Source organism: Mustelus asterias, chromosome 13 (assembly GCF_964213995.1).
Source record: "Mustelus asterias chromosome 13, sMusAst1.hap1.1, whole genome shotgun sequence".
Taxonomy (NCBI): domain Eukaryota; kingdom Metazoa; phylum Chordata; class Chondrichthyes; order Carcharhiniformes; family Triakidae; genus Mustelus; species Mustelus asterias.
Window position 1 is genome coordinate 66,592,959 of NC_135813.1, and position 572,711 is coordinate 67,165,669.

At 46.4% G+C, this 572,711-nt stretch overlaps 1 protein-coding gene and 1 non-coding gene across 3 annotated transcripts; one reads left to right on the forward strand and one right to left on the reverse strand.

Moving 5' to 3' along the window:
• The first annotated feature begins 15,669 nt into the window (after nucleotides 1-15,669).
• trnal-aag (transfer RNA leucine (anticodon AAG)) lies at nucleotides 15,670-15,751 on the forward strand. Its single transcript has one exon. It is a non-coding gene; the product is annotated as a tRNA-Leu (tRNA).
• Nucleotides 15,752-146,814: 131,063 nt separating this feature from the next.
• znrf3 (zinc and ring finger 3) lies at nucleotides 146,815-401,263 on the reverse strand. Of its 2 annotated transcripts, none has more exons than XM_078227654.1 (9): nucleotides 400,798-401,263; nucleotides 274,611-274,736; nucleotides 196,742-196,816; nucleotides 187,398-187,529; nucleotides 173,379-173,486; nucleotides 168,953-169,120; nucleotides 165,647-165,749; nucleotides 158,140-159,828; nucleotides 146,815-147,269 (listed from the first exon to the last, which is right to left on the reverse strand). In XM_078227654.1, exons 1-9 carry the CDS (start codon nucleotides 401,002-401,004, stop codon nucleotides 147,214-147,216), a joined length of 2,664 nt encoding a protein of 887 aa, XP_078083780.1. In that variant the 5' UTR covers nucleotides 401,005-401,263; the 3' UTR covers nucleotides 146,815-147,213. The 2 variants fall into 2 exon arrangements, with proteins under 2 accessions (XP_078083780.1, XP_078083778.1); XM_078227652.1 differs by having other exon boundaries at nucleotides 173,379-173,489.
• Nucleotides 401,264-572,711: the final 171,448 nt, after the last annotated feature.

The following is a 572,711-nucleotide window of genomic DNA, read 5'->3' on the forward strand; positions in this document are numbered from 1 at the left end:
AAAGGAAGAAAAGTCAAGATTTCACTTTTTAAAACGTTTACTGTAACAAGTGACTAAAAGCACTATTGACTAAACACAATTTTCTTTTTGTAGGCAACTTATACTTTCAGACACAGAGAACATTCCCCTTTGGTATTTATTACCCATCGCACTCTCCATGAAATTACAGTCCTTCTTATATTTATTCTTTCATGGGATGTGGGTATCTCAGGCCAGGCCAGCATGGAGTGCCCATCGCCAATTGCCTTTGAGAACTTAGTGGTGAGCTGCTTTCTTGAACCGCTGTAGTCTTATCTGTTGCAGGTAGACCCACAGTGCTGTTGAGAAGAGAGTTCCAGGGTTCTGACTCAGTAAAGGAATGGGGATATAGTTCCAAGTCATTATGGTGTGTGGCTTTGAGGGGAACTTGCAAGTAGTGCTGTTCCCATGCATCTGCTGCCCTTGTCCTTTTATGTGGCAGAGGTTGTGGGCTTGGAAGGTGCTGTCCCCACTGAAGGTAGACACTTCTGCCACTGTGCATCAGTGGTGGAGGGATTGACTGTTTGAGTTGGTGGATGGGTGCTAATCAAGTGGGTTGCTTTATTCCGGATGGTTTGTTGAATGTTGTTGATCCACAGTTATTCACAGCTTCCAATGGGTTCTTATATCCCAATTTCACCAAATAGTAACTTTGAGTGACTGTGTCCAGGCATTTTCCCTTCGTGGGTTTCTTAAATCTACCATCAGCTGTAAAACCTGTTCCAATGATTCTTCTACTCCATGGCTATTCCAGAACATGGAAGGCTGCAGGCTGCATCTCTTTGACTAGAGATCAACTCCCTCCCACATCTGGCCATGGTAGCTCACAAGGTCAAGCAGCCTTCTCTCTCTGTTGACCACACAGAACCTCTGCTGTCTGTCTGTGATATTAATTGCTTTGTAGGGAAGCCTGTAACCTGATCTCAAAAATGACTTCCTCCGTCCTCTTCCTCATGTGCACATAAAACACATTAACCTTTCGCACAGGTAGAAATGCTAATTAGCTATCCTTGATCCCAACTTCCTTTCATTGTGGAAGTAAATGGACGGTCTACAGCAAAATTGTTTACAACCCTATACCCAAACATCATTCTGAGACTTTGGGAGTGTCTACTCATTTCAAGCTCAGAGACTACTGTGATTGTCTCTGAACGTAAATACCTTACACCTCCTTCTCAGTAAAACAGTTGAAGACTTCATGTGACCTCAAACAATCAAACCACTCAGGCTTATTGACGACACACTGCAGAGCAGGTCACATGATCCCCTTCATTACCCCTAAATTTAAAGTCACAGTCCCAAATATAATAATCTTACCAACCTCATTATTGTAGCAGTTCCCCCAAAGAAAGAAAAGATATCACCATAGTGAGGTGTTTTCAAAAACAAAATATAACATTCTGTAACAACTAACTTACAGTTAAATTATTGCATACAGTAACAGTAACATCCTCCCCCACGCGCTGTCACGTTGTCCGTGAACAGTTCATCCCATCATGGTTGTTAACCTGTGTGTAAGAGTTAAGATTTAAGGTCCTTTTCTCATCAATTCTTAAAGTTCTGTCAGTCAAATAGTGGAGAAGTGGTTTCATTGCTAGTAATTCCTTTCTCGTGGCGATTAAAGTTCACAGTCGCCAGAATTTTCTGGCTGTTAATGCCGATGGGATCTTCTGGTCCCGCCGCCAATGGTGCAGCCCTGCCGCGGGGGGTTTCCCGGCGGCGTGAGGTGGAGTCAATGGGGAATTCCATTGACAGCAGTAGGACTAGAAGATGCCATCACTGGCCAACAACGTGCTGCCTCCCGCCACCGAGAAAGACACCCCAAGGAAGGCCAGAAAATCTCCCCATTGTTTCCACGTCCTTGGTTCAAAGATGACACAATTGATTCAGTCCAGTCAAGAACAATATTGCTGACTTGTGATAGTCCGTCTCGTTTTGGAATATCGGCGGGTGCAGCTTAGACTGAGAGGAAATTCTCTGTCATAATGCTTTTTACACTCTGGATTCAGTATTCCCTTTTGGTTCTTCTTTAAAATTCGACATTATGGGTCTTCGGGGTGTTTTTTTAACTCAGTCTTTTTTTAACTCAGTCTTTGGATCACCCTGTTCCGATTTTCTCCCCTGATTTCCATTCTCTCCCACAGCTGTAGACTCTTTAAGGTCCAGATCGAAAAAGAGTGACTCAGCCAAACAAACATCCGAGTCCTCTTTTCCATCTTTAAACACAAGATTACAATTTTTCTCCGATGCTTTAAGTAGTTTGTTGAGGTCTTGTTGATGGTTAATCAAAAAGTCTTGGTGCTCTTTTTTTAGCGCGTTCCCTTGGAGCTTTGAACTCCCATCACCACAACTTTTGCTCAACTCCTCCTTTACAAGAATATCCTTCTGAAGTTGCAAGTTTGTTTTCTAAATTTTAATATGCCCTCATAGTTCCAAAATAACAACACTCGGCAGATTCAAATTATTTTGGTTTACCGCACCATCTTTATTTGTTTGCTCATTAGTCTGGAATGCTGCTGTATTCTGTTTTGACTCTTGCAACGTAGGCAAGTTCAAAGCAGATAGATTCACTTTGTTTGTGTTTGATTTTAACTCTTTGCTGCCGGTTGGAGGTTTCAAGGGTTCTTTATCCGCATAAGACTGAACTTTTGATTCTCTGATCACACATTTAGTCGCAACAGTACTCTCTTCAACAGGATTACAAATAATACCTTGTTCTTTGAATACGTTGTCAATTTTACTATCCCAGGAGATGGCAACACCGTATCCCCCGTAGAATCATTTCTTTGTGTGGAATCAACGATATTATCAGGCAACTTTGACATGCTTCTACAAAAACCCATTTAACCTCACTCCACACAATGAAATAGATGAAAAAGTTCCATCGATCTCCTGAATTAATAGATTTCTCTTTAGCGAACTCTCTGGAAAAAAGTTTGCATCTTTTGCGCACGTCAATCTTTGAACCCAACGCATATCATGAAGCATAATAATTTTTTTGAGTCCTTTATCCGACAAAAATGGAGTTAGATTAGATAGATAGATACCCTACAGTGCAGAAAGAGGCCATTTGGCCCATCGAGTCTGCACCGACCACAATCCCACCCAGGCCTTACCCCCCATCCCTACATATTTACCCACTAATCCCTCATCTCAGGACACTAAGGGGCAATTTTAGCATGGCCAATCAACCTAACCCGCACATCTTTGGACTGTGGGAGGAAACCGGAGCACCCGGAGGAAACCCACGCAGACACGAGGAGAATGTGCAAACTCCACATAGACAGTGACCCAAGCCGGGAATCGAACTCACCTTTACTTCACCTTAAAATACGAAACTCCCATAATATTCTATGTTTGAACTAACTCCCACATTAGGGCATTCGTAAGGCCACACTGGAGCATTGTGTGCTGTTTTGGTGTCCTTATTTGAGGAAGGATGTCCTCACAATACAAGGAGTACAGCGAAGGTTTACCAGGCTGACTCCTAGGATGGCAGGTCTGTCATATGAGGAGAGACTAAATCGGTTAGGATTATATTCACTGGAGTTTAGAAAAGTGAGAGGGGATCTCATAGAAAGTTATAAAATTCTAACAGGATTAGACAGGGTAGATTCAGAAAGAATGTTCCTGATGGTGGGGGAGTCCAGAACTAGGGGTCATAGTTTGAGGATAAGGGGTAAACCTTTTAGAACTGAGATGAGCAGAAATTTCTTCACCCAGAGAGTGACGAATATGTGGAATTCACTACCATAGAAAGTAATTGAGACGGAAATGTGTGATTTCAAGAAGAAATTAGATGTAGCTCTTGGGGCTAAAGGGATCAAGGGCTATGGGGAAAAGGGTGGAATCAGGATATTGAATTTGATGATCAGCCATGATCAAAATGAATGGCAGAGTGCGCTCGAAGGGCCGAATGGCCTACTCCTGCTTCTCGTTTCTATGTTTCCATGTTTTTATGAATTTTTTTTACCAGTTTTATCCATTGGTACAGCACTCTCTGGAGAAACACCAGACACTCTCAAAAAAAAAGCTACTGGCTTTGGTCTTAATTTCCAGCAGCCTGCTTTTATATGTCCTGTCATATGACAATGAAAACATGTTGACCTCCTTGAATCATTTCTATCCTCTATCCTATCTCTTCTATTACTTCAAGGATAATCTGCATTTTCAGTTTTGCTATCCCCTCATTGTAATTAGGGTTTTGTTTATCGTTTTGATTCCCTCCAATTTCTTTGTGGGTTCGCAAACAATGTTTTGCTACTCCCCATAACATTTGTGGGGTAACTCATAACTCAGCCAACACTGCAGCATCTCTTATTTTTAAATCTTTATGGAATTCTAGGCAGGACTCGATTCTGAGAGAAAGCTCACTTTTTTAATTCTCCCAGTAACAACACCTCTCTGAACTTTTCAAAATAGTGCTCCAACTAAATTGACCGTAACAACTGATCAAATAGCCTCTCTTTTTCTCTTGAAAATTCCACCAAGGTCTGATTCTGTTTTTGCCTCAAGGTTCTACATTTCTGTCAACTACTTCTGGAACCAGCTCATAAGCGTTGGGTGCAGCCAACTTTACCATACCTGCAGACTGTTCATTCGAAAAGGTTGAATATACCTCCAATTACCTTTCCTACCAAAAACACTTCATAATCGGATTGTGGAAATTGCTTGTAGGCACCGTAAGTTTATAGCAATTTTCTCAAGTGAGGCAAAAGTTTAAAAGTTTATTAGTGTCACAAGCACGTTTACATTAACTCCGCAATGAAGTTACTGCAAAATTTCCCCTAAATTTCAGCATTTAGCAAATACTCCTTGCTAAATCAAAACCATGAGTTAAGTCTGACCCATTGTCAAATCTACCTGACTTTGAGTGACTGTGTCCAGACAGTCTTTAGGTTTCAGAAGAAAACTAGCCCTAGTTTCCAGACGGTTTTTTTTTTAATCCATCAGCTGTGAAACATGTTCTGGTGATGCCATTCCCCTTCACCTTCCCAGAACAAATTTCCTGGAATCTGTAGAGAGTTGCAGGAAGTATTTCTTTGACTCCCTACCAGTTGCGGTAGCTCGCAAAGTCAAACAGCTTTTGCTCTCTGCTAACCATACAGAACCTCTACTGTTTGTCTTTGATAGTCATTGAATTGTATGGAAGCCTGTAACCTGATCTGAACAGTGGCTTCCTCTGTCCTCTTCCACATGGCAACATGAAACATGCATACAGGTAGAAATGTTAATTATATATCTTTGATCCCAACATCTTTTCATCTTAGAGGTAAATAGACAGTCTACAGCACAGCCTTTTAGAACCAGATACCTATAACATCTTTTTGGGATTTTGGGAGATTCAGGGTCTATTCATGGTGAATGTGGAGACTGCTGCCAAATATAAATGTATTGCACCTTCTTCTCAGTAAAATAAAATAAGCCCTCCTTTGATCTCTTATAATCAAACCAGTCAGGTTTAGTATTCGGCATACTGCAGAGCAGGTCACATGACTCACTTCATTTATCCTTCATCCAAAGCTACAGTCCCAAATATAATAATCTTACCAACCTCATGACTCTAACTTTAAACCAGGGGCATGTGTGAAAGCATCTACCTGTGTTCAACATTGCCATTCCATCCCCAAATCCCGGGTGAGATTGTAAACTGACTCCGTAATAGATAATGATTGTCGACCTGTGTCATTTAGCCCTGTGGCCAGGCACTGTAAGCAAACCAGTGGGTTTAGAAAGGAGTTTGCATTGGGTCGGACTGATTGAAATGTTAAGTGAGCTTGGTTCAGGTTCACATTTATCCCTTAAGAAGCACTTACTTTTCTGTAGCTTAATAACTTTTGAAGACCAGTAGATCATCTTCCTAATTGCATCTTCGGAAATCATACAAAATGAGCATTATAGAGAAGGAGAGATCCATGTGCAATTCAAACTGAAGCATATCCCACCTTCCCCCCCCGCTTTCCCAACCAATATTGTTTCATGGTCACAACTGTCCATTCTTTCACGAGGCTGCAGGGCCGAACATTCAGGGAATAAAAACAGAAAATGCTGGAAAATCTCAGCAGGACTGGCGGCATCTTCGGAACAGTTCCAAAGAAGAATCTTATTTTACTCCAAACATGAACTCTGCTTCTCGGATGCTGCGCCAAATCTGTTGAGTTTAAACAGCGTTTCCTGAATTCTTGCATCCGCAGTATGTCGCTTCTAAGAATAATAAGGTCACGTGGGAAGTATTGATTCATTGATGCATTGGTTTTGGGGAATAAGGGTTGTGAAGTGGCGGCAATGTGCCCTCAAACCAGGAGGCCTGAGGTGGGCCCAAATATGGGTCGGACGTCTCAATAACTTTGATAAGCTGTGCTATCTGTGCCTGCTATTCGTCCATGGACAGCCTGCCCAATTGAAGAACCCCCATTTCTTGAAGCTCACCTCACTAAGCAGCAACCCATGGGGGAGACCCGGAAGGTAGCTGTGGACTGGCAACAGGGAAGGAGGGGATTGTGACGGTGGGTGGTGGGAATTTTGGGAGGTGCGGAGTTTCCAATTGGCATGAGATACTCAATGAGCTTGGTTCAGGTTCACACTTATCCCTTGAGAAGCACTTACTTTTCTGTAGCTTAATAACTTTTGAAGACCAGTAGACCATCTTCCTAATTGTATCTTTGGAAATCATTCAGAATGAGTGTTACAGAACCTCAAAATCAGTCTTTGTTGCACATTTGCGCACCTGCAAAATAGGCATGAGATCCATGTTCTACCTCTTGGAGCTAAGCCACCTGGTATTCTAGTGCTGCAGCTGCTAGGCTTGTTTCGAAGATTTAAAGATCTTCGTTGACTAATTAAACTATTACTGTAACTTGGAGCATGGAGGGTGTCTTATATATTCACCCGGCAGTAAGGATATTTCAATTGCAAGCAATAAAAGAACTAACTTCAGAAAATAAAATCAAAGATAATGGTTTAATAAAGAAACTTCATTACTCCAACACTTGGGGCCACACCCTAGGCCATGCAAGCTCTCCACAATTCCCATCTGCTTTCTATTTATACCAGATCAGCTGACCATCTCATCATTTTGCCATTGGTTACATTGTCTACTGGGGTAGCACAGTGATTAGCACTGCTGCCTCACAGTGCCAGGGACCCAGGTTCGAATACCAGTTTGGGTCACTGTCTGTGTGGAGTTTGCACGTTCTCCCCATGTCTGCATGGGTTTCCTCCGGGTGCTCTGGTTTCCACCCATAGTTTGAAAGACGTGCTGGTTAGGTGCATTGACCCAAACAGGCACTGGAGTGTGGCAACTAAGGGAATTTCACAGTAACTTCATTGCAGTGTTAATGTAAGCTTTACTTGTGACACTAATCAATAAACTTTAAAATAAACTTTACTGCTGACAGCTGACCCTCACAGCCTGTTACCATTGGTTACCTTATAACATTCCCGAAGCTGGAATGTAACGGCCGGTCACGCCGGTGGGATTTTCCCTTCCCGCTGTAGTGAATGGAGCTTTGGCTGACTGCCAAATTCTCCAACCTCGCTGCGGCGGGAGCGTGGCGTGAATGGCCGGTAGGATCGTCTCCAGGGTTTCTCTTCCTATTGAGGAATGCTGCTTGTTGTGGAGGCTACATACAATGCAGCACAGCAGCCAGGGCCTGAAAGGAGAAACACAGTGGCAACTTGTTAGAGCTGAGGTAAATGGCAGTATGTGGATCTGTGGCCAGTGATGCATGAAATTACAGCCTGTCAGACATTAAAGATTTAAAGATAAACACAAGCTAATAAACCTCAGGCTAAATAACTCCGATATCTGCCACAAACAGCCAGTCTACACCACATATCAAAGGGCAAGATAAACATTGCTGGTCACTCAGATGATTTCCTTTTGTTCTGTACAGAGCGACATGATTAAGAAAAATGTTGTCTTCAACCCATAGTAATGTTAATTACGAATAAACTGAAATTGAGCAAGATTTAGAAAATCTCTTTTAAAACAATAATTGGAATACATTTGCAGCCTGTGGCCACCCCCTACATAGTTTCAACACTGCCGTTTAATCAGAGGAATGCCATTTTGCATTGTGTCTAATCAGAATGGATATTGCACGATGATTCCTATGTCGTTTCAAAGCCTTGCAGGCTAGCTTTTCTTTTAATAGGAGTACGAGTGTACAAAGATACAGTGCAGAGTTAAATGGAAATGGAACAATACCCAACTTGTGTTGATCTGTGGGAAGCGTGCTCAGCATAAGGCGCCAACACATCAAAATTGAAAGTGGGAACATAGCTTCTTCAGTAAGAAGTCTCAACACCAGGTTAAAGTCCAACAGGTTTATTTGGAATCACAAACTTTCGGAGCGCTGCTCCTTTATCAGGTGATTTTCATCACTCACCTAATGAAGGGGCAGCGCTCCGAAAACTTGTGATTCCAAATAAACCTGTTGGACTTTAGCCTGGTGTTGCGAGACCTCTTACTGTGCCCACCCCAGTCCAACGCCGGCATCTCCACATCATGGTTCCTTCAATACATGTACTCCATCTCATAAGCGTGTGAAGGTGTGTCCAGATTCATAAGTCAGTACAGATTGTTAGACTAAACTTGGGCGGCACGGTAGCACAGTGGTTAGCACTGCTGCTTCACAGCTCCAGGGACCTGGGTTCGATTCCCGGCTTGGGTCACTGTCTGTGTGGAGTTTGCACATTCTCCTCGTGTCTGCGTGGGTTTCCTCCGGGTGCTCCGGTTTCCTCCCACAGTCCAAAGATGTGCGGGTTAGGTTGATTGGCTATGCTAAAATTGCCCCTTAGTGTCCTGGGATGCGTAGATTAGAGGAATTAGCGGGTAAAATATGAAGGGATATGGGGGTAGGGCCTGGGTGGGATTGTGGTCGGTGCAGACTCGATGGGCCGAATGGCCTCTTTCTGTGCTGTAGGGTTTCTATGATAAACATGGGCAGATGCATTAAATGCTAAGATATGGGCCAGAAGTTTACTGCCCCGCCCACCATGGAAAGGGCCGTTGACCTCAGGCGGGACTTTACGGTTTCAGGATGAGCGTGGCTGGAAAATCCCGCCCACAGTGCGATAAATCAGTTGGTTGGTGTGAGCGCAAACAGTGCCAACACTGTGCTGAGCCAAATTGAAGCCTGACTTGGATTCCTCAGGATTCCTTTCATTAACTAGTTTGAATTTCATACAAACCTACAGAAGGAGGCCATTTGGCCCATCGAGTCTGCACCATCCACAATCCCACCCAGGGCCTATCCCCATTACCCCGTGCATTTACCCTAGCTAGTCCCCCTGACACTAAGGGGCAATTTAGCATGGCCAATCCACCTAACCCACACATCTTTGGACTGTGAGAGGAAACCGGAGAATCCGGAGGAAACCCCCACAGACACGGGGAGAATGTGCAAACTCCACACAGACAGTGACCCAAGCCGGGAATCGAACGCGGGTCCCTGGCGCTGTGAGGCAGCAGTGTTAACCACCGTGCCAATTTCACAAACTGAACAGTATTCTGACCTTACTTAAAGGGACCACCACTTCACATCAAGCCAGTTGAGTTCAATTCAGGCCTTGAAGTGGGACTTTATATGTGGGTATGTGACCCATTAGATTGTGAAGCGTTACTGAAGGAAGCTTTCTGGATCTTTTCTTCCCATTCCAGTATACAATACAGGGGCTCTCATATTGCAGTACAGGACTTCCAGTGCCGCTGATGGCCTCCAGTTTTAAATTACACATTAATGATACGTTTCAAAGATTGCGTTTCTGGAAGGGTTTTTAATTACTTTTGGTAGTTAGGGGGCCTCATGGATTTTCAAGCTTTCTGAGTATGAATGAGTCTGCATACTTGGCATGTCCTTACATGTACAACTCGATCTTTCTTCTTTCAAAGCAGCCTTTAATTATGGTAATTGAGTAGAGATAATTAAAGTGGGGCTGGGTCTTATCTCTTCTGTTGGGTGGCTATATTTCTTTTTTTAACTTTTCAGTAGAGGGGAAGTTAGGTCAATTGAAGTCATCAGAAACAGGGTGATATTGATTAGATTATCACTTCAGGGGAGATTTGTCTGAACAACCTATCACTGATCTGGAATGCGGCACAGCAATTCTCAATTGTGGCCACAGCTGAGTATTTAAACCCCCAATGTCCAATTATAAGTGACATTGCAGACCACCATACTGCCATTGAGTGCAGACATTTTTTAAATTTTGCTTTATTTTACAACTCCCCTGCTTGTGTTGTCTTCAATCCCCAGACAAGCAGACTTTTGACTGGTCCACACTGAGGGAACAGCGTTGGGGCAGTTCTATGTTGCTCTTAGCCTAAATTGTGTAGTCACACTTTTCTGCTTTTCAGACTCTCTGCACAAGTCTAAATCTTCAGATTGGTTGGATAAGGGTGATTGACTTTTACTGTAAAATCTCATATCTGAGCCATACCGTGTATAAGCCACACTATTAATGTGTTTCGTACAGATCGCATTGCTATTCAAGTTGCACTGGTATATATCAGCCAATTCCACATTTTAGCTTCAATACTTGTGTCCAATAGTGTCATCTACTGGATTTTAGAATGACCATTGCAATATGCAACACAAAATCTGTACCTGCACTTGTCAATCATCGGTCCCAGTTTGTTGGTTTCATGTCCATTTCATATTTCTGTGTCTTTGGTGTTATTTTTGCCTTTGTTTTCTGTAAGTTCCAAGAGTGGGTTGCCTGCCAATTTGCATCTTGTGCTTATCGCAAGTGGGATATTTTATCTGCACACCCTGTGGTTGTATCCAGGTTATCTCTCGCCTTCTGTTCGGGCAAAGGGTCATCTACGAGAACTCGATATGCAAAACCATTGTTAAACGTCAAATAGCATAGCCAGACTTCCTGACTGTCAAAGGTTCCTAGGCTGTGTGCACACTTCATGGAATTTTGAATCCAGTGAATGCACCTTCGCCTCTCCCCGGCCCCCACACACACACAAACACATACAGTCCCCCCCTTCCCAATCCTCTATCAGAAAGTGCCCTTTGCAAGCTTGCACTTAGAATATGTCTGGGTGATTACAGGGAACATTAACCATCAGTGGATTTTTGGGTACGAAGGATGTTTAGGGGTATGGGATAGTGTGGGAAGAAGGAGACACGGTGGGCCAAACGGCCTCCTTCTGCACCATAACAATCTTGCGATTCAATGGAGTTGAGGCAAAAGACGATCTTATTGAATGGTGGAATGGACTCTAAGAGCAAAATGGCCTACACCAGTTCCTGTTTCCCGTGTTCTTACATTATCAAAGTTACCATAAATCCAGATCAAAATGTGATGGAAATACACAGTACATTTTATGTCCCCATTGCAAAACTCAGAACAGTTTTAAGATGAATAACAGCGTACAGAAGCAATCCTTGAATTTAGCAGAGGATTGTATTGGAAATTGCTGCCGGCAAAACAATTCATCCTTGATTGTTATTATTATCAGAATCCTAATAGAAGCAGAAAAAGGTGGAAAGAGTTCTTGGGACAAGAATCCTTCTATGAAAACATAGAAAAATGAAATTAAGCTATTTCCTTGATATGGATTCCTAGATATGTCAATATAAATCTGTCTCGAAAAATGCCAGTTACCAATTCTATCAGAATATCTTCTATAAATATTATAAACTCACTATGAAATATTAAGGGGATATAATGGGATTCTGAGAAAGACCTTTCCTGGAAAGAGGTTACAGAATATGGAATTTATTTTATTGAGAAATGTGTTTTTTGAATACATTAATATTTCTAAAACATTTGGGAAATTGAAATTGTCTTCATTTATACCTGGTCACACTTTGGAAAAAGACTCAAGTATCAACAGGATATGTGCTGTAAGACTATTCTGTTTAAAAAAAAACATTTTAAAGCTATTTTCATGTCTCCCATTCTCCATAAGAACGTGGAAATATATATGAAGATAGTATAAGCAATAATTTGTACAGTAAATTATTCTGTTTTTTCTATATGTATGGATGTCAATATTTACAAACTTAAATTATGAAGAGTACTGTAGTTTATTAAATCTGTGTTCTAATAAATTGGCATGTCTTAAAATCTAATGTTTTGCTGTTTCTATTAAACTTTATTGTTTTATTTCTTGTGCAAAGTGTGGAAATAAAATTGCACATGGCCATCAGACCCACTGATTTAGTTACTTGGCCCAGTTTCCCTTGTGTCACTCCTCCCATCACTCAAGCACAGACTTCCAAAACACTATCAATGCTTGGTGGAGCAAATCCCCAGTGCAATCCAAACTCATCAGTGCCAGGATGGAGCTATGTGTACCACTTACGGGAGTCATCTTTTTTTCCCCTCTGCTGTCAGTCAGAATGGCAGGGATTTGTTGGTCCCGGTATCTTATATTTTCTATCTTCTTTCCCTTTCTTTCTATCTCACATGTAGACTTACATTAACACTGCAATGAAGTTACTGTGAAAATCCCCTAGTCCCCACACTTCAGTGCCTGTTCAGGTACACAGAGGTAGAATTTAGCATGGCTAATGCACCTAATCAGCAGTCCTTCAGACTGTGGGAGGGAACCGGAGCACCCGGAGGAAACGCAGACACGGGGAGGACGTGCCTCTGCATTCACAGTGACCAAAGCTGGGAATCTAACCTGTTTCCCTGGCACTTTGAGGCAGCAGCGCTAACTACTGTGCCGCCATGCTGCCCCAGTCGTGCCGCAACTGCCAGTATCGTCATGGGTGGGACGGGAAAATTTGTAGAGAGGCAACTTTTGGCCACTCTCTGAATTTTCCCATCCTGCCTGTAACAATGCCCACCACTGGTGAGAGCAGAACTTCCTGCTATTTATGTCACGCACACATTGCCAGCAGTCATTTCCAGTCACACTTTCCTGATTAGCTAGAAGTTAAACATTGAACCTCATTGAATTGTGCAGCAGCCTTGATGGGCCAAACAACCTCGAGTCACAGTGTGCGATCTTACTGGCCGTTCACGCCACGGTCCTGTTGCAGCGAGGACGGAGAATTTGGCACCCAGCCAAATCTCATTTCACTGCAGCTGGACCAGAAAATTCTGCCGGCGTGAACGGAGGTAAGGTTCTGGCCAAGAAGTTTTTGCAGCACAGAAAGAGGCCCTTTGGCCTGTCGCATCTTCGCCAGCCATCAAGTTACCTGTCTATTCTAATCCCACGTTCCAGCACTTGGTCCGTAGCCTTGCATGCTATGGTGTTTCAAGTGCTCATCAAAATGCTTCTGAAGTGTTGTGAGGCTTCCTACCTCTACCACTCTTTCAGGCAGCGAGTTCTAGATTCTCACCAACCTCAAATCCCCTCTAAATCTCTTCATAGAAATCATAGAAATCATAGAAACCCTACAGTGCAGAAGGAGGCCATTCGGCCCATCGAGTCTGCACCGACCACAATCCCACCCAGGCCCTACCCCCACATATTTACCCACTAATCCCTCTAACCTGCGCATCTTAGGATTCTAAGGGGCAATTTTTAACCTGGCCAATCAACCTAACCCGCACATCTTTGGACTGTGGGAGGAAACCGGAGCACCCGGAGGAAACCCACGCAGACACGAGGAGAATGTGCAAACTCCACACAGACAGTGACCCGAGCCGGGAATCGAACCCGGGACCCTGGAGCTGTGAAGCAGCAGTGCTAACCACTGTGCCACCGTGCCGCCCTTACTGTAAATTTATGCCTCTGGATACTGACCCCTCTGCTAAGGGGAATGGTTTATTCCTGTCTATATCCCTCATAATTTTATACACCTCGATGAGGTTCCTCCCCACACCCCTGCCTTCTCTGTTCTAAGGAAAACCACCCCAGCCTATCCAGTCTCTTTTCATAGCTGAAACGCTCCAGCCCAGGCAACATCCTGGTGAATCTCCTCTGCATCCTCTCCAGTGAAATCACATTCTTCCTATAGCGACTAGTACTGCACACAGTACTCTAGCTGTGGCTTAGCGAGCGTTTCATACAGCTCCATCATTACATCCCTGCTCGGTGGCACAATGGTTAGCACTGCTGCCTCACGGCTCCAGGGACCCAGGTTTGATTCCCGGCTTGAGTCACTGTCTGTGTGGAGTTTGCACATTCTCCCCGTGTTTGCGTGGGTTTCCTCCGGGTGCTCCAGTTTTCTCCCACAGTCCAAAGATGTGCGGGTTAGGTTGATTGGACATGCTAAATTATCCCTTAGTGTCCTGGGATGTGATAGGTTAGAGGGATTAGCAGGGTAGCTTAGAGGGGATAGGACCTGTTTGGGATTGGTGTCAGTGCAGTCTCGATGGGCTGAATGGCCTCCTTCTGCACTGTAGAGATTCTATGATCCTATTCTATTGTATTCTATGCATTGGCTAATAAAGCCAAGTATCCCATAAACTTTTTTAACCACCTAATCTACCTGTCCTGCTGCCTACAGGGGTCTGTGGACATGCATCTCTTCTGGTTCTCTGTACTTCCTAGCATCCTACTGTTCATTGTATACCCCCTTGCCTTGTTAGGCCTTTCCAAATGCATCACCTCACACCTCTCAGGGTTAAACTCCATTTGCCACTGTTCTGCTCAGCTGACCAGCCCGTCTATATCATCCTGTAATCTAAGGCTTTCCTCCTCGCTATTTACCACAGCGCCAAATTTTGTGTCCTCTGTGAACTCACTGATCACAACCCCCACATTCACATCTAGGTGATGAATGGATGGATGCTGCTATGTTTTATGTTAAAAAGCAGCAGATCAAACAGGCATCACCTGTGCAGATTGACAAAGAGGAAAGTGGCTTCAAAACTGGCACAGAGAAATGATGAAGGAATTATGAAACTGACCAATTCAGAATTACAAGCAAGGAATAACAAAATGAATCACTTGAATCACTTCAAATGCTTAATGAGGGGCACAGATGTTAGCACTGCTGCCTCACAGCGCCAGGACCCGGTTCCGATTCCCGGTTTGGGTCACTGTCTGTGTGGAGTTTGCACATTCTCCCCGTGTCTGCGTGGGTTTCCTCTGGGTGCTCTGGTTTCCTCCCACAGTCCGAAAGATGTGCTGGTTAGGTGCATTGTTCTCCCTCAGTGTCCCCGAATAGGCGCCTGAGTGTGTCGACTAGGGGGTTTTCACAGTAACTTCATTGCAGTGTTAATGTAAGCCTACTTGTGACATTAATAAATAAAATAAATGGAAACAATGATGTTTTGGGAAGTTAGCAAGAGCACAGCTTTGGGACACAAGATGGATTTATGCTGCAGAATGCGCAACAAGAAGGATCCAGGTCGCATTCCAACAAAAAAAACATCTGGGCTGGAATTCTGCAGTCTCACACACCCCGCCACTATGAATGGAGAACTTGGCGTTCAGCCAATACCCCATTCACTGCAGTGGGACTGGAGAATCCCAGCCATGGGTCAGTCGGAGAATACCAGCCCTGCTGTGTGGGTCAGGATAATAGAAGTGCTTCCTCTTCTTAATATTTCGCACCCACCTGAACAGAAGGGCCTCTGCTTAAAGTCTCATGCAAAGATGAAATTTCACACAATGCAAGACTCTTTCAGTACTGGACAGCTTGGGGGAATTAGCTCAAATGGTAGCGCGCTCACTTCGCATGTGTGAGGTAGTGGGATCGATGCCCACATTCTCCACTTTGATTTTGTGGTAGTGTGGCCGAGCAGTCTAAGGCGTTGGATTAAGAATCCAGTGTCTGTGGAGGCGTAGGTTCGAATCCCACCGCTTCCAGAATTGATTTGAGTTTTTTTTGGGGGTGGCACAGTGGTTAGCACTGCTGCCTCACAGCTCCAGGGACCTGGGTTCGATTCCTAGCTTGGGTCATTGTGTGGAGTTTGCACATTCTCCCAGTGTCTGCGTGGGTTTCCTCCGGGTGCTCCGGTTTCCTCCCACAGTCCAAAGATGTGTGGGTTAGATTGATTGGCCATGATAAATTGCTCCTTAGTGTCCCAGGAGGTTAGTGGGATTAGCAGAATAAGTAATTTCAGGGAAGGGCCTGGGTGGGATTGTTGTCGGTGCAGACTCGATGGACCGAATGGTTTCCTTCTGCACTGTAGAGATTCTATGATTCTAAGATTCTATGATACTGCACTCAAGTGTCAATTTAGCATTAGCTGCTCAAGTCTCGGCCGTGTGGCATGAACCCTTCTGACTCAGCCCGCTACTAACTGAACCAGGCTGAGGAAAGATTGTGGGTGGGGAAAATATGTTGAGATAAAATGTCTCCCTGATTATTCACATCCCACAAATGTGACAAATTAAACTTTGCCAGAACGTTGCGCAATCTTCTGTCTCCAGGCGGATACCATATGTTGAGAAATTCAAGAATTGACGCCAAGGCTTGCAACTATTGGCAAAATGTCTGCTCTGATATAGCGGATGCTAGATGAAGAAAGAATAAGCTGCATGTAGTTCAGCGTCCGCCATCTTGGAAGTCACATGATCCAACAATAATGGAGTTGTTGACTAATCACTGTGATTGATCTCTAGCAATCAGTCTAGGACAGACCCAGAAATAAGTCATGTTTCAATGCTACAAATTAATCGTTATTTTCTGAGAAGAAATGTATCTGCTTTACATTTGAGTGTATCAATACCACCACCACCATCTCTACTAACTTGTAGATTGACCATAACTTCATAAGATATAGGAGCAGGATTAGGCCATTCGGCCCATATAGTCTGCTCCTCCATTCGATCATGGCTGATATGCTCATCATCATTTTCCTGCCTTCTCCCCATAACCCTTCAGCCCATTACCAATTAAAAATCTGTCTAACTCCTCCTTAAATTTATTCACTGTCCCAGCATCCACCGCACTTTGGGATAGCAAATTCCACAGATTCACAATCCTTTAGGAGAAGTAGTTTCTCCTGAACTCTGTCTTAAATTTGCTACCCCTTATCCGAAGACTGTGACCTCTCATCCTTGAATACCCCACAAGAGGAAGTATCCGCTCCACATGTACTTTATCCATACTTTTTATCATCTTGTATCAATTTGATCTCCCCTCATGTTTCTAAATTCCAGAGAGTTTAGGCCTAAATTATTCAATCTCTCTTCATACGACAAACCCCTCATCTCTGGAATCAATCTAGTGAACCTCCTCTGAACTGCCTCCAATGCCACTACATCTTTCCTTAAATAAGGGGACCAAAACTGTGCACAATCCTCCAGGTGCAGTCTCACTGATGCCTTGTATAGTTGCAACAGTTTTTCCTTGCCTTTATATTCCATTCCTTTAGCTATAAATGCCAACATTCCATTCACTTTCGTTATTATCATTGAAATATTGGGGACAATTTTAATCTATCCTACCCATTGGGAAATGAATGGAATTGGGTAGAATGCTGCTTATTCACCCTGGCTGACCCTATTTTCCGTTGAAGGGAGAATAATATCACATGTGGTGAAAAATTGGCTTTCCATCATGGGCACCCAATTTGGTTAAAATTGCCCCAGAGGTTCCTGCTAATTAGTTTCAACTTTACCCCATCTTTGACCCCCCCCCATAGTTTTCTATGAGCTGACTTGAATAATGGATTGAAGTCACACTGTGTGATATCAGTAACGAATGGATTAACATCTAGGTATGAAATTCCTCTCGCCATTATGGACTGTGTAATAAGTCTTTGGAGACAGAAGTCCCTTCACCAAGATCCCTTTATTTACAAACTCTAACAGCAGTACACAGGGTGCTCGCAGTTAGCAGTCTACCTCCAGGGGGTGTCAGAGGAACTGACACTACTGGTTAAATACAAGGCAAGGGCTCCCTGATTGGCCCATCAATTGGATCCTTAACCAGAGAGTTCATACTCCAACAGGCCAACCTCAATGGCCTGATTGAAGTCATGACAGACTGTCAGCCTACTTAAATGAAACTTAAAGTCAAATGAAGGAATCTCGCAAAGCGATCATCAGTAACGTGGTACAATGTGATTTTGCTGAGCCGATGGGCTTAGCGTGGATGAAGTTAAGCGTGCACAGCACATGGTTCAAAGATCGTGGAGCAGGACTGTGCTTGTGAAGAGACTATTTAAATTGACCTTTCTAAAAAAATAAAATTGGACTGAGCTACATGATCGAATAATTAAGCCAAAGATGTAAGTGGTTGAGCTGGGAGCATAAAAGCCCCATTGAGCCGACAGTGTGTGGAGCCTGACAATGATGCTTTGGTTTGTGGAGGATTACTTCTGTGAAATTGTGAGAGTGGTGCCAGTTTCTGGTAGGAATAAATAGGGTCGTGCAACAACAGCCTTCCTCCACATTGAAATTTGTGGTAGCGGGACATGTTTACCGTCTCTTGTCATGCACTGCTGTTGAAAGAGGCCAACAAGTAGGTGGAGAGAGTAGGAAGATAGCAGTTTTGTATTTTGGTTATTCATTCGTGGGACATGGGCATCGCTGGCAGGGCCAGCATTTATTGTCCATCCTTAGTTGCCCTTGAGAAGGTGCTGCCACATTTCTTTGCTGATTCTGTAGTGATTGATACAACTGAGTGGTTTGTTCGGCCAATTCAGAGGGCAGTTGAGAGTCAACCACATTGCTGTGGCTTTGGAGTCACATGTAGGCCAGACCAGGTAAGGACGGCAGATTTCCTTCCCTAAAGGACAATAGTGAACCAGATTGGTTTTTACAACAATCAACAATGGTTTCATGGCCATCAGTAGATTCTTAATTCCAGGTACTTTTTATCGAATTCAAATTCCGCCATCTGCCATGGTGGGATTCAAACCTGGGGTCCCCAGAACATTAGCTGAGTTTCTGAATTAATAGCCCTGGTGATAATACCACTAGGCCATTGCCTCCCGCTAAATTGCATGGCGCAGAATTTTACGGTCTCGCTTGTCCCGAAGATGTAAAATCCCGCCTGTGGCCAACGGACATTTTCATGGTCCGCCCCTCGCCTGCTCTGATTCCCGTGCGGGCGGGACGGTAAAATTCCGGACATGCTCTTTTCCTGGATACACACAATCCCTGACTTCTCTTTTCCTTCAGTCCAACTCAGTAGAGTTCCCACTTGCTAATCAATTAGCACGTCGCATCTGTCCAAGGGGGCTAAGATTCCTCGCAAGTATTCCCAAAGCTCGCGGCTCAAACTGTGTTCCGATTACTGCTAAGGCTTGAATAAAATTGTTAGTTCCTTTTCCAGGAATTCCACCAATTTGTTCTCTCCTGTGAGAGGGAAAAAAACGTAGTCATCCAGCAGACAGAAAGTGATGAGGGAGGCCCAGGTTATTTTTAGCACTCGATCGGTCTTCATACGTTGTACTAATTAGGTAGGGGGTTCCAAACTGGCCTTTGTTGACAGCTCTGCACAAACCGGCTGTGTATTTTTTTCTGGAGCTGGATAACATTTTCTAAGTAATTGCTGCATGATAAAGCAGCTCCTTCTAAATTGATTGTGAATTTGTAGTCTGTTTTGCAACACGCTTGACGGTGGCTGAAGATTTTGAGGGAACCAGGCTCAGGATGAATGAGCCTCAAGCAATACGACAGATCAGGGGGAATATTTTTCGCCCACAGTGTAGTGGGCGTGTGAAAACATTCCCACTGAAGTCAATTGATGATATCGTCTTAACGTTACCATTGGTGATGTGAAGATCCTAACGTCTGTCTTTTTCTGTATCAGGGTTTATTACGAATTCAGCTTGGATCTGGGGAGACAGCCAAAACAAGCTTGCAAGTTTTTTTTTATTCATTCGTGGGACATGGGCATCGCTGCCTGACCAGCATTTATTGCCCATCCCTAGTTGCCCGATGGCAGTTGAGTGTCAACCACATTGCTGTGGCTCTGGAGTCACATGTAAGCCAGACCAGGTAAGGAGGGTGGATTTCCTTCCCTAAAAGACATTAGTGAACCAGATGAGTTTTTCTGACAATCAACAATGGTTTCATGGTCATCAGTAGATTCTTAATTCCAGATTTTTTTTATTGAATTCAAATTCCACCACCTGCCATGGTGGGATTCTAACATGGGTCCCCAGAACATTGGCTGAGATTGCTGGATTAATAGTCTCGCGATAAAGCCGCTAGGCCGTCGCATCCACTAAGTAAATAAAGAGAAATAATTCATTGTATTTGGACAGATAGTCAGATGTTTCATTTGGTACCATTGCTGTCAAGAGGCTGATGGTTCAGCCTCCCTGGCAGTCACTTTAGTAGGGGATTTGATTGGAGCTCTGAGATTGGAGCCTCCATCTACTTCTGATTTCTGGACTAATCTCAGTCAAGGTCTACAATTAACTCCAGTGACAGGAGTTAAGGGGGAGGAACATATACCCGGGGTCACACTCTTGATTGCAGCTGGGTTTCAGGATCAGGCCTGGGGGCCATAATGAATTTGCTCGCGATCACCACATAGACTGCCATAAATCACCATCAAATCTCACGTGAATAATGCAGGGTTGGGGAAGGATTCTGATACCCAAATATTTTCAGAAGGGGAGAAAATCAAAAAAATCAAACCAAATTGGCACTAAAACCTGTTGTCAAGTGAAAGATGGGTAAATGAACCCTGACTAACCTTAACCAGTTTGCAGTAAGTCTTTTAATTCAGATGCGTCACATGATGAGATAGACAAAGGGGACAAGAGTCAGGTGAAAGTCCAACACAACTTTATTGACACACTTCATCAATGAAAACTAATATTCAATCTCTTCACAGGACTCTTCAGTAAACAGTCTCAAATCTACACCAGCTATCTACTTCTGACACGCGCTTCTGAGGATTCTCTACACCCTATCCACGTTTCCCTATCACTATATTTGAACTATTTGTCTGAAAAGGCTGGTAATACCCGTTCAATAGGGTGGGACAGGCTGTTCCCCAGTCATTGAGGGGTGGCTGATGTTTCAGGATCTGCAGTCATCAATTTGGGTTTCCCCTCTCCCCTAAGGCTGGTTCTGGTCTTAGAATTGTCTCACCAGGTTGGTCTTCTGAATCTGGTCAGTCTGATGATGCTCATCACGAGGTACAAGGAGCTGGAGATGCTGCTCGGCTGCCAGTCGAAGGTGCTCTCCGGAGACGCCGCAAAAAGAAGGTGCAAAAAGCAGAGAGTTGGGGTTTCAGGTTGCTCCCTTCATGCCCTTCTCAAAGATTCTGTGCCTGTGTCAAATCCTTGTCAAATAATGCCCTCGGCCTCCTACTGAGCTAGGTGCCACTAAGTCTGCATAGCATTCTTCTAACAAAGCAGGTTCACTAGAGGTGTAAACAACAGTTCGTTCTGAAACAACGTGGCTGTTAGCACCTGGCCAGCAGTTCCTGGCCTGTCTGGTTTTGATGGGAAGTTGACTGTCCAAGGCCTGGCTGTATGAAAATTGTCCTGAAAACTGTCTGTTTGCAAATTGCCGAGTCCGGCTGGAATTAAACTTGGCTTCCACATTTCGAGTTTTTATCCATTCTCATGACAAATAGCAACGTTTCTGTAACAATCCTGGAGCTCATGGGTCACCTGACCACAAACTCAAACTGAGCTCGCACTGCTAGCATGGAGCCACACTTGTGAGGCATGCTTGTTGGTTAACCGGCCCTGCTGTACTGATTCCCTTTGAGCAAGACTGCCCACTGCCGACGTGAGATTGAGGAGTTTTCCTTTACCATGCACGCATATTTAATCTGCTTCTGATTTTTGAAGAAGAGTAGCTTTCCTCCCCCACCCTCCAGAAGCGTGTCGATGGGCCACAGTGCAGCAAAAAGTCAAGTGCACCAATAAAGGATTCTTTGTTCAATATGCATGTTATTCTCGAGACATTTGAGTGTAAAACAATGAGGGGCTTCTGCAGTAAAGGAGGAGAGAACTGGAACGTGGCCCATCCATGTTGGTACTCAGTTTGAATGTGGTTCAGGCTGGTAAAGTACAAAGTTAGAACAGGTTGGTGATGTTCTCCTCCCCTCTCCTTTCTGGAGTGGGACTTGAATCATGACCTTGTGAATCAGAGACTAAAGTTCTACCACAGCTGACACTTTTTGGCTTTGTGTCAGTGCATGTTCAATGAGGAGGAGGACGTTCTGGTTTGTGTTTAACCAGTGTGAATATTCATGCAAATACTAGTTATCTAAAGTAAGTAAAATAAAATTCTCTTCTTTTCTCACTTGACATCCTTTATCTTAAGAATAACTACAAAGCTAATTAATTATAAAAAATATAAGGCCCCAGAGAATCTATCACCATCAAGTTCTAATTTTGTTCAGCGAGTCTTTCTTTTTTGATATCTAGTCATGCGTGATGCTATCTAAATTCTAATTGTAAAACCTACAGGTTTATTGCTATGGCAGCTGAAGGAACATTACAAAGAAGTTAAGGAAAAGTGTAGATTGTACAGTTCATTGAGTTCCTCATCGTAGCACTCCAACTCACCGAGACCAGTGTCCACCCATAGGGTAACATTTCCGCAATAGGTCTCCCACCATAGCTTCAGTAGAGAATTTGTTGCAACAATCTAAATGTATCTGCTGATCTTCTGCCAACCTGAATGCCAGGAGATTGGGCGAACTTCAAATTCCTTAATGTTGCCAAAATAAATTATTTCTTGTGCTCAGAAAATTGCTTTTATCATAGAATCTACAGTGCAGGAGGAGGCCATTCGGCCCATCGAGTCTGCACCGACAACAATCCCACCCAGGTCCTGTCCCCATAACCCCACATATTCACTTTACTAATCCCCCTGACACAAAGGAGCAATTTGACATGGCCAATCCACCTAACCCGCACATCTTTGGACTGTGGGAGGAAACCGGAGCACCCGGGGGAAACCCACACAGACGTGGGGAGAATGTGCAAATTCCACACAGAAAGTGTCCCGAGGCCGGAATCGAACCCGGGTCCCTGGTGCTGTGAGGCAGCAGTGCCAAACACTGTGCCACCCACATAATGCACACTCTGAGTAAATGTTTGTTTTCCTTGATTTTAACCCAAGCTGCCCGACCAAAGCTCGACAAGAATGGGATGAATTCTCATCTGCCAGTATTATAACTGCTGGGTCTCAGGTAGTGTGAGAGGCACTCATCAGTGGCAAGTGAGGATTGTGTAGATAATCAAAAGCTAGCTTCCATCGTCGAGATTCAGGCCTTGACATGATTTTATCCCTGGGTGGATCAGGTCACAGCGAGGCCAGGCTCAGGGAAGCTGGCGTTAGATGGATTCAGAAGCTGAGGGGAGGGAGACCTGATAGAGGTCTACAAAATTATGAGAGGCACAGACATGGTGGATAGTCACAGGCTTTTTCCCAGGGTGGAAATGTCAATTACAAGGGGGGCACAGGTTCAAGGTGAGAGGGGGAAAGCTTAAGGAAGATGTGCGGGGGAAGTCTTTCACACGGAGAGTGGTGGGTGCCTGGAACGCGCTGCCAGAGGAGGTGGTGGAAGCAGGCACATTAGCAACATTTAAGAGGCACCTGGTTGGGTACATGAATAGAGAGGGAATAGAGGGATACGGACCGAGAAAGGGCAGGAGGTTTTTTTTAGTTTAGTTAGAGCATCATGCTCGGCACAGGCTTGGAGGGCCGTTCATAGAGTACGTAAGGGAGAAAGAAAGGAGGGGGCGCAGAATGTAATGTTACAGTCATAGCTAGGGTGTAGAGAAGGACCAACTTAACAAATGGATCCTGGAAGCAGAAGTGACCCAGGAAGTTAAGGTGTTGTTTTGAAGTTTTTCTGGGCTCTGTTAGATAATGGGTGATGGAAAAGTGGAAGATTTAATCGGTTTTATTCAGCCTGACGTGATGTCAGGGTTTGTGTTTGCTGAGGAAGCTGAGCTGGGCTGGGTTGAGCTATCAAGAAATATGGGGGTCAGGGAGGGAGCGGGAGATGGAGTAGGAAGTGAAGTAATTGGAATTTGAGTTAGCAAAAGGGTGGGAATGAATGGCAATCACAAGTTCCTGTTCCAATCGCCATTGTTCCTTCTGGCACTCAGAAGCACATCTCCCACTAAATATTTTAGGAGGTACGGGTTGTAATCAGTCATGTGCATTCACTATATATCCTGCTTTATTTTAAGGTTCCATTGATGCCATAGTCAATTTCTGAGATGAATACTGATGATTTATTCTGAATAATAGTTAACCATCGTGCCACATCCCATTGCTTAAAATTCTTTGAATAACATGTTAACATTGCCACCAAATGCTGTTCCTATGGGACTCTGGGGCCACTCATCATTTTTAATATGCAAATAGACAGCTCCATCTGACTTGATTGCACTTTAAGTCTTAATTCAAAAGCATAGTCCATTGTGATTCTTTCAAAATTGCTTCAATTTCAAACATCCATCATGTCTAACATAAGTGTTGTCTTATTAACACTGAGACGGGCAATGTGCCTGCACTTATCTGTTAATATTCATCCCCATTTACCGGTGCAGAGTGGTAAATGGTGACCTTAATTTCATCTCTCTGCCAAGTCCTGCATAGCATGACCAACTCGTGGTATAGAGTAGAAAAGCAAGGAGGTAATGTTGGAGTTGTACAGAGTGTTGGTTAGGCCACAGCTGCAGGACTGTGTGTAGTTCTGGTCACCTCACTATAGGAACAATATGATAGCACTAGAGGGGGTACAGAGGAGTTTTACCAGGATGTTGCCTGGGATGGAGCATTTGAGCTGTATGGAGAGCCTGGATAGGCTTGCATTGTTTTCTCTAGAGCAGAGGAGGCTGGGGGACATGATTGAGGTGTATAAGCTTATTGGGGGTATGGGCAGGGTGAATAGGGAACAGCTGTTCCCCTTGGTTGAGGGGTCCATCACAGGAGGAGGCATAGTTTTTCGGTAAGGAGCAGGAAATTCAGAGGGGATTTAAGAAAAAGCTTTTTCACTCAGAGGGTTGTGGGAATCTGGAATGCACCCCCTGGGAAGGCAGTCGAGGCTGGAAAATTTACAACCTTTAAAAAGTATTTGGATGAGCACTTGAAACATCATAACATTCAAGGAGATGGGACAAGTGCAGGAAAATGGGACTAGAGTGCCTTTAGTGGTAGATACTGTCAGTGCAGACTCAATGGGCCAAAGGGCCTTTTCTGCACTGTGGACTTTATGGGCGGGATTTTATGACCTCACTCGGGTGAGGATCGTAAAATCCCGCCCAAGGCCAACAGAGAATTCCGTTCTGCGAGCTTCCCCCCGACCCGATTTTGGAGTGCGTGAGGCGGTAAAATTCCGGCCCATGACTCCATAACTCTGCCAGCCAACCAGTCCAAGGCAATACGCCAGGGAGCAAGTTTGAGTTTCCTACTCCATCTTCCCATTTGGCTTGGAAAAGGGCAGTGAGGGTAAATGGATATCTCCTAACTGAAGAAGCTAGGAATTTGGAACTGGAGATTTAAATTGACTCCGTCATTCTAGACTCTCATTTACCATGCTTTGACACTGTATTCTGCAATTCTCACAAGATTATCCGCTTGGTTTTAGCAAAATCCACAAACAACATTGAGTGATGGTATCGCGGCACGGTAGCACAGTGGTTAGCACTGCTGCTTCACAGCTCCAGGGTCCCGGGTTCGATTCCCGGCTCGGGTCACTGTCTGTGTGGAGTTTGCACATTCTCCTCGTGTCTGCGTGGGTTTCCTCCGGGTGCTCCGGTTTCCTCCCACAGTCCAAAGATGTGCGGGTTAGGTTGATTGGCCAGGTTAAAAAAAAATTGCCCCTTAGAATCCTAAAATGTGTAGGTTAGAGGGATTAGTGGGTAAATATGTGGGGGTAGGGCCTGGGTGGGATTGTGGTCAGTGCAGACTCGATGGGCCGAATGGCCTCCTTCTGCATTGTAGGGTTTCTATGATTTCTATGAAATGTCATTGTGTCAGGAATAGGAGAGAGGTTCTGTCTGGCATGATTTGCATCAGAATCGTGCACCAAGGCTGGCGACTCAAGACAGTTGGCATCCTGAAACTGCCGGCGGGAGCTGGGATAGTGGGACTGATCCCGACTGACTGACTGGAAAGCATTAGAATAAACTTGGTGAGGATGGTCACTGAAACATACAAACTTCAAGCGACAGCATGAGGAAAAGAGGGATTTGGACTGTGCGTGCAAGGAAATCATTGCCTCTGGTCGGCCGCAGAGAAAACAGGGATGCATGCTGAGGAAGTCAGGGATTCAGATTGACTGGAGAAGTTAGAAAGAGCGTAAGGGCAAGGGAGGGATTGGGGCCGATTGGGATTCTGGGCTCATATTATGGCACGACTGAGAATGAGATTGCACTGTGACTTCCATTCCGAGAGAGGAAGCAGTTGCCAAGTCGGTTACAGGTGACATTCTCGACTTAAAGAAACTCCCTCGTCACTGTGGGCATGACGCAAAGCTGGAAATTGAACTTAGGGATGCGTTTGTAGCAAGCCTAAAGAACAATAAAACCCAGGCTGAACTTTTTAAGCAAACGCAATGGGCTGACGTGGAAGAAGGCCACAGACATGGAAATGATAGGAAGAAATAACTGTAAGTTACAAGCAAGTTACTTCCCTGGGCCGGCAGGGGATGTCCACGGGATTTCAGAACGATCCAGGCCATTGCAGCCCTGTTCACAGTCTCCAACTCGGGAATTTAGACGTTACTGTTGCCATGACAGCCACCAACAATTTAAATTCCCCATTTCCAATCAAAGTGCTATCTATGCCTATGGGAACTTTAGTCACATCCAGACAGCATGCAGGAGTAGAGGAAATGGTAAAGCTCATGATCACAGCCATACGCCTGGCAAAGGCCACGGTAGATTTAAAGCAAATTCAGGAGTTTCAGAATACTTCAATGTGACTGATGTGGAAACAGAGGCTGATGTTATCGAGCAGGAAGGTCAAGAGTTGCACTCAGTCAGAGAGCAAGAAACAAAAGCACACGGGAGATGAGAGTAATAGGATTGGAGATAAAATTCCAGCACTCAGAGTAGGAACGAGAGTGAGAGATTCACAATTTACTTCCATGCTGCCACAGCGTCTGTTATCTTGGAACGAGAGTATAAGAAATCCCAAAGTCACATTCCCTTGTGCAAAACTAAAACTTTTGCGAACCAGGCTAGTTATTCCAATAACAGTTTTAAGACTCACCTGATGAAGGGGCAGCACTCCAAAAGCTTGTGCTCCCAAATAAACCTGTGGAGCTTTAACCTGGTGTTGTGAGACTTCTTACTGTGCCCAACCCAGTCCAACGCCGGCGTCTCCACATCACAGTTTTAAGTTTATCTATTAGTGTCACAAGTAGGCTGACATTTACACTGCAATGAAGTTACTGTGAAAATCCTCTAGTCGCCACACTCCAGCGCCTGGTCGGGTACACTGAGGGAGAATTTAGCACGGCCAATGCATCTAACCAGCATGTCTTTCGGACTGTAGGAGGAAACCGGAGTACCCGGAGGAAACCCACACAGACATGGGGAGAATGTGCAGACTCCACGCAGACACTGACCCAAGCCGGGAATTGAACCCGGGTCCCTGGCATTGTGAGGTTGAAGTGCTAACCACTGTGCCACCGTGTCACCAGAATTCCAGTTTGAAGTGAAGCTAGGTTTAGAGTGGAATATGATGATACATTCTATTACTTGCCATTGTTAGAGGTAGAACACTTCCCTGATGGGACAGAATTGACCTAAAAAGATGCCATTCAACTGGGCCATGTCATTTACAGTAAGGATCACCGTTGTTGTTGACTGTCCCTTGATTTGACACCTCCTCAGGCTGGTGAGTTTCTGTTAGATCTTCAGGTGAGGGAACAGGCAAATTCTCAACCCTTTGGGCATACGTTGTGGGATGTTCCACGTGGGAGTGGGATCCCGAGTGCAGGATTTGCTGGAGCAAGAGTACATCTGAAATTGAGAGAGCAAAAAAGTAGGCCAAATGATAAAATTAGGCTTCACAAGGCCAAAGTCAAAAGGACAACGTATAGCGGACATTTTTGTTATTTTTTGAAGTGGAGGGAGTATAGTGGGTTGTACGATCTGAGCATTGTGTTATACACTGTGGGCGCGATCTTAACTGCCGTTCACGCCACGCTCCCGCTGCAGCGGGAGAAGTTGGCGGCCAGATAAATCTCCATTCACTGCTGGGGGATGGAAAAATTCCGCTGGCGTGAACGGTGGTTGCCAAAGCAAGATGGCTGTCAATACCTGACTGCACATGTGCGACAGTCAATGATGTGATTTGCAGGAGTAACACAGTGCCCATTGGATCCGATTTTGATCACGAAGCCATTCATCCAGTTTCTGAGTCCAGCGGTGGGGTGGGCTGTCAAGCCACGGCCTCCCATGGATCGGGACGGGGAAGAAGATGGATCCACCTGGTGATGGCCACGGTTCTGTTCTGTTTGCAGCTCCGCAGCTTGTTCCTGGTGACAGACCCGGATTGAGGGGCAGAGGTTCCTGAGCAGGAGATTCAGAAATTGTCGGGAGGCTGCAATCCCTTCAGTGAAAAATGTTAACTTGATGTTGCCAGCACTGTAAGATTTGCAATTCCAGGTTGTGATGACTGCCCATGTGCCCTGCTGCAGATTGCCCTCTAAAGATGGCAGCCACGCTGACAACTGGTGCATGCAGAAAATGCCACCCTTGTTATATTCTTGTCTCTGCTGCCCTCACTGTTGGGGAGGTGTAAATAAAACTAATTCCACAATGGATGTCTATTCTGAGTCCACATGTTCATCTTTTCCAGTGCAATACACAACTGATGCACCATGGATTATGCAAAGACTTGTTGTTGCGAAATAACAGGCTTTTATTAACGAAAGAATTGGAGCACACCCGAACCGATAGCTAATCCGAACTGAGGCAAAAGGGGCGGAGAGCAGTCGCCTTTATACCCAGAGAAGGGCGGAGCCTGGATTGAGGCAGCAGGGGCGTGTCCAGGCATATCACATAAACAGACAATACTACAGTGGTTCACCACATTCACCCCCTGTTTAAAAAATGTTCGGCGGGGGCGAGGTGGTGGAACGACAGTCACAGAGTTACAAGTTCAGTCTCTCCGGGGGCTTGATCTGCCGCTGCGACCGTCGCAGTGTCGGCCGTGGTGTCGGTTCAGGAGGCCGCGATGGTGAGTGAGACGCTAGTCCATAATCGGTGAAGCCGTCCGTAGCGCCTTCAGACTGCCGGGTGTGTGGCGGCTGCTCCTGGGGCTCAGGCGTGCCGTACACGGGGGCTAGATGAGCGTGCTGCGACCCTAGTGCATCATGGGTAACGTTGGGAACTGGGGGTGAGGGGCCGTGGGACGTAGTACCTGCAGGTGCCAGGTCGTGAATGGAGACCGTGTCCTCCCGCCCGTCGTGATACGCCACATAGGCATATTGGGGGTTGGCCTGGAGGAGTTGGACCATTTCGACCAGGGCGTCTGACTTATGGGTCCAGACGTGCTTCCGGAGCAGGACAGGCCTGGGGACGTCAGCCACGACAGTAGTGAGGTCCCCGAGGAGGACTTCCTGGAGAAAACAAACATTCGTTCATGAGGGGTGGCGTTGGTAGCCGTGCACAGTAGTGACCTAATTGAGTGTGGCGCATCAGGGAGGACCTCTTGCCAGCGGGAGACTGGAAGACCCTTAGACCGGAGAGCTAATAAAACGGCCTTCCAGACTGTCGCATTCTCCCTCTCCACCTGTCCGTTCCCCCTGGGGTTGTAGCTGGTGGTCCTACTCGAGGCTATACCTTTGGAGAGCAGGTACTGGCGCAGCTCGTCACTCATAAAAGAGGAACCCCGGTCGCTATGAATATAGCTGGGGAAACCAAACAGGGTGAAGAGGCTGTGCAGGGCCCTGACGACCATGGCCGAGGTCATTCCCTGACTGGGACGTCGAAGCCATGGAGATTGATTGCTGCATTGGCAGTACTGGCAGTGCGTAGCGACTCACCATGTTAGGGTGGATAAAACTCTCCGTACTCCCACTGTCAAATAAGCAGTTAGTAGTGTGGCCGTTTAGCTTGATGTCCATCATAGACCAGGTGAGTTGGTGAAGCCTGGACTGGTCCAACGCGACCGAGGCCACCGTCGGATTAGGCGAGGAGCCGCACGCGGTGGACGGTTCCCAAAATGGCAGCCCGCGTGACTCGCACGCGGCTGACATCATCCAAGATGGCGGCTCCCGTGGGTTGCACGCGGCTGATGGTGTCCAAGATGGCGGCCCCTGTGGGTCGCACGCGGCCGATGGCATCCAAAATGGCGGCTCCTGCTGATCGCACACGGCCGATGGCATCGAAGACGGTGCCTCCCGTGGATCACACACGGCGCTGCTGGGCCTGGAGGCCGATTTTGCCCTGCAGCCTTTCAAGTAATGGCCTTTCTTACCGCAGCCAGAGCAGATCGCGTCTTTCGCCGGGCAGCGTCGTCGTGGGTGCTTCTCCAGGCCGCAGAAGTAGCACCTCGGGCCTCCGGAGACTGCCGCAGTGGTCAGTTCGGCGTCGGGACGGGGCGTAGTGTAGGTTTGTGGCCCTCCCGGGTACAGAGATGGCTGCGGTCGCAGTGTCCACGGTGCGCCCTCGTGGTCGGGGGTGTAGGCCTCGAGATTCCGGAAAGCCACCTCCAGCGAGCCGGCATGTTCCACAGTTTTCTTCAGGTCCAGCCCACCTTGTTCCAGCAGGCGCTGCCGGATATAGGTCGACCTGATGCCCGCGACAAAGGCATCTCTGATCAGGTCGTCGGCGTTTTGGGCGGCTGAAACGGCCTTGCAGTTGCAGGCTCTGCCGAGTGCACGCAGTTCGCGCAAGAATTGTTCAGTCGATTCCCCCGGCTGCTGTCTGCGAGGGCCAGCAGATGTCTGGCGTAGACCTCATTCGGCTGCTGGTTGTTCTGGCTCTTTAGGAGATCGATTGCCTCATGGTAAGTTTCCGTGTCTCGGATCATCGCGAAGACGTGGGCGCTGACGCGGGCGTGGAGCACGTGCAGTTTGTCGATGTCGGTTACGACGACGGCGGAGGAGGAGGCGATGAAGGTCTCGAAGCAGCGCAGCCAGTGATCAAAACAGTTTGAGGCCCCAACAGCCTGCGGGTCCAAGTCCAATTTATCAGGTTTTAAGAGTTGCTCCATCCCAAAAACTTTCGTTAATAAAATTGATGCACCATTGATTACGCAAAGACTCGTTGTTGCGAAATAACAGGCTTTTATTAACGAAAGAATTGGAGCACAGCCGAACCGATAGCTAATCCGAACTGAGGCAAAAGGGGCGGAGAGCAGTCGCCTTTATACCCAGAGAAGGGTGGAGCCCCGGATTGAGGCAGCAGGGGCGTGTCCAAGCATATCACATAAACCGACAATACTACAGTGGTTCACCACAACAACAAACAGTGCAGATCTGCCTGGCATGATCTGCATCAGAATTGTGTACCGATGCTTGAGACTTAACGGGGTTGGAATCCTGAAACTGCCCGAGGGAGCTGGGATAGTGGGTCTGATCCCGACTGACTGAATGGAAAGCATCAGAAAAACCCTTTGTGGAGGAGTCACTGAAACTAACTAACCGAGAGTGACAGCTCGAGGAAAATAGGGATTCGGACTGTCTGTACGAGGAAATCATTGACTTTGATCTACCTCGGAGAAAACAGGGATGCATGCTGAGGAGATCAGGGATTCAGATGGACTGAAGAAGTTAGAATGAGAGTGAGGGGAAGGGAGGGATTGGAATTGATTGAGCAATTCTGGTCTAACCGGTCTGATTAGCAAATCAAGTGTTTGGATGATTTTGAATAGCCTGATAAGAGGACTATAACTTTTTGTGGGAAAGGGAATTGATTTGGAACAAGTGCAACATTAATATTGAAGCAGAGGTTGTGTAGAAGTAGCTGATATGCCCCCAGTATCATCATAGGTAGCATGGTGGCACAGTGGTTAGCACTGCTGCCTCACAATGTTAAGGGACCTGGGTTCGATTCCCGCTTGGGTGACTGTCTGTGTGGAGTCTGCACGTCCGCCCCGTGTCTGTGTGGGTTTTCTCCAGGTGCTCTGGTTTCCTCCCACAGTCTCAAAGACGTGTTGGTTAGGTGCATTGGCCATGCTAAATTCTCCCTCAGTGTACCCGAACAGGTACCAGAGTGTGGCGACGAGGGAATTTTCATAGTAAACTTCATTGTAGTGTTAATGTAAGTCTACTTGTGACATTAAGAAATAAGTATCACTGTGAGTTGGCCCTCATGGCCGGAATTCTCCCATCCCAGCCGCCACTTGAATTCTAGAAGGTGGGTGGACCATATAAACATCCATTGAAGTCGGGTGGGATTCTCCGGTTAGCGCGGCTGGAGAACCCAATGTAAAAATTTCTTCCCACACTTTAATTCCCATTTTTGGATTATCGAACTGTTCTGTGCTACCTGCGTGTAGGCAAGCTGCTACCAAAAGTCCAGATTCCCCGTCATGCTTACAGTATGATCTTCATACGTTTTCTGTCTAATATCAGTCAGCTCCTGTAGGGTCTTTGTCCATCCTAATGTTTTAAAATGACAGTCCTCTTTGCTACAGTTTGGCTCAATGAGCAAGTGATTCGAACTGAGGGTATGAGGAAGACTGGAATTAAAGAGATACAAATGGGAGATGAACGCCTAATGGAAATGGATTTTGGGACTATGTGAGAAACTGGAAGGAAGTCATGAAAGGGTACAAAAGAATGAGGAGAAAAATGATGGTGGTTGGGAGGCTCAGGAACTGGGAGGGGCTTTATTATGAGAGCAAAATGGGATTGGCTCTTTAAATACATTTGGATTTTCCATCATGATGAAGATGGAGATTAATATTAATATTAAGTGTCAGATAGACCTAAATTGAGCTATTTAATAAGTGGGAGTTAGTAATTGTAAATTTGTTGGCTAAGCTACCTACGTTTCTTGTGTTAAACTCCAAAGGAAGTTTAACACACTTTATATTAGGGGAGGTGATGGCCTAGTAGGATTATCACTAGACTATTAATCCAGAAGCTCAGCTAATGTTCTGGCCTAGGTTCGAATCCTGCCACAGCACATGGTGGAATTTGAATTCAATAAAAAATATCTGGAATTAAGAATCTACTGATGACCGTGAAACCATTGTCGATTGTCGGAAAAATCCATCTGGTTCACTAATGTCCTTCAGGGAAGGAAATCTGCCATCCTTACCTGGTCTGGCCTACCCGTGACTCCAGAGCAATAGCAATGTGGTTGACTCTCAACTGCCTTCGGGCAACTAGGGATGGGCAATAAATGCTGGCCAGCCAGTGACATCCCTGACAAAACCAACAGAAATACTTTGAGTTTAAAAAGCAAAGTGCTGCTGATGTTGGAAATACAAACAGATGAACATTCAAATTAGGAGCAGGAGTAGGCCATTCGGCCCCTCGAACCTGCTCCGCTGTTCAATAGGATTATGGCTGATCTGATTGTAACCTCAACCCCACATTCTCGCCTACCCCCCAATAACCTTTAACCTTCGTTCTTATCCAGAATCTATCCACCTCTGCCTTAAAAATAGCCACACTCTGCTTCCACTGCCTTCTGAGGAAGCGAGTTCCAAAGACTCACCACTCTCTGAGAGAAAGAATTTCTCCTCATCTCTGTCTTAAATGATCAATCCCCCTCATTTTTAAACAGTGACCCCTAGTTCTAGATTCTCCCACAAGAGGAAACATCCTCTCCATACCCACCCTGTCAAGATCCTTCAGGATCTTGTATGTTTCAGTCAAGTCGCCTCTTACTCTTGTAAACTCCAGTGGGTACAGACCTAGCCTCTCCAACCTTTCCTCATAAGACAACCCACCCATTCCCGTTATCAGCCTAGTCAGTCTTCTCTGAGTTGCTTCTAACACACTCACATCCTTCCTTAAATAAGGAGACCAATGCTGGACACAGTACTCCAGATGTGATAACGCTTGCACCCTGTATAACTGAAGCACAACTTGCTGACTTTGTATTTAATTCCCCTGACAATAAATCCGAAATTCAAACTGAAAATGTTTGAATGCTCAGGAGGTCCGGCAGCATCTGTGGTGAGAGTGATAAGGATAACATTTCAGGTCATGAACTTTCATCAGAACTGGAATTTGAGGGTATGTCACATAGGCTGGAATCTTGTGATCTGGGGAGTAGTGAATGGCCCAACTCGAGGCACTGATGCACCTCAGGACCTGAGGAAGTCTTCACATATGTGAAGTTTAAACTTGCAGTTGCTGTTTTTATCCTTCCTGGCTTGTTGCCTGATTTCCTCTGACAATGGGATTAGATGGCCAGAACCATGGAGACCTGGGCTGTTTCCCCATATTCTTACTGGTTTTAACACAGTTTTACTTCGAGCTTTTACTTTTATCCCCCGACAATGTCCATCCCTCGACAATGTCCACCCCCCGACAATGTCCACCCCCCCCCAACAATGTCCACCCCCCCGACAATGCCCACCCCCCTGACAATGTCCATCCCCCCGACAATGTCCAGCCCCCCAACAACGTCCACCCCCTGACAATGTCTACCCCTCTGACAATGTCCACCCCTCTGACAATGTCCACCCCTCTGACAATGTCTACCCCTCTGACAATGTCCACCCCTCTGACAATGTCCACCCCTCTGACAATGTCCACCCCTCTGACAATGTCCACCCCCCCGACAATGCCCACCCCCCTGACAATGCCCACCCCCCTGACAATGTCCACCCCCCTGACAATGTCCACCCCCCGACAATGTCCACCCCCCCGACAATGTCCACCCCCTGACAATGTCTACCCCTCTGACAATGTCCACCTCTCTGACAATGTCCACCCCTCTGACAATGTCCAATCCCCTTGACAATGTCCATCCCCCGACAATGTCCACTCCCAGACAATGTCCACCCCTCTGACAATGTCCACCCCACGAACAATGTCCACACTCCCAATGACCTGCTGCTTTTTGCTGAATCCCCATGGAGCCAAGACCAGAAGGTGCAAAGTCTGAAGCTTCAAATGGTAAGTGTTCAGGTTAACTTTAACTCAACAGAAGATCTGGGAAAAGGTTGAGTTCTTAACTAGTTGGATCAAACACAGTTTGTGAAGCAGAATATTATGGAATTTTTTTTTTTGAATGGTCAAGACCTCTATTTAATGTATCACCTGACGTTGGGACCTCAGACAAATGATTTTGCCACTTCTCAGCCCGAACCTGAATATTGTCCAGGTCTTGCTGCATAGGACACTGTTGCTTCAGTATCTGAGGAGTCGCGAATGGTGCTGAACATTGCACAATCATACCCACTTCCGTCCGTATGATGGAGGGGTGGTCATTGACGAAGCAGCTGAAGATGGTTGGTCCTCGGACACTACACTGAGGAACTCCTACAGTGAGATCCCAGGACTGAGATGATTCTCTCGTTATCTCAGTATTGTCTGAAAGGGTGGCAAATAGGTTCAGTAATAAACTTCCAAATGGAATTGGATAGATTCTTCAATGGGGAAAATTTGCAGGGCAACAGGGAGTTGTCCTTTCAAAGTGTCTGCAGCACAGTGGGCTGAAAATTGTGACAGCACAGAAGTGAGTGTAGAATAAGAGTTGACACGATTCGAATAATAGCGACTGAGCATGTGCGTAAGGAACTACATCATAATGATATCACTGAGAGGGAGATGAATGAGAAGAACTGGGAGCAATGTATTTCTGTCCAGTTGTTGATCTGTAATCTTGTATGTAGTCAGTTATATAAATAAAAGTACTTTTGAGGAAAGATTTTTGCCTCCAGCTAGATCTCTTCCTTCTGTCAGATACTCAATGTCTTCCGAGACAACCCAACAGTAACAAATGGCCAATGTAAGGTTATGAGATTGTTAATATTTTGTATGATCCTCTTCTGTTAGACATGCAAAATCCTGTTTGAGAAACATACCGGAACACGGCATTGGTTTAAGACACCCACCACAATCATCTCTTAGCAATTGGCAATGAGCTATGAACGTAGCCTTTCCAGCATTGCCCACATTGTAGGGATATTGTTCTTTTTATTATAAGTGGAACAGATTTTCATTCTTATCTTCTGGATGGTGTTAGAGTAGACCCAACCCCCTTGATTTGTTCAGAGACGAGTTCCAGAAAGTTCAGGTGATTCATTCTATCAGCTTACTGTCGGCACGGTGGCACAGTAGTTAGCACTGCTGCCTCACAGTGCCAGGGACCCGGGTTCAATTCCAGCCTCGGGTCACTGTGTTTGCACGTTCTCCCAGTGTCTGTGTGGGTTTCCTCCGGGTGCTCCGGTTTCCTCTCACAGTCCAAAGATTTGCGGGTTAGGTTGATTGGCCATGCTAAAATTGCCTCTTAGTGTCAGTGGGATTAGTAGGACAAATGCATGGGGTTTCGGGGATAGGGCCTGGGATTATTATCAGTGCAAGCTCAATGGGCCGAATGGCCTCCTTCTGCTCTGTAGGGATTCTATGTCATTTTCTATTTCTATTTCTTACTGTCAGTTTCTGAGCTGCTCAGAATTTCACAAATATTGGGTCCACACGGTATGCGGGAGTGAAAGTAGATGTGAAACCTGCTTCCACCCAACATTGTTGAAAAAAAAACAGTGAAGAAAGAAAAACCCATGAATAAGCATTTTGCCAGGACCCTTCATGATGTCCCAGAGTGCCTCATTGCTTTTTGAAATGTGGTCAACGTGGAAAATGTGTCAGCCAGGCGCTTTGTGCACAGCCAGCTCCCATAGACAGCAATGTTGGATCTTTTACATCTATCTGGAAAGGTAGACGTGGTCTCAGATTAATATCTCAGCTAAACGCCAGCACCACAGACAGTGCAGGACAAAGCAGCCCACTGCACCTATCCACCTTGTTAAAGATTCGTTCCTTCCATATCCAATGCACATTGGCAGCAGTGTGCACCATCTACAAGATGCAGTACAGCAACGCACACACGCTCCTTTCTCAGCACCTTCCAAACTAATGATGTCTACCACCTAGAAGGAAAAGGGCAGCAGATGGATAGGAACACCACCACCTGCAATTTCCCCTCCAAGTTACACACTATCCTGACTTGGAAATATATCACTGTTCCTTCATTGTTGCTGGGTCAAAATCCTGAAACTCCCTTCCTAACAGCACTGTGGTGTAGTTACACCATACAGACTGCAGCAGTTCAAGAAGACAGCTCACCATGGTGGGGTGGCACAGTGGCACAATGGTTAGCACTGCTGCCACAGAGCGCCAGGGACCCAGGTTCAATTCCAGCCTCAGGTCACTGTCTGTGTGGAGTTGGCATGTTCTCCCCGTGTCTGCGTGGGTTTCCTCGGGTGCTCCAGTTTCCTCCCACAGTCCAAAGATGTGCAGATTAGGTTGATTGACCATGTAAGATTGCCCTTAGTGTCAGGGGCACTAGCAGGGTAAATACGTGATGTTACGGGAAAAGGGCCTGGGTGGGATTGTTGTCAGTGGAGGCTTGATGAGCTGACTGGCCTCCTTCTGCGCTGCAGGGATTCTATGATCTACCACCACCTTCTCAAGGGAAATTAGTGATGAGCAATAAATGCTGGGTTAGCCAGTGATACTGATGTCCCATGAATGAATAAAAAAGTACATTCTAGATCATAACGCACTGAGTTTTAAAAATGTCTCCTAATTTCACTCTGGTTCTTTCATCATTTAAAAAGTTAAAGTTAATTTATTAGTCACAAGTAAGGCTTATATTAACACTGCAATGAAGTTACTGTGAAATTCCCCTAGTCGCCACAGTCCGGCGCCTGTTCGGATCAATGCACCTCACCAGCACGTCTTTCAGAATAACTTAAATCTGTGTCTGTTAGTCTGCCAGTAGAAAAGTTTTCTCCTTTATTTACCCCTTCATGATTTTAACACTTTTATTAAATCTCCCCTTACCTTCTCCTGTTCTTGGGGAAACAGCCTCAGCTTCACTAGTCAACTCTGAATTCAATGAGCATTTTACTCTCTCTCCTCTGCAACCTCACTGAAGCCTTGACATCCTTCGAAAAGCATGGTGCCCAGAACTGGGCGCACTATTCCAGCTAAGGCCCAACCGGTGATTGTATACTGGCTTTGCTTTTATATTCTATGCCTCTGCTAATGAAGTCAAGTATTCCATAAGTTTTTTTTAACAGCTCTCTCGATATGTCCTGCTATTTTCAAATTGCAACACTGAATTAATATGGGTCTGGTGACACAGTGGGTAGTGTCCCTGGTGGGGGGGGGGGGGGGAGTGGGGAGGGGAGGGCGGAGGTTCAAGTCCCACTCTAGGACTTTGTGGCCAAGGAAGGTGCGTTTGTAATGCAGCCAAGCATTCACAGTTGGCCATGTGCTCAAGGTCGGAGCCTCTCCCATCACTCCGTCGCTATCCATAGCTCCAGGCACACATTGTGCATGTAGAAATGTACATTGACACAGCAACTCAGGCTTCCCATGGCGGGTGAGCGGGGGAGGGGTAGGTGGGGAGGTGAGGTGAGGGGAGGGGGTGAGGGGAAGGGGGTTGGCTTAGTTGGCTGGACAACTCGTGTGAATTGGATTGGTGCTAACAACACGGGGACCGGCCCTGTTCCATTTAAGGTGGATCTGGGACATGCCTTCTTCTTCTAATCTGTGGTGGAGGCTGTGGGTTGGACCTGCTTTTGAGCAAGGAACTCAAGAAGAGAAAGTGTATACAGCCTCTTTTCATTCTCCCTCCCAAAATATATCACTTTGATCTTTGTGTTTGATTTTATCTGCCATGTGTCTGCCCGCTCTACCAGTCCATGCTCTCCTGAAGTCCAGTATTAAGTTCCTCACTGTTTACTACATTTCTGAGTTCTGTGCCATTACAAACTTCGAAATTATGTGCTGTATGCTTAAGACCATTAGTGTAGAGCCAAAAAGGCCATTGGTTCCCCCTTATATCCGAAGTATCCTCCAACCCTACGTTTTACACCCCTGTAAATGACTCTTGTTTTTTTTTCATTCTTTGATCGGCTGTGGGCCTCACTGGCAAGGCCAGCATTCATTGCCATCCCTAATTGCTCTTAAGAGCAATTAAGGGTTGACCATGTTGCTGGGGATCTGGAGTCACATGTAGGCCAGATTGGGTTAGGATGGGAGATTTAAGGAATCATAGAATCCCTACAGTGCAGAAGGAGGCCATTCAGCCCATCAAGTCTGCACTGACCACAATTCCACCCAGGCTCTATACCCATAACCCCACATATTTACCCTGACATGAGGGTCAATTTAGCATGGCCAATCAACCTAACCTGCACATCTTTAGAGTGTGGAAAGAAACCGGAGCACCCGGAGGAATCCCACGCAGACACGGGGAGAATGTGCAAACTCCACACAGACAGTGACCCCCCGAAGCCGGAATTGAACCCGGGTCTCTGGCGCTGTGAGGCAGTAGTGCTAACCACTGCACCACCGTGCCGTCCCAGTTCACTTTAATGATTTGATCATTATTTCCTTGTCACCATTACTGGTATATATATTTTTAATGAATTGAATTTAAATTCCTCCAGCTGCCACTGGATCTGAGCCTATGTCCCCAGAACATTAGCCTGGGCCTCTGGATTGCTAGTACAGTGTCACTACCACTGCACCAGGCATCTCCCTCTTTGACCAGGCTTTTTTGAGTGCGCCTTCCATTTGCCATGCACCCCTTTGAAACATTTCGGTAGTTATTTGAGTTTGTATGCCAATATTGTTGGAGTCAATTGGTCAATTGGGATATAGTGAGGACAAGAAGGACACTAAATAAATGGAAGTACCTTCTTGGGGTGGCACAGTGGTTAGTACTGCTGCCTCAAAGCACCAGGGATCCGGGTTCAATTCTGGCCTCAGGTGACTGCCTGTGTGGAGTTTGCAAGTTCTCCCTGTGTCTGCGTGGATTTCCTCCCACGTTCCAAAGATTTGTGGCTTAGGTGGATTAGCCGCACTGAAATTGTACCTTAGTGTCAGGGGATTGGTAGGGTAAATATATGGGATTATGGAGATAGGGCCTGGGTGGGATTGTTGTTGGTACAGGTTGGATGGGCCACATGGCCTCCTTCTGTACTGTAGGGATTCTATGATTCCTTTATTCACAGACATTTATGGTTTAAAATGATGTCCATTCTTTCAGTTTTGGTTCTCAGATCCTCTCAACTTTAGCTTGTGCATACTCCAGTACAGACGATAGCAGAGAAACATCAGCATTAGCCGGTCTAGATACAAGACAGCTGCTGAAAAAGGCTGCCAGGGGATTAGTAATATAAACCACCCTGAATGATTATCTGGAAAATTATGATGCATTTATTTTAAGCAAGTATAACTGTTAACTTCCAAATATTGTGATAGTCTGAGAGAGCTCTTGGACTGAAGTGAACATATTTAATACGTACAGACACCGGGTTTAAATTTGGTAACAGACTCAGAGATAAGTATCTTTGTAAGTATGAACAGGTCTCCAGCAATAAGACTCAGGAAACTATGCAGCTATAGGAGCGAAAACATGTTTTTCCCGACTTTGGTTTGCTATTTTTCTGGAACGGAGTATGTATTCTTGGGCCTCAGTCTCCAGTTTGAATGTGATTTGGTCTTGGGTGATGGAGCACAATGTTGCCTGAGTGGTGGTGAGGCTTGTTGATTGCCAATCACATTGGGTTGCCTTTGCCATCCTTCCCTGTGTTTGGATTACTGTTCCTCCTCTGGGTCTCCCTCCACTGGCTTGAGTATATGGGGGAGTATGTGAGGGCTGTGTGGAGGGGGGAAACAGGGAGAGGATGGGGTGAGGGGATTCACTGCGGAGCAGGTCTCGGCCTAGTCTGTTTAACATTTCTCCATTCCCAGTAACTACATTACTCAACCAGACTGGGTTTTTAAAAAAAGTTTATTTATTAGTGTCACAAGTAGGCTTACATTAACACTGCGATGAAGTTACTGTGAAAATTCCCTAGTCGCCAGACTCCGGTTTCTGTTCGGGCGGCACAATGGTTAGCACTGCAGCCTCACAGCACCGGGGACCTGGGTTCAATTCCCAGCTTGGGTCACTGTCTGTGTGGAGTTTGCATGTTCTCCCGTGTCTGCGTGGGTTTCCTCCGGGTGCCCCGGTTTCCTCCCACAGTCCAAAGATGTGCAGGTTAGGAGGATTGGCCATGATTAATTTCCCCTTAATGTCAGGGGGACTAGCTAGGGTAAATGCATGGGGTTATGGGGATAGGGCCTGGGTGGGATTGTGGTTGGTGCAGACTTGATGGGCTGAATGGCCTTGTTCTGTGCTGTAGAGATTCTATGTTCAGATACACTGAGGACACTGAGGGAGAATTTAGCATGGCCATTGCATCTCACCAGCACGTCATTCGGACTGTGGGAGAAAACCCACGCAGACATGGGGAGAACGTGCAAACTCCACACTGTGACCCAAGCTGGGAATTGAATCCGGGTCCCTGGCACTGTGAGGCAGCAGTGCTAACCACTGTGCCACCGTGCATTTCCCACAGATGTTTCAGCCATGTTAGCTGTAGTGAGGTTGGTAGGGGGTGGGCGAGGGGGAGATCGGCTATAGGGTGGATCTCTATTCCACCTTGGCGGGGCAAGCGAGTGAAAATTCTTGAAGAAAGAGATGAATTAGTCTGCATACTGTTCAGAGTGCAGTTTCTTCAGTGAAGGGACTGAGCAGTTAGCGGGCTGTATCTTTGGCGATGGATGCACTGTCACCAGGTTATGACACACACCGAGATATTTTTATTTAGAAATAGACCAATCTAAAAAGTATCCAGTCAGAAAAAGAACATACATTTGACCATTCGTCTGTACGGCAGGCAGCTACAATAATTTAACCGTGATGATTATACAGATGATTATGATTCCACGCCGGTATGTAACTGTATTGAAGGGTCACTTTGTAAGATGTGGAAGGTGATGTCATGGGCCAGAGATGGGACATTAAAAAGAAAGATGTGCATTTATGTCACACCTTTCATGATCACTTTACTGCCAATGACGCACTTTCGGTGTGTCGCCACAAGTGTAATGTCAGGCAATCAGATTGAAAGTCTCGGCTGATGGTTGGGTCCGTTGCAGTTACACTATTGACAGGAAGGTTATGGAGTTAAAAAGCCACTTTGCGCTGAGGCAGAAGGTGCACTGTTAATCCTGGTTACGTGTGAACATGACACCCCGCCTATCTCGGATCCTCATTTCACTATAAATCACCTGGTTCTTCAGGACAGTTTTAGAACAAGACTGCGGGATGAATTGCAGACTTTACAGCAAGGACCTGGAATTGACCTTGGTCTAAATAAATTAACGGCAATCTGCTTGGGTTGGGGCACTTACACGTAAAGAACTGTTTGATTCCCGCATTGGAAATGTTGCCCTTGTAAACAGCTGGGTATAAATTTGTACCTCATGTCAATTACATAATAATTGACTTGAATGAATTAAATGCGTTACATCTGTCTTGCTGCACTGTACATACAAATTTTCGATAAGGATCTAAATTATTTTTTAAATTGAATTTTTGATGCCTTTCACCTGTAGCCTGAGGCAGCCAGAAGGCTGGTTCTTTAATTGAACTGTCAGCTGCAATGACAGCCAGTCTGTCAAGGTTGTCTGAATACTGCTTGCAGTTCCCTCCCCCAGTATAGTGTTAATCTCAGGACTCACGGTGTGACATTTGGATGCCCTTTCACACTGATCCCAATGCTCAGTCCAACACTCCAGGGCAGCACCATGATTGTGCGGCACCGTCGGATGTGCCATCCGCCAAAAGGGACAGATTGACCACTTGGTTGACTCCTGGCTGACTCCATGGTGTACACACAGCACAGAACATCTGCTAGAGTTATCCACAGTGGCTGCACAGTGTGTGAACTGCGTCCTAATATTTTAATGTTCAACAGTTACATAGTATTCCGAAAGATTCACTCCCTAGGTTACTGCTTGGGGAGGCATGGTGGCACAGTGGTTAGCACTGCTGCCTCACAGTGCCAGGGACCTGGGTTCGATTCCTGGCTTGGGTCACTGTCTGTGTGGAATTTTCAAATTCTCCCCGTGTCTGCGTGGGTTTCCTCCGGGTGCCCCAGTTTCCTCCCACAGTCCAAAGATGTGTAGGTTAGGTGGATTGGCCATGGTAAATTGCCCATTAGTGTCAGGGTGACTAGCTTGAGTTAAATGCATGCGGTTATGGGGATAGGGCCTGGGTGGGATTGTGATCGGGGCAGACTTGATGGGCCGAATGGTCTCCTTCTGCACTGTAGAGATTCTATGATTCTATGCTTGTAGGGGCACTGGAGGCAGTTCAGAGGAGGTTCACTAGATTGATTCCAGAGATGAGGGATTTGTCGTATGAAGAGAGATTGAACAGTTTAGGCCTATACTCTCTGGAATTTAGAAGGATGACAGGTGATCAAATTGAGGTATACAAGATGATAAAAGGTATGGATAAAGTAGACGTGGAGTGGATGCTTCCTCTTGTGGAGCATTCTTGGACGAGAGGTCATCATCTTAGGATAAGGGGAAGCAAATTGAAAACAGAGTTGAGGAGAAACTACTTCTCCCAAAGGGTTGTGAAACTATGGAATTCGCTACTCCAAAGTGTGGTGGATGCTGGTACAGTGGAGTTTAAGGAGGAATTAGACAGATTTTTAATTGGTAATGGGTTGAAGGGTTATGCGGAGAAGGCAGGAAAATGGGGATGAGGAGCATATCAGCCATGATCGAATGGCGGAGCAAACTCAATGGGCCAAATGGCCTAATTCTGCTTCTATATGTTATGACCATATGAACTTATGACTGGAAAATCAGGACTAGGGAACAAAGTTTTTTTCCGCGGGCTTCTGGACTGATTCACGTTCGTAACCTCTGCAGTGCAGCGTGTGGGAGGTTCATTTTGAAAACCCCGCTGAAAAAAACCAGCGCGATTTACTCCAGTTTTCACACAAATTCAACACTTAGAACTTTTTTGGGAGAATCCCTGCCATTAACTCCCCCATCATGAGGCATCAGAACCCCCTGCTGTGGAGAGGCAAGAGACACATTAACGTCTGTAAATCAGGTATAGTGTGGTTTTCCAAACAAGACAGCATAGGCAAGGCTTGAGCTGCACTTTATCAAGAGCAGCAGATACCTGGGAACACCACCACCTGGAGGTTCCCCTCCAACCCAATACCCATCCAGACATGCAAAGATTCCTTCACTGTCACTGGGTCAAAATCCTGAAACTCCCTCCCTAACAGCACTGTGATTGTAGCTGCATCTCAGGGCCTGCAACAGTTCAAGAAGGCAGTTCTCAAAGGTAACTAGAGATGGGTAATAAATGCTGGCCAGCCAGCAATGCCCACATTCCCATCAATGAATAAAGAGAAAGGTGGCTACAAATCAAGAGGCCACATTTGCATAGTGCTCACTGCTTTCCCACTGGAACACAGTGTGATATGAGTAGTTGGTTTGGGACATAGTCATTCAGAGAGCTTTGAAATGTTCAAACAGAGAAACACAAGATGGCCGGTGCTGTGGCTATTCTAACTGGATATTGGAAGAGATTTATAGGAGTACTTGCTAAAAGAGGTAGTGGAGTTCCAAAGAGAATAATCAAAAAGATGTAATAGAATGCTGGCCTTTATATCTAGAAGACTAGAATACAAAGGGTAGCTATGCTACCACTGAACACAGCCAACCCTGGTTATACCACACACAATACTGTGGACAGTTCTGGGCACCACACCTTTGGAATGTCTTCAAATGAGCACAGGGTAGATTTACAAGAATGATTTCTGAAAGCCAAGGGGTAAATTGTGAGGAGAGATTACACCAACGAGGTTTGGAATTTGACTATCAATATATTAAGGGAAACCAATTGGGTAGATTGAGAGAAATTATTTCTGCTGACTGAAATATTTGAGGAGAAACTACTTTTTCCAAAGGGTTGTGAATCTGTGGAATTCATTACCCTAAAGTGCGGTGGATGCTGAGACAGTGAGTAAATTTAAGGAGGAGTTAGACAGATTTTTAATTGGTGATGGGTTGAAGGGTTATGGGGAGAAGGCAGGAAAATGGGGATGAGGAACATATCAGCCATGATCGAATGGCGGAACGGACTCAATGGGCCAAATGGGCTAATTCTGCTCCTATATCTTATGATTGTATGAACTTATGATTGGAAAATCAGGACTAGGGAACAAAGCCTAAAAATCAAAGCTCGACCTTTCAGAAAGACGTGCTGGTTAGGTGCATTGGCCATGCTAAATTCTCCCTCAGTGTACCCGAACAGGCGCTGGAGTGTGGCAACTAGGGGATTTTCACAGTAACTTCACTGCAGTGTTAATGTAAGCCTACTTGTGACATTAATAAATAAAAAAAATAAGGATTGAAAGTAGGAAACATTTCTACATACAAAGGGTGGTAACATTTAGAACTCCTTTCTGTGAATGTCAGTTGGTGCTGTTGGGTAAATTGTAGCTATTACCTTAAACCTGAGATAGGCAGATTTCTGTCAACCGGAGTTAAGGGATGTGGGGCAAAGATGGGTGTATGGAGTTAGATAGCATGTCGGCCATGATCTTGTTGAATAGTGAAACAGGCTTGAGGGGTTAATGGCTGATTCCTGGTTCTAGGATTTCGCTGCTGAGAGAGCCTCAATATGGCAGATGGATCCTATATCTATTTAGATAATGTAAGAAGTCTCACAACACCATGTTAAAGTCCAACAGGTTTATTTGGAATCATGAGCTCTCGGAACCAGGACTCACCTGATGAAGGAGCAGTGCTCCGAAAGCTCGTGATTCCAGATTAAGCTGTTGGACTTTAACCTGATGTGAGACTTCTTACTGTGCCCACCCCAGTCCAACGCTGGCATCTCCATCTCATATTTAGACAGAAACATCATCCAACTCCCTCGCTTTTCCTTTCTTTTTTCTTTCACAGGATGTGAGCATCACTGCCTAGGCCAGCATTTATTGTCCATCCATAATTGCCTCTTGAGAAGGTGGTGGTGCGCTGCCTTCTTGAACCGCTGCAGTGCTGCAGGTACACCCACAGTGCTGTTAATAAAGCAGTCCCAGGTTTTAGAGCCAGTGATAGAGTTCTAGGCCATCTTGGTGTGTGAATTGGAGAGGAACTTGCATGTGACGCTGTTCCCATGGTCTGCTGCTCTTCTAAATGGTAGTGGTCGTGAGTTTGGAATGTGCAACCGAAGGAACTTTGCTGATTTGCTGCAGTGCACCTTGTAAATAATGCACATTGCTGCGACTGTGCCTCAGTGGTAGACAGGTTGAATGTTTAAGTTGGTCCATGGAATGCCGATCAAGCAGGTTGCTTGTCCTAAATGCTGTTGAGTTTCTTGAATGGTGTTGGAGCTGCACTCATCCAGGCAAGTGGAGGGTATTTCATCAGACTCCTGACTTGCGTCTTGTAGATGGTGTGGCAGGAGATGGCTTATTCAGACAGAATGCCCAGCTTCTGATGTGCTCTTGAATCCAAAGTATTTATATGGCTGGTCCAATTAAGTTTCTGGTCAATGATAATCCTCACGTTGCTATGTTGGTAATGCCATTGAACACCAAGGAGGAGATGGTTAGATTCTCACTTGTTGGAGATAGCCATTGCCTGGCTTTTGTATGAATGTTACTTGCCATTTATCAGCCCAAGCCTGAACGTTGTCCAGGTCTTGTGGCCTATTAGCACAGACCGCTTGCTGCTTCAGTACCTGAGGAGTTATGAATGGTGCTGAACACTGTGTAAGGGAGGGGTGGGGGGAGTGGGGCGGGGAGGGGGTGGGTGCTGGGAAGCTGGTGGTCGGGAGAAGGGGGCCCACTCAGCGCACTGATTCTGGCCTCTCCAGTGGGGATGAGGCTCCGCCCCCACCCACAAGGGTGAATCCCCCTGAGGCAATCTGTGGAGCACAGAGTGCCAGAGATTCATTCAGCTAAGTATGCCCAAAAAATGGGTGGGAAAGTCTCCTTTTTCTCAAACAGGCAGGAAAAAGGTTTTCCTGCCTATTTGACACAGGTTTTTTTGGGGGAAATTCCTGGCCAAAGTTGGCCAAATTCACCTTTTGCCACCCTGGTAATTGCAGGATACAGGGGTAAGCAGTTGTTACTTAATTAATAATAACTGACTGTAGTTTACAAAAAAACCCATTTGGATGTGAGGAAAGGCACAAGTGGTTTGGGAACCATAGATCCAGGGTTACCTCTTTCCACCCAAGCTTGTTAGATTTTCCACATGTCGATTCTTAGATAATTCACACACTCTCTCCTCAAGTGTTACTTTCTGAAATAAATCCAGGCTGACACAGTAGGTGAAGTCATATAGAATCTGAGGTGAGCTGGTAAATTGGATACAAAACTGGCTTGGGCATGGAAAGCAGAGTAGCAGTGGAAGGGTACTTTTTTAACTGGTGGTCTGTGACAAGCGGTGTTCCACAAAGATCAGTGCTGGGGTCTCTGTTGTTTGTAATACATATAAATGATTTGGAGGAAAATGTGGGTGGTCTGATTAGTAAATTTGCAGATGGTACAGAAATTGGGGGAGTAGCAGATAGTGAGGAGGATTGTCAGAGGACACAGCAGGGTATAAACCAGCTGGAGACCTGGGTCTAAAGATGGCAGATGGAATTTAAGCCCGACAAATGCGAGGTAATGCGATTTGGAAGGTCTACTGCAGAAGGAAAGTATACAGTAAATGGTAGAGACCTTAGAAATATTAGCATACAGAGGGATCTAGGCATGCAGATCCACAGTTCCCTGAAGGTGACAACTCAGGTATACAAGGTGGTCAAGAAGGCATATGGCATGCTGGCCTTCATTTGTTGGGGCGTTGAGTATAGGAATTGGAAAATCATGTTGCAGCTGTATAAGACTTTGGTTAGGCCGCATTTGGAGTATTGTGTACTGTGGTGGACCTCAGTTGTGCCTTTGTCCCATATGGACCACCGTTGTGTGGGTTTGTCATATCTGGACACATCCCCTCCCGGTTTGGTTCCTCCCCTCGGCACCTAGTATAAAGGTAGCTGTCTCCTCCCCCTTGTTCAGTCCAGGTCGGTTATTTGTTGGGATCTGCTCCTGATTCTGTTGTGAATAAAAGCCTACACTTGTATTGGCACACCGGTAGTCTTTCGCCTTATTGATAGCGCATCAATTTTATTCACAACAGTTGACCAACATGGAGCAGTTTCTAAAACCCGACAAGTTAACATTAGACCCTCAAGAGGTCGGAGCCTCTGATAAATTTGATCATTGGCTGGACTGCTTCGAAGCATTCGTCGACACCGCTACGGCCATCGACACCGACGACACTAAACTCCACGTGCTCCGCGCCTGGGTAAGCGAAGCTGTCTACGGTATCTTCCAGGACGCTGCTACATACGCGGACGCTATCGAGCTCCTAAAAGGGCAGTTCCGAAAGAGCCCTAACGTGGTTTACGCCAGACAACTCCTAACTACCTGCAAGCAGCAGCCAGGAGAATCGCGTGCCCAATTTCTGCACACCCTGCGGGTCCTAGCTCGAGCTTGTGACTGTAAGGCTGTTACAGCTGCTCAGAACACGGAGGACCTGATCCGCGATGCCTACGTTGCGTGCATTGAGTTTACATACATTCGGCAGCGTCTGCTTGAACAAGATGGCCTAGATCTCCGAAGAACAGCCACGATGGCTGAAACGCTAGAAGCGGCCTCTCACAACCTCAGGTCCTACCCCGCATCCCGTTCTATCGACAGCTCCACCGTGACGGCTGTTCCGGCAGGGCCCAAATGTTACTTTTGTGGCCTATCCAAGCACCCTTGGCGTCGCTGCCCGGCGAAGGATGCGATTTGCTCCGGATGCGGTAAGCTAGGCCACTTTGTTAAAGTCTGCCGGGCGAAGCCACTTCCGAAGCCTCGTGGCGCCACATGTGTTCCGCAGGCGCAGCCATCTTTAAGGCAGGCGGCGGCTGCGCGTGAATCGCCATCTTTAATGCGGTCACCAGAAGTGCGGGAATCGCCATCTTTGATGCGGTCACCGGATGCGCGGGAATTGCCATCTTTGAGACTGGCATCAAGACGCGCCGAACGGGAAGCGTTATCCATGACGTCATCAGACGGGGACGAAGATGGATTCTTCCTGGATTCGACGGTGGCATCGATTTGCCTGGATCAGTCACAGCCTCATCAACTCTCCAAGTCAATAATGGAGATCAAGGTAAATGGTTATGCAGAAAACTGCCTGTTCAACTGCGGGAGCACAGAAAGTTTTATACACCCTCGCACAGTGCGTCAATACGCCCTTCCCGTGCGACCCTGGAGCCAGACCATCTCCATGGCCTCGAATTCCCACTCAGTGGAGGTCCTCGGGTGCTGCTTGGTGACGCTGACGGTACAGGGCACAGTCTACGAGCGTTTACGGCTCCTCGTGCTGCCGCGACTCTGCGCAGCTGTACTGCTGGGGTTAGATTTCCTCAGCCATCATAGGAGCGTCACCCTGCAGTACGATGGCCCTTATCCCCCGCTCTCCGTCTGCAAGGCGCCGTCACTGCAGCGCCCCTCGCGCACCACCTGCAGTCTCTCGACCCTCAAGATCACCCCCCCCCCTTATTTGATAACCTCACCCCGGATTGTAGGCCTATAGCCACCAAAAGTAGGCGCTATAGTGCGGATGACCGGGCCTTCATTCGGTCCGAGGTACAACGTTTGCTCCAGGAAGGGATTATCCAGGCCAGCACTAGCCCCTGGAGGGCGCAAGTGGTCGTAGTTAAATCAGGGGAGAAACACCGCATGGTGATTGACTACAGCCAGACCATAAACAGGTATACCCAACTAGATGCGTACCGTCTTCCCCGCATCGTGGACATAGTCAACCGCATCGCGCACTATAGGGTTTTCTCTACGATCGATTTGAAATCGGCTTACCACCAGCTCCCTATCCGCTCGGAGGATCGCCCATATACTGCCTTTGAGGCGGACGGTCGCCTCTATCAGTTCCTCCGAGTCCCCTTTGGTGTCACCAATGGGGTCTCAGTCTTCCAGCGGGCCATGGATCAAATGGTAGACCAGCACGGGCTACGGGCCACTTTCCCGTATCTGGATAACGTCACCATCTGCGGCCATGACCTGCAGGACCATGATGCCAATCTACAAAAGTTTCTTCATACGGCCACTCTCCTGAACCTGACATATAATGAGGCGAAGTGTGTTTTTCGGACACGCCGCCTCGCCATCCTTGGGTACGTGATAGAAAATGGTGTCCTTGGTCCCGACCCAGCCCGTATGCGTCCCCTTATGCAGCTTCCCCTCCCTACTACCCTCAAAGCACTGAGGAGATGCCTGGGCTTCTTCTCCTATTATGCCCAGTGGGTTCCCCGTTACGCGGATAAAGCCCGTCCGCTTCTAAAATCGACCTCTTTTCCCCTGGCGGAGGAGGCCTGTCGGGCCTTCGACGACATCAAAGCGGACATTGCGAAGGCCGCGATGCATGCTGGGGACGAATCCATCCCATTCCAAGTGGAAAGTGATGCGTCTGACTTTGCCCTAGCCGCCACCCTTAACCAGAGGGGCCGTCTGGTGGCCTTCTTTTCCCGGACCTTACAAGGCCCTGAGATTCGACACTCCTCGGTCGAGAAGGAGGCCCAGGCCATCGTGGAAGCCGTCCGGCACTGGCGCCATTATCTTGTGGGCCAACGATTCACCTTAATTACGGACCAGCGGTCAGTTGCCTTCCTGTTTAACACCAGGCAAAAGGGCAAGATTAAGAATGACAAGATCTTGCGGTGGAGGATTGAGCTCTCCACCAACAGATATGACATCATGTACCGGCCCGGGAAGCTCAATGAGCCCCCAGATGCCCTGTCCCATGGATCATGTGCCAGTGCCCAACTCGACCAGCTACAGTCCCTCCATAACGACCTCTGTCACCCGGGTGTCACCAGATTTTTCCACTTTGTCAAGTCCCGTAACCTGCCCTACTCCCTCGAGGAAGTTTGGACGATTACCAGGCAATGCAGGGTCTGCGCTGAGTGCAAACCGCAGTTCTACCGGCCAGGTAGGGCGCACCTGGTGAAGGCCACTCGCGCGTTTGAGCGCCTTAGCATTGATTTTAAAGGCCCCCTCCCCTCCTCTAACCGCAATGTTTATTTCCTGAATATCATTGATGAATACTCACGTTTCCCTTTTGCCTTCCCCTGCTCGGACATGACCACGGCTACAGTGATTCGGACCCTGAACACGCTCTTCACCCTGTTCGGCTTCCCAGCCTATGTTCATAGCGACCGTGGGCCTTCTTTCATGAGTGACGAGCTGAGGCAGTACCTGCTCGCCAAAGGCGTTGCCTCCAGCCGCACCACTAGCTATAACCCCAGGGGAAATGGTCAAGTAGAGCGGGAGAACGCAACGGTCTGGAAGGCCGTTCTATTAGTGCTACGGTCTAGGGGCCTTCCAGTCAGCCGTTGGCAAAACGTCCTTCTGGATGCATTACATTCAATTAGGTCACTCTTGTGCTCAGCGACCAATACGACCCCTCACGAGCAGCTGTTTTCGTTTCCCAGGAAGTCCTCTTCGGGTACTTCGCTCCCGGGTTAGCTGATGTCCCCGGGGCCAGTTCTGCTTCGGAAGCATGTCCGGACCCATAAGGCAGATCCCTTGGTCGAGGAGGTCCAATTGCTCCACGCTAATCCTCAATACGCTTATGTAGCATACACTGATGGGCGGGAGGACACGGTTTCTGTCCGTGACTTGGCACCCGCGGGTGCCCCTGAGGCCACCACGTCCTTCCGCCCCACAGTTCCCGGTGTTGTCCATTCGGAGACTGCTGCGCCTCTCTCTCCTTCAGTCCCTGTCTCCAATGTAGTGCGCCCAGAGCCTGTTGCGGCCCCCCAGCTCCGGTTCCCACTGTTCTCCATACGCCACCAGGGCCACTGCTCACTCCTCTCGCCCCTATGTACTGCTCGCTTGAGTCGCCGGTGCCATCGCCACGCAGTACCCGACGACTGGACGGGACGACGGATCGGTCCGCTTCACACCACCTGGTGCCTTCTCTCGACGCTCACTGTATGGAGCCTGGGCCGACATCGCTCCCTGCTCGGACGATTCTGCGACCTGCACTACGACGATCGCGACGGCGGATCAAGCCATCGGTTCGTCTGGACTTGTAATATTGTTTCCGCTTCACCCCCGAGTTGTTTTTTTAAAGGAAGGGGTGAATGTGGTGGACCTCAGTTGTGCCTTTGTCCCATATGGACCACCGTTGTGTGTGTTTGTCATACCTGGACACATCCCCTCCCGGTTTGGTTCCTCCTCTCGGCACCTAGTATAAAGGTGACTGTCTCCTCCCCCTTGTTCAGTCCAGGTCGGTTATTTGTTGGGATCTGCTCCTGATTCTGTTGTGAATAAAAGCCTACACTTGTATTGGCACACCGGTAGTCTTTCGCCTTATTGATAGCGCATCATGTACAACTCTGGTGACCACACTAACGGAAGGATGTTGATGCATTGGAAAGGGTGCAGAAGAGATTTACCAGGATGTTGCCTGGTTTGGAGGATATGGACTACGAAGAAAGGTTGAACAAACTTGGATTGTTTTCATTGGAGCATGAGAGGATGAGGGGGACCTGATCGAAGTTTACAAGTTTATGACAGGCTTGGATAGAGTGGATAGTCAGAGTCTTTTCCCAAGTTGAATTGTCAATTACTCAGGGGCATAGGTTGAAAGTGAGAGGGGAAAGTTTAGAAGAGATGTAAGGGGCAGGTTTTTCACACAGAAGGTGGTGAATGTCTGGAACACACTGCTGGAGGAGGTGGTAGAAGCAGATTCTATAATAACGTTAAAGAGGCCTCTGGATAGATACATGAATAGGCAGGGAATCGAGGGATATGGTCCACGTAGAGGCAAGAAAATATTAGATTAGAGAGGCATCTGTGTCAGCAGGGACTTGTTGGGTCGAAGGGCCTGTTCCTGTGCTGTACTATTCTTTGTTCAAATCTAATCTGTGCTTTAATGAATGAATACAAACTGCATCCACCCTCTGGGATCCCGTTCATAGAGATTAACCACTTGCTCACTGGTCTCTAATCATTTCTTACAATTGCCAATATTATTTCCTTGGAATTGGTCCCCTTGGTCACAGTGCCTTTGCTACAAATGCTAAGGGAAGCCCCGCTGACTTGTGTAATAGAAATTTGTGACCAATCTGGGACTGAGGTGTAACTGGTAGTGTTACCGAGAAGTAAATCATATTGTTAAGTTGGAGTATTTGTGTGCTTCACATCTCTTCAGTGATTTATTTTTTGGCGGGTGTAGTAATTCAGCCAAACGTAATTCACCAGCACCCTTTACTGTGCGTCACAAGGAAAGGCCGCCCCCGCAGCTTACAGTCCGGCAGCTTGTACTGTACAAAGCCCAAAGGTAGATCTATTGACAATCCCCCATGGCCTTCGTAGTTGTCGTGACATCCATCCCTCTTAAGTCCGTGTCTCTCCCAGCACTCCCACTGCCAGGAGGTCCTTTCCATCACTTGATGATCAGTCGGAAGTCCGTTGAAGGCGGGGCTGGGTTAGGTGGTGTAAACCGAACAGGGGACCTTCCCTTTTGGAGGGAGCATTGCAGGGTTACCGATGCGGGTTCCTCCTCAGGTTCCGCTTCAGCCCGAAGGCCCACTTCTTCAGCCTCCATCTCCGAGTCTGTACCTACGCTATTCAGAGAGGCCAATGCGGAGTCAGCTTCAAGCTGAGGACTGGCACTGGCAGTGGTTATCTCCATGGCCGCTGGTGGGGGGGACGGCTTGGACAGGGACTCCCTGGCCCTGAAGCGGTCCAAATGCTTCTTTCAGGTTTCCCTTGAACTTTGACCTTTTACTGGTCCTGTTTTCTCCATAACGATCCTAGGGACCCATCTGGGACCATCTCTGAAGTTTCTTCCTTGAACCAAATCACCTGCTGCAAAAGTTCTTTCTATCCTCGCAGGATTGAAGTTTCCTTTTTGATTTTTCTTGCCAAGTTAGGGAATAATTGGCTCAATCTGGTACGAAACTATCATCCCTTCAACAGCTCTCCTGGAGCAACACCTGTTGTGGTTTGCGGTATAGTCCTGAAATCAAAAAAGAGTCATGCTAAGTTAGTCTCCATGGATACCGCCGGTTGTTTCTTCAAGCCATTTTTGAAGGTTCGAACTGCCTCCTCTGCCAGCCTATTTGACGATGGATGATAAGGTGCAGTCCGGGTGTGTTGGATACCATTGGAGAGCATGAAGTTCTGGAAATCACCGCTACTAAAGGCCGTGCCATTATCGGAAACCAGGGCTTCCGCTATTCCATGCATGCTGACGCTTTGTCATAATTTCTCATTCGTGGCCGAAGTGGAGTGCATGCGATACACCTCCAACCACTTGAAAGCTGTGTCCACCATGTTCAAAAACATGGAACCCATAAAGGGTCCTGCAAAGTCCACATGTACAGGCACCCAAGGCCTGCCAGACCACTTCCAAGGGTGTAGGGAGGCTGAGGATGGGAGTTTTTGATTTTCCCGGCACAGGGCACATCACTTCACCAAGTCTGTGAAGTCAGAGTCAAGACAGGGCCACCAGATGTAACGCCTAGCCAGTATCTTCATTTTTGAGATACCCGGGTGGCCATTATGTAGTTCCATGAACATTGGATGTCGCCCTAGGGGCAGAAAAATTACATGGGACCTCCCCCCCACCAACCCCGCAAAGAATGATCCTCAATACTAAGTTCAGATTTCGTAATGGGGTCGGGTTTCATTTCTTCCGGGAAGCGGGGGGTCGTCCTTGGAGGACATTGTGTAAAATCATGTGCCTAATTTTGGATAAGGTTGGATTATTTTGGATCCACGTTTTAAACTGCCTTGCTGACACTGGCTCCAAAAGGTTCAGGGTAATCACAGCCTCTTCTGCTGCTGATAATGTTTCAGAAACAGGCAAAAACGTGTGCTGCCTAGGCAGAAAGCCAAGCTGGTACTCGAGACCCTGAAGGTTATGGATAGGGTAAATAGTGAGAAACTGTTCCCTCTCAAAAAAGCATCAAAAGCCAGCCAGCACAGATTCAAAATAATGGGCAAAAGCAGTAAACGTGATGTGAGGAAACATCCTTCACCCAGAGGGTGATTGGAGTCTGGACCGAGCTTCCTGAGAGGCTGGTGAAGGTAGGTTTGATCAAGGTATTCAGAAGGCAATTGGATTGCTATCTGAAAATAGAGAATGTGAAAGATTGTGGGGATAAGGCTGGGGAGTGGGAGTGGGTAGAATGCTCTTTCAGCGAGAAAGTGCAGACTCGATGGGCTGAATGGCCTCCTTCTGCAATGTAAAGGTTCTGTGGTTCTGTGATTATATCTGAGAGTTCGTGACCCTAATGCAATTTTTCAACTCCCCATTTCCTTCAGAAACATGTGAGAGATGGGGATAACTTTGTTTTGACAACAGTCTCAGTGGAGTGGCAGACCAGCGCTGTATGTCACATGCCTGGACAGCCAATACGAGGAGACCACGGGTGTGGTGTCCTGGCATTGAGAACATTACAAGATAGGTTAATGAAGTCTCCAAAGCCACTTGAGCATCCTTAAAATTGTGGCTTCTCCCATGGCCTGAGTTGTACTGCAGCCAATGTGATGCCTCCTGTAGTTGACCTGCCAGTTCCAGCTTTACTGTGTTTGAAAACCAGATGAAACCTGGCTCCCAAGTTATACTTTTTACACGGGTGCATTTCAGAAACACCATTCCATCCATCGATGTGAAAGTGTCGGTGAAATTGTGACTGTATCTTTGTTTCCAGATCAGTTAGCACTGCTGCCTCACAGCGCCCGGAACCTGGGTTCGATTCCCAACTTGGGTGATTGTCTGTGCAGAGTTTGCACATTCTCCCCGTGTCTGCGTGGGTTTCCTCCGGGCACCAGTTTCCTCCCACAATCCAAAAGAGGTGCTGGTTAGGCACATTGGCCATGCTAAATTCTCCCTCAGTGTAACTGAACAGACGTCGGAGTGTGACGGCAAGGTGATTTTCACAGTAACTTCATTACGGCACGGTAGCACAGTGGTTAGCACTGCTGCTTCACAGCTCCAGGGTCCTGGGTTCGATCCCCGGCTCGGGTCACTGTCTGTGTGGAGTTTGCACATTCTCCTCGTGTCTGCGTGGGTTTCCTCCGGGTGCTCCGGTTTCCTCCCACAGTCCAAAGATGTGCGGGTTAGGTTGATTGGCCAGGTTAAAAAAAATTGCCCCTTAGAGTCCTGGGATGCGTAGGTTAGAGAGATTAGCAGGTAAAATATGTGGGGGTAGGGCCTGGGTGGGATTGTGGTCGGTGCAGACTCGATGGGCCGAATGGCCTCCTTCTGCATTGTAGGATTTCTATGATTCTATGATTACAGTGTTAAGGTAAGCCTACTTGTGACACTAATAAATATTGAAGTTGGAACAGCTCCAGACTTCTGGGGCGAGATTCTCCAGCCGCGCTCGCCTCAAAACCGGAGAATCCTGTCCGAGGTCAGTGGACCTTTACATGGTCAGCACCCCCCCTCCCCCACCCCACCCTCCTGCTACAATTCCCATGGCGGGCGAGATGGAAGAATTCCGGCCCTGACGTTCGCTCTTCAAACAGGTGGCTTTCTCAGACATGATAATGTCTCGGACCCTTTTCTCCCTCCTTGTAGAACTCCTCTCAGAGTTGCTCACAGAGAGGGGCTGATTCCTGCCGTCTGTCTGGACCTGATACTTACACCTGCATTGTTTTTCTCCCCTTAGAAAGGAGCCTCTTGAAGTGCCTGAGAACAAGCTCCACCCTGTCTGCCTCGGTGCGACCAGCAAGCCTGCTTGCTCTCATTATCCAGGCTGTAACCTGAGGACAGGGACTGTAATCAGGAATACCTGTAATTTCAAGAACTGAGGGACCTTTTGTCTCTGCTAGCATTGCACAGCTGGCACTGAAGCTCACCCAAGGGACTGTCCTTGATCAATCATTCTCTGTTCTAAGGCGAACACCCCGGGAACAGGGCTTTGATGCTTTCATACAGCGCAGCGTCTCTCCAGGTGGAGGACCTGTCAGGGGATGAAACACTCGGTCTCTGGTGTCAGTGGTGTGATTGCAATAACCAATAAAGTGCGAGCTTGGGGTAAACAGAGAGCTCTGAATTAACCGGAGTCGCACTGAGCTACAATGGAATTCACAGGCTTTGCGCTCCGGATTTTCCGAGAATCGTGCTTGGATCAATTCTCCTTCATTGTATCGCTCTCCAAAGCTGACGTAACTTTGGAAACCGTACAAGAATGCTGTCAGTGCACACCACAGCATGTTAATTATAATTCACATCTCATTGCAAGTTGCATTTTATTTGCAATACACAGTGAGTAACATATTTGAAGAGTGCGCTAAAGATAAGTATTGAAGATAAAATGTAAGCTTAGCAGAAATGGATGATCAGTCGAGTAAAATTGTTGTAATTCCTAAAGATTTCCTTGACTTCAGTCGTCATGACCCACCTTGCCCTGTATTCAATCATTACATCACTAGAATCACAGAATACTACAGTGCAAAAGAGGCCCTTCAGCCCACCGAGTCTGCACTGATGCATGAAAGGCCCTGACCTGCCCACCTAATCCCACTTGCCAGCACTTGGCCCATAGTCTTGAATGTTATGGTGTGACAAGTACTCATCCAGGTACTTTTTAAAGGATGTGAGGCATCCCGCCTCCACCACCCTCCCAGGCAGTGCTTTCCAGACCGTCACCACCCTCTGGGTAAAAAAGCTTTTCCTCAAATCCCCCCGAAACCTCCCACCCCTCACATTTAACTTTAGTCCCCTCATAACTGACCCTTCAACTAAGGGGAACAGCTGCTCCCTATCCACCCTATCCATGCCTCTCATAATCTTGAACACCTCAATCAGGTCGCCCCTCAGTCTTCTCTGCTCCAGAGAAAACAACCCAAGCCTATCCAACCTCTCTTTATAACTTAAATGTTCCATCCCAGGCAGCATCCTGGTGAATCTCCTCTGCACCCTCTCCGGGGCGTTCACATCCTTTCTATGGCGATCAGAACTGCACACAGTACCCCCAGCTGTGGGCTCACCAAAGTTCAATACAACTCCATCATGACCTCTCTGCTTTTGCAATCTATACCCCGATTGATAAAGGCGAGTGTCCCATATGCCTTTTTCATCACCCTATTTACCTGCCTTTCTGCCTTCAGAGATCTATGGACAAACACGCCAAGGTTCCTTTCTTCTTCTGAATTTCCGAGTGTCAGACCTTTCATAATATATTTCCTTGTCAAATTACTCTTTCCAAAGTGTATCACCTCACACTTTTCAGGGTTAAATTCCATCTGCCACTTATCCGTTCATCTGACCATCTCGTCTTTATCTTCCTGTAACCCAAGACACTCAACCTCACTGTTAACCACCCGGCTAATCTTTGTGTCATCGGCAAACTTAGTGATCCTACCCCCCACATAGTCACCAATGTCATATATAGCCTTGACAAATGAAGGCATATCTTCACAGCAGCATTTATTTTTGAAACAAAGTGCAAGAATCCTTCATAAGAATTCTTGGGTTGGATTTTATACCCCTGCTTCCCCCACTCCTGCTGTGTGTGTTTCTGGTGGGGTGGGTTGCAGATAAAACACCAGGCATGGTTAACCCACCAGCTTCCCGCCCACATCCAAGCTGTCCCCTACAATACAGTAGGTGGACAGGTACAAACATTGCAGCCCATCCACCATTCTTGAATCAATCAATAACATCCCATTGAGTTGGTTACCAAGTCAATTGACCTGTCTGTTACTGAGCCACACCATAATAGGGGCTGGCATGAGCAGGTGGGTGAAAGTGGGCAGGCTGTTATTTTATACACAAGGTTTAAAAGGGGAAGGGGAGGATGCCCTTTCAGAGATGCCCTGTGTGCATTGGGCTACCTCCCCAAGGTGTCACTGCACCAACCCCCATGGGGCAGCATGGTGGCACAGTGGTTGGCGCTGCTGCTTCACAGTACCAGGGGCCCAGGTTCAATTCCGGCCTCAGGAAACTGTGTGGAGTTTGCACGTTCTCCCCGTGTCTGCGTGGGTTTCCTCCGGGTGCTCCGGTTCCCTCCCACAGCCCAAAGATGTGCGGGTTAGGTTGATTGGCCAAGCTAAATTGTCCCTTCGTGTCAACGTTTATTTGTTAGTCACAAGTAAGGCTCACATTAACACTGCAATGAAGTTACTGTGAAATTCCCCTAGTCGCCACACTCCAGTGCCTGTTCGGGTCAATGCACCTAACCAGCATGTCTCTCAGACTGTGGGAGGAAACCGGAGCACCCAGAGGAAACCCATGCAGACACGGGGAGAACGTGCAACTCCACACAGACAGTGACCCAACCCGGGAATCGAACCCAGGTCCCTGGTGCTATGAGGCAGCAGTGCTAAACACTGTGCCACTGTGCCGACCCCAGGGGGATTCACAGGGTAAATACGTGGGGTTATGATCTGAAAGGCATGCTGGTTAGGTGCATTGGCCATGCTAAAATTCTCCCTCAGTGTACCCGAACAAGCGCTGGAGCCTGGTGACCAGGGGATTTTCACAGTAAATTCATTGCAGTGTCACAAGCCTACTTGTGACCAATAAATAAACTTTAAGCTCTTTGTTCCTCCTGTCCGGCCTCCAAAGCTCACCTTCCCATACCCAACCTTGAATTGCTCCATCACTTTTTGTCCGACAAGTCCAGGACTTATCTCGTTCCATACACCATCAATCTTCTCCATGGACTTGCTTGCAGTCCCAGCAGTGCTGACTTCTACTAGAATTGCTGGCTATTCGGACAGACTGGCAGATCTTATGGGTGAGACTTTGCCCTATCACTCAATGGAAGTCTCGCCAAATTAGCAAAAAAGCACCCTGTCCACTAAATTGATGCGAACAGCTTTTGGCAGTTGCCTCTGGGTAAAGAATCCAGATTGTTAACTACTTTTATCACCCTATTTAGCCATTATTGTTTTAACAGGTTACCATTCGGAATTACTTCTGCACCTGAGATATTCCAGAGAACGATGTTTCAGACCCCGGAAGGCATGGAAGGAGTAATATGCCACATTGTCAAGCACATCGATGGAAGAACATGACTGTCAAGTTGTCAAATTCCTTCAAGGAATGTTTTTCACTTTAAATGACAAATGTGAAATTGCAATGCCTATGATAAAGTTCTGAGGACACATTGTGCAAGTTACAGGAATAACGGGCAAACTGCAGAAAACCCATGTTATTAGAGGGTTCCCACAATCTAGAGCCATCATGGAATTACAAAGATTCCTTGGCACGGTGAATTAAGTGGGCAAATCCTTACCGAATCTGGAGGAAATTAACGAGCCGTTACGCCAATGACTATCATGGAATCATAGAATCCCTACAGTGCAGAAGGAGGCCATTTGGCCCATCGAGCCTGCACCAACTACAATCCCACCCAGGCCTTATCCCCGAAACCCCACATATTTACCCTCTAACATACACATCCCGGAACACTAAGGGACAATTTAGCACAGCCAATCAACCTAACCCGCACATCTTTGGACAATGCACCCGGAGGAAACCCACACAGACACGGGGAGAACATGCAGGCTCCACACAGACAGTGACACAAGCCGGGAATCGAACCTGAGTCCCTGGAGCTGTGAGGCATCAGTGCTAGCCACTGTGCCACCGTGCCACTGAAACAAGATGAACTGTGGTGCTGGAATGTCAAGCAGCAAAACATTCCCGACAAGATCAAAAATCCCTTAATATCACAAGAGATACGAACACACTACCACCATGAATTGCCAACAATTGTAACAATGGATACATTACTACAGGCTTAGACAGAGCAGTTTCCAGTTCAGATGGACAAGTTTATTGTGCTATGGGGACTAAGACCTCATACTGCAGATATTTATAAAATATATATCAATATGCTTATCACTATTGCTAACTTCAAAAAAACTGAAGATCTTTAAAATGATCATAGAATCCCTACAGTACAGAAGGAGACCATTAGGTCCATTGAGCCTGCACTAACAACATCCCACCCAAGTCCTATCCCTGTAAATCCACGTATTTACCCTAATAATCTCCCCGACACTAAGGGGCAATTGAGTATGGCCAATCCACCTAACTCACGCATCTTTGGATCAGGGGAGGAAACTGGAGCACCCAGAGGAAACCCACGCAGACAAGGGGAGAATGTGCCAACTCCACATAGACAGTCACCCGAGGCTGGAATTGAACCTGGGTCCCTGGCGTTGTGAGACAGCAGTGCTAACCACTGTGCGCTGTGTCTGCCTGTGACCTCTGAACAAAGGAAGCCAGTTGGCTGTTTTAGGAACAATTTACATCTCGTTATCTCTGAGGGTCCACTAATGACCCCCTGTGGCCTGTGCAGCCCAACTTCAAGGACAACTATACAAAGGCCATCTGCATTTAGTAACCCAGGCCGGCCAGAAGAAGGTGGAGCTAAGCTAAAGGGACTACAATCTTCCTTTCAATCCCAATGACTGAGATATTTAACTGTCATTGGAATTCAAATGATGGATTCACATCCTTTATTAAAGATGGTGGCATGCTGGGTGTCATGCGACATGGACCTCTAGCTTGTGGAACAATAATATTAGGAATGGTAAGGTTTTTTTGGCTTGTTTGCATGGGGCTGCAGCATGGACAAGCTAACTGATCATAGCACCGTGGTACAGGAAGTCATTCAAGTGGGGGGCAAAAGGAATGTAATAATAGTTGGGGATAACATAGAGAAATTGACACCGTCTTTTGTTATTATTCATTTAGGGATGTGGATGACACTGGCTAGGCCAGCATTTATTGCCCATCCCTAATTGCCCATGAGAAGGTGGTGGTGAGCTGCCTACTTGAACCGCTGCAGTCCATATGGTGTAGATACACTCACAGTGCTGTTAGGGAAGGAGTTATAGGATTCCGACCCCGTGACAGTGAAGGAATGGCAATGTATTTCCAAGCCAGGATGGTGAGCGACTTGGAGGAGAACCTGGAGGTTCCAGTTTCCCAGGTATCTGCTGTTCTTGTCCTTCTAGATGATCGTGGTCATGGGTCTGCATAAGGAACCTTAGCGAAACCAAAAGAGAAAATGCTGGAAAATCTCAGCAGGTCTGGCAGCATCTATAAGGAGAGAAAAGAGCTGACATTTCAAGTCCAGATGACCCTATGCCAAAGCCTTAGTGAGTTCCGACAGTGCATCGTGTAGATGGCACACACTGCTGCTGCTGTTTCTCAGTGGTGGAAGGAGTGAATGTTTGTGGATGGGATGCCCATCAAGTGGGCTGCTTTGTCCTGGATGTTGTCAAGCTCCTTCAGTGTTGTTGGAGCTGCACACATCCATGCAAGTGGAGAGTCTTCCATCACACTCTTGACTTGTGCCTTGTAGATGGTGGACAGGCTTCAGGGAGTCAGGAATTGTGTTATTCCTAGCCTTTGACCTGCTCTGGTAGCCACAGTATTTACATGGCTAGTCTAGCTCAGCTTCTGCTCAGGATGTTGATAGTGATGGATTCTGCGATGCTAATATGATCAGGTGATCCATGACCTCCAGGATTGTTACAGAAATATTGATATTTTTCCTGAAAATGGGTGAAAACTTGAAATGTGAAAGCCAAGTTTAATTCTTGCCAGACTCTGCAATTTGCAATCTGCAGAGCTGGAACAGACAGTTTTCATGAAGCCAGACCTTAGATAGTCACCTTTCTGTTGAAACCAGAGGGATGATGTTCTTCCACAAACCCCAAGAGGCCAACAGCGAACACAATGAGACAGCCAATGAACCGGAACAGCCGACAGAGAGATCCGCAGTGCATCCGAAGAGGAAAGAGTCGAATTGGACTCCTCCGGAAGGCCGCTGCCCTCGACTTGACATGTATGCCCAAGCCATCAGGAGGTGCGTCAACACCAAATTCATCAGCTGCACTCACAAGACAGCCCCGAACATCACCCAAGCACAACGCAACGCCATCCGCGCTCTCAAGACCAACCGAAACCAGAGAGGCCAGGAGCTGCCTGGCCAGGTGCTAACAGCCGCCTTGTTTCAGAACGAACCATTCTTCACACCTCCAGCGAACCCCACTTTGTTAGAAGAATGCTACACAGACTTGGTGGCACCCAGTTCAGTAGGAGGCCAGAGGCATCATGTGACAAGGACAGCACTTGACAATTGAAGGTTCAAAACCATATTCTGTGACCTGAAAAGTAGTCACCTGATCTGGAAAGTAATCTCCTTATTGGATCTACCTGACCCTGCCCAATGGCGGTATTTAAAGTAAAGTTTATTTATTAGTCACAAGTAAGGCTTACATTAACACTGCAATGAAGTTACTGTGAAATTCCCCTAGTCACCACAGTCCGGCGCCTGTTTGGGTCAATGCAGCTAACCAGCACGTCTTTCAGAGTTTGACAGAATCTTTGAGAAGGGTATGAAGAGAGGGATAAAAGGGTCAACATGAAGCCCCAGCTCTCTCTGCTTTTTGCACCTTATTCAGCGGCGTCTCCGGAGAGCACCTTCGACTGGCAGCCGAGCAGTGTCTCCAGCTCCTTGTACCTCGTGGCGAGCATCACCAGACTGACCAGACCCAGAAGACAACCTGAAGATCAGAACCAGCCCTAGACAGGAGTGGAAACCCAAATCGATGACTGCTGATCCTGAAACATCAGCCACCCCTCAATGACAGAGAAACAGCCTGTCCCACCCTTATTGAATGGGTATTCTCAATCTTTTCAGACCAAAAACTGCAAACTTGTCAAGGTTAGTCAGGGTATATTTACCCAACTTTCACTTTACAATACAAGACTACTTCCTTCTTAACTGCAGAACCTCACCGCTAAAAAACGGATTCTCACCATCAGAACCATTGGTGGGAATTTGGCCGTGAATCCAACTTCCAACATTGCAGCAAATAATACAACCTAACATTACCCCAGGTGATCATGAGAGAGTTAGGAAATGTGAGGAGCAATGAAGAGACACTCATAATTTCAAGATCAGGCACAGAGTGCGAAACTTGAAAAGTAAGGCTTATTTATTAGTCACAAGCAGGGTTACATTAACACTGCAATGAAGTTACTGTGAAATTCCCCTAGCCGCCACACTCCGACACCTGTTCAGGTACACTGAGGGAGAATTTAGCACAGTCAATATACCTAACTAGCATGTGTTTGGACTGTGGGAGGAAACCAGAGCAGTGCTACAGCCGGAGAGAGAGTGTGGATATGAGACCAACAGAAAGAAGGCATCGTAACTGAAAGAGCTCCACAGCCGAGATTGTGTGCAATTGAGATGGACCAGGAAGATATCAGAAGGAACCGAAGGTCCTTGATATCATTGGGAAGGAAACTAATGGAACCTTGGACGTACTATTTAGATCCAGGTGGAGACAAGAAACCGGAAACAAATAGAAACTCAACAACTGCCCAGGTGGGAGACACTCCTATCGATTGATGAGTGAGTGCAGTTCATCCTCAAGCTCAAAATGAAATCAGGACCAGATCAGGGAGATTGGTCAATGCGGCACAGAGACTAACCTTACAAAGTCGGAGACTGATTGGGGAGACGTAGGAGGAGGTATATACAGGTCAAGTATCCTCTATCTGAAACCATCAGAACCAACTGCATTTCATATTTCAGATCATTTTGGTTTTGGGATACCACATATAAACATACATTACAATAGCCGACGCCTAGACTAGCTCGAGTCTAAAGTAAATAAAATGGCTAGAAAAGTAAGATGTAGCACTGAATAATAAATGTAGGGTATCTGTAATAAGTTTCTTTTTGATGTGTTCCACAAAAACACAAATACCACAAAAATCACAAGGTAAACACTGCAGACAAACAACAAAACTTCCTGTGCTAAAAGTCAATGGGTTCAATAAAAGTGTATTTTTTGGTTGTTTTTGGTTTTGGATTAATGGATAAAGGAAACTCAACTTGTCGTTGGGATAAAGACTTGGGGGGAGATGTAAAGGGTTAATATCAGGTACACCTGATACTGATGTATCAACTGATGCAACTATGGTGCAATGTCACATGACTAAGAGGGCAGGGTTTTCCAGCTGCGCCCGCTCCAATGCCAGAAAATCCCACCTGAGGTCAGGGACCTTTGCATGGTCTGTGTCCCACCCACTACGATTCGCGTGGCGGGTGGGATAGGAAAGTTCAGCCCAGAGACTGCGACCTGGTGGGAAGCAATAGTACAATCTCGTATAGAGTACACAGATGTAGAATGAAATAACAGAATTGAAAGGGGATTCTTAGGGTAAGAGGTAAACCTAAAGAAATCACATCTAGAGCTGCAGTCTGTGTGGTCATGTTGCTGCCCCAATGCTGTTAGGGAAGGAGTTCTTTTGTCCCAGTGAGATGAAAGAACAATGAACCAGCTGCATTGCAACCGCTTAATGCTTGGCGGGGCCAACTCTCATCCAGAGAGCTGCTGGCCAGTCGGATGGCTGGCAACTTCTCCACAACCCGAAATGTCAGGTTCGAGTGCTGGTCACTGTCGGGACAACAGTCCCCAAAGCAGAGGAGCTAATGGAAGCCAGACTGAAGACAATTCCTGGCTATAGGCTTGACCTGGCTGGCAGGGCCCAGCAAGGGGAGGTGATGGCCTAGTGGTATTATTGCTAAACTATTAATCCAGAAACTCAGTTAATGTTCTGGGGACCTGGATTCAAATCTCACCATGGCAGATGGTGGAATTTGAAATAAATTTTCAAAAAAGTATCTGGAATTACGAATCTATTTACAACCATGAAACTATTGTCAATTGTCAGAAAAACCCATCTGATTCATTAATGTCCTTTAGGGAAGGAAATCTGCCGTCCTTACCTGGTCTGGCCTGCAAGTGACTCCAGAGCCACAGCAATGTGGTTGACTCTCAACTGCCCTCTGAAATGACCTAGCAAGCCACTCAGTTCAAGAGCGACTAGGGATGGGCAATAAATGCTGACCAGTCAGCGACGCCCAGGTCCCACGAGTGAATAAAAATAGGAAACTGAGGGGGTTGGGGGGAGTGGCTGGGATTGAGAGGCTGGGGTTGGAGAGGAAGGGCTAAAGCGAGGAAAGACCTAGTGAAAGGGAGGTGAGGGAGGGGTGTGACCTTTGCCTCCGATGGGCCCCGGGCCTCCAATGGAAGCATTCCCTACCCCCTTACCCGACACCAGTCCATATAGCTAAAGCTACTGGACAACCCTCTATATATGGATTTTCCCCCCTGACATGGGTTAAATAGCAGTGGAGAGGAATGAGGCAAATGAGGGGCCACTTAATGGCTTCAATAATCCCAAGGACGGATGCGCTGTCCACCTCCTCCACCTTGCCCTGTACAATGAGGGACATATCAGGTGCTGGCTGATCGACAGTGGACAGGATACACAACATATTAGATGAGAAATATAAAATTCTGCCACCTGTCTTTTGTACATGTAGCCAGGTTGGATTTTTGCAGCAAGCAACATTGAAGAGACAAGCAAGTTTTTTTTCGTAGGCCAGGTGAGTGCAAATAATTACTTCAATCCACAAAATATGTATGACCCCTTGTGGCCACACAGAATGCATGTGGGTTTGATTTGTAGTTAATCCAGTTTAACATGACCAGCAAAGGGAGGGCCATAATATTTTTAAAAATGCCTTCCTATCTTAAGAAGCGTTATGTAATGTCCAAAAATGTCCAAAAATGTGCGGGCTAGGTTGATTGGCCATTCTAAATTGCCCCTTAGTGTCCCGGGATGCATAGGTTAGAGGGGTTAGTGGGTAAATATGTAGGGATATGCGGATAGGGCTTGGGTGGGATTGTGGTTGGTGCAGACTCGATGGGCCGAATGGCCTCTTTCTGTACTGTAGGATTCTATTCTATTTTAACTCTCAATTGATAGAATCATAGAATGGTTACAGGACGGAAAGCCGTTTGGTCGGACATGCCCACGTGAGCTCCCTGCAAGAGCAACTCAGTTAATCCCACTCCCCTGTTCTTTCCACGTAGCCCTGCAATTAATTTCTCTTCACGTGCTTATCCCATCCCCTTTTGAAAGCCACAATTGACCCTGCCTTCACCACACTCTCAGGCAATACATTCCAGTAACTCAAGAAACATGACACTACCCAGGACGAAGCAGCTCACTTTATTGGCACCCCATCCACAAACATTCACTCCCTCCATCACCAGCACACAGTGGCAGCAGTATGTACCATCTATAAGATGCATTGCAGCAATTCACCAAGACTCTTTAGACAGCACCTTCCAAACTCACGACCATTACCATCGAGAAGGACAAAGGCAGCGGGATGCATGGGAACACCACCACGTGGAGGTTCCCCACCAAGTCACTCACCATAAGATCGTAAGACATAGGATCAGAAGTAGGCTACTAAACCCATTAAGTCTGCTCCGCCATTAATTCGATCATGACTGATCTGTAAACCCTCAACTCCACCTTCCTACATTATGCCCATAACCCTTGATTCCCTCACTTAGCCTTGAACATACTTAATCACCCAGCACCATTAGCTCTCTGTGGTAAAGAATTCCACAGATTTACTACCCTCTGAGAGAAGAAATTCCTCCTCATATCTGTCTTAAAAGGATGACCCCTTACTCTGAGGTGATGCCCTCTATTCCTAGACTCTCACACAAGGGGGAACAACCTCGCAGCATCTATCACCCTATCAAGCCATGATGTGGAGTTGCCAGTGTTGGACTGGGGTAAGCACAGTAAGAAGTCTCACAACACCAGGTTAAAGTCCAACAGGTTTATTTGGCAGCACGAGCTTTTGGAGTGTTGCCCCTTCATCAGGTGAGTGAAGAGTTCAGTTCACAAACATATATAGACACAAACTAAATTACAAGATAATGGTTAGAATGGGAGTCTTAACAGGTAATCAAGTCTTTACAATGTGAGTGGAGAGAGGGTTAAGCACAGGTTAAAGAGATGTGTATTGTCTCCAGCCAGGACAGTTAGTGAGATTTTGCAAGCCCAGGCAAGTTGTGGGGGTTACAGATAGTGTGACATGAACCCAAGATCCCGGTTGAGGCCGTCCTCATGTGTGCGGAACTTGGCTATCAGTCTCTGTTCAGCAATTCTGCGTTGTCGTGTGTCGTGAAGGCCGCCCTGGAGAACGCTTACCCGAAGATCAGAGGCTAAATGCCCTTGACTCTGAAGTGTTCCCTGACAGGAAGAGAACACTCTTGCCTGGTGATTGTTGAGCGGGGTCCATTCATCCGTTCTCATAGCGTCTGCATGGTCTCCCCAATGTACCATGCCTCGGGACATCCTTTCCTGCAGCGTATGAGGTAGACAACGTTGGCCAAGTCACAGGAGTATATACCGTGTACCTGGTGGATGGTGTTCTCACGTGAGATGATGGCATCCGTGTCAATGATCCGACACGTCTTGCAGAGGTTGCTGTGGCAGGGTTGTGTGGTGTTGTGGTCACTGTTCTCTTGAAAGCTGGGTAGTTTGCTGCGTAAAATGGTCTGTTTGAGGTTGCGTGGTTGTTTGAAGGCAAGAAGTGGGGATGTGGGGATGGCCTTGGCGAGATGTTCGTCTTCATCGATAATATGGTGAAGGCTCCAGAGAAGATGTCGTAGCTTCTCCGCTCCGGGGAAGTACTGGACGATGAAGGGTACTCTGTCTGCAGTTGAACCAGGAATACTCCTCGTCACAATGGATGCCTCGGCACTCTACACCAGCATCCCCTACAACAACGGCATTGCTGCAACTGCCTCAGTACTCAACGCTGACAACTGCCAATCTCCAGATGCGATTCTATAACTCATTCGCTTCATCCTGGACCACAACGTCTTCACCTTCAACAACCAGTTCTTCATCCAGACACACGGAACAGCCATAGGACCAAATTCGCACCTCAATATGCCAACTCTTCATGCACAGGTTCGAACAAGACCTCTTCACCGCACAGGACCTTCAACCAACGTTATACACTCGATACAGTGATGACATTTTCTTCCTTTGAACTCATGGTGAACAATCACTGAAACAACTATATGATGACATCAACAAGTTCCATCCCACCATCAGGCTCACCATAGACTACTCTCCAGAATCGGTTGCATTCTTGGACACACGCATCTCCATCAAGGACAGTCACCTCAGCACTTCACTGTACCGCAAGCCCATGGATAACCTCACGATGCTCCACTTCTCCAGCTTCCACCCTAAACATGTTAAAGAAGCCATCCCCTATGGACAAGCCCTCCGTATACACAGGATCAGATGAGGAGGATCGCAACAGACACCTACAGACGCTGAAAGACGCCCTCGTAAGAAAAGGATAATGCGCTCAACTCATTGATCAACAGTTCCGATGTGCTACAGTGAAAAACCGCATAGACCTCTTCAGAAGACAAACACGGGACATGGCGGACAGGTACCCTTCGTCTGTTGTGAGACTACTTACTGTGCCTATCAAGCCCCCTGAGAATCCTATATGTCTCAATACGGTTTCCTTTCATTTTTCTAAACACCAATGAGTGCAGGCCCTAGCCACTCAACCTCTCCTCATAAGAAAATCCCTCCATACCCGGGATCAACTTAGTGAATGTTCTCTAGACTGCCTCCAATGCCAGTGTACCTTCCCTTAGATAAGGATCAAAACTGTTTGCAGTATTCCAGATGTAGTCTAACCAGTGCTTTGGATTGTTTCCAAGACTTCCCTATTTTTATACTCCATTCCTTTGAAATAAAGGCCAACATTCCATTTGCCTTCCCTATTACCTGCTAAACTTGCTTGCTGGCTTTGTGTGATTTATGCACAGGGACTCCCAAATCCTTCTGAGCTGCAGCTTTCTGCAGTCTTTCTCCATTTAAAGAATATTCACTCCTTTATTCACCATCCTGACTTGGAAATATATCGGCCGTGCCTTCACTGTCGCTGAGTCAAAATCTTGGAATTCCCTCCCTGACAGCGCTGTGGAGGGAATGGGACTGCAGTGGTTCAAGAAGGCAGATCACCACCACCTTCTCTGGGGCAATTAGGGATGGGCAAATTTTTAAAAATCTTCCTGAAAATACAATAATATACTAAGCAAATATAGCAAACTACGTGTGAGAAATTAAACTTTTCGTATTATATTTTGCATGTATTTTAACTTTGAATTTTGTATTATTCTCAGACATTAGTGCCGGAATTTTACCGCCTCGCCCGCCCGAGGCTTGTAAAATCCTGCCTGAGGCCAACGGAGATTGCCGTTCTGTGAGCCTCGCCCACCCTGATTCCGGGCAGGTGTGCCGGTAAAACTCCAGCCTATAGTTGCATTTATTCTGTCTCAGAGTAAACTCAAAAGCAAAAGGATTATAAAATAGCAGAAATTCTGGAAGGACTTTTTCCTGGCTCAAAGTGCAGAGGTCCTTATTAACCCATGAAAAACTAGCAGTTTAATTTTTATTATATTTTGGTCCTACGATATTAAACCTGTTTTTTTTACCTTAAGCAGAAGAACAGAAATGGTTATATTTTAGGGAAATTGAGCATGAGGATTAAATGGGGAAGGTTGTCATCACGTTGGATAGCTTGCTGCTAGATAACATTCCTGGTCAGTCAAAGAATTTACACAAAGGGTGAAGACATGTGGAATAAATTACAGTGTTGGTCATTGAAGCAGACTATCTAATGGGTTCAAGAGGCCACGCTGTGAAGGCTCATGACCATAAATCCCACAATTTTATTAAAAACATTAAGATTCGCTTGAGAATTACTCTTTTTAACTTCTTGCACGGGCTGCAAGTTCTTGCAAAGATAAATGATGGGACTGACAAATATTGGCAATGGTGTAGGCATGTTTGTAGACAGCGAAAGGGTTGGTCGATACAGGGATGAAATTGAGTTGAGTCTAATCGAAAAGGGACCGGCAGGAAGCATGCTGATCATTGATTGCGCTTTATGAAAAAAAATATAGTCTGTGTTCTGTTGCGTATTTGTTACGCTCAGAAAAACAACAGCTCAAATCAAGTACTGGTCAAAATCCTCTGCTCACAAGTGATGGCTCAGACATTTCTGATCCACTTCACAGAATTGTTACGGTGTAGAAGGAGGCCATTTGGCCCATCATGTCCACACCAGCTCTCCAAATGAGCGTCATGGCTTAGTGCCTGTAATAAGTCTTTGGAGGCAGAAGTCCCTTCACCAAAATCCCTTTATTTACAAACGCTAACAGCAGTACACAGAGTGCTAGCAGTTAGCAGTCTATCTCCGGGGGGGGGGGGGGGGGGGTGTGTCAGAGGAACTGCCACTCCCGGTTAGGTACAAGGCAAAGACTCCCTGATTGGCCTGTCAATTGGATCCTTAACCAACGAGTTCATACTCCAATAGGCCAACCTCAATGGCCTGACTGAAGTCATTACAGTGCCATTCCCCTGCATATTGTTTCTATTCAAATAATTATCTAATACCCTCTTGAATGCCTCAATTGAACGTGTCTCCACCACACTTCAAGGCAGACCATTCTAGATCGCAACCACTGTGAAAACAATTCTCTCGCATCACATTTGCCAATTTTGCAAATCACTTTAAACCTGCGCCCTCTTGTTCTTGATCCTTTTACGAGTGGGAACAGTTTCTCACCATCTACTTTGTCCAGCCCCCTCATGATCCCCTGAAAAATTCAGATTTTTCAATGAGCTGTTTCCATTGAGAGTACAGTAAGAAGTCTCACAACACCAGGTTAAAGTCCAACAGGTTTATTTGGTAGCAAATTATTTGGTAGCAAATTATTTGCTACCAAATAAACCTGTTGGACTTTAACCTGGTGTTGTGAGACTTCTTACTGTGCTTACCCGAGTCCAACGCCGGCATCTCCACTCCATTGAGAGTGGACAGGGTTTTTAGGCACTGATTTTCCAATGCAAACGCTGACATTACAATCGAGACAGGGAACCCTCAGGGGATAGGGGAGCAGGATTTTCTCCGCAAGTTCCAGGGCCTTGGTGTCAGGCTCAAACGGGGGTCAGATATCACACTGCATGGTGAACAATCACTGAAATCTGATTGTCACCAAATTGTCCAGTAAGTGGCCAGACGGTGTTCTTGGCTTCCAATTCAGGACAGTGGACTCCTCAAAGCTGAAGGGCCTCCAGCACTGAAAGGAGTAGAAGCTGGTCTTTCATGGAAAGTGAGGGAGAGAGTACCTCAAGATGAGGGTACCCTCTCTCCAACTTTCTAGATTGTAAAATTAAGAAACGTACTTGGGTTTGGGGGGTGGGTGGGTGGGTGCAGGGGAGGAGGTTGTGGTGCAGCTGGAGTGGAGCAGGCAAGGGAAGGCCTATAAGCCTGCCTGGAGTTCTGCCCTCCCTGGGAGCTGGCACCAAGAGTCCGTCTCCAGGCAGCTCCACTGCCTCTGGGACCTGGGAAAATCCCAGTTAGCTTTAATAGGTCCATTAGCTATTTCTCATCTGCAGGTAGGCCTAATGGCTAAGGTGCTTGATTTTTGGTCTGAACTGTGATATAATCAGAGGATTGCAGGTTCAACTCTGGCTGTGATGGTTTTTATTGCTTCTCAGCCTTTTGGCTAGGGTCAAGTGTAAAAGCACCAGATCAAACCCAAGATGGGGTGCGATGCTTTTTCTTGTCAGCTTGTATCTCTCTTGTGGGGACAAACAAGGAGATGGATTCAAATTTGCCTGGTCCACTCTGAGCATTGGCTTTGTAACTTTAAGAATGGAGTATTTCTTTGAAAGCAAGCCCTTTTGCCACACTGCCATCACATCACCCTTTCCCCACCCCACCCCACACACCTCCCTCCTTGAAATATCTGAGATGTTGCCCTTGAAGCATTAAATGACATGCCCCAACTCCATGTTCCTTCAACTCAACCTCTAAGCTTCTGTCAAAATAGGCATCATCTCCATTGCTGCATAATGGTACCCATTTGCATTTACTGGCCTTTGCATGTCACAGAGTCATAGAGGTTTACAGCGTGGAAACAGGCCCTTCGGCCCAACTTGTCCATGCCGCCCATTTTTACCATTAAGCCAGTCCCAATTTCCCACGTTTGGCCTTTATCCCTCTATCCCCATCTTACCCATATGGCTTCATAAATGCTTTTTAAAAGATAAAATTGTACCCGCCTCTACTACTACCTCTGTCAGCTAGTTCCAGACACTCACCACCCTCCGTGTGAAAAAGATGTCCCTCTGGACCCTTTTGTATCTCTCCCCTCTCACTTTAAATGTATGCCCTCTAGTTTTAGACCCCCCTTACTTTGGGAAAAGATGTTGACTATCTATCTTATCGATGCCCCTCTATATGTTCGCCCCTAAGCCTCCTACACTCCAGGGAAAAGAGTCTCAGTCTACCCAGCCTCTCCTTATAACTCAAGTCCTGGTAGCATCCTAGTAAATCTTTTCTGCATTTTTTCTAGTTCAATAATATCCTTTTTATAATAGGGTGACCAGAACTGTACACAATATTCCAAGTGTGGCCTTGCCAATGCCTTGCACAACTTGAACAAGACTCCCAACTCCTGTATTCAATGTTCTGGCCAATGAAGCCAAGCATACCGAATGCCTTCTTCACCACTCTGTCCACCTGTGACTCCACTTTCAAGGAGCTATGAACCTGTACCCCTAGATCTCTTTGTTCTGTAACTCTCCCCAATACCCTACCATTAACTGAGTAAGTCCTGCCCCGGTTTGATCTATGTGTCTGTACATATTGAGCAATTTTTAAATGAACAAATCTAATACATAAATTCTCTCAGATTATATTTCTTTTCTTCCTCCTTCTGTCAATTATCCACTCCCGCATTGTGAAAGGGTTGCTTTTCTCGTAGGAAAATAGTTCCAGTGGCACCAGGCTACTATCTTCCTTGGGTAGCTATTGTCCTGTCTGGATTTAAGACAGATGATATCATCAGGCTAAGTGGTCACAGCCGATATTGTGATAGAGCACAGCCCTGACCACCATGCACCCAATCCAGCTACAGGAGCACTGGTGGCTTCTGAAGCCCCCTTTTCTCCCTGTCTCCCGCGCCACCCCTGCCCAACTGAGAAGCCTTGAAGTCAGTTCAAGAAATCAAATCCTATATGCTGCCCATCGACATCAACAGCAGAGCCTTAGAGAGTTAATTTTCATCTTGCTGGGCTGGATTGGGAAATCACCAAGTGTGGAATCATTGGTGCAAAAACAAAGTCTACCATTCAGTGCCACAGAACGTTGATGCATTAATCCGTTGAGTTTTACCTAAATATCAGTCCAAAAATATGACTAGACTTTTCATCAAAGTTTGGGTTAAAATATCGTTGGGTTTTTCCTCAACAGTACTGATGTCTCTTAAAACAGCTTAATGAAATCAGTAGAGCTTGCCTGGAGACACGGCATAGCAATGCACTGCTCTTAGATAATAATCAAGAAAAGGTTAGTAAACAATTGGAAGCTTAAGGCTGTTTCCATTGAATCCTAAACACAGTTGAGAAAACAGCCCCCCCCCTTTTTTAAACTCGTTTAGTTTTGCCAGCAGCTTTAATAAGACACAAACAAATCGCATTTGTTGGCAGCCTTTAAGAAGCCGCATTCTCTGAGAAAATAAAACTCCATATTTGCAGTTTTATAGCATTGCGCAGCACTACCTATGGATGTCATGTACCTTGGGGCTTAACAGAGAGTGATCGAGGATGTTCATTAGAAGTTTGTTTGAACCTTTTTGAACATGGGTGAGCTAGATATTGTCCAACACAACTGAATTGAAATAAAGCTGTGGAATTATAGTTACTAATGTATTCCAGTGATTTTTTTTTCTTGCTCTTTTAGCCTGGAGAACTCAATAGCATCTTATCAAAGTGCTTAACCTTTGGATTCGTTTTGAAGCTTTATGTAGGCAACTATGATAAATGACAAGCTATCCTATTTTCTGGCGGTGCAGGTTATGACATAGATTTGGGCGAGGACACAGGGACAATTCTCAACCATTCTTCAAACAGTGGCATCGGTTATGCTGTGTTATTATAATGATATAAGACATCATTTGCTCATAAGGGATTGCGTAAACACATTGCGGGCTCATTTCTTTAAAGACCAGGCACATAAAAATAGATATCCATGGATAGAAATCGTGTGAGTGTGTGCTCTGCTCAAAGACAAAAGTGAAATTAAATGTGTGACACACTATCCTTTGAGTGATGCCATGCTGCTAACCCTTAAAGGCATATCACAATAGGTTATCAACCTGCACAGGCAAATTGGGTCTCAGTTTAATGCACCTTCAACAATGCAGTATGCCCCCAGCAATAATAGAAGTGTCAACACAGATGATATACTTGGGTTCTGGAGTGGGACTGAACCCATGATGTTCTGAATCAACCAATGGAACCAATCTGACACTATTGGCGTCGATCAAGTTAATTTAAATAATATAATATTTTTATCAAAATAGTGAGTGGAGAATTTTTTTAGCCACGTGCTGTTGCATTATTAATTTCCTACTGCGCGTGCCTCAACAAAAAAACATCTATCGGATCGCAGCCAATGACTTCTCTCAAATCACCATTTCCCACCTTTGAAGAGTGTCACAAAACCCACCTTCAAGTGTACAACTCACCTCATTTTCTTTTAAATTGAGAAGCCTAAAATCAAGATCGAGCCCTCGGCCAAAACCATTTCTTAAACTTTCGGGAGGAAGATGGCTGAAAAATGTTGTTTCAAACAAAAGGAAACCTGCATTAATCAAACGACTACTGAACTGAATCACTGAACAAAAATCGCTTCTTTTGCAAAAGGTATGTTGCAGAATTCAAGTCATTCTATTGATTTTACCATGTAGGGCCCAAGTGTTGGTGGGATTTTCAATCTCTTCATTTAACGATTCTGTTCAGCCTGAAGATGTTTGTGCATTCGAGTTTTGTTGAATTTCTCTCCCCCCGAAAGATCAGGAATCCCTAAATAAAGATGCCGATCAGAATTTTCCGGCCGTTTGCATCAGCAAGATCTTCCGTTCCCAATGACTCCGCTCCACTCATTCTCCTTTCTACAGGCACCCACAACCCCATCTGAACAGCCTACACTTACCCTCATCCCAATGCCTTCTTGCACCCATGCCTCCCCCAGTCACCCTCCACAGATTTATCCCCCCCTCCTCTCCACACAAGCCATAATGATCATTCACACCTCTCTGCTTTCTCTCCTCACAGGAGAAAAGGGCACACTACCTAAAGGGATCTAAATCCTCAGGGATGGCAACAAGTGCAGGGTGGCCCTTATCAGCTGTTGGCAATGCCTGCTCACCTGCACGATTGGGGTTGGGGGTCTTGTTCCAGGAGGCTGCAGGTATTAGTAGTGACCACCCGCCCCCCAACCCCAACCCCCACCCCTCCCATCCCCCAGGGGCACTGGTGCTCAGACATGGGGAGAAAGCTGACCCTTTGCCCATAGAGTCTGTGCTGGTGTCTCACCTCCTCCCAGCCATATCTCAGTGTTCAGTCCCTCTACCCTGTGGCGGGCATGCAGCTGAGGGGAAGGCAATTGGTGCTGCTCTACTGTTGGTGCTCTTGTTGCTTCTCCTCCGGTCCCTCAGCAGAGGTGGAAGATGGAGTTCTGTAAGCTACTGTCATACCACCGGAAGGGCTGGCAGCAGGGATGTGCAGCTGAAGATGGGTGAAGTGGAAGACTTCAGGTGAGGCATCTTCCAAGAAGTTGGCAATAACCAGTTAAGCAACGATTGAATTCTAAGAGATGTACAACAGCTCTCACCTGGCCTTGGCTTGCCTTCAGTGCAACGGATCAAATCCTTCGTCGCTTCTCAGTTTCACTGTAGGAGCCCTTCCTCCATGTTTACTCACTTCAGGGACCCTGGCCATCGGCCAGATGTCAGGAACCAGATTCCCTCAGGAGTTCCTGAAATCCAGGAGGCAAGGCTGAAACAGCTCATAATTGACATCTTCATAACCTCAAGCACTTCTCACTGACTTACCTGGCAGGCCCCAGGAAGATCTCACTCCCCTTCGATGCCAGCCCAGGAGAATCCAGAAGATGATTCTGATTCAGGATTCCGACCCAACATCAATTTCCAGGATTTTCCCACTCTGCACACACCCGTATCTGTCCCACTGGGATGGGAATTCTCCACTTTGGAACTTGCAAAAAGGTATGATTTCTTCCATTTCAGACCTCTGACTTCATGATAAAAGGGCGATTGAGTCACTGTCAATCTGTACACAGTCTAATAAACGAGCTAAGGCACCCAAAAGGGTGGCAGAGTGGTTAGCGCTGTTGCCTCACAGAGCCAGGGACGTGACCTGGGTTTGATTCCTGGCTTGGGTGACTGTCTGTGCAGAGTCCGCATGTTCTCCCCGTGTCTGCGTGGGTTTCCTTGGGGTGAGTAATAGAATCTCTACAATGCAGAAGGAGGCCCATCGAGTCTCCACTGACCACAATCCGACACAGGCCCTGTCCCCTCAACCACATAAATTTACCCTAGCTAGTCCCCCTGACACTAAGGGGCAATTTAGCATGGCCAATCCACCTGACCCACACATCTTTGGACTGTGGGAGGAAACTGGAGGACGCGGAGGAAACCCACGCAATAACGGGGAGACTGTGCAAACTCCACATAGACAGTGATCCAAGACCGGAATCCCTGGTGCTGTGAGGCAGCAGTGCTAACCACTGTGCCACCGTGCCAACCTGGGTGCTCTGGTTTCCTCCCACAGTCCGAAAGATGCGCTGGTTAAGTGCATTGGCCATGCTAAATTCTCCCTCTGTGTACCCGAACAGGCGCCGGAGTGTGGCGACGAGGGGATTTTCACAGTAACTTCATTGCAGTGTTAGTCTAAGCCTACTTGTGACACTAACAAATAAACTTTAAACTTTACAACATGACAAACTAAAAAAAACCCTACATCAATGAAAAGAGACGAATCTGTGATTCATTCTCATTTTTATATCAGATTTCATGTCCCATTTGTGGCATTGCGAAGATATTTTTGGATTACAGTTGTGGTTGTTATTGGGAATTGTTGATTGTAATACTCTTCCCTTTTATTTTGGGTTTACAATCTGAAATTAATTTTGACTGCTGCTGCAGAATTATTGCAATTTCCACTGTTTAAGAGCCCATTGTACCTCAACACAGCCAGTTCCATATTGGATTTATCTATTCTAATCCCAGTTCCTTGCCTGTCCCTTTGATATTTTCCCCGGCTTTTGGCTAACTCCTTCTTAACTATCATGGTTGATTCAGCTTTTGCAGGCAGGCGTTTCATATTCTAAACTATGTTTGTGTGTGAAAAATACTTCCTGCTCTCTTCCCGTGTGCCCCAGTTTCTGATGATCTGAAGAGTTGGAATAAGATTCACCCCTTACCCTCACAAATTCTTTGAAAGAATGTGAACACTGTGGGATGTATATTGCCTCCCAAGATTGAAGGTGCTTTCGTTTTTACAAGTACAGTGCAGGAGGAGGCCATTCAGCCCATCGAGTCCACACCAACAACAATCCCAACTAGGCCCTATTCCCGTAACCTCACATATTTACCCTGCTAACTCCCCCACGACACTAAAGGGGCAATTTAGCATGGCCAATCAACCTAACCCATCTTTGGAGTGTGGGAGGAAACCGGAGGAAACCCACACAGACATGGGGAGAATGTGCAAACTCCACAGAGACAGTGACCCAAGGCCAGAATCGAACCCGGCTCCCTGACGCTGTGAGGCAGCAGTGCTAACCACTGTGCCACCGTGCCGTGGTAGGGTTTAAAAATAAAAAAGGTAAACCTGACCCCACCCCTCTCACTTCCAATTTTAAAAGAGGTGGGTTGGTGTGTTTGAGTGGGTGGGGGAAGCGGTGTGGAGCCAATCTTCTCACTCTCAAGAGGTGCGTCAGTCACTAAAACATCTTTAAAAGTTGTGGCGTGCCTCAATTTTAAATCAGGTTTTATTCTTAATATGGGTAGGCTGGAGCCATGAGGTAATTGTCTTTATTGCACTGCTTGTGGGTGAAGAATAATCATGGTATTTACATTAAATCACAAAAGATCTGTGAGGAAAGTAATAAAGATGCATTCCATGGCACTCACAGTTCCCAAAATACACAAATTATTTATGCCTTGGAGACATAGTCATGAGCTGATTAAGTGAAGAAAAGGGATATAAAATCATAGAATCCCTGCAGTGCAGAAGGAGGCCATTCGGTCCAGTGAGCTGCATCGGCAACAATCCCACTCAGGCCCTATCCCCATATCACCACATATTTACCCAGCTAATCCCCCTGACACTAAGGAGCAATTTAGCATGCCAATCAACCTAACCTGCATATCTTTGAATGGAAACTGGAACACCCAGAGGAAACCCACGCAGACATGGAGAGAATGTGCAAACTTCACACAGACAGTGACCCAAGCCAGGAATCGAATCCAAGTCCCTGGAGCTTTGAGGCAGCAGTGCTAACCACTGCGTCACCGTGCCGCCAGTAGCACAGCATTTATACACAAGCATTTTTGTAAATTTCCATTTTCATTTTCAAACAAATGTCAAAGCAAAGGTTTGTCTATGACTTCCATGAATAGACAGAGCTGTCCTGGTGACAGAGGCAGGGTAAGGACGGAAGTGTCCCTTTGTAGAATCATAGACTCCCTACAGTGCGGAAGGAGGCCATTCGGCCCATCAAGCCTACACCGACAACAATCTCACCCAGACTCTATTCCCGTAACCCCACATACTTACCCCACTAATCCCTCTAACCTATGCATCCCGGGACACTAAAGTTAGCATGGCCAATCAACCTAACCCGCACATCTTTGCACTGTGGGAAGAAACCGGAGCACCCGCAGGAAACCCACGCAGACACAGGGAGAACGTGCAAACTCCACACAGACAGTGAATCAAGCCGGGAATCGAACCCAGGGCCCTGGAGCTGTGAGGCAGCAGTGCTAACCACTGTGCCACCATGCTGCCCTTAGTGAACATTGTAACTTTTTTTAAAGCTAGCTGGTCTCAGTGAACTGGTAGAGGTGTTTGGTTGAAGTTTGGCATCATTGGATGACCTGGGCGTAACAATAGTCAACACAAGCATATTGAGAGCACATACTCTGCATCACTCTCGACCAATGCAGAATGATACCTTTCACCAAGCATGGAGGGATCCTTTGCCTCTTCTGAAAGTTTAGTAACAATATTTGGAGAGTTTGGGGGGGGTTGTCAGTAATGTTTCCACCTTCTTCTCTGCTATCAGATGCACCATAGAAAGCATTCTTTCTGGTTGTATCACAGCTTGGTATGGCTCCTGCTCTGTCCAAAACCGCAAGGAATTTTCAAAGGGTCGTGAATGAAGCCCAGTCCATCACGCAAACCAGCTTCTCACCCATTGACACTGTCTACGCTTCCCTCTGCCTTGGAAAAGCAGCCAGCATAATTAAGGCCCCCACGCACCCTGGACATTCTCTCTTTCACCTTCTTCCATCGGGAAAAAGATACAAAAGTCTGAGGTCACGTACCAACTGACTCAAGAACAGCTTCTTCCCTGCTGTCATCAGACTTTTGAATGGACCTACCTCACACTAAGTTGATCTTTCTCTACACCTTAGGTATGACTGTAACACTGCATTCTGCACTCCTTTTCTTCCTCACGAACGGTATGCTTTATCTGTATAGCGTGCAAGAAACAATAATTTTCACTGTGTACTAATACATGTGAAAATAAATCAAATCAAATCAAACCAGGTTCTGTTTCCCAGTCCTGCAGGACTTCTTCAAGATTGAAATGACAGCAACAATTTGCAAAAAAGCTTTCCGCTTGTACCACTATTTCATAGAATCCCTATAGTGCAGAAGGAGGCCATTCAGCCCATTGAGTCGGGACCAACCACAATCCCACTCAGGCCTTATCCCCATAACCCCATGCATTTACCCTAGTTAGTCACCCTGACAATCCACCTAACCCGCACATCTTTGGACTGTGGGAGGAAACTGGACACCCGGAGGAAACCCACGCAGACACAGGGAGAACGTGCAAACTCCACACAGACAGTCACCCAAGCTAGGAATCAAACTCGGGTCCCTAGCACTGTGAGGCAGCAGTGCTAACCACTGTGCCACCGTGCCACCCATGTCAATTGCATTTGAAACAGCCATGTTTTCTTGCCCTCTGCCCATCTAGTAGTTGCTCTTCAGTTGTCCAGTGGACATTAATTTTCTCATTTGCCTCAGACGGCTTGAACTTCTCCATCGCGCTGTCTTATCTTTAGTTTGAGAGCATCAAGAAGTCCCGCCCACCTCAACTCCAACCTAAATAACCAGCCTCACCACAATGGGACTCCAGCACATTCCTGTGAAGCATCCTTGGGCATTTTTGACATCAAAAGCACTCCATAAATTCTAATTGTTGCTGGTGGAATGAAATTAGTAGATTTGGTCAGGAACAAGTTCCAGCAGCTTGATGCGTCAAGGCGAAAATCTCTGCCAAGTTAATTATTTTGAATGTATTAGAGTAATGGATTCCTGTAAGTACTTATTATGTTCAGTATTTGCTGAGCTAAACAGCCACAGATTCCATAGCTATTTTGGGAAGTATATCAATAGTCAGTGTAACTGTGGAGACCTCTATGTCATCCATGTGTGTCTCTCTCTCTCTTTCCTTCCTTCTGGAACCATCTGGTTTTAAAACACAAGTCTGCAGTCATCAAATTATTGCATTGTGATGAACCCCACTTTTTTCTTACCCTGGTATCCTACTCTTTTTGCTTAGATTGCTCTGTTATCATGCCAGTTATAGTAAACAGGTAGAAATCAAGATGTTGGGTGGGATTTTCTGGCCGCACTCGCCCCAGTACTGGAAAATCCCGCCCGAGGGAACCGGATCTTTCCATGATCCAACCCTCGCCTGCTACGATTCCCATGGCGGGCAGAACGGGAAAATTCGGCCCGTTATCTTAAGTCGAAAGCAAAATGCTGGAATCTGAAACAAAAACTGGAAAATCTCAGCAGGTCTAACAGCATCCGTGGAGAGAAAAGAGCTGACGTTTCAAGGCTGAATGGCCTTCTGTGACAAAGGGTCATCCAGACTCAAACGTTGGCTCTATTCTCTCTCCACAAATGCTTCAGACGTGCTGAGATTTTCCAGCATTTTCTATTTGCTTTCAATTTGATTTATTATTGTCACATGTATTGGGATACAGTGAAAAGTATTGTTTCTTGTGCTATAGAGACAAAGCATACCATTCATAGAGTATATAGGGGAGAAGAAAAGGAGGGACTTCAGAATGTGGTGTTATAGTCATAGTTAGGGTGCAGAGAAAGATCAACTTAATATAAGGTAGGTCCATTCAAACGTCTGATGGCAGCAGGGAAGAAACTGTTCTTGAGTTGATTGGTATGTGTCCTCAGACTTTTATATCTTTTTCCCAAAGGAAGGAGGTGGGAGAGAGTGTGTCCGGGTTGTGTGGGGTCACTCTGCACATGTGCAGAGGCCCGCTGGTTTCAGCCTCCCGGGCGGGAACATGTCCCGCCCCCTGAAATTTAATGATATTCACATTGATGACCGCTGCATTGCATGGAGTGTGGGAGATTCTAGTCTGAACTCCCACTGAGAAAAAAACAGCATGAATTAATCCAATTTTCTCGCAAATTCAACATTTAGAATTTTTTTGGGAGAATTCCGGCCAGTATATGGTAGGTCCATTCAAAAGTCTGCTGGCAGCAGGGAAGAAGTTGTTCTTGAGTCGGTTGGTACGTGAGACTTTTGTATCTTTTTCCCGACGGAAGAAGGTTGAAGAGAGTATATCTGGGGTGCGTGGGGTCTTTGATTATGCTGGCTGCTTTTCCGAGGCAATGGGAAGTGTAGATGGAGTCAATGGATGGGAGCCTGGTTTGCGTGATGGACTGGGCTTTGTAGTTTCTTGCAGTCTTGGTCAGAGCAAGAGCCATACAATTTTGGGTTTGTTTTCGCTGTCTGGGTGGATCAGGCAGTAAATGATATAACTGGAGCAGCTTCCAGGAGGAGGTCGAACTGCGGGGTGGAACGAAAGGAATGTACATGAGACAGACTGCGTGACAAGATTGGTAAATTAGAGCAGCATCTGGCTCCCTCCCTCTCTCTCTCCCTCTACAGGCAGGACTGAAGGAAGTCACATAGCCCAACGAATGGGAATGGCCCCGAGGACCTTGACCAGAGAGGTCACGGGAGGGTGAACGTTTCATCTGTAACCTGCGGAACACTCAGCCCAACGCCCTGTGGAGTTGGCTTGCATCTCCTGACCAAACATTTGATAATTTTGGGTGTTTAACATCCGTGAGTAAGGGACCCGAAGGGGCTTATTTTGGTGAGGTCCAAGGGGTAGTAATCTGTTTTGTTATTAGCCACATAAGCATTAGCATCGGTTGTGCCCTATTTAGATTCGCTTTATGTAATGAACACCCTCTTACTATCTAAAACTTGAGATCTGTATCAATTGCATTATTCACCATCCTTCAGCATGGTTAATAAATGTAAGTCCAGGCCTCTAACTGTAAATGTGTTCAGTTATGACCAGTAAGGCAGAATGACCCTCACACGATTGGAAGCACCATACAACAGCCAATGACGTATTTTTTGAAACGTAGTTACTGCTGTACTGTGGGAAACACAGCAGCCAATTTGCACACACGGAGATCGTACTGCAATGCCGTTGTGATCAGATATAGGTGGGATCTTCCGGCTCTTCCTGTGGGTGGGATCTGCCGGTGTTTGCCGAAGGCAGTCCCATGCTGTGAATTCCCCAGTGGATGGATGGGTGGGCCATGGAAAATTCCTTAGACATTGGCGGGACTGGAAGATCCAGCCTGTGGCCAATGGCATGCCGCCCCTGCCGCTGACAAACAAGCCGCAGGGCGGGATGCTGGAAAACCCCACCCTCTGTTTTTAGTGATGTTGGCTGAGGGGTTAATGTTGGGTTAAAGTAAGTTTGAACGGTTTCAACTCTGTTCAGAATGCAGAAGAGTTGAGAGATCAGTCTGCCCACCATTAGACACTGGGTTGGCTGATGTGGCAAATTTAAGCATTTAGGGGATGTATTCCCGACATGGGATGAAGGACATTGCTGTAGTGCAGAAGACAGTAGGGTGAAATTCACCTTACGCAGAGAAGAGAAAGGTGTAATATAACCGTGCTACCTGAGATATTCAGTTCCATTGACTTCATAGAATCATAGAATCCCTACTGTGCAGAAGGAAGCCATTTGGCCCATCGACCCACCCAGGCCCTTTCCCCATAACCCCACTTATTTACCCTGTTAACCCCCTGACACTAAGGGGTAATTTAGCGTGGCCAATCAACCTAACCCGCTCATCTATGGAGTGTGGGAGGAAACCAGGGCACCCGGAGGAAACCCACACAGACATGGAGAGAACATGCAGACTCCACACAGACAGTGACCCGAGGCCAGAATTGAACCCAGGACTCTGGCACTGTGAGGCAGCAGTGCTAACCGCTGTGCCACTGTGCCGCCCTAGGACTTCCTGTCCTAGTCACAATTCAAACTTTGGGTGGGATTTTCTGCCTCAAAACTGGAAAATCCCACCCAAGGTTTGAAAATGGCCTTTGCATGGTCCGCTTCTTGCCTGCTTCGATTCCCATGGCAGTCGGGACGGGAAAATCCCAATGTGTTCTACCACGTATCTGACCTGGGAATGATCAGTGTTGACCTTGGTAGCCAAAGTTGGAAAGAAATTGATATTCAAGAGGGGCCAATGTTTACAATTCTCCTCAAGGATTGGCTGCACTCCTAAATTTGTGAGGATCCATTTTTTAGCCAACTGTGGGGGGAACTTTTAAAGTCCTGGGACTTAGCAGAGGGCCGTTACCAGTGAGGTACATGACCTTAGCTGGAAGCCTCCTTCAGTGAGTTCTCTGGGGAGAAGTAACCAGTGGCCAAAAGCTGTTCAGTTTTGAGACCCAAGAAATAAGATGTGGCAATATATGGAGAATTGGATGTGTAACTCAGTGGTTCAATTGACCCTACTGTTGTTTTATGTTGAGCATAATGAACCATTCAAAGATAACTGGCACATTGAGTACCTATGAGTCATACTCTTTAACACAAGAACAATTTTTAGGCTCTTGGTGGTGTGATTTTAGGTTTGTGTTTTGATAGCTACACTAATCAAATTGTTAGACCACAATGGACCTGCAGAACAGGAAATCCCATTTCCTCTTAATCCCTGACCTCTCTGGGTGAGAGGTTATTTCAGAACTGCAAGCTTCTCCAATATATTTAGTCAAATTGCCGTCTTGCAATCCAAACATTATTAAAAATGCGTTGTCTTTCACAATCTTTTCAAATTGATTGCTTGTGCACAAACCACCACCCGCTGTGAACAACAATGTCCACAGAAGGATGGGAGCTATCCTCCGCTTGTAAAAAGCGTTCCTTCTGCTACATTCGGTGCAATTAATGAGCAGGAAGAATCTTCCGCCATTGTGTGTGTAGCTGCTCTGTAAAAATAGGAATAGGTTAAAATGTGTTTTTCAGATACCAAGGGTCCTGCCTCAGTCAGAATGTCACACTCCAAAAAATTTATTCATTCGAGGGACATGGGCATCGCTGCCTGGCCAGCATTTATTCCCCATCCCTAGTTTCCCTTGAGCAGGTGGTGGTGAGCTGCCTTCTTGAATCGCTGCAGTCCAGGTGCTGAGGACATAATCCAGCATTCACTCCAATGCAGTACTTCATTCTGCTCTTTCTTTAAAAATTATTTCATGGGATGTGGGCATTGCTGGCAAAACCAGCATTTGTTGTCCATCCCCAATTTTTAAATTTATTTTAAATTTTTACTCCATTCTTAAAGTTACAATTCTCAGAGTGGTCTGGGCAAACCCAAATTCATCTCCTTGCTTGCTCCACAAACCAAATTCAAATTGAAACCAATTCACGGTCCCCCACAAGAAAGACAAACAGGATCCAAGCTGACAAGATAAGGCATCTTGTGATGGATCTGACGCTTGATCTTAGCCAAAAGGCCACCCCCAATTACCCTTGAACTCAATGGTTTGCTTGGTCATCACAGAGCACACAATAAGAAGTCTTACAACATCAGGTTAAAGACCAACAGGTTTATTTGGAATCATGAGCTTTCGGAGCGCTGCTCCTTCATCAGGTGAGTCACTCACCTGATGAAGGAGCAGTGGTCCGAAAGCTCGTGATTCCAAATAAACCTGTTGGACTTTAACCTGGTGTGGTGAGACTTCTTACTGTTTCCACCCAAGTCAAACGCCGGCATCTCCACATCATCACAAACAGCAGTTAAGAATCAACCACAATTCTGTGGCTCTGGAATCACCTGCAGGCCAGACCAGGTAAGGATTGCAGATTTCCTTCCCCAAAGGAACATTAGTGCACCAGATGGGTTTTTGCAACAATCAATGATAGTTTGTCATGAGTCACCCATTACTGAGATTAGTTTTTAATTCCAGATCTGTTATTTAAATTTAAATTCATGGTAAGGAAGAACCCAGGACCCCAGAGTCTTAGCCAGGGTCGCTGGATTACTAGTCCAATGACATTACCATTATGCTATCATTGCCCTGTGTTGTGGGAGCTTGCTGTGCACAAATTGGCTTTTGTGTCTCCTACATTACAACAATGAGTACACTTCAAAATGTACTTTGTGAAGTGCTTTGGGCATCCTGAAGTTGTGAAATATGCTATATAAATGCAAGTCTTTTGTTGATGTATTTATTTGTATGCAATTGAGCCTTCGTAGCTATTTATAGAATGAAGAATTGTTATTTAGCTGTCTTTCTTGTTTAATTAAAATCTAACTGATTGCCTGCATAGTGTTTGTCTATTCTGCATGCAATGTCATTTCTCTCCTTAGAGGTGAGTGAACCTCTGCGTACAAGCTCAAGCCTCACAGAAATGCTAAATCATTCAAAGCAAGCACAAGCCAAATAATATGATGAACACCAACCCACGCACTCAGTCTTTTTTTTCCAGATGACATTCAGTTGTTTTGGATTTCAAGGCAGGTCACTCAAAGCTGTTGTTAATCCGTCGAAGAGAGCAATAGCAGGTCTCGGTGGAGGCAAAGGATTCTGGTGAACAGTGATCAGGGGATCATCTTGCTGCTCAACTAATTTATGAAGAGGTAATTAGGATATCCCTCGGAGAATGCTCCTTGTGATCCAGAAATGGTGCTAAGTCACCTCCACGTGACTCTGATTTTGCATGGTCTAATGTTTATTCATTTGTTTATATTTGATATTGATCCTGCAATACTAGGGAACCAAGTGGTTGAGAACTTACATAAAAGATGTTGCCAATATTTGGACAGAACAATGGCAACATTGAAGGATTGGATATTAATGCTTTTGGTACCTCTAGATTTTGACTATTCCAAAACATTGATTTCCCACTTCCTACCCTCCATAAAATTGAGGCCATTTGAAACTCTGCTTTGTGTGGTCTAACTCAGACTCGATCCTATTCACCCATCTGCTCGCTCACCTACAAATTTTAATCTTTACACCCTGATGCCTGAGTGGCACGGTGGCACAGTGGTTAGCACTGCTGCCTGACAGTGCCGGAGACCTGGGTTCAGTTCCGACTTGAGCCACTGTCTGTGTGGAGTCTGCACATTCTCCCTGTGTCTGCGTGGGTTTCCTCCCACAGTCCAAAACACATACTGGTTAAGTGCATTGGCCATGCTAAATTCTCGCTCAGTGTACCCGAACAAGCACTGGAGTGTGGCGACTAGGGGATTTTCACAGGAACTTCATTGCGGCACAGGTGGCACGGTGGCACGGTGGCACAGTGGTTAGCACTGCTGCCTCACAGCGTCGGCAACCCGGGTTCAATTCCAGACTGTCTGTGTGGAGTTTGTACGTTCTCCCTGTGTCTGCATGGGTTTCCTCCTGGTGCTCCAGTTTCCTCCCACAGTCCAAAGATGTGCGGGTTAGGTTAATTGGCCATGCTAAATTGCCCCATAGTGTCAGGAGGACTAGCAATGTAAATGCGTGGGCTTAAGGGGATAGGGCCTGGGTAGGATTGTGATTGGTGCAGACTCGATGGGCCGAATGGCCTCCTTCTGCACTGTGCGGATTCTATGGTTGCAGTGTTAATGGAAGGCAACTTGTCACAATAATAAATTAACTTTAATCTTTTCAAATCCCTCCATAGCCTCATCTCTTCACAACTCTTTAGTCTTGTAATAAGTCTTCGGAGACAGAAATCCCTTCACCAAAATCCTTTATTTACAATTCTAACAGCAATCACAGGGTGCTAGCAGTCAGCAGTCTATCTCCGGGGGTGTCAGAGGAACTGACACTCCCAGTTAAGTACATGGCAAAGACTCCTTGATTGGCCCATCAATTGGATCCTTAATCAGAGACATCTTTTGATGGGATCCTTAATCAGGGAGTTCATACTTCAATAGGGCAACCCCAATGGCCTGATTGAAGTCATTACAAGTCTCCCCCAGCCTTACAAATCTCAGAGATATCCGTGCTTCTCCAACTTTAGCCTCTGGAGATTCTCTGATTTTAAGCGTTAAATCCTATACGTGTCAGACTAGGCCCTAAGCTCTGGAAGTTCTTCCCTAAATCCCTTCATTTCCCACTTACTTCTCTTTCCTCCTTTAAAGCACTCCTTAAAAACTACCTCTTTGTGCAAACTTTCGGTCATCTGCCTTAGCAGCTACTTAAGTGTTTTGGTGTCAAATTGTACTTGATAACCCTCCTGTGAAATGCCATGGGACGTTTTACTATGTTAAAGGCGCTATATAAATGTAATTGTTCCCGCTGTGTCTTTGGACAAACACTTGAAAAGAACATATTTCAGTGCTTTGAGGAAATAGCAGGGAGAGTGGGATTGCTCTTCCAAAGAGCTAGCACAGGGCTGATGGGCTGAAGAGCTGCCCATGTGAATCTACGATCCCAATATAGAATTGCCTTTAACAATATGAATGCACTGCACGCAGATGATCAAAAATGTGGGAGGAAGGTTTTGTGAAGAAAATGATTGAATTTTTCATGATTTAATGTTTTCTTCATTTTTCAGCCTCCCCTCGTGTCATGTACTTTCCATCTACAAGGAGACAGGCGAGGCACTGTCTCCCAAACCTTTGACCAAAGATGTTCTGATGAATATTGAAAACCCAGCTCTCCGGTTTTCCTTCCCCCTTGTGGAGAAGCACGGTAACACAGTCATTTGCAGTGAACAATGTTCAGGAAACGTATTGCTAAGAATAGTCTGGATGGAATATTTAAACATCCATCGCAACCTGACCTGCGGTGAGTGGAGTTTACAGTTCTCCTATACTTCTGCTCACTTGTTTACACAGCTAAGTCCCTTCCAGCTGTTTATAGACTCCATGATGGATAGACTGCTGGCATCAGCGATGCTTCACACACAACTCGTAATACATTGAACTGGGCATGTAAGGAATTTGCAGCCCCAAACCTGAATTCCATCACTCAGTGGTTCACAATACAAATTGCCTGGTTTTAAAACAAACTTAATAGTTGTTAAGGACCAGCCGAGGCCAGCCAAAGAAAAGTACAAGCATTCAGGCCACAGTTAGTGCAGCATTCATCCATTAGACAGTTCAAGGTGGGGTTTTGACTGTGGAAATATGGGGGTTGGTGGACAGTTGGTCTGTGATGCAGAGTGATGCCAACAATGTGGGTTCAATTCCCATACCAGCTGAGATTATTCATGAAGGCCCTGTCTTCTCAACCTTGCCCCATTCCTGAGGGGTGGTGATTCTCAGGTTAAATCACCACCAGTCAGCTCTCTCCCTCAAAGGAGAGAGAAGCCTGTGGTGATCTGGGACTATGGTGACTTTACCTACTTGCCTAGAAAAGGATATGGTAACATTGGAGGCAGTCCAAAGGAGATTCACCAGATTAATTCCTGGGATGAGAGGGTTGTCCTATCAAGAGAGGGTAAATAGTCTGGGTCCATTTTCCTTGGAGTGAGGGGTGACTTTATTCAAACATTTAAGATCTGCACAGTGATGCAGTGGTTAGCACTGCTGCCTCACAGCGCCAAGGACCCAGGTTCGATTCCTGGCTTGAGTCGCTGTCTGTGCAGAATCTGCAAGTTCTCCCCATGTCTGTGAGGGTTTCCTCCGGGTGCTCCAGTTTCCTCCCACAGTCCAAAAGACGTACTGGTTAGGTGCATTGGCCATGCTAAATTCTCCCTGTGTACCCGAACAGGCGCCGGAGTGTGGCGACTAAGGGATTTTCAGTAACTTAATTGCAGTGTTAATGTAAGTCTACTTGTGACACGAATAAATAAACTTTAAACTTCAATATTCTGAGGAGGCTTGACAGGGTAGATGCTGAGATGTTTTCACTAGTGGGGCAGTCCCGAACCAGGGGACATAGCTACAAGATAAAGGGCTGGTCATTTAAAACTGAGGTGCGTAGAAATTTCTTCTCACAGAGGATGGTGAATATCTGGAATCCTCTTCCCCAAAGGGCGGTGGAGGCTAGACCATTAGAAATATTTAAAGTGGAGGTGGATGAATATTTGATAGACTGGGGAATAGAGAGCTCTGGGGAAATGGCACAGGAAAGGAGCTGAGGCCGGCATAGATCAGCCAGGATTGTATTGAATGGCGGGGCAGGCTTGAAGGGTCTGGTGGCCGGCTCCTGCATCTATTTCTTGTGTTTTTGAAGTGTACCCCAACGAGAATTTTAACCTTCAAGAGTACGGTTAGAAAAACTGGAAATAGGAGGAATGAAATGCACTTGGGGAAAAAAAAGGAAAGTTGAGATGAAAAAGCTGCAACAATATACCATTTTGCCTCTAAAGACACGATATAATCAGGAATTAGCAGGCAGTCCATAGTTCAACTTTAATGACGTGATCAATATGTATTGCTCTTATCATAGAATCATAGAATCCTTACAATGCAAAAGGAGGCCATTTGGCCCATCGAGACTGCACCAACCGCAATCCCACCCAGGCCCTATTCCCATAACCCCACATATTTACCCCACTAATCCCCCTGACACTAGGGGCAATTTAGCATGGCCAATCAACCTAATCTTTGAACTGTGGGAGGAAATCGGAGCACCCGGAGGAAACCCATGCAGACACGGGGAGAATGTGCAAACGACACACAGACAGTGACCCGAGGCCAGAACTGAACCCAGGTCCCTGGCGCTGTGAGGCAGCAGTGCTAACCACTGTGCCACCATGCCGTCCTCTTATAAAACAGAATACAGTGTTGGACAAACTGGGTGTCAGTGTTAACATGTTTAGATAAGTTGTGGTGTATGGGGTGTCAGGGAGGGGTAGTATCTCTGGTGGGGGAACATGTCGTGCCCTTTTTAGGGCGGTTTGTCCACCTTTGGCCCCCACCTGGCACTCAGCTCTCACCTGTGGCTCCCCGTAGCTGTTTGCATGCGACAGCGGCCACACCCCGGGCAATGGCTTCGACAAGCCGGCTAAACCAGGTGAGGGTAGCCGATGGGTCTCAACCCTCGGTGAGATTGGGAGATGTCTATCCCCCAGCATATGAAGACAGACCCTGGCGGATCGAGCGGACGAGACCAATGGAAGGTCCAACGGTCAAGAAGGCGGTCTCTGCAAGTGTCGTCGAACGCGAAGAGCAGGACAAGGCACAGTAGACGTCCTGGTCACCCACTGCGCCTAGTCCCATCTCCAGCCGTCTCGACTCTTGTCCTGCCACTGGATCCAGATGGGAATTGGGAAGAGAGAGTGAGGCTGACGCTGCGCAACTCTCCCTCACTTTAATCCAAATCACGCACTTGTCTCGACCCCATCACCATCATTATCATCACCGTCTTGCTCAACCTTTGAAGTCCTGTGGCGATGGGCGAGCGATGGAGCAGCAGGTGTGGATACACTGGGAGCTGTAGTCACGGACCTGCACACAGGCGGCTCAGGTTTAATGGTTGTTTTCCGCTGACCGAAGCAGCAGTGAAACTCGGCGTCTACCTGGGCGAATGAGCAGCCCTCTTCAGGGACGCACTGCTCACCTCCATAGAATGAGGAAGGGGCAAGAAAAGGTGCCCTAAACATTGCCTGCTTCACTACACCCTGGCCAGTTTACCGCGGTTGGCGGGGATCCCATTCTGCGGTCGAACGAACAAAATAAAACACAAGGTGACACCGCTTACCATTGGCACTTGGAACGTGCGCACGCTTTTGGCAACAACTACAGCGCCTACACAAGTTTGCCCAATACATGCCAGGACATTCCGTGCCCGTATTGGCCTGATCAGTCATCTTCGGACACACCGCATCCAGCCTCATAGTGACTAATGGTGTTGAGGTCCTCATCGATGACGATGGACGAACAACAGATAAGTAATACTTTCAAAGCTGTTCAAAATACATATTTCACAAATAAACAGGGACAGTTCATACACTTTAAATCAGTTGCATTGCTCTACTGGTTATTTTCTATTGAAGTGGTGTGCTGTGATCTTTTGGAAACTGAATAGGCTGGCTTGCAAGGCAAAGATTCATTATCACTTCAATTTGACTAAAATAGGCACTTCTAATGATTTGTCAAAGATACATTATGTTACAAGTAGCTTTAAAAGCAATGGAGCAGGGCACTTGAAAAGGTAAATGATTTATCAGGGATGTGATCGAATGTGCAAAGAATGGAAAATTGATATGAAATGAGGATGTGGTCAGGCCCAGTTGCATGCAACTTGCTTTTGGGTAAATTGCATTTGTGGGGATAATGTGATATTATATCAAATTGCAAAGTCATGCCATCAGCATTCTCAAGCAAGTGACTTCTAAAGATAATCTTGAAGCGCCTGCGATTTTTCTGACATGGTAGAGGTATGGATTGTCACATTGCATCATATTACCTAGGCGACACGCAGTAAAAGCTCCTCTTCACCCATCACACTTGTGCTCATTGACCAATGATGGCTGCCTGTTTATCTTTCCAATATGTAATTATCTTGTAATTGTGTCTTTGTCTATATATGCCGTATTTGTGAACCCACCTCTCCATTCACCTGATGAAGGAGCAGCGCTCCGAAAGCTCGTGATTCCAATTAACCTGTTGGACTTTAACCTGGTGTTGTGAGACCTCTTACCAAGAATCATCGAATCATAGAATCCTCCAATGCCAAAGGAGGCCATTTGGCCCATCTGGCCTTCTCCGACAACAATCCCACCCAGGCCCTATCCCCGTAACCCCATGCATTTACCCTAGCTCGTCCCCCTGACCCGAAGGAGCAATTTAGCATGGCCAATCCACCTAACCAGCACATCTTTGGAGTGTGGGTGGAAACCGAAGCACCCGGAGGAAACCCACGCAGACAGGGGAGAATGTGCGGACTCCACACAGACAATGACCAGAGGCTGGAATTGAACCCGGGTCCCTGGAAGTGTGAAGCAGCAGTGCTAACCACTGTGCCATTGTGCTGACCCTGAGGAATCCTGGATCCCAAAATCAGAGGTAAGTCCGGGATTTTGGAGGACACTGGCTGGGTGACTCCAGAAGGGGGTTGGGAATGAGGTGGAGAAGCCAGGGGCGGTGGAGGGGTCGGGGGGGGGGGGGGTGGGTGGGGGAGGGGTCTGATCTCAAGGCAGGGATGTGCCTCCCATGGGTACAAGGGGAGCCCATCGCTGTGCTTTGTTTGAACTTTCAGGTAGTTCTATGAATTTAACCCAAATAAAATGCAGGATCCCAGGGCAAAGCATGAGACTGGTTCAGAAGTCGAAATGAAAAATGAGGAAATAAGGGCCCAGATCTTCTGGTCTCTGGATGGTCAGAGACCGAATGTAGCTTGGAAATGCATTAGGGGACCCCTGGGAAGTCCAACACAAGGACTCTGCGGGAATTTCCCAGGAGGTTTGAACATCTGATGGACAATTTTCCTGCTCTCCGGGACCCTCCGAAAACATCTCCAACTCTGAGTAAGTGTCAGAAGCCTCAAGTTTCCAACTTACCCAGCAAATGTCAGACTGAGTAAAAAGGTCAAACTACTGCATACCGATATAATTGCCTCCCCATAGACTCCCCCCAACTCTGCACTGACATCCCCCTGACTCCCACTCACCCCAGAACTCCCCATAGACCCCCCCAACTCCCTACTGATCTCCGACTCGCTCCCAACACTCCGACTCCCACTGAACATCCAACTTTCCGCTATTCTCTGACCCACTCCCAGCCGTTCAACCATCTCACACCCCTCTGACACCCCCTGACCCAACACTGCCACTCTCCCCAACCTGTCACCCTACCCACCCTACCACTCTACCATCTGCCACCCTACCCACTCTGCCACCCTACCACTCTATCCACTCTACCCACCCTGCCACTCTACCATCCTGTCATCCTTACTCACTCTGCCTCCCTACTCACCCAGCCACCCTACACAGCTGGCATTCTGCCGTCTGAACTCTGCCACCCTACCCAGTTACCCACTCATTCCATACGCACACTCATACACTAACACGCAGAAAAGATATTTAACTGTTCCAAAGCCTTTCACTATGTTAGTGACTACAGCAAAAATGACGTGTGGCTTGGCTTCCCCCAGTTATTCTGTCCTCTGAAAATGAGCTTCCAGAATGGGTATGCTCCACATTTCTGAGGCATCCCAATTCGGTCTGGGCCAGAAATGTGGATCTCCGGCACTGTGTACAACGAAATAGGGGCAGTGTGTCAATCTGACTGTGATTATCATTTCTCAGAAGATTCGGCCCAAAGTTCTATGTTTGAGGTCTGATATAGAGACCATGAGGTAGGTGGAAGAAAGCTAACTGGAACTGTTTATTAACACCTCTGTTCTTCGGCACAGTCAGCACGAGACTGACTAAGCAAGCTCTACCCAGGCTTGAGTACAGGGTCACCTGACCCTTTCCCTTAAAGGGGTATGCCCCAATATACAGAATGGGGGGAATTTTCCCATCCCGCCTGTCATGGAAATCGTGGCGGGATTTTCCGGTTTTGGGGCGAACGCGGCAGGAAAATCCTGCCCAGCAAGTTCATGTGAGATGTTTACTGTCAAATATTGACATATTGACAGGAGTTCCACAGGAATTGATATTTGGACTCCAGTTGATTGGGACATTGCAACTATCTGTAAGACAGAGCAGATATGGAAAATGTAGCAAAGCATTGACAGCAAGATTTGAATTAGACGTTGCTTTCCGGCTGACAATTAGCAACTGAAACATAATCACCTTTAAATTATTGTCTATTGATTGAAAAATTAGGAGATACAATGACTGGAATTAAATTGGCCTTCATTCTACCTGTCTCTCGCACTGTTTTCTTACAGATTCTGCTTCTTGATCTGTGTCTCTTTGTGGCTCTCTCTCTCCATCTCTCTCCGTCATTTCTACATGTGCCTTTTCTTTCTCTTTCTCCCTCGTGTGCTTTCACTCTTTCTCTCTCTCTCTTTCTGTCTTTGCTCTGTGTATGAGGATCCTCAAGTGAACAAGTGGGATGTGTTTGTTGCTGTTGGATCCACCTGTTCATGCTGCTTCTGCAGGACATGCCCCCATGTGGGAATCTCAGCATTCTGAGGCTGGCTGTCCAGTCCATGGCACTGGATATCAAAACACCATCAAGAACAGCTGAACAATACTGGGAGAAACTGCTGCGCCTGTATTTCTGGCAAGAATGCAGCCTGTTCTGCTCTCCTGGGAACTTCTGTACCATCCACCATCACAGAAGGCATATTGTACACGGCAAGCTTGTATGACAGTGGATGACATTCCGATTGCCATGAGTGGGAAAGACTTCCTTTATCCCGAATATCTGCACGACACTCAGTATCTCTATGAAAGAAAATATTTAACAGACCACTCTTCCTTAGTTAAAGCACAGCCGATGGCAGACATTATTGTTCCTCTTCTGTTGCCCATTCAGGGCAACCCAGCCTATCTGGAACTGCCCCCATCATGGACCACACTGTTCCATTAAAATGGACGCAGGGAGTGGGGTTGGCGGGAGAAGTCTACCCCCGCAATTTACACCCTCCAGTAACCAACATTACGCAATGGAGCTCAATGTATTATTGAACAGTAAGAAGTCTCACAACACCAGGTTAAAGTCCAACAGGTTTATTTGGTAGCACAAGCTTTTGGAGCATTGCCCCTTCATCAGGTGAGTGGAGTTCTGTTCACAAACAGGGCATATATAGATATCTATATATCTATATGTCTATATATCTATATGTCTATCTATATATGCCCTGTTTGTGAACAGAACTCCCACTCACCTGATGAAGGGGCAGTGCTCTGAAAACTTGTGGCTTGGGCTGCCAAATAAACGTGTTGGACTTTAACCTGGTGATGTGAAACTTCTTACTGTGCTTAACCCAGTCCAACGCCGGCACCTCCACATCATGTATTATTGAAACCAGGCCTCCAATGCGGAATGGCACAGGGATAGACAGTATTTGCAAGTTGTTCATCCATGATGTATTTTCAACATCAGTTGAGCGGGATGTTTAATTATTGGCCTAAACTTCTCTGTCTCTCTCGCCTCCTTTAAGAGGCTCTTTAAAACCAATCTCTTTGACCCAACCTTTGGTCATTGGTCCTAACATCTAGTTAGCACTGCTGCCTCACAGCGCCAGGGACCTGGGTTCAATTCTGGTCCTGGGTGACTGTCTGCACATTCTCCTCGTGACTGCGTGAGTTTCCTTGGGTTGCTCCAGTTTCCTCCCACACGCCAAAGATGTGTGTGTTAGGTGGATTGGCCATGCTAAATTGCTAATAGGTTAGGAGGATTAGTAAATACGTGGTAAATATGTGGTGTTACGGAGTAAACCTGGGTAAGAGTTGGTGCAGACTCGATGGGCCAAATGGCCTCCTTCTGTACTGTAGAAATTCTAGTTCCTTATCCCGCTCAGTGTCAGGTTGTCCTCCAGTGCTATGCCGTGAGGTGTCTTACAATATTATAGATGTTATGTAAATACAGGTTGCTCTCATTGAATTCTCCGTATTTACAGAGGTTGTGTCCATTATGTTGTGTTATTACATTTATGCCAATACAAACAATGACATGTGCCTTTAAGAAGCTCCATAGTGGTGTTATTATGACATCAGTGATTGGAGGATAAAAGGTAGAGCCTCCATGTTAGATGTTGCCTTTGATCTCCACTGCAGATGTTCATTACTGCCTGTGATTCTGTATCAGTAAGACTTCATGTATACCTGATGAATCAGGCATATGTTCAAGGCTATGTGACTGTTAGGACCCAGGCTAGAGGCCTGTGCAGAGCTGTATATCATTGTTGCAAGCAATAAACTTCATGTAATTGTGTTCAACCAGAACCCTCATTCGTCTCAATACGTTGCTTAGCATTGAGACAGATCGCTTGAGGTCTACATCGAGATCCTCAACATATAAAGTTAAAGTTTATTTATTAGTCACACGTAAAATTTGATTTGATTTGATTTGATTTATTGTCACATGTATTAACATACAGTGAAAAGTATTGTTTCTTGCGCACTATACAGACAAAACATACAGTTCATAGAGAAGGAAATGAGAGAGTGCAGAATGTAGTGTTACAGTCAGAGCTAGGGTGTAGAGAAAGACCAACTTAATGCAAGGTACCAAATCTGTACGAAATTGCATTGAAGCATTGTTACAGAGTATAACAGACTTAGGATGAAGTCTAAGCATAGAACGAGAGTAAAAGATAGAATTAGAAGGTATGCTGGGCACAGTTTGCAAGAAGTCGCCTCGCTCCAGCGCCAGCTTTGTAAGGCTTACATTAACACTGCAATGAAATTACTGTGAAATTCCCCTAGTCGCCACACTCTGGCACCTGTTCGGGTCAGTGCACCTAACCAGCACTTCTTTCAGATTGTGGGAGGAAGCCAGAGCACCTGGAGGAAACCCATGTGGACACAGGAAGAACATGCAGACTCCACACAGACCGTGACCCAAGCCGGGAATCGAACCTGGGTCCCTGGCACTGTGAGGCAGCAGTGCTAACCACTGTGCCACCGTGCCGCCCATATATGATGGCAGCAGATCATAAAAGACCACGGCACATTGAACATTCTTTAATGAGAACACTTCAAAGGCTGAGCTGGTTGCAACCAATGTCAAATCAGTAACCATGGGGCGGCACGGTGGCACAGTGGTTAGCACTGCTGCCTCACAGTGCCACGGACCCGGGTTCGATTCCTGGCTTGGGTGACTGTCTATGTGGAGTCTGCATGTTCTCCCCGTGTCTGCGTGGGTTTCCTCTGGGTGCTCTGGTTTCCTCCCACAGTCTGAAAGACATGCTGGTTAGGTGCATTGGCCATGCTAAAGTCTCCCTCAGTGTACCCGAACAGGCGTCAGAATGTGACGACTAGGCGATTTTCACTGTCACTTCATTGCAGTGTTAATGCAAGCCTGCTTGTGACACTAATAAATAAACTAAAAGTTATTGGATCAGTGACAGAGGTGGGCAGCTTCCAGACCTCCAAGAGGACACTTATAGCCTGTGTCATCCCTGAGTCTCTGGATCGCTATTCAGCCCCTCAAGGAGGGGTGATGCCGAGCTTAAAGGAGCTGTACAAATGGGACACAGTTCAATGTGTGTTGCTGTCCAAAGAGCCAGTTCTTCATGTGTAAAAGAAAATTGTAAAAACAGCTAAACACTGAACAGATTCCAAGGATAAACATTCACTCTCCAAAGTATTTACTCCTAAGATTTATCTTTCCCTTGAACTGTTTGATTTTTCTTTGATTGTGGCGTTGAGTCCGGCTGGCAAACCTCTCTCTTCCAATCAAATTCTACTCCCCGATTTATAAATAGTTAAAAGTTTTATTAACGAGAGGAGCTTCTGGTCGTAGGTCACCACTCAGAAAATTGATTGAATTTGTCTAAACATTCTCTGATCTGGGGCCACGGTAAAGTGGAACTGCCTGAAATGTTGCTGTGTGCGATTTGAAGTCAGCCTTACGGCCTCCAGAAATTGGTTCATTGAAGGATTTTTTTTTTCTTTTCCCCCCTCTGAACCAGCTGTAGGATTTACAACAGCTGCTGCGAATTGGCCGCATGTGGACCTTACATCTGCTCGCTATCCCAGATAATGAGGCTGGAATGCACTTACTGCAAGATTAAAATTCTTCCCAAAATTGCACCACATCCCAGAGTATGTGGCCAGGAGAATAAAAAAGGAAGTAGCTCATGAAATGGCTTTCCTGCCCCTCGCGCCATTGCCACTTCATTGCAATCTGAAGTTGGCGGTGAGGCCGGTGCACCAAGTGCCGCAGTCCATGTGATGATGCTGACTCTCGGCGTGCGACCAAAAAGCTTAACACAGCAACGATAAGGAGCCACAGTTATATAAATCCTGGAGGAGGTGACGGTCTCATGGTATTATCCCGAGCCCATTAATCCAAAAACTCAGCTAAAACCCATCTGGTTCACTAATGTCCTTTAGGGAAGGAAATCTGCTGTCCTTATCCCGGTCTGGCCTACATGTGACTCCAGAGCCACAACAATGTGGTTGACTCTCAACTGCCCTCCAAGGGCAACTAGGGATGGGGAATAAATGCTGGCCCAGCCAGCGACGCCCATGTCCCACGAATTAATTTGAAATAAAGTCATGGTGGAGGGGTACTCGTAGGTGATGGTGTTCTCCCGCACCTGCTGTACTTGTTCTTCTCAATCATGGAGGTGTGGTCACTGCTGCCTAAGGAGCATTATGAATGCGGGGCAAAGCTCCTTTAAGACGACGGGTCAGGTGACTGGGGACGTGGGGTGACCTGCCCGGGAAGAGACGCCCCTACAACCACTTGAGGGTTGGAATGTGAGAAGTGCAGTTCTTCAATAAACCCTACTGGTCCTGTGGCTTGCCTTTCTGTGTGACGTCTTTGGAGCTAACTTCCTGGTAGTCTCAGACTTAACAAGGAGCCTTAGCAAGTTGCCACAGTGCAGTCTTGGACATGGTGCGCCGATTGGGGAGAGGAGCTGCCTCATTGCATAGCAACAAATGGAACTCTATCCCGGGGTGAGTTAGGGCCTTCATGGAGAGGACGACAAACAAACAGAGGTGAATCAGTAGCTATTGATTGCCATGAATAACTAGCAAGGAATGTTTATTAGAGCAACTTGAGCCTGTTTGTGGAGTATAGTACATTATGTACTGACAGTAGTGATATAATTGTTGACCATCTACTTGTGAAATTGGCAGTGCATAATATTGCTGCTGTAAACCTTGCAGAACGTGCGTCATCAAGGACACTGGACTGACTGGTTAGACTTTTACATTTTGGCATTTTCAGCAAATAGACAACCCAAATCTGAATTAGACAGCAGCCATTGTGACAGTCAAACTGAACAGTGTATTGTAAAGAGATTGCAACCTGGGCTAGTGACTGAGATGTCACATGAGTGGCCCTCCTTCATCTCAGATTGAAATCGGGCTTGTTCACTAACCGTGACCCCCATGAATAAGATTAAATATATTTAATACACGCCAAATATTTCATAATGAGTTATAGAGACTGTTTAATCATTAATAGGACTATAAACTTCAAATGGTAAAAACAAAATGAATGTTGACACTTTGGACACAGCACGGCTCTCACAGTCAATGTTTTGAGCAACCAGCACACACCGCACTTCACTTGCCCTGTCTTTATGTGTGAATCACTTCAGTCACACCGGTCGGAAAAAAAACGCCACGGATGAAAATCAGTGGAATGTGGCAGCTCTGCTCATGGGCCGCACTCAGAACCCTGATGGGCCGTATTTGGCCCCCCCAGGCTACAGGTTGCTCACCACTGCTGTATATAATGAGAACAAACATGGATTGGTGCTTAATTTCAAAGTTAGAATTTCTTCCTGGGGGTGAGATTCTGTTTTTTTTCCCCATCTGCATTCTTAAGCGGTGTTCGAGCTTTCCACAACAAAAACAGAAAAATGCTGGAAAATCTGGCAGCATCTGTGGAGAGTGAATAGAGCCAACGTTTCGAGCACCGTGACAATTTCACTGCTCCTCTCACCCACTCTAACATGTCTCCTGAACTTGCTGCACTTCATTCCCTCAGGCAGCTCTGAGGAAAGGTCATCCAGACTCGAAACACTGGCTCTGTTCTCTCTCTCCGCAGATGCTGTCAGACCTGCTGAGATTTTCCAACATTTTCTGTTCTTATTTCAGATTCCAGCATCCGCAGTATTTTGCTTTTATTCTAGCTTTCCACTCAGTCCCAGTTAGTCACTGGAATTTGCAGTGCGACCAATCATTCAGCAATAAGTGTGACCATCTACTTAGTGCTGTGAAGGTGCGTCACCCCCAACAAAACACAGGACTCTTGGTGGAGGAAAAGAGGTATTGGCCACGAAATTGGGTTGCATGCTTCCCGTCTTTCAGGAGAATGAGCTGGCAATGAAGGCTGCGGTATGTCATGTAGCGTGCCAACGATGTCCAGTTGGAGGAGCACGTGCCAAACTGGTTAGGATTCCCTGGAGTCATTGGAAACAGCTCCTCCCAATTTACTCTATCAAATTTAGAATACCTCCACTAAATCCCCCTTTCGGCTGAAAATTCTAGCTTCTCCAGTTTGCTCATGCTTTAAATGCTGGAATTACTTGATTTCCTTTTCATCTACAAGTACTCAGTTCAAGCAATTGCTTCCGCGAAACCCAGGAGAGCATAAATCAAATCTTTCGGCTGTTTTCCAATCAGCTCAACCTTTTAATCAACCTTTCGCACACCTTCGCACTTGTTCTCCATTTTTACATGAGATTTTGGTGCCTTTTCTGAATGATACCAATTAATTCCTCATAGCACGACAGGAAATTAAGCTTCACTTCAGTTGTTCTTTTGGAAGTGTGCTTAACTTAATAAACGGCATAATTGAGTTGTTCTGAGTTTAAAATGAAATTTTGATTTTGCCGTATTAAATTATTCACTGGGAAAATCACTCGACTGCATTCATGTATCTTGCTGCAACCTGCAGCCCTGTCTCTCAGTATCGTTGCACATTTCCAGCTCCATCATTAATCTTTCCTGGCACCACTTTATCCAATTACGCATTGGGATTGCTAATCCCTCCCTACCTCTCCAGCCTCCAAGAACTCTACACTCCTCCAGTTGTGGCCCACATGTCTTAGGTTGTCCTGGCTCTAAGCTCTGGAATATGCTCCCTGAACCTTTTTGCCTCTTCCCTATTTTTTAAGATGCTTCTTAAAACCAAGGATAGAATTTTGCTGCCCCTCTTCCCTGCCGTTGGTTTTGTAGGTTTGGAGGGGGGGTGGGGAGCAGATTGTGGGTATGGGAGGTGAGTGTAAAACTCCTCTGCTGGGTTCCCGTATGCGCTGACCTCTCTGCAATTTTACGCTGGGGTGAGTGAGGCCTCAGCCAGCCAGCCAGTCCTTGCCCCAGTTTGAAGCCCAATTAAAGTAAAAGTTTTATTATTAATCACAAGTAAGGCTTACATTAACACTGCAATGAAGTTACTGTGAAATTCCCCGAGGCGCCACACTCCAGCACCTGTTCAGGTCAATGCACCTAACCAGCACGTCTTTCAGAATGTGGGAGGAAATCGGAGCATCTGGAGGAAACCCACGAAGATACAGGGAGAATGTGCAAACTTCACACGGCGAGTGACCCAAGCTGGGAATCAAACCCGAGTCCCTGGAGCTGTGAGGCTGCAATGCTAACCACTGTGCTACCGTGCCACTCCTATTGGCCATTTAAGGGTTATTTCTCAACCCACCTCAATTTTCTATTTTCAGGCTGGTAGGAGGAGTTCAGGGTTTGAATCATAGAATCCCTACAGTGCAGAAGGATGCCATTTGGCCATCGAGCTTGCACTGACAACAATCCCAACCAGGCCCTATCTCCGTAACCCCACACATTTACCCCGCTAATGCCTCTAACCTATGCATCCCGGGAAACTATGGGGCAACTTAGCATGGCCAATCCACCTAATCCACACATCTTTGGACTGTGGGAGGAAACTGGAACACCCTGAGGAAACTCACGCAGACACGGGGAGAACGTGAAAACTCCACACAGACAGTCACCCAAGCCGGGAAACAAACCCAGGTCCCTGGAGCTGTGAGGCAGTAGTGCGAACCACTAAAGTGTCTGACTCCACTATCACTGCAGGCAGTCCATTCCACACCCCAACCACTCTCTGCGTAAAGAACCTACCTCTGATATCCTTCCTGTATCTCCCACCACGAACCCTATAGTTATGCCCCCTTGTAATAGCTCCATCCACCCGAGGAAATAGTCTTTGAACGTTCACTCTATCTATCCCCTTCATCATTTTATAAACCTCTATTAAGTCTCCCCTCAGCCTCCTCCGCTCCAGAGAGAACAGCCCTAGCTCCCTCAACCTTTCCTCATAAGACCTACCCTCCAAACCAGGCAGCATCCTGGTAAATCTCCTCTGCACTCTTTCCAGCGCTTCCACATCCTTCTTATAGTGAGGTGACCAGAACTGCACACAATATTCCAAATGTGGTCTCACCAAGGTCCTGTACATCTTGGCTCCTTTGTTTGCTATGGTGCGGTGAGGGGGTTTCTCAGTCTGCAGTGTAACCCTAACGCAAGACTAGTTTGCCTCACAGTACAATCTTCCAGAAGGCTTTCAAGCATGAATGTAGCTCTGGGATCACCATCCAATTTGGAGTAGTGGGCAAGTGAGGAGCTGGGATGGTGAATTAGCGGGCATGATGTAAGTGGCAGCTGGCAGCCCTCACTGTCTGTGCCGCGCGATTGACGCTGTGCTAAACAGCACCAAAGAGTGCTGGATGAAGGGGATGTCAGAGGAGGCTGAGGGAACCCGGCCCATTATCTGTGACAGTCTAACCCCGTGACAGTGGACAACCTCAAGCTTGCCCATTTCCCCATTTCCTCATCACTTTCACTCTGTTCCAACTTCCCGCTGCGCACTCGCCCTCTGCGAGTTGATGGGACACATGTTGGGTGGGTTTTTCTGGCCCACTCGCCCCAAGACTGGAAAATCCCGCCCGAGGTCAAAGGACCTTTGCATGGTCTGCGCCCCACCCACTACAATTCCCATGGTGGGCGGGATGGGAAATTCTGCCCGTGGTGCCCGTGCAGTTAAAATTGTGATTGGAAAATGGTTGGTAATCAACTCATTAACAAGTCCAATTGGCTTCCCAGTGCTGCTGAAAATGTTGGTGACATTGTACACCAGCCACCCCAAGGAAAGATGGAAGTAGATAGCAGTTGGAATATGTCATAGAATCAGGTCGCCATCTTTTTTTCCTGATTTTCCCACACGCCACCTCCTTCACCAGCCTGGAAAACCCCCCATTCGGCCATCGAGTCTGCACCAACCACAATCCAACCAAGGCTCTATCCCTATAGCCCCACCTATTTACACTAGCTAGTCGCCCTGACACTAAGGGACAATTTATCATGGCCAATCAACCTAACCAGCATATCTTTTGGACAGTGGGGAGAAACCAGAGCATCAGAGGAAACCCATGCAAACACGGGGAGAACGTGCAGACTCCACACAGACAGTGACCCTAGGCTGGAATTGAACCTGGGTCCCTGGCGCTGTGAGGCAGCAGGGCTAACCACTGTGCCACTGTGCCGCCCCAATCAGTGGCAGAAAGCTATGGGCTGCCGGAAATAAAATACATTTTTGCACACTTACCTGCCTGAGAAACAGTGCCCAACCTCCCAATGGGATCAGTAGCCTTCAGCCTTTAGCAGTACAATCTCCGCAGGCCCCAGAGGGACACAGGAGGACCCCAACCATTGGCCCCTTATGATGCGGCCAGACTGGGAATGCCCATTGAGGTCCAGCTCTCAAATAGCAGTTTCGCATTGAAAACAGAGAAGGATTTCCCTGCTGTTGAAGCTTTAAAAATGTATTTTTGCTATTTAAGTAGTTAATCCTATTGTTGTTGGCTCATTTAAAATGTAAGTTTTTTATGATTGTAGATGAGTATTATTTAATGTATAAAGGCACATAAGTTTTGTTACTTGTTCTAAATTTGTGAAACTACTATTTAAATCTGCATTATATTATTATATAACTTTACATGTGGCGTGCTTATGTTGGTGTTGGTATGTTTTAATTTAGAATATGGAAACTGAAAATTTAATTGGGAAGATGAGAGTTCACATTTTGGGCTGTGGAAAATCTAAATGTGTTCATCGTTAATATTCCTCTGCCGTGCTTACTTCATTTATAATGAAGGCATGGTGGCACAGTGGTTAGCATTGCTGCCTCACAGCGCCAGGGACCCGGGTTTGATTCCTGGCTTGGGTCACTGTCTGTGTGGAATCTGCATGTTTTCCCCGTGTCTGCGTGGGTTTCCTCCGGGTGCTCCAGTTTCCTCCCACACTCCAAAGATGTGCAGGTTAGGCTGATTGGCCATGCTAAATTAACCCTTGTGTCAGGGGGATTAGCAGAGTAAATATGAGGGGGTACGGGAATAGGGCCTGGCTGGGATTATACTTGGTGCAGACTCGATGGGCAGAATGGCCTCTTTCTGCACTGTAGGATTCTGTATGTTTCAATACAGCATCTGTATAATTTCAGATTGAAATGTTTTGTTTTGTTTTAATAAAGCATGAATAGGATTTTGTAATTTACTAAAAAACATTTATTAACAAAATGTTATCAATACAAAACTTTGATACTATGTTAACATTTAACTAAACATGTTACTTTAGCAGCTGCACTATGACATTTTGTTTAATTGCCTCACCTTTTCAAATTTCTTTAAAAATATAACTTTTTTCTAACTCAATGATCAATAAAATATTTTTATACATTAACAAAATTATCCTGTTGTCTCTAAACAAAATGGTGGAGGTGGGGATATGAAGAGGGGCGGAGAGGGGGAAGGAGTGGAGAGGGGGAAGGAGTGGAGAGAGGGAAGGAGTGGAGAGAGGAAAGGAGTGGAGAGGGAGAAGGAGTGGGGAGGGGGAAGGGGGTAGAGAGAGGGAAGGAATGGAGAGAGGGAAGGAGTGGAGAGGGAAGGAGTGGAGAGGGGGAAGAGGATGGAGAGGGGGAAGGGGGTGGAGGGGGGAAGAGGATGGAGAGGGGGAAGGGGTGGAGAGGGGGAAGGGGGTGGAGAGGGGGAAGGGGGGCCTCAGAGGGGAAGAGGGTGGAGAGGGGGAAGGGAGTGGAGGGGGGGAAGAGGGTAGTGAGAGGGAAGAGGGTGGAGAGGGGAAGAGGGTGGTGAGGGGGGAAGAGGGTGGAGAGGGGAGGAGGGTGTAGAGGGGACAAGGGGTGGAGAGGGAGAAGAGGGTGGAAAGGGGCAAGGGATGGAGAGGGGGAAGAGGGTGGAGAGGGGGAAGAGGGTGGAGAGGGGGAAGGGGTGGAGAAGTTGAAGAGTTGGAGAGAGGAAGTGGTGGAGAGGAGGAAGGGATGGAGGGGGGAAGGGATGGAGAAGAGGAAGGGTTGGAGAGGGGGAAGAGGTGGAGAGGAGGAAGGGATGGAGAGGGGGAAGAGGTGGAGAGGGGGAAGGGGTGGAGAGGGGGAAGAGGTGGAGAGGGGGAAGGGGTGGAGAGGGGGAAGAGGTGGAGAGGGGCAAGGGGTGGAGAGGAGGAAGGAGTGGAGAGGGGGAAGGGGGTAGAGAGGAGGAAGGGATGGAGGGGCGAAGGGGTGGAGAGGGGAAGGGGTGGAGAGGGGGAAGGGATGGAGGGGGGAAGGGGTGGAGAGAGGGAAGAGGTGGAGAGGGGGAAGGGGGTGGAGAGAGGGAAGAGGTGGAGAGGGGAAAGGGGGTGGAGAGGAGGAAGGGATGGAGGGGGGGAAGGGGTGGAGGGGTTGAAAGGGTGGAGAGGGGAAGTGGTGGAGAGGGGGAAGGAGTGGAGAGGGGGCTGGGGGTAGAGAGGGGGAAGGGGTGGAGAGGGGGATGGGGGTAGAGAGGGGGAAGGGGTGGAGAGGGGGAAGAGGTGGAGAGGGGGAAGGGGTGGAGAGGGGGAAGGAGTGGAGAGGAGGCTGGGGGTAGAGAGGGGGAAGGGGTGGAGAGGGGGAAGAGGTGGAGAGGGGGAAGGGGTGGAGAGGGGGAAGAGGTGGAGAGGGGGAAGTGGTGGAGAGGGGAAGGGGTGGAGAGGGGGAAGAGGTGGAGAGGGGGAAGTGGTGGAGAGGGGGAAGGGATTGAGAGGGGGAAGAGATGGAGAGGGGGAAGTGGTGGAGAGGGGGAAGGAGTGGAGAGGGGGATGGGGGTAGAGAGGAGGAAGGGATGGAGGGGCGAAGGGGTGGAGAGGGGGAAGGGGGTGGAGAGGTTGAAGGGATGGAGAGGGGGAAGGAGTGGAGAGGGGGATGGGGGTAGAGAGGAGGAAGGGATGGAGGGGCGAAGGGTTGGAGAGGAGGAAGGGGTGGAGAGGGGGAGGGGTCGAGCGGGGGAAGGGGTGGAGAGGGGGAAGGGGTCGAGGGGGGAGGGGGTGGAGAGGGGGAAGGGGTGGCGAGGAGGAAGGGATGGAGAGGGGAAGGGATGGTGGGGGGAAGGGGTGGAAAGGGGGAAGGGGTGGAGGGTTGAAGGAGTGGAGAGGAGGAAGGGATGGAGGGGGGTAGGGGTGGAGAGGGGGAAGGGGGTGGAGAGGGGGAAGGGTGGAGAGGGGGAAGGGGTGGAGAGGAGGAAGGAGTGGAGAGGGGGAAGGGGGTGGAGAGGGTGAAGGGTTGGAGGGGGGAGGGGTGGAGAGGGGGAAGGGGTGGAGAGGGGGAAGGAGTGGAGAGGAGGAAGGAGTGGAGAGGGGGAAGGGGGTGGAGAGGGCGAAGGGTTGGAGAGGGGGAGAGGGTGGAGAGGGGGAAGGGAGTGGAGAGGGGGATGGGATGGAGGGGGGGAAGGGGTGGAGAGTGGGAAGGGGTGGAGAAGGGGGAAGAGGTGGTGAGGGGGAAGGGATGGAGAGGAGGAAGGAGGGGGAAGGGGTGGAGAGGGCGAAGGGTTGGAGAGGGGGCAGTGTTGGAGAGGGGGAAAGGGTGGAGAGGGGGAGGGGTGGAGAGGGGGGAGGGGTGGAGAGGGGGAAGGGATGGAGAGGAGGAAGGAGTGGAGAGGGAGGAAGGGGGTGGAGAGGTGAAGGGTTGGAGAGGGGGAGGGGGTGGAGAGGGGGAAGGGAGTGGAGAGGGGGAAGGGATGGAGGGGGGAAGGGGTGGAGAGTGGGAAGGGGTGGAGAAGGGGGAAGAGGTGGTGAGGGGGAAGGGATGGAGAGGAGGAAGGAGGGGGAAGGGGGTGGAGAGGGCGAAGGGTTGGAGAGGGGGCAGGGGTGGAGAGGGGGAAAGGGTGGAGAGGGGGAGGGGGTGGAGAGGGGGAAGGGGTGGAGAGGGGGAAGGGATGGAGAGGAGGAAGGAGTGGAGAGGGGGGAAGGGGGTGGAGAGGGTGAAGGGTTGGAGAGGGGGAGGGGGTGGAGAGGGGGAAGGGAGTGGAGAGGAGGAAGGGGGTGGAGTGGGGGAAGGGGTGGAGAGGGGAAGAGGAGTGGAGAGGGTGAGAGGGAGAGAGGAGAAGGAGAAAGGCGGGGAGGGAAGGGTTTGGACTTTTCATGTAGCCTGATTCTTCTGTGCCTCCATCAAAGGCTTAAAAGGAACTTCAGTTGAGAAGCCAAGCTAAAAGCCTGATGTACCAGCGATGGTAGAACATGACTCCAGATTTTCAATCTGCACTGGATTCTGCAATACCTAACAGAGAGATAGTTCACATCAGCTTACAGGAGACTTGCACACGGCATCTTAAAGAATACACTTGCCTAAAGCATTTGAACTAGTCAAGTTGCATAAGAATCAATGTCACATCATCTTTAAATTGGGATAAACAAATACATAGCAAAATCAAATGGACTTCAGCTGAAACTTGTTCCAGACACTAACTTCTACCTTGTTATATATGAACATACTTTATCACTGGAATTATTGGTCATGACAAAGTTGTAAAAATCTTTTTAAAATCATTTTTCACTTTCTGTGCGTTACATATATGTTAAACATCTTTTTAAAACATTGGCAAAAAATTAACCCACCCAAAGATTGTCTGCTGCCTCTACTCGCAAGGAGTAGAGCTGGACCAAAGAATAAGCGCGCAAATAAATAAGGACAAAGAACTCACCTATCTTCAGCGCAAGTGACGGAAGTTAGGGCGAGATTGCAGCTCAGTCCATCCTGGCAGCTTTCGAACCTCGATGGGAGGTTCAAATTTGGCGCACTTTCAGCACGAGGACTTCCATGTTGTCCTGTCGCGCAAGTACGTGTGCCAGGATTTCCGTGTTGTCCCGACATGCATGTGCAGAGCACAGTTGGCTTAAGTCTACATTCGGCCCAGAAGTTATGAGCCATCGAGATGCCCTCAAGTCCTGAAATATAAATGAATAACTTTTTAATATTTTTTCTTTCAGTCAACTGCTCTTTTACCATGTCTCTGGAAAATGTCAGCATGGGGCCTTGTGTATCAGGAATCCTTCATTTCTACAATAATTACTTTGAACTGCAAAAAATAAATGTGGTTTTGCAATCAATATTTTTATCCAGTTCTGTTTCTGTCCTCTCTTTGCTTCCTGTTAAATTTTATTCCCATCTCTCATTAAACTGTTCCTACTTATACCAACCTAATCTATAATTTTAATTATTTTTTTTGATTTAAATTTATGAGGAAACACTCATTGCTATCAGTTTTCTTGTGGCATAGTGGCACAGTGGTTAGCACTGCTGCCTCACAGAGTCAGGCAGCTTACATTAACACTGCAATGAAGTTACTGTGAAACTCCCCTAGTCGCCACACTCCGGCGCCTGTTCGGGTACACTGAGGGAGAATTAGTCCACAGCTAGTGGCGTTTGCTACCAAATATACCTGTTGGACTTTAACCTGGTGTTGTTAGACTCCTTACTGTGTTTGCCCCAGTCCAATGCCGGCATCTCCACATCATCACAGAGCCAGGGACATGGGTTCAATTCCTGGCTTGGGTCACTGTCTGTGCGGAGTCTGCATGTTCTCCCTGTGTCTGCGTGGGTTTCCTCCGGGTGCTCCGGTTTCCTCCCACAGTCCGAAAGATGTGCTGGTTAGGTGCATTGGCCGTGCTAAATTCTCCCTCAGTGTACCCGAACAGGTGCCGGAGTGTGGCAACTAGGGGATTTTCACAGTAACTTCATTGCAGTGTTAATGTAAGCCTGCTTGTGACTAATAAATAAACTGTAACTTAAAAAAAACCCTGTTTATCTTGGGGATCATAGCAGTAGCTAGAAAGTTGGATTTTGATGAGAGAAGGGTTTTTTTCCTCAAATCGTTGGAAAGTCAGGGATTGCACCCCCCCCCCCCCCCAGCCCCCCAAGTTGCCGCGATTGAGTTGAGAGGGTTGGCTTATGAGGAGAGACTGAGTAGACTGGGGCTATGCTCATTGGAATTCAGAAGAATGAGGGGAAATCTTATAGAAACATATAAGATTATGAAGGGAATAGATAAGATAGAAGCAGGGAAGTTGTTTCCACTGGCGGGTGAAACTAGAACTAGGGGGCATGGCCTCAAAATAAGGGGAGCAGATTTAGGACTGAGTTGAGGAGGAACTTCTTCACACAAAGGATTGTGAATCTGTGGAATTCCCTGCCCAGTGAAGCAGTTGAGGCTACCTCATTGAATGTTTTTAAGGCAAGGATAGATAAATTTTTGAACAGTAAAGGAATTAAGGGTTATGGTGAGCGGGCGGGTAAGTGGAGCTGAGTCCACAAAAAGATCAGCCATGATCTTATTGAATGGTAGAGCAGGCTCGAGGGGCCAGATGGCCTACTCCTGCTCCTAGTTCTTATGTTCTTATGTTCTTATATTTGAGTAATCTCCGGTGTGGCCCCAGAACCTGTGGGCATTACATCGTGTGTGGCACAATAAGGGTTAAAAATATTGTCGAATGGTCAAATCTCTGCTGAGTGCTTGGGGTTTTGCTAATATTTACGGATTGTTCATTCTTGGCTCTGTCTGCTCCCTCGAGTGTGCTGTTCGATGGCATTTGCCCACTCAGCTGCTGTCCTTCTGTACTAAGATCGTTTTGAGTCCAATGTACTCGACATCACATCACTGCCAATCAATATGAAAACCACATGCTTCATTCTAATCTCCTCATTGTGAATGCATTTTACCATCTAAAGGATTCAAATAATGTTTTCAATGGTGCAGCTGTCTGTTGTGTAGATGCAGCAACACACTTGCACGGACCAATCATGGAATCCCGACAGTGCAGAAGGAGGCCATTCGGCCCATCAACTCTGCACCAACTCAGTGGCAGAGTATCTTACCCAAGCCCTCACCCCAACCCTATCCCCATAACCCAACACATTTATCATGGCCAATCCATCTAACCTGCACATCCTGGGACACTAAGGGGCAATTTAGCATGGCCAAACTACCTAAACAAGTGCTGAACTATCTGCTTCTTGCTGCATATTTGCACGTATTATTTATTTGTCAAGACATTCAATCGTTCTTCTTCCAGGTCTCTTTCAGTCTAGAAATGACAATGGTTGAGAGGGTGGGGAGAGTGTGGGGGAATGAACCATCTATTGACATTGCTCGAATCATACTTTTGATGGGGAATATTATCAAGGCTGATGGAGGTAAGACAGGGAGATGAGGTTGAGGTTCTAGTCCACCATGATCTTATTGAACAGCAGGTTGGAGGTGGATTTTTCTGTGCTATCTACGTTGTTCCAAAATTGCATGATGCTGGAACTCTGCCTGAGTTTTGATGGGCCTAAATTCCTGGCTCTTGGGGGGCACCCTCTCAGAAATTCCCAGGTAAGGGTTTACCTGGAAATTGTCCAGAAGTGCTAACTTCCCCTGGACAATTGCGCTGAGCTGGGAATCATCTAACAAGACGATATAAATCATCAGCTTCTGCCAGTTTTACTCTGATAGTTACCCAGAAAGAGTTGGAAGGGGAAAAAAAATCACTTCAGAATAACCAGTTAAACACCCAGACCCAGCACTGTACGAAACACATCCCATACCCGAAAACCCCTAGGTAACCACCCCACACCAACTCCCCACACCACTCCCACCCCTGACCAGTCCCCCCACACCACCCCAATCCTGATCCCCACACCACTCCCACCCATGACCCACCCCCCCACCCCCCAATGAACCCCCCCACTAGTGTCATAAAAAGTGGGTATGCCATCCTTTGCAACACTACATTTACACCTCACTGCGGGAGTCCTGGAGTTGTTTTGCTGTTCCTGTCTCACCCAGCCTGAGTGAGGAAGGTCGGGCGAGACAGGGGCTTTGGAATTCCAGCAAAGGTAAGTCCTGTGATTGTCACTCCGAGGAAGTTACAGGCTATTGTCTCCCAACCTATTGAGTGTGAAGGTGCCCATCCTCGTTGTCTCCGACGAGAGCAGCAGATAGACTTGGGAGTTAAGTGGCATGAAGGATTGAGTTCACAGGCAGAGTTCCCTTGCTGATTCAGTGAGCAGTGGCCATTGAGTCAGAGTCACACAGTGCAGAAAAGGCCCTTCGGCCCATCGAGTCTGCACCGACAATATCTACCACTAAAGGTGCGCTAATCCCATTTTCCACCACTTGTTCCACATCTTGACATTGTGCTATTTTAAGTGCTCATCCAAATATTTTTTAAAGGTTGCCAAGGTTTCCCCACTCAACGATCTTCCCAGGCTGTGCATTCCAGATTCCTAAAACCCTTTAATTTGGAAAGCTTTTTCTCAAATCCCCTCTGAATCTCCCACCCCTTACTGTTGTGAATAGGAAATGCCGAGGTTTGAACTCCATGCATAGTTGACAAATGCATCCTGGGTTGAAAAATTGAGAATTGGTTGTTGTACCCAGCTTCTGACCGATATCCAATAATCCTGTTGGCAGAGCGTGTGTGTGGATATGAAGTGAGCCCTGAAAGTGGGCTTGTAAACCAGCAGCGAGTTATTCAGTGTTGGCTGATTGTAAAATTGTTTTCACCATTAATAAGTGCAGTTCTTTCCCTTCCCTTTATCATTCAATATTGGGGGCAACAATTGCATATCGCGGGGGGGAATTATAGAATCTATAGAATCTCTACAGTGCTGAAGGAGGCCATTCGGCCCATCGAGTCTACACCGGCCACAATCCCACTCAGGCCCTATCCCCCTAACCCCACATATTTACCCCGTTAATCCCTCTAACCTACGCATCCCAGGACACTAAGGGTAAATTTAGCATGGCCAATCAACCTAACCCACACATCTTTGGAATGTGGAAGGAAACTGGAGCACCTGGAGGAAACCCACGCAGACATGGGGAGAATGTACAAACTCCACACAGACAGTAATCCAGGCTGGGAATTGAACTCAGGTCCCTGGAGCTGTGAGGCAGCAGAGTTAACCACTGTGCCACCGTGCCGCCCCCACAGGAATCGTAGTGGGCAAGGGTGGGGGGGAGGGGGGTGGGCGGACCATACAAACGTCCATTGACCTTGGGTGAGATTTTCCGGTTTTGGGGTGGGCGCGGCTGGAAAATCCCGCCCAACATCTTTAAGAAAGTTAAAGACCTCATGGTGCGTAACTACAATAGAACAGGTTTGAGACATGTTCAAAATTGTTATTGAAGAGATAGGATCAAGTTAAGCTCAGCTGTGATACATTCATTGTTGGATTGGCTGTTGAATGCTCACCATCAAAGCCCGCACATGAATAATGATTACTCGTCAAAGCCTTCAGTCAAATTGGCTCGCTGGCAGCAAAAGGTTATGAGTTCAAGCTCCACTCCAAGACTTGGGCGTGAAATCAAGACTGACATTTCAGTGCATAACCCAGGGAATTGTTTTTTGAATGAGATGTTAAGAGTGAGACTGTGTCTGTGAAGATGTAAAAGATCCCGTGGCACTATTTTGAAAAACAAGAAGTTCTCTGAGTTGTCCTGGCTCTTGCTCAGCCCTCAAGCGATAACATCCAAACTGATTGATTTGTTACTCATTTCATTGCCATCTGTACATTGGCTGCAAACAACAGCGACTGTTGAACTCACTGATCGTGAAGTGCTTGAGGGATGTCCTGGAGATGTGGGAAAATGCCCCAAAAGTACAAGTGGGGCGGCACGGTGGCACAGTGATTAGCACTGCTGCCTCACAGCGCCAGGGACCTGGGTCCGATTCCCAGCTTAGGTCACTGTCTGTGCAGAGTCTGCACATTCTCCCTGTGTCTGCGTGGGTTTCCTCCGGGTGCCCCGGTTTCCCCCCACAGTCCAAAGATGTGCGGGCTAGGTGATTGGCCGTGCTAAAATTGCCCTTTGGTGTCAGGGGGATTAGCTAGGGTAAATGCATGGGGTTATGGGGATGGGGCCTGGGTGGGATTGTGGTCGGTGCAGACTCGATGGGCCGAATAGCCTCCTCCTGCACTGTAGGATTCTATGATTATCAATTGATACTCAGGGGGGAGAATCACATGGTTGCATCATAAACAGGTTCCTTTTGAATTCTCGATTCATAATGTTAATAGTTTTGGCACAAAGAACATCATTTGGGGTATATTCTTCCCTATGCATCTGGTGCAAAAATGCAGGGACTCTCTGGCTTTTGAAGTTTGTAGCTGTTGAGCAGATGAATGCCCACAGACTTGTACACTGCGACCCATGTGCAGCCATCAATCTGTGATGTATAAACTGTCTGTGTATGGAATCAATAACACTGCGCTAACAAAGACATTTATAAAACAAGATAATTAGGATCAGATTAATTCAATCTTGAGGGTCATGTCACCTGGTACAAATTCCGTTCTGGTTTACGTTAACTCATTATCTCTCATTTTATGTTGCTGTGTCACGGACACCCATTATTTGACACACACTCTGTTTGACCAAGCTTTCCTAGTTTCAAGCCAAGCTGGTTAATTCGATGTTCCATGCCTCGGTGCACTGCACTGGGGGATTGAAACTAGGTGTGTTGATCTGAAGGATAGACTGCAGTTTGAGCCCTTCAATGTCCCTCTTACCTTCTGAACTATGATGAAGCCCAGGTGGTTGTTGCAATTGACGTCTTTTTAAAAATCATTATCTGTGCTTTCACAGTTAAATCAAGCCTGGCATTCCTATTTCCCTTCTTTCATCTTCCACTGGACTCTTACCTTTACTTACCTGCGGCACCTTTCATTCTCCTCTTACCAAACCTCCCCAATGTGTTGATCCATGTTCTCACTCAACTCACACCGATCGTTACTCCCTAGCCTCTATTGTCTTTCCTGCCAACACCACAGGCTCCAATATGTCTTTAAGAATTAAGCCCATAGCTTCATTTTGGGCCTCCCTCAGCATTCGTTGCTGACACCATCATAATTGTCATGTTATTGTAATGATATAACCCTTGGACAAATAACTGTACAAGAGACAAGGTACCAATCACTCATAAGGGATTGGGAAACACGTTTTTGGTTCATTCATTAAGACGAGGTGCATGCGAACAGTTATACGTAAGTATAAAGCTTGAAGACATCAGAACTGTGCCTGTGCTCTGCTCCAACTAAGACTGGACCACATGACACATTTCCCTTCTAATGCTGCCATGCTGCTTCTAGTGATGTCATGCTGGTATCCCTTGAAGGCATATTACACTATCCTAATAGGAACAAAGGAATTAGAAGGACTTAGTAGGCAAATTCGGCCCTTCGAGTCTGCTCCACAATCAGATCATGGCTGATCTCTCCCTGGCCTCAAATCCACCTCCCCACCTGTTCCCCATATTCCTTTAACCCGTTTTTTATTAGAAATGTATCTATCTCCTTCTTTTAACCACTTAATGATTCAGACTCCACCGTGCTATGAGACAGCAAGTTCCACAAATTCACCACCCTCTGCGAGAAGTAGTTCCTCCTCATCTCAGTTTTAAATCCATTGCCTTTCAACTATAAGTGTGACCCCTAGATTGCGTCACAAGAGTAAACATTTGGTCTACATTTACTTTATCAATCCCTTTTAAAATTTTATACATGTCAATCAGATCCCCTTTCATCCTTCTAAACTCCAGCAAGTATAAGCCCAACTGTTTAATCTCTCCTCATACGTCAACCCTTTCATCCCCGGAATCAATCTGGTGAACCTCCTCTGAACTGCCTCCAATGCCACCACATCCTTCCTCCTCTCTTTTTAAAGTTTTTTCCCCCTTCCAAAGAAGTGTATCTATTTACAACACATGTTCATGTTTATCATTACATAAGTGTAAAGCGAATGATGAATCTATGAATCTCTAAAGCACAAAGGTAATCTTCTGCTGCACCCAGATCTTGTGATGGTAACCTTGCCTGGACACTCCTGGTTGCATTTGGGATCTTGGCCTAGGTTCAATAGGTCAGTACAGTGATTGAGGAGCTGGGATGGATCTGATTTGCCCTTGGTCGTGCCCCACCGTTGTGCTTAAGAACCTTAGTCCTGAACAAATTCTTGTTACCTCAAATTTCTGGGTTACCATTGAGCAGAAACTCAACTGGACTCACCACATAAACGCAGTGGCTACAAGAGCAGGTCAGAGGCTAGGAATACTGCAGCAAGTAACTCACCTCCTGACTCTCCAAAGCCTATCCACCATCTACAAGGCACAAGTCAGGAGTGTGATGCAATGCTCCCCACTTGCCTGGATGAGTGCAGCTCCAACAATACTCAAGAAGTTTGACCCTATCCAGGACAAAGCAGCCCACTTGATTGGCACCACATCTACAAACATCCACTCCCTCCACGACCGATGCCCAGTAGCAGCAGTGTGTACTATCTACAAGATGCAACACAAAGATCCTTAGACAGCACCTTCCAAACCCATGACTACTTCCATCTAGAAGGACAAGGGCAGCAGATACACGGAAACACCAACAACCTGCAGGTTCCCCTCCAAGCCATTCAGCATCCTGACTTAGAAATATATCGCCGTTCCTTCACAGTCACTGGGTCAAAATCCTGGAATTCGCTCCCTAACGGCACTGCAGGTCAACCCACAGCATGTGGAATGCAGTGATTCAAGAAGGCGGCTCACCACCACCACCTTCTCAAGAGTAAATAGAGATAGGCAATAAATGCTGGCCAGCTAGGGACGCCCATGGCCCTTGAATGAGTAAAAAAAAACTGGTTGCCACATACCTCCTGTGAGAGTCTAGGACTTGTCCAAACTGTAAATTTGGCAATTCTGTTCCTGCATTTTCACTGCATACATTGGTCATCTTCTCTTGCAGTTTTACAAGTTGTTCTCTAGTGTCAGAGAAAGTAGAATCAATAAGAGTCGGTAGATTGATAGGCAATGTCTGCCAAATAGGAGTTCTGCTGAAATAGTTGCTCTTAAAGATGTCGCTCTCAGATGTAACATTGCAATGTGTAGATATTACTTGGTCAGTCTACATTTGAAAATTAGGAATTTCACCATGCGGATCATTCATCAACTAGGCCATCAGATCGAGGGTAATGAGGAGATGAAGTAGAGTGATTGATATTCCACTTCTCACACATATCCTAAAACAGCTCACCAATAAATTGTGGACCGTCATCTGTAATGACCTCTCTAGGCAAATCAAATAAACTGATAATAGCATGTCGAAGGTGCAGGACAGTTGTGCTTAATGTAATGTGCAATTGTCGAATAATAGGGTACCTGGAAAACCAGTCAATGATGACGATGAAGTCGGTGCCATGGATGTGAAAGAGGTTGGATGCAATTTTGGGCCAAGCATGAGTAGGAGCTGTATATGGAACGAATGGTGCTCTGTGCTGACTTGACAAATGTGCTTGATATGCTCCGTATTTCTTTACAAAGACTTTAAGGTCGTTGTTCATTCTCTTTTTCGTGAATCTTCTCATCTGATCCATACCTCTGCATGAGTGATGAAGTTATTGAAGAATATCAGGTCACAAAGACTCTGGTCTGAGCACCTGGCTGCCCTTCAAAATGACTCCACAGGAGATGCCTAGCTCATCCTGGTAACTGAAATAGTCGCTCATCTTTGTGGACATGCTGATTAGAATCAGGCCATCATTTGATGATGGTTTTCCACAGTTACCGTCGTGTGGAATCTTTTGCAGTTTTTTCTTGTAGCCGCTGACGTTTGTGTGATGCAATTTGTATCAGATCAATTGGCAAAATACCTTCAAGTTTGATGTCAATGAAGTTAATTTGTAGATCTAAAGATGTACCTTCTGCTTTCATTGGGTTAGGCAATCTGCTAAGTGTATCCAACTGACCATCAAGTTACCTGACTTGTACCTAATCTCAAAGTGGTAAACTTGAATCTTTAACAAGAAACATTGCAACCTAGGTGGTACACTGGTCAATGGTTTCCAGGTAATCATCTCCAGTGGGTTGTGATCAATCTCTACCACAAATCTTTGGTCAAGTAAATAGGTATAATGTATCAGTATCACAAGTAGGCTTACATTAACACTGTAATGAAGTATTGTGAAAATCCCTGAGTTGCCACACTCTGGCGCCTGTTCGGGTACACTGAGGGGTAATTTAGCTGCCAATACACCTAACTAGCATGTCTTTTGGACTGTGGGAGAAAACCAGAGTACCCGGAGGAAACCCACGCAGACACGGGATGAACGTGCAGACTCCGCTCAGACAGTGACCCAAGCCAGGAATTGAACCCGGGTCCTTGGAGCTGTGAGGCAGCAGTGCTAATCACTGTGCCACCATGCCACCCAAGATGCATGATTCCGAATACTAAAGCTAATGTTTCCTATTTGGTATTGGAGTAGTTGGATTACGTTACAGACAGAGATTATGAAGCAGATCCAAGCGGTTTGCCTTTTTTCATGTGCACGCTCCCCAGAACTTTCTGAAAGGCATCTATCTCTAGGGTCACTGCCTCCCGAGGATCGTAAAATTGCCATGTCGATGATGTCAGTTTCATGCTTTGAAGAGGTATTGGTGGTCTTTGTGCTACATTCTTTCTCAACAATTCCCTAGAACCCCCTCCCTAACCCTCTCTGAGTTATGAAAATCTATCCCAAAGTTCATCTCTCAAATCAAAATTTTGATTATCCCACCTAACCTTTCCCTTCCAAGTGCGTACTAATTTGAAGTTAGAAACTCCCCACATACCATCCAACTAATATTGAATCAACCACACTCACCACTTCATTTAACCACAATTAATCACCTGTTAGGGGGAGGCGGTGGCTAGTGGTATTGCCACTAGACTAGTAATCTAGGGACCCAGGGTAATGCTCTGGGGATCTAGGTTCAAATCCGGGTGGTGAAATTTAAATTCAATAAAAATCTGTAATTAAAAATCTAATGATGACTATGAAACCATTGTCGATTGTCATAAAAATCCATCTGGTTCACTAATGTCCTTGACCTGGTCTGGCCTACATGTGACTTCAGATCCACAGCAATGTGGCTGACTCTTAAATGGCCCAGCAAGGCAATTAGGGATGGGCAATAAATGTTGGCCCAGCCAGCGATACGCACATCCCATGAATGAATTTTTTAAAATCACAACTGTTCCCAGGTATAACACCTCGACGAGTCAGAGTTGATTAGCCTTTTATGAAATTAAACAAAAGTTTGGGGGAATAACTGTTCACTGGTGCATTCTTCACGGCAGCACATTGACCAATCAGAATCCATTTGCCAACCAATCAGCACCCTTTTCTCATGCTCCCTTTGAAATTTGGTATTCTTGCAACTATCCTGATGAGTGCAAGGTGGAAAGCTTCAACAGCATGTCTCTTTTTTCAGCAATACTCAAGGTCCATCATTTCAAAATGACTGTTTAACATTTACTGATTTAGATCAGTCGTGATCTAATTGTGGTGGAACAAGTTAAGGAAGCTAAATTGGCTTCCCTGTTCCAATGGGACGGCAAAGGATCACAGTACAGCAGGTGCCATTTTGTTGCCCCAGTTGATTTGTTGGTCTGTTTGTTGCCGGCTGTAGCTTCTTGGCTTGCACCAATGTCACCTCATCATTTTAACATTTATAGTGGGCACCTTTTCAGATTAGTTTAACTAATTAAATGTAAGTATAAAAAAACAGGCCGGAATTCTCCGGCCGTTCATGCTAGCGGGATTCTCCTGTCCTGCCGGCAGCACACCCCTGCCCGTGGGTTTCCCGCTGGCATGGGTTGATGCCAATGGGAATTCCCATTGACAGCGATGACACCAGAGAATCCCGCCACTAGCAAACAACGGCACCTCCCACCGGTGGGAAACATGCGGCTGGGAGGACCCAATGTCTCAACATAATTTCATCATCTTGGTAGTGAAGTTGAGGCAAAGCAAAAGCAGTTAAAGGCATGTTTTAAGCTGTTAAAGGCATGTTTTGTTCCTGGTGCGTGTAGGGTTAAAGGTTACCCTCAGTTCTTGCTATATGTTCAGTGACATCATGAATGTAGCAAAAATTTGGCCTGGTGTCTGTAAGCAAACATTTTTCAGCGTGACTCACCAAGTCACAGAAGGTAAAATGAAGAGGATTCATACCCTGTTGTCACTTATTAGCTGCATTGTGAACTGTAATACACTGTTATAGATCATATAGCTCAGCAAACCTTGCTTCCAAACGGCTGTGACATGCATCTTTTGAAGATAAACCTGTGTGAAGTTCAATTGACATTGATCCAAACTGTATGTTCTCCTGCGTGGTACAACAAGCTGCATATCAGAAGCGTGTAATCCTTTTGGCTCCTCTGTCAAGGCAATTAGAATAGCAGTAAACAATGCTTGTCAGTGTAATGAAATGACAACCAACTCCACAATTAATGCTCCTTTGTTCTGTTCTAATCATGATGCTCTCCCAAGAATTCAACGCCAAACTGACGTCTCATTCTACCCAATTCCTGATCTTAGCAAAGCTCCTTAATTCTCTCCAATTTTCCAAAAGCAGGCCATTTGACCCATTGGGGCTCTGCTGGTGGGTTTTCTTTTCTGTGAACGAGCATCCTGGTCTAATCTAATATTGCAATCTATTCCTGAGAAAACAAAATATCCTCTTTTCCAAACCCTTTAGGAGGGTTTGCTGGCTGTTCCTACCTCAAATTGTGATTTGTAAGTTTGCAGATGATACAAAGTTTGGCCGGTTGGTTAACAGTAAGGCGAAGTGCCTTGGGCTGCAGAAGGGTACAGATGGGATGATCAAATGGGTGGATAAGTGGCAGATGGAATTTAACCCAGGTTAAACACTTTGGAAGCAGTAATTTGACAAGGAAGTATTCAATGAATGGTAGGACACTAGGAAGTTCTGTGGAACAAAGGGACCTTGGTGTGCTTATCCATAGATCTCTGAAGATGGAAGGGCATGTTAGTGGGGTGGTGAAAAAGGCATATAGGACATTTGCCTTTATCAATCACCATGATGTGGAGCTGCTGGCGGTGGACTGGGGTAAGCACAGTAAGAAGTCTCACAACATCAGGTTAAAGTCCAACAGGTTTATTTGGAATCACGAGCTTTCAGAGTGCTGCTCCTTCATCAGGTGAGGACTCCTTACCTGGTCTGGTTTACATGTGACTCCAGAGCCACAGCAATGGAGCCCTGCCCTCCAAAGGCAACAAGGGATGGGCAATAAATACTGGCCAGCCAGTGACGCCCATGTCCCATGAATGAATAAAAAATAAATAGATTATACAAGCAGGGAAGTCATGTTGGAATTGTATAGAACTTCGTTAAGGCCACATCTGGAGTACTGTGTGCAGTTCTGGTAGCCACATTATAGGATGGATGTGATTACACTGGAGGGGGTGCAGAGGAGATTCACCAGGATGCTGCTGGGTTGGAACAATTAAGGTATAAAGAGAGGTTGGATAGGCTTGGGTTGTTTCCGTTGGGACAGAGAAATCTGAGGAGCGACCTGATCGAGGTGTACAAGGTTATGAGGGACATGGACAGGGTGGATAGGGAGCAACTGTTCCCCTTAGTTGAAGGGTCAGTCATGAGGGAACACAAGTTCAAGGTGAGGGGCAGGAGGTTTAGGGGGGATGTGAGGAAAATCTCTTTTACTCTGAGGGTGGTGATGGTCTAGAATGCATTGCCTGGGAGGGTGGTAGAGGCGGGTTACCTCATATCCACTGCATGAGCATTTGGCACGTCATAATATTCAAGGCCATGGGCCAAGTGCTGGGACATGGGATTAGGTGGGAGTTCAGGTGTTTCTCACAAGTTGGTGCAGTCGGTGACTGTCTGCGCCAACTTGTAAGACAGGGCTGAAGGGCCTCTTCTGCACTGTATGATTCTATCATTTATGATAATGGATGATTCTATATTCTGCACACTGCCAGATTTCTTTTGAATCCTTTCCCCTTCAATCCATGCTGGGCTACCTCACTGTGGGTGGCTTGGTGGTAATTTTCACTGCTTCCAGTTTCTGGCTTTTGGTTCAAGAAAAATGCTGCACTGAAACCTCATAAATCCCCTGAAGAATGTCCTCATCTAGTGAAGACACCAATCGCACATTATCTCCACACAGTCAGGGATGTTTCTAGACAACTTTTCAATGTCAAGGTAAAAGAAATTGGCTCTTTTCCCGGCTGGGGCCAAACGATTGCCGTCACCCTTGCTTTGTGCTGGGAATTATAAGTTCAGGCTTACACGCCTGATTATGGAAAGTGAATTTCAGTTTTTGCTCACTGCCAGTCAATCAGAATTCGCCCAAGTGGATGCACTGCTTGTGATAAGGCCCAAGTCCATCACAGTCGGCAATGGGCCTTTGAGGTTATCAGCCAAAATGGAGTCAATCCGAAGCTGGAGATGACTTTTGTTTTTATTCATTCATGGAACATGGGCATCTCTGGCTGACCACCATTTATTGCCCATCCTTAGTTGCCCTTGGAGGGCAGTTGAGAGTCAACCACATTGCTGTGACCCTGGAGTCACATGTAGGCCAGACCAGGTAAGATGGCAGATTTCCTTCCATAAAGAACATTAGTGAACCAGATGGGTTTTTCCAACAATTGACAATGGTTTCATGGTCATCAGTAGATTCTTAATTCCAGATAATTTTTATTGAATTCAAATTCCATCACGGAATCCATTCGAACCTGGGTTCCCAGAACATTAGCTGAGTTAGAACATAGAACATAGAAAAGTACAGCACAGTACAGGCCCTTCGGCCCTCGATGTTGTGCCGAGCTTTGTCCGAAACCAAGATCAAGCTATCCCACTCCCTATCATTCTGGTGCGTTCCATGTGCCTATCCAATAACCGCTTTTTGGATTAATAGTCTAGTGATAATACCACTAGGCCATCACCTCCCTTGACAGTGCCATTGCCAATGGTAGCTGCTGCTTCAGCCATGGTGCGGCACAGAAAATGAGGCCAGGCTTCTGTTTGTGGTTTTGCCTCATTGGAGGGATGGGTGGGCTCTTGCTTGGTCGCTGGTGGGCTTGGTGACTCACTCTCTCAACCCCTCTCTGGCCTAATGCTGGAGGAACCAAGCCATGAGAAAGAAAATCTTTTTACTGTGCTTGTTGGGCAAGTAGAAATGTTCCTCTGTTAGCATGGTACTGAATTTTGCAACGTAAATGGAATGGATTCCACTGCACTCAAGCCCCGCTGAATAACTTGTAGCAGCAGTCATTTGTTTTTTTTATTGCCAATTTTCCTCTGCCAATAATTTCCGCCCTTCTTACGAAGGTATCGGTTTATTCCTGGTTTCGGATTCCACAGGGTCTGGGTGCCTTTTCCAGTACAAATTACCATTCCAGGAATGTGAGCCAAAGTATTACAGCACTGGAGGAAGGGAATCATTTGCATCCTCGCTGGTTTGGGTTGTGAACCAAGTTATTGTGGATTTCCCATCGCTTATAGAGACCACCCATTTAAGGATTGCACTGGAGGGGGTGCAGAGGAGATTCACCAGGATGCTGGATAACATCAAATTACTGCAGATGCTGGAATCTGAAACCAAAAGAGAAAATGCTGGAAAATCTCAGTAAGTCTGGTAGCATCTGTGAGGAGAGAAAAGAGCTGACATTTCGAGTCCAGACGACCCTTTGTAGATAGTCTATTGCCGGAAATGGAGACAGAAAGGTCAAGGAAGGGAAAGGAAGTGTCTGAGATGGACCAGGTGAAGGCAATGGAGGGGTGGAAACTTGAAGCAAAGTTGATGAATTTTTTGAGGTCTGGACAAGAGCATGAAACGGCACCAAAATAGTCATCGATGTACCGGTAAAGGAGTTGTGGGAGGGGATCTGGGTAGGCCTGGAACAAGGAATGTTCCACATACCCCATAAAAAGACAAGCGTAACTAAGGCCCATTCACCAATATCCACTACAAGCCCACTGACTCCCACAGCTATCTGGACTACAGCTCTTCACACCCCACATCCTGTAAGGACTCCATCCCTTTCTCTCAGCTCCTTCACCTCTGTCGCATTTGTTCCGATGATGCCACTTTCCAAAGTGCTGCTTCTAATATGTGCTCCTTTCTCCTCAAATGTGGATTCCCACCTACAGTTGTCGACAGGGCCCTCAACAGCATGCAGTCCATCTCCCGTGCCACGACCCTCACCCCCTCCCCTCCCTCCCTCCCTCCCTCCCTCCCAGAACAAGGATAGAGTCCCCCTTGTCCTCACATTTCGCCCCGCCAGCCTCCGCATGCAAAGCATAATCCTCCGCCATTTTTGCCAACTCCAGCATGATGCCACCACCAAACACATCTTCCCTTCACTCCCTCTGTCAGCATTCCGCAAAGACCATTCCCTCCGGGATAACCTAGTCCACTTCTCCACATACCCAACACCTCTCCCGTCACTCATGGCACCTTCCCGTGCAATCACAGAAGGTGTAACACTTGTCCCTTTACCTCTTCTATGCTCACCTTCCAAGGCCCAAAACACTCATTCCAGGTTAAGCAGCGTTTCAATTGCACCTCTTTCAATTTGGTGTATTGCATTCGCTGCTCCCAATGTGGTCTCCTCTATATCGGAGAAACTAAGTGTAAGAAACTGGGTGATCGCTTTGCTGAGCACCATCGGTCTGTGCGCAATCAGGACCCTGACCTTCCGGTTGCTTGCCATTTTAACACACGATCCTGCTCCCATGCCCACATGTCTGTCCTTGGCCTGCTGCAATGTTCCAGTGAAGCTCAACACAAACTGGAGGAACAGCATCTCATCTTCCAGCTCGGCACTTTACAGCCTTCCGGTCTCAACATCGAATTCAGCAACTTCAGATGATTTGCTCTACCCCACCTCGACCCCTTTGTTTTCATTCTATTTTATTTAATTTTTTACTGTTCTCTACCTTTTATTTCTTTATTATCTTTCTTCCCCCCCAACTCTTTCCCCCTATTTTATCCCCTTCCCTTACCTTTTCTCCCCTTTTGCTTCCCCTTTTCTTACCTCTGTCCTATCCATTTTCATAGAATCATCATAGAATCATAGAAACCCTACAGTGCAGAAGGAGGCCATTCGGCCCATCGAGTCTGCACCGACCACAATCCCACCCAGGCCCTACCCCCACATATTTTACCCGCTAATCCCACTAACCTACGCATCTCAGGACTCTAAGGGGCAATTTTTAACCTGGCCAATCAACCTAACCCGCACATCTTTGGACTGTGGGAGGAAACCGGAGCACCCGGAGGAAACCCACGCAGACACGAGGAGAATGTGCAAACTCCACACAGACAGTGACCCGAGCCGGGAATCGAACCCGGGACCCTGGAGCTGTGAAGCAGCAGTGCTAACCACTGTGCTACCGTGCCGCCCCTCCTCCCCCTCCCCTTCATTTTAGCTTATCATCATTTTCCTTTTATCATTTTAGCTTAGCTTCATTTTCCTCCTCCCCCTCCCCTTCATTTTAGCTTATCTGCCGTTTGGCCATTCACACACTTTATTCTCTCTGTGGACTGCCATTAGCAGCCTTTCCCCTGGTTTCTGTGGCTATGACTCATCTTTCATTCCCTCACCCTGCAGTATAAATATCTCCCACTTTCTATACCTTTTAGCTTTGACAAAGGATTGTCTGGACTCGAAACTTCAGCTCTATTCTCTTCTTTCAGTTGCTTCCAGACCTGCTGAGATTTTCCAGCATTTTCTCTTTTGGTTTCACCGGGATGCTGCCTGGGATGGAACATTTAGGTTATAAAGAGAAGTTGGATAGGCTTGGGTTATTTTCTCTGGAGCAGAGAAGACTGAGGGGCGACCTGATCGAGGTGTACACGATTATGAGAGACATAGACAGAGTGGATAAGAAACAGCTTAGTTGAAGGTCCAGTCACAAGGAGACACAAGTTCAAGGTGAGGGGCAGGAGATTTAGGGGGCGATGTGAGGAAAAACCTTTTTACCCAGAGGGTGGTGATGATCTGGGAGGGTGGTGGAGTCGGGATGCCTCACATCCTTTAAAAAGTATCTGGATGAGCACTTGATGCATCATAACGTTCAGGGCTATGGGCCAAGTGCTGGTAAAAGGGATTAGGTGGGAGGTCAGGTATTTCTCATGGATCGCTGCAGACCTGATGGGCTGAAAGGCCTCTTTTGCACTGTGTGACTCCTTAATTGACATTAACGGTAATGAAAATTATCTGGTTTTTATAATGGGTGATTGATCTGCAAATGCCAGCTTCACCACCCCTGCCCGATCCCTGGTTGGTGAACAGGAAATCTACTCCAGCGAGTGCTGGCACCTTGTTTGACCACATGGACAGAGCTTGTTCCACTCTCAGCCACCAGCTACAGGTGCTGACTTCCAACAGGAGGTGGGGCATTGTGCTGTAAGGTGTTGGGTGTAGCTTGGCAGGTCTTATTAAGGTATTCCAGTCTTAGGTGGATCAACAATATTTATTAACTACAAGGACCAAAATACATAGGATACAATAAACACCCAAGCTAGCAGCTGTCTTCATGCTTGCTCCTACACACTGCTCTGTCCAGCACTACATTGACCTCTAGGTGCGGGTCATGTGTTCTCTTACATCACTGTATGGGCGGTACTGTACTCAGTCCCACGTTAACCCTTTGTCTGCCAGACCCTTATACTACATATTTAAGAATGGGAACTCCTGCCAAAACTCTCCTTCTTTGCTCCTTCCTCAACTCCAAGGCTCTGCATCACATTGTCGCGCAATACCAGGCGGAGACCAGTTCATCCAAGTTCAAAGCTGGTATCTTCGGGGATTAGATACTCACAAGACAAACTCGTCGTCAGTGGGGCTGCCTCGAAGCAGGTCTGGAACATTAATACGCCCTTGGAATACTGGCATTGCTGCAACATGGGTGCTTGCAGTTAACCTAAGACTGATTTTCAGGCTGATGCTTTGGGTAAGATGCTTGTGAAACTTTGTAAGTTGAATGCCTTATTTAGTGTTTACAGCGGGTCTTGGTCCAAGAAAAATGCTTCTTACCAAATTAGGATTCAAACTGAACAACATTTGGCAAATAGTTGATCCTTTTAATAGCAATCTTGAGAAGGGAAACATATAGACCACAATAACTGCAGTTGACAGTAATGGGAGGAATTTATGGCCTGGGAATCAGCTACCCTTATGTTGGCTCAGGGCTGAAAATTGGGATGATTCTTTTGTGCAAATGTTTCTGAGATAAACAGGAAATTACCACAATTGGACAAATTATTTTAATTTCAGTTTAGCGTCATATAAGCAGTTGTTTGTCGACCTCGATACGAAGCTGAGGAGCGAAATGGCACCACAGGAACTGAGCTGGCAAGAGAATTTACAACAGTGTTGTGTTTATGTAATGTAGAAAAATCTCCTGAGGTTCGTCACAGCGCCAGGGACCCGGGTTCAATTCCGGTCTCGGGTCACCGTCTGTGTGGAGTCGGCATGTTCTCCCTGTGTCTGTGTAGATTTCTTCTGGGTTTTCCGGTTTCCTCCCACAGTCCAAAGATGTGCGGGTTAGGTTGATTGGCAACGCTAAATTGCCCCTTTGTGTCAGGGGGAATAGCTAGGGTAAATACATGGCATTACAGGAATAGGGTTTGGGTGGGATTGTTGTCAGTGCAGGTTTGATGGGCCGAATGGCCTCCTTGTGCACTGTAAGGATTCTATGATTCTATGAGAAGTTGACAAAAGCCAGCATAGTTGTGCACCTCAATGTGGGTTAGGAATGGAGATGGGCTGTCAGGGCTGAAGTTTATAGAAGATAGGGGATTGGAGTCTGCCAAGAGAGCACTGGAATAGTTGCGTCTGGAGGTAAGAAAAGCACAGATACAGAAGTCGGCAGCAGGCTGACTGAGACAGAGATGGAGATGGGCATCATTATGAAGGTGGAAGCTGGTCTTTGTGTTCAGGAGGTTATGGAGCCTGAGGCCCACCTTGGGGCTCAGTAGGATGCCGTGGTTGTGAACAATTCGGTTCCGCCTGAGGCAATTGCCAGAAAGGGAGGTGGAATCAGGAACAGGAGAGTAACATTCATCTGGGTCGGGAAGATGGGGATGGGCGTCACTGGAGGGAATGAAAACTTTGGTATTCCCAGTGATTATGGGGTGGAAATTGTGGCTTGTCCTGGACTGCATGTTGGACGAGACAGCTGACAACACAGAGTCAGGAAGGTCAACAGGGGTGTTGGGGAGGTGTAGCATTCATGTAGAACATGATGCCATATTATCCAATGATGTCGCCAAAGTCCAGCATATAAATGAAGAATAGGAGGAGGCCATGGATGGATCCTTGGATAAACTCAGATCCTTGGATGAACTCAGATGTAGCAATTTCAGTGTGGGAAAAGAAGTTATTGGGTAGCACAGTGGCGCTGCTGCCTCACAGTGTCAGGGACCCGGGTTCAATTCCTGGCTTGGGTCACTGTCTGTGTGGAGTCTGCACGTTCTCCCCAGGTGGCCTGGTTTCTTCCCACATTCCAAAAGACGTGCTGGTTAGGTGCATTGGCCATGCTAAATTCTCCCTCAGTGTACCCGAACAGGCGCCGGAGTGTGGCGACTGGGGGATTTTCACAGTAACTTCATTGCAGTGTTAATGTAAGCCTACTGGTGACACTAATAAATAAACTTAAAACTTAGATGCTGACACCGATGACTTGGAAAGGTCAGAGAGGAGAGACTGAGGCCAGTCCTGTCCCACTATTCTGCTCAGTGGAAGAGAAGCATTGGAAGAGAAGGGACAACTATGTGAAAGACTGCAAACAGATTGAGAAAGTCATCTGATAGCTGACTATGGTCACCATGAAAGGGTGGCACAATGGTATTTTCTAATAATCCAGAGACCCAGGCAAATTCTCTGGAGATCTGGGTTCGAATCCCACCCTGGCAGATGATGTCATGTACCATTTTGATTAGGCCTCTCTCAAAGCTGTGCCAGAGGCAGAAATGACATTGAAGGAATTCAAACAGACAAATTTGTTAAGCATCTCCATTTAATGTGCTCACAATAAACTACTGAATTCAACGCAGTGGGAGGGATTTTCCTCGCTCATCCCAAAACCATAAAAACCCGCCCGAGGTCACCGGACCTTTCCACCATCCGCCCCTCGCCCACTACGATCCCTGCGGCGGGCGGGGAGGTAAAATTCCAGCCAATTTGTCAAGTGGTCGAGGCAACTCTCGTCACCAGAGGATTGCGTTCAATGCCCCAATAGATTCATAGAGAATGCTGACACCTAGTGGATTGCTGTAGGATTGTCGCTGGAGGCGTAGAGCTTTCAAAAACTTGAAAGTTTTTGAAAGTCTGAAAAGACAGGCCAGAGACAAATGCTGAAGGCACTTTTCTCTTTAACACCCTTACCTTTGAGGTTGAAAGTTTAAAGAAGCAAAAATAAGCTCAAAAGACTGACATTGACCAGTGTGAATCATCAGGAATAAACTGTGATCAGCAACTGTTAAAGTATTCCTGACTCTATTCATGGCAACCTGCAAGTTAATGCATTGATATATTTTTTAAATATTTCAATTTGCATTTGAACCACAAACAGAGAATGTTGGAAAAACAGGTTTGTCAGCTGCAGTAGTTTGCTTTTTTTACTGCATTCAAAACACGTTTGATTAAATTGGTTGATGCAAATATTCTGAGGTAAATGACATTCTGCTGCCCTGATGTGGACAGAACGACATTGGATAAAATTGGGAAGCTCTTAGATAATAAATGTTAACAGGTAACTTGGAGAATTCAGCAGAATTCAGGGGACGCAATGGCCCAGTGGTATTATTGCTAGACTATTAATCCAGAAACTCAACTAATATTCTGGGGACCTGGGTTCAAATCCTACCATGGCAGATGGTGGAATTTGAATTCAATAAAAAATATCTGGAATTAAGGATCTACTGATGACCATGAAACCATTGTCAATTGTCGGAAAAATCCATCTGGTTCACTAATGTCTTTTAGGGAAGGAAACCTGCCGTCCTTACCTGGTCTGGCCTACATGTGACTCCAGAGCCACAGCAATGTGGTTGACTCTTAACTGCCCTCTAAACAAGGACAATGAGGGATGGGCAATAAATGCTGGCCAGGCAGCGTCACCCATGACCCATGAATGAATTTAAAAAAGATAACTAGGCCTGAGCAACATGGTGAGACTGGGATCCTTTTATCTTTTGGATTCTGAAATTTGAATTCATATTAAAGGGAATGAAACTCTCCTTCCTCTGCTGGTGTTAAAGGTCCAAAATTAAATGAGAATCTTTGTGTTAGTCTGGTCCAGAACCTTTGCTATTCAGCTGGTATCAAACTGTCTGACAGTTTTGCAGTCTCTGCTTAATCCTATTACACTAAAATCCAAGTAATAAAATGGTGGAGAGTGACTTATGCCTGTATCCCAAAGTCGGCATGGTATTTTAAAACCAAAAATAAAAATTATAGGTGAGATGGACTGTAGCTAAGCTAAGTGACGGCAGAGACTTGCAAGTAGCATTGAGGCAGCAATCTAGAACCATTAATCTTGAAGGTTCTAATGAAGGTTTGTTTTCACTTGAATGTCAGAGGCTTAGGGGCGACCTGATAAAAGTTTACAAAATTATGAGAGGCATGGATAGAATGGAGAGTCGGAGTTTTTTTCCCAGGGTAGAAATGTCAATTACTAGGGGACATAGGTTAAAGGTGAAAGAGGAAAGTTTAAAGGGGATGTGAGAGGAAATTCTTTTTACACAGAGGGTGGTAAGTGCCTGGAATGGGTTACTAGAGGAGGTGGTAGAAGCAGATACAATAGCAACGTTTAAGAGGCATCTTGGCAGATGAGCTGCTTCACAGCTCCAGGGACCTGGGTTCGATTCCCGGCTTGGGTCACTGTCTGTGTGGAGTTTGCACATTCTCCTCGTGTCTGCGTGGGTTTCCTCCGGGTGCTCCGGTTTCCTCCCACAGTCCAAAGATGTTAGGTTGATTGGCCATGCTAAAATTGCCCTTAGTGTCCTGAGATGCGTAGGTTAGAGGGATTAGTGGGTAAATAAGTAGGGATATGGGGGTAGGGCCTGGGTGGGATTGTGGTTGGTGTAGACTCGATGGGCCGAATAGCCTCTTTCTGTACTGTAGGGATTCTATGATTCTATGAATAGGCAGGGAGTGGAGGGATACGTGTAAAGGCAAAAGGTCTTTAGTGTAGAAAGGCGTCATGTGTCGCTGCAGGCTTGGTGGGCCAAAGGGCCTGTTCCTGTGCTGTTCTTTGTTCTTTGAGATGTCCAGACTCGAAACTTTGCCTCTATTCTCTCTCCACAGACGCTGTCAGACCTGCTGAGATTTTCCAGCATTTTCTGTTTTTGTTTCAGATTCCAGCAGCCGCAGCAATTTGCTTTTAACTAGATGGTGGGCAACTCGGGATTGGCAATAAATGCTGGCGTAGTCTGTAGAGAGAGGCAAGGAGAAACCTGGACCCAGGGGCGTACAAATATAAGGCAGCAGCTAGCCAGCAGGTGGGCGTGAACACAAACACTCCATAGCATACATGAGCCAGAGATGAAGAAACACATGACAAATTCCCATTGATGTGGAGATGCCGGTGTTGGACTGGGGTGGGCACAGTAAGAAGTCTCACAACACCAGGTTAAAGTCCAACAGGTTTAGTTGGATCACGAGCTTTTGGAGCACTGCTCCTTCATCAGGTGAGACACCTGATTTGCACCTTTCACCTGATGAAGGAGCAGTGCTCCGAAAGCTAGTGCTGCCAAATAAACCTGTTGGAATTTAACCTGGTGTTGTGAGACTTCTTACTAAATTCACATTGAGAAATATATATATTAACAGTTAGATTAAAAGTAAGATGTTGTACCTGGCACCTACTTTAACAACAGGAATTTATGCATAGTAGGAAAATCAGAAATGTACCTAATGACACTGAGGGCATCACTGGCAAGGTTGGCCTAATTGCCTTTGAGCTGAGTGGCTTGTTGGGCCATTTCAGAGGGCAGCTGAGAGTTAATCACATTGTTGTGATGCTGGAGTCACATGTCGGCCAGACCAGGTAAGGACAGCAGATTTCCTTCCCTAAAGGACATCAGCGAACCAGATGGGCAGATCTCGGAACAGGTCTGAACTTCATGCATTTCTTTCGATAGCGAGGGTCTCTTTTTAGAGAGGTATAAGTAAACCCCTATGAATTTTGCTTTAACTTGTCTGAACTGCCCCAGAATTGGCAGAAATTCAATACAAACTGTCTTGCCTTAACCCCAGAGTGTAGGAGGGTGAGTCTGCTGGGCACCAGGACAGTTTTATTTTGTTCCGTCACTACTGACTCATGCGCCCAGGTCTAGGGAAGAAGTTTGAGTTGGAGAAAGGTGCATTGCATTTCATAGGAATAAAGGTACAGGATGGACAGGGCACTTCACACAGAGATGCCATAAAAGGCAAGGTAACGTGAGCAGCTGGCCAAAGGGAGGGAGGAAGGTCAGGAAGAAGACAATACCACATGTACCAGCAAGGAGGAGAGAGAAAGGCAGGACAACTAGATGCTCCCCTGTGGGAAAGTTGTACAGACAGCGGACATCACACCTCAATGTGATGCGATGAGGCGATGGCCTAGTGGTATTATTGCTACACTCTTAATCCAAAAACTCAGCCAATGTTCTGGGGACCCGGGTTCGAATCCCACCAGGGCAGATGGCGGAATTTGAATTCAATAAAAAATATCTGGAATTAAGAATCTACTGATGACCATGAAACCATTGTCGGAAAAACCCATCTGGTTCACTAATGTCCTTTAGGTAAGGAAATCTGACGTCCTTACCTGGTCTGGCCTACATGTGACTCCAGCGTCACAACAATGTGGTTGACTCTCAACTGCCCTTGGGTAACTAGGGATGGGCAATAAATGCTGACCAGCCAGCGACGCCCATGTCCTATGAATGAATAAAAAAGGAACAAGTTCCAAAGGAGACTGAGGCGATGCTGTGAGGTGAGGGCAGAGATATGCTACATGACGCACCAACAACTCCAGCCACAATCCATCAACTGCCAGTGTGGCACCCTCAATTTTTATGCCGTGGTCCCTTTCCAGGGCTCACACAGAGGCCTGTCCGGGATATCCCCAGTCGACAGCATATAGCTGTTTTAATGCTGTAACTGATGCCCTGTTGTTCACGTGGCAGAGGACATTAATTTCCCTATAGATTTGGAATCTCAGAAGCAGAGAGCTACGACCTTTGCCCAGTTAGCAGGCTTCCCTCAGCTGAAGGGTGTTACTGATTGCATTCATGTTGCCACAAAAGCCCCACTTCTACATGCGGACACCTCTGCCGACAGGAAGTCCTTCCACTCAGTCAATGTGTGAGTGTTTTGTGACCACAGCAAGGTCTTCCTCCAAATGTGTGCAAGGCCCTCTGGCAGCTGCAACAAATCACTCATCCTAAGGACTTTCACAACTCTTTCCTGAAGGACATTAGTGAATCAGATGGGCTTTTCCAACAATCACCAATGGTTTCATGGTCATCAGTAGATTCTTAATTCCACATATTTTTTCTGGAATTCAAATTTCACCATCTGCCACGGTGGGATTTGAATCTGGGTTCCCAGAACGTTAGCTGAGTTTATGGGTTATAGTCTAGCGATAATACCACTAGGCCATCTCCTAGCTGTTTTAGTATGTTAACCTTCATAGCCAGATGAGTCGAGTACAGGAGCAGGGATGTTTTGGTGCAATTATACAGGGCCTTGGTGAGACCACACCTGGAATATTGTGTGCCATTTCTGTCTCCTTATTTGAGCAAGGATGTTCTGCTATAGAGGGAGTGCAGAGAAGGTTTATCAGACTGATTCCTGAGATGGCGGGACTGAAGTATGAGGAGAGATTAAGTTGCTTAGGATTGCATTCGCTGGAGTTCAGAAGAATGAGGGGAGGATCTCATAGAAACCTACAAAATTTTAACAGGACTAGACAGGGTAGAAGCAAGAAGGATGTTCCCGACGGTGGGGATGTCAAGAACCAGGGGTCACAGTCTGTGGGTACAGGGTAGGCCATTTGGGACAGAGATGAGGAGAAATTTCTTCACCCAGAGAGTGGTCAGCCTATGGAATTTGCTGTCACAGAAAGTAGTTGAGGCCAAAAGATTGAATGTTTTCAAGAAGCAGTTAGATATAGCACTTGAGGCAAAGGGGCTCAAAGGATATGGGGGGGAAGGCATCAGGCTATCGAATTGGATAATAAGCCATGATCATAATGAATGGCGGAGCAGGCTCGAAGGGTTGAATTGGCCTACTGCTGCTACTATTTTCTATGTTTCTCTGTTACAATCGAGCAGGCCACTGGCATTTTCAATGATGTTAAAATCGCTCAGGTGGTGCTCTGCAATCCGTCCCAGTCCGGGCATCGTGAATCGTGCTGATGTGTTCGACTGGCACAACATTGCACAGCGGAGTGGCCTCTAAATCAATGAGAAAAACGCCATGGGCAGAGCTCCGACCTCTGAGGAGGAGGAGGTGGAGGCAGCAGATGAGGAGGAGAAGACGCCCCTGTCTACTCTGGCATTTCCCAAATGGATGAGGAGTCCACCAATGGCAGACCTGCCGGGAGGAATGGCCATGCAGCCAGGGCTGACTCTGTGAAGGAGCCCATCACCAGAAGGGTCCTTGTGCAAAATAGATTCACATAAAGTCCTGCTATCTCACACTTCACCATCAACCAGTCTCCAGTGAGCAACTTCCAAAGAAGGAACCTTTCACATTGATGCCACAATTACTTGCGGGAATGCCAACCCGACAAGGGAGAGAATTACCATCAGTGAGTGTGACTCTATCATATCCAACACTTCCTGAAATGCAAATTCTGCCCAAGTAGTGAACAGACCAGATGAGCAACATTCCCCGCAGCATGTATCTGGCTTTATGAGCTGAGATGCCTACAGCTAGGCCAATGTGTGACAATGCCTTGCATCCAGAATACATGCTGTCCAGCATCTACCCATGGAATCTGGTCATTGAATCTCCCTTAATGTCAAGACAATAACACGATACAAGGGATAGGAGTCTTTGAGCACTGGATACAGCAGAGAGGGAAGAAGCCATCCAAAGGATCACCCATATTCCTGATGACCTCACCTCAAGATGGACCTCAGTGTGCTGACTTCATTATCACTATAAGAATGGCCTTCACAATGTTACCATTTTTGGGGTTCTGAAGTGTATACACACACACAGCGAGTCTGAATCTGAGTAAATATTTTCCAAACGTTCTCAAATGCGATATATACAATGTGAAAGGTATAACCCACAGTGAACCCATAGAAACCATAGAATCCCTACAGTGCAGAAGGAGGCCATTCAGTCCATTGAGTCTGCACCGACTCTCTGAAAGCATATCCCACTCAGGCTGAGGAGATGGAAGAAGATGAGGGTGCTGACAAGCTCCTGGTATCTTTACCCTCCTCAGTGACCTCCATAGCCCTAGCTTGGTCTTCAGGTGGAATTGATGGGCTGGTTGCTGGTGCGCAGCAGTCGTCCAACCCAGTAACTCTGTGCCAACAGTATAACTGCCTTGTTAAGGGTGCACAGCCACATTCCCTGGATGTCAGTGTTCATACTGTGAGCAGACCGATCTAGGTTACTCAGGGAGACTTGCATCCTGAACTGACTAAGACTCTGCCCTTACATTCACTCTGAATACTGAGCTGAATGTGTCTGTCCATGAGATTGACCAATCCCCCATGGTCAGACCTCCCAAGCTCAGGATGGCAATGGACTCCTCCATTCACAGTCCAAGAACTCCCACTGTGTCAGGGAACTCTGGTAGATGTCTCACACATCTGCTCCTGGTTGGACAAGTACTGTGCTCCAAAAGCCAACTCATGAGGCTCCACGTTCCTTTGGGAACATCATGGTGATTTTCCTCCCTCCTCTGAGGTGGACTGTGTACAAACGTCTCTGATTCTGACACCTCCTCCTGCACAAGTGCATTGATTTCACCCTGTGCCACCCACGCTAAATGTGCGCTACATCTCTCAGGCATCTGAGTTGGTGCAGTGTGGCCTAGTCAGATGTGGCACTGTCTCCTCAGACATCTTGGCAGCTAGCTACATGACTGGAGAAAATCTGTACCAGCTAGTGGTGCCAAGATGATGCCATCTCCATGCCTACGTTTGTGAATCCGCCCCGTGTTTTCAGTACTTCAGTGCACCACACCGTGAAGCGGCAGCAGGAGTGACATTTTTTCCCCAGAGAAAGCCCATGATGAGCCATCTGTTCCTGGATCAGCTAACAGCTGGACAACACCTGCAGAATTCCCACTCACTTGACAAGTCAATGACTTCTCCTCTGGGGCAAGGGGACTTCACCATGGGTGATAAACTTTTCAAATGGCCCTCTCGAGGCCTCATTTTGTACCTGCGACTGAGTTACCCAATCTATGCCTGGCCCACCTCCAACCCCTCAATACTTTCATGGTTGTGCATCTGATTCCTAATATAGCCCATCCCCCTGAAATTTGATGTTCTGTCAGACATTTTTACAAGTCAGATTCCCAGAGCCAGGAATTCTACTGACTCTTCGCACCCAATTCACAGATGGAATTGAGGCCCTATTCACTTATTGCAAGAGTCATTGGACATAGCTTCACATGGAGATTTCAATTTTGGTAATCTGGTTGAAGGAGCCAATAGAAGTTGCATGAAAAGTTTCACACAGAGGATGGTGAGTGTCTAGAATGAGCTGCCAGAGGTAGTAGTAGAGGTGGGGACAATTTTGTCTTTTAAAAAGCATTTAGACAGTTACATGGATAAGATGGCTATGGAGGGATATGGGCCAAATGTGGGAAATTGGGACTAGCTTAGTGGTTAAAAAAATGGAGCGGCATGGACAAGTTGGGCCGAAGGGCCTGTTTCCATGCTGTAAACCTTTATGACTCTATATACTGAAAAATCTTTTGATAAAAAGTCTAAAATACAATGTTAAAAGGGCTCATTTAAAAAGCTTAAAAAGCACAGGCCCATCTCACTTTTGTTGCCTTTATTCACTCTAGATCAGAACAAGCCAGCAATCCTTTAATGTTTCCCAGGCAATAATGTTCATAAACATGTGTTGTTCATCTTCAGGACTGAGTTTTCTTCCTGGAAAAAGCTATTGGTCTTTTTTTCTCTCCAGTTCCTTTCAACTCTGAAACCAATCCATCGCACTGCCTTCATAAGTTAGACCAATCTTCATGGATTCTCTCTCTGGCACTCGGTTTCTTCGACAGAGAGTTTGTTACCATAGCAGCGAGGGAACAAACCTTTTGTTCCCTTTCCTCTTGATTCAGGTTACCCTGGCAAAGGAAGAAATATCCAACAAGACTCGAATATCACTTTATTTCTGAAGTGGTTGCTATCAAACACTGGCTTTTGATGATTGGGATAGTATTTCACTGTTTCCCTCTCTTTTCATAGAATCCCTACAGTGCAGAAGGAGGCCATTCGGCCCATCGAGCCTGCACTGACAATATTCCCACCCCTGTCCTATCCCCGTAACCTCACATATTTATCCTGATAATCCCCTCACACTAAGGGTCAATTTAGCATGGCCAATCAACCTAACCCACACATCTTTGGAGTGTGGGAGGAAACCAGGGCACCTGGAGGAAACCCACACAGACACGGGGAGAATGTGCAAATTCAATACAGACAGTGACCCAAACTGGGAATTGAACCTCGGTCTCCAGAGCTGCGAGGAGCATGCCACCCAATGAAGAACCTTGGGAAGAACCCAGCCATGGCACAGCTTAATGACAATATAGTTGTCTCATCAGCTATTCTACACAACATTTGCCAATTTATTCAGCAGGCTCTACACGTGGGTATTTTATCACAAGAATGCTCATGTATATTTCGTTTTTTAAAAATTCATTCATGTGACATGGGCGTCGCTGGCTGGCCAGCATTTATTGCCCATCCCTAGTTGCCCGAGGGCAGTTGAGAGTCAACCACATTGCTGGTAGCTTTGGAGTAACATGTAGGCCAGGCCAGGTAAGGACAACAGATTTCCTTCCCTAAAGGACATTAGTGAACCAGATGGATTTTTCTGACAATGGTTTCATGGTCATCAGTAGACTCTTAATTCCAGATATTTTTTTTATTGAATTCAAATTCCACCATCTGCTATGGTGGGATTCAAACCCGGGTCCCCAGAACATTAGCTGAGTTCTGGATTAATAGTCTAGCGATAATACTGCTAGGCCATCACCTCCCTGAGGTTGGAAGTGCTTTGTCTCAGGAAGCAAATGATGGAATTCCAGGGGGAGGGCAGGTAGGGGAGAAAGGAACAATGAGAGAGACAACGCCAAAAAGTAGGATCAGACAGACAAATCCCCAAGAGATAATTACAGCATGGAGCTCAACTGATTAAGAACGAAGAACAAAGAAAATTACAGCACAGGAACAGGCCCTTCAGCTCTCCAAGCCTGCACCGACCACACTGAACTAAAACCCCCTACACTTCTGGGGACCGTATCCCTCTCTTCCCATCCTATTCATGTATTTGTCCAGATGCCCCTTAAAAGTCACTATCGTATCTGCTTCCACGACTCCCCCGGCAGCGAGTTCCAGGCACCCGCCACCCTCTGTGTAAAAAACTTGCCTCGTACATCTCCTTTAAACCTTGCCCCTCGCACCTTAAACCTATTCCCCCTGGTAATTGACTCTTCCACCCTGGGAAAAAGCTTATGACTATCCACACTGTCCATGCCCCTCATAATCTTATAGACTTCTATCAGGTTGCCCCTCAATCTCTGTTGTTCCAGTGAGAACAAACCAAGTTTCTCCAACCTCTCCTCGTAGCTAATTAATAACACAACTGCTAAGTGGCCATAATACTTCAGGATACAAATACAAGCAGAATGTAAAAAAAACAAGCTCAAACCTGTGTGGCAGCTTTCACATCAGGTCTCAAGGTCCTTCAAAGTCAATGAATTATTGTTACAATATACCTACTGTTTTAATCTGAGGTGATGTGGCAGCCAATTTGTGCACATATCATCCGACAAACACCAATGAATCAAAAGGCCAATCTGTTTTTCATTTGTTAGTTGATGGATGAATCTTTAGCCAGGACGCTAAAGTAAGAACTCTTTGATCCCTGTCATATAATTTTTTACATTCACCTGAGAGGGTATGTACACCCAAATAATCCAATGCTAACACTTTTTTTTATTTATTAGTGTCACAAGTAGGTTTACATTAACACTGCAATGAAGTTACTGTGAAAACCCCCGAATCACCACACTCCAGCGCCTGCTCGGATACACTGAAGGAGAATTTAGCATGGCCAATGCACCGAACCAGCACGTCTTTCGGACTGTGGGAGGAAACCGAAGCATCCGGAGGAAACCCTCGCAGACACAGGGAGAATGTACGTGTGGACTCCACACACACACTGACCCAAGCCAGGAATTGAACCTGGGTCCCTAGTGCTGTGAGGCAGCAATGTGCAGTGCCAGATTTAGACTTGGTGAGGCCCTAAGCTATATAAAGCTTGGAGGCTCCTTGTTAAAAAGTTACACCAAAAGGTCTCACAAAGGTGCGTACCAAAACAGGACCTTGGGTCGCCACAAAAAAATTGAAAACATAATTATGCCTTTTAATTATTTAATAGCAAGGTATTTAAAGTGAAAAATAGAAATTATTTTCAAATGAATGCATTTACTGATTACATATTTATCATTTGGCTGGCTTGATCTCTCTCATAGATTTTGGTAATTTTTTGAGTTGTTCTTCAAGCTGGTGCTTTCTTTTTCTTTTCTGGTATCCGCTCTTAAATGTTCCCTTCATTGTAAACCTTCTGAAATTTTGTGAGGCCCCTGCGGATTGTGAGGCCCTAAGCTGTAGCTTATGCCCAAATCCAGTACTGCCACTGTGCCACTATGCTGCCCATTGAAAGAGATGGGCTAAAGGATGTCTGTTGTAACCATGCGACTATATAATGTGAATGCTTCTCGTGCTTTTACACATTTTTCTTTTGCTAAATAAGTTTGCTTGCTATTTTTGGATGGAAAATAGGATCAGATGGGACGCTCTATTGCTTTTGAACACAGACAGGTTAAATCTTATGAAAGCATTAAATAAGTGCAGCAGTTGGAACACAATTAACCAGACATGGTTCATTGTTCATTACCTGGAAGTTTACCTGGGTCTCAAGCCAAGGGTAAATACTCCTGAATGACTAGAGTTCACTGGTAAGGTTCATTTCAGTTATAGGAGCTGAGATAACATGATTAAGAAGGCTTGAAAGATGGAGAAATGTCGTAAGACCTTAGGCTCGCGAACTTCCGCAGAGTTGTTTTTTGCCCCACTGTTATACCATTCCCAGATAGACAGCAAAAACCCTCAGAGCAGAAGTAGCTCCGAGGAAACTCTCCGCCCCTATTCTTTGATAAAACCTCTCAGCCGTGGAGCATTAGAGAGGGAATAGAAAGCTGCGGGATCAAAGAAATCATCTGCTGTCGATTAACGGAATGCTTTGCATGGAAAACAATTTCTGAAATAAGTTCCAGCTCCAGTACAAATAATACCAGACATCTCTCGTCGAAGGAAAGAAAGAGCAGACTTGCAATTGTGCAACACGCTATCGCATCGCTCAGAAAGTTGCCTCGTGGCTCACGTTCAATGAATTAATTGGAAGTACTGTTGCTATTATACCTACACTGCAGGCAGTTTGAGCACAGCAAGATCCCACAAACAAATGATTGGCGAGTTAGCCTGGTTGTGAAATGGATTTGCTGACTTGTTGGTCTCTTGTTAGAATCTGTACATAAGTTGTGCGGCAGCAAACCTGCCCTCCGGTTTCACCGTGTCAAAACATAGAAACATTGAAAATGATGGGTGGCACGGTTGTTCGCACTGCTGCCTCACAGCTCTAGGGACCTGGGTTCGATTCCCGTCTTGGGTCACTGTCTGTGTGGAGTTTGCACATTCTCCCTTGTGTCTGCGTGGGTTTCCTCCGGGTGCTCTGGTTTCCTCCCACAGTCCAAAGATGCACGGGTTAGGTTGATTGATCACGCTAAATTGCCCCCAGTGTCCCGGGATGCGTAGGTTGGAGTGATTAGTGGGATAAATATGTGGGGTTACGGGGTTCGGGCCTGGGTGGAATTGTTGTTGGTGCAGACTCGATGGGCTGAATGGCCTCCTTCTGTGCTGTGATGCTATGAAAATAGAAGCAGGAATAGGCCATTCAGCCTTCGAGTCTGCTCAGCCATTCATTTTGATCATGGCTGATCATCGAATTCAATATCCAGATCCCCCTTCCTCCCATATCCCTTGATCCTTTTAGCATCCAGAGCTATATCTAATTTCTTCTTAAAATCAAACATTTGGGCCTGTGATAGTGAATTCCACACATTCACCACTCTCTGGGTGAAGAAAGTTCTCCTCACCTCAGTACTAAAAGATTTGCCCTTTATCCTCAAACTATGGCCCCTAGTTCTGGACTCCCCCACCATTGGGAACTTTTTTTCTGCATCTATCATGTCTAATCCTGTTAGAATTGTATAAGTTTCTATGAGATCCCCTCTCACTTTTCGAAACTCCAATGAATATAATCCTAACCGGCTTAGTCTCTCCTCATATGACAGACCTGCCATCCTAGGAGTCAGCCTGGTAAACCTTCACTGTATTCCCTTTATAGCAAGGACATCCTTCCTCAGATAAGGATACCAGAGCTGCACACCATTTCCTATACATTCAGCCATTGACCCTCCTCCGAATCATAGAAACCCTACAGTACAGAAAGAGGCCATTCGACCCATCGAGTCGGCACCGACCACAATCCCACCCAGGCCCTACCCCCATATTTCTACATATTTTACCCACTAATCCCTCTAATCTACGCATCCCAGGACACTAAGGGGCAATTTTAGCATGGCCAATCAACCTAACCCGGACATCTTTGGCGGGAAGAAAAGCGGTTTAGAATCGTCACTTCACCTGCTCACCGCCGGTTCATAGAATCTCAGAATAGTTACAGCTCAGATGGAGGCCACACAGCCCATCTGAGCCATTCTCTCTCCCAGGATGTGGGCGAGCTTCTCCTGGCAAGGGTAATACAGGAAGCGCAAGACATAATGTATCTAATTCCAATGAGTATTGCAGTAGAATTGTAAAAATGAAGAAAGATGTTTGTAGTCAGACACTGGTGAAGAAGTTTGATATAAACATGCCTGTAAGGCAACGAGGGGTGAAGTTGGGGGTGGGGGGGTAAGTTAATGATGAACTGGCTGGCATAATTTCAGGTTGATTCAAGAGGTTATCAGGGTCGAATGGTGGAGGAATGGGGGATTTAACACACACATTAATATTTGAAATTTCAAGTACATGGGTTTGCCTTGCCTATTCTAACTGGACATGGGCACTAAATTGTTGTCTGAAGGAATCCTGGAGGTGGCACCCACAGTGTGCGACATCTCCCTCCGTCATAGTACTGCCATTTATCTCAGAATTCTTTGTCTATTCCCCAGCAAATTTCCCCTCTTCTTCTTGACTTAATGCAGGAGTATCTCCGGTTCCCCAACACTGAACCTGGTTGAGTGGTTTTCTATTGATTTATGACTATGGCGTTATTCTTTGAAACCTCCCAATAGTTTCATGCTCTGTTCCATCGCTTAATTCCTCAGTGGACTCCCACTCATCGGGATTTGAATGCAGCCGCCACCTTCTTCCTCCTCCAAGTGCAATCACAAACTTCCAGAATCCCTTTACAATGGCCCTATATGAAAGCAAGCGATACGTCTAGCTTGGTATCTCAAATCTCTCCTCAGTTTGTGTGATCCATGGCATCATTCTGGTGAATCTACGCTGTGCGCTCCCTATGGCTTTTATCTTGAGCTCCAGAAACCTGCACAATAATGTAATCAATGTTTGAGCAAATTCAGATTACTGGGGAGGTTGGCCTGGTGTTCTGGCTAATGTGTATCCCTCACTCAATGTCACTTAAACAGGGTAAACCAGTTACCATCAGTGTTTATTGTAAATGGTGTGTGCGTACTGCAGTTTACTTTCTAAAGCTAATGTACTTGATTATAAGATAATTTTGCAGTTCCTCATACAAATTCTTGGCTTCAGCAATCAAAGTGTTCTTCAGAATTCCCATCTGAACTTTGAACTCCCGACTTGAATAAATTACAGTAAAATGACTGCTATCTATTTAAAATGTAGAGAAATAAAAGTTTATAGAAATTTAACAAGCCATCCTATTGTTATTTTTGGGACTTGTGCTTAGAATTGCTGCTGTATATCCTACAAGTCTGATTATAGTTCAAAAGTCTTTCACTGGCTGTAGGCGCTTTTTATTTATTTGTTACAAGTAGGCTTACATTAACACTGCAATGAAGTTACTGTGAAAATCCCCTAGTGGCCACACTCCGGCACCTGTTTGGGTACACTGAGGGAGAATTTAGCCTGGACAATGCATCGAACCAGCACGTCTTTCACACTGTGGGAGGAAACTCATGCAGACATGGGGAGAATGTGCAAACTACACACAGACAGTGACCCAAGCTGGGAACTGAACCCGGGTCCCTGGTGTTGTGAGGCAGCAGTGCTAACCACTGTGCCGCCCTAGTCCAGCAGTCCTGAAGAGTGCTACATAAACACAAGTCTTTGCTTTTTTTAAATTAGCAACTATGTACATTATAGGACCCTAAATTGCATATGAAATGGGGCCTACAGCTTGAAATAGGCAACCACGCCAGCTGCCCAGTGGTACACTTTTGTAAATAGTAGCAGTAGATCGATTATAGGAAGGTCGTGATTGCACTGGAGAGGGCGCAGAGGAGATTCACCAGGATGCTGCCTGAGATGGAACATTCAAGTTATAAAGAGAGGCTGGATAGGCTTGGTTTGTTTTCGTGGAGCGGAGAAGACTGAGGGGCAACCTGATTGAGGTGTTCAAGATTATGAGGGACATGGACAGAGTGGATAAGGAACAGCTGTTCCCCTTAGTTGAAGGGTCAATCATGAGGGGAAATAGGTTCAAGGTGAGGGGCAGGAGGTTTGGGGAGATATTTGAAGGGTGGTGACGGTCTGGAATGTGCTCTCGGGGGGGGGGGGGGGGGGGGGGTGGTAGAGGCGGGTTGCCTCACATCCTTTAAAAACTACCTGGTTGAGCACTTGGCACATCATAACATTCAGAACTATGGGTCAAATGCTGGTAAATGGGATTAGGTGGAAGTTCAGGTGTTTTGCACATATTAGTGCAAACTCGATGGGCCGAAGGGCCTCTTCTGCAATGTATGATTCTATGATTGATGTTTCCAGCTGGGCAGTAAGTCTACCCACCCCATTTCGATTGTATTACAGCCCTGTTAACAACCAAACAACCAGTCTTTAACAGGCCCCCCACTATTTTCGTTAAGTGCTAGTGGGGGGCCTGTTAAAGACTGGGTGTTTGTCCCCTAGGATATGCAATGCTCTGAAATTTAAGAAAATAGCCACCAAAGGTAGAGAAGCAGTAGTTAGAAATTGCCTTCACATTTAATAAAAGGAAGATGGTACCATGAAAAGTTGTTTCCCCGGCATAGTTAAAAACAGCTACAATGGAACAGAAACCAACTGGAAGGTTTAACAAGTGACTAATGGGAATCATGAGCACTAGATGTGAGTACACATATGTGGGGTTGAGGAGAGGCCAGTACGTCCAAGTGAGTGTAACATTAAGATAGAGTGTGCATCAACTCTCAACACTGGCAAGGAAATTATCAGATACTTGGGGTCCTCATGCACAAGAATGATGGATCGTATCAAAATTGCTCAGTTCCAGAGCTCATTGTAACAGTTTCAGCTTTCATTTATTATATGTTTTTAAAAGTTTATTACTGTCACAAGTAAGGCTTACATTAATACTACTATGAAGTTACTGTGAAAATCCCCTAGTCGCCACACAGTTGTGCCTGTTCGGGAGAATTTAGCATGGCCAATGCACCTAACCAGCACATCTTTGGACTGTGGGAGGAAACCGGAGCACCCAGAGGAAACCCACGCAGACACGGGGAGAACGTGCAGATTCAGCATAGACAGTGACCCAAGCTGGGAATCGAACCCGGGTCCCTGGCGCTGTGAGACAGCAGTGCTAACCACTGTGCCACCGTGCTGCCCATATGTACCATAGACTTTTGGAAAATTACACCATTTTGTAATTAGGATCGGAATGCATTGCATCCCTCTATGTCATTCAAATCTTCCAATTCGGAGAGCTGTCTGGATATGAGCCGATAGTCACAGAATTGCCTCAAGGCTGGGGTGAAATCCACCCCTCCATAGGAGATGCCCATCCTTAGTTGCTGACTGTCATTCCAGACCTCCTTGCTGTGTTTCATTTTGTATCACCAAATGTATATGTTCTTTCTCCTCCATAGCCACTGTCCTGGTCACCTACTCAGGCTCACCACTCTGTTTAATGTCGGGTCCACCACAGCAACAAGCAGAGGAAGAGAGCAGCAGGAAGAGAGTGGCTTCACTGCTTTGGCATTGCCCAGCCATCTTCCTACATAGAAAATATAAATATTGGCCAAGAATCTGGCACGAACTCCCAGGCTCTTCTTCGAATGGCGCTGCGGGATCTTTTGACGTTCACCTGAGAGAGCAGACTGGGCCACAGTTTAGCATCTCTTCCAATAGATGGGGCCAGCAACTGTGAAGCATGTCCTCAATACTGTACTGAGGTATCGGGGGGGGCGGTGAGAGAGTGTTACTTTTGAGACAAGACTGATATTTTGAGAAGGAGGACATTTTGTTTTGCCAGCTGTACAGAAAAACTGTTAAAAAAAAGTTATCTATTGACAGAAAGAAAGACTTGTATTTATACCATCCACGACCTCAAGACCCGCCCGCACCCCCCGCCCCCCCACCCTTGCCCCACACTGCTCTGGAGAACCAGTCTAGATTTTGTGCTCAAGTCCTGGAGTGGGACTTGAATTCATAATCTTCCGTGCTACCACCCAAGTCATCCAATTAATCCCAATTTAGCTTAAATATTGCAGAGGGGCAATCACGTTTCTTTGTCACCTCAGAATATGGAAGAAGCAACTAGTGTCAAAAGAATAAAACAGCAGAGTCACCACAAGAAAGCATCAGGAAAGTTTTACTTGATAAAACTGTATTTTTCACAGACGTTTGTACATTTTTTGTTACAAAACTGTATAGTACTAAAATTTAAAATCAGTTTTTGGTCAGAGAATATTTAATCTTTGTGTGCAATTATCATGTATTTACAAGGTCCCATGTTAGTGATTTTCCAATGATTATTTCATAATGTCATACACTCTCCACATAAGACATGGCTTAAGATAAATATATTAGTAAATAAATATTCTGAGAACATATTTCCATAAATGAAATGTGCCACTATACATATACAGAATATACACAGACAATTTCTAGCCTTTTAACACATTAGGGGGGAAAAATGGTAATGATGGAGAGAACTCTTGACCATTTCATAATTCTTTACAAGAAATTTCAGACAAATCTTTTTTTTAAGTGCTACAAATGTAAAATAGTGCCTTAAGTACCCAACAAAATTGTGAACTTTGCATGGATCATCAGGCAGTAAAGGCATTATTGTGTACATAAAACTCTACCTTGGTGCCTTTCAAGATGGATGTACAAAACATGCACTCAGTGTCAGTCTACTAGTCCCATGGTTCCCATGAGTGCCTGTTATAGCCAATCTGCTTCTCCCGTTGTGACACAGAGAAGAACATTCAGTCACAGCCATCACGGGGCTGTTGCTTCATTTCCCATCCCGTACCCACCTTTTCCCCAACTCCATGCCCACCCTCCCTGCCCACACCAACCCCCTTTCCCCAACTCCTTTCCCCTCCCCCTCCCCCCCCCCATTTTCCCATCTCCTTCCCCTCCGCTTTCCCCCTGCCCCCTCTGTTTTCTAGTCTTAACGTTCTCGTATTGCTCAGTTACTAAGGCAACCATAACCCTGAGCGTGCGGAAGGCTCAAAAAAAATAAATCCCTCGGACTACGGAGCAAAGTTTATACCTGACGTTCCTCGACAACAGCAGTATCGTTGCCTTGCGACCAAGGGCAGCAGGGTTTTAAATAACAGCAGAACTCGGTCTCGGAAAAATAAAAATCACAAGACAAGAAGCACGAACTGAGTCGTGGAAAGATGCATCAGATTTGGTGTTTTCCTCCACATTACCACTTTTGTGTGTGTTTTGTCAAAGCTAAAACAGTCGCACAGGGACTGAGTTTGGAGTCTTAATTGATCGCTTCCCGTATCTCCGTACTTATATACACATATATATTTATTCTTTAAAAAAAAAATCAGATGTCCTGCTCAATGAAACAGTCCTTTCTCAGAAGTAGAGATGATCTAGACCCTGGAGAAACACAAACAAAAAGGCAGGATTACTGAGGAGGAATGTGTATGCAAACCACACAACCAAATTCAGATTTAAAATTCAGACACATTCCTTCATTAGACGCAATTGTTATTATCTGTCGTACAATGTAGCTTTTCAACTGTGAAAATATCCTACAATAGAGATATGGCCAGGGTCAAATGACAAAAAGACCAGTTTGTAGTTCTCAGACTGTTCAAGGCTAATCTATGATTCTATTCAAGGCTATGGGCCAAATGCTGGTATATGGGATTAGGTGGGAGTTCAGGTGTTTCTCACATGGCAGTGCAGACTCGATGGGCCGAAGGGCCTCTTCCGCACCGAATGATTCTATGATTGATGTTCCCAGCTGGGCAGTAAGTCTACCCACCCCATTTCGATTGTGTTACAGCCCTGTTAACACTACTTTCGCTAAGTGTTAGTGGAGGCCTGTTAAAGACTGGTTGTTGGTCCCCTGGGATATGCAATGTTTGGAAATTTAAGAAAATAGCCACCAAAGGTAGAGAAGCAATAGGTAGAAATTGCCTTCACATTTAATAAAAGGAAGATGGTACCATTAAAAATAAGTATGTCCAAGTGGGTATAACATTAAGATAAGAGTGTTCACCAGCTCTCAACACTGGCAAGGAAATTATCAGTTACTTGGGGTTTTCATCAACAAGAATGATGGATTGTATCAAAATTGTTCAGCTCCAGAGATCAGTGTAAGTTTCGGCTTTCATTTATTATATGTTTTAAAAGTTTATTTATTAGTGTCTCAAGTAGGCTTGCATTAACACTGCACTAAAGTTACCGTGAAAATCCCCTAGTCGCCACACTCCTGTGCCTGTTCGGGTACACCGAGGGAGAATTTAGCATGACCAATGCACCTAACCAGCACGTCTTTCAGACTATGATAGGAAACCGGAGCACCCGGAGGAAACCCATGCAGACACAGGAGAACGTGCAGACTCTGCACAGACAATCACCCAAGCCGGGGATCACTGGCGCTGTGAGGCAGCAGTGCTAACCACTATGCCACCCTGCCGTACCATATGTACAATGGCCTTTTGGAATGTTGCACCATGATTCTATTCTTTTATTCCAGTTACAATTCTCCGTGCAGTTAGGTTTGGCTTGTCTGTGCCATGCTGATCTCTGTTGGGATGATGGCGGGAAGACTAAACATGTAACTCACCATCCCACCCGGGCTAGAGAATGACAATATCAGCCCAAGGACCTTCGCTACTGCTCTATCGATGGCTATTGCGCATAAGGGTGATTATGGATCCAATTTGGCTGTGATTCCCTCCCCCCACCGCTCAACACATTCAAAGAACTTGCTGGCCTAGATTCACCTTTGACGATTGAAGGGTGAGAGCGTTATTGGCACCGGGGCTGCAACATTGCAGCAGAGTTGGCACCTTTGGGAGGGAGAGGGAGAGAGAGAGAAGCGGAATAACAAATAACAAATGTGTTGCGATGGTAGCGAATGGTTCTATGCAATAGGATTAACATGGATCAGTGTGGTTCACGTGTTGCTTATTTAAAGCCAACTGCAGTATATTAATGAACTGCTGCTCTACTCTGGCTCCATTCACAAGTTAACATTTTTTCTTGATTTAAATAAAATAAATACATATTTAGCTCTTCTTCCCAGACTGCTCAAGGGCAATCCTAGTTCTGTTACCAATTACAGGCTCCAATCTTCAAAAGCAGAGCGTTCACTCAATACTAATGTTTCACAAATGTGCGAAGAGCTGCCACGCAAAATGAAGTCTGTGATAGCCCACCACCCCAAAAGTATTTGTGATTAAATTTACTGTTCATTCATAGGGGGGGGGGGGGGAGTGCCCCTGCTACTGACATTCGAATGTGATCAGTGAGTCACCAGCTGACGCCCTGCTGCAATTCTTCAGCTAAAGCAGATCACTTGGTTTTCGCCTCAACTTTCCAAACAGTTGCCAAAAACAATAAGAATGATAATGGTGCAGTGTTCCGTGGAGTGCGTGCTAATGTCCAAGACCAAAATTGAGGGGTAACATGGCACCATCCTTAAAATTATTCTGGTAATAATAATGTGGGTGGCACAATGGTTAGCACTGCTGCCTCACAGCGTCATAGACCCGGGTTCAATTCTCAGCTTGGGTCACTGCCTATGTGGAGTCTGCACCTTCTCCCCGGGTCTGCGTGGGTTTCCTCCGGGTACTCCGGTTTCCTCCCACAGTCTGAAAGACGTGCTGGTTAGGTGCATTGGCCATGCTAAATTCATGCTAAGTGTGGCGACTAGGGGATTTTCACAATAACTTAATTGCAGTGTTAGAAGAAATTTCAAGGGTATCACAACACACAGTTGGTTGGATTGTAATCGTGGCAATGGATCCTGCAGTGCAACATCTTATAACAAATCTCCAAAATCCTATCCTTCAGAACTTGCATTTATAAAGCACCCGCTGCAAGCCAAAGCAATGGACAGCCCAATTAATTACTCTTGAACCGTAATCACTGTCGTCATGTAAGCAAACTAGGCAGCTACGTTGCTGACACACTGCGATAGGAAAAATGTGCAGTCAATTGATGGGCCGAAGGGTCTCTTCTGCACTGTGATTCTGTAATCTGCTTTTCAGTAATGTTAGTTTGAGACACAAATGTTGTCCAGGACACATCAGGTGCACAGTGCTGTGCTGCTGGGATATCACGATTTTAGGCTAAGAAAGTCTCAGAGCTGGTGAAAATAGAAGAGGAAGCAAGCTTGACTTGTTAGAACTGGAATGGTCAGGGGTTGCAGGTTTTCTGACGATGCACCACAGAAGATTCTAATCGTCATTTATGTTGAAAGTGCTACAGTTGTACTCAGTGATATTGGCTTGTGCAGGCACATTCCTGCCTGCAAGATGCTTATATCTCTTACAGGACTGGCTAGGTAGCTCAGAGAATATCAAAGGTAGTCCTAAAGCTTGTAACAGCCCCCTACTCAGAATAGTGATCTCCCCCTCCAACTCCCCCAGCCCTCCACAATGGATCTGTTGATAAATACAGGCCCCATCATGGAACTGGGACATCCCATACCAGAAAGGACTTTGATGCAGGGTTTATACTCAAAACAGCCAGGACAGTGGTAAGGGTGCTATAATTGGGTTGGAATAAAGAGAAAGTGGGGAAGGAAATGATTTCTGCTGTTTCTCTGGCTACAAAGTGCACACCCATGCTTGAGTGTTAGTGCATGAAGGTGCAGGTCCACATTTGCTGTTTAAAGGTCCCGCATGAGGACCTCAAGGGCAACTGATACCCACAGAATCTGGACAGAGCAAGGGTCAACATATTAGGAGAAAGGGGGTATAAAAATCAAAGGTAAATTGGAAAAGCTGGAAGGCAAGAGAAAGATGAATATCTGAACGAGGCAGCAAGTCAGATGGAACCCCCGGCTAACTCTACTGGAAGCTTCTGATTTTCTTGGTAATTTTCTGTCTCAGTTTTGTCTCTCTCCCTTCCCTCTCAGTTCTCACTGCTTGCTATGATGTGGTTCCACAAGAATTGGCCACTCAGCAATGGTTCAGTGCTCGCTGCCCTGGCTTGACGGTGAGTGTCAGCGGTTTATTCAATATCAGGGAATTCAAAGCTGAACTTGACCCTGAGCCCAACATTGCTTCTGAAAGGGTTGGATAGCAATCAAGAACAAGAACCTTATCCAAATTTTCTCCCCCTTAGCTTCGGGACCTGAAGACCAATTTTCGAGCCCTGTGACTGGCCTGGCTGATATCAGTTGGGCCGCACAGTGATTAGCAGCGGCCTCACAGCGCCAGGGAACTGGCCTTGATTCCCAGCTTGGGTCACTGTCTGCGCAGAGACTGCACCTTCTCCCCGTGTCTGCAGGGGTTTCCTCCCACATTCTGAAAGACGAGCTGGTTAGGTGCATTGGCCATGCTAAATTCTCCCTCAGTGCACCCGAATAGGCGACGGAGTGTGGTGACCAGAGGATTTTCACAGTAACTTCATTGCAGTGTGAATGTAAGCCTATTGTGACACTAATAAATAAGCTTTTAAACTTAACTTAGTTGACTTTAAACAGATCAAAGCTTCAACTTGCTATAACTTTGGTATGACTCAGTCACTCGCTGGATAAAAATCACTGAGCCATCATAAAAGATTAACAGTTCAGATACAACTCATAATTCATTTTCAGTTATTGTTTGATCTTCGGCAAAGTGTTTGAAAGTCTGCGGTGAAAACCACTATTCACCCATCAAGCCCTCTCCATCCTGGACCCCAGGTTTGTTTACTGTGTCACGGGTCCTTCTCTCCAACCTGTTGTGTTCATTTCTTTACAGTGAACCATCAAATTCCTCGCTTGATCTCTCCTGGGGCAATTTCCAACAACGCTGTTAATATCTCTCTGTAAACATCTCAATCCCCCTTTCCAACCGATATCCAGCTTTCCAGCACTTGTGGTACTGTTTAGGCTGTAACTCTCAAACTGGGATTTAATAGAACTGTCCTCTTAAAATTCTCTCTAATTATCTGTCCAGGGATATAGCTCCCAACTTGCTAGGTCCAGGAACAATACCAATATATCCTCAGGGCATGGTAGTCTTAGTGGCTTTGGTACTAGCCTAGTGACCCAGAGGTCATAAGTTCAAATCCCAAGTTGCACAATTGATCTCAATACATCTGCCTACTTGTGCACTGGCTCCAGTACGTGGGAGCTAATGGGTTGTTGTAAAAATCCAAGCTGCCCTACAAGTGACTTTGGTTCCACATTACTTTGTGAAGTTCGAAGACCCTGAGGGCATCTAGGACTGGGCAATAAATACTTCATTACCTGCGCTCCACAACCCAAGAATCAAAAGGGAAAGAAAATAATTTTTAGTTTAATTAATTTATTAGTGTCGCAGGTAGGCTTACTGCAATGAAGTTACTGTGAAAATCCCCTGGTCGCCACACTTCAGCACCTGTTCGGGTACACTGAGGGAGAATTTAGCATGTTTGATGCACCTGACCAGCACACCTTTCGGACTATGGGAGGAAACCGGAGCATCCCACGCGGACAAGGGGAGAACATGCAGACTCATTTGCGACTCCGGTTCCATGTTGCCTTGTGAAGTTCTAAGACCCTCAGGGCATCTAGGACTGGACAATAATACTGCATCACCTGCGCTCCACAACCCAAGAACAAATTAGGGCAGGAAAATCATTTAGCTTTGAATAAATGATTGGTCTAAAACACCACATCAATGACCTTGCTGCATGTTAAAATATTGCTTTCACTCTGCAAACCAGCTGAATCTGTGCTAAAAATATAGATCCTTTAGCTGTTATTGATGTGTAGGCTTCAACATAGTATTATCTGGTTAAAAGGCAACATCGCCTAGGCTCACAAGTTTTCTTTCTCATTCTGCCAAGCCTTAAATCTTGACACTGAGGAGGTTCACAGAGAGTGTACCAGAGACCTGCTTTATACCAAAAGTCCCAATGTGTCTAGACAGCAGTAAATTAAAAAGTGAAGTGCAGTGTAGGTTTCAGGCAACCCAATGCTCTTTATTTATGAGGACTTAAAAATAGCAGGTGGTGGCGTCTTAACAGAGGCTGCACATATTCTCAGTTAATTCACTGATATTATTCTAGCTTCTGTCACCCTTTGAACTGAGTTTGATGCTGTTTTGGAGATCTTCTGGTTTAAATGTTCCAGAGCATTTTGTGGCCAATGGATTGCTTTTGAAGTTCAGTCAGTCTAACGTCAGGAAACAACAAACTCTGCTTCTTACTGTAATTCCCCACTGCTCCCGGGATTGCAGGGAGTCACAAAATATTACCCAGGTTTTTTGGTGAATCAAATCTTATTTTCTTGAGGGCCATTTACTCATGTTACCCAAATGGCCATCTGAAATGTAATAATAAGTCGACTGGGTAACTCTTCATCAATGCTATTCCACTAGATGGTGCACTAGAGCACTGCGGGATGATTCCCTCCATCGATACCCTATCATCACCACCTTCTTTTGGCCACAAGGCTGAGATCAGACACTTTCTTTGACACATGGTCATTGTTTAGAATCAGAGGTTTACAGCATGGAAACAGGCCCTTCGGCCCAACTTGTCCATGCCACCCAGTTTTTGCCACTAAACTAGTTCTAATTGCCTGCATTTGCCCCCTATCCCTCTATACCCATCTTACCTATGTAACTGTCGAAATGCTTTTTAAAAGACAAAATTGTGCCCACCTCTACTACTGCCTCCGGCAGCTCATTCCAGACACTCATCACCCTGTGTGAAACAATTGCCCCTCTGGACACTTTTGTATCTCTCCCCTCTCACCTTAAACCTATGCCCTCTAGTTTTTGACTCCCCTACCTTTAGGAAAAGATATTGACTATCTAGCTGATCTGTGCCCCTCATTATTTTATAGACCTCTATAAGATCACCCCAAAGCCTCCTACGGTCCAAGGAAAAAAGTCTCAGTCCATCCAGCCTCTCCTTATAACTCAAACCATCAAGTCCCGGTAGTAAATCTTTTCTGCACTCTTTCTAGTTTAATAATATCCTTTCTATAATAGGGTGACCAGAACCAGAATAGGGTACACAGTATTTCAAACGTGGCCTTACTAATGTCTTGTACAACTTCAACAAAAAGTCCCAACTCCTGTATTCAATGTTCTGATCAATGAAACCAAGCATGCCGAATGCCTTCTTCACCACTCTGTCCACTTGTGACTCCACTTTCAAGGAGCTATGAACCTGTACTCCTAGATCTCTTTGTTCTACAACTCTCCCCAATGCCCTACCATTAACTGAGTAAGCCCTGCCCTGGTTCAATCTACCAAAATGCATCACCTCGCATTTATCTAAATTAAACTCCAACTGCCAATCATCAGCCCACTGGCCCAATTGATCAAGACGCACCTGTTTGAAATATACCTTCATAAAATGAATAGCACAAAAGCATCTGGGACAGGGGTAAAGAACTCAAGGTGCCGTGTAAATATTCAAATAAATCTCCCTCAATTGTTTTCAGAAATTATTTTTGCAAGCTAAAATTCAATCCCGTGCCATAGTGACTTAATCCCATTCACAAGATCTCATCAGAAACCTCAGGTGGGTTATTAATAACACCTTTCTTCAATTCAGGCCACGTTTGGGATTGATGGCTATTGGTTCTTCCTCCTCCTCCAGGTACCATTGCCCTAAGAGGGCATTGGCAACCATGGACTTTCCAATGTCTTGGTCCATGATTAAGCTTGGTAAAGTACTGCAGTGATTTGCCATTACCTTCTGCAATATGGCCAACCAGGAAACTCTCCCAGTCTTACTGTCTCCCCTCAGGCATATTGGAAGGATTCACAGGCTGAGAATGAACATCTTGAGCCACATTATGATCCATGGTCATAAAGTTCGGGGGCGTGGGGAGGGGGGGGATAATTCATTCTGGCCTACATTGGACTCCAGACCCACAGCAATGTGTTCAAGGACAATAATGGGTGTGAAATCAATGCTGACCCAACCAGCGACGCCCAGGGATCAATTTCAAATAGACTATTTGCTTTGGAAATTGGATTATCGCCTAGTTACTGTTTTGACTGGCAGTCAGTTAAGAGACTTTCATTCTATTGATGTTAGACGCAAACCCCAGTGTCAACAGTAAAAGGATCATCACAAGATAGACGTGGACAAGAGAGGTGATTGGTCCATTCTAGCCCATTCTATTCAGAAATAAATGTACAGATCTATTCACCATCTGTTCCCTTTCCCCACCACCTCACAGCAACCAACTCTTTCCTGAAATATTCCATAGCTTTTGCAACCAACTCTTTCCTGAAGTATTCCATAGCTTTTGCCTTTACTACCCTATCCAGAAGGTTACACATGCGTTTATCACTCTTCGTGAATGACTTCTGGACACCAGACATAAGTTGGTCTTTCTCCAGTTTGACCTTGTGCTTCCCCAGCCCAAGAGTCACAATCTCCTATTGCACCACACCCACCCTTCAGTAGATTTGCTCTTGCCTAGGGCCTGATACTGGAAAGGCGGTATTTGTTGCACATCTCTCATTGTTCTGAAGCTATTAGGAGCCAACCATAGTGTGTGGAAATGGAGTGCCAGGTAGACCTGACCAGGGAGTGGTAACCATGTTAAACTCCCTGAAGGACATGAGTGAACTAGGTCAATTTTGATGACAATCCAGCAGCCTTACCCTAGGTTTATTGAATTCAATTTCAAATGCCCAGCACTATAATGACCTACACATCTTTGGACACGAAGGGACAATTTAGTATGGCCAATCCACCTAACCTACAAGGGACAATTTACCAGCCCGGTCCATAGAATCCCAACATGCAGAAAGTGGCCATTCAGCACTGACTCTCCAAAAAAGCAAAATGCATCTTACCTAGGCCCATTCCCCCACCCTATCGTATCTCTGTAACTCCGCACATTTACCATGGCTAATCCATCTAACCTGCACATCTTTGGACGCTAAGGGGCAATTTAGTATGGCCAATCCACCTAACCTGCACATCTTTGTACGTTAAGGGGCAATTTACCATAGCTAATTCATCTAACCTACACATCTTGGGACACTGGGGGGCAATTTAGCATGGCCAATCCACCTAACCTATACACCTTTGGATGCTAAGGGGCAACGTACCATGGCTAATCTACCTAACCCGCACATCTTTGGACTGTGGGAGGAAACCGGAGGAAACCCACGCAGACAGGGGGAGAACGTGCAAACTCCACACAGTCAACCAAGGCTGGAATTGAACCCAGGTCCCTGGCACTGTGAGGCAGTAGTGCTAACAACTGTGCCACCGTGCTGCCCTGTCATTACATAAATACTTCCAACTGTTCGACAATACAGAAAAAAGTCACGAGAGGAGGTTGTCTGCAAGTACTGGGAAGCGTCAGATAACCACAAGCTGCCAACTCATGACTGTTCACCGCTGAGTGTTCAAGCAGACAATGGCTCCAATGCTCATTGCATTGTGATATGACCTGATGATCAGATACCCAACCTCAGGGCTGACTAATCTCACTGGGACAACTGGCCTCGATGGGCGGGATTTTATGGCCTCACTCATCTCCAAACTATAAAATCCTACCCAAGGTCAATGGACTCTTCCATTGGCTGCCCCTTGCCCACTCCGATTCTGTGGCAGGCAGGGTGGTAAAATTCCGGCCTGTATCTCTGGATCACAGGCGGGAAGGTCAGCTGGGCTCACAGGCCCTTGTTGCTATGCTGCATGAAGTGCCACATAGGGGAAAGGGCATGACTGGGTGGTTTGGTTAGCCTTCCAATGGTGACAACTGAGGCACAGATCGGAAGTATGACCCTACGGGCAAGGTGCCACTCAGTAACCAATATCTACGTTGCTACACCCAAAATAATGGTCAACGGCTTCAGGAGGAGAGAGGTGCAAAGAAAACCAGCAGGAGTTAAGAAGGAACACTGAATGCAAAGCATAAATTGCAGTGGTTTGGAATAATCCATGGATGCAGGCTAAAGCCTAATCATGTCCTTGGATGTTTCCAGTGTCTGCGTAGAGTTTGTTCAATCTCTTAACCACAGTGATGTCATGTAGCCAACCTCTCAAAGTAGCAAAGTTGACTGAATGCCTCGAGAAGCCAATGCAGGCCCCGCAATGCTGCCAACTAACTCCAAGTCAGCTCAGAATTAACCTACGGCAGCATGAAATCGAGCATGGCCTTTCGTATCGTCAGCTCTGAGTGTGGCTAGCTTTTCAGCCAAGAGGAGAAAAGTTAACAGGATTAAAGTTGGTGCTGTATCTCTGTACGAGAGAATGGGTCTACTCCTCTCAAAAACATTGAGCTCTTAAAACATCAAAATGTCTGCTGTTAAACTTAAATCACATTTCAACAAACCACCAATTACTCAAGATTGACCTTAATACTCCTCTCAAATCAACACTCACACCCCTAGTTGACAATTCAGCCCATTCAATTTTAGCACCCTCAACCATCTTCGGAGTAACACTCCCTTTCTTTCCCAACCCTTGCAAACCTATATTCCCCCTCAACCTCAGCCCCCCACCGCCAATTCAATCCAACACTCTTCCCCACTGCGGCCTAGTCCAAGTGGTCACAAAAACAGAAAATGCTGGAAAATCTCAGCAGGTCTGACAGCATCTGTGGAGAGACAATAGAGCCAACGTTTCGAGTCTGGATGACCCTTTGTCAGATTGGTATTTTGCTCTTCATTCCCCAGCCCCTTGCTTGGAAAGGCCAGGTGAGGAGATGGTGGGGGGAAGGGGGTGTGGTAGATGGGGGAGAGGGGTGGGGAGGGGACAACACCCTGATTTTATCATCTCAAAACTGCAGCTGAGGCGGAAGCGGCCATTTTAGGGGAGAGGGTGGGCAGGCCCACCAATCCCGCCCCTCAATAAAATTTAACACAGGTCTGATAGGTTACCTGAGGAATTGTACAGGTGCCTCCATACCACCCTCCACCACCTGCAAACCTGCCTGCATGAGCCCATAAAATTCTGCCCTGTGTTTTTAATCCCAAAGTTTGAATCATTGACTTAATTTATCCTTCCTTCGCAAGCTTTCTCCTCCGTTAATTTGCGACTTCCACCCTACAGGATAAGGGCCATGAGACAGGGAGAATGGGATCTGTTTGAACTCAGTGCTCATTTCTAATGGGCCTGCTGGGATTGGGTATCCAACATGTGTGTGACTCACCCACCCTTCCCCCCCAGAAATGGGGTCTGGGTAACCCAGCGCCACTGCCATTTTTAATTGCCTCTGGGGTCAGTCTGACTCTGTGAAAATCTGGCGCCATGTTCCCATGCACCCCCGGCCAATCATCTCAACATGTGGGGTAACACCCGTGGGCCGTGCGTGTGAATGCGGCCTTACCTGCCGAGTTACTGTTCATGGTGGACTCGTGCAGCCCAGAGCAAATGTTCTGAAAGGCAGCCTTTTGGTCGGGGGAGCTGCCGAGAGGCGACGGGCTGACCGCCCGCCCCCTCTGCTCCTGCGCCGTGTCCTCCAGCTCCGAAGGTGCAGCCCCCAGCCCGCACAGCCTGGCGGCCTCGCCCTCTTCCGCCACTGCCAGGTCGCTGCCGTCCGTGTCCTCGGGGATGATGGGGATACGCTGGCTCAGCTCGCAGCAGCCGGGGGTGGCGGGGGCTGGCAGGCAGCTGTGAAGGGCCTCGTCGGCCAGGGTGTACTGCACGCTCACCGCGTAGTCCTCGGTGAAGCAGCTGCTGCCGTGGTGAACCTGTTTCTCCTCGTAAAAGCAGCAGGGCAGGCCCTCGTATTTGCCCGCGCCGGCTCGACAGAGGGAGCCTGTGTTAATACTGTATAATCTCTGTGACGCAGTCCGAGACTCAGCGCTCCTCCCACACTTGTTGCAACAGGGTACATTCAACAGTGAAAAGTGGCTGTCCGTTTTGCTGTCCTCGACCTCGCTGCAGTCCAAAGGATGGATTTCAAAGCAACGGGCACAGGCCTGCTCAGGCCGTGCCTCTGCTGGGCCCGCTGCCTCAGGCCCACTCCAACTGTGACTGTCCACAGTAGACCCAGAAGAGCACTCGGGCCTACCCTCTGAGGTAGTAGCATTCGAATCCCTGTACTCCAGTGAGGAATTGCTGCTATAGTTCATGTCCAGGCTACAGTTGGAGAGTTGGTCCCCCGGGGACGGGGCCTGCAGCAGTCGACTGTCGCCGGCCGGAGAGGCGCAGCTGTAGGCCGGGAGCTCGTCCTCCTGCGGTCCCGCCATCAGCAGGCCCCCAGCCCGCCCCGAGCCCGGCTCGCCGCCTCTGCAGGGGCTCCGGCTCCGATAGACGTAGGGGTCGTAGTCGCTGCTCAGGGAGCTGCGGAAAGTCGAGCAGCTGCCGTACACGCCCTGGTTGCTGACCTCGGTGCAGTCCAGCATGGAGTCGCTGGAGGAGCAGTGGCACTGGCCAGAGCTGCTGCTACTGCTGTCACTGCCGGGGCAGTCGGCCAGGTAACCGCTGCACACCGACCGGTGACCGTGGTAACAGCTGAAGCTGGAGGTGCTGGCCCCATCCAGGTGGGAGGAGGGTGGTATGTGAACCACTGTGGGATACAGCATGCTCCCCCCGCTGGACTGAAACGGACGTGCGGGTCCCTTGTGATTAATAATCCCCGCCTGGGACTCTGTCTGTGGGTAGCTTAGTCCTTGAATGTAATAATGTTGATACATAGTTTCATACTGAGAAAAGCAAGTAGCCCTTGAATAGTTCCGCCCACCAAACTTAGGTCGCCTGAAGCTGTGAGTCTGAGGGTAGGCCCGATGCTCTAAGTTACAATGGTGAGCAGTCAAACTGTGGACAGGCGGGTAACTCCTGACGTAGGCACTTGACTGAGCGGGGTACAGCCCCTGCTCACTGTGCTGGTCCACCGTGAGCACAGTGACGGGATTCCCACGTGGGTCCATACTCGTCCTGGTGGGGTAGGTGGTCAGTTGGCTAGTCCTGTGAACGCGCCCAGGATAATGGACAGGAAGCACCACCCGCTGCCTGCTGCGTCCTTGGCTGTCGGCCTCCACGCAGATGGGGCCGTTGCTTTCTTTCTTTCGCTCTGTGGAGACAGAGGAGGGGTGAGTAACGTTTCACAAGACAGATTTCAGTACATAGTTACCTCCAATATCTGTGAACATCGACTGTGTGTGCGTGTGTGCATGGTGTGGTGTGGTGTGGGGGGGGTGTGTGTGTGTGTGTGAGAGAGAGTCGTTCTCTTTGTCAGTTCTACCTCTACTTTAATACTGTTGTTCAGACACAGACTGTATCTCCTGCAAGTTGAGGTTGTGTTCTGTGATTTAAAAATTAATATGTTTAGTTTATTTATTAGTGTCACAAGCAGGCTTACATTAACACTGAAATGAAGTTACTGTGAAAATCCCCTAGTCGCCACACTCCGGCGCCTGTTTGGGTACACTGAGGGAGAATTTAAGATGGCCAGTGCACCTAACCAGCACGTCTTTCAGACTGTGGGAGGAAACCAGAGCACACGGAGGAAACCCACGCAGACACGGGGAGAATGTGCAGATTCCATGCAGACAGTGAACCAAGCCGGGAATCGAACCCGGGTCCCTGGCGCTGTGAGGCAGCAATGCTAACCACTGTGCCGCCCACATATTTGAGGGAAATGTTGAGGGGGAAGTGTTTTTGGGCTCCTCAGGGCAGGTGCTAGCCTCAATGGGCCAAATGGCCTCCTTGTGTGCCCTAAATGAATTTATGGCTGAGATTTACCCGTCCTGCCATGATGGACCCACTGCGGGGTGGGGGGGGGGGGGGGGGGGGGTGGTGTGTGTGTGTGTGTGTGTGTGTGTGTGTGTGTGTGTGTGTGTGTGTGTGTGTGTGTGCGCGCCAATGGTCCATTGACTTTCAGCAGTACTGGACAAACACAGCAGCGAGCAGAAAGCTCCACCCTTTGATTCTATTCGAACTCCTAACTATATGATGACGATGACGTGTTTCCACAGTGACAATATGATGCATATCATAGGCAAATATCTCTTCTCTACGTCTGCGTGCTGGGCGTAAGGTCACCGCTAGCAGAGTATTGGACTCAACTCCTCACCCCCTCCCCTACCTCCCACAGAATGCACCTGGTGTATAGGAGATCATTCAGGCAGACACTTCATAGAAACATAGAATCCTTACAATGCAGGAGGCCATTCAGCCCATCGAGTCTGCACCGACCACAATCCCAGGCCCTATCCCCATAACGCCACATATTTATCCTGCTAATCTCCCTGACACTGAGGGAGAACTTAGCATGGCCAATCAACCTAACTCGCACGTCTTTGGACTGTGGGAGGAACCCGGAGCACCCGGAGGAAACCCACGCAGACATGGGGAGAATGTGCACACTCTATACAGACAGTGACCCAAGGCCAGAATTGAACCCGGGTCCTTGGCGCTGTGAGGCAGCAGTGCTAACCACTGTGCCACCGTGCCGCCTGTCAGCACAGTATTGAGGGAATGCTGCACTGTTGGACGTATCGGCTTTCAGTTGAGTTGTTAAACCGAAGCCCAGTACCCTGCTCAACATTTAACTCTGAATCAACATCACTGAAGCTGTCCCACTTACATTGCTGCTTTGTAGGACCTTGCCAATGCAGATAGCCTGCTGTCTTTCACAACATTACTACAGGAACAACACTCCAGCAGGACAAGGTATAGAACAACCTGCCATTCACTAGCAACTACTGCCCAAGATTTCACTGAAGTTCTTGCTTTTGTGGGGGATCTTCCTGTAATGTCCAATACCTAACGATATGATTGTTCAGGGTTTAGTCACAGTCATTCTTTGTGATCTGAACTAGATCTTATTGGCTTTCACAAACTGCTTCTTCAATCTCTCCAAAAAAAGGCCTTGGCGAGGTTAGAAACATAGGCCAGGATTTTTCCTGCGGGCGGGATCTTCCGGTCATGCTGAAGGTGATCCCACCCCCCTTCCCCTGTAGCGGGTTCCCCGGTGGCACAGACGGCAAGCAAGACAAATAGCCATTAACTTTGGCGGGACAGGAAGATCTCGCCGGCAGCCAATGGCGTGCTGCCTCTACTGCCAGAAACCCCACCGCGGAGGGGCTGGAAAATCCTGGCCATGATACTATTCTTGTCACAGTAAGTGAATGCACAAAATTACAAGCAGATTCAGCACAACTTGTCCTCATTTAGTGATAAGAAATAGTAAACATGCTGCACTTCCCCACTTGGTTGAGTCACCTTAATTAAATAAAGCAAAGCTACTTCTAACTATTTTCCTGCATTCCCCTTCTGAAGCCAGTCTACCCTTGCCTGGTTAACTTTAGGCATTGAAACCTGATTTCACAGCCCTTTCTGGATCCGATTGCCCACCTGGAACTGTGGGGTGGGATTTCCCAATCCTCTCCCACTGTCGGGACCTTCTGGTCTCACAGGAGGTGGGTCCACTCTTCCCATGGCAGGTTCACCAGCTGCAGGATGTGTGAGCCAAGCCAAAATGCCATAGACATGGGCAGAACCAGAGGATCCTGTCACCTCTGCTGCTGGAGAACATTGGGAGGAGGGGGGGGGGGAATCTCGCCCATAGAACTTGATGGGATCAGCCAATGGCGTGCCGCATTTGCCGCGGGAAAATCTTATCCGGGGGCAAGTTGGAAACACCCAGCCCTGAGCCAGAATTTTATCAGCTCACCCGCCACAGACTCGGAGCGGGCGAGGGGCGGACAACGGGAGTTAGTTTTGACCTCGGGCGGGAATTTCCGGTCTCGCTCGAGCGAGGCTATAAAATCCTGCCCCTAGATACTTGGATACTTTATATATCATTTTCACGATCTATAATGAACAAGGACTTTCCAATACAGTGGAGAGTCAGAGGTATCAGATGATTGCTGAGGTAAACTATTGAATGGGTTGTTGGAAAACATTCAGATAGCACAAATCCCTTTTTTCTCTCCAGTGCTTTATTGGCTGGATTTTCACCGAGTCGGGATGAGCCCTTTAAAAATGGCAGCTGGAACCAGGGGTTCTCCAGCAGCAGAAGTTTTTGGAGTGCCCTTTAAGGGTGCGGGCTGTTTCAGCTCGTGTGCCCGGCACTCCCAAACTGACCGGCCACATTGCAATGATAGGCATGTCCTAGTCCTCCGCCATTTTCATAGAGTCACGCCAAGTTTACACAGTGCTGTGGTTGACGGTTCCTCAGTGGTGTTGTGCACCACAGTCTGCTTGAGGAGATCTTTTGTAAGTTCAATAAGTTCTCCCATGCCTCCCATGCTAAGTAATGCCTCCACCTCAAATATCCCCTATGGCCCCTCATGCCCCCATACTAACAGATGGCCCCCAATCAGCCCCTCTGGAACCTCATGTGCCCCATGACGAGCTATTCCCCAAACCCACCCTTATGCCCCATCATTCCTCCCATATAAAGCTGTGGCACATCTATGCCCATTCACCTGCTATCCACAGTATAGAACCAATGAACCCGATAGTGACAGTAGGATGTGTAAATAAAAGCTTTTAATAATCAAAATCACTCATTGATAACTTTCTGCTTTCCTTTTAAAAATTCCTTTTTATTTACTATAAAATTACTTACTATAAAATTGTCAATCATCTAGATCCTTTTTGAAGTATCAATAGCAGGAACTGCAAGCACTTGAAATCTCTTTAATCTGTGCAAATAAAGATTGTGAAATTGATGGAAGAGATGGGAGAACCACAGTTGTCAATCAAGTAAATTTTCTTTCAGTTCAGGTGTTTTAGAACTCTAATGGATGTCTGGGCCCTCAGCCAAGAATACAAAATGAAGCCTGCCTAAGAGCCCCGAAATCCATTAGCCTTTTGAAGACCTGAGCCCAGAGAAAAAAAATGCTTCATTGTCAACTCCAGTTCTCTGATCTATGCTGTCAATTTCATAATGTCTATTTGCACAGGGTAAAGAGATGTCAAGTGCTTGCAGTTTCAACTTCTGATCCTTCAAAGGGTCAGGGTGATCAACATTTGGCTGTAATAAAAATAAGTTTTTGTTAAGCTGGAAGTTATCAATGAATGGCTTTTAAATGTATTTTTACATTCTATTTTCACTATAGGGTTCACTATACAGTGTATAGTGGGTCAATGAGCATGGAGGGCAAAACACTTTGGTATGAGGGGCCATAGGGATGTTTAGGGGTGTGGGTAGGTTGGTGATATCAGGTGGCATGGATGGGACATGGGGAGTGTGTTTGGGTGCTGGGGTGAGAGGACCTTTTTGTTTCTTTAATTGGGATGCCAAGCTACGACCTCCAAAACAACCCCTGTTCCATCATGCCCCCGTGCCAGAACAAAATAGAATCATTATATTGTCAGTAGGGTTACTTAAAAAACAAAACACCATTCATTGATAACTTTTTCAAGATCGCACCTCACACCTGACAGCCCCTGTTGCTGCTTCAAACTCTTTCCCCAAGTCAGCCAGCCCGACTCCAGCCCACTCCCACCGTGCCCTCACTATTCAAAATCCCGTCCTTGTGGGCACTTTCTCCCGAGGCCAGCAGGCCGGCCCATGAACTTTCCCGACTCCCGCCACCCAGCCCAGGGACCAAAATCCATCCCTACACTTGAAATCTGCTCCTTTCCCCAAAACAGTTCCATGCAAAACAGGTCAGAATAGTTCCAACTTATTAGCCACGTTTTGTTCCTGACTGTCCTTGGAAATATATGAACTGGCTGGGTCAGGCCAGTGCACATTTCCCCTTTCTCATTTGGACCAAAGTAAATGTTTCTGGTACTTTTGTGCCTGTTGTGTTGAAGGATCGGTACCAGAGCATGGAAAGCTTGCACTCAGTGACCATGCAAGGACCTGGATTCACATTCAGAAATTGGCACTGTAAATGTTGCCCAATCAGTGTAGCCCAACCCAGTTATTTATAGTGCTAGTTGGAAGCCCAGTTAAAGTTCACTGACTTCTGAGAAGTGGAGCTTTCATCTGCCCCTAATAAGGTCACCACGTAACCTCTAAGCCGGAATTCTACCGCCCCATGGGAATCGGAGCGGGCGAGGGGCGGACAATGGAAATGTCTGACGACCTCGGGCAGGATTTTCTGGTCTCGGGTCGAGCGAGGTTGTAAGATCCCACCCCTAATCCTTTTTATTCATTCATGGGACATAGACGTCACTGGCTGGCCAGGATTTATTGCCCCTAGTTGCTCAAGGGCAGTTGAGAGTCAACCACATTGCTGTGGCTCTGGAGTCACATGTCGGCCAGACTGGGTAAAAACGGCAGATTTCCTTCCCTAAAGGACATTAGTGAACCAGGTGAGTTTTTCCGACAATCGACAATGGTTTCATGGTCATCAGTAGATTCTTAATTCCAGATATTTTTCTTATTGAATTCAAATTCCACCATCTGCCGTGGTGGGATTCGAACCTGGATCTCCAGAACATTAGCTGAGTTTCTGGATTAATAGTCCAGCGATAATACCATTAGACCATCGTCTCCCCTCTCAGTCTGGGAGAGGCCTTGAGTCTATTAAATCCAGCCAGATCCTTGGTCGCAGTTCTGCCGAATCAGACAAGGTGTGCCTGCATGAGGGTCCCTGCGTCAATTCTGCATCGCCAAACACTACCCACCCTCCTAAACAGACTCTACCGCACAGAGCTGCACTCTCCAATCTGTCTACCTTGCAGAGTACACCCTTAGTACTGCAAATACCTATCAGATCATTAAACTTAAAGTGTATCGCACTCCTCACCCCAGAATTCCTGCAGGTCGTGTGTAAACAGATCCTGGCACTGATGTCGGGTTCCCCCTCTCGCCAACTATTAATCTCTCGGTTGTCTCCTCTACTTAATCATTAGAAAAAAATTGAGAGCCTGACCCGAAGGAATTGCCCATGAAACTCTACCAGGTTTGACGAGGAGGGACTTACCGATGATATTGTGTCTGCAGTGTGGACAGGTATGGTGCTGGAGAAGCCAGGGGTCTACACACTTCTTGTGGAAGCGGTGTGTGCACGGGATTACACGCAGCTCCTGCCAACAAGAACATCACCATTTAGAAAAGAGACTAAATGCTTTAAAACATAAAATTCAACGTGACAAAAAATGTTTGACCAATTAACAAATGCCCCTTCCCGTGCACTGACCACACCTGGGAAATTGCGGAGAGTTTTGGTCCCCTTATCGAAGGAAAGATAAACTGGCGTTGGAGGCAGTTCAGAGAATGTCTGCTCGGTTGATCCTGGGTATGGAGGGATTTTCTGAGGAATAGAGGTTGAATAAGTTGGGCTGCACTCGCTGGGAGTTTAGAAGAATGCGAGGTGACTTTATTGAGACATATAGGGCGGGATTTTCCAGCCATGCTCGCCCGAAGACTGGAAAATCCTGCTCAAGGTCTACGGACCTTTGCACAGTCCTGTCCCCCCTGCTAAATTCCTGTAGCAGGCAGGATGTGAAAATTCCGCCCATAGGATTCTCAGGAGGCTTGACAGGGTAGATAGTGAGAGGTTATTTCCCCCTTGTGGAAAAGTCTAGGACCAGAGGGCATAATCTCAGAGTAAGGGGTTGCCCATTTAAGACAGAGATGAGGATAATGAATCTGTGGAATTCTTTACTGGGTCGTTAAATGTGTACAAGGCTGAGATAAATGGATTTTTAATCAGTAAGGGAATCAAGGGTTATGTGGTTAAGGTGGGAAAGAGGAGTTGAGGATTATCATATCAGATCCATCATGATCTCACTGAATGGCACAACAGCCTCGATGGGTTGAATGGCCAACTTCTGCCTCTACGTCTAATGGTCTTATGATCATGGAATTTTAGATAAATGTAAATACAAATTAGAGGTATTTCTCACCACATACAGGCTTTTAAAAAGTACATGCAGTGAAATATTAATGGAACACGTTCTCAGTTTTGTGTAAATCTAGAGTAAAAAAAGTCAACACTAAATAATACTTGTAAAAATTCATCTCTAAGATCAGATCCAAATATGTTTCAGGGCAAGGAAATGGAACTGATAGGCACCCATTCAAGCAAGGAGGAAGCTAAAATTGCATCCTGGCTGACTTCAATTCTTCTGCCCAGGCAAAGCAAAGTCAACACAAAAGATAACAAACCCTGTTCCTTCCGCCACCGCCCCATTCCACAATGAGAAGATATTACGAGCACCTCACACTGTATTCAATAACTGATAAAATTCTCGGACGGCCGATTTTCTAGGTCACAGTCCACATCCAAATGTACTTAGCTGCACACCCACCCGGAGTGACCTCGTCTCCATGTTTTTCTGTCCCTTTTTTACTCTTTGTTTAAAAACTGGTGTCAAATCTGGCAACTGATTTGCAGGCCGAAGGCTTCATTTGCATTTCAGAGGTTTCAGTGAATGCATTTTCCAGGGCTGTATGTTGTGAAAGAAAATCCATTGGAAGCCCTCACCTGGTCCTTTCTTGGATCATAGAATCCCTACAGTGCAGAAGGCGGCCATTTGGCCCATTGAGTCTGCACTGACCACAATCCCACCCATGCCCTATCCCCGTAACCCCACGTATTTACCCCGCTAAGCCCCCTAACCTAAACATCTTGGGGCACGATGGGGCAAGTTATGATGGCTAGTGCACCTAACCTGCACATCATTGGACTGTGTGAGGAAACCGGAGCACCCAGAGGAAACCCATGCAGACACAGGGAGAACACGCAAAGTCTACACAATCACCCAAGGCTGGAATCAAACCTGGGTCCCTGGCGCTGTGAGGCAGCAGTGCTAACCACTGTGCCACCCTAAATTTGATTTCTATAGTTCGTTCTATTTATCTCTTTTTGTCCTCTCCTACCCACAGCTCTGCTGCAGGTCCCTCACATAATCACTCTCGGATTGGTATGGGCTCCGCCCCTAACGGTAACCTTTGACCCAAGATGGAAAACCTTTCACCAGGCTGCACTGACTTGTGAACAAGTTTTGTAACTGAAGACAGAATATTGATTGTCAATTTACACTGCTTTCAGAGTCATGGCATGAAGTCCAAAAGTAACATCAACAGCAATCGATACATAATCGTAATGCTAAATTGCCATTGTTTCTTGGGACTCTTACTTACATTAGATAGCAGGAAAAACTCAGTGCAATCAAAACTGGACCCTGATTCACATGAATAGTTTATAAAGGTTTTTCTATATAAAAATAAACCTCAGGCCCTCTTAAGATTCTAGACTTTTCTGGCACATTGACTGAAACTGAAGAACTTTGATCAAAAGGTCCACACAATTTGCCCTTTGTAAGATCCTGATGCCAATCAAGCCAACTGTCCTCTCTGGTGGTTCCCAAAAGTTTGAAATAATCACACTATTTTACATAGAATCAGGAGCTGCCATCAGCTTTTCCAGCTTTTCTCACCATGCGCTCAGGACTTTCACATTGCTTGCCTTCATCGACCGGGGCATTGAGTACAAGAGTTGTCAAATCCTGTTGTAGCTATATAAAGCCTTGGTTAGGCCGCATTTGGAGTATTGCGTGCAGCTCTGGTCGCCACACTACCAGAAGGACGTGGAAGCTTTGGAGTGTGCGCTAAGAAGGTTCACCAGGATGTTGCCTGGTCTCGAGGGCGTTGGCTATGAGGAGAGGTTGAATAAACTAGGATTGTTTTCACTGGAAATACGGAGGCTGAGGGGAGACCTGATAGAAGTCTACAAAATTATGAGAGGCATAGACAGGGTGGATAGTCAGAGGCTTTTTCCCAGGATGGAAGGGCCAATTACAAGGGGGCACATGTTCAAAGTGAGAGGGGGAAAGTTTAAGGGAGATGTGCGGGGGGGGGGGGGGCGGGTGAGAGTGGTTTTCCATGCAGAGTGTGGCGGGTGCCTGGCAGAGGTGGTGGTGGAAGCAGGCACATTAGCAACATATAAGATGCATCTGGATAGGTACATGAATAGGGAGGGAATAGAAGGATATGGACTGTGTATGGGCAGGAGGTCTTTTTTAGTTTAGTTCAGGCATCATGATCGGCACAGGCTTGGAGAGCCGAAGGGTCTGTTCCTGTGCTGTACTTTTCTTTGTTTATTGTTGCTGGGCATCTGATGACAGTGCATCAGTGAATGTGGCCCCCCTGGGCCCACAAACACATACAGACCTCTCCCCCCTCCCCAAATCATACTGGAGCACAAAGCGATAACACCAACTGTACTGAAGCAAGCATTTCACAAACTGTCCGAATCAAACTAAATGAGAGAAACTTTCTCCACCTCTCCGTCAACGTATCTCTCCAAACAGATAGCACAGTCTGAGGTGGAGCTGCTACTAATGGTGTCTGAAGCCCCGCAGCTGCCTTCTCTCGGAACTTTGCTCTTTGATTTGAATTTCCTTGTTTCCATCTTCTCGAGGGCTTGGACCGCCATTCTGTTCATCGAGCTCTGCAGTTAAGATAGAAAAGATTGGAATAAATTACACCAGTCAATACGCCAGAAGCATAAAATACAGAAGAACTCCTTCATCCCTGGACCTTCTGAATGCTCCTACAACCTGGAGACCTTGAAAAACCATCACTACTTCATCCACGCCACCTTTTCCTTCCGTTCAGCTGTGGCGCTGTCCAATGCTATAACCCTTCTCTTGTCATTTTAAACACAGCTGCTGATCTTTGTTGACAATAATTTGCTGTCAGGTTTCGCTAATGTTTCCACTCAAATATCAGCCCACAGCCACGTGTTTATAACTACTCATCCATGCATCGAGTATTGCATCTCCTACCAACTGCACCCTTGCAGGGGCATGGTCCCTGCATTGTTAACCCACTCAAATGTCCATTCGACTCATCAATAATTGTAATTGGGGGTGGCACAGTGGCTAGCACTGCTGCCTCACAGCGCCAGGGACCCGAGTTCAATTCCGGCCTCAGATCACTGACTGTGTGGAGTTTGCACGTTCTCCCCGTGGGTTTCCTCCGAATGCTCCGGTTTCTTCCCACAGTCCAAAGATGTGCGGGTTAGGTGGATTGGCCATGCTAAATTGCCCCTTAGCGTCAGGGGGACTAGCAGGGTAAATATGTGGAGTTACGGGGGATAAGGCCTGGACAGGAATGAGGTCGGTGCAGACCTGATGGGCCGAATGGCCTCCTTCTGCACTGTAGGGATTCTATGAATAACGTGTATTCAGATGCAAGTATACTTAACAGTTGAGTTCAAGCTTCTGATGTCCACATGTGTACACTTCCAGCACTGGTGGTGGTCGAGGTGGAAGGGGGTGGGGGTTGGGATCACCAATTAATAGTTGTTTCCACTACTCCTAACCCAGAGACATTGAGGTTAACTGCAGTCTCTCTGCTCTCCCCTGCTTGCAGTTAGATAACAACACACAGTGGCAAACGTACTTTAAGCCACAGCTGGTCCTGTGGCTCAGCTACTCACCGAATGACCCACTCAGCCATGAGGGGCAGACCTTTGATTTGATTTAGTCACAATCCCTGCACCGGTTATAGCCACTTACAATTTAAGGCACCTCCTCCAACCAACAGGCTGCCTCAGGCTGGTGTTTACCGGCTAATAGATTTGGGCCTTCGAATTACAAACTGCATCCCGCAAGGCCTGGCGTTCATGTATGTGCTGCAATTCTCAGAACAAACACTTCACTTTGTGAAGCTGGATACAGAAAATCCAGTAAGAAGTTTAACAACACCAGGTTAAAGTCCAACAGGTTTATTTGGTAGCAAAAGCCACACAAGCTTTCGGAGCTCCAAGCCCCTTCTTCAGGTGATAATCTAGTGACTCACCTGAAGAAGGGGCTTGGAGCTCCGAAAGCTTGTGTGGCTTTTGCTACCAAATAAACCTGTTGGACTTTAACCTGGTGTTGTTAAACTTCTTACTGTGTTTACCCCAGTCCAACGCCGGCATCTCCACATACAGAAAATCCCACAGCAAGGATTTGAATTGGAGAAGATCAGACCTCCAAAATAGGCCAGTACAATGGGTCAAGGGGCAGGATTTCTGGTTTTGGGATGAACGTGGCTGGAAAATCCCGCGCGAGATCAACATACCTTTACATGGTCCGTGCCCCCCGCTCACTACGATTCCCATGGCGGGTGGAAATGGAAAACTCCCCCCAAGATCTCTGAAATCTGCTTACTTGCAACTTTTCTTAACAGGTTTATAATGTAAGTCCACATACAGCATGCAGAGGAAGTTTTCCTCCAGTGTTCAGTGTCTGAGTACCTTGATTTTCTGAGTTAGTTCGATTGTGTTTTATAAAAGAGGTATAAAATATATTTTTTTATTTATTCATGGAACATGGGCGTCACAATTGCTTACCCTAGTTGCCCGAGGGCAGTTGAGAGTCAACCACACTGCTGTGGCTCTGGAGTCACATGTAGGCCCAGACCAGGTAAGGACGGCAGATTCCCTTCCCTAAAGGACATTAGTGAACCAGATGGGTTTTTCTGACAATCGACAATGGTTTCATGGTCGTCAGTCGATTCTTAATTCCAGATATTTTTTATTGAATTCAAATTCAACCATCTGCCACGGCGGGATTCGAACCCGGATCCCCAGAACATCAACTGAGTTTCTGGATTAATAATCTAGTGATAATACCACTCAGCCATTGCCTCCCCTTGACAGTAGATTCTAAATTGTTAACCAGGAACATTCTCAACAGCTTGATAAAATAAACATTTAATTTAGTCATTCGATTCAACCATTGTCTCATCAGCTAATAAACCTTTGTGCTTCTATCATTCATTTGATAACCGGGCAGGTGGTTACACAGACCCAATCCTAGAATCAATTTGCTGTGTTTGCCTGTAGTGTCAATGTGAGTGATGGAGACAGCCTGAGGGGAGTCTTGCCTCATTGTCACGCAAGTAAACATATAACACCCGTTGACTCTGTCTACACCTCCCGCTGCCTCGGAAAAGCAGCCAACATTATTAAGGACCCCACACACCCCGGACATTCTCTCTTTCATCTTCTTCCGTTGGGAAAAAGGCGCTAGTTCTGAGGTCACGTACCAACTGACTGAAGAGACACTTCTTCCCTGCTGCCATCAGACTTTTGAATGGACCTACCTCACATTCGGCTGATCTTTCTCTACACCCTTGCTGTGACTGTAACACTACATTCTGCACTCTCTCCTTTCCTCGTCTATGAATGCGATGCTTTGTTTGTATAGCGCACAAGAAACAATACTTTTTACTGTATACCAATACATGTGACAATAATAAATCAAATCAAATCAAAAACTTCACACTGACTGTTGCATGATACGTTACAAGCTTCTTCACTGTTTTGTACATGTTTGCAGTGCTTTTAATATCTTTGCTGCAGAAGGCTGTGGAGGCCAGGTGATTGAGTGTCTTTAAAGACAGAGATAGATAGGTTCTTGATTAACAAAGGGGATCAGGGGTTATGGGGAAAAGGCAGGAGAATGAGGGTGAGAAAAATATCAGCCGTGACTGAATGGCAGAGCAGACTCGATGGGCCGAGTGGCCTAATTCTTCTCCTATGTCTTATGGTCTTATATGGCAGCTAAGCAGCTCTATAAAGGGGGCCGACTGCTCACTTCAATTCTCAGAACAAGTACTTCACTTTGTGAAGTTGGGATACAGAAAATCTCGCTGCAAGGATTGGAGAAAATCAACCAGTTGAGAAAGAGCAGGTTTACGATTCTGTTGAAAGTAGCAGATTTCGAAGATCTTGACCCATTGTACTGGTGTATTTCCGAGGTTGATTTTCTTTCAATTCGAATCCTTGTCTGTCTCCATCACTCTCATTGACACTGCAGGCTAACAGATACATTTACCCGGTAAAGCTAAATTTTGTAGCAGTTACAGCACCTGTTAAGGATTCTTCCTAAGGTTAAGACCAAAAACTATGGCTGGAATTCTCTGGCTGTTCACAGCGGTGGGATTCTCTGACCGTGTGACCCTGCCGTGGGGGTGGCTTCAAAGGAATTTCCCCCTGACAGCAGTGGGACCAAAAGATCTCGCCACCAGCGAACAGCATGCTGCCTCCCGCCGCCACGGGGAGGCCAGAGAGACTCGTCCTATAACTGCACCTGTTTCCTTGGATGGTTAGTGATAGAATTTGTCTCTGTTGCTGTGCTACGGTTTTAGCCCGTGAATATTTTAGCTATTTGAATGTCTGACGCCCTCAAAACTATTGAATAGGAATCAGACAGCAAACGATCGCTGCTGGACCCAAAGCTCAAAGAAAAAGGTGGGAGTTGTTTTGACTGAGGGGCAAGAGTACAAAATGAGTGGAATGGGCCAGCTGCCAGTAATCTGACTCTCCTGATGTTCAATTCTGTTGAAATCAATTGGGATAAACGGCAGGAGAGATGCAGAATGGGCAATTATCCTGATTCTGTCTGTTTTACATTAATACCCAAGGTACACCTCCCACACTGAATCACAATTGCATCAACCCAGTTATCCTCCAAATATCCACACAGATCCATCTTTGGACCTATTGATGTTATCCAGTTTTATTGCCTCGGTGAGTGTATTTACCTTCTTTCTAAAGTGGCTCAATCTAAGCTGCCTGATCATTGTCCACTATCTGAGCTTGCGCTTCTGACACTTTGCACAAGTTGTGATTATTCAGGTTTGGAAGATTCCAAATCATTCTAATCTGTGCTGATTCAGTCGGGATGAGTGCATAAAACATGTTTGCCTCTTACCTGACTCCTGCGTTGTTTGAGTTTGATTTTAATGAGTAGAACCAGGCAGACGAGAGACACAACCACAAAGAAAGCCAGGAAGATCCCCATGTCAAAGTATTCTGTGGGCTGCTGGCGAGGCAGAAGGAAAGAAAAATGTTAATAGTTGCTGTTAACTACACGGATTATTGACTGAACTATAATCACGTAATCCTACATTGCAGAAAGAGGCCATTCGGCCCATCGAGTCTGCATCAACCATATTCCCACCCAGGCGCTATCCCCATAACTCCATGCATTTACCCTAGCTAGTCCCCCTGACACTAAGGGGCAATTTAGCGTGGCCAATCCACCTAACCCGCACCGCTTTGGACTGTGAGAGGAAACTGGAGCACCCGGAGGGAACGTGCAGTCTCCGCACAGACAGTGACCCAAGCTGGGATTCGAACCCAGGTCCCTGGGGCTGTGAGGCAGCAGTGCTAACCACTGTGCCACCATGCCGCCCCAAATAATGTTGTGAAAGTAAGAAGTTTCAGCCACAAGTAATTGTAATAACTGGTGACACAAAACGAATCGTGAACATTGTCCAAAAAGGCGTCTTCTCCCTAGCTATGCTGTGCTAATATGCTTTCTGTGGGATAGCTCTAACTCCCTCTGCAATGACGACAGGGAGCCCAGTAATGATCGACGCACAGACAATACAATACCAAAAAGCAAAATGTTGCAGATGTTGGAAATCTGAAATAAAAACAGAAAATACTGAAAATACTCAGCAGGTCTGGCAAGATCTTTGGAAAGAGAAACAACAGTTCAGGTCGATGATAGCTGTGGAATATGATCCCAAAGGAGCACTAAGAATCCAGAAATCCCTGATTTCATGCAGTAACAAAGAGAATATGACTTATTCAGTTGCCGTGAAAGTATTGTCCCTGATTATGAAGTTGAAAATTACCGCCCCCCCCCCAGTGTTCTTATCATTTCTCAGCAAATGTCCAGCCCATCACTTCTGCATTGGTTTCATTTAGTTTGAATACGAAAATGGCACAGTGGCACGACTGCCTCACAGCGCTAGGGACCTGGCTTCGATTCCCGGCTTAGGTGACAGTCTGTGTGGAGTTTGCACATTCTCCCCGTGTCTGCATGGGTTTCCTCCGGGTACTCCGGTTTCTTCCCTGAAAGACGTGCTGGTTACGTGAATTGGCCATGCTAAATTCTCCCTCAGTGTACCCGAACAGGTGCCGGAGTGTGGCAACCAGGGGATTTTCACGGTAACTTCACTGCAGTGTTAATTTAAGCCTACTTGCAACGCCAATAAATAAACTTAAAGATGCAGGATATCGAGATACGGCCATGTTCAGTTCCCTACTCAACGCAGGGACAGCGGAAATACATTTCAGATATGGTGCATCATTCACTGAGTCTTTGAGTGAATAGCTCCCAAAAATGATTTCTGATTGGGTCATTAGAGGGATTTCACCTTGCAACAGACAATAAAAATTTCAATGCTGAATGATGCTGGCTCAGTTAGTGAATGCATGGCCTAGTATGCCGTGCATTGACAGACCAGGAACGGTGCAAGTTTGACCTTTGGCCTGCACTGCTAATGCAGTCAGGGACATTATTAAGCAAAACAAAATCAGCAAAGGCTCCTGTGGCCCTTCAAAGGGGGGCGGTAACATCGTGGTAGCTTTACTGGGCTCGTATCCCAGAATCACAGATTAATCCTCTCTTCAAATCCCATTACAGCAGATGGGGGACTTTAAATCCAATTAATTCATTTTAAAAAAAATTCTAGACTTGTTAATAACGATGAAGAAATTATAAGATTGTTGCAAAAATCCGTAGGGTTCACTTCAGGAGAGGAAATCTGCCATCCTTATTTGGTCTGGCTTACATGTGACTCCAGACCCATTGCAATGTGGTTGAATCTTTACCCGTTGAAATGACCTAGCATATTGTATCAAACTGCTACAGAATTTAGACTGCAGCAGTTCGGGGCGGGGGTTGCCAGTACCCTCTCAAGGGCAACACTGAGGGATGGCCAATCTCCTGTGCTCCACACCCCATTCTTTTATCATTGGAAATCCTGGTCAAGGATCACTCTCATTGAGTGGACAATAGGCTGGAGACTGGGAGGTGATGCCACAACCCTCCACTCATAGAGTCACAGAGGTTTACAGCATGGAAACAGGCCCTTCGGCCCAACTTGTCCATGCCGCACTTTTTTTCCCCCAACAAGCTAGCGCCAATTGCCCGTGTTTGGCCCATATCCCTCTATACCCATCTTACCCATTTAACTGTCTAAATGCTTTTCAAAAGACAAAATTGGACCTGCATCTACTACTAGCTCTGGCAGCTCGTTCCAGACACTCATCACCCTCTGAGTGAAAAAATTGCCCTTCTGGACCCTTTTGTATCTCTCCCCTCTCACCCTAAACATATACCGTCTAGTTTTAGACTCCAGTACCTTGGGGCATGGAGTCTGTAAACTCTGATAAAAGGAAATTGGGTTGTTCTTTGAAAAAAGAGGAATGTTGATGGGGAACAAGCAGGGATCTGGGATCAGACTAGATCATAGAATTCCTACAGTGCCATTCGGCCCATCGAACCTGCACCAACAACAATCCCATCCCGATGTATTTACCCTGCTAATCCCCTAACACTAAGGGGCAATTTAGCATGGCCAATCAACCTAACCTGCACATCTTTGTACTGTGGGAGGAAACCGGAGCACCCATGGGGAACCCATGCAGACACAGGGAGAATGTGCAAACACCGCACAGGAAGAAGTCTCACAACACCAGGTTAAAGTTGAACAGGTTTATTTGGTAGCACGAGCTTTCGGAGTGTTGCCCCTTCATCGGGTGATGAATAACTCACCTGACGAAGGAGCAACGATCCGAAAGCTCGTGCTACCAAATAAACCTGTTGGACTTTAACCTGGTGTTGTGAGACTTCTTACTGTACCCACCCCAGTCCAACGCCGGCATCTCCACATCAAACACCATACAGACAGTGACCCGAGGCCGGAATCGAGCCTGGGTCCCTCACACTGCGAGGCAGCAGTGCTAACCACTGTACCACCGTGCTGCCCACACAGATGTGCACAGCATAGATGTCATAGGCTGAGTGACCTGTTTTTTTTCTGCTGCACTATATTAGGATGCGATGATAACATTCAAGTCAGCCTATTCAGTCGGGAGAAAAGCAACAAAGGAACTTTTCCTAGGGTGGGCCACTCAATGGAACAGGCATTGCATTGCAAGAATGCAACGTTGAAAGGATCAGTCACTCGTTGGACTTCAACCTCTTCAAACAAACAAAAAAAAATTCCAGTCTTGAAATATAAATAGAAAAGATAATCAATAAAGTAGATCTCAAACACCTTTGAAGAGTAAAAGTGGCCATATATTAAGGCAAGTATTTTTTTAAAAATCTGGCAAGACAAATTCGGCGACATTGAACTATTTAACAGAAGCAAATAATGGTGAGATGGCTTGGCTTAGAAACGCAGTGGCCAGCAGGTGGAGGCCTAGCCACACAGTGAAGCCTCAGCCAGAGTTATTCATTATATTGAGAAGCACATTTCAAAGGCATTCTCCTGTCATGAACTCATCTTTCATGTCAGCCCCTATGGATTTTAATTTCGCAGCAAGGTTTGGCAGGCAAAGTGTCAAATTAATTTTTCAGTTACACTTCTGTTTAGTTGGTTTCTGGAGGACTGGAGACATCATCGGTTGGGGAGTGGGGGGGGGGTGGCGGGGGGTACTTTTGCAGAAATTTAGGTCAAAGGCATGGGATACTTCAGCGATACCAGCGCAGCAAGTCATCTACCTTTTATTTTCTGAAAGTCTTTGTCAGCAGGCAGTGTTTTTCACCCTGGGTGGCTGGATGATAGGGGCGACGGATTTCATTCAAGTGACGGCAATCCTTATTCAGCACGGAACTTACAACTGTATTTTGCCTAATTTGTTAGATTGACTGTGTCTAACCAAAGGGGCGCCTCCTTCATGAATAACGCTACAGGCCTCTTCTCATTCACAGAAAGAGTAGGGATTGGACATGGGCTGTTTATGGCGTTTCGGTCTAACTATACGTTATGATATAATTTACACATTTGATTATGAGTGGAAAAATAACTGCACAATGTTTTTCATTAATTTTCTCTTTAATCCTCTCAAGAGAGTGCAAAAGGGATGTATTGATTTCCCCCCCAAAATCCCGAAACTAATCCCGCTAAACTCCAGGATATCAATATAATGCCACAGCCGACATTTCGCAGCCATAACGAGTCACATTCCACAGATGCCGTTCCCATGGTGGCAGCACCATGGGCCCATCAATAGCACATTTAATCATCTATGTGTGTATTTATCGTGATGATCTTCAGTACCCATTGTTAACTGGATGATCCATGAAGGGAGCTGGTCAACATTGATGGAAACTGGCTTTGCTGGAAGCTTATACCATGTCGCTTATAGCTTTGGGGCTGGACAGCGCACATTTCTTTCAATCCCACTTAGGTCTTGTTAATTTTTGCATCATTGTGAGGAGATTGGGGTGGTGGTGGTGGCATGCAGGGGTGTGGAGGGGATTGTGGGGGGGGGGGGGTGGGAGAGTATCCATGTTGGACGCCATTGTTTGGATGGCACAGTGGCATAGTGCACTGTAGCTTCACAGTGCCAGAGACCCGGGTTCAATTCCGGCCTTGGGTGACTCTCTGTGTGGAATTTGCATGTTCTCCCTGGGCGGGATTTTCCAGTCGTGTTTGCATAAAACTGAAAAATCTTGCCCGAGGTCAATGGACCGTTGCATGGTCTACACCCCCCTGCCTGCCATGATTCCTGTGTCGGGCAGAGCAGGAAAATTCCCCTGCCCATGTTTGCGTGGGTTTCCTCTGGGTGCTCCGGTTTTCTCCCACACTCTGAAAGATGTGCGGGATAAGTGGATTGGCCATGCTAAATTGCTCCCTTAGCGTCAGGGGGATTAGCAAGGTAAATACTTGGGGTTATAGGGATAGGGTGTGTTTGTTGGATCGATGGGCCGAATGGTCTCCTGTAGGGATTCTATTCTATGAAATCTTTGCAAAACCTTTGCTGAAATTATTACTCTTCAGTCACAGTGAAATAAATATGAGAACTCCATCTGTGGGCCAACTGTGGAGAGCCGGTGAATCACTATGTGCATCCTGTGTGGTCAATATTGGAGCAATTGCTTTTGAAAAGAAATGTTATTTTGTGTTCTCATTTCTGCAGCAATCTGCACCAACTCTGGTCTTAATTCTGATCTTGAATTACTTTGGAAAAGCATAATGCAAATAGGGCAGAGATGAAAGACCTATCAGAAAGGCCAAGTAGGCGCTAAAACAATAGAAGTCTATAGCTAGAGTCTAACAGAGATCAACAGCGACTAACAGAAGAGAAGAATAATAATAATCAGAGGCCAGGTATTTCCACACATTGCGCTGAGGAATTATTTAAAATTTGGCAACGTTTGCTCCTGGCTATTCACAGAATGGAGCCTTTCAATTTCTTGCTTGGGATGTGGGTAATGCTGAAAAGGCCACATTTATTGCCCATTCTAGAATGTCCCGAGAAGGCAGATGTGAGCATTCTCTTTGAACCACTGCCGCCCCTATGGTGCTGGCATCTTCCATAATGGTGCCCAATTGCGAACTGAGCCAGTCATGATGAAGGGATATATATCCAAGGCAGGATGGTGATGGGGAAGTTCCCACAACATTCTTGATGGTGGAAATCAAACAGTCTTACTGGACTTACTCTCACTGGATGTCACGGTGGCTAGCACTACTGCCTCACAGCTCCAGCGACCTGGGTTCAATTCCCAGCTTGGGTCACTGTCTGTGTGGGAGTTTGCACATTCTCCCCGTGTCTGCGTGGGTTTCCTCCGGGTGCTCCAGTTTTTTCCCACAGTCCGAAGATGTGTGGGTTAGGTTGATTGGCCACGCTAAATTGCCCCTTAGTGTCCCGGGATGTGTAGCTTAGATGGATTAGCGGGGTAAACGTGCGGAGTTGTGTGGATAGGGTCTGGGGTGGGATTGTGGTCAGTGCAAACTCAATGGGCCGAATGGCCTCCTTCTGCACTGTAGGGATTTTGTTTCTATGAATTCAGTTCATCTTCATCATCATACGTGTGGCAGACAGACATTTGACAATTGTTGAAGGCAAAATATCAATGCAAGTTGTTATTAAGCCACTACTGGAGGCAGTGTTGGTCATAGAATCCCAACAACGCAGAAAGACGATTCGGCCCATCGAGTCTGCACCGACTCTCCAACAGAGTATCTTACTCAGGCCCTATCTCCGTAACCTCGCTAATCTCCCTAACCCAGGTATCTTGGGACACTAAGAGACAATTGAGCATGGCCAATCTATCTAACCTGCACCACTTTGGAGTGTGGGAGGAAACCGGAGCACCTGGAGGAAACCCACGCAGACACGGGGAGAATGTGCAAACTCCACACAGACAGTCACCTGAGGTGGGAATTGAACCCGGGTCCCAGGCGCTGTGAGGCAGCAGTGCTAATCACTGTGCCACCATGCCATCCAAGGATTTGGGGCCTGATATGAAAGCTGTTAATTTAACAAATTATACGCTCAGTATGTGTTCCAGTTTCTTAAATGTTCTTCTGGCTGCACCTATCTAAACAAGTAGTGCATTTTCCATCACACTCCTGAATTGAGCCTTGTAAATGAGGTGGTGTACAATTCCACTGCTGCTAATGACCTACAGCGCCTCGAGGATGCCCAGTCTTGGGTAGCTTGATGTATCCTTTGTCTGCCATACTCAATAGGGTGGTAGTGTCACACTACATAATGGAGAATATGCTCATGGTGGGGAGACACATTTATCTTTACAAGGCCTATTCCTACCAATGCTATTGTGGACAGACATATTTTGACAGCTAAGTTGATGAAGAGGTGGTCAAGTGTTTTATTCCTTTTTTTGGGTCCCTCACCACCTGATGCAAGCCCAGTCCGGCAGCTGTGTTTTTCTTGACTCAACTAGCTTGGTTCTTAGCGTCACTGAGTACATTGTGTGTCCTCCAAGTAATGCTCGATAGAGGGAAATGCTGCTTCATCATTTGTGGATGCGCTGTGGGGTGGTTGAACAGTATGAATGGAGGACAAAGTTCATAGTTTGAAGTCGTTTAACTCAACCATGAGTCCAAAAGGTTGTAAAGTGCCTAATCAGAAAATTAGATGCTGTACCTCCATCTTGTGTTGGGCTTCACTGGGGCAGTGTAGCAGGCCAAGGACAGAAATGAGAGCAAGACGGTGAACTGAAAGAGCAACAGGAAGGCCGGAGTCATGCTTGTGGATTGAATGGAGGTGTCTCACAAAGCAGTGGAAGGTGGATATTCCATCGGGGGTGGGCGGTGGAGATGGGGATGATGGCAGGAAAGTGGATGTTGCGGCGGTGGGGGGATGGGGGTGTGTGATGGTGGGGAGGGGAATGGGAGGGTAGTGGTGGTGGGAGGGGCATGGGGGTGTGTGGTGGTGGGGGGTGTTGAAGAGGGTGGGGTGAGTGTTGGAGGGATTCCATCTTGAATTTCTTGTTTCAGAGCACCCTTTAAAAAAGGTGCCCCACTTTCTCCGTTTTTCCCAACCAGTGCACCATTCTATCCGTTTTTGAGGACATTCTGCCTCACAGTGCCAGGGACCCAGGTTCCATTCTGGCCTCGGGTGACTGTCTGTGTGGAATTTGTACATTCTCCCCATGTGGGTTTCCTCCGGGTGCTCCGGTTTCCTCCCACAGTCCAAAGATGTGTGGGTTAGGTGCAGTGGCCATGGTAAATGAGCGGGGTTACAGGGGTGGGTGGGCCTGTTCCTTCAGAGAGTTGGTGAAGACTCAATGTGCAAAGTGGCCTACCTCTGCGCTGTACGGATTCTATGGTTAATCTTTAATACTGTTATTACCGTATCCATTTTCTTGTATTTCATTACATCTTTGTCATTTGCTCTCTCCTGCCCTCTAACCTGACCCCGAACCTTCTATTTTGCCCCACCTGCCCCTCCTCCCTTTCTCGACAACACAAAACCCTGTCTCTTTCTACTTCTCTCCGGTTCTGAGAAGAGTCAGATTGGACTCAGAACGTTAACTCCATACCTCTCTCCACAGATGCTGCTTGACCTGTTGAGTTTATCCCGCGTTTTTCCGCTTTTATTTCTAACCTTAGTGAAAGTCGGCTTCTTGGCAGACCACTGAGCCCCCTCCCTCACAGTGAAGTGGGTGTTCATCAGGCCCATGTTTGATATATCTGGACACAGCAGCCTCAGTTGTATCGAAGCTGCTCCGTATCTGATCAACCACCTTGCTGCTTTCCTTATAGATGGTGCAGTAAGCCCACGTTATCAAAAACGCAAGAAAGGCCAAAGCTGTGTGGTGTCCAAAGTGTTTGTAGATAATTTAGAGATAAGAGAACTTCTGGTAATATGATTTTCAACTAATTGCCTTTCAGCTGGCTTGCAGAGCTTTACAAATACCAGCTGTCGATTAATCCGTGCCCAAGCCTCCGTAGGAATGTTAAATATGATATTATGCATAAGCGTTTGAAGCTCAATAGATCTCCTTTGAAGTTCACTTAAACTAAATGACGGTCCCTGGGTTCAATCTCTGCTCCGTGCTGAGTTAGCTGATCACTCTGTGGGGTTGCTACAGCCGGGTTCAGTATCCCTTTGGCTAAAGATGCTGGGTTCCTGCTGCTGATCATTATCTAGTGACCCTTGCAGGAGGTGGGCTTGTCTCCCAGTCGGGTGAGGGCAGGGTCAGGTTTGGATGTGACAAGTGTCCTCAGGTCGCCGGTGTAGCCAGGCATATGGTTTTCCCTTGTGGTGGCTGACATACCTCAGAATCCCGAGAGTACAGAGGAGGCCATTCGGCCCATTGAGTCTGCACCGATGCTCTGACGGGGTATCTTTCCCAGGCTCCTCTCCCCTGTCCTATCTCTGTAACCCCACAGATTTACCATAGTTAATCCCCCTAATCTACACATCTTTGGATGCCAAGGGGCAATTTAGCACAGCCAATCCACTTAACCAATGCATTTTGGACACTAAGGGGCAAGTTAACATGGCCAATCCACCTAACCTGCACATCTTTGGAGTGTGGGGAGGAAACCAGAGCACCTGGAGGAAACTCACGCAGAGATGGGGAGAATGTGCAAACTCCACACAGTCACCCAAGGGTGGAATCAAACTCAGGTCTCTGGCGCTATGAGGCAGCGGTGCTAACTACTGTGCTTATTCTTATATAGCACCTCTTCAAACCTTTGGACATCCCAAATTGCTTTGCAGCTAATAAAGTATTTCTGAAGTGTTGTTCGCTGCTGTGATGCCCCAGCAGTTAGATAGCTCACCAAGACTCACGTTTCTGTCACTATACACCTGGCCCATAACATTCCCCAGCTCTCCAACCATACTAGGACAACATGCCTACATAAGTGCTAGCAGCCACAAGAAAGGAAGAACATAGAACATAGAAACATAGAAACCCTACAGTACAGAAAGAGGCCACTCGGCCCATCGAGTCTGCACCAACCACAAACCCACCCAGGCCCGACCCCCATATCCCTACATATTTACCCACGAATCCCTCTAACCTACGCATCTCAGGACACAAAGGGCAATTTTTAGCATGGCCAATCAACCTAACCCGCACATCTTTGGACTGTGGGAGGAAACCGGAGCACCCGGAGGAAACCCACGCAGACACGAGGAGAATGTGCAAACTCCACACAGACAGTGACCCAAGCCGGGAATCGAACCCAGGTCCCAGGAGCTGTGAAGCAGCAGTGCTAACCACTGTGCTACTGTGCCGCAAGAAAGACTTGCATTGATATAATCCCCCTAACCGACATATCTTGCAACACTAAGGGGCAACTTAGCAATGCTAATCCACCAAACATACACATCTTTGGACACTAAGGGGAAATTTAGCATGTGTCAGAGGGTGGGGGGAGCGCTGTGTGTGGGGCTAGGTCAGGTTTGAAAGGATAAAAGCAAATTACTGTGGATGCTGGAACTTGAAACCAAAAGAGAAAATGCTGGCAAATCTCAGCAGGTCTGGCAGCATCTGTAAGGAGAGAAAAGAGCTGACGTTTTGAGTCCAGATGACTCTTTGTCAAGTAGATGACCCTTTGTCAAATAGCTTTGACAAAGAGTCATCTGGACTCGAAACGTCAGCTCTTTTCTCTCCTTACAGATGCTGCCAGACCTGCTGAGATTTTCCAGCATTTTCTCTTTTGGTTTGAAAGATTACTGTTTCGTATTCTGTCAGGAATATTGTAGCGAAGTTATCAGGAGCCTGTATTTTCACTCGAGGTGTAGGTCGGGCTTTATGGTGTATTTTGTACAGGCAAACAATTTTCATTTGTGTACTGTCTTTGACGCAGTGAACTGCCCCAAGGCACTTCACAGGAACAAAGGTGCAGCTAGAAACATTGCATAAAACAATGGATTCTTTGTGAATTTGGGAGGGTGGCAAAGTACAGAGAAAAAACACTGGGTGCCAATGAGATGGTCGCAGACGTTCCACGCCCAATACATATTCCAGCAGACACAAAAACAAAATACTCAGGAGGCTGGAAATCTACAAGTATAAAAATGCTTAACAGGTCAGCCCGCCTCCGTGGAAAGAAAAACAGAGCGAAGGTTGCAGGGCGAGGGCCTTTCATTGGAACTGGAGAAAATTGAGAGAGAGGTGACAGGTTTCAAACAGTACAGAAGCTGGAGAAGGGAGGTGAGGTGGGGCGACGAGGGTGGGGGAGGATGTGGGTGGAAGAAGGGGAAAGAACAGAAGGCAAGATCTGCAATAGGATAGAGGGCGAGAGAGATTCCAGCAGCCCTGACCCAGACAGTGATGACTAACAAAGAGAGTTTGAAGCGACAACACTTTTGTGGAGTACATCCTACTGGTGGGCGGTTCTAAGAAGTTTGAAAACTTGCAATAACTAAGGGCCTTTCTAGGTTGATCCAGAATTGTTGATATGTGGCTTTCCCTGATAGTGAGCTTTTGTGCAGTTCCAGTTCTACTCTCAACAGACATCGCAGCAACCAGTCTGTGCAATAGCTGCGTGGAACTTGGAATTTTTTTTTAATCGTTCATGAGATGGGGCATCACTGGCTGGGCCAGCATTTATTGCCCATCCCTGAGAGCGTCTTTCAGAGTCAACCATGTTGCTGTAGCTCTGGAGTCTCATGTCAGCCCAGACCAGGTAAGGACGGCAGATTTCCTTCCCTAAAGGACATTAGTGAACCAGATGGGTTTTTCCAATAATTGACAATGGTTTCACTGTTGCCAGCAAGAAGGGGGAATTTGGCGCTCAGCCAAATCTCCATTCACTGCAGCAGGGCTGGAGAATCCCAGCCACGGGTGAGGTCGGAGAATCCGGCCCATCTGTCTCAATTCCAGTCTCCACACCGCACAGTGGGACTTTTCCTATTCCCACAGCAGGCATCTTTGTGCTCCCTTTGGGGGAACTTGCCGATTACTCGTTGAATTGTGGCCATCTTTCTCAGCAGGTGAATGCCCAGTTTGGAGTTGGGTTCAAACCTTTCCAAATTGTCTTAGCTGCCTGTACAGTGATCAGAAAGAGGGAGACTTTGAGCTGGGTTCAAAACCAGATCTCAAAATGGAAAGGACGGTGTCCTCATCTACCGTAACAGAGTGGGAAGCATCGGTCACCAATTCCTTTGGCTGGCAGCATTTGAACTCCATTTTCTTGAATTTGAAGGTCATGACCTATAGCCTTGCACGAGTCTTGGAAGAATGATAGGATACTGCACCTTTTTGGAATGCATTAAGTAGTTTAGACAGAGCTGCAAACTAATAAGCATTTAAAGTTTATTTATTAGTGTCACAAGTAGGTGTACGTTAACACTGCAATTAAGTTACTGTGAAAATCCCCTTGTCGCCACACTCCGGCGCCTGTTCAGGTACACTGAGGGAGAATTTAGGATGGCCAATGCACCTAACCATCACGTCTTTCGGACTGAGGGGGGGGAGCACCTGGAGCAAACCCACGCAGACACGGGGAGAATGTGCAGACTCCACACAGGCCCAAGTTGGGAATTGAACCCAGATCCCTGGCGGTGTGAGGCAGCAGTGCTAACCACTGTGCCACCGTGCCGTTTGTCAATGTAGACTGGATCAACCACGTACATTACAGCAACTGGGATTCACCATTTAGAGATCTCAGGAGAGAGTCTAAATCTAGATATTTTACTGCTACAGTTGATTAAACAATTTGAAGTCATGTACATTCATTACATTTTGATATTTAAACCCCCCCCCCAACATTTATTCTTTTAAAGTTGTGACGAGAGAGAGAGTCCTGCCTGCAGCCCACAGCCACTTGGCGGTTCAATGCCACTACCCTATGAAAATATTCTTTTGATCTTTAATTCTACTGATCCATCAAGTCCGGCAATCAAGCCTGTGGCAAAATAGCACAGAGGCAAGACTTGGGCCTTCGCCGCAGACAAAGAAATGAAACCAGTCACAAATGTTTTCAAACCTCCCATTTTCCATTCGGGTGGGGGGGGGGGGGGGGGGGGGGGGGGGTGGTGAGGAAGAAAAGGATGAAATGGCCCCTTCTGTGGAAGGAATGAAAAACACCTCCCAGATTTTAAAAAAAGGCATAAAACAGAGTAATCCAAACCAAACACATCTTTTTTTTTTAAAAGAAAGAATGGAGCCAAAGGGGCAGCACTGAGAAAAACGAGAAAGCTGTTCCGACACAGCTATCGGCAAAATGTTGTAATCACAAAAGGCATGAAATTAAATCCGCGTAAAAGTATTCTTACAAAAGAAATGAGCTATAAATAATTCACAATAGGAACTGGTAAGATTAATGAGCTGCCATTTCTCATAAGCTGAGAGTGTTTGCTGAATATCGAGGGACCTTATTTTCTTACCACATCTATTCAATGTGCCCTGGAAGGCCCCAACAGGAAGAAGGATCACGATGCCGAAACGCTCACAGTGAACCACATTTCTGTCCTATATCTTACCTTCCACTGCTCCTTTGCAGGTTACTGCGCATCTTTCTCCTGACTGAGTGACACGCACCAGGGACCCGGGTTCGATTCCCGGTTTGGGTCGCTGTCTGTGCGGAGTCTTCACGTTCTCCTCGTGTCTGTGTGGGTTTCCTCCGGGTGTTCCGGTTTCCTCCCACAGTCCGAAAAACGTGCTGGTTAGGTGCATTGGCCGTGCTAAATTCTCCCTCAGTGTACCCGAACAGGTGCTGGAGTGTGGTGACGAGGGGATTTTCAAAGTAACTTCATTGCAGTGTTAAGGTAAGCCTACTTGTGACACCAATAAATAAACTTAAATTTGACCTTGACTCTATGCTTCGATCTATAGCTTAAAAAAATGTCCACCTTCTGTGATGCAATTCGAGCCCCATGTATTTCATTAGAAAAGGAACTATGGGACCCGCAAGATAGCAAAAAACAAGTCGAAAGGATTGCTGGTGAACTTTGTCAACCATGGTTTCTGGGTATTCCTGATGAATTTGTTTGGGGTGTTTTTGCACCAATAGTCACTGATTCATTCATTCATTCAATGAACCAGCAAAATACTGGAAATCTTCCTGATAGCTTTATAATGTCGCCCAATCTGCAGTGACCGCAGGAAACCCTTGTTCTCAGGAGGTGTTAAGAAACTAAAGTTTATTTATTAGTGTCACAAGTAGGCTTACATTAACACTGCAATGAAGTTACTGTGAAAATCCCTTCGTCACCATACTCCGGCACCTGTTTGGGTACACTGAGGGAGAATTTAGTATGACCAGTGCACCCAACCAGCACGTCTTTTTGGACCTTTTAGTTCCCGACTATCTAAAGTGCACACTGATTGAGACAACGAAAACTAAAAAATTCTGATACTTAATGGTGCCTCGGTCAGAGGGGGAAATCATTTTCATCGGCACCGTGCACCTGCAGGACTCCTCACTCACATTCAGGCAAAAGTGAGAGCATTGAACAGGAAAACAATGATGGAAATTCCGGCCCTTACCCGTGGTGGGCGATGTTGGATTCGCGCTCGTGCCACTTTCTGCTTGTTCACGATGTTCATCAATCTCACCGCGTCAATGCCTTTCACATAAACCACAGGCCGTTTCAGTGGGTCTTCTGAGCCTTGGTTCAACTGCAGGACAGAAGAAAGTGATGTCAGCATGGTTAGCAGAGAGTTATGTGCCATTTACAGCACTGACCATTCACTCCAACAGATTGCTGCCCAGTGTTAATGCTCCACATCTCATCCTCCTTCAGCCAACCCCCTGTCAGCATAGCCTTCTATCCCCTTTCGAATAAAACAAACAAAATATTGCCGATGCTGGAAAGCTGGAATAAAAATAGAAAATGCCGGAAATTCTCAGCATGTCTGGCAGCACCTGTGGAGGGAGAAACAGTTAACGGGGGGGATTGTGAGTCCACATCAGCTGTCAGCGTAAACGGCGACATAGGCCCAAGATTCCACCAGAGTCAAAAAACAAGCGTCTTGCTGGTGAGATCTTGTTTTCTGATTTCCCATGTCCCTCGTTGATGATGTGGCAAAGGTTCCTGTCTAGAGGTGCGCGAACCTCATTTCAATAAATTTTAATGTAATTATAGGGTTTCCCCGCAATGTGTTCTCACCTCACTGTTGGCGAGGTTTACAACAGCTTTTTAAAAACTTGAAGCAGTCAAGGGGACCCACTAGGGGAGCAAAGTACAGCCCCCAGGGGGAGAGGGACAATATACCCCCTGGCCAACCAGGCACTGTCCATTTAATTTTATGCACCCACTCCCACCTCAGAACACGCCTGGGGAGGGGAATAAAATTCTGCCCTTGGAATCGATGAAGAAACCAGGGCATGGGTTAGTAAGGACGAGATGGGAGTCATGAGTTGGGGGGGGGGGGGGTGCGGGGGGGTGTGTGAGATGCAAGGACATGGATGGAGCGTCCCAATGGGCACACCCTTTTCCAACGCCAGCTCTCTCTTTCAGGCACTAAGGCCTTTGAAAGACTGAGAGATGACTGACAAACCTGACAGGATTTGCTGGGTGCCCTTCAGGAGGCATGGGAGACCCACCAGAGTTCAGGAAAGTTCCTGAGCTACCACCAAATCCTGGCACAGTCGGGGATACTGACCTTTAAGTGGCTACTTAACCAGCGAGTGGGCCTATTCTTGCCGCTGACTCAATGGGGGTCAGTTTCCTGATGGCAGGAAGGAGATGTGCGGCCTCCCCTGAGATTTTGTGGGCCTGTCTGCCACCTAACCTGTTCTGGTGGCTCCATTCAATCCAGCCCATTGCGTGCCATGGGTTAGAGGAGATCAAAGTGCCCGAAAACTGTCTAAACAGTTGGAAATGACAGCGTGGAGGCAAAACTGCATTGAGAGGGGGAAGCGTGTTGAAGTAGTTCCTGTATCAACCAGTTACAAACGTCATATGGTCGCATGAAGAGCCTAAAGACCCTTTGAGAAACTCAAGCCTTTGGATTACTCATTAGAGCTCAGGATGATGTGTTTTTATGAAATTCTTCTTTCTGCTATTTTGATGGAGACATTTGGAAATAAATGTTTGAATATCTCTACTAAAATAATAGAGTAGAATTTCAGAATCACATTCACACTCTTTCATTACTATCCCATGGAGTCATTCAGGGGCCTAGAATTTCAGGATGCAGTTACACCACAACGGTCAAGCCAATGTTACTTATATTGGAAAACCTGCATGGCGTCACAGACAATTCCTTGGATTGAGGAGTGATATTATCTTACAGGATGTGTTCAGTTTGAAACACCACTCACATCAAACTAGAAGCTGAGATAATATTGGCAGCACTTGTGCTGACTACTGCCCAATAGCCTTGACTATAGATCTATGATCTGTGACAGCAAGTACCTCCGGCTGGAATTTCCTGGTCGTTCTGCCGGCAAGAACTTGCATTCTGGCGACAGCAACCCTCCACTGAGGGCTTCCCGGCGGCAGGGGTTGCATACAATGGAAACCCGTTGACAACGGCGGGACCAGGAGATGCCGCTGCAAGCCAATGGTGGGCCAACTCTGCTGTCACGAAACACACTGTGGAGGTGAGTGGAAAACCCCGCCTCATGTAAATAAAGTTGCCAACTCATGTTCCTAGAGATTTCATCACATGACCTCCAACGGACCCATATCATTGGTCAACACTTGCAGAGCACCAATTGGAAAGGGAATAAACTCGTTATCCGATTGGATGATTCTCGACTGTCAGTCAAACAGCTTTTTATCCCATGTCCCATTTAAAAAAAAATTATGAGGGGAACATTTTTTGTTTGGAATACAATTTTCTTTTTATTGCCCCTGCGATTCTTCTCCAAGGCTGCTTGCTACAAATTGGAAATTCATTTTTTTATTCCTGAAGACCTCAGAACAGCTCTAAGAGCACCTCAAGTTCTAGAAGTGTGCTCCACATTACTCCTATATTGAAGAAGATTAAAAACATTGAAGGCTACCAAGTTAGTGATGTAATTCTAGGCAATGTCAGGGAGCATTTTGAATTTCTATATTAAGAGTGGCGTGTTCTGGTTAATGTTAAGCACTTTCCAAATTCACAACTGTGAGACTTCACACTTAATAAGAATATTGACAACTGGGTTTTTACAGACCAATCAAATTGCTACGCCTGCAAAGATTACGTTAAAGGTCACTGCCTGACATTCAATTGCCCCCAGCCTGTCGTTCCCCACCCAGGTCACAAAGAAACCAAACCCAGGAGGCAGTGGCCTCGTGGCATTATCCCTTGATTATTAATCCAGAAACTCAGCTAACGTTTTGGAGACCCAGGTTCAAATCCCGCCACGGCAGATGGTGGAATTTGAATTCAATAAAAATATCTGGAATTAAGAATCTACTGATGACCATGAAACCATTGTCAATTGTCGGAAAAACCCATCTGGTTCACTAATGCCCTTTCGTGGAGGAAATCTGCTGTCCTTACCTGGTCTGGCCTACATGTGACTCCAGAGCCACAGCATTGTGGTTGACTCTCAACTGCTCTCCAAGTGCAACCAGGGATGGGCAATAAATGCTGGCCCAGCCAATGATGCCCATGCTCCATGTATGAACTTAAAAATCTACCTAACTGCCCATCCATCTGCACCGACACTCCCCCCATCTCTGACTCTTCCGGCTCACACTGGCAACTCTTTGGCCTCTCCCCTTCTCTTCAATTCAACTAATCCCTCTTCACCCTGAGCCTGGGGAGTTTTAAGGTGTATAAGCCAATGCATAAGGAGCAGACAAGTTTGCCCAATTTGAGGAATCAGATTGGCCTTTCGACCATAAGACTATAAAACATAGGAGCAGAATTAGGCCACTCGGCCCATTGAGTCTGCTCCGCCATTCAACCATGGCTGATATTTTTCTCATCCCCATTCTCCTGCCTTTTCCCCATAACCCCTGATCCCCTTATTAATCAAGAATCTATCTATCTCTGTCTTAAAGACAGTCAGTGACCTGGCCTTTAACATTTTAAATCATTCCCTTTTACAAGCACGAAACCAGTTTCACAAAGAAAGGCTAAATCTTTCAACTCCTGTGCAGACTGACTTTAATTTCAGCAATTGTCATTCTTTGGTGACCAGGTATATGTTAGCACAGTAACAAAAACCAATGAGCCTTATCTATCGCTTCCTCTTCCTCGCAACTGAGGGCGCTTTTCCCATCCGTAACATCAAAGAGGATGGAGTTAATGACAGTCCTTGGGCCTAGCTATAAATCTTGTATTAATTTTCAACTGCTGATTGTAATTTAGCCCTGAGACTCTTGACTAGTTCAAACTGTTCCCTTCAACGTTTACCATTCCTGCCCAGGCAGCAATACCAGTGTTTACCTGGAGGGGTGGAGGGCTTTTCAATGCTGGATCTTACAAAGAAGCCAAACAAATGCACAGAGGAATGTGCAGACTCCAGGCTTTGTTGCAGCCCTGTACATTCCAGGATCGAAATCGAGGGGGTCTGAGAGACGGGAAGAGTGTTTCTTTAGTGATTGGCCGCCTAGACAGCGCGAGCCTCTTTTCAATGCTGCACATTCCTAGTTAATATCTTTAAGAAACACAAGAAAGGGAAACCTTTGCAAGTGAAATAGATACTTTCTCTCTGGGGTGCTCCGCTTCATGTAAAAGCCAGTCAGCAGCCTTCAAATGTGAAGTTCTTCTGATGGCTAAAAACGGGGACCGAGGAAAACCCCTGACCTCGATCCCTGTTCAGTGCCGTGTGATGGAGATAGGAAAAATTAGTCAGGGAAATTAGTCCTTATTTCCCAGCTCTTTCTCGCTGTCCAGTAGGCCTTGCTGGACACTGCTCCACACGTGGAAGTCGGGCAAGGACCGTGGCAGGGACGTCACCTCAAATGCTCAGACTGGGTGCCACGTCGCTCAGGCTTAAAGATGCTTCAGTCAGAAGCGGGAAATATTGGCCCAGGTTCTGGTCGAAAACCTAAACTTGAAAGTCACCCTTCATTCCCATGGTTTAATCTTATAAATAACATGGAATTATCTGTACAGTTTGTTCTGCTTTTTCCTGAGGGATGCATGATACTTAGCTACAAGATTACGCTAACCAATTTACACCAATCATGATGTTTGGTCAGTTCCTCCTTTAACCTATAGCAGTAGGATTTACATTTTCCACTGCTCTTAAGCCCTGCTTGTGTGACTTTTTGAGAATGCAGTTTTGTTTGAGTCTCCAATGAACGCAGAGACAGACAATCATGTTCCTGCTTATCCACTGAGAGGAACTCATTGTCCAAAGGTGGATCCATTCCGCAGCACCGCAAACTCCCCCATGAGTGCAGCAAGAAGGCAGGTCCTGAATCCACCCCGGCCAGAACAGAAAACGAACGCCAGGCTGGCATCGATCTGATTCACATCGACTGTCCATCCAACTGAGTTCCCCACCCCCCCCACCCCGAATTTTCAAGGATAGTCACTGGTCTTTAAAAATTATACAACTGTGGGACGGGCTTAAAGCATCAATCTTATCTCAGAATGAAGACCATAAGATATAGGAGCAGAATTAGGCCACTTGGCCCATTGAGTCTGCTCCGCCATTCAATCATGGCTGATATTTTTCTCATCCTCATTCTCCTGCCTTTTCCCTATAACCCCTGATCCCCTTATTAATCAATAACCTATCTATCTCTGTCTTAAAGACACTCAATGTCCTGGCCTCCTCAGCCTTCTGTGACAAAGAGTTCCACAGATTCACCACTCTCTGGTTGAAGGAATTCCTCCTCATCTCTGTTTTAAAGGATCGTCCCTTTAGCCTGAGGTTGTGCCCTCTGGTTCTATTTTTTCCTACTAGTGGAAACATCCTCTCCACACCCACGCTATCCAGGCCTCGCAGTATCCTGTAAGCTTCACAATAAGGCAGTTGAAGAAGGCAGTTCTGAACTTGCCCAGTTTTGCTCTTGCAATTAGAATCATAGAGTCCCTACAGTGCAGAAAGAGGCCATTCAGCCCATTGAGCCTGCACGGACAACAATCCCACCCAGGCCCTATCCCCATAATCCCACATATTTAATCAAATCAGGAAATGGAGTTAAGATACAGAATAGCCATGAGCTAACTGAATGCCAGAACAGACGAAAGCGTCTAAAGGGTCTATTGTTGTTCCTAAGCCATGCAAATCAAGAAAGTCTCCAAATTGAACCCTAGTCTTTATTGAGTTGAGTTCTCTAAGCCAGGTTGGCGGTAGGAATTGATATATTGGAGGTTCCTTGGGGAGGAGGAATGTAATATACTCCGTTCCTCTACGATCACCTCCTCCAAGTGAGATTCACAATGCCACACTTGAAATCCAACATGACTCACGGCAATGAGGGGTTGGGGGCAATGGGGAAAGGTTGGCACGGTAATGTCAAATGTTGTGCAAAGGGCAAAAGCTTAGAACAGGAACCTCCAGAATAAAAAGGCAGGAAGAAAAATAATTTAAAGCGCGCCTTTACTGCTTTGGGTAAGGAGTGCTCTGGTTGGTATACGTAGTGATGCAATAAAGGTGAACAGTGAAAGATTGTTTCCAGCGTTGACAACGGAATATAACGTCAAGATGATCACTAAACAAGATTGTCTTTTCCCTCCCACAAGGGAATATTTCAACATGGAATTATTTACTATGAGCGACTATTGAGACAAAGAATATAAAATAATCCAAAAGATAACTGGAGAAATATAGGCTGGAGTTCTCCGTCCGTTCAAGCCCCATTGCCGCTGCCACCGAGGATGGAGGATTTGGCCCTCAGCCAAATCTCCGGTCAATGCAGTGGGACAGGAGCTGCCGGCGTGGTCGTAGAATCTAGCCCATGTGAAAAGACGGTGTATAAAGGATAGGGGGAACAGGATTAGAGAAGACCAGTAGAGTCGACCCAACAGGGCTGCCACATTCCACTGATTTCCATCTATGTAGTTTTTTTCCTACCGGTGTGACTGAAGTGATTCACACATAAAGAAAGGGCAAGTGAAGTGAGGTGCGTGTGATTGTTCACAACATTGACTGTGAGAGCCGTTCGCCAATCAAAGCATAAATAGTTTTTTTGTCTTTACCATTTGAAGTAGATGACAGTTCTAATAATATATGATGGTTTAGTATTCTCTATAACTCTATGAAATATTCGGCGTGTATTAAGTGCATTTAATCTTATTCAGTGAGTCACAGTTAGTGAACAAGACTGATTTCAATCTTGCTGCCCACTGTGATGAAGGAGGCAGCCCACTCACCAGCCTAGATTGCCCATTACTGGAATGGGCAGTATCATAACTAGCAGTGGTTATGTACCAAATGGACCCTTTTCTGCACTATCATCATAGAATCATAGAGACCCTACAGTACAGAAAGAGGCCATTTGGCCCCATCAAGTCCGCACCGACCACAATCCCACCCAGGCCCTATTACCGTAACCCTCATTTACACTGCTAATCCCCCTGACACTAGGGTCAATTTAGCATGGCCAATCCACCTTTGGACTGAGAGAGAACCCGGAGGAAACCCACGCAGGCACGGGGAGAATGTGCAAACTCCACACAGAGTGACCCGAGGCTGGAATTGAACCCAGGTACCTGGCGCTGTGAGGCAGCTGTGCTAACCACTGCACCACCGTGCCACCCGTCATGTAAAAAGTTTAAAGTTTATTTATTAGTCACAAGTAAGGCTTACATTAACACGATGATGACGTTACTGTGAAGTTCCCCTAGTCGCCACAGTCCGGCGTCTGTTCGGGTCAATGCACCTAACCAGCACATCTTTCACTGTGGGAGGAAACTGGAGCACCCGGAGGAAACCCACGCAGGCACGGGGAGAACATGCAGACTCCAAATCGAATCGCAAAAACTCAGTCTGCAGGTGCAGCAGGTGATCAAGAAGGCGAATGGAATGTTGGCCTTTATCGCGAGGGGGATAGAATATAAAAGCAGGGAGGTCTTGCTGCAACTGTACAAGGCACTGGTGAGGCCGCAACTGGAGTACTGTGTGCAGTTTTGGTCCCCTTATTTGCGAAAGGATATATTGGCCTTGGAGGGAGTGCAGAGAAGGTTCACCAGGTTGATACCGGAGATGAGGGGTGTAGCTTATGAGGCGAGATTAAACAGATTGGGTCTGTACTCGTTGGAGTTTAGAAGGATGAGGGGTGATCTTATAGAGACATATAAGATAATGAAGGGGCTGGATAGGGTAGAGGTGGAGAGATTCTTTCCACTTAGAAGGGAAACCAGAACTAGAGGGCACAGCCTCAAAATAAGGGGGGGCCGGTTCAGAACAGAGTTGAGGTGGAACTTCTTCTCTCAGAGGGTGGTGAATCTCTGGAATTCTCTGCCCATTGAAGTGGTGGAGGCTTCCTCGTTGAATATGTTTAAATCACGGGTAGATAGTTTTCTGATCGATAAGGGAATTAGGGGATATGGGGAGCAGGCGGGTAAGTGGAACTGATTCGCTTCAGATCAGCCATGATCTTGTTGAATGGCGGGGCAGGCTCGAAGGGCCAGATGGCCTACTCCTGCTCCTATTTCTTATGTTCTTATGTTCTCCACACAGTCAGTGACCCAAGCGGGGAATTGAATCTGGGTACACTAGTCTTCTGGTATTTTTTGTCGAATCCTATTATCAGTGGCCGTGGAGGGGTCTTTCTCTGCATGGAGGTCAGTGACCAGTGGAGTGCCCCAGGGATCTGTTCTGGGACCCTTGCTGTTTGTCATTTTCATAAATGACCTGGATGAGGAAGTGGAGGGATGGGTTGGTAAGTTTGCTGACGACACCAAGGTAGGTGGTGTTGTGGATAGTTTGGAGGGATGTCAGAAGTTGCAGCGAGACATAGATAGAATGCAAGACTGGGCGGAGAAGTGGCAGATGGACTTCAACCCGGATAAGTGTGTGGTGATCCATTTTGGCAGATCCAATGGGATGAAGCAGCAGTATAATATGAAGGGTACCATTCTTAGCAGTGTAGAGGATCAGAAGGACCTTGGGGTCCGGGTCCATAGGACTCTTAAATCGGCCTCGCAGGTGGAGGATGCGGTCAAGAAGGCGTACGGCGTACTGGCCTTCATTAATCGAGGGATTGAGTTTAGGAGTCGGGAGATAATGCTGCAGCTTTATAGGACCCTGGTTAGACCCCACTTGGAGTACTGCGCACAGTTCTGGTCACCTCATTACAGGAAAGATGTTGAAGCCATTGAAAGGGTGCAGAGGAGATTTACAAGGATGTTGCCTGGATTGGGGGGCATGCCTTATGAGGATAGGTTGAGGGAGCTTGGTCTCTTCTCCCTGGAGAGACGAAGGATGAGAGGTGACCTGATAGAGGTTTACAAGATGTTGAGAGGTCTGGATAGGGTAAACTCTCAGAGGCTATTTCCAAGGGCTGAAATGGTTGCTACGAGAGGACACAGGTTTAAGGTGCTGGGGGGTAGGTACAGAGGAGATGTCAGGGGTAAGTTTTTCACTCAGAGGGTGGTGGGTGAGTGGAATCGGCTGACGTCGGTGGTGGTGGAGGCAAACTCGTTGGGGTCTTTTAAGAGACTTCTGGATGAGTACATGGGATTTAATGGGATTGAGGGCTATAGATAGGCCTAGAGATGGGGATGTGATCGGCGCAACTTGTGGGCCGAAGGGCCTGTTTGTGCTGTGGCTTTCTATGTTCTATGTTCTATTCCATATTAGTGTAGTTTTTCATTTCAACAGGAATGAAAATGGGTAGAGGTGTTGGACATACTGTTGTTTCTCTTGTATTTGTTTCACAATACCGATTAAAGTCATAGAGACCAGAGCAATTGGTACCCTTCTCCAGGCTCTGTAATGGTCTGGTAAACTCTGTGCAGCTCTACACCGAGAATCTACTCCTTACCTGGTCAACGGCATCCGGGTTTTCAGATACATCGAAGATGACAGCAGTTGCTCCTCGCTGGACTGCCCGCTTAGCCTGCAAAAATCAAGCGCAAAATTCCTAAGTACAAAGAGCATTTTAAACAAACAAAAACAGTTTAACTGCAGTCAGCAACACAAATGATATTGCTTTCTCCAATACAATGCATCGCACGCTCAGTGAGATTTTACTAGGCAGGATAGCCAGAGAACATTTCAGGGAATACGGACAGCAGAAGATAAATATTTATGCCCTTTCTCTCTCCTACCAATCTTCGCAAGCGGTTCATACCTAAACACATCTTGATCTAGTTGGGTAGACTGTTGAATTAAATGTGGCACAATCTGTTAACAAGCATCAGGATTTGTAACAGGAACACACCATTATTAAATTGCAGAATACAGGGCAGAAGGAGGCCACTTGGCCCATCGTGCCTGCACTGGCTCTCCAAACGAGCATCGTGACTTAAAGGCATTCCCCCACCTTTTCCCCGTACCCCTGCATTTATTTTCTATTCAAATAATCATCCAATGCCCTTTTGAATGCCTCGATTGAACCTACCTTCATCATTCATCCAGGCAGCACATTCCAGACCCAAATGAACAAAGAACAAAGCACAGGAATAGGCCCTTCGGCCTTCCAAGCCTGCACCGACCATGCTTCCCGACTTAACTAAAACCCCCTACCCTTCCGGAGACCATATCCCTCTATTCCCATCCTATTCATGTATTTGTCAAGATGCCCCTTAAAAGTCACTACCATACCTCCCTCGGTAACGAGTTCCAGGCACCCACCACCCTCTGTGTAAAACATCTGCCTCGTACATCTCCTTTAAACCTTGCCCCTCGCACCTTAAATCTATGCCCCCTTGTAGTTGACTCTTCCACTCGAGGAAAAAGCTTCTGACAATCCACTCTGTCCATGCCTCTCATGATCTTGTAGACTTCTATCAGGTCGCCCCTCAACCTCCTTCGTTCCAGTGAGAACAACCAAGTTTCTTCAACCTCTCCTCATAGCTAATGCCCTCCATACCAGACAACATCCTAGTAAATCTTTTCTGTACCCTCTCCAAAGCCTCCACATCCTTCTGGTAGTGTGGCGACCAGAATTGAACACTATATTCTAAGTGCGGCCAAATAAGGTTCTATAAAGCTGCAACATGACTTGCCAATTTTTAAACTCAATGCCCCGGCCGATGAAGGCAAGCATGCCATATGCCTTCTTGACTACATACGCTGTGTGAAGAAGTTTCTCTCATTTTCCTTTGCTTCTTTTGCAAATCACTTCAAATCTGTGCCCTCTCCTTTTTGATGCTTTTACAAGGGGGAACAGTTTCTCTCCATCTGCTCTGTCCATCCCCCTCGTGTTTTTGAACATAAATGTTGCTCAGTGTCTCCCCTGTAACACGCGCCACGCGTGATGGAATAGCTAAGTGAGTGATCCATTGGCAGGTCTTCTGAATAGTGTTTTAAAACTGGAAGCCAGGACACCCACAATAAGGGTAGGGGGTGACTCTGCAGTTCATCTCCGTGTGCGGAGGATCCCATGTTCAGTTATTCTATGTAGGGCCGACGTTTATACTTCAGAACTTGTCATGATTCGCAGAATGGAGACTGTGAACATTAAATCTACTACCCCACGCAACAAAGTGATGCCCCATTCCTAGCATGTTACCCTCATCCTCTCCCCAAATGTTCTCCCTTTTAGGCTTATCATAGAACTCTACAGTGCAGAAGGAGGCCATTCGGCCCATCGAGTCTGCACCGACACTCTGATAGTGTGTCTTACCCAGACCCCTCCCTCACAACCCCACATACTTACCATGGCTAATCCCCCTAACCTGCACGCTTACCAGGGCAAATCCACCTAACCTGCAGATCTTTGGACTGTGGGAGGAAATCAGAGCATCCAGAGGAAACCCATGCAGACACAGGGGGAATGTGCAAACTCCCCACAGACGGACACCCAAGGTTGGAAATGAACCCGGGCCCCTGTCACTGTGAGGCAACAATATTAACACTGTGCCGCCATGCTGGTTTCTGATAGCCCTCTGGCTCCTTGCCATCCTCAACACATGTGCCTCAACATTGAGGAAGTCCAATCATACCCTTATCCCCTGTTTACACAAATACACATTTGTCTCTGCAATAACACTTCAAGACAATACATTTTGCATGAAGTGTTCTGAGCATGGTTCTGAGAAATGACCAAAATCCTATTAAATTTTCCTTCTATCAGGTGCCACTAGACAATAGGTTTCCTCTCACAGTCCAAAGATGTGCAGGTTAGGTGGGTTGGCCAGTGAAAATTGCCCCTTAGTGTCCCAAGATGTGTAGGTTAGGGGAATTGCCATGGTAAGTGTGTGGGGTTGTGGAGGTAGGGTGGGGGAAAGGGCGAGTATGACACTCTATGGTGTGCTGGTGCAGACTCGATGGGCCGAATGGCTTCCTTCTGCACTGTAGGATTCTATGATTAGCCTAAAAAGTGGAAGACATTGGCCGGGAATGTTTGGCCCCACTGCGGCGGGTTCCCCTAGGGTGGATGCGGCCAGGCACTCATGGTTTGCTGTAACTTAGCAGGGAGGTTCTTCCATGGCTGTGCACTCAGCAAGGCTTAATACAAGACTGAACCTAAAACCGGCAAACCTGGCTGATGATGCCAGCAGTGCTCTCGTGACTCACCTCTTAAAGGGACGCTGTCCCAACATAACATACACCAACTATTTCTTTTACTCATTTATGGGATGTGGGCATCGCATTGGTGGGACAGGAAGATCCTGTTGGTGGGAAAGACTGGAAAATTCTGGCCACTGTTTGATGCTCCTCTCCCTACCTCCTCCTTCCATGAGCAATGGGATGCTGCGGCCAATGTATGCTGGCTGAGATGAACCAGGCCCCAACATCACTCCAGTCTTTTCACTCAATTTCCCCCTGCGCACTGCATTTACCAAGGGAGAAAAGGAGGAGTTCAAAGGTAAAAGTATTTAATCAGCGTTGGACTGCAGCCAAGGGATAAACCATCTGTTTGTGACATCTTTTGCTCATCAATCATTGGAATTAGTTTTTTTTAACAGTTCCTTCTAAAGTCTAGAAACCATTTCAGTGTGAGGTCTGCAACTCCCCAGGACGATGGAAAGAACTGCTTCCTACTATAAAAGCTAAGACATCCTATTGGGGCTGCTTATCTCAAACAGACTTGTCATCGGGCATTAGGCATTTGAAAAAAATCAAAAAGAAATCTGCTTACAGATTCTGACAACACAAGGCACCACTCAGTCTAGTCATGTCAATGGCATCGTAAAATGAAGGAAGGTATTAAGAGGCTTTCTCAAGGTATCATGGGGTGGGCCCCACTAACTGCATACACTTGTAATTCAAATGCCATTGGGCCTTCTAATTCAACACAGAGCATGCACCGTGTTATTTGAAAATGCCTGTGGAAGTACTCCTTCCTGCTCAGATGAATGTTTACCCAGTCTCAGCCACCCGGGCTATTTGTTGTAGTTCTCTGCATGAACCTGCTCTCCAGAGGGATCGATAGTCTATTTTCAGTACCATGATCACCAGAAGAATCAACAGGAGAAAGGATTCCAACTTGGGTGGCACAGTGGTTCGCACTGCTGCCTCACAGCGCCAGGGACTCGGGTTCGATTCCCGGCTTGGGTCACTGTCTGTGTGGAGTTTGCATGTTCTCCCAGTGTCTTTGTGGGTTTAATCTGGATGCTCCGGTTTCCTGCCACAGTCCAAAGATGTGTGGGTTAGGTTGATTGGCCATGCTAAATTTTCCCTTAGGTTTGCGGGTTATGGGGCAAGCTTGGGTAATAGTCGGTGCAGACTCGATGGGCCGAATGGCCTCTTTCGCACTTTAGGAATTCGATGATTCAAGTGGACCATCCCACTCGTTCCATTGTTGAATATTCCCATTTTCTCACACCAAGTACAATCTTTGCCCCATCAATTCCATCCCTACTGTACTGCATACAGAACCCTCCCTTATCTTGGGGTTTAAACAACTCATTAAACTTCCTGAGGAAAATGGTTCCTTGCCATCTCTCCTATAATTAGTCAATCAAAATTCCAGTGTACTGTATTCACCATTATATCTCCTGCACCAATTGCAGTCCTTGGTTTGGCTCTTCCTTAAACCCAGGGGACTTCCGGTTCCACCTAACAATTGCTGAGCTCTGTTTGTACCTATTCATATAACTTATAATCTTGTTGCTAACCAAATGTTCATCGAACCCCTTTTATATTGAATAGGGTGGAAATAATGCCGATCCAGTTTGGGAAGTAGGTTATATTCTATACTGAGCAATTTACTAGGCTACAGTCGAAGCAAAGAACACACAAAGACGTGCGGGTTAGGTTGACTGGGCATGCTACATTGACCCTAGTTTCGGGGGATTAGCAGGGTGGATATGTGGGGCTACAGGCATGAGGTGGGGTTGTTGTCAGTGCAGGCTCGATGGGCTGAATGACCTCCTTCTGTGGGATTCTATGGTTCAAACTCATCGATGGCTGTAACTCAGCAGGGAGGTTCTTCCATGGCTGTGCGCTCAGCAAGGCTTAATACAAAATTGAACCTAAAACCGGCAAACCTGGCTGATGATGCCACTTATGACTCACCTCTTAAAGGGACACCGTCCCAACATAACATACACCAACTTCTGTTTAATTCATTTATGGGATGTGGGCATCGCTGGCTGAGCCAGCATTTATTAGCCATCTTCAAGGGCAGCTGAGAGTCAACCAAGAGTCTTCCCTAAAGGAAATTAGTGAACCAGATGGCTTTTTACGACAATCGACCATAATACATAGCAGGCTGCAAAACCCGTCGGTGGAAGTTGTTTGCAGGGACTGCCAGGATACATCACTCAGCAATGTTAGTAAAATGACAAATAGGTCTTATCTAGTCAGCCTGTTAGCTCCCAGCATTAGCTAAGTTACCCAAACAGGCGCGGGAGTGTGGCAACTAGGCAATTTTCACACTAACTTCATTGCAGTGTTAATGTAAGTCTACTTATGACGAATAAATAAAGTATATGTTCACGCTGCTGTACTGCATTGCTGTCAACGGCAGGACGACCTCAGGGCGACTTGGCAAAACAAAGCAAGTCGCCCTGAGGTTGTGAAAGGTGTCATGTGAATAAATGTTCTCTTCTCTTTATCACTATGGTCTCCCATCACTTCAAACGTACAAGTTTAAAACAGACAGCCACGTCCAAAAAACAACTACCATTTATCCACTTGCACTAAAGCCAATTCCAGCGTTGCTGCTGAGAGTACATTAAGTGCTCCACTTCTTGCGAGCAGCAACAATAGTGCTCACTCACCAGAAATCTTCAATCTTATATGCGGTGCTAAAGCTAGAGTGCTTCAGCTTTAATCACAAGCAGGACTTTTTTTTTTAGTCTTTTTCCTTGTCTAAATGTTTTTTTTGCTCAATCCACCAAGAAAATTAAGCACTTACTGTGGTTTTTGAGTTAAAAAGTGAAGCCCATCTGGTTCACTAATGTCCTCTAGGGAAGGAACTCTGCTGTCCTTGTCTGGTCTGGCCTACATGTGACTCTAGAGCCACAGCAATGTGGTTGACTCTTAACTGCTCCTTCAAGGGCAACTAGGGATGGGCAATAAATGCTGGCCCAGCCAGCGACGCCCATGTCCGATGAACAAATTAAAAAGCTTTAGCAGCTGACTTTAAACACCATTGCGCTATCTCAATTTCATGTTGCTGGAATGAATGAGATATTCTTAAAAAACATAACAAAGATATCATCTGAACTGGAATTGAACCATATTATTCTGGCCAAAATAATCTAATTCAATGTAATGTTTTTAAAACAGTCGCTTGTAGCTTGCTTATACTTATTGGTCAAGGAATCCCACATGGTCAGTATTGGGAGGATTAATGAAAGCGCCTGTTTTTTTTTATTCGTTCATGGGAGGTGAGCTGGGTCAGCATTTATTGCCCATCCACAACTGCCCATGAACCCTCAACCATGTCAGAGGACATTTTTAAGAGTCAACCACATTGCTGTGGCTCTGAAGTCACATGTAAGCCAGACCAAGTAAGGATGGCAGATTTCCTTCCCCAAAGGATATCAGTGAACCAGATTTCTTTTTACAACAAACAATGGTTTCAAAGAACAAAGAACAATACAGCACAGGAACAGGCCCTTCGGCCCTCCAAGCCCGCGCCGCTCCCTGGTCCAAACTAGACCATTCTTTTGTATCCCTCCATTCCCACTCCGTTCATAGATTTTAATTCCGGATTATACTGACTTGCATTTTTAAACCTGTATTTGGTAAAAGGAGTCACCCCAAAGTGCCTGCATGTCCCTGTGGGCAGCAATGTGGCACAGTGGTTAGCACTGCTGCCTCACAGTGCCAGGGACCTGCGTTCGATTCCCGGTTTGGGTCACTGTCTGTGCGTAGTCTGCACATTCTCTCCATCTCTGTGTGGGTTTCCTCCCACAGTCTACAAGACATGCTGGTTAGGCTCATTGGCCATGCTAAATTGTCCCTCAGCGTACCCGAATAGGCACCGGAGTGTGGCGACGAGGGGATTTTCACTGTAACTTATTGCAATGTTAATGTAAGCCTACTTGTGACACTAAGAAATAAACTTAAACTTATAAACTTAAGTTTAGATGTAAAAGGTACATATTTCAGATATCACAGCCTCATCCTTTCTCTTCACAGATGTGCATCTACCCCGGCTGTTTTTAGTTTAAAGTTTAAAGTTTATTTATTAGTCACAAGTAAGGCTTACACTAACACTGCAATGAAGTTACTGGGAAATTCCCCAAGTCGCCACAGTCCGTCACCTGTTCGGGTCAATGTACCTAACCAGCACGTCTTCCAGAATGTGGGAGGAAACCAGAGCACACGGAGGAAAGCCACGCAGACACGGGGAGAACGTGCAAACTCCACACAGACAGTGGCCCAAGCCGGGAATCGAACCGAGGTCCCTGGCACTGTGAAACAGCAGTGCTAACCGCTGTGCTACTGTGCCGCCCGACTTCTAATGGCGAATAAAGAGCACACAGTTATCATCTCGTTACATGTCATAAACAATGGAAAACTTCCCCGAAGAAAGGGGCGGGAAGGTAAAATGAGAGTCGGGAGATTGTGGGGGGGGGGGGGGGGGGGGGAGAGAAAGAGGACAGAATGGAGGCATGAAGTTATTCCCCATCCCCTCACAAAGCAGCATTCTTTTTAAGAGACCTGTTGCTAGATGTTGCAGAAAGAAATGGAAACATCACAGGCCTCTTAGAATAAGGTGGGAGTCAACACTTTAGTTCTGAACTTCAAAGGGCTGAGTATGAAGGCCGTGTCCCTCACAGCTATTGAGGAGTGAATTTATGGATAGTGTGCAGCACACTGGAGCCGGTAATGGGAACTGAACTGTGATAGTGCAGCTGCTGTAAACTTTATTGATTTATTGCAATGTTTATTTCATTCAAGGAATAAACCTACCCAGCCACATTAGAAGTGAGGATTTAACCCTTTGACTGCAGCAACTATGCCCAGCTTTGCAATATTCCCATGACAAACAAAAGGGTGGCACAGTGGCTGGCACCACTGTACCAGGGATCAAAACTCATCTCCAGATTCTGTGGCCTAGGGCTCTGCTCCTCCCTCTGCAGCTGGATCCTGGACTTCCTAACCCACAGACTGCAATCAGTAAGGATAGGCAACACCTCCTCCACGATCATCCTCAACACCGGTGCCCCACAAGGTTGTGTCCTCAGCCCGCTACTATACTCCTTATACACCTATAACTGTGCAGTCAAATTCCCCTCCAACTCGATTTTCAGGTTTGCTGATGACACCACCGTTGTGGGTCGGATCTCTAACAATGATGAGATGGAGTACAGGAAAAAGATAGAGAATTGGTGAACTGGTGCGATGACAATAATCTCTCCCTTAATGTCAACAGAATGAAGGAGATAGTCATCGACTTCAGGAAGCGTAGTGTGGAGAACATGCCCCTGTATTCATCAATGGGGACGAAGTAGAAACGGTCGAAAGCTTCAAGTTTTTAGGTGTCCAGATCACCAACAACCTGTCCTGCTCCCTCCATGCCAACACTATTAGTTAAGAAAGCCCACCAATGCCTCTACTTTCTCATAAGACTAAGGAAATTTGGCATGTCCACTACGACTCTCACCAACATTTACAGATGCACCATAGAAAGCATTCTTTTTGGTTGTATCACAGCTTGGTATGGCTCCTGCTCTGTCCAAGACCGTAAAAAACTACAAAGGGTTGTGAACGAAACCCAATCCATCAGTCAAACCAGCCTCCCATCTATTGATTCTGTCTACACACCCCACTGCCTCAGAAAAGCAGCCAGCATAAGCAAGGACCCCACACACCTTGGACATTCTCTCTTCCACCTTCTACCATCAGGAAAAAGAGATAAAAGTCTGAGGTCACGTACCAACCGACTCAAGAACAGCTTCTTCCCTGCTGCCATCAGACTTTTGAATGGACCTACCTTGCAGTAAGTTGATCTTTCTTTACACGCTAGCTATGACTGTAACACTACATTCTGCACCCTTTCCTTCTCTATGAACGGTATGCTTTGTCTGTACAGCGCGCAAGAAACAATACTTTTCACTGTATACTAATACATTACAAATCAAAACCCAGGTTCATATCCAGCCTCGGGTGACTGTGTGGAGTTCGCACATTCTCCCCATGTCTGCGTGGTTTTCCTCTGGATGCTCCAGTTTCCTCCCACTGTCCAAAGATGTGCAGGTGAGGTGGATTGGCTGTGCTAAATTGTCCCTTAGTGTCCAAAAGATGTGCAGGTTAGATGGATTAGCCATGGTAAGTGTGTGGGGTTACAAGGATAGGGTGGGGGAAAGGGCCTGAGTCTCTGTCAGAGAGTCAGTGCAGACTCAGTGGGCTGAATGTCCTTCTTCTGCACTGTAGAGATTCTCTGGATGAGCTGGGCAATAAAATGGTGTTCCTTCCTTCAGCATTCAACCCAGATCCAAACGCCCGGCTGAACTGGCTCGGGTTTGAGCAGAGCTTCTCCAGACTTGACAAGAGGTATCTAACAGGGCACCACCACACAGCGGCATGCAAGATAGTTCAGGAGGTGGAGAAAATGCACCCTGATAATGGGGCTGAACATAACCCTGAAAAACACACTCAAATAATCCAAGATATCTGCCACACACAAGGTAGGTCAGTGGTCGTAAGAGCAAACAAAGTGTGTTGGCAGGATTTCTTTATCAAAGACAGTGATTTTTTTTATTCAGTCGTGGAACATAGAACATGGGCGTCGCTGGCTGGACAGTATTTATTGCCCATCCCTAGTTGCCCTTGAGAAGGTGGTGGTGAGCTGCCTTCTTGAATCGATGCAGTCCATGTGCTGTGGGTTGACCACAATGTCGTTAGGGAGGGAATTCCAGGATTTTGACCCAGCGACTGCGAAGGAACGGCGATATATTTCCAAGTCAGGATGGTGAGTGGCTTGGAGGGGAACTTGCAGGTGGTGGTGTTTCCATGTATCTGCTGCCCTTGTCCTTCCAGATGGAAGTGGCTGTGGGTTTGGAAGGTGCTGTCTAAGGATCTTTGGTGAATTGCTGCAGTGCATCTTGCAGTTCAACAGCTGAAATGGGTCACGGGTCACCCTGGGTGGCTGGCTGTTGAGGTTTGGAAAAAAACAGCTGGGAGCCGTGATGAAAGGATGTCCCGAAGGATGAGGTCAAACAAGCGGAAGAGCTTCCTTCATCCAAAGTGATCGTGTAATGTGGAACTTTTCTGGCTCTTCTCTCCTATTCCCGGCCTAGTGGTCCCTTGGTAAGGTTTAAACAATGAGGAGAGTCATCTGATCAAATCAAAACAAATGGCCATGCTTTGCAGCATGAGCACTGTGCTATGTGAGGAAGTCAGAACAGATCTAGCAGGTCACAACTGGGCATCTGTTAGGCTCAGTGAGTCATCAGCAGTGGCAGGATTCTCTTCAACCACAATCTGTAACCTCATATTCCTCCTTGTACCAATATCATGAAGCCAACTCTGCTTCAGGGAAGAGTGTTGACGAGCATGCCAGGAGCAGTGTCAGGCATACCTAAAAACAAGGTACCAACCACTGATGAAGCCAGGACTAAACGTGCTAAACAATGGGGGCAATACTCTATAGACAGGCCTAAGCGATCCCACAACCAACAGGTTTGCTCAAAGCTTTGTGGTCTTGCCACATCCACTCATGAATGGCAGTGTAAAGGTAAACAAATAACTGGAGGAGGAGGCTTCAAAAACATCCCCATTCTTAATGCTGGAGGAGCCGAGTGTACAGTGGGTGCGGTGGTTAGCAATGCTGGCCACATGGCACCAGGGACCCAGGTTCAATTCCGGCCTCGGGTCACTGTCTGTGTGGAGTTTCTTCCCGTGTCTGTGTGGGTTTCCTCCCACACTCCACAAAGATGTGCGGGTTAGGTGGACTGGCCATGTTAAATTGACCCTTAGTGTCAGGGGGATTAGCAGGGTAAATGTGTGGGGTTACGGGAATAGGGCCTGGGTGGGATTGCGGTCAGTACAGATTCGATGGGCCGAATGGCCTCCTTCTGCACTGTAGGGATTCTATGATTCTAAAGGACAAAACTAAAGCATCTGCAACATCTTCAGGTGGAAATGTAGAGTGCATGATCCATCGCTGCCGCTTCCTGGGGACCCCAGCATCACTGGTGTCAAATCTTCAGCTAAGTTTGTATCAAAAAATGGCTGAAGGCACTGAATACAACAAAAACTATGGGCCTTGACAGCATTTTGGCAATAGTACTGAAGACTTGAGCTCCAGAAGCAGCCACATTCCTAGCTAAGTTGCTCTGGTACAGCTACAACACTGGCAATTATACAACATTGTGGAAAACTGCCCAGCTGTGTTGTCCATAAACAGCAAGGCAAATCCAATCTGGTCAATTATTGCCCCATCAGTCTAGTCTCAATCAATTTGATGCAAAGTGTTATTGACAGTGCTATCATCCTGCACTTATTCATTATAAGTTGCTTACCGACTCCCAGGTCAGGTTCTGCCAAGGTCACTCAGATCCGGACCTCATTACAGCCTTCATCCAAATATGGACAGAAGAGCTGAACTGAAGAGAAGTGAGAGTGACTGCCCTGGACATCAAGGGGCATTTCACCAAGTGTGACGTCAAGGGACCCGAGCAACATTGAAGTTAATGGAAATCCAGGGGAAATTCTTCACTGGTTGGAGTAAGGAAGATGGCTGTAGTTGTTGGAGGCCAATCACCTCAGCCCTAGGACGTTGCTGCAGGAGTTTCTGAGGCAAAGCCCTAGCCCAGCCATCTTGAACTGCTTCAGCAATGAATTTTCCTTCAACATCAGGTCTGAAGTGGGAATGTTCACTGATGATTGCTCAGTATTCAGTACCATTTGTAACTTCACAGATACTGAAACATCCTGTGCCCACGTGCAGTAAGACCTGGACGATATTCAGGCTCTGAGTTGATTAATGGCAAGTAACATTCATGTCACACAAGTGCCAGGCAATGTCTATCTCCAACAAGAGAGAACCTAACCATCTCCCCTCGATATTCAATGGTATTACCATACTGAATCCCCACTATCAACATCCTGAGGGGTTACCATTGATCAGAAACAGAACTTTGCCAGCCATATACATCTTATAGCTACAAGTGCTGATTAGGGACTGGGGATTCTGCAACAAGTAACTCACCTCCTGAATCCCCAAAGCACGTCCATCATCTACAAGGCACAAGTCAGGAATGTGATTGAATATTCTACATTTGCCTGGGTGAGTACAGGTTCAACAATGCTTAAAATGCTCAACATTGTCCAAAACAACAAGCCCACTTGATTGGCATCCCATCCGCCAAGTTAAATATTCACTCCCTGCACCACCAACATAGTGGCAGCAGTGTGTACCATCTACAAGCTGCACTGCAGCAACTCAACAAGGCTCTTTCGACAGCACCTCCTAGACACATGACCTCCACCACCGATAAGGACAAGGGTAGCAGATGCATGAGAACCCCACCATCTGCAAGTTCCCTTCCAAGCCCCACACTATCCTGACTTCGAACTATCTCGTTGTTCCTTCACTGTCACTGAGTCAAGATCTTAGAACTCCCTCTTGACCAGCATTTTCAGAATGATCCCTGGAATGAAGAGCTTGTTGTATGAGGAACGGTTGAGGACCCTGGGTCTGTACTTGTTGGAGATTAGAAGGATGAGGGGGGATCTTATTGATTATTGATTACAGGATACTGCGAGGCCTGGATAGAGTGGACGTGGAGAGGATGTTTCCACTAGTAGGAAAAACTAGAACCAGAAGGCACAACATCAGACTAAAGGGATGATCCTTTAAAACAGAGATGAGGAGGAATTTCTTCAGCCAGAGAGTGGTGAATCTGTGGAACTCTTTGCCGCAGAGAGCTGCGGAGGCCAGGTCATTGAATGTCTTTAAGACAGAGATAGATAGGTTCTTGAATAATAAAGGGATCAGGGGTTATGGGGAAAAGGCAGGAGAATGGCGATGAGAAAAAAAATCAGCCATGATTGAATTGTGGAGCAGACTTGGATGTGCCGAGTGGTCTAATTCTGCTCCTATGTCTTATGGTCTGATACGTGTCCTTTAAGATTTCCTCTAGTGCTTCACAATAGCCCATCGTTAACTGTCTACCCAGGAATTTGGCCAGTCTCTCAATAGAGCTAAGTTGGGGAGACTGAAAGAAACCCGGAATTTCTGGGCTGATGGTTAGGTCTTGAAGGTCGATACAAAGTAATAATGAGTGTTTCCCAAGCCAGGTTGAAGGCTGAATAACATTGTGGTCGACTTCCCAGGAGACACTTGCCTAAGAAAGGGGTGAAAGTTCACTGAACCCCCAATCTTGGTGCTTGCCATTCTCTAATTATCCACTCATTCACTTTGACAGAGGGGAAGCCGTGGATTGATAGGCATTTCAATGGAATTCCAATGGAATTCCTACCCCTTGCTATTTCGATGCAGTCTGTCTAATATGCAAATGGTTCAGTAGAAAACTTCAAACTCATAGTTTGAATTCATTAGAATTCAAATATTCCATGTGAAAATTCCACAGAAGACCTTCTCTGTTCACTGGTTGTCTCAAAGTTGGCACTATCACTACAAAAGGCATGTTTACAATGTTGCTACAAAGCATTGAACATAGAACTGAAGTTATTTACAACTCAGAAGGGTCATTCAACTCCTCACACCACCTCTTTCTGGGTCTAGTGCCCTCGCTCTCCCCACATCCCGATACCATCTTCTGTCTGAGGCTTTGATCCAATTTTTCAACAAAGGATTTGACAGTTTTTGCCTCACTGGCTTGCTTCGGGCAATGCATTCCACATCCAAATGACTTTGCGTCAAGACATTTGTCTTAACCTCTCTTTTATATTTTATTTTCAATTTGAAATTGGAAATCGCTCAACACTGACTTTCGGGTGTGAGGAAATAGTCTTTCCCTATTTCACCAGGAGCGGCAAGGTGGCACAGTGATTAGCCCTGCTGCCTCACAGCGCCAGTGACCCGGGTTCAATTCCGGCCTCAGGTCACTGTCTGTGTGGAGTTTGCACATTCTCCCCGTGTCTGTGTGGGTTTCCTCCGGGTGCTCCGGTTTCCTCCCATACTCCACAGATGTGCGGGTTAGGTTGATTGGCCATGGAAAATTGCCCTTAGTGTCAGGGAGACTAGCAACGTAGATATGTGGGGTTATGGGGATAGGGTCTGGGTGGGATTGTGGTCAGTGCAGACTCGATGGGCCAAATGGCCTCCTTCTGCACTGTAGGATTATATGATTCTCCCAAAATCCTTTTCAATTGAAAGACCCTATGATTGAGAATAAAGAATGGGAACAGGACTAGGCCTTGAGCCTGCTCCTCATTGTCTGTTGAGCTCCAGCAGAGATAGGCCCAGTGTCTCACTTCTCCACATGCATATCATTGTCCAATCCTGGCAGCATCCTGCTGACCGGATGGAGGAGTTCTTCCCGTAAAGAGTGGCTTCTCCCAGCATCTTCCTGGATCACGAGGGAACAGGGATAGATCCGTGCACCGATGCCCCGGAGGCTTGCTAATTGATTGGTTTGACATGCTCTCAATGCCCAGCAGACCATGAGGGAATTTGGGCAGATGTGACAGACATCACAAACAGAGAAAATGGAAAAGGAAGCAAAGTACCAGATGGGGCATTCGCTCAGGGAAACAAAACAAGAAACACACCAATCTTTCACACTAGATCCAAAATGACATGAGTCTTGAACCGAAAGAATACAGACTCTGGGAACTCCTCTCTTACTCATGCACAGGGTTAGCACTGCTGCCTAACGGCACCAGAGACTCGGGTTTGAGTCCCAGCTTGGGTCACAGTGTGTGTGGAGTTTGCCCATTCTCCCCGTGTCTGCGTGGGTTTCCTCCGGGTGCTCTGGTTTCCTCCCACAGTCCGAAAGACGTGTTGGTTAGATGCATTGGCCATGTTAAATTCTCCCTCAGTGTACCCGAACAGGCGCCGGAGTGTGGCGACTAGGGGATTTTCACAGTAACTTCATTGCAGTGTTAATGTAAGCCTACTTGTGACACTAATGAATAAACGTGATAAATTTGGTGTGCGTGCGTGGGTTGAGTGGGGGTTGATTGGATACAAACCATTGGAGTTCAAGTCAACAGAATCTTGCAGAACATTGAAATTTCAAACAATGAAGGATTTGTTTTAAGCTGTGTCTTGCCAGATTGACTGTGATCGCAGTAGAACAGAAAAGGTTTTTGCCATTGTGGTGCTTTAGCTTTGAATTTATTTGCAATGTATGCCGAGGGAACCATGATGTCAAATGGGAGTATGGAGTAGAGGGTGCAGAACACTAACTGGCCAGTAGACGGCACTCTGTTCCCTTGTATGACCTGGAGTATGAACTAACAGGAACAGGTTTGTCTTCTGCAACTCCGTATTGCTGCCCGTGTTAAAAGACGGAGAATCCCTCCAACTAACTGCTTTACATCTGAAATCCCTTTCACATGGCAATTCCCACCGCACTGGCTACTGGAAATGGACACTGGCCCCATTCAAAGCTGGCAATGTTGAAGTGTGTGCACCCAGCACAAATCTCTAAAAAGGCTTCCAATACTAACTGCTGAAGTAATAAGTAGATGCACATATAACTGGTTTGACTCTTACCACAGGAATCCAGACATCAGAATACAAATTGTGTAATATTTTTGTAAAGCCATCCCACCTGCATTCGTGGAACAAAGTAAACCATGTCCCAGCGAGATTATCACCTTCGTGACTTCCCACATGGTAAATTGACTTATCTCAGGGGGGAGGTGATGGCCTAATAGTATTATCGCTAGACTATTAATCCAGAAATTCAGCTAATGTTCTGAGGACCGGGGTTCGAATCCTGCCAAAGCAGATGGTGGAATTTGAATTCAATAAAAAAGTCTGGAACTAAGAATCTACTGATGACCATGAAACCATTGTCGATTGTCGGAAAAACCCATCTGGTTCACTAATGTCCTTTACGGAAGGAAATCTGCCATCCTTCCCTCGTCTGGCCTACATGTGATTCCAGAGCCACAGCAATGTGGTTGACTCTCAACTGCCCTCTGAAATGGCCGAGCAATCCGTTCAGGTCAGGGACAACGAGAGATGGGCAATAATGCTGGCCAGCCAGCGATGCCCATGTCCCACATATGAATAAAAATAAAGCAGATAATGTCTGATATTGTAAAGAGTAGCCGCTTGGTGTTAACGTCATTTGTATTTACGGTGGCACGATAGCACAGTGGTTAGCACTGCTGCTTCGCAGCTCCAGGGACCTGGGTTCGATTCCCGGCTTGGGTTACTGTCTGTGTGGAGTTTGCACATTCTCCTCGTGTCTGCGTGGGTTTCCTCCGGGTGCTCAGGTTTCCTCCCACAGTCCAAAGATGTGCGGGTTAGGTTGATTGGCCATGCTAAAATTGCCCCTTAGTATCCTGAGATGCGTAGGTTAGAGGGATTAGTGGCTAAAATATGTAGGGATATGGGGGTAGGGCCTGGGTGGGATTGTGGTCGGTGCAGACTCGATGGGCCGAATGGCCTCTTTCTGTACTGTAGGGTTTCTATGATGATTTACCCGCTACCTTTAACACCTTCCAAGGTGCTTCGCAATACTAGACAAAACTTGGCACTGAGGCACATTTTTTATCTTCATTCAGGGACGTGGGTGTCGCTGGCTGGGCCAGCATTTATTGCCCATCTCTGAGGGCATTTCAGAGTCAACCACATTGCTGTGGATCTGGAGTCACATGTAGGCCAGACTGGGTAAGGGGCAACAGATTTCCTTCCCTAATGGACATTAGTGAACCAGATGGGTTTTTATGACAATTGACAATGGTTTCATGGCCATCATTAGACTTTTAATTCCAGATTTTTATTGAATTCAAATTTCACCATCTGCCATGGAGGGATTCAAACCCAGCGCATTACTCGGGGTCTCTGGATTACTAGTCCAGCGACACTATTGCCTCCCCTTAAGGGGTATATTCACAGGTGTATACATAGGGGTATATTAGGACAGGTGACCAAAAAGCCTTTGTGAAAGAGGTACCTTCTAAAGGAGGGAGAGGCTGAGAATTTTAGGAAGGAAGTTCCAGAGTTTAGGGCCAAGGTAGCTGAGGCGAAGGAAGGTGGTGATTCAGAAGAGGATTGGAGGAGTGCAGAGGTTTGCAGGGCTGAAGGAGAGTCGAGTTAACTCGGCAGGTAGCTGAATCGATAAAGACATTCTATCCTGGTTCCAGTTGAGCTTCAATTCCAGGAAAGTAGTGTATGGTCAACTCTGGCTCCCTATCCCAGGGGCCAGACCATACCCAGGGTTCCGTAGCCTTCCTGGGATAACACTGCGTTTTCCTGCTGTTCAGCTTCAACCTGTAGCAACATCCCAAAGCAAACTCTTTGATTGATCCAAGGCTGCGGCTGAGAAGACTCCCGATTACTTTCCTTCATTTGGAGTTTCCCCAAAAGACGCGGCCTGGCGAATCCAGCAAGAGTTTTAGTTTGGTGTCACACTGATATTCGGCCCCATATGAGAGCAGCTGGCTTGGTTTTAGTGGCTGAATTTTAGTGGGGAGAGACAGCTTGGGTATGTCAGTTCACAGGAGCAGTGCAGGAGAAGCCCTGGTTTTTAGCTCATTGTGGTGGTGGTGACGATGGTTGGGGTCAGGGGTCGGGGTCAGTGGGGGGGGGGGGGGGGTGCATGTGGAAGTAGGGTACATAAAGATTGCCAATTCTGGTTAAACCTATCCCAGTGGTTTCATCACATGACCACCTGTCCCAGTCAAGTTCCCTCACCCCCTCCCTCCAATCTAATAAAAGGAATTTTCCAAAGAAATGATTTTTTAAAATCCTTCTCATGTCCCTGGGGTGTTCCTCCTGGGTTACTCTCAGCAGAATCCGTTTGATTAATCTTCAATTTCTGGAGATTCCAGGGCAATTTTGTGGGGGTTGGCAACTCTACCCTCTGTGTGTTTGATGATAAAAGGTGGGCAATGACTTCTCCAGGCCTCAAGTACGAGGCCTCTCCGTGTTGGACTGCAGCGAACATTTTTTTCTTCGCAGTCTGGTTCCATTTCTTGACCTCCTTAAACTTTGATGATCAACTTCCTGATCAAAAGGAGAGAGGGGAGGAGGTTTCATCGCCCAAGCGTTTCCACTGCAGCCCAGTGAGCACAGCTAACATATTTCTGCCCCTTTTGATGTCTGCAAACTCTGTTAATAATTGACGGCTTTAAGTAAAGAGCTAAAAGAATCTCCATTAGAACCATCCCTCTGGTGCAGCGGTGGGGTGGGGGGGGGGGGGGGGGGGGGGGGGGACGGGGACGATACACTTCAAAAAGGGGTGGGGGTGGGGGGGGCGCTGGGGAAGACTATTCCCTTCAGGCATATCCCAGGACCAATCAGTTCCTTCCACATCCCCTGGCTCTGAAAGGTTGAAAGGCTCAAGTCTTGCATTTTCACCGTCTGTGTTACCTGCCTCTAATTACACAACTGTTTATAGCAGGTGCATTGAACGCGGGAGTGGGAAACAGCTGCTGTTAACTCTTTAAATGTTGATCTGGACTGAAGGGTCTTGTTTCTCGCCTCGCGCCCCCCTCCCCACCCCCCCAATCCTCTGTTGCTCTCGGCAATGCAACGGGGCCCTCAATCAGGATAAATTATTCCACAATTCAAACTAAGAACATAGAACTAATGGTGGCACAGTGGTTAGCACTGCTGCCTCACAGCGCCAGGGACCTGGGTTCGATTCCCGGCTTGGGTCACTGTCTGTGCGGAGTCTGCACGTTCTCCCCGTGTCTGCGTGGGTTTCCTCCGGGTGCTCCGGTTTCCTCCCACAGTCCGAAAGACGTGCTGGTTAGGTGCTAAATTCTCCCTGAACAAGTGTCAGAGTGGGGACTAGGGGATTTTCACAGTAACTTCATTGTAGTGTTAATGTAAGCCTACTTGTGACACTAATAAATAAACTTTAACTTTAACACTGCTACATAGAAACATGTGGGACTTGACACATGGAAACAGGCTATTTCATTCAACTATCCAACCCCATATTGAACATGGGTGTGGGCCCAGAATTCCCTTGGCCATTCTGCTACTGCGTTGCCACAGCTATGGTGGAAGCCCCCTACACATGCCAAAGAGGGTTCCTGTCATACTGCTGGTTAAGCCCAGCGGCAGCAAGGTATTCTGGGCCACAGTTCCTATCTCAACTGCCGACCCTGAAAGCGAATCCCATGAGCTGCAACTCGCTGTGTTAAAAAGGTTTGACTTTTAAAGTTAAAGTTTATTTATTAGTCACAAGTAAGGCTTACATTAACACTGCAATGAAGTTACTGTGAAATTCCCCTAGTCGCCACACTTCGGCGCCTGTTCAGGTCAATGCACCTAACCAGCACGTCTTTTAGACTGTGGGAGGAAATCGGAGCACCTGGAGGAAACCCACGCAGACACGGGGAGAACGTGCAGACTCCACACAGACAGTGACCCAAGCCAGGAATCGAACCCGGGTCTCTGGCGCTATGAGGCAGCAGTGCTAACCACGGTGCTACCGTGCCGCCCGTTTCTCAGTCAAATTCAGCAACGTCAAAGCCAGCGTAGAGTATTTATCGAACTATCAATTTGCTACATCAGTCTGATGGCACAGCATCATCCGAGCAAAGTGCTGGAAGTATAACAACTGATTATCTCCCACAATGGGAGGCGAAGGCCGAGTGGTATTATCGCTAGACTATTAATCCAGAAACTCAGCTAATGTTCTGGGGACCCAGGTTCGAATCCCGCCACGGCAGATGGTGGAATTTGAATTCAATAAAAAATATCTTAGAATTAAGAATCTACTGATGACCATGAAACCATTGTCGATTGTCGGAAAAACCCATCTGGTTCACTAATGTCTTTAGGGAAGGAAATCTGCCGTCCTTACCTGATCTGACCTACATGTGACTCCAGAGCCACAACAATGTGGTTGACTCTCAACTGCCCTCAGGCAACTAGGGATGGACAATAAATGCTGGCCCAGCCAGCGATGCCCATGTCCCACAAATGAATTTAAAAAAATTAACCCACATGAGATATTCCTCCCCTTAGCCCAGCTAGCTTTTTTAACACAGCGGAGGTGCTTGCATGAGACAACGAGTGAAAGGTGACAGCCCAACATGGCATTAGTTCTTTGTCCGCTGCGCAGTCAAGCGGTCTCACCAAGCTCCTTGTCTGCTAAAGTAGCTCAGTCCAATTCACACTTCCTCCCTCTCTGCAAAGCATGACTTCGTAACCATGTAATGAAACTTAGCAATTTTCTATCAGCTTATATCCAGTCCTCCAGTGGACAGGCCTTGTGCCATTGGCTACAAGCCAAGCAGGAGACAACAGAGATTGGATAAGGCTTGCTGCCAAGGTGACCTATTCCTCGGGGATCTTCCGCAGCTCTAGCCTTAGTGAGTGCCATCGGTTTTCCATTTGGCTTCCAGCTCTGCATTACTGATGCCCACATGGGTGAAATGCTACTCTACCTGTATACCCAGAGCATTATAAGCTGAGGCCTTGCTACCTTCTCTGGGATGAGAGAGACGGCCTTTATTAGTGTTTGTGGAATTGAGCGGGATTTCCAAAACTAGAATCTTTAAGCACCGGTGCCCATGTGCAAACCTGCACAATTTCACTTGCAGGGCAGGTGATGTTGGAAGGGTTGGGTGGATGAGTTATCTGGGCACTCCCTCTGATACCTCGACCTTGCCACTAAACATTTCCCAACAAAGTCTCTCAATGTGTTCAGTACCTTCCCCGTTTAGGTCAGCCACAAGTCAAGGACTCCCATGAGATGATGGGGATGTCTGACCTCTGCAGGGACACTTTGAGGACATCCCTAATACCTGTTCCTATAATAAACGCAAAATACTGGGGATGCTGGAAATTTGAAATAAAATGCTGGGGAATCTCAGCAGGTCTGGCAGCATCTGTGGAGAGAGAAGCAGAGTTAACGGTTCGAATCTCTAAAGAAGAGTCATGTGCGATTCGAAATGTTAACTCTGTTTCTCATTCCACGGATGCTGCCAGACCTGCTGAGCTTTTCCAGCATTTTCTGTTTTTATCCCAAAGCGTTTCTGCTGTCCTCTTGGGAGTTTCCAGCCTCAACCAAGTTCTGAGGAGATCAGTTGCTTCAGGAGTCTGGCGACAGGTATATGAACAACATGTCCTATCCAATGGAGCTGGTTTTGGTGATTGGCGGCTCGATGTTGGGCATGTTGGCGCAGGAGAGGATGCTGCTGTTGGATCACCTTTCTTGTCACCAGATGAGGAGGACTTTTCTTTAATTCATTCATGGGACATGGGCGTCGCTGGCTGGCCAGCATTTATTTTCCATCCTTAGTCACCCTTGGATGACAGTTAAGAGTCAACCACATTGCTGAGGCTCTGGAGTAGGCCAGACCAGGTAAGGATGGCAGATTTCCTTCCCAAAGGAACCAGATGGGTCCTTTGGAACCAGAAGGCATTGGTAGTGGTACTTAACCAATGCTTTGATGTGCTGCCGTTGGCTGTCCAAGTCTTCAAAGCATATTGGAGTACGGTGATTACTGCTGACCAGTAAATCATGACCTTAGTCTTGGGTTTGAGATGCTGATTCTCAAATATTCCTTCCCTTAGTTGGACGAAGCTTGTGCTATGGCACCATGGTACCCATGGCATTATTTTGAAGACCAGCTGGTGAGTTCTGGCCAACGTTTATCCTTCGACCAATATCATTAAAACAAGATGATCTGGTCGTTGTGGTTTCTGGGCTCTTACTGTGCACAATTGGGCTGCAGTGTTTCCTGTGGCTACGCTTCGAAAGGATTTCATTGGACGTGAAGTGCTTTGGAACATCCTTAGTCTATGAAAAGCTATGTAAATTTTCTTTCAACTAACATGAATGAAAAGGTACACAACCCTTCCCCCTCCGCCCCTGGACAAAAGCGTTGACCCAAGGCTTTTCCTGGAGTAAAGTGCCCCTTTAAAAGTGAGCAGTTGTTACAGGAGAGGAGTAATTTGTGTAGTTTAAGAGCTGGAAGGAATATCCAGCATTTAAAGAGCCAGTACACAGTGGCAATACCTGACAAGACATAGGGTTTCTCATTTCCAGTTATGTCTTTTGTTCCTTCCTCTGGTTTCATTATTTGCACAAATCCAAAAAAGTCAAATCGGGACGATTGCATTGGAAATAATTGACAGCATTTGTGTTTTTATTGTGCCGGATAAATTGCTACCACCTGTGGTCCACTTGCCACGCTTCTTGCTGAGTGCGACCTTCACAATAGTTTATTACCCCTCATATATATGGACAAGAAGCAGGAAGTGAAGGGAGATTGCTTTGGAAAGCAATGATCTTGTTCCACAGTGCTCAAAACCTTAGCGTCTGCAGATGTCAAAGGCACCTAAGAGTGATGAATGCATCTTGTGTCATAAGGGACAGCACGGTGGCACAGTGGTTAGCACTGCTGCCTCACAGCGCCAAGGACCTGGGTTCAATTCCGGCCTCGGGTGACTGTCTGTGTGGAGTTCGCACGTTCTTCCCGTGTCTGTGTGGGTTTCCACCGGGTGCTCCGGTTTCCTCCCACAGTCCAAAGATGTGCGGGTTGGGTTGATTGGCCATGATAAATTGCTCCTTAGTGTCAGGGGGACTAGCAGGGTAAATATGGGGGTTACGGGGCTAGGGCCTGAGTGGGATTGCTGTCGGTGCAGGCTCAATGGACTAAATGGCCTCCTTCTGCATTGTAGGGAATCTATGATTTTATGAGCTGCCTAGGAACCAGGTTCTGCTGACAAATGGCTGATAGGATGCCCAAAGTGGCGATTGTGCAGCATTTCACACCTCTCCTGAATCTGGATGTCTCCGCACTATTCCCCACAAGTTCCTTTCCTGCCAGCTTCCTCTCTTTACCTGCCATGGAGACTGGGAGTCCTCCACCCAGGTAGCTATTCTGAATACACAAGCTTGAATGTCTGTTCAACTGTAGGGAACTTGCCAGCTGATCCTGCTTTCAGCTACTGCCCATATGCAAGTGCTTTCTGGCAAGGTGAGTGTTTAGGGGCAGGGGGTGGTAGTGTAGGGGCATCACTGCATATAACCAGAAGCTTTGTCCGATTTGAAACCCCGCTTCCCTAGTTTCCCAGTAGGTTATCACTAACTCAGCACTGACAGAGAATTGAACTTGAACCTCTGGTCAGAATGGTTTAGTGACGTTCCGTCCCTTCGACCAACAGACCATAGAAGGGGCAACAATATCTTATAGTATCTTAATTTGCCTCCACTTTGGACATTCCCCAGGCCTGGGCCAAGAGCATGGGCAGGAAGCATGTTCTCAAGCGTCTGCTGCCTCTAATATGGCCCATTAAGGGCGCAAATGGTACCAATTTAGGGTGGTTCATTCTCTCTGTTCCTCCTCCCTACTAAGCAAGGCTTCTTCATGGTGGCATGGATGTAGATGTCACCATATGGTGCTGTATAAATATATCCCACTGGCATGAATTTCAAGATGTCTTCACTAGCATTTATGTCACTAAGTCAATACAACTTTTCAGGGCCTGGGTGGGTCGGGGTTGGAGGGGATACTGGAAGGCAAGTGAGAGAGAGCAAGAGAGTTGAAACTAGGCCCGGGATTCCAGTTTCAGACTGAATCTCTACAGTGCAGAAGGAGGCCATTTGGCCCATCGAGTTTGCACCGACCACAATCCCACCAAGTCCCTATTCCCGTAACCCCATGTATTTACCCTGCTAATCCCCCTGACACTAAGGGACAATTTAGCATGGCCAATCAACTTAACCCACACATCTTTGGACTGTGGGAGGAAACTGGAGCACCCGGAGGAAACCCACGCAGACACGGGGAGAATGTGCAAACTCCACACAGACAGTGACCCGAGGCTGGAATTGAACCCGGGTCCCTGGCGCTGCAAGGTAGCACTGTGCCATCCAACTTGTTCCAACCAATGCAAAATGGAAGTTTCCAGAGTTAATGAATGTTGGCCTGCTGCTTTTTCCCAAGCATAGATTGGACTAGAAATATATCAACATGTGATTGACCACGAGATCATGTCCCTGGAATTGTTCACTGGATATTTTTCAATTCAGATTGAGAAAGAGGAAATCTTTCATAACTTTTATGGATTGAGAAACGAAGGGATGGCTGTTGCAAAAGAGAGGCAGTTGTGACACGACCCCGAGCTGCCTCTATGATAATGCTGGACTCAAACACTGAGAATAGCCAGAGACCATCCCTCCACCGCCCCCCAACAACCTCCACCTCCTCAAATAAATAAGTGTAACAAACAGTTATTTTTGTGTCGGGAACTGTAGTTGAGAAATTGTTGACTATTAAAAGGCATTTCCGGGAGGGGAGGGTGGGGGGAAACAACAGTAGGCAGTGGAAAAGATCAGAATGGCCATGCATGCACCTGCCTGTCACTTTCCTCACCGCGAGTGCTTTATAAATCCAATTCGAAAAGATGGCACAACTTGAATACACTTCAATGGCATCATTCGTTGTACAGGTTACAGCAGACCCATGTGCTTGATCTGAACTTCAGTATCCTGGCTGGTCTAAGCGTTGGCTTAAATAGTCACCAACTTTCTGTTAAGCTATAAGTTTTTGCTTTATGCAGTGCTTTCAATTTGCAAATCAGGAAATTCCAGGGCAACAATGTACCTCTAAATTATGAACTTGAGCAGCAAGTGTTCTGAGTGCTGCTGATGGTAAAGTCCAGGGGGGTTTAAGGGCATCTTCTAATCCTGAATTCAATTATATCTGTATATATTGGAGCTATATCATCACGGTGACTAGTTTTCTACCCCTGTTTGTAAACAGAAATGTAATGATTCAATATGCATCTTATCAAGAGTTAATTCTTAACTAAAAATGCGCATATATGAAAGACTTGATTGTAAGTGAGCAAAGTGCTGGAGTGATCCTTTCTGATAAGAGAGCCAACATCAGCTCTTCAACACCTTCCACTTCCAACCTAACTTAACCCAGTTAAACTGACAATAGGTTATTCTCTTCCCCAAAACTGCCCCGAGTCTACCCATTGACAATAAGACCACAACATTACAGGCATTGCTCCCTCCTCTCCTGCAACTGCTACTTTAAACTGTAATACAATCCTCACTTAAGGAATTTCTGAGGTGCAGTAAGTGTGAATAGTTGTGAAGGAGCAGAATTATAACTGAGCCTAGTCTTGTTCTCCGTTAGGAGTTCAGATTGAACATATAGGTGGCACGGTGGTTAGCACTGCTGCCTCACAGCGCCAGGGACCTGGGTTCAATTCCGGCCTCAGGTCACTGTCTGTGTGGAGTTTGCACATTCTCCCCGTGTCTGTGTGGCTTTCCTCCGGGTGCTCCGGTTTCCCCCCCCAGTCCAAATACATGCAAATTAGGTTGATTGGCCATGCTAAATTGCTCCTTAGTGTCAGGGGGATGAGCAGGGTAAATACATGGGGTTACGTGGGTAGGACAGGATAGGATTGTTGTCAGTGCAGGCTTGATGGGCCAAATGGCCTCCTTCTGCACTGTAGGGATCCTCACCTGGACAGTCAGGTTTAAATGAGTTCCTGTCACATCACACGAGTCATTTGCTCACTGGCCTATCAGGAAGAGGGGTGAGGGGGATTAACCTCAATGATGCATTTCAATTACATCAGCCAATTGTTCAGTTGAAGTAATTGCTCACAGCCCATGCTGTGGGTTAGAAAAGAAGAGTTGATTGGCTTCATTGGTAATACGCTCATCTCAGGTCAGACATTGTGGGCCCCAAGTCAACACAAGTACCTAATGTAGGCCAACAGTTCAGTGCAGTGCTGAGGGAATGCCGCACCATTGGAGGAACTGTCCTTCAGTGAGGTTTTCAACCAGATTTTCCCTGTGGGCTTCTAAACTCCACCGTCAGATTCAAATGGGACCCGGAAGCCTACATGGTCATAGAAATCATAGAAACCCTACAGTGCAGAAGGAGGCCATTCGGCCCATCGAGTCTGCACCGACCACAATCCCACCCCACATATTTACCCGCTAATCCCTCTAACCTACGCATCCCAGGACTCTAAGGGGCAATTTTTAACCTGGCCAATCAACCTAACCCGCACATCTTTGGACTGTGGGAGGAAACCGGAGCACCCGGAGGAAACCCACGCAGACACGAGGAGAATGTGCAAACTCCACACAGACAGTGACCCGAGCCGGGAATCGAACCCGGGACCCTGGAGCTGTGAAGCAGCAGTGCTAACCACTGTGCTACCGTGCCGCCCACTGGTGTGGGAAACTGTCTCCCATTGTGATTTTTTTCCCCTGGAGCAGCCATTTAATGGTCAGAGAGTGGGCAAACTCTCAAAGCAGGAGAGGTTTTCCAGCTTGAAAGCAGTGTAACCACCCGCCTCCGTTCCCATTCCTGGCGGGGTCTTCATGTCCACCCTTAGGATCCCATCCAGCTACTCAAGTGAGAAGTAGAGTGCGTTCCTACTGCTCTGGTCAATAATCTCTCCCTTGATTAGTGTTACCAATAAAAGATTAAGTGACCACTCACCTTATGGGATCTTGCTGCTGTCTAGTTCCCTGCATAATGGTACTCAATACAACTCGGTGATTCTTTGCATGCAAAGTGATGCAGCCAAGAGATATGATAAAAATGCTCCATAAACCTTCCCCTTAACTCATGCCAGACTGAGTGTTAGACTAGTTCAGCGACTGCAGTGAACCAGGCTGGAGTTAGATCAGTAACCAGCCAGTCTCAATTCTCTGAGTTGTAGCTGTTGAGGAGAATAGGGAAAGGGAGTCTCAGAGAAAACAAAATGTTTGTCCACTATTGGCGTTGGGTTTATGGCAGATTGACGTGAAACTTCATTTTTTTTTTGCACTGGATAGATACAGACGGTGACGTGTGGATTCCTCAAGATTTTTACCACCAATTATCTTAAACCCTGATCCCTAACCAAGCTTCACCTAACAACTTAGCCCAATTGGTTTTCAGTTAGACGTAGGCCACCATGCCAACCACCTCACTCCCTCTCCCCCCGCACTACTGTACACTCAGAACAGCATAAAATAGAGGCACATGCCCAGTCCTCTCGAATATTTAGAAGCTTCTACAACAGATGCCTGGATTCATCCACCTCAGAAGCGTGCTTTCACAAACGCAAAGCGCAAGCCAGGTACTAAAGCCAACGAGCAGGGTTTAGTATTGAAAAGTTCAGACACGTACTAACAGGTCATTTGTTTTACGAAGAGAAAAGTTTAAAAAGAAAACTGAAGGTGACGGGAGGAGTAAGACTTGACAAGCCTACAATTATGCAGCAATTTTAACTTGTGAAGTACACCTTCACTGCCGGCTATCTTAAAAATTGAATAGTTCATTCTTTAACTAGCCTCCTCGTCCCAGTGTCGTCGTGTGATGTTACTGGCAGAGATGAGAGGCCGTGCTGAATTCCCATTCCGTGTTCGTGGGAACGGGGGCCGGCGGCCATTTTACAAGTGAACAATCCCCACTGGCATCAGTGACACTGTTGAGCCAGTGGTTCCCGATGGCTGAGAGAATGCATCCAATGGGAAGAAGGGAAATCCTGGCCTTGGGACATCTTGAGCCCAGCCTCCTGGGTATAGGGGGATGCAACAATTGGCCTCTTGACTTGAAGGTTGTAGCTTAGAATCCAGATTGCCGCTCAGTGCACCACCCCCATCCTGCCAGTCCCTCATGCCAGCTCTTCTACACCATCCCAACACCCCCTCCCCGCTCCGCCACTGCCAGCCCCACCTGGGCATATGGATAACGTGGATATGGCAGCATTAGGCTTCAGCTGTCATTCCACCAGATATCCTGCTCACATTCACTGTCAGAATACTCTGGTGAGGCACCTGAAGATATCTCTGATGCCTGCGAAACTTTGCAGTTAACAACAGGAGCTTAAAAGAAAACCTCGTCAAGAAAGCAGACACATAATTTCATAGGACAAGGTTTTACAGTCCGCGTTTTAATGTCCACCTCATGACGTACGAAATACTGCCAACAGTTCATTCTTTAACTAGCCTCCTCATCCTAGTGTCAAGTCATGAGAGAAAGCGGGAACTACAAGACAGAAATATGCCATATTCTTCCCAGAGGCTCCTTGTGATTCATTGCTGCAATGGGATATTTTTCTTGTGCCTGTGTTGCTTTCCCTGCCCTCCCTCTCTCTCTCTCTGGCAAGGAGACAGCCTGGGACTTCAAAGCATCGCTCCAAGAGACACTTCAGGGCACCTCCTGCCGTTCCCGAGATGAAAGGGAGCCAACAGAAACTGTTTATGCAGCAAGCTGGGGCTGGGAGCAAGGCCTGCTGAAACGTGACGGGGCTGAGGGACTGGGAGCTGGAGGAGGGGGAGAGGAAGAGCCTGCAGCTTGCTCAGTGAGGGGGCTGAGGCACTGGGAGCTGGAGGGGGAGGAGGAGGAGAGCCTGCATCCTGCTCAGTGACGGGGCTGAGGTACTGGGAACCGGAGGAGGGAGCCTGCTCAGTGAGGAGGATCGATAAGGGTGGCTTTTTAAATCAGAAGTGAGAGAGACTACAGGCCTCAGAGCCTGCATAGGCCGCACGCAGTTGGTGGTGGATCAGAAAGTCTCGCAGGCGTTAATTAACCTTTCAATAATTAGGGTGAACTTAGTAAACAGGAAAGAGAGAATCCTAAAGGGAGATTTATTTTGCCGTAATGCAAAAATGCAATGTAACTTCAAAAGGAAAACATTAATGGTGGGGTGGGCATGATCATAGAATCCCTACAGTGGAGGAGGAGGCCATTCGGCCCATCTAGTCTGCACTGACTACAATCCCACCCAGGCTCTATCCCCGTAACACCACGCATCTGTCCCGCCAATCCCCCTGACACTGAGGGACAATTTAGCATGGCCAATCAACATAACCCGCACATCTTTGGACATTCAGGATGCTCAGACATTCGTTCAATCTTTTGGCTTAAATAAAACTAAAAGTTTTGAAGTGCCAGCTAATTATACAAAGATGGACGGCACAGTGGTTAGCACTGCTACCTCACAGCGCCAGGGACCTCGGTTCAATTCCCGGCTTGGGTCACTGTCTGTGCGGAGTCTGCACATTATTCCCATGTCTGCATAATGTTCCGGTTTCCTCCCACAGCCCAAAGGCGTGCTGGTTAGGTGCATTGGCCATGCTAAATTCTCCTTCAGTGTACCCGAACAGACGCCGGAGTGTAGCGACTAGGGGATTTTCACAGTAACTTCATTGCAGTGTTAATGTAAGTCTACTTGTGACACTGATAAATAAACTTAAAGTTTAAATTTTTTTAAAAACCTTTAAAGAACAAAGTACAGCACAGGAAGAGGCCCTTCGACCCACCAAGTCTCTGCCAATACAGATGCCTCTCTAATCTAATATTTTCTTGCCTCTATGTGGTCCATATCCCTCTATTCCCTGCCTATTCATGTATCTATCCAGATGCCTCTTGAACATTGTTACAGAATCTGCTTCCACCACCTTTTCCTGGTAGCGCATTCCAGGCATTCGCCACCCGATGTTAAAAACTTGCCCCTTACATCTCTTATTTTCAATTCATTCATGGAATGTGAGCATCACCGGTTAGGTCAGCATTTACTGCCCCTTGAGAAGGTGGTGGTGAGCTGCCTTCTGGAACCGCTGCAGTCCCTGAGGTATAGGTGCACCCACAGTGCTGCTAGAGAGGGAGTTGCAGGATTTTGACCCAGCGACAGTGAAGGAACGGCGATATATTTCCAAGTCAGGATGGTGAGTGGCTTAGAGGAAAACTTCCAGGTGGTGGTGTTCCCATGTGTCTGTTACTCTTGTCCTTCTAGACAGTAGTGGATTTGGAAGGTGCTGTCTGAAGAGCCTTGGTGTGTTCTTGCAGTGCATCTTATAGAAGGTACACACTGCTGCCACCATGCATCAGTGGTGGAGAGAGTGAACGTTTGTCGATGGAGTGCCAATCAAATGGGCTGGTTTGCCCTGGATGGTGTCAAGCTTCTTGAGTGTTGTTGGAGCTGCACCCATCCAGGCAAGTGGGGAGGATTCCATCACACTCCTGACTTGTGCTTTGTGAACAGACTTTGGAGAATCAGGAGTGAGTTAATCACCACAGGATTCCTAGCCTCTGACCTGCTCTTGTAGCCACAGTATTTATATGGCTAGTCCAGTTCAGTTTCTGGTCAACGGTAACCCCCAGAATGTTGATAGTGGGAGTTCAGCAATTGCAATACCATTGAATGTCAAGGGGTGATCAAAGAGTGATGCATCTCTTGTTAGAGATGGTCATTGCCTGGCACTTGTGTGGCATGAATGTTAATTGCCACTTTTCAGACCCAGACTGAATATTTTCCAGGTCTTGCTGCATTTGGACATGGACTGTTTCAGTATCTGAGGAGATGCGAATGATACTGAACATTGTGCAATCATCAACGAGCATCCCCACTTCCGACCTTATGATGGAAGGAAGGTCATTGGTGAAGCAGCTGAAGATGGTTGGGCCTAGGACACAACCCTGAGGAACTCCTGCAGAGATGTCCTGAAGCTGAAATAATTGACCGCAAACCATCTCAAGTATTGTCCTTTGTGTTAGATTGCAATTTCTGACGGTGTACGGACATTTAAGTGTATTCTATGTTTCTTCATGGAACAAAATGACTTTAACTCTCTTATTCTCTCACTTTCATCCCACAAAATATTATCTTCCAATCAGTCAACACTGAGGAATTGTTGAGACACTGAAAAGAAACAAAGCCAACAAGGATCAAGTTTAACTTGGCTCACTGGGTGAGAAACCCACGGGATTGGGGTTTACATCCCGCCCAATCTCAGTCTATATTGACATCAATGGAGAGCAGAACAGATCACAAGTGGGGCTTGGCTCTTACTTGGAGGCACAGGGAGGTAGTGCAGTGCGATGAATGATTCAACCACGGACATGAGTTGTGATGATTTGAGAAGTTTTGAATTAGTGGGCGTCAGCAAGGAGAGGTGAAAAGAATTTGAATCATGACACAAACCATATCAATAAAGGCTTTGGCAGCAGGGGAGGAGTGTTAAGGTGTCCAAGAGGACAATTTTTTAAGGAGAGCAATTGATAAAATGCAAGCGATGAGTCAGGGTTTCACACCTCAAGTCATAGAGATATACAGCACGGAAACAGGCCCTTCAGCCCAACTCGTCCAGGTTTCCTAAACTAAACTAGCCCCACTTGCCTGCATTTGGCCCCTATCCCTATAAACCTTTCCCATCCATGTACCTGTCCAAATGTCTTTTAAAATGTTGTAATTGTACCCGCCTCTAACAACTCATTCCATATACGCACCACCCTGTGTGTGAAAAAGTTGCCCCTCAGATCCCTTTAAATCTTTCTCCTCTCACCTTAAACCTGTGTCCTCTAATTTTGGACCCCCTTATCCTGGGGAAAAGATCTTGACTATTCACCCTATCTATGTCCCTCATGATTTTATAAAGATCCATAATGTCACCCTTCATCCTCCTGTGCTCCAGGGGAAAAAGGTCCCAGCCTATCCAGCCTCTCCTTATAATTCAAACCTTCCAGTCTTGGTAGCATCCTTGTAAATCTTTTTTGCACCTTTCCAGTTTAATAACATCCTTCCGATAGGTGGAGGTCTGGAAATTTAATGGGAATTCCTCAACTGTCTGCTCTTAACTTGTGGTGTGGAGATGCTGGCGTTGGACTGGGGTAAACACAGTAAGAAGTTTAACAACACCAGGTTAAAGTCCTACAGGTTTATTTGGTAGCAAATGCCACAACCTTTCGGAGCCTTAAGCTCTTAACTTCAGCAGGAAGTAAGGAAAAACCGCAGAGAAATGGTGTAAATGAGCTGTTTTTCCAGATTTCTGCTGGACTTCTGCTGGTGTCAGATTGGAATTCCAGGGCTGGATTTGGATAATTTCGTTTGAAACTAGTCTTTTTTTGGCCAGTTGCCCTTGTGGGCCAACACACAAAGCTTCATACCTTGGGAGTTTTGGGGTCAGAGTTCGAAAGTCAATCTACATTCCCATTGCTCCACACGTGTCAGATCGCTGACACTAACAGAGCTTCGTACTCTGACAGGATTCACCCATTGGCAAGGCAACGGGGCTTATAGGAACCGGCCCAAACCTCGGGGCTCACAAAGTTCAAACAAGGCAAGCCGGCAATTAATAATTATAATTAGGGCTGAGCTGCCTTAGTTTTGAGGATTGCCAAGGCAAGGGGTCACTTGCAGCCTACAGGCTTTAGTTCAGGCACTATTGCAGAACAGCATGGGCAGTTCTAATTAACAGCGGAATTACAGTTTCTTCAAATAACATTGTAAACGCACCGGCAACAACATCTGCTCTGCCCTTTCCCCCGCCCCCAGAATACTCTCAGTATAACTGAAGCCCTCAGCTTGGAACGCACTGCTGCAATGCCAACTCTCTGACTTGACTGCAGAATCACATAACCCCGACAGTGCAGAAGGAGGCCATTCAGCCCATCAAACCTGCACCAGCAACAATCCCACCCATCCCCGTAACCCACACATTGGCCCTGTTGGTCCCCTGACATTAAGGGGGCAATTTAGCATGGCCAATGAATCTAACCCACACATCTTTGGACTGTGGCAGGAAACTGGAGCACCCGGAGGAAACCCACGCAGACTCGGGGAGAATGTGATTGGCGACACAGTGGTTAGCACTGCTGCCTCACAGCGCCAGGGATCTGGGTTCTATTCCCAGCTTGGGTCACTGTCTGTGCGGAGTCTGCACGTTCTTCCTGTATCTGTGTTGGTTTCTTCCGGGCGCTCCAGTTTCCTCCCCCAGTCCAAAAGACGTACTGGTTAGATGCATTGGTCGTGCTAAATTCTCCCTCAGTGTACCCAAACAGGCGCCAGAGTGTGGCAACTAGGGAATTTTCACAGTAACTTCAGTGCAGTGTTAATGTAAGTCTACTTGATACACTAATAAATAAAGTTAAAAACTTAAACGTGCAGACTCCACACAGACAGTGAACCGAGGCCTGAATTGAACTTGGGTCCTTGCCTCTGTGAGGCAGCAGTGCTAATTTGGTTTGATTTGATTTATTATTGTCACATGTATTGGGATACAGTGAAAAGTATTGTTTCTTGCGTGCTATACAGACAAAGCAAACCGTTCAAAGAGTACATAGAGGAGAACGAAACTCTCTCTCGTGGGTTGGTTGTTGTGCAAGAGAGGGCAAGTTCCTAAATCCACTTTTTGGGCTGGCTCCACTTCCATGGATTAGCAGCTGCGCGGCCTGAGCTTCCAGGTTTTCTTGGCTGGAGATCAAAGTGGTGATCCGCAAAGCAGCACAGAATGCACTCGCTGCCTGCCTGCACCCACCATCCCCCCCCTCCCCACAGCCCGCTGCTCTTCTCCCACTGCCCCTCCACCACTGCCCCCCTCTTCTGCAGAGCACAGCGGCAGGCTGCAACTCGAGATGGGCCTCTTTTATCTTGTCCTGAGTCGTCCCCTCGGATCGCAACTTGCAACCTAGAGGAGCATAAACCCACCTGCAGCATGGAGGGGAGGGGTAGAGAAACGGTAGTGACCGAGGGAGGAGGGGGAGGTATGGGGAGAGGAGGGGTAGAGGTGGCACCTTCTTTTCACGCCACAATAATGGGATACCTTTCAACAAAGTCACTCAGTGTTGCGCTGAGAGGGGGAGCACTGGTATAATTAAAGCAATTATGCCTTCAGAAATGTCCTGGCCTGCCATTATACTGCAATTTTATGTCCTTCATTGCCATCTGTTTATTAAAAAAAAGGTAAGTACATACCCTTCTTACTTTAAACCACCTCTTATCTGTCAGTTCGACTTAACTCAATATTGCAGCCTGGAACAAGGCATTATTTACCCACAGGGACTGTGAATCAACAATGGCTGTGGAGTCAGGTTAACCTCTGCGACCTTGCCTCGTATTTTTATACAGTAGCAATTGGATTGAAGGAAAAATGTAGGGGGGAAGTGGGGGTGGGGGGCAGTTGGGGGTGGGGGGCAGTTGGGGGTGGGGGGGGTGGCGGGGTGGCGGCTTTGGCATCTTGTGTCGTAGGGTTGAAAATTCCCATGACTTTCTCCTGGCAGTTCCTCATGCAGAGGTGGTGTCACAAATTGAGGGGCTTCCAGATAAGTGCCGTTTTGCAAGTCTCTGAAACGTAGCTTTGAAGATAACATGGGCACCCACTATGCCATTTCCCCCATTCTCAATCTGAACTGAAGGAGGGAGGAAAGAACTAGCAAAGAACTCTAAAGAACTCACAGCGCCAGGGACCCTGGTTCGATTCCCGGCTTTGGTCACTGTCTGTGTGGAGTTTGCACGTTCTCCCTATGATTCTATGATAGGTTGATACCAGAGATATGGGGTGTTGATTATGAGGAGAGACTGAGCAGATTGGGTTTGTACTCGTTGGAATTTAGAAGGCTGAGGGGGGATCTTATAGAGACCTATAAGATAATGAAGGGGCTGGATAGGGTAGAGATGGAGAGATTCTTTCCACTTAGAAAGGAAACTAGAACTAGAGGGCACAGCCTCAAAATAAAGGGGGGTCGGTTTAGGACAGAGTTGAGGAGGAACTTCTTCTCTCAGAGGGTGGTGAATATCTGGAATTCTCTGCCCACTGAAGTGGTGGAGGCTACCTCGTTGAATATGTTTAAATCACGGATAGATGGATTCCTGATCGGTAAGGGAATTAGGGGTTATAGGGATCAGGCGGGTAAGTGGAACTGATCCACTTCAGATCAGCCATGATCTTATTGAATGGCGGGGCAGGCTCGAGGGGCTAGATGGCCTACTCCTGCTCCTATTTCTTATGTTCTTATGTGTCTGCGTGGGTTTCCTCCTACAGTCCAAAGGTGTACGGGTTAGGCGGATTTCCCCTTAGTGTTGGGGAGTGGGGGGGGAGCTAGCTAGGGTAAATGCATGGGACTATGGGGATGGGGCCTGGGTGGGATTGTGATCGGTGCAGACTCGATGGGCGGAATGGCCTCTTTCTGCACTGTAGGATTCTATGATTCTAAGGCAACTCAACTACACCAGTGGTTGGACTGGGCAAGGGTCACTGTCTGTGCAGAGTCTGCACGTTCTCCCCGTGTCTGTTTGGGTTTCCTCCGGGTGCTCCAGTTTCCTCCCACACTCCGAAAGATGTGCTGGTTAGGTACATTGGCCATGCTGAATTCTACCTCAGTGTATCCGAACAGGCGCCGGAGTGTGGCGACTAGGGGATTTTGACAGTAACATCATTGCAGTGTTAATGTAAGCCTACTTGTGACACTAATAAATAAACTTAAAACAATAAGTTCCCCATTGGAAGAGAGGAGACGAAGCAAACAGTGTAGAACCTGATTTCATGGCCGGGTGTTTGGGGTTGAGGGAGACAGTGAGCGTGGCAGCACAGCTCAGGAAATATCTCCACAACAATCCTGGAAAACATTGTCTCTGTGGACATCTCCTTTTGATACTGCTAGAATGACTCCTTAGAGCTGATGCCTAACTTGTGTTGATTTAGAATTGCCCTGAGTGCTTATCAGCTGGGTTTGGAGGCTGGGAAAGATTCCTCTCATCCCATTGTGATTCCTGATGGGATAATTTATCTGCAGCTGTCAACCAAGAACAAAATTGGCCTTAATTACAACGTTCTCCACAATTAAAAAGACACGTCTAAGAATGGCCTACAAAGAATCATAAAATTCCTACAGAAGACGACCATTCGGCCCATCAAGTCTGCATCGACAACAATCCCATCCAGGCCGTATTCCCATAACCCTAAGTATTTACCTTGCTAGTACCCCTGACACTGAGGGGCAATTTAGCACGGCCAATCAACCTAACCCGCACATCTTTGGACTGGGAGGAAACCGGAGCACCCGAAGGAAACCCACACAGACACAGGGAGGACATGCAGACTCCACGCAGACACTCACCCAAGGCTGGAATTGAACCCGGGTCCCTGGCGCTGTGAGTCAGCAGTGCTAACCACTGTGCCACCATGCCGCCCAGAGTGGTCACTTGTGTGAGGTACAGGTGAGCTGATGCTACCTCTGGAACTGTACCCCAATACAAGTAATCTCCTTCAGAAAAGAGGCAAAGATAACTAGCAAAGTAAAAAAATACATGCCAGGTGTGATCACTGACCCAGTGTTCTCATTGCCAATCATTGTGTTGCCCCTTTTCCCTCAGTGTACAGCAGAGCTAGTTACTTGTTAGCATCTTCACACCGCAGAAGCCAAACTGGAGCCCGTGGGCTATATGCAACCCATGATCCCCAATACCGAGCCAGCAAAGTTCGAGGCCTGGAGGAGCAGGGAAATTCTCCTGGTATCCAGGACCATATCTATCCATAGACCAGCATCGCTAATAAATAGATTTGCTGTTATTTATCACACTGATGTGCACGGCATGTTGCTACATTCGCACTGGCTGCTGAGGTCTCTGCATCAAAGCTGTAATCACATCTAAAAAATAACAAGTGTCTAATTGGTTTTAAAGGTGCTATGTCAGTGCAAGTTCATTCATTTCTTTGGTCTCCACCGATGTTGATCTTAATATGGCTTGGGAGAGCTGTCTTTGCGTGCATTGAATTATACAGAATTAATTGTCCACTTGTCTTGCTGACGAAAGAAAACTATTAGTTCTATTAGTTTAATGCCAGCACTATAACGGGTAGCACGGTGGCACAGTGGTTAGCACTGCTGTCTCACAGTGCCAGGGACCCGGGTTTGATTTCCGGCTTGGGTGACTGTCTGTGTGGAGTCTGCATGTTTTCCCCGTGTCTGTGTGGGTTTCCTCTGGGTGCTCCGGTTTCCTCCCACAGTCCGAAAGACTGTGCTGGTTAGGTGCATTGGCCATGCTAAAGTCTCCCTCAGTGTACCCGAACAGGTGCCGGAGTGTGGCGACTAGGGGATTTTCACAGTAACTTCATTGCAGTGTTAACGTAAGTCTACTTGTGACTAATGAATAAACAAACTTTATAACTGCTGCAAGAGTAATGTCTTCAAGACGAAAGGAAGAAAGAATTTACATGCGTGTGTCACTTTTACATGGCCCCAAGACTTTGCAAAGTGCTTCACAGCAAATGAAGTACTTTTGAAGTGTAGTCACTGTAGTAGTGTAGAGAAACCCAGCCGCCCCCTTTGTGCTACTCAATAAATCATTCCTTGAACGTGATGCTTGGTTTTGTTATTGTCCCTCTGCGCTCTGAAGGCCACGCATTATAAAACTGCAACCATTTTATACACTTAATGTCTCATGGAAGATCAAGAAGTAAGAGACTCCACGCTGGGACCAAAGTCCCCAAAAACTCACTCGAGCCACTTGCAAAAGACAACTCAGGGCCTGATTCGACAGCAAGTGTTCAAAAATACACAGGCCCAATTTTCTTTTCAACGACTCCTCGGGTCAGTGACTCAAAGTTGCTGGTGATTGGGAAGCCTCATCACATGATTTTCCACCTCATCCAGTCCTCTGTCCCCATCTGCAATATTTTTATAATAAATACATGAAAATACTCAACATGGTGCACAGTGGTTAGCGCTGCTGCCTCACAGCAGCAGGGATCCACGTTCAATTCCGGCCTCTGGTGATTGTGTGGAGTCTGCACGTTCTCTCCGTGTCTGTGTGGGTTTCCTCCGGGTGCTCCGGTTTCTTTCCACACTCCAAAGATGTGCAGGTTAGGTTGATTGGCCATGCTAAATTGTCACTTCTTGTCAGGGGAATTAGCAGGGTAAAGACATGGGGTGATGGGGGTAGGGCCTGGGTGGGATTGTTGTTGGTACAGGCTTGATGGGCTGAATGGCCCCTTTCTGTACTGTAGGGATTCTATGATTCTAAGAATGAAAGTAACACAGAATTTTTTTAATGACTCGTTTTCCCCTTGCAGTAATGTCCCGGAGATCAATCTTTAATTCATAGAATCCCTACAGTGCAGAAAGAGGCCAGTCGGCCCATCGAGTCTGCACCGACCACAATCCCACCCAGGCTCTATCCCCATTACTCCATGCATTTACCCTAGCTAGTCCCCCTGACACTAAGGCTCAATTTAGCATGGCCAATCCACCTAACCCGCACATCTTTGGACTGTGGGAGGAAACTGGAGCACCCGGAGGAAACCCACGCAGACACGGGAGAACATGCAGACTCTGCACAGACAGTGACCCAAGCCGCGAATCAAACCCGGGGTCGCTGACGCTGTGAGGCAGCAGTGCTAACCACTGTGCCACCCTGTTTGCCTTCCCAATTCCTGGAGACATGATGGGCTGAAGGGCCTCTTTCTGTGCTGTAAAAATGCTATGTGTGCAATCCTACGTGCATTCACGCCACATTCCCACTGCAACAAGGTCAGGGAATTTGGCACCCTGCCAGGTCTCCATTCACTGCAGCAGGATGGGAAAATCCCTCCGATATGAACGGCCATAACATTCCAGCCACATGACTCCAGGTCAATCCTTAATGTATCTTTTGAAAGACAATTTATGGTTTAAGTGAGAATTGCAGAACCCTCATTAAACTTCTGTTGTCGGCTGATACAAACAAAGCAGGAGAAGCGTCAGTGCAAACTTGTTTAAAATATATCTAAATATGATGCAATGCTGATTAACGTAGAATGCAAGGGAATACAAAGATCTGGACTTCGAGTGTCCTTGGGCCCCAGTTAAAGTGCAATTAAGCTGGCAAAAATATGAATGAGGCTGTACTGTCTCACTGCTTGACTGTGCTCTGTGCAATATCCTGTTAAAACTTTACTAGCAGTTGTACAGGGGCCAAGCCTGTTCCTGCTAATAACACCAGGAGAGCGCAGAATTTCTTTTATGGATCTATGGAGTTCAACCGGAGGGCGGCTGGAGCCTCTTACCCCACCTCCACAGGTGTCAGCTGTGGTTCAGTGGTAGCACCCTCGGAGTTAGAAGTTGTGGCCTCATAATCTCACTCCAGAGAGATGAGTGAGAAATATAGGCCAACACTCCAGCCTGCCACTCAGCAAGTTCTACACCATCAAAGCTGCCGTGTTTTGGATGAGACGTTACATTGATTCCCTTTCCTCTTTCAGTTGCTCTTTTCAGGATCCACTTGAACTGGGGTTGGGACCAGTGCACTGGCCGATCAAAAAACTAGGGTTCTAGGCCAACTGCAGGTGGAGGTGGGGGGGGGGGGGGCGCGGAATGGGGGAATGGGGAAGGTTCGGGAGATTTGGAGATTCAAAGAGTCATCGAATCAATCCCTACAGTGCATAAGGAAGCCATTCAGCCCATCGAGTCTGCACCGACCACAATCCCACCCAGACCCTATCCCCGTAACCCCATGTATTTACCATACTAGTCCCCCTGACACTAAGGGGCAATTTAGCATGGCCAATCAACCTAACCTGCACATCTTTGGACTGTGGGAGGAAACCAAAGCACCCGGAGGAAACCCACGCAGACACAGGGAGAACGTGCAAACTCCGCACAGACAGTGACCCTAGGCCGAAATTGAACCCGGGTCCCTGGCGCTGTGAGGCAGCAGTGCTAACCACTGTGCCACCCAAAGGATTGAGGCATCAGAACAGTATAGCCACATGGGTAAAGACGAGCAGAGTGCGACAGGAAGGGATTGTGCCATTGGTGGATAAGGCCATTGTAGGGAATAAAAGTTATAAAAATTTAATTTCAAAGTTCTTTCTCTGAATGCACAAAGCATCTGCAATAAGATCAATGAATCAGCAGCACAAATAGAGGTAAATATTTTTGATCTAATTGTCATTACAGAGACATGGTTACAAGGTCAAGATTGGGAAATAAATATTTTAGGGTACACAATATTTCAGAAAGACAGGCAAAAAGCAAAGGAGGAAGGATAGGCCTGATAGTAAAAGATAACATAAGGATTTTCGATCAAAAGATCATGAAATAGAATGAGGATGGGTAGAAACTAGGACTAGCAAGAGTTAGAAAACACTGGTGGGAGTAGTTTATAGGCTCCTTAACAGTCATTATGGTGTTGCGCGTAGTAGTCAACAAGAAGTTATTGAAGCTTTTTTTATTCATTTGTGGGACATTGATGTCGCTGGCTGGCCAGCATTTATTGCCCGTCCCCAGTCATCCTTGGAGGGCAGTTGAGAGTCAACCACATTGCTGTGGGTCTGGAATTACATGTAGGCCAGACCAAGTAAGGATGGCAGATTTCCTTCCCTAACGGACATTCGTGAACCAGATGGGTTTTTCCGACAATCGACAATGGTTTCATAACCATCAGTAGATTCTTAATTCTAGATATTTTTTATTGAATTCAAATTCCACCACCTGCCGTGGTGGGATTTGAACCCGAGTCCCCAGAACATTAGCTGAATTTCTGGATTAATAGTCGAGTGATAATACCAGTGGGCCATCGCATCCCCAAACAAAGGAAATGTAACAGCTGTGGAAGACCTTAATCTTCATATAGACTGGGACAATCAAATTGGCAGGAGTGAAAGAAACATAGAAATATAGAAAATAGAAGCAGGAGTAGGCCATTCGGCCCTTCAAGCCTGTTCCGCCATTCATTTTGATCATGGCTGATCATCAAATTCAATATCCTGATCCTGCCTTCACCTCTTTCCCCCCACCCCCCATATCCCTTGATCCCTTTAGCCCCAGTAGCTATATCTAATTTCTTCTTGAAATCATCTGGAAGATTAGTTTGTAGAATGTCTCTGTGACAGTTTCTTCAAGCAATATGCTGCAGAACTGATTCGGGATTAAGCTATTTTAGATCTAGTTTTGTGCAATGAAATTTGGTTAATTAGGAATGTCACAGTAAAAGATATACTGGGAAATAGTGATCATAATACCATTTAATTCTATGTTAGGTTTGAAAGTGACATCCTCCAATTGCAAACATGAATCTTAAACTTAAACAAAACTTAAACTTCCTTATAAAAAGGGCGAGATTAACTAAAGTAAACATTGGTCTTTAAGAAGACAGGAGAAATTATCATGGGGAATGAGGAAATGGAGGGGGCATTGAACAAATATTTTGTGTCTGTCTTCACAGTAAAGGATACAAGTTTCATTCCAGAATAAATGGTATGAAATAAAGGAGCTAGTAAATTAAGGAAATTAACACCAGCAGAGAAAAGGTATTGGCTAAATTTAGGGGATTAAATTCCAGAAAATCCCTGGGACCTGATGGCCTATACATAAGGTTCTAAAAAAAATAGGGCTGCAGTAACAATAGATGTGCTAGCTGTGATTTTCCAAAATTCCTGAGATTTGGAAATGGTCCCATTTGATTGGAAGTTGGCAAATATTACACTGATTTTCAAGAGAGAGGGATAGTGTTAGATTAAAAGAAGAGGCTTATAATGTTGCAAAACACAACAGCATGTCTGAGGACTGGGAGTGTTGGAGAAACCAGCAGAGGGCCACTAAAAATTCGATAAACAAGTAGAAAAAATAGAATAGCAGAGTAAAATAGCCACAAAAATAACACGATTATAAGAGCTTTTTAAGTATGTAAAAAGGGGGAGAGTAGCTAAAGTAAATGTGAACTACAGGCTAATAGCCTAACATTTGTTGGGAAAATGCTAGAATCTAAGGATATTAACAATACACTTAGGAAAGCATAGAATGATTAGAATGAGTCAACATGGTTTTACTAAAGGAAAGGACAGTTTGACAAATTTTAGAGTTTTTTTGAGGATGTTATTATTAGGGTAGATAAGGGGGAGCCAGTAGATGTAGTATATCTGGACTTTCAAAAGGTATTTGATAAGCTGTCAGACAGATGTCCTGAATGCTGAGAACATTCAGCAATCAGATGCTGGCTGATCTTCAATGCTCATGGGGAAGCAGTGGCTTTGCTGGTCCTGCACTCAGCCGAGGCCTAGGATCACCAATGGACACAGGCACAGGTGAATGATGATGGGGGAGGGTCAAAGGGTGGGGGTGTGGGTTGAGGAGTGGGAGGAGGTGCAGCAGCAGCATGGACATGGGTTGGCTTTCAGTGCAATCCCCCCACTCATGATACTGAATTCCTTTATGAGGAACCGAGTACCTTTGAAAAGGACTTCCTTCTCCCCTCCCCCGCAACCCGTGAGAAGCCCTGAAAGGGTCATCAGGCCTCAATTCAACATTTCCACCACTGCAGCATTCCCTAATCGCCGTGCTTGAGTGAGTCTTGAACCCACAACCTTTTGACTCAGAGGGGAACTCCACAGCCTGACATTCCAAGTGGCTTCTGATGTGACAAGGGTGTGGGCCGTGGAGAATGGAAAAAGACCAGTGAACTGCCCGAATATAACCGGGATCGACTTATCTGCGGGAAGGAGTGTTAATTCAATGTGACGTGTATGTTTAAAATCATGCCCAAATGAATCTTCAAATGCAAAAGACAATCTTAACTAAGAAGACAGCATCCCTTTTGGGGCCGTCTGTTGATCATATTTAATAATCTTCAACTCCTCTGGACATGCCATTCTCTTCAGATCTGCCAAGAGGCAAGATCTGAGTTATTTGTAAAACAACTTCGAATTAAGGGCAGGACCCCTCAGAAAAGATTACCCTGTTGTTCCTCTTTTAAAGTCGGACAGCAGCAGGGGATAAAAAGCTCAAGGAAATTTCTCATTTCCTCAGGCTCTGGGGCTCTCCTTTAATTAAGGTGTGTGGCGGCAAATGTTACATTATCTGAATTTAAAAGCAATACAAACTAGGCAGTAGCTTTCCTTAGAAGGAGACGGAATTTTGCCACCCTGCCAGCACAGGAATCGGAGCGGACGAGGGGCGGACAATGGAAAGGGCCATTGACCTCGGACGGGATTTCACGGTTTCGGGACGACGGAGGCCGTAAAATCCCACAGATTGTCTACCCAACGATCTGATCAGAACATTTCTCCATCAGATAACATAACAGTCCTGAAGGTAAATCCCCTGGAGACTCCCTCTCTCGATCATTGTGCTGTGAACCTGACTGGGAAGGGCAGAGGTGTGGACGTCAGGTTAGTGCACGGTGAGGTTCGACAGTGAATCCAAAGTCCCCTCTCCCAACAACAACAACAATGTGCATTTATATAGCGCCGAGAATGAAACAGAACATCCCAAAACACTTCAAAAGGGGGCAGGTAATCTTTTCTGTGGCCCTTAATTCAAGGCCGTTTACAAATAACTCTTCAAAGAAGCGTTATCCAACAAAATGCGGCACCAAACCACAAAGGGGGATGGGTAGAACTGGTGATCAAAAAATGTGGTCCAAGAGGTAAGTTTTAAACTTACAGAAAATGGATTTTCCGTCCATGCTAGCCCCGAGACAGGAAAATCCGCCTGATTGACCATTTGCATGGTCCTGTCCAACCTGCTATGATCCCCGTGGCGGGTGGGATGGGAAAATTCCACCCAGTGTCTTTTGGGAGAGCGTACAGATAAGCGGAGATGTGTAGGTGTACAAGAGCCCATAATCTAGGCTCATGAGTGGCCATTCGGGCAAGGTAGTGGGTACCTGCCGATACTTACGGAAAAGCAAATCAGCAAGCATGGACATTGGAGGCAGCACATGGGACAGTAAGGGGGAGAACAACCTGAAATTCTTTCCCCCCTCTAGCATGTGGCAAAGACAATGCTTCTCCCAGGGCCCAATCTTTTAAGAGATGGAGTTGGCTGTCCACTCGAACACACATTGAAGTGACAGCTTTCTTGCAGTGAGCCTGCAACCATTCCCGTGTAACAGCGGAGCTGTGCCTGGCCTGAGCCAAAGAGATGGGATCACTGAAATCCAGAGAGCTGCCATCTGAGGTATTATCGCTAGACTATTAATCCAGAAATCCAGCTAATGTTCTGGGTTCGAATCCCGTCACAGCAGATGGCGAAATTTGAATTCAATAGAAAAAGAAAATCTGGAATTAAGAATCTACTGATGACCATGAAACCATTGTCAATTGTCGGAAAAACCCATCTGGTTCACGAATGGGGAGTGGTTAACACTGCTACCTCACAGCGCCAGGGACCCAAGTTTGATTCCTGGCTTGGGTCACTGTCTGTGTGGAATTTGCATGTTCTCCCCCGCCATGTCTGTGTGGGTTTCCTCTGGGTGCTCCGGTTTCCTCCCACAGTCTGAAAGACGTGCTGGTTAGGTGCATTGACCCGAACAGGCACCGTAGTGTGGCGACTAGGGGATTTTCACAGTAACTTCGTTGCAGTGTTAATGTAAGCCGACTTGTGACTAATAAATAAAACTTAATATCCCTCAGGGAAGGAAATCTGCCATCCTTACCCAGTCTGGCCTACATGTGACTCCAGAGCCACAGCAATGTGGTTGACTTTCAACTACCCTCCAAGGGCAACTAGGGATGGGCAACAAATGCTGGCCAGCCAGCGACACCCATGTACCATGAATGAAAGAAAAGTAGACTAAGTGGGGGAACACCTGGATGTGAATTCCAGCTCACAACATTTGTGTATAACCAGATCATGTTGCTGATAAGACTCTATTAGTCCCCGGACTCGTGAGGATAATATTTCCAATGTTTTGGAGATTGGCCCAATCAATAACAGGATAGACAGAATCATAGCATTGTTACAGTGCAGACGGAGGTTATTTGGCCCATAGATTCTATGCTGGCTCTCTGAGTGAGCAATCCTCCCATTTCCATTCCCCTGCTTTCTCCTCAGAACCGTGCACATTCTTCCTTGTCAGATAATAATCCAATCTTTCTTGAATAATTTGGTTGACCCTGCCTCCACCACACTCTCTCGGGGGAGTGTGTTCCAGACCTTAACCATTTGCTGCCTGCAATAATTCCTCCTCATGTCTACAATGCTGATGCATCCAGCCCTTAACCCAAAGTTGTTTACGGTGGCACAGTGGTTAGCACTGCTGCCTCACAGCACCAGGGACCCGGTTCAATTCCGGTCTTGGGGTCACTGTCTGTGTGGAGTTTGCACATTCTCCGTGTCTGCGTGGGTTTCCTCCAGGTGCTCCGGTTTCCTCCCACGGTCCAAAAATGTGCAGGTTAGGTCGATTGGCCATGCCAAATTGCCCCTTAGTGTCAGGGGGATTGATGATGGTAAATATATGGGGTTAGGGGGACAGGACCTGGGTGGGATTGTTGTCAGTGCAGGTCCGATGGGCTAAATGGCCTTCTTTTGCACTGTAGATTCTCTGATTCTATAAAGGACAATTGGAAAGCTTCAACCGTTTGTCCTCCAGAGACTGAAAAATGGGCTAAGTGCAACTTGTTGGTCCGTGTCATCCTTCGCCCGTTCCACGTGCTCTAATCGAGGTGACCCTCAGTGCTGGGTGCGTGTAAACACCCACAGCTGAAAACCTCCTTTCGTGAGATTTCCTGATCGTTCATTTTCATGGATGAAAAATCGTGCCCATGCTCGCGTTCCCAAAATGGATTCCAATCAGCACAAGAACAACGCAAAGTTCACCGCTGCTTTTCTGATGGTGGAGATCTGGGTTTGCCAACTTGGGAGTGTGGGACCTTTTATCGGGTGACCCTCATCAGTGCTGTGCACGTGGTGGACATTCTATAATTATATGTAGCCACAGTAAGTAGTCTCACAACACCAGGTTAAAGTCCAACAGGTTTATTTGGTAGTACGAGCTTTCGGAGCGCTGCTCCTTCATCAGGTGAGTCAGGTGTAGCCAGTTGGAGCTGACATTCCTGCTGACAGCTAAATGTGTACACAGCAGGAATGACCCTCAATGATGTTTTACATTAATAGCTCAATGTTATCTAACACACCGCTACCATAGCTAAGGAGGGGTGACATGGCATTAAACCGGCGTACTTGGATTTTATGCTGCAGAAGGCCTGTGAAGAGTTAAAACATCTGAGTATTCCAAATCTGAAATCCCTGAGTTCACAATACATTCCCCCACTTACCACAATGTTAAAAGTTCAGCCTTATTCCTTATGCATGACTTAGTTCCTGAAATAAACACTTTCTTGAATAATTTACATACGAGTGGCTGCGTCCACTGTTTTATTTATGTCTAAAGCATTCCACTCGCTCCTCTGCTGCTTTCATACACGGAATAATGAAATGAGTTTTCAGAATCTGAAAAAAAATCCTCCTCCTAATCAGGCCTGAGACAACTAAATAACCACATAATTTACGCAGACTGCTAGAAAGTAGTCAGCAAGCAAGTGAGGAAACTAATTACACTCCTCTGATCGTTGGCAACGCCTCAATTCGAACCTCTGTCGACACACACTGCTCTTCCACACAGGAAACAAAACACTCTTCCTGGGAATAATGCAAGATTCCTCCCGTTGCCTCCCACTCCCTACCCTGTAAACGGGAGCTTTAGGAGTTTCTTTATTCCCCAGGTTTGGAGTGACTCGGTTATGACAGCCGACTCAAGAACAGCTTCTTCCCCGCTGACTTCTGAATGGTCCTATCACACATTAAGCTGAGCTTTCTCCTTACCCTATCAGTAACTGCTACATTCTGCACCATATCCTTTCGCGGTAGCACAGTGGTTAGCACTGCTGCCTCACAGCGCCAGGGACCCGGGTTCGATTCCCGGCTGGTGTCACTGTCTGTGTGGAGTTTGCACGTTCTCCCTGTGTCTGCGTGGGTTTTCTCCGGGTGCTCCAGTTTCCTCTCACACTCCAAAGGTGTGTGGGTTAGGTGGATTGGCCATGCTAAATTGCCCCTCAGTGTCAGGGGGACTAGCTAGGGTAAATGTATAGAGCCTGGGTGGGATTGTGATTAGTGCAGAATCGATGGGCTGAATGGCATCACGATTCTATCCTTTCCGTTCTCTCCTGTATACTCTATGAATGGTATGCTTTGTCTGTATAGCGCGCAAGAAACAATATTCCAATACATGGGACAATAATAAATCAATTCAATTCAATGCTTTCCACTGGATCATTCCAGGGCTGGGCTGGAATCAGACCACCCCCCTCAGCCTCCCCTTGCCTGAATTTTCATCCCACTTTATCTTTAGAACGAGCCATGGCTTGGTTGGTAGCATTCTTCCCTCTCAGTCACGGGGTTGTGAGTTCAAGTCTCATCCCAGGCCTTAAGCACATTAAGAAAAATCAAAGCCTACACTCCAGCACAGTACTGAGGGAGGTGTTGTCTTTCAGTCTGCCTGCTCATGTAGATGCAAAAGATCTCTGGACACTAATTTGAAGTAGAGCAGTAGAATTATTCCAAGTGTCCTCACCAATATTTATCCTTCAATGTCAGACAAAGAGGGTTTTTAAATTCATTCATTTAGGGGAGGCAATGGCCTAGCGATATTATCGCTATACTATCAATCCAGCAACTCAGCTATTGTTCTGGGTACCAAGGTTCAAATCCCGCCCATGGCAGATGGTGGAATTTGAATTCAATTGAAAATATATCTAGAATTGAGAATCACAAAAGACCACAAAACCATTGTTGATTGTCGGAAAAACCCATCTGCTTCACTAATGTCCTTCCGGGAAGGAAATCTGACGTCCTTACCTGGTCTGGCCTACATGTGACTCCAGACTCACAGCAATGTGGTTGACTTTCAACTTCCCTTGGACAACTAAGGATGGGCAATAAATGTTGGCCAGCCAGTGAGGCACACGTCACTGATGCGGGTGTCACTGGCTGAGCCTGCATTTACTGCCTATCCCTAACTGCCCTTGAACTGAATGGTTTGCTAGGCCATTTCAGCTGGTTCATAATCACATTGCTGTGTCCAAGTTGGTGCCATATTTTCAACATTGGAAATGAGTGACCACACCTCATGTATTTCAATGGCTGTAAAACCTGGTGGTCATGAAAGGCGCTATATGAATGCAAAGTTTTTCCACTTTTTATCTTGAGATCTGGACTCAAACTAGAATATGATTCGGGACCTCAGAAGCTGGCCAGGCCCTCCTCAGAATGGCCATTATTCATGTGTGGGCCTATGCTGGAATTGTCATCTCTGATTGGATATATCTTGGGGATATGTCATCACATGACACCCCTCGCCACATTCCTGCCATTGGTCAGCCTATACACCCATCCTTGTGGTGCATTGCTTTTCCACATCAATCGGAAAGCAGAGACGCTCTTTATACCCAACTGGATTCCTGCCCATCAAAGATGTGCAAAGAACACTTTAAAAACCACATATTTTTCTTTATTATATGATTTAGGAGCGAGAGTGGGCCTGATTGCCCAATAATGTTTCTCCAAGGTGAGAATCATGGAATCCCCACAGTACAGAAGGAGGCCATTTGGCCCATCAAGCCTGCACCGACAACAATCTCATCCAATCCCCGTAACCCCATGTATTTACCCTGCTAATCCCCATGACACTAAGGGGCAATTTAGCATGGCCAATCCACCTAACCCGCACACCTTTGGACTGTAGGAGGAAACCGGAGCACCCGGAGGAAACCCACGCAGACAGAGGAAGAACGTGCAAACTCCACATAGTCACCCAAGGTCGGAATCGAACCCAGGTCCCTGGCGCTGTGACGCAGCAGTGCTAACCATTGTGCCACCAGGCCGGTTGGCCAGTAGTCCCCTGGATATTAATCTTTAATTCCCATAGATCGCTGGGGCAATCCTGGGTGTTTTAGCAATGAGTATCTATACAGCAGGCTATTTGACCATTACAGTTTATTTATTAGTGTCACATTTATTAATGTAGTCAGCACCTCATGCCTCCTTTTAAATACCACCATAGTAATCCCTTACCTTTTAAAGTTTATTTATTAGTGTCACAAGTAGGCTTACATTAACACTGCAATGAAGTTGCTATGAAAATCCACATTTGCCACACTCCAGCACCTGTTTGGGTACACTGAGGGAGAATTTAGCATGGCCAATGCGTCTAACCAGCCCGTCTTTCGGATTGTGGGAGGAAACTGGAGCACCCGGAGGAAACCCACGCAGACACAGGGAAAACATACAGACTCCGGCGCGGAAGTAAGCCTATTTGTGATTAATAAATAAACTTTTAACTTTAAGACAGTGACCCAAGCCGGGAATCGAACCCGGGTCCTTGGCGCTGTGAGGCAGCAGTGCTAACCACTGTGCCGCCCACTATGCCCGTTTAAGGCATTGCTCCCAAAACTGATCCTGTGCCACGCCTGATGAAAATAGGTGGGTGTGTCCCATCGGGGGTTGACTGAACCAGGATCGGAGAGGGACTTCCTGACTGATTCACTGGGCTGGCAGAATCAGCAGAGGTACCCGGCGTGTGACACACTGAAAAGAAGCACCTATCCCAGCTGGGCTGATCTGCTCGAATTAGAGTCAACTTCAACGAGCACTGAATCATTTCATAGTTCATGGTTCTCATCAAATCAAATCACGGTTGGCCTAATTCTGCTTACCCTGCAGATATATGTGTTGATTTATATAATTTTTAAAAATACGGTTCAAGTTTTCTGAGGGGGGTGGGTGTGGGGAGAGTAGGGAAGAGAATGAGGGAGGGGTCGAACCCAGGACACAGCCAGACAAAGGCTGCCAGGGAGGAGGAGGGGGGCCATTTCATTATTAATGGCAAAGTGAACAACTGGCTGTGATCCCAAGTGTCCTACCCAAACAACAATAACAGAATAAAAATAGAGGCTTGCACAATGAACTTCAAAGGATGCATCGAGCCGAAAACTGGCTCGGGTCCAGCTCAAGAACAGCGTTCGATTAGCCAGGAGTTGTTTTTTGGATCATTTCTACACGGTGTGCAGCCTTCGGAGAGGGTGGAGCTCTTTGATGGATCATGTGATAGCTTCACACATGGGATATCACAGAGGGATGCTAATAGATGTTCGTAACTGGTTAACAGCGAGCCATGGAGGAGCTTTCAATAATATCTCTGCGTTTCAGAACCTCAAGTTGTATCAGGGCTCAGCAGATTGCCCCCCCCCGACTGACTGAATGGGAAAATGCACTGTTGGGTGTAGTATGGATCCAGACCACCTGACTGCTTTCCCCCAGCCAACTCAGCAGTGGTCAAAAAAGAAACAGCCTAGCTGATCTGAGACTGCAGGAAGGTTACTGCAGTTTCTTGCTCCCGATCAGGGAAGGAAGGAAATAAATTACATTTAGGGCAGGATTTTCCGACTGCGTTTGCCCCAGGACCGGAAAATCACGTCCGAGGTCAATGGGCCTTTGCATGGTCCGTGTCCCGCCTGCTACGATTCCCGTGGCAGGTGAGTCGGGGAAATTCTGCCCCTAGTCTCACAACTTCTATGTGATACTCAGTGCCTACAATCACTGATCAAAAGCGCAGGACAAAGACAGGAGGGAGTTCAGCTGCAAAGCCTTCATTCCAATGTCAATTCCAATGGGTACATTTGAAACCAAGAGCCCCCCCCCCACTTCACCACCACCAATCTCTGCATCCCCAGCCTAATGGGATCAGCCTCCTACCTGCTCGATTTAGACAAGCAGACCATAGAATCATAGACTCCCTATAGTGCAGGAGGCCATTTGGCCCATCACGTCTGCACTGACCACAATCCAACCCAGGCCCTATCCCTTTAACCCTATCTATTTACCCTGTTCGTCCCCCTGACACTAAGGGACAATTTAGCATGGCCAATCCACCTAACCTGCACATCTCTGGACTGTGGGAGGAAACTGGAGCACCCGGAAGAAACCCACGCAGACACGGGGAGGACGTGCAAACTCCACACAGACAGTGACCCAAGGCCAGAATCGAACCCGGATCCCTGGCGCTGTGAGGCAGCTGTGCTAACCACTGTGTCACCATACCGCCTGTCACGGTGACGGGATAAACTGATCATGTCAGCTTCCCATTGGCCAGGTTGGGTTGAAATAACCACCCAACTCACCCCCCCCTCTACCACATCTCCTGAACCCCCTTCAACACCCAACCCTGCCAATCGACCACCCTGTGTCCCATGTGAAGAAAAGGCACTTGGTTGAGGAAAGACTGTGGGTCCCAGTGAACCCAACAGTGAAAATGGTTCCTTACTGCTGAACGTACAAAAACACCACCCCAGAGGAGCAGACAAAACGAATAACAGAATCCACCTGACATAATTCATGAATTAAAAATTAAAATTAAAAACCTAAAGCTGAAAATTAATGCGGAGGAAACAATATATATTTGAATGACATTGTCCCATGTGTTGGATAATGTGGATTGAATGTTTTTATGGTGAGGGTTCTATGATCTGGAAATGTTTTATGGTGCTTTAATATTTAAACTCTACATACACGAAGAGGTGGCAGAAGGACATTTTTTTTACATGAGAGGTTTTCCTTCAGGCGTTTGACATTTCCCCAGCTGACCCCTGTCTTGCTGCATATCTTTTTTTCTCTTCTGAGCGACCTTAATGAGAGGAGTTAGTCATTAACAGTTGAGGAGACATCACTCAGTTAATATAGAAGTCCTTCCTAACTGCTCTAATCTCTGATGCATGCCGAGATTACAAAGCCAATATCTCCTCGGAACCTTCTACAAGTGGAAAAGAGGGGGGCGGGGGGGGAGTCAGGTCAAAGAATCTGAACCACATTCCCCATAACAGCGGGAGGAGGAAAGGACCTGATCCGGAGTTCTTTTTGCCTTGCCCGTCCCCTTGAACTGCCCCAGGAAAACCACGAGCAATTGTTGACACAGGATAAATGATTTGAAGCCTTTCAGATACGGTACAGGCAAAGGTTTCACGTTGCTCTGGGTGAGCGGGGCGTTGGGATGAGATTGAGATGGGAAGTGGGCACTGTTGGGTGGGCTTTTGCGCTGCCAAACAGGTCACCACAGTGGTTAGCACTGCTGTCTCACAGCGCCAGGCTCCCGAGTTCGATTCCTGGCCTCGGGTAACTGTCTGTGTGGAGTCTGCACGGTTCTCCGCATGGGTTTCCTCCGGGTGCTCCGGTTTCCTCCCCCCCACAGGGACCTGATTCCAGGGAAGGGCCATCGTTGGCCTTGCCATTGCTTGGTCGGTCATGGTTCAGCCAGCCATTTTGGAATAGAGGCAGCGCGGATTTCCCATTGGTTTTCCAGTCGGCAGGCAAAAGCCACGGCACCTCAGGATCGATTCCACCCCAGGCCTCCAATTACCTCCGACTTAGTGGCATCTCAGCATTGGATCTGGAGCCCACAGGAAAGACAAGTGCCTTTCCTCTGTCAATTGCTCTTAAAATCCTTCTGTCGGGAAAAAGATATAAAAGTCTGAGGTCACGTATCAACCGACTCAAAAACAGCTTCTTCCCTGCTGCCATCAGACTTTTGAACGGACCTACCTCGCACTAAGTTGCTCTTTCTCTACACCCTAGCTATGACTGTAACACTACATTCTGCGCTCTCTCCTCTATGAACGGTATGCTTTGCCTGTATAGAGCGCAAGAAACAATACTTTTCACTGTATACTAATAATAAGGGACGGCACAATGGTTAGCATTGCTGACTCACAGCGCCAGGGACCCGGGTTCAATTCCGGCCTCAGGTCACTATCTATGTGGAGTTTGCACATTCTCCCCGTGGGTTTCCTTCGGGTGCTCCAGCTTCCTCCCTCAGTCCAAAGATATGCGTGTTAGGTTGATTGGCCATGCTAAATTGACCCTAGTGTCAGGGGATTAGCAGGGTAAATATGTGGGATCATGGGAATAGGGACTGGGTGGGATTATAGTCGGTGCAGAGTCGATGGGCCGAATGGTCTCCTTCTGCACTGTAGGGATTCTATGGATTTTAATAAATCAAATCAAATCCATGGAAATTGAAGCCTTGGGTGTTGTTAGAGACTTGATCTGCTTTATTGGTCTTCAATACCAATGAAATTGTGTCCTAATATATCCTGAGGTGTACTAGACACATACCACATGGAGCGACAAGGCATTTTAATACTAGGTGCCCATTAGTTAGCTTCACATGAAGGTGGGCCTTGACCCATTTAATTTTAGAATACCAGGCAATGTCACTATTTGTTAAATGAACTCAGTGTCCTTGCTTCAACCACTTTTCCTGAAACATCATCTTCGACTGCCCGTTTATGTGGCATCTCCCTTAAACTAGCGCTGCAGAACACTGGGAGTGCGCAGAGGCGTGCCCCTTCCCCAGAGAAGGAGCTGCGAAAGGTGGGGGGAACGAAATACCGCTCCAAGTCAAAAACATTCCCATAAAGCGTGGGCATGGAGACACACGGCAGCCTGAAAGCTACCGTGCAGAGACCGTGTTACATGTTAAACAATGCACATGTGGTCATACAAAACAAAATTAAAGAGAAGATTGCTTGTAGTGGCTGATGATGGAGCATTGTTGACAGATTTCTTAAAGAGAGTTGTCTATCAAGCAGGGTGCGGTTTATAGGAGTTGACACAATCCAACGTTACGCACAGCGATGCCCTTAATAGATGCCGTCGTTCAAAGGACCATAGTGGCGTCATGCTTTGCGAGAGGTATTTGATGACCCTCCTCCAGTCACTCTTGTTATAGGTAGAGGCCGGAGTACCCTGAGGAAACCCAGCCATAAATAAAAGCCTTTCGGTTTCTAACGGGGGAAACTGTAAGCGGGGAAGAGCAACCTCAAAAGTATGCGTTGTGCCTGTCTCTCAGAAAGAGAGTCGTCTACCATGCAGCACAGATACAAGTAACTGCGGCATCTTGTCGAAATGGATTTCCAAATGGCTCCTTTGACATTAAAAGCTGGGCTCAGTCCCCCAGGCCAGACTCTGGCAAGTGGATAGGCCTGAATCACAACTCTGACACACTGAGGTTAATTAAGACCCAACCTTATTCCCAGCCTGGGAATGAAACTTCTGTCAGGCAATATGTTTCTTCATGTTGCTGCATTCTGCCACACCTTGGAGAGAAATGCCTTTGAAGTCTATTACACCACCGCACGTAGCGAGAACTTGAGAGGAAGTTGCACTTTGGGATTGCAGATCCATTTTCTAATCTTCCAGGTCCCCTGATGTTCCCTGCACCATCTCCTCCACCCCCAACCTCTCCAATTTTTCTCCTCAGCCACCGCCCCCCACCCGGCACTTGCTGGGTAGAGGGGTGGAGTACCTCATCCCAGTTGAGGCAGCCGCATTCTTCATGTGTAAGGTGAGATTGTGCAGACTGTTCGACTGCAAGAGACCTCACAGTTATACCCTATCCCTTTCTCGCCTGGTACCCACAAACATTTACTCACAGGAATGGCCAGATAACAACCTTGGGCAGATTTTACCCAGGGAAGTTTTGGCGTGGGGGGTGAATTTAATCAGGCAGGAGTTTGCAGGCGGCGGGGGTGGTGGTGGGCGGGGGGGGGGGGGGGGGGGGTGACCACACTGTCCCATTCTCTCCTTCCCCCACCACCCCTGATTAAGCCCAGGACGGGAAGGTTCACGGTTGGCCTACCCACTCTGCTGCCAATCGAGACCCAAGGGTGGAATTTAGTGCAGGGATCTCCCCCACCTCTTTTTGGGAATGCCCACCATGCGCCACTCAGGCACTTACCTGAGCAGGAACTCCCATGGTGGAGGTGCCACCCACTTAGAACTGCTGCTCTCTTTAGTTGCTTGGTGGCACTACCAGGGAGGCAGAGGCTGCTGCCAATAACGCATGTAACTGAACCCAGGATTGCTGAGGGGCCCAGGCCAAGGAGTGGGTAGTCCTGGGAGAGGGCTCCTGGGCAGGGATGGGGCGGGGGAATGGGTGGAGGGGACATTGCGGAGGGTCGGCAGCAAGGGAAAGGGGAGGCTTTCCGCAGGGCCGCTTTACCAGTTCCCTCGATGAGGCACTGAGTACTTTTGAACCAGGGAAACCCCACAGCCCCTGGAATCCTGCAAGCAACACTGACAGGGCTTCTGGCTTTTTGCAAGGCAAATGCCCCACCTGCCACTGTTTGAATACCATCAGTGACTGGATGAGGCCGTCCACAAGCCTTCTCAGCATGGATGTAATTAGGGCAGAGGTGGGAAGGCTGCAGGGGCATAAGCCACCATCCTCCCTCACAATTAAGCACCCTCCACCATGGCATTAAACGTTCCAGCCTTTAAGTGGGCAATCAATTCCCCTTAAGGGCCTCACCCCTGTCCAAGGTGCTTGTGGGCTTCCAGAAGGGTCCCTCATTGTCAAGCACTCAATGCCTGATGGAGGGTCCTGGAACTGGATGGGGGGGGGTGTCCACTACGAACCACCTACTGTCCTTACTGCTGACCCCCATCCCCTCCTACCCCCCTCCCACCATTGTCCACCTGTGGCCTGGGCCACTTGCCTATTCTGGATCTCGCGCGGGTGTATTACTGGCAGCAGCCACTGCTCCCCCGGTGGCGCTGCCGAGCAATGAGAACAGGTGGTTTCTGACTGGCCGGTGGCTCCCAGGAGTGAGATTTCCACCCTGGGATTCTTGATTGTGGGATGGCTCACTGCTGCCCAGTTAAGTGGCACTCAATCTAACAGGCTTTCCTGAAAAGAGGTAAGACCTCCTTCCCATTGATTCCAGCAAGCACTACTCTGAGCTGACGTTTCATCCTCTGAGCAATGTTTCTAGGTGTCCAGATCGCTAACAACCTGTCCTGGTCCCTCCATTTCGATGTTATAGTTAAGAAAGCCCACCAATGCCTCTACTTTCTCAGGAGGCTGAGGAAATTCGGCATGTCCACTACATCTCTCACCAACTTCTATAGATGCACCATAGAAAGCATTCTTTCTGGTTGTATCACAGCTTGGTATGGGTCCTGCTCTGCCCAAGACCGCAAGGAACTACAAAGAGTCATGAACGAAGCCCAGTCCATCACGCAAACCAGCCTCCCATCCATTGACTCCGTCTACACTTCCCGCTGCCTCGGCAAAGCAGCCGGCATAATTAAGGACCCCATGCGCCCAGGACATATTCTTCTTCCTCTCCTTTCCTTCTCCCCTCTGTACTCCATGAATAGTATGCTTTGTCTGCAACAGCTCACAAGAAACAATACTCTTCGCTGTATCCAATACATGTGACAATAATAAATCAATTCAATTCAAAAATTAGGCTAACTCCACCGATCCTACAGATTCCCTCTCTGAGATTCACTGACAGGGGATCAAATCTTGTTGGCGTGGCAGTGTTTTAACAACACACCTACCAACAAAAGCATCTATTGCAGCTTCATGATCTCCTTCTTTCTCACAAGCTCCCTCCCTTCCCCCATCCTCTATCAATAAATCCCACAGCGTGGGTTTGCCCGCAAGGAGTCTAAATCAAACATAGTTTTCAGGTGAACCCAGTTAGAGGACAGGAATCACTGTACCAGTTCATACCGACGTATTTCCATCTAGATTTGAAAGTCATTCCTTAATATATCGATATTTTTAATATCGTCTGTTTGTAAACTGGCCAAGCTGTAAATGCAATCTCCCACCAGCAGATGTGCTGCGCTATCATCACCGGCAAGAAGGTGTAATTACAGCGTGACAGGTTTGCACCGATAGTTTGCAGTCTAAATGTAGGCCGAGGAACTTATAATTGGAAAAACTGACAAGAAAGAATCAATTTTAACTTTGCGTTTCCCAGCAGAAACCAGCCAGCCGGAGAGTTAAAATGGCCGCTGTGACACATCCCTCCACTCTTATTCTATATTATTATTATTTATTAGTGTCACAAGTAGGCTGACATTAACACCGTAATGAAATTACTGTGAAAATCCCCTAGTTGCCACACTCCGGCACCTGTTCGGGGACACTGAGGGAGAATTTAGCATGACCAATGCACCTAACCAGCACATCTTTCAGACTGTGGGAGGAAACCGGAGCACCCGGAGGAAACCCACGCAGACACGGGGAGAACGTGCAGACTCTGCACAGACAGTGACCCAAGCCAGGAATTGAACCCGGATTCTTTAACTAGTCAAGGGAAACATGCTGAAAGGCAACAAGAGTCTAAATGTTAGAATCGGGCTCCGATGATGCCACTGGGGCTTGCTTGCACTTTTCATAGAATCCCTACAGTGCAGTAGAGGCCATTTGGCCCATCAAGTCCGCACTGACTCTCTGACAGAGTATCTTACCCAGAGCCTCTCCCCCTGTCCTACCCCTGTAACCCCACACATTTATCATGGCTAATCCATCTAATTTACACATCTTGGGACACCAAGGGGCAATTCAGCATGGCCAATCCACCTAACCTGCACATCCTTTGGACTGTAGGAGGAAACCAGAGGAAACCCACACAGAAACGAGGAGAACGTGTAAATTCCACACAGTCACCCAAGGCTGGAATTGAACCTGGGTCCCTGGTGCTATGAGGCAGCAGTGCTAACCACTGTGCCACGTGCTGCCCAGGGCATGTAATGGGTAGTTATCACAGACTCACTACCATGCTGATGGGAAACAAATTCTTGGCCAGAGAGGCTGAGAGAGCAAGTTCATTTTACATTTTTTTTTACTTTCCTCTTGGCAAGGAGCTCCAGATCCCTCAAGGAAATCTCGGGCGTCTCCTACCCTGGGCTTCATTCCACCCCCCTTTTCAGTACCCTTTTCCACTGCCCAACCCCTGTCCCAACCATTTACACAGGTCCTGGTTCCTCCTTGTCCCTGGCATTGGCCTACTTGCCATCAGGAATTCCTCTTTCAACCAGAACTGCCTCCCACCTGGTTCAGTGACTGACAGGGTTTACGGACGTGAGGCCAGGGAATTAGACTGAGGCGGCAGAGGGTTCAGCATCTGCCTCAGTCGCCACCCGCGTGACTCTTAACCCGGGTCCTGAAGGTTGCGCTGTTACAATCATATGGTGTATTCAAATGGCCAAAACCCAACATGAAGGTGGACACAGGGATTTATAACGGGAAATTATTAACACACAAAATGTGGGGAATAACCAACAGGAAGTTGCGATGTGCAGACAGGAAGCTGACATAAGGTTAGAAGAGGACGTATCTCAATTGTAAAAAAAAGCACTGCTATCCAAACATATTTCAACGAACGAGTCAAATTCAATCACAATATTTCATTGACAGCATCTATGTCAATCCATTATTAAAATAATGAGAGAGAAACGTTCATGGATATTTTATAGTAACATCGCTGATGGTAGTTTACAGGAATTTCATATTACATGCAGGGTTCACTGAGGTAAATTAAGCTTTCTCCTTCTCCCCTCCCCCCACACCCTCGCCATTCACTGCCCAAAGCTAGGGCACCCCACATTTACCAGGCCCTTTCAGTCACTCAAGAGAGTGGCGGCTAGGGGATTTTCACAGCAACTTCATTGCAGTGTTAAAGTCAGCCTACCTAATAGACACAAATAAATAATTAAAATAAATAACTTCCAGTGGGAGACCGGCCGTGCAGGACCCGAGGTGTGGGGGGATGGGGAGGGGGGGGGGGGGGAGGAAAGAGAGGTGGGGACGATGTAATGAGTTTGAACCACAGCCTGCCAGGCGGGCGATAGCCAAGCACCCGAGTCTAAACCGGGGCCATGGATCAGGCCACTCTGAACGTAAGTCATCAACAGCAGTGAAAATAGGAACCTGGTGGTTTCTGTGACTGAGGAGAATTCCATCCATTTATACCCGGCAACTGACCCCGGCATCTCGGGAATGCATGGCTCTGTAACCACCTCCATGCTTGTGGGCTCCCTCTCTCTGTGGAAACCTCCCCTGTTTTCCCCTGCTCCACACCCCTCCCCACCCACCTTGCCACCCTCCATCCACCATCCCAAATGGGATGGGACTCGAGGAAAGAAATGAAAGGAAGTGGAGCACAGCATTGGAGAAGGGACTGAAATTGAACTTTGGATTGAACGGCCTGGGGTAAGGGTACGTGAGGGATGGAAAAGAGAGACAAGTGGTTTCAATCTTGATTCCTACAGCACAGTCGAGCCGAGAGGTGCGTTAATTATTAATAATACTTAGCTCATGGCAGGAGCATGGAGAATGTGCAAATGATTCCGAATCTAAATATTTGAAGTTGCCTCAGCCGGCAGAGTCGAGATGTGGTCTCAATTTAAAGAGAAACCAGCTGTACTTATTGCCGACTGCAATCCGCCCATTTTCTCACTCAACCAGGTGTGTGAAACCAACTCCAAAACTATCTCTCCTCCCCATTAGCTTAGGCTCATAGGTCACAGCTGGCCAGCTTGCTGTTCTGCATTACAATAACACACTGAATAAATGCAGGCTTCCTTCCCCCCCTCCACCCCCACCTACAACCCCCACCCCCTTCCTCCCTCCCTACTCCCCCCCCCCTCCTCCCCCCCAACCCAACTTCCCCTCCCCTCCCCTCTGAGGGAGTGCACACAAAAAAAAAAGGCCAGCAACCACCAGGCCTCAGGATGAATAAGCAGGGCCTGGCACTGCAGGACATCACAGCAAGAGAGACGGGAGCAGGACAAAGCTCGGGCCACAGTGAAAGCATCTTCCGCGACAACTGAAGATTGATTAAACCCCCCCTGGTTTCCACATCAAAGCGGCACCAACGCTCTGATATCATTTACTGCTGTCCAGTTCCCAGCTAGAGGCCTGGGGAACGCATCCATTCTGTTCAGGCCGTCACCAATTCACACACAGATTTAAGGGCCGGGGGGATTTTGCCCTGCCTGCGTTTTGAATACTTTCATGCCTCAATCCTGTCTTTTCTTATCGAGAGCCTTCAGCGCCTCTCCCCTCTCACTTTCGGGACAATTGAGCCGGATGAAGGGATCTTAGCCGCTCCCCCCACTCCCTCCCTGCCCCCCCCAGTCTCCACTCCACCTTTGGCAAGGGCCTGTCCTTTGTGTCAGTTTAAAAACTGCTCATCCTGTGTTAACAGTTGGTGATTTTCATCAAAAGACGCTGTGTACTCAAACCTTCCTCGCCAGAAATCTTGGTGTATTTTTCTTGGCCTCTTAACATTATTGGCTCTGCAGTGGGTACTGTTAAGAAAAGGGCCCTCCTTTGATGCATGGGCAGTGAGGTATAATAATGCTCATTGTACTTCACTTTCAAAACCAAGTCATTCTGTGAGGGAACAGCTCACTTGGAACCACATGGCATTGAAAGCTTCCCAGTGACCATGGCAACGGGCCCAGTGGGTTCCCATCCTAAGAGCCGGTCTGTTTGCGGACGCTGGCGTGCAGAGCGGAGTAGCAGGAGAAAGCTGGCCCTGGCAGAAAAGACAGGAGGCTCCCCACCAGGAAAATCCACTCAATAATTCCCAGAGGTCTGTGCACACAAGACAAGAATAGAAAACCCCACTAAGCTCCACGGCCCCTTCTGCTCTGAAGCTTCCGATGGCGAAGGACAAAGTTGCCTTATTGTCCCCGATATCCCACTGTCCTGCTCAAAAGCCCATCGGATCAATAAATCCCAGGCCTGTCAGGCAGGGCTTTAAAAGATAGCAAATGTAACGGCGCTAAATACACCCTTTCATGGTGCAAGCTGGCTGTGGGCTTCTCACTGCTGCCCAGGCCACGAATAACACTGGGGAACCCCAACACGCCATGATACAGAACTCCATTCAGCTTTTCCTAAAACAGCGGACGCGACATGGCTTCCCAATTTCCCTGCCCCTGACCACCATCCTATCCACATGATCTGGATCCAGTTGGACATGGGCACGTGGTCTAAACCTTCGGACGGTTCTCAGGGAAGGTGTGTGAGAGAGACTGAGGGCGAGAGTGTGCACGTGCGTATGTGTGTACGTGCAAGTGTGCGCGAGTGTGTGTGAATGTGAGAATGAGATTGTGTATGTGCGTGTACGTATGCATGCGTGTGAATGTGAGAGCGTGTGCGTGCATGTGAGAGTGAGAGTGAATGTAAATTTGAGAGTGTGCGTGCACATGTGGGTTTGTGTGCACAGGCGTGCGCGTGAGTGTGTGAGTGTGTGCGTGCATCTTCATGTGCACGTGTGTGTTGATAAACAAAATATGGTCCTGGCTGTGCAGTAATTCTTGTTCTCTGATAAATCGAACATGTATCCTTGATGGTGAAAGGCTGGGCTGGCCTGAATGTCAAACCTCAGGTGAGGCACTGACAACAGCTCATCTTTCACCTTCACCTTTAAAGGGGGGATTTGTTGTTGGATGTTTAGTATCACAGCGGCTTGTCCTCTGCCCCAATCTGCAAACCCGCCAAATATCAGGATAATACAAAGGCCCCCTTGTGAAACTGAGCCACCCAGTTTCCAGGGCTTGACCTGTGTGTGACCTGTGCTCTGTTAACTGGTCTCAGCCTGAGCCCCACTTGTAGAAGCGTCTAGCCTTGGCCCCCCGAGCAAGGGAAGGGATATCAACTGAGGATCCTGTTCACTGCCACCTGGGCATGGATTTTAGAATCAGGCTGGGGAAACAGTGCCTTCTCCCCTCCCATTTCCCTCACTCCCCCGACACAACCAAAACTGCCTGTTGACACACTGAGGCCCGCACCCATGCAAAATGTCCAACTGGGAAAGGGACGGGAGGGCAGCGCCTGCACCTCCAACACAGGTCAGGGTCTCAAGAGCCAGCCTGAGAATTCTCCTTTACAGGCCTTATATTCCTTGGTGTGAAAGCAGGCTCGGGTCCAAGTCAGGGGCAACCTGTGGTTTGCCACTTGATAGTTCTCCAGATAGTTCTCTGCAGAGTCTATGATGGAGTAGAGGAAACGTATTGCACAGCACAAGCCACCAGGTCTGTCCTTCGTGATAGTCTCCTTCAAGATAAAACACTGAAAAGCAGGCCTGATCCCTCATTGCAGGAAGCACACTTCTCTCAGCGCAGTTTCATCACTGTTTGTTTCCAACTGTCTTTGTCCTTCAACAGTTGTCATTTTGAGTAATGGGGAGTTATTGGTTTATCTGTTGATCTGCCTGAATTGATGGTCTACCTTCCCTTGAGTAGGGCCTATTATCACTTATAGATTGAAGGGACAAGTAGCCGGCACGGTGGCATAGTGGTTAGCACTGCTGCCTCACAGCGCCAGGAACCCGGGTTCAATTAAGGCCTTGGGTCACTGTGTGGAGTTTGCATATTCTCCCTGTGTCTGCGTGGGTTTCCTCCAGTTTCCTCCCACAGTCCAAAGATGTGCAGGTTAGGTTGATTGGCCATGCTAAATTGACCCTAGAGTCAGGGGGGTTAGCAGGATAAATATGTGGGGTTATGGGAATAGGGTCTGGGTGGGATTGTGGTCGGTTCAGACTCGATGGGCCGAATGGCTTCCTTCTGCACTGTGGGGATTCTATGATTGGATTAAAAACTGGCTACAAAGCAGGAAGCAAGCAATTAAGGTTTAAAGTAATTACTCAGACTGGTAGCTGGAAGTGGGGATTGCTGCCGGGACTATTGTTCACCATAGTGTGGAAGGTGATGACCTCGTGGTGTTTTCGCTAGACTATTAATCCAGAAACTCAGCTAATGTTCTGGGGACCTGGGTTCGAATCCGGCTACGGCAGGTGGTGGAATTTGAATTCAATAAAAAATATCTGGAATTAAGAATCTACTGTTGACTATGGAACCATTGTCGATTGTTGGGAAAACCCATCTGGTTCACTAATGTCCTTTAGGGAAGAAAATCTGCCGTCCTTACCTGGTCTGGCCTACATGTGACTCTACAGCCATAGCAATGTGGTTGACTCTCAACTGCCCTCAGGCAACTAGGGATAGGCAATAAATGCTGGCCAGCGACGCCCAGGGCCCACAAATGAATTTTTAAAAATTACCGAAACGATTAGAATTTCATGCTGATGACACCATATTGGGGCTTATAGTCAATACAAAGGGGGACTGTGACAAAATACAGTTAGACATTAGTAATTGTGCAGGCAATTAGTAAATGGACTTCAATATGGAGAAGTGCAAGTTAATACAGTTTCGTAAGAAGAATGAGGCGGCTGTGGAACCGTTGGAAAATCAGTATCTACATGGAATATTGGAACACAAGGATCCGGGTGTACAAATTCACAGATTGCCAGATGTAGCAACATGGCTTAATAAGGTCACACAACAAGCAAACAAAGCACTGGGATTCAGTTCTGGAGGGATAGGATTGAAAAGTGGAGAAGTTATGTGAAAAAATTTTTTAAAGCCAACCTTGCAATACAGTCCTGCTGTCCGTATTAAATAAAGATAAAGAAGCATTGGTGAAAGATGTACACGGATTACACTAGAACTGAGAGCACATCCCAAGTAGAACTGAACCTGTTCCAGCAGCACAATTGTAGACTCCCATTTTCCTGAGGTGGCACTGTGGCACAGTGGTTAGCACTGCTGCCTTACAGCACTGGTGACCCAGGTTCAATTCTGGCCTCGGGTCACTGTCTGTGTGGGTTTCCATCAGGTGCTCCTGGTTTCCTCCCACACTCCAAAGATGTGCGCGTTAGGTTGATTGGCCATGCTAAATTGCTCCTTAATGTCAGGGGGACTAGCAGTGTAAATACATGGGGTTATGGGGATAGAACATAGGTGGGAATGCTGTCAGTGCAGGCTTGATGGACCAAATGGCCTCCTTCTACATTGTAGGGATTCTAGGATCCCATGATTAAATGCTGTTGCGTCTGGGGAGCCTGGGTTTGTTTACATGAAGCAAACAGCTGAGGGACACCTGTGGGTTTGTCACTGACTGCACTCCCATTGTATAAAAGCACCAAGAACGGTGGCACAGTGGTTAGCACTACTGCCTCACAGCGCCAGGGACCTGGGTTCGATTCCCAGCTTGGGTCGTTGTCAGTGTGGAGTCTGCACGTTCTCCCTGTGTCTGTGTGGGTTTCCTCCGGGTGCTCCTGTTTCCTCCCACAGTCTGAAAGACGTGCTGGTTAGGTGCATTGGCCATGCTAAATTCTCCCTCAGTGTATCCGAACAGGCGCCGGAGTGTGGCAACTAGGGGATTTTCACAGTAACTTCATTGCAGTGTTAATGTAAGCCTACTTGTAACACTAATAAATAAATTTAACCTTATAAAGAACCAACTGTATAGCATCAAGTTGCCAACTAGGACAGGTTTTGCAGTGTAACATGGGGAAAGGGAACAAGGGGGGGCAAATCAAATGTTATCTTTGCAACCTCCAATTCTGGCTTCCTCGACTTCCCCAATTTCCTTTGCTCCACCATTGGTGGCCATGCCTCCAGTTGCCTGGGTCCTAAGGCCCACCCAAAAACTCTCTCCACCTCTAAGACACCCGTTAAAATTTACCTCTTTAGCTTTGGGTCATCAGTCCCAATAACTGCCTCATTCTCGGTGTTAGGTTTCGTCTTGACAAGGCGCCTGTGAAGCGTCTCAAGATGTTTTCACGGTGCTTAAAGGTGCTGTATAAATGCAAGTTGTTACACAGTAATAGGCCGGAATTTTACCACCTGCCCGCCATGGGAATCGTTGTGGGTGAGGGACGAACAATGGGAAGGTCTGTTGACCTCGGGTGGGATTTTACAGTTTGGGGACGGGCGAGGCCATAAAATACTGCCCGTAGAGTCATAGCGGTACAATGGCACAGTGGTTAGCACTGCTGCTTCACAGCACCAGGGACCCAGGTTCGATTCCCGGCTCGGGTCACTGTCTGTGTGGAGTTTACACATTCTCCCCATGTCTGCGTGTGTTTCCTCCGGGTGCTCCGATTTCTTCCCTCAATCCAAAGATGTGCGGGTTAGGTGGATTGGCTATGCTAAATTGCCCCTTAGTGTCAGGGGTACTAGCTAGGATAAATGCATGGGGTCATGGGGATAGTGCCTGGGTGCGATTTTGGTTGGTGCAAACTCAAATGGGCCAAATGGCCTCCTTCTGCTCTGTAGGATTCTATACAGCAGGGAAACAGGCCCGTCGGCCCAACCGATCCATGCCGACCATGGAGCCCTCCCAGTTAGTCCCAATTGCCTGTGTTCTTCCCATATTCCTCTAATCCTTTCCCATCCATGTACTTATCCCAATGCTTTTTAAATGTTATGGAGTCAGAGAGATTGTTGTTGCAGAGCCATGGAGTGTGAAGCTATTTGTTTTGGGAGAAACGACGCTTGGCTTTCACTGAACACTTTCTGAACTGCACTTAAGTCAACTCCTTGCGTTTCCATGGCGATTTTTAATCCGGAACAGTTGCCAAGATGGAGATGTTCAGGGTTTTAGACCCGAGAGGTGCATGGTGGAGAGATAAACTTGCACAGACAGCCACGTACGAGGGGGCGCCCCTCACTGTCTTAATCTATGTTAATCTGCCCAAAAATACAAAGCTCTAGGTAGAGCTTGCCAGCCAGAAAGGCTTTGTCCACAGGGTAGTACGTGATCTACCAATTAACCGTGATTGATGTGGCTCTCTGATGCAATGCCTGCTCACGTAAATCCTCTAGAGCTTTAAATAACAATCCTTACAGCTGTCTGTGACAATGTAAATTGATGTGGGAAAACCTGGGCAAGACCCCCCACTGTCAGCCCCACCCCACACCCTGAGACCCTCTGTCTCCAGGAGCTACAAATGACACCAGCAACATCTGTCTCAGCACAGAGTGCAGTTGTTAACAGACGGGGATAACTGCCAGGTATTGGTTGCAGTTTGGTTGCATGGAAAGGCATCGCTGGTAGCAATGCAATGGTTCAGGAAGAAGCCCAGATAAAACACAGAATCATAGAATCCCTCCAGTGCAAAAGGAGGCCATTTGGCCCATCAAGCCTGCACCAACAACAATCCCGCCCTATCCCCAAAACCCGACGTATTTACCCTGCTAATCCCCCTGACACTACAACACAATTTAGCATGGTCAATCCACCTAACCTGCGCACTGCGGGAGGAAACTGCAGCACGCAAAGGAAACAATTCAAGGGCAACTAGGAATGCGCCACAGGATTGGACTGCACTGTTTAGCATTGATGTGTCCAACATTTCGATGGTCTGCAGTTTATATAAATGCTCCACTTACAAAGCCATAGTTAACATATTGGGCAGGACTTTCCAGCCAAGCTTGCCCCGAAACTGGAAAATTCCACCCGAAGTCAACGGACCTTTCCATGGTCCACCCTCTCACCCTCTCCGATTCCCGTGGCGGGCGGAACGGGAAAATTCATCTCATTGTGTTGATTGCCAGGCAGCATACAACAACAACTTGCATTTGTGTCAGGCCTTCAACATTGTTAACAGTCCCAAGGGATTTCACAGCAGCATAATGGAGCATGATTTGACACCATATAAGGAGGTATTTGGATAGGTGGCGAAAAGAGGTTAAGTTTTAGGAAATGTCTTGAAGGAGGAGAGAAGTTTAGAGAGGCTGAGAAGTTGAGAGAGGGAATGCTTGAAGAAGACGCCAAGGCCATGGAGTGTACAGGCATCTCTCATCATGTTAGAAATGAGGGGCACTGTAGCACAGTGGGTTAGCACTGCTGCCTCACAGAGCCAGGGACCCGGGTTCGATTCCCGGCTTGAGTCACTGTCTGTGTGGAGTCTGCACGTTCTCCCCGTGTCTGCTCTGATTTCCTCCCAAAGTCCGAAAGAAGTGCTGGTTAGATGCATTAGCCATACTAAATTCTCCCTCAGCGTACCTGAACAGGCGTCGGAGTGTGGCGGCTAGGGGATTTTCACAGTAACTTCATTGCAGTGTTAATATAAACCGAGTGGTGTCAGTAATAAATAATAATAATAGTTATGAGGAGAGACCTAAATAAACACGGGCTTGTGACAGGTGGCCGCACCATCAACCCCTGAAAATGACATTTTGATCGAGTTAGTTAAGTTTCCTTTGAAGTTTTGATTTTTTTTTGTTAGCGCCTCACCCCTTCGCATTTTTGATTTTTGCTTTCTCAAAAGAGTTCAAGGTTCAAGGTTCTCATATCCTTGGGGCTCTCATGAACTCAGATCCATTGATATAGAGAAGGCACCTTTAAGTTTATTTATTATTGTCACAAGCAGGCTTACATTAACACTGCAATGAAGTTACTGTGAAGATCCCCTAGTTGTCATACTCTGCCGCCTGTTCGGGTACACGGAGGGAGAATTTAGCATGGCCAATGCACCTAACCAGCACGTCTTATAGTTTATTTATTAGTGTCACAAATAGGCTTACATTAACACTGCAATGAAGTTACTGTGAAAATCCTGGAACTTGAAGACTGGTCTGGAACCAGACCAAGGGAACAAACACTTGCCCACAGCTGAATCTATCCAGTTTTCCCTTTTACATTTTCAAAGGTCAGCCGAAACCTTGGCGAAACAGATTACACAGCCACTTACGACAATTTGAAGGAATCTGCTGGAGAGATGTGGTTACCTTGGAAATTTTACTCGTATCAACAACACCCTCGAATGCGACACTGACCCAACATGATGCTGTGAATTGCAATGTTATATCTTCCAATTGGAGATGGTGTGGGTCGAATTATCTGATTGTGCCTTGGCCCTGTGGGTGTGAGGTTTTGGAAATTAGGTGCAGTGCATTGCTCTTAAGCACCCATTCATCTAGAGCTCTGTGTGCTACTTACGGCAACTAAACCACCGAGTTAACCGTAGAGTCCTGAACTGCATTCAACTCCAGGAAATCTGGTCAGTATAATTTCTCCATCAGCAGCAACTACCAAGTTTCAATCTTTACCAGACATCTGGTCTTGTTCCACTGGTCTCTGACCTGTCAAAGCTCCTCACACAATGGTATTTGTTGACAAGGGTGAAGGTATCACTGAAATTCAATCAGTGTTGGAGGTGACTTTCTCACACGGGTGACAACACAAACTCTTGGATCATACGCTTACTGACAAAGTACAATCCAGAGGTTTCTTAAATGTCTATTTAAGTGATTATGTGAGCTGTAGCAACCTCGGAACATGGCAGAGTGCAGCCCCCTTGAATCTGCTCAATGCTGGTACCTCAACTCCCATTAATTCTGGATTCCCTTAGCTGAAGCAATAATCATAGAATCTCCACAGTGAAGGAGGCCGTTTGGCCCATCGAATCTGCACCGACCACAATCCACCCAGGCCCTATCCCCCTAACTCCACGTATTTACCCTGCTAGTCCCCCTGACACTATGGGGCAATTTACCAGGCCAATCAACCTAACGCGCACATCTTTGGACAGTAGGAGGAAACCAGAGCACCCAGAGAAAACCCACGCAGACATGGGGAGAACATGCAAACTCCACGTAGACAGTGAGCCGAGGCTGGAATTGAACTCGGGTCCCTGGTGCTGTGAGGCAGCAGTGCTAACCACTGTGCCGCCCCCATGTTTCACAGCCACCTATTGTATCTTAGTCAAAGAAAAAGCAATAACTTAAATCTGTTGTCTGCAAATAGTTATATGTGGTGCAGTTTGTGGCCCGTGTATTGTGATTTTACATCGAGAAAATCCTGGCAAAATGCCAATTGTTTTTAAAGTGGATTCCAGAGATAAAGAATTGCTTCTCTGAACTAGAAGGCATCAACAAAGTCTGGTGTGCAGACTCAACACAAGTCAGTGTGTCTTGCGAAAACTCCCAGTGGATTAAAAATTTGACAATATTGGCATAGTAAAGTCAATGTCAAACAGCTGGCATGTCATGGCTTGGTGAAATCTCATGCCCATTGCATGTTTAATATCCTAGGATAAGTACTTGGCCCTGTGGTCATTTCCCCTGTTTCTGGTGATTTGGGTTAAAAATCTTGTGGCAAAACAGGAAGTTCTCTGAGTACTCTGGCCATCCTTCCTCCCTCAATCAACACCATCTCACCGTTCGTCTCTTGTTCAACTCTACCTGCACAACACCATCACTGCCCTTTTCAATGACAAGACAGAGATTATCTTCTCTTTCTCGCCAGCAATACGACAAAGTGGGAAGTTATTCTAGCTTGGATGATACTGTAAAACAAGCGGCATTAATTCTGTCGCCCGTTAATACACATCTCTTGATTTATCACTCCCAATTTTCATTCCCAGAAGAGAAATCAGGAGAGGTGTACGACCTCAATGCCATCTGTTGATGGCATTGATTTTGTCCGTTTTACATTGTCACTGAAATTCAAAATTAGTCAGTGACAATTCCATTGTTTCTCCCGCCACAGATGCTGCCAGACCAGCTGAGTATTTCCAGTACTTTCCACTTTTATTTCAGCATAAATAGCAATAATGGGTGGCACAGTGGTTAGCACTGCTGCCTCACAGTGCCAGGGACCTGAGTTCAATTCCCGGCTTGGGTCACTGTCTGTGTGGAGTCTGCATGTTCTCCCCGTGTCTGCGTGGGTTTCCTCCGGGTCCTCTGGTTTCCTTCCACAGTCCGAAAGATGTGCTGTTAGGTGCACCGGCCATGCTAAATTCTCCCTCAGTGTACCCGAACAGGCGCCGGAGAGTGGCTTCCAGGGGATTTTCACAATAAGTTCATTGCAGTGAAGATGTAAGCCTACTTGTGACACTAATAAATAAACTTAAACTTAAGGTTGCAGCTTCCGACAAAGGCCAGGTGCTCTGTGGGAACTAGAAGCTACTTCCTCCTTATCCATTTTGATTGAATATTTTTCTCCAACAACACTGGAGTGCTTTATAAAATGAGACTCGACATTTTTCTCCCTCTAGATTCTAGAGTCTAGAAGGCACTGAGAGCTCAACACCACGGAGGTTAATGGTACTCGCGGGCACCAGGCCCATCCGATTCCTCAAGTGTGTGGGCAAGTTATGGTCCAGCCACAACTGGTAACACTTTCAATTAAAGTGGCCAAAGATTCAGAATTTCACAGCCACCCATTGTACCTCAGTCAAAAACAAAGCAATAACTTCAATCCATTGAACTGCAAATGTACACAAGAGGCAGGTGTTTGATGTGCTTGAATATCAGCAATGAAATAAGTGTCTACTCATCACCTCTCCATTACTGCATCTGGTGACAGACACACGCAATGCCAACTTGTGGAAAAAAAACTGTTTGAAATAAAAACACTGCACACTTTTGCATAACGAGCCTAACATTCTTTGCATCGATCTATTCCTGCAGGGTATCCAGGAGCTGATTATAAATAAAAAATAACCTTTTACTTTACATCATTAGGCCATGTTAATTCTTCATCATGCATATGGACACCTCAAACATCATAAGACACCCCCATTCTCACTCAGTTAACATCTGCTACTTTCCAAAGAGCAAACAAGGCACATGATGAATGAAAGATGTCAACGCCCCTGGTATGCGATTCGAAAACAAGTGCCGATTCCAAACTCCCCCGGTGAGTCAGGAGGCAAACAGGCAGCTTTTGTAAATGGAAAATTCACGATAGGCCCATGTTTTGATCCTTACCATGAATGGGTTAATCTAAGTTTATGTTCATGTTCAATTGGCCCAGTGTATCTACAATAGTGAAGATGTGGAGATGCCGGCGTTGGACTGGGGTGGGCACAGTAAGAAGTCCAATAGGTTTATTTGGAATCATGAGCTTTCAGAGCGCTGCTCCTTCATTATTCACCAGGTGAAGGAGCAGCACTCCGAAAACTCATGATTCCAAATAAACCTGTTGGACTTCTTACTGTAATCAAAGATTAGCCCAATTTTGTGAGATTTGGGGCGTTTTCTGAAACACAGGCTCAACACAGATGTTGGATGAGGCCAGGGCTGGGCTTCAAGACTATCCACCAGGGAATGGTGGTGCTATTGGGGCAGGACTTGAGGAACTGTCATGGAGCAAGGCACATTTGAGCGACTGGCAAGATGGGAACACAGCCAGCATCTGTTTTAGAGGCTGAGCCAGGAACCTAACACATTTGTAGAGTGGAATCTTCATGCACAATTCCCAATGCCAGAATAGAAAGTGGGCTCTCTTGCTTTTTACCGGTTTCCATGTGGTTCCAATTAAAATGTAAAGTGCCGGTGGCGTGCATGGGAGGTACGTGCGACCATGTGGCCGGGGGCAGGGGGGGGGGGGGTGGAAAGCAGTTCGGTGGTGAAACCCCGCCATAGGCTGACAATGCTGCAGGCACAGGCGGGTTCCTGGGCAGACAGGGAAGCTCTGCATCACGGCCGCAACTTTCCTGTCCAACGCTATTGCAATTAACTCACTGTCGACGGCACAATTTTTCAAATTTAAATTTCAAGTGTAAATATTTCACATTACATTGGTCTAACTTTATTCGTGTGTGCGTCATCATTTTGTGTTGAGACGAGCTTCGTTAGAGAGCTCAGTGGACTGCCACGCCTCAGTTTGCATTCATTGATGCTGATCTACAACAGGGCTGTTGTCGATGTTTTCTTTATTGTGGAAGGAACAATGTTGTGTTTATTTGTTCATTCTTTATTGACTGTTCATGTTAGCATCCAGTGTTGTACTCTATGGGATATGGCTGAACCTACTGGCTCAACTGACCTTCCCTTCCATGTATTGTAAAGGACATTGTCCAAGATTATTTCCATCGGAATAATTAAAAAGGTGTAGTGAACTCAATACCCTGGAAGGACTCTGCCAGCCAACATCCTGAGAGAGACCGGCATGTGGACAGTATTGACACCATCCTCATTTTCTTCCCTTGACTGACTGTTCCCACCACAGCTGCCACGTTAGGACCTTTCCCACTGCACTCCCCATCCCCAGACCCCGCGCTCCCTTGGATCCGTTTTCCACACCGCCATGCCTTTGTCCTCACTCCATGCGACCACCCCTCATCATTTCCACCCACCCCCAACGAACTGCCCTTGCAGGTGCCAAGCCTCCACACAAGCAGCCATCTTCCTGCTCACCTCCCTTTTATGGTCAGAGTTCAACCAGATAGACACCGACCTCAGACACAAATGTACAAAGCCAATGTTGTGTCACCTTGAAAACAACATGAACTGGGCGCCACAAGTTTCTTGTGAGCCACTGACTTTATCATGAAGGTCGGAGGATATTACAAAAAATGTTAATATCATGCGGCACGGCGGCACAGTGGTTAGCACTGCTGCCTCACAGCGCCAGGGACCCGGGTTCGATTCCCAGCTTGGGTGACTGTGTAGAGTTTGCATGTTCTCCCTGTGTCTGTGTGGGTTTCCTCCGGGTGCTCTGGTTTCCTCCCACTGTCCAAAGATGTGCGGGTCAGGTTGATTGGCCATGCCAAATTGCCCCTTAGTGTCAGGGGGATTAGCAGAGTAAATATTGAGATTACGGGGATAGGGCCTGGGTGGGATTGTTGCAGACCCGATGGGCCGAATGCCTCCTTTGGACTGTAGGGATTCTATAATTCTATGAATGAGTATTCACAGCATGCAACTGTATTCCAAGCAGGAACTTTCAATGGGACAATCTGAGGCCTGATAAGGCTCCGAGTTAATCTCTAAATTCGAACTCACCATCGGGAAAGCAAAATTTCAGCTGCCCATTAATTGAGTCACTCCATCCGCCATGTTTCCCACTCTTATAGGCTGCGTAATATCAACACCCCTCATTGACCAAATCCAGAGGCCAAAGATGGGTCCAAAAGCTGAGGGAAATGGACAGAGTTCTTCAAAGGCTGCCCTCAAATTATACGACTTCACCACTTTAATACAAGTTATCATGAGCCCACTTCCCAGAAACAGTCACCCAAATGCGATTTACCACCCATGGAAAATAAAGTCATTGAAATTGGAGATGGGTTTATTCAACTTTATTATGAACCTAAGATAATAGACAAGTCCAGTTAGATCTTGATATAGATTTAGATATATATATATATATTTATCTATGCCTTTTATATATATATATGCTTTGTATGTACTTTGAAACAAGCAAAAGCTAAATAATGATCGATAATTTAGTACTGTATTGATATGAGGAGTACTGCTCGACATTCAAGGGCAGATGTTGGAATAGACTGTACTGTACTGAGCAGATTCAGTAAGTGGCAATCACCTCAAGATTACTGTATAATGAAGGATACTTTTTGTAAAGGGGACCTCAAATTTGCCTCCATAATATACTTCACACCAATCTTCTAGTTTGTGTTGTCCACATAACCAGTAGAGAGGCTGGGGTTAGGATGTGAATGAAGAGCCCATTTCTTTCCTCAATTAGACCTAAAGAGATTTGTGGTTCTGCTGTTTCAAGTCCGCCTGGTATTGTACATATTCCAAATAACTTGCACATTGCTGAAGAATTCACTTGAAAAACAAACGTCAGCAATCCTCTCTCATCTCCCCTCACTTCTACAGCCTTTACTGTGGCCTAATGTTAGTTTAGCTATTTTCAACCACGCCCCGCCCCCCCTCCCCCTCGCCCCCACACCCCCAGCTCCCACCTACCATTTGGACTATGGGAGGAAACCGGAGCACCCAGAGGAAAACCTCCTTTGTATGTGCACTGTATAATGTATTTCTGAGACATACAGAATTGCAAGCTCCAAACGTTTTGTCAGTTTTGGGTGGCATGGTGGCACAGTGGTCAGCACTGCTGCCTCACAGATATCCACCCCATCTGACGAAGGAGCTGTGCTCCGAAAGCTTATGGTATTTGCTACCAAATAAACCTGTTGGACTTTAACCTGGTGTTGTGAGACTTCTTACTGTGCCTCACAGCACCAGGGACCTGGGTTTGATTCCTGCCTCAGGTGGCTGTGTGTGGAGTTTGCACATTCACCCTGTGTCTGCGTGGGTTTCCTCCCAGAGCCCAAAGGTGTGCGCGTTCGGTGGATTTGCCATGCTAAATTGACCCTTAGTGTCAGGGGGACTAGCAGGGTAAATGCATGGGCCTGGGTGGGATTGTTGCTGGTGCAGGCTTGATGGGCTGAATGGCCTCCTTCTGCACTGTAGGGATTCTATGACTCCAATGCCCCACTGGACTATTGAGCCGTGCATAGTGGAATTGATCAATGGCTCCAGTCAGCAATAACAGTTGCAATAACAGCGACACTGTTATGATTGGCTTCAGTTTGTACACACTACAAACTGGATTACCAGTGTCCCCAGCCCTGAGATGTGCTTTCCAGCTGAGGATGTGATTTGCTATTGGCCGCCGACAGGATCTCCCGGTCCTGTCAATATCTATGGCGTTTTACATGGCTCAACCGGGGAACCCGCCGCACGGGGATGGGGGGTGCGCTAACCTTCAGTGGGACCGCAAGATCCCTCCGGCTGGAAGGGCCAGAAAATCCTGCTCCTGGTGGCTGCCGAATGACACAGCTTAGAGAGTGACCCAAGTTAATCCCTTTCTTGCATCATGTGCATTTTGATCACATTTGCATGGGAGCCTGAAGCGGGTTCGATCCTGGCGAAATTAATCCAAATGTTCAACAGCATCACTTACTGCACTTACATCCATCAAGTAGCCCCAATCACAAAGTTCTCAACCTGTCTGTCATGTTAAACCCAGCCCCCATCTGCTCTCTCAAGTGGATGCACAACACTGCTTCAAAGGAGTGCAGCACGGGGCACAGTCTTAGGATAAAGGGACAATCATTTAGGGCAGAGGCGAGGTGAAAATACTTCACTTAAAAGGGTTGTGAATCTTTTAAATTCTCCCTTCCAAAGGGTTCTGGATGCTCCATCATTGGACACATTTATGGCTGGGTTTGGCAGATTCTTGGTCTCTCGGGGAATTGAGGGATACGGGGAATGGACAGGAAAATGGAGATCAAGTCCCAAGAACAGCCAGATCACATTGAATGACAAAGCAGGCTCGAAGGGGCCGGATGGTCTATTCCTGCTCCTATTTCTTATGTCCGTATGTTCTTGTGTGTTATCCCCGGTGTCCTGGGCAATATTTATCGCTCAACCCACATCATTAAAAACAGATTAACCCGTGAGTATCAGGTGGCCATGCTCCCTACATTACATCAATGACCAAACTTCAAAAGGACCTCACTGGCTGTGAAGCACTTTGTGACATCCGGCTGGGAGGTTGTGACTGATGCGAAGACAAACTATATCTTTCTCTTTCCTGACATTAGCCCGTCACCCCTCCTGAAAATGTTGACTCTCAGAGAGAGAATGGTTCCACATTCCGATCGCTATTAGCACCATTCTCAGTCTTTATCATCACCGTTTATATTTGCTTTGTCTTTTTGTCTATGCCTTTTCTATCAATTACTATCCCCCCCAAACCCACCCCCCCTCCACCCTCATAGAATCCCAACAGTGCAGAAGAAGTCCATTCAGCCCATCGAGCCTGCACCAACAACAATCCCACCCAGGCCCTAACCCCGGATCTGCTAATCTCCCTGACACCAATTTATCATGGCCAATCAATCTAACCCGCACATCTTTGGAGTGTGGGAGGAAACTTGTATAAATCTTGTCCTATTTTCCTTGTCTTCAGCTCATTATGAAGGGTCATCCTTACTCAAAACTTTGGCTCTATTCTCTCTCTACAGATGCTGCCAGGCCTGCTGAGATTTTCCAGCATTTTCTGTTTTTTTTCCGATTCCAGCATCCGCAGTATTTTGCCTTTATCTTATGGTTCCACAGGTGTTGGCCACTCTCCTACGCCTCACCCAAACAACAACGCAAGCACAAGTAGTGTCGACAGATAACCTGACTACAGGTGCCATCGCAGTGGACCTCGACCTTAGTCCCTTCAAGTATTAACACATACGCATCCACAGCAAGATTCTCTGGCTACAGATCAGGATTGAGGCATTTTTGCATGATGCCTTGGGATATTTTATGGGGCGCTGTGAGGGACACTTCACTCCTTATAATATTCACAGACCGGTCAGTAGAGACTTCGATAAGGGTAGTAGATAGAGCGCATTCAGGATTTGCCCAGCAGTGTGGCACATACAATATAGGGATTTGCCTGTCTGTGGCACTTTTGGAGATTAAGGCTGGGAGTATTTTGAGGGAACCTGTGTACGATTACTGCAAGGGCGAAGTCCCAAAGACAGAAGGGAATACTGTCTCCTTGAATTTATTTTGTTGAAGTTCAAACAGATTGAAATGCAGGGATTAAGATTCTTTGAAGTTTGTCAGTTTACAGAACACAGTTGAATTGGGGCTGCACTTTAATTGAATCTGAATGTTACCAAGCTCTGTATAATAGACAATCAACATGGTTTTAATTCAGATCCATTCTCCCACTCTCTACATGATTTGCATACAAATTCCTGGCCCTTTTGGGCACTCAGCATTTATTCAGGTTAGAAATGTGAAGATTACATTAGGCAGGACACTTTTATTTTTTGACAGCCATTCTATCTTACTTCATCAGTGACATGTCATTTTCTAGCGATAATATTCAATGTTCTTAAAAGACATTTTCTATGCACAGAACTGCAATTCTATTGGATAAAACATTTGTAAACTTGGTGGGGCATGAGTTCCTCAGGCAGTTAGAATCATAGAATCCTACAGTGCAGAAGGAGGCAATTCGGCCCATCGAGTCTACACCGACCACAATCCACATAACGCCATGCATTTACCCTAGTTAGTCCCCCTAACACGAAGGGGCAATTTAGCATGGCCAATCCACCGAGCCTGCACGTCTTTGGACTGTGGGAGGAAACCAGAGAACGTGCAGATTCCGTACAGACAGTGATCAAAGCTGGGAATCAAACCCGGGTCCCTGACGCTGTGAGGCAGCAGTGCTAACCACTGTGCACCGTGCTGCCCAGTTTTCCCAGGTTTCAAGCAACAGTTCCTGTGAGTTGGGAATAATAAAATTGTGAAGTAAAAATGCCATCACTTTGGAAAGTGGCCTGGCAAAAATACAAGATGGCTTTGTTAATCGAGTCTCACTCCACACTGTGGGGGGTGGAGGGGGCACTCTTCTTACCAACAGGCCCGGCCTACATAGATCAGCTGCCTTGTGAGATTGTGAGGTTCCTCACAAACCTGAGATTACCCAGCACTTGGTGAATCCCTGCGCCAGGGTTTCTCTGGTTTAAGAGTTGTGTAGAAAAAGTGCAATGGGCAAAAAAACAGAAGGATAGAAACGAAACAGGAGAGCTGAAGTGTTGAATACATAGATGTCTCAGGCCCTTGCCCTGAGGCCATCCTTACATACACTGTTGTGGACAGCAATCTTTAGGACTAGAATTCACCATATACATGGCACACCATTTCTTCAAATGAAAATGGCAGAAAGAACATCTTAACCTTCCAACAGAGCAATATTCTGAAACACACATCCTAGTTTCAAGGATTCATTCCTGGAGGCATCATGTGATGATATGGTGCTATTAATATATTTCATGTTTAAGAGGGGGACTGTTTTAAGGTGCAGTGTTTTGTTACAGCAGTCAGTTTGTTTGGTAGGAATACAGTAGATGCTGGAAAGCAAGGTAATTACTCATTTTAGCCATGCAAGTGTTTATTTAGCAGGCGATTTAAAGGAGTTTTCATTTACCAAAGAAGAGGACCCTTGGGGTGTTTTCTTGATTAAAGTAATGGAAAGGTGAGTTAGGTGTAAAGGATCATACGGTCATGTGATATTAGAAATGAGGGGAGCTAGGTTAGTGAATAGAAAAGAATCATAGAATTCCTACAATGCTGAAGGAGGCCATTCGGCCCACCAAGTCTGCATCGACTCTTCGACAGAACATCTTACCCAGGCCCTAACCCCTGTCTAACCCCTGTCACCCCAAGTATTTACCCCACTAATCCCCTAACCTACACAGCCTGGACACTAAGGGGCAATTTACCATGGATAATCCACTTAACCGGCATATCTTTGGGAGGAAACCGCAACACCTGGAGGAAACCCACACAGACACAGGGAGGACATGCAGACTCCACACAGACAGTGACCTGAGGCCAGAATTGAACCTGGGCCTCTGGTGCTGTTTGGCAACAGTACTAACCCACTGTGTCACCATGCCGCCCCATGTGGCTGGGAATAACAGCTTTCGGAGTTCAGTTGCTGGAGAGGGCTGCTTAAAGATAGAAGCCTACACGCAGCTCTCTCTCTCTCTTCAAAATCTCCCTGGAAGCTCCAAAGCTGTTAACCCAAGTCAAAGCAAGTATGCTTGGGTTTGCTAACTATTTTTTAAAGAGGGGTTCAAGTCTATAAGAGAAATATTGCTTGATTGGAACGGAATAGTGTAAAGTTGGAGGTTAAGAGTTGTTTCTTTTCATGTTTAAAGAGAGTTCAACTGTTAAGCATCAAACAGTTTCATTTTGTTAACGTTAACCTTAAACTGTGTTATGAATAAAGCTTATTTTGATAAAACAAGCTCCAATTTGTTAGTGGAATTGCTCCTAGAGTGAAGCATCCTTTCCTCATATTTATTCTAAAATTAAAGAATTGGGGTCTAGTCTCTGGCTTCTTCATATACTCTGGAGTTCTGGACTGGCATCCTAACAATCATAACATGATCTCTCACCTTTAGCTGCCCCATTGAATCAAAGAGCCTTTTATCCCCAGCTTCTATATCTTCTATAATGGATAAAGATATTAAAAACGACATTATTTATCATCAATCTCCGATCTCTGGAGATTCCAGACCAGTACTGGAGGCTTGACAATTCTAGGATCTCAGTCAATCTATAAACAGCATCCAGTTAGTAAGCTGCTGGGTTAGGATTTTAAACTGGAGCGTAAACCGTTGCTAATCCATTATTTGTTTAGTTTCAAGATCCAGGGGAATTTCAGCGCAGGAGGTTTACGAAGGTCGGGCCTGAAGAATCAGGCTTCACCCAGTATTTCCCTGCCTTACCTTGCCCAGGACAGTGAGACAGGGTTTGGGGTCCAGCTCTGGTTGCTCCAGCTTCACCACTCCCACCCATCCGTACTCGTACAGGTCCTCCTCATCATTGTTGTTGCATAGTCCCAACGGGTGCATCTGAAAGAATCAAAATCAACAAGAGGTTAATTGCTGCAAGATTCCATCCACTTCATTTTTCCAGAATTAGTTTCATTAATTTATCTCAAGCATTATGGACAGACCGAACAACAGCACTGAGTGGTTTAACCAGATTCCACAGCATTCTGAACGCAAGTTCCTACTGAACCAGTACTCTGTCCCCATCCTATTGTACAATATAAGTATCACAGAATATTATTATAAGTTAGAAAGGGTCACCCATTTAAGACTGGAGGACTTTCTTCCCTCAGAGGATCGTAAATCTTGTGCATTCTCTACTCCACAGAACTATGTGAAGATTGACCCACTGAATATGTTCAAGGTTGCGATAAAGTCTTAAATTCGTGGTGTGTTATGCTTTTATACATACATGTTCTCATACATATATGCTTTGTTTAACACCAGTAAAATTCAATGCAACAGATCCCTCCCCAACTGCCACTCCCCCACCAACCCAAAATGTTATTTGTCCCATTGGGCATCACCCTTTGAACAGATTAGAGGAACGCATGGTGGTACAATGGTTAGCACCGCTGCCTCAGTGCCAGGGACCCCGGTTCGATTCCGGACTTGGGTCACAATCTGTGCGGAGTCTGCACGTTCTCCCCATGTCTGTGTGCGTTTCCTCCAGGTGCTCCGGTTTCCTCTCTCAGTCCAAAAGACGTGCTGCTTAGGTGCATTGGCTATGCTAAATTCTCCCTCAGTGTACCAGAACAGGCACCGGAGTGTGGCAACTAGGGAATTTTCACAGTAACTAAATTGCAGTGTTAAGGACAGCACAGTGGTTAGCAATGGTGCCTCACAGCGTCAGGAACCTGGGTTCAATTCTCGCCTCGGGTCACTGTCTGTGTGGAGTTTGCACATTCCCCCCCATGTCTGCGTGGGTTTCCTCCAGCTGCTCTGGTTTCCCCCCGTAGTCCAAAAATGAGCAGGTTAGGTGGATTAGCTATGCTAAATTGCCCCTTAGTGTAAGGGGGGCTAGCTAGGGTAAACGGCAGGTTATGGGGATAGGGCCTGTGTGGGATTGTGGTCAGTGCAGACTCAATGGGCCGAATAGCCTCCTTCTGCACTGTAGGGTTCTATGATGCTTTAATGTAAGCTTACTTGTGAGACTAATAAACTTTTAAAACCTTTGGAAGCTAGCCAGCAGTTATTTCCTTAATCTGAATATCATGCCTACCACTTAGCGATGCTAGTTCACTGCAGTTGGTGGTAGTAGCAGAGGCAGGGTCATTTTTCTGGTTGGTAGCATGAATAGACTTCACTTACTGCTGCCTTGCCCTGTACAGTTCTATCACAGTGCAGTGAAATCAGTGTAGATATTATGCCCAAGAGATGGAGTGTTCCTCCAGCAGAAGGGACTCTTCAGTTGTAGGCAATAAAATGAAACAAAACTTACTCCAACTTGTAAATCAAAGAAAAGGGTTTAATAAAGAGATATCATTGCTCCCAATACTTGCAACCTCACCCTGGGCCATTCCAAGCTCCTTAACAATGCCAACAGTTTCTAATTTATACTGAGTCAGTTGGTCAGCTGACCACCACATCATTTTGTCATTGGTTACATAGTTTATTGGGTCAGCTGACCCTTACAGCTTGTTATCATTGGTCACACTACGACAGATCCAACGTTATAGAATCATAGAATCCTACAGATCAGAAGGAGGCCATTTGGCCCATCGAGTCTGCACCAACCACAATCTCACCCAGGCCCTATCCCCGTAACCCCACTTACGTACTCTACAAACCCCCCTGACACAAAGGGGCAATTTAGCATGGCCAATCAACCTACCTGCACATCTTTGGAGTGTGTGGGGGAAACCCATGCAGACACAGGGAGAACATGCAAACTCCACACAGACAGTGACTCAAGGCCGGAACTGAACACGGATCCCCGGCACTGTGAGGCAGCAATGCTAACCGCTGTGCCATCATCGGTGACATTCTAACATGGAGTAGCCATAAGCAGTACCTCTTCAGAGGAAGAATTGTAGTATTGTCCATCTCCTTTGCTCTTCACTCATACCTCCAGTTAGCCCATATGTTAACCAGTTTACATTTCAAAAATGATGGTCAACTTATTCACCGCCTATAACTGAGAATGACAGACTTATAAAAGTATTTGAAAACAGGATGCACTTGGAAAACATGGATAAAGTGGAGGGGGGTTTGAAGGTGGGGGGGTGCAATATAGGGAGGACACGAAGCGATAAATATAAACTATGACAAAATTCCTATCATAGTAGCTGCTGCTTCACGGGACTAAAAATCCAGGAAACTATTTGGTCTGATGGTGCGAAAGTTTACTTTGGATCAGGTCAGAAGTAACCAAGTTCATCAGCAGCAGAGGCTGTCCAAGGTCAAATGGCAAAGGTCCTTTGATGAATTGGTCAGCAGATGTGCAGGAGGAAGACTTTCCCTCATCATCCTCCCTCCCCAAGAAAACCACTTGCTGATTAATTAATGACTAACATCCCAGGGCACACAGTTCCTCCCCTCCCCCTCCCCCACACCATCTTTTCCCAAAGGTAGCGGAGTCTAAAACTTGAGGGCGTAGGTTTAAGGTGAGAGGGGAAGAGATACAAAAGTGTCCAGAGGGGCAATTCTTTTCACACAGAGGGTGGGTGAGTGTCTGGAACAAGCTGCCAGAGGCAGTAGTAGAGGCGGGTACAATTTTGTCTTTTAAAAAGCATTTAGACAGTTACATGGGTAGGATGGGTATAGAGGGATATGGGCCAAATGCGGGCAATTGGGACTAGCTTAGGGGTTTAAAAAAAAGGGTGGCATGGCCAAGTTGGGCCGAAGGCCCTGTTTCCATGCTGTAAACCTCTATGACTACTGTTCCACGTGGCCACGTTCTTGCTGAGAGAGAGGACTGGGTGTTCAGGGTTACAAAGTGAGATGGACAGTCTGTCTGAACTTAAATGAATACCACAGAAATTCCACCCAGCTGGACAACTACATAACGTTCCCAAGGCCATTCCACATTTGAAAATCCAACCATCATTTCTCAAAAATAGATACAAGATCTCAGGACAAAACAGTTTTCCTTCCCCTCCGATCCTAAAAAGCCCTGCTTATCGCTGAGGGGCAGGATCTCACACCAGATTCTGCGCTTGGAAGCTCCTTAATTATGCACAGGTGAGTTTCCCTTGCCCGCCATCATGGCAGGTTCAAAGGTCCTAGCGCCATATTTAAATACCAGACCCACACACTCATATCACTCTCTGCAGCCCAGCTGTCTTCACCAGTCAGTGCAGGATGCCAGCAACCCAGTGGGAAAGGGTCAGCAGCCTCAGAAATCTGCTCCATGATGCAACTATCCTCCACCCAAGGCCATTGCTGATCCTTCAGAAAGAACTCTTCAGGTGTAGCAATAAAATTTTAAAAAACTTACGCCAACTTATAAATCAAAGAAAAAGATTTGATAAAGAAACTTCATTACTCCAACACTTGAGGCCTCATCCTCAGCCATTCCAAGCAATTTAACAATTCTTAACAGTTCTTATTTATACCAAGTCAGCTGATCATCACATCATTTTGTCACTGGTTACATAGTTTATTGGGTTAGCTGACCTTTACAGCTTGTTACCATTGGTCACACTACAACAGATCCAATGTTATCACCTTCTAACACCCATCACCTGCAAAGTGCCCACATCCCACTTGGACCTGTAGCCACCACATATGGAGTCTTTGTGCATCCCCTTCCAGTAAACAGTGTAGTCTTTCTTTGACCCCCTTGTTTATGAGCTTTCAATGCAGACGTCTCAAGGTCCAGCTTCCCTTCCCTTGGCCAATGGTGGGCTGCCTCCACCGCTGGAAGATACACCATGGGGAGGGTGGGAGGTGGGGAAATGGGAGGTGGGGGGGATCCTGCCCTACGCAATTTGATTGTTTTCTCTGTTACAGCTGAGCAGATATCCAAGAGGTGACCCCAAGAACCTTGGGCCTCCTCGAGCAATTGTTCTTGCAGAGAATGAGCATGGATCCAATGGGCCAAATGGCCTCCTCCTGATTCCTTCATTTTCTACATTATTGCAGCAACTACCATTCAAAAAGAAGTCGTGGCGACAAAGTGCCATGAAGGGTGCTGCATGATTGCAAGTCCTCCTTGCACTGGTGTTGAAACTAGACACAATTAACAAGAGGGCGGCACGGTGGCAGAGTGGTTAGCACTGTTGCCTCACAGCGCCAGGGACCTGGGTTCAATTCCGGCCTCGGGTCACCGTGTGGTGTTTGCACATTCTCCCCGTGCCTGCGTGGGGTTTCCTCCCACCATCCAAAGACGTGCGGGTTAGGCGGATTGGCCATGCTAAATTGACCCTCAATGTCAGGGAGGTTAGCAGGGTAAATACGTGGGGTTACAGGAATAGGGCCTGGGTGGGATTGTGGTCGGTGCAGAATTGATGGGCCGAACAGCTTCCTTCTGCAGTATAGGGATTCTATGATTCTAAGATGCAGAGTAGCAGGCGGGTGGGGAGAAATCATCTTAACACCCCACTGAATATTAAACTTCTATGAGATTCTTAATGCATCCCCTCAAGCTGTTAGTGTCGTGCCGTTGCCGAGGACAGATTTCTAATCTTCCCACCGCTTGCTAAAGATGCCGACTTTCGACTCAAAGCTCAGATAGAGGGAAAGGCGAGTCTTCACACTGAGCAGTTGAGTGTTTTATTCACAGTGACCATTCCACAGCCCAACTCTCCGCTATACTGAAGCGCTGGCGACAAGACTGCACCCCCGTTGTCTTTAAAAAAAATAATAAAACACCACATGGATACCGGGTGGAGCACAGTATAAAAAAATCACGGCCCCCTTTTTTTTGGCTGCTGTAATTATGTTTATCGTTGTGGTAAACTTGGTGGAATTTGTTGACAACACAGACGTGCACTGCAGTATATGAAAGGCCGAATGATTTTCTGATAGTTATTAAATATGGCTTATGAAGTCAGACAAAGAGGATACTGTCTATTTAACCACGGAATGTAACAATACTGCAGCCACCTCTAATAATGCCTGGCCTTGGTCACAAAGCAGGGGTTTGTGTGAGCTGGTTGGATTACAGCATTTGGTCAACAGCCTCACTTATTAAACCTGCCCTAATGGTCCCCCTCAAAAAATGTTTTGGACAACGATTCAGTTTTGATGTAGTTGCCCTGAAGCCTCAATATTTGGGAAGTCGGCCGCTCCAGTGCACATTAGTTGATCGATGTTAGAACAAACTGATGGATGATCAACACCCCCCACCCACCCTGCCCCACCCCACCTCCCCCCACCACGCACCCCCTCACCCCACCAACCCACACCACTATTTTGAGTAAGGGAATTCTCGTCGCAGTGTCCTGGTCAATATTTATCCCTCAACATCATTAAAACAGATGAAGTAGTCATTATTACAGTACAGTGCGGTTCGCAGAAGCTTGCTGTGTGCAAATTGGCAGCAACATTTGGCTCAAGTAGAGGATAAGGGCTAGTTTGGACTGGTTAGGCCGAATTGCATGTTTCTGCACCATCTCTGTGATTCTAGATTGCACTCCCAAAGTACTTAATTGGACGTAAAGGGCTTTGGAACATCCTTGAGTCATGAAAGGCACTTTATGAATGCAAGTCCTTTATTTTCGAAGTTTAAGCTTACTTATTAGTGTCACAAGTAGGCTTACATTAACACTGCAATGAAGTTATTGTGAAAATCGTCACACTCCTGTGCCTGTCGGATACACTGAGGGAGAATTTAGCATGGCCAATGCAGCTAACCTGCACATCTTTTGAACTGTGGGAGGAAACTGGAGCACCCGGAGGAAACCCATGCAGACACGGGAAGAACGTGCAAACTCCACACAGGCTCCGGGAATCGAAGCCGGATCCCTGGCGCTGTGATGCAGCAGTGCTAACCACTGTGCCACCATGCTGCCCAGCCGACGAGGCATGGAACATCCTCCTGTTTTGTAGCCATGCTTAATTACACAAATTAAGCATCTTTAAGATGTTGAATTTATGGTAACAGTATTGGGAATCTCAAATCTGATACTCGTTGTACAAAAGAATTCATTAAAACCTCAAACTGCACAACAGCCCGTCAAATCAGTTCAGGTAAGAACAGGAGAAACGATGATGGTTTTTCCAGTTGCAAATAAGCATGGTGTTTGAGCGAAACCCCAACAATGTCACAGGCTGAAGCAATCTGCTGGTTCTATTTGAGAGGAGCCATTGCTCAGTGAAAGATTCACTCCCAATCTGCCATCTCTTCATTGGCAGAATAGGAAACTGTCCCATTTTCCCCCCTCACCCCTTGTCTTACCGAGGGTGGGTGACACCTCTCGGGGTTGGGTTTTCACACCTTATGACTTTAATGAGGACCTCTTAGAATACGAGTTCCAAGATTAAGGCAGTAATGGCTTTGTTTTTTAAAAAAATCTCCGATCAAAAAACCAAATTGGCACAAAGTCCCGACAAGAGATACATTACAGATCCAAGCTGACAAGACAGGGCCCATTCTTCCTGTCTTAGAGTCAATCAGCAAGGTCGAAGCTGATAGGAGGAGGCATTACACCCCCCTCCTGGGCTTAATCAGAGCTTCATTTTAGCCAAAAGGCAGAGATGGCATTTAGAAAAATTGCTTCAAGTAATGGCTTTGTTACCCAATCAAGGAGCCCTGCCTGTGTACATGATGTGGAGTGTCAGAGTTACTGGCACTTTTATATCTGTATGAGGAAGTACTTGTAGGAGTGTTGCTGACTGATGTGCGATTAAATCACTCGGGAGGCTAGATCGTACCCGGGAAATAAAGGCTTTTATTACTAACAAGAATGGAGCACACTATATACAATACAATCCCAGACGAAAGGGTCACCAGGCAGTGCAGTGACCTTTATACTCCTCCAGGTAGGCGGAGCCAACTGGAGTGTACCACAGAACAATATCAACAGGTAGAACACCCCAACCCTAACACCAACAGTGACAACAGTAACATAACTACAAGTACCCATAGTGCTGACCATCTATGGTTCAGTACTCATAGTGGTAACCAACTATGGTTCACCACACTGACTATGTAAATAAATCCAAATTTGGTGAAGGGACACCGGCCTTGGAGGAGTTACTTCACACACCTTACCCAGGTGTCCAGTCTTCAGCTGTGAATAGAGAGACTGTGTGATTTGATTGTTTTCCCTGTGACAGTTGAGCGGAGATCCAAGAGGAAACCCCAAGAGCCTTGGGCCTACTCAGGCCTCTGTGAGCACATGTGGAACTTGGGTCAGTTGCTCTTGCAGAGAGCGAACATGGAGTACAATGGGCCGAATGGCCTCCTTCTGTGCTGTAACCATTCTATGATTCCATGAACGTTGATGAGAGGGAGGGCTTGATGGTTGCACGAAGAATGTTAATTTTAAGATAGAACCTATCACCACTTCAGAGATGTTAATATAATGGCTTGTTAAATGTGAGTTTGTCCGCTGGTCACGGTGTCAGTGAGATCACATGGACAGTGTGCACTACACAACAACCAGATCAAGGGACCCCTCCACATTCTTCACACAATGTTTCGGAAATCATGGTGACCCATTCAAATTGCCTACAATAATTGAAGTGACAAGCACTTGGATTTTAAACTGCGATGGAAACAAGCTACTTGCGTTGAAACAAAGTCTACATTGTTTTTCAAAGGAAATTCAATATATAGCAGAAAAAGGAATATTAGCCGGCCATGGGGGACAAATTGGACACCTCTTACAAAGAGCTGGCACAGGCATGATGGGCCGAACGGCCTCTATAATGCACTGAAAACCTCTATAATTCTTCTAAGGCTTCAAGCTGTCTAAAGCACTTCATTGTAATCAGTGCTTGCAAGCATGGCAGATAATTTGCAAGCCGCAAAATCGACCAAGCAGCAATGAGATAAATGACCAGATAATCTGTTTTAATAATCTTGGTTGAGGAACAGATATTGACCGGAACACTGGAAGAACCTCCCTGCTCTTCCTTTGAATAGTGCACTGAGATGGTTCATGAGGGTAAATGGGACCTTGCATTAAAACATCAGGCTAAAGGTGGCACCTCGGGCACTCCCTCAGCATTGAGCTTGAGCATCAGCGTAGCCCCGTGCCATTCAGTACATTAATCACTCACCACGTGTGGCTAAATGGGAATCCAGATCAGACTAATCGCATAACAATATCAACAAAATACTGCAGATGCTGGAAATCTGAAATAGAAATAGAAGATGCTGGAAAAACTCTGCAGGCCTGGTAGCATTAGTGGAAAAACAGAGTTAACGTTGAATCTGTATGACTTTTTCAGAGCATTCTAACTGCACTCTGATTTAGTTTAAGTTTTAAGCTTATTTTTTAGTGACACAAATAGGCTTACATTAACACTGCAATGAAGTTACTGTGAAAATCCCCTAGTCGCCACACTCCGGTGCCTGTTCGGGTACATCGAGGGAGAATTTAGCATGGCCAATGCACCTAACTAGCACGTCTTTTCAGAATATGAGGGGGAACTGGAGCACCCGGAGGAAACCCACGGCGAGAACGTGCAGACTCCGCACAGACAGTGACCCAAGCCAGGAATCGAACCCGGGTCCCTGGCGCAGTTTGGCAGCAGTGCTAACCACTGTGCCACCGTGCTGCCCCTCAAACAAAGCAATAACAGTTACCATCATTGGATATGTAGGCTGGAATTCTCTGACCACGCCCGCGCCTGGGATTTTCTGGTCCTACTCAAATGGCCTCCCATCTTGTCACCAAGAAGTGTCTCCCCAGGACTCTCACCCCCCCAACTCCCCAATTAACCTTCAATCCGGCTCCCTGTATTTAGGTCCAGGTATGTTGCTGCAGTACCCCTTCCGGCCATCGCAGCGCTGTGCCCGGAGGGGCTGGAGAACTGCGGGACAAGTCAGAACGGAGTCCTGCCTTCTGCTACTGAGCGATTGGAGCGTAAAATGTCAGCGAACCTGTTGGGAGTCAGCGGGTGTGTTGATCTCCCCCAACTCTTCAGTTAGGTGTTTTTATTCATTCCTTCATGGGAAGTGGGCGTCGCTGGCTAGGCCAGCATGTACCCATCCCTGAGTACATTTAAAAGTCATCCCATTGCTGTGGGCCTAGAGTCACATATAGGCCAGACCAGGTAAGGATGGCAGAGTTCCTTCCCTAAAGGACATTAGTGAACCATATGTTTTTTTTACGACAATGGTTTCCATGGTCATCATTCGACTTTTAATTCCAGATTTTTATTGAATTTTCAAATTTCACTATCTGCTGTGGTGGGATTCGAACTCAAGTCCCCAGAGCATTACCCTGAATCTCGGGATTACTAGTCCAGTGACAATACCACTACGTCACCGCCTCCCACTAACGTCCCCTCCTAGCGAACAAAGCTCCACATCAGATGCGCAGACCGGTAGCTGAGTTACTGGATTAATAGTCTCGCGATAATACCACTAGGCCACTGCCTCCCCCAATTATTTAAATAGCTGTGACTGGACATTTGCGATGAAAGATTTGAACAAAACCAGTAAAATAAATGACAACTCATGGGATGAACGCTATGAGAATGGTGTAAGCAGGCTGCTCCCAATTTTGAGTATGCCGTTGTGATTCTAACTGAAATACTGGAAAGCAACTGGATGCGAACAGGTTTGTACAGAGATTTGCTTTAAAAAAAAGTACAAACTTGCACATGTATTACCCTCTCAGAACCTCAGGCAATGCCAAAGCACTTGAAAGGCAACGGTTTTCTTTTGAAATGTAATCAACTGTGCTTTGAGCAAACATGATAGCTGTATTCATACAACCATAGAAACAATACAGTGCAGGAGGAGGCCATTCAGCCCATCGGTGGCTCCACTGACTCTCTGACAGAGCATCTTACCCAGGCCTACCCCACGTATTTATCCTGCTAATCCCCCTAACTGACACATTTTGAGTGGCACATTTTACCGTCCCGCCTGCCACGGGAATCGGAGCGGGTGAAGGGCGGACCATGGAAAGGTTAATTGACTTCTGGCGGGATTTTACGGTTTCAGGACAAGCAAGGTCATAAAATTCCACCCTAAGAGGCAATTTAACATGACCAATCCACCTAACTTGCACATCGTTGGGCTGTGGGAGGAAACCGGAGCACCTGGAGGAAACCCACGCAGACACGGGGAGAATGTGCAAACTCCACACAGACAGTGACTCAAAGCCGAAAGCGAACCCGGGTCCCTGGCGCTGTGAGGCAGCAGTGCTAACCACAGTGCCACCGTGCTGCCCCTGATATGTGCATGGCAAGGTTCCACAAATAGCCAATGAGTGTATGATCGGATCGTTGTTGTTTGTGGATAGAATGTGGCCAAGTAATTGGGAGAAATCCCAGTTTCTCTTTAATGGTGTAATGGGATCTTTTAGATTTATCCAGATAGGCAAGCAAGGAAACTCCATGCAAGCAAGGAAACTCCATGCTCCAAAGGTGTGCGGGTTAGGTGGATTGGCCATGCTAAATTCTTCCTTAGTGTCCAAAGATGTGTTGGTTAGCTGGATTAGCGGGGTAAATGTGCAGGGTTACAGGGACAGGGCAAAGGGTAGAGCCTGGATGGAATGCTCTTTCAGAGGGTCAGTGCAGACTCGATGGGCCAAATGGCTTAGTTCTGCACTGTAGGGTTTCTACAGTTCAATGATATGCTGCCAACATCAAGAGTATTGTTGTTGTATAGAGGCACCAAAGGACGAACTTACTATCGAATTTTATTACTTTCAAGTTGAAATATTTTGTAATACACTCATATAAATTTTGTGAATAAAGTGAAAAAAAGAAAAAATATCCCACCGTCCAAAGATGTGCAGGTTCGGTGGACTGTGAAATTGTCCCTTCGTGTCCCAAGATGTGTAGGTTAGATGGGATTAGCCGTGGTAAGTGTGTGGGTTTATGGGGATAGGGCTTGGTTTAAGAAACTCTTGTCAGAGAGTCGGTGCAGATATAATGGGCCGAATGGCCTCCTTCTGCACCGTAGGGATTCGATGATTCTATGATCCCATGTTGAAAAAGAGCGAGAAAGTTCTTCCCGATGTCCTGATCAATATTTACCCCATAACCAGTATTCCTTGCAAACAAATTACTTGGTCATTGTTGCATGACAGATGATGGAATCTTGATGTATGTGAATTGCAATTCCTGCAGAATAATAATGACTACACTTCAAAAAGTGCACATCTTGAAGTGTGGCTCCCATCGGGCGATGCATTTATCGCGGGGGGGAGGGGGGGGGCGGGGGTGGAATTGCTAGATCCTGTACTTCTATGATTAATGTTAAAAAAGGATCCCTGTGGCTTACAGTACTATCCCAGCATGCACTTATGAGGACCCCAGGGTGGAGATGAAGCGGGCCATCTAGCAACCAAACCTGGTTGCCAGGGAAACAAAATGCAAGTTTTCCCTCTGGGGATTGCACCTGTTCTCTACGACTAACATCTGCAAAGATGGGGCAGGTTTCACCCTATCTATCAAAATACAGCCCGTTAGCCTCGGATTCTGAGTCGCGTCTCAACATGACTGCACAGCGCTAAACCGTACAATTATTTAATCAGAGGCGTCTAACCACTGTTACTGGAGCTGAGGTAAACCCTATTTCCAGGACTGGAATTTAAAAGCAACGGTGCCACTTCCTTCACCGGCATGGTGGCACAGTGGTTAGCACTGCGGTTAGCACTGCTGCCTCACAGCACCGGGGACCCGGGTTCGATTCCAGCCTCGGGTGACTGTCTGTGTAGAGTCTGCACATTCACCCCACGTCTGCATGGGTTTCCTCCGGGGGCTCTGGGATTTGCAGGTTAGGTGGATTGGCCATTCTCAATTGCCTCTGTGTCAGGGGGATTAGCAGGGTAAATACATGGGTTTACGAGGATAGGACCTGGGTGGGATAGTTGTCGGTGCGGACTCAATGGGCTGAATGGCCTCCTTCTGCACTGTAGGGAATCTATGATTCAACATTTAGCTATGGTATCGGGGCTGGATGGCAACTCTGCCAGCCAGTAGACAACTCCGATCAACCATGATCGTGATGAATAGTGGAGCCGATTCAAAGGGTCGAATGGCCTCCTCCTGCTCTGATGTTTCTATGTTTCCTGCAAAGCAGTCAACTTTCAGGGTAGAAGGTGGAAGGCTGGGGAGAACACCCTTCAAAAAGGAGAGTTAACACGTCTAATAATTTGGCTTGTAAAGGAAAATTTAGCAGGAAATAGAGGGGGATGTCAGTGGTGGCAAAACATTGTCAGTGCATTTTCTTCGTTTTAATAAAACCTGAGTAAACCCCTCATTGTAAAAGTTATACTTGGAGAGGGAGGTACTGTCCTTGCCTCTTGAGCCAGATGCTCTGGGTCGGAGCCCCACACCAGGGAAGGTTCGTTTGCAACTCAGTCAAACAGGCTGAACAGCAACTTGTAAATCTTCCAACGCACGGCAACAGCAGGCGGTAAGAGTGAGAGGGATTCCTGGACAGCTGTGTGATGGAAAAGGATTTGGAGCCTCTGCCATCACTATTCATATCTCTGGACTACACCGTGCATGTGGCAGGGCAGCGTGGTGGCACAGTGGTTGGCACTGCTGCCCCACAGCGCTAGGGACCCGGGTTCGATTCCTGGCTTGGGTCACTCACTTTGTGGAATTTGCACGTTCTCCCCGTGTCTGTGTGGGTTTCCTCCGGGTGCTCCGGTTTCCTCCCACACTCCAAAGGTGTGCGGGTTAGGTGGATTGGCCATGCTAAGTTGCCGCTTAGTGTCAGGGGGACTAGCTAGTGTAAATGTATGGGGTTACGGGGATAGGGCCTGGGTGGGACTGTGGTCGGTGCAGACTCGATGGGCCGAATGGCCTCCTTCTGCACTGTTGGAATCTATAAGCTCATGTTGCCGCAGCAACGCGGACTCCTTGGGGACGAATCAATTGGAGTGACAGTGTGGATCAAATCAGCACAGGTTTCCATCCCCGTTCCCGTTGGGGTGGATACGGGACCTTCCTCCCTGCTCTAGTCATAGCGGAATCATGGCACTGTGGCTTGGGCCTGCCAGAGGACCCAAGAAGATGTTGGCCTCTGATCCTGCTTAACTTTCTGCAAGAATAGATGGTGTTCTTTTAAAATCAGCAGTAATCCGGTTGGCCAGTGGTTATTCACAGTGCTGTCTTTGCAAATTGTTTTGCATGAAGCCAACTGCATTTAAAGGAACCGCATCTTTTTATTTATTCTCCTTTCACATCGCTGGTTAGACCAGCATTTATTGTCCATCCCTAACTGCCCTTGAGAAGGTGGTGGTGAGCCGCCTTCTTGAACCGCTGCAGTCCGGTGGCCAGTGGTTAGCACTGCTGCCTCACAGCGCCAGGGACCCGGGTTCTATTCCCGGCTTGGGTCACTGTCTATGCAGAGTCTGCACGTTCTCCCTGTGTCTGCGTGAGTTTCCTCCGGGTGCTCTGGTTTTCTCCCACAGAACGAAAGATGTGCTGGTTAGGGGCAGTGGCCGTGCTAAATTCTCCCTCAGTGTACCCGAACAGGCACCGGAGTGTGGCGACTAGGGGATTTTCACAGTAACTTCATTGCAGTGATAATGTGAGCCTACTTGTGACTAATAAAGACTTGAGCTTGAACTTTTATTAAATAAAAATGTCCATGTGGTGTTGGCACACCCACAGTGCTGTTAGGAAATTAGGAAATCTTAATTAAAGACAATTATGCAGCCTTTCCCTCTTTGTGACAATTCAAAATTCCTCACTCTGCCTTTCAAGTGTACTGGCACCTGGACAAGAATGGGGAGTTATCCTTCTGGCTGCGCTCCTTTCCCAAGTAAGAGCTGGTTAGATCTCTCCTCCTTCACCACCCTCCAAGAAGATGGCTTCCCTTCAACAAATTCAGAGCCAACAACTGCCACACTCAATCTTAGATTCTCAAAGGAAGAAACTAAGCAGACAACTTCAAAGTCATTTGAAAGGCGTAAACTTTCCAGTGAAATACTGCGGTACCAGTAACATACCCACAGCTATCGTGAAATTTCCGTGCCAGTCCAACAATTGCCAATAAAAATGGCTGCATCGTGGCCCTCTTCAAGATTATAAAGCACAGTTTGTTTTATTGCCATAGAGGCACAGAAAAGAGAACTTCCAATCCATCAGCATGTACCTTTTCACACGGATTTGGTCGGAATTTTCCAGTTGTTCACGCCCCATTGCCGCTGCAAGTGAGGGGAGAATTTGGCGCTCAGCCGAACCTCCGTTCACTGAAGCGGGACCAGAGAATCCCGCCGTCATCATCGGACAGAAAATTCCGGTCGGTATGTCCGATGTGTGCAGGCAGCAAATTGGGCGGCACGGTGGCACAATGGTTAGCACTGCTGCCTCACAGTGCCAAGGACCCGGGTTCGATTCCTGCTCAGGTCACTGTCTGTGCGGAGTTTGCACGTTCTCCCCGTGTTTGCGTGGGTTTCCTCCGAGTGCTCCGGTTTCCTCCCACAGTCCAAAGATGTGCGGGTTGGATGGATTGGCCATGATAAATTGCCCCTTAGTGTCAGGGGGACTAACTAGGGTAAATGCATGGGGTTATGGGGATAGGGCCTGGATGGGATTGTGGTCGGTGCAGACTCAATGGGCCGAATGGTCTCCTTCTGCACTGTAGGATTCTATGATTCCAGACTTCACAGTTTGTAAAAGAAGATTAGACTGAATCAGTGGATGAATGGAGAGGGGTTGAAGAAGTATGGAAACAGGCCGGGTAAACGTGGCCAGAACATATCCTCGCAGGAAGCAGCAGCATAGACTGGTTAGGCAAAGTGCCCATTTACCTGTCTTCATTAATATATCTGTACATACATAAATTGAATGGACACACACACGCAGGAGGGCCGAATGGCGTACCCCTGCTCCTGCAAACGGGATTCACCCCCCCCCCCCCCCAACCACCTCCCCTCCCCACGCCCCCGGGCGTGCTTGCCAGTGGTGGAGGCATCTCTCGCCATTGGTCACCGGTAGGATCTTCAGGATCTGCCGATGTCTACGGCGTTTTGTGTGGCTCACCCGTCCCGTGGCTGGGGGACAGGCCGTGGTGAGGCGGAGGGGGGGGGGGGGGGGGCGGTGTTCATCTATGATGGGACCAGAGGATTCTGCCAGCAGCAATGGCTGGAAAATCCCAATCTATGTTCCTATAGTGAGTGGCAGATAGGGTTTGCCTCACTGGTACATCCTGGTGGATTGGTGGTGAGGGAAGGAAGCAAACATGAGCCAGTAGCTGGGGTGTGGGGGGTGGAAGAATTATCCTGAGGCCACCAGCATATGTTTCTAAGGGGTTCCCAAAATCTTCAAAGTCACTGGGTGGGATTCTCCGACCCCAAAACCAGAGAATCCCACCCGAGGTCAATGGGCCTTTGCATTCCCCCACCACCCCCCCCCCCCCCCCCTCCCCCAAACGATTCCTGTGGCTGGCGGGACGGGGGAATTCCCCCCCACCTTGCTGTTTTATAATTAGTTGCTGTCAGGGTCTCAATCTCGTGTTCTACCGCTTTGCCAGTCTCACAGCTCCGGCTAATTGGTATGTTTGCGTTCTCTGACTGCGAGTGAAGTGCATGATAATCAGAGGCTTGCTGTTTGTATTTGAAAAACGATGAAAATTCAATTAATTTCTAAAAAGAGGAACTGAAATTAGGACGCGGAATTACATTCGATGAGTACTGTGTGGAAAATGCCAATAGCTTTAATTTAGAAGTTTTATTAAAAACTGATCAAGTTTATCATCGCCTTTGTTCTCAAGTGACCCCCGAAAACATATAAATTGAAATATTATTACACTAAGAGGCATCACTTAATTTTTGCATCCTTCAAAATGGAATAGTTATGACTTAATCATCAATAAAAGCTTTAACTGGTGTGTAATCACTACAGTCAGTCACACTGTCTTTTACATCTTGGCATAGATAAACTCTTGAAAATAATTAGTATCATCATTTCTCCTCTTTCATAGAATCATAGAATCCCTAAATTGCAGAAAAAAGCCATTCGGCCCATCGAGTCTGCACTGACAACAATCCCACCCAGGTCCTACCCCGGCATCCCCATATATTTACCCTGCCAATCCCTCTAACCAACGCATCCCGGGAAACTAAGGGGCAATTTGGCATGGCCAACACACCTAACCCGCATATTTTTGGACTGTGGGAGGAAACCGGAGCACCCAGAGAAAACCCACTCAGACACGGGGAGAACGTGCAAACTCCACACAGACAGTGACCTGAACCGGGAATCGAACCCGGGTCCCTGGCACTGTGAGGCAGCAGTGCTAACCACTGCGCACCGTGTCCCCTTTGATTGTTTTTTTATCCATTCACAGGATGTAGTTGGCATCCTTCCGTCTGCAAGGGATGATGGGAATGTAGCCTGAAAACTTTAGTGCCCAGGATGTGCGCATTGCTGACCAATCGCAACATTTATTGTGCATCCCCGAGTTTACCCTTGAGAAGATCCTGGTGATGCCACCTGCTAGGATACAACGGAATGGTAGACCTTTCAGAGGAGTTAATCACAGCCACATTGCTGTGGGTCTGCAGTCACATACCCTCAAAGATATTAGTGAATCAGACAGGTTTTTACTTCAATTTAATAATTTTACGGTCTGGAATTCTCCGGCCCTTCAAGCCGGTGAGATCTGCCGGTCTTGCCGATGGTGAATGAAGATTTCAATTGCTCGCCGGCCCTACCGCAAGTTCTGGGGGCTGGAATCTTCTGATCACGGTCACTATTACTGATCTAGCTTTTAAAAAAAATAACAGTTTAAATTCATTGACTGAATTTAAATTCCCAAATATAGTGAGATTTTAACTCAGGTGGCCTAATCATTAATCTAAGCCTGAAATATTTTCTAATTCTATCTTCTGTTCTATGCTTCTAAAACTTCACTCAAACTATTTTAAACTCTCTAACAATGCTTTAATTCAATCTCTTACACCCTAGCTATGGCTGTAACACTACTTTCTGCACCATCTCCTTTCCTTCTCTATGAACAGTATGCTTTGTCTGTATAGCGCGCAAGAAACAATATCTTTCACTGTATACCAACACATGACAATAATAAATCAAATCAAAGATCAAATCAAATCATAAAACATATTGGCCAGAATTTTACCGCCCCACCCGCCACGGGAATTGGAGCGGGCGAGGGGTGGACAATGGGAAGGTCCGTTGACCTCGGATGGGATTTTACGTTTTCGAGATGAGGGAGGTCGTAAACTTCCGTCCATTGAGTGCAGTAACTTAACCATCACTTCTACTGCATCTTGGAAGTCTTGTGGAGCAGTGAGCAGCATCCCTCCTCTGAGCCAGGAGCTCCAGGTTTGGACTTTATGGTCATTAAGGTGCGTTCATAACTTGGTCAATCGGGTTGAATATCAACCTGCAAAATCCCTCCAACACGAACCAATGGCAGGTGGTAAGTGATAAGACTGCTGGTCAGCCATGCTTGAAGACTAATGTTGCCTCTCAAGCTATAAACCTCTGCAGCAGTGATGGGCAACCTAGGCCGATGAGCATGAGTGGCCCTCCTTCATCTCGGTGAGCCACAAGGTTGATATCAGGCTTGCTCACTAACCACGACCCTTGAAAAGATTGAATACATTTCATATAGGCTGAATATTTCATCAGGAGTTATTGAAAATGCTGAATCATTTATATATTAATAGAACTGTCATCAACCTCATTTGGTAAAAACAAAAGAACTATTTACGCTTGATTGGACACAGAGAGCACGCACAGCTCTCATAGTCAATGTTGTGAGTAATCAGCACGCACCTCACTTCATGTGCCCTTGCTTTATGTGCAAATCACTTTAGTCACACCGGTAGGAAAAAAACTCTGTGGATGGAAATCAGTGGAATGTGGCAGCTGTGTGCGCGGGCAATGGTCAAAATGTCCCGTGGGCCTCACTCACAACCCTGATGGGTCCGCATGCCACAGGTTGCCCACTACTGCTCTGGAGACGGCACGGGGGCACGGTGGCTAGCACTGCGCCAGAGACCCGGGTTTGATTCCTGGCTTGGGTCACTGTCTGTGTGGAGTCTGCACGTTCTCCCCGTGTCTGCGTGAATTTCCTCCCGCTGCTCCGGTTTCCTCCCACAGTCCAAAAGACGCGCTAGTTAAGTGCATTGGCCATGCTAAATTCTCCCTCAGTGTACCCTAACAGGCGGCGGAGTGTGGCGACTAGGGGATTTTCACAATAACTTCATTGCAGTGTTAATGTAAGCCTACTTGTAACACTAATAGAAAAAATACACAAAAAAGACAGGTTAGTGACCTGTTCCAAGAAAAAAAACTACCTCTGTAAATAGGTGTGGGAAGAGGAACCACATCAACAACTGCACCCCCAGATAATTTCAATCAGTTTTCAAGAGTATACGAGGCCTTCAAGTAAAAAGTTAATACAAAGATATTTTAAAATTCCAATGGCTAAATCTCATCACCTAATTGTGAAACATGTGATTTGCATTTACTCATTTAACACACTATTTTGGACATTTGAAATTTCAGTTACTTGAGAAAAAAATGGTGTGGCTTTTTTTCCACAAAAAGTGCTCAAGGTGATTCGAATGTCTCCTTTTAAAATTAAATGCATCAGTAGCTTGTTATTTTAGCTTGGTTGTCTTCATTAGCCTTTTTCCGGTGACAGCTTTCCAGCCACTTTCTTTGATTTGTGGTTTGTAATTTCTCTGCATCTTTGGTTCGGATTTGTCGCTGTTTATTAACTAAGTGTGACAGCAGAAGTGTGACAAAAGGAATTAAGCGTGGCCAAAGAGCAGTTGCATTAGAAACAAGACTTTCGTTTTACATTGACCACGGAGGTGGCATATCCCAGAGCTCACACTCCACGCAAGGCCAGGATTTTCTGTCTACGTTCACCAGAAAATTCCGCCCGAGGTCAACAGACTTTTGCATGTTCTGTGTCCCATCCGCTACGATTCCCATGGCTGGCGGGACGGGAAAATTCTACCCCCAGGTATCACATTTTTGTGCAAAACAAGCCAATCATTTCATGATGCCTTTTCCCTATAATTTACAACCCAAAGTGACTGCAGTTTAGAAGCAGCAAACTATGGACTTACCAACTGGCCACTGGCAATTCTTGTGCAGTGTCAGGTTAAACTTGGCTCCATGTTAACAGGTAAATGTCACAGCCATGCTCCTTGCTCTACAGATAATTGGCTGCAGCACTGCAAGCTGGAGAGGAATGAATTTGGTTGCTTTCCAGGAACATGAGGAGTGAGTGAGGTGGAACAGACTGTGGCAAATCACTGCCAAAATAGGAGCTATTTCAGCAAGGTACCACAGTGGGAGCTGCAGAAGATCAGTAGTATGTTGCACATTTTATTTCTTCTACAGGGAATGAATTCTGGGTTTTGCACACTCCGTCCTCCAAATCAGCTGCCCCCCCACCCCATGGAGTTATTCCTATTGTTGAGATTCTGTAACATGCTGGTACATACCCCTGCCAACATTGCCAGGATTGTAAGGTGCTGATTCTATTTCTTTCTCCCCCATCAGTTGTAACTGCCCCAACTGGGGTACACTAAAGGGAAAGAATTCCTTCAAGCGCCCAAACTACCATGCAACTATTCAAGCGCCCAAACTACCATGAAACTATTCAAGCACCCCAAATTACAATTTACACCCTAAATACAATCTCCTTCTGGCCACCTTGACGCAAACACAAGGCTGGGTGCCATCTTACAGCCTCATCTGTTGCTTTACTGACCAGAGCTTTTCAATACCCAAGCAGGGCAAGCATCCCACTGCAGATCATCCAGCGCTTGCAATTGCATAATACAATTAAAAATTAACTGCACTCAATGTTCTTTTTTTTAAAAACTCGTTGGTGCAAGAAAGAACAACAGAAAATCTCAGGGTGTACAACACTCTTGTTAAAAACACACTGATTCCCTACCCCCCCCCCCCCCCCCCCCACCACCTCCTGAATCCTAGTTTAGTTGGGGTAAAATGCGAGACAAAAGTAAGGAAACTTTGTCATCCCATGGAACAAATCGGATTAAATGCTCAGTTATTTAAAAAGGCAGATTAATGGATAAGCAGTCCCTCTGTTCTCAATCTCCCGATCTGGTTTAAGGACACAAAAGTTACCGCATTTGAGTGGAGGTCAGAAGGTTGCCCAGCCTCATTTATCCTATTAACCCAATGACCAAACAAAGCCTATAAACCAGTTCTGCCGTGCTGGCGCCAACACAACCCTATACCCTTGGGGCGGAGGTTGACTCTTAAAAGGTCCCTCTGGTGACCCATAGCAGCCCTAAAACCCCACCTCAGCTTTCATTGAAGGCTTGCAGCCTGGAACAAAAGGGGTCAGCTTTAACTGGGCCCAAAGGGTCCTTAAAGGAAAACTGATGCAATGGTTTCTAATAGGTGCTTATCCTTCTCCTTTTGTGAAGGGGTTTCAGCATTAAAACCTCACAAAGAAACACAGAATCCTCTCTTTAGAAACCAGCCCAAACCATTTCAGGAGTTAATCCACATGGTTTCTGGATGGAGGCCCTTTACCTCAAGGCAGAGAATTCTTTCATTAAGAGAGAAGAGGAAAAATACAAATTAGGGGGAATTTTGCAGACAGACCATAAATAAGCAAAGTGAAACACAATCACAGCGTTATAGAGCAAGGCAGAAACGACCAAAATCGTTCAGCTATAAATAGAGTTATAAATGCAATTATAGCGTTATATAAATGTAATTAATTCAGCCATAGGAGAATAAAATAACGAGCTTGGGGAAAAAGTGCAGTCTGCTTTGGGGTGTGGAAATCTAGTCTCCAAATTACAACTTGGCGTAAACTTTTTAAACTGCTTCAAAATGGATGTTTACGCTTTAAGATTGTCTTGCAACTTGTCCAATTGACGTTAAAAGGAGCAGCACAAAGGTTTTCATTAACATTGCCGCAAAGTCTTTAATCAGAAAACAGTTTTACAAGCTGTTTCTCTTCGCTTGTCCGTGAAGCCACGACGCAGACGACATGGACCACATCGTTGCAACACACACACACACACAGACAAACACACACACACACAGACAAACACACACACACACACACAGACAAACACACACACACACACACACACACACAGACAAACACACAGAAATGGCAGGGGGCTCTGCTCCCTCCTCAAAACAACAAAAACAAAATCCACTGTTGTATTCTACAGACAAAGTCGCATTTCCATAGCAACAACTGTAACTACACTTCAAAAATGTATTTGTAAAAGTGCTTTGACAAGTCCTGAGGCTACGCAAGGTACCAAAGAAATACAATGGCCGGAATTCTCTGGCCGGTCGTGTTGGCGAGGTTCTCCAGTCCCACCGGTGGGATTCTCCAGTCCCGCCGGCAGTGCAAAGCCCCCCGCCCCCCCCGTGTTCCCCGCTGGCATGGGGTGATGTCAATGGGACCAGAGAATCCCGCTGCGAGCAAACAGTGCGCCACCTCCAGCCTGCGGGATAAACACAACTGCGAGGCCAGAGAATCTTGCCCAATTTCTTTCTTTGCCTTCTTCCATCCTATCCTTCCTCCCTTCTTTCTTTTGCAATTTGTTCAAACTGTGCATTTCCACGCAGTTTGCAAGGCGGCGAAACGGCTTGAAAGGTTTCTGCATTTCTTCAACAATGTCCTATTACTGAAGTTAGGGAGACAGGGAAAGCACACAGAAGCAGACCAGTATCAAAGCCGATGGATCAATGATTTGTTAATTGAATTGCTTGTTATTTCTCCGTACAGCCTTCTGTTCCTCATATCCCAGAGGCATTGATTTACTCTGGGTATGGACCCCAAATGTCCTCCCTGCATTTGGCCAGTCACTTTGAGTGTGATGGCTCTGGGTGTATCCACTGGCATCATTTCAATATGGGCAGTAACTTATTAACATGGGATAATGCAGAGTAATGTCATTCAGATAAATCTAGCTGGGCATTCGAGTGTGATGGGCACATCAAAGCAGAGACCAACTCACCCCTCACCTGAAGTTCAATTACTGGGGGGATTTTCCAGCCGTGCCTGCCCCCGGGACCAGAAATCCCTGCCTGAGGTCAACGGACCTTTCAATGGTTTGTTAAATTGTCTGTCCCACCCACAACGATTACCGCGGAGAGTGGGTCTGGAAAATTAACCCCTACATGTCTACCAAGGATGCCCAACACAAACAAGGGCTCTGGCTACTGGGTTCTCCCCTACTTTCTTCCGAAGGCTAAAAAACATCTTGAGAATGCTATTTAAATGCAAATCTTTCTTTAGTATGCCCAGGCTGCTGGAGTCAATACCCACGCTCCCAATGTTACCCTGTCCGAGGTGAACCCACTTGCACAGGTTGGATATCGAATCTGGGTGCAGGCTCCAAGGCCACCCTACCCATTTTCACAATGGCTGCTGAGGGGGGTGTAGATAACTTTAAACTTGAATTGCTGAGCAGCAGAGCAGGAACGTGTCACATGGAGCCTTGAACCCCATGAGGGACAATGCTTGTGCAGAAAGATTGCTAAAAATGGGCCCGTGTTGCTTCAAACAGAAGGGAGGAGGTCTGAATGTTGATTATCCAAAAGATGCAACATGATAATGGGCGCCGTAAATGTAAATGTAAGATACTGGTCAGCAGTGGGGTAGTTCCCTCAGCTCTATTTCTATTTATTTGTGTCACAAGTAGGCATACGTTAACACTGCAGTGAAGTTACTGTGAAAATCCCCTAGTCGCCACACTCCGATGCCTGTTCAGGTACACTGAGGGAGAATTTAGCATGGCCAATGCACCTAACCAGCACGTCTTTCGGACTGTGGGAGGAAACCGGAGCACCCGGAGGAAACCCACGCTGACATGGGGACAACATGCAGACTCCGTGCAGACAGTGACCCAAGCCGGGAATCGAACCCGGATCCTTGGCACTGTGAGGCAGCAGTGTTAACCCCTGTGCAACCGTGCTATCTCTATGATACAGACAACAGTCTCTGATGCGCTTGCTGCTCCTGTCAATTGTGAGTATGGTTTCAGCTGGATGATATGAAGACAATGGATAGGGTTGATAAGGTTTGGTACAGGGACCGTGACATTAATATCAGGCGTGATGATGCACTGGACAAAGTCTGGCTCTCAGCCGTATCAGGAAAAGGCAACTATTGGCCCAAAGCCACACGGTGATTAAATGGCTACTTCTACCAAATAAAATGTTTAAAAACCAGTTCTTTCCCGTGCCCCCTTCCCTTACATAGAAATCTACAGATTCATTCAAAAAAGCTTTTGGATTCTGTTCAAAACACTCTCAGTTCATCTCCGTGTGAACTTAATTTACCTGATGCGATATACTGTTTCCTGGATCTTTTATCGCTTTCTTTGGGTTTGAAAAATAAAAATCACATTTTCTTTTGCATCTAGGTTAGCTCGATCACTCATCTATGAAAGCAATTGTTTGAGTTTGACTGGGTGACTACTCTGAGTTATTAGCTTGCTGCTGTCACCCTCAATCAACATTGACACTTTGGATTTCAGTTCGTGGAACTGAATGGAAATTACAATCGACACTGGAGTTTGGATACTGAAACTGATCTCGTGACTCCCCTCCCTCAGTTTGAATTATATACTCCTATTCTACATTCCGTGAAACTGCCATGAGACGGTCTCCTGGAGGCAAGAGTGTGTGTGTGTGTTAGAACATAAGAACTAGGAGCAGGAGTAGGCCATCTGGCCCCTCGAGCCTGCTCTGCCATTCAATAAGATCATGGCTGATCTTTTCGCGGACTCAGCTCCACTCATCCACCCGCTCACCATAACCCTTAATTCTTTTACTGTTCAAAAATCTATCCACCTTTGTCTTAAAAACATTCAACAAAGCAGCCTCAATTGCTTCACTAAGCAGGGAATTCCACAGATTCACAACCCTTTGGGTGAAGAAGTTCCTCAACTCAATCCAACTCACTTTGTATGGGGGTGAGAGGGGTGTGTGTGTTTATATGTGGGGAGAGGTGTGGAGAATGTGTGTGTGTGTGGTGGCGGTGTGTGTGTGTTTGTGTGTGGGGTGGTGGGGAGGTGGAGAATGCTTGAGATAATGAGGGAGAGTGACTTTAAGTAATCCTTTTCCAGTGACAATTTGCACACCCCCATTTCTATGTCTCATTTGCCAGTTGCCAGGATGTGTTCAGAGGGACACAGTTCTCGCAGTGAGTTAATGTGATTTCCCCGAAGGCTGCAATGATGTTGCAACTGTAGCTGTCTTGTCACACCTGCTCTATCTGTCTGGCTCCTGCTGTTCTGTCTTTTTGCAAAGAGGAGTAGGTCTTACATAGAAAGGAGTGTAAAATTAGCTTATTTTAGCCACTGAGAGGTCTCTGCTTATGTGCTTTTGATGTGCAATTCGGTCTAAATTAAACTTTAATTGAGCTTCAGGAAATAACATGAGAGTTGCTAAATTTGGACAAACTACAAATTAAAAGCTTCCACAGTGACTGTAATTCCAATCTAAATTGGTGATGTGTAATTGGCTACTCCATAAAATAAAGTGGTTGGGTCTGAGCTGACAAATTTACAGCATAATCAGCACTTGCAGCTGCTCAGAGCAGAATGCCTTGCACACAGTTTGACGCATATGGGTTTCAAATTGAGAAATCAACCAAACTGGCCAAGGCCCATTGGGCCAGATTCAACCAAGCTAGAAAGAATAAGTCACAAGGCAAGTGAGGCTCAACTTTGAGAAGTTTGGTTTCTCCGTTTGGCAAAACACATGGAGAACCCCCTTCAGCATTCCCTGTTTTAAATACACTCAATGGCCCGGCCTCCACAGCCTTCTGTGGCAATGAATTTCATTGATTCACCACCCTCTGGCTCTAGGAATTACTCTGCATTTTGGTTCTAAAGGGTCGTCCTTTTACTCTGAGGCTGTGACCTCGGATCTTAGTCTCTCGTACTAATGGAAACATCTTCCCCACGTCCACTCTATTCAGAGGAGAAAATGCTGGAAAATCTCAGCAGGTCTGGCAGCATCTGTAAGGAGAGAAAAGAGCTGACGTTTCAAGTCCAGATAGAAATGTCAGCTCTTTTCTCTCTTTACAGATGCTGCCAGACCTGCTGAGATTTTCCAGCATTTTCTCTTTTGGTTTCAGATTCCAGCATCCACAGTATTTTGCTTTTATCCACTCTATCCAGATCTTTCAGTATTCTGTAAGTTTCAATGAGATCCCCCCTCATCCTTCTCAACTCCATCAAATACAGTCCCAGAGTCCTCAGATGCTCCTCATGCGTCAAGCTTTTCATTCCCAGGATCATGCTTGTGAACCTTCTCTGATTTTTGATTTGATTTATTATTGTTACATGTATTAGTATACAGTGAAAAGTATTGTTTCTTGCGCACTATACAGATAAAGCGTACCGTTCATAGAGAAGGAAAAGAGAGAGTGCAGAATGTAGTGTTACAGTCATAGCTAGGGTGTGGAGAAAGATTAGCTTAGTATATGGTAGATCCATTCAAAAGTCTGATGGTAGCAGGGAAGAAGCTATTCTTGAGTCAGTTGGTACACAAGCCCACTGACTCCCAGAACTATCTGGACTACAGCTCTTCACACTCCACATCGTGTAAGGACTCCATCCCTTTCTCTCAGCTCCTTCGCCTCTGTCGCATTTTTGACAAAGGGTCATCTGGACTCGAAACATAGAACATAACTGGGAGCAGGAGTAGGCCATCTGGCCCCTTGAGCTTGCTCTGCCATTCAATAAGATCATGGCTGATCTTTTCGTGGACTCAGCTCCACTTATCCACCCGCTCACCATAACTCTTAATTCCTTTACTGTTCAAAAATTTATCTATCCTTGCCTTAAAAACATTCAATGAGGTAGCCTCAACTGCTTCACTGGGCAGAGAATTCCACAGATTCACAACCCGTTGTGTGAAGAAGTTCCTCCTCAACTCAGTCCTAAATCTGCTTCCCCTTCTTTTGAGGCCACGCCCCCTAGTTCTAGTTTCACCCGCCAGTGGAAGCAACTTCCCTGCTTCTAGCTTATCTATTCACTTCATAATCTTATATGCTTCTATAAGATCTCCCCTCATTCTTCTGAATTCCAATGAGTATAGCCCCAGTCATAGAAATCATAGAAATCATAGAAACCCTACAGTGCAGAAGGAGGCCATTCGGCCCATCGAGTCTGCACCGACCACAATCCCACCCAGGCCCTACCCCCACATATTTACCCGCTAATCCCTCTAACCTACACATCCCAGGACTCTAAGGGGCAATTTTTAAATCTGGCCAATCAACCTAACCCGCACATCTTTGGACTGTGGGAGGAAACCGGAGCACCCGGAGGAAACCCACGCAGACACGAGGAGAATGTGCAAACTCCACACAGACAGTGACCCGAGCCGGGAATCGAACCCGGGACCCTGGAGCTGTGAAGCAGCAGTGCTAACCACTGTGCTACCGTGCCGCCCTAACTACTCAGTCTCTCTTCATAAGCCAACCCTCTCAACTCCGGAGTCAACTTAGTGAATCTCCTCTGCACCCCCTCCAGTGCCAGTATATCCTTTCTCAAGTAAGGAGACCAAAACTGTACACAGTATTCCAGTTGTGGCCTCATCAGCACCTTATACAGCTGCAACATAACCTCGCTGCTTTTAAACACCATTCCTCTAGCAATGAAGGACAAAATTCCATTTGCCTTCTTAATTACCTGCTGCACCTGCAAACCAACTCCTTGTGATTCATGCACAAGGATACCCAGGTCCCTCTGCACAACATCATGCTGCAATTTTTTACCATTTAAATAATAGTCAGCTCTTTTCTCACCTTACAGATGCTGCCAGACCTACTGAGATTTTCTAGCGTTTTCTATTTTTGGTACGTGATCTCAGACTTTTGTATCTTTTTCCCGACGGAAGAAGGTGGAAGAGAGAATGTCCGGGGTGCATGGGATCTTTGATTATGCTGGCTGCTCTTCTGAGGCAGCGGGAAGTGTAGACAGAGTCAATGGATGGGAGGCTGGTTTGAGAGCCTAAACAGTATAAGCAATACCTAATATCTCCAGATTCTCCCAAGCCAGCCATCATTATTCCCACATCACAGCAATGGCTACATTTCAAGAATACTGCGAGACACTTTGGGAAGTCCTGAGATTGCGAAAGGTGCTATATAAACGCACGGGTTTTCTTTATCCCAAATAGAATTACATTTGCCTTGGCCTGGCAGTGGGGGGGAGGGGAGGGGGGAGTTATCTGGGACGTAACCAGGGTCTCCCCCCCACCCCACCGCCGGCTCAGCCACTAAGCGAGCCAGCACAAAGCAGCGTGCTACAGAGCTGGACAGTCCGCTGATTGTTCCAGACAACCTGCCGCCGAGCCTCGGCAGTCAGCTCCCAAATCAAAAAGCTGTTCAAAAGAAATGATAAAGGGACGTCAGAACATAAATCATGCGAGCGTGACAGTGAGCTGATGGGACCCAAGGGGACGTCTCCAGCTGGGTACTTCACGCACCATCTTGTTGAAGTCTTGCCTGGGCTTAACTAAAAATAATTACCGATAATACATTTGGTGCTTGCTCCGGAATCATAAAACAAGGCTCAACATATCCTGCTTGCATTCAGGAGCGATTCCTTAAATTCTTTATGAAACGCTCAATTCAGGCCAACTGGGGAAAGAATTAATCAAACTTATGAAGTGTGGGATTGATAACATTTGATGCCTCTCATTTGTTATGAAGAATGTAACTCCTCAAGCACACTTCCAGGGGATTGAATCTATTTTTGAAGGGGGTTGGGTGGTGGGTGGCGTGGGGTGTATGGATTGAGGGACAGGGAGGAGGGACGGAGGCATTGCTTTCGTGGCTCCACCAGGTGAAGGATGTCCATGTTGCACAGGACAATCAAAGAATCCTACAGTGCAGAAGAAGGCCATTCTCCCCATCGAGTCCACACCGACCACAATCCCACCCAGGCTCTATCCCCACAACCCCATGCATTTACCCTAGCCAGTCCCCCTGACACTAAGGGGAAATTTAGCATGACCAATCCACCTAACCCGCACATCTTTGGACTGTGGGAGGAAACCGGAGCACCCGGAGGAAACCCATGCAGACACAGGGAGAACATGCAGACTCCACACAGACAGTGACCCAAGCCGGGAATCGAACCCAGGTCCCTGGCGCTGTGAGGCAGCAGTGCTAACCACTGTGCCACCGTGCCGCCCATGTGTAAATACTTGGCCATTTGTTACCCCTAGGTTCAGATACAGGTGTTGCGTGCTGCCGATTAGTCTGTGCTGAATTGGAACCTGGACTCCTGAGGTCAAAAGCAAAATGGAGGAACTCTTCTTGACGAGATATTCAACAGTGAACAAAAACATTTATATAGGGCAGCATAGTGGTTAGCACTGCTGCCTCACAGAGCCAGGGACCCAGTTCAGTTCTGGCCTGGGATAACTATCTGTGTGGAGCTTGCACATTCTCCCCGTCCTGCGGTTTCCTCCAGGGGCTCTGATTTCCTCTCACAGTTCAAAGATGTGCAGGTTAGGTGGATTGGCCATGCTAAATTGCCCCTTAGTGTCCCAAGCTGTTTAGGTTAGATGGAGAAGCCATGGTAAGTGTGTGGGGTTAAAGGGATAGGGCGGGGAAAGGGCCTGGGTAAGATACTCTCTCAGAGGTTCACTGTTGGATCGATAGGCCAAATGGCCTCTTCTGCACAGTAGAGATTCTATGATTCTATGACGATGGTCAGTAAAGATGAGCTCCAGAGCTTCATTTTCTGAATCTATGTTGGGATATATATTGCGGGCATCGCAAACTACAAAATGTCCAGCAGGAAAGTTGCAACAACTGAAATAACTTTGGGAGTTAAATTGTGCAAATAGACAATCTGGTGGTTTAAATCCTTATTATTCGTGGTATTTGATTATTCATTTGATCTGACATGATTTATTGTCATATGTATTAGTATACGTTGAAGTATTGTTTCTTGCATGCAATACAAAGCATACTGTACATAGAGAAAGAAAGGAGAGAGTGCAGATTGTAGTGTTACAGTCATAGCTATCATGTAGAGAAAGATTAACTTAGTGCGAGGTAGGTCCATTCAAAAGTCTGATGGCAGCAGGGAAGAAGCTGTTCTTGAGTCGGTTGGTACGTGACCTCAGACTTTTCTATCTTTTTCCCGAGAGAAGAAGGTGGAAGAGAGAATGTCCGGGGTGCGTGGGGTCCTTAATTATGCTGGCTGCTTTGCCGAGGCAGCGGGACGTGTAGACAGAGTCAATGGATGGGAGGCTGGTTTGAGTGATGGACTGGGCTTCGTTCACAACTCTTTGTAGTTTCTTGTGGTCTTGGTCAGAGCAGGAGCCACACCAAGCTGTGATACATCCAGAAAGGATGCTTTCTATGGCGCATCTGCAAATGTTTGTTCTTCATATATGAAGTTGCAGTTTACAGTAGGACAGATGTAAGTAGAAGAGATACTAAAAACTCCTGTTACCCCTGCTTAGGCTAACATTGAGCACAGATAGTCCATTTTTGAAGGCAGAACACCACAGCTGCAAGAAGAAAGGTCACCATTCCAAGGCATATAGAAAGAATGTAAATGGAGAAAACGCCCGCTGGGGGAAATGGCAGTCACTGCATATGGCTGTCAAACAGTTCAATGAGGGGTTGGTTGAATGGCCTCCTTCTGTACTGTACTGTAGTGATTCTATGATTCTAGTCTATGATTCCAATCACATACAAGGGACAATGTGCAAAGTCGTCCAACATTGTGGCAAACTAATCTTATTAGGAAGAAACTGGTTAACAGTGCCTAAGTTCAGTTGGAACAAACTTTTTCGGAAAATTCACAACACGAGAGGATGTGATTGCCACATACCTTCAGAGTTCAGTGAATCCGGGAAACTGATTTCAAGGATACAAGGCCAACGTACAGATCCACAGGAATTCCAGACCAGTGTCTTGTCCAGTGCCCTATGCTCCAAAAGAGAATGTAGAGCAAGAACTGAATAGACTTGAGAACATTCTCTTTATGGGAGAACAGAGTCATTAGGCTGCTCCTATTGCGGCAATACCAAAGTCCGATGGCAGTATAAGGATATGTGGGGATTATAAGGTAACCGTAAGCCAGGCAGTAGAACACAATCTACCTGATATTTTGCCAAAGGTGAAGGATCCGTTCACAATGTTGTCAACAGGCCAGATTTTTTCAAAATTAGATCTGACAAACATCTATCGATCTTTGGCAGCACAGTGGCACAGTGGTTAGCACTGCTGCCTCACAGCGCCAGGGACCGGGGTCCGATTCCTGGCTTGGGTCACTGTCTGTGTGGAGTCTGCACATTCTCCCCGTGCCTGTGTGGGTTTCCTCCGAATGCTCCGGTTTCCTCCCACAGTCTGAGAGACGTGTGGGTTAGGTGCATTGGCCATGCTAAATTCTCCCTCAGTGTCAGAGGGACTAGCTAGGGTAAATACATAGGGTTCCAGGAATAGGGCCTGGGTGGGATTGTTGTCAGTGCAGGCTCCATAGGTTGAAAGGCCTCCTCCTGCATTGTAGGGATTCTACGAAATTCTTTGAAGAGTAAGGTTCTAAAATAAGAAATGCACCACACCCTCAGAATGTCTCTAAATGCAGTTTTTTGGGGGGGTTTAGTGAAATTCGGTAAATTCATGCCAAATTTGGCAACTTCATTGAATGAACTCTTGAGGAAGGTTGTTCCATGGAATTGGACAAGACACGAGGCATTCCAGTTGTGTAAAGGTTAATTGGTAGATGGTACATTGCTTGTGTCCAAAACGATTAAGCTAGCACGCGATGCCTCCCATACAGAGGAGTTGCTGTGATCTCTCATGTGCTGGATAATGGTGAGGAGAGACTGACTGCATTTGCCCCATGCACCTTCAGTACCGGTGAACAGAATTATGTTCAGATAGAGTGGGGAGCATAGCCTTTGATGTTTGGAGTAAGGAGATTTGTATGGTCGCAGTTTCACAATCCAAATTGATCAAAGCCACTCGGCTATTTTGAATCCAAAGTCCTGGAACCCACGTTAGCTGCAGCTCTGATGCAGAGATGGGCTTTCATTTTGTCTGCTTGTCAGCAACGACATTAAGTAGAGGCAAACGTGCGATTATTATAAGGGCAATGTGCCGTCTAGTTTACCCTCCTCATTAAAAGGTGCAGCCTAACCTGGAAGATGTATATTTTTTGGACTGGCCGCCAAAATCTCCGACCGCGCTGCAGTGGGAGCGTGGCATGAACGGCAGGAAAGATCGCGCCCGATGTGTCAGCTGATACAGGTTGTGATACGTGAGGAGCCAGGGTTGTAATCCCTGAAAAGTACAGACCGTTGCTAGGTGATCTTCATGATCAACACTTAGAGATAAGCTTGACAAAAAGAGTCTAGTCTCGAAGCTATTTTTGGTGGCCAGTGTTAGATAAGTACACAGGAGACACAGTGAAACAGTGTAGGTCATGTCAAATCTTAGAAAAGGTGTCATCGGCACCTTTGGAACCATGGAAATGGTCAGTTAAAGTGTGGCAGAGGCTGCATACTGATTTTGTGGAATTTGATAAATAGAAACATAGAAACTAGAAGCAGGAGTAGGCCATTCGGCCCTTCGAGCCTGCTCCATCATTCATTTTGATCATGGCTAATCATCAAATTCAATATCCTGATCCCCCCCCTTCTCCTCATATCCTTTGATCCCTTTAGTCCCAAGAGCTATATCGAATTCTTTCTTGAAATCACACAATATTTTGGCCTCCACTACTTTCTGTGGTAGTGAATTCCACAGATTCACCACTCTCTGGGTGAAGAAGTCCTAAAAGGTGTTAGACAGCCACTCAAAGCGTGCTGACAGGTTGCTGATTAATCAACGACGACTATCAAGACTCTAGATATTCTACATCGCTCATTTGCTGCTTATGGGTGCTCAAAGGAAATCATATCCATCAATGGACCTCAGTTTTGTACAGAAGAGTTTTCAGATTTCATAAGAACGAATGGAATAATTTCATCCACACAACTCACGCCCGAAACCAGTTCAGGTCCAGTCAGAGCCAGTCAGACATGTTTGATAAAGTGGAAATTTCAATTGGAGTCAAGGGAAGAATCTGTCCTTGTTGGAGAAAAGTTCACCTTCGACTCAACCGCAGGTAGGTCAAGGTCCTTCTCCAAGTTCTGAAAGTTTGGAAAGGATGTATCCTCTTAGGATTCGGAACCAGTGGTTAAATTTTATTTGTAAATAAATGAAAAAGAAAATGTATATAAGTTGCATGGAAGCCTCACATCATGCACTTTCTCATTAATGAGGGAGGAGTGCAACTGCACCCTCTTATGGCCACTTGTGTATATATGTATATGTAGCCAAATCTGGATTAAACTAGTTTCAGTTGGTACTTGATTTTCCATGTGAAACACTCATTTCTTTTCTGTAATGAGGTTGCACAGAAAGCTCCCAGATTGCTGTCTGTGTGGCGCTAACCAATTGAAGCCAGGATGGCAATAATGATGTGTCAATTGGTACCAACTGAAATTGGGTCAGTTTCAAACTATGATGCTCACGCAGTAACATGGCTTGTTGGCACTCACTTTGAAGTTTAGTTGTCAAATAATAACCAGTTGTGTGGGCAAAGCACCAGAAAGGAATCGATGCCTTCAGGAAAGGAGGAGAGAATAATGAGATTGAAAAATAAGTTTAAAAGCAGCAAGAAAAAGGCCTCTTGTCTCCATAAAAAATGTTTGGCATATTTTATTGCTGGCTTGGTGAAAAGGCAATGGAAAATTATTTTTGGTTAAAATGATATCACATGCAAATAATGTGATGGCGCCTCCCAACAGCTCAGGTGCTAAGTGAACCTGCTAGCAATTGTTTAAAAGTTATAAAGTTTCTTTATTGTGTCACAAGTAGGCTTACATTAACACTGCAATGAAGTTACTGTGAAAATCCCCTAGTCGCCACACTCCGGTGCCTGTTCGGCTACACAGAGGGAGAATTTAGCATGGCCAATGCACCTAACCAGCATGTCTTTCGGACTGTGGGAGGAAACCCACGCAGACACGGGGACAATGTGCAGACTCCACACAGACAGTGACCCAAGTTGGGAATTGAACCCAGGTCCCTGGCGCTGTGAGGCAACAGTGCTAACCGCAGTGCCAAGCTATGCAGGCCGGGGAGTTTCAGGGTCGCTCAGTTTGGTTATCTTGGCGGGGTGATGGTGCGACTTCAGGAGGTGAGTGTTAGGCTAGGCAAAGGTTCGGGAGAAAATCAACTAAGTGTCCTTTCTTGATTCAGCAGTTGGAGCTGCTGTTGGGAAGTGAACAGATGCTGGGATAGTGAGTGGGATTGGGGGTGGGGATGGAGGGGTACAGTTTCAGATTCGAAACCCTCACCTTTGAAGGTTTAGACATAGGACTGGACAGCAGCTCAGACTCATGAAACCACCTTCCATCGCAAAGAACAGAGACAAATTTCAATGCAATTTGAATGATTATGTTTCAGTGCGACAAGCGAGGTGGAAGTCAGAATGTTGCATCACTAAAAATAATTCCTGTCTCTTCAAAAAAGTAAATTCAAGACTTTGAGTCCTGGACAGAAAGCAGTCGGGACTGCAAGAAAAATATTTTTAGTACATGAAAACAACCGCATTTCTTTCCCTTTGAAAACTTAGTCCATTAGTCCATTATTCCGCTTGGCAAGCAAAGATTCAACCCTACAAACCCTGTGGTCAACAAACGTTTGAACTTATTTTGAATCTGAGTACAAAGGAAAGAGACAAATAAACATTCTGACGCTTGGCAGCCAATAAGAAAGAAGAGGAAGTAAACAGTCCCATGACTTTTGACATCAAAAATGACAGAATCTCAGCGCTCTCTCTCTCTGCTCCACAGTCCCTAAACACTACATCATTGTGACTGCCTCAGTGCCAGAGATTTTCCACAAATAAAGGTCACTACCATTTGTTTTCTGTTAAGTGACCAAGAAAACCTCCCTCCTAGGCGTCGACCATACATTTAAATAAGGGCAGAGTAAATATCAAAGGTATAAGGTAAACAACTGCAAGACTTGGCCTGTCTGTCGTTAAGACTGGCTGTAAAATGAGTTGAGGCCCCAATCTGTGTGCAAAAGGCACCATCAGATAGCTAGCGGAAAACTGGACAAGCCTTTGATGCCATATCATAAATACATAGTCTGGTACCAAATGGTGCTCAAATTATACTGTATTCTGATCACATATCTCCACAAGCTTCACAGGACAGAGGGCAGGATGGATTCAAACTGTGCTCTGCCGCTGTAATCGTGATCAAAAAGAGGAGGTTCAGGTTAATGCACAAGACCGGGAAATTCACCTCCTGAACGCAAACCCAGTCTCAGAGCTTTCTTTAAAAAAACATAAGACTTCGTTGTGACCTTCCCATTCTAGTTCTGTGATTCAAGGCTGTATGTTTGGTAATTTGTGCAAGAAAGAGGATTTGTTTGTGGAATGCAATAGACCAAGCTAGGGTTATAAAGGTAGCTGTTGGCACCAAGTGTTATGCTAGGACGTGCTGCTAAATAGCACCCTAAGCCACGGCCTATAAAAATCGAGATGGCAAATAAAATGACCTCATTTTAACAACCCCAAAAATCATAAATCATAGAATCCGACAGTGCAGCCTTTCAGCCCATCAAGTCTGCACTGAACACAATCCCGCCCAGGCCCTATCCCCATAAACCCACATATTTACCCTAGATAGTCCCCCTGACACTAAGGGACAACACGGTAGCACAGTGGTTAGCACTGCTGCTTCACAGCTTCAGGGACCTGGGTTCGAATCCCGGCTTGGGTCACTGTCTGTGTGGAGTTTGCACATTCTCCCCGTGTCTGCGTGGGTTTCCTCCGGGCACTCCGGTTTCCTCCCACTGTCCAAAGATGTGCGGGTTAGGTTGATTGGCCATGCTAAAAAATTGCCCCTTAGTGTCCTGAGATGCGTAGGTTAGAGGGATTAGTGGGTAAATATGTAGGGATATGGGGGTAGGGTCTGGTTGGGATTGTGGTCGGTGCAGACTCGATGGGCCAAAATGGCCTCTTTCTGTACTGTAGGGTTTCTATGATTCTTTCTATGAATTTAGCATGGCCAATCCACCGAACCCGCGCATCTTTGGAGTGTGGGAGGAAACCGGAGCATCTGGAGGAAACACACGCAGACACAGGGAGAACGTGCAGACTTCACACAGATAGTGACCCAAGCCAGGAATCGAACCCGGGTCCCTGGTGCTGTGAGGCAGCAGTGCTGACCACTGTGCCACCATGCCGCCCTATGCATGGTAAGACTGACTTACCAGCATGTCGTGTCTGAAGAGGGTGGCGGGCAAGCGCCGGGGTGGGTTGATTGATATACCGAGTGTGTGCAAAAACAGGGTTTTTTTTAAACTGAACTATTTATTTATTTCATTACAATTAGCTTGACAGAGGACAGTAATTTATTTTTAAGCAAAAGAAGAACTTTAGCGTACTTTACAGATATTGACTTATGTGGAAATATCGTAACATTTATGGCACAGCAGCAGTCCAAAGATGTGGGGGTTAGGTTGATTGGCCATGTTAAAATTGCCCCTTAGTGTCCTGAGATGTGTAGGTTAGAGGGATTAGTGGGTAAATGTGTAGGGATATGGGGGTAGGGCCTGGGTTGGATTGTGGTCGGTGCAGATTCGATGGGCCAAATGGCCTCTTTCTGCACTGTAGGGTTTCTATGATTTAACCCATTATGTCCATTTTGGAGTTTCAAGTATTGACAAATTCTTATTTCAAATTCTTAACTGGGTGCTCTGGTTTCCTCCCACAGTCTGAAAGTTAGATGCATTGGCCATGCTAAATTCTCCCTCAGTGTACTCGAATAGGAGCCTGAGTGTGGCGACTAGGGGATTTTCACAGTAACTTCACTGCAGTGTTAACGTAAGTCTACTTGTGACACTAATAAATAAACTTTTCAAGAGAGAACAGGAATTGTGACCAATCTTCTTTCTTCGAACCCCAGGGTTGGGAAGGGTTACTGAGGCCCTGTTCACTTGACTTGACCGCAACACCTGGATGAGGTCTGCTACAACTTAGCACAGTGAGAGGATGATACCCGAGAACATTCTGATCTTTCCCAATGTAGCAAACTGGCTAGATAAACTCAGTGAGCCATCAAAGTGAACTTTTTGTTATTGCGGCTGACGATACAATAAAAAATGATTGCACTCTCCCCTACCTTCCAACCTGACTGGGAGATTCGCGAAACAATTTGTCGGCACCAATATAACAGATATTAAAAGCCACACATCTAGGAGACATAAGCTTAGTGGGCTTCCCGCTAGGAGCCACAGCCTCCGCGCCTCTCTGGCTGGCGGATTTCCGGCAGTGTCTAAATGAGGATTTGCATTTCATTAGTGGGCCCGGGACTGAAGTCTCCGGGTCCGCTAGCCTCTCCCCCCCCATCCCCACCACCAGGAGTGTTTCACTCCAGCGGGGTTTACAACAGATCCCCACTAGCAGTGTTGGTGTTGGCCCAGTCACGTCCGGGAGGCCTGTGATCAAGGGGTGGTGGGGGGGGCGGAGATTGGAGGGACAGCTTTGCGGGCTCGCGGGGTTGGCCAGAAATTGGGAAGCCGGTAGTGCGGGGCTACTGTGCACATGCCGATCTCCACTATGGCAGCGCTATGCTGCCGGCCTCTCCAGCAGGAATAGGCCCCACCCCCAGCTTTTCAGACTGATTCACACTAGGGTTCGCTGTGATGCATAGAGTGAGTGCGGGAGACCAATTTTAAAATCCCGCTGAAAAAAGCAGCGGGATTTACTCCAGTTTTTACAAGAATTCTTAGAATTTTGGGGGGAGAATCCCACCTCTATTTCTTAGATTTAGAGATGCACTAAATGGAAATTTGAGTGTTGCCTAAGTGTAAAGGAGGGCCCATTCACTGCATAGTCCAGCTGCACCCTTCTGCAGTCATATTATTTCAAAAAAGATTTAACAGGACATCATCCTCTTTTTCAATAAATGCATTATAAAATGCCAAAAGGGAAGGTGTAGCCCCTTTAAGAAAATTAATTACGCCTGCACCTTGGGTAAGGCAACATTTCCTGTATTTTCAAACAAGAAGCTGGGTGGAGCTCAACGCTTAATCTCACATGAATCAAGGTTACTTTTAAATATGAATTATTATACTTTTTCAAGCCATTCCAAAGTCATGAACGGACTAGTCAGTCAAAGTGTTAAAACTTGCAGCAGGATCCAAGATTCATTCTGCAGAATTGGAGCGTGAAGGCTTTCATTAACTCCCATGTAATGACGGGGCTGGAATGGTGGAAGTAACGACCGGGCCTTTTAAGCACTTGTCAGTCATTAATGACATGGAAAGTGATGATGGAGGGCAACTGCATTTTCCAAAACGAGGCAAAATTACTGATTAAGGGAATGCAGGGTTGATTTTAGGGATGGTCAGGTATGTCTGAGGATATAAAATCAGCAGGTGAACACTGAGTAAAATAGCACACTGTCTTATTAAATTTTATTTCATGGGATGTGGGCTTTGCTGACAAGGGCAGCATTTAATGTCCACTCTTAATTGTCTTTGAGAAGGTGGTGATGAGCTACCTTCTTCAACTGCTACGTCCCCCTGATATGGGTGCAACGACAGGACTGCGAAGGAGGGAGTTCCAGGATTTTGACCCAGTGAAGAAACAGCGATACATTTCCAATGAGGTTGGTACGTGACTTGGAGGGGAAATTTGCAGGTGGGCGCTGTTCCTGTGTATCTGCTGTCCTTGTCCTTCTAGATGATAGAGACTGCAGGTTTGGAAGGTGCTGCCTAAGGACTCTTGGTGAGTTTCTGCAGTGTATCCTGTATATATGGTACACACTGCTGCTGCAACTGGGTTGGACACAGAGTCAATGTTTAAGTTGGTGGATCGGGTGCTGATCAAGCAGATAGCTTTGTCTTGTGATGGTGTCAAGTTCCTTGGGTGTTTTTAAAGCCACACTCATCCAGGCAAGTGGAGAGTATTCCAATACACTCCTGACTTGTGCCTTATACGCGACGGTTAGGCTTTGGGTGAGAATTCCCAGACTCTTACCCCGCTTTTGTAACCACAGTATTTATATGGCTAGTCCAGCTTGGGTTCTGGTCAATGGTAAGCCCCAGGATGTTGATAGTGAGGGATTCAGCAATGATAATTTCATTGCATGTCCAGGGGTGATGGTTAGATGCTTTCTTGTTGGAGATGGGCATTGCTTGGCACTTGTGTGGCGCGGATGTTGCTGGTCACTTACCAGCCCAAGCCTGAATTCTTGTGTCTGGTGGCTATCCTCACAACTAACCCACGTGCATTTGTGTTAAGGATTAAGTTATAAGTGTTAAGTTATACAAACGGACAAACATTGGCAGAGAAAAAAACCCCTGTCGCGCATCCAACTTGTTCTACACAATTGCAGTTCCTCATGTTTCAGGTGCATGTTTGCCACCCCCTAGGAGAGCCATGTCGTCTCCTGGCAGAGATGAAAGAAATCAATAATGAAAAAACAGCAATTAGTAAGAAAAACTCTGGAAAATTCCTCTCTGGCCCCTTTAAGTGATTGAAAACTGGTCGATGAGACTGTTCTAATGTTGATTTATGCTGTGCACCAGAAAGCTGATGTAGAAGATCCTTAACTGGCCCTTTAGGCCAAGGAAGAACTAATGAGGATGACAGGCATCCCATCTGAGTCCATTTGGCAGCAGGGTTGCTTTGATATCCATCATTGGATGTGGGTGCTAGGCCAGCATTTGTTACCCATCCCTAATCGCCTTCGAGAAGGTGGTGCTGAGATGCTTCTTGAATCACTGCTGTCCATGTGGCTTAGGTACACTCACAGTGCTGTTAGGGAGGGAGTTCCAGCATTCTGGGGAAGAGGGTGGGGTTGGCGGTGGGGGGAATAGTGTCAGCAATCAGGATAAAGAAACCGCCTGTTCCCATCAGCTTCCACATCCATGTTACAGCATTGATAAGGGGCTCAGGCCTTGTTTGTGATGTCCTGCAAATTGGCTCAAGGAGCCTGTTGACCACCACTGTTGTTCATGCGAGTTAGAACAGACTGACGATGCTGGTAGCTATGGAAACGTACCGTGGCATGAGTTACAGCGCAGAAAATCTGGAACTATTTGAAGAAGAGCAGGGGAGTTCTCCACAATGTTCTTGCCCACTTTTATTCCACAATGGACATCACAAAATCAGATTACCTGCCTATCATCACATTGCTGTTTGTGGCACCATGTTGTGCACAAAATGTGCTTCCAATAGCTTTTAGGTTTTTCTTTTTTTTAAAAAAAGACTTAATTGATCTGTAAAGCACTTTGGTTACCCTGAGGTTGTACAAGCTGCTACAAAGATGCAAGTTCATTCTTTTAACCTTTGTATCAGCTGGTTACATACCCGGCGGGCACTCCTCACTGAACGCAGCAGACAGTATGCCTCTAAGCACGGTGGCACAGTGGTTAGCACCGCTGCCTCACAGTGCCAGGGACCCGGGTTCGATTCCCGGCTTGGGTAACTGTCTGTGTGGAGTCTGCGTGGGTTTCCTCCGGATGCTCCGGTTTCCACCCACAGTCCAAAAGACGTGCTGGGGGGTTAGGTGCATTGGCCATGCTAAATTCTCCCTCAGTGTACCCGAACAGGTGCCGGAGCGTGACAAGGGAATTTTCACAGTAACTTCATTTGCAGCGTTAATGCAAGCCTACTTGTAACGTTAATAAATAAACTTTAAGCTTAAGCCCTGTGATTATCACCATGTGGTGTATTTATAGATTGGACCACGAGAGCCTATCTTTCAGTCACCCTCGAGACTCTGTTCCTGCATCTAGGATTAAATAACAAGCTCTGGAAGTGACACGACATAAGAGACATGTTACCTACTGAGGTCACTTAGAGTGCAATTGTTTGCTCGTCATAAATTTAAGAAGATAGACCAATGATTAGCTTTTTAAAAAAAATCTATTTTGCTTCTATAACAATGGGTGAACTTTGAAGCACCAGACATCTGTAATAGATGATATTTTTCTTATTCTTTATAGATGATATCTATATTTGTTTTCATTCCTTCATCTGGTGTGGGTGTTGATGGTTAGGCCAGCACGTAAGGGTCGTGAATGAAGCAGAGTCCGTCACGCAAACCAGCCTCCCATCCATTGACTCTGTCTACACTTCCCGCTGCCTTGGCAAAGCAGCCAGCATAATTAAGGACCCCCATGTACCTCGGACATACTCTCTTCCACTTTCTTCCGTCGGGAAAAGGATACAAAAGTCTGAGGTCACGCACCAACCAATTCAAGAACAGCTTCTTCCCTGCTGCCATCAGACTTTTGAATGAGCTACCTTGCATTAAGTTGATCCATTCTCTATACCCTAGCTATGACTGCAACACTACATTCTGCAATCTCTTGTTTCCTTCTCTATGTACGGTATGCTTTGTCCGTATAGCACACAAGAAACAATACTTTTCACGGTATACTAATACATGTGATAATAATAATTCAAATCAAATCAAGGAATTACTCAGGTTCAGTCCCTAGTCTGTGCTCACTTGGCAGATTATAAACTGCTAACCTGGTCCTGACTTTATATGGGGAAAATCAGCCAATTGCCATCCTGTGACCAACGGCTGTCTAAGGTGGCTGACCGCAGCTCTAAAACCTCTCACATCGGCCGCGCGCAGGTTGGCCCCCTTTAAGTGACTGTGTGAGCAAGCGCACAAAATTAATTTAAAGGGACCACAGACTTAAACAAATCACCTGCGCACTCTGATAAAAAATTAAAAGATGCATTACCTGTGACCATCCCTGGACAGTGCAGTCATGTGATATCGAATGAAGATCGGATTAGGTTTAACATTGGTATTTTACATGATGGGAAAGCCGACTACAGCTGTCTCTTTAACAGAACAGTAGTGACTAGAGTGATGTGCAGCTGTAACTTGGCGCCTTGCCCCTATTAAAAGAGAATTGGGCGATGATACTTTTGATCATTCCTAGTAACAAGGCCACACTGTGAGGGCACCATCACTCTCCCCTGCCCCCACACTCCGATGAAGATATCTTGGATAAGGAGCCTTTTGCCCAGTTGTCGAGAAAGCAGTGGATGGGCTGGGAGTGAATTGTCTGACTTGGAAGGCATTCCCCCTTTCACAAGTAGCTGTTTCACATTGAAAATCTATAATTCAATCCAGACAGGAAAGAGTTATTTATAAACAGTTGCCCAGATCTCCAGCGATGTTTCTAGGTTAACATCTGGTCACTGAGTTCAGAGTAACTTGCGTAGTGCCCTGAGGGGTGAGGAACACAAATAACTCAACCAGAAAAAAAAACTCTTTGAAGGGCCCCTTCGCTCTCTCTTTCAAGCAGATTTTTCACACTCCCTCCGTGCCCCTCAGAGAAATCTCCCACCACTCCCCTCATCCCTACCCAGTCCATAGAAAAAAACAAGTTTGAATTTTTGAAGTCCAGAGTTCCGCTACAAGGACATTTGGAAAGTTTCCAACGAGAGAAGGAATGTGGCAAAAGCCTCGGCTTCACCCGAGGAATGCGATTATCCCAGTGTACAGGAATCCGTGTGTTGGAAAAACTGCTCGCACCACCAGCCCTGCTGAGGCCTACATTTCAGCATTGAGCCAACTTAAACAGCAGGGTTAGCGCTGTGAGAGAACTTACAGGTAGTGCACACTCCTAAAGGTTTGCTTTCCGTAATAATATATATTATACACTTCAAAGGGAAGCAGTAGTAACATTTGGAAAACCCCCGACCCCTTAATTAACAACGGTATGACTATTACAAAGCTGCGGATTAGAAAAAGGGATCATTTTACTTCTCTTCAAATACATTCATGTTTGATTGAAGTTCTGCAGACCATCTGAACAGCTCTGAAGATCAATAAGATTGCGCCTTGATTGTAATAATGGAGCAAAGAGCTTTAAATGAACAGCCTTACAGTGGTATCCCATGGAGTAATGCGAAGGCCTATACGTGCGGTAATTGACTTTAAACGAACCACATTCATTTATTCTTCTCCATATCTCTTGAGAGTCATCAGGGGAGCCTTCACGCCAGCACTCGCCCCCCGAGACCAGAAAATCCCACCCAAGATCAACGGATCTTTACATGATCCTATCCCGCCCGCTACGACTTCCGTGGCTGACGGGACGGGAAAATTCCACCCACCAAGTCTTTTCTGGGGTACGGTTAGGAACAGGCGGGCGACACAGTGGCACAGTGGTTAGCACTTCCGCCTCACAGCTCCAGGGACCCGGGTTCGATTCCCGGCTTGGGTCACCCTCTGTGTGGAGTTTGCACGTTCTCACAGTGTCTGCGTGGGTTTCCTCTGGATGCTCCAGTTTCCTTCCATAGTCCAAAGATGTGCAGGTTAGGTGCATTGGCCATGCTAAATTGCCCCCTAGTGTCCCGGAATGCGTAGGTTAGTGGGATTAGCGGGCGTAAATATGTGGGGTTAAGGGGATAGGGCCGAAGTGTGATTGTTGTCAGTGCAGACTCGATGGGCTGAATGGCCTCCTTCTGTGCTGTAGGGATTCTATTATCTATATCTAGGAGCAGGGCAATCAGCTGCTTGGAGAGTACTCTGCCATTATTAGTTTCTGTTTAATCTGTACCTCCACTCCATAACACCAGACAACCTCTGGGACCTTGTCACAGTGTGCGGCCAACAGCCCATTCAAGTCTAGGCCTAACAGGCCCAACAGATACATCTATACTCAAGTCCTTGCAGGAGAGCACATTCAGCCAGACTCATTAGGTTACAATCTGGGATGGAATCCTGGTTGATTTAATCTTCCCTATTCCCATGACTATGGAAGTCAATGTAGCCCCCTCTCAGTCAGGTCAAAGAACTTACATTTCTAGAATCCCTTTCAGGACCTCAGGATATTCCAAAAGGCTTTACGGCCAATGAAGTACCGTCGAAGTATAATAGCTGGTTGTTATGAAAGATACATGGCAGCAAATTTACACATAGCAAGTTCCCTCATTAGCGATGTGCTAACAACCAGTTAATCAATCAGCTTTCAGTGGATGCTGAAAACCCGTTGGTTGAGGGATGGCTATTAGTGAGGACACTGGGAAGATCTCGCTGCTCTTTTTCAAGGTAGTGCCATGGGATCTCCTGTTACCACCCGAGAGGCCAGGCCTGCTCTTTTGAGATCAACTAACTCAGCCAGGTCACTGAAATCAATCTAATCCCTTTACACTGTTCATCAGCAAACTGTCCGACTCATCGCCACTTGTCGTTTGCAGAGACATATTGTTCCATTTAACAAGTTTATTAAAAAGGCTGACGGTTTTATAGTTACAGGTGCACATTCGTACACTTTACCTCTGCTATGGGACCTGTGTAAGCTTAAGATTAGCTTTCATGGAATCCCTACAGTGCAGGAGGGGCCATTCATCCCATAGAGTCTGCACCGTCCATAATTCCACCCCAGGCCCCAACCCCACATATATATCCCACTAATCCCTCTAACCTACACATCCCAGGACACGAAGGGGCAATTTAGCATGGCCAATCAACCTAACCCACACATCTTTGGAATGTGAGAGGAAACCGGAGCACCCGAAGGAAACCCACGCAGACACGGGGTGAACGTGCAAACTCCACACAGACAGTGACCCAAGCCGGGAATCGAACCCTGAAGCTGTGAGGCAGCAGTGCTAACCACTGTGCCACCTACTATAATCAGTGTATCATACGGACAAAAGGAGAGCATTCGTCCCATCATATCAGGGCTGGGTTCGCTGTTTGTAGGCTCCAGCTCTAAGATGCAGACTCACAATGATGTACACCAGTCATTTGTATGAGGGTATATCTGGATCCCTCCCAACCTGGTCTGACACTAACAACTGCAAGGGGGGAGGGGGAGGGGGTGGGGATGGGGATGGGAGGGTGGTCGGGTACAATAAGATGAAGAGCTCATTGAGATAGGTATGCTGCCCTTTGGCAAAGTGATTGAAATGGGCTGCTTCATTAGTAGGAATGCACAGTGCCAGAGGGAGGAATGGCTTACAGCTGGTTCGGACACAAATGTTCCAAATGTACAGATGGCAGCTCAGTGTTTAAAGATTGACAAGGTGGGGAATCTGGAGCAGCATCATCCGTCCGCTGTGAGGAGATTTCAGGTTTCACTGGAGGCCCCGTTCAGGAATGTGTCATTTTGTGAGCTGACACTCTCCATCAGCCACGGGCACAGACTTTGTCATTGGCAGGGGCCTCGGGGGCGAGGAGCAGCAAGCTAACACCATGAGAACATAAATCACCAACGCTTTGACCCAGCCTCTCTTGGCAAGAGGAATAAAGCATCAGAAACAGAGGGCAGTTACAAACAGGGCGGCACAGTGGTTAGCACTGCTGCCTCACAGCGCCAGGGACCCGGGTTCGATTCCTGGCTTGGGTCACTGTCTGTGTGGAGTTTGCACAGTCTCCCCATGTCTGTGTGGGTTTCCTCCGGGTGCTCTGGTTTCCTCCCACTCTCCAAAGATGTGCGGGTCAGGTTGATTGGCCATGCTAAAATTGCCACTTAGTATCAGGGAGACAGCAGGGTAAACACGTGGGGCTACAGGGATAGGGGCTGGGAGGGATTGTTGTCGGTGCAGGCTCGATGGGCCAAATGGCCTTTTTCTGCACTGTAGAGATTCTATGATTCTAGGAAGAAAGCTTTACTGCTTAACTGCCCTCTGACTGAACAACTCTGTAGCCTGGCTATACTGTGCGTTTGAGAAGGTAGATGTATTAATGTAATGATAGTGGCAGGACAAGTCAATATGGCTGTTTATAAAGTGTACAGCACCCTTGGACTTATGAACAGATGAATACAATACAAAAACAAGGAAAAGTTATGTTAACCCTTTATAATCATTGATTAGGCCTCAGCCAAACGTGCCAAATTTTGGGCCCCACACCCATAGAATCATAAAATCGTAGAATCCTTACAGTGCGGAAGGAGGCTATTCAGCCCATCAAGCCTGCACTGATAACAATCCCACCCAGGCCCTATTCCCGTAACCCCACGTATTTACCCTATTTGTCCCCTCACACTAAGGGGCAATTTAGCATGGCTAATCCACCTAACCCACACATCTTTGAACTGCAGGATATTAATGTCTTGGAGTGCACACAGAGGAGGCTCAGTTGAACTGTACCAGAGATCAGGGACTTCAGTTAGGTGGGAACCCAAGATTGTTTTTCTCAGAACAGCACCTCACATCGCCAGGGACCCGGGTTCAATTCCAGCCTTGGGTGTCTGTACGGAGTCTGCATGTTCTTCCTGTGTCTGCGTGGGTTTCCTCCAGGGGGTGCTCCGGTTTCTTCCCACAGTCCAAAGATGTGTGGGTTAGGTGGATTGGCCATGCTAAATTGTCCCTTAGCGTCAAGGGGATTAGCACAGTAAATACATGGGGCTATGGGGATAGGGCCTGGGGTGGGATTGTTGTCGGTGCAGACTCAATGGGCTGAATGGCCTCCTTCTGCACTGTAGGATTCCATGATTCTATTCTAAAAGGTGACTCAGGGAGGTTAACAGGAGTGTTCAACTTGAGGAGGTATGTTTGATAAGTGTGGATGGGAAGAAACCGGCAGGATGTCAGGTCTCCAGAGGACTCTGATTTTAAAGTAATTGCTAAACTGTCGGGGTTAAGGTGGGAGAAGATGAGGAGAAATTCTTTTCTGCAGCAAGGGGTTATGGTGTGGAATGTACTGACTGAAAAAGGTTGTATGGGAATCGGTGCTCGTTTTCAAAATGGAATTGAATATATAGCTAAAAGCAGAAAAAAACGTGGGGCACTGAAGAAAGGGCAAGTGAATGGGACTGATTGGATAGTTATTTCAGGATCAGCACAGGCTCCATGGGCCAAATGGCCCCCTTCTATGCTCTATGACTCCCCCCTAATGACCCTTAGTGTTTCCAACAAGCCAGCTTCACGTCACAGATTGTGGATGGGTTGGGGAGAGAGAGAGGGGGAGAGAGAGAGAAAGAGAGGGGCTATCAGCCTATTCCTGCTCACTGCCCCAGTAAACCTCATCAATGTGTGCACAGATCAGGTCGGAAGAACAGGATCAAGCTTGGCTGCGATGCCCTCAGTGTCAAATACCAGGCGAAAACTCACGACTGAGACAGAGAGATGAAGAATGATTGTTTAGGAAGCATGAGCAGTGAACTCCAGCCCTTGTGTTGAGATGGGGTGAAAAGGGACACAATCAAGGGGAGAATTTCGGAGGAAAACATTTGGTAGGAGCACAACAATGCACAAAACGTGCTGGTCCCCGGAAGGGAAGGGGGTTTTAGTTAAGTCGGGCAGCATGATCGGTGCAGGCTTGGAGGGCCGAAGGGCCTGTTCCTGTACTGTAATTTTCTTTGTTCTTTGCTGTTTTATACCCCATTTAATGTGGAGCATAAAGCAGACTACCAATTCACCGACACCAAATTCACCCTCGAAAAGCCTTAACATCGCTGATACGATATGACAGAAACACCAATACCGAGTGCCAATAAAACTTTAAACAAGTTCACTTCTCTCTTCCAGTTAAAACTTGGTCAGCATATAGAATCGTAGAATCCCTACAGTATAGGAGGCCATTCAGCCCATTGAGCCGGCACCGACAACAATCCCACCCTATCCCCGTAACCCCACATATTTGCCCTGCTCATTGCCCTGACACTAAGGGACAATTTATTGTGGCCAATCCACCTAACCTGCACATCTTTGGAGTAAGATGCTAATTAAATGCAACTCCTTACTTCAATATTTTTTTCCTTAAAAACAGTCAGAAGAAAATCTACCTAGATTCCACCCACACCCCCTTCATCACCACGTGTGTACATAGTGCCTGAACTAATTTAGATATGAGCCCCTAAATTCCTCAGGCCTGGGTTGCCCAACTCTGCCAGGAGACTGGTATTCCAGGTAACTCCAGAAAGGATGGAGGTACATTTACACTGACCTCTGCCATTTAAGTTCATTTATTAGTGTCACAGTTGGCTCACATTAACACTGCAATGAAGTTACTATGTTGTCACACTCCGGCGCCTGTTGGGGTACACGGAGGGAGAATTTAGCATGGCCAATGCACCTAACCAGTATGTCTTTTGGACTGTGAGAGGAAACCAGAGCACCCGAAGGAAACCCACGCAGACAACAGGGAGAATGTGCAAACTCCACACAGACAGTGACCCAAGCCGGGAATGGAACCCAAGTCCCTGGCGCTGTGAGGCAGCAGCGCTAACCACTGTGCCACCCCTGGGAGTTTCCAAACAGTTGCAATCTAAAACTTTTGACTGTCCCCTAAAACCCAAAGAAATGATTAGGAGTTGGGATTAGGGCAGCAGAAACACACTGAGCCCCAGGTCCTGACCTTGGGAGCAGACACGGTGCCACAGTGGTGGCTAATACACCAAGCAAAGTGAGGACTGCCAGCCTCTGAGGTCTTGGCATGGCCCAGACCATACAACTAGCTTGAACCCCTGGAGAGCAATATCCCAAATTGTCTGCTTTCTATTTTTTCATTCATTCAAAGGATGTGGGTGTCATTGGCTCGGCCAACATTCATTGTCCATTCCTAATTGCCCTTGAGAAGGTGGTGGTGAACTGCCTTCTTGAAATGCTGCAGTCCATGTGGTGTAGGTACACCCACAGTGCTGTTAGGGAGGGAGTTCTAGGATTTTGACCCGATGACAGTGAAGGAATGGCAATGTATTTCCCAGTCAGGATGGTGATTGGCTTGGAGAGGGACTTGCAGGTGGTGCTATTCCCATGTATCTGTTGTCCTTGTCCTTCTAAATGGTAGTGGGTGTTTGGAAGGTGCTAAGGATAAGAACTTGGTAAGTTCCTGCAGTGCATCTTATAGATGGCACACACTGATGCTACTATGTGTCGGTAGTGGAGGGAGTGAATGTTTGTGGATGGGGTGTCAATCAAGCGGGCTGCTTTGTCCCGGATGGTATCCAGCACCTTGAGTGTTGTTGGAGCTGCACTCATCCAGGCAATGGGAGAGTATTCCATCACACTCCTGACTTATGCCTTGTAGATATTGGACAGGATTTGGGGAATCAGGTGAGTTACAGGTGGCACAGTGGCACACTGGTTAGCACTGCAGCCTCATAACTCCAGGGACCCAGGTTCAATTGCGGCTTGGGGTCGCTGTCTGTGTGGAGTCTGCACGTTCCCCCTCTGTCTGCGTGGGTTTCCTCCGGGTGTTCCGGTTTCCTCCCACAGTCTGAAAGATGTGCTGGTTAGGCGGATTGGCCGTGCTAAATTCTCCCTCAGTGCACCCGAACAGAGTGTGGTAACTCGGGGATTTTCATATTAACTTCATTGCAATGTTAATGTAAACCTACTTGTGACACTAATAAATGAACTTTAACTTTATCTTACTTGCCTGCTTCAGACAGGGGATTCAAGCTCTTCAGCATAGGGGATATGCTGATATCAAAGACATGCTTGAAGTGGTACTTGGACCCAGCCTGCAGCAGAGGTAACTTAATAAATCCTCGTGGTTGTCTCTTCTGGAGGGAACCGGTGAGATTCCACCCAGTTAATTTTGAGGACCAAACATGTAAAAAGGATATGAAAATTTTTCTGGGTATTCCACCCACCCACCCACCTTCTGGGAATTCTTGAATACTACTGTTTGCAATTCCTGGGAAGGCAAGGCAAAGTGGATTTGAAAAGTTAACCATAAAGTGATGTGTCACAATCCAATATGAATAAAAACTCTGGCACAGAAATTCTCTCCAGGGAATTTTAAAAGAGGAAACTGCACATCCCTCGCAGGCTGCACGCTTAGTCTGGAGCGAGCCACGAGTCTAATTATTGCACTGCTCGGATTTCAGACAGCCGTAGTTTGTTTTCTTTAGGAAACATTAACTGGCGTTGGTATCGTTTCAGAGAGAAATATCCACCTGCCCCCGACATCCAGCTCCCCACTCAGGGTCAGCTCACATATGGCATTCATAACCTGCCCGCCAACAACACCCGCAGTAAAAACACGCCGTCGCCCTTTGCTGTTTCCACAGTCTCAATTACTCACAGATCACACGGGACATGTTAACATTCTTTCATCCATCTCCCCGGGACACCTCATAAAATTAGGCAGAGCAATAATGGATAGATCTAATGTAATTAAGATAAATAGTTCCTTTCTTTTAAAAAAAAACATATTTTCTTTATCAGCCATGATTGAATGGTGGGGCAGACTCGATGGGCTGAGTGGCCTAAATCTGCTCCTATGTCTTATGGTCTAACCCTCCATTTGATCGGCATTTTATGTCCCCCTGACCCCACATCCCTGCCTGTGTTTTTGAGGTAAAATATGACGGCTGCCCACCCTTAAGATATAGGAGCAGAATGAGGCCATTCGGCCCATCCAGTCTGCTCTACCATTCATGGCTGATATGATTGGGTTCCTGCCCTCCCCAGTCCCCATAAAATGATACGTGGGCAGGTGCCAACATTGGAATATGAGTAGACCATTCAGCCCCTCAAGTCGGTTCTTCCACTTGGTGAGATCATGGCTGATCTGTGGTCTCGCTCCATATCCCTCGTTTGCCGGGCAGAATGGAAAATCAGTGATAGGTCAGAGGCCATCTGCTTCACGCCTACCCCACACCCCACTCCCCAACTATCTAACTCAATCCACCTTCAGTTCTGAAGAAGTGTCATGTGGGCTCGAAACGTTAATCGTGTTTCTATTTCCTCAGATGCTGCCAGACCTGCTGAGTTTTTCCAGCATTTTCCATTTTTATTTCAGATTTCCAGCAGTATTTTGCTTTATTTCTCGAACAGATCTTCTCCCTAGAGCTTTGTGCAAGATGGTAGCAATGGCTTCAAAAGAATTAACTGTGTGAGTGATCATAGAATCCCAACAGCGCAGAAGGTGGCCATTCGGCCCACCGAGTCTGCATCGACTCTCTGACAGAGTGCCTTACCCAGGCCCTCTCCCCTGTATTTACCATGGCTAATCCATCTAACCTAACACATCTTGGTACACTGAGGGAGAATTTAGCATGGCCAATCCATCGAACCAGCATGTCTTTGGACTGTCAACTTAGGGCACGTCACCAAGCAGAGTCAGGGCTTACCCCTGACGTTTACACTGGGGTGCGGGAAGCCCACCTTCAGAGTATGGTCTAGTGCGTAGATACACAATATTAGTTAGAAAGCAAACTAATCTCATAGAAACTTATAAAATTCTGGAAGGTTAGACAGGGTAGATTCAGAAAGAATGTTTCTAATGGTGGGGGAGTCCAGAACTCGGGGTCATAATTTGTGGTAATCATAGAAATGATAAAAACCCTTCAGTGCAGAAGGAGGCCATTCGACCTATCAAGTCTGCACCAACAACAATCTCACCCCAGGCTCTATCCCCACACATTTACCCCCCCTAACCCTTCTAATCTACACATCCTGGGACACTATGGGAAACTTAGCATGGCCAATCAACCTAACCCACACATCTTTGGACTATGGGAGGAAACCAGAGCACCCGGAGGAAACCCACTCAAACTACACACAGACAGTCACCCCAGCCGGGAATCGAACCCAGGTCCCTGGAACTGTGGGATAGCAGTGCTAACCACAGTGCCACCTTTTAGGACGGAGGTGAGGAGAAACTTCTTCACCCAGAGGATGGTGAATGTGTGGAATTCACTCCCACAGTAAGTAGTTGAGGTCAAAACGTGTGATTTCAAGAAGGAATTAGATACATCTCTTGGGGCTAAAGGGATATGGGAGGAAGGGGGGGATTAGGATATTGAATTCGATGATCAGCCATGATCAAGATGAAAGGCAGAGCAGGCTCGAAGGGCCGAACGGCCTACTCCTGCTTCTGTTTTCTATGTTTCTATTTTTAATCCATAAGGAATATTATAGAATGCACCAGGCGTCTTGGGATTTATGTGCGTATGGACTCAATGGGTCAACTAGCTGGAAGAGTTTAATTTGACAGCCACTGATATTTGACACACTGAATGGAACAATGTAATCATGGGCACTTGAATCATGTGTTCATGCTGCATACCTATTTTGGTCGGTTTAATTAGTTCTGCTTTGCAATGGGAGTGCCAGTGCCGAACGCAGAGAGAAACTTAACCTTAAAAGCGTTTGATTTGAACTCACGAACAGTGTTCCGGTATACAGCTAATCTGATTAATATGATAATATAATAAATATAATACCTGCATTGATAGTCTCTTCTCATTGAGGAGCTTCTGAAAACTCTTTACGCAATGAATCACATTTTTTTTTTGAAGTGCTGACTATTCTGCAGGCAAATGAGGGCTGGCTATTCAAAAGCAGCTGACTGATGGTTTAACCACCGACCAAATCAGCTTCATTTCCCTAATGGTATTTGAAGGCAATGTAAATGTGCATAAACAGGCCCAAAGTGCTTCCTGGTGTTAAACACTGAGGAGGGAATAACGGTAACAGCTGACAGCAATCAGGGGCACCAGGAACATTCCACGAAGGGAGAAGCCTGGCCTCCACTGGGAACGGACTCCGGAAACTGTCGGAAGTGCTTCAGATCGGGAAGTCATGTAGCCTTTGGCAGGCTGATCAGAAAAGCTTTGTGTCAGCTCGTGTCCTGTGGGAGCCACTGGACTGTGCAGCCACACAGTGGCAGCATAAGCAGGCTACTGATAATTATCAACAGTAGGCCCAAAACCTACTCTCAACTTAAGCTTGTAATGACTGCGTGAGGCGGGGGCGGGGGCAGAATATTCTAACAGACCCTATAACTTGGTACTGCATAATCACAGCACCATCTGATAATCCTAGGTCCAGACCTTCAAAGTGATGTTCATCCTCATACACTTTTTAAAACAACTGATCAGGTGATGGTTGGCCCTGACTATCTTCAGGGCATACTGTGCACCGTATCTTTGCCAAGATGTGCACTTACTAATGGGCTCTTGGTCCCGTTTCTGGCTAAGTTACAGAAGCAGATCAGAAAAAAAAACATCTGAGGAAATTCAGGCTCCAGTATCGCTGTGGCACACTGCCTTGGCACAAGATTTTATCGAGCAAACGAATGCCAGGATCTATTGTTTTATATGTATCGTGCCTGGCAACATCAATTGTATTCATCTGTTTTCATTCATCTCTGCTTTCTTCCCCTGATTTGACATTGCCCGAGTCAAGTTGGGGTACAATTCCACAGTGATGCCTCAGCATCTCTCCCTTGTGACCATCCTTCAATGACCACACTGGATAATGTGCTCTGATAATGGCATCCTACCAGAGGGGCATCCAACGGTGTCCTCACCCGGACATCCACATGTGCTTTGGTCCCACTGGGGTTGCTTAGCGGCAAGGGAGAGGAGCCTGAGCAGAGCTTTCTCCCCAGTCCCAACCCCACGGTCAAGGAATAGGGAGGTCGATTGTAATATCCCTGCCAGCGACCGAAAGATTCAACACTGAAATCAAACTGGAAACACTCATGACTCTGCAACAGCCACACACACCAACTGAGAGTTGGGATCAATTTGGGTTTACTGAACTGGTTGTTCCAGGAGCTGAGCTTAGCCACTTCCCAGCTGCAGAGCGACAATTTCAATGCAAACTATTTCAATATTCACACACACACACGGACACAATCAGTCCAACATGGAAAATGAGTAGATGTATTTTCAATCTTTGAAACCGCCACCTAAAAATACCAATGTTAACCTAACCATTTCCACGCTGTAGGTCCGGATGAAAATTCTTGTCACCCCCTCAGCATCTGGATCTGGAAGCTTCCAGGTTTGGTCCCTGCCTTATGTCAAGACAACTGTTCTCAGTCCGGGTAATGGCCGAGTGTCATTATTGACCCTTTCCCGCCCCTCATCATTGTCCAGCGAACTACCCGCCCCCCCCCCCCACCCCCCCTGCCTCCTCCATCAGCTTTGCTAGATAATTCATGCACCTGTGTGTGATCCCCCACATGAAGAGTTGACTTGGCCATGATGGACTCCACAGTTGGAGAGTTTGCTGGCTCACATTGTCCAAACTCACCATGTAAATATTGGGTCAAATTAGGGCCCGCTTTCCCAAGCAGGAGTTAACAGCATCATGAGAAGGGGAGAAAACAAAGATAAAAGACAGGTAAAGGTTTCTCGGGATGGAGGGCCGTACCCGTGCCCCCACCTCCCCCCCACCACCTTTCTCAACAGCTTGCACATTCCTACCTCTCCTCGGGCCCAAAGAGCCAAACTGATTCAAAATGTTAGAATCATAGAATCCTACAGTGCAGAAGGAGGCCATTCGGTCCATCAGTTCTGCACTGACCACAATCCCACCCAGGATCTATCCCCATAACCCCATGCATTTGCCCTAGCTAGTCCCCCTGACACTAAGGGGCAATTTAGCATGGCCAATCAACCTAACCCACCCATCTTTGGACGGTGGGAGGAAACCCACACAGACACGGGGAAAACGTGCAGACTTCACACAGACAGTGACCCAAGCCGGGAATCGAACCCAGGTCCCTGGCACTGAGAGGCAGCAGTGCTAACCACTGTGCTACCCGTTAACTCTGTTTCTCTCTCCACAGATGCAGCCCAGACCTGCTAAGATTTTCCAGCACCTTTTGTTTTGTATTTCAGATCTCCAGCATCCACAGTATTTCGCGTTTATTGTAACAAGATCAATCTATTGGACAACAGGGACCCCAAATGCATTCCCCCCAATGAATGAAGCCAGCTTTGCAGTTTTTATTCAAGGACAAAAGTAGTAGTGACGTTAACAAACCCACTGTTGACCACTCAACCCCCACCACCAACTCATGTCCACTGCAATTCACCAACTCCTCGATTCAGTTCAAACTTCACCAGGTACCACCAGAACCCACCAACCCCCCTCCCCCGCCAGCCCCCCGCCCCCGCCCCTCTACAAAACCCCCCATCATGGCTCAAACAGAACAATGTTCCTAGGAGGGCCAAATAAGATATCCCATAGGAAATGTGAAGCACTGGAGCAGATTGCACTCTGGTGAAGATCTGGACACACACAGCTGGAGGGCTGCACTTTAATAGCAAAGACCAGACTAAATCGACAAGTGAAGTTTCAATCCTCTCAATGCTGCCCTCACAACTTATGAACTGGAGTGAAGCACTCAAACACCAACACAAAACTGCCCAAAGGGCAGCAGATAAATGGGACCACCACTACCTGCAAGTTCCCCTCCAAGCAACTCACCATTTGACTTGGAAATATATCGCCGTTCCTTTGCAGTCGCTGGGTCAAAATACCGGAATACCCTCCCTAACAGCATTGTGGGTCCACCCACAGCACATGGACTGCAGCGATTCAAGAAGGCAGCTCACCACCACCTTCTCAAGGGCAACTACGGGTGGGCAATAAATGCTGGCCAGCCAGCGACACCCATGTCCCATGAATGAATAAAAAACAATCTTTCGTGCCCTCCTTCCCCCATTGGTACTGGGGACCCCCAGTCACAATAAAAATGGGAGAAAGGACCTGGATCGACACAGCATCAGTACGCCCAGTGTAAGGCGACCGAGGTGGAGATCAGCCCCGGTTGGTTCAGAGTGCTGTAATCTGAGATGGCTCCTGCAAAGCAAATTGTCCACAGCTGCAGGATAAACCTGATGATAGGAAATCCAATTTAAATACATCTGCTGGATTCGCTTTGTTAGAACAACATCAATGGAACCCAACTGCATTGGCACAAGAGGCCTCTCAACATAACAATTCGCATTTATAAAAGGGCCTTTAACATATTAAAATGTCCAACGGCATTTCACAGAAGCATTATCCAGCAAAATTTGACACTGAGCCACAAAAGATTATGTTGGTGACTCAAACCTTATCCAAAGAGGTGAGTTTTAAAAAGCATCTCAAAGAAGAGATACCAGCGCTTAAGGTTCTAGATACTTGAAGGCAGAGCCATCTATGGTACATTTCTGGTACAAAGAGATGATCAATCATTAATTAAACATGACAATAGCCAACATTGTTGCTGACGATTCTAATTCGGTCCACATTTTCTCCATGTCAAGAGCAGATTAAACTGTTTCAATCTTTGCTTGCACAATTTGACGGGGCCCCATCACAGACTGCTCGGAACATCTTGCACCTTTTAAAGGCAGTGCAAAATAGTTCGGTGAGTCCCTAAGACCATGAGACATAGGAGCAGAATTAAGCCATTCGGCCCATCGAGTCTGCTCCGCAATTTAATCATGACTGATATTTTTCTCATCCCCATTCTCCTGCCTCTTCCCCATAACCCCTGATCCCCTTATTAATCAAGAACCTACCTATCTCTGTCTTAAAGACACTCCAGAGTGATCCAAAGGCCTATTATGAAAATATCAAAGTTAATAGACACTGTCACAATAACATACTCCCAGGGAAATCCTTGCCAAATGCTCACTTTCACAATACAGGACCTTTGTCCAAATGAGAAGGTCTTTTGGCGGTGTACATTCCTGCGCCCTGCATCGGGGGCCCAGTCTGCTCCCGGGGCCTGTGAAGTAGGATTTTGCTGCTGCCGCACTTTTCACTGGAGGAGGCAACAGCTCTGGCAAAACAGGCAACATTTCAAAGTTTCAAGGATGTTGCCTTTAAAATGGTTCTGACTGCTGTGGAGACAGAGCATAAACAAGGCAATTTCCACAGCAACAGGAGAGGCAGCCACTCATGGAGAATTGCTTCAGGAGGCCACTGGCCAATGCAAGTGCAGAAAAAGCTGGTATCTGCCCTTGTAAACAACTGGATGGTTTAGAGGTAAGTGGGGGCGGATTTAGAAAGAAAGATAAAATTCACCTTGTGTTCCATTTGGATAGCTAAAAAAAAAATTAGCCAATTCACTTCGAGTACCAATTGCAACATTTTGAGACAATGGATGGAAAAGCCAGCTCTGTGTGGAGACACACACACATCTGCCATTCCTGGCTGCCAGGAAGATCGTGTGGGAAGATCAAAGACTTACTCTGGAGTCAGACTAGACCTGCATTTGTACACCACTAGTGCTGGCATGATAAGGGTATGAGGCCCCCAGGGCCCGGTGGGCAGAATGCTTACACAACAAACTTGGCCAAGGATGTTGGCATGGTGCTGTCTGATCAAGGCAGCTCTGTGACCAGTCATCAATTAGCCAGTTGCGCTATGATGTTAATTAGCAGATGCCTGTTTCAAATCTGACAAATCCATGAGGTACCTGGATAATAGAGCATTGTAGCTCACTTGTGTATATATTTTTTTCCTTTTCCCTCTCTGCCTGCATGTACCGGCAAGGTGGCACAGTGGTTAGCACTGCTGCTTCACAGAACCAGGGACCCGAGTTCGATTCCCGGCTTGGGTCACTGTCTGTGTGGAGTTTGCACATTCTCCCCGTGTCTGCATGGGTTTCCTCCGGGTGCTCCAGTTTCCTCCCACAGTCCAAAGTTATGCAGGTTAGATAGATTGGCCATGCTAAATTGCTTCTTAGTGTCAGGGGGATTAATAGGGTGGGGTTATGGGGATGTGGCCTGGGTGGGATTGTTGTCGGTGCAGACTCGATGGGCCAAATGTCCTCCTTCTGCACTGTAAGGATTCTATGATTCTATGATTTCGGAGAGCACAGATAAACTAGGGTTGTTTTCACTGGAAAGACAGGCTGAGGGGAGACCTGATAGAGGTCTACAAAATTATGAGAGGCATAGAGGCTTTTTCCAAAGGTGGAAGTGTCAATGACAAGGGGGCACAGGTTCAAGGTGGGCACAGGTTCAAGGTGAGCACAGGTTCACGCTGAGCGTAGTGGGTGCCTGGAACGCGCTGCCAGAGGTGGTGGTGGAAGCAGGCACATTAGCAACATTTAAGAGGCTTCTGGGGATGCGTACATGAATAGGGAGGGAATAGAGGGATACGGACCATGTAAGGGCAGAAGGTTTTTTTAGCTTAGTTCGGGCATCATGATCGGCACGGGCTTGTAGGGCCGAAGGGCCTGTTCCTGTGCTGTACTTTTCTTGGTTCTTTATAATAAATGTAGCCACAATCCAAGCTCGCCTCCATTTTCCAAACTGGCGGCAGCATTTAACATGGTTGCAAGAGTTAACAGCAGCTGCAGAAAGCTACAGCACAAGCCAGTTTTGTCCCCTAAACTCCAGCCCACCGGCCCCTATCTCATGCAGCCGTCTCTTGTGCTAAAGCAAAGCATGCCTTTGATACTTGACTGGAAGGAATCCGTAGGCGTTAAATGTTTCTTCTGTACCCACAGCAAAGAGCCCAGTGTATATGTTTAACACTCAGAGCGTGTGCCAAAGCTTAGATTATTTTGAAATGAACCACTACAATGAAAGCAACTCCTGGCCTTTCGTTTGAAGATTCTCCGAGCCGACAGTTGCAGCACCAAAAAAAAGGCCCAATTGTCCACTTTCTGTCCGTCCGCCAATAATAGATTAAATTTTGAACCGGGATGAAAGCGGTCGGTCGGGGTGGTGAGGGGGTCGGGAGGGAGGGGGAGAGTGGATCAGTGCTCTAAATAAAGAAGGTGTAACAAAAGCAATCTTGTGGAGATGAATCACGCCAACGCAGCAGTTTTATTTTTCTCAAAAATGAAAAATAAGTCAGCACCACCCCCTCCCCCTGTCCCAACTCCAGTCCAAAGATTTGTGAAGCTCAACCACATCAAACCTCATTACAACCATTACTTCAGATAAAGTACTCAGAGAAGGGCCTTTACTGTTGTGGCCAGATGGTGAAGCTGGCCTTTGATTGCGAATTTTGCCAGTCACTTGAACTTGAAAGGAACTTTGGCCATTCATTGCAAGCCAGGGTTGCTTTGTTTGGTCAAACAAGAAGGCTCTGAAGGGGAATATGGAGGACACACTTACCCTTCTCCTCCCTAACCCAAGTCTCTTCCCATTTCACAATCATTTTTATGCATTTTGAAATCTAATATTTCAATGCACGGCCATTAGGTTCCTTCCTGCTGTCAATTATCGCCCAGTGGTTACTACTGTTACCTCTCGAGTGAGTCCAAGTCCTACTTCAGACAGTTGTACACAAAATCTCGGCCAATACTCCAGTGCAATACTTAGGGATTGCTGCAGTGTCAAGAGAGGCCGTCTTTTGGGTGACATTTAACTGAAGCACGAGAGGTCAAGACCAGGCGAGTTCTCTCTGGTGTCCTGGCCAGTTTTTAATCCCACAACCAACATCACTCCATCGCCTGGACTACTATATGACAAAATTCCGTGTCACACCAGAATTTTTTCTACATAAAATCAGATAAGCTTGCATTTGTGCAGCAACTTTCATGATCACCGGATGTTCCAAGGTGCTTAGCATCAATTAAGTAATTTTGAAGTGTGGTTACTGTTATGATGCAGGAAACTTGCCAGCAACATATCAAACCCCCACAAAGAACAATGTGATAAAAAACAGATCATCTTTCTCTTGCGAAATGGATTGAGAGATGTTGATCGCTCCCCGTCATCAGGGATAACTACCCTGCTCTTCTTCAAAACAGTGCTCTGGGATTTCTTTGACATCCACCTGTGAGGGCAGCCAAGGCCAAAGCTGACAACATGTCCAAATTGCACGTTCTTCTCCAATATTCACGATCAGGACTGAATTTTCTCCTATCATGTCATAGAATCATAGTACAGAAGGAGGCCATTCGGCCCATCGAGTCTGTACTGACCACAATCCCGCCCAGGCCCTATTCCCGTAACCCCACATATTTGCCCTACTAATCCCCCTGACACTAGGGTCAATTTAGCATGGCCAATTAACCTAACCTGCATATCTTTGGACTGTGGGAGGAAACCGGAGCACCCCGAGGAAACCCACGCAGACACGAGGAGAGTGTGCAGACTCTGCACAGACAGTGACCCGAGGCCGGAATTGAACCCGGGTCCTTGGCACGGTGTGGCAGCAGTGCTAACCACTGTGCCACCATGCCGCCCTATGTCACTCTATTTAATGACTCATCTGAAAGATGGTAACCTCTGACAATGCAGCATTCCTTCAATACTGCACTAGAGGCCCAGCCTTGACTTTTGTGCTCAAGCTCTGGAGTGGGACTTGAACCCAGAACCTTTTGACTCAAGGGGCAAAGGTGCTACCACCTGAAATGCAGCCCCCACACAGTTATAATATTAACACACAGATTTAATATTCGCCTTTTCTTTGATGTAAAGCATGTAGTTGGTGCTGGGCATCAGGTCAGGACATCAGTAAGGGACATGGGTATTAGATGGAGGTTTGGGTGAGGGGTATTGGGTGGCTGTGTGGAGTTTGCACATTCTCCCCATGTCTGCGTGGGTTCCCTCCGGGTGCTCCGGTTTCCTCCCACACTCCAAAGATGTGTGGGTTAGGTTGATTGGCCATGCTCAATTGCCTCTTAACGTCAGGGAGATTAGTCGGGTAATTACGTGGGATTATGAGGATAGGGCCTGGGTTGGATTACAGTCGTGCAGGCTCGATGGGCCGAATGGCCTTATTCTGCACTGTAGTGGTTCTATGATTCTACAAGACTGATTGAATGAATGTAGTGTCTCGAATGAGACCACTATTCATTTGCAAGTAAGTAAAAATTCACTACACAGTCTATCTACACAAGCAATCTCCTTCCCGGGTAAAAACACTAACACAACGTGACAACCTCATAAAATACTCGCCCCACACCAGATACATCTGCTGCTGTCTTGCGCAAATCCCTCCCTTACAATCCAACCATCACACCGGCAGCCAGATTCTTTCCAAGACCCGCTTATCTAGGAGTCGAACTGTGACAAGTATCAAACGATACATTCCTCGGGAAGCCAGCCAGTCCCATCATCATCAAGTAAAATGGTTGGATTAACGAGGGTGTCAGATTATTAGTGAATGCAGGCTGCGTGTGTTTGCTCTGGGCCAGTGGCTGTCAGTGGGATGTCGAGGTGGCGAGATTAATGAGGTGCGACTGGGCCTTTCCAATGCTCTGGCTGTCCCCACAGCCCCCATCTGGAGGAGTGTATTTTATGCGATTTGGGAGGATAGCCACACAGAGTAGTCTCCCAGAGCTCAGAGATACATATGGCTTGTGAGATGCACGCTCTGCAAATTGGCTGACTGCTTGTGTGGAAACTTCCTTCGTCACGTTAGAGAATGACAAGTGATTCACATTAAAACAGTTCAAAGAAACAACAGGATTATGTGCACGTGAGGTAACTCGCTCACTCACCTGATGAAGGAGCAGCGCTCTGAAAGCTTGTGCTGCCAAATAAACCTGCTGGACTTCAACCTGGTGTTGAGAGACTTCTTACTGTGCTTACCCCAGTCCAACGCCGGCATCCCCACATCATGGCCTCACAGCGTCAGGGACCCGGGTTCGATTCCCGGCTTGGGTTACTGTCTGTGTGGAGTTTGCACGTTCTCCCCGAGTCTGTGTGGTTTCCTCCGGGTGCTTCAGTTTCCTCCCACAGTCCAAAGATGTGCGGGTTAGGTGGATTAGCCATGCTAAATTGCCCCTTAGTGTTAAGGGGATTAGCTGGGGTAAATGTTTGGGGTTATGGGGATAAAGCCTGGGTGGGATTGAGTTTGGTGCAGACTTGATGGGCTGAATGGCCTCCTTCTGCACTGTAAGGATTCTATGATTCGAAGATAGTAATACAGCACAGCATAGGAACGGACCCTTCGGCCCACAATGTTGTGCCGAACATGACGCCAAATTAAACTAATCCCTCCTGCCTGCCCTTAGTCCATATCTCTCTATTTTTTGCATATTCATGTGCTTATCTAAAAGTCCCTTAAACACCTCTATCATATCTGCCTCCACCACTACCCTTGGCAGCGCATTCCAGATACCTACCACTTTCTGTGTAAAAAACTTGCCCCTCACATCTCCTTTGAACTTTCCCCTTCTCACCTTAAGTGAATATCCCCTAGTGTTAGACATTTCAACTCTGGGAAAAAGGATGAAAGGAAGCAAAAGAAAATGAGATTAGGAACACCTTTTCCTGTCTTCGGGGTGTCCCAAAGTGCTTTAAGCCAAAGACGTATTTTTCAAACCTTGAAAACATCAGCTAATTGGAGTGCAGTAATCTCGCACAAACAACAACCAGAATATAATCTAGTACCAAACCATTCAATGGTGCAATTCAGTCACAAACTCAGAATAAAACTGGATTTGCAGTCAAGGTGTGAATGAACACTGGATCCATTGAAATAGAACCGGTGTCGTGTCACCAGGTGTTTTGCTCATTTTTTTTACTAATAATACCCCTAAAGTGGTAGCAAACCAATAGCAATGTGGTTGACTCAACTGCCCTCCAAGGGGTGGCATGGTGGCTAGCACTGCTGCCTCACAGTGCCAGCGACCTGGGTTCAATTCCTGGCTTGGGTCACTGTCTGTGCGGAGTCTGCATGTTCGCCCTGTGTCTGTGTGGGTTTCCTCCGGGTGCTCCAGTTTCATCCCACACTCCAAAGATGTGCAGGTTAGGTGGATTGACCATGCTAAATTGCCCTTTGGTGTCAGGGGGACTAGCTAAGGTAAATGCATTGGGTTATGGGGATAGGGCCTGAGTGGGATTGTGGTTGGTGCAGACTCGATGGGCCAAATGGCCTCTTTCTGCACTGTAAGGATTCTATGAAAGGCAACTAGGGATGGGCAATAAATGCTGACCAGCCAGCGACGTCCAGGTCTCACGAAGGAAAAAAAAAACAAATGAGTGGGATCTGGCAAGGCTGGAGGCCCTTTATTGTGCCAAACTAAAGTGGTTCTAGCCCATGGTTCCTATAGGAGCAAATGGTGGTATGGCAGCCTATGCATTTGTTGCAGCCCGCCCCTTGCGTCAGGCAAGGCTTCCATTCCCTTGGGTATAAGAGTCAGTAAGAGCCTCCAAGGCACGGCAACTTGAAAGCTTCAGGTCTCACATACGTGTCAACTGCAATTTGTGTCAGAGTGCATTGCAACAGAAACCCAAAGAGAAAATCTCAGCAGGTCTGGCAGCATCTGTAAGGAGAGAAAAGAGCTGACGTTTCGAGTCCAGATGACCCTTTGTCAAAGCATTGCAACAGGATGAGTCTCTCACAACACCAGGAACACAAAGTTGCTTCAACGAAGCCAGCCATGTTATCGACTGTAAACCTGGCTCCAACTGACTGAGGTACAGGCACCCCTATTCATCTCTTGAGCTTTACAGGGCTTCTGTCTGCATACTAAAGACACATTATATTGTCGAGGAAGTATTTACATTCAATCTAGTCCTTTGATACGGTAACAAGCGAGTCCCGAGGGTACCATTCTTATTGTTTTAATAAGGGTGTTTGATGGCTTTAAATCCTGAGGAAAGGAGGATTATAGAAAAGATTCATGTCCGACAGAACTGCCACTTTCCAAGCTGCTGAGCGGAGGGCAGTAATTTCAATTAAATTGTGCAGTTTTTGCACATACCTCGATAACTGAGCCACAACATCCATTTGAAATGGAACTATTTCATTTTTAAAGGGATATTTCTGAAAAATGTTTGACAAAGTTTTGTTCTAAATGGAGGGTAGGGAGGGAGGGAGATCTGTCATTTCCGTCAGTTTAATTACAGCCAGGATATGGAAGTGGAGTTCAGGCCACAGTCAGGTCATGACGGTGCTGAATGGCGCAGTAAGGCTCAATGGGCTGAATGGTCTGCCCCTGCTCCTCACAACCTTACAATCTGGGAGAAAGGCACCTGTGATCCACCTCTTGGCAACTGCACCATTAAATCCTGCTCTTAATTCTCAGCAACAGCGCGGGAAAGCCACATTTCATAGAAAAATAATTGAATCATAGAATTCCTACTTGCAGAAGGAGCCCATTCGGCCCATCGAGTCTGCACTGACTACAATCCCACTCAGACCCTATCCCCATAACCCCACATATTTACCCTGCCAATCCCCCTGACACTAAGGGTCAATTTAGCATGGCCAATCAAGCTAACCCGCACATTTTTGGACTGTGGGAGGAAACCGGAGCATCCGGAGGAAACCCACGCAGACACGGGGAGAATGTGCAAACTCCACACAGTGACCCGAGGCCGGAATTGAACCCGGGTCCCTAGCGCTGTGAGGCAGCAGTGCTAACTATCGTGCCACTCCAGTTGGTCTTTGCATGTGGCAGTTGCAATGAAGAGTAGGATTTCAGCAAAGCCAACATTGACAGTGATATGGATCGTGGATGCCAAGCTGTCCAAAAACTAAGACTGCACCCGTGCAGATGTGGCTAATTAGTCGGAAGCTCAATGGTTGTCTTAAAATTACCCCAAATGGGTTTCGTGCTACCAGACAAGAGGATGAGCAGACATGCAGAATGTGCTGATTGTATCCGGGATTGAGTAAATCCAGTTTTACTCTCATGTAAACACGATTTTAAATGGTGATGGGCAAACCAGATCATGGGGATTACTACCAGATTAATCAATGTTGACCATTCAGTAAGAGAGAGTGACAGGGAACTGCCAATTTACAGTGTTTTGAATGGCCGTCCTTTCCAAACCACACGGGATTTCAAAAGGATTGTGGCGGGGTGGGGGTGTACACCGAAACAATGACAAGATTACAAGAGACAAAAGAGCATTCCTGTTGGTTGAGTCACCTCAGTCGCTTGCAAATCAACTACTATAAGATCAGCCTCCCTTTTAGCCTTTCGGGCCTATTGTGAGGTACAGTTAAAGTGACCTCTGTTTGTTTAGATTGCATCCTGTGCTTAAGGGTACAATTCAACACGATCGCCATCAGGCACATTCATGTAGTCCGACCAAAGAAAGATCTTGCTCTCTGATCCTGTTACTTTGATGGTTTCCCCCCACTACCCACCGCCCCCCCCCCTCCCCCAAACGACACAACAAAAACTTCCTCTTCACACACTTGCACGTGGAGCATTCTCACATTAACCGGGGTGTCTGTACCTCAAATATTTAACAAGCAGAACTCCCGAGCATTGATTTAATCAGTTGCTGTTTGATTCCCAAACAAAATAAAATAACTTGGCAATTTGTACAGTCCATTTAAATGGTGCTGTACAGGTTAGGTGGAAGAGTGCCTCAGTGTGAAGAGATTTTAAAATTCTCATGGTAGTTTTCAAATCCCTCCACTCATGACCTCACACCATCTTATCTTCGTAACATCTTCCAATCCAACCACCCTGCAATTCTTAAGCAACTCTGATTTTAACTACTCCATGAGTGGCGTCCATGACTTTATCTGCTTAGGTCCCAAGCTCTGTTGTTGTTGTTGTTGGGGTGGGCTGCTGTTGTTGTTGGGGTGGGTTGTTGTTGGGCTGGATTGTTGTTGTTGTTGGGGTGGGTTGTTGTCAGCGGTGTGGGTTGTTGTTGGGGTGGGTTGTTGTCTGTGGGATGGGTTGTTGGTGGGGTGGGTTGTTGTTGTTGGTGGAGTGGGGTGGGTTGTTGTTGGTGGGGTGGGGTGGGTTGTTGTTGGCATGGGTTGTTGTTGTCGGGGTGGGTTGTCGTTGGGGTGGGTTGTTTTCAGTTGTTGTTGCGGTGGGTTGTTGTCAGTGGGGTGGGTTGTTGTCAGTGGGGTGGGTTGTCGTGGTCAGTGGGGTGGGTTGTCGTGGTCAGTGGGGTGGGTTGTCGTGGTCAGTGGGGTGGGTTGTCGTGGTCAGTGGAGTGGGTTGTCGTGGTCAGTGGAGTGGGTTGTTGGTGGTGGGGTGGGTTGTTGTCGGTGGGGGTGGGTTGTTGTTGTTGGTGGGTTGTTGTCAGTGGTGTGGGTTGTTGTTGTTGTCGTTGGGCTGCTGTTATTGTTGGGGAGCGTCTCAGCTGTTCTGATCTTTCTCATTCCCTTCCTTTGTATTTTTTTGAACGAACTTGGAGAAGGGGAAAATGACTACCATAATTCCACAAGATGTACTTCAATGGTTGCTTCTGCAGGAAACAGTCAACTTGCACAGTGTGATGTGACATTTTTCACGATGTTAGACCTGAATTCTGCTCTAGGATTCAGACAAGTCCCGTAATAGCTCAGCCGACACTCCCACTGAAATTAAACAAGCCACCCCATTGTAGCCTTATCTCACAGGGGCTTTCAGGTTAGCTCTGCTCAAGTTATGGCTCCAGGGTTACACTCCTGACAGCCAGTTGGTGAATGAAGAAACCAAAGCCAGTCTGTAACTGGGAATAGATTTATTCACAGAATGAAACATTACAGGTATATATCTCCTCACTCCAGTCAGAGTCTCCTTATATGTGCTCAAGTAACTATCAAATAATGCCCTCCAGCTGCATGTACTGAACCTCAATTGATACAGTTAATACCAAATGAACTTCCCCAGCACCATCCATGCCCACCCCAATCACACATTTCCTGCTGGCACACCTGAATTGGTATTCCCATTAATGCTTACTTTTAAAATCAAACCATTGGTTCCTTTACCAATTTTTTTCCATACTTTCACAACTTAACAGGAATGGCTGTCTGTGGATTTTGTTCTACGGCAGAGTGACTGAACATCATAGAATCACAGAATGCCTACAGTGCAGAAGAAGGCCATTTGGCCTGGTCAAGTCTGCACTGACTCTCCGAGAGCATCCCACCCTATCCTGTAACCTCACATATTTATCCCACTAATCCCCCTAACCTACACATCTTGGGACACTAAGGGGCAATTTAGCATGGCCAATCTGCATCGTTGGACTGTGGGAGGAAACCAGAGCACCCGGAGGAAACCTGGGGAGAATGTACAAACTCCACACAGACAGTGACCCGAGGCTGGAATTGAACCTGGGTCCCTGGCGCTGTGAGGCAGCAGTGCTAACCACTGTGCTACCGTGTCTCCCCATCAACCACCAGCAACATGCTGAACAAGTATTAGAAATATTTTTGGGGGTGGCTGTTTGGTCTGTGAGTGTTACTCTGCTTTCGTCTCTGGGAATTGTGTTCCGATCCAGCCTGTTTGATTACATTTGTAAAGACTAACATTTGTAAAAATGAATTTATTTTTTACGTAAACCCACCCAAAGCACACACCCCTTCCCTCCGCTCACCCCACCCAGTAAAACAGCCCGAGTGAGATCAGGCAATTATATTGTTGCCAACTGATGGAGCAAGGCAGCTTCTCCCTATCAGGCCTTATATACACCAGCATCAATGACATGTTACAGCTTCCATTGAGAGCAGAGACGCAAGTTTTAAGTTTAAAGTTAAAGTGTTCTGATTAATGTCATAAGTAGGCTGACATTAACGCTGCAATGAAGTCACTGTGAATATCCCCTAGCCGCCACACTCCGGCGCCTGTTTGGGTACACAGAGGGAGAATTTAGCCTAGCCAATGCACCTAACCAGCACGTCTTTTAGACTGTGGGAGGAAACCGGAGCGCCCGGAGGAAACCCACGCAGATGCGGGGAGAATGTGCAGACTCCACACAAACAGTGACTCAAGCTGGGAATCGAACCTGGGTCCCTGGCGCTGTGAAGCAACAGTGCCACTGTGCCGCCCCAAGATGAGCACTGCCGGTAACAATTTGTGTTGACTTAGAGATGTTTCCTGTATTTTTAGGAGAACCTTTCAGTGAGGGGAGTTTTACAAACCAAAAAAAAGTGACTTAATATTAACAAATTGGGCCATTTTTGCAAGAAAATTCAGAAATAGTACTTTTAGCAAAAGGAAAGCAACATTACATTTTCCACCAGTTAATCCAGAACCAACATTATCCGGGAACACGCGTTCTTTAATCATTATCTGACTGACTGTTGAATAAAAATGTCTAGTCATCAATCCAAATTGCTGGGTGTTTTCTATGGATGAATTTGCCTGTATTTAAAAAGAGTTCTGTGCTGTGTGCCATGAATGCTTCCACAACAACATATAGCTTTACTGATGGGGTCCGGTGTTGGTCGGAACCAAGTGCCTCCTAGTTTCTCCACTTGATGCTGCTCACTGTTCATTTTTTGCTGCAGGTTTCCCCAAAAGATAAAACAAATTCTGCTCCACAACTTCTGCAGCCCCTGCGCGCACCGCCCCCCGCCCCTCCTCCCCACCCAGCCACACAAGCCTTTGGTCTCTCACTGCCGGCTGAGCCATTCAAATATTACCTCAGCATGATCAAACAAGAACGGGCTAATCTGCAGCGCAGCGAGCGGAGCGGGGAAAAGCTGGGAAAGTGGAGGCTGGCAGCGGCCAAACAAACAAACACTGGACCTCATCCATAATATTAAAGGAGGAGACAACAGGAGGAACAGCGAGGGGTCATCATCAAAGCTCCTTGTTACCACAGTGAGGGAAGGCGAACGTCAAGCATCCGAACATCAAACCCCACAGCTGACAGCACACCGCCGAGGTGCTGCCCGTCACAGTGGGGTCAAAGATGCGGACAAAAAGCACCAGCGAGCAGCTGGGCACTGGAGAGTTGAGCTAACCGGGATGGAGGCTGTCGGCCTAGCGACCGGCCTCCAACCTGGAACCCAGCCGGGCGCTGCTTTTGTTCCAGCGCACCGCACAAGACAATTTTTAAAAATTTTATTTCAAAAATATACTTCATTCATAAATACTCTGAAATAAACCATGACAGAAACGACATTTCCAATCATTACAAACAGTGCAAAAAGTCACATTTACAATTTCCTTAACTTCAATATTTTACAGTGCTCACTTCGAAGACATTATAGTTCAGTTCTTCAACAAATTATATACATTCCTCATATTTCACTGTGTGCTGTTTTTACAGAGTTGCACACAGTTACGCAGTCTGAGGGTTTTTTACAGTTACTGGCCCCTTGCTCTGCCTTGGTTGAAAGGCTTTAAACGGTGGTCTTTCCCCATTATGCCTTTGCGGCGGCTGCCCCAAGCTTGAGCGCGTCCCCCAGCACGTAGTCCTGGCTCAACCACGCTGTGTCAGCAGCGAGATAAAAGTGAGGAAGTTCACGATCCTCGGGAGGATTTTTATGTGAATGCCAACACTTTCGGCAGCAACACCTCACAAGGGGCTTGGACAGGCAACCAAAAAAAGCTGTCATGTACCTTGGTGCCTCTGTAGTGATCCACCCCACACCACTTTCTCCTTGCATTTGGTTGAAGACACTTCTAAAAAAAATACCCTTTTTTCATCATTTACCTGCGAAAGTTGTATTTTTCGGTAAGACGCACTTCTTAATTTTAAAAAACGAGGCAAACTTGGTATCAGTTTACCAAGGTAAAGATCAAATTGGGATGTTTAGGAAGAATTTTGTGATCTTGCAGGAATTAATGTATTGAATTTCCCAGCTTTTCATTCCAAATATCTTTGTCATCTTGCCTTCCCACAGAGAGTTATGATTTTTTTAAAGGCTTGATGAAGGTTCAGTTTGTGGACATACTGCCACTTGTTAACACTGTAACGTGGTGCTGGAGTGTGGTGACTTCTTGCAAGCTGTGCCCAGCATACCTCTATTTCTATCTCTTACTCTCGTTCTATGCTTTTAAAACTCTATTCTAACTTTTTTACACCCTAGCTATGACTGTAACACTACATTCTGCACCCTCTCCTTTCCTTCTCTATGTATGGTATGCTTTGTCTGTAGAGTGCGCAAGAAACAATACTTTCCACTGTATACTAATACATAGAAATCATAGAAATCATAGAAACCCTACAGTGCAGAAGGAGGCCATTTGGCCCATCGAGTCTGCACCGACCACAATCCCACCCAGGCCCTACCCCCACATATTTACCCGCTAATCCCTCTAACCTATGCATCCCAAGACTCTAAGGGGCAATTTTTAACCTGGCCAATCAACCTAACCCGCACATCTTTGGACATGTGACAATAATAAATCAAATTAAATCAGCCAATGGAAAGGTATGTTAGGGGATCGGGCAGGAGAGAGGGCCTGAGGAAGATACTCTGTCACAGAGAGTTAGGGGCGGCATGATGACACAGTGGTTAGCACTGCTGCTTCACAGCACCAGGGACCCGGGTTCGATTCCCAGTTCAGGTCACTATCTGTGTGGAGTTTGCACATTCTCCCCGTGACTGCGTGGGTTTTCTCCAGGTGCTCCGGTTTCCTCCCACAGTCCAAAGATGTGCAGGTTAGGTGGATTGGCCTTGCTAAATTGCCCCTTAGTGTCAGGGGGACTAGTTAGGGTAAATAAGTGAGATTATGGGGATAGGGCCGGGGTAGGGTTGTTGTCAATGCAGACTCGATGGGCCGAATAGCCTCCTTCTGCATTGTATGATTCTATGAGAGTTGGTGAAGACTCAATGGGCCGAATGGCCTCTTCTGCACTGTAGGGATTCTATGAATCTATCCCGTCCCCACCAGTGATCGTTGCTGAAATCCTAGTGGCAACAGAACAGTAATAAAGGTGCATACGGATCAGACACATTGGTGACAGTATAACTCTGACTTATGGTTCAGCGCAAGAAAAAGACTATAAACTGAGCCACAGCTGGTCAAACCGGTTCACAAATGTAGCCACCTAATAAAGTACAAGGCTGATCACAGCACAAGCCAAATCCCCCCTTGCCAGTGCAATAGTTAATCATTGAACTAATGGTTAAGCTTCATATACCAGTGACTTACTTTCCCCCTCCCCAAATATATATCAGTATGACAGCTTTATTTTGTGATCTGAGTGAATTTGGAGCAAGCTAGTATATTAAATCTCCATCTCTGGGGTCCCATTCAGCTGTCAAATTCTTAAAGAACAGCAATAAAAGGATTCATATTTTCTAACAAATGGAGAAGTAAGAAGGGATATCAGAGGCAGCCAGCCCCTATTAAAACAACAATATACTTGTGAAGGTTCCATGCTGTGCTTAATCAATTGGCTTGCACTACAGTAAAAGTCGTTATGAATACTGTGAGACTCAAACAGACAGCCAGTTTAATTGTACATTTGACGGACTTTCAAATCTTGGGATTGTATTTGCTTTGAGATTTCACAAGGAAGGGTTCCCTCCGGCCTTGTGAGGTGAGAGCGTTCCACCCTCCGGCCTTGTGAGGCGAGAGCGTTCCACCCTCCTCGCAGAACCCCTGCAGTGCAGAAGGCGGCCATTCGGCTCATTGAGTCTGCACCAACCTCATACCTACGCAGGCCCTACCGCCCATTTACCCTGCTAGTCCCCCTGACACTAAAGGGGCAATTGAGCATGGCCAATCCACCTAACCAGCACACCTTTGGAGTGTGGGAGGAAACCGGAGCACCCGGAGGAAACCCACGCAGATACGGGGAGAATGCACAAACTCCACAACGACAGTCCGGAATTGAACCCCGGTCCCCCTGGTGCTGTGAGGCAGCAGTGCTAACCACTGTGCCACCATGCTGCCCCTTCCTCTAGCCTTCCGCACAACTCTCGAAATCAGTACTGTTGGCCGGTCTGAAGCTGAACCGTACTGACGCAAGCCTAAATTCAGAGATCAATCAATGATAACCACACTCACAGATATCATGCAAGGTTCCCCACACCTCAGTGCCATCCCAGTTTCCTGTCCTTTTAATTGTTGTCATTCTTCGGGGAAGTGAGACTATTGGAATTTAGACTTCGGGCCTCCTGGTGACTCTTGGATGATGTTGCGACCTGAGCTTCCAAGGCTCGAACAAAACCTATGCTGCAATTTAGTGTTTCCGGTTAATCATGGGCTGAATCAGTGAGGGGGAAATACAGCATGCTTCTTCATTTTTACAGTGGAACCTCAGAGCGAGGAGTCACTTGCCTCTCTCAAAACTTTAAAAAAAGACTGAGGGAAAAAGAAAAAGGCACGTGATTCGAGAAGCCCAAAGCAACAGTGCCAACAGATTGAGAGATTACAAACACAGGCCGAGTATTGAAAATTATTTTTATTCCTTCATGGGATGCGGGCGTCCGGCTGGGCTGGCATTTATTGCCCATCCCTGAGGGCATTTAAGAATCAACCACATAGCTGTGGGTCTGGAGTCACATGTAGGCCAGACTGGGTAAGGACGGCAGATTTCCTTCCCTAAAGGATTCGCAAACCAGATTGTTTTTGTTAAATGACAATCGACAATGGTTTCATAGTCATCATTAGACTTTTAATTCCAGAGTTTTATTGAATCAAAATTTCACCATCTGCTGTGATGGGATTTGAACCCAGGTCCCCAGAGCACTACCCTGGGTTTTTGGATTACTAGTTCAATGACAATCCCACTCCACCGCCTTCCCTCCTCTGCTGCTGTGAGAAGCTCGGCAATCACAGGCCTCTTCTGTTGGCTGCAGTGGAAAGGTAATCCAGCAGCATCTCCAACTTTCCAGTTATGAGGCTTAGTTCAAGTCTTCAAACCAACATAAAACCAATGCTTTGTTGCAGCGGACAGACTCGCAGTGTGGTCCTGCCATTGAGAGGTGGATCATGTCATTGGATCCGCCTTCGGAGAAAAATCCAGGTTGACTGGTTGGCTTGTATGATGGTTTCCCATGGTGATAGCTCTCCACTTAATTGGTAGTCTTCTCATGCCAGGACGAACTACAGGCCCAGATTATATCCATCAAATGTATATTTTGAGATACGATGAACGATACTCTGTTTTAATCATCATTAATTAGCCTCTAATTTCCACCTTGCACTTTGCTTTGAACAATTACCATCCCAGACAGCATCAACCTACCCCTTTTGAAACTACTCCAACTCTTGAAGGTGTTGATTGTTGCCAGGATACAGTCACATGGGTGCTCGTCACCTCTCAGTATCTTACTCAGTAGATCAGCTGTGTCGTGTGACCTTAGTCAAAGGGGGTGCCCAATTTAATTAACCGATTAAAGGTAATCCCAATCCTATCATTACCACTACCTGCACATTAGGGGAGGTGATGACCTAGTGGTAATATTGCCAGACTATTAATCCAGAAACTCAGCTAATGTTCTGGGGACTTGGGCTCGAATCCCACCACAGCTGATGGTGGAATTTGAATTCAATAAAAAAAATCTGGAATTAAGAATCTACTGATGACCATGAAACCCACTGTAGATTGTCAGAAAAGCCCATCTGGCTCAGTAATATCCTTTAGGGAAGGAAATCTGCCATCCTTACCAGGTCTGGCCTACATGTGACTCCAGACCACAGCAATGTCCAAGGGCAACTAGGGTTGGGCAATAAATGCTGGCCAGCCAGTGACGCCCAAGTCCTATGAATGGATAAAAAAAAATTCCAGCAGGATCATTGGATAATGATTCGTGAGAAGAATTGTGGCTGAGGCCCATTGTAGTGCCTTTCCCCATCTCCAACAGTTAACCAGGGGAGGGGAAGGTAGAGCGTGGTCTGGGCCTTACAGGAAAGGATGGGGCTAGTGGTACAGAAAAGGACATGGAATACACAAACCGTGTGTCTTTCTTAATCCAAAAATCTTCAAGAGGACGGTTGGGCAACTTAAGAAGATTTTCCAATGTTGTGTATCAGAAGGTTTTCAGTCCCTGCCATAATATGCTATTGTTAATCAAGTATAAAGATGCGATACATCATATACAGTACTACCAGGCTGGAAGGAACATGCTGGAGAGTACAGCCCTTCACCCATGCAGCATACTGCACAAAGGAAATGTGTTGCTGTGGCCTTGAGCTCAAGACAGGTTTAAAAGGTTCTCTCAGTGTGGGAGGTGTATTTGTCCATGTACAAGTGTCTGTCGTACATGTATGTGTGTGCGCGTATGTGTGTGCACAAGTGTCTGTCACGTGTGCATGTGCGAGTGGATCTTTGTAGTGACATACTTGGGAATGCTCAGAAAAGCCAACTGAACACATTAAAGAAACTTCTTTAATTCAGAGTAGGGGTAATGTGAAACTCACTCCATTTACTAAGTATGTTAGTAGAAATATTATTCAACATTTAAGTAGCTAGGTAAGTGAATAAGAGAAAGAAATGGAAGGTGGTATTGATGGCGTAAGATAAGGCAAAGTGATTGGGATGAGGCTCGAGTGGAGCACAAAACCAGCATGGACGAGTTAGACTGGATGACTTGTGTCTATGCTGCAAATTCTGTATAATTCTATGCAAAGTAAGATTATAATTTCAACGTAAACCATGATCCAACATCCTACTACCTCTATTAATCAACACACCGTGGGCTAAATCGTACCAAAAGATGGTAGAGTGTCGTTTCCAGTGAGAAAACTAGCATTCTGCCACAAAAAAATCAAGGAGGCATGTTTCATACCGTCATACAGGGAGGCATGGCATTGACACGCTGGCAAAACCCAGCTGCTCAGACATCGGGAGCCATCTTTAAAGGGCACCCCAATCATAAACTGAGTAAATCTCCTCCCCACCACTGAGGTCTCAGTGGCTCCCCATTCCAAACATCACCCCTCCACCACCCGATCACTGGCCCCTTCCCCCACCACCCCTGATATTCAGTCACTTCTCCACGTTCCCCCACCCCAGCCTCGCAACGGCCATTGCCGGCATCTCCAGCTCCTTCATCCACTCCCGACTGCCGCCACATCTAAATGAATCTCACTCACCCTCCCCCCGACATGAGGTTCCCACTGGGGCCTGGCCCTTGCCAGGTTGGCACTGCCAGGTTGGCATGGCACAAGTCTGTGTCAAGGAGCAGTGCCAGGCCATGACCCTCTCCCTCAGGGGCAATACTTATCTTTGCGCCCTGGGGAGACCCCCACGACAGGTTCACATCTAGCTGAACCTGTTGTAACCACACCAACATAGCGTCATGTTGGCGCGGTGTCAATATATGGCAGGAAAGTCAATATCTGGCGAGGAGGCTGGTTAATGACATTAAAATCTATTACAATCCACGTAAAGGAGGTTCGCACTCGCTATGGGTGTGAACCTGGCATCGTCGCCGGCAAGGGAAATCCAAAACGGCATTCTCATCAGCAAGAACTGCAACTTCAGGATCTTGAGCCCCTGCCGACATTCACATGGACAGCAAGCGCGGGCTCACAATCGCCCCGTGTATTTAATTCTTAAGTCAGCTCTCATACCACTGGCTAGTGTTAGTGCTTCATCGCAGGGGACACGTTGCTTTGTGAAATGATCAGCACATGAAGTGAGAAATGCCCGGAATGTAGGGCGGCACGGTAGCACAGTGGTTAGCACTGCTACCCTCACAGCGTCAGGGACCCGGGTTCGATTCCCGGCTTGGGTTGCTGTTTGTGTGGAGTCTGCACGTTCTCCCCGTGTCTGCGTGGGTTTCCTCCCACAGTGCAAAAGAGGTGCTGGTTAGGTGCATTGGCCATGCTAAATTCTCCCTCGGTGTACCCGAACAGGCGAGTGTGGCGACTCGGGGATTTTCACAGTAACTTCATTGCAGTGTTGATGTAAGCCTACTTGTGACACTAATAAATAAACTGAAAGGTTTGTGTAAAACATTTTTTTCATCTTACACTGCCTGTGGTTTCCCTCTGAAGTAAGGAGTCTAACAACACCAGGTTAAAGTCCAACAGGTTTATTTGGTAGCAAACGCCACTAGCTTTCGGAGCGCTGCTCCTTCATCAGATGGAGTGGAAATCTGCTCTCAAAGAGGGCACAGAGACACAGGGACACAGAGAAACAGGGAAACAGAGACACAGAGCCACATCATTCCCTATGAAGAATATGCGATACATGTAGAGCCTAGATAGATAACTAAACACCAATAACTTCATGCAGCTTTAACATGACTGCGGGTCAGCACTATCAGCCATTGATAGCTGTGCAAAGGAATAGTGGAGAGGAGCAAGCAAAGTACTTAAATGCATTTCAATACTTTTATCTCTCTGCTAACTCCATTGTTTAAAGAGACTGTATCTCTCTTTGGGGCCTACCTAGACTGCATATCAAACCAGACATCAAAACCCACAGAGGCCCGCTATATTTGCAGCCTTACTACCATGTTATTTGATTGTTTTTCATTCAATTTACTTTGATCTTTTGGAGAGAATGAGTTTGGGGTAACAATGCTCCATTGTTCAGATTTTGATATACTGCGACTTGGTTTGCTTTGATACATTCTCTCCGTGTTTGCCAAGAGCAAGCATTGAGGGAAATTCAGGTTGGCCGAGTCTCTCGAGTTCTCTTTCACAAGGTGAGGAAAGCCATTCAGCCCATCACAGTTCAGCTGCCCAGCCAGATCCACGCCCGCATCTGATTGTTTCTTAAATGATTCCAGGGATTTTGCCTTCATTGCACATTGGGAATCTATAACATTACGTTTTGTTAAAAGAAAACTGATACCATTGTTAAATTTACCTTTTTACCGGTTTGGCTCTAATGTTCTAGTTTGATTCTCACTGTTTAATTTAATATAATAATCCAAATTTAACCTTATCCATCTTCTTGACTATTTTATAAACTTCCAACGTCATTACTCCTCAGATGTCTCTTTTCCAGTCAGTCCCACTCCATGTCTCTTCCCCAGAGCCTGACAGAGTTATCCTTTGAATCCTCATGTGAAAACCACTGCTCAGTGTCCTCCCACCACCCTTTCAGGCAGTGCATTTGAGATAGAAATCATAGAATCTCTACAGTGCAGAAGGTGGCCATTCGGTCCATCGGGTCTGCACCAACATCAATCCGACCCAGGCCCTATCCCCGAAACCCCACGTATTTACCATGTTAATCTCCCTAACACTAAGGGGAAATTTAGCATAGCCAATCCACCTAACCCGCACATCTTTGGAATGAGGGAAGAAACCAGAGCACCTGGAGGAAACTACGCAGACACGGGGAGTGCAAACTCCACACAGTCAGTCACCCGAGGCTGGAATTGAACCCACACTGCGAGGCAGCAGTGCTAACCACTGTGCTGCCCCGAAGGACTGTTTAAAAAAATAACTCTTCATCTCACATCTATTGCTTTTGCCTGTTACCTATCCTTGATTTTAATTAAACTGCTGTCAAATGCTCCACCTAAACAGTGAGGGACCCTGCAAGTTGGACACTCAGTGGTCATTTGGCAAAGCTAGGCACTGTGCCATACATGGAAGCAGTGGGGAAACAATTTTCCACCAACCCCAGGTTGGTCAACATTACTGCAGCAGGAATATGTGTGACAGCCAAGGATAGGCCAAATCAGAAGACCCTGGTTCCAGCACAGACAGAACAAATGAGAAACATTTTAAAATTTTGAAACGATAACTTCGAAAGGCAAAATAAAATTCTCTTTTTAAAAAAAAAAGTTGTGAGGGAATGGAGCTTTGCTCTTTTCATTCTCCTGTGGATATGAAGAAAGAAATCTTTCTTTTCAAGTTTCGGTTCTTTTACTGCCTGCCTGTGATATTCTCAGAGGGGTGGGAGGGGAGGGGAAAGCACAGAAATATCCAGGGTATCCGAGGCATGTTTCCAAAGCTGATTTCCTGAGGAGATACGGCCCCTGCCTCTGTGTGATCCTGCATTCAACTCCCTCCGTTTATCGCAAATCATTGCCCTCCCTCCTTTTGGAGAATGTTGTCCTTTTTTTTCCCCAGTCGCTCAAAACCCTCTTTGTTTTCTCTCCCAGACCGAGCCAAAGAAATATCTATCCCCGAGACTTCTCTGATCATGCAAAGCAGACGGGACGGAACCGGACAGGACTTGGCTCCTTTCGGTGCTGCTGCAATGCAGGAGGTGGTGGGGGAGAACCGGGCAGGGTAGACCTGCAGCACCCACCAGGCACTTTGATCTTCCTGAAGTGCTGCGTGCTCGTCAGCAAGTTCTCGTCCCCCGATAGCATCAGTCTCAGGACAACCCGGCACGCGCACAGCGATGTGATAACCAAGAGCAAGATTAGAACTGGGGCCAATGAGAGTTTAGGCAGGTCAGTCAGTTAGTGGAAACAGTCAGGTCTCTTCAGTGTATGGGCTGCAAATGAAAGAGTGGTGGGAGGATATTGAGCAGTGGGCTTTCAGATAAGGATTCAAAGGGGAAATCTGTCAGGCTTTGGGGAAGAGACATGGAGTGGGACTAACTGGAAAAGCACCTTTAAAAATCCAACTCACGGATACAGGTCGGAACTCTTACCATCTCGCCCGCCACTGAATCGGAGCGGGCGAGGGTCTGACAACGGAAATCTCCATTGACCTCGGGTGGGAATTTCCGGTCTCGCCCGAGTGAGGCCATAAAATCCAGCCCAATGGGTCATATGGTCAGCCAACAGTTGAAGCAGTAGGTAAACTGTGCTGACTGCTGCACAAGGACATGGCCACCAAGTGTTGGTTTGATTTATTATTGTTTAAATTTACTGGTAAAAAGTATTGTTTCTTGTGCACTCTACAGACAAAGCATACCATACATCGGGAAGGAAAGGAGAGGGTGCAGAATGTAGTGTTACAGTCATAGCTAGGGTGTAGAGGAAGATCAACTTAATGCAAGGTCCATTCAAAAGTCTGACAGCAGCAGGGAAGAAGCTGTTCTTGAGTCAGTTGGTACGTGACCTCAGACTTTTGTATCTTTTTCCCAACCGAAGAAAGTGGAAGAGGGAATGTCCGGGATGCGTGGGGTCCTTGATTATGCTGGCTGCTTTTCCGAGGCAGCGGGAAGTGTAGACAGTCAATGGATGGGAGGCTGGTTTGCGTGATGGACTGGGCTACATTCACAACCCTTTGTAGTTTCTTGTGGTCTTTGCTGATCCCAGTCATATACATTGGTGGGACAGAGGGGGAAGAGTGGTGGTGGAATAGGGATGCCAAGTACATCGGATAAAAGTTCAAATACTAAACTGCAAAATATGACACCTCCTCACAAAGTTTGTTTCATAATTTAACAACGGCGAACTTCTCAGAGTTCCCACGTTTTAAACGTGATTGTTCTACCTGTTCCATGTTTCCAATTATACTGAAATTCAATAGGCGGGATTTTACGGGCTTGTCCCGAAACCGGAAAATCCCACCCGAGGTGAATGAACCTTCCCATTGTCCGCCCCTCGCCCACTCGGATTCCCATGGCAGGCGGGGAGGTAAAATCCTGCCCAATGTCTGCACACACCCAGGAAACATTGGTCTCAGACAGGGAAATGCCCTTTCACATTTGAAACTTTTTCCTATAACTAAATGATCGCTACTAAATTTGCAGGAAGGTGCGACTAAAGACGGATATTCTGAGAATATCAGCTTGAATCCTGGGGGCATTGCCTTTGGATTTCGTACCAATCAAGTGACAATGCTGAGCACTAACCAATCAAAGCCACTGATTTAGGGTATCTCTGGGTAAGTGGATAGAATCACAAACGGCTAAATATTCTGGAATCACAACAAGGGCAGGATTCTCCAATCTCGTTCGTACCTGTCTCCGTAGCCAGTGAGGATGGAGAATTTGGTGCTCAGCCAAAACTTGGTTCGCTGCAGCGGGACCGGAGAATTCCAGCCGCGGACGAAGTGGGAGGTTTTCGGCACAGGGTTCTGCTTTTCAGGCTTCCCACATGGCAACTCCCATGCTCACCGTTGGTTGAATGCCAGCAGCGGCGAGACGAGACCCTGAAGTGAACTCAAGGGGCTCAATTAGCATTGGCGTGGAGGGTCACCCACAAGCTCTCCAGCCTTGGACTTAACTGGGTGGAGGCGGACAGTCTGCAGGGTCTCTAACCGGCACTCTCCTGCCCCATTAAATCATAGATGCCCTACAATACAGAAGAGGCCATTTGGCCCATTGAGTCTGAAGCGTCTCTGGGCTGTGGGAGGAAACCAGAGGAAACACACACAGACACGGGGAGAATGTGCAAATTCCACACAGTCTCCCAAAGCCAGAATCAAACCCAGCTCCCTGGAGCTGTGAGGCAGCAATGCTAACCACTGTGCCACCTTGCCACCCAGGATTAAATGCCCACCGACAAATTTGTTGCTGGGTGTGGGGGGGGCGGGATGAGTTGGCATTAAATTCCACCCACAGTGACACAATGAAACATCATGGCCCAATGTACATTTCTTTGACGATAATTCCTCAAGTTATTCCTGCGGATCGAATATTTCCAACACTGCACCTTGGCTCCACATTCTCTCTCCAGATCTGTATCGGGAAGCACAAGAAGCCATTCTTCACATCAACTTTCAAAAGGAAACTCAATCATGTCAGCCAAATGCTTGTATGCACCTGTCCTCCAGCTTTGAACAGAAACCTTAACCCGTTAACAATAGAGTAATGCCTCCTGTAAAACAGCCATCAGAAGAATGTCACAGGAATGCATTTATTTACCAGTCACCATAGTAACATCGAGGGGAACATCTCCACTGATGGTGGCAGATGTTTTCAACAACTTCCAGCATCCACAGGTTGATGCGATATTTTTATTATGTACCAAGGTTGGTTACTTTTACAAGGAGAAAACATAATGATGTGGAGGGAAGGCCGAAGGTTTACTGTGTGACACACAAACATCTGGCAGCAAATGGTTTAGTCAGTGTGAGGGGAATGGGATGTGTTTCCTTCCCCTAACAAGGGCACCGTGGATGACCCGGCAGCTCACAATTCAGCCACTTCTTGTCATGCACACGCCTGCTCCATCCACACATGTCAGTTTCATGCTTGCTTCCACGGGGCACAGTGGTTAGCACTGCTACCTCACAGCACCAAGGGCCTGGGTTCAATTCCCGGCTTGGGTCACAATGTGCGGAGTCTGCACATTCCCCTGTGTCTGCGTGGGTTTCCTCCGATTCATGTCCAAAAATTGAAAACTTTGATGCTGAAGTGGCTTCTCCTGATGCAAATTAATTTAAGGTTTTTTATTTTTTTTTTAAACAGCTTTCCTCCCACAGTCCGAAAGACGTGCTGGTTAGGTGCATTGTTCAGGCTAAATTCTCCCTCAGTGTACCTGAACAGGCGCCGGAGTGTGGCGATGAGGGGATTTTCACAGTAACTTCATTGCAATGTTAACGTAAGCCTATTTGTGACACTAATAACTAAATTAAACTTTAAACTAAACTAAAAGGAAAGGCAATGAGAGAACAGCGTATCTCTGTCCTGTTAGCCCTTTAACTTTGTCAATTCCAAATTCATCCCACTGCCACTTCCCGTTCAATGTCCATTTCCCTGGAATGCTCATTGCATGAAAGACACAATATATGAATTGTCTTTAATGGCAATTGTGACCCTGAACCACAACGCCCCCAACCCATCTCCCCCTCGCCACCTCCGCCTCCCGTCTCAGGGAGGGAAGCATGCCAGGAGCAACAAATATCAGAACATTTTTCAACTTAAGAAGGACTTGCATTTCTATAGCTCCTTTCGTGAACTCAAGATGCCCCAAGCACACTTTGAAAGCCAATGAGGTACTAGTTTGAAGTGCGGACACCGTTCTGATACAGCCCTGTTTCTGCACAGCAAGATCCCACAGGCAATAATGACCAGGTCGCAGATCCCAGTGGCGAGAGCACTATGAACGCTTCATCGTGGCCGATAACCTCACTGAATTAAGAACGTTACTGTGTCAATTACTGATACAGACACGGAGAGAGGCAGACCTACCAATTCTTAGTGGCGGTGATACCCCTTTAAGAACTGGCAAACATGCCATTGTTCAAAAAGGCTTCTCAGTGCAAGCGCAGAAGCATCTCACTAAATTTGCTGCCAACAGTTTTGCTCTGTTGGCAGTTGGTCCTTTTCAAATTGCAGGGACCAATTTTCCCGAAGTAAATACATAAATGAAATTAAAACTGCTGAAGGAAACAATGATAAAGACCACTGGAGACTACGAATGGAAACTCACCCTTTACTTTTGCAGCTATAGTCCATCCCTCACAATTCAATGTTCATTACCCAATGATTCAAATTAAGCAACATAAATCCTGTGGCAAATGAGAATGGGTCATACAAAAGAGTTTTCCCCCCCCCCAATCAGCCTGGATATTAATACTGGAGAGCATTGCTGCTCTATATCTAGAGAGAAAGAGAGAGACTTGCATTGATAAAGTACCTTTTACAATCTCAGGACATCCCAAAGTCCTTTGCAGCCAATGAAGTACATTGGACAAGTTAGTCACTGTGGCAATGTAGGCACATAGAAAATCAGAACCCTCATTACTGAAGTGTCAGGAATCATAGAATCCCTGTAATGCAGAAGGAGGCCTGGCCCTTCGAGCCTGCACCAACAATTCCACCCAGGCCCGTAACCCCACATATTTACCCTGCTAATCCCCCTGACACTAAGGGGCAATTTAGCATGGCCAATAAACCTAACCCGCACACTTTGGAGTGTGGGAGGAAACTGGAGCATCCAAACGAAACCCACGCAAGACACGGGGAGAACATGCAAACTCTACACAGACAGTTACCCAAGGCTGGAATTGAACCCTGGCGCTGTGAGGCTGTGAGGCAGCAGTGCTAACTACTGTGTCACCGTGCTGCTTATGGGGGTGATGGAAGATTTGTGCTGCAGCATATGACTAAATACAAAATTCTTTACCCAAGCCTCCATTTGATTTTCATTTCCCTCACTAAGGCCTTCTTGACCTGATGCCCAACACCAGCATGTTTTATATTAATCATCACATTTATGTGAATCATTACATTTTGTTGGCTTGCCAAATTTCTGTCAACTTCCTCATAACATGGTTACAGGACATGATAGTGATTCCTCCACCTATGTGGGGAAATCAATTGGAAGACAACACGTGCAAAAAAAAATGACAAACAGGAGTACTGTTCCATTCCCAATCGAACATGAGAATGAGGTTGTCGGCAGATTGTCTTACTAATTCTCCCCATGTCTGCGTGGGTTTCCTCCGGGTGCTCAGGTTTCCTCCCACAGTCCAAAGATGTGCGGGTTAAGTTGATTGGCCATGCTAAATTGCCCTTTAGTGTCCTGGGATGCGTAGGTTAGAGGGATTAATGGGGTAACTATGCGGAGTTACGGGGATAGGGCCTGAGTGAGATTGTTGTCGATGGGCCGAATGGCACTGTCGGGATTCTATGATTCTGATGCCAGGGGTGACAGTCTTGGTTGAGTGGTAGCATTCTTGCCTCTAGATCAGGAGGTGAAAGGCTCAAGTCTCACTTGAGAGGTTTGAGCGTAAAAATCAAGACAGAAGCTCGATTGTGCTGAGGGAATGCTGCACTGCCAGAGGTGCCCTTTCTCAGTTGGAGTAGTGCGGCCCCTTGTGCCTGCTTGATATTTTGAGGAGGAGCGTTTTCCCTGACCAATATTTATTCCTCAGGCAGTACGACTAAAACAGATCATCCGGCCTTTATCACATTGCTGTTAGTGGGAGCTTGCTGTGCGTAAATTGACTGCCATGTTTCCCAAATTACAAAATTGACTACATTTCACACGTACCTCAGCGACTGTAAAACATTGAGACATTCCAAGGTCTCAAAATGCGCTACAGACATAAATACAAGTCTCTCTGATTTAAAAAAACCCCACAGCAGCTAAAATACTGCACGAGCAAATGGGATAATGCATGTTCTATCTTTTAAAAAAATAAAGTTATTAAAAGAGCTAACAGAGGAGAGAGAGAGAGCAAACACCCTCTGGATGAATTTTCCCTCTCAGTCCCGAAGGGAGTTGTATGGAAAGGGCTACAGTACACGGGGCGCGCTGCAGAACTGACAGACCAACAGGAAGTATTCAGTTACTGTTAAGAATGTGCTTGTGAGGAGTTGAGGACTGTGACAGACAAAGTGGTTGATTTATGCGCCGATGTAATGCTGGTGTGGAGCTGCCTGCATTCACTGAAATAATCCAGCCATCCCATTCCAGCTAGATTCATTTCGTTGATACGGTCGAGAGAGAAAAGACATGTTTGGATGTTTCGACAAGACATACCGTCTTTTGAAAAATAAAACTGTACTGTATTTCAGGAGGTCGAGACGTCTCCCTCGTAACCAAATTTCCTTCATAGAATAGAATCATTGAATCCCTATAGTGCAGAAAGAGGCCATTGAGCTCATTGAGTCTGCACCGACCACAATCCCACCCAGGCCCTATCTCCATAACCCCATGCATTTACCCTGTTAACCTCTTGACACTAAGGAGCAATTTAGCAGGGCCAATCCACCTAATCTGCACATCCCACAGTCCAAATATGTGTGGGTTAGGTTGATTGGCCATGCTAAATTATCCCTAGTGTTAGGGGGATTAGCAGGGTAAATAGGTGGGGTTACGGGAATAGGGCTGGGATGAGATTGTGGTTGGTGCAGACTAGATGGGCCGAATGGCTTCCTTCTGCACTGTAGGGATTCTATTCTACAGAGTTTGGGAGGAAACCGGAGCAGTCAGGGGAAACCCATGCAGACACGGGGAGAACGTGTAGACTCCGCACAGGCAGTGACCCAAACCGGGAATCGAACCAGTGTCCCTGGCACTGTGAGGCAGCAGTGCTAACCACTGTGCCACCGTGCTGTCCTTAGGTCTTATGGGAGAGAAACATTGTAACTTGCGGTATTGCCAAGCCGTCGATTCTCGAGTCAGAGCATGGGTTCCAACCAAAAGTTTGGATTTACCCTCCACCGCCCCAACTAATCATTTTGCCCAGTCAAAAGCAAAATGCTGCAGATGCTGGAAATCTGAAATAAAAACAGAAAATGCTGGAAAAACGCAACAAGTCTGGCGGCATCTCTGAAGAGAGAAACAGAGTTAAGGTTTCGAGTCCAATGTGACTCTTTTATTGCCTGATTTTTAGCTTGGGCATAATAGTTCAGCAACTCAGCTAGCTGATCATTCTAAATAGAATCCCTACAGTGCAGAAGAAGGCCATTCGGCCCATCGAGTCCGCATCGACTCTCCAACAGAACATCTTACCCAGGCCCACCCCTAATAAGAAGGGGGGGGGAGGGTAAATACAGCTATTCGCACTTGTGATTTGATGAGCTCTGTGGATAAGTAAGTGGGTGGACATTGGGCCAAGATGAATCTGGGTTCAGCTGTGATTTTTGCCTCAAGTTATAGTCTACCAGAGGTGAACTGTGAAAGCTCGCATGAAGAATGGCTTTTAGGCTGAGGTATTAATAGGATTCAGGTATTCATAGAACATCATCCCCTTGAGTTAGAAGATTCCAGAATGGAGCAGATAAATTCAAGGGGTGAGTGGGGAGGGGGGGATTGAATGATATCGAAAGGTGAGGTAAGACACTTGCTGGGATGTGGTGTAATTGTTTGCTATTGTGCTATCTTTCAGATAAGTGGCAAAACTCCCCTACTGGTTCAGAAAAGTTCACTTTTAGCCCTTAATATCAGTTGATCTATTCCAGCCAGCCCTCGGGGGAAATTTTAACTTGGAGATCAAAAGAAAGGAGAGGCCAAAAGTTCACAAGTAAACTTTGAGTAATGGGTGATTAATACCTGAAGCTTTTAAAGTGTGGAGATCGAATCTGGTCCTATTGGAACAACACCTCCAACAAAGGCCACCAGTATTCATACAGTAGAGAGTCTTTCATGATACAATAGTGGGATGCTTGGCTTTGTGCAGGTTCTCTGATGCATGGCTCTAAGGCCTATATTCATCTGTGACCTACGGTATGTAGACTCTATTTTTGTTGCGTTCCTTAGATCAAATCTACATCTTTAGCGCTTGGTACACTGTTGCCATATTGCAACATGAATGCATACGATCTGATAGGAGTGGACCTGCCCTCGTGTTGTGGGATTCCATTCATTTGTGTTCAGTGTAGGAGACCTGTGAAGACTTGTGCATTCTTGTCAGGGGTCACTGCACATCTGCACAAGAGTACATGGAGTATAATATCGAGCGGGGCCTTCCAACCTTGTGTGCTTGACAGCTGAAGTAAAATATTTTCATTCAGTGTGTGTGTGTGTGAACTCTTTTAAAAGTGTGGCGGAAGAGAAAGTGAAAGGGAGAGAGAGATTACTTTTCAGGGTGTAAATATATTTCCTTCCAGGTTGCCAATCGAACCCTCGCTTGAGAGAGTGGACAAAAATGACCTGCAACTGTCCATAACTGCGACCCACCCCAACTTACCAAGGCAGTAACAATACCCAATGGATAAAGAGACCCCCACAATCTTCGAGTATGGGATTATCAGAAGGTTCATGCGAGATGGGGATGCTGGCCAACTGTTCTTCCCACCAGTCAGGACACCCCAGACCTCTGCTCTGGGCTGCACCCGAGAACCCAGTGAGAGGATTCCTTCCCAAGGACGGGGTTGGGGGATGGCCAGTTTGAGTTTTAACCTCATGTTCTCGGGCATGCTGCAGTAAGAAGGCAAAGGCTCCGAATTCCCAAAGTCAAAAAACTAGGTTGAATCACTCAAGGATCACTTGATCCAAAATCCAGTAATTGGTTCAGTAGCTGTATGGGAGCAGGTTGGTGGGGGAGGGGGGTGGCTTTAGAAGAGTTTGGGTGATGATATTATTACAATGGTGGAAGGGGCAGGAGGCGGGATGGGGGTTGGTGGTGCAGGCATAGAAACACATTCCAATATTTCATCATTTCCTTGTCTAATGTGAATCAGCGAAGTGAAGTCGATCATTGTGTCACCTTAGCCCAGCCAGGAGGAAATTTTTCTATCAGTGATGGACATAATTTGACTGTTTTAATAGGAAAACTCCTACTATTGTTTTTTACAAACAAAATGAAGATTTGGATAGATTTCCCATTTTGGCACAATAATGTCTTGGTCCCTCCATGCCAACACTATAGTTAAGAAAGCCCACCAATGCTTCCACTTTCTCAGAAGACTAAGGAAATTTGGCATGTCAGCGACGACTCTCAGCAACTTTTACAAATGCATCATAGAAAACATTCTTTTTAGTTGTATCACAGCTTGGTATGACTCCTGCTCTGCCAAGACCGCAAGAAACTACAAAAGATTGTGAATGTAGCCCAATCCATCACGCAAACCAGCCTCCCATCCATTGACTCTGTCTACACTTCCCACTGCCTCGGCAAAGCAGCCAGCATAATTAAGAACCCCACACACACCGGACATTCTTTCTGCCACCTTCTTCCGTCGGGAAAAAGGTACAAAAGTCTGAGGTCAGATACCAGCCGACTCAAGAACAGCTTCTTCCCTGCTGCCATCAGACTTTTGAATGGACCTACCTCATATTAAGTTGATCTTTCTCTACACTCTAGCTATGACTGTAACACTACATTCTGCACTCTCTCGTCTCCTTCTCTATGAATGGTATGCTTAGTCTGTATAGTGCGCAAGGAACAATACTTTTCACTGTATACTAATACATATGACAATAATAAATCAAATTTGTAGGAGAAAAATTATTGCCTTAATGCAGAGCTAATTATCAACCACCTCAAAACTGAAGAAAAAAATTCAATTCTACTAGTTTTGTTGTACTTGTCTTTGCTCTTGGCCTAGGGTACTGCAATGTTCTCCTCACGTTTGCATGGATTTCCTCCGGGTGCTTTGGTTTCCTCCCAGAGTCCAAAGATGTGTGGCTTAGGTTGATTGGCCATGCTAACTTAGGCTTTAGCGTCAGAGGCATTACTGGGGTAAATACATGGCGTTACGGGGATAAGGTCTGGGTGGGGTTGTTGTCAGTGCTTGATGGGCCGACTGGTCTCCTTCTGCACTGTAGGGGTTCTGTGATTGCTGCCTCATATATCTAAGGCCACAATTTCAATTCCATTTACCAACAAAGCTTCCATACATGATGCTGGGTGTTATGATGTTCCACAATATGACAGGAATGAGCCAATACCTGTTGCATATTGGGACTAAGCTTATTCCTGGAAACTCAATGATTCTCAACATCTGCCAACTGGCGTCAAACAGATTTTCATTTTCTTTTCTCTCTTACTCTCCCTTTCCCAACATCATTCAAACCCATGGCACAAACTCCAGTGACATTGGAAAGGCCATTTTCCTATGTTTTCTGTATTCCCGCATTTCCTTGAAACATGCTGTCCTCAACACATGCAATCTTAATTGGGGCAACTCCTGCCCGTTTAAGCTTGTGTAAAAGTGACAGAACTGAAGAGAGGTCCAGGAGATGACAACAAAGAACAAAGAAAATTACAGCACATGAATAGGCTCTTCGGCTCTCCAAGCCTGCACCGACCATGCTGCCCAACTGAACTAAAACCCCCAATCCTTCGGGGGACCATATCCCTTTATTCCCATCCTATTCATGCATTTGTCCAGATGCCCCTTAGAAGTCGTTATCGTATCTGCTTCCACTACCTCCCCCGGCAGCGAGTTACAGGCACCCACCACCCTCTGTGTAAAAAACTTGCCTCGTACATCTCCTTTAAACCTTGCCCTTCACACCTTAAGCCTATGCCGCCTAGTAATTGACTCTTCCACCCTGGGAAAAAGCTTCTGACTATCCAAGATTATAGCCAAACATTTACTACTCTCTTGGTTGAACCGAAAGGAAGTGGTTGCTATTCGAGGATTCCTTTGGCTGTGTCAGAACGAAATTGAAAATTCACAGCTCTATATCAACACTGGGGGAATTCACTAGCTACTGTGGGTCCCACATTTGTGGCTCTGATTGCTAAAAATTATTGGGAGCATTGGCTTAATTCCTTGAAGGGTTTATGTCATTACGTTATGGAGTTTTGAGTTGGAGCAGTTTACTGCCCAACTCTGACATGAGGCACTCACGTTTGATGTCAGCAACAGGTTAGCACTGTGACTAAGCTGCTATTTTCTGATAACTTTGTCTATTAAAATCAATATAAATTAGATGGCTTTGTTGCTATTTTAAAAAGCTTTTAAAAACATTTCGGAGCAGTTTGATTGGGGCACTTTTCTACCCTGGCTAATGTAGTCAGATTAAGGCTCCACCTGTGATTCAGTAGATAAAGACTTGCACGTATTTCAAGCCTTTCACAACTTTTTTTATTATGTTTTATTCATTCGTGGGACATGGGCGTCGCTGGCTGGCCAGCAATTATTGCCCATCCCTAGTTGCCCTTGAAAAGGTGGTGGTGGGCTGTCTTCTTTGAATCGCTGCAGTCCATGTGTGCTGTGGGTTGACCCACAATGCCGTTAGAGAGGGAATTCCAAGGATTTTGACCCAGGAGATCCCCGAAGGGCTTTTCGGAAAATTAAGCACTTTGGAAAGCGTAGTCATTGCCGTGGTGTCGGAATGGCTTTGCCCCAAGTGTCACATGCAGCATCAGAAGATCACAGGTTTGTTGACTGGTGTACACCATGTCAGGGCGCTGGAACCAACATTAGCTCTGGTTGCTAAAGGGAAAGGTGGAAATAAGATGTTTTTTGTGGAATATTTTGGGATTCTGCCTCAACGTTAGTGAACGCAGAGGTGAGAAATTGCTCTGGTGATTGGTAAGGTGCTAAATTGCCTCAGGGGGAGCTAGCTAGGGTAAATGCATGGGGTTATGGGGATAGAACCTGATGGGATTGTGGTCGGTGCAGACTCGACGGGCCAAATGGCCTCCTTCTGCATTGTAGCATCTATGAAAGCAAACAGCTCACAGAGTAGGAGGACACTGCTACAGTCTTCCCCAACTATGGCTTATGCCGATTCTCAGTCTTTGTAGAGCTCACAGAGCAACCCACTACACTTTTGCCCACATTGTTACTTGCTGATCACAAGAGTAATTTCAATTGAATGCCTGCAAAGTGTGCTGACACACTATAACACCCAACCTCGATTACAGGTCTTCAGGCAGCAATTCAGCACATCCCACTGCCTTTCCAATACAAATCCACGCTGAGCGCCAGACAAGTCTTCACAGCGGTTGAACTTTACCTATTAGTGTTGACCTTTACCTGACCCGTGGTCACTTGCCCACAGAGGAGCGTGGTTACATTTCAGGCCTTCTACCACAGAGTCCAATACCATGAGACAGAAAGGGGAAAATAATGTAGGAAACAACAAGTCCTATAATTTAGGCCCATAAGAAATTGAATGTATTTGTCCATAATAAATGGAATTTAAAGACTATTCTATTAGTTCTCGACAATCGATCTTGTCGCCTCACAATTGATCATGCACAAGTTGCACTTATTAGCTTCGCCACCCTGCTATCTAAATCTCTGTGTGAGGAACAGTGGTTTGTTGTTCCTCGAGGGTCAGACAGGGGTTAATGGTGGGCTGTATTTAAAGGAACACTGTCCTCATGAAAGAGTGTTTGGCAAACACTTTGTTTTGGGGGCAGGGAGTAGTGCTGTGCATTATGGTGTGACCAATATTTTTTTTCCACAGCAGACAATGCCTCTTTTTAAAAAAAAATTAAAAGTCACAATGCACTTGAGTTCAATGTTTGATGACCTCGAGGAAGAAGTCACAGATTTTTTTAGTTTGAAATGAAAAAAACCTCGGGGGGGGGGGGGGGGGGGGGAATGGGCTTGACCTGCCTTGGTACCTCTGCCCTTGTTCAAAATGCTGATAGCTACATTGTAAAAAGGGGAGAACAATGGTGCCATTTTAAAAGGTGACGACAGGTGTGTGCAGTTCCTCAGAGCTATAAACGCAAAGAAGTGTTGGAAGCCTTTATCACAGTGAACTCTCCAGCTGTCACCTGAGCAACCGAAATTACTTTGATCTTCTGTCCAAAACCGGGCCACTTTGGAGCAGGGAGTTTGTTTGCTCTGGGGGGAGCACCTTCTGCCTGGAACACCTTTCCAGCTTGCCCCATGGAACACCTGCAATTGGAACCTGCCAGAAATTCTCGATCTCAAATCTTCAATAGAACATTTTCCAGGTAAATAATAACCTGTCAGCCATTTTGATGTGAGCTTTAAATAAGAATGTGTGCGCATAAATTTTGCTCGTAGATGTTCTGTACATTTGAGGGAGGCAATGGCCTAGTGGTATTATCACTAGGCTATTAATCCAGAAACTCAGCTAATGTTCAGGGCACCAGGGTTCGAATCCCACCACGGCAGATGGTGGAATTTGAATTCAGTGGAAAATATCTGGAATTAAGAATCTACTGATGACCGTGAAACCATTGTTGATTGTCGGAAAAACCCATCTGGTTCGCTAATATCCTTTAGGGAAGGAAATCTGTCATCCTTACCTGGTCTGGCCTACATGTGACTCCAGAGCCACAGCAATGTGGTTGACTCTCAACTGCCCTTGGGCAACTAGGGATGGACAATAAATGCTGGCCAGCCAGCGATGGCCACGTCCCACGAATGAATCAAAAAAACATAATGTTTCCAATTTATATAAACATTGAGGAGTTATGGCAGGTCCTGTATTTTAACGTGGCTCAACGGCACAGTGGTTAGTACTGCTGCCTCACAGCTCCAGAGACCCGGGTTTGATTCCAGCCTTTGGTGACTGTGTGGAGTTTGCACCTTCTCCCCGTGTCTGCGTGGGTTTCCTCCGGGTGCTCTGGTTTCCTCCCACAGTCCAAAGATGTGCAGGTTAAGTGGATTGAACATGCTAAACTACCCCTTAGTGTCCAAACAGGTGTAGGCTAGGTGGATTAGCCGTGGCAAGTGCTTGGGGTTATAGGGATAGGGCGGAAGTGGGGTGGGGCTGGGGACTCTTCACTTTTGGAGAGTCGGTGCAGACTTGATGGGCCGAATGGCCTCCAGGGATTCCATGGTTTTAACTCCAGGTCACTCCTTGTAGGCTGCAATGGAACAGAAGTTGGGATTGTTTACTGTGACAGGCAGTGAAGATTACTCACGAGCACAATATTGAGTAATTATTTGGCAGTGTGGGACATTTATCGTCATGAATGAACTCTTTTTGTCTGAAAAATCCAGCTGAAGGGTGATAGCAAATGTGGGTTTTGAAAGCCTGGTGACTGGGCGGGAGGGGGGTGAGGGGAGAAACAGGGCAATGGAGAGCTGGAGATGGGAGCAGAAGGAAAGAGAAGGTTCCACAACTGAAGAAGCAAAACCGCTTCTTTCTCCAATGCTCCTGATGCTTCACCCTCATCCATGAGCCATTGTCTCCTGGTTGCTAAGGGTCACGTTGACTCTAGTCTCTTTATAAAATGCTGTGGCATGTTAGAGCTGATGGTAAACTACCAACATACTAAAGTGCCCTTGGTGTGAGCCACATCAAATGGCTTTGCTCAGATTACAGCTAATTGGCCCCGACATTATTCAGTCAGGTACAAGCCACAGTGTGACAGCTTTGCAAAGAATGTGTCTCCATCAATGATTTGTAAATGCAGCAACCTCCCCCTTGGCAGAGGCACCCGTTCCGACCCAGGGGCTTAAAACCCCCTCCTGAAAAGCCTCCACACACAGCACAGTCAGAGAAGGAACAGGATGACCAAAGTTATTGGGTGACTAACAATATCCTGGATAACACAAAACTATTTCCATAGATGGAGAACTTGGAGCCAGATTAGAAGTCCCCACATCAAATCAGAGTGACTCAAAGTATGACAGCGGTACTACTTTAGCTTTGCACAATGCTTCACCTGTTCAATATCAGGGGGAGAGAAGTCTCTTTGAAATGCAGATGGTTTTTTTATAAAAGAGATTTTACCCGGACTGTTTGTTCTTAGAGATGTGAAGCATTCCTCTTAATTCAAAGGTGTTTAATTTAAATGATCCTTTCATTCAAACTTCTTTCCCCACTTTGGCATGCTATATTTTTTTAAACCAAGTGCTTTTTAGAAATAGATGACGTAAGGGGCAACTGTGGTAAAAGATAAAGTTTCACACTCTCTTAATGAGTAGTCCATAAGACATATGAACAGAAGTAGGCCATTTGGCCCATCAAGTCTGCTCTGCCATTCAATGAGATCATGACTGATCTGAAATGAAAATCCTCAACTCCACCTTCCCACTTTAGCCCCATAAACGTTGATTCCCTTACTGATTAAAAATCTGTCTATTTCAGCCTTGAACAGAGTTAAAGACCCAGCCTCTATAGCCCTCTGCGATAAAAAATTCCACAAATTCACTTCCCTCTGAGAGGAGACATTCCCTTTTCCTTATCGCCCCTATGCTGGCTCACCAACATTGGCTCTCAGTCAGGCATGCCTTGGTTTTAAATTCTCAACTTTGTTTCCAAACGTGTCCATGGTCTCACCCCTTCCTATCTCTATGGGACCGTGTGCCAAAGAAGCAAATCCATGTGTTTCCCAACCGGAAACCATGGATGAACAGGGATATCCACTGCCGGCTGAAGGCCAGGTCTGAGGCGTTCATGTCAGGTGACCCTGACCTACAAGAAAGCCAGATATGTATAGCTCGCAAGATTAATACTTTTCACTGTGTACCAATACATGTGACAATAATAAATCAAATTAAAGAACAAAGAAAATTACAGCACAGGAACAGGCCCTTCAGCCCTCCGAGCCTGCACCGACCATGCTGCCCGACTGAACTAAAACCCCCTACCCTTCCGGGGACCATATCCCTCTATTCCCATCCTATTCATGTACAGTGGAACCCCGATTTTACGCGCCCCGATTTAGTGCGAAATCGGATATGATGCGATGACGCGATGGACCCTTTTTTTTTGCTATTTCCGGTTTAGTGATTTAGCGCGACCCCGATAACATTCGCGATAACATTTTATGGACCCCAATCATCGTGTTAAAATGGGGCTGCACTGTATTTGTCAAGACGCCCCTTAAAAGTCACTATTGTATCTGCTTCCACTATCTCCCCTGGCAGCGAGTTCCAGGCACCCACCACCCTTTGTGTAAAAGGTGATATGTAAATGATGATGATATATTGTTGATTATTTCAACTCAATTGTGGGTTGGTTCCTGAACACCAGCGGCAGTTTTTTTCCAAAAATGCTGCAAACATGGTAACTTTCCCAATTCCCAGTGGGTGGTCTGCACAGGTCGATGAATGGAAACCATTTTGTTCAGCTGGCTGGGAAGGCTAAATGCCCAACCTGGGCATGAGTCAAGAAAACTGGTGGCACATGACATCAGGCGCTGCTAGTGGCAGCCACTAATATCTTTTGCCTTTGACCTCAACATGCCCCTGGCACCACGAGGGAAAGGGCAAGTGGGCAAATACTTCCCTGCAGCTGTGCTCCACATTGCCAAGAGTATGGGCGCCACACCGCTGGCATGTATAACATGCTGTATAACATGCGCCAGCGAAGGTGCGTGCAGCATGGCTGTAAAGCTGAGGAGGTGCCCCGGGAAACAACCCATGACATATCCCTGTGGTTCTCTTTATCTCTGTTTAGTGGCAGGTACAAACTCATCCTCCCTCTAAACCTAATTGAGAATGAGGCGCATGGATGAGTTACGTAGACGGCTTCCGAGGGGATTTTTGAAGAGAGGTTTTATTCAGTGCGGTACAGTAATGGTACAATAAACACATGCACTTAAAAAAAAAAGCCTGTGAGCAGACTTCCTGGCAAACAATGATCCAATTCGAATGTCACCGCAAACACCTTCAGGTTTGGCGCTCGGATATTGCAGGAGAGCGACACTCCCAGGATTACTCCTTTGTGACTAAACTAAAGCAGTAAAGTGAGATTACACTGGGGTTAGTGTGAAGGGATATATCTCCTGTCACAATGAAGAGTTCTAGCTTAAGGGGCATATTTTAGATGAAATAGCATCTCGTGCACGGAACAGACATGATGCTGTCTTGCCATTCTCCCGTCAGGGGTAAAAAAGACAATAGCGCAATAACCTGTTCCACCAGACAGTGTTGCCACTGATTAAGTGTGAAATTTTCATGCATGAGTGTACAGAAGCCATGGCTCGTCTCCTGTCTTGCTTGGGAGCCTGAACGTTGTGAGTTCAAACCCCACTCCAGAGTTTTATCCCAGCACAGTACCGAGGGACAGCGGCAATGATAGAGGTACCATCTTTCAGGTGCGATGTTAAACAATCCTGCTCCCCCCTTGAATGGTGGTACAAGATCTCTTGCCACTATTTCGAACAGCAGGGTGGTCTTCCCCAACGCTCTGGTCACTCCTTAGCCCTCAATGGACATCACTAAAAAACATGAACTGGCCATTGCTGTTTGTGGGCACTCGCTGTGTGCAAACTGGCTGCCTTCAAGCGCTTTGGGATGTCCTGACATTGTGAAAAGTGCTACAGAAATGCAATCTCTCTTTGTTAATTCAAGGATTTGAGTAAGGTGCAACAGGAGAGTTAAAACTTCGCATTATAGCTGCTGCGACTGAAAGCTTGCAGTCTAGTTATATCCCTACGTTTTATCCTTATAAACCTGGCATGGCATCTGAAGAGCATTTTTTTTCGCTAATAGTCTCTGAGCTTATTTCTTACTTTCAGATGCTTTAGGTCGAGAGTGATGAGAATGTGCAACATGCTGCTTTATGGGGCAGTTGAAGCGAACAGTATCACCATGGTTTGGCGTATACACGAGGAATATGGAAATAGAGGAAAGTAGGGGCAAGTTGGGAAAGAGGGGAAGGTGGCTGGAAATTCTATGAACATTGGTGAAGAACAATTGAGCGTGAATGGCTTGCTGTGTGCTGTCAATCCTATGCTATGACTCAGAAATGAAAAGCTGGTTTTACTGGGAGTCCAAGAGACTGGAGTCTGAATGTGGTTACCAGCCCTACAGGATTGGCCTGGACTCTCCAGGAATCTCCAGGCAACAATACTTGGGCGGCGCAATGGCACAGTAGCTAACACTGTTGCCTCACAGCGTCAGGGACCCGAGTTCGATCCCTGGCTTGGGTCACTGTCTGTGCGGAGTTTGCAGGTTCTCCCCGTGTCTGCGTGGGTTTCCTCCGGGTGCTCCGGTTTCCTCCCACAGTCCGAAAGACGTTCTGGTTGGATGCATTGGCCGTGCTAAATTCTCCCACAATGTATCCGAACAGGCGCCGGAGTGTGGCGACGAGGGGATTTTCACAGTAACTTCATTGCTGTGTTAATGTAAGCCTACATGTGACACTAATGAATAAACTTTAAAAACTTTAGCATGCAACTTTGGAAAAGAACTATTGGGACATTAAAAACCATTCACTGAAATCTTGCTGCCGTCCACGCCAGCGGGATCTTATGGTCCCGCCGACGGCACACCCCTTCCACGGGTTTCCCAGCAGCAAACGGTGCGTTCAATGGAAACCCCCCCCCGTTGACAACAGCGGGACCATCAGATCCCACCGAGCGACACGCTGCCTCCCATCACCACAAAACACACCAGAGGGGGAGGAAAATCCCGCACCGTGTTTTATTTAATCATTTTCTTTGAAATTTCTCTTTACTAGATATAAAAAAATTGAAAATGGGGAAAGTAAAGTCAGACATCACCCAACCGAGTAGAGTCCTTTTTGCTTTCCAGTTGTCTTAAGATATTCATCGGTAGTAGGGATACTCCAATAGCAAGCAATAAAAGAACTAACTTCACAAAGTAAATCAAAGAAAAGGTTTAATAAAGAAACTTCATTACACACTACACTTGGGCCACACCCTGAGCCACAAATACTCCCAACAAACCCCATCTGCTTTTTATTTATACCGGGTCAGCAGACAACCACATCATTTTGCCATTGGTTACATTATCTACCGGGTCAGCAGACATCTGACCCTCACAGCATGTTATCATTGGTTACATCATCGCAATGACATCAGGAAGGCGGAAGATGCGTCACAAGGGGATGACTGGCTGGAGCATGGGGTGGACATGATGTGGAGATGCCGGCGTTGGACTGGAGTAAACACAGTAAGAGTTTTAACAACACCAGGTTAAAGTCCAACAGGTTTATTTGGTAGCAAATGCCATTAGCTTTCGGAGCGCTGCTCCTTTGTCAGATGGAGTGGAAATCTGCTCTCAAACAGGGCACAGAGATACAAAATCAAGTTACAGAATACTGATTAGAATGTGAATTTCTACAGCCAGCCAGGTCTTAAAGATACAGACAATGTGAGTGGAGGGAGCATTAAGCACAGGTTAAAGAGATGTGTATTGTCTCCAGACAGGACAGCCAGTGAGATTCTGCAAGTCCAGGAGGCAAGCTGTGGGGGTCACTGATAGTGTGACATAAACACAAGATCCCGATTTAGGTCGTCGCATGCTGGGGGCAGCTCATGTGATGAGATGTCCCGGAATACATTTAATCACGAGTTGGCAGCCCTAAGTGTGAACCTGCTCCCAGTTTCATCTCACCCCAGTGATGCCGTTGGGTTATGATTCGACGCCTCGGCAAGAGTGTTGGCTGAAGCTTTGGAATCAACTTGAGGTTTGCAGTCTCTCAGGAACTATGAACAAAGGCTGAGGTAAAAGCAGCTTGTGTGTGGCTCTCATGATACCGCCATTAACACAGTGGCCGAACCCAAGTATACCTCATAAAACTCTCCTCCACTCCATACACCAACAGTTCCAATCTAGTGCACAGAACCAAGACAAACCTGGATTCACGCCCTCCACTGCCGGGGAACCTGCAGCGAAGGGACACCGTTACTGGGACCAGAAGGTTTCTCCCCCCGGCAGGAACAACTGGAAAATCCCACCCACAGTGAGACTGCTTTACGAGGAACTGGCCCGCGAATTCCAAACTTTTGGAACCTCAGAGCCAAGAGATCATAAAATCATAGAATCCCTACAGTGCAGAAGGCTCTTCGGCCCATCATTTCTGCAGTGACTCTCCAACGCAACATCCTACCTAGGCCCATACCTGCACCCCATCCCTGAGCAATTACCATGGCTACCTCCCACCCTGCTTACCTACACATCTGGAGATACGAAGGGGCAATTAAGCATGATCAATGAACCTAACCCGCACATCTTTGGACTGTGGGAGTAAACCGGAGCACCCGGAGGAAACCCATGCAGACACGGGGAGAACGTGCAAACTCCGCACAGTGGCCTGAGGCTGGAATCGAACCCGGGTCCCTGGCGCTATGAGGCAGCAGTGCTAACCACTGTGCCACCCAAAATGGTGGAAGCTTGTGTTCTGCCACTTGGGTTTGCATCACAGCCGAGTTATTTTATGTTTTAACTGATTGCATCTCCTTCCGAGAACACTGACCACACTCAAAAAGTGTGGCACAGTGGGGCGGCACTGTGGCACAGTGGTTAGCGCTGCCAGGGACCCGGGTTCGATTCCCGGCTTGGGCCACTGTCTATGTGGAGTTTGCACATTCTCCCTGTGTCTGCGTGGGTTTCCTCCGGGTGCTCCAGTTTCCTCCCACAGTCCAAAGATGTGCGGGTTAGGTGGATTGACCATGCTAAATTGTGTCAGGGGGACTGGCTAGGGTAAATGCATTGGGTTATGGGGATAGGGCTGGGTGGGATTGTGGTCCGTGCAGACTCGATGGGCCAAATGGCCTCCTTCTGCACTGTAGGGATTTTATGAAGTCCTCCAGTGGCTGTTGAAACATTTTAGGCCAACCCTAGGCAGTGAAGTGTGCTGGATTCATGCAATTCTTTCTATCCTTTTTATTCAAAAGGTGGGATTTGATATATTAGACCTAAATCTTAGTGTTAAAAAGGTGTGCTCCCAATAAGAAGCCAAGCCAGCGAAATACTTGTTCTGGATCTTTGCTTCAATCCATCCAACCCAGACCATACCAAAACCAAAAGAAAAATGTTCCAAAGCATTGAGATGACAAAGCACAGTGCGCAGAATGTGGTATTATTTATGAAAATAAGTTTGGGGAGTCAGCAGGAATTAAAAAAAATAAATGTACAGTCTTGTGCAAGGCCAGTTACGTTTCACAGGCCATCTGTGACTAACTGGCTGATTCCAGACTTAAGCAATCGTTGCACTGAGCAAGAACTTTGTTTGAAGTACTTTCAAAGAAAACGTTTCTCTGCAAAGCCTTGCCCAAAGCCAAATGCAAAAGATTTCCAATTTGAGATTAGTGCAGCACTGGCAAAGGGTCAGCTTTCCCGCCAGCACCAACTGCAAATCATTTCTCTGTTTGACGTCTGGTGATTCTTCCATTCCCAGGAGGGAGGGTGGGAAAAAAAACCCTACAAATATCTTTGAAACGTTTCTGTGAAAGGAAGGCTTGGGCGGCCTTACTCGTACAATCATAGAAACCCTACAGTACAGAAGGAGGCCATTCAGCCCATCGAGCCTGCACCGACAACAATCCCACCCAAGCCCTAACCCCACATATTTGCCCCGCTAATTCCTCTAACCTCCGCATCCCGGGAGACTAAGGGGCAATTTGGCAGGGCCAATCAACCCAACCCGCACATCTTTGGACTGCGGAGGAAACTGGAGCACTCTGAGGAAACCCATGCAGACACGGGGAGAATGTGCAAACTCCACACAGTCAGCCACCCAAGCTGGGAATTGAACCTGGGTCCCTGGCGCTGTGAGGCAGCAGTGCAAACCACAGTGCCGCTCTAACAATTCATTTTAATTAATTCAACCAAGTAGCACGCCTTATGAAGCCACAGCACCTCTTCTGTACCCTAAATGAGCAAGCAGTGTGCCTCCCCTCTGCAGATCCCCTTTGAAGCTCTGCACCCACTCAGAAGCATTGGATTTCCCTCCGCATCCCCTCAGAAGAACTATGCCCCTTTGATATTCACAGTGAGACACTGCACTCTTTAGGAATACTGTTTGTACATCGTGCATGTACATTTAGGGTGTGTAGGTGAACGATGCAATGATGCCAAATATCAGTTCTATTGAGATATGTTGAAATGCCTCAAGCGTCAGCACAATCAATGCGCCTTCCCTTCACTCCAGTCACAAGTTTTCTTTTTTTCTCTGATAAATTCCCAATTCTTGAACATTACCTTTTAACATTAAAGCCCCTAAAGACAGTTCCAAGTAGGAACAAGTCCCTTCTGAACCATCCTCTATGCTCAGACCAACCCTCGTCCCATTACCACAGACACACAATCAGCTTCAAACTATTTACCTCTAGTTCACAGTCAAAGTTATGCGCAGGTTGAGGGAAAGCAATGCACAAATTATAGAATCCTGACAGTGCAGAGATGGCCCATCGAATCTGCACTCTGACAGATTTTAGCCAAGCCCTAACCCCGTAACCCACTGTATTAACTCCGCTAATCCCCTTAACCTACACATCTTGGGGCACTAAGGGGCGATTTTAGCATGACCAATCAACCTAACATGCACATCTTTGGACTGAGGGAGGAAACTAGAGCACCCAGAGGAAACCCAGGCAGACACGGGGACAATGTGCAAACTCCACACAGACAGACAGTCACCCGAGGCCAGAATTGAACCTAAATCCCTGGTGCCGTGAGGCAGTAGTGCTAACCACTGTGCCACCCACAAATGCTGCGCTCCACCAGTGGAGGCAGCTTAAACCAGATGATGTTACATCTGCGTATCCCAGGGTGGGCCGCAGGGAGGTTCATTCTCAGTGATGTCCTGACTAGACCATAGGCTGCAGCTAAAGCAGTGCTACCCGCTGTTAATTCCCAGCCCTTTTCTGAGAACAAGGCACATACACTCGAAGTGATTTCTTTTAAAACTGAACTTGGGAAAGCGGGCCAGGTCACACTGATTCAACAACAACAACTCCTCTCATTTACAGAGCGCCTTTGATGTAGGAAATGAATGAGGGGTGACAAAGTGGATTTTCAGGAGGACCTTAAAGAAAGCAAGGAGGGCAGAGGGATTTGGGGGGGGGGGGGGGGGGGGGGGGGGGGGAATTCCCAAGAATGGGACCGGGGCTGGCTGATGATGGCACAGCCACCAATAGTAGAGTGAAAATGGTTTGGGATGGGGGGGGTCGTGGAATTTATTTTCAGTGCCATTCTTGCAGTCAGTGCAATTCATCTAAAAGAGAACTTGTTTCTCAGCAGCTGGTGCTCACGCTGATTCAATGCAGCTTCTTCCCCAAGCTTGAAAGGAGCTCAGTATTCAGAACCCCAACCATATCCTCCCCAGGGGCTTCTGCAGTAGGCAAACCGTTTGCATAAGCCATCTGAAAGGGTCAAGCGAGGTTAGGGAATTGTTCAGTCGAGGTTTTGTGATGTTAACGGCAATGTGCTTTCTAACTAGAGAATACCAGATTACAAGGGCAGCAATGTGATCGAGGAGTTCCTCAGATGTAGTTTATAGACCAAGAGTAAAACTCAGGGTGTTTTAAACATGATCTCAATTCAGAGGTTAGATTATTAACACTATAGAGTTTATGCGTTTGTGCACAGATGTATATTTTTTAAACAAATATTTAACATTTAAGTTCCAAATTTTAAAAGAGAGGCTGTTTCATAAAAGCATAGAATCGTAGCAAAAGGAGGCCATTCGGCCCATCGAGACTGCTCTGACAGCAAACCCAGCCAGGCCTTATCCCCACTTATTTACTCCACTGATTCCCCCTGACACTAAGGGGCAATAATATAACACATCTTTGGAGAGTGGGAGGAAACCCACGCAGACACGGGGAGAACGTGCAGACTCCGCACAGACAGTCACCCGAGGCCGGAATTGAACCCGGGTCCCTGGCGCTGTGAGGCAGCACTGTGCCACCGTGCTGCCCACAACAAAAGGCAAAATCCTCTCAAAATCCTTCTTGGGCCGCATGCACCTTATATAGGGAACCGGATATTCCCTCTCCAAACCCGTCTTCATTATCAGGGGTGATTAGAGGTTTACTAACTTTGAGGCACCCCTCACCATCCACTTAGGGACTTGTCCATAATGAACATGGGAGGAAAAAAAACATGCATTTGTACAGCTTTAATATCACCTATCTAAGCATGTCTCACTCACAGCGAGTGACTTTAAACTGCAGTCGCTGTTGTTTCCAAGACAAGCAAGCAGCCAGTTTGTGCAAAGCCAGATCCACAGAGCTGAAGGAGATGAATCTGTTTTTGGTGGTTTTGACTCTTGGCTAGAATACTTTGATGCTAGAGGATCCTCAAACCAGCCAAACCCTCAGATATAACTTCTGACATGCTCGTCCCCAACAGTGCAGCACTACCCCTCAGTGAGGAGGTGTTGCTGGGCTGGGAGGTAGTGTAAATCAGCGAGTGGGTAGATGATGAGTGAAAAGAGTGCGGAGTTTGCACATTCTCCTGTTATCGGCGTGGGTTTCCTCTGGGTGCTCCGGTTTCCTCCCACCTCCAAAGATGTGCGGGTTAGGTTGATTGGCCATGTTCAATTGTTCCTTAGTCTCAGGGGGATTAGGAGGGTAAATATGTGGGGCTACGGGGATAGGAGCTGGGTGGGATTGTTGTTGGTGCAGGCTCGATGGGCCAAATGGCCTCCTTCTGCACTACAGATTCTATGATTCCAACACTTGTTACGTGTTAGGGTACAGGCCGTCCACTTGACATGACCTGGTCACTGCTGGATTCCCAGAGATAGTGACCCAAATGCACCAGCCCTCTGCAGCTACCTACACAGAATGTACTGGGTCTCAGTGTTCATATATGGCTGCCAGTGACGGTCTGCTCAGTGCAGATGGACAAAGTGCTCGGTATTGGAGTTCAGCCACCCACCAAAGCAAGGGACCGAGAGAATGGGCCTTGGGCCCTAAACCAGGGTTGGCAATTGTGGTAATCTGCACACTCATTCATTAAGCCAACATGAGGACAAACCTCTGGCAGCGCATCAGCCCTCTCTGTTTTGGGCTGCAGTCTTTGCTGAATGCGCTATCTGGTTCAATGACAACTCAGCCCTTCTGAAGGGTTAAAACCAACTCGGAGAGAAAAGAAATGTCACTTCAGTATTTATGATTAATCACAATGATTAGTGTCACTTTAAGTGCGGTTCAGCCTTTGTATACATATGCATTTTTAATAAGCCCCAATGGCAGGAGCCTATCATAAACAAGCTTTCCAGCTTAATAGGCTATAATGTGAAAATAGCTTTTAATAAATAAACTGCTTAATGGGTTCTGAAATGACTGCGTTTATCATTACGAAGGAGGTGGTGATGTATCCATACTGTGTGTGTGTGTGTGTGTGTGTGTGTGTGTGTGTGTGTGTGTGAGAGAGAGAGAGTGAGTGAGATAATACAGGCACGTTAGTAACTATTATGTTGTGTTTGGTGAGATCAGGCTAACGTGCTGGTTCTGGGATACTTCAGGAAGTACAAATAATTTTCTTTAAATTTCCTGGATCTTCTTGGGAACTCAAACTTGACAAGTTAACTGCAGAGCTGTCAACGGGTGCGCAAGGCCCATGTTTCAGAGACTGGTGATCCCACCACCTGATGCTTAATTTAAGTTCACTCTTGGGAAGCGGGTGTTGCTGAGGCCAGGCTGCCTTTGAGAAGGGAATGGTGACTCTTCCTTCTTGAGTCTGTGTGGTAGGTTTTCACACAGTGCTGTTAGCCAGGGAATTCCAGGATTTTGACGCAGTGGCGATGGAGGAACAGTGATACACATCCCAGTCAGGATGGTGTGAGATTCGGAAGCAGAGTTGGGAGCTGGTGGCATTCTCCCTTTACCTGCTGCCCCTTGTACTTCGCAGGTTAGGGATGAAATTTGTCTGTCCAACAAGAAAGCAGCAATTCTTAGCAGCTTAGGTTCCCTAAGCAAGGTTTTTACGCAGTTACCCAGTGAAGCCCCTCTTAATGAGAATCGGGAGGAAGCTCCTCTTTCTGTGCGATTAGCAGCTAGTTGAAGAAATAAAATTCTTGGAAATGGAGACATTTCAAAGCTGCGCATTCCTGTAATTTGATTAGTGAGAGAGAGAGAATGAGGAGAGTTTTGTAGTAAAGGGGGAATTTCGGCCCCTCAAAGGCACCAGTTTAAATCTCATAAATCTTTTCTGTTATACAACAATGTGCATTTGAATAGCACCTTCAAAGGAGAGACTGATCCATGCTGAGGAGGGGATCTCCTGCGGTATCATTACATGAGTTGCAAGATATGATCATTTATAACAATACATTATGGGCAACCTCGTGCCACAGGGAAAGTGTTACAGAGCATATGCATGACACTTAGCGGATGTGCGTGCAAAACTTTGAATTCATCAGTTACTTGGCTGCTTTTTCTATGGCTAATAAATGCACAGAAGCTTTCTTGCCAGATGAAACAATATTGAACCACACTGCTGTTATTGATAACTTCAGATTTGCAAGCCAAAAAAAATGAGAGGGTGTTACATAACGTGTACATCTGGTACTTTCCAACACATTCAGTTTCTATGTTCTTTCAAGAAGCCCCCCCCAGCCGCCACTCTCACTCCGAGACAGCTGGGATCTGAGCGCCCCAAGATGTAGCCGCCATGGATGCCCTCCGGGAAACGGGCACACACCTGCATGAAGCACATCGTGTGGTTGCATGAGGGGCGAGTATCCCTTACGGTTCATGAATGGCACCACGTGGCACCTTGGGTGCAGTCAATCAAACCTTGCACCTGGGGCAAGCCTGCCAAGGTGGTGAAACCCATGACCCTGGCATCTTGCCTCACCTGGTCCCGGTCCAGGTTGACATACATGTGAGCCTTCATGAGGGAGGATCCCGCCTATGGCCAATGGGAAGCTTCCTCCACCATGAGAAAACCCATTGTGGCGGAGGGCTGGTCCATGCATTACTGAGGTAAAAATTTAAGGCCTACTCCTAATGCAAGTCAGCCTGATTTATTTACTTCACCATTGATGATTGTGCCTTCAACTGCCTGGGCCCTAAACTCTACAATTCGCTCCCTGAATCTTTCTGCTCCTCTCTTTTCCTTCAAGTCGCTCCTTAAAAACTTTCTTTTTTATGTTAATTTTTTACTCCATCCTTTTAGTTACAAAGCCAGCGCTCAGAGTGGACCAGGCAAACCCGGATCCATTCCTTGCTCACTTCCAAAAAGCAAAGTTTTCGGTCACCTGCTCTAATTTCTCTTCAGGTGACTCAGTGTCAAATTTAGTCAAGCGTCTTGTGTCTTTAACCACTTTGAAGCTGATGTACAAAAACAACAGACACCTTCACACCAAGTGTGGCACAAGGCATGATTCCTTGCTGCCAATTGTACATTTTAAAATCTGCTTGAAATCATGACTGAAATGTTTTTTCCATTAGATTATTGATTTGCAAACATAGACATGCTCCATTTTTGCACTGGGGCCAAGGCACTGTACAAACAATAATCATTACTGTTTTACATCAAGTACATTTGCGAATATACCATGAGAATGCATAATCCATTGTATTGCAATAACTCAACCTACATTTTCTTTTTATATTCATTCACGGGATGTGGGCATTGCTGGATGGGCCAGCATTTATTGCCCATCCCTGAGGGTATTTTAGAGTCAACCACATGGAGTCACAGGTAGGCCAGACCAGGTAAGGATGGCAGATTTCCTGCCCTAAAGGACATGAGTGAACTAGATGTGTTTTTACAACAATCGACAATGGTGTCATGGTCATCATGATGTGGAGATGCCGACGTTGGACTGGGGTAAGCACAGTAAGAAGGCTACCAAATAAACCTGCTGGACTTTAACCTGGTGTTGTTAGACTTCTTACTGTGTCATGGTCATCATCAGACTTTTAATTCCAGATTTTTATTGAATCAAATTTCACAATCTGCCGTGGTGGGATTCGAACCCAGGTCCCCCGAGCATTACCCTGGGTCTGTGGATTACTAGTCCAGTGACAATACCAGTGTGCCACTGCCTCCTCCATGCAGCTTCTATCAGTTGAAAGCTCATTTAATATGTAGCAACGCCATTATTACAGGTGACAGCACAGATGGCTCAGTGAGTAAATAAGTTTAAAGTTTATTTATTAGTGTCACAAGTAGGCTTACAACAATACTGCAATGAAGTTGCTGTGAAAATCCCCAAGTCGCCACACTCCGGTGCTTTTTCGGGTACACAGAGAATTTTAGCACGGCTAATGCACCTAACCAACACGTCTTTAGAACTGTGGGAGGAAACCGGAGCACCCGGAGGAAACCCACGCAGACACGGGGAGAACGTGCAGACTCCACACAGACAGTGACTCAAGCCGGGAATCGAACCCGGGTCCCTGGCGCTGTGAGGCAGCAGTGCTAACCACTGTGCCAATACACCATTTAATAAGTGGACCAATGAACCAGGACTCCTCCTCATTGCCACACAGTGATCCCTTTGTGTATTCCTCGGTCTATTTTATTTTAAAAGGGTGTCATGAAAACAAGTTGTTGTCACTATGCCCGGACGTCTTATGAAGAATGCACTGGACTCGGACACGTCAGTTCATTCCCTGGAATTAAACAGCCCAGCTGTCATTATCTATTCTAAGATGGTCCACACATGGCAAAAGCGCGGCAGCAGCATGGAGTTGTGCCCCCTGTAATCCCTCAGGAATGAAGGGGAGAAAGTGAAAGTGAAAAGGAACCAAAAGCGGCCCCCTGGGGCGGGATTTTACAGCCTCTCTCGTCCCGAAACCATAAAATCCCGCCTGAGGTCAGCAGACCTGTCCATGGTCCGCACCTCGCCCGTTCCAATTCCTGTGGCGGGCGGGACGGTAAAATTCCGGTCATTGAGGTCCAAAACGGGCCCAGCCAACAAACAGTTGTTCATTCACTCAGTTGGGTAAATACTAAAATCCAGACCAAGCTGCCACATCCGTCGACAATGTCACACATTGCCCATCTGATTTGAGGTACACCCGAGTTGCATTGGTGTTCTCAGAATAATATACAGCAAAAGGGAGTAAGGGAACGTCCTGGTTTGGCATGACGATCTCACTCACTGGATTGCTGTTGTCATGGTAGCACAGAGAGGAAGTGGAACACAACTGAAATAATCCACACAGAGGGCCATCAGCACATTTATAAATTAATCTGGTGATCCATGTCTGTGCACGGGATTAAAGTGCCTGCAAATGGCTTACCAAATGGAACTGTGGAGCAAGTCCCAGACCAAGATGTTAAGCTAAATTGTCAACAACATGCTGCCAGATTCTGGGAAACTAAGTTTCTAAAATAGCCATCAGACTCAGAACCAACTCGCAACATTGGAAGGTGAGTCAAACACAGGAAATATGGGTAACCAGTTTCAAAAGCTTTCTGAGCCTTCATTTTGTCCCAATTATTTTAATTATCTCACTCCTGTAGCCAATGGAAAGATTCGATGATTCATCGGGTTAATCGCACCGACGCTATCGATTTGATGCCCACGCTGTTTCCCTTTTTTTGTTTCCTTCAAGCACTTTTTCCCCCCATTTTATTAAGAAATCTTGAGCTGTGTTGAACAAACCTGAATTCCAGTCATTTAAACACTTTAGGCACTAAAGGACCTTGGTCAAGCTTTCAAGCACATCCTGCAAAACATAACAGTACAGACGGCACGGTGGCACAGTGGTTAGCACTGCTGCCTCACAGCGCCAGGGACCCGGGTTTGATTCCCGGCTTGGGTCACTCTCTGTACGGAATCTGCATGTTCTCCCCATGTCTGCATGGGTTTCCTCCGGGTACTCCGGTTTCCTCCCACAGTCCAGAAGATGTGCTGGTTAGGTGCATTGGCCATGCTAAATTCTCCCTCAGTGTACCCAAACAGGCACCAGAGTGTGGCGACGAGGGGATTTTCATAGTAACTTCATTGTGGTGTTAATAATAGCCTACTTGTAACGTTAATAAATAAACTTTAAGTGTTGGCCCACAGGGAGAAGTTGCTGTTTGTTTCCAATGATATTACACAAGGTGGAACTTGGGGAATAAGCAGAAGGAACATTACCTAAAACCATAAATAGGACGCCTGCAATCAAAGAAAGGATATTCATTTTACAGCACCTTATCACGCCTTCAGAATGTCTCAAAGTGTTTTCCAACCTCTATAATATTTATCAGTGCACTCACTCTGCACGGAAGAAGTGTACGAAGATCTGATGAATTCATAATTGATCAATCTTTCCTTACATAAAATAATATTTTGGAAAACAGTATACAAACAATATGAGATATGACGTATGTTTTTTTTGTAGCATGCTTGGGAGGACACGGCGAATTTTGAACCTATGGTTCCCAAAGCTCTCCACTATTGGGAGTTTTCCTCATGTCATGTTCTGCATCTGTTGTGGACTAATTGATAGAGGTTAGATTAGTCTGTCAACAACTCCATCATTGTACCTTCTGACTATCAGAGGAGTGAATGGCAAACTAGATGAGCCGTGGTCTTTAGTTTTAGATCTAGAAATTACCCTGTTCTGTTGCTCTTTTGACTGTGTTCGTGAGGGGAGGAATGTAAGCCAGGACAGGAGGAAGCTGCCCTCTTAGAATCATAGAATCCGACACTGCAGAAGGAGGCCATTCGGCCCATTGAGTCTGCACCAACCGCGATTCCACCTAAGCACCAACACCCCATTAACCCTGACACTAAGGGGCAATTTAACACTGCCAATCCACCTAACCCGCACATCCTTGGACTGTGGGAGGAAACCGGAGCACCCGGAGGAAACCCACGCAGACACAGGGAGAATGTGCAAACTCCACACAGACAGTGACCCGAGTCGGGAATCGAACCTGGGTCCCTGGCGCTGTGAGGCAACACTGTGCCATTATGTGCCTCAACCACAAGACAGCAGCGCTTACATGTGGCATTCCCTCCACACTCTACTATATTTTATGCTCAGATTTCTGGAGCAGGGTCTAGAAGCCAGGACCTTCTGACTCAAGAGGTGAGAGTGTGATCCACTGGGGCATTTACGAAATAACAAGAAATAAAAAGCAGCAATGCTGGAATTACTGAACGGATCAGTCAGCCAGCATCCGAAAGAAAAAAATGGCACTTTATAAATGCTAGTTGTTGCTGATGGGTCAACGCCTTGGCTTGAAGTTTTACTGACTGTCCTCCTCCAGCTGTTCATGGATCAAGTGTGCATTGTCGTCATGTTCCAGTTCTATTCCAAGATGAGCAGAATCTGATTTTAATGTGAAAGGGTTGTTTTTTTTTTGGCACGCCAACAAATCAAAGACTTCAGACAAACTCTACAATTGCTTCAATCACTTTGTTTATGGTATTGAGATATAATGAAAAGGCTGGGCTAATTGCAGCAGATTGTGGGGTGGGTAACATTTCCACAGGTGGGGAATAGAGTGAGTGACTGTCCTCTCCTCATAGTGTAACAGTTTTCTTTATTTAGTTTATTTATTATTATCACAAGTAGTCTTACATTAACACTGCAATGAAGTTACTGTGAAAATCCCAGAGTTGCCACATTCCGGCGCCTGTTCGGGTACACTGAGGGAGAATTTAGCATGGCCAATGCACCTAACCAATCTTTCAGACTGAGAGGAAACCAGAACACCCGGAGGAAACCCATGCAGACACAGGGAGAACGTGCAGACTCCGCACAGACAGTGACCCAAGCCGGGAATCGAACCTGGGTCATATGAACATAAGAAATAGGAGCAGGAGTAGGCCATCTAGCCCCTCAAGCCTGCTCCGCCATTCAATAAGATCAATAAGATCTGATAGTGGGTTCAGTTCCATTTACCCGCCCACTCCCCATAACCCTTAAGTCCCTTAATGGTTAAAAATCTATCTATCTGTGACTTAAACACATTTAACGAGGTAGCCTCTACTGCTTCATTGGGCAGAGAATTCCAAAGATTCACTACCCTCTGGGAGAAGAAGTTCCTCCTCAACTCTGTTCTAAATTGACTCCCCCGTATTTTGAGGCTATGCCCCCTAGTTCTTGTTTCCATTGTAAGTGGAAATAACCTTGCTGCTTCTACCCTGTCTAGCCCCTTCATTATCTTATATGTCTCTATAAGATCTCCCCTCAGCCTTCTAAACTCCAATGAGTACAGTCCCAGTCTACTCAATCTCTCCTCATAAGCTAACCCTGTCATCTCCGGAATCAACCTGGTGAACCTTCTCTGTACCCCCTCCAAAGCTAATATATCCTTTCTTAAATAAGGGGACCAAAATTGTACACAGTACTCTAGATGCGGCCTCACCAGTACCCTGTACAGTTGCAGCATGACCTCCCTGCTTTTATACTCCATCCCTCTCATGATAAAGGCCAACATTCCATTTGCCTTCTTGATTACCTGCTGCACCTGCAAACTGAGTTTTTGTGATTCATGCACAAGGACCTCCAGGTCCCTCTGCACAGTAGCATATTGTAATTTTTCACCGTTTAAATAATAGTCCATTTTACTATTATTCCTTCCAAGTGGATAACCTCACACTTACCAACATTATACTCCATCTGCCAGATCCTTGCCCACTCACTTAGCCTATCCAAATCTCTCTGCAGACTCTCTGTGTCCTCCACGCAATTTGCTTTTCCACTCATCTTTGTGTCATCCGCAAACTTTGTTACCCTACACTTGGTCCCTTCCTCCAGATCGTCTATGTATATGGTAAATAGTTGAGGCCCCAACACCGATCCCTACGGCACGTCACTAGTCACTGATTGCCAACCGGAAAAGCACCCATTTATTCCGACTCTCTGCTTTCTGTTAGATAGCCAATCCTCAATCCACGCTAACACTTTACCCCCAACTCCGTGTACCTTTATCTTATGCAGCAACCTTTTGTGAGGCACCTTATCGAATGCCTTCTGGAAATCTAAATACACCACATCCACCGGTTCCCCTCTGTCAACCGCACTCGTTATATCCTCAAAAACTTCCTGGCGCTGTGAGACAGCAGTGCCACTGTGCCACCCCAAGGAAATGCAAGGTGCATAAAAACATAGCAAACATCAATTCGGGTTAACAATTACAAATTTGAAATTAACCATGCAAAAATCATTATCTTTATAGGCTGTCTTAGATTGGTAACTAGATGACTGGAAGACCATCGCCATTATTCACATTTCAATTACAGCAGCCACCTTTCCTATTAGTCAGCAGGGTTTATGTAGGAAAGACCATCATGAGAGACATATCATAGCTGAAGATCCGCCAACACCAATCACTGATTTAATTGCCCATAACCTCATGGCTCAGGATTATCACCTTGACTAAGGGGCATCAACCAGGCAGGAAGAAGCCTCAAGGAAGTGCTGTGTAATTATAATAACACTGGGTTAACATTGCGTAGTGGATGTGAGAGAGCTACTATGTGCACTCTTCACTTGTTTGCACTGTACATGTTTTAATTTCCCTGTCTCTGGTGTAATTCGGGGAACCTTGACCATCAGTGAAGATGGGGAAGGGTGATGTGAGTTAGAAGTTAGTATTCAACATTATAGAATCATAGAATCCTACAGTACAGGAGGAGGCCATTTGGCCCAATGGGCCTGCACCGACAACAATCCCACCTAAGCCCTATCCGTATACCCCATGTATTTACCCTGCTAATCCCCCTGACACGAAGGGACAATTTGGCATGGCCAATCCACCTAACCCGCACGTCTTTGGCCTGTGGGAGGAAACCGGAGCACCCGGAGGAAACCCACGCAGCCACGGAAAGGACATGCAAACTCCACACAGGCAGTGACTCGAGGCCGGAATTGAACCCGGGTCCTTGGCGCTGTGAGGCAGCAGTGCTAACACACTGTGCCACCGTGCCGCTGGACATTAACAAATCCTGATTATAAGATCTGGCTGTGTATAAATTGGTTGCTGAGATTCCCACATTGCAGCAGTGACCAAACTTCAAAACAAGTACCTACTTAGCTGTACAGCACTTTTTGGACGTCCTGAGGTTAGGAAAGACGCTGGATGAATGCAAGCCTTTAGTCCTTTATATTAATTCACAAACCTTATACATTGGAGAATTCAAAAATGACAAAACTTCTGCTTAGCACAATATTATGCAGCATGTAAACAGGAACATCACGCTGCCATTGCCCCAGGCGTGCAGATTGTCAGCAGCGTTTTTGTTTTAAAGGGGGTTCTGTAAACAGGTGATGTATGCTACTCCCACTAAAACCTGCAACATATGGCCTCACAACACAGACAGCATCCAGTTCACCACAGCTGCGATTGTCTGGAAAATAGTGAGCTTTCTCCTTTAAAAAAAGAGGCACGGTGGCACAGTGTGTTAGCACTGCTGCCTCACAGTGCCAGGGACCCAGCTCCAATTCCGGCCTCGAGTCACTGCCTGTGTGGAGTTTGCACGTTCTCCCCGTGTCTGCGTGGGTTTCCTCCGGGTGCTCCGGTTTTCTCCCACCAGGTCAAAGTTGTGCGGGTTAGGTTGATTGGCCATGTTAAATTGACCCTAGTGTTAGGGGGACTAGCTAGGGTAAATATGTGGGGTTACGCGAATAAGGCCTGGGTGGGATTGTGGTCGGTGCAGACTCAATGGGCCGAATGGCCTCCTTCTGCACTGCAGGAATTCTGTGATATTCTATGAAAATTCAAATATATCCTAAGACACGGGTAACGTAGCCAACCCGGGTCCATAATAGAAAACAGGGTGGCCTAAAGCATCGGTGAGTACAGTACTGCATTTGACTTCAGTTATGAACTGCCCTGGTTACTTACACACACACACACACACACACACACACACACACGGTGTCACTGTTTCCACTGGATTCTGGGTCAGGTTGATCCAGAGTCCAGGCTGCAACCCAAAGGGGCACTCCGTCTTCCCCAGTCTGCCACTCACAACACTTCAAAGGCAGAATATACATATTTTTGTAAAAGCACAGCTATGAGTAAAAGAACGCAAAATAAGCCGGACAGCTGTGTTTAGAGAGAGACTCCCCTCCCCGCACACACTTTCCTTGACCATTGTACGGCTGATATTTCAGATTGGTGAAATGTGTGCACAAACTACGCCACAGACGTCAAGGGAAACTCTTCACAAAGTATTCCCTGTACTTCCTCGAACAGTCAGAGAGGATCAGATTGAACTGGCCCAAGGGCCGTTTGAAAGACATTTATTGAGCCACGCAATATAAGGTGAACTTGTCCCGTCTGTAACCCCACGGTTATTTCAGTCAGTAATGTAAAGTTGCTGTTAGGTCACCTTGAGCCTATTATTGTTTCAGAGCTCACCGTCTGACTTTCTACAAACTGAGCTTCCTTCGCCGCCGCCGCCCTCCCCACCCCACCCCCAGTTCTGTTCATCTCTCACACTTCTAATTTCGATGGAAGGTTAGCAACCTGAAACATTAACTCTGTTCCTCTCTCCAGATACTGCCACACCTGCTGAGTATCTCCAACATATTCTGCTTTCATTTGATTTACCTTCCTCCCGGCTTTAGTACCATTGGGTTTATAAAAATGAATCTAGAACCTCTCAAATTCACAAACCCCGCGGGGGTAACTGACTGCAGCATTTTAAGAGTTTTGAGATATTTCCAGTCTTTAATCGGGAAGGTACGTAGTCATCTCCTCTAGGGGAATCTCACAGTAACTTCATCGCAGTGTTAATGTAAACCTACTTGTGACACTAATAAATAAACTTTCAACTCTAAATGAAAGACTCTCCACAAGGGAGGCAGGGATCTATAATCACAGCCTTGTCACTAAATATATATATCAATCGAAAAAATACATTGGAACATGTAAACATTCAGAATCATAGGGCAGGTGTACAGGTGAGTTTCTGATCACACATGGGAGACAATGATCTTCCCCAACATTTTTTTTTGGCCATGGATTTCCAAAGCAGAACCTCAGCCAACCAGTTAAAGAACTCGAGTCAACATTTTACACACGCATTGTTTATCTACAGTTAACCATATCAGCTCAGCTAATGTTCTGGGGACCCAGGTTCGAATCCCGCCACGGCAGGTGGTAGAAATTGAATTCAATAAAAAATATCTGGAATTAAGAACCTACTGATGACCACAAAACCATTGTCGATTGTCGGAAAAACCCATCTGGTTCACTCATGTCCTTTAGGGAAGGAAATCTGCCGCCCTTATTTGGTCTGGCCTACATGTGACTCTGGATCCACACGATAGTGGATGACTCATTGGTTTCTTCAGGTGCTCCGGTTTCCTCCCGCAGTCCAAAGATATGCGGGTTAGGTTGATTCGCCATGCTAAATTGCCCCTAGTGTCAGGGGGATTAGCCGGGTAAATGTGTGGGATTACAGGAATAGGAATAGGGCCTGGGTGGGATTGTGGTCGCTGCAGACTCGATGGGCCAAATGGCCTCCTTCCGTACCGTAGGGATTCTATGACTCACAACTGTCCTCTGGCAACCAGGATGGACAATAAATGCTGACCAGCCAGTGATGCCCACGTCCCACCAATGAATTAAAAGAAAATATACCCCTCCTAACCCCCCATCCAGTGGATGTCTATTTATAGGGACTCAGAGAATCTGCAGTTAATGCTCCCTCTGCCCCAGCTGCATACAACTAAATACAACAAATAGACAATTAACACCATTTACAGAGCCTTACATGTCCGACATTTACTCCCAAACCTGCTCAACATCAATCAAATGCCGGGTCTTGACAAGGTGATGTGGGGAGGATGTTTCTTCTTATTGGAGAATCTAGAATTTGAGTTGAGTTTAAAAATAATGGGTCACCCATTTAAGACAGGGGATCTTTTTTCTCTCTAAGGGTGGAGGAACTTACTCAAAAGACGGTGGAAGCAGAGTCTTTGAATATCTTTAAGGCTGAACTGGAAAGATCAGATCAACTACGATCTTACTGAATGTCAGAACAGGCTCGAGGGGCCGAGTGGCCCACCCCTGTTCCTTCCGCGACTGTCCCGGGTGTAAACCTGAGCATCTCCAGTGATAGGTTTCCAATCACAGCTTCTTGGGGAGCTGACTCATTCCCCACTGGATCAAATGGAAAGGCTGTTCAGAAACATCTGCCACAACTGCAGACCTCCCCACTGTAACTTCTCTGAAAGTGAAATGGAAACCCTGTTATATGTACACAAACCCGCTCCGAGAGTACTGCTGATCGGCTGGAGAGCTGGTCAGAACCTGCCTCCCCTGCAGCTCCACAATGACACCGGCCAGGATAGGAGAGGCTCTGAGGAAGGATCATCCAGACTCCAAACATTATGGACAGGATGGACCGAATGGCCTTCTCCTGTGCTTTAACTTTTCCATGGTTAGCTCTATTCTACATATGCTGTCAGACCTGCTGAGATTTTCCAGCTTTTTCTGGTTTTGTTGTGGGAGAGGGCATACGGTTGCCAATGGGATATGGTTGGCACCCTTGGATGAAAGAATTTTCCCGATGGTGGAGTCCAGAACTAGGGGTCATAGGATAAGGGATAAACCTTTTAGGACTATGGGGAGGAGAAATTTCTTCACCCAGAAGTAAACCTATGGAATTCACTAGCACAGAAAGTAGTTGGACCAAAACATTGTGTGATTTCAAGAAAAAATTAGATATAACTTTTGGGCTAAAGGGATATGGGGCGGGGAGGTGGAGGGCGGGGGGTTTGGGGTCAGGATATTGAATTTGATGATCAGCCATGATCATAATGAATGGTGGAGCAGGTTCAATGAGCTGAATGGCCTACTCCTGCTTCTAGTTTCTACGCTTCTAGACTATTCCTCCCCATTCTAATCTCCGCCAGCATTCAATTAGATGGTGGCTTGGAAGAAGGAAGGAAAAACTCGATCAAAGAGTTCCTCATGATGAAGGGACCCGACCCCGGGCAGCCCCATTCAATCTGGCAGAGCTCGTCAAGAAAGTCTGGACATAATCTAAACAGGGAGCAACACAGCGTGAGATACAAACTTCCTTTCCTTCCCCCTCCCGAGAAAAAAAAAATTTGAGTTCTGCAGAAGAGACAATGAGTCTCTAATCTTTCCCTCTCACTGGAGACTTCCGAGAAAAAACACCATTCATTCCCAAAGGAAACTCTTGCCTCTCTCTGCTCCCACTGCCAACCCTGCCCCCAGTCAAAAAGGACAGGTCTCCCTCGCTCAGCGAGACAGAAATTGAATTTGGCCAAAACCTTTTCAGAAAAAAGGAAATTGCGTTCAGGGCTGGATCCAGCCAGATTTCACTCTCTGCTGTGATCACCTTGCCCCACATAACATTCCAAAACCCTGTGTGCGCTGAAGACTTTGTGCCAAGGTAAATCGGAGTATCGTTTACTCCAGGTACCGCCAAGATAAAGATCAAAGCAAGCTCCATTTACATTACAAACACAAGCGCAGCAGCAGGGAGATGGAGAAAACTGCTGCACAGGCTGCTTAACAAGCATTGGTGTGTAGACTCGAGCAGCAGAGACGATCATAACCGCTTGCATCTTTCATGTCAGAAACACAAATTACTTTGCCCAGGAGTTATCAAATAAAAATGTGACAGGAGGAGGTTTTAGGTTAGATGACCAAAAAAAAGTGATCATCTAAAAGATTTAAGTTTAAGTGTATTTATTAGTGTCTCAGGTAGGCTTACATAAACACTGCAAGTTAAAGTTTATTTACTAGTCACAAGTTTAAAAATCTACTAATTGTTTACTTAAAATTAAAGTTTATTTATTAGTCACAAGTAGGCTTACATTAATACTGCAATGAAGTTACTGTGAAAATTCCCGAGTCGTCACACTCCAGCGCCTGTTCGGGTACACTGAAGGAGAATTTAGCCTGGCCAATGCACCTAACCAGCATGTCTTTTGGACTGGGGAAGGAAACCGGAGCACACCCACGCAGACACGGGGAGAACATGCAGACTCCCTCCACAAAGACAGTGACCCAAGCCGGGAATCGAACCCGGGTCCCTGGCGCTGTGAGGCAGGAGCGCTAACCACTGTGCCGCCCCAATGAAGTTACTGTGAAAAGGTGGGTCAAAGAGGAAGGATAGAGAGGGAATTCCAGGGCTTAAGGCATGGAACTGCATAGCGAGAGATTTTTGGACATAGTAATAGGTCTCAGTAATAAACAAGGCAGCCCCACACTGCACAAGGTGCACATTCCTGTCCCTGCTGCTGCCCTTCCCCCAGCCTAGAAAGACATGCATTGTGTGGTTATGGTGGTTACACTGCCCTTGCTTTCTCTGGGAAGGTGTTGCCAGCACTGCATTCATTGGCAACTGACAGGTGGCCTGTGAACCCATTGCCATGTTGTGGCGGGTAAAAAGAGAGATCTTGGCCAGCGTTGAGCCAGAGAACATTATTTGGCAGTGTTCCTGTGGGAAATTTGGTTTCCTGTAGTTATTACTCTGGGAAGCAGTGTGTAAGAGGATAATGTCAAAAGCACCTGCAGTAGAGAAACATAATCCAAGATACACTCCCTCCAAGTTGCATAAACAAGACAGCATTCAGTGAATGGAAGAAAAGGCAGAGAGAAAGAAACGTGGTGTGAACGCAGGTTCGTAAATCATTTGATGTGTGTGGGAATTTTTTCCTCTCTCTCTCTCCTCACACAAAGTCTTGTTCAACATAAATGTGGTCAGTGACAGCAGTTGCTGGACAGGTTACAGCAAACCCACATACCTTCAGTACACAAGTAAGTTTAATTGGGACCTGTGCCCAATTTTCCCCGCAGTGAAGTGTTGCTCTTACTTAGAAAGTACTGAAAGCTATATGTTCAGTGCCTGTACCTTTCCATTCGACGGTGCTCAAACTTTTTAAACTTCTAAAACTTCTTTTTAAAAATCGGCCTTATTTGATATGTGGCGTTCTTCCCTCAGAGTCTGAAAGTCACGAGTCCCGAGTTTGTGGAATTGTGCACCAAATCTTAGCTGCCACTCACTCCAGCATAACCCTGAAGGAGTGCCTCACTGTCAGAGATGCTTCCCTGCACATGAGATGGTAAACCTGCCTGGGTGTGGGACCTGGCTATAGACTGATAAGCTGCTACACTTGCCAAGATGACACCAGTGATTACAGGCACTTGGGATGTCCTCATAGAATCCCTACAGTGCAGAAGGAGGCGAATCAGCCCATCAAGTCTGCACAAACTCTCTGGAACAGTATTTTACCCAAGTCCTCTCCTCCCCTCTAACCCGTAAACCCACACATTTAGCATAGCTAACTCATCTAACTTACACATCTTTGGACACTGAGGGACAATTTAGCATGGCCAGTCCACCTACTTAACCTGCACATCTCTGGAGTGTGGGAGGAAACCAGAGCACCTGGAGTTTACAGTTTATTTGTTAGTGTCACAAGTAGGCTTATATTAACACTGCAATGAAGTAACTGTGAAAATCCCCTAATCGCCACCCTCCAACGCCTGTTCGGGTACACTGAGGGAGAATTTAGCATGGCCAATGCACCTAACCAGCACGTCTTTCAGACTGTGGGAGGAAACCGGAGCACCCGGAGGAAACCCATGCAGACACGGGGAGAACGTGCAAACTCCACACAGTCACCCGAGGCTGGAACTGAACCCGGATCCCTGGCGCTGTGAGGCAGCAGTGCCAACTACTGTGCCACCTCACCTAAGCACTGAACAAATTGAAGTTCACTCTTTCAAGGGATTTCCATGGTGGTTTTTGAATTCAGATTTCAGGGTCTGGCACGTGTCAGCCAGTTGCTGGGGCGCATGCAATGAAATCAAACTTCCATCCGCCGGAGGCCAAACCTGATCTGAATGAGTTCGGGGAGAGTCAAATTCAAAGAGCACGCAAGAATGACTTCACAGAGACCCCAGAATGTGAAAGCACACCAATATAAGAGTAGCCCTCCAATGCAGGAGACATCAATTCCGCACTGGATTCGGACCCTGCAGTTAGCGAAACATTTTCATTATTAGCAGCATCTGAATGTGAATTCCCCAAGGGCGCCTGCCGTAAGCAGCTTCTACTCGATATAAATCAGATTAAAATGAGTAATTACTGTAAAGTCTCTCCCATGCACTCTCCTGTTTCTCCAGTAAGCAGCTGGGCTGTAGAGGCAGGGTAGATCCCAGATTCCGTCTCGCAGACCCAGCAGCATTCAGCTGATACAACGTTGGGCAATAAATGCTGGTCTTGCCAGCGATGCCCACATCCCAGGAACAAATCTTTTGAAAGAATTTTTGAAAAAAAACAAGGCCCTAATGCTACAAAAAACAGGAAATGCTGGAAAATCACAGCAGGTCTGACTGCACCCGTGGAGAGAGAATAGAGCTAAAGTTTCGGGTCTGGGGGATCCTTGGTCAGAACTCTAATGCTCCTGGGTCAGGGAGGGATAGAAGAAAAAAAACTTGGCAGGGTTCTGACTCCCCGTGGCCACCTGCCCTGGGCTATGGGAGGTGGGGTGGGGGCGGGAGTGTGTGTGCGCACGCGTTGCAGACATGGACTTCAGCAGCCAGTACAGTCAGGTCTGACAGTGATGCCTCTCACAGTCGAATTGCTCAGCATACAGGTTTGTACATGAGCAAAGCCGCTTCCTCGGCAAGTCACTGGATGTCCATGTGTGCTGTTGGAAGCTTCGCGATCGAAGGCAGGGAAGCAAGAAATATTACAAGAGTGGTCTATATGATGTAATTAATAAGGTTCCCCCCGCCCTACCTCCTGTGATCTCCTGGAGCTGTTTATGCTGCATTCTAATTCTCCTCGGGCACATTCTCCCCCCTCCAGTGATCCATCTGACTGGTGGTTCTGTGCTGGGCAGCGCACTGACCAACTCTAACCAAATGAGTAGCTAGAATCTCCTGCTCACACTCAGCAGCATGGTGCCAAGTCAACTTCACGCTTAGTGTGGTGCAGTTCAATGGTGAGCAGATACATTTTGGAGCAAAGCATTCTGTTTACACGCGCCACCACCTCCCCACACAAGGTGCAGACTCCTCATTAGGGTGAGGGGGCGGCAGCCACCTTGTATTATCGAATTTCCAGTGTCAAGTTATTCAGCCATGTGATCCCTCACCACACACACACACACGCACGTTCGCGCGCACAGACACACACGCATACAGACACAGACGCACGCAGACACACATACACACCCTTTCCCAATCCTGTTTAAAGTTCATTCATTAATGTCACAAGTAGGCTTACATTAACACTGCAATGCAGTTATAGGGTGATCAGGGGACTGAGATTTGCCCCGTCCCCACATTAAAGTGCTGAAACTAATGATGGCACCTTTACCACACAGCACCTTCCCTTTGGTTGCCAAACCTCCAGGGTTGGCCTGCAGATTCTAAGGATAGAAGACCAAATCTCCCGGTTACTGTAGCCAGCACACCAGGAGAGAAAACTCACTGGAATTTTTTTTAAGTGTGTCTTTATTGTGTTTGAACAATTTATCAAGTTATTTAAGTATCTTATTGCTAAAAAAACGGTTTGTGGGAACATCGAAGTGGGGGGTGACAGGAAATCTCCAGGGAGACACAGTTGGCATGCCGATAAACTGGGGATTTGAACTTAGTTAACTCGGAGCAGGCTGGCTCCTGGGGCTTTGGAGATATTACACCACATTGTAACTGGAATGAGAGGGGGAAAATGCAAGCAAAATGATTTGATTTATTGTTGTCACATGTATTGGTATACAGTGAAAAACATTGTTTCTTGCGCGCTATACAGACAAAGCATACCGTACATGGAGAAGGAAAGGAGAGAGTGCAGAATGTAGTGTTACAGTCATAGCTAGGGTGTAGAGAAAGATCAGCTGGCCTCCCTTTGGGGGCCTGAGAAGCCACAAGTATGTTAACAGAATAATTTAAAGATATACAACTCCAGTTCAAAGGAAGGCATTCAATCGCTCTGGCATTTTTGGAAACGAAGGAGTGATTTGGACGTCCCCATAAATATTTCAAAAAGAGCATCAAAGCGGATCCTGTTAAATTAAAATGTTGTCACATTGGCACAGTTAGCCTGCAGCGATGCAAGCACATACAGGCAGGCTGCAGCACCAACCCCAGTCAGATACATAGCATGTGCACCCCTCTGTGTGTGTGCAAAGTGTGACTTGCTTTCACACTGGTGGTGAAAGTGCAGGATGGTACAGGAGCAGTGTCTCACTTGCAGCGATCTGAACCTTAGACACACACAGACTGGGGACAGACCAGGGGGAAAGTGTCACGTCTGCTACAGCAACAGGACTCCCGAGTCAACAACTGCTCCATTGGCTCCTGAATCAAAGGCACTGCCTTCAAGGGAGGCAGCAGTGTAAAAAGCACTACGCTGTACTCTCCTGCAGCAAATCAGAGCGGATTCCCAGCGCTTAAACACTTGGCTACACATCAACTTCCTTCACTCCCAAAGTCGTGAATGTCCTTTGAAAAAATACACTCTCCCCTCCCCATATGTCCCCAACAAAACTCACTTTAACTTCCCCTTCTTAAGTGCTACAAAGACCATGGCATGTTTCCTTCCCCGCAATGATCATCCGTCAATAACAGCTAATATGTATTTGTATAGCATCTTCCACATAACACAAGTGCTCCAGACTTGTGCTACAGTGTGGCATGCAGCAACACCGAGGCTCTAGGACCTCACCTCAATGGCCCTTCTGCCTGTGGGAGTCTGGGTGATGAAGGAACACTCCTTGACCATGGGCAGATCATTGAGCTCCCATCCTATTCTCAATCGATGCAGCCGAGGGACTAGACAGTTATCATGGACGGAACTAAAGCCAGCCAATTCCAGGCACACTGAGGATTCATAGAATCCCTACAGTGCAGAAGGAGGCCATTCAGCCCATCTAGTCTGCACCGACTCTCTGGCAGAGCATCTTACCCAGGCCCTATCCCCGTAACCCTGCACATTTACCCCGCTAATCCCTCACACATCTTGGGACACAAAGGGGCAATTTAGCTTGGCCGGTCAGCCTAACCTGCACATCTTTGGAGTGTGGGAGAAAACTGGAGCACCCGGAGGAAACCCACGCAGACACGGGGAGAATGTGCAAACTCCACACAGACAGTCACCCAAGGCCAGAATTGAACCCGGGTCCCTGGTGCTGTGAATCAAATCAAGAGCCTTCCCAGCCTTTGAGCACATTACCAACTGAGCTTTTGTATGATTCACTTTTTAAAAAAAAATACTATATATTCCTTATTGCAGCAATGCAGCAACAGAACAATGTGGAAACTGATGCTAACCACCAGTCATTGGCATATTCAAGGTATAACATGAGATTCTGTTTCAAAAACAGGAAACGCTGGAAAATCTCAGCAGGTCTGATAGCATCGATGGAGAGAGAACAGACCTAATGTTGAGTCTGGATTCAGACTCAAACATTGGCTCTGTTCTCTCTCCACAGATGCTGTTAGACCTGCTGAGATTTTCCAGCATTTCCTGTTTTTGTTTCAGATTCCAACATCCATGGTATTTTGCTTTTATCTATTGAGATTCTGTTTACCTACAGCTCAAACACAACCATCAACCGAAATATTTTCATCCATTAACCTAGGCATTCTCTACAACTTCCCTGCTTCTAAACAGTGAGAAGGATATTTTTGAAAGATGGTTCAAATACTCATATATACACAACAGCGTACTCATGCACACCCGATGTGACAAAGTCTGTAATATACCATCAATGGGGCTCAGCTAGGGTTCAAATATTTGAGTATTCCTCTTGATTTATGAGGTTTATGATATCAAAAGTCCAATAGCAATCCCCGATAGTGTAAAGAAACTGAATCGACCAGTCAAAATGTCCTCACTCTATGTTGAGTTAGCTGCCACAGATGCCCCTAAGCGCCCCAATGAAAGGTGAGGGGGAGGAGAGAGAAACAGTCCCAGGATTCAGTCATGCTGGGATTGCACTGGAATGTGCCAATGTGCCCTGGACTTGGCCACAAAACAGGGTTGAACTGTCTCCCAAGATAAAACTGACTTGCCAACACACTCAGGGCCACATCTGAAGAATGGACACCTGAATGAGTGGAATTGCATTCAGCAGGTACCCGAGGCTTCGGAATAGGAGTGATTTTAACATTTTAATTCCAAGGGGGAAGTTGCTGGCTCGGCCAGCATCTATTGCCCATCTTTAATTGCCCTTGAGAAGGTAGTGGTGAGCTGCCTTCTTGAACAGCTGCAGTCCCTGAGGTGCAGGCATATCCACAATGCTGACAGGGAGGGAGTTCCAGGATTCTGAATAATAGAAGAAATCAAGCATTGATAGAATTGCAGCCCTTAACTCACACCGATGTCCATACTCCACACTATTTAACTCATGCCCAGATATCCATATTCTACACTGAACCTTAACTAACACCTCGACATCCATATTCTGCACTGTACCTTAACTCACACCTAGATATCCATATTCTACATTGAACCGTAACTCCCACCTAGACATCCGTATTCTACACTGAATCTTATTTCATGCCTAGATATCCATAGTCTACACTGAACCTTAACTCATACCGAGATATCCATATTCCACATTGAAATAAGCAAAGGCTGTCAAGCTTAAAATGTAATTTTCATTTACATAATAACTGCCACTTAGTAAAGTATCCCAAAACACTTCACGTAACTGTAATCAGGTTAGGGTTATAGTAGGGTGGGAGGAGATTACACAGATAGGCTAGCACAGTCACGTGGAGCATGGAACCTAAACATAAGATATTTGCAGTGATGGTAAGATATGAAATAGCAAATAACCTTTCTTCCTTTTTGGCGAATTGGGGCCAACAAATTTGGTCAATGCCCGTAGAAAATGAAAAAAAAGATCAAATAAACAATAGAAAAAGCAATTTACGAACAGAAATTGTACGGGGCTACAATCTACTTGTGACCAATGGTTTGGGCCATCCAGTGAAATGGTACCTTCAATTCGGCGACATTAAGGTCTGAACACTCTCTGACATTACCTTGTGGAGCAAAACTATATTCACAAAACATGCCTGAAATGTATGAGCACATTGTAATGTGAGACTTCATTCAGGGCAGCCATGCATGCAATATCTATGGACCTGTGACTGCACAGATACTTCCACTCAAAAGATAACTTTACACAGAAAAAGAAGGCTTTTGAAAGGTGTGCAGTGAAATGTAAAAGCTATAGCTTCAGGCCAAAACTAGCCACCCCCCCCGAAAAAAAATGTAATAAAAACACACACACATGATTTCCTATCTTCTCCCTACGGAAAGGAGTCCAATGTTTTGCAGGGAGATGCAAATTATTACTCAACAAAGCCAGCTGAAGGTGGGAAGATAGCCATCTAAAGAGCGCTTCAAAGGAAAATAAAAGAGAAGTCGAAAGGGTTTGGTCTGAGTATAAATGCAGCTATTGTTGACTTGATAAGGAGAGCCCAGCTAGCTGGTGAATACTGTACTGTCGTTTATATGATCACATTTCCCAAATGTCTCTACACAACAGGTTACTATGGTGGTGTTGGATCCATTGAGTTCTCCATTCGCTGTACAGAGAACGAACCCCCATCCTCCAAAACAGAGTCAAATAGCAAGAGGGCAGAATAAAAAAGGGGCCAAATTTCAAATCTTTAATTCAAGATTTGGTGTCTGATTGGAGTGAAATATGTTTTAAAAGTGCATGACTAGGCTGGATTTGGGATGATCACTGACATCAAAGGGTTTGCAATGGCTGGAATAATCTGGGGGCAAATATATATCTTCCACTCAGGAGGAGGCGGGGAACAAGCAGATTCACATGCTGAGGTGGGTGGACTGCAGTTTCAGAAGTCTCTGTTTCGTTTTTAAATCGTGCATTTCAATGTTCTCCCAAGGTACAGAGGGACGCTGCCCTCTCAAACAATTCTCCTTCCCTGCTTGGGACAGTATCTGGTTCCACGAAGCAGCTACTTAGGAAGAAAGACCACCTTTGTGGCACTTCCAGCAACTCCGCTCAGATATAAACTTTATTTATTAGTCACAAGTAGGCTTACATTAACACAGCAATGAAGTTACTGTGAAATTAACTTTATTTGCTATAAATTATGAACCATTGTGTGTAGAACACAGTCCCTCTATAATAAAACAAATGTCAAGATATCCCCCCCTTCCTTTCCACACCATGTTTTATTAAGTTGAGCTTTACGCCGTACTAATAATGAACCCCAAATTATATAAAAAGAAACACTCTCTAGGTAATAAAGGTCACATGGAAGAAACAAAACAGGCCTATTAATAATTGACTTACAGACAAAACTTAAAAACTACCCATGCCCCTCTACAGCACAGTTCATTGTTGATCAGAGAGCACTTCTTTTCTCTCGTGTGATGCAATTGATAAGCGTGTTTGGAATGGAACATGCGATCGGGAACCAAGGGGAATTCAGAACTGCCAAATTCAAACATTAACTGGGCAAATCCTCCACTATAGGCAAAAGTGGCTGTAAATGAGCGGATTATTCAAATAGGTAACATATATTAAGCTTTAGGGTACTTAGGTAGCGAGCTGACCTTGAAAACTCCCAACTCCTAAGCCCTTGTACTTGATGCAGCGCACGTCTACCAGTTAACAATCCAACTTTTATCTCGCAGGCAAAATGCTTTTTGAGAAAGATAGTCCCCTCTTGGCACTATTGGGAGAGAGACACATTTCTCTAAAACAAACACACACCCCCCCCCCCCCCCCCCCCCCGCAAGGGCTGGAGCTTTGTGAAGTTTTTTTTAAAAGATTTTAAAAATCTATCGCAAGCTTTACAACAATCGGGGAGAAAGCGAGGAAATGTTTGTTTTACAAAAGAAGAAAATGTTCTTGTGCCTCGGCGAGCGAAGCGCAGAGCGAGGCGGCGGAGGCTTTTTGTATGTGTGTGGAAATCTCCCTTTGATGTTTGAATTGGGATTACTTTGATGTGCGTCTAGACAAACCGGATTTAACTACCAGCTTTGAAGGCAAAGGCAGTTTTAACGTCGCTATGACAGTTATTAAATCGTAGCCAGGAGGGTGGGGAGGGGGGGAAATCTCCCAGCTCAATCATTTCTTTTAAAGAGAGAAAAAAAAATTAAATCGCTGCATTCTCACAGAAAATCTGCTTGTCGATTTCAGGTCAGTTTCACTGACTTCCCAGGATCAGTCGCAGCTCTTCCTCTCCCTCCCCCCACCAGTATATGGGTTATTACACCCAGAGATTTAATTAACTTCCAAGGACAAAGGTGGTGACATTATTAGTAGTCAAAAAAAATTTTGATTTATATTAAAAGAATTCCCATAACCCACATCTCCGCAACATCCGGAGTGTCTTATTAACAATACGGATGGTGGGGGACACATTCTTTCCCCCTTCACTAGTTCTGCTCGGCGAGCTATACAAAAAGGCAAATCAATAACAACATGTTTTGTTTTTATCTCCCCCCCCCCCTCTAATGGTTTAAAAATCAGGACATGTTTTCCGCTTGATCAATGAGTGAAATTCTCTCTCTCACACACACACACACTCTACAGCTGCAACAAAGCACACACACAAAAAAATAGTTTCTCTCCCTCTCCCTATCCCAGGGAGGATTGAGTTACAAAGGACCTAACAAGAGGTACTTCTTTACCGCCGGAGCACATTGTCACATACTGTGTGTGGAACGAGCTACTCTGATCAGGCGAGGGGAACTCTCTCCCTCACGTCTCACTAACACCTAGCTGTTTTTAATAATTAGATGTGTGTGTGAGAGAGAAGGGGGAATCGCAGGCTATACTACACACATGGGAGGCTATTACAAACAAGCCAACCCCATTGCAACTGCACTCACAACTACCCCTGGCAGAACAAATGATTGGGGGGGGGGGTTAACAGGGATGTTTGGACACATGTTCTGCCACCCATGTTAATACTAAATCGCAGACACAGTATTGGGGACACAATCCGAAATTGAACCACGATTCGCACAACAGAACTAATGCAAATAATTTTTGTTGCTTTTGGGGTGGGTTGGAAATAAACCCCCTGGTTAAGTGGCCCTCTTAGCAGTTGTCATGGTAATCTGTGAAAGTCTCAAATCGACCAGATTTCTTCATGATCCCGAGCACGCTGATAAACCAGAGACTGACTGCTGATGTACAATCGGATTCTCTACTCCACTCAAAGGCGTTTCATTTACTTATATCTATACATCTATTGGAAAAACGCATTGGAAGTAACCATTTCACATGCCCACATGCCATTCGAGAGGCTGCATTCGTGTCAAAGTCCCCACACTCTTACCAATCCCCCACGTGCAGTGCAGCCAGTGCTGATGCTGGGGGGCTTCAGACTATGAAATGAGGACGATTCAAAATAAAAAACCCCACAATGCAGCAAATTAAACATCAGCAAATTAAACATCAGCAAATTATACCCACAGTTGCAAACTGAGTTCAAAACACCCTCCTGTGTATGTGTGTGTGTGTGAGGGGGGGGGGTGCTGTTGGTGGGAGACAGAGTGTGCCCACCCACCTCTCCTCACACTGCAGCTTAATTCTTTTACCCGAAAAAAATTACACACGTTGTGACAAACTTTGTTAACTCGGTCCCATTAGAAGTTTCTACCCCCCCCCCCCCCCGCCACCTCCACCACCAGACGGGGTTTGGACAGGGGACTGTTGACAGCGAGATCAATAACTGGCAGGGCAGCAGCGATAAGCGATGTGCTTTATGGATTTGAACCTCCGTTCAAGCTCCTTTCCAGCCAAGATCGGAGCCATCTTGTTGAGTGTGTGAACTTAAAACTCTTAGCAAAACTTCCAACACACGCTTGTATGTGTGTGTGTGTGTGTGTGGTTGGGGGGTATTCTCTGTTAGCTTTCTGGTTGGGGTGGTGATGGGAGGGGAGTTGGGAGGGGGGGGGGGGGTTACAGTTCTGTGCTGCCAGTCCAGAGGAAGGATTGATCTGTGGGGGGGTTTGAATCCACCCCACCTCTCTCACTCTCTTACCTGAACTATCTCTCCCTCGGCGCTGATGGTGGCTCCAGCCCGGGAGAAACGTCCCTGCAAGTCGGTTGTGAAAGTTGTATATTCACCATTGGCACTGGACTCGAAAAGCACCACTTCCACAAAGGCAGTCTCCTTGGCACACACCGAGCCCCCGCTTGCCACCAACACTACCAAGAGCACCCACTCGCCAACACTCCCCAACATCATCTTGCCGGCTGTACCAGCTCCGCCCGGCTCATACTTTCTGCTTAATGCTGGCTTGCTGAGTCTATTTTTCTCCTCCTAATTTCTCTTGCCTTGGCTTTCACAGATACATATCCGCACAAGATGTAACTTTTTGTTTTGTTTGTTTCTCGGTAGAAGTGGAAACCAGACGAAATAGTAGAAGATGTCTTGGGCAGCCTGGATCTGCTTCCTTTGCCTGGGCTATCTATGTTAGCCCTGTCAATGACATAACTCTCCTGTGTGTCTGCTCTCTCTCTCCCTCTTACACACTCACTCTTTTCTCTCTCTTCCCAGCTCCCACAAGGCGGTACCCTCCTTTGATCCACAGCACGTGATCCAGGCAGGGTTATCCCCACCCACCAATCTTCCTGACCCCATTCACTTTTCTCAACAGGGCTAAAACTCAACCGATTCGACCTGTAGCTATATTTTTGCCACCACCTCCTCCCCAAATTAAAACGAGAGGAGTTGGAGTTCCCCTTCCCCTCCCTGGATTCCTGGCTATTTAGGAGCTTGGGCTGGCGTTGCTTTTACTGTGCTTCTCTGCAGCCTGCCCAAGGCTCGGCTTCCCCGCAGAAAAAAAGGGGAATCAGAGGCGCCGCAGCCAAAAGCAGCGAGGGTGGATTTTTGGTCCCAGGATGGAAATTGCGCCGCTCGCTCGCTGGCTCAGACTTTTAAAGCCGCACCGATGTGTTTAAACTTTGCAACAGTTCGTGTGAAAATGTCGGGGGGCCGGGGGGTGGTGGTGGAGAAAAGCTACAATGGTAACTTCCCAAAGAGATCAAAATCGCGAAGAAAGGAGAGAATTGCAGGCGGGGGAATGAGTAAGGCGATTGAATATAACTCTTTTCACAGAGAGACACAAACTGGCACAATGGGATGAATGGCCTTTTTTGTGAGTTTTCAACATGTGCACATTGAACTTTTTTTCAGAAATATACTTTGCTTTAATCATAGAATAGAATCCCCACAGTGCAATAGGAGGCCATTTGGCCCATCGAGACTACATTGACAGCAATCTCACGCAGATCAGTGCTAACCACGGTAGCACAGTGGTTAGCACTGCTGCTTCACGGCTCCAGGGACCTGGGTTCGATTCCCGGCTTGGGTCACTGTCTGTGTGGAATTTGCACATTCTCCCGTGGGTTTTCTCCGGGTGCTCCGGTTTCCTCCCACAGTCCAAAGATGTGTGGGTTAGGTTGATTGGCCAAGCTAAAATTGCCCTTAGTGTCCTGGGATGCGTAGGTTAGAGGGATTAGTGGGTAAATATGTAGGGATATGGGGGTAGGGCCGGGGTGGGATTGTGGTTGGTGCAGACTCGATGGGCCGAATGGCCTCTTTCTGTGCTGTAGGGATTCTAAGAGACACCCTATCCCCGTAACCCCATGTATTTATCTGGCTAGTCCCGCTGACACTAAGGGGCAATTGAGCACGGCCACTCCACCTAACCCGCACATATTTGGAGTGTGGGAGGAAACCCATGCAGACACAGGGAGAACATGCAAATTCCACACACAGTAACCCAAGGCTGGAATGGAACCCGGGTCACTGGCACTGTGAGCAGCAGTGCTGACCACTGTGCCACCATGCTGCCCTTAAAAAATGCGAAAGTACGTTCCAACATCTTTCAAACTGGATATTACAGAAAGTGCAATCAAATTCAACTTCTCTCCATTACAGCATGTTACATTCTGAGGTGCCCTCAGTACAATTGCAGTGCACTCAATATTTACTATGTACACTCCATGTCAAATATGCAGTCTGAGGGGTTCCAGGCAGCTTCCAATCTTAGACAGTAGTCTTTGCCCCATTGCTTCCCTGTAGAGGCTGCCCCAGGCTTTAGTGCATCCCTCAGCACATAGTCCTCGACTGTGGAATGTGCCACTCTGCAACTTGTGGCCATTGACAATTCCTTGCCCAGAAAGAGTGAAGAGCGTCTTCCACTGACTTGATGGTCCTCCAGCTACAGTGAATGTTAATCTCATTGTACCTCCCTGGGAACAGCTCATAGAACACACGGTCCTGCGTCACAGCATTGCTCAGGGTGAACCTCGACATAAACCACTGCGTCTCCTCACAGACCTCCTTTGCAAAGCCCCCCCCCCCCCAATAACATTTGGATGGATACTTTCTGAACAAAAACACAAGTTGCATTTATATAGCATCTTTAAAGTAGCAAAAACATCTCAAGACACTTCACAGGAGGGTTGTCAAAATAAAATGACACTGGATCATAGAATCACTACAATACAGAAGGAGGCCATTTGGCCCATTGAGTCTGTACCGACTACATCCCACCAAGGCCCTATTCCCGTAACCCCACATATTTACCCTGCTAACCTCCCTGACACTAGGGTCAATTTAGCATAGCCAATCAACCTAACCCGCACATCTTTAGACTTGGGAGGAAACCCACACAGACATGGGGAGAAAGTGCAAACTCCACACAGACAATGACTCAAGGCCCGGAATTGAATCTAGGTCCCTGGCTCTATGAGGCAGCAGTGCTGACCACTGTGCCACCGTGCTGCCCCTATTCGTTTAGAGGTTCAAAAACCTTATCAAAGAGGTAGGTTTTAAGGATTCATTTTAGGTGCCTCAAAGCTTTCTGGATTCAACACTGAGTTCAACTACTTCGGACCACGAACTCTGTCCTCCATGTTGTATTTTTCCCACAGTGCCAGTCTGTATCTTGTCACATTTTGCTTTCAGTCAGTACTGACCTTTATTGTATTGTCAACACATTCTGCTATTATGCTTTCAGACATTGCTGACCTTTATTTTAGAAGCAAAATACTGCGGATGCTGGAATCTGAAACAAAAACAGAAAATGCTGGAAAATCTCAGCAGGTCTGACAGCATCTGTGGAGAGAGAATAGAGCCAATGTTTCGAGTCAGGATGGGTCGGCCACCAATGGTGGAGGCGAGGATTAGAGGAGATGTCTCAGAGGGTTATGGGGCTGGAAGAGATGGCTGTGATAGAGTGGGGCAAGAGAAGTGTGAAGAAGAGGATAGGAATGTTAAAGTCAAAATGTTGCTTGACCATGAGTCAACATATGTCAGCAAGCACGGGGATGATGGGTGAATGGAACTTAGTTGAGCTAGGACATGGGCACCAGAGATTACCTTCATTTTATGAAGGATAGAATGTGCAAAGTGGGCCTGGAACACACTGGAATACACATTTCTGGAGGTACAATAGGCATAGATAAGGGTTTCAATTAGAGTTAAATTGGAATAATGGGAGATTTAATTTCATTTATAAACTTCCGCAGGCTGGGAATCATTGACTCATTGTTCCCGCCCCCATAGAAAATATTAATGTTACAACAACTTGTACTTATATAGCACCTTTTATATAATAAACCATCCCAAGACACTTCATGGGGACATTCTAAAACAAAATATGTCAAAGACATAAGGAAGTATCAGGTCAAATGACCGGAGCTTTCATAGGTCTTAAGAAGTGCCTCAAATGAGGAAAGTGAGATAAAGGAACAGAGAGTTGTAGGGAGGGAATACCAGAGATTAGGACCTACATAACTGAAGGCATGGGAATCAAATCATTTAAAGTTTATCTATTAGTGTCACAAGTAGGTTTACATTAACACTGCAATGAAGTTACTGTGAAAATCCCCCAGTCACCACACTCCGGCGCCTGTTCGGATACACTGATGGAGAATTTAGCATGGTCAATGCACCTAACCAGCACATCTTTTGGACTGTGGGAGGAAACCGGAGCACCTGGTGGAAGCCCACGCAGACATGGGGAGAACGTGCAGACTCCGCACAGACTGTGATCTAAAACATCATGAGAAGTGAATGAGACATTCATTGGAAAGGGAAGGTACCATAGAATACAGAGAAAGAACAGGGAAATCCAATTTGGATGGGAAACTCTGAAGCCAATGCATCACTGGACTGGACAGCTTCCCTGTCTCCGCACAGACAGTGACCCAAGCCGGGAATCGAACCCAGGTCCGGCGCTGTGAGGCAGCAGTGCTAGCTACTGTGCCTCCGTGCCATCCCATGGGTCATAGATGTTCAAGAGGCCCAAATTAAATGAAGACAGTTGTCTCAGCTGGTTATGGGGTTGGAGGAGATTCCAGAGGTAGTAGGGAGGGGTGAGACCACAAAGAGATTTGCAAACACGGGTGAAAATTTTAAAATCAAGACATTGCCCGACCAGGAGCCAATGCAGGTTATGCCACACAGGGGGCAATGCGGCTTGCTGCAGGTTAGAACACAAGCAGCAGACTTCTGAATGATCACAAGTTTATGGGGGTAGGGTACTGGAGCCTAGCCAGGAGGAGTCTGTTGGGATGGAATAATAAAGGCCAGAGATAACAAAGATCTGGTTGGTGTTCTCAGCAGCAAATGAGCTGAGACAGAGTGAAGTCAGGCCATATTACAGAGGTTGGAAGAAGATGGTCTTGGTGTTGCCAGGAGTTTGTGGTCAGAAGTACATCTTGGGGTCAAATGTGACACTGAGATTGTGAACAGATTGGGTTTAATGATGGACAGTTGCAAGGAATCAAGTCCTGTAGCTAGGTAATGGATATATTCTGTCAACCTATCCTTCCATTCCTTACCCCCCTGGTATGTTTATCAAAAACATCCTTACAAAATGCACATGTAGCATTGTAACATATGCTGGCGGTGGGAGTAGGAGGCTATTTAAACCATTCCAAGTTAAAATACACAGGATCAGGGAAAATAGTTTGGACAATATAATTACATCTATTTTCTGAAAAATAAGCATGAGGGCAAATGTATAGTTCTCAATAATAGCATTGGTTGTAAGGCACTCATTAACATACGAGTCTAGTGTGTTGCCTGTACCAGTCAGTTAAGTAGCGTGGACTATTATAACCCATCTCCAATATTTTCCACCCAAAAGATTTTGCATTAAATAAAAAAAATAGGAACTTTATTTGCCCGTATGCATTATACTCTTTCCTTCGTGCTGCTTAACGTTTAGAACACAAACTGAATGAGAGGCAATTGGCCTGTAACCCCCTCCAGTCCTCTTTGAATTCCTTTTTGAAATGATCCAGCACCAATATTATTTAATGGTGATCTTAACACCACCTCTTGCTAACTGTTCATGGCGTTGATGCATTGCCATGTTATACAGCCACAAGCTCCAGCGGCTGGTCAGGAATCAGCTGCCTCTCCATCTCTTTCTCCTGTGGCCTGAGAGTGTAATAGGTGCCGAATTGCTGCCTTTGCCCCATCGCCATTTTGCACAAAAAAGTAGAATGAAAGCGATCGCTTTCAAATAAAAATAAAATTAATTCGCACTGCAAACAGGCCAAATCGCGGGTGTGTGTGTTTGTGAGTGTTGGAAGTGGAAGTGTTAATGAACGTGTTGTCTCAGTGTTTTAATGTTGGAACTGTTCTTTCTCTAGCCTTGGTTCCTGCTCTCCACACTGTAACGCCAGGCACAATGCTCACAGCCACTTGTACTGATACAGAGCTTGGACACACACGAACCAGCCAAGTCCACTCATTAAAAGAGTGAGAAAAAGTGAGAAAAATTAAATGACTTCCAAATCCGTGTTAAAGGCAACATTTTATTTCCCCCTGTTAAACGTTTTGAAGTTACATACAGCCGTTTGAATTGTCCCTGTTGATAACAGAAGGGAGGGGGGCTGATCTTGGGGGCTGATTCCCTTTGATCTGATAACCTCTGATTCAGTGAGTTTCTCCACCCTCCCACAAGCCACCAGCACCCTTCATTGTTCTGTTAGAAGCATAGAATCCCTACAATGCAGAAGGAGGCCATTCGGCCCATCGCGTCTGCACCGACCACAATCCCACCCAGGCCCTATCCACATAATCCCACCTATTTACCCCGCTAATTCCTCTTACCTACCCATTCCGGGACCCTAAGGGGCAATTTAGCATGGCCAATGCACCTAACCCGTGCATCTTTCGGACTGTGGGAGGAAACCAGAGCACCCGGAGGAAACACACGCAGACACGGGGAGAACGTGCAGACTCCGCACAGACAGTGACCCAAGCCAGGAATCAAACCCTGGGCCCTGGAGCTGTGAGGCAGCAGTGCTAACCACTGTGCCATCATGCCACCCCAGACAGACACATTAACCAGTGTCCCAACATTGCTGAGCATTTAAGAATGCAGAAACAAATTTCCTTTGAAGCAAATTATGTTTTATTTAAACCCAAAGTCCTCTCACACTTTTAAAGTGGTTGCTGTTTGGCGGAGGCACAGTATCCCAGTGATCTCCTTGTCTGATTATATGTTGTTGCCATATAAATGATCAATTATGCTGCCAGTTTCTATCATTCCGCTATTTATATTCTAGGCCTGATAAATCTGCTTCTCTGGAACAACCACCTATTTTGAATATGTATTCCCAGCATTGTTTCAAATGTCGTCTTTTCTTTCTGCTGTCCAGGGAGTGGCTGAGTTTAGCAGGTGGGAGATAGGCAGTGGCGACAAAGTGGCAACGTGGGCTCCAAAACTGTGGCAATGAAAGGTAGCTGAGGGCTGCCGTCCCTAATCACTATCCAGTGACCCCTGCTGGCTGGAAGGATGTGATCATGGGCATTTAGACAACACAGGGTCTGGTTCAGCTTTGTTGACTTTCATGGGTTGAATACTCACCCTTCACATGAGACCTAGACCCCACTTGCTCTTTCGGATGGACTTAGTTCCCCAAACAAATCCAATGGTTACTATTGTGCTGAAGAAGCACAGGAGTTCTCCCTGATGTTCTGGTCAATAGTTTGTCCCTCGACCGACATCACTATAATTGACCATTCTGTCACCCATTCTGATGGGCGGCACGGTAGCACAGTGGTTAGCACTGCTGCCTTACAGCACCAGGGGCCAAGGTTCGATTTCCGGCTTGGGTCACTGTCTGTGTGGAGTTTGCACATTCTCCCCGTATCTGCGTGAGTTTCCTCCGGGTGCTCCGGTTTCCTCCCACAGTCCAAAGGTGTGCGGGTTAGTTGGATTGGCCATGCTAAACTGCCCCTTAGTGTCAGGGGACTATCAGGGTAAATAGGTGGGGTTAGGGGGATAGAGCCTGGGTGGGATTCTGGTCGGTGCAGAACCGATGGGCCGAATGGCCTCCTTCTGCATTGTAGGGATTCTATGTCTTGAAACGTTAACTCTGTTTCTCTCTCCACAGATGCTGCAAGTCCTGTATGCTCAGTAGTTCCAATATTCTTCTGTTAGCTATTGTCTGGTGACTGATTTCATAAGTATTTGTGGGAGTTTGCTGTGTGCAAATTGGCAACCACATTTCCCTACGTTGGGCTGTGAAACACTTTGTGACCTCCAGTGATCACAAATGTCATCTTTTCTTTCTGCTTTCCAGGGATTGGTTGAGAACGCAAGTTCTTCCACTCCATCAGCCTTTTTATTCTTTTGCTTCTCTTGGTTGAGTTTGCACTTTGCAAACCTACACACTAACTGTGCAGCACATGAGATTGGTGGGATGCCTACCTTAGCACAGCCCCTGTGAGCGAACCGCTTGTGAATGGCCCAGGCTCAATTCTCCTCTCTTCCATGTGCGTGTACTTGGCTGCTTTCTGGCATCTCTCACAACATGGTACTTTTGGTGTCCTTATCTGAGGAAGGATATCTTTGCTATAGAGGGAGTACAGCAAAGGAAATCAGATTGGTTCCTGGATGGCAGGTCTGTCATATGAGGAGAGACGAAGTCGGTTAGGATTATATTCACAGGAGTTTAGAAGAGGGGATCTCATAGAAACGTATAAAATTCTAACAGTGTTAGATAGGGTAGATTCAGAAAGAATGTTCCTGATGGGAGGGGAGTCCAGAACTAGGGGTCATTGTTTGAGGATAAGGGGTAAACCTTTTAGGACAGAGGTGGGAAGAAATGTTTTCACCCAGAGCATGTTGAATCTATGGAATTCACTAGCACAAAGTAGTTGAGGCCAACACATGGTGTGACTTCAAGAAGAAATTAGATATAGCTCTTGGGGTTAAAGTGATTGAGGGACATGGGAGGATCAGGATATTGAATTTGATGATCAGCCATGATCAAACTGAATGGTGGTGCAGGCTCAAAGGGCCCAATGGCCTACTCCTGCTTCTAGTTTCTATGTTTCTATGTACTCAGCTGTGTGAAAGCAAGCTGTGCACCACCACTCCCCACTTCTGTGAGCACTGACTCTTTATTTTGCTGTAAAAGACTGAAAAATAAGGCACTGAGAGCCACAGCATATCTGTGTAACTCCTGTAAGAGTGTGGAGATAAGAACGACTGCTGCATAGATATCAGGTAGAGAGCAATGTGAAGCAATTTAATTCAGGTTTTGATTGTAGCAACAATAACATTGATTACTCATGTTAAATGGGTGCGCACTTAGGCAAATCAATATTTATGTGTTACGATTTAACCTTGTGCCATGTTTTGAAGGATAGAATAAAGTTCTGCTGCTCTAATCTAACACTGAACTACTGAACATGGGAAGGAAATCAACAAAGTAAAGGAAACAAAGGGTTTGCAAAGCATTTTTCACATGGTCAGGACTTCCAAAGGCAGACCAGAAGTAACGATTTCCCTTTTCGAAATTCAATCGCTGTTATGTAGACAAAATTCTCAACTGACTTGAGCACACTGAGATCCTGCAATTAGCAGTGAGATAGCTGGTCACACGATCTGCTTTGGTACGGTTGGTTGAGAAACATATTTTAGCCAGGAAATTGGAAATAAACTCTTTTTAATAAACTGATATGAATTTCTCAAGCCATTCTGCACAGGCAAACATGATCTTGGTTTATGAACATATGAATCAGGGTCAGGAGTAGGACATTTGGCCCCTCGAGCATGCTCCACCATTCAATAAGATCATGGTTGATTGGGTAACCTCAACTCCACATCCCAGACTGCACCCCATAACCTTTCACCCCTTGTTAATCAAGAATCTATCTACCTCTGCCTTAAAAATATCAAAAAACTCTGCTTCCACCTCCTTCTGAGGATGAGAATTCAATGACTCTTAACCCTCTGAGAGAAAGAATTTCTCCTCTCTATCTTAAATGGGCGACCCTTTATTTTTGAACAGTGACCCCCTAGTTCTACATTCTTCCACCAGGGGAAATATCCTTCCCACATTCACCTTGTCAAGACCCCTCAGGATTTTATATGTTTCAATCAAGTCGCCTCTTACTCTTCTAATCTCCAGTAGACTTCAGCCTAGGCTGTCCAACCATACGACAACCTGCCCATTCCAGATATTGGTCTAGTAAACCTACTCTGAATTGCACATAGAACATAGAACAGTACAGCACAGTACAGGCCCTTCGGCCCTTGATGTTGTGCCGAGCTTTGTCCGAAACCAAGATCAAGCTATCCTATCATTCTGGTGTGCTTCATGTGCCTATCCAATAACCGCTTGAAAGTTCCTAAAGTGTCCGACTCCACTATCACAGCAGGCAGTCCATTCCACACCCCAACCACTCTCTGAGTAAAGAACCTACCTTGGACATCCTTCCTATATCTCCCACCATGAACCTTATAGTTATGCCCCCTAGTAATAGCTATATCCACCCGAGGAAATAGTTTCTGAGCGTCCACTCTATCTATCCCCCTCATCATCTTATAAACCTCTATTAAGTCACCTCTCATCCTCCTCCCCTCTAAAGAGGAAAGCCCTAGCTCCCTCAACCTTTCCTCATAAGACCTACCCTCCAAACCAAGCAGCATCCTGGTAAATCTCCTTTGCACTCGTTCCAATGCTTCCACATCCTTCTTATAGTGAGGTGACCAGAACTGCACACAATATTCCAAATGTGGTCTCACCAAGGTCCTGTACAGTTGCAGCAGAACCCCACGGCTCTTAAACTCAAACCCCCTGTTAATAAACACTAACACACTATAGGCCTTCTTCACGGCTCTATCCACTTGAGTGGCAACCTTCAGAGATCTGTGGATATGAACCCCAAGATATCTCTGTTCCTCCACATTCCTCAGAACCCTGCCGTTGACCCTGTAATCCGTATTCAAATTTGTCCTACCAAAATGAATCACCTCGCACTTATCAGTGTTAAACTCCATCTGCCATTTTTCGGCCCAGCTCTGCATCCTATCAACGTCTTTTTGCAGCCCTCAACAGCCCTCCACCTCATCCACTACTCCACCAATCTTGGTGTCATCAGCAAACTTACTGACCCACCTTTCAGCCCCCTCCTCCAAGTCATTGATAAAAATCACAAATAGCAGAGGACCCAGCACTGATCCCTGTGGTACACCGCTGTTAACTGGTCTCCAGTCTGAAAATTTTCTATCCACCACCACCCTCTCTGTCTTCTATGAGATAGCCAGTTACTTATCCAATCGGCCAAATCTCCCTCTATCCCACACCTCCTTACTTTCTTCATGAGCCGACCATGGGGAACCTTATCAAATGCCTTACTAAAATCCATGTATACGACATCAACTGCTCCATCTTCATCTACACACCTAGTTACCTCCTCAAAGAATTCAATCAAATTTGTGAGGCAAGACTTACCCTTCACGAATCCATGTTGACTATCCCAGATTAAGCTGCATCTTTCCAAATGGTCATAAATCCTATCCCTCAGGACCTTTTCCATTAACTTACCGACTACCGAAGTAAGACTAACTGGCCTATAATTACCAGGGTCATTCCTATTTCCTTTCTTGAACAGAAGAACAACATTCGCCACTCTCCAGTCCTCTGGCACTATGCTCGTGGACAGTGAGGACCCAAAGATCAAAGCCAAAGGTTCTGCAATCTCATCCCTTGCCTCCCAAAGAATCCTAGGATATATCCCATCTGGCCCAGGGGACTTATCGACCCTCAGGTTTTTCAAAATTGCTAATACATCTTCCCTCAGAACATCTACCTCCTCCAGCCTATCAGCCTGTATCACACTCTCATCCTCAAAAACATGGCCCCTCTCCTTGGTGAACACTGAAGAAAAGGAGTCATTCATCGCCTCTCCTATCTCTTCTGACTCCATGCACAAGTTCCCACTACTGTCCTTGACCGGCCCTAACCTCATTTGCCTTCAATTCATTTAACTCCTTCCTTAATATTAGAATCAAAAGACAGCATCTCTCAGTATTGAATTACCTCAATATTGCAGTGTAGTGTCAGCCTGGATTTCTGTGCTCAAGTTCTGGAGAGCGGCTTGAAGTAGAAAGGAAAAATGAAAGAGGGGAGTTTGGCTTTTTGGAAGCATTCAGGGTGCGATCTTACCTGCCATTCATGCCACGCTCCCGCTGCAGCGAAGCCGGAGAGTTTGGCGCCCAGCCAAATTTCCGTTCACTGCTGCGGGTTGGGAGAATCCTGGGGCCCTTTTATTGTTTTCATCAGCGCAGATGGGGGGAGGTTCCAACAGGCGGAAAGGAAAGAAGGGCAGGACTTTTATTTATATAGTGCCTTTGATGACTGGAGATTGTTCCAAAACAGTTAGCATACAACAAAGTATTTCTGAAGCGTTTGTCACTGTTATAATGGAGGAAAGCATACTCATTCCCAGCGACCTGGTCTCATAGAGAGTTTATCCCATGAGTATTTTTATTCCTTCACGGCCTGAAATTTCAGGATGGTAAGTGCTCGGCACCCATCATCCAGCGAGTTGGCGGGAAAGGGTGTTACATTGGCAGTTTGCGGGTTTCAATGGTGTCGTCTACGGAGGCTTGGCAAGTTGCCTCAGTGTATCTTGTAAATGGTACACACAGCTACCACTGTGCACAAATGGTGGAAGGAATGAACGTGCTGGATAAGGCGCTGATGAAGAGCGCTGCTTTGTCCTGGATGGTGTCGAGCTTTCTGAGTGTGGTTGGAGATGCACTCATCCAAGAAGGTGGAAGAGCATTATGTCAGATCTGGGCCTTGAAGATGTAGACACCAATTGAGAAACTTAACAAAAGCTGACCAACACTTCTATTAAAAGGAAAGCTGACATCACCCTAACTCCAACCCTATCCAGATTCCTCATCTAATGATGTGTAAGAATGAGTGGTGCTCTGGATTTGTAATATAAGCTGTAGATATATCCCACATCAGAGAGGGAAGAAAATCAATACACAAATCATTGAAGGGGCCAATCAAACCAGTTGAAGGCATAAAATTGGTGAGGCATTCCCTGGATAGAAAGTGATGCGATTGCAAGCTTTACCTGGAAAACTGAGAGCCTTTGCAATGAAAAAAGGTGCTTCCCGGTTATATATAAGTACATTTTAGGTAAACAATTAATAGATTTTTAATTTTTAAAAAATGAGCAGTGTCTGGTCTGAAATGATCTTTTATTTGGCAGAAATTGGTGTCTGAGTCCCAAATACTGACCAGTGGCACAGTGGTTAGCAGTGCTGCCTCACAGCGCCAGGGACCTGGGTTCAATTCCTGGCTTGGGTCACTGTCTGTGTGGAGTCTGCACTTTCTCCCCGTGTCTGTGCGGGTTTCCTCCGGGTGCTCCGGTTTCCTTCCACAGTCTAAAGGATGTGCTGGTTAGATGCATTGGCCATGCTAAATTCTCCTCAGTGTACTGGAACAGGTGCTGGAGTATGGCGACTAGGGGATTTTCACAGTAACTTCATTGCAGTGTTAATGTAAACCTACTTGTGACTAATAAATAAACTTCAATTTTAAGTAAACAATTAATAGATTTTTAAACTAAAGAAATGAACAGTGTCTGGTGTGTGCTGATTTTTTCTTTGCCAGCAACTGGTGTCTGAGCCCCATAATAGTGACTGTCAGCATGATCCACTTGCATGGTGTATAGAAGATTACAATAATGAACCAAGTCCTGTGCTGCATTAGCTGATTTTGTTCCTGTTGGTGGTGAGGATGCTGCAATTGTAACGTCTCAGGGTTAAGGATGGGGGAAAGTAAGTTCAGGTTCCTGCTCCTGACCCCTCTGCTGGAAATGTACCCTTGGTTGTTCAAGGATAACGCCAGTCACCAGGGTCAGTGTTAACATTCTGGGTGGCTGACTGGTTTGCTTGTTTGTTCCAGCAGCGAAGGACGGTGGGGGGGAGGGTGGTGGTGGGAGAAACAACTTCGAAGCCCGATCCCAAATTGAATAATGCCGGTGAACTGTGGGCACCAGACAGGCATCCTGAAGCAGCTCGTCACATTCACTCTTGTACAATATAGGGAATCCCGGAGGATGCCTACCCGGCAGCAAGCATAGTCTAGGAGGGAGGTAGGGTTTGCTCCGTCAGTGCTAAATGTCAATGGGGACACATGTATGTCTTAGAATCCTACATTGCAGAAGGAGGCCATTCGGCCCATCAAGTCTGCCCCGACTCTCTGACAGAGCATCTTACCCAAGCCTTATCCCCGAACCCCCATGTATTTACTCCACTAACCTACACCTTTTTGGACTGTGGGAGGAAACCAGAGTACCCGGAGGAAACCCATGCAGATACAGGGAGAGCTCCACACAGACAGTGACCCAAGGCTGGAATTGAACCCGGGTCCCTGGCGCTCTGAGGCAACAGTGCTAACCTCTGTGCCACCGTGCGGCCTGATAGAACCCCAGTTTGCATGGTAAAAGGACCTTGTGTCTGAAATGGTGAGATGCTTTCACGACTCAATTATTATATCCCTAAAGTTGCACTGGACACAACATAGAATGAAAAATAGACTAGTGTTTATATATTGCTTTTCACAACCACTGGGTGTCTCAAAGCGCTTTACAACCTTACTTTGGAAGTGTGGTCACTTGTAATATAGGAAATGCAGCAGCCAATTTTCACCCAGCAAATGCCCACGAGCAGCAGTGTGACCAGATAATCTGTTTTTTTTGAGATGTTGATTGAACAATAGCATTGGCCAGGAAACCAGGGAAAACTCTATTCATTCGTGGGACATGGGTGTCACTGGCTGGTTAGCACTGTGCTGCTACTGAGCATTGGTGGTGGAGGGATTGAATGTTTGTGGATATGATACCAATCAAGTGAGCTGCTTTGTCCTGGATGGTGTCAAGCTTCTTGAGTCTTGTTGGAACTGCACCCATCCAGGCAAGTGGGGAGCATTCCATCACACTCCTGACCTGTGCCTTGTAGATGGTGGATAGGCTTTGGGGATTCAGAAGGTAATTACGCTTCAACCTGCAAACATCTGGCAGCAGGATTGCAAGTTGACCAAGAAACCTGCAACAATCTTTCCTTGGAGCTCATTTACCTGAAAGTCAATGGCCATCACCTGCCAAGCAGACCGAATTTCTGAATATGAACCTCATCTCACTATGTCGCCTTCACAGGAGTTCTGCCTTCAGGCAAGAACCGGAACTTCTGCATGAGGGAACCCCATGTGAATTTGGACTTTCTAGTGTCTGGTAGCCATATGATCTGATATACATTTCTGTAATTCTTTTTAGTTAATCTAATCATTGTTCTGAACCCCTCTTTCCTATCCTCTTACTGCATACTTGTGTGTGCATGCATTTGAAGTTGTGATCATGTCCACCTCCGGGTTTGGATGTATGAATAAACTAAGCTTCTGATTTAATCCAAAAAGAGAGTTTGCTGCAAATGATTTTAAAAATTGACTACACAAACAAAAGGGTTTTTGGAATGAGTGTCACAGCCTATTTTTAAAACTCTGCTTCTGAACCTCCTGTCTGTAACATTGCTCAAATATGTAACTTTTCATTAATAAAAATGAAAGCCAGTGAAGGCAGATTTCAGTATAAGTGTCAGGGGGAATCTATTTGATTCACACAGCTCACAAGATCCCAGCTCATGAAAATCCACAGTCATGGCTGAGTAGCCATGGATCATCACTGAATCATTTCTGAAGTGCTCAGACATGTATTGAAATTATCTTCAGGGTAAAAAGAAAATACAATTCTGCCACCTGCTCAAACATGCTTCAGATGTCAGGGTTTCAATTTTGATGGTGCAACAAATATTCCGATTTTTCCTGTCTGTCACTTAAGAAGGAAGAAACGAAGACTTGGAAATATGTGGTTCCCAATCACATTTTTTGAAGCAAGCCTCAGAGCGTTTCAAATCTATTTAATTACTTTGAACTTCAGTGATTGCCCTTTTTGGAGAGAAACGCGGCAGCCATTTTGCACACGGCCAGCTCCTCCAAATAGCAATGAGAAGAATGAGAAATTAATTCGGATCTTCTCATTTCGGTTGAAGGAGCAACATTGGCCAGGGCACCAGAAGAATGCCCTGTTTCTCTTGTGATACCGCCAGGTAAAGCAGGTGGGTGGGGCGCTGTCTAATGTCTTGTCTGAAGGTTGGAGCCCCGCAAAGTTTGACTGTCACATCAGTTTTCTTGTTCATCATTGGTTAAACGTCATTTGCTTTTCTCTTTCCTAACTGGTTATTTTCTACGTTGGTTATGGACTAATCATGTTGCATGAAAACATTTCCTTCCACTTAACGTGTCTCCCCCACACCCGCGCAACCACCTTAGTATCATAGAATCGTAGAAACCCTACAGTGCAGAAGGAAGCCATTTGGTCCATCGAGTCTGCACCAACCACAGTCCCACCCAGGTCCTATCTCCATAACCCCATGCATTTACCCTAGCTAGTCCCCCCAACACTGAGGGGCAATTTAGTATGGCCAATCCACCTAACCTGCACATCTTTGGACTGTGGGAGGAAACCAGAGCACCCGGAGGAAACCCACGGAGACATGGGGAGAATGTGCAAACTCCACACAAACAGTGACCCAAGCTGGGAATCGGGCCCAGGTCTCTAGTACTGTGAGGCAGCAGTGCTAACCACTGTGCCACCTTGTCGCCCTATTGCATTCCTGCAAGAAATCTCCAAAATTCCACACCGTGACAGACCCTTAAATCCACTTATCTCGGTAAAAATAAGATCTGCATCAGAAAACATGAAATAATAGATTGCCCCAAGATACACCAATATCGGCTAGACCACCCCCCCACTTTCATATTAGGTAAATTTGGGACTTCAGGAGGGGTCAGATATAGAGGTCACCAATGGCAGGATGTTTCCCTACCTGTCATCATCATCGCGGTAGAGCAGGTTCACAGTCAAAGCTTCTTCTTAGTTGTACCTGACGGGCAGTGTAATAGCATCTTTGGCGTGCCAACCCTACACATGCTCAACAAGGCAGCTCACCACTGCCTTCCCAAGGGCAACAAGGGGAGGGCAATAACTGCTGACCATGCCAATGATGCCCACACTCCACGAATAACTGAAACCAACAACCTGCTTTGGGTTTTGATTTGATTTGACTTATTATTGTCACATGTATTGGGATACAGTGAAAAGTATTGTTTCTTGCACGCCATACAGACAAACACCGTTCATAGAATACATAGGGGAGAAGGAAAAGGAAGGGGGCAGAATGTAGTGTCACAGCCATAGCTAGGGTGTAAAGAAAGATCAACTTAATATAAGGTAGGTCCATTCAAAAGTCTGATGGCAGCAAGGAAGAAGCTATTCTTGAGTTGGTTGGTATGTGACCTCAGACTTTATTGAAACTGAATATTAAGTAACACAGGCATTAATGTGACTATGTAAAATTCCTCAGTGTACTATTTAAATAAAGGTGTTAACCAGTTCATTTTGAAGGTGTTAATATGTTTTAAAATAGTAATCATTTTTTGGATTTGTAATGAATATTGCCCAAATCATTTGAAACCATCAAACAAAGAGTGTTACAATGACGATCCATTCAAAAATTAAATTGTTAAAAAGACTATAATTAAGTCTAACTTCTTTTTCTGTTTCAAACCATTTCTCTATTTTTTAAATCATTCTTGTTTAAGCCTCAAGTACTGATAATTACTAAGCAAACTGTGCTGTGTTTATGTGTCTGCAGTGAGGAGGAACAGCAATATCTTCATGAGATGAAATTGCTGAAACACCTTGAGTTAATGTTTGAATTTGTTCAATTTGTCAGAGCAAGTAACTCATCCCAACAGGGGTAAATTACCTCTTAGAATCCCTACAGTGCAGAAGAAGGCCATTCGACCCATCAAGGCTGCACTGACTTTCCAATAGAGCATCCCGCCCAGTCCCTACCTCCCCGTAACCCCATGTATATATCCCACGAATCCCCCTAACATTGGGACACTAAGGGGCAATTTAGCATGGCTAATCCACCAAAACTGCACCTCTTTGGAGTGCAGGAGGAAACCGGAGCACCCGAGGAAACCCACTCAGACACAGGGGGAATGTGCAAACTCCATGCAGGCAGTCACCCAAGGCCAGAATTGAAACTGGGTCTCTAGAGCTGTGAGGCAGCAGTGATAACCACTGTGGCACCATCCTGTCCTAAACTGTGTAGGTTAGATGGATTAGCTATGGTAAATGTGTGTGGCTATGGGGATAAGACGGGCGGGGGAGGGCCTGGGTAAGATGCTCTGTCATGAGAGTCGGTACAGACTTGATGGGCCGAATGGCCTCCTTCTGCACTGTAGGGATTGAATGATTTCCCCTGATGATGTTTTTGCTGCTCACTGTCTCAATAAATGTAAAGAAAATTGAAAGGATTGTGACTGCAACTGGTTAATATTAAAAAGACATGCGAAGCTCAGTCTAAACTGTGTGTGAAGCTTGATTTCCACTTGAAGAATTGCTTTATAGCAGAGCCCCGCTGGCATATTACAAACACAATAACAGAAGAAAGATGATACCATAACGTAGGACAAAGGATGAGTAATTCAACTTGAGGAAAAAGCACTGCAAGGAACCAGGAAATTAAAATCTGTTTTACTTAGCCATCCTTAAGCTCGCCAATTTATTCTGGCTGATGGTTTAATTGATAAGTACGTCTGGTATGATGCTGAGACCAGAGGAAAGAGGTTCAAATATTTCCTCAACCCTCGCTATTTTTGTAACCCTGGTACCCTCTGGAGAACTGTGCATATCTTTAAATCTAGCCCCTTGTGCATCCTCCCCTCCTTCACCATGACTGTGGCCTCAGCTGACTATCCTGAAACCCTGCAATTCCCTCCCTAAACCTCTTTGCTTCTCCATCCCTGTCCTCACCTTTAAGAAAATCCACAAAATCTACTTCCCACATCCTAACGCTTTCTTCTTTGGATTGGTGTGATTTTGTTTTGTCTGATCACGGACCTTGGGACTTTTTACTACATCAGTCTAAACAGACGTTCTAGTTGATGTAAAGTAAGTGGGTTACCATCAAGTTGCAATTAAGAAATCTAGGCCAATGTCTCCATAGCGTTCTAATTTTAACCATCTGAATAAAGGAAAAATCTCTGATTCCAGTACTGCCATTGACACTATGCCTTGTTGATACCATTTGGCCATCATTTACCAATCAAACCACTAGACGAAACTTAAATTACTAACAGATTAAATCATGAATGAACCAACAGCTGATATTATTCGATTGTTCCTTATGCAAGTTACTGTTAGGTCTATTCATTCCTTTGAACGGACGAGGGGACAGCACTGATACGGGGTTTGAAAATGAATTTCTTTTATTGAGCGGGACTTAAGAAAATTAACATGACAGAAGCGAAAAGAAAAAACAAACTTGGAGACTGGCTGCCAAGCCAGTCCCTGAACTGAGCTTGAACAGGATCTTGAAACTGAATTGAAATTGCACACTAAAATCCACAATATATCTCAACCCTTATCTCGTTATTGTAAGTGTCCTTCGTAGGCTGTCTCCATCTAGAAAAACAAGCCTTGCAGTTGCTGTTATGAAAAGCTTGTTTTGCCTGCGTTGTGTACCCTTCAGGAATGCAGCCAATTTTTAGCTAACCCAGCATGCCTTCTGAGTTTTAAAATATAGTCCAGTTAGCAGTGTTAGTTAACCCCTACAGTCTAGCATTTAAATGTAATTGCATAGGCAGAAATATCTTAAAATGAAGTCTTTGCATAGATGAAGTCTTTGCATAGACTGAACTCCCACTCACCTGATGAAGGGGCAGCGCTCCGAAAGCTAGTGGCATGTGCTACCAAATAAACCTGTTGGACTTTAACCTGGTGTTGTGAGACTTCTTAGTGTGTAGACTGAAGCAAACAGGGCTAAGCATACATAAGATCTCTCAGTTACCTAACTGTTTCAGAATGTTGCATCATTTTGAACTTGTTCTTTTACCATAAAGCACTGTTCCCCGTGAAAATGTGCCGCAGCTTTTCTGTTTGCGTCAAGGTCAACTTGGTGAAAGTGGTATCTGGTTCTTCCCATTCATCGATGAAAAAGACTTGTTCATGAAGACAAGCAGCCAAGCTCCCCACTCCCAATTGGATTTATTGATAGCATCCTTCCATTAGGTGTGTTACTGGTGGTGAGGCACAGACCAGGCTGGTTATGATGCTCCCCACAGTTGAATGGACCGCTGAAACCCTTGTCCTCTTCATTCCATCGACAGTGGTCACTCTTTCAGCAACTACTCTTCCTCCCCCACTATTTTTAAAAACCTTTTCAGGAGTACCCTCTAATTTCACTTTTACCTGCTCTTCTTCCCGGCTTGAAGCCCAGACTCTTCGAAGAGCTCCAAAATGCTCTCTCAAAGTGAGGGAAGCTCTGGAGCACATGGCTCCACATTCAGTAATGGTACTATTCCCATTCCAAACCCAGCAACACTTAAGTCACTCAATTGGGATTAACTGGCCTGCAAGTTAATTTAAGACATTGTAACTCAGGTATGAAGGAAAGGTCAGTCGGATGAGGTACCAGAGGATGACCTGTGGTCATGGCACTCCACCCTAGTCAATGCTTTCAGAAGACAAGGCCTTAGAGGTCCTGACTCCCACAATGGTCGATGCAGTGTTGACACATTCCCTGTAGACTTCACCAAAGCTGTGAAGTTGTTTCCGAAGAATACTAAGGAAATTTGCAAGTTACAACTCTCACCAACCTTTACAGATGCACCATAGAAAGCATCCTTTCTGGTTGTATCAGAGCTTGGTATGACTCCTGCTCTGCCCAAGACCGCAAGAAACTACAAAAGGTTGTGAATGAAACCCAGCCTATCACGCAAACCAGCCTCCCATCCATTGACTCTGTTTACACTTCCCGTTGCCTCGGAAAAGCAGCCAGCATAATTAAGGACCCCATGCACCTTGGACATTCTCTCTTCCACCTTCTTCCATTGGGAAAAAGATACAAAAGTCTGAGGTCACGTACCGACCAACTCGAGAACAGTTTCTTCCCTGCTGCCATCAGATTTTTGAATGGACCTACCTTATATTAAGTTGATCTTTCTCTACAGCCTAGCTATGACTGTAACAGTACATTCTGCACTCTCTCCTTTCCTTCTCTATGAACGGTATGCTTTGTCTGTATTATGTGCAAGAAACAATACTTTTCACCGCATTCTAACACATGTGACAATAATAAATCAAATCAAAATCACAATCATGATATTTAACTGCTTTTAAGTGATTCCAGAGTTTTTAATCAGGCCTAATCCTGAGAGTTGATTCCATGCGCAGATCTCATGAGTTTATCTGATGCATTAATCCCAAATGCTAACCTCTTTTAGTATCCAGAAGTATTTCCCAACAGCAGTCCCAAATTGCCTCATTCATACCTGTAATCATTTACCAGTATGGCAGAAGTGGGGTGGCACGGTGGCACAATGGTTAGCACCGCTGCCTCACAGCACCAGGGACCCAGGTTCAATTCCAGCCTTGGGTGACTGTCTGTGTGGAGTTTGCATGTTTTCTCCATGTCTGCGTGGGTTTCCTCCTGGTGCTGCGGTTTCCTCCCACACTCCAAAGATATGCAGGTTAGGTGCATTGGCCATGTTAAATTGCCCCTTGGTGTCAGTGGGATTAGCAGGGGAAATATGTGGGGTTATGGGGATAAGGGCGAGGTCAGATTATTGTTGGTGCAGATTCGATGAGCTGAATGGCTTCCTTCTGCACTGTAGGGATGCTATGATTCTAAGTAGAGCTTTATCCTTTAAGATACCAAAGGAATACATGGAACACTGTTTCTACTGATTTATATACATTTGATTAAAACAGAAGACCAAGAAGACAACACTTGATGCATCCATCATGCCCACCCTGTTACTGGTTTATTTAATTTCCAAAGAAGAGAAATAACAGAGTTAATCTTCCAGATGATTTGAGTGAGATGAAAAGCACATTAAGAGAGCAATATTCAAGTTTTTATTAGTTGTTATTTGAAGACAATTGGGGTAATTTTGACCATGTGGACATGATTGTCAGGGATTGTTGCTTTGCTATCACTCATCATCCACTCTATGAAACAACATCACAATCTAACCCATTATTTCCATAATCCCAATGGGACTAAAGCACAGTTTTCCATCCAGCACTTTCTCATCAGTCCACTCTCGTTCCTGCTCTAAACTGGGTATTTATTTTAAGAGCCCTTCGCAAAGTTTATCCCCCATATGAATTACAGAATAGAATTCATACAGTGCAGAAGGAGGCCATTCAGCCCATCGAGCCTGCACTGACCACAATCCCACCAGCCCCTACCCCCGTAACCCCATGTATTTATCCTGCTAATCCACCGGACACTAAGAGTCAATTTAGCATGGCCAATCCACCTAACCTCCACATCACAGAGTGTGGAAGGAAACCGGAGCACCCGGAGGAAACCCACACAGACATGGGGAGAATGTGCAAACTCCACACAGACAGTTGCCCGAGCCCGGAATTGAACCCGGGTTCTTGGTGCTGTGAGGCAGCAGTGCCAACCACTGTGCCACCGTGCCGCCCACTGGGGGAGAAAATTTTTTTTTGATGGCCTGGTCATGACTGAAACCTCTTCATTTGTTTCTCAGGTTCTCCAGAGTCAAATGACTTCACCAATGCATTTCTAGTTTAATATGTTTTTGTAAGTGCTCCCCATTTAGACCATCAATAAAGTAAAATACTCATTTATCTGTTTTTGTCGAAAGTGAAATCATGATTTACACTGGATCATTCATTTCAGTTGAAAGTAACTCCTGTGCAAATTTCTAACACTGCCCGAAACTGTTCAGTGTGGTGAATATCAGTCAAATCAAACAAGCAAAACAGAGCAATCGCTGTAAATTATTGAAAGGAAGCTACAAAAAGAGACAATGAACACTAGATTAGCATATATAAAAAAGGACTGACATTTATATGGTGCCATTTGTTGTAATATGCCTTTAGGGGATAGCAGCATGACATCACTGGAATGGAAGGGTATCATGTGATCCTGTCTTGGTTTCACTGTTGTTTTCTGAGCAGAGCACACACACACAGCTCTGCTGTTGATGTCTACAAGCTTTCTATCCATGTATAAATGTTCCCACATGTCTAACCTAAATAAATGAACCCACAACGTGTTTCATAGAATCATAAAATCCTACAGTATAGAAGGAGGCCATTCAGCCCATCGAGTCTTCACCGACCACAATCCCACCTAGGCCCTATCATCATACTCCTATGCATTTACTCTATCTAGTCCGCCTGACACTAAGGGGCAATTTAGCATGGCCAATCCACCTAACCTGCACATCTTTCGACTGTGGGAGGAAACCCATGCAGACATGGGGAGAATGTGCAAACTCCACACAGATAGTGACCCAAGTGGGAATTGAACCTGGTCCCTGGCGTTGTGAGGCAGCAGTGCTCACCATTGTGCCACTGTGCCCTCCCGGTTGTGCCACCGTGCAGCCAGGTGTGCCACCGTGCTGCCCGTTATTGATTGTTTACACAATCACTTATTGGTATCCTTCTGTCATTATAACAACACACCATCATTATCCATTTTAGGACATCCCAAATGGTTTTACAGCCAGTGAAGAATGTTTGCGATGTAATCACAATTGTAATGTAGGAAACAAGGCAGCCAATTTGCTTAATAATGTCCCAAAAACAGCAATGTGAAAATGACCAGGAGATCTTATCTTACCTGTTACCTGTGGGTTCAATATTGGCCAGGCCACCCCTGATCTTCAGAATAGTGCCATGGGATTCTTTTACATTCACTTGACACGGCAGGTGGGTCCTCAGTTGAATATCTTATTTGAAAGATGGCACCACAGATAGTGCAGCACTCTGTGGGTACTGCACTCAGGCCATTTCTATTTCCGTACGGGCCAAATGGAGTAGAAATGTAGTCCTTTCTCAGAAAGCTACACCCATTTGATCCCTTTAGCCCCAAGAGCTATATCTAAATCCCTCCTCAAAATGTACAATGTTTTGACCTCAGCTGCCTTTCTGTGGTAGTGAATTTCCCAGGCTCACCATTCTGGGTGAAGAAATTTCTCCACATGGCAGGATCTTCTGGCCCTGTTGCTGTCAATGGGATTTCCCATTGACTGCACCCCATGCTGCCAGGAAACCACAGTCGGGGCGCACCATCAGCAGGACCAGGAGATCCCGCATCATGAACAGGTGGAAATTTATGCCCTTAGTTCCTTCATTTAAATAATCACCATACAATGCGAATAGCTGGGGTCCTAGAACTGATCCCTGTGCTAACCCACTAGTCATTGCCTGCCACTTGGAAAAAGACCCATTGATTTCTACTGTTTGTTTCCTGCCAGCCAACCAGTTTTCTATCCATGTCAATACACTATCCCCAATCCCATGTACTTAAATTTACCAATCCCTTGTGTGGGCCTGCTGAAAGTCCAAATAAACCACATCGACTGGCTCCCCCTCATCAACTCTACAAGTTAATCTTCAAAGAATTTGAGTAGGTTTCTCAATCATGATTTCTCTTTTGTAAATCCATGCTGACTCTGTCTGTTCCTGCCAATGTTTTCCAAGTGCTCTGCTATTAAATCTTTCATAATGGGTTCTAGCATTTTCCCCACTACCGATGTCAGGCTGACTGGTCTGTAATTCCCTACTTTCTCTCTACCTCCCTTTTTAAATAGTGGGGTTACATTAGCTATTCTCCAATCTGTAACAACCGTTCCAGAGTCTATAGAATTTTGGAGGATGACTACCAATGCATCCATTATTTCTAGGGCTACTTCCTTAAGTACCCAGGGATGTAGATAATTATGCTCCTGCAATTTATTGGCATTCAATCCCATCAATTTCCCCAACACATTTCTCTACTAATACTGATTTCCTCCAATTCCCCCCCTCGCTGAACCCTGGGTTCCTCAACAGTACTGATATGTTATTTGTGTCCTCCTTTGTGAGACAGAACCAAAGTATGTATTTAGCTGTCCAGCCATTCTTTGTTCCCCATTATAAATTCCCCAGTTTCTAACTCTAAGGGACCTACATTTGCCTTCACCAATCTTTTTCTCTTCACAGAACCATATAAATTCTTACAGTCCGTTTTTATGTTCCCTGCAAGCTTACTCTCATACTCTATTTTCCCCTTCTCAATCAATCCCCTTTGTTCTCCTTTGTTGAATTCTAAACTGCTCCCAATCCTCAGGTCCGCTGTTTTTTCAGACCAGTTTGTAGGCACTCGCCTCTCACAATCATCACGATTCAATCATCAATTACTAGATAAGCACATCTAAAAATGAAGTAAGTTTACTCTGGCATGTGCTTAGACCCAAGCATTGCCAGACCGATAAGGTACAAGCTTTGCACAATTATGTCACCCAATTGCGGAATTCTCCACATGAACTGGAAACAATGGCAATTCTGTGCTGCTATCAAAAATTCCTGTTACAAGATAGGTTTCACTGGAACACACGATCCATAACATTTGGCAATGGATTTTTCTCTGGTAGAAAAAAAAGTAAACTTTTAATTTATAAAGAATTGCACCCTTTGAAATGCTAATAAGTGTGAAGATTGTTCTTTGCAATGGGCTCCGAGCTCCCAATTTTAAATTAACAATAGAAAAAGCAAAGGTTATGGGGCTTGCAAGTAATGTGAGTAGATTCTCATTCTCTACAATACTTACTCATAAATTATAAGACAGCAGTCTTATAATTTATAGATCCAATTATTTCATTGCTCGATGGCCAGCTCCCAGTTTCCATATTCTATAAAGTCTCCCAAAACTTTGCTGTCTTTACCTTAACTCACATTAAGTCATGTTCACCCAGCACCTCTCTGTTCACTGTGTCCATATTGTGTCCATAATACCAATAGATATTGGAGCAGAATTAGGCTATTCGGCCCATTGGGTCTGCTCTGTTATTCAATCATGGCTGCTATGATTCTCATCCCAATTCTCCTGCCTTCTCCCCGTAACCCTTGATCCCCTTATTGATCAAGAACCTATCTATCTCTGTCTCAAGGGCACTCAATGACCTGGCCTCCACAGCCCTCTGTGGCAATGAGTTCCACAGATTCACCACCTTCTGGCTGAAGAAATTCCTCCTCATCTCAGTTATAAAGGAGCATCCCTTTAGCCTGAGGTTGTGCCCTCGAGTTCCAGCCTCTCCCACTAGTGGAAACATCCTTCCCTTGTCTACTTTCTGGCTCCCCCTAAGCCTGTCCACCATCTGCAAGGCAAAAGCCAGGAGTGTGGTGGAAAACTCTCCACTTGTCTGGTTGAGTGCAGCTTCAACAATGCTCAAGAATCTCAACACTTTCCAGTACAAAGCAACCTGCTTGATGAGGAGGAATTTCTTCACTCAGAGGGTTGTGAGTCTTTGAAATTCCTTGGCACAGAGAGCCGTGGGAGCAGAGTTCTTGAGTAGATTTAAAGCTGAGCTCTGTAGATCTATGATCAGTAGGGAATCAAGGGTTATGGGGAATTGTTTGATTATGTTCATATAAGATTTTTAAATATTTTTATTCACATTTACTGGTACATGATTTTCTAAAGTCCTGTTAAGATGGACATGACTTGAGAAAAGGTTAGTCGGAATTTTCCCGTTGTGCCCGCCATTGTAGCGGGTGGATAGACGGACCATGCAAAGATCCATTGACTTCTGGCGGGATTCTCTGGTTTTGAAGCGAGCGCGGCTGGAGAATCCTGCCTGTTATGTTTAGAATGACTTTTTAAACTTTATCAAAAGTATTGCAACAGTTTAGAGAGGAAGGCTGCAGTGTGGGGTGGGGGGAGAAAAATGCATCTTCTCACAGATTCCGTGGATGCAACCCAAACGTATCTGTTGCTGCATGTGCTCTGATGTCTGCAACTGAGTTAAGTTATGCTACAGAATTCTGTTAAACATCATGGGCTTGTGCTCTGGTCTCTCATAGAATCCCTATGGGGGCCATTCAGCCCAGGAGCCTGCACTGACAGCAACCCCATCCAGGCCTATTCCCACAACCCCACTTTCTCCTCTGCTAATCCCCTGACATTAAGGGGCAATTTAGCATGGCCAATCAACCTAACCTGCACATCTTTGGAATGTGGGAGGAAACTGGAGCACCCGGAGGAAACCCACACAGACACAAGGAGAACGTGCAAACTCCACACAGACAGTCACCCAAGGCTGGAATTGAACCCAGGTCCCTGGCGCTGTGAGGCAGCTGTGCTAACCAGTGCTCAACAAAGTTCTAGACTTGAACCATTGAATTAAGTAATTTAGGCAGTTTAGTTGAGGTCTGTAGCGAAGGTTGTATAACCTACACCATCAGTGACCTAAGGCCACTTCACCAGTGATCCTGAAATACGGACTATATGTATTGGCCCAGAGAATCTGTGAGTTGTACCTGTCAGTCCCTGGGCTGTTGAAATTTGCAAAGTTTCCTCCTTGGTCAGTACCACATTAACTGATCTCAACCTGTGTAGCAGAGCGTAATACAGCATGCAACTGGCTCCCGTATCCCTGAGCGATAGAGGGAATAAAATAGCCAGAGCTGATTGTTATTTAAAAATGCTTGTGGTATATGTGTGCGTGTGGATGTCGAGTAAGCACTTAATTGATTTTCTTTTACCCACCTGAAGTGCATTGTGTCTGACCCGAACCCAGCTGTATTTGCCGATACAGATCATTAGCTTAGGTTCTATGCGCCCCAGCTGCAGGTCCACACTTCCTCAGGGCTTCGTGCCAGGAAACGGGGTCAAAAGTACAAGTGAAGTTACAGGGCCCGCTCAAGAACTGAAGGCCTGCAGTCTTGAAAATTGATTGGAGATTGAGGAAACTGTGTTTACCCTTTCCGACCCTCATTGGCCTCGCAATCTATTCCTTTCTCTTTTCACCAGAGGACATTTGGACACAAGGCCTGAAGTGTGGCTCCTCCAGTCATTTTACCCAGTGACCGTCCGGCATTGAGAAAAGAAAATGAAGCCGTTATGCTCATTCTTTGTGAGGTCGATGGGAACAAAAGTCTTGCAAGATCTAAACCAGGCTCCAGATGTGCCACAACCCAAAGCAAAATTTACCCCCCTAAGATTATATGGCACCTTTAATGTCCTCAGGATGTCCAAAAGTAGTTGACAGAGAATGAAATACTTACTGACATGTGACAACCACGATTGAACAGAGCAAGGTTCCACGCAAATGCAATAAAAGTATGGCATGGTGGCACAGTGGTTAGCACTGCTGCCTCACAGCGCCAGGGACCCAGGTTCGATTCCTGGCTTGGGTCACTGTCTGTGTGGAGTTTGCACATTCTCCCCATGTCTGTGTGGGCTTCCTCCGGGTGCTGCAGTTTCCTCCCACAGTCCAAAGATGTGTGGGTTAAGTAGATTGGCCATGCTAAATTGCCCTTTAGTGCCAGGTGGATTAGCTAGGCTAAATGCACGGGGGTTATGGGGATAGGGCCTGGGTGGAATTGTGGTTGGTGCAGGCTCGATGGGCCGAATGGCCTCCTTCTGCACTGTCGGATTCTATGATTCTATGTTAGACAACAAACTAGGTGACAGCAAATTAGTTGTATAAGGGTATCTTCTGGTAAATGTAGTATAAAGGATTAATGTTAAGTATGTAAGTGTGGAACCTATATCCTCAGTGACATAAGATCACATGACAACCGAGCACAGTGGGAGAGAGTTCTATGTGGAGCCTCTGCTACATCTGTATTGTGCATCGTTAGTATTATGTTCAATAAAAGATGGAGCTAACCAACTGTGTTGCCTCAAGCTGCACCAAGATCATGAACAACTCCATCTAAAACCCACGACGACAACAGAGAAAACAACAATGACATGCATTTACACCAGGCCTATAATGAAGTGAAATGCGGGAGCGCTATCCAGTGAAATTTGACATGAAGTTACATCAGAAAATGTCAGTACAGGTGACCAAAGGTTTTTAAGTTTTAAGTTGAAGTCAATTTTATTTATTAGTGTCACAGGTAGGCTTACATTAACACTGCAATGAAGTTACTGTGAAAATCCTCTAGTCTCCACACTCCGGTGCCTGTTCGAGTGCACTGCAGGGGAATTTGGCATGGCCAATGTACCTAAGGCAGTATATGCATGGGGACACCACCACCTGCAAATTCCCCTCCAAGCCACACACCATCTTGACTTGGAAATACGCTGCCGTTCCTTCACTGTTGCTGGGTGAAAATCCTGGAACTCCTTTTCTAACAGCAGTGAGAGTGTTCTTACTGCAGCAGTTCAAGACGTGGCTCACCACCACCTTCTCCAGGGCAATTAGGAATGGACAATGAATGCTGGCCTAGCCAGCGATGCCCATACTCCATGAATGAATAAGTTAAAAAATTGTTGAAATCTAATCTTGCAGTATGTTATTGAGAATGGCAGTCGGTTCTTGAAAGCTGCATTGTTGAATCCAGGAGACTTGGTCCATATGTGGAGCCAAATGCCCATTGAACCTTTCTCACTGAATAGCAGCTTCAGTGACTTGCATTTTGCACTAGGCTGGGGAACATCTGGAGGAACTTTATGAACCACATCTTGAGAACTATTTTACCAAACTGAAGCTTCAGGCTTTGTAATTACATAGAAACTACAACATAGAAACATGCTCGGGACCCCAGCTATTCACAAATATAGTAATGGTTTGGATGAGGGAACAAAATGTAACATCTCAAAGTTTGCTGATGATACCAAGTTGGGTGGAAGGGTGAACTCTGACGAGGATGCAGAGATTCTTCAACATGATCTGGACAGGTTCGGTGAGTGGGCAAATCAATGGCAGATTCAGCATAATTTGAATAAATGTGAGGTCATTCACATTGGAAGTAAAAACAAGAAGGCAGATTACTACCTGAATGGCTGTAAATTGGGAGAATGGAGTGTGCAGCGGGACCTGGTTGTCCTTGTGCACCAGTCACTGAAGGTAAGCATGCAGGTGCAGCAGGCGGTAAAGAAGGCAAATGGCATGTTGGCCTTCACTGCGAGAGGTTTCGAGTACATGTTTGTGAACAGAATTCCCACTCACCTGAAGAAGGGCCTTAAGGCTCCGAAAGCTTGTGGCTTTTGCTACCAAATAAACCTGTTGGACTTTAACCTGGTGTTGTTAAACTTCTTACTGTGTTTACCCCAGTTCAACGCCGGCATCTCCACATCATTGTTGCAACTCTACAGGGCCTTGGTGAGGCCACACCTAGATATTGTGTGCAGTTTTGGTCTCCTTTTCTGAGGAAGGATGTTCTTGCTCTCGAGGGAGTGCAGCAAAGGTTTACGAGGCTCATTCCGGGGATGGCGGGACTGATGTATGAGGAGAGATTGACTAGGTTAGGGTTGTTTTCGCTGGAGTTCAGATGAATCGGGAGGAATCTCATAGAGACTTATAAAATTCTAACAGGTCTAGACAGTGTAGATGCAGGGAGGATATTCCTGATGGTAGTGGAGTCCAGAACCAGGGGTCACAGTGTGAGGATTCAGGGTAGACCATTTAGGAGGGAGGTGAGAAGACATTTCTTCACCCAAAGAGTGGTGAGCCCTGTGGAATTCATTACCACAGGAAGTAGTTGATGCCAGAACATTGAATGCATTCAAGAGGCAGCTGGATATAGCACTTGGGACGAATGGGATCAAAGGTTATGGGGAGAAAGCAGGATTAGGCTATTGAGTTGGATGATCAGCCATGATCTTAATGAATGGTGGCGTAGGCTCAAAGGGCCATTTGGCCTCCTCCTGCTCCTATCTTCTATGTTTCTATGTTACTCAGTCCAATCACTTGGCGAGGGTTTTTATCCTCCACACCAGCCATAGGTTAGGTCAGAACTTTCCGATTTTGTTTCAGTATCAACTTGGGTGGAAAAACTGGAGTGTAGCCCTCTGACTGTGCTGCCTGATTGAGCCTGTTCCACCAGCTACTTAGGCTTTTGGAAGATCGGGGCGCCCTTTGATGTAAGAAAGATAAAAGTGTAAATGACCCTCCAACCCCACCACAGAATCCCCCCCAACAAGGAAATCCCCCCCTCTCCATGGATACGGATCCACCCCCCCACCTCCCCCCACAACCCCAAGACACAGAACACCTGGCACCTCCCACCTCCCCCATGGAACCCCGCCATGGCACTGGCTCTGTGGTACTACCCCCTTGAACTACCTCAGCACTGCTAAGGCTGTGCCAGGGTATTGCCTGGGTAGAACCCTCTCCCCTCTGGGTCTGAAAACATCTGTGTGCCCCCAGCATGTTCTGTGCACGTGTGGGGGACCTGGCGTGATTCATGTTGGCGTGCCTGAATGGACAGTCCAAGGTGGGGGAAACTATCAGCCATAAATGCTTAATCGGTATTGGTAAATACACATAACTGGCGAACTCAACTTTTAAAGTCAGGACCCCAGTTATGTCCTTGGAAGGGGGTGGGGACAATCGAGAGGGCAAATCCCACCGGCATAAAAGCCGTTTTGGGACTCCCACACTCCGCTCCCCCTCTGCCATTCCCGCCTGCTGAAAATGGGGGGGTGGAACATCTCCCCAATAATCTTGTACGGCTGACCTGTTCACCTATCCCTTTCTTCCTCATTCCTTTAAACAGCGAGTTGACTTGCTCTTAAATGTTGACATAGCCTTTGCTTTAATCAGTAATGAGCCAATACATTCCAGTGCCTCAGAAGTCTTTGTTGTTAAAAAAAAGTTTGTTCTGTCCTCAATCCTAAAGCTCTTAGAGTTAATCTTGAATTTTGGACAGCTCAAACACTGGAAACAGTCTTTCTCTATCTACTTTATCCTGTCCTTTCATAATTTGAAAATCCTCTGTCAAATCACTCTGTAATCTTTGCCGTTTGAATGGAGAGAGGGCCAATTTTTCAAGTTATTTTCTCATGTACAGAATGAATCTATATTTCATGCTCTCACTGATGGGCAATAAATGCTGGGCCAGCCAGCGATGCCCATGTCCCATGAATGAATTTAAACAAAATTGTGTTGACAGCTTTCCTAGAGCATGAAGTCCAAAATTGCATCCAGTAGTCCAAGCTGTGATTTTACAATGCTTTTGATTAGGTTCATCATTTCATCTTGACTTTTGAATTCTATCTCTGCTGCCATAAAGCCGAATAGAGTCCCCAGCAATAACAGTGGACCTAAATGACGACTGGGGCAGTTGATGGGCAACCCATGCAGTAATGTCAGTTTTGTGAGAAGATTTTTTTCCCCTTTATGTGGTTATGTGAATGTGTATTTACCCACAAAGGCAATGTAATAGGAATGGTGTCATCCATCCGAATGGGTGAGTTGATATTGTGTGTAAACGTGTGACTATTCACCCCACTATGGGTGGCACAGTGGTTAGCACTGCTGCCTCACAGCGCCGGGGATCTGGGTTCAATTCCTGCCTCTGGTGACTGTGTGGAGTCCGCACATGCTCCCCGTGTCTGCATGGGTTTCCTCCGGGTGCTCTGGTTTCCTCCCAAATCCACAATTTAGGTGGGTTGGCCATGCTAAATTGCACCTTTGTATCAGGGAGATTAGCAGGATAAATATGTGGGTTATGGGGTTAGGGCCTGGGTGGGATTGTTGTCGGTACAGGTTCAATGGGCCAAATGGCCTCTTCCTGCACTGTAGGGATTCTATGAATCTATGACTATGCTCTTGTGCTCCTGTGGATGTGAGTCTATCCGTTGTATACTGTGCTTCCCAAGAACCTACTGCATTGCGAAGCACCACTGTCTTATTCTGGGAAGGATGGAAGCTCTCTTCCTCCAGCAGTATTTTACCAGTATCGATCCCGGGAGATTTCCAAGATGTCTGTTCCACTGACCCTTGTCCCGACCTTGTTTTTTTGAACCCATCTTGGCTAATAAGACAACAAATTCTGCACACTGCCCGACTTTGGACTGGAGGAGGATACTGTCCATAAAGGTGTATTATCTGCTGGAGAATGGGATGATGCACTCATATGAATTAGAACATAGAACATAGAAAAGCTACAGCACAAACAGGCCCTTCGGCCCACAAATTGCGCCGAACAATTTCCTTACCTTCTAGGCTCATCTATAACCCTCTATCTTACTAACCTCCATGAACCTATCCAAAAGTCACTTAAAAGACTCAATCGAATCCGCTTCCACCACCACTACCGGCAGCCAATTCCACACACCCACCACCCTCTGAGTGAAAAACTTACCCCTAACATCTGATTTTCCCTGCAATGAGTCAATTCCGGTCCTCCAAGATTCTCTTCCTGCATGGCTGCCAAAGATTTCACTGTCAGCAACTTTTTGAGGTATCAACATCCCAACAGTGATGGATAGGAAATGACCCACTGGTCTATTCAGCATACCCCTCACAACTGTAATGTGGAAGTATGATGTGGCAATCACAGAAATCTTCCTGGGTGCAAGGTGTTCAGAAAAGATAGGAAAGGAAGAAAAGGAGGAGGGCAATATTGGTTAAGAGAGCATTTCAGTACTGGAGAAAAAAGGTGACCAAGAGGATTCAAGATCAGAATTACTTTGGCTAAAGCATCGGAACAAAAAGTGTGCAATTATATTCATCGGTGTAGTCTGTAGGCCACCAACTAGTGAGAAGGATGTGGAAGAGCAAATCTTCGGGGAAATTACAGAGAGATGCCAACATTATACAGTAGTTACTTACTCGAGGTGATGACCTCGTGGTATTATCGCTAGACTATTAATCCAGAAACTCAGCTAATGTCCTGGAGACCCGGATTTGAATCCTGCCACAGCAGATGATGGAATTTGAATTCAATAAAAAATATCTGGAATTTAGGAATCTACCGATGACCATGAAACCATTGTCGATTGTTGGAAAAACCCATCTGGTTCACTAATGTCTTTTAGGGAAGGAAATCTGCTGTCCTTACCTGGTCTGTCCTACATGTGACTCCAGAGACACAATGTGGTTGACTCCCAACTGCCCTCTGAAATGCATGCCACTCAGTTCAAGGGTGACTCGGGATGGGCAATAAATGCTTGCCAACAAATGATGCCCATGTCCCACGAACGAATAAAAAAAATTGTAGACTGGGACAGTGGTAGTGTAATGGGTGGAGAGGGGCAAAAGTTCCTAGATTGTGTTCAGGAGAATTGTCTATAGCAATATGCGCCCAGTCCCAACAAGAAAGGATGCACTGTTGGGCCTGGTTCTTGGAAACGAGGTGGAACAAGTAGATCAAGTGTCAATGGGGGAACATTTAGGAGAAAGTTATCATGATATCGTAAGTTTTAGGATGATGATTGTGTGACGATACTGTGGCTATAAGAAATGTATTTTTAATCATGTTTCACTACAGGTTTTTCAAACAGATCCTGGTATTTTATTGTTGCTGAAATGTCTGGAAGCGGTGACCTCTAATTGTTACTGAAGCAATATAATGGACAACGTGCTGATTTTAATCTGGACTAATGCAGTGTCCTGGGGTTTTAATGATCCTTTGGGCAAAGTCAATTGTTTCATAGGTTTCCAGAAGTCACCTGAGCGTCTTCCACAATGAACCAGGATGAAGACTTTTATGTAACCTGTAAAATACATAAGAAGGATTGTGATAGGAGGCAGTTATAAAGGCCAGACCAAGAACTTTATCACCTAGTTCAGGACTCAATAGCTGTGTAAATTGTGCCCTGACTTTAGCACAGTAATACAGGGTGGGTCTCAATGGAAAACCTGAAGTTTGTAAGAACGGAAAATCCCGCCCGAGATCGACGGACCTTTGCATGGTCCATCTTCCCCGCCCGCTACGATTTCCGTGGTGGGTGGGACGGGAAAATTCCGCCCTCTATCTTTGCTTACTCGATCAGAACCCTTCATAATTTTAAAGACCTCTATGAAGTCACACCTCAGCCTTCCCCTGACAATAGGAAAGTGAACTAGTTTATTAATCATTCCCTGATGGGTTTAACCTTACCATTCTATTATTATCCTTGTAAGTCTTTATTGCACTTTCTATTTCCTTTTTTATAATATGGCAACTAGAATGGCACACAGTGCTCCAGGATTTGATATAACTTGAGCATTAACTGATTTACTGTTCAATTCTATAGCTCGAGAAATAAACCCTAGTGTTAAGTTTTTTTATGCTGGCCTTAGGAACCTGCGTCGCTACTTTTAGTGATTTGTGTATTTGTTCTCTCAAATCTCTTTGTGCCTTTACTCCACTTGGATTCTTAGTTTCCAAGTAAGACATCTTTATTTTCTGGAAGACAACAAATACATTTGGAAGGCCTTATTCTCATTTGCCTTTCCTCTCTATAAAAATGTCTCTTCCTGAGCTGGGCAACATCAGATACTTATGAAGTAAATCTACATCGTAATATTGCGAGCATCCATGGGTTTGTAATCATTTGTTCAACAGGAAGCTTTGCTTTCTCTGTGCATGTGGTAAGTACATTTTCCTTGCTTGTAAGATCTGAAATGCAACATTACTTGCATAACAATTTATAGCCATATCTTTAGGGTGCTGTTGAGATGGGGAGGCGGTGGCATAGTGGTTTTGTCTCTGGACTAGTAATCTAGAAACTCAGGGTAATTCTCTGGGGACCCAGGTTCAAATCCCTTCTGGGATTTGGTCAGCTCAGCATTTAACATCAGCCATGCAATCGCAAGAGGTAGAGTGAGCCTGGAGTGGAGGAGTTTCAAATCATCTGGAAGCACTGCTGCTCTCACAACACTGCTTTTAAACTTTCCTATCTAGAATGTCTTTGGCACTATTGGACGTGAATCCAGTGGGAGAATGCACTCTGCAGGCCAGCCCTATCCTACTTTCAATGAGGGTCCTTTGTATGCTATAGGATCACAATTTGCTTATTAAAAGGGACCTACTACCTGAATAGGTAGAATCCCTTCATCCCAGTGGTAGACCAGCCTAATCATATAATCATAGAATCCCTACATTGCAGAAGCAGGCCAGTCGCCTATGGAGCCTGCACTGACAGCAATCCCACCCAGGCCCTATCCCCATAACCCCACATATTTACCCTGCTAATCCTCCTGACAGAATGGTCAATTTAGCACGGTCAGTGCACCTAACATGCACATCTTTGGAGTGTGGGAGGAAACTGGAGCACCCGGAGGAAACCCATGCAGACATGGGGAGAAAGTGCAGACTCTGCACAGACAGTCACCCGAGCCCGGAATTGAACCCAGGTTCTTGGTGCTGTGAGGCAGCAGTGCCAACCACTGTGTCACCGTGCCGCCCAAAGTGACAGATGCAGACAGAAAGAGAAACAAGAGATCTATAGATGGGGTTAGAGTCACAGAGAGAGACAAAGAGACAGAACATGAGAGATAGAAAGTTGGGACATAGAAAGAGAGATGAGACAGAGGTACAGAAAAGGGGAGAAACAGAGTGAGAGAGATGGAGAGAGGATGATAGTGAAAGCGGGAGAGAAAGAGTGTGAGAGAGGACAGAGAGAGTAATGGTGAAAGTGGCCAATGCGAATGTTAGGCGGGTGTTGTTACCATTCCTTTAACTCCAATTTCAGCAAAGTTAAAATTGGCCTCAATAAATTAGGACAAGATCAGATTTTATGAAAAACTGACTGTGCAAAGGTCAACCCCGCACTCACCCTGCAGTGAACATTTGAATTTGCTCAGGACGTACAGTGCACCACAGCATAGGAAAGTAGAAGTATAGGGGCGTGGAGGCCAAAATGTTTCTGCAGACTGAGCTACCGTGTGGGAACTTACATAAAAGCAGAAAAATCAGGAAGATTACCTCATAAAGTGTTATAGATAAACAATGACTACCTTGCCGTGCCTGCAGCATGTTTGCACAATCTCATTCATATTGCTGTAACTGGTAGTCACTGTGGGCCAGAACATTCTGGAAGGGCTGTGTTGTTTGATCCTGCTCTTGGAAGCAATTTCCATTGACATGTTTGCATTTCTTTGCTTTGGGTCTTGGCAGTGGAAAGACTGGGGACCCATTTCCCCATTTCCGGCGGGGGGAGGGGTGGGGGGGAACGGACTATTTATACATCCAGTTTTGATGTCTTCTGATGCACTTTCCTGAGTAAATGGCCATTCTCACTATGGAGGGCAGGTGCCCTGAGGAAAACCAAGCATCCGTGAGAGAAAGTAAATTAGTTTGTTAAGCCTTTTTTCCAAGTAACACCTCACACGCATTATCATGAAATAGATTTGTAGATGATCAGCTGATATATATTTGTAATTTCCCCAGAGACGGGAAATTTAACATCAGCTTTAGCGATTCACTCAGCCACCATTGCCGGTTTTAAAAATAAAATGATTAAAACATTTCATGCTGGACCGGGTCAAGAGGTGGGAATCCTGGGTCTTCGAGCAGCACCCTCACAATAAATGGCAGAGAGGCTGTGGAAGAAACCCAGGTCAAATCTGGGGAAGCCATTTTCCCCCTCAACCATCTGGTGATGAAATTATTGTACTTACCCACGGCATCAGAAAAGGTTCACCTCCCACCGCCGTGCCTGATAGCATTTCTCAGCAGTGATCCAAAAAAATGTTGACCGGAGACTTGGCCGAGAGAATAGAGAATCTTTCTTATAAGTCAGTTCACCTGGATCAAACTGGGCTGATCAAAGGGTTTCACTCAATGGATAACATTAGCAAGCTTTTAGATGTGGCCCACCATTTGACAGAGCAAGCAGACTGCTCTGGTGCTCACTGCAAAGCCAAAGGGTTCAACTGGGCCCACTGCCAGTTTGCCTTGGCAGTGCTACAGAAGCTAAGAGTTAGGAAAGCAATTATAAAATCGATAGCCACCTCCTGCTCGTAGTCATTCATGCGAACGATCTTGATTCCCTCTCGTTCAAAGTGCAATGTGATATAATTCAGGATTGATCCCTCAGCTCTCTAGTCCGGGGGTTATGTCTGAGGCAGTGACCATATCATTGCAAACAACCTGGGAGCCCAGCCAATGCCAGAGACATATCAACACAAACCAATGATCTCGCTCTGAATCCACTTAATGTATATACCAGAAGAGGGAGGTGATGGCCTAGTGGTATTATTGCCAGACTATTAATCCACAAACTCAGCTAATGTTCAGGGGACCCCGGGTTTGAATCCCCTCACAGCAGATGGTGGAATTTGAATTCAATAAAAAAAATCTGGAATTAAGAATCTACTGATGACCATGAAACCATTGTCAATTGTCAGAAAAACCTATCTAGCTCACTAATGTCATTTAGGATAGGAAATCTGCCGTCCTTACCTGGTCTGACCTACATGTGACTCCAGAGCCATAGCAATGTGGTTGACTCTCAACTACCCTCTGAAATGACTTAGCAAGCCAGTCAGCTCAAGGGTAAATTGGAATGGGCAATTAATGATGACCACCGAAGATGCCCACATCCCATGAATAAATAAAAAAAATAGGATGGAGAAAGATTTAATTTTTTGTTTTTTGTCTTTGTTCTTGGAACTTTAGCATCAGTAGCAAGGCCAGCACTTATTGCCCATCCTATTTACCCTTCAGCAGATGGTGGTGAACTACCTTCTTGTACCAATGCAGTCCATAAGGTTTTGGTACAGCCATAGTGGGGTTTTGGAAGATGTCCCAGGATTTTGACCCAGTGACAGTGAAGGAACGACGGTATATTTGCAAGTCAGGACGGTGTTTGGCTTGGATGGGAATCTGTAGCTCATGGTGTTCCCATGTGCCTGCTGCCTTTGTCCTTCTAGGTGGTAGAGATCGTGGGTTTGGATGATGCTGTTGAAGGAGCCTTGCTGAGTTTCAACAGTATCGCTTATGGATGGTACACACTGTTGTCACTGTGCACTAATGAATGAGTGAATGTTTAAGATGGTGGATAGTGTGTCAATCAAGTGTTCATAGAATAGAGCCATTGAATCCCTGAAGTGCAGAGGAGGCCATTTGGCCCATTGAGCCTGCACCGACAGCAATTCCACCCAGGCCCTATCCCCATAACCCCACGTACTTACCCTGCTAATCCCCCTGACACTAATGGTCAATTTAGCATGGCCAATCTACCTAACTCACACATCTTTGGAATGTGGGAGGAAAATGGAGCACCCGGAGGAAACCCATTCAGACGTGGGGAGAACATGCAAACTCCACACAGTCACCCAAAGCCGGAATTGAACCCAGGTCTCTGATACTGTGAGGCAGCAATGCTAACCACTGTGCCCATGTTGTTGGAGATGCACTCATCCAGGCAAGTGGAGAGTATTCCATCACTTGTGTCTTGTAGATGTTCGACAGGCTTTGGGGAACCAGGAGGTGAGTTATGGCTGCAGAATTCTCAGCCACTGACCTGCTCTTGTAGCCAATGTACTTCTATGCCTGGACCAGTTAAGGTTTATTTATTAGTCACAAGTCAGGCTTACATTAACACTGCAATGAAGTTACTGTGAAATTCCCCTCATCACCACATTTTGGCACCTGTTTGGGTCAATGCACCCTAACCAGCATGTCTTTCAGACTGTGGAAGGAAACCAGAGCACCCAGAGGAAACCCACGCAGACACAGGGAGAACATGCAGACTCCACACAGATAGTCACCCAAACCGGGAATCGAACCCGGGTCCCTGGCGCTGTGAGGCAGCAGTGCTAACCATGTGCCATCGTGCCGCCCATGTATCTGTCCAAGACAGTTTTGGTAGGAGTGACCACCGCACAGTCTTTGTTGAGACAAAGTCCCAACTTCACACTGAGCATACCCTCCATTGTGTTCTTTGGGACGACCACCATGCTGAATGTGATAAACTCAGAATATATCTAGCAGCTCAAATTTGGGTATCCATGAGGTGATTTGGGCTATCGGTAGCATCGGAATTGTACTCAATTTCCATCTGTAAATTAAGGCCCAAAATATTCCTCACTCTACCATTACCATCAAGCCAGGAGACCAACCATTGTTCAATGAGGTGTGGTTTCTGTCCACTGTTTGAGTGCACCATCCAAAACATAGAGTCATAAATACATAATGCGGGATTTTCCAGCTGCGCTCGCCCCAAAACTGAGGTCAATGGACCTTTGCATGATCCACCCCCGGTCCGCTACGCATCCTGTGGCGAACAGGATGGGACAACTCTCCCCATAGAGTCATACAGTGCAGAATAGGTCTTTTGGCCCATCAAATCTGCACCGACAATAACTACCACTAAAGTCACGCTAATCCCATTTCCCGCACATGTCCCATATCCGTGAATATTATACTATTTCAAATGCTCATCCAAACATTTTTTAGAGGTTGTAAAGTTTCTGGCCTCCACTACCTCCCGAGGCAGTGCATTCCAGATTCCCTCTACCCTCTGAGTGAAAAAGACTTTTACTCTGGTGGCAGTGTACTGAACGCAAAGACCCAGAAGTACTCCAAGAGAAGACTGCAGACTTAAGAGATGACAAATCCTAAGAAAAAGGACAAGAAAACAAAAAAAAAAAGAATTCTTATCTGAGAACGGAGTATTGTGGGTGCTGCAGATGAAAGCAGATGCACTGACCCAGGATATAAAAATCAGTGAGTACTGATCACAATCGACCAGGCAGATTATTGAAGCAGATTCAGAGCCTGGGGTAAGCAAGGCCACTCCCAGAACTGTTCTGAAGCACGGAAGGCTCAAAACAGGCTCAACAATGAGACAATTGGAAGAAGAGATTCTCCAGTTGCCGAACAGCTTCAGGTTTGCGTGAGAAGGATCAAGCCAGTACGTTACTCTATGCAGTAGGGGCCATAGCTGATGGTATTATTGCAAGACAAGGCTTTGATGAGGCTTTGAGCTCATATGAGGAAGTCTTTCAGGCTTTTGATTCATACTTCAAACCTTAATACGAGGAGGCAAAAACTGAGTGATTCCATGGATTAATTCTCTCACAGAGAATTGTGACTGTTGGATCCTCAGAGATGAATTAATATGTGATTTTATAGTAGTTGGGATCTCAGATGAAACCCTATCAGATCTTTTACAAATGAGGCAATATTTAACTCTCACAAAGGCTATACAATAGTGGAATAGACTGAGCTGAGGAAAGAAGACAAAGATTGTTCCTGGAGAAAGTGATGTCCCTTGGAAAAAAAATGAGTGAAGCCATTCAATATGTTGGATCAAAAATAGAGTGCAGTGAAGCAAAAGTCCACAGAATCAGGAAAAAACATACCGATCAGTATCATGAGATAGTCTTGGTCAGGCGGGAAAAACTTGCAATGAGTGGCATGGTGGCACAGTGGCTAGCACTTCTGCCTCACTTGGGTCACTGTCTGTATGGAGTTCTCCCTGTGTCTGTGTGGGTTTCCTCCGGGTGCTCTGGTTTCCTCCTGCAGTCTGAAAGACGTGCTGGTTAGGTGCATTGTTCATGCTAAATTCTCCCTCAGTGTACCCGAACAGGTGCTGGAGTGTGGCAACTAGGGGATTTTCACAGTAACTTCATCGCAATGTTAATGTAAGCCTACTTGTAACAGAAATAAATAAACTGATAAATAAGCTTCAAAACTTGCACGAGTGGGTAGGATGTCTGAGGGGTGAGCAGAATGCCATAACTGTGGACATTTTAAAATAGCCTACAGATCCAGTTCTATAGCTCATGGGAAAAAAGAGATAACAACAATAGCAACTAAAATACAAAAAATGGAAGAGCCACAGGAAAAAAACCAAATAATCTTCTTAGGAGAAGTTAATAAAATAGAAAATAATCATCAGAGCATTAAATTAGATACTGATGGTCAGAGCACAGAACTCAAGTTAAATACTGGGGCAGGTGTTTCAGTATTATCTGAAGAAGTAAAATGGCTTAAACTAACAAGTTACAGCTATCCTCCAGCTATCCATAGAGGGAATGTAGCAAAGATTCATCAGACTTGTTTCTGGACTGGTGGGACTGCCTCATCAAGAGAGATTGTGTAATCTAGGTCTGCATTTGTTATTCAAAGAATGAGACAAAATCTCATTGAAACTGGCGAAATATTTAAAGGCTTAGAAAGGGTAGATGTAGACTGGTTGGGGAGTCTAGAACCAGGGGACACAATTTCAAAATAAGGGGGATGCCACTTAGGACCGAGATGAGAAGAAATTTCTTTACAGAGAGGGTTGTGAATGCTTGGAATTCTCTGTCCCAGAGGGCTGTGGAAGCTCCGTCATTGAGTATGAGGTTGATGGATTTCTAATTCCCAATGACATAAAGGGATTTGGGGATAGTGTGGGAAAAAGGCATTGAACTAGATGATGAGCCGTGATGGTATTGAATGGCAGAGTAGGCTCGATGAATTGAATGTCTCCTCCTACTACTGTGTTCTGACGTTGGGGCGACACAGTGAACCAGTGGTTAGCACTGCTGCCTCACAGTGCCAGGAACCCGGGTTCGATTCCTGCCTTGGGTGACTGTGTGGAGTTTGCACATTCTCCTCGTGTCTGCCTGGGTTTCCTCCGGCTGCTCCTACATTTCCTCCCACAGTCCAAAAATGTTCGGGTTAGGTTGATTGGCCATGATAAATTGCTCCTTAGCATTATTGGGATGTCAGGGCGATTAGTAGGGTAAATATGTAGGGTTACAGAAATGGGGCGTGAGTGGGATTGTTATCGGTGCAGGCTCGATGGGCCGAATGGTCTCCTTCTGCACTGTCGGGATTCTAATTGAAACAATTGGCAAGCAAAAAACTGCTCTGATTACTGAGGGATTATACTCAGGAAACTGCTTGCTGGTTGTTAAAATATTCAGGACTGACATGCCGCCCTAATAATCTCTGCCCATTGCTTGGACCGGTATCAAAAATCTACTTAAAATAAGTGCACTCCCATGACTTTGTTACTTATTAATCTGTAGATTGGTGAAGTCTCAAAAATAAAACCCCTTCCATTCTGACTATTCACAGTTACAAAAACACACTCAGTGACCCACCATAATGTAGGAACAGAGGCACAAATATGTATGACTGTTCCCCATGGCCCTCAGCACACTTCCCAATGGAGTCGACCTTGATTCCTTACCTGTTGGTTCAGATGCTGAGTATAAAGGAGCTACTGATCTGATGCTGTGTGATACCGTGATCTCATACTGTCAAGTCCACACTTGCTTTGATGTGGTCAAACTCCCAAGGGCTGTCGAGTCTCATAAAGGGAAGTTTATAATCTGATGTTTAACCATCTCCTGTTTGCATGTATTTTGAGTCACGTTAAAGTTGGTCTGTTTCAGCGATTCCATTCGCTTCTTGAAAAGCAGTTAGGACTTGCAATTGTTGGTTAAGGCATTTCACAAATTATCAAAATAAAGTCACGTTTGGTCAACTGATCTTACCGTCAGCCAGCTGGGCAAAATTTCCCATGAAGTGGTAGAAATGTAATAGAATACTTGACAAGTCTCGAGTGTTCACGAACAAATCCCAAACAGACTGCTGGTGAGAAGCTAAGGAAAACTGGACATATGTACAAACTGTGGCATTGATCATTCTCTGAAAGGACCTTGGCACATGTTCACATATTGTCATGCATATCAGTAAGTATGTTGTGTCTTGAGCCTTCTTTCTGGAGGTACAGGTATCAATGATAACTGCAGACTCACCCTGCGTGAGCTGGTACACAATCCAGTCTCTCAGATTTGTCTATGTATTTCATGAACTAACTGGGCATTTTTTCTTTTGTGCAGTAGGTTGAGTGTAGATGGACTATCTGACCACCTTCCTTTCTCAACCTTCCTGGAAACCAAATAAAGCTACGCGTTTTCATAGAATCATGGAATTTCTACAGTGCAGAAGGAGGCCATTCAGCCCATCGAGTCTGCACCGACCACAATCCCACCCAGGCCCTATCCCCGTAACCGCACATATTTACCCTGCTAATTCCCCCTGATAGTAAGGTCAATTTACCATGGCCAATCAACCTAACCCACACATCTTTGGACTTTGGATTCTTTGATGAAAGATCCCCAGACCTGAAATGTTAACTCTACTTCTGTCACATAGATGTTGCCTGATTCAGTGTGTTTCCCAGCAGTTAGTCCAGATATCCAGCTGTTATTACGTTCCAAGCTGGTTGGTGAAGCTGAAACCAAGGCACAGAACTCTTCATTATTGAGAGAGTTTATTGACTTGTTTGGTGGAGTTTGCAGGTTCCCCCTGTGTCTGTGTGCGTTTCCTCTGCGTGCTCTGGTTTCCTCCCACAGTCTGAAAGACATACTGATTTGGTGTAGTGATCTGAACAGGCGCCGCCAGACTGTGTCGACTAGGGTAATTTCACAGTAACTTTATTACAGTGTTAATGTAAGCATTACTTATGATTAATAAATAAACTTTACTTCTACTTTACTAATACAGCTCTCCTCCAACACGTCCAGTGTCCCAGCTATCCCCTATTTATATCTTCTCAAGGACAATCAATACCAATCACCTGGTTCTCTTAATCGTAACTGTAACAAACCATTACAGTGTCATTTGACTGGACATGAACACCAGCATTCACAGTACTTTGCTATTGTAAATCTGTAAGCTTATTTCGGTACTCTGGGCACTAACGCTAAGAGGTCAATCCATTAGACTCTTGGGGTGGAATTCCCCAGTCTCTCTGTGGTGGGTTTCCCTGCAGCAGAGGCCACTTGCCATGGTCACTGGCCTGATCTTCTGGTCCCCGCTGAAGTCGATGGTGATTTACATTCCTCGCCTGTGCCGCCACCGGGGCACCTGCACCGGGGGTTGACTTTGGCGGAACCAGAGGATCCCACCACCGGGAAGGGCTGGATAATTCCACTCTTTGACCTCTTCAACTTCATTTGTTTTGGAATAATTATTTGCATTACCCAATTAAACTTAGCATTGGGGTTCAAGTCCCACTCCAGAGGAATGTGGTGATTGTCCCTTTAAGGGCAACACAGCAGAGGAGGGTCACTTGGCTTGAGGGACCAATTGGGACTGAGAAGTGGGTAATCACCCCAGGAGGGTGGAGTCCTACCTTGGGCAGAAGACAGTCTGAAGACATGTAGAAGAGATTTGGGACTGGGGCTGCCAGCCCCGGTACAATTTTTCCTTGTTAATAAATATCTTTTGTGTTCCTGACACAGACTCTAAGCGTGCATCATTACAAGGACATAATATTCAGCTTACGCCTCAGTAGAGCACTGAGGGAATGCAGCACTAGGCAGAGATGCCATCTTTCAGGTGAGACATTTACTGGGGTCTCGCCTACCATCTAAGGTGGATGTATAAGATCCACTGATACTTCTCAAAGCCGAGCATGGGAATTTTCAGAGCACCCGGAGCAGTATTTATCCCACAATCAACATCACAAAATTTTAAAAAGTTCATCTGGTTTTAATCATATTGCAGTTTATGAAAAATTGCTGTGATCACGGGTGGCACGGTGGCACAATGGTTGGCACTGCTGCCTCACAGCACCAGGGACCCGGGTTCAATTCCTGCCTCGGGTCAATGTCTGTGTGGAGTTTGCACATTCTCCCTGTATCTACGTGGGTTTCCTCCGGGTGCTCCGGTTTCCTCCCACAGTCCAAAGGTGTGCAGGTTAGGTTGATTGGCTGTGCTAAATTGCCCTTTAATGCCAGGGAAATTAGCAAGATAAATACATGGGGTTACAGGGATAGGGTCTGAGTGGGATTGTTATCGGTGCAGGCTTGATGGGCTGAATGGCCTCCTTCTGCAGTGTAGGAATTCTACGATTCTCAAATTGGTTGCTGCATTTCCTACTCTGGAACAAAAAAAGACTTACTTGGTTGCTTTGAGATGGCCTGCGATTATGAAAGGCGCAATATAAATGCAAAGAACAAAGAACAAAGAAAATTGCAGCACAGGAACAGGCCCTTTGGCCCTCCAAGCCTGCACCGACCATGCTGCCTGACTGAACTAAAAACCCCTACCCTTCTGGGAACCATATCCCTCTATTCCCATCCTATTCATGTATTTGTCAAGACGCCCCTTAAAAGTCACAATTGTATCATATCTTCTTTTTAAATTTTGACATGAACACCCATACTCATGACTTTGATAACTAGTCAGTTAACTTTGTCATTGCGCATTTGTCCCTAATAATTTCTGACACTGCCTGTCCATTGTCACTCTTCCATTCAGGGCTTCTCATATACGTTTCCACCATTTTAACTCTGGCTTTCTTTGCACACATTCCTCAGATGAGGCCCATTCTTTATCGTTTGATGCAATCAGTTTTCAGCCATGCACACTTTGAGCCGGATTTACATTTCTGTATTCATTATTTTAAAAAAGAGTGATGGGATGTTGCCATCATTGGCAAGGCCAAAAATTCATTGCCCATCCCAAATTGCTCTTGAGAAGGTGATGGTGAGTCACTTCCCCGACAACTAATAGACCATTTAAGAGCACAGTTAAGAGTCAACCACATTGGGCAGAATTTTCCCGTCCCGCCCTCCATGTGAATCGTAGCGGGTGGGGGCGGACCATGTAATGGCCTGTTGACCTTGGGTGGGATTTTCCGGTCATGGGGCGAGCGCGGCTGGAAAATCCCATTAGGTCTGGAGTCTCATAAAGGGCAGACCAATAAAGATGACAGATTTTCTTGACCATCGGATGTTATTGAGCTAGATGAGTTTTCACACCACCATTATTGATGCTAGCTTTTTATTTCAGGTTTATTTAATTATTTGAATCTAAATTTCCTAGTTGTTATAGTTGTGATTTAAACTTGTATCTTCAGATTATAAGTTTTGGCTACTGGATTACTACTTCAGTAACATCAACAAATTCTCTAAAATGACCAATCTTATTATGGGTGGCTTTGGAGATTCTGTCCCACACATATTTATGTTTATTTGATTCATGTCACAAGCAGGCTTACATTGCAATGAAATTACTGTGAAAATCCCCTGGTCGCCACACTCCGGCGCCTGTTCGGGTACACTGAGGGAGAATTTAACATGGCCAATGCAACTAACCAGCACGTCTTTCAGACTGTGGGAGGAAATCAGAGCACTCAGAGGAAACCCACGCAGACACGGGGAGAACGTGCAGACTCCGCACAGACAGTAACCCAAGCCAAGAATTGAACCCGGGTCTCTGGTGCTGTGAGGCAGCGGTGCTAACCACTGTGCCCCCATGCAACCCACTATTAGACCCTGTGGAGTTGATTTTAATTTTTGCTGGTATAAAATGGGTGATGTTGAATTGGTTGACTCTTATACACCTCTCCTGATTTTCCACTTCCCACATTGCAACAGCGAACATACATCAAAAAATATTTTGTAGCCTGTAAGTGCTTTGAGGTGTCCTGAGATCATGAAAGGTGGTTTATAAACGCAAATCTTCCTTTGGTTATCACAGTCTAGTCAAAAATTAAACTTTTCTCCCCCATCTCTCAATTCTATCCACTAATTTGTTTTTTTCTTATTCATTCGTGGGACATGGGCGTCACTGGCTGACCAACATTTATTGCCCATCCTTTGAGAAGGTGGTGGTGAGCCACCTTCCTGAATCGCTGCAGTCCATGTGCTGTGGGTTGACCCACTTTGCCGTTAGGGAGGGAATTCCAGGATTTTGACCCAGCGACTGCGTAGGAACAGCGATATATTTCCAAGACGGGATGGTGAGTGGCTTGGAAGGGAACTTGCAGGTGGTGGTGTTCCCATTTATCTGCTGCCCTTGTCTTTCTATATGGACGTGGTCCTGAGTTTGGAAGATGCTGTTTAAGGATCTTTGGTGAATTGTTTGACTGCATTAAGATCTAATGCAATAATATGTTTGTGCAATTATTTAACCACCCTCATTTACTCCTTAATTTAATATGCATTGTTCAAAATAAATGGAATCTTTACACAAAATTGCTTGCTCAGAATAACTTTATGAATGAAAATAGACAACTGATGTTCAATCCATTGGATAGCATTGATTGGCAGACTCACTCCCATTGAGAAAACAGGCCTGGCAAATGAATGGTTAGCTTTGCATTCAGTCAAAGTCCAGCCAGCCAAGAGGTCATGAGAGAGAACTGCACAAGGCCTAATTAATGAGTGAGTTTCAAAGGCTTCCTTCAGGTAAGGCACTGGTCAAGAAGATAAATCCTGTCACTTTATTAATATATTACCCACCATCTCTGGCTGCAGCTCTAATCTCTTGACTCTCTTAATCATAGAATCATAGAAACCCTACAGTGCAGAAGGAGGCCATTCGGCCCATCGAGTCTGCACCGACCACAATCCCACCCAGGCCCTACCCCCACATATTTACCCGCTAATCCCTCTAACCTACGCATCTCAGGGGCAATTTTAACCTGGCCAATCAACCTAACTCGCAATCAACACTTTCTATAATATATTTTAAAAAATCAAAGGCTGTGGTTCGGTTGCTTGTGCTAATACGATAAACTTCAGTGCGTTTGCGAGAGCTCTTTATAAAGTTCTTGTGGAGGTTGCCAAACTTTGTGTGTCCCCTTCCAGACTGAAATTACTACCAGTGTGATTTATATAGGACCGAGCGAGTTGTCTGAATGTGAAAAATAACAATGTGACACCGTGATTAAATGAAAAAAAGGGAGCGAGAGGTTCTCACGGAGAGTTTAACATAAAGCCATTTCCCAACTTTGTGTAACCGAGAGGGGGAAAATAAAAGGTGAGTAAGGAGATCCGGCATGTGATAGAAACTTTTGAAGTGGTGCAGGTGTGTAAACACAACAAGTAAAATTGTAAGCTTTGGTTATAAAGAAGAATTCTTGAGATATTTGTGCTTCACATTAAAATGCCATAAACAGAACCTTGAGAACAAAAATTAAAACTCGCACACACCTACAGCCACTTGGCCTGGTGTTGGAATTTGAAACCCGGGCTGGGGGGGGAAAATAAAAGTCAGTTTCAACAACAAAATCATTTAGCTAAACACCAACCGGCACAAAACAAATCGGTTCCTTCAAAATTCCATTGAAATTGAGGAGTATAATTTGGTTTAGTGTTCTTGGGCTCTGTCATAAAATGAAGGCTTGGATTAATGTGGATCAAAGTAGTGGCACCGCAACCCATTATGGGACGAACATCCAATGAGCTCTTATGACGATGCTCTGTCTGTCATTTTAACAGCGGTGCTAACCTATTACCAGGGGAGTGTTCATGTCAGAAAATATTTCATCGCTGAGGAAGGTGGGAATAAAACCATTTTCTGATCCATGTTAGAATGTGACTGATATTACGTGACAGCCTGCTGTACTCTTACAGCTCCAATATAAATCCGGAAATTGCTCCCCTTAGTTGTTCTTGGGGTGATGAACTAGCTCAGTGGCAGAGTGTGTGCTTTGGCAGCATAAGGCTCCCCGTTCAAATCCTGGCATCCCCACCCCCACTTATGGGCGGCACGGTGGCACAATCGTTAGCACTGCTGCCTCAGGTTCCATTCTGGACTTGGGTGACTGTTTGGAGTTTGCACATTCTCTCCGCGACTGCGTCAGTTTCCTTCCACAGTTGCTTCAATTAGAATCCCGACAGTGCAGACGGAGACCATTCGGCCCATCGAGCCTTCACCGATAACAACCCCACCCACGCCCCGTCTCTGTAGCCCCACATATTTACACTACTAATCCCCCTGACATCCCATTAATACTAAGGGGCAATTTATCATGGCCAATCAACCTAACCTGAACATTTTTGGACTGTGGGAGGAAATGTAGGAGCAGCCAGAGGAAGCCCATGCAGACACGGGGAGAATGTGCAAACTCCACACAATCACCCAAGGCAGGAATTGAACCCGGGTCCCTGGTGCTGTGAGGCAGCAGTGTTAACCACTGTGCCACTACCAGTGCAAGTACATGTGAAACCTCCGTGCTGAGGACATTCTCTTCAGAAGGAGGTTCAGCTGATCACGCTGCAGATTCAAAGCAACTTTTAGCATTAGCTTTCCACTTGGCTGCAAAGCAGCAGCTTGGCATCACACTAACCTAAAGAAATAACTTGCCATTTTCATTGGCATAGAGGAACCAAGCCCAACTTAGTAATTTAATAGGGCCTATTGTATTCAAGGGAGCCACGAGTATGAACCTGAGGCGATTAAAACAACTAGAAGAACAGGGTTGCGAAAAGGCCACCCATTTCATCCATCATTATTTGTCCTTTGCTTTCCCTATAACATTCTCCCCATCCCTCCTGAAGACACTGACTCATTCTGGAGTACAGTTCCATGAGCATTAATAGTCCGACATGATCTCATCATGGCTTAATCTCCCAACCCATTAGCTCTGTCCCAGGTGGAGTATTGTGTCCAACTATGAGCACCACATTTTCCGAAGGACATGAGGGCTTTCAAGAGCACACAGAAGAGATTTCCTGGAATGGTTCCAGGGATAAGGGATTACAGTTAACTGGTTAGGGAGAAGCTGGAACAAAAACAGAACATGCTGGAAAATCTCAGCAGGTCTGACAGCATCTGTGGAGAGAGAATAGAGCCAACGTTTCGAGTCTCTCTCATGAAGGGTCATCCAGATTCGAAGGTTGGAATTTTCCTGTCCCGCCTGCCATGCAAAGGTCTGTCGATCCCGGGCAGGATTTTCCGGTCTTGGGGTGATCGCGGTCGGAAAGTCCCACCTGAAACGTTAACTCTATTTTCTCTCCACAGATGTTGTCAAACCTACTGAGATTTTCCAGCATTTTCTGTTTTTATTTCAGATCCCAGCACCTGCAGTAATTTGCTTTTATCCAGGGAGAAGCTAGGTCTTTCACCTTAGTGCAGAGCTGACTAAGATGCTATTGTCTCCTGCTCTGCCCAAGACTGCAAGAAACTGCAAAGGGTCGTGAATGAAGCCCAGTCCATCAAGCAAACCAGCCTCCCATCCATTGACTCTGGCTACACTTCCCATTGCCTTGGAAAACCAACCAGCATAACTAAGGGCCCACACACCCCGGACATACTCTCTTCCACCTTCTCCCATCGGGAAAAAGATACAAAAGTCTGAGATCACATACCAAGAACAGCTTCTTCCCTGCTGCCATCAGACTTTTGAATGGACCTACCTCGCACTAAGTTGATCTTTTTCCACATCCCAGCTATGACTGTAACACTACTTTCTGCACTCACTCCCTTCCTTCTTTATAAATGGTATGCTTTGTCTGTATAGCGTGCAAGAATCAATACTTTTCATTGTATACTAAATACATGTGACAATAATAAATCAAATCAAACCAAGTCATTTGATAGAGGTGCTTAAAATAATGAGACGTTTAGATCAAGTAAATTAGGCAAAATGATTTCCAGCAGCTGAAGGATTGTTAAGCTCAGGGCGCAGATGTAAGATGATTGACAAAATAACCAGCGGTGATGTGTGAGGAAACTATTTTAGCAGTGAATGGTTAGAATTTGGAATGCCCCATCTGATATGCTGGTAGATACAGATAAAATATTAGGCCTCAAAAGGAAATTGAATAAATAATTGAATTTGATTTGATTTGATTTATTATTGTCACATGTATTAACATATAGTGAAAAGTATTATTTCTTGTGCGCTATACAGACAAAGCATACCATTTATAGAGAAGGAAACGAGAGAGTGCAGAATGTAGTGTTACAGTCATAGCTAGGGTGTAGAGTGAGATCAACTTAGTGTGATGTAGGTTCATTCAAAAGTCGGATGGCAGCAGGGAAGAAGCTGTTCTTGAGTCAGCTGGTATGTGACCTCAGACCTTTGTATCTTTTCCCAACGGAAGAAGGTGGAAAAGGAGGAAAAATGACAAGGCCATGAGGAATGAGTGGTGAAGTGGGATGAACTGGATTGCATTTGAAAGAGACATTGCTAGCTTGATGAGTTGAATAGTATCCTTCAGTGCTGTTCTATTCTATGGACTAATTCTTGAAAATATGTGGGTGTTGGGACCATTTCTGAGTCCCGACCCTGTGCATGGCAGTGCCAGGACTTAGGCATATGACCATAAGACGTAAAAGGAAAAGAAGGCCATTCAGCCCACTGAGTCTGCTCTGCCATTCAATTAGATCATCATTGATCTGATGTGATAATCCTCAACTCCACTTTCCCCATAACTCTTGATTCCTTACTGATTAAAGATCTGTCTATCTCAGTCTTGAACATACTTGAAGACTCAGGGTGCGATTTTCCTAAGCTCACCCTAAGATTGCAAAATCCTGCCCGAGGTAAATGGACCTTTGCATGGTCCACCCCCACCCACTACAATTCCCCTGGATGGCGGGACGGGAAAATTCTGCCCTCTGCCTCTACAGCCTCTGTGGTAAAGAATTCCCCAGATTCATTACCCTCTGAGAGAAGAAATTCCTCCTCATCTCTGTCTTAAATGGGCGACTCCTTTCTCTGAATTTGTGCCCTCTGGTCCTGGACTCTCCCACAAGGGTAAACAATCTCACAGCATCTACCCTAGTCAACTCCCCTAAGAATCCTGTATGTTTCAATCAGGTCACCTCTTAATCTTCATGGGGACTGGCCAATTAAAAACCTGCCTCCAGGATCAGTGTCCAAATAGGACTGGGGGGATGGGAGAGCCAATCAGTGCCTGCAATGTGAGGGTGGCCAATAACATTCATTGAAGTAGCAATGAGAGAGTGTTGCTGAAGAGGCCCAAGAGAGAGCAATGCGATGAAAAGGAGATGAGGCTGATGGCGTCAGAAGGTTTCTCTTCAACCTCAGCACTGTTGATGACAGTAGTCCCCCTGGGAGATTGCTACGGTGGCAGGTCTGTACCCACGAATGATCGTTATCTTGCCATTTACACCACATAAAGGCCAGATTGGCTGTAACTGTCAAGCTGCTGGAACCTCCAGCCATGCACTTATTTCCTGTGAGCTATTGAATTATGCATGTTATTGATGTGGTTCAGGATTGCTCAGCAGTCAGATTTACTATAAAGACTCAACAGCTATTGTTAACAGGAAAGTAAGGCTGCAATTTCTTCACACCCCGTGCTGCTAGCTAAATTGAAAGCTCCTCTGAATAATGTCTGCTGGTCACATGGGTTACATCTAGGTGCCTTACGCATTAGCATATTCTTGCTTAAAGCAACATCACACCAGTTGCTTCAGCAGCAACCTCAATTATCTTCCTTCCTCTGCCGCATGGGTTCCCAACATTACACTCAGCTTGGCCCCATGAAAAGGGCACTGAAGTAAACTGACCTGATGTGGGTTTTATTTCAGATTTTCCTGCCCCCCGCCCCCCCCCTCCCCACCTCCAAACCTGCCTCTAATGGGCCAGGCCAATTCCCCATATGATTCCCCAGGGCATTTTACTGAGTTCAATCCTGTAGTGAAGGCAAAATACTGCGGATGCTGGAATCTGAAACAAAAACAGAAAATGGTGGAAAATCTTAGTAAGTCTGACAGTATCTGTGGAGAGAGAATAGAGCCAACGTTTTGAGTCTGGATAACCCAATTAGTGAACCAATTTTGCACATATTTCACAGCCATGGTCACTGGATAACGATTTGGTGATGTGAATGTTGGCTGACTTTTATCCCTTGGTATAGATGATTTGAGGCCAATTTAAACAAACTACCCCGATTGAGGGGAGGTGACGGCCTAGTGGTATTATCGCTTGACTATTAATCCAGTAACTCAGCTAATGTTCTGGGGACCTGGGTTTGAATCCCGCCACGCAGGTGATGGAATTTGAATTCAATGAAAAAGATCAGGAATTAAGAATGTACTGATGACCATGAAACCATTGTTGATTGTTGGAAAAACCCATCTGGATAACTAATGTCCTTGAGGGAAGGAAATCTGCGTCCTTACCTGGTCTGGCCTACATGTGATTCCAGAGCCACAGCAATGTGGTTGACTCTTAACCTCACTCAGGCAACTAGGGATGGGCAATAAAAGTTGGCCCAGTTAGTGGTGCCCATGTCCCATGAATAATTTTTTTTAAAAATTGCAAGTACAGTTGGTTAACTCAGTAATTGAGCCTGGCATTTTCCCGTTGTGTTTACCTCAGTACCACACAGGGGATGAAGCACCTTGACGTGAGCTCTCCTATTGCTTTCCTTCCTGGGTCAGAAACTCGTTCAGCTTTTTTTTTGGAGCAATTCTATCTGCTCAGCTATTGTGGGAGAAAATGTATCTTCTTAATTTTCAAGTCATTCCACCTCTTTCCTTTCAAGATTCAATGCAAAGCAATGTTTCTTTACTGTAACAGCTCTCCTTTTAGTAGCCTGCCATCGAAGCCCAAATAACCCGAGGGGAAATATTTGGCTCTGGGAAGGTGTCAACGATGTGGAGAGATTAAGTAAATAAAGGACAAAGTATACAACCCAATGGCTGACATTTTGTATTTAGTTATTGGCCAGCTTCCCAGCATTGTCCGCTGCTGTTTCAGCCTTGGCTGAGTGCAATTACTCTCGCCTCAAAGTCAGAAGGCCACAGGCTCGAGCCTCACTTCAGAGGCCTGAGCATGTAATCTAGCCTGACACTTCAGCGTAGTGCAAGGCATAATGTGTCCAACTAAGATTCCTTAAAAACTTCTCATAAAGGTCGGAAGTTTCTGGTTTTTTTGAAAGATCTTCTCATCACCATTCCTGCCACCACCCCCCTCCCCCCCTCCCCACCACCGCCCGACCACAACCCCTGACCCTGTAAGGTCCAATTGCCGACTCAGTTATCAGAATTCCCACCTTCCCTTGGTTGACTACTTGTATGTGAGCATTGCTTTAGCACTTGCAGATCACGAATCAGATATAAGCAAGGGTCAGATATCAAATTGGCTATAGCTTCTCACTGAGGAGATCCACTGCTTGGAGTCATACCTGGCACAAGGGAAGATGGTTGTGGTGGTTGGAGGTCAACCATCTCAGCCCCAGGACATCTCTGCAGGAGTCCCTCGGGGTAGTGTCCTCGGCCCAACCAACTTCAGCTGCTTCATCAATGAACTTCCTTCCATCATAAGATCACAAGTGGGGATGTTTGCTGTTCATCGCACAATGTTCAGCACCATTTGTTACTTCTCATAGACTGAAGCAGTCCATGCTCAAATGCAGGAAGGCCTGGACAAAACTCAGACTTGGACTGACAATTGGCAAGTAACATTTGTGCCATCCCCAACAAGAGAGGACCTAACCATCTCCCTTGACATTCAATAGCATCACTATCGCAGTATCCTACACTATCAGCATTCTGGGGGTTACCATTGACCATATCCAGGAATCCAGGATGCCAAACACATGAATCACATGGCTCCATTGAACATAGAACAATGAACCCAGAAAATTACATCACAGGAACAGGCCCTTCGGCCCTCCAACCCTACAGCGACCAGGCTTCCCATCTGATTTGTTTGCCCCTATCCTTCCGCGGCACGGTAGCACAGTGGTTAGCACTGCTGCTTCACAGCTCCAGGGACCTGGGTTCGATTCCCGGCTTGGGTCACTGTCTGTGTGGAGTTTGCACATTCTCTTCGTGTCTGCGTGGGTTTCCTCCGGGTGCTCCGGTTTCCTCCCACAGTCCAAAGATGTGCGGGTTAGGTTGATTGGCCATGCTAAAAATAGCCCCTTAGAGTCCTGAGATGCGTAGGTTAGAGGGATTAGTGGGTAAATCTGTAGGGATATGGGGGTAGGGCCTGGGTGGGATTGTGGTTGGTGCAGACTCGATGGGCCGAATGGCCTCCTTCTGCACTGTAGGGTTTCTATGATTTCTATGATTCTATGATAAACTACTTTTCTTGGATTTCCCGAATGCTTTCTTCACCCGTGGTAATCTCCAAAGCAGAGGGGAAGGTGGTGGCGTAGTGGTATTCTCACTGGACTGGTAATCCAGGGACCCAGGATAATGGGGCGGCATGGGTGGCACAGTGGTTAGCACTGTTACCTCACAGTGCCAGGGACCTGGGTTCGATTCCCGGCTTGGGTCACTGTCTGTGTGGAGTTTGCATGTTCTCTCCGTGTCTGCATAGGTTTCCTCCGGATGCTCCGGTTTCCTCCCACACAGGTTAGGTGCGTTGACCCGAACAGACACTGGAGTGAGGCGACTAGGGGACTTTCACAGTAATTTCACTGCAGTGTTAATGCAAACCTTATTTGTGACTAATAAATAAATATTAAACTTTAGTGCTCTGGGTACCTGGGTTTGAATCCCAACATGGCAGGCGGTGGAATTTGAATTCTAAGAGTCTTATGATAACAATGAAACCATTGTCAATTGTTGTTAAAAGTCCACGTGGTTCACCAATGCCCTTTAGGGAAAAAATCTGCCACCCTTTCCTGGCCAGAGCCACAGCAATGTGGTTGACTCTTAAATGCCCTCTGAAATGGGATGGGCAATAAATGCTGGAACAGCCAGCGATGCCCACATCTCAGGAATGCTGGGGCCCATTTACTTAGCTAACAAGCTGTTAATGCAGAGTTTATAGATCATTTTATGAGTCAAGTTGACTCAGAAAGTATTCTCATGTGTTTTTTATGCCATTTGGAATTCATAATATTTATCAGACACACAATTGGGCCATTTTAACAATATAATTGTATTTACAAGAATAAGTATGGCATAGCGATGGATAGCTGGTCAGTGATAACAATCATTACAATGAACATGCAATGGCCTCTTTAAAGTCTTTGCCAGCTAAGCCTCCAGTTGAAGACTTAGAATAGAAAAAAAATAATTACAAACAGCCTCAGAAGTCTTCATTGGTCTAAGTATATGTAATGATTTCAATCAGGCCATTGAGGTTGGCTTATTGGAATGCCTGATTAAGGATCCAATTGATGGGCCAATCAGGGAGTCTTTGCCTTCTACTAAACTGGGAATGTCAGTTCCTCTGGCACCCCCGGAGATAGACTGCTAACTGTGAGCACTCTGTGTACTGCTGTTAGACTTTGTAAATAAAGGGACATCTGCCTCTGAAGACTTATCACAGTAAAACTTACGACTTTTCAGTCCTATCCCTGTGCTAACAACTCACCGGGCCCTATTTTACCATTGCCTCGCGCCCGAAAACGGGCGCAAAAACGTGGTAAAGTCGGGTGTGTGGCCATTAACGTGATCCGCGCCTGCGTCCGCGCAGATGGCCATTTTCCCGAAACCCGTGAATGTCGGTGATCCGCTTCCTGCCCGAAATGGGTGCAACGGCGATTTAAATGCATTTGCATGCATTTCAATTGAATTAATGAACTGCCCGCCCAACTTTATCAGCATTTCCCCCTTTACCACTGCGTTCGCCAATCCGGAACCGCACCAAAATGGACCTGCTGAATAAAAGTCTGAATCGGGCGCTTCATCAGTGAGGATTGGTGAGGAGGTAAGTGCATGGCATCCGACGGCTCTCCGCTACTCACGGGTGTCCTGTTGTTACGACCATTTTCTGTCTCGGGTCGGTGGCGGCTCTGCGAGTGTGTGGGGGTGTGGGGGGTGCAGGGGGGGGGGGGGGATGGTGTGGGGGGGGGGGGGTGGGGGGCTGTTGCTGTGCATGGTCTCTGATGTTTGTCTTGCAGCACAGACCCGGGTCTCAGCACTGACCTCAGGTCTTGCAGTGCTGCTGGGTCCTCGCACCTCAGCTCACTTCAGGCTGAAGGATGTGCACAAAGCCCTTGCAGATAGCACTGCGGCAGCCTCTCAACTTTATCAGGAGCTGTGATTGTGTGGAGCATGTGGCTGGGGGGATTGGTGGGCAAGGGGGGGGGGGGGGCTGTGATCGTGGGGAGCATGTGGCTGGGGGATTGGGGGGCAGGGGGAGCTGTGATTGTGGGGAGCATGTGGGGGGATTGGGGGGCATGGGGGGGCTGTGATTGTGTGGAGCATGTGGCTGGGGGGTTGGGGGCGGGGGGGCAGTGATTGTGGGGAGGATGTGGCTGAGGGGATTGGGGGGCATGGGGGGGCTGTGATTGTGGGGAGAATGTGGCTGGGGGATTGGGAGTATGGGGGTGCTGTGATTGTCAATGTGCTAGGGGCAAGCAGCATTGCATGACATCCACATTTATTCATCTCCACCTTCCCCCCCACCCCCCACCTGCCCCCCTCTCACCCCCCCTTTCAGAGTGATGAGATGGCTTTTGCAATGCAACCAATCGATCTAGCTGTTCTTTTGGTTGCTGCTGGAGCTGAGGAGGAGGAACTGGAGGAAGAATTGCGGGCACAGGAGGCCCGGGCCTTACCACTTGCAGGACCGGAGGGAGACACCATCAGAGGCAGGAGGTGGCCGCCATTCACCCAGAGCGGGGGCTTTGGAGAAGGAGGGAGCAGAGACCCCGGCAGCTCCGTGCATGAGTGTCCTTCGAGGAGATGTCGGACACCGTATGCCGCCGACGTCTCTGGCTCCGAAAGGATACCGTGCGACACCTGTGCCACCTGTTGCAGGACCTGGCGCCTCGGGGCAGGGGGTGGCACCCACTCTCAGTGGCTGTCAGATTGACGGCCACTCTGAACTTCTATGCGACTGGCTCCTTCCAGAGCCCGAGCGGAGATGTCTGTGGCATCTCCCAGTCTTCAGTCCACACCTGTGTCAAGCAGGTCACTGAAGCCCTGCATGCCCGGGCTGGGCAGTACATCAAATTCAACTTGGATCAGGCCCATCAGGGAGCCCGGGCTGTGGGGTTTGTTGCAATTGCGGGGATGCTGAATGTGCAGGGGGCTGGTCGACTGCACGCACGCCGCCCTCAGGGCCCCCTACAGAATCCACGACGATTTGTTAATAGGAAGGGGTTCCATTTCCTGAATGTATAAATCGTGAGTGACCACAATATGACTATCATGCACGTCTGCACCAGACATCCAGGCAGCGTGCATGACAGCTTCATTGTAAGGAGCTCGGACATCCCGCAAGCATTTGAGGAGGAGCCCAGGCAGCGGGGGTGGCTCCTGGGTGATATGGGTTACCCGCTTTGCACATGGCTGATGACGCCTGTGCGGAGGCCTGTGACTGAGGCGGAGACCCGCTATAATGAGGCCCATGTAGCCACCCGCGCGACAGTCGAGACGTGCATTAGGCTCCTCAAGATGCGATTCCAGTGCCTGGACCAATCCGGAGGGGCCCTCCAGTACAGCCCCCTGATCTCCTCCCGCATAGTGGTGGTGTGCTATGCCTTGAACAATCCGGCTCTGCAGCGAGGTGACCTCTTGGAGGAGGAAGAGGACGTGGAGGATGACCAGCCGGCTGTCACTGGTGAGGATGACCAGCAGGAGGTGGAGGAAGAGGAGGATGAGAATGCCTTGGAACACCAGCCAGGCAGTGGAGGACTGGCTTCTCAACTGAGGCTTGCGAGGGCAGCAAAGGAGGCACTGATAACCAGGTGGTTCAGTTGCTAGGGGATGGTGATTGTGGGTTCCATTCCCCCCAACCCGCCCCCACCAAATGCCTTCCATTTATCCTGCACACTGTCACACCAGAGTGGTGGGCCAGAGTCCTCTGTGTTAGTGAGCTTTTTTCCAGGCAGGAGGGTGATGACGACTCGCTAAGCACCATCCTGATGATGCCCTGGTGCAAACCAATCTGACTCCTGCCTGAGATCCACATGCACGCTGGCACCTGGGCCCACGTCTGTCTGGTGGGTAAGGGATCCGAAACCTCCATACAGGGCCCTGGGGCGGGTGGGGTGGGGGACAGGAGGTCATCGCTCATAGGGTATAAGAGACCAATGTCTTCCTTTTCTCAGTGACACAGCATTGAGGGGCCACCCCAACTGATCTCACCATGAGGCATCCATCGGGTGATCGTCAATGGAGCAGGAATCATATTCGAGACAACTTGTTCGCAGGTGGTTGTTGAGAAAAAACATTTATTTACAATAAAGGCGTTCAGATAAGCTGGTAAAACATAAAAACTTGTGAAAAGAAAATGTTAAGGTGCTGACATTTCTTTCTAACTAGTGCAGCCCGTCACCAGTGCCACCTCAGGGCAACTACAACTTCCTAACCTTACGCAGCCTAGCACCACGCCTCAGTGACTCCCCAGAATGTACATCGGAGGTGGAGGGGGCCAGCTGCTGACCTCACCCCATGGTCTGTGATGCGCGTGGCGGGCGTCCTCTGGAGGCCCTGGAGCTTGAGGGCCCTGGCCTGCTTCCAGGTGTCTGAGATTTTTCCATGACACCCTCTCCATCCTGCTGCCTCTGAGATGCCCTGGTGTTGGGATTGGGGAAGTCAGAAGGTGTTGCCATAGCCACAGTCTCCTGGGTGGAAGGACCCGGTGTGGGCTCGAGCCCTTCCTTCTACCTTGGGGTCCCTTTTGGACTCTGGGTCACTCCATGGGACACTGGTGCTTCTGTAGTGAGCTCCAGAAACTCCGGCGTCACCTGGCATTGCCAGTCCTGGAGGACCACCTGCATCCTACCCATGGTGGTTGACCCCTCCGCGATGGCCACTTGAGTCGTGGGCCATCTCTCAATGGCCGCAGCAAGTGCCCTCTGGGACAGGCCGACACTCTGCAAGCCCTCAGCCGTGGCCCTCTGAGACTGGGCCACCTTCTCAAGGGTTGCTGCCATTGCCCGTTGTGTCCCAATGCTGTCCTGCTGGGTCTCCTGCAAGCTCTTGAGCCTCTCAGCCATGGGCCGCAGAATCTTGAGAAGCCTGCTCAGTCTCTCTGCTGTGGCCTGCTGTGACTCGGCCATTGCTTGGAGCCTGCCACCCATGGTGAGGATCCCCTGCCCCAGGCTTTCCACTGCAGACGCCACACTTGCAGTGTTGGCCTGGGAAGCACGCATGACAGGCAATAGCTGGTTTGCCTGAAAGCTTTGGGACTCCTCCCAGCAGCCTCGCAGTTGGTCCAGTGTGGCCGTCAGCCCCTCCTGCATTCCCTGGCTCTGTTGCTGCATCTCCAGCAGCTGAGGGAGAAGTGATCTCAGAGGCCCAGCATGTAGCCTGGGACCAGCTGAGTCCTCGCCTCCGGCAGGCCCCTGCATGCCAGAGGCCTCGGACGTTCCCTCCTCCACCTGATGTACATCAGCAGATGTGTCGTGCTCACCAGATTGTGACCCAGAAGCCTCAACACTAACCAGACCCACCGACGTGTCTGTTTCTGCGATGGTGAGTTGTGAGGTACAAGCTGACGGATAAACGGTGCCACCCTCGGAGGTCCCTTCATCCATATCCTCCAAGGACCCGTCCGAGCTATCGTTCTCAGGATGGGCGGGAGCTGTAGCCGGGGCCTGAGGTCCAGAAGGTCCCAAGATCTGTCCCTGAAACACAGGACACGAGGTTAAGTGCAAGGGAGGGAGAGGAATCCAGGATGCCAAACACATGAATCACATGGCTCCATTGAACACAGAACACTGAACCCAGACAATTACATCACAGGAACAGGCCCTTCGGCCCTCCAACCCTACAGCGACCAGGCTGCCCATCTGATTTGTTTGCCCCTATCCTTCCGCATGCCATATGCCTCTATTCCCATCCCATTCAGATAGCTGTAGAGATGCCCCTTAAATGTCCCTATTATTTCCGCTTCCATGACCTCCCCCCGGCAGTGAGTTCCAGGCACCAACTATCCTCTCTATGCAAATAAACATGCCTCGTTCATCTCCTTTACACCTTGCCTCTTGCACCCGAAACTCGTGCCCCCAAGAAGTTGCCTCAAAGTGAGTGTAGGAATGACAGGTGCTCACGGCTGGACGGCAGACCAACGATGCTGTCGCTGACAGCCCGCATCTCCCCTTCTCTGGGGAGCTCCAGCGCCCGCTCCTCAAACAGGATGAGGACCTGGAGGTCTGGCTCACCACCCCCTGTCTATGCCCTCTCACGGGTGTTGTGCTCGGTCTTCTTCTGTGGAGACAGAAGGAACCATGAAATAAATGGTGGCGTGACTCATGCAGAGAATCAGGTGGTGACCCTGAGAGGGCAAACACAGTGGGGCTCATTGGGGGGAAAGGAAGGAGGTGCTTGGGGGTCAGGAGCTGGAAGCATGCAGGGTGCTGGGAATGGGAGGATCTGGGGGAGATTTGGGGGAACATGCTAAATGGTGTTCAGCACTCACCCTTGCTGCATGGATGAGGTCATTGATTTTTTTACCGGCACTGCGTCGCGGTTCGGGGGGCCAGTGCCCTGGCACTGACCGAGGTGGCGACTGCCTCCCAGGCCGCATGGCCATCAGACCCCCTGGGTCTGCGTCCTCCTGGGAGGAAGAGGGTGTCCCACCTCACCTCTGCTGTATCCAGCAGCCTCCCCAAGTCATCCTCAGAAAATGGGGGGGCTGGTCGTGCGCACATTGTCCTGTACTGCCTGCCTGTCCATTCTTGAGTTTTTTATGGAGCTGCCCCTTGTTAGGGCAGATCAGCTGCAGGGAGTTTGACAGAGCATTCCAGCAAGTTCCATGCAGTTTGCTTGTTAGCATTGGGGGGAAAGCAAGTGACCACTTGCAGGTGTGCTGCTGGGGAGGGGGGAGGGGAGTGGGGGGCGGTGTGGGGGGTGGATCAGTGCCTCAATGATTAGCAACAGGGGAGAGAGAGGGAGGTGTCACACAGCCATCGGAGTATAGGTGAGATGGGGCCTTGTGCGGGAGGGTCCGGGGTGGGGGTGAGAGGGATCACTCTGCCTGATATCTGTAGGGGGGGGGGGTGGTAGATCTCTCTGCCTGAGATCAGTGGGGGGAAGGGGTGTCTGCTGCCACTCTGCCTGAGATCGGTGGGGGGAAGGGGGGTGTCCGCTGCCACTCTGCCTGAGATCGGTGGAGGGGAAAGGGGAGGGGGGGGGGCCATGATTGTTCTGGGTGGTGGAGGGTGGGGGGATAGGTGGGTCTGTAATGTTGTGGGGGTGGGGCAATGTCTGTGGGGGCCAGGGGGAGGCATTATTCGGCCAGGGAGCGATGTGACAGGCGCGCCTTTTCAATTTTTTTCTAACTGTGCATGCGCAGTTCAGAGCTCCGGTCGTTTCGGGCACGCCCACTGCGTGAATGGGACTGGCGATTTTTTTTTTTCAGACTAAATGCGTTTGGGGGCGCTTGAAAGCAGATTTCCAAGTCGGATCTGAATTACGCCCAGATTGAGCACTTAGAATGAAAATGGTAAAATCAGGCCTATCATTAATACAATATCCTAACCGTTAAAAGCCTGGTATTAAAATCCAAGGAGCTTACACTTACCAAATTACTTCACAGCCGATGAAATACTTTTCCAGAACCGTCACTATTGTAATGCAGGGAAATCTAGTGATAAAAAGATAAGCATCTTGGGAGCAATTCTTCCAAAAAATTCTAAGTGTCGAATTCGCGTAAAAACTGGAGTAAATCCTGCTGGTTTCTTCAGCAGGATTTTCAAAATGAATCTCCCACACTCTTTGCACTGGAGAGAACCTCAGCGTGAATCAGGCTGAAAATCAATGGGCAGGGCCTATTCCCGCTGGAGAGGCACCCCTCCCTTCCCCCCGACCCCGATGGCCAGCCCTGATCTCTGGTCTCCCTCTCTCTGTCACTCAGCCCAAATGCAGAGTGGCAGTGGGAACTCCTGCCCCCAAAAATCACCCCCACTGACCCCACCCCATCAGGCCCTGCCCTCATTAGTGCCACCCTCTCAGCGCCGCCTGATGCCCGGTGGGCATTGCCAAGGAGCCCCCTGGGTACTGCCCTTTGCCCCTTGGGCAGTGACAGGGGGCCCAGGCTGGCATTGCCTGGGTGTCAATGCCCAGGGGGCAACCCCTGGCACCCAACCCTTCAGTCCAGCGGGGTCAGGCCGCCAGCTCCCAGCAAGTGGGGAGCCATACTAAATCCTGCTGGAGTGAACCACTCCTGACATGGGGTGGGGGGAGAGGCTAGCAGGCCTGGAGCTTTCAGTCCCGAGCACACTAATGCTATTTAAATTAGATTCAAATGCACATTATAATAATTTATGCAGCTCTGTGCCGACTTCAGGCGCAGAGCTGACGGTGCTGGAAATCTGGCTGCCGGAGACCTGCTGAGGCTGTGGCACCCTGCAGGGAGCTCACCAAATGGCCTCTGCTTGAGTCTCCAGGCCCGCTGCACTACAAAAGCGCCCCTCCCCCTCCTTTGTAGCTACACAGTAAATTATAATTGCAAAATTATATTGCTCAACTCTTTATTCTGATGTGTGAACATTTGAATCTTATGAATCACTATTTTTCTTCTGAGATATGCAGTGGGAAAATTTGGCCATACCATTGCCATCAAATCTTTGAGTCGATTTCCCAGACTGGCTTTTTCTTGTGAAGACGTGCCAAGCCCATTTTTTTTCCCCCCATAAAGTATATTTTACTGGGAATGTTCAAAATCACATCTTCCTAGCCAGCTAATAATGTTTATAGGACGACAGGTTAACAAGAAAATTATTACAGTTTGTACCCAGAGATAAGGCTGACAATCAGTACATTTGTAACTGTCTAATTTACAGTGGTAATGTTGTCTTACTCAGTTAGCTATTAACAACGTGGCATATCTATCTCGCAGTTATCATGAAGTTTAGCTTATCGATTTTTGTTTCCAAATAGTTATGCTCGCTGTGAAACAATTCCACTGTTTCTGTTCAAAGGAGAAGCAATCTCAAAAGTATCTGAGTTGAAATGTTTGGGATTAAATAGTTTAAGCAATAGCAAATTTGTTGCATATTTTCTTGCCATCATTTATTCAAAAGTAGTGGATGTCAAGACACTCGCCGGAACCCTACCACCTCGCCCACCACAGAATTGGGCAAGGGTCCGACAACGGAAATCTCCGTTGACCTCCGACAGGAGTTTCCGGTCTTGCCCGAGGGAGCCCGTAAAATCCTGCCCACTGTTTATTTTGAAAGTACAGTAAGAAGTCTCACAACGACAGGTTAAAGTCCAACAGGTTTATTTGGTAGCATAAGCCACTAGTTTTCGGAGCGCTGCTCCTTCATCAGGTAAGTGGGAGTTCTGTTCACAAACAGGGCATATAAAGACACAAACTCAATTTACAAAATAATGGTTGGAATGTTAATTCCTGGGGTGGCAGAATAGATAGGTTCGTAGAATCATGGAATCCTTCCAGTGCAGAAGGAGGCCATTCAGCCCACTGAGTCTGCACCGACTCTTTAGCAGAGTATCTTATCCAGGCCCTTTCCCCCACTCTATCTCCGTAACTGTGGTGAACCATCGTTGGTTCCCACTAGATAGTACTGAGCCAGGGTCTGGCCAGTACTACGAGTATGTATATATGTTGCTGTTGGGGTTAGGGATGGGTTGTTCTACTTGTTGCTGTTGGGGTTAGGGTTGGGCTGTTACACCTGTATTATAGTTATTATGGTACATCCCAGTTGGGCTCCGCCTCCTGGGAGAGGTATAAAGGTCACTGCTCTGTCTGGGACCCCTCAGTTTGGGATCGTGTACTATACATGGTAGCTTCGTTGTAACAGTAAATAAAAGCCTTTATTTCCTTGAGCATCTCAAGCCTCGTGTGTGATAACGCGCATCAGTAACCTCATTCATTTACTAATCAATCTACCCTACACATCTTGGAGCACAATTTAGCATGGCCAATCCATCTAACCTGCACATCTTTGGACTAAATGAATATTTAGTTAAATAGACATTTTGGCTGGAATTCTCTAATGTCAGACACCCCGCCACCACAGCAGTGGGACTGGAGAATCTCAGCTGTGGGAGAGGTTGGAGAATTCTGGCATTCGTTTGATCCAACAGGGTCACAAAATGACTTGGTAAAGGGAGTTCTAAGCTAAAATCTGTTCGTTCTTTAACCCCCATCCCTGAAGGGTCAGGTGAGATCAGCCATTTTGTATCTGTTCAGCGGACAAGACTGGGACTTGGAAGTTAGATCTTCGTCAACGGCCCAATGGACCTCCGAAACATGTAACAGCTCAGTTTAACGAAGAGATCTGTTTCTGTGTATTAGCTTTGATCAATGCTTGTATCTCTTTCTTCTTTGATTCAGTTCCCTCCAGTAGACTCTCAGCGGCAGCAATGTAATGTTCATCACCTGTGTAATATGATTGCCAGCTTGCAGGAAGCTTTGCGGGTGATAGTTGTGGCTCAGTTCTTTCGCTCTAGCCTCTGAACTAAAGGGTTATCACTTCAACTCCCACGCTGAGAACTGACCACAGAAATTTCGGCTGACACTCCAATGCAGTATTGAGGGACAGCTGCATTGTTGGATGTCCTGTCTTTCAGATGAGACGGTATATTGTCAGCTGGGTGGAAAAGGCATTGCTTCAAAGAAGGGCAATGGTGTCTTGGCCAAAATGTAACTCTCAATTAACATCACTAAAACAGATGGGCTGAAATTCTCTCGTCTCGCCCGCCACGGGAATCGTAGTGGGCAAGACAGAAAATTCGGTGGAGCATTCAAAGGTCCGTTGAGCTCAGGGGGGAAATTCCGGTCTTGGGGTGCGCACGGCCGGAGAATCCCACCCATTATCCGGTCATTTTGACATAGCTGCGGTGGGAACCTTGCTGTACACAAATTGGCTGCTGTGTTTCCTAATAGTACCTGCACATCAAAAAGTACTTTCAGTGGCTGTTAAAGCACTTTAGAACTTCCTGAGATTGTGAGAGGCACTTTATAAATGCAAATCTTTTTTCCTTTACTTGTTAAAAATTCATCAGAGACAATAAATACACTTCTGTCATAAAAAACAGAAAATGCCAGGAACACAGGTCTGGAAGAATCTGTGGAGAGCTAGGTGGGAGTGTGAGTGGTGAGGGGGAAGTAAAGATGTTTCAAGGTGATTTAGACAATTTGAGTGAGTGGGTAATTACATGACAGATGCAGTATAATGTGGATAAGTGAGACGTTATCCACTTGAGTAGGAAAAACAGAATGGCAGAGTATCATTTAAATGGTGCTAGATTGGGAAATGTTGATGTACAAAGGGACCTGGGTGTCTTTGTACTCCAGTCATTGAAAGCAAGCAGTGCAGCAAGCGGTTAGGAAAGTAAATGAAATTCTGGCCTTCATTGTAAAAGGAGTTGAATAATAGGAGCCAGGATGTCCAACTGCGGCTGTACAGGGCCTTGGTGAGAGCAAACCTGGAATACTGTGTGCAATTTTGGTCACCTTACCTTACAAAAAAGGGAGTACATTAGAAACAAGGGAAAAGAGTGCAGTGAAGGTTCAGCAGGCTGATTCCTGGAGTGGCAGGACTATGGGCATGAGGAGAGATTGGCCGATTAGGCCTGTATTCACTGGAATTTAGAAAAATGAGACATTGAATTTTATACGTTGAAATGTAAAAACTTTTGACAGAGCTGGACAGACTGGATGCAGGGCTAATGTTTCTCTTGGTTGGAGGGGTTGGGGGGGTTTGATCTAGAACAAGGGGTCGTGGTCTCAGGATACCGGGTAGGCTATTTAGGACTGAGATGAGAAATATCTTCACTCAGAGGGTGGTGAAGCTGTGGAATTCTCTGCCACAGAAGGCTGTGGATGTCAAGTCACTGAACATATTTAACAAAGAAATCGACATCTCCACTCTGAAGGCATCAAGGGCTTTGGGGAGAGAGTGAGAGTATGGTGTTGAAATAGAGGATCAACCATGATCATATTGAATGACGGAGCAAGCTCGATGGGCCAAATGGTTTACTCCTGCTCCTATTTCCTATGTTTCTAGAAACAGAATTAACAACCCAAAGCCCTTTAATACCAGTGGGGTTCCCACCACCTCAATTTTCACTGCTGTAGGATAAGAGTGCGGGTAGTGAGCCCGCACCCTGCACTCCTGACCTAGGATCATAGAATCCCTACAGTGCAGAAGGAGGCAATTCAGCCCATCAAGCCCGCACTGGCAACAGTCCCACCCAGGCCTTATCCCCATAACACCACTTATTTACCCTGCTAATCTCCCTGACACTAAGGGGCAATTTAGCATGGCCAATCAACCTAACCTGCACATCTTTGGAGTGTGGGAGGAAACCAGAGCACTGGAGGAAACTTACGGAGACACTGAGAGAATGTGTAAGCTCCACACACCCAGTTACCCGAGGCAGGAATTGAACCTGGGTCCCTGGCGCAGTGAGGCAGCAGTGCCAACCATTGTGCCACCATGCCAGCCACAACCTGGCTGATTCTATTACGAGGTTAGGCATCTCCTAGCCCCCAGCAAGTTTGGGAATGAGTTAACTTCTGGATGACACGTGGTCATGGCCCCTCAGAGGAATTGTGAACCATCGTCCGGATTCGAGAATCTTTTGAAAGATAAGTTCTGAGTGACTTACTCATGCCCCCCCATGCCCCTTCCATTCCCCACTATACCAGCTCATACCCCCCAACCCATGGACTCTCATACCCTTCCTGCTGACCTATGTCCCCCATCCAACCACATGGACACTTATGGCCCCATGACAACTCAATGCTAATTTATCTCCCCCCCCACACCCCAGCTTCTAATAGCCCTTGAGCCAACTCATGGCCCTTCCCTCCCCATTCATCCAGTATACACTATGTACAGAACCAATGAACCCTAAAGTAACAATGGCATGTGTGGCACTGCTCAGAAAAAAAACATCCATTCACAAATCTTTTGAAAGCAAACCTGCTGTTTCTACAACTCTGTCAGGTGGTGTAGTGGTAATGTCACTGGACTAGTAATCCAGAAGCCTACGCTAATGCTCTGGGGACAAGGGTCCAAATCTCACCATGGCACCTGGTGGAATTTAAATTCAATTCATTCATAAATCTGTAATGGCGACCATAATACTATCACTGATTGGTGTAAAAATCCATGGGGTTCACTAATACCCTTGAGGGACCTGGTACACGTGACTTTAAATTCACAGCAATGTAGTTACTCTTACTGGCCCTCTGATTTGGCCTGGCAAGCCACTCAGTTCAAGGGCAATTAGAGATGGGCAACAAATACCATCTTGCCAGTGACACCCACATCCCATGAGAGAATAAAAGCTGGAATGTCAATCAAACAGACCTTTAACCTATCAATAACTGAGGCTTCAAACACTTCTGCTGGAATTTTACCGAGGCTTGCAGAATGGCATTCTCCATTGGCCACGAGCGGGAACCTGGGGCGGGGGAGGCAGTAAAATTCCAGCATTCACTTTTCTTAATCTTGAACAAATAAACATGGAGACATGGTTCTTTCTGTGATCTCTTTTGTCAATGCCTCAATGTTTATTTGCATAAGATGAAGAGGTGTGAAATGTTATTGGTCTATTTGATTGACACTTTATAGGGTTGTTGGAACAGCAGCTTTTATTTGTGAACAGGTGTTTTTTTCAAATCAGTCCCACAGATGCCATTGTTACTATAGTGTTCATTGGTTCTGTGCATGAGTTGTATTGGGGGATATAATCGTAGAATCCCTACACAGCAGAAGGAGGCCACGGAGTCTGCACCAACCACAATCCCACCCAGGCCCTATTCCCGTAACCCCACATCTTAACCCTGCTAATCTCCTGACATTCAGGGTCAATTTAGCATGGCCAATCAACCTAACCTGTACATCTTTGGAGTGTGGGAGGAAACTGGAGCACCCGGAGGAAACCCACGCAGACACAGGGAGAATGTGCAAACTCCACACAGACAGTGACCCAAAGCCGAAATTGAAAGCGGATCCCTGGCGCTGTGAGGCAGCAGTGCTAACCACTGTGCCATCGTGCCACCCTTAATATACACCCCTAATATACATCCCAATATATGCCCTTAATATACACCCTAATATATGCCCTTAATATAATATAAGTAGCTATGATAGTGGGTGGGGGATTTGAGTTAGCATTGAGTTGCCATGCAGAGTATAAGAGGTCACGGGAATGGGATGGTGAGTGAGTAACTCTGAGGGGCGAGGGCTAGAGGGCCGCACAGTCTTTAAGATAACTGGGGAAAAATCCCTGCGGCCACCTCTAATCTGCTTCTGGGGGCAGCAGGCCTGAATCAATACTCCATCTGCCCCAAGGGCGAAATTTCCTGACTGGAGCTGCCCACCTGAGCAGTGAAAATCCAGGCCAACATTTTGCCTCATCACATCAGATTAGTCAGATTAGCTGTTGAACAGATCTCCCCCTTTCATGAAAAACCTGTAAGAACACTCGTTTGAACATTTGGAAAGACGTACGCAGATATTAATCTCAATGTCACGGGGAAAAAAATGTACTTTGTGAAACTGATAGAGCATTTATGTCAAGCTGAATATTACCCTTACATCTGTTTAACTCAAACCATGTATCATGGCAACACTTTAATTGTTTTGTAGTCTTAGCAAAGTTAAACTTGTCAGATGTAAAGCCAATACCCTTTCATTTTGTACACTGCTGGCTTGCCATGAAAGAAAGAAATTGCATAAATGTGTCAAAGTGTAGAAAATAAATTGCTTAAATACCAATAACTTGTCTGGATATGTGTTGCTTTCCTGTAAGTAGCACACACATCATAGCTATCAAGAACAACCATTCTTATTATCATCTCACCATTCTTGGCCATTATCCATTAGCAGCAGCAAGCCTGTTATCATCATTATTAGTACCCTCATCCTCAACTCCTCAAAGCACCCTTCAGTTCCATGGGAGAGCGGTAAGTAAGACATGGCACATGATAAGAGTCTCAAAGTGGAGCAGTGTGGTACATTAACAGGCATAGCTTTTTCTTCTTCTCAGGCAGCCCCTCGGGGTCAAGAATGACTTGCTTGCACTCTGAGCTTCAACCAATGTTTGATCCGCAGATTCTGCCAGGCAGGTGGTGCTTAAAGGCTCAGGTAGAAAAGTTGTTGGAAGGTTTGTGCCCTCTTCCCATCTATTGATTCCGTCTATACTTTTAGCTGCCTTGGAAAAGCAGCCAGCGTAATCGAAGGCCTCATGCACCCGGACATACTCTCTTCCACCTTCTTCTGATGGGAAAAAGATACAGAAGTCAGTGATCACATACCAACTGACTCAAGACCAGCTTCTTCCCTGCTGCCATCAGACTTTTGAATATTAAGCGGATCTTTCGCTACACCCTAGCTACGACAGTAACACTATATTCTGCATCCTCTCCCTTCCTTCTTCTCTATGCACTCTATGAATCATAGAATCCCTGCAGTGCAGTAGGAGGCCATTTGGCCCATCGAGTCTGTACCGACCACAATCCCACCCAGACCTATCCCCATAACCCCATGCATTTACGCTAGCTAATCCCCCAGACACTAAGGGGCAATGTAGCATGGCCAATCCACCTAACGCGCACATCTTTGGACTGTGGAAGGAAACTGGAACACCTGGAGGAAACCCACGCAGACATGGAGAGAATATGCAAACTCCACACAGACAGTGGCCCAAGCAGGGAATCGAGCCCAGGCCCCTGGTGCTGTGAGGCAGCAGTGCTAACCTCTGTGCAACTGTGCCACCCCAATGGGGTGTTTTGTCAGTATAGTGCACAAGGAACAATACTTTTCACTGTATACCAATACACCTGACAATAATAAATCAAATCAAATAAATCAAATCAAAATCTTCACTTCTGCTTGTGCCCGATGAAGTCTCTCGATGTGTTTAGTATCTTCCCAAATTAATGTTCTCCATTTTGGATTGTCGCAAGCCAGGAATGTCCACGAGTCTTCAGGGATGCGTTAAAGCATTTCCATTATCTTCCTGTGGGTCTCCTGCCATGACAAGGTCCTGGTGGGGCAGCTGTTATGGAAGTCTGGTGTCAGACACAGGAAGGACCATCCTGCCCAGTAGAACTGGTTTTGTTTGATCATTGCCTCCATGTTGAGCATGTTGCCTTGGGAGAGGGTGCTGCTGTGGTGCTGCTGTGGGGCCACCTGTCCTGTCAACTGATCTGGAGAACCTTGCCAAGGCCCCACTGTTGATTACTTCCCCAGTGCTTTGAGGTGCGTGCTGTAGGCTGTCCAAGTCTCTGAAGCATTGAGGAGTGTGGGCTCATTGCTGAATTCATGGGCAATAGAAATGGGCATCAACAACACTCTAGTGGGGTTTGAGGAAGGACTTCTCCCACTCTGCTGGAGAACATTTGGTGCAAACAGCTCCTTATTTGCAGAGTCGTAGGAGTCCCCTACCAAGCAAGTCCACCCCATCATAGAAATCATAGAAACCCTACAGTGCAGAAGGAGGCCATTCGGCCCATCGAGTCTGCACCGACCACAATCCCACCCAGGCCCTACCCCCACATATTTACCCGCTAATCCCTCTAACCTACGCATCTCAGGGGCAATTTTAACCTGGCCAATCAACCTAACCCGCACATCTTTGGACTGTGGGAGGAAACCGGAGCACCCGGAGGAAACCCACGCAAACACGAGGAGAATGTGCAAACTCCACACAGACAGTGACCCGAGCTAGGAATCGAACCCAGGACCCTGGAGCTGTGAAGCAGCAGTGCTAACCACTGTGCTACCGTGCCGCAAAGGACACCGAGGAAATATCCATTATACTTGTGGTTTATAAACTTTCAACTGAATGATGGGAATGTGCCTTTTTGAAATGTGTGATTCCTGAGAATGTAGGTTTGTTGACGATAATCACTGGAATAACTGGAATAATATTTGTTTATTGATTCCCAACAAACGAACCGAATACTCAAACTAGCATAACTGTCAAAAAATTCCATATTGCCAATTCAGTTGTCTAATTCCAATTCTCTTCCCACACCTAGTGGTACATTAAGGCAGAACTTTGTCCATTTCCCTCATGCAGTTATTCCTGGAACAGGTCATTAGACTGTCAACAGGGACTTACAGCTTGAGGGATGTCACTCCACATCAAGCACGGCTGATGGCACAGTGGTTAGCACTGCTGTCCCACAGCGCCAGGACCTGGGTTTGATTCCCAGCTTGGGTCACTGTCTGTGTGGAGTTCGCACATTCTCCCCGTGTCCACATGGGTTTCCTCCGGGTGCTCCGGTTTCCTCCCACAGTCTGAAGGACGTGTTGGTTAGGCGCATTGGCCATGCTAAATTCTCCCTCAGTGTACCCAAACAGGCACCGGAGTGTGGCAACTAGTGGGTTTTCACAGTAACTTCATTGCAGTGTTAATGTAAGCCTACTTGTGACTAATAAATAAACTTTACTGACCAGGAGTCTCTCCCGCTCTTACTGCCAGCCATTGCATGTTTGGAAGGATTTTGCAGATTGATACTCAACTTGTTTCACCACGTTATGGATGCACCTTTTTGGCCATCAAGTCCTGGGGTGGGACTCGAACCTGGGGCTTCTGGCTCAGAGGCTACCCACTGCGCCACAAGATCTCACAATCCATTTGTGGACTGTACAATTTTAGTGGGTAGCTCAATGACAAAAAAAATGTATGCCTTATTTTGCCACCCAGGCTATTGATTAACTGGTAGGTTATCGATAAACTGGTAAGCTATCGATAAACTGGTAAGCTATTGATAAACTTGTAAGCTATCGATAAATTGGTAGAGTATTGATAAACTGGTAGACTATCGATAAACTGGTAGACTATCGATAAACTGGTAGGGTATTGATAAACTGGAAGACTATTGATAAACTAGTAGGCTCTCTCATGCAGGAATACACCGACATTCTTGGTGCTCGGTAGAGGAAATCTCCAAATAAATAAAGAGGCAGCAATTCTCTGAAAGATTTAATTCAAGAATCTGGCAAGATACTTGGAAGAAATGCAAGCCTTGCATTTATATAGCACCTTTCACAGCATTAGGACGTTCCACAATGCTTTACAACCAATTAAGTACTTGTACTTTGAAATGTCTGCACTGTTGCAATGTTGGAAATATAGAAACCAATTTTCTCTCACGCACAACAGTGTGATGATGGCCTGGTCAACTGTTTTTAGACTTCAGATAAGTGATAAATATTGACCAGGACACAAGAAGGAAATACTCTGCTCTTGTTTGAGGTAAAGCCGTGAAATATTTTATGTCCGCTCGAGAGGGACAGGGTTTATATTAATGTCTCATTGAAAGGTCAGCATCTTTAACAGTTCTCTACTCCATTGGAGCCTCAGCCCACATCAATGGCGGGATTTTCTGGCCGCGCTCCTGAAACCGGAAAATCCCGCCCCAGGTCAATGGACCTTTCCGTGGCCTGCCTCTCGCCCGCTGCGATTCCTGTGGTGGGCGGGACAGTAAAATTTGCCCCCATGTGTTCATGTCTCTGGAGGGAGAGTTGGCGGGGGGAATTCTCTGGCCTCCCAGCCGCACGTTTCTCCCAAAGATCTATAAAATTTTAAAGGACTTCATGCATTGAGTAAGGTGCGTTCGTAATACGGTTTAACAGGTTGAGTGTGTCAACTTGCAAATCCTTCCAAACACATGATGGTAAGAGTGGGAGGGACTCCTGGTCAGCCACGCTTGATGTGGTATCTCTCAAGCTATAAGAGCCTGATGACAGACTAGTGACCTGTTCCTGCGGGAGGCGGCATGCTGTTCGCCGGTGGCGGAATTCCCTGGTCCCGCTGCTGTCTCCACACTGCCACTAAACCTGCAGGACGGGTGCTCTGCCAGTGGGACCAGTGTGAATGGCTGGAGAATTCCCCCTCTCTCATCTTCTTATGTAAGGGCAGAAGCGCAGAACTGAACAGCAAGAACACATTACATCACTTACAAAGAGAGCACAAAGGTAAAGCATGATTATTACTGCAAACTCACAGTAGAGGACTTATCCAGACATGGGAAAGAAGTTATTGCTAAATTAAAACATGGTTGTCAACCTTGCAATTTGCATGAGTTGTTAATTTTTGGAGCAAACACTCACTTGACTCATTCCAGTTCTCTTCTCTCACCTAGTGGTGCACTAAGGCAGACTTTTATCTGTTTCCATAGCTAGGTTATTCCCGGAACAGGTCACTAGTCTGTCATCAGGCTCTTATAGCTTGAGAGATGCCACATCAAGCGTGGCTGACCAGGAGTCTATCCCACTCTTACCATCATGTGTTTGGAAGGATTTGCAAGTTGACACACTCAGCCTGTTAAACCGTATTACGAACGCACCTTACTCAATGCATGAAGTCCTTTAAAACAGTGGCCACTGCTGGGACTGTAGACAGTTGGATCACATCATGGCACCTGGCCGAGTAAGTTTTTGGGTCAGGTGTGCGTTCAGAGGCCAGGCAGAGGGTTAGAAGGCGTGGTGATCTTGGTGGGAGGTGCCTCCCATAAGCTTAGGGGACTTGAAAAGTAGGTTCCCCTCCCCACCTTGCCCAAAACTAGCCCGTGCAGTTAAAACTTACCAGGCTTCCCACATGGGAGGCAGACATTGGTAGCCCATCCCTAATTGCCCTTGAGAAGGTGGTGGTTAGCTGCCTTCTTGAATCGCTGCAGTCCACCTGTGTAGATAAACCCACAGTGCCGTTAGGGAGAGAGTTCCAGAATTTTGCCCCAGTGACAGTGGAGGAATAGCCAATGTATTTCCAAGTCAGGATGAAATGTTTCTTGGAGGGGAACTTCCAGGTGATGGTGTTCCCATGCATATCTGCTAGCCTTGTTCTTCCTAATAGTAGAGGCTGTGGGTTTGGAAGACGCTGTTGAAGGAGCCTTGGTGAGTTGTTGCAATGCAGGTGGGGGAGTGGATGGTGAAGGTGGTGGAAGAAGTGGCAATCAAGCTGGCTACTTTGCCCTGGATGGTGCAGAATATTTTGATTTATAGGGGAAAAGAAACAACTTGAATCATAAAACATGAAACACGGTCAAAATGTGGCATTGGCAGAGATTGCCAGAGTGGTTTTATTTAATCGTTGAGAAATCCAGGTGAAGGGCTAAAGGCCCAGAGTGCACAAAGACCACCAAGATTGAAAGTAGGAAAGAAAGCTAGGTAAAAGGGATACTTGTATTTCATAGAATCATAGAATCTACAGTGCAGAAGGAGGCCATTTGGCCCATCGAGCCTGCACCGACAACAATCGCACCTAGGTCCTATCCCTGTAACCCCACATATTTACCCTCCTAGTCCCCCTGTCACTAAGGGGCAATCAACCTAACCCACACATCTTTGGACTGTGGGAGGAAATGGGAGCACCCGGAGGAAACCCACGCAGACATGGGGAGAATGTACAAACTCCATGCAGACAGTGACCTGAGGGTGGAATCGAACCTGGGTCCCTGGCGCTGTGAGGCAGCAGTGCTAACCACTTTGCCATTGTGCTGCCCGTACTTATATGCTGTCTTTCACAATCTCAGGGCATCCCAAAGCGTTTTACGACCAACAAATTGCTTTTGAAGTGTTGTAGTCACTGTTGCAATGTAGTAACGTGGCAGCCAATTTGCACACAGCAAGCTGATAACAATCAGGTAATTTGTTGTGCAATGTTATTGGATTGGGGAATGAATATTGGCCAGTACGTCATTCTTCTTATGCGGTTTTATTATGTTCATCAATGAGTGCACACTGGGCCTTGGTTTAACATTTCATCCCAAAGATGGGAAGACGGATTTTCCAGCCGTTCCCACCGGCAGAATATCCTGGCCCTATCGATGGTGACACCCCTGCGGTGGGTTCCTGGGAGGCGAGGCAGACGAGCCATGCAAAATGCTGTAGGCATCAACGGGACTGGAAGATGCTGCCTCCGCCTCTGGAAAACATGCTGTGAGGGGAGGGTGTTGGTGGGGGGGGGGGAAGAAGTTGGGTGAGGGAGTGTGGGGAGAAGGGGGTGGGGGTGGGGAGAAGGTGGGTGGGGGTAGGGAGACGTGGAGCTGGGGAAAAGGGGGTGGGCATGGGGAGAAGGTGGGTGGGGGTAGGGAGAAGGGGAGCTGGGTGTGGGGAGAAAGGCGTGGGGGTGGGGAGAAGGGGGTGGGGGTGGGGCGAAGGGGAGCTGGGTGTGGGGAGAAGGGGGTGGGTGATGGGGTGGGTAATGGGGAGAAGGGCATTGAGGAGTGGGGAGAAGGGGAGCGGGGAGGGGGGAAAAGGGTGTGGGTGATGGGGGGAGATGGGCGGCACGGTAGCGCAGTGGTTAGCACTGCTGCTTCACAGCTCTAGGGACCTGGGTTCAATTCCCGGCTTGGGTCACTGTCTGTGTGGAGTTTGCATATTCTCCTCGTGTCTGCATGGGTTTCAACCGGGTGCTCCGGTTTCCTCCCACAGTCCAAAGATGTGCGGGTTAGGTTGATTGGCCATGCTAAAAATTGCCCCTTAGAGTCCTGAGATGCGTAGGTTAGAGGGATTAGCGGGTAAATATGTAGGGATATGGGGCTGGGGCCTGGGTGGGATTGTGGTTGGTGCAGACTCAATGGGCCAAATGGCCTCTTTTTGCACTGTAGGGTTTCTATGATTCTAAGGGGCGTGGGATGGAGAAGGGGGCTGGAATGGATTGTGGAAAAGGGATGGGGGACCGAAGTGGGGGTGGGTGGGGGAGGTGGGAATAGAAATTCAAAAGTACCAGGGAAATGATCTTCAGACAGGGAATTGAATCCCCAACCTTCTGAATCCCACTAAAGCACAGCTGACACTGCGTGGGGTAAGAAACACTGTTTAGGTAATTGCAAACTTGTCTTGTAAAGCGTGGCGGATTGTGGGAGGAAGGCGGGACGCAGGGAGGTAAGAAGGTTCACACTTTTGACATTGTATGAAGGGATAGGGGGAAAGGCTTTGAGCAACGTTGAGCTCTCTCTCAGTTGCTTCTCTTTATGCTTGTGGCGGGTGACTTTGATGCAGTTAAACTGTTATCCTCCAGCTGCCGGCTCAATTGTGGATCAATCACACTTTGGGCACCGCACATGAGAAAGGTCTTGCTATAAATCTCACCGACCTCCTGGGCTGGTGGGGGCAAAGAAAGCCGCAAGCAGTGGTTTTTCATCACCAAACCCAACACAAAGGCTCTGCGCCAGCATTTGAAAGTCGAACTGAAACAAATCACCAATGCAACGATTTAATTTGGACAGTTATATAGGGCCTTGTATAAAATGTCTATATAGAGGGAAGGGATCAAAGCGGCAAACGTGTTAATGATTTAACGCCTAAATAAAAGCACTTCAAATATCAGGCAACAAAAGCCATTGTGAGCCACATTCCTTACCTGCCAAGATCTGCGGAGCTGATTTCAATGGTTTGGGAGGTTTACCCTCAGTGAAAGTTCAGGGAATGAATAAGACAAACCGCCTCCTGTCAACCTGCCTGCCCAACCCCACCCCACCAATCCACCGCCCCACCACCCCCACCCCCCTCTGCTCTCCACCTCCACCCTCCCCCACCCCCCACCCTACCACCGCAACCTCAGAACTGAATCGACTCTTCTGCTTGTTATAAACGTCTAAGGCTACAAATCTCAATATAATCTTCCACCACTTTACCAGCTCTTAAAATAACTGTGGAAGCAACTTCACAAAAATGGGGGATATCATAGAATCCCTACACTGCAGAAGGAGGTCATTCAGCCCATCGAGTCTGAACTGACAACAATCCCAACCAGGCCCGATCCCAGGTATTTGTCCTACTAATCCCCCTGACATTAAGGGGCAATTTAGCACCCCAATCCACCTAACCTACATATCTTTGGAATGTGGGAGGAAACTGGAGCATCCGGAGGAAACCCACGCAGCCACGACCCAAGCCAAGAGTTGAACCCGGGTCCCTGGCACTGTGAGACAGCAGTGCTAACCACTATTCCGCTGTGTTGCCCAACATAAAAGGTACCAGGAAATTCACTGTTCAACTGAATAATGATGTGGAGATGCCGGTGTTGGACTGGGGTAAGCAGAGTAAGAAGTCTCACAACACCAGGTTAAAGTCCAACAGGTTTATTTGGTAGCAAATACCATAAGCTTTCGGAGCAGAGCTCCTTCGTCAGATGGAGTGGATATCCACTCCATCTGACGAAGGAGCTCTGCTCCGAAAGCTTATGGTATTTGCTACCAAATAAACCTGTTGGACTTTAACCTGGTGTTGTGAGACTTCTTATCCAACTGAATAATGGCAGCAGATTGGAAATGAATCTAATATACCCGAAGAACTGTTAGCATCCCCACATTTTAAGTATAAATGGCAAACCTATTTTGCTAAGGTTTTCTGTCATAAGGCTATGATTGTTATTTGGCTCCCAACTTCTTCATTTTGAATTCCAACGGGACAATTACTAATTGATGAATGCACTCAACATGCCAGACTGGTGAGGGCCGTGTGATGAGAGTCAGCATCATTGAAGTCATTATTGATGGATTTGAAGCAAAACAGCACTAGCCCATTACTAGAACAAGCAATGTTAATATTTCATTACACAAATGGCTACTTTGAAATTGCAAGGCATAAAGTAAGTATGCACTGGGGCAGATTAATAGAGAAAGCTGAAACTTCAGAAGTTGATAGTTCAGGTGGTATGTTTATGTACACAGATGTGCCACCATGCGGTACGGTGGCACAGTGGTGAGCGCAGGTGCCCCACAGCGCCAGGGACCCGGGTTTGATTCCTGGCTTGGGTCACTGTCTGTGCAGAGTTTGCACGTTCTCCCCATGCCTGTGTGGCTTTCCTCCGGGTGCTCCGGTTTCCTCCCAAAGACGTGCTGGTTAGGTGCATTGGCCATGCTAAATTGTCACTCAGTGTACCCGAACAGGTGCTGGAGTGTGGCGACTAGGGGATCTTCACAGTAACTTCATTGCACTGTTAATGTAAACCTACTGGTGACACTAATAAATAACCGTAAAATGACAGACTAATTAAGTTGATAAAGAGAGCGTCAGCCACTAAGGTTTATGGCGACCTTAGCTTTAAGTGAACTGTTTGGGTGTCTGTGGGGTAGGAGTGATGACCCAGGGGATATGAGCGAGAGAGCAGATCTTGCGTGAGAATAGTCGTCTGCCTTTTCAAATATTATCACTGGTTTTGAAACGCGTTCCACACAAACACTGCCACACTGTGTCTGCAGTGGGGGATTTCTATTCTCCCCCTTTCCTTTCAGCAGTTGCCCTCCCCCTCAGATTCTCCTGATCGGATGCAGTTGGCAATCAGCAAAGAAAGCAAGAAAAGCCTTTCAATTCAGCCCCAACTGGGGGTTATTATCTTCAGTCAAGCAGGGCTGATTTAATGTGATTTGAATTTATCAATAATGTATGACTACTTCAAACAGAAGACTGGCCTCTGCAGATCAAAGTAATCCAAATACAATATTCGAATTACCAACATTAAAATGGTCTGGTATTTCTTCTTGTATCATAGAAAAGCCAGCTCTTCCTTCATTTCCTTCATCTTTTTGTCAAAAGTTAAAATGTGAGTTCAGTCAAAGAGCTTTGGACCTTTCAAAATCTTTGTAGTGAGGAGCTACGAGGCCTTTCCCAATCTAAGCAATTTTCGAAATGTCTGACATTTGAATTATTTATCTTCCAGCCCTTGATGTCACTTTGGCCTGATCTAGGCAAGTGCAGGGCCAGCCCTGTGACTGGTTAAGAGATTCACCCTCATACATTAGGATTGCAGACGTGGTAACCACTTCTCCACTTTTAGTGATGTGAAGGCTTGACTTCGACTGGTGTTCCATAGAATCCATAGAATCCCGACAGTGCAGAAGGAGGCCATTTGGTCCATCGAGTCTGCACCGACTCTCTGAAGGAGCATCTTACCCAGGCCCACCTGCTCCTTTCTATCCCCGCAAACCCAAACATTTACCACAGCTAATCCACTTAACCTGCATATCTTAGGACACTATGGGGCAATCTAACATCTTTGGACTGTGGGAGGAAACTGGAGCACCCGGAGGAAACCCACGCAGATGCAGGGAGAACGTGCAAACTCCACACATACAGTCACCCAAGGCTGGAATTGAACCTGGGTCCTTGATGCTGCATGGCAATAATGCCACACATGATCTCATATAGATCTGACAGTGTGACTGGGCATTAACATGATTTTTAATAATTCATTCACAGATTGTGGGCGTCACTGGCAAAGCCAGGTTTTGATGCCCATCCCTAAGCGACCCCAATGGCTTCTAGGCCATTTCAGGGATAAGCACATTGCTGTGGGTCTGGCGTCATATGTAGGCCAGACCAGGTAAGGGTGTCAGATTTCCTTTCCTAAAGGACTTTAGTGAACCAGATGGGCTTTTCCAGCAATTGATGATGGTTTTCATTGTCACCATTACTAGGGCATAGGTTTAAGATAGGAGGGGAGAGATGCAAAAGGATCCAGAGGAGCAACTTTTTCACACAGAGGGTGGTGAGTGTCTGGAACAAGCTGCCAGAGGTAGTAGTAGAGGTGGGTACAATTTTGTCTCTTACAAAGCATTTAGACAATTACATGGCTAAGATGGGTACAAAGGGATTTGAGCCAAACACGGACAATGGGATTAGCTTAATGGTAAAAATTAGGCGGCATAGACAAGTTTCCAGGCTGTAAACCTCTCTGACTCTATTACTGATGACGAGCTTTATATCCCAGGTTTATTAACTGAATATAAATTCCACTAGCTGCCATGGTGGGATCTGAACCCCTGTCCCCCCACAGGATTAGCCTGAGGGGTGAATTACTAAATCCAGTGACATTACCACTACTCCACTATCTCCCGTCATGTGAAGCTGAGAGTTGTGTGGGTCTAAAGCCAAGATATTTGCAGATGGGCAGGAGTGGGGGATATTGAATTTGATGGTCAGCCATGATCAAAATGAATGGAGGAGCAGGATCGAAGGGCCTACTCCTGCTTCTAGCTTCTAAATCGCAGAATGGTTGTAGCACAGAAGGTGGCCATTCCACCCATCATATCTGTGCTGGCTCGCTGCAAGAGCAATTTACCTATTCCCGCTCACTTGCCATTTCTCCAGATCCCTGCAATTTCTTTCTCTTTAGATAATTATCCAATTATCTTTTTGAAAGCTACGATTGTATCTGTCTCCACCAGTTTCTCAGGCAGAGCATTCCAAACTCTAATCGTTCACTGTGATAAAAAAAGGTTTCTCCTCATGTTGTAGTTGCTATTTTTGCCAATTATGTTGAACCAGTGCCCTCCGGTTCTCGATCCTTCCACTACTGGGAACAATTTCTTCCTATCGACTGTGTACAGACCCCTCGTGTGACTTATACAGGCTTAAACTTGTGGCTTATCCAGGTGTGAAAGGGTTTTTTATTCTGCAGGACTGGAACCTATCCAGGTTAGACTTTCATCTTTTGTGTTAAGTTCGAAGTAATTATTGATAATAATAAATGAGGTTAAGATTCAACCCAAGGCTCTTGCTTGAGTCAGTTACTTGTAGATCCAAGTCCTACTCAGAAACTTCAGCAATTAATCCGCACTTCAGTGTAATACAATGGCAGTGCTGCAGTGTTGACGGTGCTGACTTTAAGGTAAGGATGTTAAATGAAGTTCTTGTTGACCTGTTTACATAAGAGATCCCACAGTCAATCTTAAGAAGCAGTTGTCCCAATGGTGTAGCCAGCACTTTCTCAACAACCAGCAGTATTGACGACAAGTCATAAGAACTTCCATTCATGTTTTGACTTTAACACAGTAACTTCTCAAGCCAACTTTTAAGAGTACCATCAGCCAGAAAAGAATTGGAACTGAGCCAAAAAGGGAGACATTAAGACAGAAGAACAAAAGCTAGGTTCAAGACATGGACAAACAGGAGGAGAGAGAGGTGAAAAGATTAAGGGATTCTGGATTTTAAAGCATAGATGACTGATGGTACAACTGCCAATTGCAAGCTAAAGGATGGTTGAGATGCAGAAAAGGCCAAAATTGGCCGAAGAGCTAATTCATAGAATCATGGAATTCTTACAGTGCAGAAGGAGGCCATTCGGCCCATCGACTCTGCAACGACCACAATCCCACCCATAACCTATTCCTGTAACCCCACATATTTACCCTGCTAATCCTCCTGACACTATGGCTAATTTAGCATGGCCAATCAACCTAACCCGCGCATCTTTGGACTGTGGGAAGAACACCAGAGCACCTGGAGGAAATCCGTGCAAACACGGGGAGAATGTGCAAACTCCACACAGACAGTGACTCGAGGCTGGAATTGAACTGCTGCTTCATAATCTGGCGTTATGAGGCAGCAGTGCTAACCACTGTGCCACCGTGCTGTCCCTGTGCCACCGTGCCACTCTTGGAGTGTTATAGGGCTGGAGGAAAGCACAGAAATAGGGAGGAGTGAGGTCATGAAGGGATTTGAACTTAAGAGTGAAGGTTTTAAGGTCTGAGGTTTTAGTGGATCAGAAGCCAATGAAGGTGAGGGAGTATAGAGGTGATGGATGAATGGGACTGGAAAACAGATTACCTCATCATTCAGTTAATTTGTTCTTTGCGGGATATTACTGGGTGAAATTGCCCGCCACATTTACATGTTTAACAACACTGACTGTACTTGTCAGTGAGTAAGTCATTGTCTGGGATACACTTTGCAATGTTTCTTCTTTCATTAGTGTCAAAGTTTAAAGTTTGAAAGTTTAAGTTTATTTATTAGTGTCACAAGTAGACTTACACTAACATTGCAATAAGACCATAAGACCATAAGACATAGGAACAGAATTAGGCCATTTGGCCCATCGAGTCTGCTCCGCCATTCAATCATGGCTGATATTTTTCTCATCCCCATTCTCCTGCCTTTTCCCCATAACGCCTGATCCCCTTATTGAATCCCCTAATGAAGTGACTGTGAAAATCCCCTAGTTGCCACACTCCAGCACTTGTTCAGGTATACTGAAGGAGAATTTTAGCATGGCCACTGCACCTAAGCATCACGTCTTTCAGACTTGAATCCACGCAGACGCGGGGGAGGACGTGCAGACTCTGCACAGACAGTGACTCAAGCCAGGAATTGAACCCGGCTCCCTGGTGCGGTAGGATGGTGACATTTCAGTTTCTCACACCAGACATCCCCGTGGTCTCCATGGGTGAGGCAAACAATTTAGTGCCATCTAGTGCCAAATTCTGGGGAATTTCATGCTGTGGTTTTTGTACCCGTTGGAGATTGGCCTCGAAGCTCATTTCACTCTTAGCTGTTTCAAATGGCAGAGGGAGGAAGCATTAATCCCACCGACGCGGGCTCAATTTGAAGTCAAGATTCAGAGATTAAAAAAAGATGTTGCTCTAACTTAATTTGACACACGGTCCTCATGTAGAAATTGGGTCGAGGTTAGCTCCCCTGGGTTGAATCTTGTCTGAACAGAAATAATTTTTTTGTCGAGAATTGCCTTGGATACAGTCCCAACTCTGAGCAAATCTGGGCTAGCTCTGTAAACCCAGCCATTCCGACGTTTTCTTCCTCTTTGTGCATATCGAAAAGGGTGGCGTACAACAAGAATAAAAACCTCCATCTCTTCACCGATGGTTAGTGAGGATCAATCAGACCATGGTCAGCAGTCATGTCCTTTATTGATAATTTTCCTAAATAGTCAAAGTTTTACGCACCCATGTAATGAGATTAGGAGCTGTTTGACGTAGCCCTTCCTGATGGCAGGATCTTCCCGCCAATGGCAACTCCCCTGTGACACGCCCCCTGATGGCAGAGGGTGTGAGTCACGCAAGACCATGTAGACATCAGCGGGATGTACGCCAATCTTGGACTACTTCCACCACCGTTAAATATATCAGGGCGGGGTGCGGTCAGAAATCCCCACCCATTGTGTCTCTGGAAGAAACCATGTGGCATAAATTTACACAGACTTTGAGCCAAATCAAATATTTGTGAGTGTATGATAAAATGTGTAGAGTAGATGATCTATTTTATGTCTCTCATGTTACAGACTCACCTTTTTACGGACTTGTTCAACAACTGGTCAATTTACTGCATTTAATAAACTGCAGGAGAAATAAAGACTTTTTGACCTGTTAGTCCTGTCTCTTCCCACAAACAAAGTAGGTGTGCAGGTTAGGTTGATTAGACATGGTAAGTTGCCCCTTAGAGTCCCAAGATGTGTAGGTAAGGGGAATTAGTACGGTAAATATGTGGAGTTTTGAGGCTAGGGCTTGGGTAAGATGCTCTGTCAGAGAGTTGGAGCAGACTCGATGGGTCGAATGGCCTCCTTCTGCACTGTATGGATTCTATAAGATTCTATAATTGTACCACTGAAGATTCAGCCTAACTCATTTTATTTCTGAGATAGAGAGGCGGTGGCGCAGTGGGATAGGTATTGTCAGTGGGCTTGTAATCTAGAGACCTGGGATTGAATCCCACCACAGCAGATGGTCGAATTTAAATTTAGTAAAAGTCTGGAATTAAAAGTCTAATGATGACCATGAAACCATTGTCAATTGCCGTAAAAACCCATCGGGTTCACTAACGATCTTTGGGAAAGAAACCGTCTTTACCTGGTTTGACCTACATGTGACTCCAGACCCAATGTGGTTGACTCTTAAATGCACTAGCAAGCCACTCAGTTCAAGAGCGATTGAGAATGGACAACAAATGCTGGCAAAGCCGGTGATGCCCACATCCCATGAATGAATAAAAGACAAGATGGGGAAAAATCTAAATGGTTTTATCCATCATAGCCCTCCCATCAGTTCTTGAACTCACCCAGGCAGCATTCCTATGTCTGTTTAAGGGCTCCGATGACTGATTCCCTTGCCCTACTGGATAGTTTACATCACATATAGAGGCAAATCATCCCAATTATTAATGCTGGCACTTGTACACCATATCTATTCAGAAGGGTGGTCTATAATGGGTAAGAGAAAATAGCCTTACCTTTTCTCTAATCGTTACAAAGATTTAAAATATCTTCCCACCATCTGTCCTTACCCAGCCCACAGATTATTCCAAATATTTAACATAGTTCAACAGAAAGGAAACTCAGGCGTGGGATTACGGGGATAGGGCCAGGGTGGGATGCTCTGTCAGAGAGCTGGTGCAGAATGGGAGATGGGCTGAATGGCCTTCTTCTGCACTGTAGGGATTCTATGATTCTCGGCAGGGAGTAACACCTGTTTTTAGGCTCTCACCCTTCTTACTTGATGCATTGACCCAAAAAGCCATTGTGCAAACTTGAGTTTCCTGAAGAGTTAATCAGGATGTCACAATATATGTTTGATGAAAACCTGTCAACAGCTCTGTCACCTTGAGCAGGAAAATATATCTAGTTTCCACTCTGACAGGAAGCTTGCCAGTTTTGTACTGACAAGATCTGAACAGTATTGAGTTCATTCAAATCAGATTTCAGTGATGGCTCAATTTCTTTCTCTTGTCTTTGTCTGAAGCGGAAGGTTGGCATTATTCTTCAGTTCTCTGCCTGAAGGAGGATCTGAACCACTGCAGGAAGGGCAAGGTGGCAGGTCCTTAATCTACCTCAGCCCGAATGGGGATTGAACCTCATGCTGTTGCCACCAATCTGATCCATACCAGTCATCCAACTGGTATGTGGGTGTAACCTCACCACTGCAGTGGTTCAAGAATGCAGCTCACCACCATCTTCTCAAGGGCAATTAGGGATGAGTAATAAATGGACAAATTAACTTGATGGGAATAAAAATGACAGTACGCAAACTAATCTTCCAAATACAGTGGCCTATCTTTTTCTCTCTCTCATTCATTAGGATTTATTTCATTCCTACACTATTTTGAGTGCAACAAAAAATTACAACAAGGTTTGTGATACATTAATTGTTATATTCCTAAATGGAATTATTTGGGATTTTTGCAAGGGAAGAAGTATGGAAAATCCAAACCTGTTTGGAATAGATAGATCTGCCATCACCACCCACCTTATTGGAAAAGATTTTCTTGTCCCAATTTATTTCAACGTGACTATGCTGCAGTTCAAAACCATCAAAGCCGGGGAGGTGTAAACTTACATGGATCTCAGTACATTTCGAGGGATATTGTTAGCAAGAGTTAATAAGATGCATCCGAATTGAAACTTTGTGAGAATCGCAAGGACAAACTTTACTGGGTGGCCCCTGGTATAACCTTGGTGGGATGGTGATGATACTGTGCCTTTAAGAAATGTATTTGATCATGTTTCTTGTAAGGGGTATGTTTAAAATTAAGCTCTATTTTACACAGTGCCAATTTATCTGCACCAGGCAGCTCACATGCTGAGAATGCAGGCTAATGATTGATTATAGCTTGAGCTGTATTTGTTTTAATCTGAGTTAATACATTTTTGTTTATTTTGGTTTGTCCCTTGGAGTTTCAAGTAGGGTTTTGATTAGGTCGATTGACAGAGTGAAACACCTTATCCTCATGCTGATGCCAAAATAGAAAAACTATTGGGGTCTAGTCAGGCTTCATAACACACTTTGGGGTTTCTGCTCCGATATCCTAACAGGATGAGGGAGGAAAATCCAGCTGGATGCCGGGAAGGATATCAGGCACGCTGCAATGAGTCATAAAATTACAAGATTATGTGTGTTCCCTCCAGCTGGAGGACAGGATGATATTTAAACTTTGAAGGCCATCTTTTCTGGCACAACTAATTGCAGAATCATTGACTGCACATTGTACAAAGATAATAATTTATTTTTCTTCTGCCAGGGCCATCACATATGAACATTCAGACAAGGAGCAGGAGTAGGCCATTCAGCCCCTCCAGCCTACTCCGCCATTTAATAAGATCACGGCTGATCTGATGGTAACCTCAAATCTGAATTCCGCCGACCCCTAAAACCTATCACCACCTTACTTACCAAGAATCTATCCAACTCTACCTTAAAAATATTCAAAGACTCTGCTTCTACACATTTCTCAGGAAGAGAGTTCCAAAGACTCACGACCCTCTGCGAGCGGCACGGTGGCACAGTGGTTAGCATTGCTGCCTTACAGCACCAGGGACCCGGGTTCAATTCTGGCCTCGGTCACTGTCTTTGTGGAGTTTGACCATACTCCCTGTGTCTGCATGGGTTTCCTCTGCATACTCCCACAGTCCAAAGATGTGTGGGTTAGGTTCATTGGCCATGCTAAATTGACCCTAGTGTCAGGGGGATTAGCAGGCTAAATATCTGGGGTTACGGGAATAGGGCCTGGGTGGGATTGTGGTCGGTGTAGACTCGATGGGCAGATTAGCCTCCTTCTGCACTGTAGGGATTCTGTGATTCTATGAAAAGATGGGGGAGGAACTTAGCGAAGCTTCTTCCCTTGTTTTGAGTGGGTTTAAAATAATTTAACCCTCTGAGTTTATCCTATCTTGAATTTGCTGTGGGGATTAGCAGCAGAAAATTGGACCACATCAAAGCTGAGAGATTGGGAAATACACCACTGCTTCTAAAAGAGGGGGAGGATCAAAAATCAAAACACCTTCCCATTCAAGGATGGGTGCGGAGAGGAGAAATTAGGGATGTTTTCAATTAAAAGTCCTCTCCTGTGCGCTGTGAAAAATAAGAAGCAGTAACCATGACTGTCGCAACATTCACTGGCTCAATTCCAAAAATTGGAGAAGTTGTTTTTGCTTTTCAGACTCTCCACTTGCATTGGGAACTCAATGCAATGAGCTGGCAAGTGAGACTGTCCTCATTTCAACATCTCTTAACACTACCAGGAAGTACTTTCTCCCTTTCATGGAATGTGCTGTTGTAAAGTTTCCTCCCAGGCCTTAGGGCTATCTGTACCTAGGTGGAACCGATTGTCTGCCTGGGCTATGCCTGTTTATGGAACACAATACTAAGACAGCGAGCCAAGAACAAATCACAGCTGCCTAGCTGTTTAAAACTCGATAGCTACTAGAATCATATGGAAATGTCCCCGGGAATACAGCAATAACAGATGTATTATCGCAACAACATTGACATTTTTCAGTCAAGCACAAATCAAGCCAAAGTTTTTCCAACCTGGCACTTGTTGAATTTGTCAGTTTGTTACTGGATTGTCAGGCTAGTTGCCATAGAAACCGGTTAAAATAAGCATAAACATAGGTGGCACATTGGTTAGCACTGCAGCCTCGCAGCGCGAGGGACCCGGGTCCAATTCCGGCCCCGGGTGACTGTCTGTTTTCCCCGTATCTGAGTGGGTTTCCTCCGGGTACTTCGGTTTCCTCCCACAGTCCAAAGATGTGTGGATTAGGCCGTGCTAAATTGCCCCTTAGTGGTCGGGGGATTAGTAGGGTAAGTGCTTGGATTTACCTCTTAAGAAGGCGATTTAATTAATTTAAACACCAGTTGTTGGTGCTGACTCGATGGGCCGAATGGCCTCCTTCTGCACTGTCGGGATTCGATGACTCTATGATATACCTGACAATGAAACAGAGAAAGATATTTGTCAACTGACTTCCATGTGGACTTTATGGTTGCAACAAATCTGGAATCACAGAATCAGAGGCCAGAATTGTACATTGCTTGGGCGGGTGGGTGCATGATCCGGAAGTGCTCGATATTGTGGGAGAAGATACCGGGCACGCACTCCGTGATATTTCAGTCGGTGAGTGTGAGCACGAGTAGATACATGCCCGCCGACATTTAAGAAGGCGATTTAATTAATTTAAACACCAATTAAACTGGATTTTACGTTGCCCGTCTGATTTCTAGGTTGGTACATGGGCACCGCAGGCAGGTGGCCAATGGTTTTTTTTGCTGATCTGGAGGTTGGCTTAGCAGAGGGAGAAAAGCAATCAGTCAGTACTATTGCTCACCCCACAGTCAATGTCCACGGGTGCCAGTGATATCAATGGCATCACCGTGGCTTTGTTATTGCTGAATCACTGGGCATTGTTTCTCAGGAGTACTTAGGAGTGATGAGAAGACCCTTTTTACACTCCGCCTGTCCCCCTTGTGCCCCACTGGACTCTTATCTTCTTCAGAGACCCCAGCCTCTCCACGACAGTGGGACTTTCCTCCTCGCTCACATTCCAGCTCCGGGTCTGGTGAGAGTAGCCAGGTTTGCCACCCCACCACCAGAGACGGGTGGATCACTCCGCATGGATGTGGCTATGTTTCTCTCATCGATGCAAAGTTCTTTTCAGTATTTAACCGTTCACCTCCAGCATTATCCCATGCTGTGCCACACACCCCTTCACCCTGCAAATCATGAGGACATTCCCAACACCTTCGCAAACCTGACCCTTTGATGGACCCAGGTCTTCTGATCTTTTCTCCCAGCCTTAACACACACGGACGGAGGTATATTCCGAGACTGTGATTCCCATATACAAGAGCACAACTAAAGACAAACAAGCCTTCCATGCTTCACATTGGACCATGCCAACTCAGTACTCACCCTTGCCCAGTGCAGAGGATCATTGAACCTTTGACAGCACTGAATCCATGTTCGGTGGGCCAAGTCATGCCCACTGACCTTGGCTGCCATCTTTGTCAGGACCATCTTTGATTGATTGATTTGATTTGATTTATTATTGTCACATGTATTAACATACAATGAAAAGTATTGTTTCTTGCGCGCTATACAGACAAAGCATGCCATTCATAGAGATGGAAATGAGAGAGTGCAGAATGTAGTGTTACAGTCATAGCTAGGGTGCAGAGAAAGATCAATTTAGTGCAAGGTAGGTCCTTTCAAAAGTCTGATGGCAGCAGGGAAGAAGCTGTTCTTGAGCCGGTTGGTACGTGACCTCAGACTTTTGTATCTTTTTCCCGACAAAAGAAAGTGGAAGAGATAATGTCCAGGGTGCGTGGGGTCCTTAACAATGCTGGCTGCTTTGCCGAGGCAGTGGGAAGTGTAGACAGAGTCAATGGATGAGAGGCTGGTTTGCATGATGGATTGGGCTACATTCACGACCTTTTGTAGTTCCTTGTGGTCTTGGGCAGAGCAGGAGCCATACCAAGCTGTGATACAACCAGAAAGAATGCATTCTATGGTGCATCTGTAAAAGTTGGTGAGAGTCGTAGCTGACATGTCAAATTTCCTTAATCTTCTGAGAAAGTTGATGGGCTTTCTTAACTATAGTGTCGGCATGGGAGGACCAGGACAGGTTTTTGGTGATCTGGACACCTAAAAACTTGAAGCCCTTGGTGGTGTGGCCTCCTCTTGCCATTAGGAGGCAGTCACTGCCACTGCAAAATCATGGAGGCAGTCATCCGAGAAGCGGGGGAGGTGCTGGCTATCTGAAGTGCCCTCCTGCCTGGAGTGTCTGCGGGGTGCTGCTGCCATGGTGCAGACCTTCTTCTGCCTCGTCGGGTATTTTCAGCGGGCAGCCACATCTAAGCGTCCCGCCAGGTTGCCATTGGACCCAGCACCGGGCACACTCCTGCTCACCTTGCGAAACCTATCTGGGTCCCTTTTACACTGGCTGGCACTTAACCAGCCAGCCTGATATCACATTCTTCCATGGATCTCAGAAAAAACTGGGAAATGTGCCGCTTCCAGTCCCGCCGTCCACAGACGTCACATGTAAAATTCTCACCATAGAATACAGAAGGAGGCCATTCAGCCCATTGTGCCTGGGCTGGTGTTTGAAAGAGCTAAAATTACGTTAGAATCTGCTTCTGTCACCCTTTCAGGCAATGTAGTGTAGAACATGACAACAATTTAGAAAAAAGATAATGCCATGTGCTTTTATCCTACGTAATGTTGTCCACACATCCTGCAAAGTAACATTTATTAATAGATCTGATGATCTTTGAGAGTTGATCAGGTTGGTGGAGGTTTACTTGTCCTCACAGAACCCTCTAATCTGGTAATTGTGGGTTAGGGATGGAGATCTTTGCAACTGTTGTCTCCAGGATCAGTGAGTTAGCGTGACCAAAGATGGACAGCATTATAGGTTATGGAACCGTGTTAATGTTGTGACGTTGGTGTTCCTTTAAAAGACGTATTTTTTAAAATCACGATCTCTGCAGCTCTAACAATCAGCGTTTCTCAGCTCAGAGCCTTAGTTGATGTATTGGTGGGAGGAGAAAATAAAAACTGTATGCAGCTCAAGTGACAAGAGGTTTTTGTTTCGTTTTACCTACAGTGTTAGAAGCATAGCTGAAAGAAGTCTTTCTCTTTCTCTCTCTCTTTTTATTTTGAAAGTTTTACCAGTTAGCTGAAAGCACATCTTGTTTGCCATCCTGCAGTAAACAATCTGTGTTTTGGTGTTTGAGAGCTGAAGATTACAAGCTGCACTGAGTTTTCAAGATCATTTGAAATCAGCATTCAACCCAGGGAACTGGATCCCAGTATTATGTGAACTTTAGCCTGTGCAGTGATAAATCTGTTTAAAGAGTTTTGTTTATTGCATTTTGGTTTTAATTAGAACATATTAGAGATATTCATTAAGAGTTCTACATTATAGTGGTTGTTTTATTTCTTGGTTGTAACTAATAAAAGTTGTTAATTTTCTTACCATACATGTTGACTATATTCTTGAATAAACTTTGTCAAGCTCCCTCGTGGGTCACTTGAGTCATGCTTATTCTAGCCAAATTCAAAATGCAAAACTTATGATCCAGGTGGGCTACATAAAACACTGTGGAGTTTCTCACCTTGAGCCATAATAATGTGCTGAAAGATAGTGGGTGGAATTTTCCTGTCCCGCCTGCCACGGGACCTGCGGCAGGTGGGACACAGACCATGCAAAAGTTCGTTGACCTCAGGCTGGAGGTCTTGGGGCGAGTGTGGCCGGAACATCCCGCCCAGCGATCTTTGTGATATGCTGTTGATGCAGAATAACTGCTGCAAAATATTGAAACCGAATAGTCATTGAGAGTCCAGTCAGAGTCCAGGTTTCGATGCCAGTCCATAGTGGCATGAGTGGTAAAGCATGAAAGATTCCAACAAGAAAACAACAGCAAAGGCAATCAAATAAATCAGAAGACAAGGAAATACAGAGTCGAAAGAAGCAGGCAAGAGATAATGTAGCAGAATAAATCACACAGTTGTAGACAAATGAATCATTTAGTTTCTCCTTGTTTTTCTACCCAGAATGATCCAGCTCTGTCACCTCCCCCATCCCCCCATACCAGCCTCCAGCTATTTTCGGATGAATCGAAGATTTTTCCTGTTACTCTACCCAGATAAACATTCCATGCATTGTTCTCCTTATGTACAAAAATTGCATTCTGTCATCAATCCAAAGTTTGCCATTGACTAGTTTCTTTATGCTCATCTCCATCTATTTTCCCCCACCCCTCCCCTTGTGTTGTGGTTTGCCTCCGAGTATCATTCCAGAATTCACCCTGGCACCAATTCCCGAGTATAAATGCCCCTGTGAAATCCTCATTTGGTTTGGGCCAACATTTGACAGGAGGTCCAAAAATCGGTTTCACGCTAGCTTGAAATGACAATGGGATCTTCTGATGTTTAAAGTTTATTAAAGTTTGAAGCTTATTTATTAGTGTCACAAACAGGCTTACATTAACAGTGCAATGAAGTTACTATGAAAATCCCCCAGTCGCCACACTCCGGTGCTTGTTCGGGTACACTGAGGGAGAATTTAGCATGGCCAATGCACCTAACCAGCACATCTTTCAGACTGTGGGAGGAAATCGGAGCACCCCGAGAAAACCCACGCAGACATGAGGAGAATGTGCAGACTCTGCACAGACAGTGACCCAAGGTCGGAATTGAATCCGGGTCCCTGGCTCTGTGAGGTAGCAGTGCTAATGACTGTACTAGCATGCCACCCAGTTTAGCGGATCATCATTCATAGAATCATAGAATCCCTACAGTGCAGAAGAAGGCCATTTGGCCCATCAAGCCTGCACTAATAACAATCCCATCCAGGCCCTATCCCCCAACCTCACGTATTTACCTTGCTAGTCCCCCCTGACACTAAGCGACAATTTAAGCGTGACCAATCAATCTAACCCGTACGTCTTTGGAGTGTGGGAGGAAACCAGAGCACCTGGAGGAAACCCACGCAGACACTGGGAGAACATGCAGACTCCACACAGTCACCCGAGGCCGGAATTAAACCCAGCGCTGTAAGGCAGCAGTGCTAACCACTGTGCCGCCGTGCCACCCATACCTGTCAGAGGCGAGTGAGAAACTGATTTACCTCCCACGAATGGGATGTGGACAAAGACCTGACGGAAATCTTCCCTCCACCTCCCCGACGCTAGTGGGAAAATGCGCCAGTCCACAACACGTCTGGACTAACCTTGCATGCAAAAGTCGGGATCACCTTAAGGGCCTTGGGCAGGTAGGGACATCTGAGGAGAAGGCGGAGGCCTCCAATGACCAGCCTTGGAAAAACCACATGCAGCACTGAGTGGCTGCAAGTTCATCCAGGTGGAATTTCTCTGCCAAGCAGCTTCCAGAAAGGTGAAGTTCTCCACTCAACAAACTTGCTCAACCATCCGACCTACTTCCAGGGACTTGGCTGTGGAATTGGATCACCCAGTTGCAGGTGGAATGCAATGGGTGGTACAGTTGGGGGAGGTGTTGAAGAAAGTTAGGAGAGCATTGAGGAGGTGGTTGGGGGAGGGCAGGTCTCGAGGGGGGAGTGGGCAGTTAGGGGTGTTGGAAAAGGCTGCAGAACGGGCAGGTGGAAAGGGTCATAGTGGTGGCCGGTCGAGGGTGGGTAAGCAGGTTATATGCATGTGTGAAGAGGCATGGGTGGCGGCGGGAGAGGTGGGGGGGGGGGGGTCATTCCATTTATTTATTAGTGTCACAAGTAGGCTTACATTAACACTACACTGAAGTTACAGTGAAAATCCCCTAGTCCCCACACTCTGGTGCCTGTTCGGGTACACTGATGGAGAATTTAGCATGGCCAATGCATCTAATCAGCATGTCTTTCGGACTGTGGGAGGAAACTGGAGCACCCGGAGGAAACCCACGCAGACACGAGGAGAACATGCAGACTCTGCACAGAGTGACTCAAGCCAGGAATCAAACTCGAGTGCCTGGTGCTGTGAGGCAGCAGTGTTAACCACTGTGCCATCATGTTGCCAATGTTATGAAGGGGCATGGGGATGTGCCCAGGTTTGAAGGAGCATTGGGGTTGTCCAGGTGTGAAGGTGTTCACAGCGGTGTGGCGGTGCAGTTGATTGTAGTCTCCTGGGGAACAAACTGAGATGAAGCGTGTTATGAGGGAATGGTGAGGGTTACAGGGACAAAGGGAGCTGGTAGGGTGGGAGGGTGTGGATGTGAGGGCGTGATTGTGAATGTCACATGAAGGGGTGCCAAGGGTCAATTCTGGAGGCTTGGAGACACACATGGACTTGTGTGGTGGACAGAAGGATGTTTATGGGTGTGGGATTCTTTGGAAGGAAGGGTATATGGACGTTGACTTGAACTTTGTTGAAGGGGGAGGGCGAGAGTTGAAGGGTCGAGGTGTGAAGGTCAAAGGTAAAGTCGGGGAGTTCAATGGTGATGAGAAAATAGCATGGGTGATTAGAGGCAGGGTGCTGGAGCTCATGAAGAATTTGACTGCCACCATTGAGTGGCACAGTGGCATAGTGGTTAGCACTCTGAGTGGCACAGTGGCATAGTGGTTAGCACTGCTGCCTCACAGCTCCAGGGACCTGGATTCAATTCCCAGCTTGGGTCAATGTCTGTGTGGAGTTTGCACATTCTTCCCATGTCTGCTTGGGTTTCCTCCGGTTGCTCCGGTTTCCTCCCACACTTCAAAGATGTGCGGGTTAGGTTAATTGGCCGTGCTCAATTGTCCCTTAGTGTCCTGAGGTTAGAGGGATTAGCGGGGTAAGTATGTGGGACTACGGGGATCGGGCCTAGGTGGGATTGTTGTCGGTTGATGGGCTGAATGGCCTCCTTCTGTACTGTAGGGATTCTATGATTTCTATGATTTCATTGCTGGCTGATCAAAACTAAGCAGAGGCTTATGGTGGAAATCCTGAAATACTGAATGCAAAATTAATGATGCCAGGGATACAAGGTTCCACGGGATTTCCTATTGGCCCCCATAGCAGGAAACACTCACTGTTCCCGGTATGGGCCTTAGATCCGGATGGGAGAATTCCATCCTCATAACCAAAGCTTAACTCACAGCACAGTCTGACAAGAGCTCTGTTAAATAGGACCATTCTCAACAGTTTTAGCTGCATGTTCTAATATTCTGTTTGATTTATTGATTGCTGTTCCACAGTGACAGAACTTGTTAAGCATTGGGTGTACTGATATCTCCAGATTGCTGAGAAAACTCAATGCCACTCATGGAATATGTTAGGAATTTAAAATCACAAGTATGCCGCTTTTTGTGAGTTTAGGGTTGCCAACTGCGATTAAATGTATTCCTGGAGGTACTATCACAGTTAACTCTTTGATTCCCCCAGCTATTATTGGGGGAATTGGATGGTGGTTGCTGTGGGGGTTGGTGTGGGTTGAGGAAGTGTGGGGAACAAGTACATTGTGATTTTAACCAGAGCAAAAAGAGCATAATTTAACTGACTTATCCTTAAGGGAGGTTGTGTGGTGCAGTGGCTGTTTATTTATTTATTACTCACAAGCCGACTTACATTAACTCCATTAATGAAGTTACTGTGAAAATCCCCTAGTCACCACACTCTGGCAGCTATTCGGGTTCGCTGAGGGAAAAAATCCTGCCCGAAGTCAACAAACCTTTGCATGGTCTGCCCCCCCCGCCCGCTACGATGCCCGTGGTGGACTGGACAGGAAAATTCCACCCAGTGACTGCACATCCCACGCACAGCCATAGAATGATTGACTGAAGTGATTTATTATTTATTAGTGTCACAAGTAGGCTTACATTAACACTGCCATGAAGTTACCGTGAAAATACTCTAGTCGCCACACTCCAGCGCCTGTTTGGATACACTGAGAGGGAAAATTTAGCATGGCCAATGCACCTAACCAGAACGTCTTTCAGACTGTGGGAGGAAACCGGAGCAAACCCACATTGACACGGGGAGAACGTGCAGACTTCGCACAGACAGTGACCCAAGCTGGGAATTGAACCCGGGTCCCTGGTGCTCTGAGGCAGCAGTGCTAACGATTGTGCCACCGTGGTTGTGTTCTTACTTCTAGGCTAGAAGCTTTGGGTTCAGGTCCCAGCCCAAGACTTGATGGCCAAGGGAGATGTATTAATAATGTGGCCAAACAGGTTGATTATCAGCCTGTAAATCCTTCCAATATACCTGATGGTGGGCGGTAAGAGCTGGAGAGGTTTCTGGTCAGCCATATTGCAGAACGGCAATGGCAAATCACTGCCGTACTTTGCGAAGCTTAACCAGCGACCAGACCAATGGAAGTCTGTGTTCACCAACGCCCTTGGCTTGCTATAAAACATCAACTGATGTTCATGTGGAAATCACCAAGGTCCCTGCCTCTGATTATCATCGAATTACGCAAAAAGCATTCAAACGTCACCAGAATTCAATCTCCCAAAGAAAATGAGTATCACCTGAATAAATAATGGCGCCGCTTGGGGTGGGATCAGTCATACAATCAGTTCATATCCAAATACTGTCCAAAGTAAAATCCTATTTGTGTCACTGGATACAGCATTTCCTACCTTAACCTTCAAGCGATCTGCATTGTAAAGGTGAATACTGTGCTTCAAGGCCATGACACAGGGCATGGTAACTGAAGGATAATAGAGAATCATTGTGAAGCCATTGATGTCTGGTGGAGGGTCTCACTAGCTGTCTCTACTGGACAGAGTGTTGTGATTAATAATGTTCTCCAATGGTTTCTTTGACCAATGTGCTATAAACGTAAATCTTACTCCAATCAGCACCTATTGGTATTTGAGGCTAATTGAGAGCTCATTCTAATTTAATTGGATTTTTAGTTTGAGGGGTACTTCGATACCTGCCCTTCTGTTGGTGACCCTTTGGGTCATTTAAACCAGGCAATGGAAACACAAAGAGGATATTAACAATATGGGGGAATTGGCTAAAAAGTGGCAGATGGAATCGACTGTCAGTAAGAATTCCCCGGCGGTTTACGCCAGCAGGATTCTCTAGTCCCGCCCGCCAGTGGCACTCCCCCGCCGTGGGTTTCCCGGCAGTGTGGGGTGGCTTCAATGGGAATTCCCACTGACAGCGATGGGATCAGAGAATTCCGTCATCAGCAAATGGTGCGCTGCCTCTGACCATTGAGAAAAATGCTGAGGGGAGGCCAGAGAATCGCGACCGCTATCTTTTGGTTTAAAAAAAGCAATTACACTCTGAACGGTACTTGGCTTGGAACTCTCAAAGAGCAAAGGAATTTAAAGCAGAGAGCCATGGAACATTAAAGGAAGGACCTCAGATTGATAAAGTATGAGAAATAGGATTATAGGATTAAACCCAAGTGGAGAATATAGAACCAAGAGGTAATATTAAGCCTGGATATTTAAAACATTAATATAAGTTAAATTGGAGCACTGTGTTCTTTATTGGAAACCCAAACTCTGAGGATATTCAGGCTTTTCAAAGGGATATCTAGGATAGCTAATACGCAAGTGGAATTCTTGGAATTATTTTATTGAATTTTTGGACAGCCTTTAGAATTCCTACAGTGCAGCAGGAGGCCATTCAGCCTATCAAGTCTGCACCAACTCTCTGTAACAGCATCTTATCCAGGCTCACTCCTCTGTACTATCCACGCTACCTTGGCTAATCCATCCAGTCCACCCATTCCTAGATAATAAGGGTCAATTTAGCATGGTCCATCCTCCTAATCCGCACATCTTTGGACTGTGGGAGGAAATCAGAGCACCCGGAGGACACCCACGCAGAACACGGGGAGGACGTGCGAGCTCCACACAGACAGTGACCCAAAGCTGAAATCTGGTTTATCCAAAGTCACAAAGATGCAGACATCAGATACCCATGGTTAATGGATCTAATTTGAAGGAATGTTAGTGATTGAACAACACTGATGATGTTTTTTATCTTATTGTGAGTTTCTCAGAAATAATTCACCCTTGTTCATATTGTATTGAGGACAATAATTCTGGGTATAATAGATTCAGTGGTCATGTGGCTGCATCATTTAAATGAGAGTTAGAACAAAGAACATAGAAAATTACAGCACAGGAACAGGCCCTTCGGCCCTCCAAGCCTGCACCGACCATGCTGCCCGACTGAACTAAAACTCCCTACTCTTCTGGGGACCATATCCCTCTATTCCCATCCTATTCATGTATTTGTCAAGACGTCCCTTAAAAGTCACTATTGTATCTGCTTCCATGACTCCCCCAGCAGCAAGTTCCAGGCACCCACCACCCTCTGTGTAAAAAACTTACCTCGTACATCTCCTTTAAACCTTGCCCCTCGCACCTTACCTATGCTCCCTAGTAATTGACTCTTCCACCCTGGGAAAAAGCTTCTGACTTGCTACTCTGTCCGTGCCTCTCATAATCTTGTAGACTTCTATCAGATCGCCCCTCAACTTCCGTCGTTCCAGTGAGAACAAACCAATTTAAGTGAGCCTCGAACCTGTTTGATGTTCTTAGGATAAATTTGAAGCTAAGGCAAGTTTTGTCTTGTGCCTCGGAACCTTAAGATGCCCGCTGGTGCCAAGTTGTTCTGACTGATGCAAATCCTTTTTGTTCTCCATGAGAAAACTGGTTTGATCTGTTAAATAAACTAGGAAAGACATGTTATGAAGCTGCAAACCGCAACCATTATGTACACAATTCAACCTGCAGATATCGGCAGGGATGAGCCCTGATTGATTCACTTGACTGATTTAGTATTGTCACATGGATTGGGATACAGTGAAAAGTATTGTTTATTGTGAGCTGTTACAGACAACTCATACCATTCATAGAGTACATAGGGGAGAAGGAAAGGATAGGGTGCAGAATATAGTGTGACAGTTACCGATGGGGTGAAAAGAAAGATCAGCTTAATGGGACTGTTGGAAAGTCTGATGGCAGCAGGGAGAAGCTGTTCTTGAGTCTGTTGGTATGTGTTTTCAGGCTTCTATATCTTGTGCCTGACGGAAGAAGGTGGCAGAGAGTATGTGTGGGGTGCATGGGGTCTTTGATTATGCTGGCTGCTGCCCTGAGGCAGCGGGAAGTGTAGATAGAATCAATGGACAGGAGGCTGGTTTGTGTGTTGGACTGGGCTACGTTCACAACCCTTTGTAGTTTCTTGCGGTCTTGGGCAGAGCAGGAGACACACCAAGCTGTGATGTAACCGGAAAGGATGCTTTCTATGGTGCATCTGTAAAAGTTGGTATGAGTCATAGTGGACATGTTGAATTTCTTTAGCTTCCTGAGAAAGTAAGGGTGTTGGTGGGCTTTCTTAATTATAATGTCAGCATGGAGGGACCAGGACAGGTTGTTGGTGATCTAAACACCTAGAAACCTGAAGTTCTCAACCATCTCCACTTCATCACCTTTGATGTAGACAGGGGCATGTCCCGCACTACGCAAATAGAACCTGGCCACTTACCGCCCCATCATTGGTCATCTGTTTGATTGGTACCTAATTCACAAACATTTATTTCTTTAACCGCTGACACACAGTGGGAGCAGCATGTACCATCTACAAGATACACTGCAGGAACTCACCAAGGCTTTTTAGGCAGCCCCCAGAAGGACAAGAGTAGCAGATATCTGGAAACACCGCCACCTGGAATTCCCCTTCCAAGTCACTCACCACCCTGACTTGGAAATATATCGCTGTTTCTTTACTGTCGCTGGGTCAAAATACTGGAACTCCATCTCGAATAGCACAGTACCTACATCACATGGACTGCAGCATTTTAGAAAGGCAACTCACCACCACGTCCTCAAGGGCAATTAGGAACAGGCAATAAACACTGGCCTTGCCAGTAACGCCCTCATTCTGTAACTGAATTTTTAAAAAATCCCCGACTGCAGGTTGCACTGTTTATATATCATACTGACTCAGGAGCAGCAATGAAAAGAAGTTTGGCAGAGGGGCTATATAAATTTGGCAGTAGTTTACTGTACTAAAGATGCTTCATAAGTGCGAGTAATTGTTTTCTGTATTACCTGTTTAATACACTGTTTGAGTTACGATACAGCTCAATATATATCATGATGTGGAGATGCCGGCGTTGGACTGGGCTAGGCACAGTAAGAAGTCTCACAACACCAGATTAAAGTCCAACGGGTTTATTTGGCAGCACTAGCTTTCGGAGTCTCAAGCTCCTTCATCAGGTGAGTGAGGACACAAGACACACTTGTGTCCTCACTCATCTGTTGAAGGAGCTTGAGACTCCGAAAGCTAGTGCTGCCAAATAAACCTGTTGGACTTTAACCTGGTGTTGTGAGACTTCTTACAATATACATCATACATAATAATGGTTTATTGGACTGTAAATCACCTACATTTACTGTATAATTGTATATTGATCCACTGTTATCATTCTCGGGTATAAATAAATCATAAACATTAACGGAAATAATAATTGTTGTTAAAAGGAACCCAATCTTCCCAACGAGGAGAGAAGAGAATTTCATGTAAATATTTGAACACAAGAGTAACTGAACATATTGTGATCCAGTGATGTTTCTTTGAGGGGCAGATTGTCACCAAGATGGGTTTTGTAGACTTCTATATAATAAAACAAAGTGAATGCCAGGAATAAATATGTGGGTCTGTCAGTAGCTTCCCCAGAGTGACTGTCAATTAGACAGAGAATAAAAGTACAATCAACTGACACGAAGGCTTACTTATTAATTTATTTGAAAACATCTGCCCTTTCCCTTTTGCAATTCCCTCGATATTTCATGTCTTTGAAACATACTTCTATCTACACTTCAGATTTTTCTATAATTCAAATGTCATTATTATTTGTTTATTTTTATGAGTGTCACAAGTAGGCTTACATTAACACTGCAATGAAGTTACTGTGAAAATCCCCTAGCCGCCACATTCTGGTGCCTATTCGGGTAAACTGAGGGAGAAATTAGCGTGGCCAATGCATCTAACCAGCATGTCTCTCGGACTGTGGGAGGAAACCGGAGCATCCGGAGGAAACCCACGGGGAGAACGTGCAGATCCCGCACAGACAATGGCCCAAGCTGGAAATCGAACCCGGGTCCCTGACGCTGTGAGGCAGCAGTGCCAGCCACTGTGCCACCATGCCAGCCCATTTCCAATATCAATGAGCAGGCACAGCAAAATGATAACAACAATGAGGTGCATCTATATAGGTCGGATTTACCTGGCTATTCCCACCTGGGTGATCTTTCCATCCTGCTGATGGTGACTCCTCACCACGGGTCGCCCGGCGTCAAAGGGTGCAAACAATGGGAAACCCCATTGACAGCAGTGGAATATCCCACCGGCTAGCTAATGGGGCGGCAATCTCTGCCATGACAAAACACGCCGTGGGTGGGGGGGTGGGGGGGGGGGGTATGGAAAATCCCACCCATAGGGTCTGATTTTACCATCAAGGTGCACCCAATTTTGGGCGGGAAAACTTGGTAAAGTTGGGGGTGAGGCGAGTAGCACGATCTGCGCCTGCCTCCGCCCAGTTCCCCTTTTACCAAGGCCCGAAAATGGCCACGATAGGGACCACGTCCAAACTAGCGTGACGGCCATTTAAATGCATCTGCATGCATTTAAATTGACTTAATGGGCTGCACGCTCAACTTTACTGGCATTTCCCCCTTTACCACCGCGTTCACCCATCCAGATTCAGCGTGAAGCAGACATGCTCCATTAAAGTCCAATTCGGGCACTCCCATTAGTGAGGAGGTAAGTGCCGAAAGTCCGACGGCTCTCCTGCTTGAGATCAGTGGGGTGGGGGGGAGGGGGGAGGGGGGAAACGGGGTCCGCTGCCACTCTGCCTGAGATCAGTGAGGGGAATGGAGGTCCGCTGCCACTCTGCCTGAGATCAGTGAGGGGGAATGGAGGTCCGCTGCCACTCTACCCGTGATTGGTGGGGGAGAAAGGGGGGTCCACTGCCACTCTGCCTGAGATCGGTTGGGGGGAAGAGGGGCAGGGGCCCGTGATCAGTCTGTGTGGCGGAGGGGGTGGGGGGATAAAGGGGTCACTAATGTTGTGGGGGTGGGGCAATGTCTGTGGGAGCCAGGGGGAGGCATTATCCGGCCCGGGAGCGATGTGGCAGAGGACCTGCATTCTATCATTTTTTTTCTGCACCTGCGCAGTTGAAGGCTCCAATCGGAGCTGCAGGATTTTGGGTGCATTAAGCCCCGCCCACAGGCTTGTGCAGCATAATTTGGAATCGCTGATATTTTTTCAGGCAGAGTGTGTACGGGGGCACCTGAGAACAGGTCTAAAAGTTGGACCTGAAAAACTCCCAGGTTCAAGTCTGCCCCGCACTTAGAATCAAAATGGTAAAATAGGCCCAGAGGGTCCTTAACACAGTAAAACATTCCAAGGAGCTTCATACGAGTGCTTTCTATCAGATAAAATTTGACATCAAGCCATATGAAGATGGGAGGCCAACAATTGCGGGGTGGTGAGGGTGAGGGTGGGGAAGCCAAGCGATCGCTGGGGGGAGGGGGGTGGACGCCAGCAATCAGCCAGGGAGGCCAGTGATGAAGATCAAATGTTTGGTCAAAAAGTTAGGTTTTGAGAAGTCTTAATGGTAAAGACGAGGATGCTCCAAGATGGAACTTCAGTGCTGAGGGGTCAGGTAGCTCAAGTCATGGTCACCGCCAGTGTGGGGACACAAGATGGAGATCACAGGTATCAGAATTGGAAGAAGGCAAAGATCTTGGAGGTTGGTAGAACTCAAAGAAGTTGGGTAGATTGGGACATGGAGGGGTTTGAGAATGAGGATGAGAATTTTAATATCAAGGCATTGCCAGACTGGGAGCCAATGTCAAACACTGAGCACATGAGTGATGGGTGAATGGGACTTTGTGGGGTTAGGATATAGGCAGCAAAGTTTTGCGCCAGCAGTTAACTGGCTTAGTCACCAATGAGAATCAAAGATCCAATTTTTAAATGTGTCAGGAGTGCAGAAGTCCTGAAAAGATCGAGGCATTACCATTGGCCTGAAACCTGTTTGCACTTCTGTCCAACCAAGCTTAACATCTCGGCTGTTTACAGTCTTGGCCAGACCACAGGGGGAGCGGTTCGATTAGGGACTAGTGACATTTTGTTTAAAATAGTTACACATTGTTATTCATGACATTCCCTTTTGGTTTCAAATTCCAGCATCCGCAGTAATTTACTTTTATCCAGTGTTTAACTCACTGCCACTTCCAGGAATGCCTACCCTGAAGCAGTACTGCCCTTCTCTCCGACAGGATTTCCATATGTCTCCTCTCCCCCCACCGCTCCCCCCCACAGACGCCTTCACTGCTTTCCATTCCTCTCTTCGTGTTGGACAAGGTATTTAATCATCTTTCATTCTCCCACCCTACAGTATAAATATCTTCCACTTTCTATGTCTTTTAGCTTTCACAAAGGGTCACCTGGACTCGAAACGTCAGCTCTTTTCTCTCCTTACGGATGCTGCCAGACCTGCTGAGATTTTCCGGCATTTTCTCTTTTGGTTGGAGATTCATGACACTTGTTTTTAAAATAATGCTACTTTGAATAAACAAAATATACTCTACAAGTTCAGAAAGATATAACAATTGACAAGGTATATCTTATACTCAAATATTCGGAATCAACCTGAGGTACATGTAAGTTATTTATTTGTTACCAAATAAACCTGTTGGACTTTAACCTGCTGTTGTTAAAACTCTTACTGCTCATGTAAATTGACAGGCAATCTGTGATTGGGCACGCCAGGCTGTAGAAAGCTGTGACAGATCCCACAGATTTCTCAGAGACCCACCCAGATGTCAGGCACCCTTTAAGTCACCAAATCTCATGAAACATCTGCCTCCTTCACAAGGGATTCTAATATCGCACTTTCGAAGATCTAGAATTCCCTCAGATCCGCTCAGACCTGGACTGCAAATGTAATGTTGTCATTTATCTCAAGAGGCTTGGAATACAAAAGCAGGGATGTACTTCTGAGGCTTTATAAAGCACTGGTTAGGCCCCATTTGGAGTACTGTGAGCAATTTTGGGCCCCACACCTCAGGAAGGACATACTGGCACTGGAGCGGGTCCAGCGGAGATTCACACGGATGATCCCAGGAATGGTAGGCCTGACATACGATGAACGTCTGAGGATCGTGGGATTATATTCATTGGAGTTTAGGAGGTTGAGGGGAGATCTAATAGAAACTTACAAGATAATGAACGGCTTAGATAGGATGGACGTAGGGAAGTTGTTTCCATTAGCAGGGGAGACTAGGACGCGGGGGCACAGCCTTAGAATAAAAGGGAGTCACTTTAGAACAGAGATGAGGAGAAATTTCTTCAGCCAGAGAGTGGTAGGTCTGTGGAATTCATTGCCACAGAGGGCTGTGGAGGCCGAGACGTTGAGCGTCTTCAAGACAGAAATTGATAAATTCTTGATTTCTCGAGGAATTAAGGGCTATGGGGAGAGAGCGGGTAAATGGAGTTGAAATCAACCATGATTGAATGGTGGAGTGGACTCGATGGGCCGAATGGCCTTACTTCCGCTCCTATGTCTTATGGTCTTATGGTCTCAAGGACTAGTCACCTCCTTGTAGTTCAATCTCTTCTCCTGAGACTGCATTCTCCAGGATCCAAAACACTGCTTGCAAGCATCTAATTAGCAGCATATTGTCTGCTGTTCACTGAACTGGCTCTGCCCCTGAATTTCTCTGAGCTCTAAGCTTTCTCAGCTGCCCCAACAAATACTGATTGTGGGCTTCCTTGACCCCACACTGAGCTGGATTGAACTATCCGTGGCTCCCAGGATAGTTTCTTACCTCTCACCTTTTCCACAGTGCAGAGCCACCAAACAGCTCCTGGGCCTTCTCCTGAGCCCCAGTTGCATGGCCAGCTCACAGCAATGTTGCTGCCTGGAAGCTCTTCTCTGACTGACCCAACTTCACTGACCCTTGAACTGGTCTAAGGAACCAAACAAAACACTCCCAGTGGGTCCCAATGTTACTTGTTACTGGGTGAAAAACAATGTAATAGCATTGTCCCTTAACTGTTAGAGTGGCCACAGGAATAGATAGGGGCACACAGATCAATGGTCTTCCTATCATGGATTTCCTATCAGTGCCAACTGCGCCCCTATCTGTGATAGGGGCACAGTTGGCACTGCTGCCTCACAGTGCCAGGGACCCAGATATAATTCCGGCCTCGGATGACTATCTGTGTGTAGTTTGCATGTTCTCCCTGCGTCTGTGTGGGTTTCCTCCGGGTGCTCCGGTTTCCTCCCACAGTCCAAAGATGTGTGGGTTAGGTTGATTGGCCATGCTAAATTGCCCCTAAGTGTCAGGGGGACTAGCTGGGTAAATACATGGGGTTACGGGGATAGGACCTGGGTGAGATTGTTGTTGGGGCAGACTCGATGGGCCAAATGGCTCCTTTCTGTAATGGAGGGATTCAATGATTCTATGATATAAAAATATCCTCTTGAGTAGAAGGGCTCATGGAATCAATAACTGACTCAACTGTACTTCAACATGTAAAGGGAAGGAGACATCACGGCTAAAAATGTGAATGTACAATTTGATCAGAATTACAATGACACTTGCTTTATTTCTTTGCAAAATTGCTGGGAAGTTGCATATCCTGTAAATATTACCAATGTCTGACATTCTCACACATTGGGGTGAAATTGATCTTGCGTGGTAGTGTAGAATGCACAATAGTGACTCAACTGCCCATTCTAACCCAAGCTTATTTTTATTCTCCATGCAATGCCCAAAAGCAATTTCATGCCCTCTGTGTGTGTGTTCTGACAGTGATTATTTGGCACCAATGCGATGGAAGATTTCAGGAAATGTTGTAACCGGCAAACAGAAAACGGGAATGCTTTATGACCTTGATTTCAAAAATTATCACCAAACACTGACAAGTAAATCTTTTAACACTATTATTTGTTGGAACAATATTTGGATTTCTATAGCACCTGATGCCTCTCTTCAAGTAATTTAACTATTGATGAAGCGCAGTGGGCAGGATTTTCCAGCCGCACTCGTCTCAAGACTGGAAAATTCCACCCAAGGCCAACGGACCCTTGCATGGTCTATGCATCCCGGCCCCCCCACCCCCTCCACCCCCCACCCCCCACCCCCCACCCCCCTCCCCGACCGCTATAATTCCTTAGGCGGGCGGGACGGGAAAATTCCACCCGGTGACTGCGCATCCCACGCACAGCCATGAAATGATTGACTGAACTGATTTTGGTGATTTAAGTATATTTATTCGTGTCACATTAACACTGCAATGAAGTTACTATGAAAATCCCCTCATCGCCACACTCCAGCACCTGTTTGGGTACACTGAGGGAGAATTTAACATGGCCAATGCACCTAACCAGCATATCTTTTTGACTGTGAGAGGAAACCAGAGCACCAGCACCCAAAGGAAACCCACACTGACATGAGAAGAAGGTGCAGCTCCCCCACAGACAGTGACCCAAGCCAGGAATTGAACTCGGGTCCCTGGCACTGTGAGGCAGCAGTGCTAACCACTATGCCACCGTGCAGCCTCGGATAATGACCGGATAAACTGCTGGCTATAAGGCAATGTCCAGAACAACGTCTGGAACATTCTCCAGAACATCAGACTGATAAACAGCCCCTGCTATCCCCCAGCTCTACCCCCCCGCCCCCACCTCCCCCCACCACCCACTCACTCCCCCAACTCCAACCCCAGACTCTTCAAAGAAAAAGCCAACTGAGATATTTCATGTCTACCTACCAGGGCAGAGGGAGCCTTGTTTAATATCTCATTTGAAAGACGGCATTTCCAACCATGCAGCACTCCATAAGTACATCACCAAAGAGTTCCATGCACCTAACTAGCACAGCTTTCGGACTGTGGGGGGAAACCAGAGCACCCAGAGGAAACCCACGCAGGCACGGGGAGAACGTGCAAACTCCACACAGACAGTGACCCATGCAGGGAATTGAACCCAGGTCTCTGGTTAGGATCCATGTTCTGGAGTGAGGTTTGAACCCACACTCTTTTGACTTAGGAGCCAAAGTACCAGCATTGAATCGCAGGTAACGCCATCAGAAAGAGCTGTAGAGAACCAAGAAGTCCAACCATGTTCACATTCCATTGAGCTGGAGTGGGGGCCTCACTTGTGAACAAATTCACAACCTTCTCACTGAGAGCAACAAGTGCAATTAGCTGAACCAAGCTGACAAACCTTCCAGCTTGTTGGGTAGTTTTAATCAGCATTGGCTCTGCAGTTTCGGTGCCAGTGGAAAGAAAGCAGTTGAAGGGAATTGTCTTCAAAGTGCATGCACTACTAATCGGTACAGATAAGTAGAACCAGATTTTTAGTACATGGTATGCCAGAGAATTAAGACCAGAGGACATAAATTAAAAGGAATGAAAAGTCTGTTTGGAACATGATTAGAGTAGTTTACGAAACAAAATAACGGGGACATACAATTTGGGCTTATTCAAAATACATAATTTACCACAAAGGTGGAAAAGTTCATATGGTGGGAATCTGCTCTTGTCAGTTTGAATCATCATAGAATCATGGACAGCGCAGGAGGAGGCCATTTGGCTCATCCGATCTGCATCAACTCTCTGATGCAGCATCTTACCCAGGCCCATCCCCATAATCCCACATATTTACCCTGCTAATCCCCGCTAACCTGCACATTTTAGGATACTAAGGTGCAATTAAGCATGGCCAATCCACCTAACCCGCACATCTTTGGAGTGTGGGAGGAAACTGGAGCACCCGGAGGAAACCCACGCAGACACAGGGAGAATGTGCAAACTCCACACAGACAGTCATCCAAGGCTGGAACTGAACTCAGGTCCCTGGCGCCGTGAGGCAGCAGTGCTAACCACTGGGCCACCATGTCGCCCATTGACAGGGCTCTTGCCTCTGAGACCAGACTTTGGGGGGGCTTTAAGTGCAATTCCAGCATATAATCTGGATTCATACCTCAGTGCTTACTGAGGGAGTTCACCATTTTCAGAGAAGTCATTGTTTGAAGATATAACCTGAGGCTCCAGCTGCTTTTACCAGGAGATGAAGAAAAGCAGAGTGTTCTTTCAACACCACCATTTATCCTTCAACTGCCAGCACGAGAAGCGAGACTGACTAACTGTCCATCATACTTGCTGCTTGTGGGACCTGTGTACAAACTGGATACCATGTTTGCCTGGATAACAACGGCCACTCACTGTAAATCCAAAGCAATCCATTGAACGTGAGTTACTTTAGCGAATACAGAGCCTGAGAAAGATACAATATAAATACTATTTATATATAAGTTGTTCATATATAACTTATATATAAGTTTTTTTTTAAATGTACGATTCTTCTGCGTTAGAAGGCACAGGCAAACTGGCAGTGTCTGTGTTATTGATACATTGGGGTATAATCATTGCAGGTGAATGAAAATAGTTGATTAATGGAAGATAACACAAACAGTGTATAATAAATAATTACCAATTTGTATTGGAGGTGGACAACAGGTACAATTGGACTTCATTCCCACATGTACACAAAGTGGCATGGTGGCACAGTGGGTAGCACTGCTGCCTCACAGCGCCAGGGACCCGGGTTCGATTCCCGCTTGGGTCACTGTCTGTGTGGAGTTTGCACATTCTCTGCGTGTCTGTGTGGGTTTCCTCCAGGTGCTTCGGTTTCCTCCCACAGTCCAAAAATGTGCGGGTTAGGTTGATTGGCCATGCTAAATTGACCCTAGTGTCAGAGGGATTAGCAGGGTAAATATGTGGGGTTACGGGAAAAGGGCCTGTGTGGGGTTGTGGTCGGTGCAGACTCAATGGGCCAAATGGCCTCCTTCTGTATTGTAGTGATTCTATGATTGACAGGTGAAGCAGCTTTCTGTCCTTCTCTATCCCATCGATGTGAAGACAGTCACATTTTTGTGTTCTTGAGTTGTCTTCTGCCAGCCAGTGGCTTGTGTAGGGGGGTACAGTACTTGACTTTTGCAATTCTCTCCCCAAACTGCGGACAGTTAAGTTTAAAGTTCATTTATTAGTGTCACAAGTAGGCTTACATTAAAACTGCAATGAAGTCACAGCGAAGATCCCCTAGTCGCCACTGGCACCTGTTCGGGTACACTGAGGGAGAATTTAGCATGGCCAATGCATCTAACCAGCACATCTTACAGAGCCATCATTACACAGGTCAAAGAACAGAGGTCACCTGAGACATCTCTGTAAAAACCTAGTAGAACAGATGGATCTAGGAAGACCATTTGAGTGGGCTGGCTTTCAATTCTACATTGAAGTACAGGAGGTTTTCTCTATTATTCTACTTTATCAAGCTGGGTGACTGTGTGGAGTCTGTATGTTCTCTCTGTGTCTGCGTGGGTTTCCTCCGGGTGCTCCGGTTTCCTCCCACAGTCCGAAAGACGTGTTGGTCAGGTGCATTGGCCATGCTAAATTCTCCCTCGGTGTACCTGAACAGGCACCGGAATGTGGCGACTAGGGGATTTTCACAGTAACTTCACTGCAGTGTTAATGTAAGCCTACTTGTGACACTGATAAATAAGACTTTAAACTTTTTCTTTTCCCTACTTTGCAGTGATGAGGGTTTTTTCCCCTACTGCTGTCTAGCACAGAATCCAGTCAGCAATGATTGAAAATGACGAAATGGAATAGATTGCTATTCGTTATTTCCTGTTGAAGGATCTGTTCACTCATATCACAGTTTACATATCACATGATAAACTGATACCAAAATCATTATTTACCTCAGGAAGCAATGCAGTTATAGGGCCCTCTATATATATTCCCTGCACCTGACCTGTCACACAGACAGATTAAAGAATTTAATTGGCATGTTACTGATATCTAACCAACAGTAGGATCAGAAAAAGCCCGTAGGAATATAATGTATAATACTTGATGAAAGATCCAATATCCCATGTTGAGTTATAACACACCTTTGATCTTTTCTTTAGGCATCCGATTTTGTTTCAAATTTAAGTCGTATCAGTGGCTTCCAATGCACCAGGTACAATTAAAACATAAACACCAAATGTGAAAGTTAAAAGGCAGCAATAGACTTTCAGGGCAAGGAGGTTCCTACTGGTTGTATTTGATCTACACTTGCAGGTAGGAGAAGGTTCAAAGGGGGAGGAGTGCTGACACGTTTTGCAGTGAAGAAATCATCTTGATTTATTAACCCTAATTTCACATGATATCATCCTGAGAGCAGCACCAACAAAGAGGGGCCTTGGCCCAGTTCCCACACAGAGCCTGTCATGTGTGATTCAATTTGGGAGCTAATAGAGAATTAAGGTTGGAAGCTACTAAGCTAAATGCAATAAATCATGTTAAGTGATGATCTCAGTTTCCACACAAAATGATCAATTGGTCAGGGATGGATTTGAACAAGGGTTCAGGAGATCAAAATTTAGCCTACCCTCTCCATTGAGCTCCTCCTACTTATACATTTGGAATACTGTGTCCAATTCTGGTCGCCACACTACCAGAAGGACGTAGAGGCTTTGGAGAGAGTGCAGAAAAGATTTACCAGGATGTTGCCTGGCATGGAGGGTATTAGAGATTGAATAAACTGGGATTGTTCTCCCTGGAAAGACAGAGGTTGAGGGGCGACCTGATAGAAGTCTATAAAATTGTGAGGGGTTTAGGTGGGGTGAAGAGTTTGAAGCTTTTTCACAGGGCAGAAATGACAATTACAAGGTAAGGGGGGAAAGGTTCATTGGAGGTTTGCGGGGGAAGTTTTTTACACAGAGGGTGGTGGTGGCCTGGAATGCCCTTCCGAGTGAGGTGGTTGAGGCAGACATTTAAGACTTATCTGGATAGACACATGAATAGACAGAGAATAGAGGAATACAAGCAGTTGGTCTAGATAGGACAATGTGATCGGCGTAGTCTTGGAGGACCGAAGGGCCTGTTGCTGTGCTGGACTGTGCTTTGTTGTTTGTTTGTTACACTATTGAGCTGATTTATTGACCTGCATTGGCTTCATAACATTCATGTCAAAGAACTTTGATCTCATCTTAAAATCGCTCCCTACCTTTATTCCCCTTACCATCCTGTATCCTACATCACAGGATGTACTTGCTGCACTTGCTAAGGCCATACTTGGAGCACTGCGTACAATTCTGGCTTACCTGCTGTAGGAAAGATGTTATTAAACTGGAAAGGGTGCAAAGAAGATTTACATGGATGTTTTTGGGACTGGAGGCTTTGAATTATAAGGGGAAGCTGGATAGGCTGGGACTTTTTTTCCCTGGAGCACAGGAGGATGAGGGGTGATTTTATAGAGGTTTATAAAATCATGAGGGGCATGGATAAGGTGAATAGCCAAGGTCTTTTCCCCAGGGTAGGGGAGTCCAAAACTAGAGGGCGTAGGTTTAAGGTGAGAGGGGAAAGATTTCAAAGGGACCTGAGAGGCAATCTTTTCACATAGAGGGAGGTGCGCATATGGAATGAGCTGCTGGAGGAGGTGATAGAGGCAGGTACAATTGCAATGCTTTAAGACATTTGGACAGGTACATGGATGGGAAAGGTTTAGAGGGATATGGGCCAAGTGCAGGCAAATGGGACGAGTTCATTTTAGGAAACCTGGTTGGCATGGATGAGTTGGGCTGAAGGGCCTGTTTCCGTGCTGTATATCTCTATGACTCTATGACATTGCCAACTTTAGCTGTCCTCTCCACCTCCCTCACTTCCACAATCAGCGGCAATTAAAACCTACAGCTTTCACAGCCCTGGTTTTGGCACAATTCTTCATAAACCTTTTAAACCTTATTACCTGTCTTCCCATCATGGAAGGCTTCATGTAAACATAAGATCTTGCTTTTACGATAATGCGTGAATAAACACCTCAAAGGATTAAAACATTTGGGAGCTTTCAAGTTAAATTTAATCTTTGCAAAATTAGGAACAATTAGAAAATGAATGTGGCGGACCTAAGCCTGAAGTGCAAGCATACACTCCGTGTTCAGGGTTCTTGAAGACAAATCTCACCAGCACTGATGTGTTTGTTGAACACTAGCCAAGTGCTTTGAACATTAGAAGATTTTTGCCTCTGATGGAACGGCTGGCTAATTTGTTAATCCTTGAAGATTCTGAGTTGAACGCAGCGTTGGCCTCAGTGAAATTTGATTGGGCTAACATGACATCAGTGCTGGTGGGATGTCCTGGAGGAGGCGTGGTTGTCAGTTTTGTTTATATCAGTCCAAAGACTACCCAACGGTAGAAACTGAACACCAATACTTTAGCAGGTTCACATCTAATAATACCCTGTGGGCGGTTTTCATCTTCCTTACTGCGCTGTGCATGTTGAAAAAAACAGGACAATGCTTCAATTACTATTTTTGTAAAAATCCGACCACTTATGGGCAATCTGAGATCCACCCAGCTCAGTTTTAAGCCATATTTGGAATGGGTCCCTCCTCGAAACAGGCCATATTTAAATATTTATCTCAGCATCCTATCTAGGATTTCAATGCACAAATTTCAAGTATTGTCCAGGCAAAACAAAAGAATGGTGACACTCATGTCTGTAGATCAGTGGGAGCATCAATGTCCCAATTCTCCAACATTGCTTCCCCTGTAAAGAGACTACCTACCGGCACGGTGGCACAGTGGTTAGCACTGCTGCTTGACAGGGACCCGGGTTCGATTCCTGGTTTAGGTCACTGTTTGTGTGGAGTTTGCCCATTCTCCCTGTGTCTGTGTGGGGCTGCTCCGGTTTCCTCCCACACTCCAAAGATATGCGGGTTAGGTGGATTGGCCATGCTAAATTGCCCCTTAGTGTCAGGAGACTAGCGAGGGTAAATGCATGAGCTTGTGCAGATAGGGTCTGGGTGGGGTTGTGGTCAGTATAGAGTCATAGAGATTTACAGCATGGCCCTTCGGCCCAACTTGTCCATACTACCTCTTTTTTAACCCCTAAACTAGTCCCAATTGCCTTCATTTGGCTCATATCCCTCGATACTCATCTTACCCATGTAACTGTCTAAACACTTTTTAAAAGGCAAAATTGTACCCGCCTCTACTACTACCTCTAGCAGCTTGTTCCAGACACTCACCACCCTCTGTGTAAAAGAATTGCCCCTCTGGATACTTTTGTATCTCTCCCCTCTCACCTTTGCCCTCTAGTTTTAGACTCCACGACCTTTGGGAAAAGATATTAGCTGATTTATGCCCCTCATTATTTTATAGACCTCTATAAGATCACCCCTAAGCCTCCTACGCTCCAGAGAAAAAAGTCCCAATCTCCCCAGCCTCTCCTTATAACTCAAACCATCAAGTCCCAGTAGCAACCTAGTAAATCTCTTCTGCACTCTTTCTAGTTTAATAACATCCTTTCTATAATAGGGTGACCAGAACTGTACACAGTATTCCAGATGTGGCCTTACCAATGTCTTGTACAACTTCAACAAGATGTCCCTCCTCCTGTACTCAATGTTCTGACCAATGAAACCAAGCATGCCAAATGCCTTCTTCACCACTGTGTCCACCTGTGACTCCACTTTCAAGCAGCTATGAACCTGGACCTCTAGATCTCTTTGTTCTGTAACTCTCCCCAAAACCCTACCATTAACTGAGTAAGTCCTGCCCTGGTTCGATCTACCAAAATGCATCACCTCGCATTTATCTAAATTAAACTCCATCTGCCATTCGTCAGCCCACCATCCCAATTGATCAAGATCTCGTTGCAACCCTAGATAACTTTCTTCACTGTCCTCTGTGCCACCAATCTTGGTGTCATCTGCAAACTTACTGACCATGCCTACGAAATTCTCATCCAAATCATTAATATAAATGACAAATAACAGTGGACGCAGCACCGATCCCTGAGGCACACCGCTGGTCACAGGCCTCCAGTTTGAAAAACAACCCTCTACCACCACCCTCTGTCTTCTGTCATCCAGCCAATTTTGTATCCATTGGCTACCTCACCCTGGATCCCGTGAGATTTAACCTTATGCAGCAACCTACCATGTGGTACCTTGTCAAAGGTCTTGCTAAAGTCCATTCAGACAACATCAACTGCACTGCCCTCATGTACCTTCTTAGTTACCCTTTCAAAAAACTCTATCAAATTTGTGAGACATGATTTTCCACTTGCAAAGCCATGCTGGCTGCCCTAATCAGTCCTTGTGTCTCTAAATGTCTGTAGATCCTGTCTCTCAAACTACCTTCTAACAACTTACCTACCCACGACAGATGTGAGGCTCACCGGCCTGTAGTTCCCAGGCTTTTCCCTGCAGCCCTTCTTAAACAAAGGCACAATATTTGCCACCCTCCAATCTTCAAGCACCTTACCTGTGACTATCGATGATTCAAATATCTTTGCTAGGGGACCCGCAATTTCCTCCCTAGCCTCCCACAATGTACTGGGATACACTTCATCAAGTCCCAGGGATTTATCTACCTTGCTGTGCTTTACGACTTCCAGCATGTCCTTCTCTGTTATGTGTACACTCCTCAAGACATCACTATTTATTTCCCCAAGATCCCTAATATCCATGCTTTTCTCAACAGTAAACACTGATGAGAAATATTCATTTAGGATCTCACACATCTCTTGTGGATCTGCACATAGATTACCTTGTTGATCCTTAAGAGGCCCTACTCTCTTGCCCTTTATGTATTTGGAGAAGCTCTTTGGATTCTTCTTTGCCTTATCTGTCAAAGCAATCTCATGTCCCCTTTTTGCCCTCCTGATTTCTCTCTTAACTCTGCTCCTACACCCTCTATACTCTTCAAGGGATCCACGAGATCCTAGCTGCCTTTGCATGTCATATGCCTCCTTCTTCTTCTTGACCAGAGCCTCAATATCCCGAGTCATCCAGGGTTCCCTACTTCTACGAGTCTTGCCCTTCACTCTAAGAGAATGTGCTTACCCTGAACACTGGTTAATATACTTTTGAAAGCCTCCCACTTACTAGATGTCCCTTTGCCTTCCCACAGACTCCCCCAATTAACTGTTGAAAGTTCCTGCCTGATACCATCAAAATTGACCTTGCCCCAATTTAGAATTTTAACTTTTGGGCCAGGCCTATCATTCTCCCTGGCTATCTTAAAACTAATGGAATTATGTTCACTGGTCCCAAAGTGATCCCTCACTAACACTTCTGTCACCTGCCCTTCCTTATTCCCCAAGAGGAGGTCACGTTTTGCCCCCTCTCTAGTTGGGACATCCACATACTGAATGAGAAATTCTTCCTGAATACAGTCAACAAATTTCTCTCCATCCAAGTCTCTAATATTATGGCTGTCCCAGTCAATGTTGGGAAAGTTAAAATCCCCTACTATTACCACCCTATTTTTCTTGAAGCTATCTGTAATCTCCTTACATATTTGCCCCTCAATTTCCTATTGACTATTTGGGGGCCTATAGTACAACCCTATCAAAGTGATCTCCCCCTTCTTATTTCTCAGTTCTCAGTGGGTGAACCCTCAGATATATCCCCTCTCAGTGCTGCCGTGATGTTTTCCTTACTCAAAAGTGCAACTCCTCCTCCTCTCTTACCTCCTGATCTATCTTACCTATAGCATCTGTACCCTAGAACATTGAGCTGCCAGTCCTGTCCTTCCCTTAGCCATATTTCAGTAATTGCTATAATATCCCAGTCCCATGTACCCATTCATGCCTGGAGTTCATCTGCCTTGCCCGTCAGGCCTCTTGCATTGAAATAAATGCAGTGTAATTGGGACTTCCCTTGCTCTCTGTTTTGCCCGATCAGGCAAGCTCCTCAAGCTTTTGCCTGATCGGTCTAGTACTAGGATTACTGACACTGCCTTTACTATTTAATGTGCTCTCTTTAACTTCTGTGCTGTCCTCAACCTCCTCTTCTGTCTCCCCACTGCTTTGAGTCCCTTGATGGGCTGAATGGTCTCCTTCTGCAGTGTAAGATTCTATGATTTCCTGCTTTTCTCCTGCTGCCACCCTTCCCAATCTGTCTGTCAGATGATAGTTTACCAAAATTATGTAGATGACACCCAACATTGAAAGCTGTTTGGGCTTCTTATGGGTGCCGTTGGTTAGTCAATGACCACTGAGGTGCACCTGATAGGGAATTGGTACCTCATCTCAAGAAATTCTCCAAAAATTAAAAACATCAAAAATTTCCAATGAATCTTGACTTCATCAAGTGTTTGTTTTTTTTCCACCCATCCCTTTATTACCACTAGGCTTAGAATCATAGAATCCCTGCAGTGCAGAAGGAAGCCATTTGGCTCACCGAGTCTCTAACAGAGTATCTTACCCAGGCCCTCTCTCCCACCCTAGCCCCGTAACCCCACACACACTTACCATGGCTAATCCATCTAACCTACACATCTTTGGAGTGTGGGAGGAAACCCACGCAGACACAGGGAGAGCGTGAAAACTCCACACAAGCAGTCACCCAAAGCCGGAATTGAACCCAGATCCCTGGCATTGTGCGGCAGCAGTGCTAACCAGCCTACCACCATATCAGAGGTTTCCATCTTGCTTTCATGAGGACAACTGCAAGAATACCAAATTTTAAACAATCACAACAATTTATACGATAGGAGAAAAGGGTGCTGATTGGTTGGCTGGTTGACTCTGATTGGTGGAGGTGTTGCCATGGAGAAAGCAATGGGAAACTACAGGCTCCTCAAGCTCCTGGATAATTCCAAAAAAGTGCAAGACATGAGCATATTCCTTTTGTTTGCAGAGGACAAGTACCTGCGAATGAATGCATGTTGCTTCTAGCAAGTATAGATGAGCCATGTTACGAGCTCAACTGATTGTCTTAAATTGGTTGTTAGTAACTATTAGCACACTCAGGATTGTTCAACTAGGTCTGCCCAATCGCAGAATCTCATCTAACAGTAAAAGTTCTGTTTTGGGTTTAGCAGGTGTGGGATTGAAGGTGGTCTACAGTCTGCATATTGTGAACAGCTGAAGCCAAGACACCGTGTAATTCGACCAGCCAATCACTGGGAGATGCCTGGCATTGTACTGGCATTGAAATTTATACACAACATTGCAGAGTTGTGTGGTGGGCAGAGCTTATTTTTGGACTGACAGGATGCTATCAGTAAAATCAGCATACACAAGGCCTCTGCTTGGCTTCTTTCAGTATCATATCACCTGACAACAAAGGTAAGTGACTGTGGTAACACGCCCCTTTAAGGGGGCGATCCTTTGAGGGACACATGATCGGGCCAGACCTTAGGAAGAGGCCACGTGGGAAGCCTAGCCAATCGGGAGCAAGGGCATGCATCCTGGGATGGGAGCAACCTCAGTTGGAGCCAGGGAGGAGAAGAGAGTGTACGTGTATTGCAGTTCTGTCAGACCCTGATCTTACACATATGTTATTGTTAATAAATCAATTATTACTTGAAGCCACAAAGAGCTGCCTTCAACATTGCAGAGAGACCATTTAGCACAATCCAAACCCAAGCTTTTATTCCCCAACATCAACAACAACAACTTTCATTTATGCAGTGCCTTTAATATCCCAAATCATTTCACAGGAGTGTTATCAAACAAGCCATATCTGGAGATGGGATAAATCGCCAAAAGTGTTGTGAAAGAGGTAGGTTTTAATAAGCATCTCAAAAGGAGGAAAGAGAGATATAAGAAGTCTTTGGAGGCAGAAGTCCCTTCACCAAAATCCCTTTATTTACAATTCCAACAGCAGGACACAGAGTGCTTTCAGTCAGCAGCCTAACTTTGGGAGTGCCAGAGGAACTGACGCTCCTGGTTAAATACAAGGAAAAGACTCCATGGTTTGCCCATCAATTGTCTCCTTATTTAGCCATGAGCAACCATGATCTTATTGAACGGCGGAGCAGGCTCGAGGGGCCAGATGGCCTACTCCTGCTCCTAGTTCTTATGTTCTTATGTTCTGTGGTGAACCATTGTTGGTTCCCACCAGGTAGTGCTGAGCCATGGTCTGGCCAGTACTATGAGTCTGTAGATATGTTACTGTTGGGGTTAGTGTTGGGCTGTTCTACCTGTTAATATAGTCCTATGGTACACCCCAGTTGGCTCCGCCTCCTGGGAGAGGTATAAAGGTCACTGCTCTGCCTGGTGACCCTTTAGTCTGGGATCGTGTACTGTATATAGTAGCTCTGTTATTGTTGGCAATAAAAGCCTTTATTTCCCGAGTACATCCTGCCTCACGTGTGTTATATCGCACGTCAATTTTATTGCCAACAAGTAAATTCTTTTTTTTGAAAAACAAAAACGACGAAAGAAAACATGGAGCAAATGCTTAAACCCGAACGGCTTACGTTGGACCCACGTGCGGCGGGAGCATCGAACACTTTCGACCACTGGCTGAAGTGTTTCCAAGATTACCTCGACGACTCCACAGCGGTCACCGACGACGCCGACAGACTCCGGGTCCTCTACGCGAGGGTAAGCGACGCTGTATACTTAGCGATCCGTGGGGCCACCGACTACAAAGGAGCCCTCGAGCTTCTCAAGAAGCGATACAACAAACCGCCGAATGAGATCCATGCTCGACACCTTCTAGCCACTCGACGGCGGCAGCCCGGCGAAACGACGGAACAGTACGCGTGCGAGCTTCAGCAGCTAGCCAGAGCCTGCAACTGCAAGTCAGTGTTGGCAGACCAGTACATGAGCGACCTAGTTCGAGATGCGTTCGTGGCGGGAATCGGCTCGTCGTACATCTGCCTTCGGCTGCTGGAGCAAGGTAACCTCGATCTCACTAAAACCATAGAGTTAGCTGACGCTCGAGAAACGGCCTCCAAAAGTCTGGAGATGTACCCCGACGAACACGTGGAGACAGTGTGGCAGGGGCAGTCGCAGACTCCACTTTATTCAGCGGGACCGAAAAACTGCGCGATTGCGTTCCCAGCCTTGGACCTGACGACGGCAGCAGCTCCAGGTGGCCCGCAGTGTTACTTCTGTGGGGGGGTGAAACACCCTCGGCAGCGATGTCCAGCTAAAGCGGTGTTGTGCTCCGCCTGCGGCAAGAAGGGGCATTATTCCAAAGTATGCCGGTCCAAACCTCCATCCAAGAACAGCAGTGCGGCGTGTGACTCCCCGGAGCCGGCCTCCTTGTCTTCTGCGTCTTCAAGGTCTTCTACCACATGCGATTCCAGGACATCGCCATTCCGAACGACGGAGTCGCAAGACACGTGCGACCTGCAGGGGCCGCAGGTTTTGGCGCCATCGTCCACGTGCGACCTATGGGGGCAGCCATTTTGGTCGGCACCGACCGCGAATGACCAGCAGGGGTCGTCATCAACCATCTCAGCTGCCTGCAGTTGCACCCATGAACCAACGGTGGCGTCGATCATCCTGGACCAGGCCAAGCCTCACAGACTCGACAAGTCCATGATGGACATACAGGTAAACAGACGCCCGATTTATTGTTTGTTTGACAGCGGGAGCACGGAGAGCTTCATTCATCTGGACACCGTGAAGCGGTGTGGTCTCCAGATTTGGACTGTCAAGCAGACAATTTCGATGGCGTCAAGGTCCCGGTCTGTCACCGTGCTAGGGAGCTGCGTGGTCAATCTGACGGTGCAGGGCACGGTTTACGAGAACTTCAGGCTCCTTGTGTTACCGCACCTTTGCGCGCCAATACTCCTAGGACTAGATTTTATGGTCCACTTGAAGAGTGTAACCCTGCAGTACGATGGGCCACTCCCTCCGCTTTCAGTGGGAGACCCGCAGCCTCTAAATTGCCCAACGCGCTCCACATGTAGTTTCTCAATGCTTAGGATTACCACACCCTCCCTATTCCAGAATCTCGTGCCAGGCTGCAAGCCCATCGCAACAAAGAGCAGGCGTTACAGCGCTGAGGATCGGATCTTCATTCGATCTGAAGTTCAGCGGCTCCTCAAGGAAGGGATCATCCAACCTAGCGCTAGTCCTTGGAGAGCGCAAGTCGTGGTGGTTAAGAATGGGAACAAACCCCGGATGGTCATAGACTTTAGTCAGACCATTAACAGATACACGCAGCTGGATGCGTATCCCCTCCCGTGCATATCTGACATGGTCAACCAGATTGCGCAGTACCGGGTGTTCTCCACCATCGACTTAAAATCTGCTTATCACCAGCTCCCCATTCGCCCAGAGGACCGACAATACACGGCCTTTGAGGCGGATGGTCGCCTGTACCATTTTTTAAGGGTTCCTTTTGGTGTCACGAATGGGGTCTCGGTCTTCCAGCGTGCTATGGACCGAATGGTGGACCAGAACGGGCTGCGGGCTACCTTCCCGTACCTGGATAACGTCATCATCTGCGGCCATGACCAGCAGGACCACGATGCCAACCTTCTTAGATTCTTACGCACTGCATCTCGCCTGAATCTGACCTACAACAGGGAGAAGTGTGTATTTCGCACGCGCCGCCTAGCTATCCTCGGATACGTGGTGGAAAACGGGGTCCTTGGCCCTGATCCAGACCGTATGCGTCCTCTCCTCGAACTTCCCCTGCCCACTAGCGTCAAAGCACTGAGAAGATGTTTAGGCTTCTTCTCATACTACGCACAGTGGGTTCCCAATTACGCGGCCAAAGCCCGTCCGCTCATCAAGTCTACCTCTTTTCCCCGAGCAACAGAGGCTCGCTTAGCCTTTGCAAGAATAAAAGCCGACATCGCGAAAGCCACGATGCACGCTATCGATGAGTCTATCCCCTTCCAGGTGGAGAGTGATGCATCTGATTTCGCCCTGGCCGCCACACTTAACCAGGCGGGCAGGCCCGTCGCCTTTTTCTCTCGCACCCTCCAAGGCCCTGAAATTCGACATTCGGCGGTGGAAAAGGAGGCCCAGGCCATTGTGGAGGCCGTTCGGCATTGGCGCCATTACTTGGGGGGAAAACGGTTTACTCTACTCACGGACCAGCGGTCCGTGACGTTCATGTTCAACACCACGTTACGGGGTAAGATCAAGAATGATAAAATCTTGAGGTGGAGAATCGAACTCTCCACCTACAATTATGATATCATGTACCGTCCAGGGAAGCTCAACGAGCCCTCGGATGCCCTGTCGCGTGGAACATGCGCTAGTATGCAGGAGAATCGATTGCAGGCTCTCCACAATGACCTCTGCCATCCGGGGGTCACTCGGCTCTACCACTTCATAAAGGCCCGGAATCTACCCTACTCGGTGGAGGATGTCAGGTCCATAACCAGAAGCTGCCGGGTATGCGCGGAATGCAAACCGCACTTCTACCGACCTGACAGGGCACACCTCGTTAAGGCCACTCGTCCCTTCGAAAGACTGAGTGTGGACTTTAAGGGCCCCCTTCCCTCGACAGATCGGAACGTGTACTTCCTCAATGTGGTTGATGAGTACTCACGATTCCCTTTCGTCATTCCCTGTTCTGATATGACCACTGCCACGGTTATCAAGGCATTTCGTGATCTTTTCACCCTGTTCGGTTACCCCTGTTATATCCACAGCGATAGCGGCTCGTCGTTCATGAGCGATGACTTGAGGCAATATCTGCTCTCATATGGGATTGCCTCTAGTAGAACCATGAGCTACAACCCAAGGGGTAACAGACAGGTCGAACGTGAGAATGCTACAGTTTGGAAGGCTGTCTTACTGGCGTTGAGGTCTAAAGGTCTTCCAGTCTCCCATTGGCAAGAGGTACTCCCTGATGCGCTCCACTCCATACGCTCACTCCTGTGTACCGCAACCAACGCTACTCCTCATGAGAGAATGTTTTCATTCCCTAGGAAGTCTTCCTCTGGGACCTCATTACCGTCTTGGTTGACGTACTCAGGACCTGTCCTCCTGCGTCGGCATGTTAGGACCCGCAAGTCCGACCCTTTGGTTGAACAGGTCCATCTCCTCCACGCCAACCCTCAGTATGCCTACGTGGCATATCCTGACGGGCGAGAGGACACGGTCTCGATTCAAGATCTGGCGCCAGCAGGGGGCTTGGAAACCCCTGTCGCTCCCACACCTCCTGTTAGGGACCCCCCAACCATTATTTCCCCTCCTGACACGGCGCGGGCGGTATCGGGACCACCACTTAACCCTCTTACTCCCGTGTACAGCTTGCCTGAGTCCAGGAGATGGTCGCCACTTCAAGGCGTGCCCGAGTTCAGCGGATTGTCACCACCTCGTGGTCTACCGGCCTGTGAGGCACTGGAGGAGTCGCTGGACACCGCCTTGGAGAGAACGTCACTGCGATTGCCTGAACCGGTGTCATCGCCGGTGTTGAGGAGGTCACAGCGACGGTGCGGTCCCCCAGACCGTTTGAACTTATAGACAGATGAACAATTGTTCTGTGTTTTGTACCCCGCCGGCCTTTGTTTTCAAAGGAGGGGTGAATGTGGTGAACCATTGTTGGTTCCCACCAGGTAGTGCTGAGCCATGGTCTGGCCAGTACTATGAGTCTGTAGATATGTTACTGTTGGGGATTAGGGTTGGGCTGTTCTACCTGTTAATATAGTCCTATGGTACACCCCAGTTGGCTCCGCCTCCTGGGAGAGGTATAAAGGTCACTGCTCTGCCTGGTGACCCTTTAGTCTGGGATCGTATACTGTATATGGTAGCTCTGTTATTGTTGGCAATAAAAGCCTTTATTTCCCGAGTACATCCAGCCTCCCATGTGTTATATCGCGCATCATGTTCTTAATCAGGGAGTTCATATTCCAATAAGCCAACCTCCAATGGCCTAATTGAAGTCATTAAAAGAGGCAAGCAGTAAAGGTTTGGGGAGTAAATTCTAGAACCTAGGGCCTGGACCCTAAGGTGATCATAATTAAGGACTCCATGCACCCCAGGCATTCTCTCTTCCATCTTCTTCCATTGGGAAAAATATACAAAAGTCTGAGGTCACGTACCAACCGACTTCCCTGCTGTCATCAAACTTTTGAATGGACCTATCTCGCATGAAGTTTATCTTTCTCTACATGCTAGCTATGACTGTAACACTACATTCTGCACTCTCTTGTTTCCTTCTTTATGAATGATATGTTTTGTCTGTATAGCATGCAAGAAACAATAATTTTCACTGTATACTAATACATGTGACAATAATAAATCAAATCAAATCAAAGTGATTAAAATCAGGGTCGCTAGAATTGGTGGAGCACTGACTCCTCTAATAGGAATGGAATAGGTTACAGAGATGTCAGACTGTTGGATATGTCAGCATGGATAATAACTATTCCAATTCTCTTCCCGCACCTAGTGGTGCACTAAGGCAGACTTTAGTCTGTTTCTTCGGTTAATCATGGAACAGGTCACTAGCCTGTTGCCAGAGGCTTATGGCTTGAGGGGGCGTCATTCCATATCAAACATGGATGACCAGGAGTCTCTCCCGCTCCTACCAGCAGCCACTGGCGTGTTGGAAAGATTTGCAGATTGACACACTCAATTTGCTTGGCCGCATTCCGAATGCACCTTTCTTGGCCGTCAAGTCCCGGGGTGGGACTCAAACCTGAAGCTTCTGGCTTAGAGGCAAGGACTCTAACCCACTACGCCACATGATAGTGATTATAAGCCTCATTAAATTTGCCCATAGTTTGTTGCGCTGTCAATCAGTGCATTCTCTGGTGTGGAAATTGCTGACCAAGCCATGAGAAACCCTTGCCCGGTTCACTTTGCGAGTTCGTCTTTCTCATCATTTCACAGACACAACACAAGCCCTTTGTTGGAGCAGGTAATTTATCCAATTGTTTAATTGGAAGGGATATTCTGAAGTAATGAATTGCACACATTGGGTGACACTGGGTTTATTAATGAGCCCCTGTGAAGCACTTTGAAGCAGATTCACTCTATTTTTTTTAAGTGAAATCATCGAGGTGGAAATTCCCTAGAAATGGACATCTGCACACACTTAAACAGGGATGATCAAAGGGTGAAAGAAAAGGGAAGTGAATAAAGTACGTGAGCAGCACAGGGAAGCATCAGATATCATTACTGCTGGGTTTGTAGTTGGCTCAATGATGTTTCTTTGTTTTGCAAATAAAAATGTGGCTTTGATTGTTCCAGTGTGACTCAGAGAGGGTCAGTCAGTCAGTATAGCCCATGCCAACAGTGCAATGGCCAGAATTCCAAGTGAGGTGTTCAGGATATGACAGCATTCAATGTGAGGTGGGGTACCTCAGAAAATACATTCAATCTGATCTGACTAGATTAGCTGTTTCTTTGTAGTGTGTGAGTAGAGGAAAGCTCCCAGTGGACAATGAGTCACCCATATTCCGTTACAATGTGTGAAAGACCAACTGTTCAACTGAGAGAAAGGAACTTGCCACTCCCCGTGAAAGGAGATAAAGGCCATTGGAATCCGACATGACACTGACATCACAGTTATATGATACAAAATGCTTGATTTTGTGGCCACTGACTTTTGTCTGGTTGCTGGCAATGGTCTCCAGCAGCTCCAGAGAGCATCCACCTGCAGATGGCAAGTGGAAAGGAGGGTAACCAGAGTCCTAGGACACTTTGTGCAACAGCTGGTAGGACTCCTGCCTCTGAATGAGATTATTATGGGTTCAATCCAACTCCAGGGAGTGGCACACGTAATCTAGGGGGACACATTTGTGCAGTGCTGAGGGAGTGCTGCACTGTAGAGGCGTTTCCACTCCGATATTAATCTCCTGCCCTCTCAAGTGATTGTAAAAGATTGGATGGCACTCTTTGAATTAACGCAATGGAGTTCCTCATGGAGTCCGAGCCAACATTTATCACTCGACCAAAACAAATCATCTGGCCATTTATTAGTCTCATTTATGAGTGTCACACGTAGGCTTAGATTAACACTGCAATTAGATTACTGTGAAAATCCCCTAGTCACTACATTCCGGTGCCTGTTTGGGTACACTGAGGGAGAATTTAACATACCCATTGCACTAACCAGCACATCTTTCAGACTGTGGAAGGAAACCGGAGCACCCGGAGGAAACCCACACAGACACAGAGAGAACATGCAAACTCCACACAGCCAGTGACCCAAGCCGGGAATCAAACCCAGGTCCCCGGCGCTGTGAGGCAGCAGTGCTTGCCACTGTGCCACCCCATTTCTTTGCCGTTTGTGGAATCATAGGGTCATAGAGGTTTACAGCTTGGAAACAGGCCCTTCGGCCCAACTTGTCCATGCCGCCATGTTTTTACCATTAAGTAGTTCCAATTGCCCGCGTTTGGCCCATATCCCTCTATACCCATCTTACCCATGTAACTGTCTAAATGCTTTTTAAAAGTCAAAATTGTACCCCCTCTACTACTCCCTCTGGTAGCTCATTCCAGACATTCACCACCCTCTGAGTGAAAAATTACCCCTATGGACCTTTCTGTATCTCTCCCCTCTCACCTTTTACCTATGCCCTCTAGTTTTAGACTCCCCTGCCTTTAGGAAAAGCTGTTCACCTCATCTATGCCCCTCATTATTTTATAGACCTCTATAAGATCACCCCTAAGTGTCCTACGCTCCAGGGAAAAACGTCCCAGTCTATCCAGCCTCTCGTTATAACTCAAACCATCAAGTCCCGGAAGCATCCGAGTAAATATTTTCTGCACTCTTTCTAGTACAGAAATTGGCAGCTGTATTTCCCAGGTTACTGTATTAACCACACTTCAAAAGAACTTCATTGGCTTTGAGAAGTGAGGAATGTTAGATAAAAGCAAGTCTTCCTCATTTCTTTCTTAAATTTCAGCTCAAGGCATTTTGCTTGTAAAGAGGGCAGAGTAACAGCTGGGAATGAAAATGAGCCAATCACTGGTTGGTTCACTACATCTTCCTGCCATAGCTTCAAAGCTGAAAGCTTCTTTCTGCAAACTATTTCTGTCACATTATCACCATTCTCTTCAAATCTAACCTGGCCAATTACTGCCCATCAGTCTACTCTCGATCATCAGCTAGGGGTCATGGATGGTAGAGGTTGTTGACAATGTTAGCAATTACCACTTGCTCAGCAATAACTGGCTCACTGATGCTTAGTTTGGGTCTGAACTCAAGTTCTGATCTTATCACAGCTTTGGTCCAAAGATGAACAAAAGAACTGAACAAGCGGTGAGGTGAGAGTGACTGCCATTGACAGCATTAGACTGAGTGTGACATGAAGGAACCCTCATGAAACTGGAATTCAGTGGGAATCGAGGGAACAATCTCCAATATTTGGAGCTGTACCTGGCACAAAGGAAGATGGTTATGGTTGTTGAGGTCAATCATCTCAGTCCCAGGATATCACTGCACTCATTCCTCAGGATTGTACCTTAGACCCATCCATCTTCAGCTGCTTCAACAATGGCCTTCTCTCCATTATAACGTCAGAGGTGGTGATGTTTGATAATGGCTGCACAATGCTCAGCACCATTCATGACACCTCTGATACTGAAACAGTCTGAGTCCATATGCAGCAAGACCTGCACAATATCCAGGCTTGGACTGATGAGTGGTAAATAATATTCATGCCGCGCAAGTGCCAAGCAATGCCCATCTCCAACAAGGGAGAATCTAAGCATCTCCCCTTGACATACAATGGCATTACTATCATGGAATCCCACACCATCAACCTCCTGGTGGTTACTATTGACCTAGAAACTGAACTGCACTAACCATATAAATGTTCTGACTACAACAGCAGGTCAGAGATTAGGAATATTGTGGTGAGAACTCAATTCTTGACTCCCCAAAGCCTGTCCATCATCTACAAGTTAGGAATGTGATGGAATACTCTCTACTTGCCTGGATCGATGCAGCTCCAACAACATTCCAGAAGCTTGACACCTTTCAGACCAAAGCTGCCTGTTTTATTCGCTCTCAATCCATCACCTTAAACATTCAGCTCTCTCCATCACCGGTCCACAGTGGCAATAGTGTGCACCATCTACAAAATGCACTGCAGCAATTTTCCAAAACTTCTTCAACACCATATTAGACAGGAACTTTCAAAAATTGATTATGGGAGTCTGTTGGCAGGAACGGCTGGTCAGTGGAAGCTTTCAAAACTGTGTTCACCAGGGTTCAAGGTAACACATTCCTTTTACATTGAGGGGCAGTAGAAGTAGGGAACCCTGGATGACTTGAGCTATTAAGGCCTCTGGGTCTTTCCCTTCCCTTAGATTTTCCAGTTAAAAAAATAATTATTATCTTATCATCGTGTGGCTTATTGAAATGTCTAATTGAAAAGATGGCTTTTTTTGCTATTCATTCGTGGAACCTGAGCATTGCATTTATCGTCCTTGAACTGAGTGGCACTTCAGAATCAATTGCATCGCTGGAGTCACATGTAGGTCAGACCGGGTAAGGACGGCAGATTTCCTTCCCAAAGGGACATTAGTGAACCAGATGAATCTTTACGACAATCGACAATGGTTTCATGGTCATCTTTAATTCCAGATTTCACCATCTGCCATGGTGGGATTGGAACCCGGGTCTCCAGAGCATTACTCTATATTACTAGTCCAGTGATACCACTACACCACTGGCGTTCATAGAGAAGGAAAGGAGAAGATGCAGAATATAGTGTTACAATCATAGCTAGAGTATAGAGAAAGATCAAATTAATATAAGGAAAAGAATTAGCGTAGAGTTTTAAAAGCATAGAACGAGAGTAAAAGATAGAATTAGAAGGTATGCTGGGCACAGTGTGCAATAAGTTTCCACACTCCAGCATCATCTTGGAACACATATTCAAGTGGTGAGCCTTTATTGTGGAAAAGCAGGAACCAATGTGGGCGGCACGGTAGCACAGTGGTTAGCACTGCTGCTTCACAGCTCCAGGGACCTGGGTTCGATTCCCGGCTTGGGTCACTGTCTGTGTGGAGTTTGCACATTCTCCTCGTGTCTGCGTGGGTTTCTTCCGGGTGCTCTGGTTTCCTCCCACAGTCCAAAGATGTGTGGGTTAGGTTGATTGGCCATGCTAAAATTGCCCCTTAGTGTCCTGAGATGCATAGGTTAGAGGGATTAATGGGTAAAAAATGTAGGGATATGGGGGTAGGGCCTGGGTGGGATTGTGGTCGGTGCAGACTCGATGGGCCGAATGGCTTCTTTTTGTACTGTAGGGTTTCTATGATTTCTATGAATCCTGCAGTGCTGTTAGCTAGGGCGTTCCAGAATTTTAACTCAGCAACAATGAAGGAGTGTTGATGTCTAGTGAGGTTGGGGTGATGTGTAACTTGGAAAGGATTTGGAGGTGATGGTTTTCCCATGTGTCTTGCCTGTCCTTATGGTGGACAAAACCAAGGGCTTCGGAGTTGTTAATGAAGAAACCTCGATGAGATGTTGCAGTGTGTCTAGTGGAAACTGCGTTCTGTTGCCATGGTGTGCACTTATATTAAGATCGATTGGGCTCAGGTAGATTGGGAAAATACATTAAAAGCTATGACAGTAAACAGGCAATAAGCATTTAATGGCTAGCATACAGAATCTCCTACAAATATACATTCCTTACAAGGCACAAAAACCCTACAGACAAGTGGTCCAATCATGGCTGCTATTATGATGAGTATTATATCAAAGGAAGAGGTGTGTTGAAAGGAATAATAAGCCTGAGGATTGGGAAATTTTGGAATTCAGCAAATGAAGACCAATAAAATGATAAGAAAAGATAAAAGACAATAGATTAGAGATGTTTTTTGTAGGTATGTAAAGGAAGAGATTAGTGAAAGTAAACACAAGCCCATTAGAGGCTGATATAGGGGAAATTATAATAAGGTATATGGAAATTGGAGAGATTTTAAACAAGTACATTGGGTAGAATTCTAGGGTCCTGTCAAGGTTGGGAATGAAGGTGGATGGGTACGGTAGGTAGATGTGCCGGTTTTCTGGCTTGCTTCTCTCATTAGAAGCCTAGTCGGGAGCGGTTAAAGGAGGCCTACTTGGATTTTCCAGTCTGCCTCTAGTTTCCCAATGTGAAGGGTGATAGTTTAACTGCCAGGGCATTCCCAGCTCAACTTAGAACAGTGCCACAAAATTTGTACCCATAGATGAACTTCCAACCACACATCCACACTAAGATCACCTATTCCCATCTTTGTAACATTGCCCAACTCAACCGTTGTCTCAGCTCAGCTATTGGTGAAACCCTCATTCATGCCCTTGTTACCTCTGGGCTTTACTCATGCACACCTGGCCAACCCCTCACTTCTTACCCTCCATACACTTGTGGTTATCCATCACCCCCGGGCTCATTGATTTACACTGGCTTCTGGCATAAGCAGTAACCTGACTTTAAAATTCTCACCCTTTTTTCCAAATCCCTCACGCCTCTGTAATCTCTTCCAGTTCCAGAACGCTCTGAGATGTCGCTGCTCTGGGCTCTTCAGTATCTCTGATTTCAACCATTCGAACATTGGCAGCAATGCCTTTGGACGCAAAGGCTCTAAGCAGCCTAGCCTGCTGACCAAGCCTTTGGTTACCTGACCCAATAATATTGATGTGGCTTGAAATCAAACTTTGTTAGATACTACTCCTGTGAACTGTCTTGTGATGTTTCGCTATGTTAAGGGTTGCACAGTGGTTAGCACTGCTGCCTCACAGCACCCAGGGATCTGGGTTCAATTCCAAACTTGGGTCACTGGCTGTGTGGAGTTTGCACGTTCTCCCTGTGTGGGTTTCCTCTGGGTGCTCCGGTTCCCTCCCACACTCCAAAGATGTGCGGGTTAGGTTGATTGGCCATGCTAAATTGACCCTGGTGTCAGGGGATTAGCAGAGTAAATATGTGGGATTATGTGAACAGGGCCTGGGTGGGATTGTGGTCGGTGCAGACTCGATGGGCTGAATGGCCTCCTTCTGTACTGTAGGGATTCTATGATTCTAGTTTGTTGTTCTCAGTGTCGGATGTGGGAGGTCCTGGAGTCAGCTAGTCTCCCGGACGTCCATATCTGCGCCAGGTGCGTCGAGCTGCAGCTCCTAAGGGACCACGTTAGGGAACTGGAACTGCAGCTCAATGACCTTCGTCTGGTGAGGGAGAATGAGGAGGTGATAGATAGGAGTTACAGGCAGGTGGTCACACCGGGGCCATGGGAGGCAGACAAGTGGGTCACGGTTAGGAATGGGAAGGGGAAGGGTCAGGTACTAGAGAGTACCCCAGTGGCTGTGCCCCTTAAAAATAAGTACTCCTGTTTGAGTGCAGTTGCGGGGAGCAGCCTACCTGGGGGAAGCAACAGTGGCCATGCCTCTGGCGCAGAGTCCGGCCCGGCAGCTCAGAAGGGTAGGGAAAGGGAGGATGAGCAAACTGACCACAGCACCAAGGTACAGGGAGCCATCCAAGTGGGGGGAGAAATAAGAAATGTCGTATAAATTGGGGATAGTACACTTTTGGATGCTGTTGGGAGGGACGACTTAGCAGGGGTAAGCCATGGTGTACAGGTCACTGGCTCAGAGTCCATCCTTGTTGCTCAGAAGGGAAGTGGGGAGAGGAGTAGAGGATTAGTCATTGGGGACTACATAGTTAAAGGGATGGATAGGAGATTCTGCGGAAACGAGAGAGACTCGCGGTTGGTGTGTTGCCTCCCAGGAGCCAGAGTCCGCGATGTCTCGGATCGTGTTTTCGAAATCCTTAAGGGGGAGGGGGACCAGCCCCAAGTTGTGGTTCACATAGGCACTCAAGACATAGGTAGGAAAAGGGATGGGGATGTAAGGCAGAAATTTAGGGAGTTAGGGTGGAAGTTTAGGGCTACAACAAACAAAGTTGTTATCTCTGGTTTGTTCCCCGTGCCACGTGATAGTGAGGAGAGGAATAGGGAGAGAGAGCAGTTGAACACGTGGTTACAGGGATGGTGCAGGAGGGAGGGTTTCAGATACCTGGACAATTGGGGCTCTTTCTGGGGTAGGTGGGACCTCTACAAACAGGATGGTCTGCACCTGAACCAGAGGGGTACCAATATCTTGGGGGGGAAATTTGCTAATGCTCTTCGGGAGGGTTTAAACTAATTCAGCAGGGGGGTGGGTACCTGAATTGTAGCTCCGGTGTACAGGAGGTTGAGAGTAGTGAGGTCATGGATGAGGTTTCAGGGTCGCAGGAGTGTACTGGCAGGCTGGAAGGCGGTTTGAAGTGTATATACTTCAACGCCAGGAGCATCCGGAATAAGGTGGGTGAGCTTGCAGCATGGGTTGGTACCTGGGATTTCGATGTTGTGGCCATCTCGGAGACATGGATAGAGCAGGGACAGGAATGGTTGTTGCAGGTTCCAGGGTTTAGATGTTTCAGTAAGTGCAGGGAAGGTGGTAAAAGAGGGGGAGGTGTGGTATTGTTAGTCAAGCACAGTATTACGGTGGCAGAAAGGACATTTGATGAGGACTCGTCTACTGAGGTAGTTTGGGCTGAGGTTAGAAACAGGAAAGGAGAATTCACCCTGTTGGGAGTTTTTTATAGACCTCCGAAAAGTTCCAGAGATGTAGAGGAAAAGATTGCAAAGATGATTCTGGACAGGAGCGAAAGTAACAGGGTAGTTGTTCTGGGGGACTTTAACTTTACAAATATTGACTGGAAAAGCTATAGTTCGAGTACTTTAGAGGGGTCAGTTTTTGTCCAATGTGTGCAGGAAGGCTTCCTGACACAGTATGTAGATAGACCAACAAGAGGCGAGGCCACATTGGATTTGGTACTGGGTAATGAACCAGGCCAGGTGTTGGATTTGGAGGTAGGTGAGCACTTTGGTGACAGTGACCACAATTCGATTACGTTTACCTTAGCAATGGAAAGGGATAGGTATATACCGAAGGGCAAGAGTTATATCTGGGGGAAAGGAAATTATGATGCGATTAGGCAAGATTTAGGTGGCATAGGTTGGGGAAGGAAACTGCAGGGGATTGGCACAATTGTAATGTGGAACTTGTTCAAAGAACAGCTACTACGTGTCCTTGATAAATATGTACCTGTCAGGCAGGGAGGAAGCAGACGTGTGAGGGAACCGTGGTTTACTAAGGAGGTTGAATCTCTTGTGAAGAGGAAGAAGGAGACTTATGTTAAGATGAGACGTGAAGGCTCAGTTAGGGCACTTGAGAGTTACAAGTTAGCCAGGAAGGACCTAAAGAAAGAGTTAAGAAGAGCCAGGAGGGGACATGAGAAGTCTTTGGCAGGTAGGATCAAGGAAAACCCTAAAGCTTTCTATAGGTATCTCAGGAGTAAAAGAATGACTAGGGTAAGATTAGGGCCAGTCAAGGACAGGAGTGGGAAGTTGTGTGTGGAGTCTGACGAGATAGGAGAGGCACTAAATGAATATTTTTCATCGGTATTCACACTGGAGAGGGACAGTGTTGTTGAGGGGAGTACTGAGATGCAGGCTGTTGGATTGGACGGGATTGAGGTTCATAAGGAGGATGTGTTAGCAATTCTGGAAAGGGTAAAAATAGATAAGTCCCCTGGGCCAGGTGGGATTTATCCTAGGATTCTCTGGGAGGCTAGAGAGGAGATTGCAGAACCTTTGGCTTTGATCTTTGTGTCGTCATTGTCTACAGGAACAGTGCCAGAAGACTGGAGGATAACAAATGTTGTCCCCTTGTTCAAGAAGGGGAGTAGGAACAACCCTGGTAATTATAGACCGGTGAGCCTTACTTCTGTTGTGGGCAAAGTTTTGGAAAGAATTATAAGAGATAGGATTTATAATCACATAGAAAGGAATAATTTGATTAGGGATAGTCAGCACGGTTTTGTGAAGGGTAGGTCGTGCCTCACAAACCTTATTGAGTTCTTTGAGAAGGTGACCAAAGAGGTGGATGAGGGTAAAGCGGTTGATGTGGTGTATATGGATTTCAGCAAAGCGTTTGATAAGGTTCCCCATGGTAAGCTTTTGCAGAAAATATGGACACATGGGATTGAGGGTGATTTAGTGGTTTGGATCAGGAATTGGCTAGCTGTAAGAAAACAGAGGGTGGTGGTTGATGGGAAATATTCATCCTGGAGTTCAGTTACTAGTGGTGTACCGCAAGGATCTGTTTTGGGGCCACTGCTGTTTGTCATTTTTATTAATGACCTGGATGAGGGCGTAGAAGGATGGATTAGTAAATTTGCGGATGACACTAAAGTCGGTGGAGTTGTAGACAGTGCGGAGGGAAGTGGCAGGTTACAGAGGGACATAGATAAGCTGCAGAGCTGGGCTGAGAGGTGGCAAATGGAGTTTAATGTGGAAAAGTGTGAGGTGATTCACTTTGGAAGGAGTAACAGGAATACAGAGTACTGGGCTAATGGTAAGATACTTGGTAGTGTGGATGAACAGAGATATCTCGGTGTCCATGTGCATAGATCCCTGAAAGTTGGCACCCAGGTTGATAGGGTTGTTGAGAAGGCGTACAGTGTGTTAGCTTTTATTGGTAGAGGGATTAAGTTTCGGAGCCAGGAGGTCATGCTGCAACTGTACAAAACTCTGGTGGGGCCGCACTTGGAGTATTGCATACAGTTCTGGTCGCTGTATTATAGGAAAGATGTGGAAGTGTTGGAAAGGGTGCAGAAGAGATTTACCAGGATGTTGCCTGGTATGGTGGGAAGATCGTATGAGGAAAGGCTGAGGGGCTTGAGGTTGTTTTTGTTAGAGAGAAGAAGGTTAAGAGGTGACTTGATAGAGGCATACAAGAGGATCAGAGGATTAGATAGGGTGGATAGTGAGAGCCTTTTTCCTCGGATGGTGATGGCTAACACGAGGGGACATAGCTTTCAATTGAGGGATGAGAGATATAGGACAGATGTTAGAGGTAGGTTCTTTACTCAGAGAGTAATAAGGGCGTGGAATGCCCTGCCTGCAGCAGTAGTGGACTCGTCAACATTAAGAGCATTTAAATGGTCATTGGATAAACATATGGATGATATTGGAATAGTGTAGATTAGAGGGGCTTTACATTGGTTTCACTGGTCGGCACAACATCGAGGGCCGAAGGGCCTGTACTGCGCTGTAATGTTCTATGTTCTATGTTCTATATAAACGGTGCTATGTGAATGCAAGTCTTTGCCTTATTATTTAGTTCTTTACTGAAGAGTCAGCAAGACTGTGAAACCAAATTGCAGTATGAACTCGATCCATTGGCTTAAAGATCAGAGTAATACCGAGCAGTTAAATATGCAGATCAGTATTATTACTTGAAATCAATGAACAATTAACATAAAATATGATAAGATCCATTCAAATTGATTCATTTCATCATGATCTTAACTAACAGTGTTGAAATTAATTCTCCCCAAAAGAAAGCAGATAAACCAAACCCTCCTTGTGACCTTTATTTGAACAGGAACATTAATTAATTCAATCACTGTTTCTGCATGTGAGCTACATGGGAGCACCGAGTCCGAATCCTGGGGGACATCCGGGGAAGCATGCACACACCACTGGTTATATTACTCTGTGACATCTTGATTTATGCAACTTGACACTTGACGTTTAAAGGGGACCAGAAAAAATGGATTTGTAGTCTTGTGCAATTTAGCATCTTAGTGACTGAGGCTGGCCACCCCCTGGGTTACAACTGGTCAAGTGTGTAATGAACTGCATCTATACAATTTGTTTATATCACATTGTAGTTCTGTTTAATTAGAGGTCTCTTTTACTGTCCAGGGCAAGGTTTGCTCACAGTGTCTGACTTCATGCTTGGCATAATCCTTTCCTTCTTTAAGTTAGGATAGATTGCCAGAGACATTGTGACACAAACAAACCTGTAACTCTAGGAAGATGAATTATTGCTTACTGTCAGGCACTGGATAGAATGTGAACTGTTTAAATACACAATGCGAGGCCTCACCTTTATTAAGCCTGATGACATGTGGTGACATATTTGCTCACACATTCACGACATTAAGCTAAAGGGAAAAAAACACCCTTCCCTCTTGTGTAAATATGACGGACGCAAATAGGACGATCGTTCTCCGGCAATAAAAGGCATCTCATAATTAAGGTATCTTGTTTGTGTATGACAAATAAAATCTAATCACCCATTTCCCTCATCTGGCCTCCAAACAATGGAGCAAAGGTCCTCGGAAAGAGAAAACCTACAGTACATGCATGAGACAAGAGGAGAGCATGTATTGCCTGGGATCTACGCCGTACTGGAGAATTCACTTCAATGATTCCAAAGTCCATCATCATGGAGACCAATGAAGGGAGTGGGGGCTGAGCATTTCCAAGAGACAGCTTGGTGCCAAAGGCAATTTGTTCTGGACTTTCCAGCCATTTGATCAAACCGAATTCTGTTTTTACACCAAGTGCCAGTTAATCATTGAGCTTCCTTGGCAGACATTCATGTCAGGTTTTTCACACTTAACACTTTATTGTCTGACGATCCTTCCCGCCATCATTTGATAAATGCAGCCTGTTAAATGTAACTTTTGTGCGGCCCCTGATACATTGGAATATCGGAAGTAGGAGCAGGAGCAGGTGATTTGGCCCCTTGCATCTGCTCCACCCTTCAACTAGATCACGGCTGATCTTCCTCAGTGCCATTTTCCCACAATATGGCTGGAATTTTCTCACACCCCCTCCCCGACTGTGGGTTTCCCCACGATGGGGTTGGTGAGCCATTGAGATCTCCATCCACACCAGCAGGACAGGAAGATCCCATCGTCTTGAAGGCCTGGAAAATTCCAGCCTATATCCCTTAATTACTACATTTTGCACTCTCTTGTTTCCTTCTCTATGAACGGTACGTTTTGTCTGTATAGCGCGCAAGAAACAATACTTTTCAGTGTATGTTAATACATGTGACAATAATAAATCAAATCAAATGATGTCTTTAATTAGTAGAAATCCATTGCTCTCTGTTTTGAATATACTCAATATATACAAGTCTATATTCAAATTCCGTCCCTTTGTGACTGTTGACATATTGTCTCAGACAGCAGGTATATATTTTTGGGGTAGAGATTAGTTGGGACTTCTTCTGCATGTGAGTATAGGTTATATACAGGCTGAGGTTCGGTGTTGCTCCAGCAACAAGGCCCAAGGCTGGCCCAAAATTGGGCCTGGAGTCTCATCAACCTCTGATCCAAGTCTTTTAAAGTTGAAATTGAAATGAAATGTTCTCCATTCCCACCAAATGGGTGGCATGGTGGCACAGTGGTTAGCACTGCTGCCCCACAGTGCCAGGGACGTCGGTTGAATTCCCGGCTTGGGTCACTGTCTGTACGGAGTCTGCATGTGCTGCCAGTGTCTACATGGGCTTCCTCCGGGTGCTCCCATTCTCTCCCGCAGTCCGAAAGACGTGCTGGTGAGTTGGATTGGCCATACTAAATTCTCCTTCAGTGTACCCGAATAGGCGTTGGAGTGTGGTGAGTGGGGGATTCTCACAGTAACTTCATTGCAGTGATTTACTTTGGCCTTTCATGGAAACTGCCTGTAAAAATGCAACAAGTGATGACAATTGATTGGAATAGACAACATATTTCAATTTTAAAAGTCCTCGGCAGGGATGGGAGGGGGATTTTCCAGCTGCACTCGATCCAAGACCGGAAAATCCTGCTCTACGAATTGCGCTGCAATTCCCGTGGCGGGTGGGACAGGAAATTTCCACCCCTCATCTTCCATCAGCAACCACACAATCCTGAATAGGACATGCCCAATGTTTGCTCCTGTCTGCTGATCTAACTTTAATCTTATATAGGGGTCCTTGAACTGAGCCCTGAATTTATACATGCAAGGGCCAAAACCTGTTTTACACAAGAAGAACGCAAGAAATAGAAGCAGGAGTAGGACATCAGGCCCTTCAAGGCTGCCCCACCATTCAATCCGATCATGGCTGATCTATGCCGGCCTCAGCTCCTTTTCTGTGCCATTTCCCCATAGCCCTCTATTCCTTGATCTATCAAATATTCATCCACCTCCACTTTAAATATTTCCAATGATCCAGTCTCCACTGCCCTTTGGGGCAGAGAATTCCAGAGATCCACCACCCTCTGCGAGAAGAAATTTCTACGCACATCAGTTTTAGATGATTGACTCTGGACTGGCTGCCTAGAATGCCCAAGACATGGCAGTGTCCATAACCTCGGCACAGAACAAGTCCAGGATGTTGTGGCCACAGATTGGTCTGGTATTCCCACCTTCCGTTAGCCTGGAAAAGTAGAGAACAGTATCGACTCTTTGTATTCTCAGTATAATTCAGATTGAGTACAGTCTCTTTGTATTCTATCGATCTCCTCACGATTTCTGCTTATTAGCTTTTGGTTTTAAATAAATGGGTGGAGTTGACTGTTGTGTCCTCAGCTATGGCGCAACTGCAGATGTGGGCTATTAGCACTTAGCCAAGCATGGGACAACTGAAGAAGAAAGCTTGACAAGATAGTAAACTGAAAATCAATAGTTAAGAATCACAAACAGATTGAAAACCTGCAGCCTGGATCACACTCTCGCCCAAATAAAACAGAATTTGCTCATGTCAAATTCAACATAAAATAAGCATGATTATAGCAATCGGGCCAATAGAGGGTGGGTTGTGACCTTTTAACCAGGGAACCTCCCTGTCAGGGTCACCTAAGTTTGCTGCTGCTCTTTCATTGAAGGTAATCATCGAAACTCTACGGTACAGAAGGAGGCCATTCAGTCCATTGGGTCTGTACCGACCACATTCCACCCAAACTCTATTCCCCTAACCCCACACATTTACCCTGCTAATCCCCCTGACAAACTAGGGTCAATTTAGCATGGCCAATCAATCTAACCTGCACATCTTTCGGACTCTGGGAGGAAACTGGAGCACCCGGAGGAAACTCACGCAGACACGGGGAGAACGTGCAGACTCCAGAACCCTGTTAGGATGATATCAGGTGACTTTGGATCATGCTGTGCCCATATTTTTGAGTATAAAGCGATGCCAGCGCATTCTTTGCCAAAAATGCAGGAATCTTTCGTGAACTGTTATTTTGCATGGCGAAGGACAGTGGTACGTACACGAGCAGTAGAAGGTTCTGGTGAATCTATCCTAGAAGCAACACAATCAATTAAATAAATTTCCTCGTCGTGTCTTCTTGGAGAAAAATTGACTTAAAAATTGGCTAAGGAGGCCGGGTGGCATAGTGGTAGTGTCCCTGTCGCTGGGCCAAAAGTTTCGGGTTTGATTACAATGTCAGGAATTGTTGGCCACGGAAGGAGCATTCAACATAGTTCAATGGGCTGAGAATCAGCTCGGAAATACTTCCACTAATTTTCCCACTATTCCTCAAAACAGGGCGGGTGCGATGATACGCCTAAAAAAAAAGCATCCTGTGACATACTTACCCTGAGTGAATGCTGCACCTGAACCATAACCTACCAAATCTTCCAGAAAGTTCCAGGGTTGTTGCGACATGTAACTTATGCCAGCTCCTGCAACTCAGGGTTGATGCATTCAGGAGGAGGTCAGAGAAGTACATGGGGGAGAAAGAAATAGAAAAATGGAATTTTCTACAGCAGGGCGTTTCAGGTCTAATGAGAAAGGAGGCACTGCTGGACCTGGTTTTTGGGAATGCGGTGGACCATGTGTCAACAGAACAACATTTAGGAAACAGTGATCATTGCGTCATAAGGTTCAGGCTAGTTATGGAAAAGGTCAAAGAACAAACCAGAATAAAAATAATTAATCGAAGGAAAGCCAACTTCAGTGGGGTAAAAACGGATCGGGGCCAAATTGTTGGCTTTCCTTCGATTAGAGTGCTGGAACATCTCAGCAGACCTGACAGCATCTGTGGAGAGAGAGTAGAGCCAACGTTTCGAGCCTAGATGATTCTGGGTTGGCAGAAAAAACAGTAGCTGAGCAATGGGCTACCTTCAAAGAAGAGATAGTTTAAGCACAGTAAAGGTATATCCCCTTGAAAGGAAAAAGTAGAGCACACAAATCCAGAGCTTGCTGGATGATAAAAGAGGTAGAAATTAAGGTCAGGAGGGAAAGGAATGCTTATGACCAATGTCAGGTAGAAAATAGAATTGAGAACCAGGCTGGATATAGAAGGTTCCGAGAAAAAGCAAATAAAGAACAAAAGGTTAAAAAGCAAATAAGGGAACCAAAGGGTAGGTATAAAAATAGATTGGCAGCTAACAAAAAGGAATCTCAGTCTTCCACAGGCATATTAAACCCAGTTGTTGTGGGTTTAATCTCAGTTGTTTGGATTTAATCTCAGTTGTTTGGGTTTAATCTCAGTTGTTTGGATTTAATCTCAGTTGTTTGGGTTTAAACCCAGTTGTTGTGGGTTTAATCTCAGTTGTTTGGATTTAATCTCAGTTGTTTGGGTTTACTCTCCGTTATTTGGGTTTAATCTCAGTGGTTTGGGTTTAATATCAGTTGTTTGGATTTAATCTCAGTTGTTGTGGGTTTAATCTCAGTTGTTGTGGGTTTAATCTCAGTTGTTGTGGGTTTAATCTCAGTTGTTTGGATTTACTCTCCGTTATTTGGGTTTAATCTCAGTGGTTTGGGTTTAATCTCAGTTGTTTGGATTTAATCTCAGTTGTTTGGATTTAATCTCAGTTGTTTGGATTTAATCTCAGTTGTTTGGATTTAATCTCAGTTGTTTGGGTTTAATCTCAGTTGTTTGGGTTTAATCTCAGTTGTTTGGATTTAATATCAGTTGTTTGGGTTTAATCTCAGTTGTTTGGGTTTAATATCAGTTGTTTGGATTTAATCTCAGTTGTTTGGGTTTAATATCAGTTGTTTGGGTTTAATATCAGTTGTTCTGGGTTTAATCTCAGTTGTTTGGGTTTAATATCAGTTGTTTAGGTTTAATCTCAGTTGTTTTGGGTTTAATCTCAGTTGTTTGGGTTTAATATCAGTTGTTCTGGGTTTAATCTCAGTTGTTCTGGGTTTAATATCAGTTGTTTGGGTTTAATCTCAGTTGTTTGGGTTTAATCTCAGTTGTTTGGGTTTAATATCAGTTGTTAATATCAGGGATTTGTTCCCAGGAGCAGGCTGAGGGTAAGAGAGTGGGTTTTCTGACTTTAATTAATTATTTATTTTTTCAGTTAATTTTGGGTTTAAAATCGGAGGTTTTTTTCAAAACCGGAAGTCGGGCCAGGAGAGGCCTGGGGAAGTTTTTGGAGGGTTTAAAAGCGCACCAAAGTATACAGCGGGCAGCATCGTAGCGGGCAGCAGAGTGAGTGGGAAGTTGAGTGAGCTGTCAGGGCTTTGGCTCACAGGGCTTGGACGAGCAGGGGTGAGTTTTTGTTTCCTTACACTCTTATTAACTTTTCACTGTCTTACTTGACATAAAGTGTCCAGTATGAGTGTGAAACCAGTGTGTTGTTCCCAGTGTAGGATGTGGGAGGTCCTGGAGGCATCTGGCCTCCCGGACATCCACATCTGTGAGGGGTGTGTCGAGCTGCGGTTCCTGAGGGACCGTGTTAGGGAGCTGGAACTGCAGCTCGAGGATCTTAGGCTGATGAGGGAGAATGAGGAGGTGATAGACAAGAGCTATCATCAGGTGGTCACACCAGGGCAACGGGAGGAGGCCAAGTGGGTGATGGCCAGGAAGGGTAAGGCTAGGGTGGTTGAGAGCACCCCAGTGGATTTGCCTCTGCACAACAAGTACTCCTGCTTGAGTACTGCTGGGGGGGACAGCCCGCCTGGGGGAAGCAGCAGTGGCCGTGTCTCCGCAGTGGAGTCCAGCCCTGTAACTCAGAGGGCTAAGGAAAAGAGGAGGAAGGCGGTATTAATCGGGGACTCGATGGTGAAGGGGACAGACAGGCGTTTCTGCGGAGGTAGGCGGGATTCTCGCATGGTGGTCTGCCTCCCTGGGGCCGGGATCCAGGATGTCGCTAGTCGCGTCCCGGAAATCCTGAGGTGGGAGGGAGAGGAGCCTGAGGTAGCGGTACATATTGGTACCGCTGATGTGGGTAGGAAGGGAGAAGGGGTCATGAAAAGGGAGTACAGGGAATTAGGGAGACAGCTGAGAAAGAGGAAAGCAAAGGTAGTAATCTCAGGATTACTACCTGTGCCACGGGAAGGTGAGGGCAGGAATGGAGTGAGGTGGAAGATGAATGTGTGGCTGAGGGACTGGTGCAGGGGGCAGGGATTCAGGTTCCTGGACCATTGGGACCTCTTTAGGGGCAGGGGTGATCTGTATACAAAAAACGGGTGGAACTTGAATCACACGGGGACCAATATCCTGGCCGGTAGGTTGGCTAAGGTTACTGGGGAGAATTTAAACTAGATAGGTTGGGGGGAGGGGAGCTAGAAGAGTTGACTAGGATCAAGGAACTAATTGATGGGGTGGAGGATGCAGGGGTAAGGGGAATTACAAAATTAATGGTAGAGGAGAGGGTGCAAGTGAATGAAGGCGGTAATTTAGATAAGGGAGTAGAGGGAGAGGGTGTTCGCGACTCATCAAAGCGGGTCCAGATAAAAGCTGGAATAAGGACACTTTGCCTGAATGCACGAAGCATTCGGAACAAGGTAAATGAGTTGATGGTGCAAATCAGCACGAGTGGGTACGATCTAGTGGCTATTACAGAAATGTGGCTGAAAGGTGACCAGGACTGGGAGATGAATATCCAGGGGTATCAGGCGTTTAGGAAGAATAGACAGGAAGGAAAACGTGGTGGGGTCGCGCTATTAATAAGAGATAATATCAGGGTAGTACTGAGGGATGACATAGGCTCTGAGGAACAAAACGTGGAATCATTATGGGTAGAGATGAGGAATAGTAGAGGGAGAAAGACACTAGTAGGTGTGGTATATAGGCCCCCAAATAATAATGTTGAGGTAGGGAGGGCTATAAACAAGCAGATAAGGGATGCGTGTAAAAACGGAACGGCAATAATCATGGGGGACTTCAACATGCACATTGACTGGCAGACTCAAGTCGGTAAGGGTGGAATGGAGGAAGAGTTCTTAGAATGCTGTCGGGATAGTTTCCTTGAACAGCATGTTACGGAACCGACGAGGGAACGAGCTATTTTGGATCTGGTATTGTGTAACGAGGTAGGTAGAATTAAGGATCTTATTGTGAAGGACCCTCTTGGGTCTAGTGACCACAATATGGTCGAATTTCTGATTCAGATGGAAGAGGAGAAAGTTTGGTCCCAAACCAGTGTCCTCTGTTTGAACAGAGGGAAATATGATAGGATGAGGGATGAATTGGCTAAGGTAGACTGGGAGAGCAGGCTGGCAGGTAGGATAGCTGAGGAACAGTGGAGGATTTTTAAGGAGATCCTTTTCAGTTCTCAGCAAAAATATATTCCAGCAAAAAACAAGGATTGTAAGAAAAGGGAGAACCAGCCGTGGATAACGAAGGAAATAAAGGAGAGTATTAAAATAAAAACAGCTGCGTACAGAGTGGCCAAAAATAGTGGAGAAACAAGTGATTGGGAAAAATTTAAGAAACAACAAAGAGAGACTAAGAAAGCGATAAAGAAAGGAAGGATAGACTATGAAGCTAGGCTAGCAATTAATATAAAAAATGATAGTAAAAGTTTTTATAAATATATAAAAAGGAATAGAGTGGCTAGAGTGAATGTTGGACCCTTGGAGGACGAGAGGGGGGAGTTAATAGTGGGAAATGAGGATATGGCTGAGTCTTTAAATAAGTTTTTTGTGTCGGTCTTCACGGTGGAGGACACAAATAGTTTGCCAAATATTAACGATAGAGGGTTGGCAGCAGGAGAAATACTTAATACAATTAATGTTACCAGAGAGGCAGTGCTGGGGAGACTAATGGGACTGAAGGTGGATAAGTCCCCGGGTCCGGATGGAATGCATCCCAGGGTATTGAAAGAAATGTCAGAGGTAATAGTGGATGCGTTAGTGATTATTTATCAAAACTCGTTGCATTCTGGGGTAGTGCCGGTTGATTGGAAAACGGCTAATGTTACGCCGCTGTTTAAAAAAGGAAGGAGACAAAAGGCGGGTAACTATAGGCCGGTCAGCTTAACGTCTGTAGTAGGGAAAATGCTGGAATCCATTATTAAAGAGGAGATAGCAGGGCATCTGGATAGAAATGGTTCGATCAATCAGACGCAGCATGGATTCATGAGGGGAAAGTCGTGCTTGACGAACATGTTGGATTTTTATGAAGATGTGACTAGGGCGGTTGATGGAGGAGAACCGGTGGATGCGGTGTTTTTGGATTTCCAAAAGGCGTTTGATAAGGTGCCCCATAAAAGGCTACTGAAGAAGATTAGGGCACACGGAGTTGGGGGTAGTGTGTTAAAGTGGATTGGGGACTGGCTATCCGACAGGAAGCAAAGAGTCGGAATAAATGGGTGTTTTTCCGGTTGGAGGAAGGTAACTAGTGGCGTGCCGCAGGGATCGGTACTCGGGCCGCAACTATTTACCATTTATATAGATGATCTGGAGGAGGGGACGGAGTGTAGGGTAACGAAGTTTGCAGACGACACAAAGATAAGTGGAAAAGTGAATCGTGTGGAGGACGGAGAAGATCTGCAGAGAGATTTGGACAGGCTGAGTGAGTGGGCGAGGATATGGCAAATGGAGTATAACGTTGAGAAATGTGAGGTTATACACTTTGGAGGAAATAATAACAAATGGGATTACTATCTCAATGGAAACAAATTAAAACATGCTACCGTGCAAAGGGACCTGGGGGTCCTTGTGCATGAGACGCAAAAGCCCAGTCTGCAGGTACAACAGGTGATCAAGAAGGCAAATGGGATGTTGGCCTATATTGCGAAGGGGATAGAATATAAAAGCAGGGATGTCTTGATGCACCTGTACAGGGCATTGGTGAGGCCGCAGCTGGAATACTGTGTGCAGTATTGGTCCCCTTATATGAGGAAGGATATATTGGCATTGGAGGGAGTGCAGAGAAGGTTCACCAGGTTGATACCTGAGATGAGGGGTTTGGATTATGAGGAGAGGCTGAGGAGATTGGGTTTGTACTCGTTGGAGTTTAGAAGGATGAGGGGGGATCTTATGGAGACTTATAAGATAATGCGGGGGCTGGATAGGGTGGAGGCGGAGAGATTCTTTCCACTTAGTAAGGAAGTTAAAACTAGAGGACACAGCCTCAAAATAAAGGGGGGTTGGTTTAAGACAGAGTTGAGGAGGAACTTCTTCTCCCAGAGGGTGGTGAATCTCTGGAATTCTCTGCCCACTGAGGTGGTGGAGGCTACCTCGCTGAATATGTTTAAAGCGCGGATGGATGGATTCCTGATCGGTAAGGGAATTAAGGGTTATGGGGATCAGGCGGGTAAGTGGTACTGATCCACGTCAGATCAGCCATGATCTTATTGAATGGCGGGGCAGGCTCGAGGGGCTAGATGGCCTACTCCTGCTCCTATTTCTTATGTTCTTATGTTCTTATATAAGTAGTAAGAGGGTGGCGAAAGGAGAAGAGGGCCTTTTCGTGGCCAAAAAAGGGATTTACACACGGAGGCAGAGGGCATGGTTCATCGCATTAAATGAATACATCGGGCCCGATTTTACCATTTTCATTCGAAGTGCTGAATCTGGGCACAATTCAGATCTGACTTGGAAACCTGTTCTCAGGCGCCCCATATGCACTTAGCTTGAAAAAAAATTGCAAGTCCGAATTGCACTGTGGGCAGGGCTTAGAATGCCCGGAACGATCGGAGCTCTGAACTGCACATGTGCAGTTAGAAAAAAATGTGAAAAAGCGTGTCCGTGTCAGATCACTCCCAGGCTGCAGAAAGCGAAGAAAGCAGTCCGGAGGTAAAAAGTGGGAGCGATGGACCCCACAGACATCACTGTCCTCCTTATCCACCCCCCCGCTACCCAGACTGGTCACGACCCCCTGCCCCCTTACCCCCCACCAATCGCCCGCAGAGTGGCAGCAGACCCCCCTGCCCCCCCAATCCCCCCACCAGAGATCCATCTTACCCACCTCCCTCCTCACCTCCCCCCCAAACCAGAGAATGATCTGGCCTCCCCTCTCTCCCCGCCCCCCCGAGGTACATCTGACATCTGACCCACCTCCTCCTCCCTCCCCCCCTCACCAGAGAATGATCTGGCCCACCTCCCTCCCCCGCAACCACCGATCTGAGTCAGAGAGCCGTTGGAAGCTCTCAACTTACCTCTTCAGCAGCTGGAGCGCCCGAAACAGACTTTTATTTAGCATGTTCATTGCGGCCCAATTCCGGATTGGCGAACGCGGTGGTAAAGGGGGGAGTGCTGATAAAGTTGGGCGGGCAGTTCATTAATTCAATTTAAATGCATGCAAATGCATTTAATCGCTGTTGCGCCCGTTTCGGGCGCGAATCGGATCGCGGCCATTCCCGGGCCTCAGTAAAGTGGCCATCTGCACGGACGCGGGCGCAGATTGCGTTAATGGCCTCATGCCCGACTTTACCACGCTTTCGCGATCGGGCCCATTGTATCTGTCTTTACCGAGGAAGGAAATGTTACCCAGGCCATGGTGAAAGATGAGTACTTCAGACATTAGAAGGGTTCTATTAATAAGGGGGAGGTGTCCCTAATTAAGGTTGATAAGCTACCAGGGTTGGATGAGATACACCCAAGGACACTGGGGGAAGTGAGAGTGGAAATTATGGAGATACAGGCCATAATTTGTCAGTCTCCCTTAGACCTGGGGTGGAGCCAAAGGACAGAAGAATTGGAAACATCACACCCTTGTTCAAAAATAGGATATAAAGCTAAGCCCAGCAACTGCAGAGCAGTCAGTTAAATTCAATGGTGGGAAACTTCTAGACACAATAATCAGGGGCAAAATTACTAGTCACATGGACAAATTTGGGTTAATTAAGGAGAGCTAATATGGATTTCTTCCTGGAAAATCATGTTTAAATAACTTGTTTGAGTTTTTTGAAGAGGTGACAGTCAGGTTTGATGAGGGCGATGTTGTTGGTGTGGTGTGTATATAGGCATTAGACACAGTGCCGCACAACAGACTTGTGAGCAAAGATATAGCTCAGGAATAAAAGGGAAAGTAGCAACCTTGTTCCAAAATGGCTGGGTAGTGATTAATAGTTTTTTGTCAAGCTGGAGGAGGAGTAGTGGCATTCCCCAGGGATCACTCTTGGGACCCTTCCTCTTCCTAACACAATGCCGTAGATGGTGGTGCACAGGGTATCATTTCAAAACTTGAGGCAGATACAAAACTTAGAAGGATTGCAAAATGTGAAGAGGATAATGCATAACTTCAAAAGGGGATAGACATGTTAGTGGAATGGGTGGACAATTGCCAGATGACGCTTAATGCGGATAAATGGACTCATTTTGGTAGGAAGAGCATGGAGAGACAATATAAAGCAACTCAGGAGCGGCTGCAAAAGCAGAGGGACCTTGGTGTTTATGTGCATAAGTCATTGAATGTAGTAGAACAGAAAGAGTGGTTGAAACAACAGACAGTATCCAAGGCTTTATTAATCGGGGCATAGAGTACAAGAGCAAGGAGATGATGTTGAACTTGAATAAGACACTAGCTTGGCCTCAGCTTAGAGTATTATGCACAGTTCTGGGAACTGCACTTTTGGAAAGACAAAGAACAAAGAATGAAGAACAGTGCAGCACAGGAACAGGCCCTTCGGCCCACCAAGCCTGTGCCGATCACGTTGTCCTACGTAGACCAACCGCCTATATCCCTTTGTTCCCCGCCTGTTCATGTGCCTATCCAGCGAAGAGTCAAATGTCGCTAACGTGTCTGCCCCAATCACTTCACTTGGCAGTACATTCCAGGCCCCCACCACCCTCTGTGTAAAAATCTTCCCTCGCACATCTCCACTGAACCTTTCCCCCACTTACCTTGAACTCATACCCCCTTGTAATTGTCATTTCTGCCCTGGGGAAAAAGCTTCCAACTGTTCACCCTATCCATACCTCTCATAAATTTATAAGCTTCTATCAGGTCACCCCTCAGCCTCCGTCTTTCCAGGGAAAACAATCTCCGTTTATTCGATCTCTCCTCATGGCTAATACCCTCCATACCAGGCAACATCCTGGTAAACCTTTCCTATACTCCCTCCAAAGGCACCATGTCCTTCTGGTAGTGTGGTGACCAGAATTGGACACAATATCCTGAATGTGGCCTAACCAATGTTTTATATAGCTGTAACATAATTACAGTTTACATAAAGAGGTGAAAGCATTAGAGAGAGCACAGAAAAAGTTGATGAGAATAGTTCCAGGGATGAGGCACTTCAGTTAGGAAGATAGAGTGGAGTAGTAGGGATTGTATTCCTGGTGAAACAGAAGGCAGTGAAGATATCGAACAGAGTTCTTCAAAATTGTGAGGGGTTTGGAGACAGTAGATAGAGAGAAACTGTTCCCAGTCATGAAAGAATCAAGAACAAGAGGGCACAATAATTGGCAAAAGAAGCAAAAGCGACAAGAAGAAAACATTTTCATGCAATGAGGGTGGCACGGTGGCACAGTGGCACAGTGGTTAGCACTGCTATCTCACAGCGCCAGGGACCCGGGTTCGATTCCCGGCTTGGGTCACTGTCTGTGTGGAATTTGCACATTCTCCCCGTGTCTGTGTGGGTTTCCTCCCAATGCTCTGGTTTCCTCCCACTGTCCACAGATGTGCGGGTTAGGTGGATTGGCCATTCTAAATTGCCCCTTAGTGTCAGGGGGACTAGCTGGGGTAAATGCGTGCGGTTATGTGGATAGGACCTGGGTGGCATTGTGGTCAGTGCAGACTCGATGGGCCGAATGGCCTCCTTCTGCACTGTAGGGATTCTATGACTCTATTCTATGATCCTATGAGTGGTTATGGTTTGGAAAGCACTGCCTGAGAGTGTGGTGGAGGTAGGTTCAATCGAGGCCTTCAAAAGACAGTTAGACTGTCATCTGAAAAGGAGGAATGTATAGGGTCACTGGGAAAAGGTAGGAGAATGGCACTAAGTAAATTGCTCAGTCAGAGAGCCAGTGCAGAGACGATGGGTTGAATGGCCTCCTACACCACTGTAAAACAGGTCTGTGATTTTATGAAGGGTATGTTAATAGGCAAAGACATAGGAGTTGGGAGGAGACTCAAGCGGAGGATGAATTATGGGGCCGAAAGATCTGCTTCCAGCTTGTAGAATTCACTGTAATACTATGCAGTTCATTGTAACATCAGCAAACCCACGGGGGATCCACTAATATTATAAAAGATCAGTCAGTTTGATATGCCCAACAAAGCATACAAAGAGCAATTTAACACCTAACAACGTAACACAATAAAATACAGAGAAGAAGGATGGGGTGAGGACAAGGTCAGGTGCGAGCTAGAGTCTGAATTTAGTCCATCTTACCCACGGCTCACTGAAATAGATTAATAGCTTGGCAATTTTGCCCTTCTTATTCTGGGAAATAAAACCAGGATCAATAATCTGAAACCTGTCCCACTCCTAAATTTATAAAAGATTGTTCTTGGTAAGGGTGCACCTTGGTGTCTCTGCATTAATATTAATATCGTAGGTATGATAATAAGACATTGCCATGCGATACTGTTTGGACCAGGGCCAGACCAAATCACTGCAGGATGCGATTGTAAAGAAAGACTGGTAATGGAATCCATTGAAGCGAAATTCATAGGGGATAAAGTTATAAATGGGGAAGGAAGAAGTTAAATGGCTTTGGAATACAGTCTTTGAAAAACATGGAGCCTGAACAATAGTGTTGATATCAGTTCTCACCCAGTTGTTGCTGATCCCTGAGGTGACAGTTGTTCAAAGAAACATCCTGATGGTTATATTAACAGTTAGTTCCTTCGTACTTTCTACTCGAATTTAAGCAACTTGTACACTGCGCCAAAATCCATGGTGGTGGCACCAACACCTGACGTGTAGGCCTCAGGCAGCCCATTGCTACGGGATTCGTTCGGGCTGCCTTCTGGTTCCAGCCAGCTCTGCTGGGCCCATGCGTCAATAGTCGATGCTGCAATGGGTCTCAGTGCAACGGAAAAGCAATTTCCATTGGTCAGGCGCCGGCTGATGCGGTGGGTTGGGTCACTATTCTTTCACCTCTGGGACCCCGAGCTGGAATCCAATCCCAGGCTGACAGGCTGAAAGATTCTTCTCTCAGCCTATGGCAAAGGCCCACAACAAAATGAATCTGGGGCACTCTCGATTCATGCCAGTTTCCAATGGAGGTGAGCTCAGAACGTAAAAGTAAGCAAAATACAGCACTACATTTACAATCAAGCTTCAGATGCTTCTAGAATCATAGAATTATAGAATCTCTACAGTGCAGAAAGAGGTAATTCAGCCCATCGAGCCTGCACTGACAACAATCCCAGCCAGGCCCTATCCGTAACTCACGTATTTACCCTGCTAATCCCCCTGTCACTAAGGGTCAATTTAGTATGGCCAATCAACCTAACCCGCACATCTTGGAGTGTAGAAGGAAACCGGAGCACCCGGAGGAAACCCTGGCAGACATGGGGAGAATGTGCAAATTCTGCACAATAACCACCTGAGGCCGGAATTGAACCTGGGACTCTGGCACTGTGAGGCAGCAGTGCTAACCACTGTGCCACTGTGCCACCCTTCTATATGTGCGTTTGGTCCAATTATTTTACGTCTTCCCCATATCATCTGATTTGGAGAAGGGGTTGTTTGCCGATGATTCCATCGTGTCTTCTGGGGATGAAATGGGAATGACCTATTTCACACGACAATGACAACGTCCCAGCTTGGGCTGGTAGGTAGTCACACAAGATCCATCTCTGACCATCTCCCAAATAAAGTATAAGCACAAGTGCAGTTATGTACACATAGAATGTAAGTACATGCACGGACATGTGCACAGACACGCACAAATGTATACGCATGCACAAGCATATACACACACTCACATAAGTATGCACATGCACAGATATGTACACACAAAGACACACACAAATGTATGCACATGCACAGACATGTATATACACACAAATATGTGGATATGCACAGACGTACATGCAAACACACAAATGTTTGCACATGCACAGACATGTACACACAAACACATGCACAGTCTCTTGTCTGGCTTTGCAGCCAGATAATTCATTATAGGTGGCACAGATATACCTTTCTTGTGTGATACTAGCGTATCCTTGACAAGTAACCTTAGTTTCACGTTTTCCAAAAGAGCCACTAACCACACAAACAGCCAAACAACATAAACACGCTCTTTATATTGATGTTTATGGATCCTCTGGTGGGATCTGTACAGTGCAGGTGTAGGATTTCCTTGCTTTGCAAGGACATTCCGCCCCTCCATCTTTCTGACCTTTAACTTTAACATATTCACAGGGACTGGGCCCACAACCTCATCCATTCTATGTTTAAACACCTGCTGCACACTTGCATTGTGTTGTGAACTTACGATTAGAAGACAGCAATTGCTTCAGTGTGAAGATTTAAGCATGCGGGCAGGGAGATCTCTACTTTGCCTTTGACCAACAAGAGAAAGCTTGAAATCTCCCAATCACATTGCCACCATCCCACCTCTGCACAGTAACCTCCTCCATCCCTATGACCCTCTGAGACATCTGTGCTCCTTTGATTCTGGCCTCATGTGCATCGCCAATTTTCTTCACTCACTATTGGAGTCCAAGCTTTCTAAGAGAGGAACACAACATGTCAGTTAAAGACAGCATCATGAGGTGTCTGTGCAAACACGATGATTGGTTGCTAAAACAGATATGTGCCTCACTGAGGTACTGTGAGTGGTCAAGCGATAGGTTCTCTGGATTGAAACTTCTCTTTGGAGACGTCACAACCCTGTCCTTCACGCTTATTCCCTCACTCTGCCCACTGCATTCCTACTCTCCTCCAAGACCCCGGCCAATCTGTGACCTGTCAGCCTCATTCCATGCCCCACCTCAAACCTGGACTGGATCAGGATGTTGGGAATTTGTGTGCACTCCAATGCCTGTTAGCTTCATTTCTCTTGAACATATACAGGTGCATTCATTAGTCCATCCACTACCTGCAACACTATCCCAGCATCGCGACCCACCCCCTAGGAGAGCTAGTTTGAGGTGCCCATCAGATTGGCATTCATTGAATCATAGAATCCGACAGTGCAGAAAGAGGCCATTCGGCCCATCGAGTCTGCACCGACCACAATCTCACCCAGGCCCTATTCCCATAACCCCATGCATTTATCCTAGCTAGTTCCCCCGCACGTCTTTGGACTGTGGGAGGAAACTGGAGCACCCGGAGGAAACCCATGCCGACACGGGAAGAACATGCAAACTCCACACGGAAAATCATCCAAGCCGGGAATCGAACCTGGGTCGTTGACGCTGTGAGGCAGCAGTGTTAACCACTGTGCCACTGTATCCTCTATGCAGACAAACATCTCCTGCCCTTGGCAGGCACATGGATATGTGCCATTGGGCATTTTGAATCTCATACACTTGATCACTACAATTTGCAGCTAACCTCCAAAAGATCGATACTTAGTTCCGTGCGAAGTTGATACTTACTCTTCCAGAGTGCAGAGGATCATTGAAACACTTCCGGCACTGGATCTATGTGTGGTGCACCATATCATGCTCACTCACCTGCGCAGCGATCTCCATCCAGGCCTCCTTTGTCTGGTGGGATGGTCTCTGCTTGCCATCCCGTGGCACGAGTATTTCACACAGGGCACTCACTGCCTCCACTAGAGTGTGCAAACACTCGTCTGAGAAGCGTGGGGCAGAGTGGCCACCAGCATTGGCATTCTGCCTGCTGTGCCTACTGGGTGCTGAAGCCATCACTTGTGTCAAATTTTCCACTCTCTCATGGACAGCTCTGTTCAGCACCTCCCCAACTCCTGGCCACTTCCGGGGAGCTGCCTGGGCTTGTTTTATACCCCCTCTGGATCACCATTCAACCCGGTGCCCACCACGTTCCTGCATTGCAACAATGTCTGGCCGCATTTCACGTTGGCAGGCCCTTCATCACGACATGAAATCACATTGTTCTGACTAATAGTGGGCAATGCAGCAGCTTCTGGGCACAGCGATCACGCATGCTCAACATAAATGCAACTAGTTACCTTTCAATCATTTAATGGGATGTGGGTGTCATTGGCAAAGCAAGTGTTTGTTGCCCATCCTGAATTGCCCTTGATCTGAGTGGCTTGTTGGGCCATTTCAGAGGGTGGTTAAGAATCAACCACGTTGCTGTGGCTCTGGAGTCACATGTAGGCCAGACCAGGCAAGGATGGCAGCTTTCAAAAACAAAGAACAAAGAACAGTACAGCACAGGAACAGGCCCTTCGGCCCACCAAGTCTGTGCCGACACAGATGTCTCTCTAATCCAATATTTTCTTGCCCCTATGTGGTCCATATCCCTCTATTCCCTGCCTATTCATGTATCTATCCAGAGGCTTCTTGAACGTTATTATAGAATCTGCTTCTACCACCTCCTCCGGCAGTGTGTTCCAGACATTCACCACCTTCTGTGTGAAAAACTTGCCCCTTACATCTCTTCTAAACTTTCCCCTCTCACTTTCAACCTATGCTCCTGAGTAATTGACCCTTCGACCCTGAGAAAAGTCTCTGACTATCCACTCTATCCAAGCCTGTCATAATCTTGTAAAGCTCTATCAGGTCCCCCTTCATCCTCCGACGCTCCAATGAAAACAATCCAAGTTTGTTCAACCTTTCTTCATATTCCATATCCTCTGAACCAGGCAACATCCTGGTAAATCTCTTCTGCACCCTTTCCAAAGCATCAATATCCTTCCGGTAGTGTGGCGACCAGAATTGTACACAATACTCCAAATGCAGCCTAACCAAAGTCTTATACAGCTGCAACATGATTTTCCAATTCCTATACCCCACCTGATGAAGGCCAGCATGCCATATACCTTCTTGACCACGTTGTCCACCTGAGTTGCCATCTTCAGGGAACTGTGGATCTACATGCCTAGAACCCTCTGTATGTGAATATTTCTAAGGGCTCTACCATTTACTAAATACTTTCCTTCTACAGTAGACCTTCTAAATCGCATCACCTCATATTTGTCTGGGTTAAATTCCATCTGCCATCTTTCGGCTGATTTATATCCGGCTGTATCCTCTGACAATCCTCCTCACTATCCACTACTCTCCCAATTTTTGTATCATCTGCAAATTTACTAATCAGATCACCTACATTTTCCTCCAAATTATTTATATATATTACAAACAACAAAGGCTCCAGCACTGATCTTTGTGGAACACCGCTTGTCACAGACCTCCAGTTAGAAAAGTACCCTTCCACTGCTACTCTCTGCTTTCTATGCCCAATCAGATCTCCAAGAAGATCGCGCATATCGACCTTCTTTCTGTGCTTACCGCAGTCCAACGCCGGCATCTCCACTTCTATGTCCAAGCCTGTTTTGTGTCCATCTTACCAGCTCACCTCGGATCTCATATGACTTCACCTTCTGTATCAGCCTGCCATGAGGAACCTTATCGAAGGTTTTACTAACATCCACTGTCCTGCCCTGGTTAATTTTTCTTGTCACTTCTTCAAAGAACTCAATCAAGTTTGTGAGACACGACTTCCCCTTTCAAAACCACGCTGCCTATCACTAATAAGCCTATTCTCTTCCAGATATGAATACATCCTGTCCCTAAGAATCTTCTCCAATAATTTTCCCACCACTGACGTAAGGCTCACAGGCCTGTAATTTCCTGGATTGTTTCTTCTGCCCTTCTTTAACAGAGGAACAATGTTAGCTCCTCTCCAATCCTCTGGTACCTCGCCTGTGGCTAAAGAGGATACAAAGATTTTGGCCAAGGCTTCAGCAATTTCTTCCTGCGCTTCTCTCAATATTCTAGGATAGACCCTGTCTGACCCTAAGGACTTGTCCACCCTTAATGTTTTTCAAAACATCTAACACCTCCTCCCTTTTTATCTCAACATGTCCGAGAATGTCAACATCCTCCTTTCTACACCCACCATCCATCACATCCTTCTGCTTTGTGAATACTGATGCAAAGTACTTGTTAAGGACCTCACTCACCTCATCTGGCTTCACACACAAATTCCCTCCACTATCCTTGAGTGGGCCTACCCTTTCCTTAGCTACCCTCTTCCTCCTTATGTATGCATAAAAAGCCTTGGGATTCTCCTTAATCCTGCCTGCCAAGGCATTCCATGGCCCCTTTTTGCCCTCCTAAGTCCCTGTTTCAGCTCTTTCCTGCGATCTTTGTATTCCTCAACAGCCTTATCCATTTTCAATTTCCTGAAATTTATGTACGCCTCCTCCTTATTCTTCACTAAGTTCACAATCTCTCGTCCTCCAGGGTTCCCGAATCTTGCCATCTTTATCTTTCATTTTTACAGGGAAAGCTTTAAGTTCATCCACCTTACCTGTCATACTCCTTGCGTTAAAGCAAACACACCTCAGACCATCTGTCCTGTCATGTTTTGTACACTCTCCCTGTGTATTATTTCTCTTAGCCTTACTGGACCCATTCACTGAGTTCTCCACAGTCTCTTTACTCTGTATTGTGACCCTTTTTTATTTTTGTCTTTGGTTTCTCTGCTTTCCACTTCTCTCCTTACTACCTTTTGTTTCTGTCACCACTTTACTTTCCTCTGACTTCCTGCATTGGTTCCCACCCGCCTGCCACATGAGTTTAAACCTTCCCCAACAGCACGAGCAAACACTTCCCCAAGGACATTGGTTCCAGTTCTGCCCAGGTGCAGATCATCCGATTTGTACTGTTCCCATCTCCCCCAGAATCGGTTCCAATGTCCCAGGAATTTGAATCCCTCCCACTTGCACCATCCCTTGAGCCACGTGTTCATCATAGCTATCCTCACATTCCTACTCTAACTAGCACGTGGCACTGGGATTACTACTTTTGAGGTCCTACTTGAACCTGTGTTCCCAGAGGATTAGTCTGGGCCTCTGGATTACTACTCCAGTGACATTACATATGTCACCATCTTACATCTCCCCCACTATTCATCTTACAATGGAAATAAGACTGAGAGAAAATTTCACATCATCACTCCCTGAGATCTCCTGAGGAGCTGTGCAGTATAAAGATGCCATTAAAGGTGTTTCTTCTCCAGTCTTATCACAGATTATCAGATATTTATAGAATCTCTCCAGTGCAGAAGAGGCCATTTGGCTCAATAAGTCTGCACCAGCACTTTGACAGAGTATCGTCCCAGGCCCTGTTCCCCCATCCTATCCCTGTAATCCCACACATTTACCATGGCTAATCCCATCTAATTTACACATCTTGGGACACTAAGGGGAAATTTAGCACAGCAAATCCACCTGACCTGCACATCTTTGGACTGTGGGAGGAAACCGGAGCACCTGGAAGAAACCCATGCAAACACGGGAAGAAATGTGCAAACTCCACACAGTCACCCAAGGCTGGAATTGAACCCGGGTCCCTAGCGCTGTGAGGCATCAGTGCTAACGACAGCGCCACCGTGCTGCCCCAATTATTATTCTGCTACAACATCCGTGACTTAAACATATTCAACATATGTTTATGTTGAATATGTTTAAGTCACGGATAGATAGATTTCTGATCGGTAGGGGAATTAAGGGTTATGGGGAGCAGGCGGGTAGGTGGAACTGATTCACTTCAGATCAACCATGATCTTATTGAATGGCGGGGCAGGCTCGAGGAGCTAGATGGCCTACTCCTGCTCCTATTTCTTATGTTCTTATGTCCTTAACACGTTAATGCTCATTATGCAGGGCCCAGAGCCATTACAATAGCAGCATATCTTCACACCTCTCACAGTTACCTCATCATAACTTTCCAATATGGTGCTAAGATCTAATCCCAGACAAGGCACTGAATTGCTCAGCAGCAGCTGTAAGATAAGAGAGAGCAGTTCGCTAATATGCCTCACATGGCATCTTATTGCTTCAGACAGGAGCTTGCAGGATCGAAACAACTGCACTAGGGCCCTGCTCTTATTAGAGACTCACCGTCACAATTTCAACATTTTTATTCAAGCCATGTTCATGTGAATCTTGAGTATGTGGGCTTGTGTTTAAAAATGTGTGGAAAGTTTTAAAGCACCTCATGTTTCAGATAACAACACCAGAATAAGGCTTCGAACAGCTAATTTTTCATTGTGTACCATTATTCTCTGAACCACTGTCCTTGCAAAGCAGTTCTCACCTACCGACAGCTGAGCTATTTAAAGTGATGAATTTCCCCCTCGATCTTCTCTAGCTCTGTCACTTTAGCTACACTAGAAGAGTCTTAAATCTTGTTGACCTGAATCTACATTTTCTGGTCATTAGGGATGTGAGGTAGGAATTTTTGTTCAGGTCTCTGAATTACATAGAATTGAATAGAATTTACAGAACAGAATAGGTGATTTGCTGTCACTGGTCTATGCTGGTCTTTGTAGAATTAAAGAATCATAGAATCCCTACAGTGCAGAAGGAGGCCATTCAGCACATCAAGCCTGCACTGAAAACAATTCCACCCAGGCACAGTCCCCGTAACCCCTATGTATTTAGCCTGCTAATCCCCTTCACACGAAGGGGCAATTTAGCATGGCCAATCAACCTAACCCGCACATCTTTTAAAAGCTCAACACTCTCCAGTTTATTTATTAGTGTCATAGGTAGACTTACATTAACACTGCAATGAAGCCACAGTGAAAATCCCCAATTGCCACATTCCGGCGCATGTTCAGGTACACTGAGGAAGAATTTAGCATGGTCAATCCACCTAACCAGCACATCTTTCGGACTGTGGGAGAAAACTGGAGCACCTGGAAGAAACCCACGCAGACACGGGGAGAACGTGCAGACTCCACGCAGACAGTGACCCAACGCTGGAATTGAACCCGGGTCAATATTCCACCATTAATCTTATTCTATCAATATTTTAGACCTACCTGGCTTTTCAGTGGGCTCGCTAGCTACTAACATTATAGTTAAAGTTTAAAGTTTATTTATTAGTGTCACAAGTAGGCTTACATTAATACTGCAATGAAGTTACTGTGAAAATTCCTCAGTCGGCACATGCGGCACCTGTTCTGGTGCACTGAGGGAGAATTTAGCATGGCCAATGCACCTAACCAGCACGTCTTTTGGACTGTGGGAGGAAACCGGAGTACCCGGGGGAAACCCACGCAGACACGGGGAGAACGTGCAGACTCCGCACAGACAGTGACTCAAGCTGGGAATCGAACCTGGGTCCCTGGCGCTGTGAAACAGCAGTGCTAATCACCGTGCCTCTGTGTGCCAAGAAGCCTGGCTGACTGATGAACATATCATCATGAAACCAAGGAAAATGAATTATTTTGTGCAAAATTCTTTAGGGTAAAAGAGAAAAATTGACACACTTGTATTACTTCGAAAGCCATGAGCTCATTAATGATGTTGATGGTCACTCTCGGCTGAATGTTGTGGGTCGAAAGTGATGAAATTTACAGTGCGTCCATTAGCAGACTCCAGTTATGGCAATATTAACATGGCTTTGTGATTTAACTGGGTGTTTGTGGGTTTTGCAGCTTTCCTGGAGCTCACTAGCAAAGGCAAGGCAGGAACACAGCAGGAATTGAGGGAGATGAAGACATGACGGGGAAATGTACCAGCAAATGCCACAATCTGACGGCTGCTTTCCTCCCAGTTTGTGTGAAAAGTTTTGTTCCGAGTGCTGAGAGATCATTTTGACAACCCCACTTTGGAACACTGATCTACCAGATCAGCATGGGCGCTGCTCGTGCCGTCGTACTTTGGGCCTCGGATGAGGACGAGGATGACGAGCAGCATCAAAAGCACCAGCAGGAGCTGCTGGAATAATCCCCACAGAAGATGTAGCAACACCAGCAGGAGGAGAAGTGACAGCGACCTACTTCTCACACACCTGCAAGTTAATCCAATCCTATATCAGTTGATGAAAAATGAAAATAATACCTCCCTGTTAATAGGTTTATTCACAGAATGCACCATTGCCTATGTTTAGTTTCTACCCACCAACAACCCAGTGTCCCAGCAGTCTCTCCTTATCAGTATAATTTAGTATTATAACCATGTAGTTAACACATAATTAACAAGTGGCTCCATAGGACAGTCTCAGATGAGACTGTCTACTCCTAACCCTGCCTCCAGTACCTGCTCACTTGTGATATTAGAGTCACCGGGTGAAACTCAACCTCCTTCCTTACTGGTCTCAGTGAAATGTGAGTATCTGAGCTGGTGCATGGTCTGCATTCGTTCTGGTGCTGCACCCTCGGAATGAGCAATCTCCTCTGAGGAATCATGATCAAACTCCAAGCTGCACCAGAGATTTAAGATGCGAATTAAAACCTTCAAGGAAAGAATTGCTGAAGTAATCATTATGCACAAAGCGTAGAATATTAATGTTAAATATGTAAATAGAACGTCTACATTATCAGCGATGTAATATTTAAGTTTATTTATTAGGCTTACATTAACACTGCAATGAAGTTACTGTGGAAATCCCTGGTTGCCACACTTTGGCACCTGTTCAGGTACACTGAGGGGGAATTTAGCAAGGTGGCATAGTGGCACAGTGGTTCGCACTGATGCCTCACAGCGGCAGGGACCTGGGTTCAATTCTGGCCTCAGGTCACAGTCTGTGTGGAGTTCGCACGTTCTCCCTGTGTCTGCGTGGGTTTCCTCTGGGTGCTCCGGTTCCCGCCCAAAGTCCAAAGATGTGCAGGTTAGGTTGATTGGCCATGCTAAATTAAACCTAGTGTCAGGAGGATTAGCAGGGTAAATATGTGAGGTTAAGGGAAGAGGGTGTGGGTGGGATTGTGGTCGGTGCAGACTCCATGGGCTGAATGGCCTCCTTCTGCATTGTAGTGATTCTATGGATTCTATGATTCTAACCAACACGTCTTTTGGACTGTGGGAGGTAACCGGAGCACCTGGAGAAAACCCACGCAGACATGGAGAGAATGTGCAGACTCCACACAGATAGTGATCTAAGCCAGGAATTGAACCTGGGTCCCTGGCGCTGTGAGGCAGAAGTGCTAACCACTGTGCCACTGTGTCAACAACCAAGTATGCTGAGAGATAGCTTTATGTAAAGCTTCCTGCAAAGCCTTGTACCATACACAATTAGTAGAATATTCAATAACAGGTAACGTTTACCAACAGGGTTGCCTTCATCAGTCTCTATTCATCCTGACAAAGGACAATGTTGATAACTGAACACACTAGCTGCTGACATCGAGTCAACATGATTTAGTGATGTAGACCAAGTAGCTGTCAAAAGTTGCATTCAGTCATTAGGAGGCTGGAAGGCCCCCATCTGCCCATCTCTGATGGCCAAACACACTCGAGACGTCCAGCACCTCCTCCTCTGCTGCCAGTTCCGAGATGGTTGGAAGGTCACCTCCACTTCTCTGCTGTCTTTTTCTGCAATGAGGGAAAGAAGAAACCAATGAGTGAGGGCATGGCGGATGCATGGAACGCATTTGTTGAAAGTGACCATGAGGGAGAGACACTACATTGCATAAAGATGACAGTGATTATTAGTGATCGATGGATAGCTGGGCATGTGAGGAACTGACAGTGAGAGATGGATGGACCTGCAAAGCAAGTAGCTGTATGGACTGATGGGCTAGATTAAGCTTGAGAAAGCAGAGTGAAGAGATGGGTGCAATACACCCAACAGGCAGTAGGAAAATGTGTCACTTTGCTCACCTTTCCTGCCCTGCTTAGGTCATTAAAGCAATTCCACCATTAAATCCATGGGCATGGCACCACACTCCTCCTGATGAGCTCTGCTATTTCCAGCCACTGGCAGACATCTTCCTCCAGTCAGTCAGAAACAATATCTCCCTGAGGACCCGTACAAACACCTATGTTGTCAAGTGAAAGGTGGGTAAATGTACCTTGGCTATACCTTGACCAGTTTATAGTAACCCTTTTTAACTCAGGTGTGTTACGCAGTGAGACAGACAAAGGGGACAAGAGTAAGGTGAAAGTCCAACACACCTTTATTGAGCACATCATCAAAGAAAAACAAGATTTGTCAGATTCTACTATTGTATTTTAATTAAATTCTATCAAACTCTACCAATCTTTTCACAGGACTCTTCAGTAAACAGTCTCAAATCTACACTAGCTATCGACTTCTGACACTCGCTTCCGAGGATTCGCTACACCCGATCCACATTTCCCTATCACTGTATTGGAACTGTTTGTCTGAAAAGAATGGTAATACCCGTTCAATAAGACTGGGACAGGCTCCTCCGTCTTTGAGGGTTGGCTGATGTTTCGGGATCTGCAGTCGTTGATTTGGGTTTCCCCTCTTGTCTAGGGCTGGTCCTGGCCTTCGAGTTGTCTCACCGGGGTGGTTTTCTGAGTCTGGTCAGTCTGATGATGCTCATCACGAGGTACAAGGAGCCGGAGAAGCTGTTTGGTTGTCAGGAGAGGTCATTGAAGCAAAAAGCAGAGAGCTGGGATTCCAGGGTTGTCCCTTTTATCCCCCTCTCCTCGTCCTTCTTGGAGACTCTGTGTCCTGTGTCCAATACTAGCACTGAGCGGGGGAAGGAAGATCCAATGAGGTGACTGCTCTCCATACTTGGAGGTCGCAGAACATAGTTTTGAACCTTCAACTGTCAAGAGCTGTCCTTGTCACACGATGCCTCTGGCTTCCTACTGAGCTGAGTGCGACCAAGTCTGTGCAGCATTCTTCCAACAGAGCAGGTTCACTGGAGGCTCATCATGAAAGGATATGGCTGTTAGACCTAGCCAGGCTGTTTGTGGCCTGTCTGGGTTCAATGGGAAGTTGACTGTCCAAGGCCTGGTTGTATGAAAACTGTCTCTTCCAGCTCTGCAGATTGCAAATTGCAGAGTCCGGCTAGGATTAAACTTGGCTTTTACATTTCATGTTTTTATCCAGGCTGATGGAAAAATATCAACAATCCTGGAAATGATGGGTCACATGACCACACCCATCAAGCTGAATGAGGTGTCATTCCGTTTGGTCCATTTGTTCTGTTCTGCTCCTGACTCCAGAGTCCATCAAATTTCATAGTTGGTGTCCCTTTAAATACTGGTGTTGGAATTGACTCGAGCAGGTTGTCATCATGCCCCCTTAAGCTAATTGGTTGGGAAACCAGGAAATGATATGTTTGTGCAATGGTTGGGTTAAAAGACCTCACCTGAAGAAGGGGCTTAAGGCTCCGAAAGCTTGTGTGGCATTTGCTACCAAATAAACCTGTTGGACTTTAACCTGGTGTTGTGAGACTTCTTACTGTATTAAAAGACCACCGACAGGATGCAGGAATAGAATCCCATTCCCATTAAACCAGGGCCTCTGCGCTCGATAAGTGAGCAAGGACTCATTTTTAATTCTTGGGAGTTACACTTTATAAGGAGGAGTTTCCAACATTGGGGAGATCTGTTTTCCCTCGCCTTCAATCAGTGCTTATCAAAATATTTGGTTTGTTGTCAGTCTTACACAGATGTTACACCCCCTCCCCCAGTGAGGGTGTCATTTGCTGGCAAATGCTGTATCTCCTATCATGATCAAACAGAGGAAAGAATATCTGAACATCAATGGGCCAGATTTGACTATAGATTTCCTAATACAGTCACTGATTGTGAATGCTTCGAGTTGGTTACTCTCAAAATGTTTTTTTTCAGCATGCAAGGAACAGAGACTGACTCAAGCAATTATTTAATTATTGCTGGAGCTTTATCTGAAGCTCCGATCGCAGAGGAATCAGTTTTCGTCCGTCATTCTTTAATCATTCTCTCAAAGATGCCATATGCAAATGATTATTCTGTGGCTTGGAGGGTCAGTGTGTTTGTTTTGCCAGTGCAGCGCCAGGGCCAGCGAATAAGAAAGGCACGAACGCACCCTGAGGAAACGAAGTGCCCAGTTTGCTCTCCCTCACTCTGGGGAGGTGACTTCCCTTCATTCTTACCCCTCTTGTTGACACATTCTGAAATCATCAACCCACAGGCACTCATTTACCTGCAGCCTGTGATCCTTTGATCAAAAGCACTTGTACTCGCACCACTCCAACTCCATTATGAAATGTTTTCTGGAAGTCATTAGTGCTGACCCATCCTCAACGCCAGACTTCTGGCCACTATCGTCATGACTGTGGAAGCACAGTCGGATCATCACAACCGGGAAGCTGCTAAAAAAGGGCCCCTGAAAAGTCAGGGCCAACCAATCACTACACAGAAAAGTTTATCTCTTCAATTCAAGGAAAACAATCTACTGAAGTATTTCCATGCTTTTGTCTTATTCTGCAAAGACAAGTTGTGTTGATGTTAAAACAGTCTATGTACAATTCTGTACATTCATCTCATTGTGAAGTAACATGGCTTCATGATTCAATGATGTGGAGATGCCGGCGTTGGACTGGGGTGAACATAGTAAGAAGTCTCACAACACCAGGTTAAAGTCCAACAGGTTTATTTGGTAGCAAATGCCATAAGCTTTCGGAGCGCTGCTCCTTCGTCAGATGGAGTGGAAATGTTTCCACTCCATTTCCACTCCATCTGACACATTTCCACTCCATCTGACGAAGGAGCAGCGCTCCGAAAGCTTATGGTATTTGCTACCAAATAAATCTGTTGGACTTTAACCTGGTGTTGTGAGACTTCTTACTGTGTTCATGATTCAAAGCAGACTTTGCCTCACCGAATGTTAACCCAGTCCACCTTCAATGAGATTAAAGATACGTCCAGGGGAGGTGGTGGCCAAGTGGTATTATTGCTAAACTATTAATCCACATTCTGAGGACCCGGGTTCAAATCCCGAATTCTTTGAAGATGTAACTAGTAGAGTTGACAACGGGGAGCCAGTTGATGTGGTATATTTGGACTTTTAGAAAACGTTTGACAAAGTCCAGCATAACAGATTATCGTGCAAGATTAAAGCGCATGGGATTGGGGGAAGTGTATTGAGATGGATAGAGAATTGGTTGGCAGAGAGGAAACAAAGAGTAGGAATTAATGGGTACTTTTTAAATTGGCAGGCAGTAAATAGTGGGGTGCCAGAGGGATCGATGCTGGGACCCCAGCTATTCAAAATATATATTAATGATTTGGATGAGGGAACAAAATGTAACATCTCAAAGTTTGCAGATGATATCAAGTTGGGTGGGAGGGGAAACTGTGACGAGGATGCAGAGATCCTTCAGCATGATTGGGACAGGTTCGGTGAGTGGGCAAATCAATGGCAGATGCAGTATAATTTGGATAAATGTGAGGTTATTCACATTGGAAGCAAAAACAAGAAGGCAGATTACTACCTGAATGGTTGTAAACTGGGAGAGGGGAGTGTGGAGCGAGGCTTGGGTGTACTTGTACACCAGTTGCTAAAGGTAAGCATGCAGGTGCAGCAGGCGGTAAAGAAGGCAAATAGTATGTTGGCCTTCATTGTGAGAGGTTTCGAGGACAGGAGCAGAGATATGTTGTTGCACTTATACAGGGCCTTGGTGAGGCCACACCTAGAATATTGTGTGCAGTTTTGATCTCCTTTTCTGAGGAAGGATGTCCTTGCTCTCGAAGAAGTGCAGCGAAAGTTCACCAGGATGATTCCGAGGATGGCGGGACTGATGTATGAGGAGAGATTGACTAAGTTAGGATTGTTTTCGCTGGAGTTCAGACAAGGGATCTCATAGGGACTTATAAGATTCTAACAGGACTAGACAGGGTAGATGCAGGAAGGATGTTTCCAATGATGGGGTGTCCAGAACCAGGGGTCACACTCTGTGGATATAGGGTAGACCATTTAGGATGGAGATAAGGAGACATTTCTTCACCCAAAGAATGAGCCTGTGGAATTCATTGCCACAGGAAGTAGTTGATGCCAAAACATTGAATGTGTTCAAGAGCCTGGATATAGCACTTGGGGCAAAGGTTATGGGGAGAAAGCAGGATTAAGCTATTGAGTTCTACGATCAGCCATGATCATGATGAACGGCAGAGCACAGTACGTAGTCTCACAACACCAGGTTAAAGTCCAACAGGTTTATTTGGTAGCACAAGCTTTTGGAGCGTCCAATGCCGGCAACTCCACATAAAGTCAGAGCAGGCTCAAAGGGCCAAATGGCCTCCTCCTACTCCTATCTCCTATGTTTCTATATGGTTATACATTTAAGCTTCACCTGAGGGACTTGAGTGCATGTTTAGAACTGAGTTTCCAGCAGAGTGTGCTAATCAATGTTACTTGTAGCTTTTCCGTAAAAGTCCCTGTAATACAATGACAGATTTTGACTTGTTCATGGAGTCAGCATTGTGAGCTGTCCAACACTGCGTCCAGTTAGAGTGCAGACAGGTCTGTCACCGCGACTGTCAATGGAAGCAGTCTGAAGTTTGGCAAGAACACCAGCAAATGTTAAGACTTGATTGTTCAAGTAATGCTTTTCCCATACAAAGTGGAAGACCTTGCATTTACATAACAACTTATCACATAGCCTAAAACACTTCATAACCTGTTACACTTGAAGTGCAGACACGCTTGTAATGTTGGAAAAATGTGGCAACCAATTTGTTGCACAGAAAGCTCTCATAAACAGCGAAAGACCAGCAAATGGGCAAAGAACCAGACAATGGGGCCGATTTTAACAAATCGGCTCTAAGTGCCGGGTGCGGTCGTAAATCAGACCCGCGTCCGGCAGCCGTGCTCCAGCGCCCCCATACGCCTTTATTCGGTGGGGGCCCAGTGGGCGGGGCCTAGCGTATTTGCATCTGTTGGAGCACCGACCTGCGCATGCGCAGTTCGAAGCCGACAGCACTCAGCGCGCCCGAGCGCGAAAGTCAAAGGCCTTTGACTTTCCCTAGTGGGGGCGGGGGGGGGGGGGGGGGGGGGGGGGGGGAGGTAGGGGAGGGGTGGGATGTGACGTCTCTTCCCTGGGTAGTGGGGGGGGGGGGACGGATGGGGGGGATCTGACATCTCTTCCCTGAGGGGTGGGGGGGGGGGGTAGGGGGGAGGAATGTGATGTCTCTTCCCTGGGGGGGGGGGGGGGGCAGGGGGGGTGATGTGACGTCTCTTCCCTGAGGGTGGGGGGGTGGGGGGGATGTGACGTCTCCGCCCCCCCAGAGGCACATCCCCCCCCCCCCCCCACCTCAGGGAAGAGACGTCACATCCCCCCCTAACCCCACACCCCACCCAGGGAAGAGACGTCACATCCCCCCTACCCCCCCCCTCAGGGAAGAGACGTCACATCCCCCATACCCCCCCCCCCACCCCCCCCCCACCCCCCCACCCCCCCCCCCACCCCCCCACAGTGAAGAGACATAATCCTACCCATCAGGACCCCCGGAGCAAGGCCAGGATCCAGGATCACAAGATGCTTTCGACGGACACCAGCGATCAAGGTAGGTCGGGGGCCTGGGGGGTCCGATCCCGGGGGGAGGGGAGGGGGGGTGCTGCTGGCGGGGCCTGCATCCCAGGGTGGTCTGATCGGGGGGGGGGTGGTGGGCTGCCGGGGTGGTTCACGGGGGCGGTCCGCGAAGGGTGGTCAGGGGTGATTCGGCGGTTCAGTTGCTGAGTTGAAGCACTATCAGACTTGAATCCACAACTGTTTGACTCTTTGGCATATTAGCACCAATATACTTAAAAGGGAGCCAATTGATGACCCTGTGACTAACTCTTTAAGTGGAAAAGGATACAGAAGATTCCTCACCTTGGTAAAGAATGGGATAATGCAAGCTCTTCTCGGCCTTTTGGCTAAGAACAAGCGTCAGGTCAAGCCCAAGATGGGGTGCAATGCCTTATCGTGTCAGCTTGGATCTTGTTTGTCTCTCTTGTGGGGACCATGAATTGGATTCAATTGGAATTTGAATTTGCTAATTGGAGCAAGCAAGGAGTGGATTTGGGTTTACCCGGTCACTCTGAGCATTGGCTTTGTAACTTTAAGGCTGAGTAAACACTTAAAAAAAATAATGCTAGGCTCTTCTAAGAATCTGCCATTATGAATGTTATACACACAGGTTAGATTAAACAATGAGCAGGAATCAACAAGGTGATGGGATTACAGCAGGGTGAATAAAGAAAGGTTTGCATTTATATATCGCTCTTTTCATTGCCACCAGCTGTTTCAAAGCACTTTACAGCCAAGGAAGTGTTTTTGTGCTGTAGTCCCTGGTGTGATAAAGGAAATGATGTGGAGATGCCGGCGTTGGACTGGGGTGAACACAGTAAGAAGTCTCACCACTCCATCTGATGAAGGAGCAGTGCTCCGAAAGCTTATGGTATTTGCTACCAAATAAACCTGTTGGACTTTAACCTGGTGTTGTGAGACTTCTTACTGTGATAAAGGAAACGCAGCAACTAATCTGTGTGTGGGATTGTTGGCGGGGACCACAAAATACAGAGAAAAGAGGAAATCGCGAATCTCACCAGCAAGATTTTCCCCATCCCTTGCTGGCGATGTAATCAGGTTCATGTTCAGTATGGGCGTGAACCTTATTTTAATAAATTTTGATAAAGTTAAGTGTAGTTATGTTGTCCCCTTGCCACATGATCCTCTCTCACATCGGCAAGGTTCACAATAGGTTTTTTTCAAATGCAAACCTGTCTAGGGGATTCCTCCGGGGAGGAGGGGTGGGGGGGGGGGGGCGCTAAGTATAGCTCTCAACCTGGCAGTGCCAACCTGTGCCAGGGGGCTGTGCTAGGGGTGGATTCTAGTGGGATTCCCATGGGGGAGGTTTATTTAATTTTGGTGGGTGGGGGGGTGAGCGAGCAAGAAACTACAAAGGGTTGTGAACGAAGCCCAGTCCATCATGCAAACCAGCCTCCCATCCTTTGACATTGTCTGCAATCCCCGCTGCCTCGGAAAAGCAGCCAGTATAATTCAGGACCCCACGCACCCCGGACATTCTCTCTTCCACCTTCTGCCATTGGGAAAAAGATACAAAAGTCTGAGGCCACATACCAACTGACTCAAGAATAGCTTCTTCCCTCCTGCCATCAGACTTTTGAATGGACTTACCATATATTAAGTTGATCTTTCTCTACACCCTAGCTATGACTGTAACACTACATTCTGCACTTTCTCCTTTCCTTCTCTATGAACGGTATGCTTTGTCTGTATAGCGCGCAAGAAACAACACTTCTCACTGTATACTAATACATGTGACAATAATAAATCAAATCAAATCAAAGCACTGAGGGGGTGTGGATGCTGGCAATAATTGTGTGGGGGGTCGGATGCCGGCAATATTTAATACTTGCGTTTCCTCCAGGTGCTCCGGTTTCCTCCCACAGTCCGAAAGACGTGCTGGCTAGGTGCATTGGTCATGCTAAATCCTCCCTCAGTGTACCCGAACAGGCGCAGGAGTGTGGTGACTAGGGGATTTTCACAGTAACTCCATTGCAGTGTTAATGTAAGTCTACTTCAGACACTAATAAAAAAACGTTAAACTTTAAGCTTTAACTTTGATGGAAAGTAGCTCTCAGAATGTGGGTGACACTGGCAGGACTGTGTCCATTGGACATCCCATGTCATTAATGAATGGGCTATAGTAACAGGGCATGAAGGGGGAGATTTTCGACTTGGTGCCCAGGCAAAAAGATGGTGTTCCATATTGCCCACCAATTACACAAACTGCCCAACTTTAATTCAATTCTTTTGGTGAGAATGAAAGTCAGCAATTTCTATCATAGCAAATCCACATAGCCAGTTTGATACCAGTTGAACATACTCCTCTAAGAGTCAGCCACACAGCTGTGGGCTGGTATCATTTGTAGGACATTAGTGAGCTTTTATAAAACAATCGGTTTGCTTTCCAGCCCGCAGATGGCCAGGCTTATTAAATGCAACTCTCGTGGCTTGCCGCAGTGCAATTTGAATTCATAATCGCTTGGATATTGGTCAAGTACTACAACCACAACATTGAGGAGCAGGTCCTTTTATTTTAGCAAGCAACAGTGTCCAAAGTATCAAAGTTAGTGTTAAAAATGATCATCCATTTTTCACCTTCATCGGGCAAAACCTTGTGTAAGGAATTGCCCGGTTCTGCAGCTTCATTAGTTCCTGGTGCTTCTTGCTCAATAAGGAGAGAGTAGTGTAGTGTATTGTTGCTGGCCTAGTAATCCAGCGTAATGTTCTGAGATTGCAGGTTCAAATCCCACCATGGCAGATGGTAAAGTTTGAATTCAATAAAATACCTGGAATTAAAAGTTTAATGATGACCATGAAACCATTGTCATAAAAGCCCATTTAGTTCCTTATCTGGTCTGACCTACATGTGACTCTAGCTTCACCCTTAGTGTGGTTGATTCACAAATACCCTCAGGAATAAATGCCCATATACCTTTATCCCATAATGAATAAAAATTAAACCACTAAATTGGGATTGATTATTTTTGTCCACACTGTGTAACAAAATCATTGAAATGTTCTTGATAAGCATTATACATAAGGCCCTGAGGACATCTTCTCTAATGTTTGTACCTGCCTTCACTTTGGCTTTCAGAATGATTCTGTGCTACATGTAGAGGAGGAATTTTCCAGCCCTGCCTGCTATCAGGATTATCCAGTCCCACTGCATCCCCTGCGGCAAGTCCTGGCACGGAAGGGCCGGAAAATACCGGCCTAAAATTCAGTGACTCACAATCGCAGAAACGTAGAAAATTTGCAACATGGATGGAGGCTGTTATAATAGTCTTATCTTAAAATAAAGAATCCACGTTACTTGTTTTACTAACACTTGTCATATGACTGGGACATTTACGTCAAAGACAAGAATTTAACAGAGGCTATTCGGCCCATCATGTCTGTGCTGGCCAAAAAAGATCGATCCAGTAGCATCACCCTTTCCAATTCTTGGTCTGTAACCCTGTAGGTTAAGTGTCAACATCAAGGTACATTCTCTGTACCTTTAAGACTTGATCACCTGTAAAGACTCACATTCCAACCATTATCTTGTAAATTGAGTTTGTGTCTGTATATGCCCTGTTTGTGAACACAACTCCTCACTCACCTGATGAAGGAGCGAGACTCCGAAAGCTTTTGCTGCCAAATAAACCTGTTGGACTTTAACCTGGTGTTGTGAGACTTCTTACTGTGGTTAACATCAGAACATAGGAATTAGGAGCAGGAGTAGGCAAATTTAGCCCTTCGAGCCTGCTCCGCCATTCAATCAAATCATGGCTGATCTCTCCCTGGTCTCAAATCCACCTCCCCACCTGTTCCCCATATCCCTGTAACCCACTTTTAAAATCAGAAATATATCTAACTCCTTCTTGAAACCATTCAACAATTCAGACTCGACTGCGCTATGGGACAGCGAGTTCCACAAATTCACCACCCTCTGTGAGAAGTAGTTCCTGCTCATCACAGCTTTAAATCTACTGCCTCTCAACCTATACCTGTGGCAGGTTACAGCACTTCAAGTCCATATCCAAGTTGTTTTTAAATATGGTGAGGGTTTCTGTCTGCCAATCTTTCAAGCAGTGAGTTGGGGGTGAAAAAAATTTGCTTCAACTCCCCTTTAAAGCTTCTACCAATTACTTTCAAGTCTGTGAAGCCCGGTTATTGGCCTTTCTGTTAAGAATCATAGAAACCCTCCAGCACAGTACAGTACCATTCGGCCCATCGAGTCTGCACTGACAACAATCCCACCCCACATATTTACTATCCCCATCATCCCACATATTTATTTCACTAATCTAACACATGCCAGGACACTAAAGAGCAATTTAGCATGGTCAATCAACCTAACCCACACATCTTTGAAGTGTGGGAGGAAACCAGAGCGCCCGGAGGAAACCCACGTAGACACGGGGAGAATGTGCAAACTCCACACAGACAGTGGCCCAAACTGGGAATTGAACCCGGGTCCCTGGCACTGTGAGGCAGCAGTGCTAACCACTGTGCCACAGTGCCGGTAGAATAAGATGATAGATCCTTCCTCTTTACTCTATCTAGGCCCCTTATAATTTCGTACAACTCAATTAAATCTCCCCTCAGCCTCCTCTTTTCAAAGAAGGAAACATCAGCCTGTCCAATCTTCCTTCATTGCTAACATTCTCCAGTCCTGGCAACATGCTTGTAGATCTTCTATGTTCCTTCTCAATTATTTTCACATTCTTCTTGGAATATGGTGACCAAAACTACACACAGTCCTCTCGCTGTGACTTGACAAGTAGTTAAATGCAGTTTGAGAATAAACTCCATGCTCTTATGTTATTTTATCTGACAATTTCCCTTCTCCAAAAAGTGGCAAATCCTACAGCAGATATTTCACGTCAAATTGTTTCTTAAACGCAAAAGTTTATTGTATTTCACGTGGTGTTTTTAACAGCTTTTTATTAGATATTGGTCCATTCTCCTTTTCCACAACTCATTTCCCTGCTCGTAATTCATTCTCAGGATGTGGCAAGGCCGATATTTATTGTTCATCTTTAGTAACAAAGTGGCTTCCTCAACCACATCAGAGAACAGTTAGGAGTCAACCACATTGACGTTGTGTTGAAGAGACACATATGCCAGATGGGTTTATAACAGTACATTTCCTGCCATCGGTTAGTGAACCAGTTGCACTTCTGTATGGTCACTTCTGTGGATACCAGCTTTTTACATCTTGTTTATTTTCAAACTTATTCTCAAACTGCCGCAGTGGGACTGGGACTCATGCTCTCCGAGTCATTATTCTAAGGCCCTGGACTACTCATCCAGTTTTGCAACCAGTCCCCTGAAATGTCTTGCTTTACGTTCTTCATGTTGCTGTACCATGGTTTTAGTTCACCTTTAAGATAATGCTTGTCCACAATCTTTCTCTACACCCTAGCTATGACTGTAACACTACATTCTGCACTCTCTCCTTTCCTTCTCTCTGAACGGTATGCTCTGTCTGTATAGCACACAAGAAATAATACTTTTCACTGTATACTAATGCAGGTGACAATAATTAATCAAATCAAATCAGAATCTAATCTCTGGCCATTCCCATTAATTTTTATCCACTCCTTTTTTCCGATAGTGGATTCCGGGAGAGAGAGCAGCATGCAATGATGCGGTAACATGCACAAAACGGGCAATGGTCCAAATGCCAGGCTCTCTGCGAATCGACTGTGATTTCCAAGAGCTATAACTGGTAGACTGCGAGAGGAACACATTTTCCCCTCTGGGGTAAACACACACAGCAATGTTGGCAGCCACACCAATGCCACATCAGATGGTCTTTGATAGTGCCAGGCATATGTGATTCGTGGCAAGTGGCCAGAAATCACACACGACTCGGGGGGGGGGGGGGGGGGGGGGGGGGGGGGGAATGAACATCTCCGACCACCAGTTGCATAAGTGAGAGTGCACTGATTGCCACATGTTCTGCAAATCTGATAGACGCTGTGCAATTTTAATAGCCATTTATTTTTCAATGAGTTACAAGTCGGTTTGAATGAGGACCAGACTCAGAGAATGAATGGCCGACTGGGGAGTTGTAAGGGTTGTAAGTGTATTCGAGATCATTCTTAGTGCGTGAGCTGATAAACTGACACTGCGGCGTAAATTCAAAGGTTTACACTGTCCTCTTTGACTCTGACGTGCATTTCCAACCACAAAGCCAGCTCATCTGCAGCTCATCTGATGCTGACACCCTCATCTTAATTATGCCTGCATTACCTCTAAACTCAACTATTTTATTGCATTGCTGGCTGCTCTCCCACATTCTACCATCAAAATTGAGGTGACCCAAAACTGTTGCCAGTTCCTTTATCCGCACCAAGACCCGTGCACCCATCATACATGCATTCACTGACCTGAATGGGCTTGGAGTCAAGCAATGGTTCAATTGTAAAATTCTGATCCTTGTTTTCAGATCCTTCCATGGCCTGCCTATCTCCTCCAGCCCACAAAACCTGTAGGTATCTGCACTTCTCTGATTCTGGCCTTTTGAACATCCCTCGAGTGTAAGCATGTTTGGCATAGGGAAGGAGAATTGTCAAGCCTCCAGAACATCTAAACGTATAAAGTCAGAGGCTTGAAGGGGGGAGGGTTGGGGGGTGGTGGGAAGAAAGGATAGTGTGCAAAGAAAGATTGTATTAGGCGATGGCCTATTGGTATTGGGTGTTGTCGCTAGACTGTTAATCCAGAAACTCAGCTAATGTTCTGGTGGACCCAGGTTCAAATCCCACCACAGCAGATGGTGGAGTTTGAATTCAATAAAAAAATCTGGAATTAAGAATCTACTGATGATCATGAAACTATTGTCGATTGTCAGAAAAACTCATCTGGTTCACTAATGCCCTTTTGGGAAGGAAATCTACCAACCTTACCTGGTTTGGCCTACATGTGACTCCAGAGCCACAGCAATATGGTTGACTCTCAACTACCCTTGGGTAACTAGGGATGGGCAATAAATGCTGGCCAGCCTGCGACGCCCATGTCCCATGAATGAATTTTTTAAAAAGTTGGGAAAAGACCTGGGGTGGTGGTGTAGTATAAGGGTGTTTGGCATAGCAATGGTTAATGTGGAAATGGAGAACAGTACTGTCCACAGTACGATATAGAGAGACATATGGCAAGAAAGGCGAGAGAAAGACTCATGGAGAGGTCAGCATGAGGTTAGCTCCCAGTCTGGGCTATACTTTGCACATATGTAAATAGTTACCAATAAACACTACTGTTCAACATTACAAGTCT

What these genes read in the sequence shown, in the direction of transcription:
- znrf3 (XM_078227652.1), bottom strand. Translation starts at nt 401,004, where the DNA reads ATGATGTTGGGGAGTGTTGGCGAGTGGGTGCTCTTGGTAGTGTTGGTG. An exon ending in GTCTCACTGTCCTGGGCAAG is followed by an intron (nt 196,817 to 274,610) that starts GTAAGGCAGGGA and finishes TGATTTTTGCAG; the next exon opens with GCTAAGCGGGCAGTCCAGCG. An exon ending in TCAAACAACGCAGGAGTCAG is followed by an intron (nt 169,121 to 173,378) that starts GTAAGAGGCAAA and finishes TCTTAACTGCAG; the next exon opens with AGCTCGATGAACAGAATGGC.